Source organism: Ursus americanus, chromosome X (assembly GCF_024610735.1).
Source record: "Ursus americanus isolate L20-20 chromosome X, mUrsAme1.1.p, whole genome shotgun sequence".
In the NCBI taxonomy this organism is placed as follows: Eukaryota; Metazoa; Chordata; class Mammalia; order Carnivora; family Ursidae; genus Ursus; species Ursus americanus.
The window spans coordinates 36975982-37552697 of NC_142164.1; the positions used below are offsets into that span (position 1 = coordinate 36975982).

General features: G+C 43.6%; 3 protein-coding genes across 18 annotated transcripts; 1 reads left to right on the plus strand and 2 right to left on the minus strand.

The window, feature by feature from the left end:
- The first annotated feature begins 83117 nt into the window (after positions 1–83117).
- AMMECR1 (AMMECR nuclear protein 1) lies at positions 83118–192928 on the plus strand. 3 transcript variants are annotated; one of them, XR_015723430.1, is made up of 7 exons: positions 83118–83641; positions 134268–134378; positions 170179–170293; positions 184339–184429; positions 185849–185945; positions 188490–188769; positions 190617–192928. XR_015723430.1 is itself a non-coding variant. In XM_087860104.1 (6 exons), the coding sequence occupies exons 1-6, from the start codon at positions 83169–83171 to the stop codon at positions 188602–188604; spliced, it is 1002 nt and encodes a 333-aa protein (XP_087716230.1). In that variant the 5' UTR covers positions 83118–83168; the 3' UTR covers positions 188605–192928. The 3 variants fall into 3 exon arrangements, 2 of the variants coding, with proteins under 2 accessions (XP_087716230.1, XP_087716231.1); XM_087860104.1 differs by having other exon boundaries at positions 188490–192928; XM_087860105.1 differs by lacking the exon at positions 188490–188769.
- Positions 188824–367494, minus strand: TMEM164 (transmembrane protein 164). 14 transcript variants are annotated; one of them, XM_087860107.1, is made up of 8 exons: positions 366948–367109; positions 365957–366626; positions 302261–302310; positions 274920–274986; positions 242407–242485; positions 213719–213819; positions 211797–212005; positions 188824–190649 (listed from the first exon to the last, which is right to left on the minus strand). In XM_087860107.1, the coding sequence occupies exons 2-7, from the start codon at positions 366344–366346 to the stop codon at positions 211799–211801; spliced, it is 894 nt and encodes a 297-aa protein (XP_087716233.1). In that variant the 5' UTR covers positions 366347–366626; positions 366948–367109; the 3' UTR covers positions 188824–190649; positions 211797–211798. The 14 variants fall into 14 exon arrangements, with proteins under 14 accessions (XP_087716233.1, XP_087716236.1, XP_045660998.1 ...); XM_045805042.2 differs by lacking the exons at positions 188824–190649; positions 366948–367109 and adding an exon at positions 367348–367494 and having other exon boundaries at positions 207606–212005; positions 365957–366238; positions 366543–366626; XM_045805037.2 differs by lacking the exon at positions 188824–190649 and adding an exon at positions 207606–210656.
- Positions 367495–523271: 155777 nt separating this feature from the next.
- Positions 523272–524861, minus strand: LOC148106890 (uncharacterized). Its single transcript, XM_087860066.1, has one exon. It carries the CDS (start codon positions 524859–524861, stop codon positions 523272–523274), a length of 1590 nt encoding a protein of 529 aa, XP_087716192.1.
- Between the last annotated feature and the right edge of the window lie 51855 nt (positions 524862–576716).

Here is a 576716-nt window from a genome sequence, read left to right on the forward strand (position 1 = left end):
AGCATTGTGAAATTTAGTGTGCCGTTATTTAGAGGCTCTGTAACTGATTCCAACTTCTTGCTCTTTACCAATGACTTCTAAAGGAACGTCCTCAGACATAGACCATTTCCAATGGACGAAACCCCTAAAAAAGACCTTGCTGGGCCAGATGATTATTTCGAGTCACTCTCTGGAAGTTGTGCTCAGTTAGATCAATGTGCTCCAAGAGTGAATGTGTGCTCCTCTTTCACCATATCCTCACAAACGCGGGGTTTGTAGCAACCTTTGAAATTCTGGCCACCCCGCAAGGTGAGACGTGACATTTCAATGATCTAAATGCTGTTTTGATTTGCATTATTCTTACTCACTTATTACTGAGGCTGTGAACGTTTTCATTCGGCAGAAGCCCTTTGTGTCTCCCGTGTGAATTGCTTATTCTTTAATTGGACCATTTTACCAGCGGACTGTTCATCAGGTTCTCGCTGATCTCTAGAAGCTCATGCTTACCTACATGCCTTCAACAAGTATCTACCGAACGCCTACTGTGTGCCAGACATTGTCCTAGCTCTAGGAAGACGCTGGCGAACAGGCAAAGCCTCGGCTCTCCTTGAGCCAACATGTGAGTCGGGGAAACGGGTAATCGGCAAATAACTAAATAATGTGATTGCAGATCAGGGTGAGTGCTATAAGGAAAATAATGCACTTCCTATAATGGAGCTCTTAAAACCTTATGAATAATAACCTGCTGTCTGCCTTCTGTGTGTGACTTTATCCTGGTTTGTCCTTTGTCTTTCAGCTTTGCATGAGATCTCTTGCCGAGCTGAAGTTGTTCAATTTTTGCAGAGTGAAATTTGTCGCTGTTTTGTTTTTATAGCTCCTAGGGTTTCTTCTTGCCTTGCAAAGACTTTCCACCTTAGGAGTTAAAAAATATTCTCCTCTGCGTTCTTCCAATGTTTCCATGATCTCTCTGTTTAAAATCTAAACCTTGGACAAAGGTGGAATATATTTTGGAATAAGAAGTGAGAGAGAGATTCAGCTTTATTTATTTTTTTTTCTGATGGCAGGCCAGTTGTCACAATCAATGGTACCATGTATTAAGTGGTGAGTCTGTGTCCCCAGAGATGATAAAGCAAGGCCCACAGACAGGAAGAGCCTTTCTCCGAGTCACGTAACAAATCAGTGGTGACAGAGCTGGGCAGAAATGTAAGGTCCCAGGGGCACTGGCTTTCATGGCAACAATATGCAACCAAGCTTGTTCTGGGTCCATCCGCTGGTGCTCTTGAACTACCGCCCCCCTGACCCATGCCAAGATTTGCTGTCCACACCACGGGTACCTCCCCTTTCCAATAAGCCCCTTGACCTCTTGCTCACGGATAGGAGTGGGGTGACCCGTAGCAGCTCTGGTACTTATAAATAGGCAAACACCTGCTGATCTCTGCTGAGATAACCTCGCATCAGGGCAGCTTTGGCTGCAGAGGGCTGGGGGGCAGAGGGCAGACAGATTCGCCATTTAGGAACTGTTTCTTCTAAGTAAAGAAATCTGGCATTGTGTTTTGTTCTGTTGCTGATGGAGCCTTCCGAGGGGGCTGCCTCAAATTATGCCAAAGGGATACGATGTATTCTGTGGCTCCAGCTAGAACAGACCTAGAATGCACAGGGTTATCATGGAAGGACGAGTGTTTACACCACCTCCAATGCAGCTTGGCCTCATAGTGCATTTCATTTGGTGTTTCCTATCCTGGCTTGCCCTTCTCCCGCTACATTTCCTGCGGCTATGGACATTTTTACCCCGTCTCCCCAAGTGACAGGCAAGCAGTGGGGTGTCTCCAGGGAAAAGAAAGAAAGGGGAAGTGGGAGTCGAAGTCATTTGGGCGACTTGAAGTGACATTTTTATTTTTTAAGATGATATTTTCCGTCAGTTACGGGGAGATTTTCGGTCAAAGCGTTCGAACAAAATAGGTGGATAATTGCCTGCATCATTTCACTTGGCTTTTTATGGACAGACACAGTCAAAGGCGCCGGCGAGTTCTTATTGTCCTGCTACCCTTGGTGTGTTTTTTCTTGCTTCTCTCCTAAATCCCTGCCGTAAATTTACAGCTGGAAATAGGGTGAAACAACTTTTTAGCATCTCCTCTGGCCCCGGCCTACAGGCAGAAGGGGAAGCTGGTCTCTGCTGTGAGATTTAAGGTCTTTCTTTCCATGCCAAGGATCTCACTAACCAGCCACAGTGTCGAATGTTCACACAACCAACACAGTGGAAAGAAACCTGAGTTCCATCCGGCTCTGACTGTCTGGTGACTAGCTGTGCACCCTCGGGCAAGTCGCTGACCCTCTCTGGGACTCAGCTGGCTTCCAGTACAAGAAGAAGGTCAGTCTGAGTGGATTCCCAAACCAGGCTCCTTGTCAAGATCCCCAGTGCTACTTATCCGGATGCAGATTCCAGGCCCCAAGTCAGACTCACTGAATCAGACTATCTGAGTGTTGGGAGCCACTGTATCTGGATTTCAACCAAACGCTTCTGTTATTCCATTGTGCCATGATCCAGGTGACCTCAGGGTCACTTCCGCCTTTGACATTAGGAGGCTCGATCCTCCTTTCCCATTTCTGTATTTCCTCTCTAAGAGAGATGCTTCCCTTCACCCATCCCATCCCCCTCGCAACACACACACACACACACACACACACAAGAAGGGAGCCCATTATCTCATCAGGAGCACTGAAAGCTTTAGCCATTCATTTATCAGCGAGTGAGCAATCACCTTTGAGGCCAGGACCCAGAAAGCAGGGGTTCACACATCGCTGATGGGGATGAGGGTCAGGAAAGTGAAACACAACAGCAGCAACAGCAGGAAAATTGGGGGCTGCATCCGTCTAAGATGCCACTGAGGATGTATAGGACATTGACGAATCATAGGGACCACACTCGAGGCTCATTTTCCATGGGATCACCTCTGCCTCAGCCCAGGGAGCACAATGCAGAGAGGCAGAGCCCTGCTGGGAAACAGACTTCCCTTTAGCTGGTGGGGTCTTAGGGCTCCTGGGGTTGATACCAGCAAGCGAGGGTGTGAATACATCTCTCTCCTCCACAGGGACCATCTGACCTCAGTCCTTGGGCTGAAGCATGACTTGAAATGAGAAGCCTATGAGAAGCACGGGGCCCTCTTCTCATAACTGGGATCCTGCCTTCTTTTGGCAATCAAGAGCCCCGTCTCCTGCCGGCTTCATCCCCCCAACTCTGCTGACCTAGATCCCTGGCTCTCTCACTCTATGCTTCAATCCACGTTCATTATTCATTCTCCACTCGCCCGTAATTTACCAAGCACCTACTCTGACCTGGCACTGGGTTAATTAGGCCAAATGGAAGCAAAACAGACATGGTCCTGGCCCTTAGGAAGCCGACAAGCTAGCACGATCATTTTCAACCTTATCAGAATCAACATCTCCTTCTTACAATACATCTTCTTTGTTGCACCCCTCTACTACCCTGAAATGAAATTCATAGATGCTGTAATCTGTCTACACACATAAATTCAAAAAGATCAATAAACGTTCTGCCACATCAAGAGGAAATGAAAGTAATCCATAATAAACTACCGTGTATTTAAATATGTAAATGCCCACACAGGACCTGCACTGAAAGACGAAGTGAAGGCGGCAGAGGCATGTGCCTTCATCTAGAATCCCCATCAATGCAACAGCTACAAACCAATAAAGGACTATTGCATCGATGACTCTAATTCCAAAAGCAGCATCACAATTATCGACGTGATTTTCTGAAATGGATAACAACTCTGGGTAAACCTCTGGAAAAAAAAAAAAAAGCTGATTTTCTATCTCTTTACACAATAGTTCCATTGCAACTGTGGGGTGCTGGGAGGAACAAAACACTTTGTGCCTATGTGTAAAATATTTATAGTATAAATCATGCGGGGTGCCGGACGATTCTTCATTTTGCAAGACGGTCCTGGGCATCGCGGACATCTAGCTTCCCCGTTTTCAGTCCACTGAAAGACCTCACAAATTTTCCAAAATTCCCCTAGGGGGCAGTATTGCCTCAGTTGCCAGTCACCGATCTAGTCTTTCAGATCCAGCAGAATTGGGGCTTTGTCTAGTTCTCCCTGGTCCCTCATCCCCTTCACTCCTGCCCCGAGAATCAGAATCAAGTCCCATCCTTGCTACCAGTGCCTTGCTGGGACTCATAAGCCTCACCTCTTCTTGATCAGCTCAGCTAGCTAGGCCGGGTAGGACTGCTGCTTCTACCAAAGCCAACTGCTTGCCTATATTGTAACCTGTTGCTGCCACTTTCTTTGGGCACCCCCCCCCCCCACTGAGCTCAGCTCCTGCAGCTGAGTCTCCTACCCCATCCCCAGTGGGCCACTACCCCAGGCTACAGATATCATACCTTCCTCTCTGCACGCCGGCCCCCAGCCCATCCTCCATGACAGCCCTGGACCGCTTAAGAAACAGTAGAAACAGGTCCCAATACAGCCAGGTTGGAACCTGGGTCCCAGATCCCCGCAGCCTTTTGCCTGCAGCTAGCTTCCCCTAGGATGTTGAAAAAGGAAAGAATTCTCTTCTGCAAATGAGAAGATAACGAGCATCAGCCCCAGGGCTTTCTTCCACCAGCCTTTAAAACTCTTTCTCCGTCAGCATCACACAGTTAGCCCCAAACCATTTGAGAAGCCGGCCCAGTTCCCTTGCAGAGCATTATCGGCAAGAGTATGTGCTCTGGAATCAGACAGCTCCGGGTTTCAATCCAGGGTCTATACCTCATCCTACTGAGGGACTTTTGGAGTTGTCCCTATGACTCCCCGAGCTGCAGTTGGCTCACCCAGAAGATAGGATTAATGAAAATAGCGGTACCTACCTACGTAGCGTCCTTCTAAGGATGAAATGGACTGAATGCCAACAAGATGCTTAGCAGCGGGCCTGGTACATACTAATCCACCAGAAAAGGATAGTTACTGTTGCTAGTCTGGGAATCACGTGGTGTACGCTGAAAACTGGCTTCTGCAAACTTTACTTGTCCCATCCTGCATGTTTCCACTTTATCTTCTAGGACCAAATTAGAAGGTTTTGTGGGGCTGACCAGAATGTGTTTTGATTTTTCCTGCCCTTGTCTCATTCCACAGTAGAAATCCAAGATGCAGTCATGGAGCAGACAAGGACGGGGAAGCAGAATTAACTAGGAACTATATTTAAATATGGTGCCCACTTCCTTAGAAAATTCAAGAACTGTCCAGAAAGATGTCCGGTGAAGTGGGCTGCATGTTTAATCACCTCAAGCAGTGTCAGAGCTTTTGGAGGAGAGGGGGAAAACACAATCTATCATCCAGGTGCCAAGGAGAGCATTCAGCTCCCAGGCAGAGACAATATTAAAGAGTCATCTCAGTGCAAGCAGCTAAGTTAAGGTAACAGACATCTTGAATGTTCTCACCTCTTTACTTCACACTAAGAAAGGGTGTTGAACAACGCAGGAACCATTGACAGGGACCTCCATTCACTCATCAGTAAGTCCCTATTTACTGAGCACCTACTATGTGTGTGACACTACGCAGGCAATTGAAAGCAGAGGAGTATAAGAATCGGTCTAGAACCTTCCCTGGAAGAACTTGCTTTTCAGCTGGGGATGAGCGAAGGTGTGGCAAGGGAGGTGATGGGGGGGGGGAGAAGAACAAGTCCCTTGACAAAGCAATAGAAAGCCCTTCAGCTAAAACTCTCAGAAGAGGCCAACCTCCTTTCAGTTGCTGTAATTAAAGTCTACAAAATCAACCAGACCAGATGTTCTGCTATTTGGTAAAAAAAAAAAAAATACAGTCAAGCTTCTCAGGGTGGCTGTTTGACTTGACAAGGACTTACAGAGTGATTCTGTAAGGTTTTGGTGTCGGGCAGATCTGGGTTTCATTGTGCCTCTGCTATCTTCTTAGCTGTGTGACCTTGCTTGGTTTGCCTAACCTCTCTGAGCCAGTCTCGCCCTGTGGAAATTGAAGGTAATAACAGCACCTTGTTTGAAGGATGGTTGTGGGGATTAAAAGAGACATGGGATGTAAAGCACACAGCATAGAACCTATCACATAGCTAATGTTCCCTTAAAAAGGTGGCAGGGTAGCTTACTGTGATCTTTAAAAGAGAGAAAATGTTTTGACTGCTACGGCTTTGTAGTATATCTTGAAATCTGGACTTGGAATGCCTCCGGCTTTGTTCTTCTTCCTCAAGATTGCTTTGGCTATTCAGGGTCTTTTGCGGCTCCATACACATTTTAGTATTATTTATTCTGGTTCTGTGAAAAACGCCATTGGTATTTTGATAGGGATTGCATTGACTCTGTAGCTTGCTTTGGGTAGTAGGGACACCCTCACAACATTAATTCTTCCAATCCATGGAATGTCTTTCCATTTGTCTGTGTCACCTGCAATTTCTTTCATCAATGTTTTGTAGTTTTCAGAATACAGGTCTTTCACCTCCTTGGTTAAGTTTATGCCTACAGATTTTATTCATTTTGTTGCAATAGTAAACGGAATTATTTTCTCAATTTCTCTTTCTGCTACTTTGTTGTTAGAGTATAGAAATGCTATGCATTTCTGGATATTGGTTTTGTATCCTGAGACTTTACTGAATTTATTTATTACTTCTAGCAGTTCTTCGGTAGAGTCTTTAGGGTTTTCTATGTATAGTATCATGTCATCTGCAAATAGTGACAGTTTAACTCCTTCCTTACCCATGTGGATGTCTCTTATTTCTTTTTCTTGTCTGACCGCTGTGGCCAGGACTTCCAATACTACACTGAATAAAAGTGGCAGGAGTGACCATCCCTGTCTTGCTCCTGATCTTAGGGGAGAAGTTCTGTTTTTCACCATTGAGTATGATTTTAGCTGCAGCCTTTTCACAAATGGCCTTTATCATGGAATGAATACAAATCATGGGACTAAAAGGTACAGCGTAGGGAATATAGTTAGTGGTATTGTAATAGTGGTGTGCGGTGACAGATGGGAGCGACACCTGTGGTGAGCACAACATGATGCAGAGAGATGTTGAATCACTATGCTGTATACCTGAAACTAATGTAACATTGCATGTCAACTATACTCAGATTAGAAAAAAAATGATTTTTCGAAATAAAAGAGAGAAAATGACCATGACTAGCATTGGCCAAAGACATCTAGATGCTGAGGTAAAGAAAGTGCTCATGCAGGGGTGCCTAGTGGTTCAGTCCGTTAAGCGTCTGCCTTCAGCTCAGGTCATGATCCCGGGGTCCTGAGATCAAGCCCCGTATAGGGCTCCCTGCTCTGCGGGTTGTCTGCTTCTCCCTTGCCCCCTGCCCTTCCCCTCCCCGACTCATGCTTCCTTGCTCTTGCTCTCTTGGTCTGTTGCTCTTGCTCTCAAACAAATAAATAAAATCTGGGGGAAAAAAGAAAGTAACTCATACAATAGCAACTTTTCCCCTCCAGGTTAATCTGGCTTTTATGCTCCCACCTACTTGCCCAGAGGGGCTCCCTTCCACTACTGAAACCCCTCCCTGGGAGCTGTCGGTCATCTGATTTCCATATTCCTTTCCTTACAACCTGCCCTTGCAATTAGGCTTCCTACATCTCTTTCCTTGAGGTATTTAACAACACAAGAAAGGATAGGAAAATTGTAATGTGACCTTTTAAAAAAGAATGACCAGTACTTTAAAAACCCAAAGGTGCCTCTTAGAAAATGCGCGTACACAAGACCCCACAAAAAGCTCTGATTCCTGATTAAGAGTAGCAACACGCGCACCTGAATAGATTTTTTTTTTTCTAATTTAACGGGCAAAAAGCTGCTCTCTGAATCTCCTTCACAGTATGTCTAGTTTCCACCCCAAAATAAAACACCATAGGTTATTATGAGACATCATTATGGCAATTCCAACAGAATGTGGATGAACGTATTTGCTTTGGAAAATGCAACCACGCATATTTTGTTGTTTCCTGGTTATTCATACAATACATTTTGCCTCTGAATCAAATGCTTTTACGTATGCCAAAAAAAAAAAATTGTGAGTTACAGGAAGTCAACAGGCTTAATTAGTGAGGGGTTTAACTTAATCCAGTGTTTTTGCAATAACCCAGACCAAGTCCATCTCACTCCCTACATTTAATGGAAAGTAAGTGGTCAGAAATGGCCCTTAGCAATCTTGTTAGAGAAAGGGCACATGATGATAAGGCTGCTTACCCGAAGTAGAAATGACAGGCTGAGGTCACCGTAATTATCAATAGTGCTTTTTGCATGGAGGTTCCTAGTACATGTAATACCTGTTGTTTTCAACTTTCTGTAATTACCGTTTCTTATGGTCAGATAGTGCTGTTTTCCCTCCCTTTTACCCACCAGTGCGCTTGGAGAAAGTCATTTGTGGCCCCTCGAGTTTGCCCTGCAAGTGTATTTTAAAAGGCAAAGCCTCTTAACCCAGCCAAATGAAACTGATTGGAAAGTTCACCATAGAAACGGAAGGTCTATTATGTGTAATAGCCAAGCTCTTTGCAGCCCCATCCTAAGTACATGGCCACAATTTTGGCATGAAAGAACCTGTAAAGGCTTCAGAAGACAGCAGTGCAGACGATTAAGGGATTGGAAAAGAGGATCTAGGGGGAAAGGTTAAAGGTATTAGGATTGTAAGGACGATTTAGCCCCAAGAAGACAAAGAAAATGAAGGAAGCTAGCCAGCTGTTCTGGCTCGCTATGGATGGCATAGACTACAGGAATGGCAGCATGAGGCACTTTAGGTTAGACATGAGAAAGAACTTTGTAACAATGAGTCTCCTTAACTGTCGAAGTTCATTCATTCTTCATTCCTAAAACATTGGTAGAACCCCAACCACACGCCAGACTGTATGCTGGGCACTGGAGAAGTTCGCAGGTTCGTGAAGGGGGCTCTGTGTTCCTGTAACAGAAGGAACTGGGAATGCTTTGGATTTTAAAAAGGCAAGCGGGTGCTTACAGCATGACAGTATATCTTACCTCCAGAGGGGTCTGAGAGAGCACCCAGTAATCAGCTACATGGATATTTCTCGAGCACAAACCCATGAATATTCATACAGGGTGTGATAAAGACTGTAAATGGCCTCACACCGATTCAAGAATTGCTGCCAAATGAGTTAGCCATACCCTTGCAAAAAGCTCTCAGTTTTCCGAGCTTTTGGGGTTTGGGAATGATAAATATGGGACTATGGATCTGTTTAAGGGGACTGGTTTAGCAGGAGGACTTGGGAATGACAGGGAACGTCTGGCTGTGGACGGAGCTTGTGTCTCTAATGTACCCCAACTCTGCTGCCTCGTTACCATGGACACATTTTGAGGAAGAGAGCTGTGTGTGTGCGTGTGCATGTGCGTGTGCGTGTGTGTGTGTGTGTGGGTAGCAGGGGGAACCTCCCCATTGCACCTCAGCTTAGGCCCACTTTCAAGACCTGTATGTAAAGTGGGCCCTGGCAATGCATCTCGAAGGAATTAACCAAATGGTCAAGAACTGGTTTTTGTTATTGTTACAATGATGTCAAATATTTGGCCCCATAGCTCCTATGAACATGCCCACGGATTTTCAGAATAAGCATCCTCGTGTGGGGTTTGCAGGGTGTGGTAGAATCACTGTGGGGGGGTCATGTCTCTGCCCCCCCCCTTAAAGGTGTGTTCTGTGAAGAGCAGGGGCAGAGAGAGACCGGCCATCTTTTCTTTCTCACACCTATTCCAGGGGATGGCAGAGCTCAGCAACAGATGAGGAAAGTTGAAAAGCCTACAGGAAGGGGCACCTGAGGGTCTGGTTATGTTGACTGAGAAACACCCAATTACCCTCTACCGGCCGAAAAGCTTCACTTAGGGACTAATCTCCCTCAAGGAGAAACATCCAGTGAACTCTGTCACACCCTCAGAAGTTGTTCACTTCCTGAAGTAAAGGGGCCAGTCCTTGAGCTCATTCTCCTTCTGTTTCCAGTCAGAAAAAGGAGATACCTTTCCAGGGCCATTTTCTGCTACCACCTACCCACACCCACCACCTACACTTTAAGCTCAAAGAAATGAAGGCCCTCTTTCGGTCCTCAGACCCCCACAAAATTGTGTCCTCCACCCGGGTCCTCCTCTATGCCCTGTGGGAATCCCAGCCCACATCATTTCAGGATGAGCTCAGCCTACAACCACTCCCTCTGAGGCCTGGCTTCCCAACCTTGGTGATTCCAAACCACACAACTGTTGCAACACATGGGGCCCACCCTAAGCAAAACCGAGCCGGGGACACAGCCTTCAGTGGGCTGATTTCCCACACCCCCACGCCCCGCCCCTGCTCGCCAGCCTTCGTCTTCCCTGGGGAGTCCGCTCCCTATAACCCTTCCCTCCCCTCTCCCTGACAGGAAAGGCTCTGATAAAGGAATTTGCACTCAGATATAAATAATAACCCTGCCTCACCCAGGCACCCCTGCAATTGGACTCATAGGAATCATGCAATCCTAGGAAAGAGGGAGCAATATGGGGGCTGGGGGACCAGCAGCCATCAGATTCTGATGTGGGGCCACCAAGTCCTCCCCTTCCTTAATGAAGATTGATCTGTGGCAACATTCTTCAGAGGAATGCACCCTGTTTTCTGAATTTCAGTCAGGTCATGCAGTCAGACATCAGGAGGGACTATCTGGGGTGGGGATTGACTTAGAAAATCTTGAGATGGAGTTTTGCCAAAGGTTGAGGGTGCTGAAGGGAGGGGGTCGGGAGAGGAAGGGGAGATTTTGAAAAAGACACATGGGTAAAAAAGAGGGAAAAGAGAAGTAAGGGAAAAAGCAGTACCTCGTGTCATCCTCACAACAACCCTAGGAGGTGAGAACTATGATTAGAGCCATTTTACAGTAGAGGAAACAGATGCTTAAAGAGCTTTTGTGACTTATAGCAAGTCACACACTCAGCAAATGGTCGTGCAGGATTCCAACACTTGTTGGTCTGACACCAGAGCCTTCAGCTGTCTGAGGAAGAGGCCAAGCCCCTTTGGGCTGTAGGAGGAGCCTCCTGATGTATGTTGAAAGAGGACTGCAGACAGCCTGGCCCCCTCACCACAGCACGGAAGGGCCCACACAGCTCCCACGAGGACCACTGGCTTCTGGGGTCAAGATTGCCATGTGCTCTGGCAAAGGTTAGTGCAGCCCAGAAGTCCAGGGAAAAGCCTGCCCTGTCTCCAGGTGTTTGAGGAGCTGAGAAGAATGAAGCTGCCTGCAAGGATGGACCGGCTGTAGGAAGCATAACGGGCACTACACGGGTGGGTGACGCTGTGTCTCTGAGATAAACTGGGATTCTGAAGACACTGAAGGCAAACGCGACTTACTTCTCCGTTGTACCCAACGCTGGCCCTGCCTTCCATACACACAAAGGGGAGAAGGCGCTGGAGACCAAAAACCTTGGTTCAAATCTTGGCTTTGCGACCTCCCAGCTACGTGACCTTGGGCAAGTCACTGCTCTGAATTTCCATTTCCTCATCAGGAAAATTCAGAAGGGTGTCAAAACATCTATTTCAGACATGAGATCACGTGTGTGAGATGTTCAGCAATGTGCCCGGTGCTTAGTAGAAACTCATTAAATATCAGGTACATCTGTCTGGCTTTCACCACCTCTTGGCAGAAAAAGGGAGACCAAATTTTAAAGCCCTGGAAATAGCCTCTGAAGACAAGTAAGGACTAGGACATCCATTGCTTCCTTCAACATATAAGCCCTGAATCCCTCCTTTATGCCCCGGAGAGTCAGCCATGAATAAATCAGTCCTTCTTCTCAAGGAGCTCACACTCTAGTGGGCACAGATCCAACCCACAACTCCCATACAGTGGAATACATTATAATAGAGGCAGATCGGGGAGGGCTAGTGGGGCACCTGAGGGCATTGGGAAAGCTTCACAGAAAAAGATATTTGAGAAAGACCTCGAAGGACAAGCAGCAATCCTCAAGCAGCCAAGGAAAGACAGTGTATTCTAGGCAAAGGGAAGAGCCTATGTTAAGAAACAAAACATGGCAGGTTGAGGAGGAGCCGGAACGGTGAGGACTGGGGAGAGACGATGCTGGAGGAGGGGCCAGAAGGGGTAAGGGGGTTACCCAGTGACACCTCTGAGCAGAGAGAGATGATACTCAAAATTTATAATAACCGGGGTGGCATGGGCATTAAGCCCTTCAAAAGGATCCAGTGGCCATAAACAATAAGGCCACATTGGGACCTTCAAGGAAGGGATTCCTCATATTGAGAATAGTTTCGGCAACTGAAGTGAATATAGATGGAAAATCAGTGCATTTGCTAGTATTGAGGTTTCCATGCTGCTTGGCCATTTAGCCTGATGGCCACCATAATATCTGCATACAAGTTATGTGTATGTAACCCATGACACTAGTTTACAGAAGCAATTTTATAAATTGCACCCATATCTGTAGGTCAGAGATTCTTTACAATCCTGCCCAAACTTGGGGATCTATTCCATAGATGGTCAGGAAGGAGGAGTGTATGACCTTTGGAGCTCCCCTGAGCACGTAGGTCACGGCCACATCTGTAATAGGCCCCTAATCAACGTTGAATTTCTGTAATGAAGTCTGTGGCATAGAATGTCTTCCCATTGAAATTTGATCCCTGTCAATTTCTTTAAAACATTTTATCTAATAATTCTAATTAACTCACCTCTTCCCCTTAGTCCATTCATCGCTTTTGATAATAATGTCAGATATTCTTAGGTTAGAGAAGGAACATTTTTAAATTATCTTTGGACTCCATAGAGCTTCCTCTTAGTTAATTATCTTCCAATTCTCCCTGACTCATCAGTGGTCGTCCCACACGGTAGTCTTCTGCTAGCATGGACTTTATTGTCTGACTTGTTGTTTTACTGAGCCTGCCAAGTGAGAGAATCAGTAATGCACAATGAGGTTATATTAATCATTTATTTGTAAGTGAAACAGGTCACCTTTCACATCAGCTCTTCTAACATGTCAATTTTTAACACATCGAACATGAAACAGCCCAAAGAAATCACTTCCATCTAGGTAACGGCCTGCAACCAAATCTTTTTTAGAAAATGCTGAAGAACAAAAAAGATTTCTTTTTTTTTAAGATTTTATTTATTTATTCGATAGAGATAGAGACAGCCAGTGAGAGAGGGAACACAAGCAGGGGGAGTGGGAGAGGAAGAAGCAGGCTCATAGCGGAGAAGCCTGATGTGGGGCTCGATCCCATAACGCCGGGATCACACCCTGAGCCGAAGGCAGACGCTTAACCGCTGTGCCACCCAGGCGCCCCAAAAGATTTCTTTTTTTCATCACAGTTTAATCCTAACCAAATCGGTGGGACCAGGGTCATCTCTCCACCTACCGTAGGCCAGGAAGGGCAAATTTGACATTATGTTTGTAGGAGGGAAGAGCCCAGGGTTTAGGCTTTGGAGCCGGACCAACCTCTTTTTAAATTCCAGCTTTACCCTTTGCTTGCTGGGGGCCTTAGGCCACTTTTGTTACTTCACCAAGTCTAGGTAAATTGGGGATAAAAATGCCTACCTTGCGGGGTTGTTGTGAGGATGAAAAGTAAGGAACAGACTTAATTCTCTACCAAAGGTGCCTAAGTAGACAGACCCGCCTCAAACTCGTATCTGTGTGCACAGCTACATTAACTACGTATGAATGATGGGAATTTAATATGGACGTTATAGACTTCATAGAAAGAGGTGCACAGTAAAGAACCGTAGTTGAGCGAAATAATCTGCCCCCCCACCAAGGATTTCCACATCCTAATTTCTTGAACCTGTGAGTATTAATTGACAGTACATGGCAAAGGGTACTTACTCTGCAGACAGAAGAAGGCTTACTAGGCCTTAAATATCGGGAGATTATTCTGGATTACCCAGGTGGGCCCACTGTCATCACACTGGCCCTTCAAAGTGCAAGAAGAAGGCAGATGGGTCAGTGAGAGAGAGTTGACTATGAAAGAGAAAACAGCAGAGACTCGAAGCGTGAGGGCAACTCAACCCACCATCACCAGCTTTGAGGAGGAGAAAGGGTGGGTCCCATAACCACCGGGAACCGGATGCTGTCAACCGCCCGAACAGGGAGGAAACTCGGTATTACCTCCAGGTATACCTCGGTATAGTCTCCAGGAGGAAACGCAGCCCTGGTGACACCTTGATTTTCACCCAGTGAGACCTGGGAGGGACTTCTTTCTGATCTATCGAACTGTAAGGTAGTAAGTGTGCACATGGAAAGCAGAACGTGCTTAGCGCAGTGCCTGGCAGCACGCAGACCCCTCATTAAGTGGCAGCGCCTGGTACCCTAACTCCGAGTTTATTGTAAAGCAGAGAGAAGCCCAGGGCTTGACAGGAGCCCATCTCCTGTTCTTAGCCCTACCCACTAATGAAGCAAACACGTTGTTGCTTCTCTGGACTTCAGACATTTGGTGCAATGGGGAGCTTTGCTGAGGGATGGCTAATGGGTCACGTGGGCCACACCACTCTCCTCTTCAACGTGCAAGACAGGCGTCAGTAATCGATTACAGCATTCTTTTCTAATGAGCAAACACACAGACTTAGGATCATTCCTAATGCCAGGTCCCAAATAACCTCTGTTGCTCAATTAAAGTTGGCCAATGAAATGAAGCTTGTTGGCCTTCCCCGAATTAAATGGCCTCAGATGGACTTTTGAGTGCGAACAGTCTATGGTGCTGGGGGAAGACGTGCTCTCTGAGCAGGTCTGTGAGCCCACTCCAAGAAGGAAAGGGTGCCAGGTTTAGAGAGTGACTTCCTACCTAATGAGATGGAAACAGCTCACTTAACTCACCGGTGTAAGGCAATAAGAGCAACCTGGGTTTATGTCTTTCTTCTGCCGTGTGCCAGCTCTGTGACCTTGGGCGAGTCACTTAACCTCTCTGAGCCTTGGTCTCCTCATTTGTAAAAACAGATCTAAGACCGTTAGGTAAGATGTTGATAGAAGGGAAAACTGGGGGAATATAGAGAAACTCTGTACTGTCTTTGCAACTGTTCCATAGATCTAAAATGATTCCAAAGTTAAAAAGGTTATTATTATTATTATATTTATTAATTTTTTTACAAATGGGCAGCAGGGCAACTACCTTGAAGGGCTGTGAAGATCCAATGAGATAAGGTGTGGGGGAAGCACATCATCTGGTGCTTTTCTTTCTCCCCTCCCAGGCATTTCCCTTCACCTACACATATGAACTTGTCAAACACCTGGAAAAATCAGTAGGTATGCTTTCTGGACTGTGACGCCAGCAGGTTCACCTGCCCGACAACACGGCAGTTCAGAGCCTCCCTCCAAGCCGAAGCCCTGCAGGCAAGAAGGCTGGGTTTACACAGTCCTGGGAGCCAATGAATGGGTCACACATTGCCAGAAAGGAAAATGGCCCGCCTATCTTTGCCGGACTCGGCATTTGGGGCAGGGTGGCGGGGGCGGGTGCAGGGGAAGGGAAAATGAGAGACCTGGTGAAGAACTGGGTGGAACCTAAGTAAGACATGCAGGTCCCATAGAGCCAGATAAGTTAGTGGGTGATGGGCGGACGGGAGGAGTGTATCTTCAGCCATTAGGTCAGGTCCATGCTTGATCCCAGGCCTATTTTCTTCCAAGCCCATGCTTTCCTTTTCCCCTCTTTGCTCTTTATTGCAGTAGAAGGGGGATGGACGCAGGTGGGGGACACGAGTGGACCCTTGCAGGTTGCTCCCCAGCTTCTGGTGGGTTTGGCCAGTGGAAGGCACCGACGGACCACTGGGAAGCAGGAGAAAGAGCTCTTTCTTCCCCTCCCTTTCTGCTTTGTGTGATGTCCCCAGCAGGGAGGACATCTCCCTTGTGGCTCCGGCATTGCTGACCAGGTTGACTGTGGCTCCGGCTTCCACGGAGTGACCCAGCCCTCAGCTTCCAGCGTAGGAGCTCCCTGCTGTGTGGCTCATCTCTCAGTTGCCTCATTGTCCTCTGCTTGGCATCAAAGCTCCTTCCTCAGCTGTGCAACCAGTTCCGCACCCTGAATTGCTTCTCCCCTAAATACTCGGTGATTCCTGTTGTCCCGGTTGGACCAGACTGATCAACCCTCCACTGGCTGAGCCAGTTTTTATCGTGGAACGCAAGGCCCCAGAAGAACCTATCTGGAAGATCGGGGTGGGAGATGAGAGCACGAAAGATGTCTAGGGAATTAGAAATGGAGTCACGTTCAGGAGAGCCTGGGCTCCTAAGAAGTCCTGGAGACAAGAAGGAAGCGAGAACAGAAAAAGCAGCAGGGCTAGTTTTGTCACTTCTCATGTTTGCCCTGTCCTGGCCTGTGGGTGCCGAGGAGTCTTCTGCTTTGGCAGAGAGCAAGTCGAAACCTAGAAAGAGAGGAGAGCTGAGGGCCCCCTGAATTGGCTCCAGAGACATGGCAAGAAGAGGAGAAAAGCTCTGGGGTGTGGCTGGCCTGCCTGTAGGCAGGGGCTGCGTTCTGGCCAGAGGGAGGAGCGCAAACCCAGGTGTCCCTCTGGCCCCATCCAGCAGCCGGTCCCAATGGGCCATAATCGAACTGTCCCAGGGACAGGATTTGCTTGAGGCTGAGTGGCGAGGACTTGGACAGCAACAGAAACCAGGCAGGACTGTCCCCAGGATAGGAATCGCTTTCACTTCATTTGCTTGCAAACTGTGTTTGGGGCTGTAGAGACCCAGCCACGGCGCTGGAGTCTCATTCATCAGCCACTAATTGACTGTGTGACCTTGTGAAACAGGGAGAAGGCAGTCTGGCCCCCTACTTACCTAAAAGGACACATTGTGAGTGCCCAATACACATCAAGCTGTAATTTCAGCTCAGTGGAGACACAAGAGCAGATGCCTGAGAAATGCTTCCCACCTGGGGGGGGGGGCTGAAGGAGACAATGGAACGGACGGACCCTTTACCCCACTCAAGAGCGTGGTTTTAAAGAAATGACTGTCAGTTTGATTATCGGGGACAGTGATAGTATTGTCATTGTCTATGAAAATAGCCCTCAGTTTTGCAAATGCATAATGATGTATGTAGAGGTAACAATGTCTGGGATTTTTTTTCCAAAATATTAAGGCAAAGCATGAAAAAAGAGAAGGGGAGATGAAGAGAACAAGCATGAGAAATCTTAACAGCTATTGAATCAGGATAATGGGTTCAGAGGGGTTGTTACACTGTTCTACTTGTGTGTGTGTGCAAAATGTTTCGTAATAAACATTTTAAAGCGTAGGTTTTAGAGCCAAACTTGGGCTCAACCCCATTCACTCAGGCAACAGGTATGTGCAGAGTGATACTGGATGCCAGCGATCAGCACGGGTGGGCAGAAGGAGCACGAAACAGACCAGGTCAGGATTTTCAAATGCCGGAAAGGCATTTAGATTTCAGGTGGTCAGGGAAAAAAATGACAAATATCTGCTTTGTCTGTCTATGCTCTTTCTAATCTATGCCCATTCTAACGCAACTTTCCACTTGAGAGAGCCAAAGTGCTCTTTAATGAATTCTCTGATCTCTGGTGGCAGGAGCCACTCCAGCCTAGAAGGACACTGGAGCTCTCTTCATGCCACCTGCGCTACTGAAGCCAGGGGCTCGGCAAGTAGGAAGCTGTCCACGGGGAGGATCCCTTCAGTCCGCCGTGGGCTACATTTCCAGGGCCCGGAGCCACTCTACAGGCTCACCCCAGTCTGATTCCTGGGAGATTCCAGAGACTCTGTGGGACCCTCGGGAGGCACACGCAAATTGCCCTCTCCCTCCCTCACCTATTTCTCACCCTCAACCCCGCACAGGATTTTATCATTAAAATCAGGTGGGGAAATGAGGCCTCTCAAAGGTGAGACCTGCGTTGGAATCCTGGTTCTCCCAACTTACTATCGGTATGACCCTGCGTGCAACACCTCCATGCTCCGAGCTTCCATTCTCTCTTCTGTAAAATCACGGCAACACGGCACCTCCCTCACGAGGTCATGTGAAGGGTACTGGGGAAATGCATGCAAAGGGCGTAAGCGCCAGATGCAAGGTAAACCCTCCCAAACGTGGGCACTGCTGCTCCGGAGGGAGAGGTGAAGAAAGAGTCCACCTTGTGCTCTGGTGAGCTGGGGAGACAGGAGTTGAGGTCTCTCTGAGTCACGGTCTGATGACCTAGCTGCAAAGCCCCTCTTGAACATGGGATCTGGAGCAGAAGACCCAATGTACATTCCCACTAAGCCAGGGATAGCACAGAGGCCCTGGATGAGGTGGACACCCTCCGGCCTGGGGACACCAGAGGATTTTAGAGGAGACCCAAGAAGGGAACCCAGTTCTGAGCCCACACCAAAGGGTTTCAGGCTGATTCCCACAAGGTACCCCGGAAGCAATCTATATACATTCCCTGCCTTCCGGGTCAAATGCTTTGCCTGGATCCCAAGAGTTATCTGGAAGTCGCCCTTGAATTGAGCAGGATCTTTGGTCCTGTGCTGTTCTAGATGAGAAGACCCAGCCACTAGCTCAGGATCTGGGAGTAGGAGCCTGGGAGTGCAAGTGGCAGGCCAGTACCAGCGGAACGAATCAGACACAGCCCTGCGTGTGCTGATTGGACATACAGAAGGATGGTCTGCTCTCCCTGAAGGCCAAGTAAAATGTCGCAGAAGCAGCCTTGTGGTACAGTTTACAGATTCCATTTTCTAGGTGAAGGAACAGAAGCTTGGAGAGGGTAAGTGGATCATTCACCATGGTCCAACAAGTATCCTCCAGCCAGCACTCTTGCCCTTGGCTTCCTGGCTGGCTCTCAGTATATCTTGGTGGCAAGTGGCTCTCAGGCCAGGGTAGGTGGGGGGCGGGGGGCGACGAGGAGAGAAGAGGCAAGATTCCTGGAAGAAGAATTCCCCTTTTCAAAGGAGGGTGACTTGGCCATGGTTTGCTTTAAATAAACATGTTGAAGGCTTTATTTAATTCATGAGTGAGAAAACCAGTAAGATATCATGACTGGTGCAAGGCAGAACTCAGAACAAGAGACATTTGTACTCAGTTGGGGAGTGCTAAACCGAATTTGCCAACGGATGTCAGACCCCCCCTAAAAAAAAGTTGGTCAATATTCACAGCAATAATCAATTCTATTCCATCAGAGATCGGACCTATACCAACCCCAGAGCCTCCAGAATTACACTGAGAGGCTATCCAGTCATTTCTTTCTCCAAAATCACAGTGAGAGGAGGCAATCCAGTCACTTCTTTTGCTCATTTCAAAATCTTCTACAATTTTCCCCACACCTGGAAACTGCAGAGCCACTGGGGGTTCTCGACCTGTCCATTGCTTGTAATGAGGCAGAAGAATTTTTAGAAGCATAGATGGGAGGTTAACAGTGGAAAGAGCATGGGCCTTGGGAGTGAAAGGGGTGAAGGGCTCAAAGCTTGGTTTCTGCTCTTCTTAAGGGTGTGGCCTTGGGCAAGGTACTTTATCTCACTGAGTTTCCACCTCCTCACTTGTAAAATGGAAATAAGGAAGGATAGCATCTGCCTCATGTGGTTGTTACGGGGCTCAAGGATGAAGATAAAGAACCCGATATGTAGTCATTGGTCAATAATCATAATAGCCAACACTGAATGGGTGCCCGCTCTAAGTCAAACAGTGAGATAAGCAATTTCCATGCCTTCACTTATTTATTCCTTACAACGGCTATGAGGTAGGTACTGTTATTAGCCCCTTTTATCGGAGAGGAAAGTGAGGCTCAGGGCAGTTAACTAGCCCAAGATGATCCAGCTAATTAGCGATGCCACCAGTATTTGAACCCTGGCTAAATTTCCACTTCCTCCCTGTTCTCCTTGGAGATGTGGTCTCTGGTGGGAGGCAGGCCTGGGAGTGGAAGGGCAATGTGCAAATTGTGCAAATGTGCTCTTAATCCAGGAAGCATGTATCCTGCAAACACATGCCCCTGTCAAGTAGTTTCCGAGGGGAGGCCAAGTCCAGGGCCCTTCCAAGTGAAGCTCTCATCTCTAGCCTTATGCTCTCAAATCCACCCGCAGCCCCCCACCCCAGCTTATCCAATCACACTGATGTACACTCATACCATCAAATATTTTGATTGATGCCTCCTCAGTGCTTCTTAGGCATTTTAATTGTGTAGAAGACAGAGAAACATGATTTCAAGGCCCAGAGACCCTTGTTGCCCCAGGCCCCTCCTCCCAGTCCCTCTGAGGACTGAAGCAATCAGTAACTTAGGACATCAACTGAATCACTTTGCTGTAAGCTGCAGCTACCTTCCAAACGCTCTAGGCATAATAAGCTAACTAGATAAATTCCCAATCAAATACAGACTTAAAAATTGGCAGAAAATTGAGCATTTAAGTCTTTCACTCCATTTTGGGCTTTGGACCCCATTTTCCTTCCACTTACATTCAAAGCTGGTAGATGAATAATTGCCTGATATTTAATGTGACACAGTACATTTTGGACACATTATTTTAAATGTCTAATCAATATGAATTCATGTGTCATTCTTTCCTACAAGCATGGATCATAATAAACTCATCTGTGATTCATGAGAATGTAAAAAAAAAATGTCCCATGGGAATTTTACCTTAATTCAGTATTACTGGTCTTTCTAAGTGAAACATTATCCGCTTGCTCTTCTGAACAAAGAGTTCATTGATAATTGTTCATCAGAGGAGAAGCATAATATTTTTCATATTCTTTTCAGTCTTTGACAAAATCACGGGTAAAAGCTGGCCATGTCTGCATGATGCCGCAAGATCCGGATGAATAAGAAGGAGAAGGTGATATTGTTCAATGACTAGGCTGTTTGGTTTGTGCACTGCTTGCCAACATCTGGGGGTTTGGCGGGAGAGGACTGACAGTGTATGCTTTTCATCCACATATGATGGCTTTGTGTATATCAACGGCTTCTCACTGAACAACTCGGATGCCTCCTTAATGAGACAATATATGGAAGCAATGAGAAGTTAAAAATGGAAGGCATAGACAAAAGGGAAATTGTGGCAGAAGACATTCCTCAAATGGTTCTGTCACTGCCACGGAGTTGTAGCCCCAGCAAAGGAATTTGCAAATTTTCTACATTAAAGCAGTATGGGAAGGCTGCAATCATGATGTAGAAAATTGTGGTTACGGAGCGGTGGGGAGGCCTGGGGGGCTCAGTCAGTTAAGCGACCAACTCTTGATTTCGGCTTAGGTCATGATCTCAGGGGCGTGGGATGGAGGCCCAAGTCAGGATCCATGCTCAGCAGGGAGTCTTGCTTGAGATTCTCTCCCTCTCCCTCTGCCCTCGCCTTGCTCTCTCTCTCTCAAATAATAAATAAATCTGGGAAAAAGAAAATTGTGGTTACTATTTTCAAAAAGAGGGAAGAGAAATCATTAATATTATACCACTTTATCAGAAAACTAGTCTAAGCCAGTGCTTATTAATCCACATTCATCATAGAGTGATGCAATGTCCCTGAGCACGATGGTTGGGGAAACAATGGCTTGCCCATGAATTCAGCAGTCCAGGACCCGTGTGGCAGTCACATGCACTCCTCATACACTGTTCAATTGTAACTCTGAATTGAGTTCATGGACATTCACAGCCTCGGTGTGAATGTGCGGAAAACCAAACAAGGGGAATGCATTATATAAAAGTAAACCCAGAAAAACTCAGTAGAAACACTGCAAAGCAACACAAGAAGAGCAGAGCTTTTGGCACACAGTTTAAAACTACAGATCAATAGAAAGTCACTTGAAATTGTAGAAGGAAATAGGCAAAGCGAATGAGCTCCATGGCATTCTCGCCACTTCCCACTCCGGAGTGAGCCAGCCTCCTTTTGAAGTTGAGATTACTCTGAATAACCATGTTCCGGTTGACAAAAAGTAGGTAGGAGAGAGTAGCAACCAACTGAGGCCGGCTCAAGAGTAAATAACTTTTAAAAACCACAGGAAATAGAGGCAAATTGCAGGAAGGGTTTCAGAAGAGAAACTCAGGAAAATTCTTTCTTGGAAGCCCCGATGGTCAAAATCTAGATGAAAAACCAATTTCACCTTCTTGACATCACTGATAAGGTTGGCTGGATGAATCAGCAGATGGACTGTAGTGAGCAGACAATTTAGACAATACAGCTCAACCCCTCCTGAAGCTAGCCACGACCCGAGAACTCACCAGAACCGTCCCTATCAGGCTGTATGACAGCACATGCGATTTCTACTTAGCCCTGGGCTTTGGGGCTCTATGGCAGTGAGGAGTCGCCTGAGACCCTTTGGGCATATTCAATTCACTTAGCTTCAAGATATACAGGAGGTCTGATTTCAAGATATAAGATTATAAAGCTGTTTCTGAGTTGTAACTTCTCAAACACTTTAGTTAAAAGCAGTGCTGATATTCTCATTGTGATTCTTCAAGGCAAATCAGTGATCAGATTTATTAGCATATATATTTTTCCATGTGATTAAATATTATTTTCACTTTGAAATGAAAAAAAAGACAGAGAGCTTGTAAACATTTTACTTTTTGTAAGCTAAAGTTACCCTTGTATTTTTAAAGAGAGCTTTCATGCAGAACTAGTGGGGACCCCATGTTGCATGTATCTGTGTGTGGTGGAGAAATTTAGCAAGTACTAATTTCATCTGAAATCCCATCAGCTTCTTTTCAAACCATTGTTCAATGTGGGCATGTATTTTAACTATATATCAATGTGGATATGTTGTGGCACTCTGCCACATTCAATTCGCAATGTTTCTTTATTGGGGAAATGTTGTATTTTGTTCAAGTAGAAGAAAAAAAAAAACCAACGCTAATGATTAAATGGGGGACAGACGCACTTCCAGTGCTTTGTGGTGAACAAACAGGCTGACTCAGTGTCCTTGGTGAAACAAAACTTTTTCAAATAAACACAGGATGTGTCTATGCCTCTCGGCCTGTTCATTGCAGTTGCAATCATGGTCTGCAACGACTTGACTCTTGACTGTCCCTCCCTTCCTCCCTTCCTCCCTTCCTTCCTTTTCTTCCTCCCTTCCTTCCTATCAAACTCTCAGCATAGAGCTTCTCACCCTTCTGGCTCTGAAGATTGAATACTGCTGAGGGTATAGTGAATTCCAGATTTAAAAAGGGTGTGGTGTGTGTGTGTGTGTGTGTTTGTGTGTATGTGTGTGTATTGGCTGGGGTTACTGGCTACCAACATTTGCAAAAGAATGATAAATTTCAGCCACACCCATATTCATGGGAGCAAGAAGTCAACCTGTGGCAGAACAAAATGGCAGAAACAGGACAAAGTACCAGACGTTTCAACTCCCTGTCCAGCGCTATTTCCATTGTCATAAGCAGCCTCACCCATTGATAAAATGTTTTGGCACTTGGGTACACACCAACAAATATTTCTCAAGCCATATTCTACAGAAAACTAGCCAGGCATTAATAAAGGATCCTTAGTCAACTGAGTCTGAGAAATGCTGTGGATTCTTTCTACACTTGGGAGATTCGCCATGCATGTTAGCATTTTAAAGGCCCCGAGAAGACTTGAAGTAACAACTCTGCTTAATTTTATTTAACTCAAAATTTTCCAACCTTATCAGACCATGGATCCTATTAGCTATGAATCCTATTAATAATGCCTATTAATATCTTGTAGCGTTCCATAGTGTGTGATTTGGAAAATGCTAGTAAACTAAGTTGGGAACATGTGAATTAAACTGTACTTACTATGCTTTGGACACTGCTTAAGAAAATACCACTGGTACTAGGTTCCAGCCCTTCTGGTTTCCTGGCCAGTTCATGCTTTCCTTCTTTCTTTTTTTTTTTTTAAAGATTTTATTTATTTATTTGAGAGAGAGTATGAGCAAGAGAGAGAGAACTGTGGGAGGGCGGGGGAAAGGCAGAGGGAGGGGGAGAAGCAGGCTCCCTGTTGTTCAGGGAGCCCAACGTGGGGCTCAATCCCAGGCCCCCGAGATCATGACCTGAGCCGAAGGCAGACGCTTCACTGCCTGAGCCACCCAGGTGCCCCCAGTTTATGCTTTCCCCTCTGCATACATGGCATGTTTTCCCCATGGTCTTTGTTCTTCCCGGTGCTAACTTTTGCTGAGATCTCTCAAATTAATGACTCTTGAGACAACTACCTTGTTAATCTAAAGCAGTGGTTCTTAAAGTGTGATTCCCTGGATCAGTGGCGTCGGCATCACCTGGAAACTTGTCAGAAATGCAGATTCTTGGGCCCCACTCATTTCAGGCCTACCGAATCAGAAACTCTGGGGCAGGGCACCATAATCTGAGTTTTAACAAGTCCTCCAGGGGATTCTGATGCACCCTCCGATTTGAAAATCCCTGATCTTCTATGGCAAGACTTTAAACCACTTTCCCTACATCTGCTATTATTTCCTTTTGCCTCTTATCACTCAGAAAACAGCCAAGATAAAGTAAGGTGCCTACATAATAGTGTCTACATACTATGACATGTGCCTACATAATAGTCCCTTCCATATCCCTCCCTTAGATCAAAAGACGGTTCCTTTGGTGAACGAATCACTCATTCCCTCTTTTGACATACTCAGTTTAGGATAAAAAGCTTTGCATGAAATATGTAGAGATTATCCCTTAAGCCAGCCTATCCACACCAAGCAGCTTGCCTCACCAAGTCATTGCAGTGCTGAAACTTCTTAAAGGCCCCAGACAGAGTTGTCTCTAAGCAATAAGCCCATTTCCACACACACGAGTTTTGAAGGGAGGTTAGCAATCCTACTGCTCAATAAGCCAAAGAATATCTACTGAGCACCTATGCGGTGCAAAGCACCGTGTTCCATGCTCCAGGCTTTCACAGAACATGATGTGGACCCTCTGTCCTCTGGGATGTTACAATGCAGTTTCAGAGAGATGGCTATCATATCAAAAACTGTCCAAGCACACCGAGCAGGGTCCAGAAAGTGTCCAAAGAATGCAACTAAGCAATATCTAGACTGGAAAGATACACTGTTGAAAGAACATTGAGTTGAGAAACAGAACATGTGGGTTGGAGTTCTCCCTGTTCTGCTTAATAGCTCTGTGACCTTGGGCAAGTGATAAACTCTATGGGTTGTAATTAATATTCTGTCAATGAAGGGTAATAATACTATACATACCCCAAAGCAGGGAATAGAAACAGATGTGTTCCTTTTTAAAAATATATTTTATTTATTTATTTATTTGAGAGAGAGACATGGGAGCAAGTGCACGGGTGCGGGGAGAGGCAAAGGGAGAGGGAGGAGCAGGCTTCCCGCTGAGAAGGGAGCCCGACGCGGGGCTCGATCCCAGGACCCTGGGATCATGACCTGAGCCAAAGGCAGATGCTTAACCAACTGAGCCACTCAGGAGCCCCCAGATGTGTCCGGGGTTGCCAGGTCTTCCGATTTTTCTAGAGAAACAGAAATACATGTTTTGTGTGACATTTGCCCATGACAGTTTTTTTTTTTTTTGCAGCTAATTCTCAAGTTTTGTAATTGGGCCAAACAAAATGTCTCTGTGAGCCAGATGTGGCCGGTGGTAACCTCAGGGCTAGACAGGGGACACAGGGAAGGCGGACCTGTGGGGATGGTTGTGGAGGTTGAAATGAAACAGCGTGAGCCGTGTAATCGTGAAGATGCCTCACTTCAAACTGAATCAATATTTTTTGCTCTCCATGTCTTCATTTGGTATTACAAAGGCACGGCTGCAGTCAATTACAGACCACTTAAATCGCTCCTCCTTAAAGCTCTCCCTGACCAGCCCGCCCGGAGTTCACTCTCTCCATTCTTTGAGTTCCCACAGCAATTATTTTTCATGCAATTCATTTGGCAATTAATCACACAGGGGCTTGCGGCATCTTTTCTACTGTGGTCTTGAACTGCTATTTAAACATGTTATAATTATTTGAGGGTCCATATGTTCGCATCTTTACTCCCTTCTTTTTTTTTTTTTTTAAGATTTTATTTATTTATTCGACAGAGAGAGACAGCCAGCGAGAGAGGGAACACAAGCAGGGGGAGTGGGAGAGGAAGAAGCAGGCTCACAGTGGAAGAGCCTGACGTGGGACTCGATCCCGTAACGCCGGGATCACGCCCCGAGCCGAAGGCAGACGATTAACCGCTGTGCCACCCAGGCGCCCCACATCTTTACTCCCTTCTAAGTTAGTATGCTCTTTGCGGATGGAGGCCAGATCTTATTCCTTACAGTGCCTGGCAGAGAGTAGATTAGTTTGTTTTGGATTTAATTTCAAAAGAGAGTAGTAAAGAAGGGCAGTATACCTAAGGGATCTCTCGGCTGGTTTTTAGATCGTGCTTTCTCCGATACAGTCTGTGCTCTTTATCATAGGCGAACTTGTTCATTTCTATTTAATAAACATAGCTTCAAACCAGTGGCAAAGATAACACAGAGAATGAGAGGCAATATTTGCAAACACGTATCGGACAGGGAACTTGTATCCAGAATACATAAAGAACTATTACAACCCACTCCTGGAAAGACAACATAATTTAAAAACAGGTAAAAGATTCGAGTAGACACTCCTCCAAAGATCAAGGCTAACAAGGATCATGGCTAACAAGGGCATGAAAAGATGCTCCATATTATCAGCCATCAGGGAACGGCCAATCAAAATCACAATGAGATAGTGTCTCACACCCTCTAGGATGGCTGTAATAAAACAGAGAGATAGCAAGTGTTGATGAAGATGTGGAGACATTGGAACTCTCGTTGCCACTACCGGCAGGAGTGTCAAATAGTCCAGCTGCTATGAAAACTAGTTTAGCTGTTCCTCAGACAGTGAAACACAGTGTTACTGTATGATCTGGCAGTTCCAACCCTAGGTATGTACCCGAGAGAACTGAAACCGTATTTTCACACAGAAACTTGTAGATGGAAGCTCATAGCAGCCTTATTCATCAGATCCAAAAGGTGGACACCAGCCCAAGTGCCTATCAGCTGGAGGAATAGATAAACAAAATGTGATGTTATTGATACCATGGGATATTATTATTCATCCTTAAGAAGGAATGAAGTATGGAGACATTCTACAACAGGGACAGACCTTGAAAACATTATGCTAAGTGAGAAGAGTTAGTCACAGAAGACCATGTACTGTATATGGGTCCATTTATATGAAATGATCGGAAGAGGCAAATCTCTGATAAATAGATTGGTGGTTACCTGGGGCTGAGGAAGTGAGTCAGGGATGGGAATGGCTGTATGCCGTAATGGCTACAGGGTTCCTTCTGGGGGTGATGCCAATATGTCAAAATTAGATGGTGGTGATGGCTGCACAACTCTGTGACTATTAAAAACCACCGAACTGTACACATGGGAATTCTGTGGTTTGATCCTATACGAATGATGTCTCAATAAGGTTGTTAAAATAATAATACCTAATGGTTAAATAGCACCTATTGTGTGACAGTCTTCTAAGCCTTCTAGAGGTAGTAAGTCGTTTAATCCTCACAAAACACTTAGGAGGAAGGTACTCTTATTGCTCCTGTTTGACAGGTAGGGAAATGGAGTTACACACACAGTAAGGGATTAACCCAAGTTCTCACAGCAGTGACGGGTGGAGGTGGGATTCTAATCTAAGCCATTCGCATCTAGAGTGTTATGTTCTTCCATGCTTGCCATTTCTCCATTATTTTGCTGGAGCTCGAATGGAGACAGTCTTCACAGACTCGGACTAGGCTGAGAGTGAGTGCAGGGAACGTTAATTAGCATATAAAAGGGAAGAGGCTGCAGAAGAAGCCAGGGGAATGGATTTATAGACATGTTGACACCACAAGTAATTTTGCAACTCTTTCTTCTGCCCATCCTAGGAAGAGCATGCACCTTGCACTTAGTATGTAGGGGACTGTGTCTGATGAGCTATATGGGGGGGCAGGGGGTGTCAGGGTCATCCTTACAGAATAGATATTTTACAGTGATTCAGCAGGTATGTCTGGAGGATGGTGTCGCAGTTCAGAGTGATCCATGAAATGGAGTGGAGATGACTCACATTTTCCTCTTGACTCCTAGGAGTAAATGGAGTTATCCTGCCTGCCTGACTCCCCTAGAGCCCCAAGTTTCAGAAGATAGCTTGGTTCATTCCTTCAAGTGCGGGTATTTATTGAGCTAAATGCAGGGGAGACACAAAGTTGATGATAAGAACCATTTAGCGAATGTCGGCCATGTTCTAGGCATTTAACGTTTTGACTTACTTAATTCTTAAAACATCACTATGGAGTATTATTATCACCCTGTTATACAGATGAAGAAACTGAGGCTCAGGGCGATGGAGAGGATACAACAACTAGGAGCAGAATTGAGATTCGAACCCAACTTTCTCAGTCTCTAGTGCTTTTCCCACTATAATATACTCCCTCCCACCAACATTTAATGAGCCCATACTTACACAAGGCACTAAAGAGGAGAAGGTTATATGAGGGTCCTGTCCTCAAAACACTTTTAAACCAGCTGGGCAGATAAGATATATATTTTAAAAATTAGGTAAAAGCTAAATAGTGTTCTACTAATAATACACTCATAATAATATAAGTCTATTATATATGTATAAGTGTGCTATATATATAGTGACAATACAACATAAGGAGAGACGGGACACCTACTATTTATTTGACAAGCTCTGTTCTAATGGCTTTGCAGCTATGATCTCATTTATTCCACTTTATAGGTGAGGAAGCAGGCAAAAGGAGGTGAAGGAATTGGCCTGGCACCAGATAGCTGATAGGTAACAGTCAGGACTCAAACGTAAGCCTCATCTTCTAGTCATTACACTGTATTTCCATAAGTGTGGCATCATAACGAAGGTTTAAAAGAAAATGCTAGGGGAGCCCAAAGAAGAGGGTCATTAATCTATCTGGGGCAGTCAGGAAAGGTTTCCCACAGGATGCAAAAGTCGTGCCGGCTCTTAAAGGAGGGTAGGAATTTACGGGCGAGATAAGAGGAGTAAGGGTGTTCTGAGCAGAGGGAACACCACGTTCCCGAACTTCTGCAAAGACCTAGTTTATCTGAGGAATGTTGAAAAGTTCAGTATGATGGAGGCTAGAGTGGGTTGGGACTGCCAAGCAGTGGGAAGAAGGAGTGCTGGTGGAGGATGAGACTGGAGAAGTAGGTTGGACAGTCAGAGCAAAGGTATGCACAGCAAAAGAATGAGTAACAGTGAGCTGGACTAGGATGTCAACCGTGAGATTCTCCCTTTTTTTTTTTTCATTCACTCTTGATTTGTCAAAGGGGTCCCCTTCCTTTCTCCAAGCCTGGGAAATGAGTTTTGCTAAGCAAGGATAAGTGTGCTTCAAGGGCTTCAGAAGGGAGGGGGGTGGGGGAATGGGATAGACTGGTGATGGGTAGTAAGGAGGGCACGTATTGCATGGTGCACTGGGTGTTATACGCAACTAATGAATCATCGAACTTTACATCAGAAACCAGGGATGTACTGTATGGTGACTAACATAATATAATAAAAAAAAACATTAAGAAAAAAAGAGTGCTTCAAGGGAGGAGTGTTCAAAGGGTGCTGTCGTCTTTGGAAAGGAGATGGGCCATGGTGGGAAAGAAGATTATCATGGGGGAAGTCTCCTGGGGGAAAGAGTCTCATAGACACAACTGAGAAAGAGCCATTTGCCCTTCTCCAATCTCTCATTAGGTTGAGGGCAAGCGTAGGTTACTCAACACCCACTCAACCACCATACATACACACAACTGGGAAGAGGGGTGGCTCTGAGATGAGGAGGAAGAAGCTACTAGTTGGCTTGTTTCAAGAGTTTCTCATCTGAGTCATAACTCTGTAGTTGCCCCTTCATCCACGGGCCTGGGGTTCCTTTGCCACTTCACTGCACAAAACTAAGGGAGTTCTACTGTGTCCTATAGGCAATGGACTGCCAAAGAAGGTTTATAGGTGGAAAAGTATTAGAAGGCTCAGTCTTGAGGCCGACTGAAGCCTGAACTAGAGGGAGGAAGGGACTGACTAGAAGCAGGAAACCTGGTCTAGCTGAGAGAGGGTATGGAATTTAACACCATGACCCCATCGGTGGCAGTCAGGAGAAGGGCCTTTACTCCGGATAGGCTTCCGAGGTAGCCTCGCAGCCACTTGGTGACCCACTGACTACAGAGAATAAGGGCGAAGGAGAGAAGACTCTAGGAGACAGCCAACCATTTTGACAAGCAAATTTGACAACCTAATTACCAGTAGGAGGTTTGTTCGTCACACTTGTCCACTTCAGGCGTGGCCTTCTAAAGCTAGCCTGCTTGCCTTGGTTGTCTGACTGTGTTGACACAGCAAAACCAGCTGTGGGTTACACCCTTCCTTCTTATTTCCTCTCTCTTTTCCCTCATTGAGTCTAGCACTCAACTCCTCGGTTCCCCCTGGCCTCCTTCGTAGGTCTCCTCTGCTCTTTCAACAAAAGGAATCAGGAAGTCTGAAAGTGCCATTCCCACAGCACTCCTGCATGTCTCCCGGATCCTTGTTGACGGTCGAGCTCTGGTTGCTGTCTTCCTTCCTCTATGATTGAGACGTTGCTTACTCACATTCTGTTCCACCAAGTTCATCATGACCCACTGTGCTCTTTCTTCTGAGACTTGTTACATAATTATCTTGTGTTTGTGTGCACTTTGTTTCCTCTCTTTTTTCCACATGGCCTTCTGAATTTTCGCTATAGTATTTAGAAACAAAGAGAGATTTCTGACTAAAGCATCTGCTTGGAGTGAATAAAGAATCCTTAGCAAAGAATTTTTTAAAAATACTATCAACGCCATAGAGGAGTCAGGGATTCAGAGCCGAATCAGATTTATTTTCCTATAGCACATCTGTGATGAGGTCACTGTCCGACTCCAGATTATTTCGTTGTTCCCTCGGGTTGATGGAAAGAAGTTCAAGCTTCTGAACCTTGTAGGTTCTGCCTCCAACATAATTTTGCAACCTTAATTCCTGCTGCTCTTCCCATGCTTGTCCCTGCGGTCATGTTATTCATTCTAGCTTTCTTGCCCTGCCCCATTCCCATCTGTTGAAATGCCAGCTGTCCCTTTGTGTCTGGAAGGCCTGATGATGATAAGGAATCAGAACTGGCTTTCAAATTCAGATTTCCTGCTTCCTGACTGAGTGATCTTGGGCAAGTCATTTCCCCTCACTGAGACTTGGTTTCCTCATCTGTAAATGCAGATCATAGTAATCTATTCTTAGAGGTGTGGTAAAGAATAAATTATCTGACACATAGAGACACATCTACCAAAGTGCCCATCACATAGTAGATGCTCAATAAAGTATCAAATGAATAAATTTCAGGGGGGGATTTACAGACCACCCAAAGGCCATCCATGTGTTTCAAATAAAGAATCCCTGGAGTTTTATTCATCAGTATTGGGAAGTCTGTCCAAATAAAAAGTAATATATCCCCCATTTCCCACTACTTGCCTCATTGCTCAAAAGTACATTTGTATGTGATACAAATGAATATGTGCACGAGTATGTGTGTGACAGAATGTGTGTGGGGGATGGGTATTTACCTCAGCAACTACACTTCAGAGGGAGCTGAAGAAACAAGACTTGTTTTCAAAATAGGTAAAAATCAGATGCCAGGGAAGTTAAGTCCCCCTAAGGAAGGCCAGGAGTGGATCCAGAGGAGAAAAGTAGGATTTAGCAGAAAACCAGGAGGGGCTGCACTGTTCTCCCACTCTGAAGTTACAACTTGTCACTGAGGGAAAATGAAGTCTCTTGAAATGAAGGGGACAGCCTGACAGAACACTTCTGTGGCTTACAATTTAAAATAACACTAAAAGAACTGCTGAAAGCAGATCCTTTTCTTTTTTGTGTCTCATAGAGAATTAATATCAGATGGAAATCAGAATCTTACCAAACCATTTACGAAGTAGGCCACTAGAAGGCTCTTCTTAAAAGCTATCACAGAAATGGAAAGCAATCAAGAATGGAACACTAAAGAGTAATTCAAAGGTGCAGTGAAAAGGGGAGGGGGATGGGATGGTACCAAATATCATGACAGAGCAAGCCTGTTGTTAAAAAGAAAACTGGGGAGGGGCCTCAAAACATCATGGGAAGGGTGAGCACAGTGATGGGGACAGAGAGTGAGAGCAAGTGAGGAGCATGGAGAAGAAGCTGTGCTTGCTGTTAGAAGTCCATATCCCAGGGGCACCTGGGTGGCTCAGTCGGTTAAGCGTCTGCCTTTGGCTCAGGTCATAATCCCGGAGTTTCAGGATCCAGTCCCGCATAGCGCTCCCTGCTCAGTGGGGAGTCTATTTCTCCCTCTGACCCTCCCGCCCCTCTTGTGTTCTCTCTCTCTCTCTCTCACTCTCTCTCTCTCAACTAAATAAGTAAAATCTTTGGGAAAAAAAAGTCCACATCCCAGGTGCCTGGGTGGCTCAACGGTTAAGTGTCTGCCTCGTGATTTCGGCTCAGGTCACAATCTCCAGGGTTTTGAGGTCGAGCCCTGCAGTCAGGCTTCGCTCTGGGCATGGAACCTGCTTAAGATTCTCTCTGCCCCTCTCCCTCTGCTCCTCCCCACCCCTGCCCCAAAAAAGAAAAAGTCCACATCCCAGCAGATTGGCAGAGCCAGGGGTGGGGGGCAGCAATTGTCATTTCGGTGTCTCTAAGGGCCACTGAAACGTATCTTCCCAGAGGACAAGTCACAGAAGGGAACTGGGTGGCAGCAGATTGGTAGATGTGTACATAATCATACCCACCATGGGGTCTTCATAAATAGTTATTATTCATGGAAATAGAGTTACCTGAGGGCACTATAATTGCTCTAATCGGTACAACTCTTCAATTCAATAAATTCAACACAGTACTGAGCCACCCAATGTGTATTTGTGCTGTGTTAGCTCATCCAGGATCATTCATTTATTGAGCATCGTACTGTGTTCTGGGCACTCTTATGGGCTCTGGGGATAGAGCAGTGACCAAAACAGACCAAAACAGACCAAAACTAAACAAAACCAAACAAACAACCCCTCCCAGAGTTTCCATAATGAGGTCAAAGAAGAATAAAGCAATCTGACCGCTATGAGCATCTCTGATACATCAGGTGCTTTACATACATTTGATCTGGATGAATCTATGAAAAAGTTGATGGCACCATTTTACAAAAGAGGAGACAAAGGCTCAGATTGAAAGCCAGACCAAGCTTCCACAGCCAGGTAGTGGCAGACTGACATTGGAAGTCAGCCACGTCTGTCTCATTTCAATCCAGCTATCCTCTGTTCATCCAGATATTAGAAAGATTTGCAGAAATATAAAACAATGCTATTCTTCTCACTACATTGTTTTGGAGGGGTTGGAAAACATAGTTCTTTCTCATTAAAAATGTTATTTGTATTAACGTATGCAATGGGTTTAATCTTGTCATTTTTAAAATTTTTTATTTTTTAAAGATTTTGTTTACTTCAGAGAGAGAAAGAGAGAGAGAAGGAGAGGGAGCACGAGCAGGTGGAGGGGCAAAGGGAGAAGTAGACTCCGCACTGAGCGGGGAGCCGGACGTGGAGCTCGATTTCAGGACCCCAGGATCATGACCTGAGCCAAAGGCAGACGCTTCACTGACTGAACCACCCAGGCACCCCAATAATGTCATTTTAATAAGCTGATAAGTAAATATTTTTGAAAACTTCTCAGTTTTAATATCTAATAAGCTTAATATTGACAAATATAAGCCAAATAAACACACTCTTTGGGGTCCTCAATAATTTTTAAGCACGTCAAGATCCTGAAGCCAAAAACATTGCAAGTCTGTGATACACATGACACCCAAAAAGCATTTAGCACAGTGTCTGGCACATAGGAAGCAATAAGTGTAAGTCGTTAATGTCATTACACCTCTAGCCACGATAAGCATCATATGATGAGTGCCTTAAAAGAAATGCTAAATGCTGTGGAAGTTCACCAAGAGGAAAACTTGCATCCAGTTAACAGATCCCGGAATGGCTTTGTGAAGTAGATGACATGAGAGAACGAAGGGGATGGCGACCAGAGAACTCTGCGGAGGGGACGTACGCTGAAGCAGGAGAGCTGAAGGGGTGCTCTGGAAACAAGGAGTAGTTGGGCGCCAGCGTGTCTCAGTCAGTGAAGTATGTGCCTTCAGCTCAGGTCATGATCTCAGGGTCTGGGGATCGAGCCCCGAGTAGGGCTCCCTGCAGAGCCTGCTTCTCCCTCTCACTCTGCCCCTCTCCCCGCTCGTGCTCTCTCTCGCTCACTCTCTCTCAAATAAATAAGTAAAATCTTTAAAAAAAAAAAAAAGAAACAAGGAGTGGTCAAGTTTGGCTGAAGCCAAAAGAAAGGGGCAGAAAAGTAATGGGAGAAAAGGCTGGAAAGGAAGATGGGTGAGCATATAACTGAGGAGAGCCTTGAATGCCAGGATGAGGAGTTGATACGCTACTCACAAGATAATGGGGAGCCACTAAGGATCTTTAGACAAGATCTGAGGTTGAGAGACATGACTGGCAGCTATGTTGAAGGTCATTTGAAGAGAGAGAGGTTGGACGTAGAGCGACTAGTTAGGACGCTATTGCGACAGTCCCAGGAAGAGGAGACTAAAGACTGAGCTAGAGCACTGGCCTGAGGGATGGAGGAGAGGGGAAATATATGAAATAATGTGAGCATCTATTAAATAAGTAATTATTCCTTCAACTTCCATGACCTCCTCTGTTTTCTCTCCAACATTAAGGATCTCCCCATCCCCCAAGATAGGTCATGATGGAAATATTTCATATTTACGGCCCCAAAGCTCTGCTCCATGGTAGCAAAAGAAATTGGGCAGAGCAAGTATGTCAGATTTCAAAATGAATGTCCACAGGAAATCAGAGAACTGAAGAAAAGGACGGAAGTGGAGAGGTATCAGAGGTGAGGGTAGATATTAAAATCCACACTCCCTGTACAAATTAAAACGGGAGCAGATATATGGCTTATGCAATCTAGTGGAAAGAGAAGTTATGAGTTGAGCCCAAGGCCAAATGAAAAGTATTTTTGCAAACAAAAGCAAAAGAAATATTCCTCCCATCCCGAGTGAGAAACTGCTGTGATGCACATGGGCATGGGGAGGGGGATTGGGGATTCCTGTATAATGGCTTCAGCCTTTTGCCCAGTTAATTAATGGTTTGGTTTGGGTGTTGTCAAAAAAAAAAAAAAAAAGGAGCCAAGCTGTTCGGTGATTTACTGCAATGTTCCCTCAGTTCCCATACCATTCTCTCTGTACTGTGTAAGAAACAATCAAGTTCCTGGAAAGCTACGGGCATCTGTACTATGCTACGCAGGCTGTTTCATAGAATTGTGAAGGGGTGGGACAGGGCTCTTGCAGACAGAGAGGTGGTTCTTGCAATCCCAAGTGGCTAACATGTATTGTTTTGCTGGGCAGGAGGAAACTTAGGAAAATTTAGTCTTAGCTCTGATAGCGTGAAAAGTCAGCATTGGCAAACCATTTTCCTGGCTGGATTGCCAGACTGGACCTAAACAGTCCTCTTCTGTGAGGAAGTGTCTTCACGGCTAGGGGAAACCCTGGTGAGTCCCATTCTTCTTGAACGTTCCTCATTATTATCACCTACTAGTGGCTCTATGCCACCTTCACCCGCAGCCCACCGCCAGCGTCGTGCTGATTAGGAAGACCACAGTGGCAGTGGGTTTTGGTGTCCATGGGTGGGTCTGACCTACTTGTCTACCAGGCTATTAAGTGATGAGCAAGCAAATGACCAGATATGTACCTCCCACCTTGGTAACAGAAAGAACGCACTGGCTGACATTATTTACGGAGGACTTTCCCAGTGCCAGGGACACTTGCCTTGAATCCTCTCACTGAACCCTCCCCACCACTCTGCAAGGCAGGCACCATGATCATATTGTAGGGGAGACAGCAGTCTCAGAGAGGTGTTCTTTTTTTATTATTATTCTTTTTAAGTAAGCTCTACACCTAATGTGGGGCTTGAACTCACAACTCCAAGATCCAGAGTCACGTGCTCTCCTGATGGAACCAGACAGAGGCCCCAAGTGACTTGCTCAAAGGCACACACTAGCCAGGAGGTGGCAGAGGCAGAATTGGAGCCCACACCTTCTGACTTTTTCTATCATGCCTCACCACGACGAAAAGATTTCCTTTCCTGTTTTCTCCTGAGTGCTTGTGCTGCTTTAGGTTTTCATGATCGGAGCACCGTGGACCCCTGCAAGTCACCTTGTAGAGTTCCCCCTCATCTGATGGCCTCTGAGGTGTCATGTCAGCCACCTCGGGGAGCTACTGTAACCCAATCTGGCCTCATAGAACCTCAGGTTCCGCTCATGTTGACTACTCTTTCTCCCAATCCTGTCTAGAGGCCGACTCATGTCTGCTTGAAAACTTCCATTGAGAGACTATGGACTCTGAGAAACAAACTGAGGGCTTCAGAGGGGAGGGGGGTGGGGGAATGGGATAGGCTGGTGATGGGTGGTAGGGAGGGCACGTATTGCATGGTGCACTGTGTGTTATACACAACTAATGAATCATGGAACTTTACATAAAAAACCAGGGATGTACTGTATGGTGACTAACATAATATTAAAAAAAAATTAAAAAAAAAAAGAAAGCTAAAAAAAAAAAACTTCCATTGGGAACTAGCTTTGTGCGCATTTTGCCCTGGGCCCCCCAAATCATGCAGTGATCCTGCTTCCAGTGAAAAAATCCTCATTAGCTCGGGAGGTAACCCCTTCCAGCTTTGGACTGCACTGTCTCTTAGCAAAGGCGTCCTTACAGTGTGAAGAAATCTGTGTAGCTGCAGTTTCTTCCCCCTGGCTTTGGGGACAGACCTGAGATACACTTTCTAGCTCGGTAACGGCCTCGCCATGGCTGCAAGCAAGTGATGACTGTGACCTCTCCGAACTTCAGTTCTCTTGTCTCTAAAATAGCAATACCGTTACCTTCTTTGCAGGTTTTTTTTTTTAAAGATTTTATTTATTTGTCAGAGAGAGAGAGAGAGCACGAGCAGGGGGGAGCAGCAGGCAGAGGGAAAAGCAGGCTCCCCACTGACCAAGGAGCCCGACGATGCAGGGCTTGATCCCAGAACCCTGGGATCATGACGTGAGTCGAAGGCAGAGGCTTAACTGACTGAGCCAGCCAGGTGCCCCAGTTTTGTTTTGTTTTGTTTTGTTTTGTTTTAAGGACAGATAGGACATAGCACATTGTAGGTAGTCAATGAATGGTAACTGTAATTAGCATCATTCATGACCTCTACCATAAACACATTGAGTGCCAAGGACAGAACAAGGTACAGAACACAGATCTCGATGTGTTCCTTGCCTAAATGGGGCAAATCACTTAAAAAGGCTTGTATTTTCATGATTCTTCTTACTTTTCATACAAGAAAACTTGATGTCATCAGCCCACTTATCATTTCAACTTGAAAGTACTACGATTCAATGCAACCTAATTCAACAAAGAATATTCTTCTCAATACCAGCTGTAGTATTTTAGCAGGGGATTGCTTGGTGTTTTAATTTCACAGAATAATTTTTCATCCCTGATCTTATCTGGATCTCGCAAAAGCTCTATGAGGCAGGCAGGGTAGACTTTGGTTCATTCCATCTGTTGGTTCATTCATCGATTCAGCCATTATTTCCTGAGGCTCTACTACATGCTAGGCCTGGTACTCGGGGCTAGGGTTACCATGGTGAACAAAGCACTTCTGGTGACCACCCTCTAGAGCTCACATTCTACTAGATTCGCAGATGTTTACGTAGAACCTGCGCCAGGTCACGTGCTTCCTAGCGGGTAGATCTGGGACCAAACCTAAGGTTTTCTAGCACTCACTTCACCATGTATTCCTCTCTCCCAGTCTGTCTCTTGCTCCCCTCCTTCCATTGCCTTCTTTTCTTATACCTCCCCCTTAGCTCAAGAGCCTCTGGAGTTTGCTGTTAGACTATTCTTTCTAAACATTGCTTTTTTGCCTTGCTATGGCACTGTTATTACACATGGTTCCCACTAGTCCAGTGGTTCAATGTCAAGTAGCCCTAGTGTCCCTGAGGTGTTTGCTGATCTTGATTACTTGTCTGGATAACCTGTCAGTAACCCCAAAGCAGGAGAACTAGGGGCCTGGATTGCTTCAGTGAGTCTCCCTGTTCATTCCTGGGTTAGTTCCCCTTTGTTTGACTGGCTAGGTAATATAGAATTTCCTATTAAAAAGCCTAAAGTGGCTCCCAATTGCCTACATATGCTATCAAGTTCAAACACTGTGCCCAGCTTCTTAGGACCTCCATTATCTGGTCCCAAACTGCCTTCGAACGTTATCTCTTTATTCGCCCACCTTTCACACATCAACCCCAAGCTCATTTCTGAGCCTATGGCCTATTCACGCAGCTCATCACTCTAGTTACCTTCATCCCATGAAACTAGAAACTCACCTATGTCCCCTCCATCTAGAATAAGTCCTACTTAGCCTAAATCCTACTTCCTTTTTGAAGCCTTCCATAAATGGCTCCAGCTCCCAAGGATCTCACCAATAATTGAGTAGTCCTACATTGAGTTTTAAAAATTAATTGCTTAAGTGCACACCAAAGGGGCCAGCCCTCATTTGAAAAAAGTCCTGGGGATTTTAATTGGCTTCATGCTCAATATGAATCGATCACAGTGATGCAGTTGCAAATACATAAATAAATTGATAGCTGGGGGGTGGGGCAGTTGGTTAAGCATCCAGCTTGTGCTTTTGGCTCATGTCATGATCTCAGGGTCAAGAGATCATTGGTCTCCACGCTCAGCATGGAGTCTGCTTAAGATTTTCTCTCTCCCTCTGCCCCTCCTCCCTAAATCAATAAAATCAATCAATCGATCAATCAATCAATCAATCAATCAATATATATTTTTAAAAAAATAGATAGCTGGAGGATGCAATCTCAGACTATACTAGAAGAAATATCATGCCCAGATTGAAAGAAATAATTACTCTACTGGACTCACTAATTCACTCATTCATTGGAAAAAGTCATTTCTTTTCAATGTGCAGACCCCTTGTTCCAGAAATACTTTGCAGCATTATTTGTCTCTGGTAAGTTTTGGGATTCTCCCTTTATCCTTGATGTCCTGAAGTCCCACCATGACGCATCCAGGAGCTATCAATTTGTCTTCATTTATTCTGATTAGGATTAGGTTTATAGGATTTTAACCTGAGGACTCGTGTCTTATCAATTCTGGAAAATCCTCAGCCATGTCTCTTCAAACATTATCTCTTCCTATTTGCTTTCCTTCTGGAATTTCTATTAGGTGTATGTGGAGGGTCTTAGTCTATCATCTGTATCTTCTAATTTCTCTTTCACACTTAGCATTTTTATAGTGTTGCTCTATATTCTATGAGTATAACAGATGTATTCGTTAGTTCACTAATCTCCCCTTCTCTTATTTGTAGTTTAACCTGTCAATTGACTTTTTTACATTTCAATGGGACTAGAACTAAGGTCTTCCAATGCTTATCCCATATTTTCTATATTCTTCATTTCTAGAACTTTTCTTTGATGTGTGTGTATATACATGTGTGTGTGTGTATTCTTGCTTTATATATTCTGTTTCTTTTTGATCTCCTAAAACCTTTAAACATACAATATGTTAAAGTCAGTTTAGATTGCTGTAGTTCCTTAGAACTGAATTCTCCCATTTGTTGTGCATATTGACTAACTCTCACTGTGAGTTTCTTCATGTTGCTTTATAATTTTCCATTTGAGCTTCTCTTCTGTAGGAGCTATATTCTGTGAGAATATGCCTCTGAGTTGTAGAGGTGGCCCTCTCAGCAGTTTTCCATTTGCTTCTACCAGAGCTCTATGGCGCTCCCAGTTCTGGACCAGCTTTTATGCGAATTTCTCAGCTCAGGGTTTCTGAACTCTGTGGGTACTATGGATTTCGGTCTCATCCCTGTGTGTAGCTCAGGCTTAGATTTTTAAACTTCTTATGGGTGAGTCTATTTCTACCCCATTCTAGAGAAGATGGCCTACATCTTGTTTGTGGAAACGCAGTATAGCATAATAGTTAAGAGCAAGACCCCTGGATCTGAATCTTCTATCAGCCACATCCTGGCTGTGTGACCTTAAGCACATTACTTAAACACTTTATTCCTTAGTTGTAAAATGGGGTTATAATAGTACCCACTTCCTGGGGGTTTTGTGAGGATTTAGTAAATTATTATATGCAAAGCATGTAGTAGAAAAGTACCTGGCACACGGTACGTACTAAATAAGATCTGTTATTATTGAGTCCCTGGCTATTTGGCAAATCTGGTTTCAATTCACAGATGAGGCAGATCTCTTCTGCTCCTTGTTTTGTGCAGGAAGCACAACTCTAATTCAGTGCCAGTCTCTTCAAAGAACTCGAAACCTCAGTTTCTTTTTTTTTAAAGATTTTATTTATTTATTTGACAGAGAGAGAGAGACAGCCAGCAAGAGAGGGAACACAAGCAGGGGAAGTGGGAGAGGAAGAAGCAGGCTCCCAGTGGAGCATGGAGCCCGATGTCGGGCTCGATCCCAGGACCCTGGGATCACGCCCTGAGCCGAAGGCAGACACTTAATGACTGAGCCACCCAGGCGCCCAGAAACCTCAGTTTCTAAAGTACATATCTAGTCCCACTATTTCCATGAGTTGTGAAACTTCAATTCATGCTCATTGCTGTGATTCTGAGTTCTATTTTTGTTTCTGGAATCTAGGGTTTTTCCTTTCTTGCCTCTTGAGTTCAGTGCATACTTTTGTGGTCACATTTTATCAGTGTGTCTCTGTGTTTTGACTTGCATTGTTAATGGTGAACGATAGTGGATAAGTTAACTGTTCAATAATAGGGCATTTGTTAAATAAATTATGGTACATCCTTCAAATAGAATACAATGCAGCCATAAAAAATAATGTAAGTATGTCTGTATAGTTATATGAACTGGCAAAGTAAACAGCTGTGTTACACTGTTAAGTGAAAAAGCAAGGAGCCAAGAAACGTGTGTATATATACATTTATGCATTTTTGTGCATAAAAACGGTACTGAAGGGATGCCCACCACAACCTTTTACCCTGGTTACTGCTAGCATAGATGTGAAGGATAGACTTTTACTGTTACTTCACTATCGTTTTCTTTTTGTTATATATATTTTTTTAAATAATGTGCAGACATCTCTTTTAAAAATCATGTGATTTGAAAGAAATCTAAAAAATTACTCCCTCTCCCATTTCAACCCCTCCCAAAGAAAGATAGCCAACACTTACTGAGCATCTGCTTGTCCAGGAGCTGAGACAATACTGATGAATAAACTTCATTTCCTTCCATAAGAAGCTCACGATCTAATGAGAGAGCTATCCATTAATAAGCACAGAGTGCTGTAAGAAACCTTGGTAAGTAGGTGGGGGAATACCCGACTTTGTCAGAGGGAAGGGCACTCAGAGAAGCTTCACAGAGGAGCTGGGGCCTGAACAATGTAGAGTTCACCAAGCAACAGAATGCAGAAGGTGTGAAAAGAGTACTGACAAACTGTATGAGTTCCAAATTTTCAGACTTGCCAACTACCAGCCCATGGGACAAAATTGGTCTGGAAATGTCTTTTGTCTCACACCTGATCTACCTCACCTTTTTAAAAATTATCTACTTGCACCTGAAGACATTTCAGGGGGGAAAAAATTCACATTAGGTCTTGTTCAGGGGAGGACAAAGCAGATGGGTAGGGAAACCATGTCAAATTAAGGGTTCAGGGAACTAAGCCATTAAGCCTCAAAAAAGAGATAACTTAGGGAAAACATGTTTTTCTTTTTTTTAAGATTTTATTTATTTATTTGACAGAGAGAGAGAGCGTGCACGCACAGCAGGGAGAATGGCAGAGGGAAAAGCAAACTCCCTGCTGAGCATGGAACCCCCATGTGGGACTCCATCCTGGGATTCCAAGATCATGACCTAAGCCGAAGGCAGACGCTTAACTGACTGAGCCACCCAGGCACCCAGAAAATGTCTTTCTTCAAGCCAACTAAAAGCCAAAGTAGAGAAGAGGGAGTAGATTCATTTTGTGTCATCCCTTCATTCATTCGATAAATATTTGTTATATGCCCGCTATGCACCAGGCTCTGACAGAACTGCTCCAAGTAGCAGAATTAGGACCAAGGAGTTATAAATTTCAGGAAGGCAGATTTAAACTCAGGATAATAATTCCTAACCATTTTAGGTCTTGGTGCCCTTTGAATCTGATAAGAGGTATGAGCCATTGCTGCTGAAAGATGTACCTATACCCATGCACGCAAATATCCACATGCAATTTCCGGAAACTCATAGACCCGACAGAGAGCAAAACAAAACAGCCACACGATGGATAACTATGCAGCCATTGCAAAGAAAGATGTAGGCATCGAGTGAGAAAAAAGAAAGGTACAAAACAGTGTGCATAGTTTTCCATAAAAGGATTCTACGCACACAAATATGTGATGTATAATGTACAGGTTACCTCTAGAAAAAGACAGCACACTGGTACAAGTGATTTGCCTCCTGGAGGGAACTAGGTGGCTGAAACAGAGGGAAACTTTAACTTGTACTTTGAGGGAGATGAGCGACATGATCTGACCTATGTTTCTAAAGGATTTGTGCAATAATCCTGGTTTACAGAATGAGGGCGGCTTAGAATAGGGTGGTAGCAGTAGGAGGTGGTGGAATATACTTTTCACTCCTTGCTCACTGAACATTTGGCATTTTGTATCATGTATATTTAATACCTATTCAAAAATATTATGTATCAAAAAAGGGCTCTTGGCAAAGATCTTTCTAGGAATTAAATTCCTCTAGCTACAGAGCATTTTGCTCCAGGCTATATGGAGCTTTCTGGCAGTCCTCATGTAAACATTAAATTCATCACCAGGAATGTGGTATTGAGAAGTCTTGCACTTGGAGGGGGAGGGTTGCTTTAGGTCATGGGAGTGCTCTGTCCTCACTGGAAGATGCCAGGAGTCTAAGAACTAGTATTGCACTAAATAATCATCCTTGGTTTATTTGACAGATATTTGTGGAACACCTGTTATGTGCTAGGCACTGTGCTAGGTTCTGAGGAGATGACAATGACAAAATAAGTTCCTGCATTCCCGAAGCTTCCATTCTAGCAGTGAAGGCAGATAAGGAACGAGCAAGCAAATATTATTATATCAGAAAATGGCAAGTTCGTAAGTACTATGGAGAAAAACAGAGCAGTGTAAAGTGCAATGGAGGCATGCAGAGAGTGGCAATTTTTAAATAAGGTGGCCAAAGAAATATCTCCGTTAAGGTGTCATTTGCAGAGATCTGAAGGAAGCAAGTGAGTAAGCCTGTGGCTCTATGGGGAAAGAACATTCTAGTTAGAAAGAACAGCCAATGCCTGTTGGGAGTTATCTTGGCATGTCTGAGAAACAGCAACGAGGGCATATGACTGGACCTGAGTCATCAAGGGGATGAGTGGTAGGAGTTCAGGTCAGAAAGGTAACAGGGAAGAAGATGCCTCAAATGGAATCTCACAGATCATTCTAAGGACTTTGGCTTTCACTGTGAGCAATGTAAAAAGCCTGGGATGGTTTTAAGCATGCTGACTTGGATGAAAGTGACAGCAGAGGAGATGGTGAAAAGTAGTCAGATTCTGAATTTTGAAAGATGCTGTGCACAGTATTGCTGATAGATTGGATGTGGGGTGCGAAAGAAAAGGGGGAGTTCAGGAAGACTCCGAGCTCGCCCAGAACATCTAGAAGAATGGAGAAAGAAGACTGGGGGAGAAGAGGATATAAGGAAGTTAAGTCACTTTGGTTTTGGAGAGTTTCAGGTTGAGTTGCCAGAGAGCCTAAGGGTCAGACAGATGAGGGAAATCTTGAGCAGAAGACTGAGGAGGAGTTGCCAGTGAAGTCGGAGGAGAACCAAGGAGGTGTGACGTTCTGGAAGCCAAGTGAAAAAAGTGTTTCATAAAAGATGATCAGCTGTGTCAAATGCTACCATTGGGTCAAATACCAAAAGGATAGAAAAGCGATCATTGGATTTAACATTGAGGAGATAGTGTTGACAGGGACATGAATCATTTTGGTGGAGTGAAGGGGGAAACGCCTGATGGGAGAGGGTTCAAGAGAAAATGGGAGGAGAAAATCTGGAGCTCATGAGCAGAGACAACTCTTTCTAGAATATTTGCTGAGAGGGGAAAGAAAGAGGAATGGGGCTGTAGCTGAAGTAAAGTGAAGAGTTTTTCTTTTTAACACTGGAGATGTCAGTTTGGTGAAAGAAAAATTGCTGATGTCACCAAAGGAGGGGAAAATGATTAGAGCAATGACCTTGATTAGGCCAGGAAGGATGGGTTCTAGTACACAAGTGGTCAGCCTTCAGTGGAATCACAGGCAGTTCATTTAGAATGACAAGAGGGAACACAGGGTATGTGGATACAGATACAAGTAGATTTGTAGGAGTCTGTGGTTGTTCTCTTCTGACAGCTTCTATTTTCTCAGTGAAATAGGAAACAAGGTCAGTAGCTTAGAGGAAGGATGGGGGAAGGGGTGCTGGAAGGTTGAGAAGAAAGAGGGTGTCAAGTGGCCATCCAGGAGAGTTCGAGAATGACTAGAGGGAGGAAATGTAGTGAAACTGGACAGTAGCTCGAAGGGCCCACCTGAAGTTAGTGGTCGTGAATCTTTAGATTCAGGAGACTAGTCAGCATGGCTTTAAGTTTTTATCCAATCTTGTTCAACTGCTGGGGCAGGTTTAGAATAGACAGAGTTGGATTTAACCAAGATTAGGTGTCTGTCATGCAAATATGATAAGGGCAGAGAGGCAGGAGAGGCCAGGTTGTGTGTGACAGAGCGAATATAATGGTGGACACAGAATGTAAGCTGTGCAAAGCAGAAACCCAGGACACTAGGGGGTGGAGGAATAGTACTCTATGGTTCATCATGTACTTGTTCTCTTGCAACTTTTGTCACATAAGGGCTAAAAAGTATCCATTCATGTTAGCAAGTAGGAGGGCACCAGGGACCTTGGAGCAGTGTTCTCATGCTTGTGTTTCTCAAAGCCACTAGCCCCTCACAACCATTGCTGTGAGGAAGGTCAGGAAACTTAGAACAGCCCCTGTCCCTCACCCCTCTCTTGGAGATCCACCTTGCCTCTTACCATATTAAGGACTCTGAATATTCTGGCTGTCAGGAAACCACATTGGATTAACACAATGGTTGACAACTTTTCTTGTTCTTTCTTCTGTAATGCTATCAAACGTCCATTCCCAGGGACTAATACTCCACAGAACACACTTTGAGAAATACGAACTTAGGAAGCATGCCAGGGATTGGAACCTTACCGCAGCCTTTCTCCAAGGCAGTGTGAGCACGGCAGGAACCCATGCCCTCCTCAAGCCATCTCACTTTGTTGCAGCTGAGTTGGACCCCCAGAGACTTGGATTTTATCCCGTTCCCCTTCAGCCAAATAAACCTGATATTGTCAACACAGCTGATTCCCTAGTTTTTATTCAGCTGCCGTTCTCAGTGTCGTATCTTCAATAATTCAAGAGATATTATTGTGACAATGCGCTGGAAGCAGCATGAACATTTATTAACTGCTTCCTTTCAACTGGCACTATGCTTGGCATTTTACATATATTTTCTCGTTCACTCTTCGCAACAACACAGTAAGGAAGTGGATGTTATTTCAAAAACATCCAGGAGGGGCACCTGGCTGGTTCAGTTGATTGAATGTCTGACTCTTGATTTTGGCTCAGGTCACGATCTTGAGATGGAGCCCCTTGTGGGGCTCCGCATGGGGCATGGAGCCTGCTTAAGATGCGCTCTCTCTCTCTCCCTCTCTCCTTTGGCCCCTCCCCCTCCCTCTCTAAATAAATAAATAAATAAATAAATAAATAAATAAATAAAAACCATCCAGGAAAATCACTGGCAACCAGTCTTCTCCTTTTTTTAAAGATTTATTTATTTATTAGAGAGAGAGAGAGAGAGAGAGAGAGACAGAGAGCTTGCAGGGGGGAGGGGCAGAGGGTGAGGGAGAGGGAGAAAGAGAATGTTAAGCAGGCTGTGTTTTTTATTTGTGCTTGTTCTTTTCACATACCTGACTCAGGACACAAAAACAGACTTGGCTAATGTTAGGTATGTGTGCTTTCAGATGGCCTGATAGTAGTAATCCTTCAGTAGCAAACACACAAAGCAAGAAAAGGTTATGTGACCTGCTCAACAATAAGTGAGCTGTTCATCTAGACTGAGGCCACCCCAGGAATTGAAGATTGAAGCTGTGATCTATGATCCCTGCCTCAGTCCAGTGATCTCTTTTCCCAGGATCTTTTCTTTTCTTTCTTTTTTTTTTCTTTTTTAAGAGCATGAGATGGGAGGGGGTGGGGAGGAGTAGGTGAAGGACAGAGAGAGAGAGAGAGAGAGAGAGAGTGAATCTTAGGCAGCCTCCATGCCCAGCACAGAGCCCAATGTGGGCTTTATCTCACGACCCATGAGATCATGACCTGAGCCAAAGCCAAGAGATGGAATCTTAACCGATGGAGCCCCCCAGGCGCCCCTTCAGCCAGTCTTCTTTAGAAACTTGTTGCCTGGAAGAAAGGAAATAGGTTTGCTTAAGAGTGTAACAAGCACTGTGTTTGTGACAGAGTGGAAACCCTAGGAACATTCATAGAAAGAGAACGTTGGAACTAAAATGGACCTGAGAGATCAGTTTCAGATATGAAGGAGAGTTTATTGCATCTTCCCCAAAGTTATTACATAAATTGTCTCAGGAGAGGTAGATTAAGAAATTTTGCCATAACTGCTTTGATTTAGATCGAGCTGTAGAAAATGATATTGTCACATGAACTAAAGCTACAGATCATGCAGCAAGAATGTGATACTGTAATTGGTTATTGGCTGGAATTGAGAATGAATGTTGGGGAGTTTAGTCTGTGTTCAACGCTGCAGGGCCTGATTTCACCAGAATGCAGTGGTTCTCGGACTGGAGCATGTATTACAATTACTCCAGGTACCTGTTTTAAAATGCAGATTCCTAAACCCCATCTTCAGAAATACTCATCCCAGGGGCACCTGGGTGGCTTTGATGAAGCATCGGACTCTTGATTTCAGCTCTGGTCATGATCTCAGGGTCCTGAGGTCAAGCCCTGGATCAGGCTCCGTGCTGGGCATTCAGTCTGCTTGAGATTCTCTCTCTTCCTCTGCCCTCCCTCCCTGCTCACTCTCTCTCTCTCCCTCTCTTAAATAAAAAAAAAATACTAATTCAGTAAGCCTGATATTATGGCCATGAAATTGGCATTTTTAACAAGCTCCTTGGGCAGCAATGAGTGGTCCACTGCTGTGGATGGTCCACAGACTGACCATAACCTGTGAAACACATCTCCAGAGATACTGTCTTCCTAATCAAGGTGTGAGCAGGCCAATCTCACCTATCTGGCTGGGGCAGTTGCCCTGCAAAGAGACCAATGTAGAGACACAGGAAGTCCCTAATGTTCCTGGACCCCCATTTTTCTACAAAATCTCATCTTAATGTGGTAATGTACTCTTAGATATATCTCCTTCCCTGTGACTTGATGACAGGAGCTAAGGCTCAGGAGCAAACACGGTGGGTGCTATAAAGAGTCTTTCTGGGACATAACATTCAGGTGGAATCAAAATTCCTTCTGTAAACTCTTAAGCAATCAGAGATTCTTCCATGTGCCCAGAATTTGGTGGCATTTCATTATACTGTGGTTACTTATATAGTAAAGAAACAGACGTGGTTTATAGATGGTGGGATGCCTATATCCCAAAGGGATCTTGGTCCTTATAGCCAAGATCCTATCCTTAGTTTCACAGGCTCCAAAACTCAATTTTGTCAGTTTAAACCAGGAAGTGGTTAGGCTCTGGGGGCTAAATTTCACATGATCTAAACTCATAAGGTGATGTTTTAGAAGCCAAAATGTCATTTTATTAATTCACCTTGATAATTAACTACAAAGCAAACTTATGTCAATCAGTGCATCTTCTTTCCAGTTGGAAATCTAATTAGGAAACCAAATAAAGGCAAAAGGCTGTTTCATGGAGGTAGCCTAGTTTAGTGAAAAGAGCCAGGATTTTGGAGTCAGATAGATCTAGGTTAGAATCCCAGCTAGGCTACTTGCTTGCAGTGCTCTGCACGATGTCCTACCAAAATATGTGTCCAACTGAAACCTCAGAAGATATGACCCTAGTTGGAATAAGGGTCTTTGCAGATGTAATTAAAGTAAGGATCTCTACATGAGATAGTCCTGGATTAGGGTAGGCTCTAAGTCCAATGAGTGTCCTTATGAGAGAAGGTTGAGACACAGAGGAGAAGGCCATGGGAAGACAGAAAGATCGGAGTAATGCCACCAAAAGCCAAGCAAAGTTTGTAGCCATCCGAAGCTAAGAAGGGGCAAAGAACAGAATCTCCCCTCAAGCCTTTGGATGGGAGCATGGCTCTGCTATCACCTTGATTTCAGATTTATGGCTTCCTGAACTGTGAGAGAGTAAATTTCTGCTGTCTTAAGCCACCAAGATTGTGGTAGTTTGTCACAGCAGCCTCGGGAAACCAATAACACTCATTTAGATTTATGGGCTTGGGTCAGTCCCATAGCCTCTCTGAGCCTCAGTTCCCTCATCTGAAAATGGGTCTTAATAACAAAACCCTATGAGATCATAGGGCTACTGTGGGGATTAAATAACAAAAGTTATGTAAACTGCTTGGTTCAGAGCAAGCACTTGTTATATGGTGGCTCTTGTTACGCAGTCCAGTGAGCAAGGAGGTTAGTAGAGAGCGTGAGATGATCTGAAAAGATGGAGCCCGATGTATCCATTCATCACCCTATCAAAAGCCAATAAATACATCAGCAGGTCAGGGCACCAAAGGAGAGAAACAACTTCTCTTTCTAATTATTTTAACTTTTATTTCTATGATGGTTAACATGTGATATCATGAATCCCTTTTTTAGTTTTGGTGGGACTTTCTCGGGCATAGCATTTATAAAGCTGCAGTATTGTTCTCCACTGGTTACTTTTTAAAACATTGTTTGTTAATGACATATAGAGAAGTCTCTTCTCTTATCAATAAATGCTGTTTGGGTGAGCAGCCAATTCCATTTCTACAGTAGGAAAATTTCTTGTCAGCTTAAGTCCCCAAGAGCGGCATTTTTCTGTCCTACTGGTTGACCCAAACTCTACATGTGGAGGCCCTTTTCCCTTTCAGTCTGTAGCCCTCTGACTCTACTTTGGAGAATTCCATGAATTCATGGACGCATGTCCACATTCTCACCAACCTGTTCATAAACAGAAAGTTGTTTAGTTTATGCGTCTGACAGCCTCTACTCCCACCCACACAGGCCCAACTGGTGTTAGCTCTGGGAGGCCAGGGAGACCATGCCCTACTCACTTTTGTACCTACTGTCTAGTATACTGCATGGCATATGGTAAATATTTGTTAAGGCAGGAGAAGACAATGAATAAATCTTGGCCCTGGAGTCAGGCAGACCTGGGTTCAGACCTTAGCTTCCCTTTTTGCTAGCTGTGGAGCCTTGAGCAAATTACTTCAGCTGTTGGGACCTCAGTTCCCTCATTTGTAAAATGATGATAAGAGTACCCACCTCTTAGGTGTTTCCTAGGACTTAAAATGAGTTCATCTATTTTAAGCCCAGAGCCCAGTACCACAGACATAGTGAGAGCTCAGCCAATATTATCAGTGTGTGAAGGACTCTATGAAGTAATGGATGAGCGGAATATGCCTTTTCAACGAGAAGGAAATTTGTAGTGCCTAGAAGAGATCCAGGGAAGAATGAGAGAACAGCCAGTAAGAGCCGGTGAATATTTCATTTACTGTATCTCACACCATGTGATTCCTCCTGGTGGGAGGACTTGAACGCTGAAGGTTATCAGGACAAACCATTCACGTCAAATGCATGGAAGGAAAATAACGTTTCATATCATAACAGTAACAGTTGCCTGACTTCAGAGAATACTTCAAAATATGATGAAGTGTTGAAACCTGTCGAGTCATCCATAGAAGCTCTCGTTGTCAGTGGTTTTAAATTAATTAAAAAAATACTGATAGCAGCGTCCTGGTTTTCATGCAGAGTATTTGAGTTATTATTGTTATTAGAGAGAGTCTGAGTCAGGAGGATCGCATAGACAAATGATAACACTAAAGGAAGTCAGATGAAATTTCACACATCAGGAGAGTTGCACAGGCAACGAAAGCAACTTCTACTTCACAAGGACATGCTTTAAGTTGTAGCACAGAGACAGGTGAGGGAAGGGGGGAAGAAGTGATATGCCGCAAACCTAGCTGGTAGCAGCTCCTGCTCCAGATGCTGCACCAGCGAGGCTGTGTGCTAGTGCTCCTGTTCCCACCCCCAACCCCTCCCACCCCCGCCCCCCCACCCCCAATCCCTCCCATCCCCCTACCGCCCCAATCCCTCCCACCCCCATCCTCCAGTCTCCTGTTGATTCATTCCTTCAACGCAAAGATAACGTCTGCCTCTTACGTTCCAGGTGCTGTTCTAGATGTTAGGGATACAGCAGTGAACAAAAAGCCTTGCCCTCCTGGGACTTGCCTTCCATTAGGGATTAGCACACTATGGCTCACAGGCAAAATCTGGCCTGTTGCCTGTTTTGGTAGATACAGCTTTGATGGAACACAGCCATGTTCGTTCATTCAGGTGTCTTCCATGACTGCTTTTGTTTAACAACAACAGAGTTGGGTAGTTGTGTCAGAAACTCTCTGGCCCACAAAGCCTAAAATATTTATTATCTGGCCCCTTATTAAAAAAGAAAAAGCTTGGGGTGCCTGGGTGGCTCAGTTGGTGAAGCGTCTGCCTTCGGCTTAGGTCATGATCTCAGGGTCCTGGGATGGAGCCCTGGTTTGGGCTCCCTGCTCAGCGGGGAGTCTGCCTCTCCCTCTGCCTCTCCCCCTCCCTCTCCCCACCCCCTGCTCATTCTCTCTCTCAAATAAATAAACAAAATCTTTTTTAAAAAAGAAAAGAAAAGAAAAGGAAAGGAAAGGGAAGGGAAAGGAAAGGAAAGGAAAGGAAAGGAAAGGAAAGGAAAGGAAAGGAAAGGAAAGGAAAGGAAAGGAAAGGCTTGTCAGCCCCCCTATCCTAGCAGGAGATGATTTTTTAAAATAGATAAATACATAATGTCATGTAGTGTTCAAAGTATAAGGAAAAATAAAACAGGGAGGGCACATAGGGAATGGGGAGTGAGAATTTACAACACTAGACATGGCAGTCAGAGAAGATCTTGGTGCATAGGGGACATTTGATCCAACACCTGAAGGAGGTCAGTGAGTGAGTTATATTGATGTTTGAGTGGTATACCACATCGTGGGCCGTTGTAAGGAGTTTTACGATTACTGTGTGTGAGATGGGAAGTCATTGGAGGAATTTCGAGCAGAGGAGAGACATGATCTGACTTCCATGTTAATAAGATTAGTCTGGCTTTCAAATCAATAAGGGGATAATAGACTTGGGTGCGGATGGCACGGACAAAAGCAACGATAAGAGTTGGGGGACTAGTGCAGTTATACCGGGACATGGATCATTGTGACTTTCACCACGTGATGACAAGTAGTTGAATTCTAGGAATATTTTGGAGGTGAAACAGACAAGATTTGCAGATAAAATAAAATGTAGGATGTAAGAGAAAGAAAAGAATCAAGAATGATTTCAGTATCTTCATCCTGAGCAACTGGAAGAATGGAGTTACCATTTAGCAAGATGGGGAAGACTGGAAGGAGCAGGTTTGACAAGTGGAGTAGGCTTTGGTGGGGAGCTGGGAGCAGCGGGGGGGGGGGGAGATTTAAGAATTCAGTTTTAGGTGCATTGCATTTAGGATGCTATGTCAAGCAGGCAGTTGGATATAAAAGTATGGGGGGGGTTTAAGCTGGAGATCTACATCTGGGATTCATCAGCATATAGAAAGTATTTTAAGATATGAACATCACCAAAAAGATGGAGAACAGAAGCAATGTAGGACTTCAGGCCTTTTTTACCTTTCATCTTTAGAGTCAGTCCATGACAAAATCCTATCCATTCTTCCTTTATAACATCTCTCAACCCAACATTTTTTTTTCCATTCCCACTCCTACTGTACTCATCCAGGATCTCATTCTGTCTACTTGGCCGTTTGCTATAGCCCCCTAACTGGTTTTCTTACCTCCACATGCCAACTTGAAACTCGTCTTCTCATTCATCCCTCCTCTCCAAGAAATTCTCTCTACTTCTCCTGGCCTCCCCATCTTCAAGAACGGCCTCACCATTCAGACCTATTTGTTCAAGTTTGAAACCTGTAAATTATCCTTGCCTCCTGTGCCTCTCCTATGTTCCACATGCGATCTATCACCACATACTGTCATTGATACCCCAAAATACAAGGCAGTTCTTCCCACTTTTCTCAGTCTCTGTTACCACCTCTACAGTCCAAGATGCCCTCATCTCCCACACGGACAAGAGCCTCCTAACTGCTTGCCTCCCCTCTCATCTATCCTTCATATTGATGTCACTAAGATCTTTCTCAAACAACACTGTATGGATTTTGCCTACCTGTTTTGTAGGTCCACAGAATAAAATTCAAAGAGCTTTGATAATTTGGCTCTCAACTATTCTCTCTACTGGTATCTGCCATGATTCTTCTGGATATTCCTTCTGTTACAGCCCTGTGGTCTTGTCAATAGTGTTTGGACCCACAGTGTGCCCCAACACCTTAGTGCGGAACTTCCCAAGCATATTACAAGGATCTGAGGCTACGAATCCTCCCCTCTGGCCTCAGCTGAGCCAGTGACAGAGCAGCTGAAGCTCCTAGGTCACTTGTATTTAGGCTGAAGCTGCTTCCTCTGTTTACCCAAATGTGCTTTACAAATACTATGCTTTTCTCTGCGTGCCATGACGTGATATGAGTTGGGAAGTACTGAATTAGTGCACACCATCCCCCTAGGCTGGGAAGTGCTGCTGCATTCTCTTCTCTAAGTTCTAAGTGCCCTTCCATGCCAAGTTCAAAACTCACCTTCTTGATAAAGCAGTCTTTGATGCTGCATGCCCAGCTTCAAAATTCCTGTCTGACCTGATTGAACATCTCATTTGGCACTTGGTATTTGTAACTTTGTAGTATTCACCTTTTTATAGTGAGACCTTATCTCAGTTGTGTTTCGGCTCCTTAAGAGCAAAGATTTTTATACCTGCCTTTTCCCCTACCCACTGCCTTAGCATACACTAAGCACTTAATACATTGCTATAAAATGAATGAATGTACAGACAGATGCATGAATGAATGGACTTATGAAACCAATCAGATGGTACAGTGGGAAAATAACATTGGATTAAAGGCCAGGGAACCTGGATTCTGGTCCACTTTGTCACTAGACGGTTAGATGAAATTTTAGGCCAGTTGCTCACCTTAGTTTTCTCATTTGTAAAATAGGAATAATTTTTCCCATCCTCACTTCCAAGTTGAGAAGGGATACTCTATGGAAAAATTGTTTGACAGGTGAAAAGAGAGGGTTATTCATGAGTGATGCCAAGGGAGGCAGTATGGAGCATGAAGAAAGAGATTGTTAAGGACACTGCAGAAAGTCATGAATGGAGGAAAAGCCAGTGGGGTAGGGGAAACTTGCTGGCAAAGCAGACGTGCCCAGGAGTGGTTGGAAAAGGATGCCAAGCACAAGACACAGAAAAATCAAGTTTCTCTTTTGAGAAACAATATACCATAGTCATTAGATCCAGAATGCCTAGGTTCAAAACCTGGTTCTGGCACTTACCAGCTATGTGATCTTTTGACAAGTTACTTAATGTCTCTGAACTTCAGTTTATTCATCGTATGGGAATAATAATAGTACTTATTTCCATGGAATTGTCAGACTTAAATGAGTTAATGTTTGTAAAGTGCTTAGAGCAGTATGAACCAGTGCCTGGCACATAGAGCACTCTAGAAAGGTGTGTTAGGTCAAACAATGGCCTTCCTCTTCCTTGCCGAGCAGTATATCAACCTCCACAACTAGGACTTCCTCCTTGGGTCGGAAGTAGAACCCACAGAAGCTTGGAGTTGCTCCTCAATGGACATGTCTGATTTCTGTGTTCCAGAGCCCAGTCCTCTGAGCTTGGTCTGTCTCATTATTCAGAGGACACTGGCCACTTTCATTAGATTTCTAGCCTACAAAGGTTCTTCGCCATTCTTCAGCCTTTTTCAAAGCCCAGTAGAGTTCATTGTGAAGACAGATTGGAGTGGATTCCATGAGCTCCCCAAAGCAAATAGAGTCAAAATAGCCTCATTTTTAAGACTAATGGCTTTGCCATCAAGCAAATGTGAGTTTGAATTGGGGCTCTACAAATAACCATCTGGATGAGCTTGGACAAAGCAAACCCTCTAAGCCTCAGTTTGCTCATCTGTCAGATGAAGGGTTACGGGTGGCTGCCAGGGTCAGATGAGAAAATGGACATGAAGCATTCAGCACAGAGCCTGGCACATGGTAAGTGCTCAAAAAGTGTCAACCCTACCCATTCATAATTCCTAGGATTGTGGGTCTTGATTTTCCGTGCTCTAGAATGTAATTTAATTGTACTATAGCTCCCATCTACTATCGCTCTATCATCCCAATTCGCCCCTTCCAAACTAAAATGGTGCAGAAAAAAATGCTTCGAGCCAAAAAAATTGAGAACACTCTTTCTGCATTTTATACTCCACTTGAGGTTTATGCCCACTTCAAAATAATTACGGAGACAAGAACCAGCAACTCTAAGCATGCCACAGATATCAGTGTCTGCGAATGCCTCAAAGATAATGGGGTGCTCTCAGCCTCGGATGGACATCAAAATCACCATTTTAATTTTTAATTTCATTAAATATATTCTTCTTGTAAAATGGCAAGTAATTTCTTTTCGAAACGCTCATACTTGCATTTACCCCAGAAACCGTTCTCTGATTGAAAGAAATCTCCAGGGGGAGACAAGTGGCCAGGCGAGTACGTTTTGCAAAAGGTACCCAAGTGAGTCTGGTAGGCACCTCTGCTTGGAAAGAGGGACTGGAAAATGAGTGTGGAGGAAAAGGTCAGGGCCTCCTTTTGAGAAGAAATCTAAGAAGGGTAGGTATAACCACTCTGCCTCCCAAACAAAGTGTGTGTGGAGAAACACGCCCTGCATCCACGGGGTGGGGACAGTGTAGTGTTTTCTCCTCCACGTGTAAATCACGGAGGACTTCCCTCCTGCGGCTATACAATCGTCATCCTTCACAAACCAGTTGGAGAATTAGGCTCAGTGGGAATACAAGATTCGTCCCATGCTTCAAAAATACAACTATAGGGGCGCCTGGGTGGCTCAGCGGTTAAGCGTCTGCCTTCGGCTCAGGGCGTGATCCCAGTGTAATAGGATCGAGCCCCACATCAGGCTCATCCGCTATGAGCCTGCTTCTTCCTCTCCCACTCCCCCTGCTTGTGTTCCCTCTCTCGCTGGCTATCTCTGTCAAATAAATAAATAAAATCTTTAAAAAAAAATACAACTATATTTAATGACTTGATTAAATAAATATATGTCATGCCTAATGATCAAATCTTATTTAATGTCTAAAGCAAGAAAGAATGATTACCAAATTATTTAATTATTTTGGGTTTACACATCTGTTTTCAAAGCTAATTGTTTGCTGCAAAAACTGTTTGGCCTTGATTATGATCATTAATGAGTGTGCTTGCATTTCAAATCAAGGAATCGGGTTCTCAAATGGCTTTAATCAGATCAAGTAACACCGTAAATATTTTTCAAGTAAAAGTGTAAAATAAAAAGAAAGTGTAAAAAAAATCATAATTTATGAAGTTGTTGGTTTTTTATTCCCTGATGTATATATCGACAACTTCATAAATTATGATTTTTAAGTTGAAATATTGTTGATTTTTTAAAAATAGGCTTTATATATTTTAATAGGGCAGTTTAAGTTCACTATCTGTTTCATAGCAACTGTTCTATATATTATATATACATTATATCATACATTTATAACATAAAATAGATACTGTATATATTAATGTATGCATAAATGTATAAACTACAAATATATAGCATATCTACAAATATATATTTTATATAAATATATATATAACATGTAATATGTATGCTAAATGCACCTGCTTTGGAAGTTCAACAAAAACTTAGATTTTCCCCATATGTCTGAAAATTTTAAAATAAATTTTCATTGAAATCTTTCAAAAATAAACAGAATGTCAAATTTCATTTATACATGTGATCTATATTAGCTGATCTTTACTAATGCAAAACACTCAGTTCCCATTTTTTTAGTGAGAAGATTCTCACTAATGAATTACAGCCAAAGAAATAGAGACCACTGAAAAATAATACCTCAAGAAGAAAGATAGGGGCGCCTGGATGGCTCAGTTGAGCCTCTGACTCTTGGTTTCTGCTCAGCTCGTGATCTCATGAGTCGTGAGATAGAGCCCCACATCGGACTCTGTGCTCTCCCTCTGCCCCTCCGCCTACTCATGCAGGCTCTCACTCTCAAATTAATAAATAAAGCTTTAAAACAAAAAAGAAATATAAATTCATTGAGCTACTGGATTCAATATTTCAATATAAGGATGAGAAATTTATAATGTAGTTAGGTGTATAGACTCAAAAATCAGGTGCAACTGATTTTGATTTGCTGCCGATCTCTTGCTAACTCTGTGGTCTAGGGCAAGCTACTCTACTTCTCTGGGTTTCAGTTTCCTTGTCTGCAAACGAAGGATAATAATAGCCCCTATGTCAGAATGTTGATAGAAAGATTAAATGAGATAATACATACACAAATTTTTAAAACACTGGCACATGGTAGATGTTTAACAAATGTCATGAAATTTTGTTGTTATTTGTACTAGAATGTAAGCTTCATGGTGGCAGGTTTTTTTCCCCATCTTCTCTGTTGGATTCCCATAGTGAGTGCTCAATAAGTATTTGTTGGGTGAATTGATTTATGTGACAGCTATCTGAAGGTCTAGGGGAGCTGTTTACTGATTGTGCCAATGCTTCTAATCACACTTGTGAGCTGCACGAGCAGCTCACGGTGAATTTTTCAATAACAGCTTTATTGAGATTTAATCCCCTCCATTTAAAATGCACAATTAATTTTTAGTACATTTACAGAGTTGTGCAACCATCACCACGATCAATTTTAGGACATCATCATCACTCCAAAAAAGAAACTCCATACCCATTAACAGCCACTCCCCACTAACCCACAACTCCCTCCCCCCAGGCCCTAGGGCACCACCAATCTACTTCCTGCCTTAATGGATTTGCCTTTTCTGGACATTTCTTATAAATAGACTCATACAATAAGTGGTCCTTTGTGACTGGCTTCTCTCATTTAGCATAATGTCTTCAAGGTTCATCTATGCTGTTGGTACGTGTCAGTAGCTCATTCATTCTCAGAGCTGAATAATATTCCATTGTATGGATATACCACATTCGTTTATGCATTCATCAGCGGATGGACATTGGGGTGGTTCCATTCTTCAGCTATTATGAATAATGCTGATGTCAACACGGGTTGAAGAGCCAGATAAATCCAAGCTGAAACCCCTGCTCAACTGCTCTTACTAGCTATGTGGACTTTGTCAGATTACTTCATTTCACCAAGATTTAGTTTTTTCACTTCTGATAGGAACCAGAACCTACCTTACAGGCTTATGGGAGAGAATGAATTAGAGAATTCCTGAGAACTCCCTAGTACAAAGTAATTGTTGAACAAATGGCAACTACTATTATCATTGCTTTACTTATATTTTTTATATTTTCTTATTTCAAGGCTAGTGAGATCCCATCCCTGAACTTCTGCTCAGTTGATAGTTCAGGCTCAGAGATGAGAAAGTTTCACAGGAGGCTTTAGTTTACTTAAAAAGAAGAAGAAGAAAAGAAAGGAAGGAAAAGAAAGCTTCTAAAATTACAAAAGTAACATACACTTGTAAAGAAATTCTAATTTTGGGCACCTGGGTGACTCAGTCGGTTGAGCATTCGACTCTTGATATCAGCTTGTTTCTTGATCTCGGGGTCGTGAGTTCAAGCCCTGCATTGGGCTCCACGCTGGATGTGGAGCTTATTTTTAAAAAATTTTAATTTTACCAAAGTATATAACGAAAGGTAAAAATCTATTTTTATACCCATTCCCCCTCCCATTTCCTTCCCAGAAATAACAGTAACAGTTTGTTGTATGTCCATCCAGACCGTCATCTATGTATATCCATAAATATGAATATATACATAAGAACACATACACACATATATATTTCTACATATTTTATACCTTACTATATATATTATTCTGTGACTTTCTAATTTTACTCAACAGTGTGTTTTTGACATCTTTCCATTTGAGTACATGAAGCTGTACTTCATTCTTCTTAATGGCTGTTCAGTAATCCAAAGGCTGGATATGCCAATGGCTTACTTTTTAAAATCTCCAGTCATTGTTCTCAAGATAGCATCATGAGTCTCCAATTGCCACGTGCGTTGTTTTTTTTTTGCTCAAAACCTATATTTAACAATGTAGCATGTAAATATGCAGTTTAAGGCAAATTCATAGTTTGCATGGATTGTGGTTTATTGAATTCTCAGTTGTAGGGACAGAATGAGAGCCTAAGCATTCATGCAGAAAGGAATTTTCTTTAGATAGTTCAGAAGGAAAAACAAGTCACTCAGATTATTACCAGCTTTCAAATATTTTTTCTTGCTGGGTTCTTTTTTTTTTTAAGATTTTATTTATTCATTTGAGACAGAGAGAGAGAGGGCACAAGCAGGGGGGAGGCAGAGGAAGAGGGAGAAGCAGACTCCCCACTGAGCAGGGAGCCTGAGGTGAAGTGGGGCTCGATCCCAGGACCCCGAGATTATGACCTGAGCCAAAGGCAAACGTTTAACCAACTCAGTCACCCAGAGGCCCTCTTGGTGGGTTCTAATATCAAGAAACGAAATGTAAAAGAAGACCGGAGTGGAACATCAGTAAATTCAACAAAGATCTTGAGAAGTTCACTAAATACAAAAATAACTTGATCTGGTAGATAATACACTGAAGGACCTGTAATAATCTTTTTTACTGAAAACTTACTATAATAGATACTCTTTGGGGTGAGAACCCAGCCCAAATAATTGAGAAATGCCAAAAAAAAATGATAGCCACGTATTCAAAATGATTACATTTACATAAATAAATACATGAAGGAGAAATTAAAATTAATGCTTCCAGAATAAGCAAAATACATCGTGTCAATTTCCAACAGCCCCAAACTGTCTATGTGCTACTCAGGGAGGTGTCAGAATTCTGGGCAAGTATTCACAAAGTGCAAAAGTGTCATAACACTGAAGCAATGTGGTTATAAGAGAAGAGAATGTGTATAGATGGAATCATGAAAATGTCACTCACTGTAATATCAGAGCAGGAGGCTGCAATCAAAGCAGTTAGCAATTAGAAAGTACAGGGCCCTAACTCCCACAGAATTTTTTGGTATAAGCAGATCTGACAGCACACAGAACTGTTGTAAGTTACTTTATGAGAGAGCTTTGTCAGTGGTAATGCCTGCTTTAATGGCATCTGGAAACAGCTGTTTTTCTCCAAAAGACAGCACTATGTCTAAGTCTGCCAAATAGAGATAACAAGGTGCATACCTATCATTAACAAAATTATGCTTTCTTTATTGACAGAAAAGATCTGTTCATATTGTGAGGAGAGTACATTACGGGACTAGTGAAAAGCTATTGAAAAGTATCATATGGATGGCTGCAAAAAGCAGTGATTCCCAGCCCTAAATTCACCACCCTGTAGGGTGTCTACAATTATCCTGAAGATCATCATGAGTTCTTTGAAAACTTCTCAAAACAAAATTAAATAGGAGGCACTTTAATTTTAAAAAGGGATATGCCATACAGCATTTTGAGTAAAAGGGGAAGATGCCTTGAAATCAAGCTAACAATAACATTGTGTTTTAAACTCCCGCAAGGTTGGGGGCCAATGATGGTAACAGTGGTACATTATGTGAATTCAGCGGTAGTTTTTTATGACTGTGGTATATCGTATCATTAAAACAGTGGTAGTCAAGTGCATGAGTTTCCAAAGTGGGCACTCGCATTACTAGCAATCCATTAGTTGTGTCTTCAAGTTTTGGATAATTTTTGTAGTTAAAAGTTTCCTGAACGTCTGAAAATGCATTCCAATGCCAGCAACAAAATCATTCATTCATTGAAGAAATATTTATTGAGGTCAATGCTGTATGCCAGGTACCAGTACACATGTTGCCCATTAGAAAATTTGTATCGGCCATGGATAGGAGTACCTGTTTTTCTGAGGCCTTCTAACAGCATATTTTAAAATATCTTCAGCAATACTATATTAGCAAAAAATAGTATATTACTGTAGTTTACCATTTCCTTGAATATTAGTGAGACCTAACACTTTTTCATATGTCTATTAACCATATGACCATTTATAGTTCTTTTTTGAATAATCCGCTCATATGTCCACTTTTCTACTGGCCTTTTTATTATTGATTTCTAAGCACTCTTTACCTATCACCAAACCATCTATCTGACATTATTATCTTTGGGGGGGAGCTTCTAGAGACAGCCAGATTTGCTTAGTAACTGTCAGAGTTCAAGTTAGCTAATGCCGTCAAATATTTTTAGGAGTTCTGTGAGTATCCTGCGATCATTTTGATGCTGTTAACTTCTGTTTCTGCATTAAATTTAATTCTGTGTGCAAAAAATCAGGCTATGCCTTAGTCAAACAGATTGCAGGAGTGTCTCACAAGCAATATTGTTCAGTAGTCAATAGAGATTGGACTATAATCTTGTTGGTGATTTAAAACAGAACATAACAAAAAACTGAAAAAAAAAGTTTCCATAGAATTCTTTTCTTTCTGTAATTCAGAGTCAATAAGTATTTGCTGAGTGCTTAATAGGCCCAGGTGCTTTTATATACAATCTTTCTCACAATCCCCATCACTGATCTATTACATAGGTATCCCCATTTTCATATAAGGAAATTGTAACTCAGAGAGGATCTGTGATTTATGGTCATATTAGTAGCTAGTAAGTGGCAGAGATGGTCCTTGAACTGCCCTCCTCAGCAAGAATGGACGAGACATGTGAATGCCCCAGGCAGCCCCAATGTTCTAGTGCCTCTTCATTTCAATACTTTAAAAATATTTGCTCAACATTTACTTAATGAGAGTAGGGAGAGACTGAGTTTCTATTAGTAAAAGTATATCCCTTTTTCATTATGTTCAAAATATGTTTACCGCATACACTTATCACAATAATAGCTATTTGTTGAGCACTTACGGTGTTCAGTAAGTGCTAACCACTTTACGTGCATTATCTCATTTAATCCTAGCAGGTTACCATCAGCATCAGCATCAGCAGCATCATCCCTATTTAATATATGCGACCCAAAGAAGTGAAGTGACTTAGCCAAGGTCACACAGTAAATTGTGGTGCCAGGATTTAAGCCCAAGCAGGCATACACCTGAGCCTATGAGCCTGACCACGATGTTTTATTGCCTTCAACTACAGCAAAACTCCCAAGTTCTCATTTTAACCTACAGATTTCTTCCATTTCTTTTGTTTTGTGTTGTCCCTCAAAACTGAATACGATGGAGGTAATTTACAGGGAGACGGCTATAAAATCACGTTTAAAAGAGTTTAGAATTTCCCCTGTGTTTTTTCAATTTTCTTGATAAGAAGCCATTTCCTCCTTTCCTGTAGTTCCCATTCTGTCTTGAGTTTCCTCTTGCAACTTTCCAAACCAGGCAACTTTCAGGGAGGTGTATGAAAGGATTTAAAATTTAGATAAGAGAATCAACCCCTCATTCCTGATAAACAGCCCTGTGGCATGCAGTACTTTGTTTCATAATCCTAGCTGCTCGCGGAGAGTTGTTCACTTGAAGCAACTCCCAGCTTATTAATCTCACAGTTGGTGGCACATCCTTCAGCCTGCACGTGCGCCTCGCAAAAAATGGTGTAGTTGGCACACCAGTGACGACTGGCTTCTTTTTGCTTTTGCTTTTTCACTCAAGGGCCCCAGCCTCCTTCACGAGAGAGGTGGCCAACTTCCATCTCACCAATTACTTTGGGGAGCGCTGGCAGAAGCACAAGGCTAGTTGGCACCATATTATGATTTATCCCAGAGCTTTGTAAATACCCCCTTTTAAATTGGCAGCCCAGGCTGTTGCCTGCCTGGCCCATGGCTTAATCTCCTCCGTCTCCGAAATCCTGTTTTTACAACGGTATGCAGAACTCAAGAGTTGGTGAAGAGGGGGGGTATGGTTTGGATACATGCATATTGGTTCAAATACTAAAAAGAACCACTTTCCGAGTTTTGTCTGACACTACTGGGCACATAGATTCCAGAGAAAAACCCATGTGGTGGGTTTCCTCGCCCTGCTGTTTGTGAACAGGTGAAACCTGATTATAATGAATGTCAGAGGGCAGCTGTAGCCTGCAGGTTGAGCACCGATGTTGACAGCTGTGTAATTACAATGCAGTTTTATTACAGGGCATTTTGTATGTACGGTTATAATGAAGTGCGGATAATTTAGAAAAATGACTGATCGTGAGCAGTGTCAGGCCATCTACAATCTGAACTTCACTTTTGTGTTAATTAAAGCAAAACCTTTGAACAGAACTGGAAATGAAAAGTAACAGCTGGTTAAAAGACTCCCCCCACCCTGGTTTCTAGTCTGTCCATTCATGGTGTGTACTTCTGTGGAAAACTAAAAACTTTATCGACGGAATACTTCTGGGTTCAAGATCATATCTCTTCCTCCACCCTCTGCCCTGCCAATTCTTTGTGGGCACCAGTCTGCTTTGGGTCTTAATAAGATGTCTCTAACGAGGATTGAGCGTTTCAAATCAAGTGCAGAGGCTGGAGGCAGTTTTATGTCTTGATGCCTGAAAAAACAAAGCCTCCTTGAAAGGCTGAGGAGAAATGCACAGTGATCACATTTTGGAATTTCAAATGGGAGCGCAGAGTCTGAAAATGGAACAGAATATTTGAAATCAGGACTGCCCCAGAAAACTTGGATAAGTATAGCCATCATGTATTTTGAGTACTCACTATGTGCCAGGCACTGGGAAAAATACTTCCCACGTATATTATCTCATTTAATCCTTTCAACAACCCTAAGAGGTAGGTCCTAGAATCCCCATCTCTGCAGATGAGGATACTGAGGCATACTGGGGTTAAGACTACTTGCCCAAGATCATATCGCAATTCTATGGCAGGTCTGGGAGTCAAATCCAGTTCTAACTCAAAAGCCTTTCTCCTAATCACCAAGGGGCTCTGCTGTTGTGTTGGATGTTTAGGCTTTTACTAATGTCTTTGCAGAAGTGATTCGAAGGTAGGACCCAAAGAAGTATTTCCATCTATGTATGACCTGCGCAATTTTTGTCATGTCCAAGGACAAGAGAAATTATAGGCAGGGTTTTCAAGCAGGCTCACTCTCACTTTATGGGGGTTGTGGTGGCAGCCTTCTCCACCTTAGCCTTATCCCTATAAGCCTACCCAGGATCCCTTCTTAGCCAGCCAGGTTGGTCTTGGAAAAGGGAACTGCCATGACTCTACTACTTTAATCTCATCTTAAGCGATAGTAATCATGAAATCATGAGTTGGAGGTTCGATGCATTTTTAAAGGCACATCAAAATAAGTCACGGTCACCTGTCACCACCTAAAATCATCTCATGTACCACCAGAGGAACATACACCACATATAGGAAAGCATTGATCTGGATGATCCCTAAATGACCTTCTAACCTTGACATCCAGTGAAGCACTTGACCTCAAAAAATAGTGAAACCTCTCCTTAGCTGTCCTCCATTTTCTAAGAGATTTTTCACAGCTTTGCGAAAGAAACGGGGGCACTTCCAAGAGAACAAGATGTTTCTATTTCCACAACTGATCTTCAACCTCCAGATCAGGTGTCACATCCTTGGCAAAGCTTTCTTGGACCCCCCGGATCTGAAGTAACTTCCTATAACGTGACTCTTCCTTATTTGTCTCTTAGCGTTTACCGCTATTTGAAATCATCATGTCTGTTCATTGGCTTGTATGCTGCCAGTCTCCCTACCACATAGTAAGCTCTGGGAGGCCCCCGGCATCTAGCATAGTGCCTGGCATATGGTAAATGTTCAAGGAGTATTTGTCAAATGAATGCACGTGATGAAGTAGGGATTCTAAAGTTAGAGTAGGGCCTCGGAGCTGATCAAACAGGCAATGGAAGGAAAGCTAAACATCGGCGGGTATAATTTATCCAACAAGGCAATGACCTGAGGAGGCATAAAACTGTTTGAGGTGCTTACACACTCATTCCTTCTTGAGCACTTACTGTGTTCAGGGCACTGTGCTAAGCTGTCCCCGGCGGACTGGGTACTATTGAGCTCTGCGGTCTATGTCACTGGCAATCCCCAGTTCCACTGATGTAACTCGGGTTTACTGAGTGACTACTATATGTCAAGCACCATTCTATGCTGAGATACAGCAGTAAGCAGGACAAAGTTCCAGCTCTTTTGAGAAGGTCAAATCAAGATCAGGCACACACCTTTATACAGTTTTTCCCAGACGGTACTTCCTAGTGATACTTTACCTTTCCAGCAAAACCAGATCTTTGCTTTCAAAGTGGTCCTAGATTCACCCGCCCTGACCCACTTATATTTATAACAGCTACCACCCGTTTACTGAGTATGCGTTTTGTGTCAGGCACTGTGCTGAGGGCTTGCTATACATTCTATGATAGAACCTTTCCCATAACCCCACGAAGAAGGTACTCTTATTACCCCCGGTTTACAGAGGAGGAAACCAAGGCTCACTGAGATTGAAGGACTTGCCCAATGAGCTGTAGTGGTTATGGGGTAGAGTGGATTCAAAGCTGGACGGCATGCAATGCAATGACCCTCCCGAGTCACTCTCCTTAACCAGGAGTGTGCAGTCGTGCCTCTTGTGAGTGATGTATGGCCTCCCTTCACTTAGGACACCTATCTCTGAGATCCCGGCAATCCAGACACTCTTGCACACAGGGTTTGCCTGAGGTGCTGGCAGTGAGCTAGGTAGAAATGTTTCCAGATCTGCCTGTGTGGTTCAGAACATGAACTGGTGGATATATGTAATGAAGCCATTGCTATGATTCATTACACCCCAGGAATAACATTGACTCTCATTAAAGATCAAATTATTGAAGATATAGTTCAAGAGGAAAACAGCATATATCTGGACTTCTTTCATTCGAAAATGATAAAACACAGAGCAATTAAAAAAAAAACTGAGGAAAACAACCGGTGCATTTGTGGAGGAAATATTAAAACTATATCTCAATATAGGCAACTCAGATTAAGATAATAAATAAACTTCTGCCATCAGTTTTATCATCATCTATCCTGTAGGTTCAATATAGAACTAAAAGCTTTAAAATAGGTTTTGGTTTTACACTGATTCTGCATTTTACCGAAATACGTTCATTTGTTTAGCACCTGTTCAAAGCAATTTGTCTTACCTTATTGCGTTTTGGTCTCATAAAGACCTTACAAGGTAGAGGAGGGAAGGCATTATCTTAGTTTTATAAAAGTATAAATTCAAGGCACAAAGCGGACAAGTAAGTTACCAAGAACACCCAATTAGAATTGAAGCAGCGAAATTTGGTCCACATCGCCCCGGTGCAAATGTGTCACATTTTTTAAATATCCTTACAACAAATGGAATCTGCTCTGAGCCTTCCACTTTTCCAGCTGGCTAAAATTTCACTCTCACTCATGGTTTTTAGAGGCCCTCCCTCTGCCAAGGTTGTTGAAAGCCCTAGCAAATCATGCAGAGCAGAACGTTCAGGGCGGGCCCTCTGCCTTTTGTCCATACTGATACGTTTATCATGCAAATGCACAGGCCTCCTGTTGTAAGAGGTGTCAGCTGCTTCTGTGCCCCCTTTGGACACTGGTGAGGGGGTGTCTTTGCTGAGGTTGGCAGTCTCATGGCCTAGTCATCCAGCCTCTCTTAAGTGCACCATGCAGCCATTCTCCTTTGAGATCTTGTATCTTCTTTGGGGCACTCAAAGGGAGCAAGGCTAGTCCTTGCTGCTCAAGGAAACCTGTCATCACTCCCACATCCTCTCCAGTCTTGGACTTTAACATCTAGGGCAGATAGCTTCTGCCACCTCTACTCAGAAGTGCTCACCTCTTAACCTTCTGGGACAAGCCAGCATCATTTCTCTCAGTGAGCCTTTTGAAATCAAAAGCTCCGGATTCAGATGATCTTCTAGGCGACTAGCAACTTCTGCTTTTGACCTTATAAAACAAAAGCTCCCAAGGCAAGGGAAGGAAAGACTTGGCCATGTTTTGATTTGGGGGAGGAAAAAAGACCTACCACAGCTGAAACAAATTATAAAGAAAATTAATGTCTCAATAAATAATCCTACCAAATACTTTGTTATAATTCCTATTGGTAGGTTTTCTTAAAATTTATTTTAGGCATGTTTTTTGTAAGTCGGCAGTCACCGTGGATCTACATTTTAGCAGTTGATTTCAATTCTGTACATATTTATTCAACATGCACAATGCTCCTCCTACTATACTATGCATCGTATGGCATATGTAAGAAGAAAAAATGTATGGCTTTTGTCTTTGAGATGTGAGGTAATGAATCCACAATGGGCTCTTTGACAATCGGTTGCTGGTAACTTTCAGATCCCACTATCCAAGGAGCTAGAATTTTCTTTTCTAAAGGTTATGTGGTTCACAGAGAGTGTCTTTTCTTTTTCTTTTTCGCCTTTTTGCATTCACCTGAGAAACATTATATGCTAGTCATGGGGCCAGGGATATAAAGAGATGGCACTGTCCTTGCCCTCAAGAAGAAGCTAGGTGGAGGAGGAGACTCAACCTACAATACCAGAGCAGTTTGATAGAGGAGGCTATATTTAATTTAAGACATAAAGGATGAATTGGAGTTCGCTAGAAAAGGAGTGGGGAGGAAAATTCCAGAAAGAAGTCACAACATGGGCAAAGAGGGGAAAACATTTCCCTAAAATAAAAAATAGGGAAATGAAAGAACACAGGATGCTCAAGGAATTGTCAACAATCTGATTGGTGTACAAAGTCTGGGGGTGGGGGACAACAATGAAAGAGGAGGCCTGGGAGCTAGTCTGGGGTGTGATTGAAAATATTCCTATATGCAATGCTAAAGAGTTTGGGATTCCTCTTAAAGGCAAAGAGAAACCAATCAAAGGGAGAAGTAGGGAATTGACAAAACCAGAACATCTTTTATTTCTTATTTTTATTTTTTTAGATTTTATTTATTTATTTTAGAGAGAGAATGCATGTGCGCAGGCATGAGGCAGGAGTTGGGGGGCAGAGGGAGATGCAGACTCCCTGCTGAGCAGAAGCCCTGATGCAGGGCTCAATCCCGGGACCCAGAGATCACCACCTGAGCCGAAGGCAGACATTTAACCAACTGAGCTACCCAGGAGCCCCCAAAACAGCATTTTTACATTCTGCCATCTTCGTCGTAGCGCAAGTGCCGAGGACGGACTGGAGAAGGGTGCCACTAGATACGGAGAGAGTAATCAAGTGGCTCTTGGTGAGAGTTGATGAAGTAAGGCAATAGAAGTGTGAATGGATTTGAGGTAATATTGACAAACTACGTGTAAGAGGTGAGAGATAAAGATGACTCCCAGGCCCAGGAAATCAGATAGATGGAGAGGACATTAAGTAAAATGGAAAATACCCAAGAGGGCCAAAGTTGTGTACAATGAGTTCTGTTTTAGAGATGTTGAATTTCAGGTATCTTCGTGATACCCAGGTGAAACTGTCTAGTAAGCCAATTGAAAAATCAGCCTGCAGCTTGTTTAGAGAAGTCAGGGTTGGAGTTTGAGACTTCGGAGTCGTCAGAACACAGGTGTTGAATAGCCCTATGGCAACAAGTGTAGAGCAAAAGAAAAAGCTGAGAACAGGGGCTTGAGGGACAGGTAGCTGGAGTAAAAGAAGACCCCAAAAGAGACTGAGAGAAGCAGCGATCAGATGAGGGCTGGCAGAGAAAGGGGGCGTGGAAGACACAGAAGAGAGGTCCTGGAAGGAGGGGGTGGTCATGTGCCACGAATGAAGACTAGAGGTCAGATGGGGCAAGGATTGGAGGGGCCACTATGAATTGGGCAACTTAGACTTCCTTGGTACCTTTCACTGGAGCAATATTTGGGGGGCATAAGCCAGACTGCTGCGGTTTGATGGCATAAGAGGAGCTAAGGGAGAGGAAAATAGTGTATGAGGCTTATTCTGTCAAGAAGCCTGGCAGTAACTGGAAAGTGAGAAATCAGATGGCAGTACAGTAGGCAAAGTTAAGAGAAAGGTTGTTTAATGTGGGAGAATACCTATGGAGAGTAAGAGGGAAGCTCTGAGAGAGGAGAGGGCTAATGCATGAACTGGAGTCTCAGACAAGTCAGGGAGGATGAGTTCTGGTCCAGTACTTCTCAAACAATCTGTGATGAAGGATCAGCTTTTTAAATTGTCAATCTGTTGGGATGCCTGGTGGCTCAGTCAGTTAAGCTTCTGCCTTCGGCTCAGGTCATGATTTCAGGGTCCTGGGATCGAGCCCCACATTGGGCTCCCTGCTTGGCGGGAGTCAGCTTCTCCCTTTCCTCCCCGCTCATGCTCTCTCTCTCTGTCTCTCTCTCAAATAAATAAATAAATGAAATCTTCAAAAAAATAAATTGCCAATCTGTCACAGACTGGTACTTCTGTAAAATACAATAAAAATTACTAGAAAAATGTAGTTAAAACCATTCAAAATACAAGCCCCCATTTTTTGTTATTAAGTCCAATGAACACAATTATTTTGTCAAATTGCTATAAAGTTCTCTAAATTCCTACTCTTCGTTTCAGTGCTTATGTTGCTGTGGATTGGTATCAAACAGTTTGAGGATTAGAAGGGGTCACCACCAGGGCGCCTGGGTGGCACAGAATGGGGTGCCTGGGTGGCACAGCAGTTAAGCATCTGCCTTCGGCTCAGGGCGTGATCCCGGCATTATGGGATCGAGCCCCACATCAGGCTCCTCCGATGGGAGCCTGCTTCTTCCTCTCCCACTCCGCCTGCTTGTGTTCCCTCTCTCGCTGGCTGTCTCTATCTCTGTCGAATAAATAAATAAAATCTTTAAAAAAAAAAAAAAGAAGGGGTCACCACCATACTTCATGTAGCACTATTCCAGACCACAGGACCTAGAAAGGAGGAAGGAAAGAACACTCCTTCCAAGAGAGAGGAAGGAAGCAAGAAAAGATAGGAGATGAGAGGGGTGCCTGGGTGGCTCAGTCGGTGAAGCATCTGCCTTTGGCTCAGGTCATGATCCCAGGGTGCTGGGATTGAGTCCCACACGTGGGGCTCCCAGCTCAGCAGGAAGCCTGCTTCTCCCTGCTGCTCCCCCCCCCACCAGCTTGTGTTCTCACTCGCTCTGCTCTCTCTCTCTTTCAAATAAATAAATATAAAATCTTCAAAAAAAAAGGTTAGGAGGTTAGCAAGAACACTTAGGAGTGGAATGAAGGCGAGTTGAGGGAATTCCCACCTGCAAGTTATTATTTTTTTTTTTGTAGTGAAGGCGCAAGGCTGACCTTCGAAAATGAGCAGAGAAGGAAGGAGATGGGGTGGGAGGATTGGAGGAGTGTAGTCATGGGTTGAAACAGCTGCTGTGGGAAATGAGAAATGGAACTGAATAAAGATGAATAAAAAAGTTGTAAATACAATAGAGAGAAGGCCCAGCTGAGGCTGGAAATCATAAATTTGTTATGGAGCCAGCCAATCAGTTCAATTTCGCGATTTCTCCCTAGCAGTTTTGCAGCCTCAGAGCAGGCGTGGAGAAACATATGGTAGGATTTCTGGTAACGTGGTGGGCTATGTGTGCAAACTGCCTCTCCCACAGAAAACAACTGAAAATGCTGGATAAAACGCAACAAACATCTTCAAGGTATCAAAGAGCTAGGAAGGTAGTAAGGAATTATAAGCCTAGATGGTAGTGAAGGTAGATTGGTGTAGTCGCTTCTTTGAACAACTTCGCTGAACTTGAGCTTCAAAGAATAAGCCATAACTGAGGTGAGAACACAAAGCCAAGGGCCTACCCAAGGTGGGAAGTTCCTCCCCAGGTAAAACTGGAATAACAAGGAGCTAAACCATCAGTGTATTTACGAACCAGAAATAACTCCCTACGCACCCATAAGGAAACTTTGAGGAAAGCAGCCTTGGAACTGAGTGGAGGGGGAGGCACCTGCGTTGAGAGGTTTAAATACAACCTCATCTAATAAAGATTTGAAGCCTAAATTCACATTACCCAGGTGCTCCAAAATACCTTAAGCTCTGAATTTAGTTTAAAGTAGACCCAGACTGGTCGTGCCAGCAGGCACCTGGCAGAATGCAAATCCTCTCTGCAGGAACCCACCTCCTAAACCTCGAAATATTCTCACAAATAATTTTTCAAAGTAATGAGCAGATCTTAGTTTAAAATCACTAAGCACACAGCAAAAGAAGGCACCATACGTAAGACAAATAGGAAGTTCAAACGAAACAGATTTGAAGCCAAATATATACATAATTACATTTAAATACAAATCGACTAAATGCTTATGTTAAGAGATAGTCCCAGACTAAATTTTAAAAAAATCTCACCATATGCCGTTTACAATAGTTACATTTAAAACATAACGATACAGAAAGATTGACAGTAAAAGGATGGGAAAAGACATTTCATACAAATACTAACCAAAAGAAAGCTGGTACTGCTATATGGGTACCAGACAAAATAGATTTTGAGGCAAAAAAGCACTGCTAAAGATATAGAGGATCATTTCTTTTTTATAAAAATACAACCCATCAGGAAGGTATAAAAATGTTAAACCGGCAAGAACCTAATAGTAGCCTTAAAATAAATAAAGCAAAACTATAAAGAGATCCAGAAAAGTCCATAATCAAAATGAGAGATTCTAACACAGCTCTCTCAATAATTGATAGAATAGATAAAAAAATCAGTAAGTATCCAGAATATTTGAATACCACAGCTAACAAAATTGATCTAATAATAATGTGTAGAACACTGAACTCAACAACACGGAATACATATTCTTTTTAATCCCACATAGCACATTCAACAAAATTGACCATATACTGGACCATAAAACAAAGGAGTAAAATAATGCAAATGACATTTTATGATCACAGCGCAATGAAGCCATAAATCAACAACAAAATGATAACTGGAAAAACCACATATGTTTGAAAATTTTTAAAAATACTTTTAAATAAACCATGGGTCAAAGAAGAAATCACATCGGAAATTGTTAAGAAATTCTGAACTGAACCAAAATGAAAATCCTACCTACCAAAACTTGTGGGATACAACTAAAGCAACACTTAGAGGAAAAGCTATAGCTTGAAATACTTATATTTATGATTTATTTTTATTTTTATTTATTTGACAGAGAGAGACAGTGAGAGAGGGAACACAAGCAAGGGGAGTGTGAGAGGGAGAAGCAGGCTTCCTGCTGAACAGGGAGCCTGATGTGGGGCTCGATCCCAGGACTCTGGGATCATGACCTGAGCCGAAGGCAGATGCTTAATGGCTGAGCCACCCAGGTGCCCCCAGAAATACTTATATTTGAAAAGAAATAAAGGTTGCAAAGGAAAAAGCTAGGCATCCGTCTTAAGGAGGTAGAAAAAGAATAACAAAATAAACCCAAGGGAAAGAGAAGGGGGAAAAACACATACGGTAAGCTGATCCAGGATTAGAGATTGGCAGAGCAGATGTGGTTGAAGGCAATAGGTATGTGGGAATTAAGGAAGCTAGTAAAAGTCTGGTCAAAATTATTGGTAATGGGAATCAAGCTGAGCAGGAAAGGTGGTGAAGTGGAGGTGGGGAAAGGAGGGGATGCAGGGAAGATTGGAGGTTAGAAATGGATCCAGGGACGTGAGGTCACAAAGACATGAGATCACAAAGCACTTAATGGGAGGAAGGGAGTGAGAGATGATTGCATAGGAGTTTCTGATTAACATGGTGATTTAAAGTTCAAGATTTTCTATGTAAAACAGTTTTAAATGAAGAAAATATTCTGCGTGTGGCCATGTAAGTGGGGTTACTGAACTGAGGTGGAGTACTCTTAATTATCCGTTTGTAAGTCTTTCTCTTACTCTGCCTGGTTTGTAAGGCCTTACAGGATAGGAAACCACTTTACTCATCTCTCCATCCCTATTATGGGGTCTGGCACAAAGTGGATTGGAGGCTCAATAAATGCTTGTCTACCCTAACTAATAGAGACACTACTCTAAATATTTTATATGCGTTCTTTTATCCTTAGAACATTTCTATGAGGTGTGTACTAATATGCAATTTAAGAGATAGGGAAAGTGAAGTCAAGTAGCTTGCTCAAAGTTGTACAAGGAATGAATGGGTGCTGTGCTAAAGGCCTGGGAGTAGATTTTTACTATGGCCCTAGACAGGCTATGCCCAAAGCAATCACTAGGCCCTTTTGTGATTCTGGAGAGCAAAATTTTGCCGAAGAAGTGAAAACATCACAGCATCAAAATTTTCACTGGAACTCCATTTCTGGTTTATAAAATACATGCCCTCCTCTTTGCCTCTCAACTGTCTATTTCCCATCACTCTTCAACTGTCACCAAAACTCAGGCATTTTAATGCCTGTCTTCTCACCATTTCCATCCAGCTCAGTCCTCACTCTTCTCTGCCTGATCCTATCTTATCGATCTCCCTATTTATGAGACTAGGAAAGCATAATAATTGATTCTTTGAGATCTTAGTATTTGTGCTTTTCAAGATAGAAGCGTGTCTGGGTTAATTCATCCAGCTAAGAATTGCTTATAGGTGTACCTCACTGAAAATTTTGTGATGATGACCACCAAGGAAATATTGCTATTAATGAAAATAATAACAAGTATTTATAGTAGCTCTAGAAACTATCAATATTTTTTGAAAAAGCCCTCCTTTGACCCAACATTCCTCTCCAGCCATCTCCTCATTTTTCTGTTTCCCTTTGGAGCCAAATGTTTCAACAGAGTTGTCTGTATACACTGTCTGCAGTTCCTCACCTCCTGATTTACCTTTCAACCCACTTTAGTCTGGCTTCTGGCCCTTCCACTCCAAGGAAACTACTCTTGTTATTGCAACAGGCAACCTCCATGTTGCCAAATCCAATAGACACTTCTCTATCCTCATCTTACTTGAGTGTCCTGCAGCATTTGACAGTTAACAATTCCATCCGTCTTAAAACATGTTCTTCTTTGGATATCGGAACGTGACACTGCTGGCTTTCCCACTACCTCACTGACGGCTCTTGTTTAGTCTCCTTTGCATATTTCTCCTAATATTGTGATACTTCAGGACTTGACCCTGGGTCTTCTTTTTTTTCTTTATATTCCTTCGCTAAGTCATCTCATCCAGACACGGCTTCTAATACCATCTACATGTAGATAATTCTCAAATTTATTTCTCTAGTCAACACATTCATCTGAGCTCATGACATGCACATCTGATCATTTATTTGACATCTCCATTTGCATATCTAAGAGATACCTTAAACTTCTTAGGCCACAAACTCTTGATACCTCCTCCAACCTGCTTCTGTCCCTGTCTTCTCCATCTCGATATGTCACCACCACTTATTCAGCTACTTGAACAAGAAATCTAAGCATCATCTATCATTCCTTTCTTTACCTCACCTCAATAACATATCTATATTAGCCTTATTGACTCTACCTCTAAAATGTATGTACAATACCTCCCTTCATTTCATCTTAACTGCTACTACCTAGGGCCAGTGGGGCCCATCCTGGATTATGGATGTTTCTTGACTGGTGTCCTTACCTCCTCTCTGTTTTCCTCTAATACATTCTCCATGTAAGCCGCAAAACAGATCTTACTGAATCCTTCAATGGCTTCTCATTTGGCTCTTTGCATCAAAGTCAAATTCTTTACCATGACTGTGCATGATCCATGTTTGCACCTCAGTAAGTAAAAAGAAGACTTGAACAACACTACACACCAACTAAACCTAACATACATCTGGAGAGCATTCCACTCAATAACAGCAGAAAACATAATCTTCTCAAGTGCATATGCAACATTCTCCAAGATAGACTATATGCTAAGCCATAAAGCAAGCCTCAAACATTTAAAACAATCTAAATCATACAAAGTATATTCTCTAGCACAAAAGAATAAAATTAGAAAGAGATTTGGAAAATTCATAACTATGTGGAAGCAACACACTCCCAAATAACCAATGGGGTGAAGAAAAAAAAAACCCAAGGGAAATTAGAAAATATTTTGAGATAAATGTGGGGTGCCTGGGTGGCTTGGTTGGTTAACCATCTGCCCTTGGCTCAGGTCACGATCCCAGGGTCCTGTTATGGAGCCCTGCATGGGGCTCCCTGCTCCTCAGGGAGTCTGTTTCTCCCTCTGCCTCTCCCTCTGATCATGCTCTTGTGCTCTCTCTCTCAAATAAATAAATAAATATATTTTTTAAAAAGAAGATATTTTGAGATAAATAAAAGCAAAATCACAACATACCAAAACTTATGTAATACAGGTAAAGCAGTGCTTAGAGGGAACTATAGAGCTGTACGACCTTTATTAAAAAAGAAGAAACATCTCAAATCAATAACCTAACCTTCAACCTTAAGAACCTAGAACAGAAAAGACATCCAAACATGAACAAAAGACAGCAGGATAAGAAATGAGGAACAATGGATCTATAATACAACTAGAAGACAACTAACAAAATGGCAGTAGGACGTTCTTACCCATCAATAATTAAATGTAAATGGATTAAATTCTCCAATCAAAAGACATAGAATGGCCAAATGAATTAAAAAAAAAAAACAAGGTCCAACAATATGATGCCTATAAGAAACTCACTTCAGCCTTAAAGACACACATTGACTGGAAATGAAGGGATGGAAAAAGTCATTTCAAGCAAATGGTAACCAAAAGGGGGAAAAAAGTAGAGCTAGCTATATTTGTATCAAACTAAATAGACTTCAAACTGAAAATGGTAATAAGACACAAAGGATATCACATAATGATAAAGGGATCAATCCATCCAGAAGATATTATGATTATAAATATTTATGCACCCAACATTGGAGCACCTAAGTACATAAAGCAAAAACTAACAGAGCTAAAAGGAGAAATAAACAGCACTACAATAATAATTGGGGACTTTATACACTCCTCTTAACCATGGATAGATCATCCAGATACAGAATGAATAAGGAAATAGTGTATTTGAATAGCACTATAGACCTGGACCTAACAGACATATACAGATCATTCCATCCAGCAACAGTAAAATACAAATTCTTCTCAAGTGTACGTGGAATATTTTCTAAGAAACTAGAACAGAAGAGCAAATGAAACCCAAGCAAACATAAGAAAGAAAATAAAGATTAAAACAGAGACAAATGAAATGGAGAATAAAAAAGTAGAGAAAATTAACAAAAGTTGGCTCTTTGAAAAGATCAGCAAAATTGACTCACCTTCTGTTAGAATAACCAAGAAAAAAGAGAGAAGATTCAAATTACTAAATCAGAAATGAAAGAGGGGACATCAATATGACCTTACGGAAATAAAAAGGATTAGAATAGAATATTATGAACAATTTTATCTCAAAAATTAGAAGCCTAGATGAAATGGACAAATTCCTAGAAATGCACAAACTACCAAAACTGACTTAAAAAGAAATTGAAAATCTTAATAGACATATAGCAAGTAATAAGATTGAGTCAATAAAACAAAACAAAACAAATTAACAAATTAATACCAATTCCTCTCAAATCATCCAAAAATTAGAAGAAGAAAGAAACTTCCTGGCTCATTCCATGGGGCCAGTATTATCCTGATGCCAAAGCCAGACAAAGCTGTCACAGTAAAACTCAGACCAAAATTTCTTATGAATATACATGCAAAAATCCTCAACCAAATACCAGCAAATTGACCCAGCAACATAAAAAAGGGTTATACATTGTGATCAAACAGCATTCGTTCCAGTATTGGGGGGTTGGCTTAACATTAAACAATCAATTAATGTAATACACTGTATCAACAGAATAAAGGACGAAAACCACGTGATCTTTTCATTAGACACAGAGAAGCATTAGACCAAATCTAACCTCTCAAGATAAAGATACTCAACAAACTAGAAAGAAACTTCCTCAATCTAACAAAGAGTATCTGTAAAAACCCACAGCTAACATCATACTTGATGGTGAAAGACTGAAAGCTTTCCTCCTAAGATCAGGAATAAGACAGAGATGTTTGCTCTCACCAATTCTTTTTGACATTGTGCTGGAGGTTTTAGCCAAAGCAATTAAGTAAAAAAAAGGGGGGGAAGCATCCAGATTAGACAGGAAGAAGTAAAAATACCTGTTTGCAGATGACATGATCTTGTATATAGAAAATCCTAAGGAATCCAAGAAAAATAAACTAGCTCAGCTAGGCTGTAGTATACAAGCTCAATATATAAAAATCTATACAATGAATAATCCAAAACTGAAATTAACAAAACAATTCCATCTACTGCAAGATCAAAAAGCATAAAATACTTAGGAATAAATTTAACAAAATTTAACAAAAAAGTGCAAAATTACACTCTGAAAACAATAAAGTATTGTTGAAAGAAATTAAAGAAGAACATAATAAATGGGAGGAAATCCTATGTTCGTGGACCGGAAGCCTTAATATCATTACGGTGTTGATATTCCTCAAATTTCTCTATATTCAATGCAACCTCTATCAAAATCCCAGCTGGCAGCTTTTCAAAAATTGACAATATGATCCTAAAATTAATATGGAAATACAAGGAGCCCAGAACATCCAAAACATCTTGAAAGAGAAGGACAAATTTAGATAGATCATACTTCCCAGTTTCAAAATGTATTACCAAGTTACGGTAATCAAGACAGTGTAGTGTTGGCACAAGGATAGACATATAGATCAATAGAGTAGAATTGAGGGTTCAGAAGTAAATCCTTTTATTGATTTTTTATTGATTTTTGACAAGGGTGCCAAGACCTTCAACAGGGAAGGAGGAGTCTTTTCAACAAATGTTGCTGGGATGACTGGATATCCACATGTAAGGGAATAAATTTGGACTGCTTCCTCACGATATACACAAAAGCTAACTCAAGATGGATCAAGGACCAAAATATATGAGCTAAAACTGTGGAACTCCTAAAAGGTAACAGGTGAAAATCTTCATGACCATCTGGCAATGGTTTCTTAGATATAATATGAAAAGTATGAGAAAAAAATGATAAATTGGATTACATTAAAATTAAAAACCTTTTTTTTTGTTTCAAAGGACGACATTAAGAAAGTGAAAAAGACACCCCACAGAATGGAAGAAAATATTTGAAAATGACAGGTACAATAAGGGATTGGTATCTAAAATATAAAAATAATTCTTGTAACTCAATAATAAGACAACTCAATTTAAAATGGGCAAAGGATTTTAAAAAATGTTTTTCCAAAAAAGATACACAAATGGTCAATAAGCACATGAAAAGATGTTCAACGTTGTTAGTCATTAGAGAAATGCAAATCAAGACTACATTGAGGGGCACCTGGCTGGCTCAGTCTGTTGGGGCATATGACTCTTGATCTCGGGGTCATGAGTTTGAGCCCCACGTTGGGTGTAGAGATTACTTAAAAATAAAATCTTTTTTAAAAAAAGACTACATTGAGATACCACTTTATACCCACTAGGACGGCTACAATAATATATTTTTTTAAGAAAGATAACTAGTCTTGGCAAGGATGTGGACAAATTGGAAGCCTCATACACTGCAGGTAGGATTTTAAAATGGTGCAGCCAGTTTGGAAACAGTCTGGCAGTTCCTCAAAAGGCTAAACATGGAGTCACCATAACCCAGCACTCCCACCACTAGGTATACACACACACACACACACACACACACACAAGAGAAATGAAAACACACATCCACACAAAAACTCATAGACGAGTGTTCACTGCAGCAGTATTCATGATAACCAAAAAGTAGAAACAACTAAAATGTCAAGCTATGAATGAATAAACAAAATGTAGTGTATGCATATAGTGGAATATTATTCAGCCATAAAGAAGAATGATGTACTGAGAGATGCCGTGCCAAGGAGGAACATTGAAAACATTATACTAAGTAAAATAAGGCAGCCACAAAAGGACAGATATTGTATGATTCCATTTATGTAAGATGTCCAGAGCAGGCAAATCTATAAGAACAGAAAGTAGACTACTGGTTTCCAGGGGCTAGGGGGAGTGGCAGGAAATGGAAAGTGACTGCTAATGGGTATGGAATTCTCTGGGAGATGGTGAAATTGTTCCAGTAAGTAAATAAGAAGAGATGGCTGAGTACCTTGACACAATTACTGTGCATGGACAATGCTGAGAAAATAAACTGTAAATTATGGACATTTAAGCCATGGATAGAGTGGGGCACAATGTGCTACACTTCAGCCAGGATCCAGCAAGGTTATGTGGCTCCAATCTGCCCCCACCTCACTGCCACGAGTGAGTTTTAACTTTAAATCGAACATTTGCACAGGAGGGACTTCTAATTCAGAGCATATATTTTAATTGACAATGTTACTCCTCACCCGTCCGTAACTGTGCCACCAGGCAACTGGCATAGGTGTTCTGGAACATGAGAGCAGTTATAGAAAAATAACTGTATGTCTATAATTAAATTTAGAGGTGGAGCACAGTTGTGGTATGTACATTTTCATGCCCCATAATATGCCTAGAGAAGAGGAGAGGAAGTCTTTAAGGAAGAGAGAAAAGAGAAAAAGTCAAGCAGAGTAGCCGAACTACAGTAGACACCTTCATGTTTCACTTGCACATGACCCCTCTCACTGCCCAAATAATACTCTTTTTGATCATCTTCTCCCGAAAAAGCGTCCCTTTCCAAGCTACAACTAGCAAGTTCTGTTAATTCTTCCACATTCGGTGTAGATACTAGCATATCTAAAACTCATTAAGGAGTTTGTATAACTTTGTCTCAAGGAAGTAGAGAGCAAAACAACATTCAATTAGTCTGCACTCCAGTTGACCATAGAAGATATAAATGAAACAAGTAGAAAAGAGTCCAAAGTGGAACCTGGTCCTTTGGCTCATTAAGGTGTTGTTCATGAGATAAAGAAAGGACCCAGGAGGGAAGATCTGTTTTGTCATGGAGAAAACAAAATGTGGGTCCTCAATCTGAATTGAAAAGTAGGTAAGGAATCACAGTATTTCTTCACCTATTCATTCCACTGTAAAAGGGAGCTAATCGCCACCTCCACTACTACAACCATGTGTTATATGTGTACAAGGTTAGATCAAAGTGGTAGCTAATAATATTACAGTTTGCAGTTGTTCAAGGATGACAGTTGAGAAAGTTTGATGACAGAGGATAAAAATAACACTTGTTTGGGCATAAATGGAAGTTTTTTTTTTTCATTGAACTATGTGCACATTCTTCGTCCCACCCACACTCCCGGAAACCTAAGAAAATAATTTTGCAACGTTAACAAGTTTTCACTACCTGATCAAATTATAATAATTCTCTTTTTTTTCCTGAAATAAAAAAAACTGTATTTGTAAACCTGTGGATACGCTGAGGTAATGATAAAAATAATCAGTAACTACTGGGTTAAATTCAATTTCGAGTTTTACCACAGAGCTAATAATGTGCATAACCTTTGTTCAAGCAGTTTTTCACAGTTGTATAACAAAACATTTGACAAGAGTTAGTTAATAGCCATTCAGAAGCAGATGCAGAAGCAGAAATGCTTATAGTTTGAATGTGCTTTGTTGACAAAGAGATGATGGCCTATTTTTTTTTTATTTTTTTATTTAAAAGAGACGTGGAATCTTTACCTCCCAGCTTGACAGTTGGTTACAAAAAGCAGAAGACACCTTAGCGTTTCCTCTGGAGGGTATTATCACTTCACTCCAGTGTCAGCGGCTGGGTAGAAATACATGTGCTCTATCACACTTTGACCTTTACACTTAAAGTCATGAGAATCCTGAGCAAGGTCAGTTTTCCCATCTAGTGTGCACTTCGCTTAGATATAAGAACAAACAAGAAAGCAACCGAAAACCCATTTTCACAGAATTTGATCTGTAGATTTCATTTATGTTTGAATGAAATGTTTATTTCTATGCTGGTGACTTTGCAAGAAAACGAGGCCAGGAGAGGCATTTCCTCAAAGGCTAAAAGGAGGCATTACCACCACCCCACTACTTGCCAGGGGATTTGCAAAGCATGTTGAGGCTCAAGGTTAGTATGGGAGATGAGCCAGGCTCAGGAGAAGTTAACACAGAGAAAAAGGTTAGAGTGGCTTTTTCCCCCACTTTTAGCCAGGCAATACAACAAAGTGCTTCAGATCGTAACTCCGAGTGGTCAGGTAATGGTGTATTTTCTGCAACAATCATGTTTGGGTTTGTCTATTTTCTTTATGCTTGTGAGCCTTGAAATCGGCATTTAAAATCCTTGGGGGAAAAGCTATTTTTGTAATTCAGCTGGGATGTCCTTGTCTCAGGGTTTCCCATTGCATCAGTCCCTTAGCCTGGTACGATAGCCATGATAGTGCTGTGTCTTTTAGATGAAGTGCAGAAATAAGGACATGATTATGGTGCTTATTAAAGATTCCTTGCTATTTTCACAAGAGTAGGGGCGTTAGACTCTTGTCTAGTGGCCAAATTCTAAATTGGGAGATTACATTCTGCTTTCCTAAATTCCCTGAGCAGAAGCAGCCATCCATGGTATCCTACTTTGCTTCCTTTGCTAAACTGTTGTGCGATATCATTGAATGGCATTGGTTTTTTACTCCAGAAGTGTTCACTTCTTAGTGGAGTGGTGAGTAAATCAGTACCTATTATCTGATATTGTATTTGACCCAGTTGCAAACAAATTAAAAGGTAGGCTCTGATAGTTAAGGATAAAGTACAAAACAAAACAAAACACCCTAACAGTGTACCAGTTGTTGCGGAGCATTAAAAAAAAAAATCCTCTTTCTCTTCTGCAACATAGACCCAAAAAATTAATGTTTTTTTTTTTAACTCCACTAGTAGTGGACAATGAATTGTTATTTGCCTCAAAGAGGAGGATAGTTCTAACAGTGATGATGAGGCTTGAGAGGATGAGATCACATATCACAAACCAGTTAACCCCTCTCTTTTGTCATTAGGCTGCATCGAATCATTCTCGACAGCTGATCTACTTTGTAAAATCTCTTAAGGAGGTGTTCCATCTTTCCTTTGTAACATTTAGTGTTTCTCGATCTTTCCGTAACACTGAAGTTTTTATTTTTGTTTAACTTCCATCCTACCCACTGTAGTTCTAATGTCCCCATCTTTTTTTTTTTAATATTTTATTTATTTATTTGACAGAGACAGCCAGCGAGAGAGGGAACACAAGCACGGGGAGTGGGAGAGGAAGAAGCAGGCTCCCAGCGGAGGAGCCTGATGTGGGGCTCAATCCCACAACGCCGGGATCACGCCCTGAGCTGAAGGCAGACGCTTAACTGCTGTGCCACCCAGGCACCCCTAATGTCCCCATCTTCTATCCATCGCTAACCTCGCTATCACACAGTGATATTGAGGGGCAGTATAGCACAATGGTGTGGTTTCTGAAATCAGCCATTTAAATCCTTGCTCTATCACTTTCTAGGTGTGTGATGTTGAGCAAGTTACTTCTGAGGTTCAATTTCCTCACCTGTAAATGAGCAACCTCAGAGGGTTACTCTGAAGATCAAATGAGGTAGCGTATTATTTTGAAGGGTGATGGGGTAAGGCAAGGCATAGTACTCGGCACCCAAAAAGTGCTGGATAAATAGTAGTTATTTATGGGATTGTGTACATGGATCCGACTTAATTCATAAACTCTTTGAGAGTGGGAAGCATACTTCCTGGATTTTGACACAAGTACAGTGTCATGTCCATAGGATGGTGCAAAGGCTCAGTATTTATTGCATGATAAACTTTTTTTCCTCTTGAGTGGAATGAACAGCCCTCAGCTATATGCAAGATCCCACACATTTAGCTCAAAGGTGACAAAATCAATCAATCTTCTGATGTCTCCAAATCCACAGACACCTGCCTTTGTCTAGAAGTTTCGGTATGGTGTAGACACAACGCGAGTAACTCACACTTTCTGTTTCTATCAGGCTAATTTCTATGAATGTTAACACTTGATTTGTCTTAGGTGCCCAGAATGGGACTGACTCAATCACACGCCTCCTCATTCGTTTAAGTATTCTTTGACTGAGAATTTTTTAAAATGAATACTATCTAATTATATACCTGAACAAAACCTTTCAACTTGTGACTAAGTGCACTACCTGCCCTATTTACCTGTAAGATCTGTGCTGACTACAGATATATTTCTAATTGCTTTGTTCCCAAGCCAAAAAAAAAAAAGAAAAAAAAGAAAAAGAAAAAGAAAAAACCCAAACAAAACAATAACCTACCTCAGTGAGTTCCAGAGCACAATCAACATCTTTGAACTAGGGAGGTGTTGGTTAGGACTTTATTTTTTTGCTTTTGAAAAGTTTGCGTGGGGCTGGGAGGGAGGGAAAGTTGGGGGAGCAAGGGAGGGGTATATAGATTCAACCAGGCTTGAATATTTGTCAATAAGGAAAGAGTATTGCTCTTTACCATAATCTTGGAAAACCCCGGGTGCGTGCTTAGGTGGGTACTAAAGCGACCGCAGTGTGGCCATTTCCCCGACTGCTTTGTACATACTTTATAGGAGCGGTCTCAGGTGTGGAGCTCCAAGCACCTGCTTGCTCAGCTCCGGCAGTTCAGAAACCAGCGTACTTGAGGCCGGTGGCTCAGGTTTCACGTAACTCGGCTCAAGTGTCACTAACACTATGTGTAGTGCCGGTCATCGAGCTGTGCTTTGGGACTCGGATACTTAACTTCGGAGTTTCTTCTCCCCCCCCCCCACTAGTTTTCCTTTCCCTTCTTCCTCCCCGGGCGTGCCCACCTCCTTCCTTTGCTCCTACTCTCCGCTTTCGCGTTCTCATTTCCTACTCCTTCCTTTCTACTGGGCTTCCTGTCTTTCATCCATCCTCTGAGGGCCACAGGGCTTGAGGCTGCGGCTCGCAGGAGGCGCGAGTCCCGCGGGACAGGCGCTGAGGTGCCGAGCGGCGAAAGCGCGGGGCGCGCGCCGGCTTGAGGGCGCGCGCAGGGCAGCCGCGTGGCCGGGCGGCCGGACGGGGAGCGGCGCGCGCGCGCGCCCTGCGAGCCCCTGGCGCGCCCCCGGCGGCCGGGGCCGCAGCGTGCTCGCCCCCGCCGCCAGCTCGCCTCACTTATGGGTCGGAAGCGCTGCGTGGGGGAGACTGTTCCAAGATGGCGGCGGGTTGCTGCGGGGTGAAGAAGCAGAAACTGTCCAGTTCGCCCCCCTCTGGCTCGGGTGGCGGTGGTGGCGCCTCCTCCTCCTCCCACTGCAGCGGAGAGAGCCAGTGCCGAGCTGGGGAGCTGGGACTAGGAGGCGCCGGCACGCGGCTCAACGGGCTGGGAGGTCTAGCCGGAGGAGGTAGCGGCAGCGGCTGTACCCTCTCTACCCCCCAGGGCTGCGGCGGCGGCGGCGGGGGGATTTCCCTGTCGCCACCTCCGAGCTGCGGAGTGGGGACCCTACTTTCTACCCCGGCCGCCGCCACCTCTTCCTCGCCCTCCTTGTCGTCCGCCGCCTCGTCCTCGTCGCCCGGCTCCCGGAAGATGGTGGTATCAGCGGAGATGTGCTGCTTTTGCTTCGATGTGCTCTACTGTCACCTGTACGGATACCAGCAGCCCCGGACCCCCCGGTTCACCAACGAGCCCTAGTGAGTACCGTGCCCTCCGCCGCTCTCTCTCGCGCGCGCTCGGGATGGGGCTCAGAGTTGAAGCAAAGTATGAGTCCGCCTCCCCGCCGGCGGCTGCCCCTGCCCCTCTCTCTGCCACGGTCCTCGGAGTCACTCGACCTAAGTAAGGGCACCCCGCGCTTTCTGCCCTCCGAGGCAGGCACCCAACACTTGGAGCAGGGTGCTGCTGCAAGAGATGGCTCACTGGTTCCCAAAGGTGTTCGCTTTCTCTTTGCGATAACTTCGAGGACTTTTGACCCTTCCCTTCTCTCCTTCGCTACCCCGCGGCCCCACCGCCCTGGTTTTGGAGATCTGGATTACTCAAGGTGTTGTCCTCTCCTCACTTTGGTTTCCATTTACCCCACGTGAAAGCCCCGCCAGTATTCCCGCCGCGCGTACCTTGCACGGGGAGAGTTACTATCCCACTGCAGGGTGAAAAATAGCAACTATCCAACTTCTGTTCTGCTAGTGATGGAACTTAGCTCCGGAGCTTATGAGGTTACCCGTCTTTTCCTTCGGGTTTCCTTGTGTCCTGGGGAGGGAGGAGGTTTTTTTAAAAACACATTTTCCCTTACTACCTATTTTTATCCGAACATACCCATTAAAATGTGTTTCTAGTGAAGCGCACCGCCAGCTCTCTCACATTTGAAGAGTGAGACCTTTTTTTTTTTTTTAATTCCACCGTCTGGGTAATAGCTCATTCAAAGAGAGCTGTCCCCATAGAGCCACTGTCAGTTTGTACATGAAGCGTGCATTCGCTTTTGTGTCGATTTCACTTTTAAGAAATCTGTTAGGCTCGCCGATTTGAGAAATAGTTAAACAATCCAACAGTAAGTGTGTAGGAATTTTTATGTTTTCTTTTGGCTTGTACTTTTAGTTATTTTACCCTTCAAGTGTGTGGTTGAAATTGTTTAAAATAGCACTGTTACAGCTAAAAGCAGGTTAATTCTAATCCTCGTCCATTTGGATGTGTGGGAGATGGGGCATATGGTTTTTTTTTTAAATGTGTAAACTGAGTGTAAACTGACTTTTTGAGTTAAATGCTAGACAGAATGTAAAGCCCAAGGAAGGGCAGAATGACAAAGAGGGCGATTGTTTTTACTATGAGTACTTTGCATCAATAACAACAAAAATAATAGAGAAAAATTTCAGTGAAACTATAAGGAAACCATCAGCCCTTTTCCTTGCTAAGACAAGTGCCCCTTGTCCCCATATCATAAATACCTGAATTGATGTTCTTTTTAAACTGCTTCTTTTCATTTTGTGAGATTAGGGGATTAGACTACTATTGGATAAGTATAAACACTTCTGCCTAGACTAAAAATATTAAATTAATATGTAAAGTGGAAATTGCAATAAAGTGTACTGGAAATTGTAAATTTGTATTGTTTGTTTTCTTTGGCTTTAATGCTTTAAATGTATTTAATTTTATATTTTTGCCACTCTTTTGTGGTCTGTGCATTTTCGTTCAGACTTGGTTCATCTTTGGGCATTTATTCATACAAAATGCGTGAAAAAGCATCCAGACTGACACTTTGCCCAATAAATATCTTTATACATTTCGTAGTTTTAATTCTAGGAGCTTAAATCCTAAACCCACACCTTTACTTAGCCAATTTGTTTTTTGGTGAAGAAGTCAAATTCATTTAAAAGACTCTGCCATGTAAAAAAAAATCTATGAAATATTTATTAGCTTGAGTCACTTATTTGTGACTTTTGTGCCTTCTCTTGGATGTCTATGATGTATTAAAGCCAGTTGTGGGATGATACATAGGTTGGCTCTGCAAAGTCATGGGACTGCAGAAATTCACTCCTGTTCAGTTACATGAGTTTGGCAAAGGCTGTTTTACTATTCACGCTCCATTGCTCCAAAGCATATGAGAACACACTTTCAGGAGGTGCTACTTTCACACATTTTAAAGTGAGTTTGGGTTAACTGAATGACTGTAACAAGAAGTTTAAAAGGAGAGTGAGCTTGACCAGTTCATACAGAAAATGCTTTTGAAAATGTCATCTTAACAGTGGCTACTTTGCACATGTGTTTAGGTATTGCTTGTCTTCGAATATCCCATCCACTAGATTTCTTTTTCGTGGAACTAAACAGACCAAGTAAGACACACTTTTGACCACTGGGGATATGTTGAAACAATGGTGGAAGAAGAATAACCATTATCATTTAGCAGGCCTTGAATGTGTCATGTGTTCAACAAAACAACTAACTTAGAAGAGACACTGAACATGACCAAGGGGAGAACGAAAGTTTGCTTAAGTGGAAAGAGGACTACATCTTATCTTCATTTATCTTAAAATCATTTTTGAGGTGTACTGTGGAAAATTCAAGAAAATATCTTAAAAGCAGTGTTTGATTATGAGAGTCAAATAACTGTAATCACTTGACCGTGCCTTAGTAAGCACCACACATTTTCTGTTTTACAAATCACATATTTAATAGCATTGTGTACTTATTAGTGGCTTCGTGCGGGGGGGCATAAGCTGTAAATAGACATATTTCTCCTCCCCCCGCTGAGTTATTAGTATCATGTCATGAGCAGCAGTGTGTCAGGTCTTGTCTCTGCTCCCCCCACTACCCCAGAAGACATGCTTTCAACAAATCAGATTCTCCTGTGTAAAAACACACCGCTTTTATCCCTTCCCAGAACCTTTTCTGTCAGCATGTCTGTAACTAGTGAAATCTTGTATAGGTTCAGAAGTTCTTGACTGAGCAGTTACCCTTCCATTCTGAAGGGTTATTAGAAATTTCCTCTAGACGTTGCAGGTTTGGGGAGGGGATGTCAGTATGTGAACAGGCTGTAGGGATACAGATTCTTCACTGTTGGCTGCTGTTTGTTGAGGCACCTACCTCACTCACTGCACAGAGGTAGCAGTAGCTACAGCTTGGGAGGACAGTGAAAACTTGTGTAATGGAGGACACACGACATTCGTGTTAAAAGCGAGGACTGCATTACTAAATCCTCGGTCTCTGTCCTCCAGGCACATTTGCCCACAGAAAGCAGGTTTGAGACATGATTTTAAAAATGATTTGAGGTGCATTTTACTCTTCCGAACCAGAGCTCTTGGATTCGTATGTGGGAACCCAGATAGCCACATCATAGGAAACCCATTTGCTACTATAAAGGGAGCCACTGTGCCCCGTGTCGAGCCAGTTGGACTTCAGAGCAGCCGTTCTCCACTCGGGCCGCACATTTGAACCACTGGGGAATTATTAAAAATGTGGAGACCTGGGTCACAAGCCCAGAGATTCCGATTTAATTGGTCTTGGATGAGGCCTGGACATCAGGATTATTGAAAGCTCCTCAAGTGATTTTTGAACTTGCAGCTGAGGCCAAGAACCACTGGTCGTACCGTATTCCCCTAGCCCTTTCTCCTGAGAGTCAGATTAATTTGGTCTGGGGTGGTGCCTGGGAACCGTATTTTATAAGCACCCTGGGCAATTTTGGTAAACAACCGGTTTTGGAAAAACCCTTGCAGTGTGGTCGGCTCAAGACCTGACCTGGAATGGAGGCTCTCAGGTCGCTCCTAGGACCGGCTGAATTCGAATCTGCATTTTAACAAGCTCCCCAGGTGATTCTTCCGCACATTAAAGTTTGAAGAGGAGTGGTTCTCCAACTTTAGAGTACATCATAATCTCCTGTAGTGCTTGTTAAAACACAAATTGCTGGGCCCCATTCCCAGAGTTTCTGATTCAGTCGGTCTGGGGTGGGGCCGTGAATTTGCATTTCTAACAAGCTCCCTGGTGATGCTGCCACAGTTCCCAGGACCACACGTCCAGACCCCCGGGTTAGAGAAGTGAGGACCTCAGTAACGTCGTGCAGCCACTGTAAGGGAATGGCAATTTTCCCTGCCAGTTTCCAGTAGAGAACTTCCTGTTTCCATGTCACCAGCCTTTGTCATGTTCTTTCTAACTTAGCACCTGGGAGATTGAATGCTGCCAAGATCCTAGTAAGAGTCCCAGGTTCTTGTGATGGTTTCAGTCTGAGGTGGGGGGAGGGGTGACTCTTGGAAACCGGTGGTATGATTTTAGGTCTCCCCCCCCCCCGAAATGTTAAACGCGAGGGGCACCTTTTAGGAGTTAAACACAGCATAAATATGATCTCTTAAAGTGAGTTGTATTGATTTTGATAAATAAAGCCGCCTTCTGTTGCCGTAAAAAATGCTTTGATGATTAGCTCACTAAATAACACGTTGTGATAAGATTTTAAAAGCTTTTCCTTACGCTTTCGCTTGCTGGATTGGATTTTAAGAATTTCCCTCATTAACAAAGAAATATAAAAGGATCCTGCCAAGGCACTGGGATTGTTCAGTCTTATATCTTTAATGCTGTGTTGCATGTCACGTCCCATGAACTATTTGTTTTAATCTTCTTACCATCTTTGAAGTTAATGCACTACTACATTTTGTATATACACTATGGCACATAAAAGATACTTTACTATTAACATCAATAATATGGTTTTCCATCGCAATGAATAAAATGTAATTTTTAAAAAATCCACTCCTGGATATGCAGTTCTTGAGAGACTCCAATCAGGTGTTTGAACGGTTAACTCTTTCTTGTCTTGTCCCAGTAGTCAAATTACTGTTTTCCAGCGTGCTTGGGAGGAATTGGGTTGTTTTAGAAAGATGAAGCAGGCACTTTGTTTCACCAGAATAGTAACACTCCTATGACATGTTCGTTAAAAAGGTGATTTGATAATGCGGCTCAGGTCAAAGTGATATTAATACAACATTTTAAACCCAAGCTATTATATTTCTATTATGTCTTTTTTTTTTAATGAAGACTGAGCAGAATAGCTGGAAGGTTTATCTGTCTATTGCAGATGATGCTACTAGGCCGCTACAGAGTTCCTTATCCATGCCAGCATAAAGTCATAATGTATAGTTTTTCTTCAAAAAAGAAAAAACAACAACAATGACACTTATTGTCTGGAAAATTGTTGAGCATTTTTGAAGGTATTATACGGGTTGTTTTTCAACAATGTTGATTTCCATTGGAAGGCAGCCTGGTGTCCTGTCTTACTGAGAGAAAAGAAAGAAGGCACGCCCCCAGTTGTCATTTATGCTGTAAAAACAGCCAGTAACTAAAATGGAAGGATGTAGAAATATAAATTACAAAATTATTTTTATATCCATGCATAAAGGTGTATGTAGGACAAGGTATATTTAGTTAAAAAGAAAAACTCGATTCTTATTTTACCCTTTCCCCCATATGGTCAAAGGGAGTGATAATCTAGCTCATAATTTTGCTCGCTTATGAATTGTGTTTGTGCTGCATTCAGGTCCCAGCTAGTGGGTGGCAACGAAGAAGGAGTCTTTGCTGGGATCTGTCAGTCCAATGGGAAGAAAGACCACTACTGAGAAAGTGAAAAATGCTCTGTTAGCCCATATGCATGAGTAGTTTTTTCTTCCCCCCGTCGGTCTGTGTTTCTGAGAAATACTAGCATTTACATTGTTGTCTTTAGAAAACCGTACACTTTTTGAAATTGTATTTGTGTTAAAACACTGTAACGTATTACCACAAAGGATTATGATTTTGAGATCAGTTGTGCTTCCCATTTATAGACCATCTTACTTTTTGAGAATGTATATGTGTGAAACACTAAAACTTGTGCAATGAGATTAGTCAAAGTTCCCTATTTCAATAGGCATTATTCTGTTCTCTCAATGTCACACATGCTTGCCTGTTTTAAAGCAGCACAATGACCACGGCTTTTACATTTAAATTTTTTTCAATAGTCTCCCCCCCTCCCCGAACTTGTGTAATAATGTCTCTTTTTGATACTGTTCTGAATCAATTAAGCTAAGTAAGTGAGGACCAGCAGTAAAAGCCAGGGGCTGCCAAGAATGGACCTTCAATGTGTAAGCTGTCTTTCCACAATCAGTAATTGGGCAGTTGCTCACAGGACACTGGAGACAGTGTGGGCAGCCAGTGGTTGTGTAGGTGGGAAGAGTAGATTCCCCAACAGTAAACTTATTTAGAGTTTGAGCTTCTGTAGTCACAGTGCTGCTAAGAGCAGAAACGAGCCACAAGCTTGTGTAGTAGAAATAAAAGAGCCTGAAGGAAGAAGTATGGTGTAATAGTGCAGTTGGTTGGGTGGAGCATATTTTATGTTTGGTCCAACGATAAGTGGCATCTTTTCTATCCAGTGTGGGTGTATTTTCTGCAGTTCTTAATGTATCATACTTTCAAACTTGCTCAACCTTAAAAATGTTAGTTTTGAGGAGCTGGGTGGAAATTATATGTCACTGGAGGAAGAAAACCTGTTATTTCTTTTAGCATATACATTATGCTGAGTTCCACCGTTGGAAACCAGAGAAGTTGCTCTATCCTCACAAAGCTTCCAGTCTTGTTCAAGGTATGACACAAACATCAGAGTCGCTTGAAATGCTGACAGTACCCTATATACGTGATTGTAGATGAAGTTAAAAAATGGAATACATCAAATGTCAGCACGGTAATGCTGTGGAAAAAAGGAGTGGTCAGAAAAAAGGCTTTTAGGAAGAGGATGACTTTTGAGCCAAGTTTTGAAATGGCAAAGGTACAGAAATTATTGAAGAGTCTGGTATGACCAGTAGATCTTGAAGTCTTCCTGGCAGTTCTCGAACTCGTTGCTCACCACCACACCCCTTGCCACAGCACTTGGGGATTCCCAGCAGCTGTCTCCAGCCAGCAGCTTGCACCCCCAGCATTCTCCGTACCACTCCCCTTGCTCTTGTCTCAAAGATCAGAAAACTTCAAGGAAATTACAAGTAGCCTTTTGTCCTGGGAACCCTCTGGGAAGGCTGGATAAGAGATACTGGATCTGATTATGGTCTCTCGTGTGAGGAGAACAGTATTGGCAGAAGAGTCCTCCAGGATCTAAGAGGACTTGGAAGGAGAAGAATTTCATGGTACGGCAGACCAGCTAGGCTTGAGGTTCTAAGGGCGCTAGGAAAACGGGTGTGGGAAAAGTAGGGGAGCCACCCCAGGGGCAGAGTTCATGAATATAGGAATGTTGCAAAATCAAGAAATGGAAGAAGTTATCAGCAGATGCAGGGACTCGCACTCCAGGGCCAGGTTTTGTGTAGGAGTGGAAAGCTTGCAGCTCACCTGTTTCTTGGCTGCCATCCTTGCCTCTTCTTTTCTTGGCTCTGTGCCTAGCTATTCTTGTGCTCAGGAAAGTTTGTTCAAAAGCTCAGTTGGAATGGCTATGAAATTTGATCACAAGTGTAAGAACCTCCCCTTCCCCCTCTTCATCTATGCCCAACTGTATCTAATTTGAGAGAAAGGAGAAGAAGACACGTTGGTTTATAGAATTCAGATCAAGTATAAAGATAGCTGAGATAGCTTTTGGGCGAGGACCTGAAATTAGGGGACTACATGTAAGTGATGAGGCATTGCAGAAAAAAAAAATCGACCAAATTCCCATTGCTGGGGGAAGTGAAGCAGGGAGAGGCTTTGAACCTAATTCAGAGTTTACAAGCCTGAGAAACTAGGAGGATGGTGGTGCCACTAAAAAGCATGGAGGTGAGGGAATGGGAAGAAACAAATAGTTGGTCAGATGAAATCAGATTTCTTATTATGTGTCTTTCAAGTGTCAGCAGTCATCCAGCATCATTTCTTTTTTTTATTAGCAGAACCACAGAGCAGTGGCAGAGCTATTGTGGCGATTTGGTCAGTCTCTTGGATCTCTCCAGCCTCCCCTGCCCCAGTTGTGACTTTGAATGCTCAGATGGGTAGAAATCAGTGATAGTTTTCAGCTTTGTATTGCTAGTAAAACTACCTGACAGTATGTTGGGTTTCCCTAATGTAGCTTTATATGGTATATATATTGTGTATCATCAATTTGTAAAGTAGTCAGCGATTCTTAGATTTCCTTAGTGTATGTCTTAGCACAGTGTTCAGCGAAATAACAGCCTCTTGGAGGACCATCGCAAGAATTTGTAGTTTCAGACCGCAGATTAAAGGAAATTTCTGAAGGACCGGAAGTACTACCTGGTACTCAATTCTAGGTCCTGTGTCCTCAGGCTCAGAAAGGAAGAAATCAAGCTGGATTCATTTTGCAGCTTTGCTCACAAGGAAGGATAGATGCTATCAATGGACAGGATCAACCATATTGCTTTATGATCATTGCGATCTTCAGTGGATGGGCAAACGTAACAAGTTTTACTTGAGTCCAGGCCTACTAATATTAATTTTTGTTTTTTTTTTAAAATAAGGTCTGTGATGGTCTTGATGATTCTTGCCTTTCCCCTATCTGTTTCATTTTACAGATAATCCACACTGTGACCCAAAGCCACATGCAATGCTGGGAGAGCACAGTTGACTGTATTATGCAATATCCTGCCAGAAGATGCTGACCAGCTCTCTAGTAATGGAAAGTAGTGAGACTGACTTAACAGCCTATGTAGCTTGCCTTGCCATTCCGTATATTTTCTGTAAGCATATGACACACAATTCTAGCAGCATCTCTTCTAGTGAGATTTTGGATTGCTGCAAGGTGTTAACACCAAATTCTCTGCTTTGCTTCAGGCATTAGTGGGTCTTTGAGTCATTCTCCTAGAACGGAATCTATGAAAAATTGGTTTTGTGCTGTCAGCCTCCAGGTCCCACGGCACTGTGACGGCCTCAAAGAGATGCTTGTGTGCTAGTCACACTGGTGTGCTGCTTCTCTGTGACATTGTTACTGCTTCTGTAGCCTAGCAACCGTACAAGCATAGGTGGTTTGGGGTACAAATAAGTTATATAGCTGGGGAAACTTGGGACTCAGTACATACCTCATTGTAGTAAGGGAAATACCTTTTGTATCCTGATTTTGAACAACAGTGAGGTAAGTGTGTAGATGATGGGTGCTTTTTTTTTTTACATCCTTCTCAAATGATTATTTGGTAAGTGGAAGACAGTGTTGGTGATTTATTCACTAAAGGAGAACCTCATGAAGTCTTCTGGCCTTTTTCCGTGTTAGTATTGCCCTCAGTGCATTTTACGAAGTTTCCCACGATTAAGACAAACAGATATTCGTGGACTAGCTCTTTGATGTCAGGACGAGGTGCCCGGGAGTCAGTGGTTAAAATTGTTCGTTCAGTTCATGGGTCCATCTACCGCACACTCTTGTCAATTAAAAAAATCCTTACAAGAACAAATGGGAACGATACCTCTTCTATTTCTCTGACACTAATGAGGTGATGTGTGGTTTGTGGTGTGTTTTACTCCACAAACTCCTCTAATCATTGCCCTGTTGGGCAACTTGTTTTGCAGAAAGCCACTCTTTCACACTGTGAAAGCATTAGCTCTGTGGAGAAGGAGAGTCACATAGGGCTGGAGGCAGGAATAGAGGGCACGTGGGAGCCAGGGAGGGAGGAAAACGCGATCGTAGTCAAGTGAGGTGAAGCCTGGATTCAGGGCAGAAAAAGGAGACTGGAGTGCCTGGTCTGGAGTAGGGCTGCTGCAACAGGCATATTTTACATTATACAATCCTGGGTGTCCCTCCTTTACAAGAAGCGGCCATGGCACTCTTGTTAAAAAAAAAAAAATATATATATATATATATATATATATATATATATATTCCTATCAGAAAGAGATGCACAGCATAAAGTTTAGCTCTACAAGAAGACTTGAGTATGCATCCCCTGAGGACTGCCAAGAGACGATGTTGAAATGAGAAGGAGGCCTCTGGGCAAGTTTGGGGGCCATGGGACAAGTAGCTTATGTATACCCCAAACATAAATGGAGCCACTCTCTGATCATGATCCTTTCTTTGTCTCTTGACTTGTCTGTGAACATAGTTCTAAATCCTCAGATACTCATATGTGTCTTACTTTCAGGTCTGTGTGTTGAGGTAGTACTAGATGTATGAAGTTTTGGTTATAGAGCTTGCTCACAGTCATTCTCCATAACGGCAGTTATGGGACGGATAATATTAAAGGATAGACCCCACTGTAATTTCTGACTGCAGAATGCAATCAACAGGAGGGCATTCTATTGACCATACTCATGTCTTCTGTAGCTTTTCTCCAGTGTGTCTTAACAGGACCTACTATGGTCAGTCTAATTTGCAAGTTACATTCTCACTGATAACTGGAGTGTCAGTCATTTTTGGTTAATCAGTTTCTCTTTAATCATACAGATTGATGCTGATCATACAGTATGATGCTTTTAGAAAATCAATTGATATATTTAGTGATAAAAAAACACATAACGTGAGACCTACCCTCTTTCCACATTTTTTTTTTTTTTTGGAGAGAGCGGGGGTGGAGGGGCAGAGGGAGAGGGAGAGAGAAAATCTGAAGCAGGCTCCACGCTCAACACAGAGCCCGATGTGGAGCTCAGTCTCATAACCCCGAGATCCCGACCTGAGCTGAAATCAAGAGTCAGACACTTAACTGACTGAGCCACCCAGGTGCCCCTCTTTCCAAATGCTTAAGTGTACTGTACAATACTGGTAACTATAAGCACCATGTTTAGCTTAGTTTTTGAAGGTGCACGATAGTGGCTCTTCCTAAAGCAACTAATGTTTCATAAGAACTTTGGGAATCTTTTAAAAATTAATCTTACAAACATGTATTAGACATGCACAGAGCTTAGCTTATTTATGGGAGAGCTTAATTTAGGCTTTGAAGTATTTATTTTTACAAACTTATTGAAAACTATGAGTAAACTAGTTTAAAGGCATCCGAGTAAGAAATAACCATTAAAAAATGTTTCAAACTAGTAGCATGTCGGTTAGTATTTGACATGGCATTTATCATTTACTTTATTAGTATACTTAATACCACCTACCTGTATTTGAAAAGAACTGGATTTTCTAGCTTTCCTTTTAAGTTGGTATTCTCGTCCTCTGTCTTTTAGGGCTTTCTAATGAATTTGCTAATAATAATATAAGGAGACATCTTTGACAGGTAGGAACTTTGCCTTTGCTTACCTCCTCTTAACAGTGGAAGGATGAAGGCAGAGGGAGATCATTCGTCTTGACGGTTGAACCTGATGTTTCTGAGCAAATGTGTTTTTTAGAGAGATGGAATATTGGAAAATACCTTGCCTAATGGGCTATTTTAAGTAAGGCCTTTTAAGTCCATATGTGTATATATAAACCACTTAAGTCGAGCACTTCTTGAAATTGCTTCTTATTTGCTTTAATGAAAAGCTCATATCTAAAGGTGGTTAGTGGAATACTCACTTTGGGAGCACATATACTAAGTGCGGTAGTGGAACCTGTGAAATAATAGATATGGTCAAGTCTTGAAAGTTGTTTATTTGCCTCACTGTCTACACTACCTGTGTGAGATTCTTTATCATTAGGAGAGGTACAGACATTTTTTAAATATTATTGCTGAATTGTGATGTATTAATTTGGATTTTGGAGCAGTTTCTAACTTCTGCCATTTAGAGATGGCTTTACAGTTTTAGAGAAGGGAGAAGAATTTCCACTATGATTATCCCTTTGCTTGTAGACATTTTAAAGCGAGTATTTGTTTAAGCTTCAAGATACATTTGCCAGCATTATCTTAAGACAGTCTGTCTTACATCAAAACCTATCATTCTCAGCTAGTACTGCTCTTCATATTGTAAATTCTAACATTTCAGTTCAACAAGGAATATAGTGGTTGTGGGTGAAAGGTCTATAAAATAGGCATAAGCCATGCTTCCTGCCCTTGAAAAGCTTGCAGTCATATCGAGAAGACAAGATTCATGAAACAAATAATGAGGTCACATGATTTAATGGCTGAATAAATGATGGAGACAATGAGGCCTGTTAAGAGTTTGGACAAAGACTAATGTGGGCTGGGATTATACAGGAGGGCTCCATGGACAAAGTAGGATTCGGGCTGGGTAGACCTTTCACAGAGGGATAAAGCAGTCTAGACAGGGAAACAACTTAAAGACACAGCGGTCAGAATGAGCATTATACAGTAGTCAGTGGGTACCAGTGAAAGGTATATTAAAGTCGGGGAGATCGTAGCAAGAAAGGGGACCCCTGTCAGGAGACTGTTGCTATAATTCAAGCATTGGGAAATGAAGGCCTGCAAGTTGACAATTTTAAACTATTAATGGCCTGTGAATTGCCTCTTTCTTGGTAAAATTTCCCTTTTGTCCAGCTAATTATGCCTCAGCAGCTCCTTTAATGTCATGAATGTCATGAAGCCTGGACAAGAGACTGGGAAATAACACAAGCAGGAGTCTGCTGTGTAGACAAAGTGCTTTCATTTATCAATAGACATTCAGCATAAGTCAGTTAGATTAACATTGGTTACGTCACCCTCTGCCTGAGTGCCTTCTATGTTCTGTGTTCCTTTTTTTTTTCTTCTCAACGTCAGTGTCTCAGACATGAAGTTGAGAAAGTTGAGTACCAGCAAAGATAATGTAATTTAAAAAATAAACTACCTTAATTATTATAGAATTAAATGGCTTTAAGCCACCTTTTTTCCTCAAATTAATTAAGAAATTTTACTTGGTTGTTACATATGTAACTCACATAAGGTAGGTACTGGGAATTATAATAATTATAGTAGAATTGTATACTAATGATTGAATGACGTTATTTATTAAGTTAGCTTCAACATCGGTTAGTCTAATGGGTATGTTCCTCAGGGTTGTTAACATGCCCCACTCAAGAATGCTACAACTCTTAAGACACAGATTGTATGAGCAAAATCTTTAAACGTTTCATAGTATTATTTAGAAACAAAATTCTAAAATGGTTTCCTGGATTACAATAAAACAGCATTTTTTAAAATTTTATGTGTTGACCAACAGTTACCCTTTGAAGAAGGAACAAATTCTTAGTCTTTTCGTTGATGATTTGTCTTTAATTATATGAAGACATGTTTAGAACCCAAAACTTCTTTTTCAGGGATCGCTGTAAAATTTCATTTCATTTTAGCAACTCTCTTCTTTTATTCCCCAGAATATGTTACAGAATAGAAGTGTTACAGAATAGAAGAAAATTATTTCCTGTTAGACTGATCTCTGACAGAGTCTAGCCACATAACCATGAACGTTGTGCCAACGTACTCAGGAAGTTAAAAAACAGCGCTGGCACAGTGCTTATTAGCAGTGTTCTCCGTGTAGTCAGTTTAAGGTCTTTTATAAGTAAACAAGCTCACCCTCATGTCATAGACTTGAATCATGAATAATCTGTAATTTGAATTACATATTACTACAGTGAGGTAAAGAAATACCAGATGTTAAAATAGTGGTAATGAAATATGTTTGAGTCCGAGCTTTTGAAGAAGAGATAGAGTTTGGCCTATATCTGTGATCACGGACCCCTGCCACATACTAGGGTGGGAGGCCAAATGGAATCCAGTGGTTCTTAGGACAGACCACACAAAGGTCCGTGATCCCTTTCAATATGCTTAAAATCTTTATTAGCAAAGGTGAATACTCTCATCAAGGGAAGGAGAGGTGAGTTTGTTTATACAGGGTTGAACCACTGAGATGCCAATTTCACTTCTCACAGGCTTCAAACAATAGGCATGTTACATGGGCAGTGGCCTCCATAGTGTAGAGCACAATCAAGGAAAAAAAAAGTCAGTGGTTTTCCGTTTTGGCTATGGCAAGAGAACAAGCAAGTCCTATTTTAAAGTGAAAAAATGGGTGTGGGTCCAAAGGGTCCTGGTTCCTGTCTCCATTGGCTGCTTTCAGAACCTTTGCTGTGTTTATTTCAGTTCAGCCTAGAGAAATTCAGGTCAGTTTTTACAGAAGAGGAGCGTTTTAGTCTTGAAGCTTTCTCTCATTTCCATGAAGAGTATAATTATTCACCATCCCATAATAACCATTTGTTAACCCTTTACTAACTTAATTAACTTGCACCAGCCCAGCACGGCCACTGGTGCTGTCTTGTTCTCAGAATTGTTATCTTGATTTGGATATTTTTGACTCCTTATCTCTCCCACTCCAAAATTGAAGTGTAAGTCTAGGAAGATCCTCCTCTTCCCCTTCCTCAACATAATTTGTCCTTGGAGCTTGGTCATTTTTGAGAGCAGCAGTCTTGAATATCTGAAGACTTTGTAGCAACTGCATTAAATATTTTTTACCACTTAAATTCTAGCAGCGTTTACCACTTTGCATTACTAGAAAGTTTACTGGTTCTGCTAGTCTTCCAATTTGGGGAGGGGGGGTCGAGTGATGAGGACAGAGAGGTTATAAATTTATGACTTTGAAATTTTTTCAGACATTGAATTTGAATATCTAAAAGAGTGTGTTTAACTGGACTGATTTTGAATTCGGGGCAGTGCTAGATCTCAAAGATTTCTGGAAGTTTTTCTAGGGAGGTTTTAAAGCAGAGAATGGGAGATGTTCCACTGTGTTCCTTCCTATGCCTTACCTGGAAGTGGGTATCTTTGTGTCTGTATGTATAACTGACACTGTAACATCTTTGTGGATTTATTTGATATTGTTTGCTATTTGGAGACTGACCTGGCTATATGTAGCTATACGCAGGAGGAACGTGTGTTTATGATTCCAACGAGGTATGGCATTAATCACCTGCTTATCTTTTCCTCTATGATTCCATTCATATAGAATCTTGGAATACTTGGAGAGCTATTTGGTACTATTTATTTTCTGCTGCTTTGTTTTATTTTATTTATTTTTTTAAGATTTTACTTATTCATTTGACAGCACACAAGCAGGGGGAGTGGGAGAGGGAGATGCAGGCTCCCCGCTGAGCAGGGAGCCCAATGCAGGGCTCCATCCCAGGATCCTGGGATCATGACCTGAGCTGAAGGCAGACACTTAACTGCCTGAGCCACTTGGGCACCCCTGCTGTTTTGTTTTAAACTATAGGTTCCCATATGTTTACATAAGTGCTTCTTTCCTAATATTTCAACAGTCAGGAATTCTTAGTCTACTGCCTAAGAAAGGATTTTAGAGGGTCAGCAAACCACAGTGGATATCCTACATTTGGTGAAAAAAAAAGGAATACTTTTATTTGTTTTTTATGGAAATTCTTGATGTGTCTGTTCTCGCATTAATATAATTTAGATGAAGGAAAACAGATTTGAAGAAGCCTGACCCAAGAGATTTTAAGTTATCCTGAAAGCACAAATAATATTTTAGCATGTAATTTCCCTCATAAAATGTTTTATGGCAGACTTGTTTATGTCATAGTTCTGAGTCAAAGCTGAATTCAACACATTAGTCTTTAACTTATCCAAAATTAATATCTTCTGGCTAAGAACCAACACAGCTTTATAACTCTTAAACCATTTCCTTATATTAATCACCAGCTGTAGAAATGTGCTTTATTTGGGGGGCCATTTAAAAAAAACAAATTTTTTGTTCACTTCCTGAGTTATGGCGCAGTTTACAATGCAAAGAAAATCATAGTTGGACAGCCAGATAGACTTACTAATTTAGCAACTTATTCATACATATTAACCTTAAAGTATACAAGATTCAGATTCTTCAAATTACTGTCTCAGCAAAATGAAAAATTATTTAATCAAGGAATTTAATGGTTGCTCATAAATTCCTGAAATTGCAGATTTTAAGTCCATGAATTCTAAAGACACCTAGTAGTGAAAACCTACCGTGTTATATACCTTTATTGTAGGCTCATGCTGGTTTTAAAAAGTATGTATGGAATAAGACAGTGAAACTCTGAATGATGGCTTCATAAGTATCACTGAGACTATTGTTGATTTGAATGAGTGATTTCCTGTATATTAAGGATCTGCTCAATTTAAGTTGGTTTTCTCAGACAAGATTTTAATAGTTTTGTAATCACGTTTTTAAAAAGATTTTATTTATTTGACAAAGAGAACAAGCAGGGGGAGGGAAAGGGACAAGCAGACTGCATGCTGAGTGTGGAGCCCCCACACGGGGCTTGATCCCAAGACCCTGAGATCATGACCTGAGCGGAAATCAAGAGTTGGATGCTTAGTTGACTGAGCCATCCAGGTGCCCCACTCTGTAATTCCTCTTATAGTGTTTTAAACATTTAGTGAGTGATTCTCAACATTTTTCTTCTTGCAACATGACTCTGTGTCCTGCAGCATGATCCCTATACCCAGAGTTCCGTGTACAATTCCAGGTGCTACTTTAAGAGGGGCATGTCAGTTATTTTGAAAGTATTATGTGTTTGTTCTCATGCTTCTCCCCACTTCACCTTCCCCTTCTTAAACACACACACACATCTAAAGGTATGAGAAGGTTGTTTTTACATCATACCTGCAACTAAATTCATTCAGGACCCCCAAAACTATCCAGATGAAGAACCACTTATAATATGTTGACATTTCCCAATTTAGTGTTAGGATAATGGTATCATTTTGGTCAAACTTTTTTATAACTTGTAATTTGTTTTGGCAACATTATAATGAATCATCAATTATATGGGGTAAAATAGTAAATGTCTTATTAAAATGAGTTTTTAAAATGTTTATGATTCTTTATATAATTCAAGACTTAGAGCTTATAATCACTATCTACCGCATTTCATCTAATAAATACACTGAGACCTTTTCTTAGTAACCTTTCATCTGTTAGGACTCTAGGCATTGACCTAGATGCTATGCTTTCAGTCCCACCATGACTTGGATAAGTTACAGTCTCGCATGTTCTATTATTTAAAACTAACATAATGTGAGTTTTTAAAAATAAGTAATATTTAAAAAATACTTGAAATGCAGCCAAATGTTGATAACAATAAATGCCTCTTCATTTCATCTGTTTTCAAAAAACGCATTTATTTCCTTGTAGTCACCAAAGGTAAAATGGAATGTAAATGTAGGCTGATCATATTTTCTATCTTCTAATTTTGTAGATGTTCATGAATACTTTAACCTAGCAATCTGTGTGTAGATATCACCAAGGATCCCACGTATTTTTCTGGGTACTTTTTAGAGCTGAATGTTACAGTCTTTTTAGAAGACACCAGTTTTAGAATGATTTTCAAACTCCAGAAAAGAATGAATTTCCGGAATATTAGAGTAAGGACCTTAGAAAATCTACTCCTGTATAAAAGCAACATGGATACTGGCAAATATGTTCAAAACCAACTTTTTCAGAATTCTGGAAATTAACCAAAGACTTCCAACAACCTGAGCATTTACTCATTAAAAACAGATGATTTTCAAATAACAACAACAACAACAACAAAATAGATGATTTTCCATAAGAACAGTGAGCTTTGTTGTGTTTTAACTTGCCCTAATCCTTTCTCCCTTTCTCCAGTTCCATAAGGAAACAGTAGCCTTGCAACCACAGTAGCTGTGAAAACCAGTAGCCACTGGAGGGGCATCCTTGCCCAGTGGAAAAGCGAGAGGAGGGCAAAAAAGAGGCTGGCCAGAAAACTTAAAAGGAGAATCTGGGGATGGGATAGGGGGCTTTAGCAAGCTCCAAGATATTCTTGGTTATTTAGAAGGCCACACACATGTGTAGGGCTGTGTGTAGGCCCAAGAAAGACTTGAGGAGCCCCTATTTCCTCACCTCTGGCTGACCTTGAGAACCTATGGAAGCAGGAAATGAAGGCCAAGGTAGAGCTGTAAACTGCTGGAGCATTGAAGGCATACCCCAACACACACATGGTCTTTTGACTTAGGTTGAACGATCTACTGGCTCAAGACATTTAAGAAAATCCCTTTCCAATCATTAGTTGACCCCTAAGCTAACTGAGCAGAGACTTCAAGTGGCCACACATGACACTGAATACGGACTTTACAGAATCAGTCCAAGAAAGTCACTAAACAGTCAACAAGAAGAACAAGCCTTGGGGAGGGATCTGATTTCCAAACTTGCTACGTTAAATTATTTAAAATGTTTACTTTTCAACAAAAAATAAAATACAATCAAAGACACGGGAAAGTATGATACATATACAGGGAGATAAGCAGTCAACAGAAACTGTCCGTGAGGAAACCCAGATGTGCTTACTAGTCAAAAGTTTAAATGAGCTATTATAAATATATTAAAAGGAAATCGTGTCTAAAGAATTAAAAGAAAGTATATGACTATCTCATCAAATAAAGAATATCAGTAAAGAGATAGAAATTATTTTAAAAAGAACCAAATGGAAAATATGGAGTTGAAAATTTCTGTAACTGAAATGAAAAAATTTACTAAAGTGGTTCAGCAGCAGATGTGTCAGAATTAAGAATCAGCAAACTTGAAGATAGATTAACATTATACTATCTGAAGAACAAAAAGAATGAAGAAAAATGAGCAGACCCTAAGAGACCTATGGGACACCATCAAGTATACCAACATACATATAATAGGAATCTCAGAAGGAGAAGGTGAGGAAGCAGAAAGAATATTTGAAGGAATAATGGCTGAACACATCCCAAATTTGTTAAAAACAAAACAACATTGACCTGCAACATCCAAGGAGCTCAACTGAAAGTAGGATAAACTCAGAAGGATTCACACCTAGACACATGATAAGTCAAGTTATTGAAAGATGAAAACAAAGAGAATCTTGAATGCAGCAGGAGTGAAGGGACTCATCACAGACAAGGGATTCTCAATAAGATTAACAGCTGATTTCTCATCAGAAACCATGGAGGCCAGAAGAGTAGTGGGATGAAATACTCAAAGGGCTGAAGTAAATGGATTGTCAAGAATCCTATATCTTAGCAAGACCGTCCTTCATAAATGAAGGAAAAATTAGGACATTTCCAGATAAAAACAGAGAATTTGTTGCTGTAGATCTGCTCTGTAAGAAATACTAAAGGGAGTCGTTCAGGATGAAATGAAAGGACACTAGATAGTAACTTGAATGTACACAAAGAAATAAAGAGCACTGGTAAAGGTGACTACATAGATAAGTACAAAAGACAGTGTAAAGGTATCCTTGTTTGTAACATTTATTCTCCTATCTGATTTAAAAGACAGTTGAATGAAGCAATAATTATAAGACTGTTGATGGGCTTATCACGGACAAAGAGGTCATTTGAGTGACAATAGTAGTTTAAAGGAGCAGGGTAGGGAACAGAGCTATAGTGGAAGAAAGATTTTGTAAACTATTGACATTGGTTGCTTTTAATCTGAACTAGATTTTTGAAAGTTAGATGTTAATTATAACTCCCAAGGCAGCCCTTAAGAAAATGACTCAAACTAGAATAAAGAATTGGTAGTTAGCTTTAGAAATCTCATTGTGATGGCATGCAGGTTAGATTCTGGGAGTGAGATTATAGATTAATTATTTTCAATGTTTTATTTGAAAGTTGTTTTCATATACTGTAAACAGGTTGAACTATATTGCCTACATGGAATATTTTGACCTCTTTCCAGATAAACTTTAATAAAATACGAAAAGCACTTCATAATTACCAATTCTTAGAACAATCTCCTGAACTAAGAGTTTGCTCTTTTCCAGTTTTTAAGATGGGAGAACTGTAGCACAGAGAATTTAAGCCTTGCCTGTTTCTTCTTGGTAGGATCTCTAACATTGTGAGAGTTGTAATACTCAATCACTGGTTTTATAACATAGCCCTCCCCTCTCCTAACAGTGGTTAATGGCACATATTTATCTTTGATATTAAAATTAATATATTTAAGAATTTTATGACCCCTCTCAAGGAACTGAAGACAAGTTAAAAATCTGTCCTTGAGCTTGATTGCCTCTCTTCCAGAACTAATTCAAAGTGACCTTCAGTCTGATGTGCAGTATCTGTCACAAAGTCTGTATTTATCTATTGCCTGGAAAGTTGTTTTTAGCTCAGATGGAGGTCTTTTTCTTTTTTAAGATTTTTTATTTATTTTTTAATAGAACACGAACAGGGGGAGGGGCAGAGGAAGAGGGAGAAGCAGACTCCCCACTGAGTAGGGAGCCCAAAACAGGGCCTCCATCCTGGGACTCTGGGATCATGACCTGAGCTGAAGGCAGACGCTTAACCGACTGAGTCACCCAGGCATCCCTCAGATGGAGGTCTTAAGAGACTGTAGGGAAAAAAGATGTTCTTTTCTGAAATAAGTATGGCACATCAATAAAAAAAATGTTGAATTGTTTTTATAGAAATTTCTGAATTTTAGAAATGAGTCATCTGTCAATGTGCAGATTAAGTGCATCCTTGAAAAAGTTAATGTGAATTAATATTTCTGAAGAATTTACTATGACCAAGGCATTGTGGGAGATTCAAAGATAGATAAGATGTGTTTCTTGCCCTCATCAAGGTTTATTATTAAGGACAAGTTGTGAACTGTTGTAATATTTAATTAATTTTATATTACTGCTTACTTTGATAAAGAAGAATTAGAGAGTTTTAGTATGACCTAAACTTTTGGAAGTTACATAACCTAACTCACTAATAATGTACAGAATGGACTAATAGTTCTAGATGATAAATGCCACTGTAACTTACATTCTACTGTTGGTTATTGGTTTCTATGGGGAGACAATCAGCTCTAATTTTGACTTGCTTTCAGTTCTGTTTGAGGAAGAAGTAATGTGGCAGGCAAAATGATTAAAAGCTCTGAACAGTTTTGAATGGACCTTGAACCAGCTGCAAGCAGCGTGAAACAAGGACTGTACTGCTTCTGGGGGCAGGCTGTCAGGATCAGGGATGTCCAGCAGACAAAGCAGGATTCCTTGTAAGCGGGAAGCTCTGGAACTGGTGCTCTCAGAAGGGACTACCATCTTCTCCTCTCTCCCCACCCCAGGGATCTTAGTCTCCTTCTTTAGCATTTGTTTACCAAGTTTAAAGAGAGAGTAGCTTAGCAATTTTGTAATAATGTTTCAGCTTAGCAGAAAGCTGTACCTGGTTGAGGAAGAGAGAGAGGATGAGGTTCCAGTATATAGGTAAAGAAGGTGCTGGTTTGACCTCCACGAGGTCAGAGGACCATCCTCAAGGGATGAGGCTTGTTAGTTATGAAAGCATAATTTCTTTCTGTAATATACTTGTAAAAGTCTTTTTTTTGCCCTCACAACAAACCCACTATACTATTTTTTTTAAAGATTTTATTTATTTGACTGAGCACAAGCAGGGGGAGCAGCAGGCAGAGGGAGAGGGAGAAGCAGACTGCCTGTTGAGCAGGGAGCCGATGTGGGGCTCCATCCCATCCACCCCGGGATCATGACCTGAGCCGAAGGCAGACTTTTAACCAACTGAACCACCTAGGCGCCCTATCCCACTATACTATTTTAATCAAATTAGTTCAGTTATAAGTTAAATGATTTTTTAAGTTATTTAATTTTTAAATTAGAGAGTCTTAATTAAATGAACTGTCCAAAGATGATTGACCTAGATATTAGTTACTTTGGGAATAATGAGATAGATAAGGCTTCCCAGCCCTTAAGAAGTTTATGCTCTAGGGACGCCTGGGTGGCTCAGTCGGTTAGCATCCAACTCTTGGACACTTGATTTTGGATCAGGTCATGATCTCAGGGTTGTGAGATCAAGCCCCGGGTCCAGCTTTGGGCTCATGCACTCAGCCCAGAGTCTGCTCCTCCCCCTGCTTCCTCTCGTGCATGCTCCCTCCCTCTCTCTCTCTCTCTCAGTTAAATAAAATCTCAAAAGAAGTTTATACTCTAGTAAAAGAGCTAAGTTATGCACTGAGATAACTGTAATACAAATGAGTAAACGTCTTATGGAAGGACAAATAAAGCCTATAGAAGTTAGGGAGTGATGAGCATGCATGGAAGATTTTAGCTGACTGAAGAGTCATCTGGTTCACAGACACACAGATGTGAAAACCAAAAGGAAGTTTACAGATCACCCATATTCCCACGAAAAGCCTTGCCTTTACTAGAATAAGCCTGCATCTTTTTGAGCATTGGTGTCTGGAGATAGACAGTCGTTGACCTTGGAATGACTTATGCTAATGAGAAGTTAATTTTTTAAACATCATGCCAGGGGCAGAATCAATGGTAAAGAATCCTTCTAGGTCTGGGGTTTTAGGAGTAGGTCAAAAGGGACAGGTTAACAGGTCAAATTAATTCAAGACCGTCTGTGTCCCTAAATATGTCAGACTTTGTGCTGGGCACAGCTAATGCTATGGCCCCTTGCCCTTGAGGAGCTAACTCACTGTCTGGCAGGAGAACCCAGAATGCTGGATCAATGGAAGAACCTATCCCTAAATCTCACTCCCCAATCCCTGGGCCTTCTAAACTGGGTGATGAGTAATACATTAGATAGAAGGGATACTTTAAAACCTTTCTGTCAGAAAACTGTGCCCCCTAGGGTTGAACTTTTTTGGAAGAAGTAGTATGTGCCCACAGTATGAAATTCACACATCGCAAGGGGACAATGAGATGGAGCTCACCCTCCTCCTGCCCGACTCCCCACTATCCAGTTCCCCTCCCCTGAGGCAGTCACTTCACCAGTTTCTCCTATATCCTTCCAGAGATAGCTGATGCATGTACTAGCATCTGTGCATATGTTTGTACCTTTTTGTTTTGCACGAAGAGTAGCATACTATAAATGCTTTTCTCTACCTTTTTTGCAGTTAGGAGGCCATCTTGGACATACTTCTGTATTGACACACCTAGAAATGCCTCGTTCGTCTCTTTTTCCTTTAACTTTTATTTTGAAATAATTATAGACTCACAAGATGTTACAAAAATTGTACTGAGAGATTCCCATGTACCTATCACCCAGCTTCCCCCACTAATGATAGCGTCTATAAATACAGTGTGCTATCAATACCAAAAAACTGATTGCCACAATAGAATTAAACTACAGTGCCTGTTTTTTTTTAATTGCCTGCAGGATATTTCATTGCATGCATGTACCAAGATATTCCACTCTGTGAACGTACCATTTACTTAGTGCTTTACTGATGGATGCGGAGATGGTAGCATTGCTGGTAGAGAGAAAGACAGGAGACAGTAAATATCCATGTATTCAGGGCCACAGCTAGCACATGTATTGCCTTTGTGTAGATTAGGAAAAAACATGCCCTTTCTGGGAGGATATAGCGCCATAGGTGCGTGGCCTGGAGAGCAGAATACAACCCAGATAACTGTATTTAGCATCTCTGCATGTACCTCTTTGCGCATAAGTGAGAATACATATGTAGGATAATGGAGTGTACTTTGAAATCTTGAGCATGACAGTGGTGTTCCAATTTGAAACTTTGACGCTGTTTCCTTTCAGACCTCGCACCCCCACCTCTAACCCTCATCCCCCCTCCCCAATACCTCAGTCAGTGAATATTTTCTATTATTTGTGTACGTATCTACCGCCCGTGTTGGATGGTAAGCTCCTTTGGTAGCAGAGACCCCATATTTTCATCTTTGTACCTTCCTTCCCTTCCCCCCCCTCACTCTACTGTTACCCAGTCAGGTAGAATATTATTGCATATAAAAGTGTTGAGCGAAGTTTTGTTTAAAAATTTTCTTAAGGCAAGGAAGTTAAGAGGTTATTTTTTCATCTGCCTCTTGATACTTCAAAAGGTGTCAGGAAAGTTTTAAACCAAAATTATTTTGAATTAAAATACCCACACATAACACGTTTGTGGGAGAGAAAAAGAGTGTGTCACGAAGTCAGCCAACTAATAATGGGGTACTGCAATTTCAAAAACATTAAGCATTATAATATTGAAAGGAAGAAAATAGAGTAGCTGAATTTCTTGAGAAATTGTAAGCAGGTTATTAGGTTCTGGTTCCACTGAATATTAAATAGCAATAAGAGTAATCCCTGATAAGGGCTTTTTTGAAGAACTCATAATGTGTACAAAAGAAATATATACTGTTAGAGATAAAAGAATGCATTTTAAAACTCTTCACAAAGAATCTATTTTACACGCTTATGTTTGGTAAGTCCAATTTTGAGAAGTCCATAAACCTTATGCCCTAAAAATACCTAATTTCATCATGTCTTAACTTTATATGCCATTGATTTAGGTTGAAAATTGTCCATTTTTACCACTGGCCCTTTTGTTACTGTTGAGCACTAGAAATGTTCTATGGAATTTTAATTACATGAAATATTTCATTAAAACTTCCATCATTGGAACCCTATGTCGTACCTATCAGTACTTCCACGAACACACAGAGAAGAATGGAAATGTATTTTTTAATGCATCGTCTGTTGTATAGACTTCATATGAGCAGTGTAACGAAATAAAATGATCAGACTAAGCATACAACTTAATTGGCATCAATCTTCTACAAGTGACAAGTTAGAATAGATAATGGTAGTTGTAAAATAGCTTGATTCCGAAGATTATGTCCATGACATAGGCACTGAATGGACTTGACATCTATATTACTTATGTTTGCTTGTGTATAAAATTTAAGGAGGTAAGCGTTGGGGATGTGTCAAATGAAACTGTGGGGGAAAATCTTCAGATCTCAAGTTCACAGTGAATTATCAACTGAGAGTTGCTTTGCCAGTGGTACATACATATTTTTTCATTATAAGAAGTGTCTGTTACTGGAAGAGAATTTAAGAAAACATTTGTTTTCCTTGATTATTTGCTGTAAATAATTTTTTTTGTAACTAAATCAACAAACTACTGTAGGTTCATTAGGAGAGAGAGCATTGTTATTTAGAGGCTCTGTTATCCTGATGTTAAACTATAATGGGTTTTTACCTGTATTCCAGGAAATAAAGCAAGTTGGATTGATTCCAGTAGGTTTTATTTTTCAGCTTTAGTGCTAAAATCAGATTGTGTGCAACTCTGAATCATGGTTCTATAAATTCTTGGCTATACTAAGTAAATTACAGTATATCTTCCAGTACAATTATAAGAATGCTGTAACATGCAGGATCCTTGAGTGTTTTTATGATTAAAGATTAATTGCCTTCTACATGTGGCTTGGGTAGGTTTTCATTCAGCTAGGATTGAAGATTGCTGTCAGCTACTACTTGGGTGCCATCTATGTATTTGACAATTTACTGCAGACTGATAGGAGTTTAAAGAACAGTTTGGTTTGGCAAGATTTCTTACAGGGGTGAATAGGATGGACACATTTACCTTGAGAGTGTGTGTGTTTATGCACACATACATTTTATATTAATCTTGGCCTATAAACTTCCAGTATACTTCGGATAATTTACCAACTTGCTTTTCCATTGGGACATACGTAAGTAAACCAACTTCTCCACTTCACTAAGCAGGTGCCTATTTCTATGGCTACAACTTCTATTTCAAGCAACTTTTAATATAATTTGATGTAATTAAATTTTACTATATATGTAATCACCTCTCATTATCCCTGCTTCTGTAAGGGACCTGAATGCATATAGTTCAAATTAATGATTTCCTTGCCTCTTTCTCTTGTCTTTTCCCCTCATTCTGTGAATTGTCTCCTGTCCTGCTCTATCCAGCACATTTACCAGAGTGGGCATACCCCAAGCCAGTGAGTGAAAAGAGGGGAAATGGCCACATGTGGATAATGGGGAGTTGGGTATTCATGATTATACATGAGCATGGGGGAGGCATATTAATCCTATTAAAGATGATGGACTTCACATATTGGGGAAGGATTTCAAATTCACAGAAGATTTTGAATTATGTTTGAAATGCTAGGGATTTAGAATTTGATTTGGGGGGAGTGGACTAGGTATTACAATCACTGAGGACCATAAACAGAGTTGATAGAGTAGTTTTGTTCAGGGAACTATCAGGAAATGAGGATATTTGAGAAATCTTGAATCAGGAGGGGGGGGGGAAGAAAAGCTTGAAATTAAAGCATCTGTTCATTCATTTTGACTTGATTTTTTAATCTGTTGGGAAATACTGGCATAGGTGTTGTACAGTTGAATCAGAGTGAGAGATTTAAAACAGAGTAGAGTCATTGTTGAAGAGAAGACTGGAATAGGTTAGCTCAGAGAGGTTAGCCCTGGTTTGCATAAGGATTAACTGTGAAGTTAGGTTTGAGATGGAAGGGTAGGTACAAATAGTGGTACAGGAAAAAAAAATGGCGTAGTTTGGCATTTTACCAAATAATGTGGGTGGTGTTGTAACGTTAGGCTCACCCCGTTCATCCAGAGAGAAGGGCTATGCCATTACCTGATGGATTTTGGAGAGCTCTGTCAGCCAGAGCTGTTGAGGTCCTGCAGAGTAAGGTCTGTTGTAATTTTGCCTCCAGCTATACTTCAGAGATTTCTAGTTTTTTCTCAACTCCTGAGAGTGTACCATCTGACTCCTGCAATTCTGGTAGAGCTTGTGTGGAGAAATGAAGAACAGTGATATTTGCTGGAAACTTACGTGGTGTGCACCCTGCTGAGCGTTTTACATCTGCTCTTCTTTCCCATTTCTCCACCCAATCAGATCATTGGTAAGGGTATACGTGCAGGTGGATGGGTGAGTGGACATTGTGCTAAGAGAAGTCTCCACTCTGTCAGAGCCTTAGTCACCTAAAGAAGTCCAAAAGCAATGGTGCACCTCTGGCTCTGACCAGGAGCTTTCTAGCCTTCCCTCTTCCCTTTACTCTACCTCTAATGTACGAGCCACAGATCTTGAGCTAAAGTACTTTCCCCAGTCATGGTCCTCTCCTTTCTTGCTTCCCCGAATTTCCACATTAAGTGGCCTTCTTCTCTGCTCCACCACTTTTCATCCATAGCTACTTGCTTGTTAAATTCTATTTGTGTATTTTTCCCCTTCACCTACCAGACTATAAGCTACTGATGAGTAGGGTTGGTCTTTTTCATTTCTGAGCCCTAGTACCTAGCAGATGGTAATCGGTGCCTCATAGTGGTTTGTTGTACTAAATTGACCCTATCAACTGTAGTTTGGCTTCTTATTTATTCCTGTGGGATGGACCCCACATTCTAGTGACAAAGAGTGGGGCAGGGAAAACCTCTTAGCTTTCTTGGTAGTCTTAGTCCAGACAACTCTATGCCGCCAAAACCTAGTTCTGACTTGCCTCCAGATAACAGACTCAGTCCTCCAAGGGCATAGTACATCCAGCTCTAACCGGTACCACACAGTATCAGGCAGACTAGTAACTTGGGAGATTGAGCTACAAGAAATGGTTGAGGTGAGGAATTCTGAGCAGAATTATGTTTGAAATTAGCAGACATGCTAATTTCTTCCTCAGAATGATGATACTCAGGAAACCAGGGAGCCCTTGGCTACCTAAGGAGGTGTGAACAGCTCCAGATTGCAGTTAGATCAAGTCATGCTAATTGCGGTCACTCTGACTGAGGCCCAATGGTGGGTTGTGTTCTCTCCAATTCCCAACAGCAAGATGACCTCACTTTTCCAGGGTTGGAGAGGAAACCAGAGCGATTTGAAAGTTCTTACTCAACTGGGTCTGGAGGCATAGCCATCTTGCTGAAGTGGGAGCTCCTCTGATTCAACAATGCCTCCTCAGTCTCATTAGGTGCCTGCACAGTTAGTGTATCTCTGCATTTTGATTTCTATTTGGGAAAACCATTCCTGGAAGGAAAATTGATAGAACAGCAAGAGGTGGTTTATCACCCATCCCCCTCTTTTGACAACCTACTCTTAAATTCTAGTAGGTAGAATTCTTTTATCTTTCCTCAACCCGCTACTTTCACAAGAAGGTAAATTGTTCAAACTCGCCTACCTGCGACTGACTTGATGGCAGCAGGTCTCATAATTGACAGAATCACCGGCAGTAAGGCCATTAACTTTTCTAACCAGCCCTATTTTTATAACCAGTGGTTATAAAATTCTGCTTAGCTGTCCATTTGGATCTCAAGAAACTGCTAGCTCATGAACATGACTCAGCGTTGAAAGACCTTGTATCCCTCCTTACCATCATCAAAGGCAATGAAATTGTCCAAAAAGAACCCTTGAACTGGTATTAAAATGCAATAGTAGCTAATCTAGGATACTTGAGATAAACCTGATGATCTTTTACGAGGGTCTCCGGAATTTGGACGATGAAATTATAAAACTAGAAGAATCTGGTGGAATGGGAAGAAAGAGAAGATGACCCTAAGTAACTTCTCACACACGCTCTAAGTTTTTCGGGGTCATGTGCCCATACAGCCTTCATCATTCAGGGTGAGTCATAACCAGAGACTGTATGAGGGTATTGTGAAATTCTGTGCAGTTCTTTAGCCATACTGGTGTTGGGTTCTTATAAAAATAGACCATTTCCAGACAGTAACTATATATTCTGGGTTTCCCAGGGCAGCCCTGATTTCAGTTTGGCCCATTGTGTCCATAAGTGTACTCAGATTCATAAGACTGTACCAGTTTTTGGTTCAGAAAATTCAGATACCACACAGAAGGACTTCCTTCTAGCCAGATGAGAAGAGTCCATCACGGCATAACCTTGCTCTTTCAGCTCAGCCATTTTCGCTGCCAGCAGTCCTCACCCGCTGCTTAGTAGTTGCTCATTCTGTTCCCGTCTTGTTCCCTCCCCTTACTTTAACCCTTCAGGCGTTAAATTCTCTCTTCCCTTTGACATCTCTTGGCTCTGGAGGCCAGAAAATGGTGTATCCTTACAGTCTCATTCAGCTACTTGTATCCCAGCATTTGGGTGCTACCCTTTTGAAAAGTAGCACACTTTTCTTTCTTTCCAGGGCCTTCTTGGAGGTGGAAAACTGCACCTGTGAGATACTCATCTTCACAGGCCTCCAAAACAGATGCAATAAGAAGCACCACCACCACCACTTACTGAGTGTTTACTATGCACTAGAACTTGGGTAAATTTTTAAATCTCATTTAATCCCTATTGACCTGGGAGCATGGTAGTAGTCCCTCCTCACAGATAAAGGAAACAGGCTTGGAGAGGTTAAGTAAGTTGTCCAAGATTTCTACTTAGTAGCCTCTATTTGGAAATCCTTGCTACGTTCTGGATAAAATACTAGTTGCATGCAAACTGGCCTCAGAATTGTGGATGACCTGGCAAAGCATTCCAGCCCCACATTAGAAAAGAACCTTTACCTTTATACTTCCCACTACCAGGAAATGTATATTTCTGTACTCTTGATAGTTGCATTTTTATACATCCTTGTTATATACCAGGGGTCCTCCAACCTGGGCATGCATAAAAGTAACCTGGCTGGCTTGTTAAAATGTAGATTGCTGGCCCCACTCCCAGAGTTTCTGATTCAGTGAGTCTGGGGTGGGGCCTGAGAATTCGAACCTCTAACAAGTTCCCAGGTGACCGCAGTGCTGGCGGTCCGGGGAACACACTTTGAGAATCACTGTCATAGACTGTTTTTTTAATTCAATTATTATTCAGCACTTACTGTGTTCTAGGCACTGTGCTCAGCACTTACTGTGTTCTAGGCACTGTGCTAGCAAGGGGGATGTAATGACAAACATGGCAGACAGCATCTTTAGTCTCATTAGGCTTATAGTCAGCAGGGGAAACTGACTAACTTTATTTGGGCTAAGTAAACAGGGATCAACACAGAGAACAACAGAGTCGCTATCCTCTGCTTTAGATAGGTGGAGAGAAAGTATTTTTGAGAAAGTGATATTTAGTCTAAGACTTAAAGGATGTGAAGAGCTCCTTATGGCTTTCAGCATTGGTTTCGTCAGCACCAGCCTCTGTTGCTGGCACTGGTGACAGCAACCTTGGGAGAACTCCATGAATTTCAGACTGACCTCTGGGCAGTACATTCCTTGGGCACTTTCTGTGGCCTTGGTCAAGTTTGATTCCATACTTGCTCTATGACTGTGTCCCTCCTCTTCATCTCAGCCTCCCCCACCCCCCCCCCATAAAGATACAGGGGTCAGAGGAATTTGAAGAGTAGGCTAATTTTGTCTTCTGACTCCACCTAGGTCACATTCCTTGGTATCTGATGGCTTGGGAAGAATATATACCAAGGATTGTGCCTGTGAACCTACCATTCATGAGCACTGCCTTCACCTTGTAACTATTTAGTGACATTTTAAGATTCTGCCTTATTTGCCACTTGGCAGATTTGCTCGGAAAGGAGTGGCAGTATAGGAATCCACACAACTCCCAAGCTACCCTGATGTTGGGTTTCCTTAAAGAGAACTCAGATTCTTGTGGTCTAAGAGGACGCTTTCAGCTTTCCAAAAGGCTATCTATCAGAGCAACACAAAACCAAACCGTGCTTCTAGTTGTGTTGACCAAACCTGGAAAAATTCTAGGTATTTGAAGGTAGCTATGCTCCCTGTTCTCCTTATCTCTTGCCCTAGATTTTTAGCCCTGAAATTTGATGATTTACTGGTTTTGTTTGTTTGTTTGTTTTTGCTCTGGATATTCCCTGCCATGATTTAACTAGCTTCTGCTTAGAATGTTCCACCTCTGGAACCATTTTCTTGATAGCCAGTTTTGCTCTGTTCTGATTAAACATTTCTTGTGGTATTCTGTTCTATAGAAGTAAAGGGACTCTTACCAGGTATTTCTCTGGGTATTTTTGGACAGAGCATTTCTTTTGGCCTAGGGATACTTGCTGGGGATAACAGACTTCCTTAGTCGCCTCTCTATAAATCCCTGAACCCGAAGTTGTTTATCATACGGGGCATACTGGAAATTGACTTTTGTGGTTGCTGAGGATATCCCAAGATAAATCTTTTAAACGGTCATCCAGTGTATGCTTAATGGGCTCTGGTGACTCTTTCACCCACCTGCACCTGGGGGCCAGATTTAACTGCTTTTCCCCAGATCGAGAATCACCCTTTCTCTGTGTATTCAGAATTTTCTTACTGCTTCTCTGGTTCCTGATGGTATAGAGTGGAGCAGCATATTTTGTTAGGCCATGTGTCAACCACAAGAAATGATTGAAATAACAAAAAAGGAAATGACGCAAAAGCTCACCTTTATCTGAAGATGATAAACCTTTTCTGTGGCTTTGGAGTCAGATAGCCCTGTGTGATAATGTCATGTCTGCCCCACTCTAGCAGTGTCCTAGGCTGAAGTCAACCGACCTCTCAGCCTGTTTTCTCATCTGTAAATGCCTTCTGAAAATTGTGTTGTTGTGAAGAGTAAAATGCATGTGAAAGCACCTGATCACATTTGACTCATAGTATGCTCTCATTGAATGTTGACTCTCACTTTCCCCATTAATGTTCTTCAAGTCCTGAAGCATTCGATTGAGCAAGGCACAGTCTCTCACGGTGCACCTGTCAGTACCACCAGAATCTTACATTTCCCCAGATGTGGAATCCATTCACAGAGCCACCTGTGAAATTATAATACTATTACCAATTATAACACTAAATCATCATACTCAAGTATCCCTACTTCTCCTACGCATCCAAGGAAGGAATTTCACGATTATTGAGGGGCTACTTCATAAAGGTCGCATTGGCCAAAGATGGTAACAATAATTTTACCTTTATTGACACAGCATTATAAATACTTGGTGGTTTCAGGACTTTTCAAGCGGCTAGTGTCCTTGGATTCCTGTAGCAGTCCAGCAAGCAGACTGCACTCATCCCCGTCTTGCACATCCATGTCTGAAGCTGAAGGGACTTAGAGGACTCCTTCACAGTCTTTAGACTAATGGATGACAGAGTAGAGCCACCCGATTCCAGTACTTTTATCCTCTTATACCTCGTTGATTTGAATGAACTCGGAGGTTCTGGTATGTGAAGTATCTGAGCACTAGAATTCTAAGAACAAAACATCTCTGAGGCTTCTCGGTGGCTCAGTCGGTTGAATGTTTGACTCTTGGTTTTGGCTCAGGTCATGATCTCAGGGTCATGAGATGGAGCCCCGCAGGCTCCGTGCCCAGCAGGGAGTCCGCTTGGGATTCTCTCTCTCCCGCTGCCCCCCCCCCCACGCTCTGTCCCCCTAAAATAAATAAATCAATCTTTAGAAACAAAACAAAACATCTCTTAGGTTTCCCCCCTGATTTTATCCCTGAGACATTTATCTCCCTAAGAGATACCACTATAAAGTATGAGTTTTAAACTCTACCTAGAGGCCCGAGAAAGCTGTTTATGCCTTTGATCGAAATTCTTTTTTTTTTTTAAAGATTTCTATTTATTTATTGAGGGAGAAAAAGTGTGCATGCACGTGAGCTGGGGTGGGGTGGGGGGGACAGTGGGAGAGGGACAGAGAATCTCAAGCAGATTCCCTGCTGAGCGTGGAGCCCATTGCAGGACTCAATCTCAGGACCTCGAGATCACACCTGAGCCGAAACCAAGAGTTGGTCGCTCAACCAGCTAAGCAAGCGACCCTGGTGCTCCATGCCTTTGATAAAAATTCTATGTGTCACACTTAGACGCCCACTACACATTTAAAAACAGTATTTGTTGGGCCTGGACCTGCAACAACAGTCCCTTTTAGCGTGATCCTCATTAGATTAAATTATTCATTTTAAATTATTTAAATTATTTCATTAATTCAACAAACATATATTTAGACCTTACTATGTGCCAGGGCCTAGGGATACAGCATGTAAAAGACAAACTGTCCTCTTGGAGCTCGCAATCTAGTAGGGAAACAGTAAACAAATAGGTAGAGATATGCACTGTGAAGAAAAATAAAGCACTTTAAAATTTTTGCTCAAACCATGAGACTGTGATAGTTAGAAGTGACCCCTGGTAGACTCTCTGAAAAAGTCAGTTCTTAGGAAAATGGCCTCAGAAAGGAACATTGCCTCTGACACCCCTTAGCAGTTTCTACTTCTCATTCTTGGGACTAAGACCTTGTTGTTGTTTTTGTATGGTTTTTTTTTTTTTTTTAAAGATTTTATTTATTTATTTGACAGAGATAGAGACAGCCAGCGAGAGAGGGAACACAAGCAGGGGGAGTGGGAGAGGAAGAAGCAGGCTCATAGCGGAAGAGCCTGATGTGGGGCTCGATCCCAGATCGCCGGGATCACGCCCTGAGCCGAAGGCAGACGCTTAACCGCTGTGCCACCCAGGCGCCCCTGTTTTTGTATGGTTTTGAGTAACCCTGATGGAGTATAAGAACATGGCCAAGTGCTTAAAGACAGATTGTAGAGGAAGGCTGTTAGGTATAGAACACCTCTGAAGAAACAATCTCCATATATATATATATATTTTTTTTTTTACGAAGATCCATGTTTTTTTTTTCAATGTAGTACTTTTTCTTTTTTATTTAAATTCAATTAGCCAACATATTATTAGTTTTTGATATAATGTTCAATGATTCATTAGTTGCATATTAATACCCAGTGCTCATCACATCACGTGCCCTCCTTAAATACTTTTAGTTGTGTTTATCTTTTATTTTTTAAATGTAATCTCTTATAATGTGTTACATGAGGAACAATGAAAACAGGTGGATTTTTAAATACCTATCAACTTTGCTCTGTTTAAGAAAACACAGTATAAAAAAGCAGCCTCTTCGGATACTTGTTTTGAGGCGTAAGACCGTAGAATAAGCTTTTTCCTTTTTTTTTTTGGACATAAGTTTTATAAAAGTTTTGAAGAACAGGGAGTCTGCAAGTTGGAAGGAAGCCATTCTTACCATGAGGCAAATATACTTGAGTTTAATTTTTAAACTATAACTGCCGTTTGACCTTAAATTAAGACAGTCTGTTTCCATTGTGGTGTTTTACTGGTTTAACAATGAGAACATTTAAAGCAGCTGCCACCAATTAAAATGATTCATAAATGCTGGTTGTAAATAAATATTCTTGAAGTTTTAACTCAATGAAGTCTTTTTTTTTTAAGTGGCACTGTCTTTTTGGAAAGCAATTAGGTAAAATGCATCAAGAGCTTTAGAAAATGTTCATATACTTTGATCTGGTAATTATGTTTCTAAAAAAACTTTATCCTTAGAAAATAAATCTGAGATCTGGATAAACTTTAATGCACAGAGATCTTCCCCACAATTTTAACAAGAAGGAAATGATTACCTAAATTATGGTATACCCATATGATGAAATATAATGGAGCCATTAAAATATTTTTGAAGCATCTTAACCATGTAAGAAAATGTTCATGTAATTCAGTTGAAAAACAAACTATATGAAAACATACAGTATGACGTTAACTATGAGAACATATTTCCACAGAAAACAACTATCGGGAAATGTAAATTTTCATTTTCTTTGGTTCTGAGATTATGTGTGATTTTTATTTTCTTCTTTCTGCTTTTCTGTGTTTTCCAGAATGTTTTTACAGTGAACATGCATTACATTTATAGTAAATAAAAATGTTATATAAGTGTTTTGATCCTTTCTTTCAATGGGATGCTTTTTATTAATACCCAGTCCATTTATATTATTACGACATAATTTTCTGCAGATTTTCATCTTTACAGCAGTTCTTCTTTCTAGTGTTTTATGTTTTTAACCTTCTGTTTATTTTAATTTTTATGATATGCACAGTGTCAGCAATTTTGTTTATGCCTGTTCTAATTTCCAGGTGTTAGTCTTTAAAGCCAGTAATTCAGTTCCCCATTGGAATACTATTTTTCAGGTGGTTTGTATCAAACAACACACACACATTCGTAGACTGGGATAAACAGAGGTGGCCCTGGGGCCATACCACAATGCCTAGCTCCAAATCCTGACCCCACCACTTTGTAGCTATGTAACCACTGACAAGTTAATTGCCCCCTCGGATCTCCAGTTTATCTGTAAAATGGAGGGTAATAATAGTATCTACCTCATCGAGTTGTGGAAGGGATTTAAAGGAGTTATTACATGTAAACACTTGAGAAGGGCCTGCCACATAGTGTTTGGTAAATGTTAGCTATTTTAGTTGTGTGTGTGTGCATAGATATATGAGTATATACATACTGTCATGATCGTTTGTGAAATGCTCCTTTTTATCCGACTTTTATTCTTTTATACAGTTGTCATTTAAAAATTTAAATCTGTCTTATTCTAGGTAGTCAGAGTTAGTTTTCCTGTTATGCTTTGAAATTATTTTTAAAAGCTCCCATATTTTCAGCCATAGAAACCTTATTGATTTGTTTCCAATCTTATTTTCCTTTTCCATATTTGGAATTGATGATCATTTATGTGGACTGGATGGAATGAAGGTTGGCTTTATTCTAGGTGTAAAAGAACTTCCATTTACATACGGATAGTTGATGTATTCATTAACAGTTATTCTCATCTGTTGAATTATTTACCTTATTTATTAAAGTACCACCTCAGAGAAGAAGGGGGTTGGGCAGGTAAGTATGAGTGTACCCTAAAGAAATAAAACTACATTTGTTTCATCGTAAACTCTATAATCCAAATGTCTCTAATTCAGTTCAGTTAATTGATCTCAGATTTGGCGTGAAAAGAGAGCTGCCTCTTAGGGAATCATGCATTGGGCTAGACACATATGTAATTTTGTAGTCCATATGAGAACTATTTTATTATAAGTAAAACAGTCATTTGGCAATTTTGCTGTCGTACACTACAGAATGAGAAATGTGTTCCTATAGAAAAGAACTTGGCTTGAACTGATCAACTGTTCCGTATGGCTAATTACAATAATGCTGCCATAGCTCAGTTTCATTTGTTTGAAGAAGTGGTGCTTCTGTGGTACATTTACATTTGGCAGAATGAGGAAAGACTCCAGGCAAGTTTGAAAACATTAAGCTGGTCACTGAAGGACTCTTTTCAAATAACAAGATTTTTCATCAATCTAGCAGTATTCAGGGGGGACACGTATAGTCCTGAGATCTGTGTCTTTAACTGGAAATTTGGTTAGCATTTAATGTCAAGAAGGGGTGGGAGAGGTAAGCCCGATGAGAAATTACATTTTCCCTGGTCTTTGGTTCTACAGCTCTATAGAAACACTGGATTGATGGAGTGTGAGGTCCCATTATTAGGTGCATTTCGGATCTAGAAGTAGACAGCTCGAGTTTAAAATAAAATAATTTTTTGTCTGTGGTATTTATCTGCAAAGCCAAGGCTTGAGGTATTTTTGCTGCTTTTAAAGGAGAGGACGAGGTAGGCTTGAGGGGAAAGAAATTAGCTTTCAGAGATGAGCGTGTTCAGTGGCTCAGGTGGCAAATCTTTCTTTCTCGTATTGACGTGATGAGGCTGAATAGGTCACCATCATTTCCAGACCCAGTACGACACCTTTGGCTAATCTGTAGTCTTCCATGTACTTAGCAGTTCAGCTGGAGGCTTTTTAAACCAGAGTATTTAAATATACAGAGGAAGTTGTTGTACTGGGGCTTGTTGGTAGGGCTGCTGTGTTCTTTCTTATCTTCCCAGGGAGTTTGGTCCCTTTGTTTAGCTTCTGTTTCGTTTGTTTACAAAGTTATAGGCTTTGAAGTAGGCAGCTATATAGGGCTACCTAAAGAGAAGTGTAAAGCAAGAAGGTAAGCAATTATCCTTCTCATTTCACTACCTTCTTACCTCAGTTTCTCAGCCAGTGTCATTCATGGATTTTGGTTTTTTCTCAGAGGCTCTGCACTGGCTTGATTACTGCTCTCCTAATTTTCTGGGGAAACTTCTATTGTTCTGTGCTTGCTTTCCAAACATTGAACTATCATGATGTTGCCTGATGTGTTAGTGGGAATTTTTTTTATTTTTTAAAGATTTAATTTTTATATTAGACAGCACCAGAGAGAGAGCATGAGTGGGGGAGGGAGGGGCAGAGGGAGAGGAAGAAGCAGATTCTCCAAAGAACAGGGAGCCCAATGCAGTGGGCTCAATCCCACAATCCCAGGACCCCGGGATCATGACCTGAGCCCAAGGCAGACGCTTAACTGACAGAGCCACCCAGGCACCCCTGTTAGTGGGAAATTTTTAAAAATAATTTTTGATAGGATCATTTAATAGCACATATCATATTGTTTTCCTGTTTGCTCCATCATAAAAGAACTTTGCATATTTGGTTTCCTTAATATGGGGCTTGTTCTTAGGTGACTGCCCTTCCGTAGACATGGCATTGTGATCGCAAGATTTGTACCATTAAGACTGTGATAAACTCAGTGTTATCTAGTAGAGCAGTGAAGTCAATAGCTGTGCCATAAGATTGTTTAAATCATCGTAGCTGAAAAATAGCCCTACAGAAGTCGCAGCCACAAAACACACACACACACACACACACACACACACACACACACGTATCAGACATCATTCATGATAATGAATAACTTCCTCAATATTTTTTAGGTGTTGTAAATAAGGTTGTTCAAATTGCATTTACTTTTTTTTCCGTTTTAACTTGAGGGACAGTAAGAGGAATGGGCTATTTTTGGCATCAACTTAAAGAAGGAAATATTGGTGTGACTGTTAACTGACATTTTTATCAAGTTCACTTTCAATCTGACTGCTTTGATTTTTTATTTTATTTCATTACTTTGGATTTTAGAGCTCTTGAGTTGATATTTTTTAAGATTGGCATCTGTAACCTTTTGGTTCTGAGCAGTACATTGCCCCTGAAATTTGTTGAGTCACTTCATATTCTTCTGAGTTCACCACCTGTCAAAGCTGAAGAGATCTATCCCTTTTACTTTCTGCTTCCTGATCCATTTTCCTGTTTGCCGTGGTCTTCTATTTGTGGTAGGCTTTTCCCACATTTAATATGTGAAACCTACCACAGAGTTTGACCCTTAAAGTGACTCAGTTTTAAAAGGCTTTGGGACCTCCACTTCAGTCCAAGAAGTTGTAACTAGGATAAGACTTGTTCCCTTCTGCCTCACATACCCTGTAAACAACTAGGAACTGGGCAAAAGATTGTAAACAACTGTTTTCAGATGTTGGGCAACAGGTAGCACAGGACCGTGATCCCTGAGAAAAAGGGAACAAATGAAGTGAACCCTACGGTCACTCTGGCTTTTTGCCAGTGGGCAGTTTCTGGACCATAGCATTGTAAGAGGGAACCCAAGCAGAGCCTGCAGTTTTGTTGAATTTGTGAGACAGAGATAGAAGCTCAGGGAGGTCTAGGTGGCAGGAATTTGCAGAGCAGAGTACTGGGGGTGGGGGACCACTCAGAAATATTTCCACAAATCTGCAAAAATGTCCCCTTTGTCTTTGGCTGAATACAAATCTACGCATGGGTTGAAGAAACACCCATGAGCAAGAAACGATTGCTCAGGAGCTATAAGTTGAAAATTTACTGGAGCTCGTACAGGACTGGGAGACATTTGAGTTGCCACAGCAAGAGATGAGAGACCTTGTTGAGCATCCAGAGTATTAAATAGAACCCCAGAAGGGTCATATCTTAGTAACAGGGCTACCATTAGCCCTAAAGTAAGGGGTACTCTGAACCCAAACTAAACAAAACTTCAAGCCAAGCTTTGAAAAATAATTATCCACAAATAATTTAGATGCATGACAAAACAAACTTCACCCTTTGAAGGAAGACAGTAAAATCAAAACATTCGAAAATATAATGGTTATAATGTCTGATATCCAAAAAACCACTAGATAGTCCAAGAAGCACTGAAATGTAATCCATAATCAGGAGGAAGTCAGTCAATAGAAACAGAACCAGAATTGATGATTATAGAATTAGCAGACAAGGAATTTAAAAAAGCTATGAAACAGTTGAACAACTGAAAGAAAAGCATGAATATAATGAGGAAAGAAATTGAAGACCTATCAAGAACTGAATAGAACTTCTCCAGCTGGAAAGTATAGTACATGAAATAAGAAAGTCACTGGATGAAATTAATAGCAGATTAGATTAGACTCCAGAAGAAAAGATCAATGAATTTGAAGATCTAACAATAGGAATTATCCAATCTAAAATGGAGAATGGAAAAAAGTGAGGAAAAGAAAGAGCTTCAGTGAACTGTGGGACAATATCAAGCAGACTTCTTTTTTTTTTTTAAAGATTTTATTTATTTATTCGACAGAGATAGAGACAGCCAGCGAGAGAGGGAACACAAGCAGGGGGAGTGGGAGAGGAAGAAGCAGGCTCATAGCGGAGGAGCCTGATGTGGGGCTCGATCCCATAACGCCAGGATCACGCCCTGAGCCGAAGGCAGACGCTTAACCGCTGTGCCACCCAGGCACCCCTCAAGCAGACTTCTATACATGTAATTGGATTCCCAGAAGGAAAGGAGAGAGGGGTAGTCATAAAAAATAGTTGAAGAAATAATGGCTAACTTTTTCAATTATGATGAAAACTATATGCCCATAGATCCAAGAAGCTCAATGAATTCTAAGTGGGATAACCACAAAGGAAACCACAGTAAGGCTATTATAATCAAATTGCTGAAAACCAGTGGTGGAGGGAGCATTTGAAAAGAAGCTAGAGGGGAAAAAAAAGACATATTACATACAGAAGAGCAAAGATAAGAAATTATATACATCTCATCAGAAACAAAGCAAGCAAGAAGACAATGGAATGACATTTTTAAAGTGCTGAAAGAAAAAAAGTACAGTCAACCTCAAATCCCATCTCCAATGAAAGTATCTTTACAAAATTAAAGCAAAAAGAAATGAAGGTGAAATATATTTTTTTTCCAGACAAACAAAAACTGAAAGTTGTCACCAGCAGGCCTGAACTACAATGAATATTAAGGGAAGTTTTTCAGGCTGCAGGAAAATGATTCCAGATGGAAATTTGGATCTCTACAGAGTAATGAAGAGTGCCAGATAAGTGTGTTAAGTGTAGGGTAAATATACAAGACTTTTTCCTTCATTTTAAAATTTCTTTAAAAGTTAAGTGCTTGTTTAAAGCAAAATTAATAATCTCTTCTGGAATTTGTAAGGTATATAGATCTAAAAGATACCACAGTAGCCCCAAGGGATGGAAGGAATGAAATGGAAGTATGCTGCTAAGGTTCTTATGTTATATGTATAGTGATGTAATATTACTTGAAGGTAGATTGTAATAAGCTAGAGATGCATCATATAAAACCTGGAATAACCACCAAGAAAGGCATAACTAACAAGCTGTTAATAATGGTAATAAAAATGAATACTAAAATATACTCTTTTAATCCAGAACAAGACCAAAAAAGAAGAGCAAGGTAAAGATGGGAAATGTAAAAACAAATATAAAATATAAAGATGGTAGACTTAAACACAACATTATCAAAGTTACATTAAATGTTAGTAGTCTATATACTGCAATTAAGGGGCTACATAAAAATGCAAGACCCAACTATGTACTGTGTATAAGAAACCAACTTTAAAAATAAAGACACAGATAGGTTAAAAACAAATGGGTGGAAAAAGATATGTCACGCAAACACTAATCATAAGAAAGCTTGAGTGACTATGTCAATATGAGGCAAATTAGACTTCAGGACAAACAGTATTTCCAGGGATAAGGATAGAGACATTTCATAATGGTAAAGTGGTCAGTTCATCAGGAGCACAACAATACTAAATGTGTGTGCTCCTAACAACAAAGCCTCAAAAAACATGAAGAAAAAAAACCCCAAATACAACTGAAAGGATAAATAGACAAATCTACAATTAGAGTTGGATATTTCAACACTCTTAACTCAGTAATTGATAGAATAAGTAGACCAAAAAAAAAATCAGTGAGGAGATAGAAAACCTGACCAACACTACTATAACTAACCAACTGTACCTAATTGACATTTATGAAACACTGGACCTAACATTACCAGAATACATTTTCTTTTCAAGTTCACTAAAATAGACCACATTCTGGGCCATAAAACAAGCCTCAGTATATTCAGAAGAATCGAAATAATACAAACTATATTTTCCAACCAAAATGGAATTAAGTGAAAAATCAATAACAAAAGACATCTGGGAAATTCTCAAATATTAGGAAATGACACAGTACACCCTAAATAAACCATGGGTCAAAGAAGAAATTAGAAAATATTTTGAGCTGGGGCACCTGGGTGGCTCAACTGACTCTGGATCTCAGCTCAGGTCCTGATCTTAGGGTTTTGAGTTCAAGCCCTGCATTGGGCTCCATGCTGGGTGTGGAGCCTATTTAAACAAAAATCGCAACTGAATGCTAATGAAAACACAACATGTTAAAATTTGTAGGATGTAGCTTATGGAGTGCTTAGTGAGAAATTTATAGCTTTAAAATAAAGAAGATCTAAAACCAATAATCTAACAGTCCACCTTAAGAAGCAAGAAAATGAAGAGCAAGTTCAACCACAAGTAAGAGAAAGAAAATATTACAAGAGTAGAAATCAATAAAAGAGAAAACTAACAATAGAGAAAAATCAATGAAACCAATAGCCAGCTCTTTGAAAAGATCAATAAAATTGATAAACCTCTAGCTAGACCGATAGAGATAAAAAAAAAAAGACAGAAATTAGCACAAATTACTAATATCAGGAAGGGAAGAATAGACATCACTATAGATCCTGCGGACATGAAAAGGACAAAGGAATATTGTGAATAAGTCTATACTGATCAATTCTACAACTTGGATGAAATGGAAGAATTCCTAGAAGGACACAAATTATCAAAATTGACTCAAAAAGAACTAGAAAATCTGAATAGCCTTATATCTATTAAAGAAATTGAATTTGTAATGAAAACTCATCCCATAATTAAACTCTAAGCTCCAATGACTTCAATGTGAATTCTACCAAATATTTAAGGAACAAATCAAACTTGTAGAAAACAGAGGAGGATAGAATTCTTCCCAACTCATTCTGTGAAGTAGGCATCACCATGATATTGAAAACTGACAAAAGATATTACAAGAAGAGAAAACCACAGATCAATATTCCTTATGTTCATACACACAAAAATCCACCACCAAATATTAACAAGTTTAAAAAATGAACCCCACAGTATACACGAAGAGTAACTCATAATGGAACATAAACCTAAATGTAAAAGCTAAAATTACAAAACTAGGAGAAAATCTCCGTGACCTTTGGATGAAGATTCCTCTATCTGACACGAAACATGAACCAGAAAACAAAAATTCATGAAATTAAACTTCATCAAAGTTAAAAATGTGTGCTCTTCAAAAGATAACATTAAGAAAATTAAAAGCAAGCCACAGACTAGGAAAATTTATTTGCAGTGTACATTTGTGATAAACCTTGGTATCCAGAACATACTTTTTAAAAACCTACAACTCCTGTAAAAAGAAGACAAACAATCCAATTTAAAAATGAGTAAATGAGTTGAACAAGCACTTCCCAAAAGAAAATTTGTGCATAAATATTAAGCACTTGAAGAGTTGCTCAATATCCTTGTTATCAGAGAACTGCAAATTAAAACCATAATGAGATATCCCTACACATTAACTTGAATTAAAAAAAATACCAAGTGTTGGTGAGGATGTGGAGCAACTGGCACACTCATACAATGCTGGTAGGAATGTAGTTGGTATAGCTGCTAGAAATTGGCATGGCCAATTGGAAAATAGTTTGGCAGTTTCTTATAAAGCTAAACATATACCTACATTAAAAAAAACATATACCTACTTATAGCTTAGCAATTCTCTTTGTAGTTAGTTACCTAAGAGGAACAAAAACTTACATTCCCATAAAAACTTGAATGTAAATTATGTATAATAGCTCCAAACTATAAACAACCCAAATATCCATCAGTAGGTGAATAAAGAAACAAATTGTGGTATATCCATTCAGTGGAATACCACTCAACAATAAAAAGGACCAAACACATGAATGAATATCAGAAGTGTTACTCTAAGTAAAAGAAGCTAGTCATAAAAGACTGCATACTGGATGATTCCATTTACATGAAATTCTGGAAAAGGCAAAACCATAGGGACTGAAAACAGGTTCATGTTTGCCAGGGTCTGGGAGTGTGGAGAGAGATTTTATTACCTAGGGGCACAAGGGAACTCTTTGGGGGTGATAGAAATGTTCTATAACTTGATTGCACTTTAGATTATGTGTATATATACATTTGTCAAAATTCATTGAATTTTACACTTAAAATGGGTAGAGGGAAGTAGAAAGAAAGTTGATTTTCAAAAAACACCTTGGAGGTGAGGATGTCAATTCCATGTTAAAACAAACCCTCAACCTCTTGGGCAAAGAGAGGTTCTTAAAAGTTGAACTGTTTTTTGGAAGATAAAAGAGGGGAGGGAGCGGGGGAAGGTAAAGGCAACATAAGCAGCCCTGGTACAAAATATGGTCTCAGTTGAGTGCTTTGTCCCTAGAACCTGCCTTTCCTTCTAACCCCTAAAATGCGAAGGGCTTGGGGGAATTCCTGCTACAAAGCTGAGTCTATCCAGCTCCTTTCTTTCAAAGGAGCAAGTAATCCAATTCAAGGACCTTAAAATCAAAACAGTTACCTTTCTAAACCCAGAAAACTTCATAAAGAACTACATCACAGATTTATTGCAGGTCTTACCAACCTGTCTTGTTACATTGGATCTCCTTGGAATGGGAAGTAAGATGGAAATCTAGAATGAAGAAGCTAGATAACTTTACAGCTCTCTTTATATTAGTGTTTAAGTCATTCAGCCTATTTATTTTCTGTCTATTCTATTTCTGGTCATGGAATGGATTCTGAGGATAAGACAAGATGGTGGAGAAGATAGATCATTAGTAGGGAGGTTAAGATACAAGTGAAAAACAAAACAAAAACCTTTAGTTGTTTTCATTGTTTGAAGTGTTAAGTATTCCCTAGCCATCCAGCATATGAATTGTCCCATGGAACAAAACGTTTGGTACCAAACACAGTTCCATAAAAGTTTTTAAGGGCATAAAAAATAAAAGTTTATCATATCAATCAAAGCATTCTGAAACTTCTGAATCTAGTTCTGCTAGCTCTCTCAGTTGTGCTTATATTGAGTTTAGAATGCTTAAGCCTTCAGTAGGTCTTTCTTTGCCTGATCTGTTTTATATTAAAATAATTAATTCTATCATAGTAAAGGCAGAGTCCCAACCCTTAAAACTATTTGAACAAATTGTTTCAGAGCAGGAATTCCAAATATAAATTATTTCATTGTGGAAATCTATAGCAATTTGTCACTTAAAGCTTATTTTATGAGCTTCATCCTTAAGATGCTACCATATATTAAATTTATTAAAGCAGTCTAAACTAAGACTGGACAATATGTGTAAATATAGTATTTTTTCCAATGCAGGCAGGCTTTCTCATCTAATTTGGGGCTCTAAGAAATAAGACAGGCTATTCCAATGTATCAAGTCTGAGACTGAATTTTTTTTAAGTTTACTGAAAATCATTGACTTGGTCTTGCTAAGAGGAAGAAATGGTTCTTTCATTTCAAAATTTGGCAGAATCAAGCTAATCCCTTAAAGTATGTGTGTGATTTGGCTGGTTATATGTTGGTGGTGATTACACTTGATTTATAAGACACACACACGTATACCCATTCAACCTTCCCAGTCATCTGTAAGACTTTAGGTTCTCTCTCTTCCTCTGACATTTGCCAGTTAAATTAGCATTATAGAAATGGGAGGGGGAAAATATAATGCTGCCATGATAGAATTTCTGGGACTATCAGGCAAAGAAAAGTACTGAAAGATTGGTAATTCCTGATTCCCATTTTCAGATATTTGTGGTCTTCTATACTAACCCATGCTGTCTGTTTGAACAGTGTCTCCTTATTTTCCTGAGCCGCATGGGATACAGGCTATTTACAAAAGTTGGAGGGAGAGGAGTGTTGTATAAGGTTGTAATGGTGATTTAATGTATTTTCCTTATCAGCAGTAAAGGATCCGTGTGGTTGAGAGAAGTGTAAAATGTATGGGAACCTTACCTTCTCCCCCCCCCCATTTACCACCTCCTATTGTTCTCCTTTCAGGGTTTCTTAATTTGAATTTCAGATTACCTGGAAGAGTTAAGCCTCATTCATCCATTAATGATTCATTCACTCATTTAAAAGCCTCATTAAGTAATATGAATTAAGCAGTCAGATCAATACCTAGCTAAACAGTTGTTAACGGATCGTAAATGGAAATTTTTGTTTGGCGGGAATTTTGATTGGACAGGAATTTGTAGCTTTTAGATCACTTGAGTTTGATGAAGGCTAGCTAGACAACAGGGAAAAAAATTAAAGAAGAGGGTTGAGAGGGAGTCAGAAAGGGTGTTGGGAGGCCATCAAAGATAAAATAGTAGGTTTTGCTATGGGCTTCTAATGGGAATAGTATAGAAGCTTGTAAAATTGGTTTAGTGTGTCTAGGTTGATCCAGCATTTCTAGTTTGTTCTGGAATCTTCTCAGCTGATCTTTCTTCTCCCTTCCTGGGAGGAGGAGAATGAGATTTGTGTGTTCATAAGAATTTCCTATTCTCTGATATCTTAGAGGACGACTAGCTTTGCTACTCACAACTTTTTTCCCCTGTACTGGGGGAAAAATGATATTGGTAGTAAGATTTGGAGAACTACCCAGGTTTTATCACTAACCATCGAGGTGACTCTGCACTTAGTCTCCCTGGATCGCTTTTGTTTTTTTACCTGTAAAATGAAGAAATAGATAACCTCTTAAGATGTCCTTCATCTAACAGTCTTAGACTATCATATAAACCATGAACGATGTGCAAAAACTGTCGTTAGGGGTTTGCTATGGACTGAATTGTGGACCTCAAATTGAATATGTTGAAACCCTAACCTCCACCGTGATGGTATTTGGAGATAGGGCCTATAACAAGATAGTTAAGGTTACTTGAGGCCATAAGGGTGGGTCCCTGATCCAACAGGATTAGTGTTTTTGTAAGAAGAGCCGCTAGAGTTTGTGTGCATGCACGTTCATTCTCTCTCTTTCTGAATGCTCAGAGAAAAGGCCAAGTGAGTTCAAAAACAGTCACCTACAAGTCGGAAAGAGAGCCCTCACCAGAAACAGAACCCTGCTGGACCCTTGATGCTTTCCAGTCTGCAGAACCATGAGAAAATAAATTTCTGTTGTTTAAGCCACCTGGTCTGCGGTATTTTGTTAGGGCAGCCCAAGTAGACTAATACAGGATTTAACCACATTGAGTACATTTTTTACAAATCGTATCTGTAGTTTATGTGATCTGTAAATGAGGTAGGTAACTTCTTTGTGTTGAAACAGGAAGCGAAATGTTTTAACCTGGCAGTGGAAGGAAGACTCCACCATTTGTTTTTCTCTGAGCCCCTAGATCCTGGGGAATTATGGTATTGAGTTGGATGTTATGAGTAATTTAGTTGGATCATCACTGAGTAAGTAACAGAAGAACCTGAGCATAGTTGAGAAGCCATCATGATTTGATGGCAAAAGAAAAGAACCATGCTAGGTAGCTTCTCTTTTCCCGTATCTATGGGTACTATTAATAGCCTTGTTGAAAACCCATTTATAGTAATTCTCATTATATTGGTAGGGATGGATATCATCTTGTTAATGTCATCCCCTACAAATCTCATTCTAAAGAAGAGCAAATTGCCAGAGTGAAGGCTTGCAAGTTATCTAAGGCCATTTTTTTTTAACCTGTATCTGCTGCGGTATGGAGGGGAGATAGGATTTATGGTAAAATATTGTTAAGTGAACACACCCTTTTCATAGCTGTACCCCTCTCCCACAAATATATGTCTAATCTGTTCTGGTCTGCATCAGTAGTCCCAAAAGAGGGACGGAAGAAGTGGCACTGCAACTTGGACTGGGGAATATTCTGTTCAGATTTACATTGTTTTTCTGTACTTCTGCTGTTCCCATGCAACTACATTTCCCTGAGAGCTAGTACTGTTGACCTGATGGTATTGGCTGCCAGTTGGCAGAGAGGATTCACCTAGATTAGGTGGTTACTTCCTGTTCCTGTCTACAGACTCGGAAAAATGGAGAGAGTTTACTTGCCTCCAAAGGTTTCTCAGAACGTAGTGGTACAAAATGTTCACAAGTAGGAAAATTCCTTAAAAAGCTATGTCTGGTTACTTTCAGATAAACATTGCCATTAATATTTCATTTCATTTTGAACCCCTTTCTAGCTTGTAGTAATTTTTTTTTCAGTGTATGTAGGTGGCTTCAAACCATATGGTAAAAGTATTTTCCAGAAACCTTCAATCTTTGTCTTACTATGAACTATTTTCCTTAGTTCCTTGTCACTAAGCAGCTCCTCTCAACAGGCTCAAATCCCTTTTTCTACTTTGATCTATCTCTGATTACATTGCTGTCGTACATCCTTTCGGGAACTCATACATGTTTTAGTAATACATTTAAGAATAAAATTGCCTATTTCTTCCCTCTGTGCATTGGGAAAAGAAAAATTTTGGTTGCTATTTTTAGGTAACACGTATTGAATGTTCCCATAGTCATTGCCCTGTACAAAGTAGTTATCACACACAAGATACAATCTCTTGTGCTCAGTGATGTTTATTCTGTTTCAGTCTACTTTAAAATGCTTCGTTTCCCAAGTTCTTTCCCCCATGAAATGTTGCTTGTAGGTATTTTGGTTTTTTCAGTTCCATATATGTGTTCTTTTTTTTTTTAAGATTTTATTTATTTATTCAACAGAGATAGAGACAGCCAGCGAGAGAGGGAACACAAGCAGGGGGAGTGGGAGAAGCAGGCTCATAGCGGAGGAGCCTGATGTGGGACTCGATCCCAGAACACCGGGATCACGCCCTGAGCTGAAGGCAGACGCTTAACCGCTGTGCCACCCAGGCGCCCCATATATGTGTTCTTTTAAAACATTTTTTTAATTCTTTTGCTGAAAAATACTCAGCATACAATATTGTATTGGTTTCAGGCACAGAATATAGTAATTCAGTATGTATATACATTTTGAAATGGTCACCACAGTTAAGTCTAGTTACCATCTGTCACCATACAAAGTTGTTACAATATTATTGACTACATTCTCTAGCTGTACATAACATAGCCTCGTACCTCCTAATCCCCTTCACCGACTTGGTTCATCCCCCCCAGCAACTATCCGTTTGTTCTATCTATGAGTCTGTTTGTGTTTTGTTTGAACACATATGTGTTCTTTATAAAGTACACTGGATGAGCATTTGTAAATGAGAAATTAGAGCCCCAAATTGTGAAGGCATAGTTGTATTCTGTCTCCTAACAGTCTGATTTCTTCCATCTTCGGGCATCTGTCCTAAACACAGTGGGGATGTCAAGTAGCGCTCTCTCCCATCTTTGCCACAGATATTTCCCTGCCACACCAACCCCCAAAGTGGTTGTTGCCTGGGGCAGGTAAGGAACAGGGAGAGTGCAGACAACTCTGCATCTCCTTTACCTGTTATGAGGGCTTTTGGGGACAGATATTCAACAGTGCCTAAAATTCATAGAATGTTAGATCTGCAAGAGACCACAGCAAGTTACCAAGATTATCACACTACTTTCTGTTACCTCTCTGAGCCCTTGCTTATTACGGAGTACTTTTTCTCCCAGGCTGCCTGGCAAAATGCAGCTTATCCTCTAACACCCTACCCCTCAAATTCATCATCCCTTCATCAGTGATAGCATAGCATTATAAGAAACTGTATATGATTTTCCCTACTATGTTTTGAATGCCCTTCAACATATTCCCTAACATAGTGGTTAATGTATTCTTTTTCTGTTTACTCTACACGTTTTGAATGTTTGCTTGAGTAGATAGGATTGTTGTAAGAATGATGTGCATATATATTGTAGTGGGACAAAGAAGATAATTGAATGTAAAGCACTTTTAAATGACTTTCATCTCTAGGGTTTTTGGTGGGAAACGAATTCACTCACACTTGTAGGTTTCTCACTCAGGTCATCGAGGAAAAGAATACACAACTTAGTTCTGTGTCATGGAAAAGCCATTATGGTATTTTAAAGACATGTTAGTATCTATGTTACAGTGTGATTCACTTTGTTCTGAATCTGCCAAGGGACATGTTATGGAGACATGATTTATATAGGTGCCGTTATGGGAGAAAATTGGTATCTTACTGTCCACATAATGGTTGCTGACATTGACTCTACCAGATTACAAAGTGAAAAATAAAGAGGTGAAATTCATCGTTAAAGATGGTGTGTGGAGTGCCTGGGTGGCTCAGGCAGTTAAGCGTCTGCCTTCTACTCAGGTCATGATCTCAGGGTCCTGGGATCAAGTCCCACATCAGGCTCCATGCTCAGCTGGAAACTTGCTTCTCCCCCTGCCTGCCACTCCCCCTGCTTGTGCGTGCTTTCTTTCTGTCAAATGAATAAATAAACTCTTAAAAAAATAAAGACAGTGTGTGGAATTTAGGTAGTAGTATTTGTATGAGTTATGCATCTAATTCTTGTCTTCCTGATAATTCTCAGTCAAGAGCAATTAGAGAAATGCTCTAAGTGGAGCATCAGTATCTTGTTTCAAGTTAGAAGGTGTTTAGGTACATATGATGTAGAAAGCAGAAAACCTGGAATTTTCCTTTGGCTTTTTATCTTCGTACCTTTAATGTAGGTCATCCAACACTTGAATACTAACATCAACCATCATTTGGCCTTAGGGTCATTTTTTTAATGCCTCTGAGAATTTGGTTCTTAGGAGATGGTAGTTCTAGCACTGCTCCTGGTTTGTGTACATTATTTATTTTGGAACCTGTCTGCCCTGTGGCCACCTGTCAGAACTTGACATTATTTAAATGTTCAGGACGGGTAATTGAAGTATTTGAGTAGGATCTTTTCACCCAACTGCTGATGACTGACTAGGGAGTACTTTAAATACAGAGTGTGTTCTCCAACTCAACAGCATATTATTAGAAATACATGACATATGGTATGTCCCCCTAAAATTTAAATTTTTAGAAAGCAGAAATGTACTATATCATATCCATAATACTGTGAATAGTCACATTAACACAAACCACCCCCAACTGTAGGGTATTTATCTTTTTTACACAATGTGCTAAAATGTGTAAATTAATTTATTTCATACAAACTGACATATAAAGTTGCTTCTAACTAGAATTGTTTCTAGACTCAACCATTAATCGAGGCTGTCACTGGTTTGCTGCCAGATCCAAACATCTGCTATATTAAACTTCATTTAAAACTACACAACTTCCGAGGCGCCTGGGTGTCTCAGTTGGTTATGCGTCTGCCCTTGGCTCAGGTCATGATCCTGGAATCCCGGGACCAAGCCCCACATCGGGCTCTCTGGTCAGCGGGGAGTCTGCTTCTCCTGTCCCTCACCCTGCTTGTGCTCGCTCTCTCTCTCACTTGCTCTCTCTCAAATAAATAAAAACCTTTAAAAAAAACTATATAATTTTCTTGATGCCATAGTATTTAATGCTTGAGAGATTTTATTTGTTGGCCATACTTTTATCTAAAAATTAAAATAATTTTTCTGGTTTCAGAGTCTTGTTTTGTTAATATTTGCTCCTGCCCTTTACCTCTCCAAACCCTACTCATTTTTCTAGGCCAAGCTGAAGAGAATCAGACTCAATGAAATTTCCTTCTATCCCCATAGCTTCATTCACGGCATTTCGGACGTAGTTTATAGCACTCATTTTCTTTTGCCTGTGTGAGTTAGTTGTGAACACTCCTGCCTTCTGTACTGGCCCCTAGTGAGCTACGATGATCTTTTAGGTAATCTTGTATTTCCTGTAACCTTTCACAATACTTTGCCCAGAGATACTGAGTATTTATTGAAATTTTGGGTTTTTGTTTGTTTGTTTGTTCTTTGGTTTTTCTAAACTAGACTTAATGAATCAATCAGCAACTTGAGGTTTAAATGAGGACTCAAGCAGTCAGCCATGCTGGTTAAGGCTTTGTCCAGGTTGGTGTTTGGATTTCATTACGTATTAACTGTGGGACTACCTCATCTGTAAAATAGGAATGTTGGCAGTAGCATTACTCAGCCTCTTAGAGTTGTTGATGAGGATTAATATAGATGATTTGTTTAAAACATTTATCGTGCTGCCTCACATATAGGATACACTCAATCATTCCAACTATAATTGTTGTTAAATGCAGTCCCGTTAGGCTAGATCCAGCCCCTTGGGGGCCTGTCATGTGGTCTTTATATCTCAGGCATCTCACCCTGCATATAATAAATATTCAATAAATAACTTGCTTGAGTTGAATTGATTGATTGACCCTATTTTTATCTTCCATTACAGCCCACTGTTTGTAACATGGAAGATTGGTCGAGACAAAAGATTGCGTGGATGCATAGGTACTTTTTCTGCCATGAACTTGCATTCAGGACTCAGGGAGTACACACTTACCAGGTGAAGACCAATTTTTGTTACCTCTGCTTCTACATTAAAAAAAACCACTATGAAACTTGAACCTGATACTTTAACTCCTTTGCCTTTACTAAATTGTTAACATTATTGACTCCTTTCACATCAGATTTTTCCTTCTCTTCAACCATTTGCCTTACCTCTGGTAAAATGTTATTGCTACGTATATTATCATAATATAAAATACTGTGATTACATGTGTTCTGCCATAGATGTTTTAAAGTGTCTTCCTTCAAAGGCCAGCTTATTTGTGTAACTTGAAAATCAGTGCCCAAATGTCAATGGCTTACCAAATGTATTATTTCCGTAATAACACTGTGTCTCCTGTTAGGTTTTTAAGAATTGTAGATGTCTATTTCATCTTACACATGTTGCTACACTTTTATGTACTTTTGCAGTAAAGGGGAGAACCTTGGAAGAAAGGGATGCCACAGCCTGGCAGCGTAATCATTTACATTCACACTTTACCCAGAATTAATTGCAGCTTACTTATTTTGTTTCCTCTAACACAAGGACAAAGTAATGAATGCCTCATTGCAGTTTAGACTTTGTTTTTAATTTCCAAACTCACAAAAAGCTATCGAGCATGCCATCTGATTTTTTTTTTTTGGTTCAAGTTTAGATTTCTAGCAAATTATGTTCCAAAGTTATTTCAAAAGAAGAAAATTCCTTAAATAATAAGCTATTAGTAAAGGAATTTCCTGTTTTTTGTTCATATTTCAGGGTGATTATCTGATACAGTTTCTATAGTTGTAATATGCACAAGTATCTGTCCAACAAGAAATTGGTCCCTGCTGACTATTGGTACTTGGGGCAGGTTGCTTAACCACCAATAGATAAGTAGTAATTACAGGATTTTGTTCTATATACTTAATAGGGATGTTAGGGAGGTGTCAGGGGAACGAAATAATATTCAGTCTCTACTTTGGTTCTGGATTAACATTGCAGAACAGTCATTATTTTATTTTAGGATTGCATAAATGCAGCTCATTGTACCAGTTAATAAAATGCTGGTGACTGAGTCTAGTATTCTTATATTTGAAGGTGCAGCTCACAGCCACAGCGTTTTCTTAGCTTACAGTGAAGGCTGGAAAGAAAAGCAAAGGCTTGGAGGGTCACCTTCATTTTTTATATTTGCGCAGGCATTAGAATTGAGTGTTTGGACTTGATTAAGAACATACAAGCAGTAAAGGGGTCAAAACACATATTCTGGAAATGACTTGAACTTGCTAAAGATAGCATAAAGGCTAGTCTAAGCAAGTTAGGTTTTTTTTTCTGACATCAAATACCATGGACTCATTTTGGGACTTGAGCAAATTCTGCCAGTGACTACCTCTTTGGGACAGGTACATACGAAGTGACTCTTTTAATAGCTAATCAAAGGCAATTTATGACACATTTCCCAAAATAAGTTGTTATGAGGAACACTGGTTCCTTGGTTATTGCTTGGAAAAAAGGATTCTATGGCCAAATAAATTTGGGGAACACTGGTTAAGCAAATTTAAACAGCTGTGCTCACTGCGGGACTTCTCAGAGCCTTTTATGTTAATAGTGTTGTGAATCTCTAAGAGTGAGATCTAGAATGCAGCGTTTCCCAAACTTCAACTTTTTGACCACAGAACCCTTTTATCCTCCCACCCCATTCATTGTTTTAGGCCATTAGTATCCCAAGGAACACATTTTCAGAAATATAAGTCTGTCATAAAATTTCCATTTTTCTTTATAGTTGAGGAGTCCAAGTGGATTGTACAGAAACCCTTTGTACTTTCTAATGAAATTGTGGCAGAAATCCCAGTATCAAATGTTATATACTTTAGAAATCCTTAGTGGTAGCGACTGTAGTAGCAGTTTGGTTTTGTTTAAAGAAAATATGAAATTCTTTTGCCTACACTGATAAGAAGGGATGAAAGTATTCAACTTTTCCACACTTGTAGATCTGTCTCCTAGGAGTATTACCAGAGGCATTATAGTGTGTTTTTCTGACAATAATGTGATTCTGAATGAATCAGATAGCTCAGCTTGGAAATTTGCCTACATTTGTATACGTGGTTACCCTCATTGTAGTCTGTGGCTCTTCCTGTTTATTTTTCAACTTTTTTCTCGTGTTTTTATACAACTTCCTGAAATAATGTATGGCACACTAGATGCGTGTGTTTGTGTGTGTGTATACGCATGAACATACCCGGTCTTTTCATTTCTGTTTGGCTTGATTCCTTTTGCTTACATGACAATAAGAATGAAGTTATTTGGAAGAGATGAGCAAAAGAAAACACGTCTTACAATATACAATTGCTCTTTTTTTCTAAATTCATCTTAGAGTCAAAACTGTGGAGTCAATTTTAGAAAAGTTGCAGCATAATGCCTTTCAGTCCAATAGGGGGCACTTACCATTTCTACAAGCTGCTGTTGATGGTATTATTATTAATAGCTGCCCTTTATTAAAACTTAAAATGAGGAAACTGAGGTTTACAGAATTTTAATAATTTATCCACTCACATATCTAGTAAGCGGTAGAACCAGGATTCAAACCTAGGCCATTTGACTGCAAAGTCCAAGGTCTTAATTGTGACATTTAAGCTAAGACAAAATCAAATTTTCTGAGAAATCATGTTTTGCAGCTTTGTCATGAAAACAATAAACTTGAAAGAGAGTTACTGCAAATTGTATAAATCATGTATCAATAATTTGACACAAAATCTAGTTAGGAGTTAAGATTGAAATTTTGGAACATTATTTTAAATTCCAGAAAATCCACAGATGGGATTATAAAAAGTATATAATACAGGGTTGTATAGACTAGTCAGAAGAAAACTGACTTGGATTAATACTGAAGAAGGGGATAACGCTTATTACAAAAATATACTTATGTATGATGTGAAATTGTATTCTGTGGTACATGTAAATAATGGACTAGACTTTGAGAAGAATACAATTTTTTTAAATGTGACAATTGGAGGTTCTTGGAGTTCATTCTTCAATCTTAAAAACCCATAAATCACAAAATTTACAAATGGAATCAAATAAAAACAAAAAATAAACTATGAAATTAAAGACTCACCGGGTAGAGATGTCGTTTTAAAAAAAATTAGAATATCTGGTTTTTCACTGTCTTCATCTGTGATTAGGTAGACTGTTGTTTTCAGAATATTACTCAGATATGCCCTTGTTTGTTGTGAAATATACATAACGTGAAATTTACCATTTTAACCAATTTTAAGTGTACAGTTCTATACACTGATGTGCAACCATCACTACCATTCATATCCAAAATGTGTTCATCTTTCCCAATTGAAACTCGGTACCTACTCAACACTAATTCCCCATAGCTCCCTCCCCCACCCCCTGGCAGCCATCATTCTACTTGCTGTCTCTGAATATGACTCTTTTGCATACCTCATATAAGTGAAGTCATACAGCATTTGTCCTTTTATGATAGTCTTATTTGGCCTAGCATAGTATCTTGAAGGTTCACCCATGTGGTAGCACGTGTTAGAATATCCTTCCCTTTTAAAAGGCTGAGTAGTATTTCATTGTATGTATTTACCACATTTTGTTTATCCATTCATCTGTCTGTGGACATTTGGGTTACTTCAACCTCTTGGCTATTGTAAATAATGTTGCTATGAACATGGGCATACAAATACCTGGTTGAGTACCCCTTTTTTTCCTTTTAAAAGCTAACCATTTTACAGAAGACAATGATCTAGTTTGTTTATGGTCCCTTAATCTCTAAAATCTAAATCTAAAAAGTGACCAGGTCCTTTTTAAATGAAATGCCTATCGTAGATTACGTTTTTATTTATAAACATACAGTTTTAAAGTTCAGACACTTGTCATAGTCAAGTTTTATGTTCTCCTAATTGAAACTTTGATTTTAGGCTGAACTAAGACCTTATAAATAGGCTGATTTCCTCCCAGTCGTAAAATTGCATAATTTCTGTGTCTGTAGCAGAAAGACTTTGTGAGAATTATAATGTTGAACTATGAAAGAGACTATTCCTTCCTTGTCCTTGGAGACTCTGGGTAAAAGCAGGAAAGATTAGAGCAAATAAGAAGCAGGATGGAGAGCTCAGAATTATTGATAGAAGTTTATCCATGGTGACATGTTCAAGTCCACAAATGACTCTATTTATTAGTGGTCAGAGCTTCCAAGTAGAAATATTCTTTATCCCAGTTGAAGAAGAACAATGTCTAGTGTTTGCCAAGCTACTTGCATTTATGGCTGTTACATGTTAGAAAGCCGAGGCAAACTTATTTCCTTTCTCTTAGTACTTAGAGTATATACTTTTGTAGGAAGAGAATCACAACTCCTATAGATGAACACAAACGTCTCAAAGAAGATTCCTTAAAATTTTGGTCAGTAAGGTGCCCAGCAAAGTGTACATCTGATTCTTTATGTAAATTCAAGTTGGTGGTAATTCTTCTAGAACATATAAGAGTGAATAATAGAGATGTTCTTATTTTGTAAAACAGAAATGTGGTCTATCATCAAGCTTAAAAGACTTTCTTTTCTTCTCATTTACTTTGTTGGACTTAGACCTCTTAGCAGTGAAATAATTATGCAGGTGCGTGGGCAGCGTCTGGAGCTTGATTCTCAACTATGCCACTTTGTTGCATTACTTAATTCTGAGAAATTAGGGATGGAGGTTTGTTCTTTTCTAAGGAACAGGGTGACCATATAAAAGGTGATGTGTTTTGTTTTGGAGTTTGTTTTGTGTGAGTGAGAGTGTGTGTGTGTGTGTGTGTGTGTGTGTGTGTGTGTGTGAGAGAGAGAGAGAGAGAGAGAGAGAGAGCGATTGTTTCCATGTTACAAATGTTCATTTTCTATTAGGATTTTTGAGCTATTAGAAATAGCTGACAGACCTACTTTATTACTTTCAAAGGCCCTGGCTAGATCGGGTTCTTCTGGGTGACTAGCTTTGTTGTAAACCAAATTCGCTTTTATATTTAGTATTATAATCTGTCATTTTTCTAAGGCAGTATGAGGCTAAAACCATTGTAAGCAGCATAATTATATTTTTCCCTCTCAGAGTGGACTATTTTGTGATCATTGTTATTCTTGATTATTTTAGGTAACTGGACTTGGCTCATTGAGAATAATTGGTTTAAACAAGCCCTCCCCCAACTCCTCATTTAGTATTAGTGCTCATGGTAGCATCACCCAGATCGATTTTTCTCATGTAAAAGAAAAGCTGTACGTGAGTCACTTCTAAGTACACTATTGTCATGGAGGCTCATTCTGGAGATGCTCAGGCCAGACTATTTTTGGCAAGTGTCAGTGGCAAGACTCCTGGCTAAAATATACTTTTTGGAGAAATAAATTAGATATATCAAAAACAGGATACAAAATTACTTAGCTTAATTTGCAGTCTATATTTTGTTGCCTTTTTACAAAAGGCAGGTTGGCCCGACTTGTAAAACTTGTACCTAATTTGTTAGTTTCGGTGTCTGAGTTACCAAATGAAAAATTAAGTGTTTCTCAGATTGCATAAGCATTTCACTTAAGGTATAGTTTGGAACCTAGATCGTTATATACCATCTATTCAAATTTATTCATAAGGTAGTATGACTAAATATAATCTGTGGAAATCTGGAATCCTCTTTTTAGCCACTAGTTTAATGCAGTCTTTCATTGTTCCGTGGCTGTGCTAAATGTACAGAGATGTGGCCAAAAAAATAGCCAGCAGAATGTGGAAGGAAAAACTAGAGAGTTAAGAACCATTCCCCATGTGGGTAATGGCTCCTGAATTAGAGAGAACTATCTGGATTCACAGAGCACCTACTACCACAGAAATTAAGTGTAGTGAGTATGTCAGATCCCAGTTCCTTATCATATCCTCCAGACCTTAAGATCTCCAGTTGGAATCCCTGTGTTCAGCTTTAAGGGCCACAGGCAGAATGCCTTTGGGTAGAAAAGCAGAAAAGGCCATCTGTAAAAAGGTGAAGGTGCTAGAGAAGTTGAAAATAGGCTTTTGCGATGTCAGAGCTCTGGGTTCTTGCATTTCATAAGAAGGTAAACTACAAGAAATTGAACCTATTCTTACATCTATCTATAAACTTTATTGCTTTGGCCCTGGGAGGCTGCTATTTCCCCTTTAATCAGGTTTAAACAGTTCATCCTGCAAATCTGGTCCAAATTTTGCCTTAGGAATTTATAATATAGTAGGAGAGATAAGTTATATAAATAATTATGGTCCTAGATAGAAGGTGATTTTTGCCCAAGAGTCAGAAGTTGCACTGGATGAACAGATACTCTACATCCATAATAAAAGTAGCACTGTATTTAAAGCAATTTATGAAATTATTTCATTTGGCCCATCCCTTGTCTACTTTGAGTAAAAGCAAAACACTTTATATGTTGTTTTTTAATCCTATATGGACAAAAACTCCCAAATTCCAGGGATGTGTATCAATTGTTAATATCAAAGTACCACATACAAGGTATTGCGTTTTTTGAGAGATTAATAACACATATTTTGAAGGGAAAAATGAACTTACTATGGAAAAAATTAAAACCTCAGAAATAGAGCACATTTAAAAGTGTGTGTACTCACACACACACACATACACAGTTCACCAAAGAGTAACTAGAACCAGTTGGGTTATAGCCCTGACGCTTGGCAAATGAAGAAAATTAAAAGTTAATAGTTTAGATTCCATTTCTTTCTTGTCCCATGAAAATGGATTCATATTTTGTTTCAGTACAGTAAATTGATATATACCTCCTTTCCTGAGAATCATTGCTTGAGATACTCTTCATTTTTTGAAAGACTGAAGTGGTAAAGATAAGTTAGAACACAAATATTGTATGAAATCATTATTATGTTAGATGCGGTCTAAAATCATAGTGAGGCATTTAACAATATATTTACTTTTGTCTGAACATTTACAAAATAAATATTGAGTCTACTTATAAGTATCTAAAGTATTTGAATCATGAGGACCTGAATGAATGAGAGAAGAGATTTGTATCTTAGTGTCCTGGAAGAATAAGATGCTTACACCAATAAATGCTCAAGGCGATGATTCCCGTCTAGAGTATCATACAAATAATATGTTCTCACCACTTCTAGGGGACGATGTTGCTAGTAACTTGAGTACTTTAAAATAATTGAATGTTGAGGCATTGTGCAGCGAATAATACTCAATTTTTAGTTCCTGTTTTATAAGCATGAGAAAATACTTTTTCAAAGATTTCCTTAAAAGGCAAAGAAGCAAAGCCCTCCTCCATATTCTTTGCCCTTCCCTCAAACTTTAAACTACCTCAGATGTGGATAGCCAAAATAGTAGCCTTTGGAAAACTTTCCTTTTCATCATTGATAACAATTTTGTGTTCTTTAAAGGCTAAATACTCATTGTTAGCCCTCTGTCTCGTGTTGTAGATATATTTGTTGTAGAAACAACAATCCAGATTTTTTTTTACTCTCTCTCACCTTTTAAATAAAGAACAAATATTTGATATAAAAGTCTTGTCCTAAAGAGCTACATTATTTGGGCTGCTTCTTTACAAAAGAAATTTAAGAGCCCATACTATATAATAAAATAGGCATGGACAAATGGTAACTTTTTAAAAAGTTCTACTGGAACAAGAGTTTCATGGGCGCTAAGAATTTTTAAAGATGGGAAGTGGTATTTAATATATTCTATTGAGAATGAGGCTCTAATTATTAGTATCAAATTTGCATTTTCCATACGTTTAAAATTTAAAAGTGAAGAAAATACAGTAGAGTCATGAAGTTTAGATTTACAGTTTGTCTCATGTTCAGAAAGCTCATTTTTATTAATTTTGCACTTCTTACCTCAGCTCACAAAATTATCCTGTAAATAAATATATTGGAACTATAGGCTTCATCATTCAAATTAGATCAGCATGATATTCTCTCCATTTTTAACCCTCATTTTTAAATTTATACATTGATATGCCAACTTTTGTGCCCTTTCTAGTGGTGAAAAAAAAGATGAGAATAAGCCATAAAAATAAATTCGTGAGAAGCTTTAATTGATAAGCCCAGAACTCAACTTCCTGTTGCTATACCCAGCTACTTTCAGAACTGCTTTGTATGGTCCACAAAGCTGACTTAAAAGGTTCCAACTATTGCTACTTCACTGAGGATAGGAGGAAAGAGAGTCTCTTAAATTCTTCAGGCTGCTGGGTGATGTATGGAAGTGTTGAATCACTCTATTGTACACCTGAAACTAGTATAACACTGTATGTTAACTATATGGGAATTAAAAGAAAAACTTAAGAAAAAATAACTTCTTCAGGTTCCTTTAAACCGAAGCCATTCTTCTAAGATGACCTTCCATTGCTCCCTAGCTAATGGGGGGCTGATTTGCTTACCTGGGTCTGGAGAAGTCTGCTAAGCCTTGGGAACGAGTGGAGCATTTGTTGCATATACGAGCAGTAAATAACCACACACGGCGGCTGGTTAGACTGAACACTGCTAATGAGGTCATGGGCTCAATCCCCATTTGGGCAAGTTCGCTTTGTTTAGCTGAACACAGACTGCACCCACTTACCAGGGGGCCCAGACAAGAGCATGTGGATGACCCTGTACCACACCCAAAACTTTAGCCTCATCTCAGCAATAGGAAACATGCTGCATTTGGAATACCCAACACTGAGCTTTCTCCCAAATAGTTAATTCTGCCCCAGTAGCCACACTGGGCATGAACACACCCCTTGGCATGACTGAACTCTTCTCAGTTACTGTTAATCCTTATCCCTGAGACAAGAAATCCCCCTCTGTCTCTCCGTCTTGCCTAGAGTAAAGACCAAAGTCGTTCCAAAAGCTCTATTTCAATTAGAGTGAAGTCAGTGCCTTACAGTGCCATCACCCTCTGTCTGCCCCTGCCTCTCCCCCCGTCCCCTATTCCCATAAAAAAACTTAACAGTTTTTTTAAAAGATTTTATTTATTTGAAAGAGAAAGAGAGAAAGAGCATGAGTGGGGGAGGGGCAGAGGGAAAGGGAGACGCAGGCTTCCCGCTGAGCAGGGAGCCCGATGCAGGGCTCCAGCCCAGGAACCCTGGATCATGACCTGAGCCGAATGCAGCCGCGTAACCGACTGAGCCACCCACGCGCCCCTACTCCCATCCTTCTTAAGAAGCACTGCCTTCAAAGCCCTAACCTCACGCTCCAGCCATGCACAATTATTCACCACTTCCCAAATACACATCTTTCATGTCTCTCTGGCTTTGAACGTTTTTTTTCTCTGCCAACCACACCTCTCTCCATCTCTACCCAGTCAACTCCTATCCATCCTTCAAGACGCAGCTTGCTCATTACTTCTTCTATGAAATTTCCTTGACACTCCCACAGGAAAGTTGGTCAGTCTCTGTGTTCACTCAGCACTTTGTTCGGGCCTCTTGTGATAACACTTGACACACTGGTTTGTAATGATTAACCTTACACGTTTGTCTCATCCTTTTGAAATTGTCCTCAGCAGTAGTTTACCAAGCCACATCAAGGCAAATAAATAGAAAACAGTCTCATCACTTTGTCACAACTTGATCCCGATGACTGTTTCCACTCTCTTCCTTTCTGTCTGCTTCTGTCAGCTTACGTTTGTCATCCTTCCCTGCTGCCACTGTACTTGAGCTATTAGAAGTTTCTAATTCCGACTGGTAGTGAGAGGGATAGTTTAAGGCCAGTTAGAGTTAGACAGATCCAGGGTCCTCATCCAGAACACTTTTGAAAGCAAGTTAACAGAAGGTTGATCTCTTGGGATAGGTTCTAGAAGTGATTGACGAAGCACAAGCTGGAGGGAATCCTTACAAAGTCATCTAGTCCAACCCTTAACAGCTACTTGAATCTCTCTTAAAATCTCCCAAGAAATGGGTAGTTTCTCTCCAAATATCTCCATTGACTTGGAACTCACTACTGGTTAAGTAAAACATTTCCTTTTCAAACACCTCTCAACCCACTGCCCCAGCTCCAGTTACCACATTGCTTTAGTTGAAGCGCCAGAAGTCAAAGATTGCCTATATTTAGCACTTTATTCTTTATAGAAAGCCACACTAACCAGCAGTGGTTAAACTTACCCTCTGAGTAATGTCTGAGCCTTCAGAAGTTGAGGAGTGGTAAGATACATAGCTTTACAACGGACTCCCATCCACCTACCCATAACAATTTTAACTGGCCCCCAATTATTGAAACCTTTGAAGCTGCTGCCACCACAGATTCCCTCACTGCCTACATTAGACTTCTGGAATTGGCTGGGCCAGAGTCCGTAGATTCTAAGATAGAACAGGTACTAGATCTTTTAGTAGCACCCAATAATTCATAGTACAAAGTTGGAACTAGAGTTAGAACACAGGTCTTCTGACATTGCCTGGGACTGTCACCACAATTTTCATAACAGAAGACCTCTATAAAAGTAGGAAAATATATTTCTATTAGTTTCGTGTTAAGAAGCACGCCGTTCCAAGGCACCCTGTAATAGAGCAATCATTTTGTAACATAAAGTCTCAACACCCAAGTTATCTGCCTTGTGTCCAATTTTTGGCATATTTCCATAAAATGAAGAATAAATACCCTTAGAGCTATTCAACCAAAACTACAGGAGTGACGGAATCTGTGAGACAAGCCCAAAGCAAAACCCAAAGCAAATATATACACGCACACATATACACACAGATACGTGTGTATGATGTTTACTCTTATCTTAGATTCCCCTTTTCCTCAAACATGGCCTCCAGCATACTACTAGTTAAATTTCCTAATCACAGTAATCACTAATAACTTCCCTTTGTGTGTTTGTCTTGGACCCATCCAAGGTATTTTATGGAAGTAACCTCGTTACATCTTGCCAATTATATGTGATGTTGAAGGTATTTCACTTCTATTACAGCTAGTGAAAAACAGGACTTAGCTTAAGTCACTTGCTGAATCACAGCTAATACGTGACCACACCTGAATTTGAACCTGATTCTATCTGGCTCTGAAGTCTGTGTTCCCAGCCACTGCATATACTGCTCTCTCCTCCAGTGACATCACTCCCTCTTCTGTGAAAGCTTCTCACAGCTATCTGTTCTCCTAACTCCACCAGCATCCCCTGGCCTCCATTCACAGGAAAAACAAACACACACACACTGAGTAAGTCTTCTCTTCATGCAGAGACTTGGTTACTCAGTTCAGTCGTCCAAAATCCCTCACACCTGCAGTCCCTAAGTTCCAATCTTTACTCAACTTCTGGATCCTCTTGCCTTTTAGAATCTTACGGCACACCATCTCCCTCATTTTCCCGTTTTCTTCACAACTATCCTCTTGGTCCAGGTTGGAGTTCTGAACCCCCTTAGTCCCCTCAGAACGGATCATCTCCTCAGGGACACCCCCCTCCCGCCACAAGCTTTGAATTGCTTTGTGCCACATCTGTATCTCATTCCATCAAGTTTACATGGGATACGAGTTCAGTCTTCAGGTTTCCAGTTGGGCATAAGCTGCTGAAATCCACTCTGACTTGTGCAGGGGCTTAGGGAAGGCTTCCCTGTAAAGGGTCTGTAGATAAAAGCCCCACCTGGTGAAAAGGGGAGGCATTTCAGGGGTAATAAGTTAGTCCATTCCTTAGAAATTATAATTATGGAAGCAGATTCCAAATTTCCAAATAATTTAGATCAAATTTATTGCTTCAGTTTTCATTTTTGCAAGTTGACGTTCTTTGGGGCAACTTAGCATAAAACAAGAAACAGCTATATAAACGGAGGACAAATATATCCACGACTGACATGTTTCTCGTAGAGATGAAAAAGGAATTTTAAGAAGGAACTAGATGTATTTGGACATGGATTATGTCTGTTGTACCATACTTACATTTCTGACAATGAGAAGGTTTTTTTAAAAAAAATAATAAAAAACTATCCAGATTGCGTCTCTTTCTGATTGCATTGGGATTTGGGGATCTGAGTATTTGAAAAGCAAGGGAGATTTTTAAATGTATTTTTTTTTAAATTGTGTACAGGTCTTTTATGGGCACATTATCTTTTTCAACTTTGAGGTAAACAGTAATGGAAACTAGAACCTTAGGCATTGTAAGTATCATGTTTTTGCCCTCGATCCATTTTAAAACTTCTTTATCTGAAACAAATAGCACATCACCAGAAGTCTGTTTTCAGGATAGAGGCATTTCAAAGTCTGACAGGAAAATACATTTCCATTTTTTTTAAATTCATATACTGCCTGTTAATTACTATAAAATGAATGGCAGCATTGCTGGATACATTGTCCATGCCTCATGTCTCCTAATAGGATTTCCAAGAATGTTGCCAGCACATGAAGTTGTCATTTCACATATTCAGACCCCACATACCAGAGACTCATCGTGGCAACAGGGCAAATTAATGATGCCGTGAAAGAGAAACCAGCAAACAGCTGGAGATGCCTGCCCAGGAGTTAGTCACATTTGGAGTCTCCAGGATGTCAGAGAGGCTAACCGAGGCACCCAAGCGTCATTTGTAGGCTTGTGTCAGAGGTCAGAGAGGTGAGAGGAAAGGGTGATGGGACCTGGTGGAGCAGAAGTTCGGCCAACTTGGCGAATGTCAGAGTTGATTGCTGCCCTTCTGTCTCTTGTCTAAGGTGTATCCCATTTGAAGTTCGAGACTGAGAAAACCTTCCAGAAAGAACATTTTAGATTTCCCGGGCAGATAACTTAGTAAATGCTCATGGCTCTCCAGTGTCACACTGCAGAGTTCTTCTGTTTCCCAAAGGATCCGCCGAGGGTTTTCCCCAAACCCCCAGAGTTACTGCTTCTTCCTTTGTGTGCTCATTATGTATGGTTGGTACCTCTGTCGTAGCACTTTATTTACCTTGCCTTGCAGCGGGCTTAATTCTGCACTTGATTCTCTCCCTTACTTAGGCTGGCAGTCCCTTAAGAACCTGAGCTAAATTTTTCAGACATTTGCATCCCTTACGTAGCTGTGGGGGATTAGGCATCGATGAAAATAAATGTTTGGTAACAGGTCTCTGGTCAAGTAAATCATAGGAAAATAAAATTAATTTGCAGAAGTGATTTACTTTCATTTTGAGGAACGTAGACATAACCTATGGTGAGCCATATCTGTATTTTGTTTTCTATTTATAATTTGAGATCCAGGAACTTTTGACTCATGATTTGCTGCATGACTGCATCAGCTATCATTTGACAAAGGATGGGAACACTTCATTCTTATGAGAGGTTTTAGGTAGACAAAATGTTTAAGATATTCTAGTTGTAGCTATTAAGTCTGCTATTAAAAAAATGGGGACTCCTAGGTGGCTCAGTCAGTTAAGTATCTGCCTTTGGCTCAGGTCATAATCTCAGGGCCCTGGGATCCCTGCTCAGCGGGGAGCCTGCTTCACCCTCTGCCTGCCACTCCCCCTGCTTGTGCTCTCTCTCTCACACACAAATAAATAAATAAAATCTTTAAAAAAAGTGAAACCGTGAAAAGTTTAAAACGTGCTCCCACAGAGGCGCCTGGGTGGTTCAGTTGGGTGAGTGTCTGACTCTTGGTTTCGGCTCAGGTACTTTATTTACAATGGCACTGGTATCCACGTATTTATTTATTTTTTACTCCTTACAAGACAGAGATGGCCATTTCTGTGAAGTTTTATAGCTCCTAGTCTTAAAAAGGTCGGGTAAGTGGATGATAGTTTGTCAGAAATGACCTACCTGTGATGGGCGAGGGGGGCCAAAGTTTCAGGTAAGCAGTCCTAGATCATGTCTTCACGTTGTGCCATTTCTTAATATCTAATGAATTATCCTTAATAATTATCTTAAAGAAACCATGTAGAGAGGCTGTATTGAGACAGAAATAAAACTGGAATTCAACAAACAAAACAGGACCTCACCCCCTTTACCAAGGGAAGAAGCTTTGTTCTGAGGACTGTGACAACATTTGGATCACTATATTTAGCAAGTTTGAAAAAGTCCTTTTGAGGGGTGCCTGGGTGGCTCGGTGGGTTAAGTGTCTGCCTTTGGCTCAGGTCATGATCCCGGAGTCCTGCTCAGCGGGGTGTCTGCTTCTCCTTCTCCCTCTGCCTCTCCCCCCTACTCGTGTGTGTGTGTGTGTGTGTGTGTGTGTGTGTGCGCGCGCGCACGCGTGCATGCCCTCTCTTGCTCTGTCTCTCAAATAATACACTCTTTTTTTTAAAAAAAGTCCTTTTGAGAGATGCGGCCTCTATCCTGTCTTCAATTATCAGCTGTGGGAATATTCACTCCTGAATGGATCCCACCCTATTCTGAGCCTGACTTTCCTTGTCATTCCCTCGGCCATACATACTATGCAGTGACTGTGTCATGAATAAACCTTTTGGGGATTAAGCAGAATGTTCATTATAATAAAGCTCGGTTGTGGGGGGGGGGCGGGGAGCAGGAAAGAAGTGCTGTTGATATGCATTTGATAGGAATGTGTTAATTTCCACAAAACATCTGGTTTCAAACAAAAGTTGTGAATGTAGGACATCTGAGGGGGTTAGAGAAGGAGAAGGGATTTACTGTGCTTAGCAATTGCCAGTAGTTAGGCCACTTCCAAGTTGTGATTTTGTCAGACTTGGAAATTAAGTGGGATCGAATCTACTCAGCCCTTCAGCGGGAGAAGCTCCAGATCCAGCTGCAGCAGGGCGCAGTTACTAATTGAGAACTAAGGCTCTACCCAGTGTCTCCTAGCTAGTTTTCATTAATATGCTTAATATTGCCCTTTTTATATTCTGGGTTAAAAAAAAAAAGACTGCCTTTGTGGTTTATTGGCTGAACTTGTTCAGCTGAATCTACTGTAAAAGGGCTTTCTTCATGGCCATTATTTTACTACAGATTTCAGTGTTCTTGCTGTTCTACTTCTTTTCTTAATAAGGTAATTCAAACTTCGAATAGTTACTATAGTTTCAAAGCTTGATTGAAAGATGCATTCAGTATTTTCTCTAAATAAGCAGCAATTATAACAACACAGCTGTAGTTAAAGATAGAATTTATTATAAATCCTGACAGTCGTGCTTCTCCATTACATCAGGCTGAAATAAGGTCTGTTTAGTTGAATTCTACATTTAGCGAGCACGTAACTCTGAGCAAGGTACTGTATTAGGTTGTGGAGGTACAGACACGAATAATACATGGTATCTTTGCCCAGGGAGTGTACAGTCTTGTAAGAGATGATGGGATGCGTGCACAAAAGAAGGACACAGAACATAGTAAGTGCTACACGAGATGTATAAAAACAGTGCTGGAAGCGAGAGAAACCAGCTCTGGTTGCATATGCCGGGGAAGGTTTCACAGAAGGACTGACATTTAAGCTGAATCTCTGTGGACATTTAAGACTCAATTTCAACATTCAAAACTGAGGATGTGAAGAAGGTATGCATGATGTGTCCAAAAAACGTTCTAAGCCAAATACAAGGAGACAGAACAGCGCATGCTGTTCAGGGGAAAACTGTAACCCTGTGTGGCTTGAGCTCTAGTGAAGATAGTGGGAGATAAAATGGTAGACGGGGGCCGGAGTTTCTTTCTCAAGGCATTGAATTGGCATTGAAAGATTTTCAGCAGGGTAATCGTGTCATTCAGGGATGACTCTGGCTGCTTATATATAGGATGGGATGGCAAGGATAGGGATGAGAGAGCAGTTAGGAGGCTAATTTTAACTATTCCAAATGAGAGATGCTACAGATGTGAATTAGATTAGTCGCCAGAAGGATGTAAGGAGACACAGAACAGAGACATGGGAGCACCAGAACAAGAAGAGACTGTGTGTGGGGAGGGAGGTAAAGGGACGAGTTCGAGACAGGTCCAAAGGTTCCTTCTTCCATGATGGGGAGATGACACCACTGATGGGCAGCTCGGGAAGAGGTACACGTTTGGCACATTGCTTGAAAAAGAGTCATTTTTAACGTCAAAGCGATTTGGACCTTAATCTTGAGGTCCCTTTCTTTTTGTTTCTCAATTTGATCACAGAGGATCTTTTTAAATTAAGAATGTATTGAACATTGCTTCCTTTCAGGACACAGTAGCGACAGAGGAGACTGTGATTTAATATATTCTTACATGATATAATATTATTATTTAATATATTATCTTATGTAAACATGTAATAAAGACAGTGGAGGAGCAAGACCCAGATAGCACTGTTTTCTTTTGGCCCGTGCCACCAAGCAAAGCTTAGACAATAAAAGATCTTTTTTTGTAGGGCTACCTCTTGCTTGAAGGAACCACTGATGTTATAACGTTTGTGAAAGTACAGCCGAACCCTCAAAATTCCTCTTTGTAACCAAATATACATTTTGTGGATGAGAAAGCTATAAAGAAATAAATGTTTGTAAACACTGGGTGGTTGTTATGGAATTTAAATATCTGTACTTATTACCTAAGAATGTCTGGGTTTCAAGGCTGAATTAAAATAGATTCCAGGCTTCCTTAAAGGTAAACAGCACATCTGTTGATTTGTCTAGGACAATGGAAACTGACTGATTTTTGTATTATGATACAAGTCAGCATCTTCTCTTCCATCTATTTAGCAATACTTTTGGGTAATCACTTCTCCTTTGGGGAACTTTCCAGATGTTTTGTGAATATGATTCCAATTTAGGAGAGTTGTTTTTATATTGTCGCTGAGTGATGTTCTAACTCTGAAACTCTTACTTAGACTGGTGTAATTCTAGCCAAGGGGTCCTCTGAAATGTGTGTAGGAGTGCCCTGTGATGCTTGGGCTTTCTTGACTTGCCTAGATTCTCAGAGCCGCCTGTGGGGGCAGTTGCCTGGAGTCAAAAAATCCAGCCCCTCTTGCCATGATTTCCATTAACAAAGAAAATAACATTTCCAGGTATCAGCCAGGGTCACTACGTTTGGAGCAATGTTCATATAGGGCAGTGAAAATGAACAGCTAGTACCACGAGATGATTTAAATGTTTCCCTAGGGGGGAAGAAAAAAGCTCTCCTAGGTACAGATGTCCACTTGTCTTTTCCAAAAGGAAGAGAAGCCCTGAAATTCAATGAAAATGACAGGGTGGTTGCTAATGTAGACATAGTCAAAAACAGTTGTGGGGTTTTTTTGTTTCAAATAAAAGATAGCATTTTTTTTTAAATGTTAATGTATTACAATAGTCTGGCATTAAGTAGTGAATTTGTATTATGACTACATTTGTTTCTTAATATTTACTTAGAAAATTCGTAGTCCACACTTGGTTTTCTCCAGGTATGGATTATGCCATTTATGATCTTCCACAGAAAAGCCCTCCCAAACCGGAACCACCCCAGGCTGCCTCACCCTGCCCAGCAATTGGTTTGTGCCCTGTGTTTGCCGACTACCTAAAATATTTGCCCAAGCCAGGCATAATTTTAAAAGTAAAATTTCTCACTTTAAAAGAGTCACAAGCTTATGGCATCCAGCCGTAGATGATTTTTGGACTGTGGGCCCTCTTATTCCTCTCAATTAATACCGATGATAGAGATGTCACAGCTGATCCACCCAGTAGATAAAGAGAGACCTGTGTTGTAAAAGGGAGTGCAGACTTTCTTGCCCAAAACCATTTTGCAGAATTTTTTTTTCCTATAAAATTTCCTGGCTACCATTTCACTTTGGAACATTGACCTGTGATTATTTTATTCAGTATTCCTGTGGGATCCCTATCAATTTTAGTGTCCCAAATTTTCTTAAGCAAACACATTTGGTGGTTCTGGTATTTTCAGGGTTTCTATAGAAACTGGAAATCTTGGAGCCTTTTTTTTTTAATCTTATTTTTCTGATTTACAATTCTGTATATGAAAAGAGGGAGTCTTATCACCTGAAACCAAGTGAAATTTGTAGAATACCCATCCATGATATGCTAGTTCTGTGTGTTGTGCTTAAGGGAGACCTGTACAAATCCAGGAGCTCACAATATAATCTAAGTGGTCAGATGTGTCCTTGTGACAAGGTACCTGGGCCTCTAAGGCAGTGAGCCAGGCTCACAGAGTAAGATGAGAGCCAATATGGAGGTGTGAGGAGTAACCACCACTGGGAATGTTTCCTTTGGACAGCGATGCTACTTTGTTGGGCTTTCATTTGATATCTGTCTCATAATGACTGAATATTTCCTACTTAACTTATGGGTTTCCCAAGAAGGTTGTGGCCCTGCCTTTCATTTTGTTTGTTCTGGTGCTTAGATCTATGACCTCAGGGGATAGAAGCTCCCCCCCCTTTCCCATTTTACAGCTCAATGTTACCCAAGGTATTAGAAATTTGTAACTTCTTCAGATCTGACAGGAAGTAACTGAACTCAGTCAGGAGGCCTGCACCATATTTCTGATTCAGTTATTTATGACCTACCATAAGACTTGTACTTACAGGTCCTTCAGTGTGATTATGACTGTAGGCTAGTTAACGAGCCACACTGCAGTGGATGTAAAAGCCCCCTAATTCAAAATAATTGCAGGAAGTCTAGTATGGTCAATAAAGAATGGATGAAATGTTTATTTTTAAAGTAGTTTTGCTTGTTTTAATGCCACAGATAGCTCAAAATGGGCGAAGAACGTACTATCGAGTAGACGTCTTCCAGAGAGCTGCCTTTTCATCTACACAAAAGATTCATAATTATGATGGCACAGCGCATGGAGATGGCTAATTCTAAAGTCCTGAAACTAGTTTCTCTCTCTGTACTTCCCTCACAACCTTAATTACGAAGTTGATTTGTTGAGCATAGCAGACCCTTCTTTTCCAGTCGGCCTCAGTCTGTTTGAATTAGCACAAATTTTGCATTAGTGGAGCACAAATTAATGACGTTGTATTCTGTTACAAAGAGTTTGCTTTCCATCACTGATAATTATTTCCAGGAAAGTTAAGTCCACAGAAAATATTCTCTCAGTTTCCTTAACGCTGTTTGCCAACGTCTAAGAAGTGGCTTTTAGTTACACGGGGGAGGGAGAAGGCATGGCACTAGCAAAGGAAAATGAGGTGCTGTAACCTGGTCTCTCAGGTTTGTGGAGCAGGCTCTGAACAGCATTCTAAACCAATATTATTCCTTGTAAAAGGCAAACCAGACCTGGGAATTTGAAAGTCTAATGTGATTGAGAGAACGTGTGCTGGTGCATACTAATACTTTAACCCCTCTCAGCCTGGTAGGTTGTAGATCCCTCTCAGTTGACAAATACTCGGACAGCCCCACCAGAGAGAGGTCTACTGGTCTTCCCCAGAGTCGGCTCTTCTCCCACTAGATCATTCTCATAGCTTCCGGGAGTTGATCTCCATCAAGTCTCCTTTTCCCTTTGGACACTCTCTCCCCCGACTTCCCACAGAGAACCAGAAGAGTGGGCATGGGATTTTGTCAGGGATTTTTTTTTTTTTTTTGTGAACCGATGTCTAATTTTCTTTAGGCCCACGTTCCTTTAGAGAGACTGTTATCTTGTGCTTCTTTTTTCTATGCCTGCCCTTGCTGACGGGTGATTCATCCAGTTCGTAAAATGTTCCTTTATAAGAAGGTGTGAAAGGCATAAAAATAGACTCATGATATGGGTCCCTATATGTTTCAAACTACAACAAAATAGTGATAATCAACCGACAAGCATAGAGGCCATTGAGCTCCTTCAGGATGCAGAGCCTCTGTGTTTTCCTTATGGGGGAAAGGCCTGTGAGATCAAAGCAACTCTATAACTATATCATGGAAGTGGATTATTATCTATTTATAGACGTCTATGAGTTTTGGATAGAAAAATGTTGCCAAACTGTGCTGCACTGTGAATGCACGGTAATTTAACTAAAGACTAAGAAGGCCAATTACCACCTAAATGAACAGTATTTCATAGACATCAAAGAGGGGAAAACACACTTCAGTGGAGAGTTTTTTAAGTTGTGAATAAAAACATAATTTGGCGTCTAGGGCGATGTTGGCTCTTTAATGAAGTTACACCAGTAGGGCCATTTTAATGTTTATTACCAATAAGTGTATATGAAACTTGAGACTACCTTCCTCTATGCTTTCTTTCACTCATTAAATATTTGCTCACCAGCAACTGAATGCTAGGCACCGGGTATACAGTGGTGAGCAAAAATGAAGACAGTTGCCATACTCATGGGAGTTCATGGTCTCATGACCTTATCCCTGTAACACATATGTGGGCACGAAGGAGTCAGAATCTTAGTCATAGAGTTTCTATAGGGTTTTGCCTATTAGCCTGGTAGATTTTCTACAAACCGAATAGTCTCTATACAGCAAAAAGTAGTAAGGCCTTGTGAATTTAGGTGCCCCCCTTTTCTGTCGTTGGTTTTTGTTTTAGATCTCTAAAACGTGACTTAGTGTATGAGATTTGTACTTGTCATTAGGTGTTCTGGATTGTGCATATAAGTGCCAATCATGTCAAGGTAGTATAGTGAAACTTCTATGAAGTACAGTGTCCCCCAGAACTGCAAGTGAACATACTATGCCCCTGGATGTATACCTGTGCTTGGCACACAGCAGGCACTGAGTAAATATTTGCTGAATGAATGAACTCACGTTCATAGAGATTCTCTTCCACCAGTAATCATTAGGACTGTAACTTACTCGTGGCAAGTTCTCCTGCTGTGGGGGACAGAGCTTTTGTCACGTGACTGTAATTTAAATTGCATGGCTTTTATCCATTGCATTTTTTCCATCCCCAAATGATGCCATTTCCTTTTTGTATCTACTGTGGTTTTCCTAATACTTACTGTAGTACAGAATCAGCAATTGTCATGATTTCAGCAGCGTAGTGCAAAGCTTTTCCAACATATTTTATTACCCCATGTGCTTGTCTCATGGAAACAAAATCAGCGTAGGACCCTTTCAATGGGAGAATTAAGTAATGTTTAATGATAATAGAATGGCAAACTATACAAGTAGAATTTTTCATTGCCTTTGAAAACTGGGCTTGTCAAGATACGACCAATCAAGAGATGGAGAGCTAAAATACCCTTTTCCGTTTGATCAGGCTCACTTTTAAACATATTTGTTGAAAGGAATAAAGTAAAGTCTGTTCCAAGTTAAGGGACTGGAAAGTAGGTTGGCTTAAAGTCTGAGAGGTTAGCAGTGCATCGAGAACCATGGATTTGTCTCATCCTCAATCTCTGCATGGCATTGTGATATTTACTTGAAAATGGGCGTTGAGGTCGTCTTGCCCTGACCAGCTTGTAATTTGACATTTTTAGGGGTGTACCTGGGTGGCTTAGTTGAGTGGCTGACTTTTGGTTTTGGTTCAGGTCATGATCTCAAGGTGCTGGGATCAAGCTCTGTGTCAGGCTCGGCACTCAGCAGGGAGTCTGCTTGAGGGTTCTCTCTCTTCTTCTGCCCCTCCCCCCGCTCGCATGAGCGCGCGCTCTCTCTCTCTTCCTCTAAAATAAATAAACCTTTAAAAAATTTAATTTGACATATTTATACACACACAACCGGAGCCTACAATGGCATTTACAACAGAAAGAGATTGTCTAGTGGTAAGAGCTTGATAAAAGGGCATTAAATACCCTGTTTTAAAAAAACACATAACTTTTCTGTTGAACGTTCCTTCTCTGCAGCTCAGCAACTAGGGAGAATTGAGAGGACAGAATGGATGGACTGCAAGGGGGATAAAAAGAGCAAAGAAAAGGAATAATGAGGAAAAAAGCGACACCACCTAGTGTGTAGGAAGAAAGTGAGATGAAGAGGAGAGAGCGAATTAGAAACACGGAGGAGGGGACTAGTGAAGAATGAGTTCTCCACCCTCACTGTGGTGGTGCTTTGCTGTCCCCCCCCCCCGATCTGCTCAGTTTTGACATTCTGCTTGGTTTCAGCCTAGCAGTGTTGAGTTATGCTGGGAAGCTCACTGCTTTACTGTTCTAGCTCTTCCCTGGTACCCTTTGGCATCATTTTCTTCTTTGCTCCTTGAACATCTGTTCTGGAGTGTTATTGGATTAAGACAGTAGGTCAACAGATATGTGAAAGGTCAGTGGATGGGGGATGAGGGAAGTCAGGAGATGCAGTGTATAGTCACTTTCTGCTCTAATTCCCCCAAATGTCAAATGAAGAGTCAAAGTGGATGATCTCTGAGTGCTCGTAGCGCTGACATTGGATGACTCGATGACTATAGGGGGCCTTGTTCTTGAAGGACACCTATTATGGTTTCTGATGTAATATAGCATTTGCTTTGTCTACTTCTTGGGGCTGTTTTGAGGGTCAGCTAGGCTAAAAGATGTGAAGACCCTTTGGAAACGAAGAATCATGTAAAACAAAGATGATAGGAACAATTGATACTTTGCCCCCAAAGATATCACACAGTGATAAAAATGAAAATAGTTCCATTTCAATCCATGTAAGGCAAGTTACAGAAGCCTTAGAAACAGACATATAGTTCTGCTTCATTATAGAGAAATATGCCATTGGAAAGTATACAAACCAAGGAACTGATTCTGTAATCATTGTCTGTTTAAGCGGTGAGGGGGCGGTGGCATTCGACTTTTCTTCCCAACCCCCCTTCTGCTTTTCAGGGTTACCTTTAAAACTCTAGAAACAAACAGGGGATCTTGCACCTTTCTCTGTCACTGTCACCCATCTACTCTGCAAAAGCTGAGCTATGACATTAAAACCAGTACCCAAGGGAATGGGTCATCTTGACCCAACGGCAGAGCATAAGAGCCCACAGTTGCCTTGCACCCTGGCCTGTTACGGTGTCCAGTGGAGGCAGCAGCTGTTGGCCTTTGTCTTAGGGTTTTCTCTCCCCCACCCCCATTCATTTCTTTCATCTCCTCCTTATGACATTTTACTATTCTTTCTTCCTTACCTTACTAAAGTAGAAAGAGGAAAGAAAAGAGGAAAACATCCAGAAGGTGGGGGAGGGGGGAAAGAAGAGAAGGAAAATAAAGATGAAAAAACAAAGAAAGATGAAAGATATTTCAGAGCCCATGGGGAGGGCTGGATTCCTTCTCGCTCTCTTCCTCAGCATAACTGAGTTGGTAAGTGTAGTTTGTACCTCATCTTGAAGACTGACTGAACTCTTCTTTGTTACTGTTAGTCCCCCATCAGTGACTTTTGAGAAAATCAGATGCCCCACAGTGAGAACCAGCATGCTAGCTCTCAGTATACCTGTACCACCTAGGGCTGGCAGTCGTTTTAGAAAGGACAGTAAGCCAGAGGGTAAGACCAAACCACCCTACTGTGGCACGTTAGTTAGAGTGACAGCATGTGTTCTGCAATTTGGGGTTTAATTTATAGATTTGCTTACCACGGAAAGAGGAGAGGACAAAAATTGCATGACTCTCGCGTGGGGAGCAGGAGAAAGCTTATTCATTCAGGTTGGAAAAGCAAAGTTAAAAATCAGAAACAGGCCAGCCAGTCTACAGATGTCCAAAACTAGTTCTTTGGTAACGTTATTATGACTTCCAGCAGATGAAATTTCCCGTTGTGGAAAGGCTTCAGAATAAGGGAAGCCTTCGTGTCCCACTTAATAGGGCTTATTAAATTTAGGTAAAACATCTTTTTCAATGGCAGCAGCTCTGAATCACCAAGATCAAAATGGAGAACACAAGAGAACAAAAACAAGCTAATACTTTGACTAGGAAAGGTACCATTTATCTAAGTTTCAGAACCTGCTCACACCTAGAACCTAAAGCATTCAGTGAAACCCAGGGGAAGCAGCATTAACTGGGGACATTTTTCCTTAAAACTGATTAAATGTGTATGCATACATTTATGTTGATTTGCTAACATTCTAGAAGTGGTACCATGAAAGGAGAAGGGGCTCTAGAAGCAGGCAGCCCTGATGAGTTCAGATGTCAACCCTGTTACTTAGTTTTATGATCTTTGGTAAGGTGCTTAATCTCACTGAACTCAGGGAACCTCAGTTTCCTTATCTACACAATGGGGTGGTTTTGAGGACTCCAACAGGGTAATACATGTATAGTACTTGGCTCACATAGCTACTCCAGAGATATTGGCTCTTTTACATTTAAAGCCGTTTTTGCTCACAGTGTCATGTATCTAGGTAGATTAGAACCCGTCTCCTAGAGTTTGATCAGGAGCTATAGCTTTGCAGTCTCCAAAGAGGGGTGCACCTAGATGATCCATTGCAGAGTAAGAAGAAAAAATTAGAAATTCGATTTATGATTTTTCTTATCTAAAATGTAAGAAAGTACTTAAACACCACAAATCTTTAATGGGTGGACTGACCCCGGTGCCCTCATTTGGTCTACATCTGAAGCTCACTGTCACATTCTAAATGCGGGATCTTGAGGAATGTATGAGATCCGTGATTTGATGGAAATTGATCGTGGCGTAGTCCTTTCGTTCGCTTTCAGTATATATTGCAGTGGACTTCAGTTTACGTGCATCTGGTTAAGTGGATTTGTGGTTCTCAGTATTATCTTCAACCAGTAGTTTCTTTGCAGGAGTCTTCTGAAGCCATCTGACCATTGTTCGTAGGTTAGCTAAAGCTACATAAACTAACCCGTGCAGGATGGACAAGTGGCTTAAGATTTCCCGCACAGGAGCAATGGATTGGTGACAATAGTAATAATACAGGCACAAGGCAAAGACAAGAAAATGGTGGAGCTAGCTGACACTTCTACAAGCTACCTTATAATTTGGTTGGACAAGTCATAAAGTAAAAATGAAAATGATCTAATGAGACCTGACAAGATGTCAGCCTCCAAATAAAGAAATGATCAAGAACATTACTGAAAATATGTATTTATACACGCTGTCTTTAACAACAAAGCTTACTCAAATATATATTGTACTTGGGCTATGTTAGCTAGTGATAGTAGTACAATGTATATACTTTATAAATAAATATACATATTGGGGGTGCATGATCAGACTTTTTTTACTGACAAGATCAAAACCTCTATACCAGTGGTTTAGATGAGGAAAGCATGGAGCTTCTCATTTCTCCTTCTATGTCTGCTGCTTAGAAAGTGTTTTGTTTTGTTTTGTTCCTAAGAATTTTGGTGTAGTATAACCAGTATGATAAATAACAATATATTTAGATCCATTCAAGATAAATTGATCACAATTCAGGGAACTGTATTTCTTGGTCAACATTTCTTTTATGGAAGTAAAAGACCAATCCTTGCCCTGGATATTTTTAGACATTTTTTAAAGATTTATTTATTTGTGAGAGAGAGTGAGTGAGAGAGAGAGTGAAGGAGCAGGGGGAGGGGCAGAGGAAGAGGGAGAAGCAGACTTCCTTCTGAGCAGGGAGCCCGACACAAGGCTCCAGTCCAGGACTCCGGGACCATGACCTGAGCTGGAGGCAGATGCTTAACCAACTGAGCCTCCCAGGTGCCCCTCCCTGGAGATTTTAAAAATCTAGTTCTAGAACGCTGAGTCACAAAGCAGCATATATGAATGCATGCCTGTAGGATAGTAGAAATTCTTTTTTTTAAGATTTTATTTATTTGACACAGAGAGAGGCAGCAAGAGAGGGAACACAAGCAGGGGGAGTGGGAGAGAGAGAAGCAGGCTTCCCGCTGAGCAGGGAGACTAATGTGGGGCTCGATCCCAGAACGCTGGGATCATGACCTGAGCCAAAGGCAGATGCTTAACGACTGAGCCACCTAGGCGCCCCAGGATAATAGAAATTCTTGATGAAGAAGCACCTTACTTGATGTGGTAGATTGGTTAACTAAAAAAAAATGTGTATACATTTCATTTCTATAAATTACATGTAATTCTGGGTCACTTGGTAACCAGTAAACTAGTAGCAGAGAGGGTAAAACAGATCCTTCCAGAAAAGAAATGAACCTTGTCTGACCAGTCCTTTCAGCATTCCTATTGTATGTAATTTTAATAAGTCTTTTACATATACCCATATATTATTTTGTAATCTATTCTTATATCCCCATGGCTCTTCACATGATAAAAAGCATATAGCAGGAACTTAATATATTTTGAAAATGAAATTAAGGCTTCTCAAAAAGACCATACCTGGAAAAGTAATCATTATCCCTTGAGATGGCCGCATTTAATTCCTAGAGAAGATAACTTGTTTAGATCCCCCCGTATCAAGGTTGAAGGGTCATTCTTATTCTTGGGGCCCCCTTCCTTTTCCCCAAGCCATGATATGGGGGCAATCCTGTGGGCATAAACTTACAATGAAAGTTCTTTGACAGCCACTACTTACTGAGCACCTAGTGTATGCAAGGCACTTATACAGGTATTATTATTTTATTTACTTGTTACAGTAGCTCTGTACTATTATCATCCCCATCTTATAGAAGAGGAAATTGAGGCTCATATAGGTTAAAAGACTTGCCCAGATGTCACACAGCTAGTAAGCAATGGAGCCAGGATCCACATGCAGGTATATCTGACTCCAGGATACAAGGTCTTGATCATTCTATGAAAATAGAAATTGCAACATAAAAAAATCTATAAGATGCAGCAAAAGCAGTTCTAAGAGGGAAGTTTATGGCCATACAGGCCTACCTCAAAAAGTAAGAGAAATCTCAAATAAATAATTTAACTTTACACCTGGAGGAACTAGAAAAACAAATGAAGCCCAAAGTTAGTAGAAGGAAAGAAATAATAAAGGGACTCTAGAAAAGGTCAGTGAAACTAAGACGTGCTTCTTCGGAAAAAAAAAAAAAAACCAAACAAACAAAATTGACAAACTTAGCTGGACTCACCAAGAAAAAAAAAGGGGGGGCTCAAATAAATAAAATCAGAAGTAAAAGAGAAGTTACAACTGATACAACAGAACCACAAAGGATCATAAGAGACTGCTATGAACAAGTATACACTAATAAGTTGGGCGACCTAGAAGAAATGGATAAATTCCTAGAAACTTACAATCTTCCAGGACAGAATCATGAAAAAAAATAGGAAATCTGAATAGACTGATTCCTAGGTTATTAGTAAGATCAAATCAGTAATCAAAAACCTCCCAACAAATAATGTGTAGGACTAGGCAGCTTCACTGGTGAATTCTAACGAACATTCAAAGAATATTTAATACCTATCCTTCTCAAACTCTTCCAAAAATTGAAGAAGAGGGAAAGCTTCCAAGTTCATCTTAGGAAGGCAGGATTACCCTGATAACAAAACCAGACAAGGACACCAAAAAAGAATTACAGGCTAATATCCCTGATGAACATAGGTGTAAAAATCCTCAACAAAGTATTAGCAGACTGAATTCAGCAGTACATTGAAAGAATCCTATACCATAATCAAGTGGAGTTTATTCCAATTCAACATCTACAAATCAATCAGTGTACTACACCACATTAACAGAGTGAAAGACTAAAATCATGATCATCTCAAAAGATGCAGAAAAAACATTTGACAAAGTTCAACATCCATTTATGATAAAACCTCTCAACCAAATGGGTATAGAGGAAGCATACCTTCAACATAATAAAGTCCATATATGACAAACCCTCAGCTAATCTGATTCTCAATGGTGAAAAGCTAAAAGTTTTTCTTCTAAGACCAGGAACAAGGCAAGGATGCCTACTCTACCCATTTTTATCAAAATAGTATTAGAAGTCCTAGCCACAGCAATTAGGCAAGAGAAAGAAATAAAAAGCACACAAACTGGAAAGGAGTAAGTAAAGCTGTCACTATTTGTAGATCACATGATGCTATATATAGAAAACCCAAAAGATTGCACAACAAAAACTGTTCGAACTAATAAATGAACTCAGCCAGGTGGCAGAATACAAAATTAATATACACCAATCTGTTGCATTTCTGTATACTCATAATGAACTATCAGAAAGAGAAATCAAGAAAACAATTCCATTTATGGTCATATCACAAAGAATAAAATACCTAGGAATAAATGTAACCAAGGAGGTGACAGACCTGTGCACACTGAAAACTGTAAAACGTTAATGAAATAAATTGAAAAAGACACAAAGAAGGGGAAAGACATTCCATGCTCATGGATTGGAAGATTTAATGTTGTTAAAATGCCCACACAACCCAAAGCAATCTATAGATTCAGTGCAATTCTGATCAAATTTCCAATGGCATTTCCACAGAACTAGAATAATTCTAAAGTTTATATGAAACTACAAAAAAACCCAAAACCCTGAGTAGCCAAAACAGTTCTGAGAAAGAAAAAGCCAGAGGTATCACACTCCCATATTTCAAACTGTACCACAGAGCTGTAGTAATTAAAACAGTATGGTATTGGAATAAAAAGACACATAGATCAGTGGAACAGAATAGAGAGCCCAGAAGTAAACTTGTGCATGTATGGTAAACTATGACAAAGGAGACAGAATATACAATGGGGAAAGGACAGCATCTTCAATAAATGGTGCTGGGAAAACTGGACAGCTACATGCAAAAGAATGAAGCTGGGCCAGTATCTTATACCATACACAAAAATTAACTCAAAATGGATTAAAGACATGAATATAAGACCTGAAACCATAAAACTGGTAGAAGAAAACATAGGTGGTAAGCTCCTTAACATCAGTCTTAGTGATTTTGGGGATGGGGGAATCTGTCTCCAAAGGCAAGGGAAACAAAAGCAAAAATAAACAAATGGGACTACATCAAAAGCTCCTGCACAGCAAAGGAAACCATCAACAAAACAACAGGCAACCTACTGAATGGGAAAAAAATTGCAAATCATATATCTGATAAGGGTTTAATACCCAAAATATATAAAGAACTCAGTACAACTCAATAACAGCAACAAAAGTCCTTTTAAGTAATGAGCAGAGGATATGAATAGACATTTTTCTAAAGGCATACATGTGACCAGAAGACACATGAAAAGATGCTCTCCATCACTAATCATCAGGGGGATGCAAATCACAACTATAATGAGATATCACCTTACACCTATCAGAATGGCTGTTATAAAAAAAAAACAAAACAAGAAATAACACGGGTTGGCGAGGATGTGGAGAAAAAGGAAGCTTCATGCACTGTTGGTGGGAATGTACATTGGTACAGCCACTGTGGAAAACAGTATGGAGGTTCCTCAAAAAATTAAAAATAGAATTACCATGTGATCCAGCAATTTTGGGTAGAAATGGAAACACTAATTCAAAAAGATATATGCAACCCTATGTTCATTGCAGCATTATTTATAATAGCCAAGATAGGGAAACAACCTAAGTATCAGCGGATGAATAAATTAAGAAGATGTGTCATACACACACATACACACACACACACAGGACTACAACTCAGCCATAAAAAAGAACAAAATCTTAAAAAGAATGAAATCTTGCCATTTGTGCAACATGAATGAACCTTAAGGGTATTATGTTATGATAGAGAAATACAAATACCATATGATTTCATTTATGTGGAATCTAAGAAACAAAATGAAAATGAACAAAACAAAACCCAGAATCATAGATACAGAGAACAGATTAGTGGTTGCCAGAGGGGATTGGGGAATTGAGCAGGGGTGAAATGGGTGAAGGGGATCAAGAAGTACAAACTTCCAGTTATAAAATGAGTCATTGGATGTAATGTACAGCATGGGGAATATAGTAAATAATATTGTAGTAACTTTGTATGGTGACAGATGGTAACTACATTGACTATGGTGATCATTTTGCAGTATATACAAATGTCAAATCACTATGTCATACACCTGAAACTAACATAATATTGTATGTCAACTGTACCTCAATTAAAAGAAAGATGAACCTGGGTCATAAAGAGAAAATTAAATTGTGTTCATTGTGCTCAATAGATTTTCATCTGAAAAATAATTAAAACAAAAACTGTTCCTAGTAGTTCATTTCTAAAAACAAGATAGAGTAAATCCAGAAACTCTGCAGACAGAGCGTAATTGTGGACATTATATGAAGGGAAATGAGGAACACCTGCCATCTACACTAAACATGTAGCCATCTGTTTCTTTATGTATCTTGTATTTTCCAGTTTTAATTGTGCTCCACTAAATGAGACCACAACCCATTCTCCCAATTTAAAGGCGAGGTGAGAACTTGGGGTGAAGACGCAGATTCTTGACAATATTGCTGCGGTCATCACAGCATGCAGCCCAGAGGGTATTTTTTCTTCCTGGTGGGCAGCTGTAGCTCTCACAGAGAGCAAAGGCTCTTAAGAATGTGAGATTAGAGCAATTCAAGAAGTTTAAGCTAATCAGAGGGCAGCAGAGGATAACACTCTAAAGCCTAAGTGAATCCTATAGGATAGGAGCCAAATAACACATCTGAAAACCTGGGGGTCCTACTACACTTTAGCTCGCCCTCCCACCTACCTTCCACCCTTCCTTGCTTTCTCTTTTTGTCCTTTTGTATGTGTGTCCGTATTCCCCCCCCCTTTTTTTGCCTCCCACTTCCTTTTCTCATTTTTTGTTTCCTCTTCCTCCATCTTTGTATATGTGTCTTTGTATATATGCCCTTTCTCTTTTTCTGTCCCTTCTTTCTTTCCTTTTGTTCCATCCCTTAGTTCTTTCCTCCAATCCCCATCAATTACCCAGCATATTGTATTTTGAAATGTATATTAAATCAATAAGTTTTAATATTTATAGGCATCGAGCACTAAGTAGGTTGTATTCATTAGTCTAAAGGGGAAAAACATCCCCCAATTAGGGAACACTTTACCTATGGCTTACAATTGAAAATTTCCTTTTGGATCACTGCCCTTACTCACCAAAATAGGGTCCCCTTCCTCCTTCCTTAACCTAATGCAGTCGTGTCCTTTGTTGCTTTTCTCTACCATTAGGTTTGATAAATGGTCACTTTTTTTGCATTCTGTTTCCCATCCGTTATTTTTTTTCCATAATGGGAAGCTAACATTGCTACTTAATGTGAAGGAGAGGTTATGGATAATTTTTCAGAATTGGGTTTAGGATTCTAATATTCTAAGTTTCTGGAATTCAGACATGCCACGTGTGCATTCTGTTCCAGAATCTGTGATGAGGAATGGCAGAATTTCCAGATGATTGAAACCCCTCATGAAAAACACTGTTTTTATTTTTTAATTTTAGACCTACATATGCCTGATTTGCTTTTCTTCACCTATCCAAACAGGGATTTTTTAAAAAAGATTTTTATCTACTGATCGATATAGAGAGAGAGTGTGATCAGGGGGAGGGGCAGAGGGAGAGGGAGAGAGAGAATCTTAAGCAGACTCTACACTGAGCGTGGAGCCTGACACGGAGCTTGATCTCGGGTCCCTGAGATCATGACCTGAGCCAAAATCAAGAGTTGGACGCTTAACCGACTGAGCCACCAAGGTGTCCCCAAAAAGGGATTTTTAATTTTGGTCTTAATTGTTTCCTTGTCCTGAAAAATGATGGCCTGTAATATGAATCCCTTCTCGGTTTGGTAACTTTCCACTGGTTAACTGATTAAAGTCATCAAAGTTTTAGAAAGTGAAAGAATGAAGGAGTGAGTGAATAAATGGCTAGCTAGCTCAATTCACTTAAATCATTTGTGTTGCATGCTCTGTTGTTTATGATGAGCCTTGTAATAGCTAAGATTTTGTCTCTTTTTGGCTGTTTTTTTTTTTTTTTACCTACCCCTCATAGTTTCCAGGCGCTGTCACAAACTTTGATTCTTTGATAGCTAAACTCTTAATTCCTTTTTTTAAATGTTCATTTTCATTAAAGTGCTATTTAACATTAGATATTAACTCTGACAGATGTTAATGCTGCTTCTCAATTAGGTAAAATATATTCTTGGTGAGGTGCCAATTTGAATTGAATATATTTGAATTTGGTATGTGAATTAGACTGTTGTTTAAACTTTACCCATCCATCACATGGGTGATGGAGCAGCTGGCTGGTTTTGTATATAAGTGGGTTTTTTCCCCTAACAATATTTACTTATTTATTTATATTATTTGGAGGGGAGGGGCAGAGGGAGAGGAAGGGAGAGAATCTCAAGCAGACTCCCCTTTGAGTGCAAAGCCCAACACAGGGTTCGAACCCACGGCCCCGAGATCATGACCTGAGCTGAAATCGAGACTTGGACACTCAAACAGTTGAGCCACCCAGGCACCCCGCCCCCACTTCAGCAATATTTAAACATTAGAAAATGGCTTCCTATTGTAGTGAAGAGAACTTCATATGAATGCATTACAAGATCTCCTTGTTTGTCAGTTTCTTAGGCTGCATAGAATTTAAATTGCCAGACACTACTTTGGTATAAAATGTCTTCCATGGACAGTATTAATATTTTAAAATCCTTTTTGCTCCTGCAGATTTCCAGTAGACAGGAAGTTGAAGCTAGACTTGTTTACCCCTTGGCTACTAATGAATGCTATTAAATTATTATTTATCTTCTTTAGGCAGAGGCACTACAGGAATGAGATCAGAATTGCCAAGTGTGGCAAGCATTTAATTTTAAAATTAAAAAACATAATACAAATCCATTCAAAAGTGGCAACTAAAGTGTGGATCCTAGAAAGTATTTTGGACTTGAGTCAGAGAATTGGGGTTGTGTCCCCACTTGTGTCACTAACTTTCTGGGTCATCTCAAGCAAGTCACTGCCCAGCTCTGGATGGCATAGCCCCTCTAAATTTCAGCTTCCACACTGCATAGTCTATATGCTAAAGAGAGCAGAGCTGAGGGAGGCTGCATCCTCTTATTTATCAGCTATCCACACCAGCCTAGCAGCTCTGAGGTCGTCTCCAGCTGCAATTTTTTGTCTTTTTTATAATCTCTTAAATCTGTGCTAGGCTTTCATTGCTAGTTCTTTTCCCTAGGAATTTGCATTCAGAAATACTGAGAGCTTTCTACCTTTTGGAATTTTTCTATGCTCATGAATTTAATGAAAAAGTTACTTAGAGTTACCAAAAGAAAAAAATGCCAGAATTAAATGTCTTGTTTGAATGACTGTTTCTGTAAAATCAGACTGTTTCCATCATGACTAATGTACCTTCACTATTTCAGTTTTGAACTTAATACATTTGGGTCCTGGTACGGTGAGGCATGATTGTCAGTTTCTCTTATTAGCCATGCTAGTATTCTCCCACTTACTCATTGTTCTAACTTTTTTTTTTAAACCCAGAATGATTGAGCAACAAGGCTCCATATCATGGGAGTTATATTTTAGGTACTTGAGAATCTCATTGATTTGAAATAGTTTGAATTGCACTAATCTAAAACTTACCTTTCGTTGGTTTGCTAGGAAAAAAAGTAAACAAAATAACTTGCCTTAGAGTGTTGAGAAATTAACCGTATGGCAACTTCAGGATGTGTACTGTTTGTAAAAGCTAGAGAGAGATTTTTACAGATCTCTTCATTAAAAGAGGTCTAGCACTACATAAAAAGGCAGACAATAACAAGGGTTGGTAAGGATATGGGGAAATTGGAACCCTCACACATTGCTGGTGGCAATGAAAGGTACAGCCACTGTGGGAAACAGCTTTTCAGTTCCTGAAACAGGTAAACACAGAATTACCATATGACCCAGCAATTCCACTTACGTATCTATACCCAAAAGAAACGAAAACCTAGCTCCACCCAAAAACTCATACATGCATGTTTATAGCAGCATTATTTATAGTAGCCCCAAAGTGGAAACAACCCGAATGTTTCTCAACAGATCAAGAGATCACAAAATGTGATAAAGCCACACAATTGAAATATGATTAGGCAGTTTAAAAATGAGGTATTGATACATGCTACAGCACGGATGAGACCTCCAAAACATTATGGTAAAAAGCCAGACACAGAAGGCCCCATATTGTAGGCCTCCACTTGTATGAAATATCCAGAATAGGCAAGTCCATAGACAGAAAGTGGATTAACGCTTGCCAAGAGCTGGGGGGAAGGAAGAATGGAGACCTGCTGCTAATGGGTATGGGGCTTCTTTTTGGTGTGACAAAATGTTTTCAAATTGGATAGTGGCGATGGTTTTATAATGTGAATATACTAAAAACTGTTCAATTGGATATATTAGTGGGTGAATTTTATTGGTTTGTGAATTCTATCTCCATAAGCTGTTATGTAGCAAAAACGTTAGCAACTATATTATTCTAATTACTTGAAATTGGAAAAGTGTATGTAAGTTATATTTTTTGCCAGGGGCTGGAAGGAGGGAAGAGTGGGGAGTTAATATTGAATGGATGCTGTGTTTCAGTTGGGCAAGATGGTAAAAGTTCTGGAGATGGATGCTGGTGATGGTTGTGTAACGTGAACATACTTAATCACATAGAACTGTACACTTAAATATAGTTAAAACAGTAAATTTTATGTTACATATATTTTACCATAATGAAAAAACTACAATCCTAAGAAAATCACATTTTACATTATTTCAATATCTAAGGCTTCCCCCCCTCCCTTTTTTCTTTTTAGCAAGAAGATGGAAAGTGTGATCGGCCTTTTGGTTTTTATGCATGAGATTCTTCTATGTTTTAGAACTTCTGTTCAGTATATGTGTTTGTTAGAGAGAGGGTGTTGGTTATACACACACATATATGTTTTTATCTTGGCTTTGAAGGAGAACTTGAAAATGCTTTTTGAAACTTGACTTGCCAATAGGAAAATAAAAGAGGCCAAACTTTAGGAAAAATTATGTTGTTAAATTATAAAGTAGTGTAATGCTGTTCTCAAAGTATAAATTATCACAGATGTCCTGATTTTCTTGGTTAATCTTGGCTCCTTAAATGGGAAAAAAAATTTGTACTTTGTATAGAACATATCTTTCTGTAAGCATTTTCCTTTGTGTAGTAGGGTAGAACGAGCACCCAAATGCATTGAAAACACTCACAAACATAGGGGTTATGTTTGTCCAATACAATAAGTGAGTTTCAGAATGCAAAGGAAGAGATGGAAAAATGAAAAAAAAGAAAAGAAAAGAAACTCCAGCCATGAGGAAGTCACTGAAAAAGGAATTAAATGATTTCTAAAGGCCATGAAACTTTGTTATAACCCAGGCAGTTTGTAGGCTCTAAGTTTGTAACTTCTAAGGATTAATCTATGAAAACATTTTCTAAGCCTGGCTGCTGTATAGGACATTTGAATTTGAAGATCGATGGCACAAATGCCAGCAATGCCATTAGTATAAAGTGTAATGAGAGGTATGTTTGTTTTTCTTGACCAGGAAGTGGTTTCTTTGAAAAGTACAAGAAGCAGTGCCTCTGTGTGTGCGTGTGTGTGTGTCTGCGTGTTTTCTGTCTGTTCTTCTATTGCAGGAAGAATTATGGTCTTCCACCATCTTTGTCCTTTATAGTAAGGGTTTTTCTAGAATTTGGCACTGTAGTATATTACCCTTGATTACAGGATCCAATCAGAGTTGATGTACTCAGAAATCCATTGATGTGATTAATGGTCTCCTAATCATACTTTTATTTCCTAGATTAGCCCAATTTCCTGTACTTTCACAATTTTTGAGTCATATCTTGAATTATCCTTTATAGGGGGCCTAAAATCCTTGTATTTTTAGTCTGTAATTTGCATGATTATTTTAATTTTCTTTGATTTCCTTTGCTTGAAGAAAATGAAATTTTGATCTTTTTTGAACTCTGAGTGCTGTTCTGTGGTAAATGGCCAACCTAATATGAACTTTTTTTTTAACTATATACATTTTTTTCTCATTAGCCCTAGATCTAGAAGTCTTTCCACAAACTTCCAGTAGTCTGGCTTTTATTCTTCTCAAAAGTAAAGTAAAAAATATTCTCAGATTCTCTAAGTAACAGGGAAGAGGACCAGGAAATGACTGTACAGGAAATGTAATTGATCATTTACTCTTTACAGTTGGTCACAGGACTGGCTAATAAACAGTCCATTGAATGAAAAAAAAATGACTTTGAAAATCTTTGGGGCCTTTGAATACATTTGAAGATTATTGGCACCTTTGGCACCTTACTGATTTTTTTTTTAATCTCTTACTTTTTTCAAATGACTTGTCTGCATTTGAAATTAGGACTTTTTCATATCTAGTGGTTGCTTTAATATTTGCTTTGTTTTCAACAGTGCCCTTAAAGATAGCCGTTTTCCCCCAATGACAAGGGACGAGTTGCCACGGCTGTTCTGCTCAGTGTCTCTGCTCACTAACTTTGAAGATGTCTGTGATTATTTGGACTGGGAGGTAAGACTATAGAAATTTTTGAAAGAAAAATGAAGGTAACTCCTGAGTAAATGTTAAAAAGTAGGCCCGTTCTCTATTGTAGTGGAGGTGGAGAGTAAGGTGGATAAATAAATCAATGAGATATCAATGAAGGAGTTGTTTTTTTTTTTTTAAGGCAAAGCGCCATGTGTCGTTTTAATCCCCAAACTGAATTTGCTGTTTATTTTTGTCCGATTACTTTACCACAGCACCTCATAAAAGCTGTTAATAAGTAGCAAGAAGGGCTGATTGGAATTTATTTTTCCTCTAATTTCCATTCTGATGTACTTTGGTGTAACCGCCACCTAGCAGTTAGGTGGTCAGAGGAAACTTCTCAGAAGCAAGGAGCCAAAGAGTGAGGATAATACACCAGTTGGGGAAATCAGCATGTGGAAACAGAACAGGGTGCCAGTTAACCACAGTTAAATCATGTTAATTCATTCTTGGCTACCTTACTTTATGCACTCAAACACGCTAACAAATAATATTAAGGTTATATCTTGGTGATCTCTGAGCATTGCCATGATTGAAGTAGCCTAGATTGATCATTTTTTATTCTTTAGTGTGTGGGGTTGGGTTTTTAAGGAAAGTCAGAGGTTCTCCCCATGATTTGTTTTGCTCGTTGCGAGGAGATGGTTGAATGGATGTCTATGAAATTTCACACACAATCATGCACACATTATTGAATACCTCCTGTATTCAAGGCACTGTGCTCCATGTACAATAGTCCTAAGATTTGGTCCCCACCATAAAGCATCTTTCAGTCTAATGGCAGAGAAAAGAAGTATACACCAAGCATAAAGAAATAAGTACTACAAGAATGAAACAATGGGAATCCAGCGATGCACTTAGCATTCTCTCACATAAACACTCATAAATGACACGACTAGATCTTTATGGTATAGCATGTTTTAATTCTACTGACTTTTTAGAATGACCGCCTCTCATAGTAACTGAGATATTTTGCCTTGTGGACAGATAGATCAGTGTCTTGATAATTAATTGGACTTGAATTGTAGTTTGGGATTTGCTCTGATTCCTTGTGAGACTTTGGACAACTTATTCCACTGCCATTCAGTTTTCCACATACAGAATAAGACATTTCTAAATTTCTTAACCTTCATTGGAAGAAGTCCCTATGATGTAAATTATTGTTGTTAGGCCAGAGGTTTAAAAAAAAAAAAACCATTCTGCAGAGAGTACGATAAAAGAGTTCCTTCTGAGTTTTGTAGTACATCAGGTTTTTTGGAGTATTATCAGAATATGAAAGCATTCGGGGATGTTTTGTAATGGGAAAGATAAAATTAATCGATAGCATTGAACCTATGAAAGTTGGATTGTCTACAACCTTTCACAGAATAAAAATTTCCTGATTGTTTTCTATAAGTTCATTGTTCCTATTTGAATTTTTCTTTTTTTTAATGTTTTTTTTATTATATTATGTTAGTCACCATACAGTACATCCCTGGTTTCTGATGTAAAGTTCAATGATTTTTCTTAAAGAGAAGTCTACCCATAGCATAGAAACATTCCTCAGTACTTTATTTTTAAATGATCCCAAATTATATCCCTTACTTATTAACAAATAACAAAATTTGGGTGGTTTTTTAATGTTTTAAGGCTACTGCTTCCTTTTCTGTATCTAGAATTTTATTTCTGCTTTCTGAATTGCAGAGTGCCCTGCGTGTGTGTGGTGGGGGAGCGATAACAGGGGTAGTGCCTGAAATCTAGGGATGAACGAGCTACAAAAACACGCCTACTCTTGCCTGCCACCACTGAGTTGGAAGTACAGTTGTGGCGGGGGTGGGTTTCCACATGTGCAGGTGTGAGCATGTGTGGCATGTACATGAATGTATATTTCATAAATATGCATGCATGTATTTGGAAGGAAGGAAAAACGGGAGGATCCAATAGTAGCTCAATGAATATGGGCAAGCACAGAGTACACCACCATCATCTTCTTTAGCCCACTTCAAGCACTGTCTACAGCTAAAATGAACCCTCATGCCTTATATATTGGATATTTAATACATTCCTCGAGGCTTAGATATTGGTATCTATTTAGTGATGCTTTCTGGTTAAAGTAACAACAACAAAAATAAACATGTTTTTGTGCTTTTAACATACAAATATTTGAAAGTGAATTTTAGGTCCTGCTAGAGTGGCTATGCTAAGAGGGAAAGACTGTCCTTTTCAGTTAGTTCGTCATAGTTGGAAGTATTTAGCATAAGAGAAATTTGTTCTGAAAGAGTAAGAGTGAAAATCGCATTTTTTTAAGTACAAGAATGTGATTTGGGCTTAAAAAAAATATATCATAGGGGCGCCTGGGTAGCGCAGTCGTTAAAGCGTCTGCCTTCGGCTCAGGGCGTGATCCTGGCGTTCCGGAATCGAGCCCCACATCAGGCTCCTCCACTGGGAGCCTGCTTCTTCCTCTCCCACTCCCCGTGCTTGTGTTCCCTCTCTCGCTGGCTGTCTCTCTGTCACATAAATAAATAAAATCTTTAAAAAAATATATCATAGTCAGTGATTACAAACAGAATGGTATTATCGTGGGGATGATGTCATAAGGGTCATCCTTAAATAATTCTGAAAAAGCACTGGGTACTTGAAACACAGAATGCCAAAGTAGAATTAAAAACATTTTTTTAAAGTATATGTCAAGGCCTTTCCACTCACAGGGATATACCCCAAAGAAATGAAAACAGATGTTGAAACAAAAACCTGTACGCTAATGTTTATAGCAGCACTATTCATAATAGCCCAAAGGTAGAAACAACCCAATACCCATTAACAGATAAATGGATAAACCGAATTTGGAATATCCGTACAATGGAATACTAATCAGCCCTAGAAAGAAATGAAGTAGTGACATGGATGAACCTTGAAAACATTATGCTAAGTGAAAGAAGCCAAGCACAAAAGGCCACACACTGTATGATTCTGTTTATACGAAACATGCAGAATGAGTGCATCCACAGAGATAGTGTGTAGTGGTGGCTGGGGGTTGGGGGAGGGGCTGACTGAGAAGTGACGGCTTTTAACGGGTCCAGGGTTTCCATTCGGGGTGATGAAACAATTATGGAACTGGATGTTTTATGACACTGTGAATGTACTTGATGCCACTGAATTGTACACTTTCAAAGGGTTAAAATGGTAAATTTTACATGATGTGTATTTTACCACAATAAAAAGGCGTCTATGCATCTGCATATATATTGAAACCTACTGTCCATAATAGTATAGTAATTCTCATTTATTGAAGAAGAAAACTTTGAAAGTTCAAAAAAATATAAAGAAAGGCAAGCCATTTGTAATTACACCATTCTGAGATAATTGCTGTTAACATTTTGGAATATTCCTTTAAATTATTTTTCTGTCTTTGTATCAATAAATATACCTATTTGTTCATGTAACGGAGATCATATTGAATATGCAGTCATTATTAAAAAGGATTGTGGGAAAGTCTTTGTTTATGGTTTATTTTAATATTATAAGTTAATGTTTCAAATTGCAAATATCCTTTACGAGGGGGTCCAGTCTATCTTATGAAAGGATACAATTCACTTTGAGAAATTTCAGACTGTCAAATAGGTACAACTTTTCTTCCAAGAAGGAAATATCCTATTTACCATAAGTATCTAAATTTAACCTGAAATGCATAGCGCTGTATATGTTGATGCCACAGGGGGAAACAGGAGATGATGACAGAATTTTAATAGAGAATTTTTAAGGTAGAGATCAGTAACGAGTATGTTTGATATAAACAGAAGCCTCTCACCTAGGGCTTTTCTGGTAGTAGTACAGTTTGAGAGTTGACCCCCACTGGTGAAGCATGTTACTGCAATAGAATTCCTAATTAAAGGGATGAAAATGCCCAGATCAAAGCAGAAGAGGGCAAAGTCTAGAGGTCCCAAAGCATAGAGGTGAGTCACTTTGGTAACAAGAGAGACATCCCTGTGGTCATGAAGATGAGGGACGTGACCAGTGGTCACAGCCACCTAATTTTCAAATGATCAGGAAACAAGTGAACCGCCCCAGGGCTGGCTACTGTCTTTCTCTTTTCCCCAAGGTTTCTAACTGAGCCTGTCTGGAACTTCTCTTTTGGTAACATGTCTCTATTTGTATAGTGGAAGTTAATAGGAAGGTAAGATTTACAGCAATCAGACTTTGTTTTAGAGGCTAGACTGCTTCCCTTTGATAACGCGAGGAATGTCTGATAAATGGTTTCACAAGTGGATATAATTGGTTTCAATTCAAGGTTGAATTGACAGAATGATCAGTATTGCCTCCATGTTATATTTCCACAACTTAAGAATCATAACATGTAAGATGAGTGTCTATGGGTAGCCTGTCAAGGAGTCTGGATAGTGATTAAAAACAGCAAAACCATCCACAAAGACCATGCAGACAAATTGGAACACCACCTCCACCCTTCTAAGAATTGCTCCTTGTTGCCCCCATCATGATCTACTTCTTGCCCTGGTAGGTATGAGAAAGATGAAGAGTTGAATGATTTGGGGGAGAAAAAATTCGTTGACTGATAAATTGAGATATCTACCTGCAAGGCTAAAATGGCTGTTAAATGAGGAAAATTGCTCCCCTGGAGTGACATCTGAAGTGATCTGCCTTGTGTTTGAACACAAAAACTTATGACCGTGGTTGTGTGTTCTTCAATTGACAGCATTCTCTTAATTCCATATGACAGGATGATGGACAGACACGGTGCTTCAGAAAGAAAGAACAGTTCATGCAGTCTGGTGGAGTCCTCTAAAATATCTATAGGCTAGAACTAGTGTAGTCACACGATTTGGGAGCCATGTTTGTTTTTCAAGATCTGAAAGGATATAAAACCAAAGACATTGCAACAGCCAGAGTTTGACTGGAGGGGTGACTCCACGTGTGTTACCTCACAGCTGCTCATTTGCAAGATGATATAAATGAGTAAGCTTTTTGCTTGTCCAAGAACTTGTATATAGCCAGTATACAACCAGTGACCTTACATGGGGATGCTTATGGGGCAGTTTGCTGACGGGAAGACAAAGTCTTTTCTAAACTGTCGTCGGGCATGAGGAAGAGATATTTTCTGTATTCTAAAGTAGACCATTAGATCATGTTTCAGTAGATCAGTAACATTTTCACAAACCATAAGGCACTTTTAGTTCTATCTAGCTCCCTGGATCACTGCTATCTCAACTGCGTATACAGCTGTCACTTGGGGAACGCATCATGGCCCTAAGACGGACTGTTCCTTTTTAGCACCCAACACTTACATGAAATCAACCCATGCTGGATGGGGCTGGCCAGCATGGTTTTTGTATGATGTCAAAAACCTGTCCCTGGACTATAGAGCTAGATCCCAAGGCCCTAGTCTCACTCTGTCCCTGAAGAACCCAAGTGTCTGTCATTGTCTGTGAGCGTGTTAGACTCCCAGGACTCAGGGTGCTGCACTTCACTTTAAAAAGCACACACCTCTTGAGTGAGCATGGCTCCATTTCTGACGTGTTCGGTTGCAGTTAATAATAGTGTGCTTTTGTAACAACCTTCACGAGTGTAAACAGATGAGATGAGTAAATTGGCTACCGTCATTATCTCTCATGTATTTTAGAAGGTCATGATCTCCTTCTCGCCCCTTCAAGGTTTACATTTTTCTAGCTCCTCTCAATGTACCACTGAAAACAGAGTTACCATTCAGACACATATGTTTAACATGACTCACCCAGTGAAATGACTTCTCATCCTATATGTTCTGCCCACCCCCCCTTCATGATTTTTCCCTATGATATACACCATGGTTTGCTTCTCTTCTAACTTAAGATTCCCACCTTTGGGGTGCCTGGGTGGCTTTGTGGCTTAAGCGGCTGTTTTTGGCTCAGGTCATGATCCCAGGGTCCTGGGATCGAGCCCTGCATCAGGCTCCCCTGGGAGTCTGCTTCTCCCTCTCCCTCTCCCACTCCCCACCGCTCATGCTCTCTCGTGCTCTCTTTTGCTTTCACTCTCTCTCTCCAGTAAATAAAATCTTAAAAAAAGGATTCCGACCTTTGAAAAAATACATATACAGGGTGGGGGAGGCTTTGTTTATCTAGGAAAATGCTTTTCACAGTATTTTCTCAAGGACCTTGAGATTTTTGTCTAAGATGTCACTATCGTTAGAATAATTTAGTCTTTGTCCTGATGCTTTACTTAGAAACATTTTTTCAAGTGCTGTGGAACATTGGGGAAAGGAGTACTTCAAGCTTCCTGACCATCTAGTAAGAATTTGCTGTGAATCACCACTTCAGTGTATTAGAAGCCTAGTGAGAAAGCAAGCCGAACAAAGCAAAGTAACTTCTAGAAGGTGATTTGATGGATATTTCCATTAGCCATTGGTACCGTTGGTGAAATGGGCTTGCACAGTCCGTCCTCTGGCCTCCTCCAATTAATTCCTGCTTTTCTCCTAGCGTGTTGTTTGATGGGGGGGGGGGGCATTTCCCTGCTTCTTCCCCCAAATCCACAGACCCTTCCAGCCCTTTCCCTAGTAGTCGTATTATAGTCTGCTCTTTCCTGAATCCCTTTTCCTCCCCAGGATGCTGGAGAAGTTGGACTAAATAATACCCGTGGTCTCTCTGGAGGCTGACACAGTGTGATGCTGTGACTGCCCCTTTTTAAAATGGCTTCTGTTTCATTTTACTTCCAGAGAACGAATCACCACTAGCCACTGAGAAGTCATAAGAGGTCCCTAACTTTTAAAATGGCAAGGTGGCAACTAAGGTGAAAGAGAGTCCAGTTTTTGAAATTGGACATCCCAGATTCCCTTTCCACCAAAGAATTCTCTTCAGCAGGACAAAATATCCTAAACAGCAAATGCCTTGTTTTATTACTGCATCATCCCCTGGTTTAAGTCAGCGTTACATGTGTAAATCTAAATTAAGCAATTAGGGAGTGACTGTTCACTTGACAAAGATAGTTTGCTTTGCAGAAGGACTCACTCTAGGGTTTCTTTACCGCCTTCCCGGTGACTTCGAAATTAATCCATTTACATAAAAGCAACACATATGTAATCTTTTAGGAACAAATCTTTTGTAGGTGGAGTAAAACTACATTGAGCTAGATACTCCATGTACAGTTTAACCTGTATAAGATTCTTCTGTTTCTTATCAAACAACATTATTTCACCTTGAATACATTGGCCAAGAGGTGTTTCTCTCCCCCCAGCCTTTGAAAAGCAAACTGATTCCCGTGTCTAGGTTTTAAGAGTATCTCCTAACTTGAGTTTCTTTGTGTGTAAATTCACTCCCTTCCTCATCCCCTTAAAAAATGGTAGGAATGCGTTTTTCAAACTTTTGATGCAGAGCAGGCTTTTCATTTAAAGGTCACCTGTGTTGCCTGAACTTTTCCTTGGAAAGCTTCAGGATGTTCAGTTTTTAAGGAATGCTCATTATAATTAATCATTACAGAGAATTAAGTTTTTCTTTTCCTTAATTGCACACTGAGCTGTCACTTGTTCTCTGCAAAACCTCAGCTGAGAACAGTCTCTTTCCTTGCACATGATACACAAACATGTTTGGCTTCAGAGCTTCTCAAAGTGCCTTGTCAATAGCCACGCTTTATTTAAAATCTTAACTCATTCTTTAAAAGTTCGCGGGGGTGATTATTAGCTAGTTCAGGTATTGCAGAGCTGTGTGTCTGCTATTAATTAAAGTAAATGTTATCAGATTGTTGTCTGGGGCCTTTGTGAAATAAATTGGCAAGCTTGCGTTCCTGATAGACAAGATGTCTGAGTCTCCTACATGAATCAAAATTGGCACTAATTGGCCCTTTGGTAGGCTCTGCAAACGCCAAGAATTGGCCCGTGAAGATTGAAATAATTTCTAAAGCTAAAGGTGACTCATTTGCAGGAATTTGAGAGAAGAGCAGTATATATGCATTTTGGTCAAGGAGGCCCTTTGCAGTCATTTTCACAAAATAACAATAGAAAAAATAACTTCTGCTGATGTAGACGACGGAGCAGAGGTTTTAGAGTAGACTATATTAAAAGGTGATTTTTGCCCAAGTGGTGGCTTTGCACTCAGTTACCCTTTTTGAGTTATTTTTCTAGTAGTCCTTCCGTTTCTGGAAGCATCTCACTCAAAGGAGATTTGAAAGCAAGGACAGGGGCGCCTGGGTGGCACAGCGGTTAAGCGTCTGCCTTCGGCTCAAGGCGTGATCTCGGCGTTATGGGATCGAGCCCCACGTCAGGCTCCTCTGCTAGGAGCCTGCTTCTTCCTCTCCCGCTCCCCCTGCTTGTGTTCCCTCTCTCGCTGGCTGTCTCTATCTCTGTCGAATAAATAAATAAAATCTTTAAAAAAAAAAAAGAAAGCAAGGACAGCTGTAGTCACTGGTCAAATAATGGATTAAAAACAACCCAACAGCATAGTCCTTCATGTTGTCCTAGTTGGCTCACATTATTTTTTAAGGCAGTAAGGCACGATTTGTTTCTAGGAGGTCCTAGGGTGGCAGGCCATCTTTATTTTCCCCTTTATACTTTTCTAAAGAGAATTTTTTTGCAGTAATATGCATGTATTATTTTTATAAACAGGAAAAAATTATGCATGTTTGTGGTTGGTGAGGTTGACAGAAGTAAATTATTGAGCCCAAAAAGTGATTTGCAACAATGCTGTTTTTTAAATGTATTATTTGGCAAGATTCTGAAGTGTTAAGTGCTAACAATTGTTAAGTGTTCATAGTTAATCAGATGGACACCTTCCAAACTTCAGACTTCTGAAATTGGTGGGTGGGTTGAGGTGATGTAAATTCACAACTCTGAGGATTTGATGGGCAGATCTGGACAATATGTAGTCTACTTTTTTATTTTTGGTAGAATTGTGATTGGGGGGAAGTGATTCATTAGGATGTGTACAAATTGTCATCAGCCTTTATGATTAAAATCTTAATTTTTCTTGCCCCAGTGAGAATTATTCAAGAGGATAAACTTGGAGTAGGCCCAAGTTTGGAATATTTTCCTCTTGTATGGTTAATTTGTTTTCACTGGGAGAAGGAAGAGTCAGCATCTTCAGAAGGCTGAGTTGGGGGTGGGCAGAAGGTTCTGTGGGGCTTTAAGGGAAAGAGTGGAATGTGTTGCATTGTGGCTTTGGAGCTTTCAGGAGAAATACCACATATGGCTCTTTCCTCCCAAGAATATAAGAAACTCCAGACTCTGGGTCAGACCCATGGGCTGTGCAATGCAGTGTTTGTTTCTGTCCGTGGTACCAGGGGCTGTTTTGTGAAAGAGCATGTGTGTCTTCTATGATGCCAGCCTCTAAAGGTTAGAGGGTGTGCCAAATATCCTGAGCTCCTCTCATTAGGAACAGAGTCCTTTTATTCAGTTCAATGGAACTGGCATATTGAGCCTGGCAGGTCAGTCTTATGTGAATGACCAGTGACTGGCTGCTTTGTTAATTGCAAAGCATATTTTGCCAAATGATATCAACAAAGACATGTCAAACCAATTTCGATTCCTTGACTTCCTGATATACATAAATACACACATGTATATAATTCAAGGTGAACCCACTGAAAATCAGTGGAGTGAGCTAGGGCCATACTGTTTACAAAGGAAACCCAACATTTGGTTAATGGGGAAGACTGGGGCTAACTGTGGCATTTGCTAAGACACAATGAACCTGAGGAGGTAATTGGTTTTATTGGCCAGGATGTGATCAGGGGAAGATTTAGTGTTAAGGGTCAGGGCTGTGGAGGTAATTGTGGATCCAAATGGCCCAAGGCTCGCGTGGAGCCCACTTGACTTAGCCAGCGCATGTTTTATGCTCGTTGATGCTTTTAGCCAGATGAGTCCTTTTCATGTTTGAGCATATCCAAGGTTGTTGGCTTGTTGATCAGGCTTGCAAGTAACAGTGAGGCCCTTTTGTAGTGCTGCTGGTGGCTTATAGGACGAACACTTGCCTTATGGACAGACTAGGGGATATCAAATTTTGTGCAGTTATGAGGAGCAGAATATAGATATGTGTTATAATGGGGTGGGAGAGGGCACTTCTTTAATGCTCCTGTGTTGAGAGTCACTGCATTAGAGGATAATAGTTGTGAATGAAGCCACATTTCTAACAAGGGACCAGATAACGAGGATAAATGAAATCTGCAGACAGTCTGAAAGCTTCATTTTAGCCATTATTTATAATCTCTTCTCCTACCAAACCTTTTACTATGTAGCAAAATTGATTAATTTGCGTGTATCTCTCTGTGTGTGCCCCCACATGCTCTCTGATGGAGGAGTGAGCAAACAGAGAAACGGACAGAGGAAAGAGGATGGGGCCAGGTGGGGCTGGGGATGCAGAATCCCCAAACTGAATAATCAAGTCTGGACTAATCAAGATCTATTTTAGGGTCCTAACATTAATCTTGATATTTAATCATTCTGGGTGATGTTAAAAACAAAAGATTGTATAATAGCATTAATAAAAATCACTCGCTATGTAATGGTTCAGAATAAATATGGCCTTCTTTTTAGCACGAAATAGGAATCTGTTGAACGGGTCTTACTGTTCTCCCAGCACACACAGATACAGCTCTCTTTAATTCCATACCCTCTTATCTATAAGTCCTACATTTAATTTACTACCATTCGAGTTGATTTATAGCTTTGCTTAGCAAAAGTACAGTCTTGATTAAAAGGATATTATCACAGCCGATGGGCCTTGAAAGCATTTTTTTTTTCTCAGACCTTCTAAAAATTTTGACAGTGGCCTGCAGACTCCCATAAGGTTAGGTCTGCAAGTCTCCCATTTTTGCCTACCTGGCCATACTCTGGGCAGTGATGGTTAGGGGTCTGTGAGAGGTGGTAGGGTCGCATAGCCTTCCCATATGCTACCTCCTTATCCATCCCTAGAAATGGAAAGTGACTACGACACCGTGGTAGAGTTTTAGCAGAAGTTGGCTTCAGGGAGTCCCACTTCCCTGGTTAGCTGATCTCTTAGCTAGCGGATAATTGCAGCTGGAGCCTTTGTCTCTTGGGATGCCGCTTGGCGGAAGGATTCTCCACTCGGTCTCAGAAAGGATTCGATTATTATACATGAGGGTTACATTTTGGAGTTGAAGCTGTGGCCATTTGCCCCCTCAAACAATACGGAATTCGTCTTGGGGCTCCTGTCCCAGTGGGGACGACTTCATTTGCAAAGCCAGTGATTTCCACAGGTTGGCCAGATTCGGTCATTCTCCACAGCAGGCCATTTTCCACTCTCCTGTTTTGATTGCGCAGCATGACTCCTTGGTGGCGTCTGTGGTTCTGGGAGTAAGGAAAATGCTGTTGCTCAACAGGTGACAAAAAGCTATTATGCTTTGATTCTGGTCAGAACATGATTGCCATTCTCCCGATTCCGCGGGTTGAAGAAATGCGTCACTCTGGTTTTGGCTTTCTATCACTGTGGAGTATATTTTTTAATCTATGAAAGAAGTTATTTTTCCCAAAGGGCTCACTTTAAAACCACCCTATTTACATTTCCATTTACAGGTACTTTCAATTGTTCAGAATCATAGGAACACAGAAAAGAACAAAAAATTGTGAATGTGGTACTAATTCTAAGTGGGAGAATTTTGATAACTTTTTTGTCGTTATTAAATTTGATGGAGGGGCCTCCTGAAAATACAAAAGTCAATCAGTTTTATTCGTGAGTAATTTTTATTTTGGTCAGCATGTCCTTCCAGTTTGGTCTTAACCTCCTTCTTTATATTTACATATATATATACAAGCTTTGCTGAGGTATTATTCACATACCATACAGCTGGTCATAACCACTTTTAATTGCTAAATTACTAGGCTTTAAAATCTCTGATATTTTTGTTAAAGAACACAATGCACTCCTATGAAGAAAGGATTAATGTGTCTAAATTACCTCCAATTTGCCTAAATCACTTTTTTTTTTCAATACACAGCTACAGTTTGTCAGAGCTAGACCAATTATTAGAGGTTTTCTAGTTAACCTAGAATAAAAATCACCTGGGGAGTTGTTCTTTTTCTAAACCATACTCGCTGAAGCATGAAACCTCCTGAAATTCTGATAAATTTCACAGCCCCCACGCCCCCCCCATACCAGTTAAACACCCCTGATTTTGTCTAACACTCTCATCTCACAAATAGGGAAACATTCTTCATCTCAACAATTTTGATTAGATGCCTTCATAAACACCAAAATTCTTTCCAATTTGAATATGACAGATTTTTGATAAATTGAGTAGAAGATGCAAAATTCACTTCAGTGAATGATGGGAGCACAGATTATTTATGCTGTGTATTTTTTAAAAACAAATTATGAAGGAGATGCTATGGTTGAAGGGAGAAAAAAAAAAACCTTCAAAGTCACAGATCAGAAAGTCGGTATACAGAAGCTCTTGCAAATTTGTCATTGTCTCCGTACCGTGTCAGGCACTGGGGAGATTAGTAGATGTCCTTTATCCTGGAAAGGCCTGATAGCTAAGCACTCATATTTCTTCTCAGCTGTCCACAGTCATTTCCCACAGGGTCTGGGAGGCCTTACTGTGTTAGTTTTTAAACAGCTGCCCTGATTGCATCTTCAGCAGAAGGAGATTCATAAGAATACTGATACCATGTAGAAGAAGTGTCCACAGAGATAGGCTTTCAGCAAAAAGCAAGCTTCTCAGAAGATCTGACAGGCTCTAATTGATGGATGTGTGAAGAAGACCTGGGAAAAGGACAAGACGGATTCTCCGGAGGACTTTTTCTTCCCTGAAAAAGTGGAAGATTTCAGGCTGAGGGCAGAAGCAGCAAAAGAAGTTTGCGTGGGCCCCTGTTCCTCTTCTAGACCTCTGCATGCCTACAGATGAAAAGAGGCAAGGCCTGTGACTTCACTCGCCTGCTCTGAAAGGAAGCCTCTTTCCTGGATGAAAGTGCTTCCCTGGTCTCACGTCCTCCCTCCAGGTCCCTTGGGCCACCTTACTAAACTCCACTTGGGGACCTTGACCTAAAATGACTCTAGATTTAGGAGAACAGAATGGAGTTGTTGTGCTTTTCAAATTTCATTTTTCTTATCAGTGTTTACAAAGAAGAACGTTCTGTGATCCCCAGTTCTAGATATGATTCTATGTGAGATACGAGGGGGAAAAAAGACAGATGCCTTCTGACTAGATGCTAATCAGTGAAACAGTATGTTACTTTCTTAAAACATTAGCAAGAAATTGCCCACATTTACTTAGAGAACTCCCTTTCTTAGGGCATCACGAGAAGTTTGTGTGCTTCCCATAAAGTTATAGTGATCTCTGTGTTCATGTATAAGAAACTGTGCAAAAATACCCTCCCCCAAAGGGATTTGACATCTTTATCACGTGTACATCTAGCAGTAGTGCGTGAGGGCAGGGATGTAGACGGACAGTGAGGGTTTGCCACAGACCCACCGTTAAGCCATAACATATATTTTAGAAATACCATGTGGAATGGGTGATGATGTGGGATCTCGTTGTTGGCTTTTTTCCAGCCTTATCTGGGTCTGCTCGTCTACATAGAATTCAAGGTTTTAAAGAGACAAGACAGCTTGGGAAGGGAGTTGGCAGCCCTGGAAGTTTCAGAACTTAATCTGAAGTGGCGCTTGTACCTGAAAACCAGGACATACGTTTGCTGTCTCTTTGAAGTCAGCTCCCTCGCTCTAGTTCCTTATTGTCATGAGCCACAGTTTGGGGTGGGGGCAGGATTCTTGTCCTCGACGGTCTTATTCTACACACAGCAGAATGCTTGGTCTGTAGCCTAATACACATTGGGGACACATCAAGCGATGTTTTCAGTCTCCACAGCCGTCATAATGGCCCTCAAACCCAAAGTCAGTGCTTTGGGAAAAGCAAAATAATACATATATAGATATATATCTATATCTCTCTCTATATATAATGCCATAGATAGATAGATAGATAGATAGATAGATAGATACCTATATGCCCTTCCAAAAACAAGGGGAAAGGAAGAGGTGCACTCTCTTGAAAGTCAAATTATAACTTTTTCTTTCTGTTTCTATGAAGAAGACTGTACTAATAAAACTGCCAATTTCTTTCAGGTGGGTGTACATGGCATTAGAATAGAATTCATCAATGAAAAAGGATCAAAACGCACCGCCACCTACCTACCGGAGGTTGCAAAGGAGCAAGGTCATTGTACTTTATTTCATATGATCTGGTGAAGAAGTTGAACAGATACACACATTGAAATGCGCTTATCTGACCTTGCAGTTCTCAAACGAGAAGAAACGATTCTTCCAACACTGCCACTGCAATGTCTGTATGAGATCGGTGAATTACTCACACAGAAGTTGACTCTCGGCACTAAAGTTTGAGAGCAAAAACACGCAAAATTATATAACTTTCCCCAGAGCAAAGACTTGTGGAAGTGGGGTTTTCTTTTTAGGCGACGGTTTGCTATGAGTTCGAAATGCCCTTTGCCCATCTCTCACTGTGCCGTAGCCTTTTGGCATAAACAAGCCTTCTGTCTAACAGTCAGCCACACGGTACATTGTCAATATCAAATGCTTCCTCGTCAGGTGGTTGCCGGGTACTCATTCGGCTACTGTGAGGATCGTACATTTCCCATTAAGATCCGGAGCACCGAGACTACACGAAGTCCTCGTGTTTGATCGGCTTGGCCTGCACTTCCTAATCAAACACGTTTCTGTGTTGGCAGATAAAGTACAAACGTTTGCGAACCACCACTGTAACACAAAAGAACTCTTCACTCTGTAGCACCTTGTCCTTTCTAGCTACTACGAAATTCTAGTTTTACACATCAGTTGAAATGAATATTTCCTCTTTATCTTATAGAGTTTTTTTTTTCCTCATCAGAAAGCATCTGTAATTGGGTTTCTCTCAGGTTTGGTTCATATAAATGTGAGCTATATAATTGTACAATTTTGTATTAGGCACCCCCCACCCCTACAAGAGAGTTAGTCTTTAAGACAGCTCTTGGAAGATTTATTGGGGTTGCTTTCAAAAATGTCTCAATCCTGTAGTTCCCGTTGGCTTCGTAAAGTATACACGAGCGAGAGGGGACCTCGGGTATTAAGTACACCATCCCATGTCAGAACCAATAAAAATGCCTTCGCATAGCTTACACAGATACACTTGACTGACTCCAGAAGATACCATCAGGGACGGTAATTACCGTGAGTTAGTGTGGGAGTCCTAACTACTACTGAGTTGGCACAGTGACATTTAGGCTTCTCCCTCCCTTAAAGATGTCATGTTAGAGGAGAGAGCAGTGCTCGTGGTTTAATACTGAGGCCTGCCTGAGCCGTCACTGCCAGCCCCTTGGCTTCTTGTCTTCGACCGCGGTTGAGATAAAAAAGCCAGTGTTGTCAGCCATCACAGGTAGCTAGCACTTAAGGTATGCGGGGGGCAGGTCTGCTTCTGTACAGGAGGAAGTCTTAGCTCTTCTTTGTGACTGTTTTTAGGACCAAAGGAGTGGATGGTATCTGGCGTCAGTAATAGCTGACCTCTACAAAGTCATGTTGTATTTGCCCAAAAGTGCTTGTGACATGTGCTTGACTGGTATTTTATCTGGTCTACTCTCCACAGGATGGGACCATATTCAGACCATAGACTCATTACTGAGGAAAGGAGGATATAAAGCTCCGATTACTAATGAATTCAGGAAAACCATAAAACTGACCAGGTACAGAAGGCATTTTCTAGCGCAAGGCTAACCAGTACCTTTTGATGTGTGTGTCTATAACCCTCTGATTTCTTTGGTCTGTCTTACTTGCTTCTGTCTTCTGAAACCGAATGGAAATGAATGGCAGGGCCATCCTGGGGGTGGATACCCTGGAACTTGGCTCGGCAGTAAAGCTTGTGTGATGTTTGAGCCCATTCTTCCCATCTTTAGTTCTGTGTGATTCCTCTGGCTTTACATGAGCAAGTCCTCTGAGCCTGTAGACTACGTTATTGAAGAAAGTTACCAGAATTAGCCACTGGCTAGCTTTGGATGTTGCTTAGCAGAACCCCCCGGATTCTGATAAGCACTCTTCAAATTTGAATTTAACCTTAGGATGTTGGCAGCAACAGAAGTCTACCATGGAAACTTACTGAAAATCACAACTGAGCTAGACTCACAAATGTCAAATACGTTTCTCTGTGGGATAATGGGGGTCCTTATTTTTTTTAAATATCCAACACTTCAGGAAAATGGATTGCTGTTTCCGTTTGTTTCAATTCCATAAAACCACAGTGAATGCCTATAGTCTAAAAATGGATTTTTCCGAGCCCTGAGGAGTTACATATTTGAAAATGCCTCCCTCTCTGCTTTCCCCAGGTTCAGCCTAGGAGACTGGAAGGGCATGTATGAAAATGATGAATATAAGGCAGAATGTGATGGATGTTGTGAGGTCATAACGTAGGGAAAGAGGACTTCAAGAGGGGTGGGTTTAGATAATATAACATTTCAGAGACGAAGTAGGCTTGAGACTGGGCTGGAGGAATGGGTAGAATATGTGAGGGGGGGGGAAGGGATTGATTTAGTGAGTTGAGGCATGTGGGTAGTGAAATACAGAGCCAAGTTCTGAGGAATGTTCAGTAGTCTAATTTGGCCAGTCTTTCGGTGTGACATAGAAGCCTGGAAGACGGGTTGGGTCGTATCATGGAGTTCCCGACTAAGAAATGTAGACCCGATTCTAGATGCAGTAAGTAGCTGTTGAAGGGTTTGAAACAGATGGATTTGGGAAGGTGTAAGATTGGAATGGGACGCAGGAAAAGGAGTTAGGAGACATTGCTATTACCTAAGAATCTGGGGCAGCCGTCCAAAGGAGGTGAATGGGAGCCTTAACAAGAGCTGTGGCAGTGGGGTGGGAAGAAAGGTGCAAACAGACGAGAAAACACTGGAAGAAATGAAAAGACTTAGTCATCCTTCAGAAGTAGGGAGGAGGAACAAGTCGAGGCTTTACTCTAGATGAAAAGCACCAAGGCACCAAAGCACCCTTTAACCAAGGGAGGGACCACAGGAGGAGAGTCACATTTCGGCATTGATTCTGGGTTTGAAGTGCTTCCTGGGGTATCTGTATAGAAATGTCCCGTATGTCACCGAAAATGTACATAGATAGAACTCATGACGAGAGATGGTGATTTGGGATCATCTATGAAGAGGTCATAGCTGAAGCTATAACGGTAGGGTTCCCTGAGGGGGTACAGAGAGTATAGGGTCAAAAGAACTGAAGGTAGAGGGGCGCCTGGGTGGCACAGTCCTTAAGCGTCTGCCTTCGGCTCAGGGCGTGATCCCAGAATTCTGGGATCGAGCCCCACATCAGCCTCCTCCTCTGGGAACCTGCTTCTTCCTCTCCCACTCCCCCTGCTTGTGTTCCCTCTCTTGCTGGCTGTCTCTGTCACATAAATAAATAAAATCTTTAAAAAAAAGAACTGAAGGTAGAAACATAGTAAAATCCTACCAGGTAGAATGTTTTGAGCAGGAGGAATATAGGGAGGTAAGGAGCAGTCTGAGAGATGGTGGGGGGTGGGGACAATCAGGGACGTGTCGAGTTGTAGAACCTACGACACAGGAGAGCTTCAGAAAGGGAGTGGTGCATGGTCTCCTAATGGAGAGGTCAAGCAGGAGCAGGGGTGACCTTCTGAAAGAGCAGTTTCTGTGAAGAGTGGCAGGAGCCAAGGAACGCCGTGCTGAGGAGCAGTGTGAGATGAAGTGCTGAATGTACAAAACACACGTTACAATTTCGAGAAGTGAGGGGGTGAAAGGAAAGCCAGAGATGGGGAAAGAGAGGGTTCAGGATACCAGTACTAGGAAAAGCGTTTCGTTGTTGCTATTCTTATGAATGGCAAGACCTGAGTAGATGCATGGGTGGAGGGAAGGGAATGGTCAAAGAGAGAATGTCCTAGAAGAAAGAGCAGTCAAGTGAATGAGATGGCAATAGGCTGGCTTTCCTCTTTTCCTTCCCATTAGCAAACTGGGGCTTCCGGGGGGGGCACAGAAATTTCTAGAACAATTGAAACCAGGAGTAGTAGAGCAGAAAGAGCACCGGACTCAGACTTTGGATTCCCGGGTTCGGATCTCATCTTCGCCACTTGGTTGCATGGCATTGGGCCAGTCACAACTTTTCTCTGGACCTCTGCTTCTCCTGGTCTGTAAAGTCATCTCTAAGGTCCCTCCCAGCTCTGACATTGGCATGTCATCTATTTGTTGATGTTAACTTTGTCTCTTCCCTGACTTTTTCAGGTACCGTAGTGAAAAGATGACCCTGAGCTATGCTGAATACCTTGCTCATCGCCAGCATCATCATTTCCAAAATGGCATTGGGCATCCCCTTCCGCCATACAACCATTATTCCTGACACTGAGCCGCACAGCCAGTCACTGGGCCTCTCTGCAGACCTCTTCCCAGGAGACCCTGCCCCTTCTTGGTCTAGCTATCTCTTTTACTGTACCATTTTATGATGATAGTTTCCGTTGCCATGATGAAGCTTGGACATCGTCAGTTAAGATCATCATGGTAACGGGTAGGAAAATGGCATTTGTTAAGAAGATTCTGTTTTATTATTTTAGATCCTTGGTTGTTTTTTTTTTTTTGCAGCATATATAACTTTTGGGGTTTTCTTTCCTCGCCATATTATGTAGAATTCTGCTTTGCTCTTTGAATTAGGTTTCTGTCTTTCTGTCTTTCTTGCCTTCCCTTCTGTCTTCTTTCCTTCCCTCTCTCTTCTCTTCCCTCCTGCTTTCGACTGTGGATGGAAGACATTGTGCAGTTTTTAAGGATTTTATTTAGGTTCTTCTCTAGTTTTCTCCTCAGTAAGATAGAGAATTTTTGATAGCTGAGTTTGGGAGCAATTCACATCAAATTCAGGTATTTGTCTATTACTCTTGAATTTGTCTAAAATGCATTTTGCTATGAGAGCTTAGTATGTGGGTCTTCACTCCTTAGGTGTTTTCCCCATGGTTAAAATATATGAACTTTGGTTCTGGTGCAGAACATCTGAAGGTCCATGATAGGGCTTGTCACAGAGAGTGAGAAATCGTTTATGCCTGTTGTGCTGGTTACCATAGAAGAGGCAGCTTCATCACTCTACAGAACCAACTTAACAAACCACAACACTGTTTCAAGAAAGTTACAAGCTACCTTTCAGATATGCTACAGAAATCATTTTGAAAAGCAGCAAATATCAGGAAGAGAGCAGATACAGAATTTAGTGCCTTTGAGAAGAGTATAATTAAATGGAATTGAGAGAGGTTAGGGGGAAAAAGGCAATTTAGAGAAGTATTCTTATAAAATTTTATTGTGTCTATATATGAAACAGCAGATTAGACAAATTCCTTACTCTTAAGTATTTTTTTAAGGTGAAAAATTTTATTTTGAGCAAATAACCAAAAAGAGACATTTGTCTATTATATATTAATTTAAACCTGTTAGCTTTAGGTTTCAATAAGTCCTGATTGGCTGGAGACAATTTTAGCGACTATTTAAAGAAATAGTAAAGATAATCTAGTGAAACAAAAGTTCATATATGCCATGATTTCAGATATGTTTGTCATGGGGACAAGACTGGAGTCTTTCTGCACTACATACTTTTGATAGAAACACATTTACTATGTTGATAAGATGTTACGTTACACCTAGGAAAACAGAGCCGGCATTTAGAAATGATACAGTTGTTAGAGCCCAGCCCATTTGCAGGGCTGGTCTTCCCACGGTGCATATAAAGAGAACTTCCCCAACATCAGGAGGAGTAGGAGGTCTGTGTGTTTATCCCCAGGAAAAATGACGGATGATTCTGGAGAAAGATTACCTTCATTTTCCTATAGTAAATGTGTGTGTGTGTGTGTGTGTGTGTGTGTGTGTGTGTGTGTGTAATTTTTTTCCAACAGGAAACCAGTATATCAAGTGATGAATAGAAGTGTGGTGCAGAATATGTAGTCTAAGCTCTGAGATGTCACTGAAAATCAAAATGGCAGAGCTTATACCTAGGTGACAGACTGCTGGTTCCAAATTCAAAACCCCTTTGCTAGTTGGTGTGCTGATTGCCTGAATTCCTTCCGCTTGCCACTATTGGCAGAGCAAACTGCTTTCGTTTTTGATGGGAGCCCTTAGAGGTTTGGTGGTATTCCTTCATCCACAGCGCCCGTTGTTGAAATAACCATTTTCAGTTGTGATGCCTTAACTAAGAAGCCAACTGTTAGCCTGACACGCAATCCATTGAACCTAGAGATGAGTCAGAGAAAGCTAGCTGGTGGGCTGTAGCAAGGGGTCTTGAATCCTTTCGTTTCTCCTTGGGAGGATTTTTGGAGCAGAATCGTCTTTCAGCATCAAACCAGGTGGCTACCTGATGGAAACTTTTTCTTGCCCTTATAGGGAAACTGAGCACAAGCTGAATGATATTGTCTGCTGCAAAAAAAAAAAAAAAGTAAATAAAACAAGCAAACTGAAGAGAGACAAAATAGACCAATGTTGACCCATCTTATCCATCATCTCATCAGTTCAACAGGCTCCTCGTCCTGGGTGAGCTCATGGTTAGAAGTTGTTGTTGTTGTTGTTGTTGTTGTTGTTTTTTAAAAGAAAAGATCTATGACATACATATGTGTGGATGTATACATTTACTTACACGTACATACATATGTGTGTTTATGTATTTAACGGTGCTAATCAATCTTGAGCAGGTCACGTGACTGGTCATGCGGACTCTAAAAATCATATCAGATTTTTTAAAAATTCTTGATATATGCAGATGTTCTACAGATGTTTTCTTACCAGTGTAATAATGTTATACTGAAGAAATAACCATCCTGCAGGCTTCAGAGGACGAGGTCAGCAATATTTCCCACCATGGCTTGGGGGAAAAGGATAGTTTTGTCTCCTTTTGTTTTCAAATTAATGCACAGTGCATTTTTGTTGTCTCTAAATAGCTGTTGACTAAAAAGACTTTGTAGCGTAAAGGGTGTCGTGCAAACTGTAAGGGTGTGCTTCAGACAGACAAACGCTAGACCCTTTCACCTTCATCGTATAGTACAAAGCTGTTGCGTCTGTGGTTTGAATGCACTTGGAACATGTTGAAATATGTAGCATGTGTCTTTAACTCAGACGAAGATTCTTGATTGCACAGGTTAGTGTTTTAGCCAGTTGTGGTTTATTTGTTCGGAAACACAAATGTGAATTGCACTCTTATCACCAGAATATTGTATAAGTTCAGTGATCTTTAAACAGCTCAGAAGTAATACTTGAACTTCATTTGAGTAGCACAAAGTTTACATTGCCCCCCCCTTTTAAATGTTAATTAGTTCCATTTCTGTGTTTTGTTTCTCAAATGCAACTGGGTATTTTTTTTTTCCTCTGGGAAAACAGTACGCATTTTACTTTGGTATGTAGCAAAAGGCTTCCGTTTCTGGAAGGTTTTCTTGTTCTTTAAACAACATCAGCCAGGTACCAGATTCTAAAAGAACAATTGCCTCCCCTGCCCGCCACTCCCCCCCAGCCCACCCCGACTCCCATTAAGTGGCCTTCGGACTGCACAAGAGTGTGCTCCCACCCGCCCCAGTCTCCCTTAACCACGAGAGGTCGGCGTACTTGATGGAGGAAGGTGCAAGGCTTGCTCGCGTCCCCCGCCCCCTCAAGCAGTTGTAGGAGTTTCTAGTCCAGTACACACAGTCCCAATGCCCAGCACACCGGAAGTTTGTATACTGGCCTCTTTTCATGTCTTCGAATGTGCAGGAAATTTGAAACTGTCATCTGGAGTAGGTTCCATCTCTTACGTGTGTTAGATCAAACCAAAGAAGCCCCAGCCATGCCCAAATGCTGCTTCAAAAGCCTACCTTCCAGTCCTTACAAAAACCTTGCAGGATTAAATGTGTTAACTTTTTTATTTTTGTACAGTTTCTAAGTGATTTTTGCTAGTGGTGTTCAATTAAGTTTATTTGAGGGGTGTGAGCACCTCCTCCATTGAAATAAACTGGTGACTTTCCTTTTATTTTTTAAAAGCAGAAACCCGTTGTGTGCCTCTCGATTTAAGGGTTTCCGATTACATTATTCTGAAGACCAGCATTGATCCTTTATATACAAAGATCTGTTTTCCTTGTTTTTTTATTACTGTTTCAGAAGAAGAGAAACCTTTTATTTTGCTCTGGACCCAGTAACTGCGCTGGTACATAGACGCACTGAGAAAACAAACTTTTGTAACCACCTCTGACTGTTTTTGTATATCAAAGTCGATTACTTTTGAAATATTTGGATCTAGTTTCTAAGTTATTTTAGTGTTTTGTATGTTCCCCGAAATCACTTTGAATCTGTCACCAGCATACTGAGTTCTTGGTGATACAGTGGTGAGACTCGTAATGAGCAAAAGCTACCTGGAGTAGCTTCTTCTTTTCCTTCTTTCTTAGTAACCTGTTTTTGGATTACAGTGAGACATCGCAGATTACCTGAAACCCCCTCCAAGTATAACTAGATCCTCCTTCCTTCCACATGTAATTGCTTAATAGTTTGAAGAAACTATTGGAAATGGGCATTTTATATGATATGTATAGCTTGAAAATATTAAAACGGAGCGAGAGGAAACAATGAGAAGGTTTACGTGGGTCTGTAAGGTGTGACTGTGGAAAGATATTGTAGTAGTTTTGACACTATTGTTACTATCTTTAAAATCATTTACCCAATAAAACGTTAAAACTGAGTTACCGTTTGGTGTCTCTTTCTTTAACCTGCCTGCCTCATCGTAAGGCTCTTGCTCTCGCGGGGGCTTCTTGCTACAGTGCTAGCCGTCGAAGACTTGGAAACAATATACTTCGGAGCTGATGCCGATTCCTTTCCAAACCGGTGCTTGGGACACCTCACCCGCCCGCAGCCGCTCCCCATCGTCCCTATGATTTGCCTGTGTCCTCCTTCTGCCTGGTCCTGAACCCTGGCTTGGTGACTGAGTCCAGGCTTTATTGGACAGTCCGCCCTGGCCGCGGACCTGGGGCGAGCATCAGACGTGAAGTCTGGTGGTAGCATAGCCGTGCTTACACCAGCTCCAAATTTCTTCCAGATGGGTGTGTTATCAACAGGTGTTTCCCTCTTGTGAGCTGGTGGGGGCAGTTAGCAGTGCTATCCGGGTGAGGGCATCTCAGGAGGTGGGAAGCCTTTCTTCTCTTCTGCCCTCAAGGCTTTGCCACGTTCTTGGTACGGGAGGGACGGAATCTGAAAATGCTCCAGATGTGGCTGCTCAGAGCGGGTACCCACTCACATACACACTAGGCCTCCCATCCCCTCAAAACATGAACTTTTCCAGTTCTGGAGTGGCAGGACAGGAACTCTACTCCCAACTGGAGCTTGGGGAAACATAGATGCGTCTGCGTAGAGGGCAAGGCAGCTGGTGCCACTGACCTTCCCGAGCCAGTTAAGAGCCTGCATCGAGAGAAGGCGAGCTCTTGGTGGGCCACCTCTCTCCCAGCTGTTGCCTTATCTCCTCCCCGTGGAAAGGCCACCGAGGACATTGCTCAAATACCTTGGGCTCTTTCTAAATCATTTGCTGTCTCAGTTCTAAATCCTGTGCCGTCCCATGCATATTTCAGGATTAATTGCTCGTGAATGCACGCAGGCTGATTTTCTGTTGCACTGCCCCAAAGCCCCGCTGCCCGTGTGAATTTGGTGACACGTGCTGATGTCAATCACGGTGGCTAAAAACAGCCATCTCAGATCCCAGAGGACTACTGCGGTGTTGAATAGTGCTCCATTAAGGCGGCCATCTGCTCGAGGTTTATCCAGTTCCATCATTCATGGTTAATGGTACATGGGATTTTTTTTTGTAATGATTTAGACAATATTAATAGGCTCAGGTAGAACGAAGTAATTGCACGAGCCCACAGCCTTCATTTTTATCACATTAGTGGTTAACTCGATGGTCTGGACAGATTTCAACTTCAATAATCACACTCCACCTACCTAAATTCTTCGCAGAGCTTCAACATTTCCTCCCTAGATTTCATGCCCCACTAGGCACCTTGGAAATAGCTCCGCCGCTTCGGAGGCCGGGCGCGGATGGGTGGGATGCGGCCATTCTTCTCTGTTGCTAGAAAACACTCTCACGCCTGAGGGGTCCAATCGGTGTGAGCTCGGGGCAGGTGGCCACGGCGAATTCACACGCGGATTCAGAGCTGCCAGTCGGGAGAGCCGGTGAATGGCCGCCCATTCAGAGAATGGCTTCTCCCACTTCCTGCAGCTCCGACCGCAGGAGCCAAGACAAGTGTGGGTGTGGGCTCAGCCTTCATGGCTTCCCCGTTTGCCTGGGCTTTCGCCTGCGGGAGGAATAGCTGAATGGGGGGACGTCCACGAGGCAGGCCCTGGGGAGATGGCTTGGGCTCCTACGTTAAAAGGCCTCCCTTGATCCTGTAGCTCGTGGGACAATCTCCTGTTCCAGACCCCAGGCCTGTGGAAAGAAATCTTTCAAGACGGGGAGGAAATTGCCTTCGATGTTAACTAAGCACTGTTCTGAAGCCAGTCGACCTCGTCCCAGGAACTTGGTTACTACAACCGGATTTAAAAACGACCCTGACTAGATTACGTTCAGATTGCACTGTCTCTCTCAAATGGTTTCAGTGAACCGGCCCAGAGGCCTGGTAGAGGCCGTGTGCCTTACATAACTGAACACTGACCCGTGCTTGTAGCTTTCCATCATGACAGATGATCACATTAGCCCGACAGAGCTTAGATGTAGGGTGCGCTGAGTCTGGAGCGTGCAGCTGGGTGGTGGCTGCGAGACGTGCCTCTGTGCTCACCGACTGCCCTGGCGTCCTTGAGCTCGCGCTCCCATTCTAGAAGGACACGGCTGAGTCACAAGGGGCCGGTCGTTTGTTCAGCCTTCAGTCTCCCTTCATGGTGGAAGGCTATCTTTGCTTTTTAATCAAAAATCTCAGCTGACATCTCGTTATGTTAAAGATACGAGATTAAAGGTGGTATTTTGTTGTTCTAAATTACCAATGCACACCGGTTCCTTAGAAAGCTAATGAGAACAACAAGGCCATGTTGATGACATAAAAATTTGTAATCGGGGCGACAGATGATGGAGGCAGAGCCTCAGCACCCCATTTATTTCTGGACTCTGGGCTGTCCGTCAGCAAGAAGGTCCTGATTTGCACAGAGAAGAGGGGATATCTTACTCCTATAGTTTAAGGACACTGGGTGTGCATAGGCCTAAACCATGAGATTCTGGTGCAGTTACCACCTTCTCATCCAGGCCCGACAAGGCCTACAAGAAGTTCAGGCAGGAGACGCATCGCTCCTGACGTTGGAACAGAAATGAAGCCACCCGACAGCTCCCACTAACACACTCATATGCGTTAGGGTTTTTTTTTCAGGCTGTATTACAGTTTTTAAATACCATACGTTTATACACACGTTTCTTGAAGCAAATGCTTACGGAAACTTGGATCAGTTCCAACAGAACACCAGGTCCCACGGGACAATCTGAGAAACCACGGCCGGAGCCCCAACCTGCCCAGGTATTTTGAGAGCCTTTGGCAAGCTGTCATCTCATCTCCTTTTCTATTCTGGCCTTTTCCTCCCAAATGTCAGGCTCAACGTGATCTATCAATATTTCCTGAGTGCCTGTCCCCACAGAGGCATGGCCCCGTGCTTGGTTTGAGAATGAAGATAGTATTAATGTAAAAACAAATGAACGGTCCACTCGGAGCTAAGAGTCGTGGGGGCATCCAGGTTTGGTCTAGTTGGGGAAAGTCATTCCGACCGGGGCCCAGGCAACATCGGGCCGGCTTTATAGGGTCCCCCTAAATTGCTTCCACCTCAGAGGGGCACTCGAACAGAGCTGTCACTTCCCCTGCGGGGAAATGGGGTTGCTGTGGCCCCCCAGCATGTCGGCAGCAAAGGCCACCCCACACGGAGCACGGTCATCTGTTGAGTGGAGGAGGACACTGTCTCCTCCCACCAGGTAGCCAGCTATCTTGCTCCCTAGCGGCAATGTGCCAGCTGGTTGAGAAAGATATGTGTGATCATAGAAGTAGGTTTATGTGCATGAGGAATGGCATTTGGTGGTGGAAAGTTGTGCTTCTCACTGCAAAGCTGCCCTCTCAAAGGCTTTGGGCCCTTCCCATGACCGGGAGAGAGAGAACAGTCCGGACAGAGACCAGGCTGTTTTTGCTAAGAGTCCTGGAGGCCTGAGAGCCAAAGAAAGCCTATAGTATGCCAACTGGCTGAAAAATTCTCCCGTGGGGGGCAGAAATCTATTCACAGAGCAGGAGGAGAGAGAGGGGATTTTCCCAGAGCGGAAAATCAGAGCCCCTCTCGGTGTAACTCTCACCTGCTACATAGGCCAGGAAGGCAGGAAGGCAGTATTCAATTTGGATTATTGTAAAACAGGAAACAACTGGTACACAAGAGAACAGGTAAATCACATCTGAAGCGACAGGAAGCTGCTGAGAGCTGGAGTTGTGGCCTAAACACCAGACAGATTTGAAACTAGTAGTTGCTCTAGTCATTTTTCATCAAACTAGCATTTCCGTCTCAATGGTCTTCTGGAATGATCCAAGGTTACGGTAGGTATCAACCCCTACAAGTGGATTGGTGTTTATCAGCACAGGAGACAGGGGCTGAGCAAACAGCTGGATGGGGCAATCATATCACCCACTCCCACACATCCTGGCAGAGTAGGAAGGGCGTCTTGGGCTGGAAAGAGCGAGAACCCCCATCTTTTCTGAAGGGCAGTACTATGTGAGTAATGCACACATTTCCCTAAACTTTCTCCACTTCAAACATTCAAACAAATTCCAGGAACTCTGCATGAAGACATTGCCACCCCGCTGGCATAGGCCTCGGCCATGGCCCCTTTCCCAGAACTGTGGTCAGGGACAGCGGTGGGTGGCCATAGTCACCTTTGTACATGAAGGCATGCCCCTCAGTGACTTGGTTCATGTTTACCTTGCCCAGCAGATGCGGTCCGTGGCACACATGAATGATGGGGGTGGAAAGGGCGCACAGGGTTAATACGGCTGCTCGAGTAGGATGGGCCTGCTCTGGTGGGGTAGACGGGCCGCACTGGCTCCTTCTTCCCCCATATGGGTTCGTACCACTACAGAAGAACCTGCAGACTTGGAGAAGGTCAAATCGAAATTGCTAATAGTCAGCCCGAGGCTGGGAAAGTGCAGGCAACACCCTTGGTTCTAAGGAAGGCTACACAGGGAGTCCTGCAAGCAGGTGCACAGGGCACTTGCGAGATAAAAAGAAACTCCCTTCTTTTCACCTCCTTTGACATCGTCTTTTGTTGAAGTGAAATTCACATAACATACAACGAACCACTTTAAAGCACACGAGTCAGTGATATTGTGTTACCTTCTCTCACCAGCTTCTTTTACTTAGCATAACGTTTGAGGTCTGTCTCCATCACGGCTGACTGATATTTTATGGCTGAATGATATCTCATCGTATGGCTACACCACAACTGGCTTATCCATTCATCCACTGGTGAACATTTGGGCTGTTTCAAACATTCGGCTCTTATGAATAACGCTGCCATAAACCTTTGAGTCTAAGTTTCTGTGTGCACGTACGTTTTTATTTCTCTTGGGTATAATCTTAGGGGTGGAATTGCTGGCTCATACGGTCATTCTATGTTTACCTTCTTGAGGAACCATCACACTTTTTCCACCAATCATGTACGCAGATTCCAGTTTTGCCACGTCCTCACCAATACTCATTCGTGTCTGTCTGATCACGGTCATCCTCGTGGGTGTGAACTGATATCTGTGATTTTGATTCACATTTCGTTAATGACCGGTGAGGTTGAAACACCCTTCTATGTGCTAATTGGTCCATTCATACATGTTCTTTGAAGATATGTCTATTCAAGTCCTTTACCCAGTTATTAATTGGGTTGTCTTTTGTTGAGTTGTAATGGTATACATACATATGTATACTGGTGTGTGTGTGTGTGTGTGTGTGTGTGTGTGTGTATCTCGGATATCAAACCCTTATCAGAGAAATAATTTGAAAATATATTCTTCCACTCTGTAGTTGGTCTTTTTCACATTCTTTATAATGTCCTTTGATGAACAAAACTTTCTAGTTTCGATGAAATCCAGTGTATCTGTGTTTTTCTTTTTTTGCGCATGTTTTTGGTGTCAAACCTAAGAATCGATAGCCAAGTGCTAGGTCATAAAGATTTACCCCTATGTTTCCTTCTAATAGTTTTAGCCCTTCTATTTAGGTTGTTGGTCTATTTTGGGTTAATGTTAACATGTGGTTTGAGGTAGAGGCCCCGGTTTCATTCTTTTGAACATGGTTATCCAGTTGTCCCTATACTGTTTGCTAAAAAAGCTGTTCTTTTCCCCCATGGAATGGTCTGGGCACCCCTGTCGAAAATCGGTTGACCACAGAGGTTTGGGTTTACTTCTGGACTCTTGATTCTATGTCCCTGGTCTATATGTCTACCCTTATGCCAGTACCACACCGTTTGATCACTCTACTTTTGTAGTAAGTTTTGAAATTGGGAGGTGTGAGTCCCCCTGCCTTGTTTTTCTTTTTCACTATTGTTCGAGCTATTCAAGGATCCTTGAGATTTCTTATACATTTGAGGGTTGGCCTTTCCATTTCTGCAAAAAAAAAAAAAAAAAAAACAAGGCCATTGCACTTCAGATGGGGACTGCTGTGATCCATAGATTGCTTTAGGGACTGTTGCCATCTCAATATTAAGTCTTTCAATGCACGAGCACGAGATGCCTTCCCATTTATTTAAGTCGTCTTTCATTTCTTTCAAAAATACTTTATAGTTTTCAGTTACAAGCCTTTTACCTCCTTGGTTAAATTTATTCCTAGGAATCTTATTTTTTTGGATGCTATTATAAATAGAATTGTTTCTCTTAACTTCCTTTTTAGATAGTTCGTTACTGGCATATAGAAACACCACTGATTTTTGTGCATTGATCTTTTTCCTGCAACTAAACTAACCTTGTATTTCTTTCTTTCTCTTTCCTTTCTTCCTTTCCTTTCCTTCCCTTTCCTTCCTTTCTTTCCCTTCCTCCCTACCTTCCTTCCTTTCTTAATTATACACTAGTAGTGTGTGTGTGTGTGTGTGTGTGTGTGTGTGTGTGTGTGTGTGTTTTATGGGATTTTAGAGAGAGAGAGAATCATATCACCTGCAAATACAGTTTCACTTCTTCCTTTCCATTTGGGTGTCTTTTGTTTCTCGGCCTACTTACTCCAGCTAGGACTTCCAATGTTGAATAGCACCGGTGAAAGCAGTCATGATTGTCTTGTTTCTCATCTCAGGGGGGAAATTTTCAGTCTTTCTCGACTGGGTATGATGTTAGCGGTGGGTTTCTCATAAATGCCCTTTATCACGTTGCCTTCTATTCCTAGTTTGTTCAATGTTTTTGTCATGAAAGCATGCTGACTTTTGTCAAATGCCTTTCTGCCTTTTGAAATGATCATTTCCCCTTTCTTCTCTTAATGTGGTATACTACACTGGTTGATTTTTTTTAAAAGTAGGCTCCATATCCTGTGTGGAGTCCAACGCAGGGCTTGAACTCACAATCCTGAGATCAAGACCTGAGCTGAGATCAAGAGTCAGACGTCTAACTGACCGAGCCACCCAGGTGCCTCATTGGTTGATTTTCTTACGTTGAACCACCCCTTCATTTCTGGGATAAATTCCACTTGGTCACGTGGTATGAGCCTCTTACTGTGCTGTGGATTTGGTTTACTGATATTTTGTTGAGGACTTTGGTGTCTATACTCCTAATGGATACTGGTCTGTAGTTTTCTTTTCTTACGGTATCTTTGTCTGGCTTTTGTATTGGGGTAATACTTTGTGTGTTTCTGGGAACTTGTCCATTTCCTGAAGACTATCTAATTTATTGGCATACAACTGCTTATACTGTTCTCTGATAATCCTTATAATTTTTGTAAGGTTGGTGGTAACATCCCTGCTTTCATTTCCAATTTTAGTTATTTGTGTCTTTTTCTTCTTAATGAGTGTAGCTCAAGTCTTGTCAATTTTGTCACTCTTTTTAAAGAACCAACTATTGGTTTCATTGACTTTATTTTATTTCTATTCTATTTTTCTTTTTTCAAGATTTTATTTATTTGGCAGAGAGAGACACAACGAGAGAGGGAACACAAGCAGAGGGAGAGGGAGAAGCAGGCCTCCCGCTGAGCAGGGAGCCTGACGCGGGGCTCAATCCCAGGACCCTGGGATCATGACCCGAGCCGAAGGCAGACGCTTAACAACTGAGCCACGCAGGCGCCCCTCTGTTCTCTTTTTCATTTAACTCCGCCCTAATCTTATTTCCTTCCTTCTGTTGGCTTCAGGTTTAGTTTGTTCTTCTTTTTCTAGTTCCTCAAGGTATAAAGTTAGGGTGTTGATTTCAGAGCTTCCTTTTCAATGTAAGTGTTTATAGCTACAAATGCGACTCTGAACACTGTCCTTCACTGTATCCTGTGAGTTTGGGTGTACTGTGTTTTCATTCATCACACAGCATTTTCTAAGTTTCTGGTGACTTCTTTAATCCATTGGTTAAGAGTGTGTTGTTCAATTTCCATGTATTTGCAGTGATTTTTTCAGTTTTCCTTCTGTTATTGATTTCTAGTTTGGTCAGAGAAGATACTTTGCATGATTTCCATCTTTTAAACTTTTTATTTTATTTATTTGTCAGAGATAGAGAGCACAAGTAGAGAAAGTGGCAGGCAGAGCCGGCAGAGGGAGAAGCAGTCTCCCCTCAGAGCAAGGAGCCCGACACGGGACTCGATCCCAGGACCCTGGGATCATGACCTGAGCCAAAGGCAGCTGCTTAACTGACTGAGCCACCCAGGCATCCCTCCATCTTTTAAAATTTATTGAGAATTGCTTTATGGCCTAACATATGGCCCATTCTGCAGGATGTTCCGTGTACACTTGGGAAAAATGTGTGCTCTGCTCTTGTTGGGTAGAGTATGCTGTGCATGTCTTTGACGCCTAGGTGGTTTAGAGTGCTGTTCAAGTCCTCTATTCCTTATTGATCTATTGTCTAAGTGTCCTGCCCATTATATAAAGCAGGATATAGACGTTTCCATCTATTATTGTAGAACTATTTCTCCCTTCAATTCTGTCAATGTTTCCCTCATATCTTTTAAATCCCTGTTGTTTGGTGTGTATGTTTATAATTGTTATATCTTCTTGATGAATTGATCCTTTCATCAATAAAAATGCCCTTATTCACCTCTTGTAAAAATTTTGCACCTAAAATCTATCTGGCCTGCTATGATATAGCCATCTCAGCTCTCTTTTGGTGACCACTATTTCCACTGAATATCTTTTTCATCCTTTCACTTTCAACCTATTTCTGTCTTTGGGTCTACACTGAGTATTTTGTAAGCAGCACATAGTTAGATCTTGTCTTTTTGACATCCAGTTTGCAAATATCTTTCTTTTAATTGGCAAGTTTAACCCATTTACATTTAGTGATTGCTGGTAATGAAGGAGTTTTTCCTGCTCTTGTGCTATGTGTGTTCTGTGTGGCATATCTTTTTTTGTTCCACAGTTCCTCCAGTACTGCCTTCTTTTGCGTCTGATGGATTTTTTTTTCTTGTGAATCATTTTGAGTCCCTTGTCCTTTTCTGTATCTTTCATTTATCCTCTTTGTGGTTACCATGGGGATTATGGTTAACATCCTAAATTTGTAACAACCTAGCTTGATCACCTTTTTCTTTTCCTTTCCTTAGAAACAGACTGCAATCTTAGAGCAGTTTTACGTTCACAGCAAGGTTGAGCAGAAAATACAGAGTGTTCCCATATACTCACTGCCTGCCACCCTGCTCTCTGCACACAGCCTCCCCCCGTCAATTTCCCCCCACCAGAGCGGTACATTTGTTACAACTGATGAGCCTACACTGACAGGTCATTATCACCCCAAGTCCAGCATTTACATTAGGGTTCACTCTTGACACTGTACATACTATGAGTTTGGACCAATATTTAATGACATGTGTCTACCATTATAGTATCGTACAGCGTAGTTTCAATGTCTTAAAAAGCCTCTGTGTTTCACCTATTCATCCCTCCCTACCCCAGCCCCCTGGCAACCACTGGTCTTGGTCACCCCACATAAATAATTAAAATAGCCAACCTTCTTTGAGTGCTTCCTGTGTGATAAGGACCACGACATGCACTTTTCAACAGCCTTATAAAGCTCCCATTTTACAGCCTAAGAATCTAGTTCAAAGAAGTTATCAATTGTCTAAGGCCACCCAGCTACAGAATGGCAGAGCGAGGATTCAGACCAAGTTTGTCAGGCTCCAGAGCCTGAGCTTTTTGGCACTCACGCTGACGTCTTGAGGAGGGTAAGGGTGAGGATGCGGGTGGCAATGGTGGTGGTGGCAGTGGCATTAATGACAGGAGATGGCATCTAACACTGATGGAAAGCAGTGCTTACGATGTGCCGGTCCTGTGCCAAGTGCCTTCTGTGCCTTATCTAGTCAATCTTCCTCCAGCTCTGGGAGTTAGGTCCTATGATTGTTGCCATTTTACAGACGAGTAAACTGAGGCTCAGAGCAGTTAAATCACAGTCTCCCTCAAACGCCCAGAACCTACTGAATGGAGGCTAGTGACTGTCATCGAAGGCTTCAGCCTGTTGCTCTGCCATCTCTCTCTAGGGCTGGGGATGGCAAAGACATGGGACAGGGTCCTTGGCTGAAAACTAGCAAAATCCAGGCACTTAGACTTGACATTATTTGACTCTTTCTTTTACGAGGACACACGAGGTCTGACAGCACTTCTCTCCCACAGGCAGGGCAGACTCTGCCCTTGGCTGTCTAGCCTTAGTTATTGTCCTTCTTGTCACAGGAAGATGGCCCCCAGGCTTCTGGGTACACAACTAGGGCTCACAAATAGCCTCCTAATCGGCCTCATCAGCTATGAAGGAGGCCGCTGCGGTGGGGGGGGGGGGGCTAAGTAGGCCAGCACTTTGACCTGGTTACATGAGGGCAGCTGTAATCCAGGCTGATCATGTCTTGCTAAGCTCTTGGGCGGGGGGGAGGTGGGGGGATGTCCAAAAACTGCTTCCTGTGCCCAAGTATCCCTGGATCTCCCTGCAGACACTCCTTCCCCTTCTGGAAGAGCTTGGCCTAAAGGCCACAGAGGCCAAGCTTAATGAGAGTGGCTGCCAGTGCCGAGGGAAAGTTGGTGGCCATTTCCTACTGCGGTCAACGTCCACGGCTTATGCTGCCCCAGGCCAAGGTGCTGCTTTTCCTTGGAAGGCCCACTGCCTAACTCTTCCGCCTTGCAGGATGAGGTGAGGAAATCATTGTCTTCCTCCATGGGGGCCAGACAGTTGCTCATGTCAACCCTGGGAGTTCAGGGCAAGGCTGGGCTCCTTCCCTCTACACCCGCCTGGCTCACCTCTGGCAATGACTGGCCCTGAGAATTCCCCACGGAAGCAGGCTGAGCTGTCTGGCCAGGCTGTGGTTGGGAAATAAAGAAACCAGAGCTGTTGGGGATGGCTGGCCTGGCTTGTCTGGCTCCCTCCCCAACTCTCTTCTGGCTTCCTCCTTCCCTCCCTCCCTGGTGGTTGGCACGGTGGGTTTCCTCATGCAGGTGCGCCCGCCACCTTCCCTTCATGGCCCACAAACCATTTGCCCCAAGAGGTAGCCCAGCAAAGTGAGCCCCCCTATGGTCAGAAAGCAGACAGCTTGCCAGGCCTGCGTGGACGCTGGCAGGAAAGAAAGAGAAGATGGAGTGTTGGAAGGAGACCATACACTGAAAGTCTAAGTTTTTCCAAAGGGGTTTTCTCTACCAGGAGGGTGACTCTCATGGGGCCAGGAAGGGGAATCAGAGGCAACAATTCCAGCATCTCGGCCACTCTAAGGCACTTTGGATTGTAAGATGTCCCCAGTTTATGTGCCTCTGGAAAAGAAAACTAAGCTAGCTCTGATTGAACTATGGCATCCATTGATTGTAAGATGCAGCCCAGGTTTAGAGATGTTAAAATGCCAAAAAAAAAGGAGGGGAAAGTCTTAGAGTCAATGAAATATAGAAACATTCTTTAAAACCAAGGCGTCACCTCTGCTACACACCCCAGAGACCCCAACCACGCAGGGTACATTAAGGCATGGTGGTAAGTGGAGTTCAAACCCCAAAGAACCTCCACGCTCTGAGAATAGCATAGTAACAACACTGTCTGGAAATAGCGCTCCTGTCCCCCCCACACCGAACAGAACTTTATGAAGCCATTTTTCTCCCCGGGTGTCTCACAGCCGCCTTGGAATTCAGAGAGGTATGGTTTGGCCAAGGACACCTGGGGCCTCCGAGGGGGCAGAGAACCGCTGAAAGCTACTGCAGTGCTTTTTCAACTATTACAGGATGACCGCAATCTAGGGGTAAGTGCAGACAGGGCTAAGTGAGCACAGAAGTAAGTGGCTTTTAAACATCTTTCCCGACGGAATGATTTACAGAACCGCAAGGAACAAAACAGAACAGAACTGGGAGTTGTTCCGGGTGAAGCAAGTGGAAAAGGCCAGAACGTCACCCCCTCTGCCCCCCAACCCATCCCGCACCAGTTCTCCAGACTCCCTGCAGCTCTGAGGAACACTCTCCCAATTTCTGGAGTGAGGGGCTTGCCCTGTCTCCGTAAGGTTCTTTTCCTTAAGCTGGATTTCAGTATTACTCCTCAGACTTTTTTTTTGGTATGTCTTAAAAATCTCATTTAAAAAAGGCCCGGGTGTAGAGGGTCAGGGCAGAGATGACTCACAACCTGGAAGCTTCGAGTGAAAGCAAAACAAAACAAAAGTTTGCTTTGAATCGTGAGCTGGGGTGAGGCTGGGCACGGAGATGGCCGTGAAAGCTCCCCAGGTGACTGTGACCTGCAGGAAAGTCTCTAAGCTCCTGTCTTCGTGGGTATCTATCTCATCAGCTCCAATGTTCTCGAAATCTGACGGTGTGTTCTGGAGTAAAGGGACTTGGGACTCCTGGAAAATAGGGAAGGAACAGCTGAAGGGACAGCCAGAGCCGGCGGCACCCCTGCGGCCCCCTTGAATGCCGGGGGGTGGGGAGAGGCGGGAGCGACCAGGGAGCCAAGGGGCTGCTGGGGAGGGGTCGCTGGAAAGAACACCCAGGCAGCTCAGGCCACTGGCCCCGTCGCCTATCAGAGCTTGGTCCTCGCCAAGACCTGTCTCGTCACAAGGCTGCGGGGCTGCTGGCTGGCCTGGCCCAGAGGCAGGAGGAGCCGCACTAAAGTTAGGACGTGGGCTGCGGCAGGCAAGCCCTCGGGGTCAGCTGTGAGCAACGGGAGCGGCCTTCCCTACCGCCTCCCTGCCAGACGCTGACCCCTCTTTGCCAGGCGGCTCAGACACCCCAGATGTGCAATCTAGATGCTGGGGAAATGCTGACTGGGAGAGGGGTGGGGCCGGGCAGTAACAGAGAGTCCTTGACTTTGGACGAGGCCGGCCTTGCCCGCTGCCAAGGTTAGCAAACCACATAGCCTTTGAATAAGCCACGGCGTTTGTCGGACTGATGTGTGTACCTCTGTCCCTCCACTAGCCTTGGCAAAGCAGGACAAGGGGAAAACTCACTGGGGGGGGGGGGGTTGCGAATCACGCTGTAACCACCCCAAGCTGCTCCCTCCCCCTCGGAGGGGCAGGTGGCATGTCCTGTGCGCTGGTGGGGCTTCTGGCCATGCTGACACCAACTCCATGTGCCCTGGGGAACAGAGGGGTGATCCTGGTGGGGACCGAGCAGCTACCAAGGATACAGAAAAGTAGTTGGATGCCTTGGCCACCCTCTACCCAGGGGTCCGGGGAAGCCTGGGCGTGGAGGCCCCCAGGCTGGGGCGCGAGGCACATGGGCACACAAAGGCACACGGGTCCCCATGGGAGAGCGCATGGGACGGGCGCCAACTGATGTGGCAGGGTTTCTCCCTCAGGTGGCGGTGGTGCCTCCCACCATGTTACAGGGCTCCGGGATGAGCTGGGTGTTCACTGAGCACCTGCTATGGATCAGGTCCTGTGCCAGGGGCAGGAGAATGAATGGGACTCCACCCTGACCTCCAGGAGCTCAGGGTACAGAGGGACAGCCAGCCAGAATGCATTGCCTAGTGGGGGATGAACGGCGCCCTGCAGTGAGCAAGGGGCGGGGAGGGGATGCTGGCAGGAGCCAAGCCGAGACATCCCTAACTTGGACTGGGGCTCAGGGAAGACTGGCCCAGGAGCTGACTCTTGAGCTCAGGCCTTTGGACAAGAAGGGAGACTGGGGAGCTGAGAGAACCACACAGAGGAAAAATGCAAAGATGCACAAGATGGCCCGGTGGGAAAAGTGGACCAGGAGACCTTGGGAGCAAAGGGTCTCTCCCTGTGTGTGGTCCTGGGGTGGGGGGGGGACTAGAGGGGTGAGGAGATGAGGCGGCAGATGTTTATGGGGTGCAGGGAAGCTGTGCAGTCGGATCTGCATTTGTTGCCTGCAGTAGGGGGGCTGTACGGGAGCAGAGATGGGGGGTGGGGGCGGATGCGAGGCCCAGGGCAGAGAAGGCCATGGCCTAGATCACTGCCGGTCGCCTCTTTCTGAAATGGGAGACACAGAGAAAGACCACGTGACCCATCTTTCTGTCCTGCCCCTTGGGCCAGCTCTTGCCTGGCCTTGCATCCCTGCCCCCCTGCTTTTCTGCTCTGGGGCTCCCTGGGGTCACAGGCTGGGTATGGCTCCTCTGCTTCGCACATTCGTGGGGTTCCCCTTCCTCTCTCTTGCCTTCCACATCCCTGCCTGGCTCTGCTCCCACTCCTCTCGGGGCTGGGACCCCTGGGCAGGGGTCTGCCTGGTAACTGCGGCCCTTCAGATGGGCAGCGGAGTCCAGGGAGAGCGCAAAGCGCATGGGCTCAGGAGTCTAGCGTGACTGGCCTCGCATCCCAGCGTCTCCTTTAGCTCAGAGTCTGCTCTCTTGGGGTTTGCCCGTCCACTGGGGACAGCATTACCAGCACGGGGGTCACAGGAGGGAATGTGTGTGGAGGGATTTAGCGCCACGCTGGGCACACAGATGCAGCTATCATTCTACAGGTGGAGAACCGGGGGACATGGCTTGGCCCCAGCTAGGGGTTCTGTGGCCCCGGGATTGCAGGGCCCTGGCTTATTTATAACCTGGCCCAGCGCACCTGGGGTTGGGGGGGTGCTTGGTGAAGCCAGCGGATGTCCCCAGAAGACAGTCTCCGCCAAGAGCAAAAGGCCTCCTATGTCCCCAGTGGAAGCAGGCAGCGTGCATGGGAGTTTCCGGCTGCAGGGCTCCCAGGGCAGAGCTGCTCTTCGGTGTCTGACACAGTGTGGGGTGCGAATGGCCCCTTTGGTCTGCTTTTCAAAGCAGAAGGACTTCTAAGAGGGTTCTGGGAAGGAAGGCCAAGACGCCTAGGTTCTCATAAATCTTTTAATAAGAGTAAATGAAGAAAACATTGTAATAGTAAGTCCCATGGTGAGGGGTCCTTTATCATTCAGGGATCTTCAACCACAGAAACACTGAAGACTAAAGTTCTAGAATGCTAGGTACACAAATTAATGACCATTTATTTCCAAAGGTAACTGCAGAAACCATTTCGGTACAATCAAAAGGTTTTTTTTACAAAACAGAGAAAACGCATTACAAAATGCCCCAGGAGGTGAGCAAACTGGTTGGGGGTGGGATGGGCGGCACAGAGCACCCGAGAACCAGCTTGGCCAAAAATAGTCCCCTTGCCGCTGTCTAGGGGGCTTAAGCAAGACTGGTTCTAAAGGGGGCCACTGGGAGGGGGGAGGAGAAGTGCCAGGGAGGGATCCGCCTAGTACACCTCAAATCCACCTGGGGATGGAGAAGGACGGAGGGGGGGGGCCCAGGGCAGAGGCATCTGCCGATTTCCCGGCAAAAAGGAGACTACCTTATTCTCTCTACCACAATAACACCGATATAAATGAAGAATTCCTTATAGTACAAAACTCACACCGAAAGAAAGCAAGTTTCCAAAACAACAGCTTTGCTTGAGACGACTTTTGCTTTGTTTTGTTTCGTGCCACGAGGAGCAAACCAGTGTACAAAAAAAAAAAAAATGTCACAGATAAGAGCAACAGTAAACGACTAGGCTTTCCTGAGCACGGACTGGCTCACTCTGTATACAGAAGGCTCACTTCCTCTCACGGACTCGACCCCCTCTGAGAGGGCAGAGCAGGGCTGCGGTGGGGGACCCCTCCCCAGGCAGGGGCCTGCTGAGGAGGGTGCCAGGGCCCGAAGGACACCCTCCCTCTGCCTGCTCCTGATCTCCCAAAACCAGCACCGCATCTCGCCCCTCTTGTCTCCCCCCACCCCGCCCAGTCCCCTTCGGTCTCCGAAAGAGGACAGAGGACTCTGGATCAACAGCTACTAATCCAGGGAGGTCTTTTTGGTCCAGGGAGGGGGGAAGGGCTTTCTGGTAACCCCCCCCCCGACCCTGAGCCACCCAGCTCAGCCCTGGGTGGCACCGGGACCCCAACGCCAGTGCACGGAGACAGACTGACAACTTGCTATCGGTGGGGAGCCGTGCCCACGCCACAAAACACTGAATCAGCAAGGAGCAGAGACAGCAGAGCCCTGACAGAGGCTAGGCTGGAGGCAGCAGACGGCAAAGTAAGCCAACTGTCCCCCCAACCGGCCTCCAAGCGGACAGACGATCGTGTCCCCAGGCCTCTGGGAAGAAGATGGGCCGGACCATCTTTGGTGTATGGAAGCAACTACTGGGAAGAGGAATGGGGCATAAGCAGGCATGACCATCTCTGCTCTTCTGAGCTGCTGCCGCAAGCTGGCCAGCAAAGTGCACCGTTCTCATCAGCCCAGATCCTTGCCGGACGCTACCCAAGCGGCTGGAGAGGCACTCCTTTCCCTTCCTGGGGCTGTTTTAAAAGAAACTGTCCACCTCTCCGAACGCTCTCAGACACACACATGGTGAGCTCCCACACGCTGGCAAATGGCATCTGGAAAGGTGGCCAAGGTGGCTGGGGAACCTCCTTGGTCCCACCAGGAGAGCTGTAGGCAGGAGCTGGGAAGTGTGGACCCCCAGGAAGGGGGGGCACCCTCCAAGGCAGGCTGCCTTAGGTGGGCTCAGGTTCCAAGGTAAGAGGTGCAGACCACATCAGGTGCTTACTGCACCCCAACACCTCGAACACAGCCTGCGGACTGGGCTCGCTTTCTCTTCCCTCTGTCTGCATGCTTCCGAGCCCCCCGGCCCTACAGCGCACCTCCACCGCTCCCTTCCCCTGACAGGTGGAGCTGCCTCTGGCATGGCCAGGCATGTGGCTTTCCCTTTCTTCTTTCCTTCCAAGCACAGGGACGATCAGCCAGAATGGGACACTGGGCTGTAACCAGAGCAAAGGCGAGCTTCTAGGAGCATGCCGCTGCCAGAAAGCCTGGGCTGACTGGCCACCTGTACCACAGAAACAGGGAGGGAGGGCAAGCGTGCAGAGTTGCTCTACCCTCGTGGCATTCTGAGCTGAGAATCTGCCCCACCCAGGCTGCTGGCCCCCAGCGGAGGCACAGACCATCTGCCTGAAGAGACTCCGTGTTCCAGAAGGGGACAGGACATGCCTCCAGGGGCTCCTCCCTTCCAACCACTCCTTTTATAAAGAGCCAAGGGGCATGGAGGCCTTACACATTTTCTTATGGGCCATCCCTACGCGCAGCAGCTGGAGGACCCCCTTCCAGAGGATGATCCGAGGGTGAGAGATACTAAGACAAACTTGGCCAAGCCCTCTGCGGGGGGTGCAGAAAATGAAGGGTATGCGTCACAAGGAGCTCAAGGGGAGTAAGAGTACTCGGTGTCCTCCCTCTGGCTCCCCCATGTCCTGGGAACTGATCATCTCCGTGCCAGCAGGCCTCTACGGAGAGGTGGTCCCTCCCACAGCTGCTTCCCAGGCCTCGCCTTGCTCCAAGAGACTCTCCTGCACCCTGCTGAGTTCTGGAGGTCCGTCTGCTCGAATCACGACCACTGAGTCACTGATGCTCAATCTAGGTCTATTACAATACAGTAACACCGGGAATACAGGACCCAGTCCAGGGCGATCGGGTTGCCTAGAGTTTCGGAGGGGGGGCATCAGAGGAAGTCACTGAACCTTCTTTTCTGTTCTTAGGCAAACCTGTTCTTAGGTAGAGCCCACAAGGAGTCAGCAAATGCCCAGTCACTGGTTCCCTCCTTGAAGTCCTTGTGTGACTCAGCTCAAGTCTTTGGACAAAAGGTCTTCCTTCTGAAGCACTTGAACCTGCACCACGGAGAACTGATTTCTTGGTACCTCCTTTGCAACCCAGACATGGGCTTTGGGGCTGGGCCAGGTGGAGGGGGGAGTGCGTAATGCCCCCTATGCGAAACAATTCATCATGGAATCTGGCTGAGGTGATGACACGTGGCCCTAGGGTAACAACACCAGCAGGATCTGTATCTTCCCCCAATCCAGGATGCTAACATCGCCTGTGAAAGCACAGAACGGATGGTAGGAGCCCCTGCAGAGACAGGCCCCTGACGCAAGGATTCTCCGAGTTCAAACATCCAAAAACAAGGGAGCAAACAAATTAAAAAAGAAAACCAAAAAGCAAAAAACCCAACTCCAGCTCACCCTTCCCTGAAGCTGCCTTTTAGAGAGAGAGAGAGAGAGAGAGACAGAGAGAGAGAGATGGAAACGTTTAAGGGGAACTCAAGATTAAAATGGTATCTACTATCAAACATTCAACTAAAATGGAGCATATGATTCAAATCACAGTTTTCTCAAGTTACCACTTCCATTGATTAATTTCTAACACTCACTTCTGATCGGGATATGGGTCACTTCTCAGCTCTGTCGGGCAGAATTTACCCAGGGTCCTGCCTAGTAAGAGTCGTGGGTATTTTAAACTTGTTCACTTTGGGTCTGCCATCACAACAGCAACAGCTCTCCATCCCCCTCAACGGAATCTAGCCCTGGGGCCAAGGAGCACCCCCACCTCCCACCGCAGGCAGCATCTCGGAGGGAGTGGCTGGTTGGCTGCTTGCTTTGAGTCATGGGACACCAGTGGGAAGACTCTGGCAGGTTCTATTTTGGCCATGAGCTGGGAAATCCCTTGGCTCTCAGCCTGCCGCTGGTATAGAAACAAGGCCTCAGTCCCATTATGGTGGGGGCTGTGCTGGAGACAAAAGGGGGACCCCGGCATAAGCCTGGAGGTCCCTGGCAGTGGACAAATGAAACTCAACCCAATGTCATCATTTCAGTGTCCAGAGAACTGCTCGTCGTTCCCCATCCCCTCAACCAGCTGTCGTTAAAGCACCAACAAGCAGAATGAACACCACTGACTACCGTCGCCCACGTAAGGCCACTAGGAGCAGGGAGGAAGAGCCAAAGGGGAAGAGGAAGAACCCAGCCCTTGGCACAACACCACCCCCCAGGCTTCAGGAGATGTCCTGGGGGGAAGAGCTGGGGAAGGAAGCGCGGTGGAAGAAAGGGACAGAGAGGAGGGAAAAAGAAATACACCAAACACCCTACTGCCCTCTCCCCATGATTTCATCAAGAACTGGGTGTTCTCCAAGTCAAGTCAAGACTTGCTTCCTCAGGGAGAAAAAAAAAAAAAAGACAAGCACCTTCAGTCTATTTTCTTGGCTGGAAGCCGGAGCAAATCCAGCAGATATTTACACAAGGGCCCAGCCATGTATGAGAACAGGATGACCAGCTTCCCGTGGGTCATGGTCATGAGAGTCTGGTGTCCCGAGGCCCAGATGCGATACCAGGGGCCGTAGAATGGGTCTGAGATGGCCGGACACAGCATGTTGTTCAAATTCACTTCGGTGACCTGCAGGGACAAGGGAGGTAGAGTGAGCGTTCACCATCCGGAGGCTTTCTCTGGCTTTTGCCAGTTCAGCCACCTCTACCTAATGGGGGACTAGACAAGGAGGGATTGACCAATCCCCGCCTGTTCATGAGGGGCTTTCTCTGCCCTAGGGTTTTGGGGAGTGGGTCAAGGCTAGAGGCCTCGGGAGGTGATGGGGGAGGCCATCCAATGGAAAAGCTGTTTGGTGTTGCTCAGTCTTGCCTTCTGGTTGGGTCCAGAGCCTGCCGTCATTCCTAAGCATCTACCACGTGCCTAGTCCCCAGAGAGGTGTCAGGGGATGACAGAACAGTCAACGGCATGGTTCCTGCCTCCACTTAGAACTGGCAACCAACCCAGTTGGCATGGGCAACCACATCTGACCTCAAACCAGACGGTGCTCACCAGGTTTCCCCCACCATGAGATCGGAGGAGGGTACAGAAAGGGCACTGAGTCCTCAGAGAAGATTTCATGAAGTAGGTGGCACCCTGAATGGACTCATGAAGGATGGATGGGGGTCATGGCGAGGAATGGAGTGAGCGGGGCCTGCCTTGTAGGAGGCGCGGCCTGACCTAGGCCTGCAGGTGGGACTGAGCATGGTATGTATGGTGACATGAGGACACACACCCCTCTGGAATCAAGCAGTCCCAGTGGAGAGCGCTCAGAGTAAGGTGTGAAAGTCATCCTGTTGCCTTCCTCGAGTGCGGGAGCATTCACGCCACTGGCAAAGAGCTCAAACTGTCCCCTAGGCAAACCAGAGCAGCGCAATATGCCAGGCTGGGGAAGAGAAAGTGACTGTTCCTCCCGAGGCACTGGGGACATCGGTCACGTGCCTTAGTCCGGCCAGGCCCCGAGAGGCTCCACACGGCTGATGCTACCTTCATGCCGCTCGCGCACAAAACCAGACATGCCGCTCCTGCCCTGAGGACGGCCACGGCACCTGCCTTCCAAAGCCCTTTCAGCGCGATCACGTTTGAGACAAGTCCTCACCACCTCTCGGGGAGGCTGGGGGTTTGGTACCATGTCACAGAGGGGTGGACAGCTCTCTGCCCTCGACGGTGAGGTGACTCACCCAGAACAGTAGCAGAGCCAGGACTTGAACTGGGGGCTCCTGACCCCCCAGCCTCGAGTTCTTCCTCCTTCGCTTTGCCACCAATATAGACACCCATGCACTCAGCAATGTTGGGCTCTGGAAAACTCAACTACTGAGTCCAGCCATCATTCATGCTCCGGGCGGGTCTGAACACCCCAGAACGCCACGGGAGTCCCTCCGACACGGCACTTCCACTGGCCACACAGCTCAGGGCCTGGGAGCTGGCCCAGAAGGGACCCAAGGTCAGAAGCCTCCTCTCCAGAGCCAGGCCAGGGTCAAGGTCCTGCCTCCCCCGCCACAGGGTCTATAGCAAATCACTTTCCAGTTGCAGCTCGCCATTTCTGACCCGGGTGGTCGTGAGCGAAGGGCATCGTTGCCTCCCCCGGGATGAAAGAAACGGTCAATACTGAAGGCTTCCGAAAACCCTTTGGAGAGGCCCAGGCCGTGGATCATAAATCAGCAACCCAGACACAACAATCTGACATCCTGGCCTTTGGCATCTTGTATTTTCAAAACAAAACGATACGCCAGCGCCAACCAGGTTATCAAGATTTATGGAGAACTCCGCACAGACGGGGATCGAAGGGGACCAAACCAAACTTACCAGGCCCAGGATCTGCAAGACGCTGAAGTGGTAAAAGAACATGAGGCCAGTTGAGAGAAGGGCCCACCGGAAACTGCTGAGGGGCTCTGGGGTGTAAGCACCTGGAGGAAAAGGGGAGATGGTGAGACTCACTTCTCCTTTGCCCCTCGAGGGTACAGGTGCCGAGGCCGCGACCGCTGCCAGCAGATTGCCCCCCCTCGCTACGTAGAAGACGGGCCGGCTGATGCGCCAGCGACTCCAGCCAGCCCTCTTCCCAACCCCTGTTCTGCCACATGCTGCCGGGGCCGTTTCAGAGGGAGGATTTTTTTTTTTTGATGATGATGAAAGGAATGCTTGCTCGTTAGAGAAATTTAGAAAATCTTATAGAAGTCGAAACGAGATGGAGAAAATGAAGAACACCACATCCCCGGCGTTCTACTCCCCACACGCAATGCTGCTAACTTGTGGGGGTATGTTGTTTTCCCTATGCCTCAAGATTTGGTTTGTTTTTTTTTTCTTAATTACTAATTGGAGTCTAACTGTATATATAATGGCGCACCCTTCACTTTCACATTTATTTCCATCTTTCCCTCATGTTTCTAAAGAGAGATGTCTTTGGGGAAGTGTGGCATGGTGGTTGGGAAGGTTCACTTTCATGGCCCACAGATTTGGGTTCGAATCTAGATGCTACCACGTCCAGGCTGCATGGCCCTGGAGAAGTTGTGGAAACTCCCTAAGTCTCAGTTTTCCCATCTGGAAGACGAGGATAGCAGTCCCACCTACTTCTTACAGTTGTGGCAAGGAACGAAGGGAATAATGGGCTGTGTGTGCATAGTCTAGAATTTGGTCCAGTGTGAGCGCTTGACGGGTGTCAGATGCTATCGTGACACATGGTCATCACGCCTCAGGTAACTACAGAATGTGCCGTATCCAGCGGCGCTGCCACTTGCCGACCGTTACACAGCTCCCTCCTGCCTGGGACAGCGAGAACGATGTATTTTCCCTCCGGCGTCACTAGGAACCATGGCTTAGAGGATGCTGTGGGGGCCACTCTGAATGGGGACTCGGGCAGGGGGATTGCTCCAGAATGAAACGAAGCTGGAACTCTCTATCCCAAGCAAGCAGGTGGCAGCGTTCCATCCTGGCGTTGTATGTTCCCAAGTCTGTCCTCTATGGATTCACCCATTCAGTCACCAGTTATCAGGCACCTATTATGTTTCCAAGCTCCGTGCTAACCTTTGGGGATAGGAAGATGAAGAAGACAGGTTCCCGACAACCCCAGACTCCTAGTCCCCCGGGGGAGGCAGACAGGCCAATCAACAATGATAATGCCGTGCGATGGTGGGATGCCTGTGGCCTAGGCCACATTATCATGGGAAGACAGAACTCAGCTGGAGGTGGGGGAGGGGGGAAGATGTAGGAACAAGGACTGCTTCTTAGTAGAGGGGGCACAGAGCAGTCCTGAAGGACAAGCCAGGGGCCCAGGCATTCCAGAGCCAGAAGCTCCCACAAAGGCAGACAGGCAGACATGAGCTCCTGGGCGCAAGGCAATTCAGAGAACCATGGGTAAGAGTTGAGGCCACAGCGGAGGGTGCAGTGGGGTGGCGAGCAGGAGTAGACTAGGATGTTGGTTGAGACCCAGCTTGGACTTCAGCCCATACCTGCAGGGTCATGAGCCCTGATGCCACAAGTCTCAGGCAACTGGGAGAGGAGAGTGACCGGAGACTAAGAGATGCTAAGGATGCTGGGGACTGGCCAACTGGAGAGCCCGTGTCCCTTCTAAAGATGGCAACCGCCACTCAGCTCCATCTAACCACTGCCCTGCTGGGACATGTTCCCAGAATTGCCAGTTTTTTCCATTTTGCAAGAGGAGCCAGAAGTATGAACTTTCATGTGGAATTTCCTGATTTTTTAATGTTGGCCAATAATTCAAAATGTTTTAAGAATGCTCTTCGGACCAAACAAAACACGTCTTCTTGGATGGACTTCAGCCCATGGATGGCCAGCCGCAGAGCCACAGGAAGCAGCAGGAAAGTGATGTGATCAGATATGTGCCTGAGAAAGGTCCTGGGGCCGGTGCGGGGGACAGAGTGGAGGCAGAGAACATCGAGGCAGGGGGTGGATAACGAGGCTGCTGCAGGAACCCAAAGAGGGAAGGGGATGGATGGCCCTCAAAGGTCATAGAGGTAGGGCTGGAGAGAAGTAGAAGAAAATCTCACTAGGATGTGCGGGATGGATGCTGGGGAGGAAGGGTGAGGATGGACAAATCTAGAAAGGCCTCCAGCTTGGGCCCCATTGGGTTGATGGTGCCACCGACTGCGACAGAGAAGAGAGGAGAAGGCAGACTGGGGCAGAAGGTAGGGAGACGATGAGGCCAATTTCAGACATGTTGAAATCGAGGCATCTGCAGAATATCCAAATGGACATGTTTCACTCAGTCTCACTCATCTATAAAATGGGGTGCCATTGCCTACTTCATAAGGTTGCTGGGGAGATGACATGACGTCACACACTCAACGGGGGGGGGGGCTGAACATCCAGATGTAGGTGTCAGCAGCACCCGACAGCCACTAAAGACACGAGGGCACATGTGGACCTGGAGAGGAAGGCCAGAGGCAGAACATCAAGGAAGACCATGGGGGCGGGGGGTGGAGTGTGGCAAGAAGAAGGAGTGAGGTGGGGTGCCTGAAGCCAGGCGGGTCTTCTGGGGGAGAAGCTCGGGCTTGCCATGGGCACAAGAGCCAGGCCCACAGCACCTATGAGTCAGAAGGCCCCTGGAGGGCATCGACCATTCCTCCTGGTCAGAGATGGAGACACTGAAGGCCAGGAAATGGGTAGTGCCACCGCCAAAGTCAGAGCAGGGCGCTGGGCCCTCACACGCTGCCAGGCCACTTGCTGCTTGGTGCCCTGTTGCCACTTGTCCAGACCGCCACCACACCAAGTCGTATGGTCTCTTTCCTTGTCTGTCTACCCGTCTAGACCGGAGCGCCCCGGGAAAGGGGGGGACGCTGTCGGATGCGTTTCTGTGTCCCTAGCATCTGGCACAGCGCTTGGTTTGCAAGAAGACACTGAGCTGTATGCTTACACTGCGCACCTTCCCGTCTGCGGAATGAATGGTAATCGGGCCCCGTGTTGTCCGCCTGGCTGCTGGGGAGACTGAGGGGAAGAGGGGACCTGGAGGACCAGCAGGTGCTCAGGCTCCCGCTCACACCTCTCTAGTCCCGAGCTACTTCCCTCCATCCTCTGCTTGGCTCCCCCTACTGGCAGCTGGGCAGCAGTGACAGGTCCTGTAGGCCAGGTGGCCACCGCAGGAAAGGGTGCGGGGCGACCAGGAGGTCCTCAGCCTCAAGGTAGCTCAGCTACAGACCTGGGGAAAGCCGGGATGAGGCCCAGACCGCTGGGCAGCCCCTCTCCTCATCGCGCTCCTCCCCTGCCCCACAGTCCCTGCCCCACGCTATGGGGGAGAGGCACATTCAGATAGGGCCCGGGGTCCACGTTCTCACTGCCCCTTGCCCCAACCCCCACTTTACTACCATCCACTTTGGGATGCCCCATCCGCCCCACGCCAGGATGTCAGTTCTATGAATAAGGGGCCATTTCGGAATCCCCCCTTTACCTGCAACACCTGGTACACAGTGGGCACTCCAAAACTCACGAGGGTGTGAGCAAATGACTGGCACAGACCTTCCAGAGAATCATCAACCTCTATCAAACCCTTTGGCTCAGCAATCCTACTTTGAGGACTTTCATCGAATACCTAAAGAACCCAACAGACCGCCCTTATTTGCACAAAGATATTTACACCTGCACCACCTGTAACACCGAGGACCTGGAAACAAACTGAATGGGGAGATAAGGTGAACTCTGGCGCCTCGATATTGTGCAACCGCCATTCAAGTGACAACCAAACCACGAGCGTGTGTGAAACAGTCCACGGCTGGTCATGGCAAGTGTCAAAGGTGGGACACCAAACAACATGTCAGGGATGGAAAACAGCCTAACGGTTTAACACACAGGGCTTGGGGGCGGACAGCCACACGTGTGACTCCCGCCTCTGCCACTGCCTGGGGGGGGGGGCCTGGGGCAGATCGTGCTGCCCCCTCAGACCATTTCCTGTGTGAAGACTGGAGGTAACATCGACCTCTCGGGGCTGCCGAGTAGAATAAGAGATACAGAAAAGTAAATAGAGCAGCTTGCCTGGCACACAGCAGGCGGCTGCTATTTTTATCATGGCAAAACCACAGCCATCCAAAATCTCCGAAAGGACTGGGAGAAGCCAGGGAATTTTGCAAAGAAGTGATCTTCTCTGGAAAGGTGGGGGGAGGCTTTCCACTGCCTTTTCACTGTTGTTGGTTCTTTTCATTGTACAGATAATCAAAGATTCAATTTCTCTGAAACTAAAAAACAACAACAAAAAAAAAACCCCAGAAAAGCAAGCAAGCCAGGAAGAAAGCAAGAAAGCATCCTGAGAATAAATGATCCACTCTACATAGATATATGCAAATTGTATGCAAACGCGCATCATTCCTTTTTTTCCCCATATACCTGAATGTGGCCCTTGGGATAATCCGAGTGAAAAACCAGTTTTCTTCTAAAGGAAAAGAGAAACTTAAGCACTTTCGGAAAAATTAAACACATAAAACTTTTTTTTTTCTACTTTAAGAAAGAAATGTGACATTTTCTGCTAGCGTCGTATATCCCAGGAGGATAGAAGCGTTTCATCTCTACAGGTGGGGGGATCCAAGATAATAGCTTTTTCTGAAATCGATTTCTGCCAGAAGGAAGCGTCATGCGTGCCGGGAAAGAAGTCACCTGCACCACCAGCAGCAGCAAAGACAGATCCCCAGAGGCCTCCCAGGGGCCCTTTCTCCTGTCCTATGGTCCCACCCAGGAAGGACTTACACCAACCAGATGAGGCTGGGCAGGGTGGCGCCCACTTCCCTGGTCTTTGTCCTGCTCCCTTCGACTCATTCACTTCATCCGACACTGGGCACAAGACCCCATGCTAGGCAGTGGCAAGAAGGGGGCAAAGATGCTCCCCGCCCCTGACGACTGTCCGGCACTTAGGAGCGAACAATGGTGGGGTGGGGGGCGGCGGCTGGCTGGCTGAGTCGGTTATCCATCCAACTCTTGATTTAGGCTCAGGTCTTGATCTCAGGGGATCGAGCCCCACATTGGGCTCCGCGAGCTTATCCCTCTCCCTCTGCCCCTCCCCCCACTCATGCTCTCTCTCGCTCTCTCTCAAATAGATTTAAAAAATCTTTTAAAAAATAAAAGGCCATGAGGTGGTATCATCAGGTAAGCGCAGTAAGTCGGGGACACGGAGGAAGGGTGGCTGGAGATGACAGCTGAGGTGGGTTCTGAAGAAGCACAAGAGGGGCACGTCCCAAGTCTATGACTTCAGTAACTGAGCTGAGTTAGGGGAGAGAGGAGTTCAGTGGGGAGCGTGCTGACACTGAATGCCTACGGGGTGTCTATGGGGAGAGCTCAGGAGAGAAATGGCCTGGACTGAGCTTGGAGTGTAGAGATCAACAAGGAAGACTCCATGGAATGAGATTAAAGCACGGATCGTTGTCAGGAGAGGACCCCCTGCCCAAGAAGACAGGATCGAAGACAAGATGAGCCCGCTAGCCACATGCAACAATTTACATGTAAAGGAATTAAAATTAGATAAAATTAGAAATTTGATTCCTTGGCTGTGCCAGCCGCATTTCAAAGTGCTCAATAACCACACGTGGCTAGTGGCTACCCTACGGGGCAGGGCAGAGGTAGAACGTTCCCGCCATCAACGAAAATTCCACTGGGAGCACACTTGTCTATAGAGGTAGAGACCAATACTGCCCCTGGCTTTGGCGACATGCTGGCCACATACTCTCTGCTATAGAGATTTCAGGAAGAGTGGTGCAGGAGCTAGGTGGTAAAACCTGAAGAGAAGTTTTTTCAGGAGTACAAGGAAGGGAATTCCAGGGAAAGGGAACAGAATCTGCAAAGTCACAGAGAAATCATTACCCAAATTCCCAATATTTCAGTCACTTCTCTGAACATCCCCTTCATGCTTTTGCTCTCACCCACCCTACCTCTGCCCATGAGGGAGCCTGCTTCCCCTCTGGCCTTTGAAAGTAGTCTCACTGGTTTTTCTCCTTTGGCCCACGTAGGTAGAATAGGTAACTTCTTTCTTTGCATTGCTGTTCCCAGACCACTGGCCCCCCTTCCTCCCTAAAACCCTACAACCACCATCCTGTACCACCCCACTACTCTTCCCTTTTGTGGTTGTCTACAGACATATGAGTCGTGGCCCTCAACATCCCTTGAGAATGTTAGTACCTGGCTTGGTACCACTCTCTCCAAAACCATCCCTGTCCTATTTCTTGAGGATTTCAACATATGCCTGGATAAACCTTCTAGTATCCTGGTCTCTGAGTTCTCTCCTCAGTGACCTTGTCCTCTATGGCGCCTCAGCCACTCACTCCCATGGTCATGCCCGAGACCTCAGAATTGTGAATATCTGCCACCTGCCCCCAGAGGTCAAATATTCCCTCTTCAACTACCACTTCTCTTTCCAGCTTACACTCTCACCCTGACCCTGACACTTTGGCCCAGCCGGAATCTGTGATCGGTAAGTCCCACCATCTTCCTGCTGTGCCTCACGGCTCCTGCTTCCCTCCTTAGAGTCCATGGCTCGTCATTCTAAGGCCCCTGGCATACACCTTTGGCTCCACGGTGCCTCTCATAATTGTACTCATCTTGGGGAAAAAAAACCCAACAAACCAGCCCTGGTTAGATTTCAATCTGCTCCTCTTCCTTGCTTGCACCCACACAGCTGAATGTGTCTGGAGAAAAACAACAGTGCTGACTGTTCTCACTTCAAATTCGTGATCGCAAACCTCAAGTGCATTCTTCACGTTGCCAGGCAATCACACTACATCTCCCCTGTCCATTCACTCTCTCAGGCAACAACTTACTATGGTCTCCTTTCTTCCCAAACCTCCAATAGTTCTATCCCATCCTCACTCTCAGACGATGACCTGGCTTCCTACTTCACTGAGAAAGAGAGGGTCAGGCAAAAAAACTTTCAAAGCTGGGACACCTGGGTGGCTCAGTTGGTTAGGCGTCTGCCTTAGGCTCAGGTCATGATCCTGGAGTCCCAGGACTGAGGCCCGCATCAGGCTCCCTGCTCGACAGTAAGTCTGCTTCTCCCTCTGCCCCTCTCCAGGCTCGTGTTCTCTCTCTCTCACTCTGTCTCTCAAATAAATACAATCTTTAAAAGAAAATTTCAAAGCTCTCATCATTGCCTCGAACCACGTACCTGCATCAGCGGCTGATGCGCTCTGCCTTCACCCCCGTTACCATGATGACCTGCTCAGGACCCCAGCCAAGGCCAGCCTTCCCCTTTGTATCCAGATCCTGTCCCTTTCAGCTACTCGGTATCGCTCCAGCCACTGCAAACACCTGACCTCGCTTCTCCCTCAATCCTTGGTCCCTCTTTAGAACAAAGCTCCTTGAAAGATTTCTTTATGCTTGGCTAATCCAATATGGTAGCTCCTGGCCACGTGTGGATACCAAGCCCTCGAGAGGTGGCTAGTGTGATTGACATGGGCTGTTAGTGTAACATACCCACTGGATTTCAAAGGATGTAAAATATCCCGGTAATAATTTTGTGCTGGTTACACTGGAATGATAATGTTTTAGATAGACTGGGTTAAATACGACAAAAAAGATGTTATTAAAATTAATGGCACCAGTTTCTTTTACCTTTTCTGAGTGTGGCTACTAGAACATCAGAAATTACATTCATGACTCACATCTTTTTTTTTTTTTTGACACTACCTGTCCACAATTCCTCTCCTCCCATTCTCTCTTAACCTGCTCTAATTCGGCTTCTGCTCCTACCTCCCCCCTCCACCCACTCCACCAAACACAGCTCCCCACAGCGTCACAAATAACCTTTCCACTGTGGAATCCAATGGTCAATTCTCAGGCTTCATCTTACACACCCTTTTGTTCTGGAAGCATTCTTCAGCTGGCTTCCGGGATACTGCTCTCTCTTCGTTCTCCTCCTGCTCCACAGCCTGCTTCTTCTCCATCCCCTCTAGCGGCTCCTCCCCCTCTCCCTGACCTCTAAAGGATGGAGGGTCAGGCTGCAGAATTCAGAGGTTTTCTCTTCCCTCTACACTTTCATTCTCTGGGCAGTTTCAACCAGTCTCGTGGCTTGAATATGATCTATGTACTGATGACTCCAACATGCACATCTCAGCCTGGACCTCTGCCTGGAACTCCAGGCTCACACATCTCGTAGCCTGCTCAATATCTGCACTGGGATACCTAAACAGGGATCTCACATTCCTTTTTTTTTAAGATTTTATTTAATTTGACGAGAGAGAGGGAACACAAGCAGGGGGAGTGGGAGAGGAAGAAGCAGGCTCCCAGCAGAGGAGCCTGACGTGGGGCTCGATCCCAGAACGCCGGGATCACGCCCTGAGCCGAAGGCAGACGCTTAACGACTGCGCCACCCAGGCGCCCCGAAGGGATCTCACATTCCTAAACCCAACTTCGGACTGTGGCTTCTACGGTAGATGATCACTGTACTGGCTCCCCGGAAGTCATGCCCTCCCAGTATCCACATCCCTATGTATTCCTCTCCCATGCCGATCGGGCCACATGGCCCACGAGGCTCAGCCACGCAACTTGCTTTGACCCACGGGATATCATCACAAAAGGTGCCATCGGAGGCTTGATAAGCACGTGTGCCCTCTTGGAATGTTGCCCTGAGACCACCACGCCATGAAAGGCCTTGTGGATAGACAGGCCCAGCTATCCCAACTGCTCCAGGTGAGCCCAGGCAGGACCAGTAGAAAACTATCTTAGTCAGCAAGGGCGGCCATAACAAAATACCATAGACAGGGTGGCTTTAAACAACAGACATTTCTTTTTTCACAGTTCTGAAAGCTATAAAGTGTTAAGATCAAGTGTGCAGGCAGACTCGTGTCTGGGGAGAGCCCACTTCCTGACTCACAGGACAGCCATCTTTTTGCTGTGGCCTCACAAGGTGGCAGGGGTAGGGAGGTCTCTGGCTTCTTCTAAGAGCACCAATCCCATTCATGAGGGCCCCACCCTCATAACCTAATGGAACCCAATTACCTCCCAAAGGCTCTATGTCCAAATACAATCACATTGAGAGCTAGGATTTCAACATAAGAATTTGTGGGGGCAGGGGCACAAACATTCGGTCCATAACAATGAATGACCCAGTCAAACCACAGTTGTGAAAAATAGGACGTCGCTGGGGTTTTTGGGGGTACCTCTTAATCCCCTTTACCAATTTTGCCCATCTCCCCGAAGCCCCTTCCCTCTGGCAACCACCAGTCTGTTCTCTGTATCTAGGGGTCTGTTTCTGTTTTTGTTTGTTTGTTCATCTGTTTTGTTTTTCAGATTCTATATATAAATGAAATCATAAGGTATTTGTCTTTTTTTTTTTTTTTGGCTTACTTCACTTAGCAAAATACCCTTAGGTCCATCCATGTTGTCACAAATGGCAAGGTCTCCTTTTGTTATGGCTGAGTAATATCCTACTGTGTGTGTGTGTGTGTGTGTGTGTGTGTGTGTGTGTGTTTGTGTGTGTGTATGTGTGTGCACCACATCTTCTTTATCTATTCATCTACTGATGGACACTCGGGTCACTTCCATACCTCAGCTATTGTCAACAATGCCACAATAAACAGAGGAGTGCATAGATCTTTTCCAATTAGTGTTTTCAGTTTCCTTGGATAGATACCCAGTAGCGGAATTACTGGGTTGTATGGTATTTCTATTTTTAATGTTTTGAGGAACCCCCATACTGTTTTCCACAGTGGCTGCACCAGCTTGCATTCCCACCAACAGTGTAGAAGGGTGACCTTTTCTCCACATCCTCGCCAACACTTGCTGTTTCTTGTCTTTTTGATACTAGCCATTCTGACAGGGGCGAGGTGGTATCTCACTGTGGTTTAGATTTGCATTTCCCTGATGATGCGTGACACTGAGCACCGTTTCATGTGTCTGTTGGCCATCTGTATGTTTTTTTGGAAAAATGTCTATTCAGGTCTTCTGCCCATTTTTAATTGGATTATTCAGTCTTTTGGTGTTCAGCGGTGTAAGTTCTTTACACATCTTGGATACTAACCCCTTAGCAGATATATCATTTGCAAATTCCTGCTCCCATTCAATAGGTTGCCCTCAGTGTGCAGTAGCTTTTTGGGTTGGTGTAGTCCAATGATAAGTCATTGCTTTAAGCCACTACGTTTTGGGATGTTTGTTACTTCCACCCCCTAGCCACCCTCAACCCCAAAAAAGCAGTAAACAAGCACAAATCCCTCCTCCTAGTCTTCCTGATCTCAACGAATGGTCTTCCATCTAAGTTACTCAGGTCATAAACCTTCGAGAGTCATCCTTGACCCCTCCTTCTCTCACACCCTACATCTGACCCGTCAGCAAATCCTGCTGGCTGCACCTTTAGCATGTATCCAGAATCCAACGACCCTTCTCTGGCTCTCCTGTCAGTACCCCAGCCACTCGCATCTCCAGCTTGAGTTATTACACACATCACTTACAGGTCTCCCCTGCTTTTATCCCTGTGCCCCTGCGGTCTAATTTCAGCATAGCAACTGGGTGACCCCTTCAAACTTTCATTTGGATCTTGTGAGTCCACGGCACAAAACCCTCCAACGGCTGCCCACCTCCCTAAGACTAAAATGCCAAGTCCTTCCTACTATGGTCTGTGAGGCCTTCATATATGATCTGCCCCTCATCTACAGCACTTCTCTGACCTCATCTCCTACAACGTATCCCCCTCCTTCACATGGCTCTGGACACACTGACCCACTTGCTGTTGCTGGAATATTCTAGAAATACTCCTATGTCGGGGCCTATACACTTCTTTGCTCTTCTTGGCATATTCCTCCTCCAGGTATCCAATGGCTCAGTCCCTCACCTACAAGCCTTCACTCAAATGTCACATTCTCAGTGAGACCTTCCCTTTAAATGAGGCTACTTCATTTAAAACTGCAGCCTCCCCGACCATTCAGCATCCCTGTACCCTTTACTCTGCTTTACCTCTTCCTCTCTGGCACTTAACGTTATCTGACTTACTATATGCTTCACTTGTTTCTTTACTGTCTCCTTCCACAAGAGTAAATTCCGTGAAAACAAGGATATGTATGTTTTGCTCACTGCTTTATCCCCAGCAAGTGCCTGACACAAAGTAGGGGTTCGATAAAGATCTGCAGAAAGAATGAAGTGAGCAGCCCAGTATGTTTGAGAACTTTCTGCAGTTCAGTATCATTGGACTATCATGTAGGAGAGCGGGATAAACAGAAGATGGGAGCAGGGTTGTGAAGAACTCTGTTTGCCACGGGAGATATTTCGGACTTTACAAATCACCTTGAGATCTTGGTCTAGGGTAGGTTCCATACATCTGGGGTGGGGACTTCGAGTCTGCATTTCTAACTGGCTCCCAGGTGCTGCTGAAGCGAGGGGCAGAGCTTGCAGTCTGGCTGCTGACCGAAGTAGAGCGAGGCCAGAGGCAGGGACATCAGTGTTGAGGCTGCTGCAACCAAACAAGTCAGGGATGATCCCATCTGAACTAAAGGAGGAGTACAGGGAGTGGATCTGAGAAATGACCAGGAGGTCGAATTGACAGCATCTGGTCACTGACTGGATGTGGAGGAAAAGAGGAGTGAAGCTCCAACGATTATCTGCAGATATCTGGCCCGGGTGACGAGTGGATGGTGGTACCACTCAATGGGATGGAGAATGTGAGAGAAGGTGTGGGTTTAGGAACAGGGAAGAGAATGACTAGTTTAGTTCCTAACAACAATGATATCCTGAAGCTTTGTGCCCTCTCCATGAGATGCCTCCATTTTGAGCTCCTGCAAGACTTTGATGGCGTGACCCCAAGATGACCACAGATATGGGATTTCCCATTCTTGCCATTGAGCACAGGCCCAAGTCAAGCTCCCCTTCATCCAGGCATCTGACCAAATGAACTGTGCCTTCTAGTCTGTCCAACGTACAAGAGGCTGCCCTGAGGCAGATGTCCATGTGGAAGGTCCATCTTGTCGACCTCCTATCCTGAGAGGCTGGAGAGCCCACTCAGGCCAGGCTTCACCCTCAAAGTGCCTAAGTGGGGGCTGACTGGGCATCGCAGCCTCTGGCTAAGGCAACTTAAAGACCTCCCCTTCATCTCTGAGGATCCCAGCCAGCCCTCTGCCAACAGCCCATGGAGTGAGGGCCCTGAGCTGGCAAAGAATCCAACAGGTGGACCCGGACTAGCTCAGCACTGGAGTCCAGAGACCCAGGTCCCAGCATCCACTCCCATCCATGTGTGGATCGAAACCCCTCTAAGCAGCACTGTCCCGCTTGCAGGAAGTTTCCAGCCCTCTCTACCTTCCAGGAGCGCTGGAGGAACAGAAAAGCCAAAGGACCACGGAGATACTCTACAGAAAAGTGGGATTTAAACCCCTAACACGCCACGGTGCCTCACACGCGTTATGCGGTTAGTGTCAGCAAGTGGGGGGCGACTCTTGGATCATCAAGGCAATGGGGCCTAACCTTCAGCCTGGGTCAGCATCCCTGACTTCAGCTGGCATCAGAACCCCCTTGGAGGGCTTGGCACAAGGGAACTTTCGGGGCGCCACCCCAGTGTTTCTGATTTAGGGGGCCTGGGGTGGGACCTAGAGTCAGGAACCCAAGAATTTGTATTCCTAACATGTTCCCCAGCTAGGCAGCTGCTACTGCTGGTCCGAGGACTACCCTGTGAGAACCCTTGTTCTCAAGAACGTGTAGAAAATGCAGATGCCTGGGCCCCGCCCCAGAGACCTGAATCTAGGAGAGGGACCCCAATCTGGCCCCATGTGAGAAGCAGTGCCTCCTGGAAGTGGCTACAGTGACAGTGGGAAGGACATGACTTAATCCTCCGCTCGGACAAAGCACGCCTGTGCCCCAATTCCTGCCTCTTCCATGGGGAAAATCCCACGGTCGTTGCAAACTCTCCAATCCAACCACCGGCACAAGCCTCTGCCCCTGGCCAGTGTTTCAAATTCCCCAGCTCTTCCCTCACCCCACGGACCCTGCAGAAGCCTTCAGAATCTGCCCGCGCCCCCCTAGCCTTTCCCCGGCCCGGCCCGTCGCTTGGCCCACACAAAGGGGAAGTGGGAAGCCAGACAAAGAGAATGTTCCCAGAACCCTAAGGCTAGTTAGACAAGAGGGGGGATGAGCTAATGGGCGGGGTGGGGAAGAAACAGGCGGGCTGAGGTCAGTATGACCTTGAGGCCAGTTTTCAATTTTCAAGCCATCACTGGCCACAGTATTCTTGTTTTAACCGTCCTAGAAGCTAGCACACTGGCTGTGTCCCAACCCTCATCCTCCAGGAGTTAAGTTTTTAAAGCTTATCTCCAGAGACACGTGGCTTGCCTGCATCAACTTGGGGTTCTTACACCCCAGTTTCCTGAAATGTTCCCAAAGGACATCTGATTTGCCCATGTTTCAAAACACCTTCCTTACCCTGTGTTAAGCCTCGAGTCCCAGCTCCCAATTCTGAAACAAGAGCTCCCTCTAGTGAAGTAGAAAGGGGTTTCCAGGTAGCCTCAAGGCCAGACTTCTTCACCCTCCGGGAGCCCCTCCAAGAGCCGCCCCCCCCCCCCGCCGCCGCCGCACAGATCCCCCTGACAACATAGGACACTAGTGAACCCCTCTCCAGAACAGGGTTTTAAATGCATAAAAGGCAAAGCGCTACAGGAGAAGCCAGCGACGTTAAAACGGAGTTACCAAGTTAGGAAAAACAGATCTGTAACACAGTCCTTGCGCGTTTCTGTACTAATGCATTTAACAAGCTCTAGCAGCGAGTCGAACCGCTACCGTGATTTCAAGGCAGTGGTGAGCATCAGTGTCTCCCACCCAAGTTAATGGACCTGTTAATTCCTATTCGTGGACCCCACGTTAAGAACCCCTGCCTGACTAAAACCACCATACCCACCCAACCAAAACAACCAGCGGGAATGAAGAAAAAGGGAGGGAGTTTCCAGAGCGGGGAACTGGGTCACCAGCCCCACGGGTCCTGACCCCACCATCAGCAAATCCTTCCATACCTGCCACCCCCTCACAGCATGGCCCTGGGACCTCCTCACCCTACAGAGCCCTGGCTCTCCCCCAGGACCCTGTTTCTCCCTCGGGCTGCTCTGAACGGAGGCTCTTTGTCCTCCTGTGCTCACAGCAAGCTCGTGTGGGCAGAAGGGGGGCTGAAGATCCCCCTCCCGTTACTGCTTCTGGATGCTTACTCTTGTCTCCTTCTTGAAAGCTTCACCTTCTCTTTGTCACCACGGTCGTTCCCCCCTCCACACACCGCCCCCCCGCCTCCCGGTCCTCCAGGTCACTATCAGACTCCTCCCAGAGCAGTCCCACTGAGCTTACAGTCTCCAGCTTTACATCAGGCCTTTTCCTGCCAATACTGTTCTGGGTGACTTCACCACCCGCTCGGGGGCCACTTCTAACACCCTAACCTCCCGGCCCCTTGAACCTCTTCAACTCCACACATCTGCACCTCCACGCCACCTTCCTACCCACAACCAGCTTCAGGGAGCACCCCCAGCCAGCCCGCCTCAGTTCTATTTCTCTGACCATAGCCTCCTGTGGTTTCAGCTTCCATATCCTCATTTCCACTGGGCACGAGCCCGCACACCTCCTGGTGACCTCTGATCCCTAGATTCCTACCCACCCCCACCTCCCACGGACCTCCGCCTCGTTCTTCCTTCCATACCATCTAGCCCCCTCAACTCCCAGGTGGGCAGAGGGCCCTCTTCATCCCTGCCGCTCCACATTTCTCCCTACCCCCTCAGTAGCTCATCCCCAAGGGGTGGCCTGCTAAGGACGAGAACCGAAGAAACGGCTCGGACCACATTTTAGGAGACTGGTAGGCAGAGTCATGGTCCCTTAGCAAACAGAAACCACGCAGACAGCAATATTACATAGTGGGAACTAAGCGATGGGCACGATTCCTATTTTACAGATGAAAACACTGAAGCACAGAGAAGTTAAGGAACTTCGCCAAGGTCACACAGCTAGTAAGCGACAGAACCGGGATTTGAAAGCAGGTTGGTCCTGCTCCGCACGGGCGGCGCGCACTTTTCATCAGGCACATCTCAGAACCGTCTCATCTGTTGGCGGGCAGCCAGGCCTGTTCAAATTTCGGGTCTAGCTCCTCTGTTCCTCCGACTGGGTGGGAAAGAGGTTCAGGGCCGGTGTACAGATCTGGCTGTATCAGATGGTCAGGGTCCGGACCAAAGCTGCTGGCACCAGCCCCGCCCGTGCTGGAGGCACTGGTCGGCCTGCGCGGCTAATAATCAAGTAAGCACCCTGTTTCCCATTCTGTTCTTGCTCCTTGGGTGACCTGCCCTTGGCTGGAAACTCGAAAAGAGGAACGTGGGTGACGGCGTTACCAAAACTCTGCCCCAAGCCCCACACACCCCTCGCTTTCTGGATCTTCAACACCACTGACCCTACTTACAAAGCCCCACCCTTGGATGGATGCCTCAGGCAGGTGTTCCGCCCCTGCACGCAGGCTGCTGAGCTCTCCCGGAGAAAATGGGGCAACTGTACACACCAGAAAACTGCAAGGAAATCTGTTTCAGGAGGGCCCCTTCTGCGCTCCTCACCGACCTTCGAGCTACACTGTCAGATAACAGCTACAGCTACGAAAGACCTGAATGGGAGAATATATTTGCAAATGACACTACAGATAAAAGACTGGTATCCAAGATCTACAAAGAACTTCTCAAACTCAATACGCGAGAAACAAAGAAACAAATCATAAAATGGGCAGAAGATATGAACAGACACTTTTCCAATGATGACATACAAATGGCTAACAGACACATGAAAAAATGTTCAAAATCATTAGCCATCAGGGAAATTCAAATCAAAACCACACTGAGATACCACCTTACGCCAGTTAGAATGGCAAAAATAGACAAGGCAAGAAACAACAATTGCTGGAGAGGATGTGGAGAAAGGGGATCCCTCCTACATTGTTGGTGGGAATGCAAGTTGGTACAGACACCCTGGAAAACAGTGTGGAGGTCCCTTAAAAAGTTAAAAATTGAGCTACCTTATGACCCAGCCATTGCAATACTGGGTATTTACCCCAAAGATACAGACGTAGTGAAGAGAAGGGCCATATGCACCCCAATGTTCATAGCAGCATTGTCCACAATAGCTAAATCGTGGAAGGAGCCGAGATGCCCTTCAACAGATGACTGGATTAAGAAGTTGTGGTCCATCTATACAATGGAATATTACTCAGCTATCAGAAAGAACGAGTTCTCAACATTTGCTGCAACAAGGATGGCACTGGAGGAGATAATGCTAAGTGAAATAAGTCAAGCAGAGAAAGACAACTATCATATGGTTTCTCTCATCTATGGAACATAAGAACTAGGAAGATTGGTAGGGGAAGAAAGGGATAAAGAAAGGGGGGTAATCAGAAGGGGGAATGAAACATGAGAGACTATGCACTCTGAGAAACAAACTGAGGGCTTCAGAGGGGAGGGGGGTGGGGGAATGGGATAGACCGGTGATGGGTAGTAAGGAGGGCACGTATTGCATGGTGCACTGGGTGTTATACGCAACTAATGAATCATCGAACTTTACATCAAGAACCAGGGATGTACTGTATGGTGACTAACATTAAAAAAAAAAAAGACCTGCAGTCATTTCCATTTCAATACAAAGTCATTTAACTGAAATCAAGCAAAAAAAAAACAAAAAAAAAACAACAAAAAAAAAAACTTCCTCCGTCGGAGTTCCTGGGTTTGCACTAGCCCCATGTGCTCTGCTCGGAGCCACACAGAGCGAGCCGCTACCATACTGAGCAGAGTACATGTAGACCATCCCCACCATCCCGGAGAATCCCATGGGACAGCGCCCAGTCTAGACGCAGCTCTTTCTCCCACCTCCCGCACTCACGCCGCTTGTCAGGACCCATCTCCATCCACTGCAAAGCCCCTTCCTTCTCAGCAGGGGCCCGCACCTGCGGTTCCTCCCCTCCCCTGCCTCCCCAGTACCTTCAAAATACTCCCTCTCACTACTGGCCTTCATCCCAGCGCCTGAATGTGCCCAGCCTTGGGCAGAGAGGAAAGGGGAGGAGGGGGAAAGGAAAGGCAGGGAAAAGGTGGTGGGGAGGAGCCCTCCATTAGCTCTGCAACACCCTTAACCCCTCCTTCCTTACCCTTCTCTTTCCCTCCCATCCCCACTTCTCCAACAGCCTCACTTTGCCAGAACTCTCTGAACCGACGTGGTGCTCCTGGTCACTACGATTTTGCTAAACCTCATTCCTGCCTCAGCTTCTAGAACAATCGGCTAGTCCTTCCTGCAATCTCCTTACACTCCTCTTCTTTTGTCTCCTATTCACAGGGTGATGCTCCCAGAGGCCTTTTATCCAAGTGCCATTTCTTCCCCACTGGACCATCTCATTCACTCCCGTGTGTGTGCACCACCTTTGTGCCAATGACACGGAAGTCAGCCTCCAGCCCAGACTCCCCTGAACGGCTCCAGAATATTCCATGTGACTACCTCCTGGACATCTCAGCCTGATAGCCTACAAGTGTCTCAAATTCAAGTGTTAAAAAAAATCTTCCTTCCTAAAACATGTTCCTTTCCTTCTATGGCCCTTGTCCATGAGCGGCACCCTATCTCCCCCAGCTACCCAGGTGGAAATCCTGGGGCCTCATAGAATTTGCCCTCTCCCTCGATCCCATAGCATATTAATTATAATAAACACTATCAGTTTAATTATTTAGGATTAATTTAAATTAACAATGATCTTAATTGTAGATCTGATCCTGAAAAGACAAACAGATGAAACTACTGCCACCTTGTGGCAAAATGCTGATAAACACTAGGATGAAGCCATTGCAATGCTCAAGGCAAATAGAAAGTATAAAGACAACATTCAGGAAAGAGTGCTTTAGGCTGCCTAGGGAAGTCAGACACAGCTCCAGAGTCGGGGGCAGCATCGCTGAGCTAATGTTCAAGGAGGACGTGATGTGTGCCAGGTTCCATGTAGACAAGCTGTTGTGTGTGTGGACACTGTGTTGGGGGCAGGTGGGCCAAATCTGTCAGCAGATTTGTTTGCTTAGAAGATAAAGTAATGGGGGGCGCCTGGGTGGCACAGTGGTTAAGCGTCTGCCTTCGGCTCAGGGCGTGATCCCGGCGTTATGGGATCGAGCCCCACATCAGGCTCCTCTGCTATGAGCCTGCTTCTTCCTCTCCCACTCCCCCTGCTTGTGTTCCCTCTCTCGCTGGCTGTCTCTATCTCTGTCGAATAAATAAATAAATGTTAAAAAAAAAGCTTAAAAAAAATAGAAAAGGATTCCTCTTAAAAAAAAAAAGAAGAAGATAAAGTAATGGGAGTTGAAATCTCAGCAACGGGAAATGAGGTCAAAGAGATGGATAAGGGTAGAACTGTAACCATCTTGAATGCCACGTAAAGGAGTATGGTCTGCCTCCCAGACAGGATTTTTAAGCAGGGGAGCAAAATCTGATCAGATTTGTTCTTTCCTTAGGTCATTCTGGAGAATGGATGGAGGATAGACCGGGGGAGACATAGGGGGCAATCGGGGCAGAGACATGAGAGAAAACAAAGTAGTCCCGGCAACAGAAGCTCAGAGACTGGACTCGGGCTGGGGGGATGGACACAGAGAGGAAAAGCTGAATTTGCTAGCATTTTGAGAATCTGATCATCTGATTGGCACTGGGGATGAGGCAGAGGAAGGGATCCAGAAAGTTTCTGGCCAGGTTTTTGGCTTTGGCCCTGGGTGGATGGTGGAGCCAGTAATACAGGAAAGAGAAGAGGAGGAAAAAGAGCAGGTGGGAAGAAGGGGTATGGAACTGAGTAGTCTGACTGTAGACATGTTTCCTTTGAAGGACCTGTGGTGTTTCTCGAGCATGCACTGAGATCTAGGGGTGGAGAACACCAGAATCTCTGGGGCAGGCAGAGCAAGGAAACCCAAAGACCACCCGCCAGAGGAGGAGAACCAGGCGACAGGGGCGTCATGCAGCCCAAAGGACAAACAGGCATCTAAGAGATGCCAGCAATGTTAAACCTGCTGATAAACATGCACTTCATAGGTGCGAGGCTCTGTCACTTCAGAATTGAGCAAAAACAATCCTGACCTCAACAGCCCACAGTCTAGTTGGAAGACAGATGTGTAATTAACAAGAGGCAGTGTTACGGTGGTTAATAATAAAAGTATGTAACACCAGATGCCAGGCATCGTTCTACATATTTACATATACGAGCTCACTGAACCCTCACGGCACCCTGTGAGATAGGTACTATTCCTGTCCTCCTTCTACAAATGGGAAAACAGATGCAGAGAGGTTTAAGGCACCAGCCTAAGTGCCAGACTCAGGATTCGAACCCACAATCCGTCTGAACTCAGCAACGACATGCAGAAGCAGCGCTGTGTGGTGGTGAAGCTCGCCCGCCTGGTTTCCAGTGCCAGGTGAAAGTCTAGTGCACAGGCTCCCAACCTTTGTGGTGCCGTGGACCCCTTGGGCGGTTTGCCCCCCTCCCCAGGATAAAGTGTTTGTTTGGTTGGTTGTTTAACGATTTTATCTATTTATTTGACAGAGAGAGAGAGCACAAGCAGGGGAGCAGCAGAGGCAGAGGGAGAAGCAGACTCCCCGCTGAGCAAGGAGCCCAGTGAGGGGCTCGATCCCAGGACCCTGGGATCATGACCTGAGCTGAAGGCAGACACTTAACCAACTGAGCCACCCAGGCACCTTGTGGGATAAAGTCTTTAAGTAGACAAAATAAAAGACATAGGATTAGAAGAGAAAACAGTAATACTGAAATAGTTATCAAAATACGTTAAAAAAATTAAGTCTTTGAAATGTTCAGGTAATGATGAAGTGCAAAGGGTTTTGTGAAATCCCTACAGCAGCTCTAATTGGAGAACAATTTACATTGACAACAACATCCCAAGTCCTGCTAAAGCAACTGTGGACGGCTGTCTACGATTGGGCACTGAAGGAAACGCTGGACATCAGTTGGAGTTAATGCAAAGGAAGACGTGATTTTTTTTTTTTCTCATCCAAGGTCATGGGACCCCTAAGTCGCATGGACTTACGAGGATTAAATGGGATCAAGACCAGGCAAGTAAAACACTCAGTGCCCAGTTGGTGGAAAGCACACAATAAACGTCAGGTTGTAAGATATGTAAAATGTGCCACGTGTGGCTTCATTCATTCAGCTCCGAAACACCAAGAACAAAAGAACGCTTCCTGTCCTCAGGCAGACACTTGCAGTACTGTGTGAGAGGGACAGTCGCAGAACAGTTCCAGGCGGCTGCCTGGAGAAGCTAACTGCCACCGAGGTTGAGTTTTGAAGACAGAACGCATTCCAGGCCACCAAGCTGGCGAAGGGCATTCCTGGTAGAAGTCTGGCCATTTTCAGGGTGCGGAGGCATGGAAGTTGCACGGGAAATATAGGAGACCCTAAGGATTTTGGTATCCCCGGAGTGTGGGGTACAAGGATGGAAGGAGCATAAAGAGAAGAGGCTGGGGAAAAGGGGTAGGGCCGGGTCATGCTGGGCCTTTTGTGTCCCCTACAAAATGCACTGTGCTGCAGGGACAAGGAGAAGCCACTGGAAGTTTCCAGATAGGGAACTGCTGTGATCCTATTTGGGCTTTCGGCACAGCTTTGGAAGCTACAGGGACAGGTTGCTGGGGGGAGATGCGGAGGCTGGAGGTAGGGCGACCACACAGAGTCAGCTGTCATGGTTGTGGTGACAGAGGAGCAAGGCCCAGGCCAAGATAGGAAGAGGGATGGACTTGAGAAAAATTGGGGAGGTCAAAGCAGGAGAACATGGCGATCTCTCTGTGCAGCAGCCAGAATGATCCTTCCCACAAGCACACCTGATCGTAGTGGATGGTCTGCTCAACAGTCTTGGGACAAATGAGAAACCATCTGGAAATAAAGTTGGATCCTTATCTCACATTGTTTACTGTTTATTGTTTCATGAATTTGGAAACACCCATCAAAATTATGAACACACATACTCTTTTGATTCAGCAATTCCACTTAGGGGGATTTATCATATTAGATACACTCACCCACATGCAAATCAGCGTGGGTACGAGGTCGTGCAGCACAGCGTTATTGATATTAGCCAAGGATTCGGAACAACCTAAATGTCTACCAACAGGAGACAGAATAAATAAAGTATGGTGGACTGTCATAGCCTTGTGTTATGTTTAACACCAGGAACCCCAGAGCCATACCAGTGGGTTCAAATCCAGGGTCTTCCCCTTACTAGCAGAGCCTCAGTTTCCTCATCTGTAAAAGGGACGTAACAGCAACCCTGCCTAAGAGGACTGTGGTGGGGATGAAATGAGTTCATGTGTGTGAAGAGCTTGAGGCAAAGCCTGGCACCTCCTAGTGCTCTAGGAAGTGTTGCCATTTCTATTAGGTTGCAGCTTAGCATCCACCCAGTGGAATTCATGGGCTGCTATACAAAAGAATGAGGAAGCTTCCTATGGCCTTACAGGGAGAGCTGTCTAAAGAAATACTGCCTAAGCAAAACAGCAGCGACAACAAAACAGTTGTGCAGTATGCTATTTTGGGATGCGTGTCTTACAGAGGAAGGAAATAAAATATTTTCTGAATTCACTTATATATGCAAGAAGAAACTCTGGGACAAGATGCAAGATGCAAAAAAACCAAAATGGCGGTTACCTATGGAGTTGTAGGGGGCACCGCAGGGATGGTGGAAAGGGTGGGAAGTGACCTGTTACAGAATAGTTTTCTGTGTTTCAGAGTTTGAACTCTATAAAGGATTAACATAGGTGAAAAATCAACAGGAAAGGAAGCTGGTGTTGTACCCCTTCTTAAAACTTTTACTCACTCTCTACAGTTCTTAGAATAAAGGCCAAATCCCTGACCATGGCTGACAAAGCCTTCCATATCTGACCCCTGCCTGCCCCTCAGGCAGTGTCATCCATCCTCCCCCTGGCTCTCCCTCCTGCCACAGTGCTGTCGTAAGTGTGATTTTTGAGGTTATAAGGGTGCATCCCCCCAATCCTACTCTTGCCTACTGAACCCCCTATGTATCCTTCAGACCTCAGCTGAAATGTCACTTCTTCAGGGAACTTTCCCATAAACCTCCAAAGTAGGTGTTAGTTTTATTCTTAGCTCTCATTAAAGCATGTTCCTTTCCTTCAGAGTACTTACCTCAGTTACAACTATGTATTTATTTGTGTGATTATTTGATTCATACCTGTCTCCTCCCACTACATTATAAACTCTATGAGGGAAGGGGTGGTATCCGGTTTCACTGATCAGGGCATCCCAGTGGCCAGCGTAGAGCCCGGCAGAAAGAAGGTGTGCTTAAATATATTACTATGGTTTGAATGTCCCTCTAAATTCATCCGGTGACATCCTAACCACCAAAGATGGATGGTATTAGGGGGTGGGGCCTTCAGGAGGTGCTTAGGTCAGAGGGTGGCACCCCCACAAATGGGATTAGTGCCCTTACAAAAGGGGCCCCAGAGAGCTCCCTTGTCCCGACCACCATGTGAGGATGCAGCAAGAATGGGCCAGCTGGGAACCAGGAAAAGGGTCCTCACAAGAAGGCAACCATGCTGGCGACTTGGTTGCGGACTTCCCAGCCTCTGGAGCTGAGACTAGGAAATTTACATTGTTTAACCTACCCAGTTGGTGGTATTTTGTTATAGCAGCTGGAAAAGAGTAAAACGTATGTGTCAGATGAACGGATAAAATAGATACAGGGGTAGGGGGATGAGTCTCAGGTTCTAGCTGGGGTGACGGGGTAATGCCATTGGTCAAGGACCACAGGGAGAGCAGCAGGGCTGATGGAGGAGATAATGAGTGCAGCACAGACAGGCTGAGTGTGAGGTGTGCTCAGGACTTCAGCTGGAGATGCTGAGTAAACTACAGGAAACAAATCTCCCAAGTCTGGGCTGCCGGCAGCAATGCGGCCGCCATGACGGTTGGGACTGGCGGTGAACCTGTGTGAGCACGTGACCACTCGGGGAGCAGCACAGCAAGAGGCAAGCCCAGAACAGAACTCTGGGGAAATGAACACGTCAGGGGGACAGAGGAAAAGAACTCCTGACGAAGGCGTGGGGAGGCATGGTCAGTGAGGCAGGAGAGCCAGGAGTGGGAGAGACTTTCGAAGCCCTCAAGGAGGAGTGATCCACGATGTCCATCATAGCAGAGAGCTCCAGCAGGATAGTCTGCGAGGGAGCCATCAGATTTGGTCAGGGAGACGTTGTTAGTAACCGTCAGCAGTGTTGTTTCTGTGAAGAGGTGGGCAGCGTGGGCAGCTATCCCATGGCAATGTTCTGAGGGATGGGAGGTAACTGAGTAGATGGGGTCATCGAATGCAGGCAAGTGCCACCCACAGTTATGTTCTGTTCCCGGGGTGATTTCAGGTGGTAAACAGGTTAACTATTTCATTTTTAATAGCTATGTATTTAAAGTATATTAAAAATACATCAACGGTGCACTGAATCAAGGATTTCACTGAGTACAAACATATTTTTTAAAAACAATATATATATATACATATACATATATTGTATATATTCATATTTAAGATTTTTTAAAAGATTTTATTTATTTATTTGTCAGAGAGAGAAACAGAGAGAGCACAAGCAGGGGGAGCAGCAGAGGCAGAGGGAGAAGCAGGTTCCCCAGTGAGCAAGGAGCCCGATGCAGAATTCCATCCCCGAACCCTGAGATCATGACCTGAGCCAAGGCAGACACTGAACCCACTGAGGCACCCAGGCGTCCCTTATTTTAAGATTTTTATTTGACAGAGAGCGGGGGGGTGGGGGTCAGAGAGAGAGGGAGAAGCAGACTCCCCACTGAGTTGGGAGCCTGGCACGGAACTCCATCCCAGGACCCTGAGATCTTGACCTGAGCCAAAGGCAGACACTTAACCCACTGAGCCACCCAGGCGCCCCACAAACAAATACATTTGAGGAAAAAGAAAAATCAGTAGATTTAAGGACATATATACATAATAATGCAGATGGCTCTATGGATAAGGCACAAATTGTCAGACCCAAAGAACTGAAGTTTAGGAAATCTTGTTTGGCTAATAATCTTTGAAGATGCTTAGCTGTGAAGGGAAGATGAAAAGAGATAGTGTAGGGCGGAGAGAAACCTATTTTTTTTTTCGAATGGGAAGACTTCAGCATCCTTCTTGGCTGAAAAGCCAGGAGTGACAAAAAGAGTTGAAAATCCAGGTAAATGAGTGAGTACAGAATGGCACAAAGTTCCAGAGGATGGAAAGGGAGGTGAGAAAACCACAAAAGCACTTCCTCCAAGGTGACAGGGTGGAGTGTAAGGATGGGAGTGGGTGAAGCAGCTTTTAGAGCCGAGGAAAAGAATGAAGGGAATTCCTGGCTGGAAATCTCTGTTCTCTCAGTCCTTGGTTGGGGGGACATCTACTAACAGTGGGGAGGATGGGGAGATTTTTTTAAAATATCTTCTTTTTTTTTAAGATTTTATTTATTTGTGAGAGAGAGAGCACAAAGCTGGGGGAGAGGCAGAGGGAGAGGGAGAAGCAGACTCCCCACTGAGCAGGGAGCCCCAGGTAGGGCTGGATCCCAGGACCCTGGGATCATGACCCAAGCTGAAGGCAGATGCTTCACTGAGCCACCCAGGCACCCTAAGGACAGGAAGTTTGAGAAGGCTGGTAAAGGTTCAGCGCATGACTTCTCAGGGCAATGTGCAGAAGAGCTGACCAAAGACAGAACATGAGAGCGACGGTGTTGAGAGCATAATTATAACAGACCATGAAATTTCAGTGGGCCCAAATCTGAATGACTTGGGAGATTTCCCCCAGTAGGCCAAGACTGGGCACTGGGACTGGAAGCTGATCCCGTGGAAGGACAAGGGGGTGAGGCACTTTTAGGAGCTGGTGAAAGGAATAGTGGGACAAGCCGACTGGGAAGGAGAGGAGGCTGGAAAGAGTAGAGATTCGGGTCACAGAAAGGGATATAGGGGCTATGGATCTCAGATAGAGGAGTTCTGGCAGGGGGCAAGGTCAGTTGGCTGAAGATAAGAGGACACAGAAGTCACTGCAGTGGAGAAGCCCAAACTCCGAGAAGCTAGAGTGGGACGAGTGGTCTTCACTGGAAACCTCCATGGATGCTGGACAGGTTGTAATAGAAAAGACTGAGTGCCAAAAAAAAAGAAGAAGAAGAAAAAAAAGAAAGAAAAGACTGAGTGCCGGGGCCCAAAGCATCTAGGAATATGGGGGAGGTGGCCGAGAGTGGTAGTAGTGATGAAAAGAAAAGGTGGAGGAAATGGTAAAGGAGAAAGCATTTTCATCAAAGGGAGAGATGAAATGTTGGTCTGAACAGACAGTGGGGGCCCTGACAGCCTAGGGGGCTGAGCAGGGAGAGCAGTGTCCCTCAGAGGGAGCTTCAGGCAAGAGATAGGACTTGGTGTTCTATGAAAAGCTGGTTATGTCGGTTGGGATGGGGTTCTAAAAAATATATGGTTGACCCTTGAACAATACAGAGTTGAACTGCGTGGGTGGTCCACTTCAATGCGAATTTTTTTCTGACAAATACAGAAGAGTACCATAAATGTGTTTCTCTTCCTTATGATTTTCTTCAGAACATTTTCTTTTGTCCAGCTTCTTTTAGACAGTACATACTACATATAGCATACAAACTAGGGGCTAATCAACTGTTTCTCTTCCCGGTGAGGCTGCTGGTCAAGAGGAGGCTATTAGGATTTAAGTTTGGGGGGAGTCAAAAGTTTTGCACAGGTATTAGGCTGTGCGGGGTGGGGGGGGCACATCCTTAACCTGCACATTGTTCAAGGATCAACTGTAGTTCCAGAGAGCCAAAGGCAAGGAGCTAGGAGGAGAGGAAACAGAAATTAAAAGGCAGGAGGAAGAAAAGAACAGTGGGGGGAAATGGGATGGCCTGTTTCCTACAGCGGTGCCAAAGGACCGCAAAAACGGAGGGATGGGATCCCGCCGAGCACCACCCAGCCACCTCCAAGCCACAGAAAGCAGCGGGACCTTGCCTTGCAGGAAAACAGGGCTCCTGGCCGTGGGAGGTATCTACAGGAGAGCTGTCTTGCCTTGGGAAGAAGATACTCCGAAGTCAGTTATTTCTGGAAAATTACAAGACTTCTAGGAAAGAGAATCCCCCAACCCCTCAGCTGTTTTGGTTTACAGGGAATCATCACACACACACACACCCCCACTCACTGCAGATCGATTCACCCTCTGCAAGGCCCAGGTCCAAGGCTGGAGACCAAACGTGAAACCAGCCTCAGGAAATCTAGCCTTTCCTCTAAGTGTGCGTAATTTCCCCCAAGCGAACAGCAGATGACAGCAAAGAGCCAGAGACGAAGCGGAGGCTTTGCAAGAGCCCAGAAATGGTGACAAATAAATGAGATTATGTTCAGCCAGTGCCCTCTGTCCACTTACCCCACTGTATTACAAGTACAACGCTCTCTTTCCCCCTAGACAGGGACTTCCTGTGGCGGGGAATCTCTGATTCCCGAGTGCAAATGCTGGGCATGTAGCAGGTGTTCGACAAACACGCGGGGAGGGCGGCTGGCTGGAGGGGAGACTCCCAACCGTATGTGGTTAGGAGACCTGCCTCTTAGGACAAGGTGTGTGCGGGAAAAGCACTGGTCTGAGACGGAATCTAGGCCAGGCTTTGAATCCTGGCTCCGCTACTTAAGTCTGGGAGCGAGGTACCTAGCGTTTCTGAGCCCTGGCTTTCTCCTCTGTACAAGGGGCATTTTCCACCAGGGTTGGTCGTGATGAGAAAATGCACAAAACGGGCCTCGCAAAGTATCTCGCACATGGGAAACACTCAAGAAAAAGTTGGTATTTACTGTGGTTATAATTACTGTTAGAGCTTTTACAGAGGCAGCAGAGGAGAGAGGAAAGAATCACTAACAGTGAGAAATAAATTTGAAAGAAGCCTTGGAATCCCTCCTTCCTCTGCTCGGTCCCCCTCTCCCCCGGTGCAGCAATGGATCCAACAGAACGCCCCAGTGGCATCTATCACTTCTAGAAGCTGCAGCTTCCCAGATTGTGGGGTTTTGTGTATGTTGGGGGGGGGGGGCAGTGGGGATGGCTACCTGGTATTTCCCATGTCAGAACAGTCCAGCTCAGCTACCTAACAGATTTTTATGGGCACCTCAGAGCACAGATAGGTTTAACTAAGAGCCACACACCTTTGGCCAGAACTTGCCTCACATGCCTCAGAAAGTGAGGAGGGGGCGGTTCTGGAGCTCTGAGACAGCTGCCCGCCTGGTTCTGTTCAGAATGAGTGTATCCCTCAGACTTGAATACTACTAGGAAGCTGTTTCCTGTGCCACAGGAGACAGACCTGAAAAATGGCCCACAGCTCCTGGATATTGAGACTTTCCTTAAAGCTTACAGGGGGGAATAGTAAATTGAGAGCAAATTAAGAGGAAGTGCTCTCTGACTTGGGGAGACCCCAAGTGGCTGCACAGGGTAAAAACAGCCTCAAAGAATCCTGAGAGGACTCCTAAGAACGCTGACAGAAACCAGGGCACAGGGGGCCAATCTCTCCACTGGCAGGAGACTCCATGGAGAGCCCACTGTGCCCATCCTCCAGTGTGTCTCGAGGTTGACTGGTCCTTGAGGCTGGCTTAGGCCAGAAGGTCTTGAGATTTGCCAGGATTCCTGAGTTAGAGGAAGCACAACTTCCAAACCACCTTCCGGTGGCTTCAAGGGCCCATGTGGCCTCATGTCATTTTTAATGTGTAGAAATGAAGCCCTCCCTGCTTGAATTGAGGTGGAGGGGGGATGGTGTCCCTGAAAAGAGCCAGCACCCAATATAGAGAGGCTAGTAGCTGAGACTAGAAGGGGATGCCTTCCAGGAACAGGCCCTTCGGGAAGGTTAGAGCCCTGAGAGGGAGGCCTCCCAGAACTCTTCTAGAAGAGATGGGAACTCCCCTTTCATCTACCACATAATAGAGGAGGGAGGGGATACTTTAAGGGTCACTGTGAGGTCACAAAGAGTTCAGTCAGCTTCCTTCCTGGGCTGTCTCTACCAAGTTGGTGGTCTCTCCCTCATGACGAAACCAAGGTCGTCGATGGTTTATTTTACAAGGTGACCGCTGTTGTCTTACCTGTTTCTTCCTTCTATCCTATGACCCCACAGTCCCTGAACTTCTTGCCCCTCTCAATGTCTTCTTTGCTTCTGGATGGATATAATGAGGAAGAGCACAAGGTCCCTCTCTTGAGAGGGCTGGGGGCTCCCATCTCTCCTTCTACCCTATGCTGCACACTGAGGCAGGGGGAAGGCATAGCGTGAGCAAGTGACAGAATGTGTCTGTTGGGGGTGCTCCATGCAAACCCAATGCCACCACAGATAACAAACCCAAAGCCTAGGCCCTAAGACACACAGTTAGCAGCACCGTGCTCACCCACAAAGGATCGTTCTGAAAAGCCCCCCAGAGTCTTCGTAGGCCTTATCCGTGCCCATCTCCCCACCCCGTGGTATGTGGCATAAGGCATCCTGCAGACACCCAGCCAGGCAGCTGCCCAGGATCCTGGTCAGCACCCAACACACTGCAATTCCACCAAACAGAAGGGAGCGGCGAGGTGTGGCAGGGGCACAAAGGTGTGGTTCACTGGCCTTACCTCCTTTCCAAAGCAGGTAGATGGGGACCACGTAGAGCATAACATGCTGAATGTAGTAAATCTCCAGTTCGAACGGGAGCTGTAGGGACAGGAGGGGGAGAGGTGTTTCAGAGCAGGAAGCATTCATGTCAATAACTTCTGAAGTGGAACATCCTTACTCTCTGGGACCCACATCATAAGCCTCCCCCATGTGTTTCAGGGGCTCACCTCCCTTTACAATGAGGGAAAAAAGGAATGGAAGGGATAGACACTTAGAACCTAGGCTGGCATCTTCCAAAGCATATTTGGCAGGGATGGTGCTGGAAGAATGTTCCACGAAGACAGCTGGTTACAATGGAAGAAATGTCGCGTTGACTACATGCCCTGGAGAATCACCATGTATCCTGATGGTACAGTGAGGATCTGGGTGGTCTCTGCATCTACAAGACCTGCTCACAGTGGCGTATCTAGTGTCTCTCAAACTTAGTGAGCCAGTGCCTTTTTGATTACATAATCCTAGTATTCTGCGGGATCTACTTGAACCACAACCTGATGTCCCTTCTGGCTCCTGGTGAGGAGGCGGCGGATGGTTTAAAAAGCTTATTTCTCAGCTGACATGAAGAACATGTGGAGTAGGATTGCTTATTCCCATTTTCTGGATTTAAAAAAAAAAAGTAGTTGCTCGGTCTGGCCTGGTCTAGATCCAAGAATAAAGAGTTTCCCCACTGGATATCTGGGGTCAGTCCAGAGTTAGCCCTACTTTTGGGCGAAGACCAAGCAGCTGGGCCAATTCTGACAATGGCTTGCCAAAGAGAGCAGCCCCACCCTCTCCCTCCCTCCAAAACTCACTCACTCACTGCTGCTCTCCACCTCTCTCAAAATGGAAGCCCCAGATTCCGGAAGCAGAGTGCGCTTTCCACCTGGCACGGGGACCGCACCACAGAGTTTGGCAGAGGGCAAGGAATGGAAACAGCTGGATGGCTAACTCAATTCTAGAGGAAAAAAAACTTCAGCAGCTGGCAGGAGGCCTGGCCTCTGAGGCTTCCATGGCTCACACCACACAAACACACACACACACACACACACACACACACACACACACACACACACACACACTCACCCCTAAAGGAAAGCCCAGAGAGACAAGGACACCCAGGGGAAGGGTCAGCTGCCTCCCTGTTCCCTACAAGCCAAGCACAGAACCAAGACTGTGTGCGAATGACAGCCCAAGCCTGCCTTGTGCCAAGGGCTGGAACCAAACAATGGCAGAGCGCCCAGAAAGGGGGCTGGGACGACTGTCGACCCTGAACAGAGAAACACAGGCTCTGGTCCTTGAAAATAAAAGTCCACGCAGAAGGAAAATTTCCCACGGACCCAGATGAGGCTCAACTACTATGTTATGCTCACAGAGGGACATAAAATCCCTGAAAAACAGATGAGGTTCTCCATGGACCACGCTGGTATCGCCGGAAAAGGCCTGATAGCGGCCGTCACCAGCATGAGCTTCGGAGGCCTCAGAGGCCCGCACCGGAGCCTCACAGTAAGAGGATATGGGCTCACCCTCCCATCTGGAATTGGGGGCTGCTTCATGCTTTTTCAACTGTTTCCATATCCGTCAGCCACTGATGCCTCTCGAAAATCCCATGAGGTAGGCAGGCCAAGTATCCCTATCCTTCTTTGATGGATGCAGAAACCGAGGCACAAAAGGGTTAACTGGCTTGACTGTGGTCACCCAGAAAACAGGCAAGGAGGAAATGGTCCCAGGAAGAAGGTTCAGCCCTCTGGCTGTAATCTGAATCTTTGGCTACCTAAAGGACTTGACCTCTCCCTGGAACACGCCTGGGGAGCCAGGCGACTGTCCCCCAGCACAGAGCCAGCCATGTCCTCAAGCAGGACCTCTGCTCGCCTCCCAGACTCTAGCTGCTGTTCACCGCCCCTCCCCCAGACTCCCAGTGTCTGCTTGCTTCTCCCTCCATTCCAGCCTTCCTGGCCTCCTGGAAATCGCACTTTTCCCCTGCGTGTCTAGGGACGCAGTTTAGCACTATGGCTACGAGCCACAATTTGGGAGTCTGTCAAATCTGTGTTTCTAGATTCCGTTATGCCCTTAATAGCCCTGTGGATTCCGGTAAGTCACCTAACCTCTCCGCCCATTTTGGCACCAGTAAAATGAAAATAATTACACTGTTCCAAGATTTCATAATTTTTATAAAATTTTTAGAGCTTTTTTAAGATTTTTAAAATTTATTCATCAGAGAGAGAGCACAAGCAGGGGGAGCTGCAGGCAGAGAGAGAAGCAGGCTCCCCGCTAAGCAGGGAGCCCAATGTGACACTCGATCCCAGGACCCCGGGATCATCACCTGAGCTGAAGGCAGATGCTTCACCGGCTGAGCCACCCAGGTGTCTCAATTTTTAAAAATTTTTAATATAACAAACATGCATACAGTACTTGTGTGCCTAGAACTAGTAAGCACTTTCTTCACAATCAATTCACCCAGTCCTTGTAACAACTGTGCTGTTTCAACTCTCTCCAGATATGAGAAACTGAGGCACAGGGAGGTTTGTTAACTAAGTATACCCAGCTCCTGCGGTCACAGAGCCAGGATCCAACCCCAGGCAGTCTGACTCTAGAGCTGCTAGTATCAGCCGGCACCCTGCACTACCCCCCTGCTCCCTCCTCTCCTGACAAAGCCTGACACCGCTGTGATCAGAGGGTGTGTGGTAACCCTCCACATGGGAACTGGGCCCAGCCCTTCCCTGTTCACATGCTCCTCACCTTCGCGGCCTGCTCTGGCCCCTGTGAGCCCAGGCCCCACATCATGCTGTGGCCAGGCCTGGCCGACAACACAGGCCTCTCGGCTCCCAAGGCTCTTGTCACTAGCCCTCCAAGGCTCTCTAGGCACCCTGGTCGCAAATCTGAGGGTGGCCGGGAGGTTGCCCCCCAGAAACATTTTCCTTCCTCAGAGCGCTGCCTCACCCCCTATTCTAAGGGTTCCTCACCTCAGAAGGCCACGGAGAGTGTAAAACGAGGTGTGGGCACTCGTCAGCCCCAGCAGACAGAGAGGAGAAAGGGGATAGAGGCAAAGGGGGATGTGTGTATGGGGGGGCAACCAGGACAGGAAGGGAGGAAGAAGATGAAAGAGAAGGGGACAGCGTAAGAAAAAAACACCCAAGCGGCAGGAAGAAGGGAGCGGAATGGGAGCAAGAACTGGCCCCTTATCATTTCGTAACAACACTAAGTACTCACATGCCATGCACTGGGTTACACACTCTTAACGTGAGCTATCTCACTTAATCATTACAAGTCTCTGTGAAGCAAGAACAATGGTCATCCCCATGTGACGGATAAGGAAACTGAGGCACAGAGCTGTGAAATGACATCCAAAGAAGAGACAGGGTGGGGCGCCTGGGCGGCTCAGTCACTTGAGTGTCGGACTCTTGGTTTCAGCTCAGGTCATGATCTCAGGGTGGTGGGATCGAGCCCCATGGCAGGCTCTGCACTCAGCATGGAGTCAGCTTGAAAATCTCTCTCCCTCTCCCTTTGCCCCTCCCCCCACTCAAACACACTCTCTCTCTCTCAAATAAATAAAATCTTTTTAAAAAAAGAGAGAGAGATGGGGCGCCTGGGTGGCACAGCGGTTAAGCGCCTGCCTTCGGCTCAGGGCGTGATCCCGGCGTTATGGGATCGAGCCCCATATCAGGCTCTTCCGCTATGAGCCTGCTTCTTCCTCTCCCGCTCCCCCTGCTTGTGTTCCCTGTCTCACTGGCTGTCTCTATCTCTGTCAAATAAATAAATAAAATCTTTAAAAAAATAAATAAATAAACAAAAAGAGAGAGAGAAAGAGAGAGAGACAGGGCGAGGATGGGGGTAAAGGGCATTTAGCCAAATTGAAGAAGAAAACAGGTGGTTTTCTTTACTGAGCTGGATCCGTCCTAAGTCCCCAAAACTTTCTCACAGAGCCTCCCCCAGCCTCTTTTCCCCATTTCACAAACAAGATCTGTAAAGAGCCATACTTTCCCCAGAAGAAGTTCCACTTTGCTGATTCATTCCTGCCCTACAGAGCTTACATCTGGAACGCTACTCTAACGTACCTATCCTGGTGCCTTTTTAGCTGGAAGCTTCTGGAGGCTTTAGACCAAAAGTCCTACATCACCGCAATTGAAAGCCAAAAATCACTTAAAATGTTTTAAACTACACAGGTCATTAGCTTTCTTCTCACACCCAAGTCAACATCTTTTTTTTTTTTTAATCCAAAGAGCAGACTGATGAACGCCAGCAGGTCTCTGGGCTCAGACTGCCTAAAACATGATGGGCACAGACTCAGTCCATGGCAAGAGCATGACCTCCTTTCTCCCAGTGCGCAGCCCTGCCAGCTGCACCACCGTGCTCTGCCATGGAGACAAGCAATCCCATCGTGCCCTCCATCCCTGGTCACCTCAGTCCCCTTAAGAAGCCCCAAACTCTGGGGCACCTGAGTGGCTCAGTCAGTTAAGCACCTGATTCTTGGTTTCGGCTCAGGCTGTGATTCGGAATTGTGGGATCGGGCCCCGAGTCGGACTCCATGCTCAGTACGGAGCCTGCTTGGGATTCTCTCCCTTCCCTTCCCCTCTGCCCGCCCCACCTTACGTGTGCACTTGCAATGCTCTACATAAATAAATAAAATCTTAAAAAAATATAAGAAGCCCTAAACTCCCAGGTCACCACCCAACACCTGAATTCTAATCCCCCCTAATCTGACCTCATCTGCCATCTTCCCTCTATTCTAGAAACTCGTGCAGCCTACCCTCTGGAACCCACTGACTACTCATTAGTGAAATCCCCTGCATCCTCAAACTGTCCCCTGAGCAGTCCCTTCACCTTCTTGCTTTAACAAAAACCTGGTTCCCTTCCCCTCTGAGGACACTGCCATCCCTACAGCCCTCTCAAGTGCTAGGTGGTTTGCCTCCCATGTTGCCTTGTGCCACGGGGCCAGGAGGGGTCCTGTCTGCTCCCCTCTGCTGCTTCTACATTGCTTGTGCTTCCCCGACCATTCTCTCTGCTTCCTTCCTCACCACTCCTCCCCTGATTTCAATCTCACGCCCTTGGCCTCCACCGCCCACCATTCTTCCTGCCGCGGTCACCTACAGACCCTCTCCCCAGGCATTCCCCTTCGTCCTTGAAGACAGTGCCTCCTGCCTCCCTTGCCATTTCTTCCCAACACTCCCGTGTCAAAATTCGTGTGTTCTCAATAGTTAGCGCTAGCCTGTCATGCACCCCACTCTCCAACCGCCACCTCCTACCTAGCCAACTCACCCGCCTCGTATCCGTCTTCCAACTTCACTAGCACCTGGGTCCACTGATCCCACCACCTTTTTATTGCCCCTCACTGACCTGCCGTCCTCACTTCCACACTTGCCCATCAGTCCCTTCGCCATAATCTCAACCCTCCGGACACTCTCCCCCCCTTCATTCTACTTGCCTTGCAAGGCCACATCGCTGGTTAAATCCCACTCTCTGCCTTCATGCCCCTACCCCCGGGTCAGGTGAGCGTGGCTGGAGAACAATATGAAGCTGTATGGTTGACCCTTTAAATTCATGCCTGCAACTTGGGGGCTGGCCCTTAATGCTAACCTATCATCAATCTACATTCCCAAATCCATTCGCTCTCCTCTCCCCCGGACCACTGTTTCACAACTTAACCCACTTTCCTCAAACCTTCCCCCATCCTCCCCCAGCTGATGATATGGCATCCTATTCCATCTGGGGGGAAGGAGTGGCAGGAAAAGAACATTCATAGGCTCCCACCTCCATGTTTCCCTCCTCTCTGCACCCGTCCCCACAGCTGCTTTTTCCTTCTGCTGCTCTTCGGGAACCCCCACCACCACCCGCTGCTGGCCAAGGCTAGTCCCCTCATTTGTGCGCTAGATTCCATCATTTCTTGCTGACTCAAGAACGCTGCATCAGCAACTGTCCCTTTTTTTCCCACTGGCTCATTCCCATTAGAAAACAAGTAAGTTAGAATATCTCTCATCAGAAGAGACAAAAACTCTTGCCCCGCTTCCCCTAGCCCATGTGACTTCTTTCTAGAAACCTTAAATAGCCACCCCTTCTTCACCCCCGTGCCAGGGTGTCAGGAAGATCCTTCGGGCCTCATCTTCCTTGACCCCTCAGCAGCTTTTCATGCAGGTAATCATTCTCTTATCCTTAAAACACTATCTGTACTAGGCTTCTGGAATACCACACTCTGTTCTTCCCCTACCTCAGTGACTCCCCTTCCCAACTCCCTTTAGATCTTCCCTCTGTCCCTCATATTGGAAGGCCCAGAACCAAGTCCTCAGCTCTCTTTTCCAGCAACTCTCACTCACTAGATTATCTTATGCAGGCCCCTGGCTCTAAATGCCATCTGGATACTGATGACTTCCTAACGAGTATGTCCAGCCTAAAAGTCAGGCTGCTACGATTGAAATTCTAGCTCCGTCATTTGGTTACGCTGTACTTTTGGGCCAATCCGTTAAGTCTTGCTGAGCTTGACCTGGCTCATGTGTAAAACAGGAATGATAATAATGCCCATCGCATCAAGTTGCAGTGAAATTGGGTGAGGTAATGCATGTAGGGTTCTTGGCCCAGAGCTGGCATACGATACGTATGAAACATTAACAACTGGCACCATCCTCCTCTTCAGCATTAATCTAGCCCGTTAAGTGGTAAAGGCAAGATTTCAATTCCAGCCAATCAGACTTTTTAAAAAGATTTTATTTATTTGACAGAGGGAGAGAGTGAGCAAGAGAGAGAGAAGGAGCGGGGAGGGGGGGGCAAAGGGAAAGGGAGAAGCAGACTCCCCGCAGAGCAGGGAGCCCGAAGTGGGGCTCGATCCCAGGACTCGGGGATCATGACCTGAGCTGAAGGCAGACCCTTAACCGACTGAGCCAACCAGGCACCCCTCCAGCCAATAAGACTTAATGCCAGGCCTCTCTGGGGGAAAAGCTGGAGCTCTTTTTACCTTGTCATCCTGCATTAGCAAGAGCCTCCAGCAAGAGATGGTGGAGTTTGGGGTAGCCTTCCCCATAGCCCGAAGTCACACATCAGTGTATTTATCAGATGACGACCGGGATGACTTTAAGCTTCCCAGTGTGATTCACTCTTTGGGCCCATCTCTAGGTGAAAGTTTCTCCCTGGAGACTTACTTATTTCTCAAAGAAATGTCAATACCATTCTCCTCTTCTTACCCATGACAGTCCTATTCTTACTCTCATCCAATCAACAGAAAAAAAAAAAAACACTTATTGAGACACTACTACTAGGTGGCAGGGAATGTGCCTGGCTCTGGATATAGAGCAATGATGAAGACACAGTCCCCACTCTACAAGAGTTCATAGTGTAGGCGAGGAGGCGAATGTATAAAAGGGGGAGGGCAGTGTAGCAAATGATCATGGAAAAACCTATAGATAAGCGTGGGCTCTGGTTTGATGCTTCTTTGAAAGTGAGGGAGAGGGACGCCTGGGGGGCTCAGTTGGTTGAGTGCCCAACTCTTGATTTCGGCTCAGGTCATGATCTCGGGGTCCTGAGATCGAGCCCTGCATCAGGCTCCATGCTCGGGGGAGGGGGTGTTTGCTTGGGATTCTCTCTCTCCCTCTGACCCTACCCCCGCCACCATGCTTACTCGCTCTCTCTCTCAAATAAATAAATCTTTACAATAATTTTTTAAAAAACAAAGTGAAGGAGAGTCCTGTATGATGTGTAGTTGGGGTGGGGAGCTCCTGCTGGTGGCTGTGTGCAGGGGACGTGAATGGAGGCAGGGAGACCAGTTAGGGACCAGTAATAGGAATGCTAAATCAAAGTTAAGGCAGAGGCAGCAAGAGAAGCAAGGATGGGCAGCTGTGAGAGGTAAGGGAGCTGAAGCACTAGGACTTGGACTGAATGGACAGGAAGAGGAAAGAAGCGAAAGATGACCCTGGGACTGAGGGCCTAGGTGGCTGGCGGGAAGTTGGGGCTTCTCCTGACGTTGGGGCCTATGGTCAAGGAAGCAGACTGAAGGAGACAGGGTACAAGAAAAGCAGCTAGGCCCGTGCTGAGTTTGTGAGGCCAGTGTGCTAGCCTGGCAGGGGAACTCCTACATCAGTGGGATTGTGGGGCTATATCTGAAGGAGGCTGGAAAGTTGAAAGGCAAAGGACATACATGTGTAACTGCATGTTACGATCTATACATGGATATTATAAAACGCTAGCATGGAAAAGTAAGATGAAACTCGAAGGTGCAGAGAAATGCTAGTATTTTCTTTAAGCACCCCCCAGAGCACCTACGCACTCCACTCTGCAGACACCTAGTCCGTGGTCCTCTCAACGAGAGTGTGTGGGTGGAGAGAGATGGAAGTCGTAACCCCCGGCTAGTATCAACAGAGAAATAACTGTGAAGAATAGGACAGACTGGAGTGAGGGAAGGAGCCAGTGGAGAGGGAGAAGCTGGAGAAGCAGGACAGGCCGGAGGCACTGGCTGGTGACAGGTCCTATAGCAGGCATGGGCTGGGACCCGGAGCACAAGAGAAGGATTAGCTTGGGCTCCAGGAGATGAGGAGGGAAGGACGAGCCGAAGTGAGAATAACTGTATGAGGGAGGGATGTGCAGGAAGTCCAGAGAGCTCACAACCACGAAGCTCGTGCTCCACGGGAAGAGATTTGGTGTTTCCAGAAGAGTCCATGGCTGATGATGAGGTACAGAGTAAGAACAGGCGGCTACAAAGGGCGGACACTGGTCTAAGCTCAGCCCCAGACTGCAGAAACCCAAGAGCACTCAGAGACTCAAAAACGATCACTGCTTACGGTCTGAATGTTTGTGTGCCCCTCCCCCAAGTTCATGCCCTGATGTGATGGTGTTAGGATGTGGGGCTTTAGGAGGTGATTAGGTCATGAAGGTGGAGCCCCTGTGAATGGGATCAAGGCCCCTGTAAGAGGTCCTGGAGAGCTCCCGAGCCCCTTCCACCCTGTGAGGACACGGCAAGAAGCCGGCGGTCCGGAAGAGGGCCCTCAGCCAACCAGTCTGGCACCCCGGTCGCAGATTTCCAGCCTCCAGAACCATGAGAAATACATCTCTGTTCTAGCGGCTAGTCAGCCTGTGGTATTTTGTTACGGCAGCCTCAACAGACCAAAACAATAATCCATCTCCTTTAGCGGGGCAAAGGAAGGCTAAAGGATGCAACCCACTCTTAACTGAGGCTGTTGGTAATGTTCCTGCCAACCGAGTTTGGCTTTGGAACACTTTGTCTTCATTAACTGACCACAGACTTTTCCTGTGGCCTACCGGTGCCACAAACTCCTTGGGACTATACACTACTTGTTAGAGGAGCCACAAAAGGAATATCCACAACCTAAAATAAACCACAATCTACTCATGGAACAGAATACCCTGCCGCCATTAAAAACAACAAGGTGCCATGAGAAAAGTCTGGCAAAAACAGAACGCGGAAGAATCTGTAAAAAGACTGGCCCGGATTCGTCAAAATTTCAATGCTATGCAGAGAGAAGGCAGGGGATGTTTGTAGATTTTAAAGAATAAACAAAAACTGAAGAGATAGAACAGTCAAAAGCAATCTTGAAACCTGACTGAATCCTGATTACCATAAATAAATAAATAAATAAATAAGGGCATTCTCGGAAAGACTGGGGAAATTTCAATATAAACTGATTAGCAGACAGAGTAGACAGTATTATAGCATTGTGGGTAATTTTCTTGAGTGTGATCACAGTATTGTGGTGGTACAAGAGCCCTTCTTTAGCTTTGTTCTTGGGAGCTGCAGGCTGAAGTATTCAGAACTCAAGTGTCAGGATGTCTGCAACTCTGTTTTGAAAAAGAAGAGACTGTGCTGGAAACAGGATATGGAAAAATGTCAGTTGTTAAATCTAGCTGGAGGGCATGTGTTGTTGTTCACCATACTATCATTTCAACTCTTCGCTATGAAAATTCCAACAATAAGAAGTTGGGAAATTTTAAAAATTTAAATAAATTTAAATGAGGTAAATTTGTACAACTTAGTATGGCAGAAATCCTAAGATATAGTAATGGGAAGGAAACACAAAGTGCATTCATTTTGGGAAGCAACTGGTCAATATTTACCAAAATTTTTAAATACCCATTCACTTTGATTCACTTTAAGGAATTTATACTAACAGAGACACTTGTATTCACACACAGAGCCGTATCCGTAAAGACGCGCAACGCAACGTCATTTGTAATAACAAAAAGTACATAATAACAAAACAGTCAACTGTCCGTTAGTGAGAGAGTCATCAAAAAACACTCTGGAGGACAAACTATGCAACCATTTACAAAAAAGGGAGGTACAACCATTTGTCGTTAAAACTGAGCAAATCTAGGGGCGCCCGAGTGGTGCAGTCATTGAGCACACGACTCTTGGTTTCGACTCAGGTCATGCTTTCAGGGTCATGAGATCAAGCCCCATGGCATGCCCCACACTCAGCACAGGGTGGGCTTAAGACTCTCTCCCTCTTCCACCGCCCCTCCCCTTGCTCGCGCTCTCTCAAATCAATAAATAAATCTTTTTTTAAAATGAGCAAATCTACATTGTACAAAGCATAACCCTTTTTGTAGAAGAAAAAGGACAAACTGGTATTTGTGCCTTCAGGTGAATGTAAAACACACAGTGAAAGGACTGGAAAGATACTGAGTAAACTGGGCAGGGGACAGGGCTGAGGAGGAGAGGTTGGGATAGGGGAGACTGTGACTTTGGATTTGATAGACGTGTATAGCTGAAGCTTTGTAACAAATGAACCCATTCATTTATTAAGCATGAAGCTAAAAGTTTTTAAAAGTCAAAGAAAAGGTCAAAAGCGGAATGTACCGAACTGTTAGCAGCAATGGCCTCTGTGGAGGGGGAGGGGAGAACTTTCACGTTATAGTCTCCTTATCTCTACACTGCAGGAATCCTTAACCAGGAGGGTGCTATTAGGGAAGATTAGCGTGAATTTTTCTAGTTTCTATGAAACCCCTCTCTCAGAGTATCTGAGCATGTAAAGAAAATAACACGTAACATAAGGGGAGTGGGGGGAGGGTCTATAGACCGCCCCCCCCAAATCTTTGTTCTCACTGTATCTTCCCTTATGAGCCCCCCTCCAGCCCTAGTAAAGACAGCTGCCCACGGCCCTTCCGAGCACGATCTGATGTGGAGAGAGGGAGTGGTGAGCGACAGGTAGGGGGGAGACCAGTCCCTCGTTCGGGAGTCCAAACACTATCAGGGCTGTTCCTGACTCCCTCCTTGGTGCTAAAAGCCCTCAGGAGAGCAGAACAGAGTTGTGGTTGTCAGGCAGCTGCCCCCAGCCAGCTCCCTAATGTCAGAACGAAAGATTTTTGACGATTTTTGACCCATGGAGAGATGCTGTCTGCTCTGGTGGCCCAGCTACTTGTGGAAGTGCCTTTTGGGGTATGAGATACAATAGCCGAGAGCTGCCTGCCTCGGCCAGGCAAGCCCAGAACAGAACTTATACTAAGTGGCAATCTGGGGTCAGCCAGCCATTGGGTATGCTGCAAGGCCTCCCTTAGCTATTCCCTTTATCCGAGATGAAAATGATACCCACTAGCTCTTGGTCCTTCTCCTACCTCTAACAGACTCAAGAATTAGTTAGGAGGGGAGTAGGACTTAGGAATTAGGAGGACAAGGCGGAAGAGGAAGATAATGATGCTCATAGTGGCGTGTACGTACTAACTCTCATGGGCTGAATTGTGCCCCCCACCAATTCATATGTTCAAGTCCTAACCCCTCCCCAGTACCTCAGAATGAGACCGTCTTTGGAGACAGGGCCTTTCAAGAGGAAATAAAGATAAAATGAGGTCCAATCGGTGGCGTCTAGCCTAACGCCTGCTGTCCTCACGAGAAAGAGGAAATTAAGACACAGAGATGGAGAGCGAAGCCCATGGGAAGACAGCCGAAGAAGACCGCCATTGCCATCTACAAGCCAAAGAGAGAGGCCCTCAGAAGAAACGAACATTACTGACACCTTGATCTTCGACTTCTAGCCCGCCAAACTGTGAGGAAGTAAGCTTCTATTGTTTAAGCCTCCCCGTCTATGGTATTCGTCATAAGGACACTGACCAACCATATACTACTGAGCCAGGCCCTGTACTAAAGCACTTCACGACTATGAACTCTTTCTTCCTGACACACTTATGATGGAGCTCCTACTGCCATTCTCCAGTTTTAAGAGGAGGAAATTGAGGCGCAGAGAGGTTTTCTTCTAACAGCAAGGTACTAAGAATGACCAAATGCCCATCTCAAGAAGAACGGAGAAGGACATTGTGGTCTATTCATAAGACGGAGTGCTATGCCACAGTGAAAATGTGACTAGAGTTATATGCAGTAACAGGGATGAATCTTAGTAATATAATGCTGAAGAAAACAAAGCCGAGAAGACTATATACAACATAATAACATTTTCATGAGGGTCAAAAAAAAAAAGCAACTAGAATACACAACATAGTATCATTTTTATAAGGGTAAAGAACAACTAAAATTAAATAATATCTTATGTAGGAACATATGTGTGTGTGTGTGTGTGTACGTTCATATGTACATCTGAGAGAGAAAGACAAAACTTTTCAAAAGCAGCAAAGGAATAATAACCAAAACTCAGGTTAGTGGTTCCGTCAAGGTGGGTAAGGAGGTAGGGAGCAGGATGGGGGGAGTACAGACAGCTTCCGTCTGTATTATCAATGTGGCTGGTTCTTGGGTTGGGTGCATAGCAACTGCTTCTCACGTTATGCATAAATAAATAAAGGCATCCGTGAAGAAAATTAAAGCAGGCCATGCATGGACCAATGGTGGAGTCTGCTAGGAGTTAAGGATTAGAAATATGACTACCACAATTGTGGGCACCCCAGGTGGGTTTAGAAAGAAAAGGGGGTGGGGGTTCAATCAAATAATTTGCCCCAGGTCTCAAGGCTTATTAAATGGCCGCGCCAGGATGGGAACCCAGGAAACCTGGCTCCAGAATGCATGATTTTGACCGCGGTTGTCTGTCTATACTCCGAGCTGTTCCCCTGACAGAAAAGAAATGGTGTCTACTATGAAACCTGAAGGCCTTACCCTACCGAGCTACCGTGAAACAGGCACCAGGCACTGAAGAGGACCCAGGGGGCCCTGAAGTCACTAAATCCACACTTACTACTTCTTCAGACTGAGCTAAAGCTGGAATTTTATGTGGAAAAAGGAGAGAAGCTTTGAGTACACAAGAAGGTATTCTGGGACCTGCAAGTCCAGCCCTGAACACATTACTTGACTTTCTACTCAGGGAGGGAAAGTAAATATCTGTGCAGCTCTCTCCGGAGAACTCGGAGGACAGGCTAAGGAGAGAGATTGTTCCAAAGGCCTGCAGAGGAGCCAGGACGGCTGCAAGTCAACAGACAACCAGCTTGTGTGCGGAGGCCAAAACGCGCTGGCAGAATGGCTTTCCCGGGGCTGGGCCTTCTTGGCTTAGGTGGTGTGACAAGGGGCGCCATGAGGGCCTTCTGTACCACTGACAGGACCAAGGCGTCATTCTCCCCTGACTTGGGTTACAGATTCCACCCAGAATAAGTAAGCCACGTAGAGCGGGAGGTACGAGAGGTCAGGCGCTAACTTCCGGTCCCTCATGAGCCCAGGTAGCCTGGGGTACCATCTGTCAATACTTTAGCGCCTTCAAAGGACTTGAGCATAAAATGGCTTGAAATAAGACCAACCCCACACTAGCATGAGAGCAGAGAAGGGGACAAAGGCATCTGACACTTGGTTCTCAGCCCACTCAAAACTGCTCAAGGGCACTCAGCACCCAGTCCACCGCCCCCACCCCCACCACCAACTGAGCAGAGAGTATGTTTAGTATTCTACTCTTTGGGGGCCTGTGCTTGAAGGCAGCCAGTGGGCCAGGCAGCCATTTGTAAGACAGGCGTCCCTGCCCTGCTGCTCCTCACATCTCCCCCCGACCAGGCTTGTCACCTTTGCCACAAGCATAAGTGACGTTCGTGAATCTCTAAATCAAAGGCAGGTGAATGTCACGTGTCCCCTGGAGGCCACCAGAGATGGTACTTGACCACCTCCTGACATAAGCAGACTCTGCTCACTTCTCTCCCTAGTTCTGGTCTCTCTTCTGTTTCTCTGGCTCCTCCCAGGCTCCAAGCCTGCTCCTGGGTTTTCTATCAGCACTGAAGGATAATAAATTTTGACTCGCGGCAACTCCTGGCGAATCTAACACACAGAGAACACGCAGATCCTTTCTTTTAATCACAGATTTTTAGAGGAAGGATCTTCTTTGGACCTACTGGGATGAGGCCCAGCATTCTCTACTTTAATAAAGCTCCACATGGTAATCTGGATGGAGGAGCCTTTAACCTATCCTTGGAGAAATACTAGTAGGCCAGGCTCCGAAAGTCTAAGTGGTAGGTGTGAAACTCAGAATAGTTTCTCATAGAAATGACTGGTAGTTCCCTGGAAAATGCACTGAGAGGGACAGAGATATGACTAATATTCTAAACAACAATAAAGATAATGAGAACAGGAAGTAATTAATAATTAATGGTATGTAGTACTTCTCTGCCAGGCACTGTCCTAAGTACTTGATATGTATTAACAAATACTTGTTTGTTTGTTTTTTTTAAAGATTTTTATTTATTTATTTGACAGAGATAGAGACAGCCAGCGAGAGAGGGAACACAGCAGGGGGAGTGGGAGAGGAAGAAGCAGGCTCCCAGCGGAGGAGCCTGATGTGGGGCTCGATCCCAGAACGCTGGGATCATGCCCTGAGCCGAAGGCAGACGCTTAACCGCTGTGCCACCCAGGCGCCCCTTAACAAATACTTGTAACAACTATTATTAGATTGTTGTTATAATCCCCCCTTCTCAGAAGAGGTCACTGAAAGCACAGAGATGAAGCGACTGCCCCAAGGTTAGTTACAGAGCCCGGATGTAAGGCAGGCAGTCTAACTCCAGAGTTCACGTTTTCAGCCTCTGACCTACCTTACCTTGTGTGCTGAGGTCCCTTACAGGACAGAGGCAGCCCTTAACTTTGAAACTTGACTTACAAATGACTCAAATCCATGAGGTTTTGATCCCCTGCTATTGAAATGTCCTGCCTTCCCTTCCCACCATGTGAGCCCAGACCTGGACTGTTCTAATTACACTGCATGGGAACTCATCAACACTGGAATCTACCTTCATGATTCCCCCAGACACCGACCCATTCATTCATTCATTCATTCAATCAATCAACAAATATTTCTTGAGCACCTGCTATGTATCAACTATTATGAACAAAATCTGAACGCTCTCAGCCCTCGTGCACTTTACGGTCTACAGCCAACTCACTCTAAATGCTGATTTCTGGCATTTGGAAGGACTCAGAAATCCAAAGATGGTTAAAATCTGTATTCCAAGGGCTTATGTGAGCTACATGAAGTGTTAAAGGGACTTCCTGATACCTCACAGAACTTGGCACAATACTAGACTGACAGAGCAGTAGGTGTTTATCAACTTATTTAGAGATATGGTCTGAGAACAGACACATGGCCAAACCCACGAAGAGAATCAGAACATCCTCCTGACTTCCCCCAACAATAAGGACACTACCAAGAAAGCTGGAAAACAAGACCCAGACTTCCAAGACCCAGACCTCTTGGGCACTCCATCATAGACAGGGTCCCTGGAGATCTCCCTCTAGGGGAGCCTGCGGTCACCGGGTACGGCTTTGTGTTGTCGTTATTCCACCTACTGAAACTGATTGATGGGAACGCAGTCCATCAGGGGAACAGACCAGACAAGGTGGAGCTCCCCCAATCCTGGCTAGAGAGTGGGGATCGCAGATCTCCCACCATCCTTCTCTCCTAGTTCCTTGTCCCTTCCCGCATTGGCACTGAGCACAGAAGGACTGAAATTCAAATGCAGCTGGAATGACAATTCTTGCTTAAAGGCCTACTCGGTTCAAGGAAAAAAAAAAAAAGAATCTTCTCTTGGTTGCCACCTTTGGCACTAGGAGTTGGGTCTTCAAGCACACTTAAACACCTTGCCAGGATCAAGTTCGAGGTGGTATTTTCTCTGGACAGCTCTGGCCACTCATGTGCCATCAGCGCCCCCTGGCCCTTGCTCCATGGGAAAGCGGCCATCCCTCCTCTCAAGACAGGGCCCTTCCCCTCTGGGCCAAGTTGCAACTGACCTCTGGCCTAGTTTGGAAACTGAGAAACAACAGTTGCATGCAGTGAATGTGGCATGAGGCCCAAATGGGAGTGGCTCAATTCTTTCGACACCATCTAGACCAATGACAAACTGGCCTCTTCATAATCAGTCACATCTCGAACACCCAGACCATACAGAACCTCGTGTCCTCCCACCCCTTCAACACATACACAGATCCCCAAAGCCCTCTCCATGAATTCCTGTTCCCACTGTTTGTGTCTCAGTTTGGGCCTCAGGAAAATGGAGGGGGAGAATGGTAGTTAATGTCTACTTGGAAGAGAAGTCTGGAAAGCAGAGAGCCATAGATAGGCCTCTTTCCAAGCCAAAGCAAAGCCCAAGCTCAGCAGAAGTTGTCCAGATGGCTCCCAGAGCCAACAGTCTGTCACCGTCACAGGGCAGGAGCTGCTGGGAGCCCACAGTTGAGAGTTCCTTGTGCTTGGAGACACACTGTCCTTGGTAGAGGGGAGAGGTGTGCTCCGGGTCAGCAAGAGGAAGCGAAGCAGGACTCCCCTGACCCTTCTGTCAGCCCACCCTCTGCCCCTACGGAACGGACCCCAGAGGACAGCCTGTGCGTCAGGTGAGAAGCAGGGAGTAACCAGGCAGCTTCTGAAAGATTCCTTCTCTTCTCTTCCTCTCCATTTGCCCACCGAAAAGCCATTTTAAGTTGCTGTCATCTCAGAATAACACGATCCTGGTCTATACAGACATGTTTCGCTTCTCTAGAGCCCACTCACCCCCTCTGCCACCCACAACCTATTTTGGGCCAACATAATTTACGATTCCCAGAAATGTCTGAGAAGCGGCGTACACACTTCTGGTGCCAAAGCCTGGCCGGTTTTACAGATTTGCATTTAGCAGGTGTCTGTTGCTAAATCAGTAGCAGCTGCTAATTGCTTTTCCTCCCTCGAACCTTCAGACAGAATGAAACATCTGGTGTTCTCTCACTTTGGGTTAAAATCAGATGCCTTATCATTCCTCCTTTAGGGTCCGTTTTTATTAAAAAGCTTTTCAGCTGACGCCTGGAACAGGCCGCACACCAAGGCCACCTCAGAAGACGGGGGAATAGTCCAAAGGACACCACCACCACAGGACACACCTGCCTCATGCCTCCAGACCTCATGCCCAGCTGCAGGGTTGGGGGGCCAGTCCCCACAAGGTGGAGCTTTAAGCCCATAACCGCCCAGGGAACCAGGGCCTCGGGATGGGGCTGGTCACCAGAAAGCGATGAGAGGGTGGGAATGCTTAGCCATGCGCACTGACCTCTGGGAAAGGGTGGCTATGGGTCAGGCTCTGTAATAAAAACTCCTGAACAGCAAGAGTGGATGAGCTTCCTGGCTGGTGAATACACCCACATGCCAGGTGAACGGCACACCCTCCTTCCATGGGGACAGAGGCTCCCTTGCTTAGAACCCTCCTCTTCATCTGTCTGCCCACCTGTGTCCTTCAAAGAGCCCTTCTAATCAACAGGTAAACATCAGTCAATGTTTCTGACTTCCATGAGCTGCTCTAGCAAGTACATCGAACCTGAGGAGGGGGTCATGGAAACCTCCAATTTATAGCCAGTCAGTCAGAAGCACAGGTGACAAGCTGGACTTGTCACTGGCACCAGAAATGGGGGCAGTATCACAGGACTGAGCCCTTAACTTGTGGGATCTGATGTTCCCTCTGGGCTGTGTCAGAATGAGTTAAATAGCAGGATACCCAGCTGGTGTCACACAACATCTGTTTGGTGTGGGGGATTCCCCCCCCCCAACATACACACACACTGAGCATCCCATTCAGTGCTTATGTAACAGGGGAAGCAGAAAGAGCACTGGTCTGGGAGTCAGGAGACCTGAGCTCCAGGCCTTAACGCTGTTGCTCACTGACCATACGACATAGTCGTTCCCCTTCTCTGGGCTCTATCACGTGCAATATGACGTAGGTAGATTACCTGAATTTCTCAGGACCTCCCAAGCTCGAAAGTGCTAGGATCCAGTTGATTTTTTAAAGCAAGTATTTGAGCTTTACCTTGACTCCTATAAAATTTCCTTTCTGTTCTTCAGGTGCTACCTGTCAGGATGTTCTGGAATATTGAAACTGTCACCTGACCTAGCCATCTTTCCCAGCTTTGGGACACAAGCAAATCTGACCCTTCGGGGAGTCCTCTGTGCCTTGATCTGAGTTGCCACCAACTCCGTAAATTAGTTCAACAAACGGTGAAGCCCTGTAACTGCACTGTCCATTACTGAGACCTTCGTTTTCTCTAGCTTGTCTAGCTTAGTTCTTGGGAAAATGACTTACCAACACCCAGATTATACTCTGGTTTCCCCTAATTAACATTGGAGTAATCCTATCAAAACAAAACGTGGTAAATTTCACAATAATGTATTTTGGGGAACCTATGCTGGCTCCTGGTCCTGTTCCATGTGGCCAGAGACCAAGTGCCTCATACGATGTTCCTCAGTTTGGCTGGAGGCTCTGATGAATCTCCCAGATCTAGAACACCCAGTATTTAACCTTTGCTCCTTTCAAAACTCAAAATAACTATTCAACCTTACTTTAGGTCACCTCACCTATTTATACTCTACGAATTGTAAAATTTACCTGCAGTGGATTTTAGGATTTCGGGTCCTAATTTTTTACTTTCTTTTTTGTTGAGGTATAACATACCGTAAAGTACAAAATACCTCAATTTTTGTCAAGCCCTATAGTTTAGGCCTCAGTTACAACAGCTGGATCCCCGATCAGGAAGGCCTCCATTTTTTACCATGTATGTTCCACGCACACCTGCTAGAAGATAGGTCTCCTTAAAGGACAGAACGATAGCAGAACGAGAGCCGAGTAGGACTGAGCTGCCTTTGCTCCTTTTTACACTGTATTGGTCATTTGCTTCCTCTCAATCTTGCTTCCCAGGTCTTCTGAAAATTTCCCGTGCACACCAATCTCCAGGGGAGCTTGTTAAAATGCAGGCTATAGGTCTACGATGGGGCCCAAGACCGAATTTCTAGTAAGTTCCCAGGGGAGGCCGATTCTGCTGGCCGGTGGACTACACTTTGAGTGTCAAGGACTTGGGATACAGTACGGAAGGTGGGGTGGTGGAGGGAAAAGAGAATGGGCTTTGGAAACAGAAACATGGGTTCTAATTTGCAAGTTGGCCACTCACTAGCTCAATGCCTTTAGGTGGATTACTTAATCTCGTTGTTTCTGCAGGGGAGCAAACTTTGCCACCCCAAGATATGCCTCTTTGACAAATAGGTTATTCTAAGCCAGTTATTTTGAAGACAACTGGAGACAAAAAAGCAACTCTGAAAATGGAGTACGTTACCCTTTGTAAGAGACATTTACATCTATTACGGTGGTCTGACCTGACTCATAGACCTACACTAAGCATTCGAGCTATTCTGTAACCAGCTGCTGTTCCATAAGCTACTAATATGCCAGCACTGAAGTATCATTTCACTTGCCTTTAATTCTCTCAGGGCAATGCAGTATCACTGTAATTTAAGAGAAACTCTATTAGCTTTATCTGTTCTTCCAAATATGCTTAAGCTTTCATATTTTAATTTGAATGTAGATGACTCTGAGCCCCTGAAGTATTACAATGCCTCCTTTGGGACGAAGTGACATTTTCTCACCTAAAGTAATTCCAAACTTTGAATGACTAAGTAATTCCACATCAAGCAATAGCCTACCAACCACAGTTCTCCAATAGTAAACATTTAATAAAGGTCGCTGAAGACACCTCTTCAACCTGATAAGGGCATCGGTGAAAAACCCACAGTTAAAATCCTACTCGATGATGAAAGACTGATGCTTTCCCTCTAAGACGAGGAAAGACAAGGATGTCCTCTCTTGACATTTCTATTCGACACTGTACTAAAAGTTCCAGCCAGGGCAACTGGGCAAGAAGAACAAATACAAGGCATCCAGATGGGAAAGGAGAAGTAAAACCACCTCTATCTGCAGATGACATGATCTTATCTATAAAAAAAAAACTTGAAAAATACACACACACACACACACACACACACACACACACACACAAATATTAGCAGTAATAAATGAGTTTTGAAAGGCTGCAGGATACAAGATCAATTCAGAAAAAATGAACTGTATTTCTGGAGTAGCAAAAAGCAATCTGAAAGTGAAATTAACAATTCCATTTGCAATACCATTAAAAAGAATAAAATACAGGGGCGCCTGGGTGGCTCAGGTGGTTAAGCATCTGCCTTCGGCTCAGGTCATGATCCCAGGGTCCTGGGATGGAGCCCCATGTCAGGCTCCCTGCTCAGCGGGGAGCCTGCTTCTCCCTCACCGTCTGCCCTGCTCATGCTCTCTCTTGCTCTCTCTCTCTTAAATAAAAGAAAATACATAAGAATAGGTATAACAAAAGAAGGGTAAAACCCATGCTCTAAAGACTAGAAAACATCATTGAAAAAATTAAAGAAGACCTAAATACACAGATAGAACACATCTTATGTTCACGGATTGGAGGGCTTAATATTGCTAGGAGAGCGATATTCTTCAAACTGATCTACATTCAATGCTACCCCTATGACTGCTTTGCAGAAATTGACAAGATTGACCCTGAAATTCATATGGAAATGCAGGGCAACAAAATGGCCAAAACAATCTTGAAAAAAATGAACAAATCTGGAGGACTCACACTTGCCGGTTTCAAAGCTTTCCACAAAACTACAATAATCAAGACAGAGTGGTGCTGGCATAAGGAGAGACATATACATCAATGGGATAGAACTGATGGCCCAGAAATAAACCCTTACTTTTATTTTTGAATGAGTTTTGACAAGGGTTCCAAGACATTTCAACAGGAAAGAATTCCACCACAAATGGTGCCAGGACAACTAGATATCCATATGCAAAAGAATGAATTTGGACCCCTTCCTCACACTACATATAAAAATTAACTTGAAATGGATCATAGACCTAAATGTAAGAGCTACCGCCATGAAACTCGTATGAGAAAACAGTCATAAGACTTCGTGGCAGTGGATTAGGCAACAGTTTCTTAGACAGGATGCCAAAATCACAAGCAGCCAAAGAAAAATTAGAGATTTGACTTCATCAGAGTTTAAAGACTTTGTGTTTCAAAGGAGACCGTAAATAAAATGCAAAGACAACCCACAGAATGGGAGAAAATATTTCAAATCGCATATCTGATAAGAGTCTAGTATCCATAAGAACTGTCACAACAATAAAAAACAAATAACCCAACAAAAAATGGGAAAGAATTTGAAAAGACATTTCGCCAGAGAAAATATACAAATGGCCAATAAATACATGAAAAGGTGTTCAACATCATTCATCATCAAGGAAATGCAAATCAAATCTACAGTGACACATCACTTCACACCCACTAGGATGGTTCTAATTAAAAAGGTCCAACAATACAGAGTGTTGGCGAGAATGCAGAGAAACTGGAACCCCATACACTGCTGGTAGGAATATAAAACTGCACAGCCACTTTGGAGAGCAACCTGGCAGCTCTTCAAAAGGTTAAAAAACAGAGTTACCATATGATCCAACAATTCCACTTCTAGGTATCTACCCAAAAGCTGACATTACAAGAATGATCACAGTGGCATTAGTCACAATGGCCAAAAGGTGGAAACAACCCAAATGACCATCAGGGGATAAATGGATAAACAAAATGTGGTGTATCATGCAAAGGAATATTATTCGCCCATAAATAAGAATGGAGTACTGATACGTGCACCAACAACAATGGATGAACTTGAAATTTTATGTTGAACGAAAGAAGTCATTTAGAAAAGGCCACAAATTATATGATTCCAATTAAATGAAATGTCCAGAATAGGCAAATCCATGAAGACAGAGAGTCGATTAGCAGTGGCAAGATCCTGGAGAGGGGAGAGTAGAGAGACACCACTAATGGGTACTGGGGGTCCAGGGCAGCGGCCCCAAGATATGCCACAGTAGCATAATGATTATTTTAAATTAAAGTTACTTAAGAAACAGCACAAGAAAACTCTGACTCCCCGCCTTTTGTCTCCAGAAAGCGGGAAATACATTTTCCATGTGACAGGTACCTTCCCTGCCCCAGAAAAGTAGAGAGACATCCTTATCAGCAAAGACAATGAATCCAGAGCCAAAGAAGCCTATATAAACCAATTTTATTACTTTTAGTAATTTACTACCCCAGCCCAAATTCTGTTTAGAATTCCTTACAAATTAAAGCTCTCAAACATAAGTTTTCTTTGTCTTGTCAATTCCTTACAAATTTATGGTTTCTTTGTCTAAAAAGTATAAAAGCTGCCTCTTGGTCACTTCCTAAGGTCCCATATTTATGAGACCTCTGTATGTACTAAGGAATTTTTTATTCCTGTCAATCGTCTTGCGTCAATTTAATTCTTAGACCAGCCAGAAGAATACTGAAGGTGGAGTAAAATGTTTCCTTACCAACAGGTATACAAAGAAGCTTTGGGGGATGACAACAATGTTCTAAAATTAAATATAGTGATGATGACTGCACAACTCTGGGAATACACTAAAATATTGAATTGTACATTTTAAAAGGATAGATTTATGCTGTGTGAATTACATCCTAAGTAAACCCCCCTTAAAAAGTGACTGACGGGAGAGATAACAAGGCAAGTACTCATTTGTGCAGTGCTTTTAACCTTCCAAAGCTCTTTGCTATCTCTTTGTTATCTTGTGTTATCGGTTATCTCTTCTTCATAAGCTATCTGTGAGGTAGAGAGCAGATATTACTAATCCCATTTGACAAACAAGGAAATGGGAGGCTCGATGAAGTGACATTACCGCATTCAAAGCTCCAAGTGGCACTCAGCGGCAGGTTGGGCCCGGAGTGGGGTGCAGGGCAGAGCTGCTCTGGCTGCACACCAGCTTACCTGGGGTGCTTTTTGAAAATGGGTATGTTTTTAAATTGGCTCTGGTGTTTCTAACTATGCAGCCCGGGTTAAGAAACTACTGGTCCACAGGGGCACCTGGGTGGCTCAGTCGGTAAAGCGTCTGCCTTTGGATCAGGTCATGATCTCAGGGTCCTGGGATGGAGCCCCACATCAGGCTCTGTGCTCAGCAGGCTCCCTGCTCAGGGGGGTCTGCTTCTCCCTCTCCCTCTGCCCCTCCTCTTCCTCGTGTGCTCGTTGTTCTCTCTCTCATAAATAAAATTAAAAAAAAAAAGAACAACTGGTCCACAGACTGGAGAGAGTGGTATCACCCACCAGATAAGGCTCTTACTGCCTAAAGATACGCTGCCTGGGGTTAGTGGCTCCAGGTTGGATGAGAAGCATTGGTTACAACCGCTGGAGGCTGGCACTTCTAATCCCATTTTAAGAAAATGAAACAAAAGGCAGAGAACTAGCAAGCTCTGGAGGCAAAAAGCCTCCGGCCTGGTACTCTCGCTCCCTGCAGCCCCTCCCTCCACGGGCTTCAGGGCTGGGGCCTCACGGGCAACCCCAAAGGTCTGGACATTTTCTTCAAATAGGAAGAAAAGCCAGGAGGGGGCCCGATTCACCTGTCAGAATGGAGAAGAGAGAGCTGGCCGGTTCTCAAATCAAACAGGCTGTCTTTGAAACAATGCAAAAAACAAAGGTGCTGTTAGTGTGGAAAAGGAAGCCTGCCAGGGAATTTTAATCTTGCTCAGCATGGCTAATTCAGAAACAAAGCCCCCTTTACTTCACCATCACCCAACAGTTTAAGGAGCCGGCGCCGAAGTTCTGAAGACACACATCACAAAAAGCACGTGCCAGTAGGAATGCCCCTCGATTTCTAAGATAATATTGGGGATAGCAGGAACAACAGCAGCATTTGACACTATGTGCCAGGCACTCGCGAGGTGCTCACCACACATGGAGATATCCATTCACCGGGGCACCATTTTATAGATGAGAAAATGAGTTCACAGAAGTGAGTTAACTTTTGCAAGGTCACATGGCTAAAGGCAGAGGAGCCAGCCACAAAACCACAGATGGGGTGGCTCCAGGGTCGGCACTTGTGACCCCTACACGGGACCAACTCTTAACATCTGCGCAGAGACAGAATACCGAGAATACGCAGCAATGTTTACCAGTGGTTGCTCAGTGATGTGCTTTATTCTGGTGTTTCTCTGTATTCTCTATTTTTTTCCCCATTACGAACGGATATTATTTTTGTAAATACAGCAGTTATACATTTGTAAAGACAAAGGCACGAACGTCTCATGCTTTTTGCTGTTGTTTTTTAAATGTATTGAAAAGGGGCGCCTGAGTGGCTCAGTTGGTTCGGCGTCTGTCTTTGGCTCAGGTCATGAACTCAGGGTCCTGGGACGGAGCCCCGTGTGGAGCCTGCTTCTCCCTCTCCCTCTGCCTGCCGCTCTCCCTGCTTGTGCTCGCTCTCTCTCTCAAATAAGTAAAAGAGTCTTAAAATAAAATGTATTGAAAAATAATCACCTTTGCATTGATGGTTATTTTTCACTTATACTTTTCTGTATTTCACAAATTTTCACCAGTAAACATGTCTTTTGCTGTACTCAGGAAAACATCGTTATTTTAAGTGGTTTAAAAAATAATTCACCTGGGAAAAAATATCATCTATCATCCCTCTGTCCTCACTCTCAATATCTCAGGACACGTGTGAGAGGGATCCCCGGGATTTCCCTAAGCAAGACAGAGGTTTAGATTGGCTGACTAATTCACTTACTCTCTCTGTGGATACTTAACCATATATTAGGTGCAAGGTCCTACAGGGAACAAATACCACGAAAGACTCTATCCTTGTCCAGCGAGACTAGTTATGGTGTAGTGCTGGGAACCCGAGGACTGGCTGAATATACAGTCCAACTAAACTACGGAGTGCTAAGCAGCCATTAGAGAAGAATGAGTTACATCCATTATCTGCAAAGATTGCTGATTACCTACTGATTTAGGTTAAAGGAAAATACACCGGAGCAATGTTTACTGTGTAATGCCAATTGTGTAGGAAACCTAAACCCTAATAACTAACAACCCTAGAAATATGAAAATCTTTCTTTGCATTTATGAGCAAAAGAAAAATGTAGAAAGATACACAAGCCTTTATCGCAACTTACCCCTGGGGCAGGGGGAGGGGCAGGATTGAACATTGGTGGGTAAAATGATTAGCTTTCTCTATATTCCTATTGGTTTTTCAATGACCATATCCTCTTTTTATTTTAAAAAGTCCTAAAAGTATAATCAATCCCCCAAATCTCTAATGGGTATTGTATAAAATTTACCACAAAGAGTTGATTTGGCTCAATACTTGAAAATCAATCTAAGTAATTAGGAAAGAGGAGGAAGTCCATGAGCTTTGTATCAGAAAGACCAAAGCTCTCAGGCCAGTTCCATCTCTGTGTCTCTATACAAGCTACTCAAAACTTTGGAGGGCTCAGGGACGCCTGGGTGGTTCAGATGGTTGGACACCTGCCTTCAGCTTGGGTCGTGATCTCCGGGTCCTGAGATCGAGCCCCACATTGAGCCCCACACTGAGCCCCACATTGGGGTCCGGGCTGGCTCAGCGGGGAGTCTGCTTCTCCCTCTTCCTCTCACCCTGCTTGCGCGCTCTCTCCGTCTCTCTCAAGTGAATGAAGAAAATCTTAAAAAACAACTTTGGAGGACCCAATCTGTAAAACGGTTATGCTAATTCCACCTCACAGGACTTTTGTGAGGATCCCAGCCAATACTAACAGCTAACACTGATTGAGCGCTTCCTGTTTGCCAGGTGCTGGGCTACAAGCTTTATCCACATTAACGACTTAATCCGCAGGATAGCTTTAGGAGGTAAAGCACGGCTATCATCTTCATTTCATAGATGGGAGAACTGTGGTCCACGATAGTCAAGTAACTTGGCCAAGTTCCCTCCCTCTCCCTCTTTCCCTCTCTTTTTCACACACGCACGCACACACACACAGACACAGGCAGGGGCATGCGCACACGTGCACACGCACGTGGGAGGAGCGCAGCCAGGACAGGAACCTGCATCCCTACCCTCGCTCCCGACATCCATATTCTTAATACACTAGGGTGAGATACTCGTGCAAGAGCTTCTCTGGTCGCTTAGTCCCACCCTGTAAGGAATTCTTATCAGTAGAGGTGGAAAAGAGAAGAAATGCACAAGAATCTAAACACGATGATAAAGGGTGAAAAGACGTAACAGAAGCAGTGTTATGGAGATCTTCTGGTGGCCTGCAAATAAGTGACCATGTCTATACATACCACCAGAGTTCTGATTCTCCTTCCTGCTCCTCAGAATCTCAGTGGTGAGCGTGAGGTGATAAATGTGCAGTATCCCACCCCTGGGCCCCGGCCATCGCATGCCCTTCGTTGAACTGCTTTGCGCCTCTGCAACTGCACGCATAGTCCACTCGCCCTATCGCCCTTTGGGGCTCAGCTGGGGCTTGCTTTCTCCCTGAAGCTTTTTTGGACCACTTAATCCACTGGGCTCTCCAGGAGGCAACCTTCTCCCTCTGACCCTCCCCCCTCTCATGTTCTCTCTCTCTCATTCTCTCTCTCTCAAATACAGAAAATCTTAAAAAAAAAAAAAAAGAAAGAAAAGAAAAAGAAACCATGTAACTCTGAGCAAGTCATTTAACCTCTCTGAATCCCAATTTCATCATAGGTAAAATGGGGCTCTTGTGCAAGTTAAATGATAACATATGTAAATTACCTGACACACAGTAGGTGCCTGATAAATGCTAACATTAATCTTCTTCCCATCTCAGAACTTGGAACGATTGCAATTTAGCAATTAAGCCTGAATTGCCTTGCGATATACATTTTTCATGATTTCAATTCTAATGCTGCCATAATTTATGCCTTATCTTCCTAACTGAGCTGCAAGTTCCTAGAGGGCCAGGAACGCACCCTGGCCGTTTCTGCAACCCCTGCAGCTTACAGCACAGTATATCATGCCAACATGTGCTCCATCAAAGTCTGGATGGCCTATATGATTGGGCTGGATTCATGGAGGACAGAGGACTCTCCAAGATTAATCTTAAAATAAAGGCGGTGATTAGACATATTCTAGAACAGTCCCTAGCATCTATTTGGTTTACTTTGGCCCAGGAACACCAGACTCTTCTCCGCATCCGAGGCACAATTTTGCCCACACCGATTCTTCAGAAAGTGAAGGCCTCTTGTGAAACCAAGCTTTTCATAATTTAAGTACTCTCAGGAAAGCAAAGGGACATTCTGTCCCTAGTTGAGGTCCAAAATCCAAACTATAAGTTTTTTAAATAGCTCAATTCGCCAGGCACAGAAATAACTTTTCTAGGTCAATTAGCACATTTCAATGTGCCAATTAGCAATGAGTAAGATTCTCAAGCCTATTTGCCTTGGTGAAAGCAAAGTTTTCCAAGAGGCACACATGGGGACAAGGTGTGCCAGTGGCGAAGTTGCATCTTGAGAACATGAAGATAATGACTGTGGAAGCTGGGGAGCCGCCCCAATAATGAAAAAAATCATTACCAAGCCCTTCCACTTGGTCTCAGAGTTAGGGACATTCAAGAGAATGATCTAACAGCAAAGGAGCCAGGCAAAAGGGGAAGAATGCGAAAGGAGGGGAAAAAAGAATTCACACGGGAGATCAACAGCGATGCATAATAATGGGCAATTTTGATAATGAGATAATAATATACACAAGGCTTCGGGCCTTGAAGAAGAAAGGAGCTTGATGAAAAGAATCATTACCATTCTTCTTATTATTATTCTCATAGAAGACAGATGGCTACAATCACAAATATAGGCCGGGCCAGAGTCTTCAGTCTGGGAAGGGGGCTGATACGGTGTTTTAAGTTTGTTTTCTGTTTCCACTCTCCCTTGCTCAGAACACTCTGCATTTAGAAGGAACTCTCATGGGCATTTGAGGACAAAAGGTACAGGGCTGAGGATACAGCTTATGCCCAGTGCCTCCCTCTGAGGACCAGATCAACCTCGCAAGGTAAGAGATGGAACTGAAAATCTAATATGTAACCAGGTTCCATGGGCACCCTACTTAGCTCCCAGCTCCTGGCTTTCACTTTCCAGAAGGCGTTTGGGCCTAGAATATGTTATGTTTTGCTAAGTCACAGGCAATAGATAAGGAACCCGGCCTCACCACCACCTCCAGTGGGGTGGAGACAGCAGGTGACAGTCTCCTGAAATTATGTGCAAAATTGTGTTTGTGCATTTACCTGGAAAGAGGTGCTACAGTCTTCTTCAGCTTCTCAAAGAAACCTATGACCCAACTCTTCTAGATGGACAGAAGCTAAGAAGCATTTCCCGCATCTGGACCCACCAGCTTTCAAACTTGCACTGAACTCCACTCATAGGACAGGAAAAGAGCTCTGAAGTCTGAGTCAGGAGACCTGGATTTTAGGGGTACTCACCTTGGCTTCTAAGGCAAGGTGTTTATCCTCCTAAGGACCCCCTCTAGAAGCTAAGATGAGACCAGACAAGCTTTTAGCTCCCTGCTAATCTAATAATCAATAGTTCCATGATGCATTTCCTCTCCTTCCCTCCAAGGGGCAAAAGAAAGATTGCCCTTAAGACACACCTTCTGAAGGCAGAAAAAGACCTTCTCTAGAATCCTGGCAGCAAAGAGCATTTCCTTATAATATGAGCCGTTGGAATACATGTTCCTTCCCCCAAGGTGTCAGCTGATAGGATGGAGAGCCAGGAGAAACTGGGACCCGGGCATTCTCTAGCTGGTCTGCAAATCCCAGTGCCAGTAAGTCACAGGACAGAGCACAGCAAATGGAAATGCACTGAAGACCCCGAATCCTTTAGCAGACCGTGGCAACTTCCTGGAACTCCCCCCTTCTCTGTCCTTATATATGTGAGTGTGTGTGTGATGTGTTACACACACGCTAGCTCATTTTCTTTTCCTTGTTTCCAGATTATTACTCAGAAAAACAAAAGAAGATGAAAAAGATAAAGGGTCAAGAAGAAAGAGCAAAGAGAAGTCAAAAGCTAAGTTCCTACCTAACTGGATCATCAGGCTTAAGAAAGAGTTGCCTGTCTTCCTGTGTCTTATTTTAAGTCAATCTGAGCTCAACTAAGGGGTTGCAAAGTAAAAAGTCTGAACGGCCAGAAGTAGCCCAGGAGGGGTCCCAACCATTTAAAATAACCAAGCCAAAGCCAGTTGACAAGACACATGCAAATGGAGCCATCACCCTGAGCTTTTCTCAGCTTCATTTTAGAAAAAAGGGCACCAAGATTATTTACCCGGGTGATTGGAATCACTCATTAAGCTCATCAAGGAAGTTTCAGTGTTAAGGAAAGTTACTTGAACATTCCTGATGAGCTAGTTGACTATCGCTTGATATGTATTCAGAAAATAATAGGTGTTACAGAAACTATAATAGCAAATCTGCCATGAGAAAGGGGAAGAAGGGGAGAGGGAGAAAGAGAAGGAAGGGAGGGAAGGAGAGGAGACGAGAGTAACACTGTTTTTTGAACAGAGCAGAAAGCTGTTACAGGCTGAATTATGTCCCCACCAAAATTCATGTGTTGAAGGGCTGATCTCAGACTGTGACTATATTTGGAAACACCTCCTTTAAAGAAGTGAGTAGGTTAAAAGGAGGCCATTAGGTGGGCCCTAATCCAACCTGACTGGTGTCCTTAGAAGAGGAGGAAATTTGGACGCACAGAGAGGCACTAGGGATGTGCATGCACAGAGAAAAGACCATGTGGAAAAGGCATCAAGATGGCAGCCATCTGCATGCCAAAGAGAGAGGCTTCAGAGATAACCAATCCTGCCGGCACCTTGATCTTGGGGATAATTATCAGTGCCTTGCCTCAGAAGTTTATTGTGAGGATCAAATACATTAGCCCACAGAGGGCACTAAGAACAGTACCGGGTGCACAGTAAACACTCCGGAAGTGTCAGCTGGCCTAGTACAGAAATGCCACTGTGCTGTAACAATACCGGCTGAAGGAAAACTTCAGATGTATGAATGGGCTTGGGCGGGGGCTTTATTTTCAAGCTCACACGATGGGAATCATCGCATCTGCAGATGCTCAGTGGTTCTGCAAGGAGAAGACTATCTGGCTTTCCTTGGGGAGAAGGTCGCACTAGGAAGAGGGATGCGGGTGACCTGTTTTGAGGAACCACATCCGCCTCACCCGATGGCAGAGATGGGCCAGAGCTGTGGGCTGGAAGCTCTCAGACTCAGGGTCCCTGACTGTACGAGCCCCGGGGGATGCAGAAGGGGAGTTTTCTGGTGCACCACCCCTTCCTGGAATCCGACAGAGCTGCTGAAAGTGAAGGAGAGCAGCTTTTTATCTGCCTGACCTCTTCATCTGAGAAAACGGTGACAGGGTGAGCAGACAGATGGGATAAGACAGCCCTGGACCCACATCTCTGCCTGAGCTTGGGACCTCCACAGGCAGGGAGCAGACGGCACCTCCAGCCCTGCTCCACAGCCCTGAGCCCGTGAAGAATCCATTTCCAATGTGTTTGCTTGGCACCATTCTTCGGTCCTCTCCCCTGCAGCTCTGAGACCAAAGCAGGAGTCCTGCTGAAGGACTCGGCTGACGTCAAGTCAGGCAAGTCATGTACTGCGGGGAATACGGAAGGGGGAGCAAAGGTAGCTAAGCTAGCAGCCTGTGCCTGCTGATCCCAGCTCACAGGGGAACACGGAACCAAGTGTGCCCAGCCTATCGTGACAGAGACGATACTGCCTGCCCCTCTCGCACCCCGGCATTCCCCCCCTCGGGAAGTCCTGCGGTCTCTCTACAAGATGCTTTGGGCTCTTGGAAGAAAGGGGGGAGGCCCTCTAAGCCACCTGTTAAAATGCAGCAAGTCTGAGGCAGGGCCTAAAATTCTGCATTTCTAACAGGCAGCAGCCACCTGAGGCTGTTCCTCAGACCACATCTGGAGTTGCGCGGGTGGAGTAACTTGGAATCACGATCACCTAAAATGCTGATTCCCCAGCAGTCGACATTACCTGGAGACTTATTACCAATGCTCATTTCCTGGTATCACTCCAGATCCTCTTAATCATAAGGCTTTCTGGGGATGAGGTCTGGCAAGCTGCGTTTCTTAGCCATTTCCTCGGGTGAATGGCTACGGACAGACATTAAGTTTCCGAGCCACTGCACGAAATTGCTGGTCCTCGACTGCAGCTCCACATTAGAAACGTGTTTTAAAAACACTGTGCCCAGACTGTGTCACAGATCAAGAACTCAGACACTCCAAGGGAGGGGCCAGGGCATCAATCATTTTGGTTTATTTGTTTTTCATTGTTGTTGTTCACTGTTTCGTTTTGTTTTTTAAGTACCCCTAGGTGAGCCTGGAGCAAAATTTTGAGCCTGGGTTCAAAATCACTGCTTTAGATGAATGTTTTTTCTTTCAATTTCTATTGATGTGCAATAGGCACCTAAAAACATAACAATCAGGGGGTACACATGAGTATTTGTGGGAGAGGTGTGACTACATTTTTGGAGAGAGTGAAGTATAGCTGTGCTTATAGGATCTAGAGGCTTCTCCACTCCTAACTCTGCCACTTAGAACTTGTGTGACTCCCTGAACGTCAGTGTCTTCCTCTGTAACAAGAGGCCATAATACTTGCCCTTATCTACCTCACACAGCTGTCATGTGAAAAGACCTTGTAAACTATAAAATGCTCTCCAAAGAGGAAGGATTATCATTTTGAGATTTAAACTATGATCTTTAATGCATGAGGCAAATTTAAGTCATGAACATAGAAACAAGTAGGAGGGATTTTACAGGTGGTTTCTTTTCCTGTGCTTTCTAACATGGCTGGCTAATCTCTCCACAGACCCACGTGAAGGAGTCTGAGGACAGGGCCCTGCCACCCCAGCCCTATAGCCCCTTCTTCTCTCTATGCTCGTTTAACACTCAGCCCCCCGCTACAGTGGGATTCTACTGGCTAGCCACTGGGTGTGGGGTGGCCCAGACTGCCCTGCGGGTTTGGGTAAATGGAGGAAAGGAACTAATTCTTGCCCAGTGGGGCCCTTGGCAAAGCAGACAGGCTTTGAGGCTCCCCATCAGATTAGTCTGGGCCAATGTGGCTGAGTTCAAACTAGAGCCCCTTAGAACACCTGGAATCCTCTAATAAGTGGAGCTCCCACCCCCCCCTTCTCTCCACCAAACCTCTCAAGAGCTCCTGTAGGCTTTTTTGGTCTCTCCTGGTTCTGGCCTGAACGCTTCATGCAGCCCCAGAGTCCCATCAGGTACTCCACACCTTACCTATCAAGCTCCCCGGCATCCGAGAAGGGCCATGTCAAACCGCAATATTAAATATACACGTATTTTAAAGCTCACATGGGTACATGAGCTCAAGCCGAGGGCAAGCACGGGGCAGTGAAGGAGTGAGCAAATAACCGGTCTGTATGTTGGCAGTACGTTCTTCCAAGAGGCAACTTACCAGCCGGGTATTTACAACCGGGAACAGCAGAGCCAGAAGTGCTCCATTCAGCATGTGCATCTGCAGCCTGGAGCGGGAGAAAAACAAACAAAAAAGCAGGATAAAGTCCAGGTCACACTCAGCCTGTCGCACGGGCAGGCAAAAACATGTCAAACTCTGCTCTGCCATAAGGGAGGCCGTGTAAACCAGCGGCTGTGTAAAAGGGCCCCGGAGTTGGCACGCGGGCGTCTTACGCACTAATGCAATGTCCTGACCGCTGCCGCCAAAGTCCCCCAGTTGCCCCCTGAGCACACTCTGGCCACAACACTTGATTACATAATGAGCTCCGTGCTCCCGCAACGTCCAGTCGGCCCCCATCAGCAGCTTTGGCCGCCGCAGCTCAGGCAACAGCTGGAAAGGGGGGCTCCCCCGAGCAAGTGCCCTGTGATTAGAGTACCGGGGTACCTGTGTCGTGAGACAGGGCTACTTAACTACACAGCCATGCCCAATCCTTTCGCCCGAACAGTGTCCTAGGCATGAAAAGGTGAGTCAAACCAGTCAGCCGATTGCAGGGTTTTGTCAACTGTATTCCCGACTTTCTTAGAAAGGCCTTCAGGCATGTGCTGCAAGGAGCACTGGGTGTTTCACGCAAACAATGAATCATGGAACCCTACATCAAAAACTAACAACGTACTGTATGGTGACTAACATAACATGATAATAATAAAAAAGAAACAGAAAAAAAAAGAATAAATATACTCTTAATACCCCAACTGAAAAAAAAAAAAAAACACGAAATGTCTTCAGGGCTGCTGCAGGAGGTGGAGACCGCAGAAGTGGCAGCCCCCCAGGCTTGCTTTGATTGGTTTTACAGATTGGGTTTTAGGACTTAAAAGCAAAACAAAAAAGATAAAGGGTGGGGGGGAGAAGAAGAAGAAAAGCACTGGTCTCCAGCACTGGGTAAGAATAGTTTCCTAATACTAGACTTGTTGAAGCATATGCTAGAAACCCTTTATAAGTCAAGAACAACCAGGTCAGGAACCAACTCTGCCTGAGAGAGCTCTGAGGATGGACTTAGGCAGCTTCATTCATCATTCAAGGCAAATGGTCCTTTACAACTGAGGGAGAAGAAAAGAATGACACACAGTCTTCCTGCTGAAGAAAAGTGGATTTGATGGGTCAGGTACAACCACTGCTGAGTGGTCTCTCTCTCTCTCTCTCTCTCTCACACACACACACACACACACACACACGCACATTCACAGCAGCACTGCAATACCAGGATTTCTCCCATGCCCTAAATGGGAAAGCAATTCATACTTTTTGGTTTTGTTTTTTAAAATTTTATTTATTCATTTGAGGGGGGGAGAGTGTACGCAAGAGCGGGGGGAGGGGCAGAGGCAGAGAGAGGGAGAAGCAGACTCCCCACTGGGAGCCCGATGTGGGACTCGATCCCAGTACCCTGGGATAATGACCTTGAGCCGAAGGCAGATCCTTAACCGACTGAGTCACCCAGGCGCCTGCAGTCCATACTTCGAAGACCCTCAAGAACTCTAGGTATTCTCTCAAAGCTCACAGATGTGTGCCTAAGACTGAGAGACATTACAAGGAGACCCATGAGAAGAGCACATTTCATTTCCCGCACTCTGTTTATTACTGTTGCTCATTTTTTCCAATGCCACGAGGATGGTGATAATATGCACTTAACATAATCTAGGCAAGTTATCTAATTAACTGCTTTACATAAATTCTCTCGCTTAATTTTTACAGCAATCTTCTGAGACAGGTACAATTACTTTTCCCATTTGTTGATGAGGAAACCAAGTTCAGAGAATCAAAGTGGCCTGGTTCATGTCACACATAAGATAGAAGAGCCAAGATTCAAGCTCAAGATGCAGGTTTATCTAACTTCAGACCCCAAATTCTTATATCCCCCTCACTGCCTGATATCAGACTCCCCCCTGGGCCCGCCACCCTCCCTCACAAACATGGCCTCAGGCGGAAAGTCACAGAAGCTCCTGTTTCCTCCCTTCGGGTTTCAGGGGTCTCTCTGCTACCTTACCCATCCTCTGGCCTAGGTGTAAATACACTTTCAGGGGGGTGGCCAAGGGGAGAATGCTCCGAGGCCACGCCAAGCCATCACGGTCCTCCAGCACCAAAGCGATGTCACTCCAGCTCCCAGGGCTGGCCAGGTTACCATGCTTTTACAACAGGGTCATTCCAGGGGGCGCTCTGTGCTCTGAGAACTGAGTGCTGAAGACTCTTGCTCAAGCCTCATGTGCCTAGAGCAGGGGTCATCAGTGGCCATTCCAGGCCCGGCCTAACTCTGTCCCTGGGCCTGCCTATGGGAGGTCCTGGGCATAAACATTCTTGTTTAGCCACAGCCTAAACATTCACCCCGGGAGAGGGAAACATCGCATTAATAGCCCAGGTAAAGCTGGACTCAGGTGCCAGGCTTTGCCACTGGCCTTAAAAGAATGCTGGCATTTACACAAAGCCAATTAGCTATCCGGGCACCGAAAGTTAAATCGTGAAGATGATGGAATTGATCCCAAGGGCCCATGAAAGGCCAGAAACAGAGAAGAGAAAACCAGTGTCAAGATTAAACAACTAAGAAATTCCTAGATAAAGACAAGCCTGTTCTGGGTCCTCAAAATTCAGTTCTACGAGCTACATATATGCCGAAGCGTGGATTATCCCTAATATATAAAAAGGTCTTACACATCAATAATTGCAAAAGGACTGAACATGTATAGAGCATTACCACATGCCAATCACTGTTAAGTACTCAAATGCATCGTCTGATTTATCCCTCAGTTTCTATTATAATCATTATCATCTTCTTTAATTTCACAGCTGAGAACATCAAAACACTGAGTGATTACATGACTTGCCACAAATCACATAGATAGCAAGAGTCGGAGGGAGAAGTCACACTCAGATCTCACCAAGTTTTGAGACTATGTCACTGTACCCTGCTTTAAATCCAAGACATGAACCACGAATATTATACATGTCCCACGAGTGTATGTGTATAAGAGAGAGAGAGAGAGAGAGAGAGTGTGTGTGTGTGTGTGTGTGTGTGTGTGTTAGACTGTAGGACAGGTAGGAAAAGATTCTGGGCTGCCTATTGGGAGAGAGGGTCATAGCTAAGGGCAACAGAACCCCCTGGGTGTTTCGTGGCAAAGCCGTCCCCCAATTATATACCTGCACTGCCCTCTATAGACCCTGAGCACAGCCCAACAGGTAAGTGACTGGCCATATGAAAGCCAAAGGCTTTTGTTTTCACTTTATATCCATCTGCAGCCTGCCACTCAGATTTCTATTGTGTATGGGAAATGGACAATGGGCCACTAGAAAGTCCTGTGAGAGTTCCCTCACCTGTACAATGAGAACAACAGTACCCAACTCGTGGGATTGTTATAAGGAGTTAATATGTATAAAGTGCTTAGAAGAGCACGTGGTATATAGTAAGACTCACATGTGTGTTTCATAAACAAATGGTGAAGAGTTTACCTAAAGCTTCAAGATGTAAAGGGCGGGGAGGGATAAAAAGGAAATCATGTGAGAGAGTCGAACCGTGAAACAAATTCGAAGTATGAAAAGGAGGACCATAGAGAGCAAAAGGACAGACTGAAGGCCTGAACTAAACAGCACAACTTGGAGACGGACTTCTTTTCAGTTAGTCATACTTATAAATCTCCTTGACAGCTCAAAGCCTTGGCCATTCCTATTGTCACAAATATTTTGTCAGCTTTTTTGTTTTTGTGTTGGAGACTGAGCTAAATTAGCTTAGTTGGTAAGAAACTGGGGCAATATGGCAAATGTCACAGGTTTAATTCTCTTCCAGGTCAGTTCATGCCATTAAATTGAGTTCCACAAACATAAATCAATCCATTACTATGTGTCTAACGTGGTTCCAGGTGTTGTAGGGAAAAGGAGATCAGTATAAGACATAGTATCTGCCTTCAAGAAAATAACATCTTACTGACAAGGCAAGAAATGAAATAATGAAAGGAAATGTAGCATAATGGTGAAGAATTCACCATTTGGCAACAAACCTATTCTCAAATTCCAGATCTACCACATTCTGGCTGAGGGGCTCTGGACAAGTGACTTAAAATATGTGTGTCAGTTTCCTCAATCATAAAACAGGGCTAATAACAGTACCTCACTGAAAAGCTTGTTGAGAGAATTTAATGAGACCATGTAAACTGATCAATATAGTGCTCAGGAGATAGTAAGCCCTAAATACGTGGCAGCTACTATTATCCTTAATAAAGCAATGTAAACGAATATCACATTACTATTCGTAACAACAAATGAAGCTACGAAAAACCCTCGTGAGATGACCTGTATTTCAATTTACTGCACTTAGTTACAACCAGGAACCAAAAAGTATGGAATAGATGGCAAGTTCTATAAGTGACTGGAAAGGCAAATTCATAGAGAGGAATTCTCAAAGGGAATTATAAAATACTTTGAACTGGACAAAAATTAAAAAAAAACATATCAAAATGTGTCAGATGCTTATAAAATTTAGAGATCAGGAAAAAAAAAGAATCATCTCAACTCAGTAATCCAAGCTTCGGATGTAAAAATCCAGAAAACAAGAGCAAGATAAACCAAAAGCAAGCAGAAGGAATGAAACAATTATAGGAGCAATCATCAGTGGAAGTAAAAACAAAAATAGAGAAAAATCAATAAAACTGAAAGCTTGCCTTTGAAAAAGTCAATACCATTGATAAGCTTCTAAGAAGAATGACATGGACAAAAAGAGAGAAGACAGGACTCACCAATATCAGGAAGGAAAGCAGGGACATCACTACAGACCCCTCAGGAATTAAAAGAATAATGAGAAACTGGAACAAGTCTATGCACAGAAATTTGACAACTTAGATAAAATGGAGAATTTCCATTAAAACCACAAATTATCAAAACTCACCCAAGATAAAATTAATAACCTGAAGAGATCTAGTCTAGAAATTGAATATCTATACAATGGACTATTATTCAGCCATAAAAAAGCAAATCTTGCCATTTGCAACAACATCGATGGCCCTTGAGGAAATTATGCTAAGGGAAATTAGTCAGATGGAGAAAGACAAATAGCATACAATTTTGCTTACATGTGGAATATAAAAAACAAAAACAAAAACTGAGCTCACAGACGCAGAGAACAGACTGGTGATTGCCAGAGGCAGAGAGTCAGTGTGGGCGAAATGGGTAAAGGTGGTCAAAAAGCACAAACTTCCAGTTATACAATAAATTAAGTGATGGGGGTATAACATACAGCACAGTGACTATAGTTAATAATACTGTATTATATATTTGAAAGTTGCTAAGAGAGATCTTAGAAGTTATCATCACAAAAAAAATTATAACCATGGTGATGAATGTTAACCAGATTTATTATGATGAATGTTTCAGAATATATAAAAATATCAAATCATAATGTTGTACACCTGAAACTAATAAGTTACTAGTCAAACACATTTTTAAAAAACTGAATTTGTAGTTAAAATCTTCTGAATAAGAAATCTCCAGACTCAAATGGTTTCTGTGACTAAGTCTAACAAATATTTACACAATCTTGTCCAGAAAATAAAACAGAAGGAAACATTTCTCAACTCATTTTATGAGGCTATTATGATGCAGATAACAAACCAGACAAATACAGTACAAAAAAAAAACAAAAAGAAAGAAAACCAAAACTAAATGAATATTCCCTCATGAATACAGACACAAAACTCCTCAGTAAAATTTTAGCAAATCTAATGCAGCAATATAAAAAGAATAATATTCTGGGGGTGCCTGGGTGCCTCAGTTGATTAAGTGCCCAAGTCTTGATCTCAGCTCAGGTCTTGATCTTAGGGTCATGAGTTCAAGCCCTGCATTGGGATCCATACATGTGGAGCCTAATAAATTTTTTTAAAAAAGAATAATATTCTGTGACCAAGTGTTTTTTTGTCTGGGTAATGAAAAGTTGATTCAATGTTTGAAATTCAATTAATAAATTCTTCCAGATTAACAATGTAAAGAATACAAAGTACATGATCATATCAATTGATATAGAAAAGACATTTGCCACAATTCAACATCTATTTATGATTTAAAAAAAAAAAACACCAAATTAGGGAACTTCCTCAACCATCTAAAAAAAATACTACACCCAAAATCATAATTACTGGTGAAAAACTGGTGAAATGCTCCCCCCACTAACATTAGGAACAAGAGTGCCCACTCTCAAAAATCAATAAGGCAACAAAAATAATAGAGAGTGGAAAGGGAGAAATAAAACTGTCCCTATTTGCAAAGAACATGATTATATATGTAGAAAATCTCAAAGAGTCTACAAAAAAACTCCTAGAACTGATGCATGAATTAGCAAGGTTGTAGGATTGTAACGTCAACACATAAACATCAATAATACTTCTACATAATAACAGTGCAAAATTAGAAACCAATTTTTTTAAAGATTTTATTTATTTATTTGAGACAGACACAGAGAGAGAGCACGCAGGGGGAGGGAGAGAGACAATCTCCAGCAGACTCCACACTAAGCGCAGAGCCTGATGAGGGGCTCAATCCCAGGACCCCGAGATCATGACCTGAGCCAAAACCAAGAGTCAGACGCTTAACTGACTGAGCCATGCAGGCGCCCCTGGAAACCAATTTTAAAAAATACTATTTATAATATCTCCCCCAAAACCGAAATATTTAAATATAAGTCTAAGAAAATATGTACAGAATCTGTATACCGAGAACTGTAAAAAGTTCATAAAAGAAATCAAAGAGGACCTTAATAAATAGACATACCATGTTCAAAGACTGAAAGGCTTAACATAGCAAAGATGTCAACTCTCACCAAAACTATCTATAGATTCAATGTACTTTTTTTTTTAAGATTTTATTCATTTATTTGACAGAGAGACAGTGAGCACAAGCAGGGGGAGCAGCAGGCAGAGCTAGAAGGAGAAGCAGGCTCCCCACTGAGCAGGGAGCCCAACTAGGGGCTCGATTCCAGTCCCCTGAGATCATGACCTGAGCTGAAGGCAGACGTTTAACCAACTGAGCCACCCAGGCGCCCCAATAGATTCAATGTACTTCTGACCAAAATCCCAACAGGGTATTTTGCAGATACAGATAAACTGACTCTAAAATGTATATGGAAGGGTAAAGAAAGCAGAATAACTAAAATAATTTTGCAAAAGGAGAAGATGAAGGAATCACATTACCAGACTTTAAGGCTTACTATAAAGCTATAGCAACCAAAATAGTACAATACTGGCCGAGAAAAAGACATCAATCAGTGAAACATAATAGTCCAGAAACGGACCCAGAGTGACATAGTAATTTGATTTTTTGCAATAGTGCAAAAGCAATTCAGTGGAGAAAAGCCATAGCCTTTTCAATAAATAGTATTACAATAATTCGACATAATATATAAAATAATGCACTTAACCTAAACCTTGCAACTTACATAAAAGCTAAGTCATAAATCTAAATAGAAAACATAGGGGCTCCTGGGTGGCTCAGTCAGTTAAGCGTCTGCCTTTAGCTCAGGTCATGATCCCAGAGTCCCAGGATCAAGCCCTGCATTGAGCTCCCGGAGTGTGCTTCTCCCTCTCCCTCGGCTCCTCCTCCTGCTCACACTCTCTCTCTCTCACTCCCTCTTTCTCTCAAATAAATAAATAAAATCTTTTTAAAAAAATCTTCAAAGAAAATGTAAAATTATAAAAGTTTTATAAGAAGACATAGCAGAAAATCTCCATGACCCTTAGTTAGGCAAGTAGTTCTTAAACATGACACCAAAAACACAAAATGTTCAAAAAATGATAAACCGAACTTAGTCAAAATCTAAAATTTCACTCTGTGTCAGACACTTCTGACAAAAATGACCACACAAGCTATAGAATGGGAGAATACATATGCAAATAAAATACCCAACAAAAGGGCTTTTGTCCCGAGTATATAAATACTGACACTCAGTAATAAGAAAACAAATAACCCAGGGGCGCCTGGGTGGCACAGCGGTTAAAGCGTCTGCCTTTGGCTCAGGGCGTGATCCCGGCGTTACGGGATCGAGCCCCACGTCAGGCTCCTCCACTATGAGCCTGCTTCTTCCTCTCCCACTCCCCCTGCTTGTGTTCCCTCTCTCGCTGGCTGTCTCTATCTCTGTCAAATAAATAAATAAAATCTTTAAAAAAAAAAAGAAAACAAACAACCCAATTAAAAAATGGGCTAGAAAACTTGAACAGGCACCTCACCAAAAAGGATACATGGATGGCAAATAAACACAGCAAAAGATGTTCCCTATCATTAGGGAAATGCAAACTAAAACCACAATAAGATACAACTCCTCACCTATAAGAATTACTAAAATAGAAATACTAACAATAGCAAATGTTGAAGAGACGGTAGAGAAATGGGAACTCTCCTAATACATTGCTGGTGGAAATATAAAACAATTTGAAAAACAGTTTGGGAGTTTCTTCTAAAGTTTATAAAAAGCTTTAAAAGTTAAAAATACTCTTATCATTTGACCCAATAATCCTGCTGCTACCTATTTACCCTAGTTTAACGAAAACATGTTTACACGAAACCCTTTACACAGATGTTCATAGCACCTCTCTTCATAGTAGCCAAAGTCTGGAATCAGCCCAAATGTCCTTCAAAGGGTGACTGGATGAACAAATTATGGTACAGACACACCAATAAAATGTGGTGGATACATACTCAGCAACAAAAATGAATGAACAACTCATACATACGAGAACTTGGATGAATCTTAAAGCTGTGCGAATAAAGCCAGTCTGAGGGGCGCCTGGGTGGCACAGCGGTTAAGCGTCTGCCTTCGGCTCAGGGTGTGATCCCGACGTTATGGGATCGAGCCCCACATCAGGCTCCTCTGCTATGAGCCTGCTTCTTCCTCTCCCACTCCCCCTGCTTGTGTTCCCTCTCTCGCTGGCTGTCTCTATCTCTGTTGAATAAATAAATAAAATCTTAAAAAAAAAATAAAGCCAGTCTGAAAAGGTTACATACTACAGGATTCTATTCTGATGACATTCCCTGAACAACATAACTATAGTGAAGGAGAACTAATCAGTGGTTGCTGGGGTTTAGGGATAGGCTAAGAGAGTCCTGTAGGTTGAAATAAAAGGATACCAGACCATCACTCGAAGCCATATAAAGAAAGAAAGATCATGGTAAAGGTAAATACATGGACAATGATAAAAGCTAGTATTAACACAGTTAAGATAACTTTTTGTTTTCTACATAATTTAAGAGATTAATATGTTTAAAAAACCACAGTATATAAAAACTGGTATTATAATTTCAGTTTGTAACTCCACATTTTGTTTTCTGCATAATTTAAGAGACTAATGCATTTGAAAATAATTACGTTTTGGGGCACACATTGCATAAAGATGTAATTTTGTGCCATCAATACCTGAAAGGGGTGGGGATGAAGCTATAAAGGAGCAGCATTTTGTATGTCATTTAAATTAAGCTCATATAAACTCAAAGTAAAATGCTATAACTTTAGGATGTTAAATGTAAACTCCATGATAAGCACAAAGAAAATAGTTAAAGAATATATACAAACAGAAATGATAAGGGAATTAAATTGTTAGACTACTAAAAAAATCAACCAAACACAAAAGAAGGCAGTAATGCAGGAAACGAGGAACAAAAAAATTATACAGCATATGGAAAACAACTAGCAAAATTACAGAAGTCCCTCCTTATCACTAATTACTTTAGATGTAAACGGATTAAAACTGTCCAACTAAAGGACAGAGACTGGCTGAATGAATAAACATGATCCAATTCTAGGCTGTCTACAAGGGACTCACTTTAGATTTAAGACACAAACAGGCTGAAAGTGAAAGGATGGAAAAAAATATTCCATGCAAATGGTAACCAAAAAAAGAGCAGGGGTGGCTATACTAATATTAGGCAAAATAGACTATAAATCAGAACAGTTTACAAGAGACAAAGGATATCATTTATTAATCAAAGGTTCAATACCACAAAAAGATGTAACAATTATAAACATTCACACACTTAATAACAGACCATTAGCGTATATAAAGCAAAAATGGACAGAATCAAAGGGAGAAATAGACAGCTCTATAATAATAGTTGGAGACTTCAATACTCCACTCTCAATAATAGAACAGCAGAGAGAAGAAAAGCAAGGAAATAAAGGACTTGAACAACACAATGAACCAACTAGATCTAACAGACGTACACAGAACACTTTAACCAGCAACAATAGAATTCATTACTCTCAAGTGCCCGTGGGACATATTCCAGGATAGACCATATGCTGGCCATAAATTAAGTCTCAGTAGATTTAAAAAGGTAGATATCTGGGCGCCTGTGTTGCTCAGTTGGTTAACTGTCTGCCTTCAGCTCAGGTCATGATCTTAGAGTCCCGGGATCGAGCCCCCCCACCCCTCCCCGTGCTCAGCGGGGATCCTGCTTCTCCTTCTCCCTCTATCCCTCCCCCTGCTCCTGCTCTCTCGCTCTCAAATAAATAAATAAAATCTTTTTAAAAAATTTAGAAAACATAGATATCATACAAAGTATCTGCTCTAACCACAACACGATGAGGTTAAAAATCAGTAACGGAAGTAAAATGGGAAAATTCACAAATGTGTGAAAATTAAATAACACACTCTTAAACAACCAATGGATCAAAGAAGGAATCACATGGACATTAGAAAATGAAATGCAAATCAAAATCCCAATTAGATACTATCTGACACTATTAGAATGGCTACTACCAAAAAAAAAAAAAACCCACAGAAAATAACAAATATTGGCAAAGACGTGGAGGAATTGGAACTCTTGTATACTCTTGGTGGGAATGTAAAATGGTACAGCAGCTGTGTAAAACAGTTTGGCAGTTCTTCAAAAAATTAAAAACGAAATTACCATATGATCCAGCAATTCCACTTCTGGGTATTTACCCAAAAGAATTGAAAGCAGGGTCTCTGAGGAATATTTGTACACCCATTTCATAGCAGCATTATTCACAACAGCGAAGAAGAGGAAGCAACTCATAGAACTGTATACCAAAAAGTCAATTTTATAGTGCAATAATTAAATTTAAAAAATATATATGAAAAACAAAACACTGGACTCCCCCAGTCTCGACTTTAACAACCACAAAATAAATGACCCTAGATTCTAAGAAACATTTTAAGCAATGTTTCTTCATTTTAGTTCCCTATGTTAAAATTTCCTTAAGTATAAAAAAATAAGAACCTCTGTGCCTACCATCCTGCTTTTGTCAATTTGAACGTTACGGATTCAGCTGAAGCCCTGTGGACCCCTTCTGCATACTACCCACCCCCTCCACTCCCTAACCAGAGGAAACCTTGATTCAGAAATCGTGGGATTCCTTCCTATGATTTTATAGATTTATTACATTTGTATGTATCCACAAACCGTATACACTGTTTCCTAATTATCCCATGAAATAAATGATATACTCTCCCTCTATCCCTCTGCAAATTACATTTTTCACCCGACACAGCTCATCATGGTGAGGGACACCTGGATCTACTCTTTCCCTTCAGCCAGAAGCCATGTTGAGATTTATTTTCTATAATTTGTATTATACAAACAGATCTATTGCCACTATCCCAGGGCCCAGGGTCCTTCCACTCTGACCGTCTCTTCTCCATCGGCTCTTGTCCTGACAGCATGCACTTTAGTTTTTTTTTAAAGAGTTTATTTATCCATTTGACAGAGAAAGATCAGAAGCAGGGGGAGTGGGAGAGGGAGAAGCAGGCTCCCTGCTGAGCAGGGAGCCCGGACACAGCGCCCGATCCCAGGACCCCGAGATCATGACCGGAGCCAAAGGCAGACGCTCCACTGACCGAGCCACCCAAGCGCCCGCAACGTGCACTTTCTGCCCCCCTGTGAGGCTCTCCAGTATAATCCTGTCACACAGCAGGAAGTGCAGTCAGGATCTCAGTTTTTAACTCACGTGTCAGAAACCAGGACAAAAACTGCTGAACCTAGGCAGAGATCATATGAGTGTTTGGTGTGCTGCCCTGCTCCCTTTTCTGTACATTTGAAATCTGTTCAGGGTAAGAACTGGAAGAGAAAAAAACAACACACGAAAAGAAACACAAACAAGTGTAACAAGAAGGTTTGACTGGCTTTGCCTGTGGGCACAGAGATAGAAGACTTTAGAGACTATTAAAGATAGAATACAGGATGATCGTAACTGGTTTCCTACCTGCTTTCTCTAGAGCAAACGGGGCACCCCTCTGCAGACGCCACAGAACTTTCTTCTCCTGTGAAGTCCAGACAGTTGGCGAAAGCCCCGATGTGTAAGGCACTCAATAAAAGGGGCTACTTATCTGAAAGCAGTCTGCATTCTGAAATTCTGCTTGTTTGAATGAAAAGAATTTTCATTCCCTGGGATCCTAATTCTAACAGTGAGGTAAGTACACAGGATGATGAAGCATCAAGACAAAACTCAGGCTATGTATTTTTAACATTTGCTGATTAGTCTGTTGGGATCCATGCTAAGAAATGAACACGGAGCAGCTCATCTAATTGTTACCACCACTCAAGGAAGCAGTTACTATTCATAGCATCCTTTTACCAATGAGGAAACGGAGGCTGAGACTGTCAGCCTTGTTCAGAAGTCTTACGAAGTGGCCAAACCACAACTATATAACCTCAGCCATCTACTTTCACAGCACCCTGTAAGGTTCCTTTAAAACAGTATTTGTCCATCAAACCACTTGTCGAATAACAGGGTGCTGTTTAAATATATCATATTCTGGTCAGATGAATGATCAAATATCAAATACTATGCCGTCATTAGAAATCATGTGCCTTAAAGAGGGCACTTGATGGAATGAGCACTGGGTGTGATACACAACTGATGAATCACTACACTCTAGCTCTGAAACTAACAATACGCTCTGTTAATTAACTGATTTTAAATTAACAAAACAAAAAGAAATCATGTGCAGAATACTTAATGACCTGGGGAAATATCACAGTATATTAACTTTGGAGAGATTACAAATCATATCTTTGGAGATGCCTAGAATAATCCCAAATTTAGTTTTTCAAAAGTGGGTATGGGGGCGTCTGGGTGGCTCAGCTGGTGAAGCGCTGCCTTCAGCTCAGGTCATGATCCCAGGGTTCTGGGATCGAGCCCCACATCGGGCTCCCTGCTCGGCAGAGAACCTGCTTCTTCCTCTCCCCTGCTTGTGCTCTCTCTCTCTCTCACTCTCTTTCTGTCTCAAATAAATAAATAAAATCTTTAAAAAAAATAAAAATAAATAAAAAATGGGTATGTACATGCAGAAGCCTGGGAGGACATTATACCCACATATTACCACAGAAATTATCGGGTACTCGCATTTTCCACATGATTGCTTTCTGTAACGTTTGATGTTTTTCTTCCAGTGATCATGGATGAGTTTTATAAAAACAAAATATTTCTATCTCTTCATTACCCACCGTACAGCACCTACAGATCTTGCCCAAACCTCATCTATTATGCTGTACTGCCTTTTTTTTTTTCTGGAATTGCTCTTGCCTGATACATAGCATCGTAGATATGCCACTTGGCTTCTGTAAGGACTGGGTGGGCTGATGAAGTGAAGAGAGGCCCAAAATGATCAGTGCCCATTCTACTGCTTTCCACACTTTCCCGGGTGGGAAAAGTTACCTGCCTCCCCAGCATTCCTTTTACCAGGAGATGATAGACATCCAAACACACATTTAAAGCGCAACAGCCGAAGAAGAAGAAGGAGAAAGAAGAAAGAAGAAAGAAGAAAGAAGAAAGAAGAAAGAAGAAGAAGAAGAAGAAGAAGAAGAAGAAGAAAAAGAAGAAGAAAAAGAAAAAGAAAAAAAAAGAAATTAAAGCAGTCCCCGCTCCAGAAACCTTCAGAGAGATTTCCTGGAGAGGCTTTGGTTGGGGCGCTGAGAATACTCAGTCAGAAAATATGGGCCAGGACTGGAGCAGCCAAAGCTCCCAAGAGAGAACAAAACAGACTACGTACACGTGGGAAGGAACGCAGCTTCTGGTGTGGACGGAAGGAGAAGAGGTCTGCGAACAACCTGAAAGCATCTTCCCCCTTCTGAGCATTAAGGAAGAATATGAACGGATACGAGGCAGCAACCTGACGGGTAATGGCTCCTAGGAAAGCAGGCACCAAAGCAGCATTGTGTGTAAGACAAGAAACCGGTCCCCTTGCACGGCTACGTACTGACGATGGATTTTCTAGGTTCCTGGTGTCTCCCTTGCAAATCTGCAGCATTCATACATAGGGCTTTCTCTCCCTTGCCAGGAGCAGTCTTAATAAAGCTGCTTGGGCCAGAGACAGTCTCCCAAACCCCGGTGCAGTGAGTCCAAAGCTAAGCCCGAAGCAGCGACCTCCAAGGTGAAGGTGCCGAAAGGCTGCTCTTTTTGGGGTCCCAGGGCAGCTGACGTGTGGAGCACTAGAAAACGGGGTGCTGCGATGGTCAAGCCATTCCGAGACATTAAGACACAGGAGGTCCAACCTGAGCCCCCCTCCTGAACTCAGGACAGTGCCGGCAAGAGGAAAGGCTCCCTGCTCCAAGTCCCACTGTTTAAAAATTTGAAAGTACACTAAGTGGGATCTAGAAGAAGAGAAAGTCGTGGGGCTGCTGAACTCTCATCATATCATGCGGCCCAAAGGCCAATGGGGCATCAATCTTGTAACGCCAAGATCACATGTCAGGCTGCCCTCCTGCCCCTCCCCCAGCCCCATGCCTCCCTCACCTACCTTGGCTCAGACCCGGCCTAGAGTCCTCTCTCCAGCCAGCAACGTGCCCCCTGCTTTCTGCAGCACAGATGAAATTTCATCTCATCGCCTTCAAAATCCTCTCCAGACTGAGTCAGCAGATACTCATGACCAAATAATCCCACTTGCATCACAGATCCACTCCTCTCCATGTGGACATGAAAATGAGCAGATTTAAGGGTTTCCGCTTGCTCACGGGGGAAGGGCCTTGGTACACTTCCCGCACCGGAAGATGTGCGCTAGCTTTCTGCCATGCACTTTTCTTACGGGGCAGGGTGGGGGAAGCGTGGCCTGCCATTCAGTCGGCACTGCTCAGTGACTCACTCTCCAAGTCCCCCCCCCAACCCTTGAGGCACACACTTGGATAACCAGGCACATTAAGCCGTGGGTGCTCACAAGGCAGCTGAACTGTTCTGATCACAACCCAAAGCCAGGGACATCATCACAGCCACTCCCTTTTCCTTCATTTGGTCCTTTGAAATACCCCAGCTCAGACACAGCAGAGTTCCAAAAGGCTGGCTTCCCTAAGAGGCTCCCAGTCCCTTGTGAAACCAAGAATTTCACCCTCTTCAAAACAAAACAACAACAACAAAAAAAAAAAAAAACCCAGCAGCCAGGATGCCAACGAGTAAGCTGAAAACTAAGAGGCTGACTGCACTCAGAGCGCTCTGTGGTGCTGGGATCCATGGAGACTGGGAAGGGGGAGTGAGTGCATGCCACCACGTGGTGACAACACCCTCCTTCAGCCAAGATAACAGACCCAACAGAGACCAGCAAAGTCCAAACCACCCTGTGCTGGAGTGGGGGGGGGCGGGGGATAATATACATGGACCTCGATTTGCTAACTCTGCTCCAAGAACAGCATTAAACACAGCAGAGACCTGCTGCTCTGAGCAGAAAGACCTCGGTTGGACTGGGGGCTCCTTCAAGGTCTTGGTCGAGCTGAGGGAGGCCAAGGCTGGAGCCGGAAAGCAGGAGCATCCTCCCCACACCGCTGAGAGAAAAGTGGCCTGGGGTCCCGAGAACGGCATTGTTCCCGCTGCCAAGGGCCTGGGTCTCCAGCTGACAGATGAATCCTGATGGCTCAGGAATCTTGGCAAGGAGGTGCAGAACCAGCTGACTCTGACCAGTGGCTCCTGTTTTTTATCCAGTCAGTCTGCTATGGTTAACAACTAAAAAGCTGGGACGTTCTAGCCCGGGGAAGAGACCCCATCATCTACGGGAAGCATCGCCAGTCACCACGAAGGAAGGACTGGCTGGCTGTTAAGCTGCCTCGGAAGTAGAAAAATCCCTGATCTGATCTTTATGCCAAAACGTGGGACTATGAACTCTGTGTCTCTCTATCCCTAAAGACCATGGGATGATGTCACCATGGAGAATTGCACTTTTCCAGAACCCCGCCCTGCTCTCACTAAGGTATTCCTCAGAAGTGTCACTGTCCTGCTGGATACATTTAATTTCTTCCTCCCTCCCTCTCTCTCCGTGTACTAGATTTAATTGCTCAAAACTCAGGGTCAGCAAAATATGGTCGCCTTGTTATGTTTGGGGTGGGGGGCGGTTTCTGGTGTGGTAAGATACACATATCACAAAATTTACCATCATGACCATTTTTAAGTAGACAGTTCAGTGGCATTAAGTTCATTCACATTGCCATACAACCATCACCATCACCGAGCTCCAGAACTTTTTCATCTGGTTGTCCTGTGTTTGTAAATAAAGTTTTATTGGAACACAGCCAAGCCCATTCACTTAGGTATGGTCTATGGTGCTTTTATGCTACAAAAAAGTTACATCATTAAAACACAGATCATATGCCCACAACATTCAGAAAGTTTACTATCTGGCCCTTTACAGAAAAAGATTTCCGACCTCTGCTCTCAACCAAAATACACACTGAATTTCTAGTTTAAAGTAGCACTTGGCTGGGACGCCTGGGTGGCTCAGTCGGTTAAGCATCTGCCTTCAGCTCAGGTCATGATCCCGGGGTCCTGGGTTCGAGCCCCACATCAGGCTCCTTGCTCAGTGGGGAGCCTGCTTCTCTCTCTGCCTGCCACTCCCCCTGCTTGTGCTCTCTCTCTGACACATAAATAAATAAAACCTTTAAAAAATAGCACTTGGCTAACATCCAATAGCCCCTCCCAGCTTCCTACTAAAATTCCTATGAAAGGACAGAAAAAGGTTTAAAAAAAAAAAGATAAAAGACCCAAAATCACTGAAAACTTTAGGCTGATAGTCACCCTATTATGAAACTCTGGAAGAAATCTCCACTACCAATAAGGCTAATGCTGAAATGAGGGGGAAAAAATCTGTGGCCAACGCACACAGCAGAAACCTGAAACAAGACAGGAAGACACTGAGTCCTTCCTGCCACTGTGGGCCTCGTGGCTTAGAAATCCGGGAAGCAGCACGCTGGACAGTCATGCCTCCACTCTGAGAGTAGTGCTTGCAAAGGAAATCAGCAACTCCCCAAACTGCTCTACATGCATCTGGAGACTGACTCCTACTCCCCCAAATCAAAAGGCCAGAAGTGATGGCTTTGGGGCTGGCACACTGTGTCCTGGGAGTGGGAGTCCACCCAAGTAGAACGCAGGTAGCAATGCGTGTGGGAGGTTGTAGTTTTTCACATAGCGTACACGCTCACAGTATCAAAGAACCTAGTGGTAGGGGTAAGTGACTCCGCTCAGGCCTGGCAAGAACCCACCAGGTGAAGCTGCTAAGCACTGGCCAACAGGCTAGAAGCTACGGACGTCTACCTGCCACCAAGACAGAAGCTGAGAAGGGCTTCTAGCCAATACCAAAGAGAACATGAGAATACACAAAGGCAATCCAGACACCCTACCTTGGACAAATAATAAATTAATCCCCTTTCGAATATGTATAAACACACCCAAAAAACAGCACGGTTCCTATGAGAGCCTCTGACAGAAGTGCCTATCATTTTGAAGACTCGGAGGAAGCACCAACGTCTGAATTTAGTGTCTGAACCATAAGAAGTATTTTACAAAACTGCATCCTCAATCGAAGATGAGAAAACACGGACTTGCTGAAACAGGTATAGAATGCCATCAGAATAAAGCACATTGAGAAGGAGGGGCACCTGGCTGGCTCAGTCAGTGATGCATGTGACTCTTGATCTCGGGGTCCTGAGTTCGAGCCCCACGTTGGGCACAGAGATTACTTAAAAAAAATACTGAGAAGGAAAGACACCAAACTGGGGAGAAAAGAGAGCTTAGGAAAGCAAGGAAGAATCAGAAAGAAATTAAGATTGTAGCAGCAGAAATAATTATCACACTGGAGACGGCAAAGAGCAAAATCAATCAAATTCATAATATGGGAGCCAATCCTGAATCTCTCCCAAGCATGCAGATGAAAAGGAAAGCTGACCGTAGAAATCCAACCAAGGATGTTATTAGGGAATCTATTCATTTAACATGCCAAACGGGGAGGTCAGAGGAGAAAACCCAAATGAACCTCTCAACAGATTTTTAAAAACCATTAGCTAAATTAGCTACATTTGACAACCATTCCTGATTTTTAAAAAAAATATAAAGGACACCTAATCTAAACCAACAACCTTCATCAGAATCAACAGTTGAAAACACTAGAAACATTTTCATTAAAATCAGAAGCAGGGCAACAATTCCTGCCAGTATCATTATTATTTAACATTGTCCTGGAAGTTCTAGCCAATACAATCAGGCTTGAAACAGGGTGGAGGCAGGGAGTTTCACTCTTTATAAGGAGATAAGATTACCATATGGGTGTTGATACCACTAATTTCCAAAATAATCCACGTGAAGCATCTGAAAAACTATTAAAATAGTTAAGCATGGTGGCCAAATATAAAATGAACATGTATAATCAAAACCTTTCCTATGTACCAGTAATAACTACTTGGAAAAATATAATAAATAATAAATTATACCATAAACTACAAGTGCTCCAGGGATGACTCTGATGAGAAACACGTGGGATACACACGCACACTCACCCTTCAAGAGCATAAAAGAAAACTTGGATGCATTAAGAAATTTACCACATCTTTTCCTATATGTACAGGCTCTGTATTATAATGATTTTAATAACATTTTAGATTTAAAGTCATCCCCATCAAAACTAATAGAATTCGAAGGAGAATCTGACAAAAAGATTCTAAGTGCACTTGAAAGGAAAAAGTGGTTCAGACTAGCTAAGAAAAAAGTGTGGGTAAAGTAGCAGGCTATGAACAATGGCGAAGAGAAAGCTGGCCTGCCAGCTGTTGCAAAGATGAGAGTATGAAACTGGTGAGGGACCCAAGAGAGACATCAAGGGAATAGTACAGCAAGCCCCCAAAATAAATGCATACATAAGAACTTAAGTACACAACAGCAGTAATCACAGGGAATGGTTATTCAGTAAAGAGTGCTCCAAAAGTTAAGTTATATCCCTACCTCATACTATTCACAAAATGAATTTTAGATGAACTGACAGCTAAATATTTTTTTAAAAACAATTAAAAAACCAGATTGTCAGGGCGCCTGGGTGGCTCAGTCGGTTAAGTGTCTGACTCTTGATTTTGGTTCAGGTCATAACTCAGGGTTGTGAGATAGAGCCCCGAGTCGGCTCCACACTCAGCTCAGAGCGTCCTTGAAATTCTTTCTCTCCCTCGGCCCCTACCTCTGCTCTTTTTCTCTCTCTCAGTCTAAAAATAAATGAAAAAACAAAAACAAAAACAAAAAACAGATTGTCTACCTGATCTTTGAAGGGGAAAAATTTTCAGGTGTAAAAACACCGGAAGAAATTACCATGGTCTGAAGGCAGCTTGAAAACCAATCAATTTGTCCAATAAAAATGTCAACTGTACATCAAAAGCATCATCAACCAGTTAGAATACAATCTGGGGAAAACACTTCCTGCAAAGTTGATAAAGGATTAATACTCTAGGTATGGATGATTCATGCAGATCAATGAGAAGAGAAATACCCCTATGTAATAACTGGGCAGAGAACATGAAGTGACAATTCAGAGCGGAAAATATATAATGAGTAACAGGCATAATATATATAGGTTTGGAATTTCTATAATGAAATTTGAAGGGAAGGAAACTGAGGAAAACAGCAAGGAGAAGGAAAATGAGAATCCATGAGTAAGATCGGTGTGGGGGAGCTGTGGAGCACCTGGCTACACTGTAACAAGGCCCCCCTTCCACTCCCTTCCCTGTGCAAAAGGGTGTCTTATGTATCAAGAACCTGTGATCCATCAACAGATGAATGGACAGAGAAGATACGGTCTATTTAGACAATGGAATATTACTCGGTCATCAAAAAGAATGAAACTGGGTCACTTGCAACAACTCGGATGGACCTAGAGGGTATTATGCTAAGTGAAATAAGTCAGAAAAGGACAAATATCATATGACGCACTTACATGTAGACTCTAAAAAACCAAACAAAGAAACAAACCAAAAAAATAAATCAGAAACAGACTCATAAATGTGGAGAAAAAACAGGCGGTTGCCAGAGTGGAGGAGGGTAGGGGGATAGGCTCTATAGGTGAAGGAGATTAAGAGGTACAGACTTGCAGTTATAAAATTTAAAAGTCACAGGGATGAAAAATACAGCATAGAGAATAAAGTCCATACTACTGTGATAACTTTGTATGGTGACAGATGGTAACTACACTTACCACGGTGAGCATTTTATAATATATATATATATATATATATATATAAAATTGTTGCCTCACTATGTTATATACCTGAAACCAATATAATATTATATGTCAACAATACTTCAATTAATTAATTAATTACGAACCTGCGAGGCAGTCTGGTTCATATTACGGGACTGGGCATGTGCGATCAAGGTAACTGAGACAGGTAACTTTTTTGGAAGTTAGTAGCAGGATAGTACGCACAGAACGGTCTCTAAGAATATATGGGTTTTGCTCAAACCTGAGTGAGAGGAAGAATTCTGTGGCATGGATATCGAAGGTGCCAGGATATGGCTCCTCAGGGAAGAACCACTCAGAACAGCCAAAATGATGAAAAAGAAAACGGCTCAGATTCAAAGAGACAGAGAACAGTGCTGCAAGTACACACACAACACAACAAGCAATTTGGGTGCTGCTATACGAGCATCCACAGAGACGAGGAGCCAAGAAGAGAAGGGAGTAGAAACCTTCAGAAGCCAAAAGCTGCCAGGCTGGAATTCTAGGAGTCAGAGATACTGGCGATCAAAAGAGTACCATGGCCAAGGTGGCTGTGATGGCGGGCCAGGTAGGAATCCCCGCTGACCTCAGCTCCATCCTCGGCACACACGCTTGCTGCTGAGGAAGCATTTCTTAGGTGCACACTTAGCCAGTCACATGTCAACTGAAGGGCCACATAAATGAAGCACTCTGGGACCCAGCCAGAACACCGGGGAACCGCCATTCCCTCTTGTCAAGTGCACCATGGGAACCCTGTGGAGAATCCCGCCCCCTGCCCACCCCAACGAGAATTGCCAGCCCCTGCCCAGTATGGGGCGTGCGGCCTCCTGGGCACACCATACCTCTTTCCTGCAGCGTCTGGGCATGCCTCCAAGAAGAACACGCCAGCTACTGCTTAGCTGGGAAGCAGACAAACTCATGCTTGGCTGGCACGGCAAAGGGCCAAGAGAAAAAACAAGAGATGGGGATATGGTGCCAGTCGACGCAACGTTCAGAACACACTGGCATATAGACCACAACGGTGCCCATCTGTGTACGCTGACATTTGTGGAATGTTTAATAGGATGCTTTCATGGTCCTAACTCCTTAAATAGTAACAGAATAGCAGAATAGCCGAAAACACTGAAGTCACTTCAACTTTCTGAGCCTCCGTTTTCTTGATGTAACCGGGGATACAATTTCTACCACCCACATAGGTTTGTTGGAAGAATTAAATGAGATAATCCATGTTAAGTGATTCTCCCCATGCCTAGGCACACAGTAAACCTGACGGTGAGCATTAGCAGGAAAGGGAGAAGGGAATCCTGGTTCTGCCACTCTGTAAAGTCAGGCAAGCCATCTAATACCTCTTGGCCCCAACTGCTTGGTATGTAGTATGAATAACATAGCCCCTATCTCACAGCACTATTTGAGGGATTAGATGAGATCATTTAAGACAAAGTACTTGGAAAACAGTAAGGACCTACACTCATGTAAGGTGGAGTTATTATTTTATTTTTTTTTTTAAAGATTTTATTTATTTATTCGACAGAGATAGAGACAGCCAGCGAGAGAGGGAACACAAGCAGGGGGAGTGGGAGAGGAAGAAGCAGGCTCATAGCAGAGGAGCCTGATGTGGGGCTCGATCCCACAACGCTGGGATCACGCCCTGAGCCGAAGGCAAACACCTAACCGCTGTGCCACCCAGGCGCCCCAGGAGTTATTATTTTAAGAAGTATTTTCTAAAATACTGATTTTTAACTTCACACTGCGTGCTGTATTTCCACGCAGTGGAACAGTATGCACCCATGAAAAATCATGTGTATGATAAAATCTTGGATGCAGCCACAAGGAATTATAAGTTTAAAAAAAAAAAGGCCAATCCCAAAGGTAACATACTGTATGACTCCATTTATATAGCATTCTTGGAATAACAAAGGTTCAGACATGGGAAACAGATGAGTTGCCAGGGCTCAGGGAGAGGATGCAGATGGGAGAGTAGTGAGCATGGCTATAAAAGGGCAACAGCAAGGGTGCCTGGGTGGCACAGTTAAGAGTCCAACTCTTGGTTTCAGCTCAGGGTCATGAGTTCGAGCCCCATGTTGGGCCCCACACTCAGCACGGAGCCTACTTGACAGTCTCTCTCCCTCTCCTTCCGCCCTTCCCACTCCTGCACATGCTCTCCCTCTCCCTCTCTCTCTCTCTCTCTCAAATAAATAAATAAATAAATAAATAAATAAATAAATAAATCTTTTTAAAAATTAAAAAAAAAATAAAAAGGCAACAGGGAAGACCCTCACGGTGATGGAACTGTTCTATACCTTGACAGTACCAATGTCAATATCCTGGTTGTCATCTTGTATTACAGTTTTACAAGCGGCTGCTACTGGAGGAAACTAAGCAAAGGGTACATAGGATCTTTCTGTATTATTCTTACAACTGTATCACTATTATGATATGATATTCATTCTATTATATAGTTCTCTCAAAATATTGAAAGTTTAATTTTAAAATGATGTGGATGAGGTTGTAATAAAATGGGGGGAAACATGATATTAAGTAAATAAAGCAGAATAGAAAATGATGATTAAAGAAGGCAAAAAGGAAAGGAATAAATACACACCTTTTGGCCGTGTAGACATATAACTATATCCAAAATCAGGTTCTATAACGCAACCAAAAATAGATAAAGTACTTACTAACCCGACTGAACTATAAATAATGAAAACACAAAAACAGACAAGATCAAACCCAAGAAAGAAGACATGACCACAGATGAGGAGAGACTTTTTAAAATTACAAAATAAGAGGCCACTACACGCTCCACCAAATTCATGGCAACAAACCTGAAAACTCAGAAGAAATGGGTAATTTCCCAGTAAAAGATAAATGACGAAAATTGACCCAAAGATCTGAATAGATGAATTACCACAGAAGACGCTGGAAAGGTGGCTAAGGGTGTACCAACTGAAAAAGGCACTAGGACCAGATGAGCTTCACAGCTGAGTTTTACCTGACCTTTAAAAAAAAAAACAACATAATTTCTAAAACAACAAGAAAAGAAAGACAAATAATTTTTAAAAAATTAACACATAATTTCTAAGGGTAATTAAAGTATTCCAGACCAGAGAAAAAGAAATGCTCTCCAATTCCATTTTAATCCTTACACCTGATGAAAAGAATCCAAAAAAATGACTCCCATCTCGCTTATGAATTCTGAGGCAAGGGATCTAAACAAAGGATTGACAAACAGAATCCAGCAATGCATCGGAGTAATAGACTATGACCAGAAGGACTTATGTCGGTATATAACTTATCAACATAACTCACTGTATCAAGCACTTAAGCAGAAAAAAAAAAACCATCGTCAAAAGACATGGAAAAGCATTTGATAAAATGCAGGAACCGTTTTCTTTGAAAATATCTCTAAGTAAATGTGAAGACTCTTTACATGTAATAGGCTGTTAACAAACACCAAGACCAAATACGGAGGAACACAGGGACAATCTCCATTTAAAATAGGTTTAGACACAGTGGCCCACCAGCTCCATTTTTATTTCACTCTGAGTTTCAAGCAAAAGCAAAAACCGAAGAAAATAATTGATGTAACCATCGGAAAGATGGGATAATATGAAAATAAATTTTACCAAAACTAACAAGAGAGTCTGGTGAGATGGCTAAATATGAGGACTACTGTTAAATCAATAACGTTTTTCTATTCTAGCAAGAAGCACTTAGGAATGGAAAGGTGAGCAATATTCAACTCCTAATGGACAGAAAAGCTATTAATTCTTTAGGAATAAATGTATCAAGAAAGGCATAAAATGAGATCCGAACAGATGGAAAAAAATACCATTTCTTAGATTAAAAGAGCTACATAATTTTAAAACATCAGTTCTCACAAAACCGAAACATGCATTTAATGCAATTCTAATTAGAATCCAAATAGGGCTGGTGGAGAGGGTTGAATAAAAGTGATCTTCAAATTTACATGTAAGCAAAAAAATGCCGATGAATAGACAAGAAAAATATTTTTTAAGCTAATGTAACCAAATCAACATGATTTGACTGCACAAATAGACAAATAGATGGAACAGAATAGAGACTCCATGAATGGATCCTCATATACAAAAAGTTTAATAGGTGACAAAAATGGTAGTTCAGGGACGCCTGGGTGGCACAGTCGTTAAACGTCTGCCTTCAGCTCAGGGCGTGATCCTGGAGTACTGGGATCGAGCCCCACATTGGTCTCCTCCACTGGGAGCCTGCTTCTTCCTCTCCCACTCCCCCTGCTGGTGTTCCCTCTCTCACTGGCTGTCTCTCTGTGTCAAATAAATAAAATCTTAAAAAAAATGGTAGTTCAGCTCACAGGGGAAAGTAGGGATTGTGTAATATATCACGCTAGCACAACTAGCTAGCCATCTTTAAGAAAATCATCTTAACTAAAACGGAACCCAGAAGCTGTAAGAAAGCAATCATATTTGAATATGAAAAAATGTAAAAAAAAAACACATAGAAAAATATACTATCAGCCAAGTCAGCACATACAGATTTGGGAAAGATATCTATAATAATGCTGATAGACAAAGGGCCAATATCCAAAATATAGAAAGCCGTCTTACAAATTAAGAAAACCTAAGCAACCCATAAGGAAAGGGGCAGATGGTATGAACAGACAACTCAAAGAATAAATTTAATTGGATAAAAAATTATGAGCTAATACTGAAATTCATTAGTAGCCAAGGAAATGCATCCATTAAGTTGTCGAAATTGTAAAAGAATCATAACTAACCTTATGCTGGTACGGATATGAAGAAAAGAATAACCTCATGTATTACATACAGAAAGGAAAAGTGAATTATAACAGCCTTTGTATATCAGTATGGAAATATCTATTAACATAAATATGTGTATTTATACGTAAACATTCGCGTGTGTGTGTGTGTGTGTGTGTGTGTGTGTGTGTGTGTGTGTATAAATTGAAAGCACCAGTATTTAAGGGCATATGCACAATGATGTTGATTTCAGCACCGATTATATTGGCAGCCATCTGGGAAGAATGAATACAAACATTCACAAATAGAAGAATAGCTAGGGAACCCTGGCTGGCTCAGTCAGTGGAGCACGCAACTCTTGATCTCGGGGTCGGAGGTTTGGGCCCCATGCTGAGTGGAGAGATTACTTAAAAATAAAATCTTAAAAAGGACTGAGCAGGATGGCTAAATAAGTTGTGTATCCATTAAATATTTTGCAGCTTTGTAAAGGAATAAGGTATACCAATAAACTTTGATAGATCCCTGTGAGATACTGATGCGTGAAAAAGCAAAATGTATTACAGTATATGTAAGACTCTATTTTTGTGAAACAATCAATGAACAACAATGGTGAAACATTCCAAAATTCCCGTGTGTATGTGTGTGTGTGTGTTTGTGTGTGTGTGTACACCCAATGAGCGCGGAGAAAAATCTGGAAGGTTACATACTGGTTTGGTAATCTGCAGGTGTGGAAAGGCAGAGGTAGGAATCAAACAAAACAAGGACAAGAGAAAAAAAAAAAGAACCACTTTAAAAAATAAAGAAATCTAGCAGTCATGTTTATGTATTTCCATATGCATACACTTATATACAAATTGAATTAAATTTAGAAAAGATACACTAAGAATCCTAAATATGATCTCTGTGTCTTAAACAAAAAAAAAAGCAGTAACCAAAATTATTTCTTAGTGGCAGATTAAGGGTGATGTTTATTTTCTTTTTTATGTTTCTCTGTATTTCCTATAATGAGAATTGTTACTCTAATAATAATGAAATAAAACCAATAAATGTTACTTTAAAACATTACTCTGAAAAATAGAGCTCATTTTGGGAAATGAAGGGAGGGAAACAGGGTTAAATAGCCTTCCACTTAGGAGCTTTTCCAGTACCAGATATGTGCAATCAGGATCCATTTGCCCTCATCCGGCAGAAAGTTACTCACCTAAGGCAAGAGACTAAGTGGCTATTCCAAGTAGCTGTTCGAAGCAGCAAATGGGGTATATTTCCCCCTAACACTTTAATGACTTAAGTAAATCAGAAAGCCATTTACACCATTCTTCAATTACCCAAGGATCTGCTGGGCCCCTTACTTCCTGTCTCCTCCTTCTGGCCTGCGGCCATTTCACTGCTCAGGAACAGCTCCAAAATGGGGGCCAGGGAAGAGGGAAAGAGATGAAATTAATTTGGTCAATTTAGCTTCTCATTAGCAACGCCAATAAAAGGCTTGATAAGTGAGATGGTCACAACTCACAGTTAAAAGGAGGGTTCTGAGACTCTTGAGAATTTCCTTTAAGCAAATTTGCCTTCAGATAAACATGATTTGCCTGCAGTACACTTTAATGGATCTGATGCTTGCTATTTTTAAGAAAGTCAGGACTTGTAAAGGTGGTATTTTCTTCCCCTCACTTTAATTTGCATTTTAAGAAAAAAAAACATGGAAACGTAAGAACAAAGGTCTTCAAAGTAAAGAACCAGGTCCTCAGGGGAGCGGCTGGACCACAATGCAATGATTCTTGAGAGAAGGGAAGCTGTGTGGCCCCCAGCATTCTCTCGAGAGAAACTGCCAGAAGCCAACAACCTTCCAAGGGAGCAGGACTTGGCCATAAACCACCACCACAAACACTCGCTCAAAAGGACTTGTCAGGGCTTGACCAAAGCCAAATCTCTGCATATAATATCCCCGTGTTTCACTGCGCCACATAGACTTTTGTTCCTTGAGAAGCCCAGAGACAAAGCAGGGCAGGCCCAAGATGTTCACATCAATGTGCTCATCACCCTTTATTATCAAAAAGACAGAACATTCGCAATAGCAATGGTAACAGAGCAAAAACCAATTTTCCCTTACTTGAAGACGACGATAGCTCCAGGACATGGAGGGCAGGCCAGGAGAAAGATCTGCAATTAAAAAAGAGTAAAGGATGGTTATCAAAAGTAGTACTGGACACAGTTAGACAATGTTACTTCAATAACAATAGTAAAATGATAATAGTAACAATAAATAATCAAACTCTAACATAAAAAAATGCAATACAAAAACTTAAAAAGGCAAGCAGGTGGTTTTCCAAACGTGTTTCTGTTTGCACAGGCATCTAGGTGCGTGGACGTGTGTGTGTGTGTGTGTGTGTGTGTGTGTGTGTGTGTGTGTGAGAGAGAGAGAGAGAGAAATCACAGTGGGGGAGAGGGAGACAGAGAGTGAGGGAGTGTTTGGGGGCAAGATGGGAAAAGCCTTTCTTGGGCCTTTTCTTTTTGCCTTTAGAACACTTCCTCTTAACCTCTAGAACAAGATTCAAGTTTTCAACTCTTCAACGTCAATATGATATAGTAGCCAGTCTGAGAAGCTTTTCACCCAAGACAAACAAAAAATATATTCCATGAATGGGACAAAGTACATAAATGCCATCTGGTTTGCCTCCCATGGGGGAAGGTGGGTTAATCAATACCCAGCACTGCCAGATTTAGCAAATAAAAACACATGAGGCCCAGTTAAATCTGAATTTCAGATAAACAATGAATAATGTTTTTATATAAGTATATCCTAAATATTGCATGGAACATACTTACACAAAAACATTATTCATTGTTTATCTGAAATTCAAATTTAACTGGGCCTACTGTGTTCTAACTGGCAACCCTACCAATACTGCCACCCCCAGGCTCCAACCCTCCCTTTGATTTTGAAGGGGAGAATTTGTCACCCTGAAATATCTCTTTGGCATAAGGATTATTTTAGGCTGATTATTTTTTAAGAAACAGTAGACATAGGAAAAGCACTGAAAAGTGAGTAGAAGTTACCCTTTTGTAGGAGACATTTACAATCATAAGGGAAATCTCCATTTGTAAGAATGGCTCCCCCTCTGCACCAGGAAAAGAAGGATGACTCAAACTCTAGAAACTCTTATCAATGGGGAAGACACTGACCTCAACCTGCATAATGACCTTAGTCTTGATTACCATGCTTTTCCTGGTCCCCTCCCATAACTGGCCTTCTGCCCTACCCAACCCCCCCACCTAATGTCTTCCTTTTTTGTCTCTAAGCTGGAGATGGTATTTAAGGTGGTAGCCTGGGCCATTCAGGGAGTTACTCAATTTTCCTGGGTCTCTCCCATGTCTGCAGGAGGTATACATGCTACTAAACCTCCATTTGTTTTTCTCCTGTTAATTGGTCTTTTATTACATTGGTGGCAGGGCGGGGGGTGGGGGTGTCTCAGTCAAGAACTTAGAAGAGTAGAGGGAAAATTATTTTTCCTCTCCCACGTTTGATTGGCTTATTTCTAACCATAACCAGGTAGTTCTATTCTTCTATTCTCCCTGGAGCAAACCAAACAACAAGGACCTCGTCCTTCTAAGAGACAAATCAGTTCCATGATACTTGGTTTGACCTAGGCCTAGATTAGAAAAACTCCATCTGTATGACCTTCATCAAAGCACGGGTTCTCAAGTGAGACAAAGAAAGCCCTGCAGAGCAATTGGCTGAACATGCAGATTCCTGGGCTCCCCCATTAGGAATGCTGACTCCAAAAGTCTGGGACTCCAGGAATCTGCATGTTTAACAAATGCCCCAGGAGATTCAACCACTCCCAGCAGCCAGATAGGATGACTGTTTGACCTTGGCCTGGACTACTACAGGAGTCAGAGACATTCAACAGGACTAAGGATTAATGAAAGAATGAAACTCATGTTTGTGGAGTTTCTTCCTGTACAGTGATTTAATGGTGTGGTTTACAAAGTATTAATATGCATCCCTATCTTGTTGTGAGCATTTATTAAAATAGGTAATCTGCGTTATGCACTTGTTTGGCTCTGTCATGTGTATATCTTTAGCATTTGGCTCTTCGGTTCTCTAGAAATCTACATTTAGAAATAAAGGAAAATCACTACAAAGAAAGACACCTGCTTGAATCCCTACCAAGAGGAAGAGAAAGAAGAATGGAAAAGAGAAAGGGTCTTCAAAGGAATGTGACCAAGGAGTCCATCACTCGCAAAATACCTGATCAGAGAACCCAACCAAGGAAATAGTCACTGAGAACGAGCTTTCCCCCTGCGGATCAATCTGATTAATAGTGCAAAACCAATGACAATTACAGGCCCGTAATCCTTTACTGGTAATCATCAAATCCAAAAAGCTCTAAAAACTGAAAGTTGGGTTTTTTTTCAAAGCTAAATTGGTGCAAGTATGACTTGAACTGAACTGAGACTATATATGGACTTATTTATTCCACTTATGCTGAGTATTCATATGGCTTCCATAAAATTAATATCTTTTGGGGGTACCTGGGTGGTTTAGTTGATTGAGCATCTGACTCTTGATTTCAGCTCAGGTCATGACCTCAGGGGTCGTGAGATCGAGCCCCAAGTCAGGATCCTCGCTCAACAGGGAGTCTGCTGGAGAGTCTCTCTCTCCCTCTCCCCTCCCCCTCCCCCCAGGCTCATGCTCTCTTTCTCAATCTCTCTCTTAAAACAAAGAAAGAAATCTTTAAAAGAATAATAACGATAATGATAACCTTTTGATTATGGGGTGTTACCCCAGATCCCACTGGGAGTATAAATAAAATACTTTCCATTCACTGTATTGCCCTTCTGATTTTTTTAAGTAAGCTCTACACCGAACGTGGGGCTTGAATTCATAACCACGAGATCAAGAGTCCAGTGCTCTACCGACTGAGCCACCCAGGTGCCCCTGTATTACCTCTGAAATCCAAAAATTTTTGACATCTGAAATACATCTGACCTGAATGGTTTGGGATAAGGACTGTCAATTTGGAATTCCAATCATCCAAACCTTAATTTATCCCCTCTCCCCACTCCACCCCTCAGGAGCAGTCCAAGAAGGAAAGATACAAAGCTGGTATTCTCTACCACTGACCTAGTAGTAAAGTCACTCACCTTAAGCAAGGGACCAAGTTGGAGGTTGCACTCAGCTACCCAGCATCAGGCCCACCAAAGGATACACTCACAAGCTACAGTATACAGAGAGCAGACAGGGGCCCCCAACCACCTTGAAAAGGTCCTCAATACTTTTGGAGTCACCGAAGAGCCATAACAGCAGCCTTCCTGAGATTCTGGAATAGCCTAGATACTTCATGCTAACATGCTAAACAGAGAAGCAAAACTACAACACTGGGCCCCACAGTTAACTCTGACTTCTCCCACAGCCAAGGAGACATGAGCAGATTCTTTTTTTTTTTTTAAGATTTTATTCTATTTATTTGACAGAGAGAGAGACAGCCAGCAAGAAAGGGAACACAGGCAGGAGGAGTGGGAGAGGAAGAAGCAGACTCCCAGTGGAGAAGCCTGATGTGGGGCTCGATCCCAGGACTCTGGGATCACGCCCTGAGCCAAAGGCAGACGCTTAACGACTGAGCCACCCAGGCACCCCCATGAGCAGATTCTTAGGGCAGATGGAGGGATATCAAATCCGCAGATCTGAAAAAAGACCCCAGGTTCGTCCTATTCCATTTCCCGTAAACTTGTGGCCTCCCTCAACAACTGCAAAGATTTATGACACTGAACCTCTCTGCCCTAGCATGCTGGAGCCACATCCATAATCACCGTTAACCAAAGGAGCCATGTGAAAATAACGCTTTAATTCAGAGGCCCGATGGCCCCCAGCCTTGGCCTGAACATCCCTGCTTTCTTCTTTGCTGGGCTGCCATCCACCTCCAAACTTTGGTAGCATGTTTTAGACCAGCAGATGGAAAGCTAAATGATCCCTCAGTTGCAAACAGGGTGGGAAGAAAGGACACTTAGAAGTGCAAACAAGGACAGTAGGAAGAGGGGAAGAGGGAATTCATCTGAGCATATCCCACCACCACGTCGGTGCTTCTGTATTCATGCTGAAATCTGACCAGTTCTGCACCTGAAGAAAAGGACAAGGACAGGTGGTAACAAACAGAGCGATGTGCTACAAAGCACTTCTACTCTCCCGTCGTTTGGGAGACGAGCAGGGCCTTGTTATTAAATTCCACTTTGCAGATGAAGGAACCTAAGGGAAAAGTTTCCAACAAGAACCCAGATCCCCTAAACTCCCAGTTCAACACGCTTTCCACCTCACACTGGACACGGTCCACACCTTCATAATGGCTTCTCTTCTTTCGACTCTAGGCCTGCCCCTTGACCCAATGGCACACAGAGAGTCACCCCAATGGGCCCACACCTGTACCACCACACAGCTCAAAAGATCTAGTCACTACGAGGCAAGACCTCTCCAAACGCAACCAAACTGGGCAGCAAATTAAGTTTACATAGATGGGCTGCGGAGTCCAGCACTCTCTGAAGACGTGCTCATCTTAGCTCCAACCCACCTCATTCAGAACCAGGTCTGCTGGGTTCTGATACTCCCCGGATCCTTATAAATGGAGGTCTTTTTTTCTGGGAAAAAAAATGCACAGGTTCCATTCAAAACCATACTTCCTCAGATTCCCCAGGAAAGCTCCCTGTGCTACTTCAAGGTTCTCCGTGCTAAAAGAAAGCCAGAGGCCCAAGGTGGAGTCACTCACCCCCAAGATAACAAACCAATACTTAATTGCAGTTTCAACTCCCCCAGAATTTTAAGCCAATCGATCTGGAATTTTCTGGTTAGCACCAACTAAGTACTCCATTCCCCAAAGAAAGATGATGTAATCCACCTAAAAAGACCCTCTACCCTTACCCCTAAGGGAAGGTGACCTTGCCTGAAACAATCCTCCTCCTTTTTTTCTCCTTTGCTAATAACTTCCTTGCCCCACCCTACTTCCTATAAAAACCAACCACTGTGTACAACTCCCCCTCCCCTTGCTAGATGGAATGCTGCCTGACTCAGGAATCTCTTAATAAAGCCAATTAGATCTTCAAATTTACCCTGTTGAATTTTGTTCTTTAACACCGGCAATTTGTAAATTCAGCTCTTTCCAAAGCACCCAACCTAGGCAGCTGTCCCCAGTTCCTCCTCTGCCTCTGAACTGCTCTGGTTCCCCACCCAACCTACCTCTCCGACATCACTTGTCCTCCTTACTGTTCCCACAGTTACATCGGCTCAAGTTCACTGGCATCACTGTCCAGCCTCCCATCAATGGCTTCACCCCAACATTAGATGTGATAAACCCCCATCTTCATGACATCTAAGTAAGATTAATTTTTGTTCAAAGGTGGAAGTGTTGGTACTATGGCAATGTAATCGGCAAGAAGGGCCACTCGACCATCCTAAATGAGGGACTCGCCAGGTAAATCAGAGAAGAGGGTGGGAAAAATAAATGAAACCGAAACCGTGAGAGAGTACCAGGGGAGTGGTGTTTGGCCTGGTACACAATCTTCTCAGGCCCAGTCCTCCAGCTCTAGTTCTCCTGGTCCTCCCTCCTGAGGTGGTACACACCAATCTGGGGATTCCCATGGTCTTATAACCGTTACCAACCATAGAGAAGATCCATTCCTTGGCCTGCCCAAAGTCTGTCCTAGGCTCTATTCACTAATGATCAAACCCTTGGACCCACATCCTCTCTGCCTGGGCCACTGACATCATCTCTTCACTGGTCTCCCACCTCCAGGCACACTGCTGGAAGAAAGATCTACCTAAAACACCATTCTTATCTGCCATTTAAAACCCTACAATGACTGGCCAGTATCTACAGAAAAAGCCCAAGCTCCTTAGCGTGGCAGGCAAAGCTTTCTCTGCTCCAGACCCCGTCTACCTCTTCAGCCTGGAAGCCTCATGCTTTGTGCCAAATTGTACCCGGAACATACTCCATGTCGATAAACACACTTCTACAACCTCATTTTCTAATTGCTCCATTTCGTTCAATTATACAGATATGCAACAATTTATTCAACCAATCTCCTCCTACAGCACATGTTGTTATGTCTAAATTTTCAGATCCTTTACTATTTCCTTAGTCTACATTTGTACAAGGAGGATTTCTAGGTCTTCAAAGGGAATATACATTTTAAGGCTTTTAACCTATAATTCTAAACTGCCTTCGAGAAAATTTCTTTGAATTTATACTCCCACCAGCAGCATATGAGAATGTGTTTCTGCTACAACCTGTTTAAAAGGCAAAACATGGAATGGGAGCAGAATTTGCCACCCTGAAATAGGTCTCTTTGGCATAAGGATTATTTTAGGCTGGTTATTTAAAACACACACACACACACACACACACCAGCAGACATAGGAGAAGCTCTGAAAAGTGAGTAGAAGTCACCCTTTTGTAGGAGACATTTACATTTATAAGGAAAATCTCCATTTGTAAGAATGGCTCCCCCTCTGCACCAGGAAAAGAAGGATGACTCAAACTCTAGAAACTCTTATCAATGGAAAAGATACTGACCTCAACCTGCATAATGACCTTACCCTTGATTACCATGCTTTTCCTGGTCCCCTCCCATAACTGGCCTTCTGCCCTACCCAACCCCCCACCACCTAATTTCTTCCTTTTGTCTCTAAGCTAGAGATGTTATTTAAGTGGTGGCTTGGGCCATTCAGGGAGTTACTCAATTTTCCTGGGTCTCTGCCATGTCTGCAGGAGGTATACATGCTATTAAACTTCCATTTGTTTTTCTCTCCTGTTAACAGGTCTTTAATTATGGGGGGAAGAGGGGGGTCTCTGCCAAGAATCTAGAAGAGTGGAGGAAAAATTATTTTACTCCCCAATAACACACACGTACAACTTATTCCTTTAATTGGCATGTTTCAAATGACCAAAAATGTTTGACTATTTTCTAACATGTTTTTTGGACAGCCGTATTTCTTCTTTGGGGATGTAACCATCTGTGGCCCTTGGCTACTTTACACCTGGTATGTTCTTTCTCATACTGGGTTGTAAGAGCCATTTATGTTTTAATGATATTTTATGCAGATTATTTGATATTTATTGCAAATATTTTCCCCAGGATGTCACCTTTGTAGCTTTGCTTATGTTAGTTTTTTAATATACAGAAGCGTTTTTATCTTTATGTAATCAGACATATTTGTCATTTCCTTTATGGCTTCTGTCTTTGATGTCATGTTTAAAAGTCTTACAACCCTGGGATTATAGAAGAGTCACTTACTATTTTCCTAACATTTTCATAATTTTATTTTTAAAATTTCAATCTCTACTGCTAATATGATTCACTCTTCCAGAATGGCTTTCTCACCTTAAATTTTCTGGCCAATCCCTATTTACCCTTCAAATACAAAAAAAGCATCATTTTTCTCCAGGAAGCCTTTGGTTAAATGCCCACCCTCTGTCCTTCCATTAACTCTTTTGGCTTACCTCTTTCTGAGAAATTACCACTTTTGTCAGTGTAAGGAACTTACAAAAAGAGAGCCTTCTCTCAAGAATTTTGAAAAAAAGGGAAATAAGAGTACTTATAAAGAGTTGAGTTTTAGAATCAACATAAAATGGATTTAAGGTTATAAGGTCATCTTAAAACCAGAATGGTTCCCAGACTTCAAAGACCAGATTGTAACCTGCTTGAATTATACCTTAAAAAAGAATGGGGTTGGTCAACCACTGAGGTCGAATAAGGAGGGTCGGAGAGAGGTGTATTTCACAGTGTCCACACCCAAGCACTAGCCAGGGGCCAGAGAAGCTTAGCTCATAAACACCAAGCTTTCTGGTCCCATTGGCAAATTCACCCCTATTAAGAGCATGGAAGCAGGACAGGTTCAGATTATGGGCTTTAGAGTCAACACAAACGTGGGTCCACAGGCCGGCTCTGCCACTCACCAGCACAGTGAGCTTGGGTAAGAAACTGGAGGAATTCCCGTTTCTAAAATAGGGACAAAAATAGTATCTATGTCTTACGAGGTTTTGGAGAGGATCAAATGCGATCGACTGAGCAAAGCTCTTGGCACGATGCCTAGCACATAGCTAGCACTCAATACCTAAGAGCTATAATTATTCTCATTGCGGTAGGAAATCCATCCCTACTGTGAGCCACATCAGCAAGAGCTCACGTCACATTTCCAATTCATGCAACTTCGCTTGCTGTAGCTCCATGCTCGCATACCAACGTGCTGCTATGTTACCTGGCTTCCCTTCTCCAGCTGCCTACAAGGGGAGGACACTGAACCCCTCCAGACTCAGCTTCCTCATCTGTCAAATGGGGATTACAATGGGACGAGCTCGTAAGGTAGAGGTGAGGACTGAAGGCTTGACGCACTTAGTTCAGTGGCTGGCACACCGGAAGGAATAAAATAAGCATGAGCTATTGATAGCAGCATCTTTCTTGGATGCCCTTTCTCTTCTCACGGAGAATTCCATCCAAGCCCATAGCGAGTTCTATTTCCTCCACAAAGCCCTCACCAATCACTCCAGATAATGCCTCTCTCTTTTTTTTTTTTCAGTAGCCTGTAGAACTCTCTCGGTACTTGGATTTTATTTAATTTGGGGTATTAAATAGCTCTCAATTGCTGCACACAGTGCTACAGTAGATTTTGAATGAGGACCTGATTATCAATCTTTCCCTCCTGGTAAATCTTAAATTGGCATTTGAATGAGCTGCTGAACAAAGTCCAAAGGCTGTTTGTAGGGTAATGAAGGCCCTCAGCAATGGGCCCCCCACATACATACACACACACACACACACACACACACACACAGCCTTGCCTGTTTTATTTCCCACTCTGCCTCTCATTTCCACCCTGAACCCCAGGTTCTACAGTCTAAAATGGAAAAGCATGATAGTGCTTGCCTCCAACACTTAACCTCAAACTGTTGTTTCCATGCAGATACCAAATGCTTTCTGGTATTTCTGTCTAGATGTCACACAGGTACCTCCGACCTAACCAGGCCTAAATGCGGACGTGCCATCTTCTTTCCCTAACTTCTCCCCTCTCTAACTGTCTGCCCAAAAAATGGGAGAGAAGAGACAGCTCTTCTAGCAGAATTCTGACTGACAAAGGCAGAAGGAAGGAGGGAAACAGGAAGTCGACCCAAGACATACACTGTAGTAATCATTGTTACAGGCAGAAACCATGGATAGCTGCTCTGATTAGTAATGCAAGTATGACTTTTACATGCAAACTACGTGTTCATTACAAAGGAAAAACAGGAACTTCATAGTGGAGAAATGTGGCAGACACCGTCTTGACCAAGTGACCGTGGGTAACATCACCAGTGATAAAACATGTCATTGGGTACCCCCTGTTATGACACACAAGACGGGTACAGCATCACTTCTGTGCTGTTTTTGTCCAAACTGCCCAAACCTAAGCAAGAAAAAAAAATCGGATAAATCTAAATTAGGGACATTTTACAAAGTAACTTATCAGTGCTCTTCAAACTGTTGAGGTAAAGAAAGACAGCATGAGAAACTGTCGTGGATGGAAAAGACTAAGAAGACATGACGACTAGCTATAATGTGGGATCCTGGATTGGATCCTGGAACAGTCAAGGGACGTCTGTGAAAAAACTGGTGAAATTGGAATAAAATCTATAGTTCAGTTCAGAGGACTGATGACAGTGTCTCAGTATTAATAATTTACCATGATTATGCAAGATATTAACATTAGGGAAGCTGAATGAAGGGTATACAGAATTTTTCTGTAATATCTTTACAAGTCTTCTGTAAATCAAAAATAATTTTAGGGGCACCTGGGTGGCTCAGTCAGTTAAACGTCTGACTCTTGATTCCAGCTCAGGTCATGATCTCAGGGTCATGAGATCGAGCCCTGCACTGGGCTGTGCACCAAGCATGGAGACTGCTTAAGATTTTCTCTCTCCCTCTCCCTCTGCCATTCCCGCCCCCCACCATGCGTGCACGTGTGTACGCATGCTCTCTCTCTCTCTCAAAAAAAAAGAAAAAAAGTGATAATTAAAACAGAGTTTTAAAAAAAGTACTATCATCTAATCAGCTATACTAGTTTCAAACTCTGGAGCTATCTTTGATGGCACCCCTCTTCCTCAGCCCCACATGTAGTCAGTCCCCAAGTCCTGTCATGTTGACACTTCAACCTTTTCAATACATCTCACATTTATCCTATCTATTCCTAGTTTAGTCCCTCTCGTTTTCTTGAACTACTATAACAATTTCCTATCTGATCTCCAGGTCTCCAGTGTCTCCCCTCCTTTACTCTAGTTCATACATTACTGTCACGTTCTTATTCTTAATATATATAATAAGCCCTCATTATGTTACGTTCCTCATTAAAATTTTCAGATGACCAATTCGACAGAATCATTATCAGAATCTCAGCTAACTTCTTTGTAGAAACTGACAAGCTAATTCTAAAATTCTTACGGAACTGTAAGGGACTCCAAATAGCCAAAACAAGTTGAAAAGAACAAGTAGAAGGATACACATGACTTGATTTCAAAACTCATTACAAAGCAATAATAAAGACAGTGTGGTACTGGCATAAGAATAGACACACAGGCTAAAAGAATGGAGTTGAAAGTCCAAAACTAAACACAACTGATTTTTAACAAGAGTGCCAAAACCATTCAATGGGGAAATAGTCTCTTTAACAAATGGTACTAAGACAAGTGGATTTCCACATGCATAAGAATGTGTGAACCCCTACCTCAAACCATATGCAAATATTAACTCAAAGTCAATCAAAGACCTAAATATAAAAGCAAAAACTATAAAACACTTAAAAGTAAACATAATAGGGGTGACTGGGTGGCTCATTTGGTTGGGCAACTGCCTTCAGCTCAGGTCATGATCCCAGGGTCCTGAGATCAAGCCCCACATCAGGCTCCCTGCTCAGTGGGGGCCTGCTTCTCCCTCTGCCTCTGCTGCTCCCACTGCATGTGCTCTCCTGCTCTCTCGTTCTGTCAAATAACTAACTAAAATCTTTTTTAAAAAAGTAAACATAATAGTCAATCTTCACGACCCCAGATTTGGCAGTGGATTCTTAGATATGACACAGAAAGCATAAGCAACAAAACATAAAAACAGCTAAATGGGACTTCATGAAAATTAAAATCTCCTGTAATTCAAGGGACACTATTAGAAAAGAGACAACACAAAGAATGAGAGAAAATTTTTGCAAATCCAATCTCGGACAAGGTTCTAGTATCCAGAATACATAAAACTCTCGAAACGCAAAAATAAAATGACAAACAACCCAATTAAAAGTGGGCTCAAGATTTGAATAGACATTTATCCAAAGAAGATATCCAAACAACCAATATGCTCATGAAAACATACTCAATATCATTAGCCATTAGAGAAACGAAAATCGAATCCACAAGGACATACCACTTCGCACCCATCAGCAAGGCTAAGATAAAAAAAACAATCACAAGTGTTTGTGACGATGAGGAAAAACTCAAACCACATGCAGGCACACCTCATTTTGTGTGCTTGGCTTTACTGCACTTTGCAAATACTGCATTTTTTTTTTTAACAAATGGAAGGTTAGTGGCAAATTTGCATTTAACAAGTCTATCAGTGCCAGTCTTCCAAAAGCATTTGCTCACTTTGTATCTGTGTGTCACATTTTGGTAATTCTTGCAATATTTCAAACTTCTTCATTATTGGTTAAGGTGATCTGTGATCAGTGATCTTTGCTGTTATACCGTAATTGTCTTTGGATGCCACAAACCGCCCACGTAAGACAGTGAACTTAAATCAATAAATGTTGTATGTGTTCTGACTACTCCACTGACTGGCTGTTGCCCCATCTCTCACCCTCTCCTTGGGCCTCCCTATTCCCTGAGACACAACAATACTGAAATTAGGCCATTTAATAACCCTACAATGGCATCTAAGCGTTCAAGTGAAAGGAAGAGTCGCACGTCTCTCACTTTATTTTTTTTTAAGATTTTATTTCTTTATTTGACAGAGAGAGAGACAGCCAGCGAGAGAGGGAACACAAGCAGGGGGAGTGGGAGAGGAAGGAGCAGGCTCCCAGCGGAGGAGCCTGATGTGGGGCTCGATCCCATAATGCCGGGATCACGCCCTGACAGATGCTTAACCGCTGTGCCACCCAGGCGCCCCTCTCACTTTAAATCAGAAGCTAGAAATGATTAAACTTAGTGAGAAAGGCATGTTGAAAGCCGATAGGCCGAAAGCGGGGCCTCTTGAGCCAAACAGTTAGCCAAGCTGTGACTGCAAAGGAAAAGTTCTTAAAGGAAAATAAAAGTGCTACTCCAGTGAACACATGAATGGTAAGAAAGTGAAACAGCTTTTGGCGTATATGGAGAAAGCTTGAGTGGTCTGGATAGAAGATCCAACCAGCCACCACATTCCCCTAAGCCAAAGACTAATCCAGAGCAAAGCCCTGACTCTCTTCAATTCCATGAAGGCCGAGGGAGGCGAGGAAGCTGCAGAGGTTGGTTCATGAGGTTTAGGGAAAGAAGTCATCTCCTTAACATTAAAGCACCAGGTGAAGCAGCAAGCGCTGATGGAGAAGCTGCAGTAGGTTCTCCAAAAGGTCTAGCTAAGGCAGTTAATGAAGGTGGCCCCGCTAAGCAACAGATCGTCAATGCAGAGCAAACAGACTTTTATTGGAAGAAGATGCCATCTAGGACTATCATAGCTAGAGAGGAAAAGTCAATGCCTGACTTCAAAGCTTCAAAGAACAGTCTGACTCTCTTATTAAGTGCTAAAGCAGCTGGTTACACATGTTTGAAACCAATGCTTTAAGTTGAAGCTAATACTCGTTTACCATTCCAGAAATCCTAGGGCACTTAAGAATGATGCTAAATTTCCTCTGCCTGTGCTCTGTAAATGGAACAACGCCAGCCTGGATGATAGCACACCTGTTCACAACATGGTTTGCTGAATATTGTAAGCCTACTATTGAGACCTACTGCTCAGAGTGGGGGGGAAAAGATTCCCTTCAAAATCTTCCTGCTCACTGACAATGCACCTAGTCACCCAAGAGCTCTGATGGAAATGCATGCAATTCATGTTGTTTCCGTGCCTGCTAACACAACATCCATTCTGCAGCCCGTGGATCAAGGAGTCATTTTGAATTGCCAGTCTTATTATTGAAGACATGCATTTCACTAGGCTATACAGCTGCCATGGAAAGTGATTCCTCTGCGGGATCTGAGCAAAGTGAACTGAAAACCTTCTGGAAAGGATTCACCATCCCAGATGCCATTAAGAACATTCACGATTCATGGGAAGAGGTCAAAATACCAACATGAACAGGACTTTGGAGAAAGTTGATCCCAACCCTCATGGATGACTTTGAGAGGGTCAAGACTTCCGAGGAGGAGGGAACTGCAGGTACAAAGGAAAGAGCAAGAGAAGCAGAATCAGAAGTGGAGCCTGAAGATGGGACTGAACTGCTGCCACCTCATGATGGAACCTGAATGACTGAAGAGCTGCTTCTTAGGGATGGGCACAAAGAGTGGTTTCTTGAGATGGAATGTACTCCTGGTGAAGATGCCGTGAAGAGTGTTGAGATAACAACACAGGACTTAAATAATATTACATCAACTTAGTTGATAATGCAGCAGCAGGGCTGGAGAGGATGGAGTCCAATTTTTGTAGAAGTTCCACTGTGGGTAAAATGCTATCACACAGCATCACATGCTACAGAGAAATTACTTGTGGAAGGAAGAGTTCATCGGTGTGGCAAACCTCAGCGTTGTCTCATTTTAAGAAACTGCCCCGGCCACCCCAGTCTTCAGGAACCATCACCCTGATCAGTCAGCGGCCGTCAACATCGAGGCAAGACCCTCCACCAGCGGAAAGATTATGACTCGTTGAAAGCTCAGATGGTTAGCATTTTTCACAATAAAGTATTTTTTAATTAAGGTACCTACCTTGTACTTTTAGACACAATGGGACTGCACACTTAACAGACAACGGCACAGTATAAACATAACTTTTATATGTATGGGGACACCAACAAATTCATTTAACTCCATTTATTGTGATATTTGCTTCATTGCGGTGGTCTGGAATGGAACCCACGGTGCCTCTGAGGTACGCCTGTACACTGCTGGCAGGGATGTGAAATGGCACCACGGCGCTGGAAAATAGTCTGGCAGTTCCTCAAAAGGCGAAACATAGTTATCATGTGACCCAGCAACTCCACTTCCATGTATACGTCCAAGAGAAATATCCACATAAAAACTCACACATGGATGTTCATTCCATTTCCATGTGTACGTCCAAGAGAAATGTCCACATAAAAACTCATACATGGATGTTCATGGCAGCCTTATTCGTGACAGCCAGAAGGTGGAAACAACCCAAACACGCCTCAGTGAATGAATGGATAAACAAAATTTGGTATATCCTCACAGTGGAATATTAGTGGGTCATTGAAAGGAGTGAAGTCTCGATCCACGCCACAACATGGATGAAACTTAAACACATACTAAGTGAAAGAAACCAGTCAGAGAAGACCATATATTATATGACTCCATTGCTATGAAATGTCCAGACCAGGAAAATCTATAGAGACAGAAAGCAGATTAGTCATTGCTTAGAACAGGGGGATGGCGGAAGGACGGGTAGGCGAGTGATGGCTAAATGGTACAGAGCTTCTTCTTGAGGTGATGAAAACGTTCGAAGTTGTCATGATGGCTGCACATACTTGTGGATATACTAAAAACCACTGACTGAACACTTTAAGTGAGTGAACAGTACAGTAAGTGAATTATATCTCAATAAGCTATTTTAAAAAACAACAATGAATTTAGGATGGCTCCTTAATGCTTGTTAAATGAAGCCCAAACTCCTTAATGTGGCATCCACGTTCCTCCCCTCCCCCATCATCATCTGACAACCCCCCCAACCAGCATTACTGCTCACTACTCTTCTTCATGTGCCTTTCCATTGCACCAAAAGAATTGTTCGCCATTACCCATACACCCCACCATGCAGTTTCCCATCTGTCTTCCCTCTTGCTCTTCCGTTTCCCATGGAACTCTGTTCTCACAACCCATTTTCACGTGTTTATTTCTTGCTTCTTTCATAAAGCCCAGTTCAAATGGTCCCTCCTGTGCAAATCCTTCCTTATTCTTCAACTCTCATACAGTAGGCCCTCAAAAAATGATTTACTGAAAGAAAGAAGGTCAGCAGTCCTCCCATAGGAGGAAGGACTTCCACCTCTAAACCACAAGCAGTAATGCAGAACTTTCCAAAGGCTGGAGCTACTGCCAGAGGATAACCCCCTCGAAGCCACAACTGCACTTCTCTCTTCCTTTCCAAATCACAGCGGCAGCTCACTGCTTCAGCCCCCTTACTAAGTTCCCGAGAACGTTCCAAACTGCTACTCTCTACATTTCCCAAAAACCCTGCCCTTGATGAAAAAAGCACTGACATTATGCCAGGGCCGCCGAGTACAGTTGTGTAGGTTGTGCACTGCACAACCCTAGTGGCGCCATTCAATTATAGTCTATGTGAATGGCACCCTCTCCTAGGGTTGTGCAGTGCAAAGCCATTCGTGGCAGCCCTGCTTAGAAACATCAGTACAATTTAGTAAAAACGCCAAAAAGAACACTCAATGAGAGAATCACTGCATCTATATTGCTACTGAGAAGGGGATATTCTCCAAATCTTATCAAAAAGATTAAAAAACGCAGAAAAAGAACATGGTCATTGCACGCACATGGTATATGCATGGAGTTAGAAAACAGAAACACCCACAAGAAAAATCGTCATTAATGATGTTTTCCCAGCAGTGGAGAGAAAAAAGGATACATATTCTGGTCACTACAACGGCGTGATGTACCTACACTGTCTCTCTCGAAACCCTTCAGCCCCTGTGAGGTTCTGATTTTAGGTTACCAAACAAATCCCCGATTAATCTGGCTTCAGGAACCTATCAGAAAGGACATGACCCGACTGAGACACACAAGTGTTGTGTCTCTACACGGGTCCCGCCCCCATCATCAATCCATTCAGCCACCTTGTGGTTTATTGCGAAGTCTCCTGTACGGTCGCGAAGTGTGAAACCAACCTCCTGGGTGAGCTATAAAAATGAGGCCTTGAACCCACAAACCAAGGTGCAGAGTCAGGACCCACATCAACTCCACCAAGGCAGAGATATCCTCTAAAGCTCAGCCAGAGCAGCCAGCCAACAGGGTCCCCCTCTAAACTGCAAGTAGTAACACAGGCCCCTCCCAAAGGGGATTTGTAAAGGGCTGGAGACATGAGCTATAAAGACAGGTAAGCTGTGGTCAAGACCGGATATGCCCGCCACTGCCTTGGTTCCTTCTTTGGACCCCTGCTCCAACTCAGTTCAGCCTCCCACATTTCATTCCAGTTCTCCTGCCTCCTCCAGAGACTTCCTAGATCACCCACCAAAACTGATCATTCCTTTTCTGAACAATGTTGGTGCTTCCTGGTGCTGTACACTCATGACTCCATTAGTCGCCTACTATTGTTAATAATAACGACAGCAGCAGCAGAAATAATAATTATTATTATAGTAATGGCAGTACCTGTGCCTGGCCCTACATTCAGCACCTTCCATGTATTGTTTCATGTATTCCTCATGGCCATCCTAGGAGATAAGAACTATTTCCCACCCCAACCCTGTTCACATAGGAGGAAAGTGAGCTAGTAACTAATAACGAGAGTAACTTGCCTAAGGCCACACAACTACTAAGTAAGTAGAGGAGCCGGGCTTTGAATCCAGGACTGATTCCAAAGATCATGTTTGTAGCCAATACTACCTGGAAGAGAAGGAAAGTGGGTAGTGTATACAGAGAGGCTCAACCTTTCAAGGAGCCATGGGAGTCCGCCTCCTCTGACCCATTTAAGAGGGGATCACGCTGCTGACTTGACCTCAATCCCAGAAAAATATTTAGAATCGAATGACCTGGCTGTCTTAAAACCCTTCCAGACAGCTCTGAGGAAACAGAGCCTAGGCCAACCCGTGGGAGGGATGGAAGGTATCCAGTTCCCCGCAGGAAGGGGACCAACTATGTCAGGGTCACAGCCACACGGGCCAGCAAATGTTTGCAGAGCTCTGCCACCAAGAAGCTATCCGACTGTGGTCAAGGATCTTTGGGGCGGGAGGAGAAACAGGAGCATTCATTTTAAAGAAGGAAGGTTTTTCCAACTTCCTTGGGCCCCGGTTCTTGTCACCTTTAAAAATAGGAATAGAAATACCTACCATGTGCAGTGCGGCTAAGGTATAAAATAGGAACGTAAGCCAAACTACCTGGGGCCTGATGCTTGCATCAGTTTGCCCTTGCCGGGGATTCTGGCCGGATGCGGTTCCTGGCTATGAGAAGTTCACGGTCTGTCTGCAAACCATTCTTTTTCCTTCACGACACTTGCTACTGTTTCTCACTTTATAGCAGCTGCGTTATTGTTGTTGTTCTTGTTGTTTAAGGTCCACCTTCCCTGCCAGACTGTCAGCTCTTGGAGGGCGGGGGCTGTGTGCTGGTCTTTACTGTAGACCCAGAAGCGAACAGAGCGCCTGGAACATACGAGATGCTCAACAAATACTTGCTGAATGAATAAATGAAACGAGCACATCGATGTCCCTGTGGTAGGGATAGACTTGGTCACTCTAAAATACTCAAGCCTTGTTTATGCCTCTCAAGATTTCTAAGCAACTGGTAACGGTGGTTTGTTTCCAGGGAGAAGAAAGAGTGGGGGAGTCGGAGGTTGGAAGGAATCCTACATTCTATTCTGTTCCTTTCAAATTGCCTGAGTTTTTTAAAATAACAACTAATTGAACATGAAACCTGTGGGGAACACATGCTTACAGTGGTTAATCTCTGGGAGATAGACTTCTCAGGGGTTTTTATTTGTCATGTGTCCTATTCTTGTAATGTCGCAGGCTTGGAGTGGGAGCGTGTGTTGCTTTTATGATAGAATCGTACGATAAAGAGGCAATTTTGCAAAAAACAAAGATATGGTGCCTAGCTCTGCTAACCACTTGGGGTATGAAAAGGGAGGCAGCTAGAAGTTGGGGTGGGTTCAAAAACCCAGAAAGCTCTGTCCAAACTGCACTGGGGGAGTGAGACTGCTGTTTCTCCCCACAGATAAGCTCCTTCTTCAAGCAACTGGAAAGATTTATTTTAATCCCTGAGACAGCCTCAAGCCACTGTTAACAGCCCAGACACCAAGCCAGCTAGATAATTGGATTTTTTTTTTGAAGGGAAGGTGTCACTCTTTTGTCTGTGACAGTAATGACAGGGCCCTCACAGTGGGCTTGTAACTCCTCAAGCTTTCCTGGTCCCATCTTCTTCTTCTTCTTCTTTTTTAATGTTTTTTTATTATATTATGTTAGTCACCATACAGTACATCCCTGGTTTCTGATGTAAAGTTCGATGATTCATTAGTTGCGTATAACACCCAGTGCACCATGCAATATGTGCCCTCCTTACTACCCATCACCAGTCTATCCCATTCCCCCACCGCCCTCCCCTCTGAAGCCCTCAGTTTGTTTCTCAGAGTCCATAGTCTCTCATGCTTCATTCCCCCTTCTGATTACCCCCCCTTTCTTTATCCCTTTCTTCCCCTACCAATCATCCTAGTTCTTATGTTCCATAGATGAGAGAAATCATATGATAGTTGTCTTTCTCTGCTTGACTTATTTCACTTAGCATTATCTCCTCCAGGCCTGGTCCCATCTTCTAAGCAAGAAAACACTAAAGTACAGAAAAGTTGATCCTATTTCAACAGCCCAGAATCCAGGTATTTGGCTTTGCTGTAAAAACTCAATGGTTCTATGTGCTGAAGGCGCCTTGGGCTCACCTGGGCAGTTCACTGAAAATAAAAATACCAATTCCTGGGGCTCTCTCCTCAAGACCCTGACTCACCTGGTCAGGCCAGGGGCCGGGGACCGTCGCAGGTGATTTTCAATGTACAACCCCATTTGCAAACCACAGTTCTCCCTACTGCTGAACAGTCCCGCATCCCTGAAGACAGAGGAGTCCTTACTCACTATTTTTAAAAATCTCCTTTGAGCAGTATATTCCCCCCCCCCCAAAGAAAACAAAACAAAAAAGGCAGGCCGAAGAAGTCTGTAACCAAGACGACAAGCCGGAGCACAAAGACATAGGTCTTCTGTGATTTGAAACCAAAGGACGCGGAAGGAGAAGGAGACAGGCTGAAGGCAGACACTGAGTAACAGGGGAAGCTAAAGGTTAACAAAAGCATGGTGTCTGAGCGAGCACCCAAGTGCCGGAGACCTCAGACTCCTGTTCCGCCCATCCGAACTGGGTAACTTGAACAGAGGCCCTCAAGCTGGAAAGCAACCCTGAATTAGCAAACTACACCCTTAAAAAAAAAACACATGCTTTCTTCTGAATCGGACTTCTGGGAGAAGGCAGGGGGAGCCGGACGGGAACCTCTGCTTTGGCAGAGGTTACAAACCATTTTTTCCCCTCCAATCCCTCCCTCCCTTCCCTACCGGCCCTAACCCGATCGCAGAGCAGGACGACAATGAAACATGAAATTCACATGTGCTCAAGTTGGTTAAAAAAAAAAAAAAAAAAAAAAAAGCGCTCTTCCTCAGGCTGCACTCTGACCCTGGAGCTCAGGTTTTGTTCCCAAGCAGGGAAGCACGGAGATGGATAAAAGGGTTGCGGCCACTGCAAATTGAAAGGCACAGAGTTGGCCTTTTGTTCTCCTTTTCAGGCAGGGGCTATTCTGGAAAGCAGACATCAAAAAGAAAATTCAGCTTGCGATGAGCTGGAATTGGACAAAATGTGATGAGGCCTAAGGGGGGGGGGGGAGAAAAGAAAGCAAAGAGAAAGAGGAAAAAGGGCTTTTCTTTACCAGAAGGGGCTCTTTTCTGAAAACTGCCTCAAATGACAGCGCTTTCCACATTCAGTGCACTCCAGGAAGCTGTGCATTGGACCTAGAACCAAACTGCTTTGGGACACGTGTTATGAGGAGGAACTGAGGCAGAGGCAAATGGCCCAGAATCTCATGGTTTTGGAGACACAAGGGGGAAGGAAACGCAGGACTTCAGGAGTAGTCCTCCTAGGCACATTGTTTCCCTTGGTCCAGAAGGACAGATGAGAGTTTATTCAGAGTGATGTGAAGGAAGGGTCCTCAGGCAAAATATTGGTGGCTGGAAAGAATACAAAGCCAGATGTTACCTTTTCTTAAAGGGACTCTACAAATGGTGCTTTCCTTTATTATTCCTTCGGATATGGACCCACCCGTCTCTGGAGGATCTGGGGTGGCCCCATGGAAGGACGCTTGGCTCTCAGGAGCCTTTGAGCTTTCTGGCTTCTGGGCTGATTTTTTTTTTTTAATTAACCATGTGCCAGCAGTTTCCTTCACCACGGGGAGGAAGCACGAGCCTGATGGGGGGACTCTCAAAGTGTGTCCTACTGGTAGGCAGGTAGAGAAACGAGCTACGCCATCTAGCCACATACCTTCTGCGAGAATCCAACTCAGAGTCACAGGCCTACACCTGGAAAAGCACTGCTTTCCTTTCCTCTCCAGGGACCTACAGATGGGCCTTTCTCCTAAATGCTTTTGAACTTTACCTCTGTGACCCATTAGGCTGTGTCCTTTCATTAAGTCCTACAGTAGCTTCTATTCTGAGCAGAAGAAATCCACAGGAGTCCTAACAAGAAGTGCAAATAACATTTAGCAACAGGTATTTAAGGCACTATATAATTTTTAAAAGCTGAAGCAGGGCCCCAAACCAAATGACCTGAAGGCTCCTCCTAGCTCTACGGGACTACATAAAACAACATTTAGCAACCCTCGCGCTTACCAATTAAATGCTCAGTGGTATGTATGTGTATATATATATATATACATATATATATATAACTGTAAATGGTATTACCATCACATCAGCAGAGTGATTTCAGCCGATCGCATAATCAAGAAATACCCACTGAGCATTCAGTCACGTTCTTCACTCTCTACAGATGTGGAATTCTAGAACAATGAAAAGCCATCTGTAACATCTCAACTCCATAAGCAATGCCTTGGGTAAGCTGTATTCCCTTAGCTCTCCTCCAGGCCCAGCATTAATGAGCCCAACCTAAAGTACAGAATGTACTTTCCGAATTACTTCACTATCCTACTTCTCCCCAACCCAGCCCCAGCAGTGACCCGGGTCAGGTGATTCGAGACTGCCTCCAATATCCACAGACAAGTTGTTTCAGAGCCAGCAGACTTTACTTCGAGAATGTCCACTTCTAGAAGAAAGTGCAATATGGCCTGCGAGTTAGAACCCCAGGCCATAAGCCCAGAACGGCTGCTAACTAGAGCGGGCCAAAGACTTGCCCTTTCTAAATCTCAGAGCCCACATCTGTGAGAGGGTTGGACTAGACTGGGGCTTTCCTCAGCGTCACTCGGCAGCCACTGGGATGTCTCGTCAGGTGAGAGAGGTGGGGCAAGTGATCTGTTATGAATAATAGTTAAAACACTGAAGTTTGCAAATGACTTGCACATATATTTCCCTGCATGGTCTCCCTCTGATGGTTCACTTTCTCGCTTGCATTCCTCTAATGCTCTCTTCCGTCGCAGAGCAAAGGGCAGTTATGGAGACAGCAGGTGGGAATTCTGCATAACCTAAATACTGCCTTCTGGCTGACGTGGCCCTTAGCCCAGTCTGTTGAGTACATGAAGACCATCCATTATATGCGCAGCAGCCACAAAAAGATTGAGAACCCCCAGACTAAATGATACATTCACTTGCCATATAGTTATTAAGAACCTGCGAGATACTAGGCTAAGTGCTGGGGTTACCACAGCAATTCACAGACACGGCTGTTGCTTTCATGGAGTATTCAGGCTGGCAGGAAGAGAAATGACATAAAACACACAAATCATACTCTAAAATAAAAACTGTGATCAGAGTTCTGAGAGCCTGTAACAGAGCCATCAATCGGGCAGCAAGCAAGGGGAGGAGGTTCCAGGCAGTGGGAAAAGCCAGGGTAAAAGCTTCAATGGCCCAGAGGTTACAAAGACAAGTTTAGGCAATTCGAAGGAGCTCCTTTTGCCTGGATCATATACAGTGCCAGGGGAACATGGTAAGAAATGATGCTGTAGGGATGCCTGCCTGGCTCAGTCTGCAGAGTATGCAACTCTTGATGTTGGGGTCATGAGTTCAAGCCCCACAATGGGCACAGAGCTTACTTAAAAAAGGAAAGAAAGAGAGAGAGAGAAAGAGAAAGAAAGAAAGAAAGAAAGAAAGAAAGAAAGAAAGAAAGAAAGAAAGAAAAAAGATTAGAGAAGAAAAGGAAGAAAGAAAGAAAAAAGGAAGAGAAAGGGAGGAAGGAAGAAAGGGAAAAGAAGAAAGAGGGCAAGAGAAAGGAAGGGAGAGAGAAGGAGGGATGGAGGGAGGAAGGATGGATACTGTAAAAAAGAAAAGAAGAAAAGAAAAGAAAGAAAAGAGGGCGGTGGAGGGAGGGTGAGAGTATGGGAGGAAGGAAGGATGGATACTATAGGAAGGAAGGAAAGGAGGGAGGGAGGGAGGGAGGGAGGGAGGGAGGGAGGGAGGAAGGAAGGAAGGAAAGGAGGAAGGAAGGAAGGAAGGAAGGAAGGAAGGAAGGAAGGAAGGAAGGATGGAAGGAAGGATGGATATTGTAGAGGTGAACAGAAGCCAGATCATACAAGGCCTAGGAAGCCAGGTAGCAGAGTCTGAACTGTTTCCTGCCACCCTAAATCCCTACGATTCTGCTCATAGGCTGAAACTAGGATGTGTGTCTAGCATCACAGGCCTGAAACCCTGGTGCTTTTTCCCATTAAAAAAAAAAAAACAACAACACTGTCAGGAGCCCTCGTTAGGGGCTGGGGGACTGTTCTTCCATTCTACTTCACGTTAAATAGACTTTTTGCCAGCTGGTCTGGGAACCTGACCCCCAAGTATACTGTGTCCATGGGAAAATGCAATCTGAATTCAAAACAGATTTCCAAAGAAACTTTTGGAACAAAACCCATTCAACAGTTGTTTGGGAATGCCTGGAAAGCAATGAAATCTAGGACCTTGCTTTATTCCACAGAGCCAGTGTTTGGAAGAAAAAAAAAAAAGAGTGAACACTCTAACCACGGTCTTAAAATAAACACAATATCCTCATTTTGATTAGGAGGGTTATATTTAGGTACAATCACTGAATGCCATCATGCAGTTCCTACTTATATATTTAAATTACCACAAAACCCCAAATATGTTGGTGATGACTAGCTGTCCTTACTCTAAATAGAGACAATGCAGAAACAGAGAAGAGGGTGGTCTCTTTAGAAGGAAACGTGCAAACCAAGCCTGTAGCATACACACAAATTGTCCTGCGTCCGTGCTTACCCAGCTCTCAATCCTCGAGACAGTAATTCGACAAATATCTGAGGGTTAAGTACCACAGAATTTTGCATGATGGTAGCACCCCCGTTCTTCTTGATGTTCCTTTCAATGGAGAATCCCTATCTATGCGTATTCAGCAAAACACCCTGTGACACCTGCCATGTCCCACTTCCCCCATCCCCTCATTTGGTCTACTAGCAGTGAGGGAAACAGAAGTTTTGGCAATTTCCCAGAAGTGTTGGCAATTTCCCAAATCCCTGCAGGTCATTTTACAGCGTGGTCATTCGCAAAGTTGGGTGTGCCTAAAAAATCACCTGGAGAGGGGTGGGTTACAACTCAAATTCCCAGGCCAAATCCTCTCCCCCAGATCTGGCCTCAATAGGTCTGAGGGGAGGTCCAGGAATCATCATTTTTTAATAAGCACCCCCCACGCCACACACACACACACACACACACACACACACACACACACTTGGATGTAAGTGGCTCAAGGACCAAACTTCGAGAAACCCCACTGCAGATATCTTAGCTAGCTGAGTCCCAAATCCTGAACTGAGAACAATGGGAGCCAGTCAGAAAGCTGGCTGGCTCTGACGCGGAACGCCAACAGAGGCTGAAATAGATGGGAGAGGAAAAGCCAGCATCCCTGTCGACTTGCCCCCAACTACATTTCAGTCTTTAAAAATCCCATATTTTTACTTCAATCAAACAGATGGCATCGCCTTTCCGGCAATCTCCTACAGGCACCAGAAAAGGAACTCAAGAGGGACCATTTAGAAGGAAGGTATAGAAGTGGGAGAAGAAACAATGTTAATTCGCTTGGCCCTGCCCCAGCTTTGCTGAGCCTCCTTACCTCTCCTGCTAGCTGGTTTCCATTTCTGGAACTCAGCGCCGCTGTGGCAGGGAACAGAGGCCAAGGTGGGGCAGTCTTCTATTATTCACATTAATGATTTCCTCTGTTACATGAATAATCAAGAGTTGACTGGAAAGAGGAATAAATCAAAGGCAAATATTCCACTGAGAGGTTAAATAGGATAAAGAAGGCCCCCTGTTGGTTGAGAGCTGTGAGGTGATAAATGGACAGTCAGGATCCCTGCCTCTTTCCATTCTCACCATTTGCCAGGAACACAGATTTAAAGCTCATACGTCAGCGCTGAGCTTGAGAGAAATAATGAGGTATCTGTGTTTTTCCACTGCTCCCCATAATACCTAGAATATGCTTTGGCACTTAACGTTAACCCTAAATGTTAACCAACTGTTGTCAATTCACCCATGAATTCGACAGTTGTAAGGGTCGAGGCCTAGACCTGGCTTGACGGTTTATTTTATTTTATCGCGGTAAGAACATTTAATGTAAGATCTACCCTCTTAACAAAGTGCGCAACACACTATCGTTAACTATAGGCACTATGTTGTACAGCAGATCTCTAGAATTTGTTCATCTTGCATAACCGAAACTTTATGCCCATTGATTAGCAATTTCCCAGCCCTCCATAACACCTAGTAGCCACCATACTACACTTCAATTCAATGAGTTCAACTCTTCAAACACCTCCTGTAAGTGGACTCACCCAGTATTTGTCCTTCTGTGACTGGCTTGTTTCAATTAGCATATGATTCTCAAGGCTCATCCATGTCCTAGCACATGACAAGATTTCCTCCTTTTTGAAGGCTGAATAATATTCCATTGTACTTGGGGACTTTTTCTTTATCCATTCATCCATCAACGGACATTTAGGTTGTTTCCTACATCTTGCCTATTGTGAACAGTGCTGCAATGAACACTAGTGGGCTAATATCTGAGATCTCGATTTCAATTCTTTTAGAAAAATCGCCAGCAGTGGGATTGCTGGATCATATGACAGGTCTATTTCTAATTTTTGGAGACACCTCCATGCTGTTTTCCACAGCGACTGCACCATTTTGCCTTGCCGCCAAGCATGTACGAGGATCCTGGTTTCTCTGCATCCTTACCAACCCTAGTTATCTTTTTTTCTCCACTATTATCAAAGCCACAAAAGACAACAAGGGTTGGTCTGGCCATTTTTATTGCAAGAAAACAGAGTCCTACTCAAGCTTGCTCAAGAAAAGGGAGGTTTATGATGAAAAAACAGAAACATTGGGGTGCATATGGCCCTTCTCTTCACTACGTCTGTATCTTTGGGGTAAAGAGAAGGGCCATGTGCACCCCAATGTTCATAGCAGCATTGTCCACAATAGCCAAATTGTGGAAGGAGCCGAGATGCCCTTCAACAGATGACTGGATTAAGAAGATGTGGTCCATATATACAATGGAATATTACTCAGCCATCAAAAAGAACGATTTCACAACATTTGCAGCAACACGGACGGGACTGGGGGAGATTATGCTAAGCGAAATAAGTCAAGCAGAGAAAGACAATTATCATATGGTTTCACTCATTTATGGAACATAAGAACTAGGAAGATCGGTAGGAGAAGGAAGGGCGGTAAACAAAAGGGGGAATGAAGCATGAGAGACTATGGACTCTGGGAAACAAACTGAGAGCTTTGGGGGGTGGGGAATTGGGATAGGCCAGTGATGGGTATTAAGGAGGGCACGTATTGCATGGTGCACTGGGTGTTATACGCAAGTAATGAATCATGGAACACTACATCAAAAACTTGGGATGTACTGTATGGTGACTAACATAACATAATAAAAAATTATTATTAAAAAAAAAAAACAAAACAGAAACAGGTATCCCCTGAGAATCCTACTGCAGGATAAAGCTTGGCCTCAGGAGAGCTGGAAGCTGGTTCTGGGTTCAAGGTGGTTGTGGGGAACAGCTGCTCTGTCTCTCAGGGCATCTCTTACTAACTTCTTCTGTTTACTCACGGTTTCTGTCTCCTCCTAACTCCAGCGTGGACATGGCCCGCCCCAATGCTCCCCTCCCCGTCATCTTTTGGCTCTTGTCCCTGCTGTGAACGGTCTTGTTTAGTCACTCAGCTTCCCGATTCTAACTTCCCAGGAGAGGAACAGGACAGGCCCAGTGCATCTTGCCAAACCCATGTTGCTTGCCAGGTGATGGATGGGCTGTTTTGGGGACAGGTGGCCAACTCTTAGTCCAATCAACCCAGGCCAGGGAGGCAGGTTCCCTGGCACAGATCTATGGCTGCTGCCTCCCAGCACAGCTGGCACAGAGCAGTGTGCCTTCGAAGGGAATATGGGCCAGAAGGCACAGTAAAATATATACGTACAAGCCTGACGCTTAGCATGTAATTTCATGGCACGTCCATTCATGAGCTTCAGACACCCACATTCTTACCTTCTTAGTTAGGAAAAATGATAGCATCTGACCCCAACCCAAACCTCTTCTGAACTCCCTCCCTACCCCTACTAAACTAACTTCTCCAAGCTGGTCAAAGAAGGTGAATGTGCTGCATTCCAGGAGGAAACACCACGCTGCCAACTCTCTGAGGTAAACAAGAAAGGGGATGAGAGCACGAGATAGACAAATGTTGATCAACCGATACCACTGGCCTCTGGCCCATCTCTGGGCAGGCCTTCAGTCAGTTTGCTTTATGCCCCAAGACCATCTTATCTTCCTCTCAGTTTCTCCGAGTGCCATGTGAGGTCAGCGTTCAGTGTTAACCAGAATGAGGCAGGCAGCATGACAAACTGACAGATGGCAATTGGGAGCTTATCATTCTTGGATTATTTCATTCCCCAGAGTGGGGACATGCCGGAGAGTAAAGCATGTTATTTTGACAACCACCTAATAATGGCTCTCAGACACTTCTACTACTTCTACCCTTCCCCTAGATAACCTTCTTTTTTCCTATCAATCCCCAGCTGCAACAATAACAAATGCCTCGCCGGATAAAGTCAGTAGGAGCTTTGCTAGTGACAGGTGCCTGGACACAGGAGAAAACAAAGAAACACTGACAACCACTGAGAACACTGGGAACCAACAGGTTCTTCAGACGAAGAGGAATTAAAAGGCTGTGCTGCCTTGAAGACACTGTTTCTCGAACTCAGACCAGAGCCTACTGGAGTTGAAGAGATTTTTTTTAAAGATTTTATTCATTTATTTGAGGGAGAAAGAGAACACACGCGGGGGGGAGGGGGGAGAGGGAGAGGGAGAAGCAGACTCCCCGCCGAACAGGGAGCCCGATGCGGAGGCTCCATCCCAGGACCCTGGGATCATGACCTGAGCTGAAGGCAGATGCTTCACTGACTAAGCCACCCAGACGTCCCTGGAGTTCAACAGATTCGAAACAGGGTTTTGAAAGACCAGAGCTGTGGTAGAATCACTATATTGCACACCTGAAACTAATCTAACACCGTATGTTAGCGACACTGGAATTAAAATTTAAAAAAAGAAAAGACAAGACCAGAGCTGCAAAGCCCTGAAGACGTGTGAAAGAATTTGATGTGTACTCTTACCTCACAACTAACCCTATGGGGCTTAAGAGATTTCCTGTAACTCTTAACACTGATTTTCATCTTATGATTCCAGGTAAGTTATGGTAGCTCTGGAGGAGGGGGGGACAAATAGAATGATGCTGTTTGGGGTACCCAACAGTGGTTATCAACCTTTTTGTGCCATGTGCTACCTATCACCCCTTCTTCAAAACAGCCCTTCCCAATCCTTTACGCTTATGTCACATGACGGAGATTACATAGCTGGTAAAAGGAACGAGGTAGGGCCATATGCACCGGTGTCTGACTATGCCATCAGGTGAAGGAAGTTTCCACTGGTAAAGCATCATCCCGTTTTTGTAAAACAATAAAGATGTAAAGAAAAAGATCTGACATCATAAATACTAGCTGTTAACGATTATTTCTGGTGGGTGGGGTTATGGAGGATTTTCACTTTCTATTTTTGGCCATTTCTGACTTGCTTACATTTTCCTTATAAAACATGTGCCGTCTGGGGGAATTTTTTGTTTGTTTGTTTGTCTTTTGCGATCCAGAATATTTTTGAACTCCCACAGTTCATCGACAGGTGGTACCACCACAGCTTTAGGTTTAACTTCCAATTTGAATAGATTGTTTTAGGAAGGGTGGAGGGTACAAAGTAACAAAGGAGTGTCTCTGGGGTTAGAGGAAAGTCATTCATTCTGTTTATGGTAGTCGGCACTCAGTGAGTAAAGCCCATGCGTGGGACAGAAGGCAGTGACACATGTATTAAACACTTGGAACACAACTAGCATATGACATGCTCAACAAATGGGAGCTATTCTTACTTTCAATGAGGGCGCTCAAGTATTGTAATTGAAAATAATTCTCATTTATTTTTAGTTGTAATGTCTGCAAATTCATTTAAGATATGTTCAACACAGACACTGTGGTGTGTGTGTGTGTGTGTGTGTGTGTGTGTGTGTGTGTAAGTTTCATTCTACACTGTAGGGTAGTTGGTTAACATTCAGGGGCATACTGGACGCCCAATAGCACTTGCTAGCAAGAGCTGATAATGTGCATCTCTTCCCATTCCTTTGTTACTTAATTTTTTTTAAAGATTTATTTATTTGACAGAGAGAGCGCGCACGTGTGGGCCCATAAGCAGGGGGAGTGGCAGATGGTGAGGGAGAAGCAGGCTCCCTGCTGAGCAGAGAGCCCAACATGGGGCTCGATCTGAGGACCCTGAAATCCATGACCTGAGCAGAAGGCAAACACTTCACCCACTGAGCCACCCAGGCGCCCCTCCTTCGTTACTTTAATAACGACAGATTGGTAACTTGAAACAGACCATGGAAAATGGCAAATGCTCTCAATCAGTGCTTTGTAACATTTACCAGAACACTGTAGTTAACATCTAATACACACTCCAGGGGTGATTAGTTAACAACTGAAATCTCTAATCAAAGCCCACAATCGTGAACTCAACAATAAAAAGACAATGCCATTTCTAAAAAATGGGCGAGAGACACACAGACATTTCTCCAAAGAAGACACAAATGGCCAATGAGCACAGAAAAGGGTGCTCAACATCATTAGTCATTACAGAAATGCAAAACTAAACCACAATGAGATACCACTTCACATCTATCAGGGTGGCAAGAATTTCAAAAATGGAAAATAAGTGCTGGAGAGGATGTGAAGAACTTGGAATCCTTGTACATCACTGGTAGAAGTATCGAATGGCTCAGGTGTTGTGAAACTATCTTGCAGCTCGTCAAGAAGCTAAACACAGAACTGCCATATGACCCGACAATTCCACTCCTAGGTAGACACCCCCCCAAAATTGAAAACCGGGACTCCAACAAGACACTTGTAAGCCAGTGTTCATTCCAGAGCAGTATTCACAATAGCCAAAGCAAAACAAGCCAAGCGCCCATGGATGGATGAGTGGAAAAACCAAACATGGTATATTCATAGAGTATCATTTAGCCTTAAAAGGGAAAGAAGTACTGATATACGCCACATGCATAAGCCTTGAAATCATTACGTGAAGTGAAATAAACCAGACACAGAAGTACAAATGCTGTATGGTTCCACTTCTATGGGCACCTAGTTAAATATAGTCTTAGAGACAAAAAGTAGAACAGGGCCAGTGGGAGGAAGCAATGGGGAGTCATTGCTTAATGGGTACAGAGTTTCTGTTTGGGGTGATGAAAAAGTTTTGGAAATAGACAGTGGTGATGGTTGCAGAATACTGTGAATATAATTGGTGCCACCGAAGGAAGCACTTGTGAACGGTTCAAATGGCACATTTTATGCCATAGATACATTTCACCACCATTTTTAAAAATGAATACTACTCCAAAAAACATTGAATTGTATATTGTAAATGGGTGAATTGTATGGTAGATAAATTATATCTCAAGAAAGCTGTTTATTTTTAAAAGCCCATAAGCAAGGAATGGGGAATTTGGGGGGTGGGGGGGTGATGGAAACAATTCTCAATCTTGATTATGGTGTATGCCTTTGCCAAAACTCACAGAACTGCATCCTAAAAAGAATGTAAAATATGCCTTAATTTTTTTAATGGAAGAAATGCCACACTCAAATGCTTCAGCTCCGAAATCCTTCAGATGGCTTGCTGATTCCAACAACAGATATTAGAAATTATATTTCATTGAGGAATGTCTTGGTGTTCGAGATAGGTAGACCAGTTAGAAATATCATTCAGGTAACTCCCACCCTTGCATGAATTGCAGAGAAGACTCTGCTTGGCCCAATGCCCTTCACCCCTTCGGAATGACACCTCAGGCTCAGGAGATGCAACAAATCTCATGCTCTGACAATCTGAATGCGCCCTTTAATGGGAAGGTAAGCTGAATCCTACTACTAGAATACTGTCACGCCTACCTCCAGGGAACCTTTCATCCAAGACAGTGGTTGGAAGTAAGAAGAGACAGAATGTCTCTGGGCATACAGATCAGGCTGTATGGCTGTTTTCTGCCTGACTGTTAATGCTTGGGTGGCAGAATTAGATCTGAATTGCTTTCACTCGTTGTGGAGAAGAAACCTATAGCTCTCACCTACCTCTTAACTACTGGAGATCAAATATACCCACCAAAATAGAATCGAGAAACTGTGGACAACCAAACTGGCTTATCAGATCAGTTTGCAACAAAAATTGTTGAAACTTCTGTACAAACAGGGATGTGTCTGATCTGAGAATTCGCTTCAGGCAAAATCAAACCTAAGAAATGCAAAGAAATAGTCTACTTCCAAGTTCTGGCTGTACGGCTAGAAGGGATGAGGGAATGTGCTTTGTTCGAGTTTGTTACTTATTTACAAGGTCATACTGTTAAATGGATTTGTTTTATGGAGAGATTTCCCATTTGATCTGTTGTTCCCAGAGGTGTTTTATCCAAAGAGTCAGAGGCAAAATTCACAATATGGATCCAAGAACAAAAGAGGATATCCAGCAGTGGCATCTCCCTAAATCCAAATAAAAGTCAGGACCCAAGTGTCAATTTTCAGGTTTGTCCTCTGAGCCTCAGAAGCCACAGGGCCTTAGCACCTGAGCCCAAGCAGCAGGTAACCTCAGATGGTGGGTGAACAGAGGGGGAAGGAAATTCAGCTAAACAAGGGAAGGCAAAGACCAGTAGAAGGAAGTAAGCAAAGAGGTCATTCAGTTCTTCTTTTTTTTTTAATCATATCACTCTGTATTCTGTCATCATGAAAAGTGACTACATACAACTCCTTAAAATAAAGGCAGGGAAAAGCTGCCGGGAACCCTCCTTCTAACTGAACTGACTTGCTGCCAAGGCTCTAAGGTCTTAGTCTCCAGGGACCTAGATCAAGTGAAACCATGACATTGGCTCCAGCCCCGTGAGTATTTTATAAAAGGAACATACCCACTTGTTTCACGAAAAGGAAGTTGTAGCCTAAAAATCAGACAGACTTGCTTGAAGCAAACCTGACACATTAAAATCAAGATTTAACAACCAAGAAATCCAAAGGCTACAATTCACGTTACCAAAGGATTTTTTTTTCCCTAAGAGGCTCTCCATGGAATTCCTTACGTTTGCAAAGCTGCCCCTCTGCACTTAAAAGTAGGATTTTAACATACAGATGGGTACCGCAAGCAATCTTTCAAGAGTACATTTCTTCTCATTATTACAAAAGAAATTCTGGCCCCGGTAATACAGAAAATCAAAATCTAGACCCACAGACTCCCAAGAACATGACTCTGCTAAGTTAAGGCTAGTTAGTGTCCTAAGGGAGACGATGGTGTAACCGATTTCCAGTGTCATTTCTGAAGATTAAGAGATCAACTGGAAAGCCTTCTCTAAAGCCAGGCCAACAGAGCATCCCAAGGTGGGGCAACCAGGACTCCCCAACTCAAAAGCAATATCCCCCACCCACCACCCCATCAACTGCACAAAGTAGAGACCATTTTCCCTGGAGGTGACTCTTAAAAAAGCCTGAAGGAGGCACTGCCCTCAACCACACCCCACCCAGGCCCTCAGGGCGGAAACCTCTCAGACAGGTGGGAACTACCTTAGGTCTCCTGAGCAAAGGCGGCTCTAGAGTTTTCTTCAGTCATCCAGTACCTAAGGACCCTCCTTCTATCAAGAAAATCTTTCTTATTAAATCCATCACACCCAATGCTTCCCACTCTGAGGACATGTAGCTCTAGAAAGGTAAAAGCAAGCATCCTGAGGAATGAGAGAAAAACGACACTGAGTCAATGGGCTTGACCTTGAAGTCATCACAAACATAAATGGGCTGCCTTTATCATAACAACCTCTTCCCGAGTCCTTACTAGGTCCCAGGAACTGTACTCTATAGACCCTCTCTAATTCTTACAACAACCATTCAAGAGAAGTGTCCTTACTCCCATTTTACAGATAGATAAACTGAAGTTCAAAAAAGTCAAGAAACTCACCCAAGCTCCAAGAGATAACAACTGGCAGAGTCCAAACTTTAATCCACTACAGTGTCTAACAGAAGGACTAGCAAACAGTACACACTCAGTAAGTACATGCTGCAAGAATCCACACTCTTTTGACACTTCAACTATACCACCTCCGAGATTGGGAAAGAAACCATAAGGGGTCGTTTATTTTTGCAGAAATCTGAAGTGTGCAGCTCAAGATCGCTTTTTTCTTTGAAATCTCCCCCTTTCCCCCAATGGCAACTCAAGTCCGGAAGTGTTGGCTTTCCTCGCATGGGGTAACACAGCCCCGAGGAAGCTGCTTCACCGCCAAGACAGTGAAGTGCTACTCACTCCCTCTGGCTGTGTCTCAAGAGCGGGAGGTGAGGGGGAGGCCCACACGGGGCCACCTGCTCTCTCAGCAACTGGGCCCGTCCATATGAGTGAAGTGGAGGGGGCACTTCGTTCTCAAGTGCAGAGCCCCGCTGACACACGGAGATGGGACAGTCAAGGCCTTGCCCCAGTCAGTGCTTTCTGAAGACTTCTCTCTAGGTAGGACTTAAGCAGAACATGTTTTCCCATAAAGGGGGCTGCTTCTGAGCTGGGCTGTCTCCCTGAGCCAAGCTGGACCTGGAGGTTGGGCATCCGGGCAGGGCAGACAATGGGCACAGCTGCACTCGCTTGGCATGGTGGAGAAGGTGAGGGGAGGGATGGTCCCTTCAATAACGTCTTTCTTTTTCTTAAAAAATGAGTCCAGGGGCAGATCTGTAGAACAGTGACAGCTAATTTTTAAGCCCCCTGTCCTAAAAAGTCATACCAGGGTTACAGAAATATAAACAACGTACAAGTAAGGAACAGACACAACGAAGAAATGTAACTACCTGGTCAATGTTAAGTGAAAACGAAAAACAGAAATTTACCACGGGCCCTTCAAGAAAGCAGACAAGTGAGGACTGAAAGGCTGGGCTCCCAGATTGTTTCTGAGAGATCGGAGAGCCTTTCAAGGCACCAGGGCCACAGAGGGCAATTCTGCCCCTGGTGAAGCAGCAGTGACCCCCCCTGCCTCCCCTCAGACAGCCGGCCATTCTCTCCCACCTCCCAACGACAAGCCCGCGGCGCTCAATGCTGGTATGTCTGAGCCACAGGAAGGCACACAGTAACTGGACGCTAATGCGAAAATAAATCACTTGTGTTTTCTGATGTGGCTGAGTTTGATGGAGTTGGTGAATCACTACTGCCCAGCCCTATCCAATAAAGGAGGGGCCGATAACTCACATCCTCTCTCCCAGCAGCCTGCACGCCCCTGGCGGAGGTGACCTTGCAACATCACCCTCATCTGTCACTCCCCTTCTCATGAATTTTTAATGACTCCCTATTACCGACGGTATCAAGTCCAAATGTCTGCTCCTGGCATTCCAGCTTGTCACGCTCTGCCTCCAAACCTCCCAATCTGGCACTATCTCCCTCCCACTGGAGGCAGTGGCCACTGTGAACCAAACTCACAGCTTCCCCTCTCTCCAAGGTTCCACCAGGATCTGGGATGCCTCTTCAGACTTCCAGGCAGCCAAGAAGTCAACCTTACTGCAGATGACTACAAAGACCCAGCTCCTAGTCATAAAAGAGATGGTACCTTTAAATATTCTATACGATCCTGCACTGTCCAATACGGTAGCCATTACTACATGTGGCTATTTCAAGTATTTAAAATCAAATAAAATGAAAAAAAGCAGTCCTTCGGTTACAGTAAGCACATATCAAGTGCACAGTCATTACATGTGGCTAGTGGCTACCATGTTGGAAAACGTAGACATGAAACATTTCCATCATCACAGACACTTTTAACAGCACGATACAGTACTATATACTATATATGCAAGAGAGGAATAGCCTGATGTGTGCTAAAATTGTTGTGTATCAGGGGCACCTGGGTGGCTCAGGCAGTTCAGTGTCTGCCTTCGGTTCAGGTCATGAGCCCAGGGTCCTGCGATCGAGCCGGGCATAGGGCTCCCTGCTCCACAGGGAGCCTGCTTTTCCCTCTCCCTCTGCCTGCCACTGCCCCTGCTTGTGCAGGCTCATGCTTTCTGTCAAATAAATAAACAAAACCTTTAAAAAAAATAAAATTGTTGTGTATCATCACTTGGGAAAACTTGAGGACCCACATATCACAAAAAGGAGGGCACAGGACTTAGGGATACAGCCCATCTGAAGTAACAAGAAAAGCATACTTATCAGTGATCCCAACTAGTTCTGTAAACATTGCAGGTGATTGCAACATCACTCTTTTAATTTTGTTCCAAAAAGTCACATGCAGCAGACCTCAGGAACCTCTCAGCAAAGTGCTAGCAGATTAGTCAGGCCCCTGGATACTAAGCTCTCTGCTAGGTTCTGGGAACCAATACAAATAACACGGCCCAGTCTCTGCTCTGGCGAGAAAGCCTATATACAGAAAACCGCAGGAGGCAGGTAGTTGTATAAAGGTCCTAAGAGGTACTATGGGGAGCAAAGAGATCAAATGAGTAAGAAGAATGGGAGAGGACTGCATGGACAGGAGGATGGATTCAGATCTGGATCGGGCCCTAAATGATGAGTACAATTTCGATACAGGAGCTCAGGGAATGAAAGGGGGAAAACTGCATTAGCAAAATGGGGAGCAAGTTAGGGCCCAAGGTGCGTTTACAGACAAGCAAACCAAAGAAATACAGCAGCTTAATCAACCATGGCGTGCAATTTTTTCCAACCACCCTAATAATCAAAGAATTACATATTAACTTAGATGCCATTTTGAAAACAAGATTTTGCTTTATTGAGAGTATCTGTTGGCAAGGATGAGGTGGAACAGACTGTCTTCTGCACTTCTGCTGGGAGTATAAATGGGCACTACCTTTTTGAAAAGCCAGTATTAAGCTCCTTAAAAGCATTCAGACCCCTGACCTGATCGTTCCACTTCAAGGAAAATGGTGGACAAAATCATGTGAAATACAAGGATTTATCCACAAAGCAGTTTTTTGCAATGTCATTTATAATTGAGAAAATAATAGGTAATGATTAGGTAAATTATGACCTAGTTGTGGGATGGACTGTTATATAGCCACTAATTATGCTTCTGACAAGTTTGGGACTCCTGGGTGGCTCAGTCAGTTGGGCATCTGATTTTGGCTCAGGTCATAATCTCAGGGTGCTGGGACAGAGCCCGGAGTTGGGCTCCTCGCTCAGCAGGGAGTCTGCTTGGCCCTCTGCCCCTCCCTCCACTTCCTCTCCCTCTCCCTCTCTCTCTCAAATAAATAAATAAAATCTTTTTAAAAAAGAATTATGCTTCTCACAAGTTTTAAATGACATGGAAAATGTTATAGAAATGTTAAGTGAAAAAAAAATCTGGGCACAAAATTGGTAATATAGAACACATAGTCACAACCATGTACAACAATATGAATAAAAGGAGAAAAATAAGCAAAAATGTTTACATTTTGGTAGCAAGATTACGAGTCACTTTTGTTCCCTGTACCAGGGTTCGGCAAACTATGCCCCACAAACCAAATTTGACTGATTTGTCTATAAAGCTTTATTGGAACACAAATACACACATTCATTTCCATATCGCCATGGTCCGTGGCTGATTTTGTGCTACAAAGGCAGAGTTGAGTAGTTGTGACAGACACAAAAATATTTACTATCTGGCCCTTTACAGAAAAAAGTTGCCAACTGTTCTACTTTCCAAATTTTCCACAATGAATATGTGTTACTTTTGCAATCTTTTTTCTAAAAGGCCTATTTCCTCACCGTGAAGGGCCACAAGGAGCAGACGAACAACGTCACATTTTATCTTGTAACTGGGAGCACTAGAAGTTTCTGAGGAGGGTAGAACATGATCTGACATGATGCCCACCAGTAAAAAAAAAAAAAACACACAACATCAAATCTTTTAAAAGGATGGAATTTAAACAGCATGCCAGGCAGAGTCTGTGATTCATCAACAGCTGCGATTCTGGGCCACTCCTCATTTAAACGGGAAGGTTAACTTAAGATTTGGCTTGTTATTGTTTTCAAACTTCCTCCTCTTACTAAGCCCTATAAAAAGGCCCCCTCCCTTTGATTGGTTAATGACCAATCCTATTGTTCCCTCCAAAGAAATGGGGAGGCCATATGCAAATTTGTGACTTTTGCCTGGAGAGACCGTTTGAAAATTTAGGGTGGTAGTCCTGTCTTCTTGAAGCCAGTCCTCCATTTTCCAAGCTTTCTCCCTTCTCTTACTTTTCTTTCCTGTTCTAGGAGGACACGGGAAGACAGACATGACATTGGGTAAAGAGGAAGGAGGAATGGAGAAAGGCACAAAAAGAAAAGAATAGGAAGTGTCCGAAGCTTCCCTCTCAAGAGCCCTCAAGGAGTCCCTAGGATTTACCCTTCCTTAGAACTTGGTCAAGACCCTAAAACCTGCCTCCAAGGAATAGGAGCTAACAGGAAGTCTCTACACTCAGACTTTCTGCGGGTTCTCTCTGCCTTGACCACTGCCCCTGTCCCACTTCCCTGGATGCACTGCAAATAACCCTTTCGTACGATTGTTTACTCATTCTCTCAGGCATGAATACAGTGAAAGCATGGAAATGGTCTTAAGAGTAGTTTCCTTTCAAATAAACACACTCAATGATTAATCATCTGCAGAATGAAAAACTCCAAACTACTGCAATTTCAGGTCTGGATGGAATCAAACCAAAGGAAATAGGTCTCGGGATGTGGTGTTTGTTGTCGTTTTATTTTTAATTTTATATACATGACATTTTGGGGATTGCAGCAGATTAAGGCTGTGAATTTCATTTGTGGCACCTTTGAAAACAGAACAATTCACATGTAAATCCGCTAGCAGTTTTTAAAAAAATCTATTTATATTGTGTGTTATTGGCTCAGGAGAGAGGAGATAGGAAACGCATCGAGGTGCTCAATTATTTAACGGATCATACTTAACATTTTATATTTTAACATATACCCACTGCCAACAATTGTTCTCACGAGCTTTCTGAAACATTAAACTGCGCTGCTCTCCTTCTTCTAAATCAAATATAAGTAATTTGTTGTCATAGCAATGCATCTTCCCACTCCAAAATAGTTCAATACAGGCTTTGTTTCAGCAGGCAACTATCTACCAAAAATTGGTCATTATCTTCTCTCTTCTTGACAAATGTCTTATTAAATTTAGCTGCCTGGTTTTACAGTCATCAGGAGACTGCATTTCTGTGGCATTTTCTCACACCTGGATGGGAAAGGAGCTCATAGAACTGCCTGGAAGCATATTACAGTTAAGTCGCTGGGTGACAGCCAATCTCACTAGTCATGATGACAACGATCCTTTGCATTATTACCCAGCTTTACAGTTTAGAGTGTTGTCACCCACTTTTTTGTACTGTGAGGCAGTACTAGGAGATGCTTACATGTTTCTTCAATTCCTGACATGAGGTGGGTAATTTCACAGTAAGCTACACTTGTTCTTGGTTTTTCTTCTCAAAGCTTGAGTTCTGCTTTTCTTTCTTTTTTTTTTTTAAAGATTTTATTTATTTATTTGACAGAGAGAGAGACAGACACCGAGAGTGGCAACATAAGCAGGGGGAGTGAGAGAGAAAGAAGCAGGCTCCCAGCAGAGGAGGGAGCCCAATGTGGGGCTCGATCCCAGGACCCTGGGATCATGACCTAAGCCAAAGGAGGACGCTTAATGACTGAGCCACCCAGGCACTCCAAGTTCTGCTTTTCTATCCTATTGACATGGTACATATTGAGATAATGAGGGCAATTAAAGAAGCTTTTGGAATCGCCAGAGGATACCATTTTGTCAGTTTCTGTGCAAAGGCCCACTGAGAGATATGTATTAGCTGTTCTGACAAACACCCAAGCCCACACCCCAGAGCCAGTACCAATATTAATGCTAATCTCAGATTCATAGAGCACATTTGAGTTTACAGAGCAATGTCACAAAAATGATCTAACTTGGACTGTACCTCTTCTCTACCCATCCCCCCCAACACACATAAGCACAGCTGGATCTGGATTCCAGGCCTTACAAAAATGTATTCATTTTTAAAATAAAGGTGAATCACTGGTGTTTCCAAATCCAGTTCCTTCCAGCCTCGAACTTTATTTCATGCACCCATATTCTGTGGAATCTAGAGTTCCGCCCTCCACCCCCGGCCCCACCATCCCCAGGACCATGAGGTTGGAATTTCTTTTGCACTACACTCTTCTAAGAAAAGCAAATGAAGCATCAGAAGGTAGGGAGGGGAGATTCTTTGACATTAGCCAAGGCCTTTAAAAAGAAAGAGAACGAGGGTGGGAAGATGGATTTCCAGAAACTTTTACTTTTTTGAAATACACTCCTGTATTTTTTTTAAGTTTTTACATTTACGATCATGTGTTACTTCCACATTTCAAAAAACTACAAGCTTGTTTTCAAAAATGACGAGGGGGGAAAAGAGCAATATAGTTGCATTTAAGTGAAAGGACAGCCAGAAACAGGCGGTCCTAACTGGCTCACCTGCTCCCCCTTCTTTGAAATGCTCTGGGAGGGAAGGAGGCACTAGCAGAGAAGGACCAGCTCAGAGCGCTCAGTTAGGAAATAGAATCAGAATCAGGGGTTGCCCTAACAGAGCCTGAAAATGAGATTTCACAGAACCATGTAGGCTCCGGAGCTAGAGCTGAAACGTTCCATTCCCACCCAAATGTGACCAAATGTAATTTGTCTCTCTGTATGACTTCCAGCTTCACGTAGTCTGATTCCCTTCAAAAATCTAATAAAAAGTGTAGTCGTTGCCATCATTCCTGTTGCCTGGTCCTTGTGAGTTCCTGTCTCCCACAGACTTTTTTTTTTTTCTGCAGAATGCGCAGAGGAGCTGATGAATTATTTAGAACCCCTATGCAACTATTATTTCAATTTCTGCACACCCCACCTCTGTCAGGTGGAAGGGGAATGGGGACTACCCACATAATTACAGGCACTGAGCCTAAGAAAGGCAGAGAGGTAACGGGATTTGGGCCAGGTCCCACAGAAAATGCTAGGCAGTAGGAAGAAGAATGCCTAAGGGTCTGAAACTGTCTGACCAGCCAATAGTCTTGTCTATAAGGCCCAGGAGAAATAAAGCTCTCCTTCCCAACCTCTTGCCCAACCCAAAAGGAATAAGGCTTTCAAAACTGTTTTAATGATGACAAAAGCCTCTGGCACTAGAGGATATGAGAGTGTTAATTTTGTTTGGCAAAGGCAAATTGCTTTAAGAATTTAATTCTATAACCGGGAAGGTGCAATTCTGATTTTAAATGTGTTTCTTCCCTGGAGCTCAAAATCCAATTTACCAGCCCACCTAGAGGGATGCTCTTGCTTTCACCAAGTCATCCTTATTAATCTATCTACAGGCTAAGTTGCAATGGGAACCCCTATATTGAACATTTGATCAATGGATGTAACAAAGAAATGTAAAAAGTAACCTACTACACCTAATAACCTAGCTTCAAAAAATACAAAGTAACGTCAATAGGACTAAAGGAAGAAATAGATAAATCCACCTTTGTGGTGGGAAATTTTAACAACTCTCCCAACCACTGACAGAGGAAGCAGACAAAAAAAAAATGGTAAGGCTGTCCAAGAGCCGCAAAATTAACAAGGTTGATCTAGTGTTCGCTGGCCTCATGCCAGGGCACAAAGCAAGTCTCAACAAATTTCAAAGAAATAGGCCTCGCAGACTACATTCTCTGATCACAATATTATTAAGTTAGGAATCAACAAATCAAACACTTCTAAACAAATGCTTAGAAAAAAATTGTTTTAATCCTTCTGAACACCAGGGGTTAAGAAATTCCATCGAAAATTGTGAAATACTTAGAAACCGATCAACGTAACAAAATACTACATATTGAAATTTGTGGGATCTAGCTGAAGCAGCAGGTAGCGCAAAATTATTAGCCTTTCATACTAACAGTCAAATAAGAAAGTCTGAAAATAAATGAGCTAAGCATCCAACCTAAGTAAGAAAAAGAACAGGAGATAAAAACTCAAAGACAGCATGAAGGATAAGACGACTTTAAAACTGAGCAGAAATGAACAAAATAGAAGACTAACATACTACAGAGAGGATTAACAAAGCCCAAACTGCTTCCTATAAAAGATAACTAAAACTTACAAGCTTCTGGTGAGATTGATTTTTTGAAAAATAATAAGTCAGCCAGAGAAAGACAAATATCATGTGATTTCACTCATATGTAGAATTTAAGAAACAAAACAAATGAACAAAGAAAAAAAGAGACAGAAAACCAGACTCTTAACTATAGAGAACATACTGATGGTTGGGGGCAGGGATGATAAATGAAGGGATTAAGAGTACATGGAGGTGGGAGGGGCCTCCGTGGTGCTATCAGTTTAGTGTGCGACTCTTGGCTTCAGCTCAGATCATGATCTCAGAGCGTAGTGGGATCGAGCCCCACGTGCGGCTCTGTGCTCACAGTACAGCCTGCTTGAGATTCCGTCCCCCGTCCCTCCTCCCACCCCCACTCTCTGTCTCAATAAATTAAATCTTCAAAAAAAAAAGAGTAGACGTATGTGATGAGCACTGAGTAATGTATAGAAAGTGTTGAATCACTACATTGTACACCTGGAACTATTACAACACTATACGCTAACTATACTGAAATTAAAAAATAAATATAATTTTTTATAAAGTTAGTAATACTATGAATGTAACGGGAGATATCTTTTTAATATATGCAGTTTCTACAGTTAAGAGACTTTTATTAACAATTTTTAACCAATTGATTTAAAAATGTAGACACGATGGTTACTATATTTGTAGAAAAACAAACCGCCAACACTAAAGAAGAAATAGAATACTTGAAAATTCCTATTGTCATGAGAGGAATTGAATCAGTAGTCCAAAATCTTCCCACAAAGAAGACACCAAAGCCCAGTTAGTTTTACTGGCGAGTTCTAGCAAGCATTCAAGAAACAAATAACTCCAATTTCAAATGAACTATTCCGAAAGTTAAGAAAAAGAGAAAGCACTACCCAACCCTTTTTATGAAGCTAGCATAAACTTAATACCAAAACCGGACAAGGACAATATATAAAAGGAAAACGAGATCCAGACTGATTCACAAACATAGTTGTAAAAACATCAAATCAAATACTGGCAACCCGTATTCAGGAGCAAAAAACTTAACATATCATGGCCACTGTGATTTGATTCCAGAAATGCAAAGTTGGTTTAACATTAGAAAATCAATCAATGTAATTCGCCACATTGAAAGATAAAAGAACAAAAGTCAGCTTGACAGATGAACAAAAAAAGCCTTTGGTAAAACGCAACATCCACTCATGACTAAAAAAAATGTAACAACTTAGCAAACTGAGAATAGAAAGGAACGTCTATAGTCTGATAAAGGACACCAACAAAAAAATCTATAGCAACCATCTATACGTAATGGGGAAACATTGAAAGCCTATCCTACACAGGGATCAAGATAAGGACACCCACCATTGCCGGGGCGCCTGGGTGGCACAGCGGTTAAGCGCCTGCCTTCGGCTCAGGGCGTCATCCCGGCGTTATGGGATCGAGCCCCACATCAGGCTCCTCTGCTATGAGCCTGCTTCTTCCTCTCCCACTCCCCCTGCTTGTGTTCCCTCTCTCGCTGGCTGTCTCTATCTCTGTCGAATAAATAAATTTAAAAAAAAAAAAAAAAGGACACCCACCATTGCCACTTCTATTAAACATTATACTACAGGTCTTAACGAGAACAGTAAGGCAAGAAAAAGATATTTTGAAAAAGACAATGGCTGCAAAGAAAGAGACAAAGGTCTCATTATTGGTAGATGATGATTACCAACATAAAGAACCCAAAAGAATCCTCAGATAAATGAATGACCATTTATTTAAAAGCATTTAGCAAGGTCGCTATATACAAAAATAATGAACAAAAAAATCCACTGCATTTCTAGACACCAGCAACTAACGATTACAAGACGTGAGTTAAAAAAGAAAGAAAAACCACTAGAGCCTGTACGGGGTAGTTGGTGAAGTGCCTGGATGTGGTGTCTAAAACTAGCCCCACCACGAGCTGTGTGACTCTGGGCAAGCTATTTAGTTGTTCTGTGCCCTACCTGTTAGAATTCTTGCGAGGATTAAATGAGTTAATACTTGCCAGGCACTCGGACCAGCCTGGTACAAAGTCAGCGGTAAAGAAATGCAAGCTGATATTATTAATGTGAAGAAGTAGTTAATAGGCCTATTACCAAGAGCTCCGAGGTTCTAACTATTGGACTCCAAGCCATCTCAGGGGTAAAACGTCAGGGAGCCACCTGTCGCACGAGCGAATGAAACTCACCCACATTTTCCCTAAGGCTGGGCACCGAACTCCCACACCCAACACACAGCTCATTACCCACACACCCTTTCTCTGGAGGCTTCTGCCCCAATCTTACCAACTCTGTCACTGGCAGCACAAGTCAACAACTTCAGGCTTCCTGCGAGGATGCAATCCAGAGTTCATGATGGCTGTGTTTCATCATCACGAGAACACGGCAAACCTCAGCCTCTGAGTTCAGACTAATGCCGGAAAGCCTTTGTGAGGTGTTAGAAGAAAAGTTTTGGCTACTGGCTGGAAGGAGGAAGACAATACCAAATATTTTGAACACCTACTACGTACCACGCGCTCTTCTCCGGGCTTCCCAAGTACGAATTCATTTAATTTTCCCCTGATGAGGTAGATGGAATTCTTAGCCCCATTTTATAAGTGAGAAATAGGGGGACAGGGATTATGCGACTTGCTGAAAGGCACAGAGCTCATGAGTGACAGAAATCAGCTTCAAACCCAGATGTGTCTGACTCCGAAGCCCTCTGGCCAGCTCGAAGAAAAGAAAGAACAGAAACTAATTCCTGAAATGCATGAGGGAAGCGGTACTGCATATACGAAGCTATGGATTTCAATTCTCCTTCTGAAAACAGGCCGGAATTAGAATGGGAGTGCAAACAATCATCCTGAGGAGAGAAGACTGAAAATCAACAAGCCAGCAGGGTATCCAAGCGAGCGAGTGTGACGTGATGTCATGGTATGACCGAGCAGTATTTTTAAAACCCACAGAAAGACTGCCATTTCGCCAAATCTGTTTCTGAAAGCCAGGACATTATGGCTGGAACATAGACTCCATACGCGCCTACGCAGGCCCGGCTGCGAAAAAGGTAAAATCAGCTTGGGGTCTGGGACTGGGAGCTGAAGAACGGGATGCGTACGCAACTTTGGTTTTTTGACACCATGGGGTTGGTAGCTCCTTCCTTAACGGCAACCCTGCTGGGCTGACCTACTTGACCGCCCACAAGTGATGAGCATCCCAAGAGCTTTCGCCTGGGGCCAAGGGAGCGCAAGGCTCACAGGCGTGCAGCACTGACCACGCGTCAAGCACCACTGTCATCATAGCCCACCTGTCGGGACTTCCCCTTCCTGTCCCCAGGTCAATGAGTTCGTTCCTCCTAATGGTGGTGCCTAATCCAAGCAGACAGAAGAGGCTGGCTCTGGGAACAGCCTTTCAGAGCCCTGCCTGACCCAAGCGGATACACACACCACCCAAAATCGGGGCCTTCAGGTTCGAGAACACACACGCCCACACTCCACAACAAGAACATAAAAACATTTTTAAGATCAAAGCTACCATTCTAACTATGGCATCACCTAGGCTTTATAGATTATGAGCCTTAGGGATGCCTGGGGTGGCTCAGTGAAGCGTCTGCCTTCAGCTCAGGTCATGATCCCAGGGTCCTGGGACAGAGCTCCGCACTGGGCTGCCTGCTCAGCAGGGGAGTCTGCTTCTCCCTCTGCCCTCTACCGCTCCCCCTGCTTGTGCTCACTCTCTGTCTAATAAATAAAATGTTTTTAAAAAAAGATTATTAACCTTAAGTGTTCTTGAATACAAGGTGGTTTTTTCTGACGACAAAACAGATAGGTAAAAGGTAAATTGCACTAGACCTAGTTATTGTCTACCTGCTTTTAAACTCTGAAGGGAGATTAAGTTGCATACAATCTGCTATTTAGATTGCCTCTCTCCTAGAAACCACTATCTCCAAAAACCCTCTTGCGAAATAGAACACAAATTCTAGTAATTCTAACAGAGCAATAAAATGTGAGCACCCATACTTAAGTGCCCTATTACTGTTCAGTCTTCATTTGATCTGTAGAACTACTCGGAGAGACTACAAGGTCTGGAATTAAATAATAACCACTATAAGAAAGCTAGTACTTTCTGATGTGGGTAACTGAAAAGAAACTCTCTCTTCATAAATTCCCAAGGGAACACAGAACCAATGTGCTACTACTGCCTAAGCACAGTAAAGCCACCGGAGGTTAACACTTGCCCAGGAAGCTCCTGGGAACACCATTCGATTCTCCCCACTTTTGCATTTCTCCCCATGATGCATTTTGTCCCTCATCCAGTTCTCTGATTTTTCCAGTCTGCCAGGAAGCAAGAAATGAACCAAAGTGTCACGAAATGTCAGTGTTCAAAGGGAGCTCAGGCTTCTGGTCCAACCCTCTATTTTACAGATGTGGAGAATGAATTTGATGGAAGGGAAGTGACTTACCTGATGCGGCAGGTGTCCTGACACAGTGTGCCCAACCGGGGAACAGAACTGCATGCAGGACTCCTCTCACAAGTTTGCTCTTAAATGGGTTTGCAGAAAATTGGCAGATTGTTCTTCATTAATACAAAAAGAGGTTACGTGTTAAGCTCTTTAAATGATAGGCTCTCTTACCTTACTAGTTAACAACACCAGCTTTGGAGTCAGCCAGACCTAGGTGTCCATACCAGCTTAGGCACTTCCTAGCTGTGTGTGTGACCTTGGGTATGTCACTTAACTTCTCTGAATCTTATTATCCTCACCCATAAAATAGGTGTGCCAATAAGAGCATCGATCGCACAGGGTGCCTGGCACATCGTAAATGTTTGATAAATATAAGTTGTGATGATTATTATAACCTGGCCCACCAGACGGCCCTAATCCTGTGAGCACTGGGAGAGGGTTCTGGGTACCTACCCCTGCCTCTTCAGAGAAGGCCCCCAGACTTGGAACTGAATTTCTGAGTTGGAAACGCACAGGGAACAGGGCTGAAAGAACCAGCCTGATGTTGGCACCACTGGGAGCCCACCCCACTACACTGATTCTTAGGTGCACACATCAAACCATGCACCCCCTACCCCTCAGGTACATTTCACAACAGGTCTACCTTAAAAAGAACAACTGAGGCAGAAAAGTCACAAACACACTAAGTTTGGGAAAACCCCCTAGAAAGAGTAGAAAAGTACCATAATTAGACATGGGGGCCAGGGTAGGGGGGGAACTTAGATAGAGTCATAGAGTCACTGGTTGTTTCAGTAAAGGGAAAATTAGCCATCTTTAGGCCTCTTGGGCCTGAGCTGGAATTCCAGTGGTAACCAGTGCTGGCCCTCCCCAGGCAAGGTTTTAAGAAAGACTCAACGTCAGAGCTCCCCTCCCTCAACTGTAAGGAAGCCTGGAAGCATAAAGCATCATATGGAAATCCTGTTCAAGTTTTCACATGGGCCATTAGGTTCCCTTGTCCTTCAAACAATACGCAAAACACGTAACAAGACCGTGAAGGGAGATGGCCTGGCACGCCAGCCCTGGCTGTGCCATTCCCGAGCAGTATGACCTTGGGCAAGTAGCTTCCTGCTCTGGGTTTCTCTGTCTAGCTGTGAAATGGAGGGCTTGAACTACAGGCATTCAGAAGAGCCTCCAGCATTTTCCTGCTCAAAGTTCTGCACCGATCCTGCCACCTAAAAATGCAGTAATTAAAACCATAAATGAGCCTTGATAATAAGCTCCCTGGGGAGCAGCAACCGTATCTGCTATTCCTTGTGTATCTCACGGCCCCTGATAGGGTGCGAGGCCCCGAGTAATTGCATCATAAATGGTGAGTGATACAGGTTTGCTGCGCGGCCTGGCATAGCATAAGCTGCTCCCATGCCGGGCAGAGCTCCTCCAGCCTCTCTGCCACCAGACTTTTCGAAGAGATCAGCTTGTCCCATTCGTGGGCTTTTAATAAAAAGAAGCATTGCATAAGAAAACAAAGCTCCTTGTGACTTCACATGCCAATGATTAAACACCTAGGTGCCAGGCGCCCTGCTCTCTCCCGGAAAAGGGCAAGGCCACGGCCCGGGGCTGGCACTCGGCCTGCAGGCTGTAGGAGTCAGGGCGAGTCAATTAACCCAGCCCACCGCGAGGCCGGGTAAGTGCAGCAGCTATTACTGAGCAACTCCTGACTCTTTCGGCGGTGCCCGCAGGCTAGCAACTATGTAATGGGATGAGCACTTTACTTGTAAGATCACCGGCTTTAGGCTCGGAACGCACTGCATCCGGTCGTCCACACAAGCGGTGCCTCATCCGAGTTGCCCATCGGAATCACTTGAGGAGCTCTGTAAAAAATGCTGATGCCCAGACCTCCGCCCAGCCAATTATATAAGAATGGGGTGGAGGGAGCAGGCATTGGCATTTTTCACATGCTTCCTTAGTGCCTGTATGGACTCCTGGCCTCCCTCCACCTTCCCTGCGTCCACTTCTGGTCCCCAACTCAGTGACAGGTTCAGCAGGTTCAGCAGATAACTAACACTGAGGCCTGCAAGAGCCCCCAGAATTCTACCTCCATCACCTGCCAGGCTGTTCTCAGAGCCGTAAGAGAACTCTGTCAACGTGGCAACATTTCTGGCAACCAAAACTTAACCAAAGAGAGGCTTTCTCAATCAACCCTCAGTCACAGAAGGCAATTAGCTAGTCCAGTCTATGCCCCAATCATTCCGTCTATTGGAAGCTTGATCGGCCTGAGATCTCATCCTTCTTTTTGGAAGCTTCTCTACTCCTAGGATTGATACTTAATTTGCCCCTTCTCAACTGCCCTACTCCTTGCCCCATCCTGATGCTTCTCACTCCCTCTGCAGCTCAGCACCCAGTCTCTCCCTGACCCCACTCCAATCTCCACCCCAGGCCCTACCCCATTCTCTCCCTTTCCCTCTTTCCCCATCTCTCTCTCTCCTTCCCTACCCCTCCTCACACAGTGGGGTTTGCTTTTTTAATTCCTTCTTAATCAGCCTCTGCCTACTCTCTGCCACTTCACTATTCTTCCCCCCTCCTTCCTCCACCTCCAGCTGAACCTCCTGGCAATGGGGTAGCTGCCACCTTCTAGGGGTCGGTCCTCTCTTCGTGGCCCCTGCCTCGCTCACACCAGCCACACAGGCAGCAAGGCCTCTATGGGCACAGCCTCCCAAACACACGATGTCTTCCACATTGCCAAATCTTCTCTTGCGAGCAGGCTTCCTTCATTCACTGGAACTCTTCTAGTGAAATGGTTCTCCCAGGCTCCCGGTCATCTCCTTTCTTTCTTTAAAAAGTCTTATTTTTTTCTTAACTGCTCAAGAAATTTGCACTTGCATCGAGTCTACATGACACAGAAACGTATTAAGTAAAAAGTGAGAGTGCCCCCCTTTCCCTAATCACTCAGGAGGAAGCACCACTTGGGATATGTTCTAGACTTCTACAATGCACTCACAGCCATGCACACATAAAAGGGTTTATTTGTTTTCTTAGGGAGTGGGCTTCTATCACACATATTGCTCAGCAACTGGTTGTTTTTTTAATTTTTAAGTAATCTCTACACCCAACATGAGGCTCGAACTCATGACCCCAAGATCAAGAGTCACAGGCTCTACCGACTGAGCCAGCCAGGCACCCCTGCGACTTATTTTGTTTTGTTTTGTTTTTAATTTTAACAATATACCATGTACATCTTTCAAAGTGAACACAGAGGTCAGTCTCCCTTTTAAAAGCTGCACAATTCTCCACTGGCTGGATTTGCCATTCTGCTACCGGTAGGCTGATTCCCAATGTCCTCTATTTACCAACACTGATGCCATAAATGTCCTTGTATGCAACGCCTCCCACTCAAACATTTCTAGGTGACTATTTAGAAGTGGGTGGGTGGCTGGCCACAGAACCAGACTGTACTCACCAATTCCAATTGCCCTTTCTCAAGGCCTCCCGGGTCTCCCCCTCTTTGTGTCACATGGCACAGGGGTTCTGCTCCTGTTTCCTGAAACTCCTTCCACTTCCTCGATGACTCCTTCACCGAGTCTTCACTCTGCCCCCCAAAGGCAGGCATTCCACGGAATACTTTCCTTCCTTCTCTTCCATAACTGGCATGATGTTCTCGTCTTCTCTCTTATCTCCTCTAGACAGCTTCCTAAATCGACATTTCTAGCCCTAACCACAACTCAATTGTCTGCTGGCCATTCCAGTTTCGATGTCTCAAACCTCTGAAACTGAACAAGTCCCAGAATGAACTCATGACCCTTTTCCTTTAAGTCCCAGCTCCCTCACCTGAAAAACAGGGATTTTTCCAAATTAGGAGTCTAGTAGGCACTAGATGCTGTGGGGGATAGAGCAATTCATAAAAACACAGGCTTTGCATTCAGGGAACATACACTCTACGGAGCAGGGAAGATACATAAACAATTATGTAATACAAGGCAGAATTAAATGCTAAAATAGACAAGAGTGGCTAAATCTGGGGTAGAGGCTTTGAAGGAATCTTCACAAGAGGCAGTGTTTGGGCTGAGCCTTGAATGATGACTAGCATTTCAACAGGAAGAGAAAAGAGAATATTTCTGGCTGAGGGTATGGCATGAACAAAGTATAAACTTGGAGAGGCACACATGGAAAAAGAATGTACTAGAGGATAAGGCTGGAAAGAAAGACCATAGGAGACCCTGAATCCCATCATCATAAGGAGTTCAGGCTTTATTTGCCAGCCCTAGTGCATGTGCCAACTCCTACTGACTGACAGTCGCTCCCTCAAATGCTATGCTAAAAAGAATTTGGTACCACATGGCGACTCATTGGGAAAGCATGCCTATGAATGATTAGCAAAAACAGCTCAGGGCACCATTAGGTATATGCATAAGACGTTAGGTAATAGGGAGCCATCGAAAGCTTTTGAGCAATGCAGTGCCATGACCCAGCATGTGCGTTACTTGTATCATTCTGACAGCAGTGTAAAGGATAAACAGAGCAGGAATCAGTCAGGAGGCTGCCATAATAAGCCAGATGGTGATGGCGATGGTGACGGTGATGGTGATGGTGATGAACCACCGGATGAATTAGGGCAGAGGAATCAAAGAAGGAAGGGACAGATGGAAGAGATGATGAAAGACAAAATCAAGATCACTGCGACATGGTGATGATGGAAGGGAGGAAGAGGGAGGAATGGAAACGTGTCCCAGTTTCAAGGGAGTTCACCGGGGTCACCAGAGAGCCTGCAGGTCCATCAACTAAGATGGGAGCATTGAGGGGAGAGTATCATTGCTTTTCATTTCAAGTCCTCAAACCACTTTACTTGAGGTACACGACTCTCAAGCGCCCTTGAGTACACTGGGAGGGGAAAAGCACAGTGCACATGGCTTGATGGCCTCAGCATTTTCATAAAATATAAGCCTACTGCATCACCAAAGAAATACCCATCAGTATCTGATCCTAGACATAATGTGCGAATAAACCTTTGAATGTGCATGCTCTCGAAAGATCATTCCTCCCGCTGAGCAAGCGTTTTCGATTCACAGACCTTATTTCACATGCTTCCCATGCTTCTCCTACAAATTTGGAAGGGCAGAAATCATCCCTATCCCAAGGTGATAACAACCATTACTCATACTTACGAAGCACTTGGGGCACAGCAGACGTCATTCTAAATACTTTAGGTGTAGGGGCGCCTGGGTGGCTCAGTCGGTGAAACATCTGCCCTCGGCTCAGGTCATGATCCCAGTCGCCTGGGATCGAGCCCCGAGTAGGGCTCCCTGATCATTGGGGAGCCTGCTTCTCCCTTTCCCTCTGCCGCCCGCCCCCCCCAACCACTAGTGCTCTCTCCCTCTCTCTTTCTCTCAAATGAATATAAGATGTTTAGATAAATAAATACTTGACAGGTAGCCATGCATTTCATTCTCACAAGAACCCCACAAAGTAGAACCTATTCTCCCCATTTTACAGAGAAAAAAAAAACCAACAGTTTTCCCAGAAATGTCACTGAACCTGCCCAAGGCCTTGACATAGCTGGAAAGCAACAGAGCTGGGATTTGAACCTGGCCAGTCTGGCTCCAGAGCTGCACTCTCAACTACCATGCTCTATGTCTTATTGTAAGAAGACTGAAGTACAGAGGGGTTCCCGCTGACTAGCTGCCACTACCAGGTTCCGTCAGCCAGTTAGCGACCAATTCTGTAACCAAGGCCCAGGGCTGGCTTCTAGGACTCCTCATTGTTTACCGACCTCTCCCACTGAGCTGACAGATTACTTTGAACTTTTTCCTCTTTGCCCTGTGTCACCCTGGCCAGTCGAGTTTCTGAGTCCTGCTCCAACAACACAAGATTTCTCTTCCTCTACTGGTGGGCAACTACAAAAGTATAGCTCCTTTCATGCTGGAATGGTTAGAGGTGGAAGGAGGCCATGTGTGGCACTAGAGACAGTGAACGGAGGAGTCCAGGAGACCCAGCTCTGCTTCTGTTCCATTGGGTGACTTTGTACAAATCGCTTCACCTCTCTGGATCTCAGTTTGCTCATGAGGAACAATGAGGGAGGAGGTGAACCAGATGGGTGGGTCCCTGGGGTTTCCCTCCGCCCTGACCTGGCAGCACTCTGCCATTCTGGCAAACCCGAGGAAGGACTGCTGGAATACGTTACAGGGTTATCTTGCGTCAGCCAAAGTGGAAATCGGTTAGAACCAAGGCAAAGGAAGAATTAGATAAAACAAAACTGACCTTCGTAGAAGGCTGCAAATGAGGTACTCTAAGGGCGGTATACTTAGCACCTTGCCTGGGGAGGAACCCATGCTCAAAAATGTTACAAGAGTTATTACTGCTACTAACTTGCAGAGAGTATACACAGACGATGGAAAATTCTAGTGAGATCTTTCTCCTAAATTGGACTCTTTTTTGCCCACTTGACTCTGTTCTGGGATTTATATAGTGTTTAAAAGGTCTGGCTGGGTGGGGGGGGGGAAGCTAAGGAGCTGTGGTACCAACTGTCCTCATGGTGATGGACAGTTGTGACTAGAGAGTGAGACCCCAAGCCCAAGGGGAAGGTAAAGAGAAAATGTTTAAGTGCGAGGAGCCAGGGTTAATCCTCAGTTCACATAGAACTGTCCATGGAAAGGGGGGGGGGGGATAAAAAAAAAAAAAAAACAACAACCAACAACAGGTGCACACCGCAGTGTACTCTGCAAATTGTTTTTTCAGGACAGACCCAAAGCGGGGAGTGAAGAGGCTTGGAAGATGATCCCAGCCTGGTTTCCACGTGTGTCCATCTGAGCAAACACAGCACCTCCGGCTGTGAGGTAGGGCCATACACCCCACCGCAGTCAGGAGCCCCTACGTGGCAGGCGTCCCATTCTTCTCCGCGACTCCACTGCAGCCTTGGCCCAAAGGACACCCATGACCTCCTGTGTCCAAGCCAGCAACCCCACCCCCTGGAGAGCTCTGCCCGGGGGACGACAGCCCGGGGGCTGGGGGTGGGGGCGATCTGTTCTCCTCTCTCACTGGCCAGAACCGTCTCAAGCAAACACAAACATGACCTTGGCTTGGTGCTAAGCTTGCAGGGCTATTCTAAGGAGAGCTCAACTGGAAAGACCTGCGAGGGGCTGCGAAGGTGAAAGCAGCCCCTCTCCTCGGGGTGCCCCGCTCTTCTTTGTGGGCCCGGGAGCCCAGGAAGGAGGGAGAAATGCCCGCTGGAAGCCACAGGCAGCGGCGGGGGCAGCCCAGGGGAGTAAGTGGAAAAACGCTGAAGATAATAAGGCACTTAGGCACATGACCCTCAGCAACATTCCTGCAGGGCTCCAAGTGCCTAGAACTTAAAAAAGGAAACTCTTAACAAATGCAAGCGGACGAGGAGCAAGGGTTGATATGAAGAGGACCCTTTGTTGCAATCTCCCCTAGGTCTTGGAACGAGTGACCTTCCACAGCTCATTTCTGAGAGCTGCTGTTTCTTCGGGTTGCTGTTTGTTTTAGACGGCCCTCCAAGCCAGCTCCAGCCAGGGAACCAGGATTATTACAGAAAACATGACCTTAGCCCTCCCAGTTCTCTCAACTCCATAGCTAAGAAACTGCCGATTTACCCACAAGGTTTGGGAATATGCCCGGAGGCCTTCCAATGGCTTTGAGGTGGGGGGTGGGGAGGGGACCCCCCCCTAAGGCTGTGAAGTCACATGACCATGGACTTGGCCCTGGAAGGCTGCACTTAAAGGCGGCTTAGCCCCCAGGGCAAAGGCGGTTCTTAGAGTTCACCAGTCTTGAAAATGCGAGAGGTTTACCATATCCCAGAGCTATCGTTGATTGTCTACTTTTTTTTTCTGTCCATTTGCTGACAGATAAGGCAAGGCACTGGTCTATTTTAAAACCCGCCTTCTTCCCAGGAGCTCTGGGAGCAGCCCTGTCTCCTCTGGTAATTACCTAACCCCAGTAACAAGTGGCACTTGAGAAAGTGACACTCTCCTCAATCAAAAGGAATTCATATAAAAGAAAAAACATAAACCCACACACCTGTCTCTGTCCACCCCCCAAACCACTCCTTCCATAGTCTGTCCTGTACTCACTGGTTTCCTAGGCTCCCAATCTCAAGATAGTTTGCCCCATGAAGTCAGCCCAGTGATGAAGAGCAGCCCAGAGTTCCCTGGAAAGCCAAGCTTCCTACCAGGGACAGCCAGCCTCCAAACTCTTCAGCCAGGACTGGGTGATTGCAGGTAACTTCAAATTACCCAGGAAGCTGTCGTTAGGCCTCAGGCAGCCAAGCAACCCTGCCCCAAGGAGATTACATGGGCACTAACATCATGGAACCAGTATTTTCACCCAAGACGTGAAACGAAGATGCCAGGAAAGCTTTTCTTAGATGAGCTTCTTAAAGCTGACTTCCTATACCCAATCCTTATCGTCTTATCCCAACATCGGGCACCCAAGCTCACAGCAGCAGCTGCCATGATGATAATGGTGATGGCCATTGCTGGCATCATCATCATCACAGCTGAAACTTATTAAATGTTTACTATGTGCCAGATACTATCTTAAGCGCTTTAGGAGTGTTTTCTCCTTTTCTCCCACTTAATGCTCACAACAGCCTGGCAGGGTAGTATGGTTATTAGTCCATGTTACACATGTGGCAACATAGGCTCAGAGAGGTTAAGTAACTTGCCCAGGGCTAGACAGCTGGCGGTAAGACTTGATCCGGGCCTTTACCACCCTAGAGTCTGGGCTCTCACACAGTACGCCCCCGCTGCCTTGAAACACGTTGTCGTAATACTGCTACTGTGAGAAACTGCTGGCATTTCTGGCGTGCTCACAATGGGCCAGAACTTCCCCTAAATGCTTGATGTATTTCGGTAAATCCTCCCAACAACCCTAGGAGGTAGGTACTATATTCCCATTTTACAGATGAGCGAAACTGAGGTTCTCTGCGGTTAAGTAACATGTCTAACATCATGTGGTGAGACGGCTCAAATGCAAACCCGGGAAATGTGGTCCAAACGCTCGAGCCACTCGGCTGAACTTACATTACGAAAAGGAGGCATTTCTACTGCCCTACTTACACAGGCTCCCTGCTGTGTCCCAACTCCAAACCTACAGGGTCCCAGCAAGAATCTGGCAAGTAAATGCCAATGGGGAAGCCTGTCTAGCCCTCCCATGTCAATTCGGATCCGATTCAGCTAGGACAAGAGGATCAAGACCCTTTCCAGAAGTCTCTCCTCACCCCTATCTTCATCTCCACCCGACTTCTGAAGAAAGCACCTCACATCCAGCAGCCTCGGCTACTGCTCTGCCCAGAACATCTAATAAGTGTTTACCCAGGGCTCCCAGAGCCATAGTTAAGGGCCTTACTGTGCAATCTGGCTCTGCGCCTTATTTAATCAGCACCTGAATGAAATGTCTCTTTGCTAGCAACAGCCAGAGCACAGTCAGTCAGAGTCTTTCTGCAAACACAGCTGGTCGATTGGCAAAGGCGATTCAACACACAGGCAAAATACACCCTGAGTTTATACCACCACCGATATGTGATAGAGACGGGGAGACTGAAGGCATCGGGATGGAATTAGAACACGCTCGTGCTTCCTGCTTTCTCCTCCAGACAATTTTGCTTCTCCCTCTTCTACCCACCTAAACACCAGCCCATAGGGCAGAGCTGGGACTGTTTTTTTGCCCAGCAGGCCAATCCTCTCCAACCTCCTGGCTCCTGCCATCCATGCCCTGCCCTGAGAAGCTCCAGGCCCGGGACAAGACTCATCCTACCTTCCTCCCTCTGGCATTTTCTCCAGCAGCTACTGGAAAGGAAGCACAGCCAAGTGAGAGATGCCGCAAACCCTCCCCCTCAAGATCTCAAGCTGGCAACGGGTCCAGGTCCCCTGACACACCATGCACTGACGGATATGCAAGCCAGGCCCTGCTCAGCTGGCAGCCCTCTCCCTGGGAAGGAGCTAAGTAAACAGAGGGGACTGAGGCCCAGAAGAGGAGGAGTCCACCCTAAGCCTTCAGACCGAACTGCTACATCCAAGCACCTTGCAGGGAGACTTCCGGGGGCGGGGGGCTCAATCAGTAGGGTGGAAGGACAACCCCCACTCTCAGGGAGAGGTGGTCAAAAACTGGGCAAGGAACAGGGGAAAGGTCACCTGCTCAAAAACAATGGGACGTACCCCACCAATTTGAGATCAGGTTGGAGTAACAAGGCCCTTTTGAAAAATCCTCTCCTGGGGCACCTGGATGGCTCAGCTGGTTAAGCATCGGCCTTTGGCTCAGGTCACATCTCTGGGTCCTGGGATCAAGCCCTGAGTTGGGCTCCCTGCTCAGCGGGGAGCCTGCTTCTCCCTCTCCTTCTCCCTCTGCCCCTCCCCCTGCTCATGTGGTCCCTATCTCTCTTTCTCTCTAATAAATGAGATCTTTAAAAAAACAAAGAAAAATCCTCTCCCCTACTCCCACTTGAGTCTATGAGCCATTCACGCTTTGGTATGAACCTCTTTAATGGAATTGCTTTCTTCTTCATTCCCCCATGGACATCACCTCCTCTGACAGAATGGGCATTTTTGGACTGGAGAAGGGATTGTTGTACAGCCGGGATTGTTCTAGAAGGGGGCAAGCTTGGATGGGATGGGCTCGGGGAGAGACTTGGAAGTGGGGCAGAAGGAATAGGAAAGATATTAGTTCTGCTGCGGACCTTAGTGGGGGGAGCAACTGTCCCATCAGCCACTAAACTTATCTCCTGGTCACAGGTGGGATGCCTGCTAGCTCATTTCCTGTATTTAATGCCTGCTTACTCTCATCAATGTTCTTTGTGTCTGTCCTTGACAGTGCAGGCCCTCCTTGGGACAGCACAAAGAACACAGTGCTCTAGCTCACGAGCCCCCACCTGAGCACCGATGAGCAACTGCAGTTGTCCTATTAACCACACAGAAATGACAGAGCAGTTCTTGGGTTTTATTTGGTTTGCCAAGGGAGAAATAAGATGAGATCTGCCCCTGATAATCACATGCGAATGACTCCCAGTGACAGTCGAGATGCTTTCCTGTGCTTTGCATATATTGTTTCCTATGCTTAGAACTCCCTTACTTCCTGCGACACCCACCAAACACCTACCCGTTCATCCCCACGTGTTTACTGACCACCTACTACTATGAGCCAGGCCCTATTAGAGGCACTCGAACAGAAAACAAGACAAACGTGCACCTGTGTTTCCTTCATGAGCCCGCTCAAAGGTCACCTCTTCTAGAAGGCCTTCCTTAATTGCGGTACATAAAAAACAAACACAGAAACAACAACAAAAACCCCCACACCCTCTGTGCTCTGTGTTTTGTTCAAAACTGTTATTGTACCTGTAATATTGTTACTTAGTTGCTCTCCTTTCTGTCTCATCTAAACTGAGCAACATGAGGGGAAAGAATGTTTCTTATTTATCTTTGAGTCCCCAGCAGCTGGCAGGATGTATCACACAGAATAGGCATGTGATAAATAGTTGCTGAATGGATGCAAGAATGAATAAATTCCCATGAGCATTTAAAACAAGTGTCCTGGTGCTCCTGGGGACTCAGTCGGTTGGTTAAGCAACCTACTCTTGATTTCGGCTCAGGTCGAGACCTCAGGGTGGTGAGAGCGATCCCTGCGTTGAGCTCCACACTGGGTATGAAGCCTGCTTGGGATTTGGGATTTTCTCTGCCCTTCCCTCCCCCACCTTAAATATAAATAAATAAATAAATAAATAAATAAACAAATAAATAAAAGAGGCGTCCCGCAAACACAGAGTTAGCATGCAATAACTATTTGTCAATATCTCCTCCCCTTGGTTCCCAAAGACCTTAGAGACTGCGAGGGAGGGAGGGAATGCAGAAAGACTGGAAGGTGATGGCGGCCTGGCTGAAATACTTCAGTGACAGAACTCCCAGTCACCAGACAAGCCACTGGAATGCTAAAGCTACCTTAAAATTGACCTCACAATAACTCGGGGCCCTCCACTTGTAATTGCAGCCACATTATTTAACACCTACATAAACACCAAGGCGCTGCCAGAAGGCTAAATGGCCTGCCCACAGGCCACCCAGATTCACATCAGTCAGGATGAGCTTTTGAACCAACCTGCCGCCTAATACTTTAGCTACTAGATAATGTCTCTCAACGTGAGGTCCAAGGCTCACCGGCATCAGAATGACTAGGGAGCTTGTAATAAATGCAGATTCCCATCCTCGCCCTCCACCTACTCAGACTCAGAGGCGTAGAGAGCCAGGCATCTGCATTATAACAAGTTTCCAAGGGCATCTTTCATAAAGAAAGTTCCAGAATCACTTCTCTTCCCACGCACAGCCTCTTCATGGCCACTCTGCCAGTTACTGGCAGAAGAGGGGGCACCTAGGACAAGATGTTCTCAATTTAACAAAAGATACGCAAGACCATGAATGCGTTAACTCAATGAGGGGGAGCCCTTTTACAATGTGTGCGCACATCAAATCATCACATTGTACGCTTTAAGTACATTACAACTTTCTTTGTCAATAATACATCAGTAAAGCTGGAAAAAAAATGAAAGTACCAAAAAAAAAAAAAAAAAGATCTGAAAGACCAGGAGAGGTTGACAAACCCGGCTCTTCCTCCAGAGAGTATTTCAAAGAGGCATGATGACAATGAGCTACCCACAGAAAAATCCAGAAAGAGACGGAAAGTGAGTCACTAGCCTAATAACATTTCTTTAATTTATAGGATATTAAGGAAGGAAAAGAAGAAAGTAGGCCCGTCCAGATGTCTCCCAAGGGATTAAGACCAAGCTCCAACAGCCTAATTTCCTCACTAGGATGAAAGCAAGCAGATACTTTGGGCAGAGAGCAGGCTGTAGCTCTCATAACTGGCTCTTTGTGATGGAAATTCAACAAACAAAGTTGTGTGAGCTGGAGCCCAAACCACCTCTCTCTTCTGGCTATTTCAAAAAACAGACAGGAGGTTCTCCTAATGGGCCCAAGACACACAGGAGCCCTGCCCGTCGGGCCTCAAGGGAACACACACAGGACCCCCGGAGAGAAACAAACAAACAAACAAACAAAACAAAACAAAAAGGAAGGAAAAAAGATAGCTTTGTCAGTCGGTCAGTGGGCATTTTCCAGGTACGCATTAAACAACTAATGTACACGTACAGGACTGTATTAAACTCTGCAGGGAGTTACAAAGGAGGGGAAAAAACACTACTCCTTTCCATTAAAGAAAACTTTGTTTGCGCTAACACTGGAGACCGAACAAACATGCAAAAACAAGCCAAACACAGAATTACTGAAAAGTAGACAAAGGTACATGTCAACCAGCCAAAGAGTCTGAGGAATGCTCGGAGGGTTGAGAAAGGAAGACAAAAGGTGTTACCAGAGTGACTGGAATAACTGGACTCGGGTTCCGGTCATCCGGAAAGAAAATCTTCAGGCGGTTGTACAGTGGGGAGGAACACACGCACAAGTCCGACGGCACCAATGACGAAGGGGGCACGTCGACGGCAAAGGGGCAAAAACCCAGGGAGCCTATGGATCACCCCATGAGTAGGAGCCAGCGACTTACTGGCACTTAAAAGCAAGCACCGTGCTGGGTTGTATGAGCAGGTGCTCAGTATGGACTGCAGGGTCCAGTTTCAGAGGCCGTACATTAGAAGGGTGTGCGGGGCAGGAGCCAGAGAAAAGCACCAGACATGCTTAGAGGAATGAATGCCAAAAGCTATCAAGAAAGGTTCAAAAGGAGTTGAGGTTTGTCAGTTTCTGAGTTTGAGGTTAAAAATATATATATCATCTGCCGGCTCTGCCCGGCTTCTCTGTTTAAGTGACCACATAGTTACTCAGAGGATTAAAACGCTCTCCCTTCACATGGCCGGTTTCACTGAGAAGACAGAGACAGGAAAAGATGAGATAATTTGCTCAGGTTTCCATAGCAAGCCAGGAGCAAAACTCGCATTGTAAGGTTCAATCCCAGGGCCGTCTGCGGGTGTTTAATCCCCCAGTCCACGCCACTTCTCTTGATAACGGACGCCCCCAAAAGACTGTAACAATGGGAGATGGAAAAATTCTCTGCAGATTTCCTTGGGGGAGAAAGAAAACAAACTAACAAGGAATGCCATGCCTCACTGCTGAGGCCCATATAAACATCATCCTCTTGTGTCCCCCTGGACTGATGACACAGGACACAGTCTATCTGATAAGCTGTCACCAGATGGCTGGATCCCTCATTGTACCCATTTACCCACCGACGTCAGTTCCAAGCAGGAGCAGTCATCAGTGCTCCAGACAACAGATGGGGATGAGGAGGTGTGGCTGGTGTCAAGTCAAGGAGTCGGGGGTGGGGTGGGGGGGTCACAAAAAGCCTAGTTCTCAAATCCATCAGGTCCTTCTCTCGAACAAATCCATCACGGGGCAAACGGAACACACCACTGTTTATTCAGGCCATTCCAAAAGGTGTCGCGAAAAGCTCAGGACCGTTTTGAATATGTGCCATTCTTCCACTTGCAGCAAGGAAGGAGGAAGTGGGAAAATCAAAGGGCGAAGCAAAAGCACGCCAGCCACATTTGGTGGGAATCAGACTTTGAATAGAGTGTAAAGAAGATAGGGCACCAACAGCAAGGCAATTCTAACAAACAAACAAACAAAAAAAAGGATGGGGCTCACTCAGAATTACCGGCTGAAAACCAGTGGCTTGGGGCTCCGGGGTCTATGGCATCGACTATGAATCTGGCAAATATCTAGCCTGTTTCCAGCCTGCCTTACGTTGTGCCCCACTAAGTTCAGTGCCCATCAGGAGACACTGACACGGACACATTCAGAACCAACGGGAACTGGCCAATTTGAAAAGACAACCAGATGGTTGTTCTGTTACGTTCCTAAGACAGAGACGAGATGACAGGACGCAGGGGCGAGAAAGGGCCACTAACCGAAGAACACCAGTCTTTACAGATACAACCAGTCAAATTCCTAGCGTCTTAACCCTCCAGCTGAGAGGTTGCAGACTTTGGGTCTTAAGTAGCTACGAGAATCTCATTCCGCGAAAGCCTCGACTGCCACAGTGGCAGGTCCGTTTTAAAGCCACCTCTGCCACTAACTTGCTGGGTGATTTCTGGCAAATAGCATCATTGCCGAGTAAATTCATTCCCTGCACTCCTACCTGCAAGAATAACATGCATGAAGGAAGTTGCCGTGCTTGAAGAAATACTTATTGGTGTGATTGGTAACCACCACTGATATTCACCAAGGGGCTTGACAACGGTGTGTGCTCTTGCTTGGTGCTTGCTGGCCCTGAGACCCCTCACACGTCTCTGGCTTAAGCTGAGATGGGAGATGCTGGCGCTTCGATCACACAAACTGCTATCAACCACAGTCCTGGGGCCTTCGAGAAAGCAGATGAGACCAACAAGAAACTGGACAGCAGGAATATTAATCAAGACCAGAACACCGCCACATGAACGGCCCTTCCTTATGCTTCTAAAGCTGGCTGTCACCCAAGAGCAGCATGGCGATGATGAGGGGCTGTTTAAAAAGGCCTCGGGAATAAATATTTTACAGACTGAAAAATGGGAGATGGGCAGACTAACCAATTTCCCTCCAACTCTTCCCCCTCCTGGCCTAAAGCAACACTGTCCTTGTTATAAACTTCATGGGCTCTGAAGAACAAGGCCTTTCTATGAAGCCCAAATTGAGTCATCCTGTGGAGAGCAACACAGCAGAAATGTTTCTGCTACGCTGTCCCTTTCATTTCAGCCAATGTGTCCCTTGCCTTTTCAGGACCTCTGAACTCCACAGAATGTCCTGCCATCGTGTAGCCTAATTCAGCAAGTTCCCTTGCCAAAGCATTTGTCTGTACTCAACATCTCCCCTTTGGAACATACACAGCCACGGGAAACATTTTAACATCTCTTTTTCCAGGCTCCAGCTAACCTATCATGACCCTAAATAAGATCATGTCCGTGAAAGTGCCTTATAAACAGCAAAGTGCCAGATAAGTGTAAGGTATTACTAACCAGACTTGCTATCCTTCGTCCTTGTGGCAGTCAAGTCAGAAAACGGTTTCCAACCATCTGTTGTTAATTTTTCTTTAAGGACTCATATCAACTTTTAAAAATCCATACCTCCCTGCTTCCCAGGAAGAGCCATAGGTAGGGTATGGGATGTAGGACTGACCAAAGGCTGGGGCCCGCAGCAGGCCTGAGGTGACTATTTAAATGACACAAAGCAGTGACAGGAGTAAAGAGCAAAGGAGAATAATCCTGGTCAGGCTCAAGAGTTCCTCAGCATGACTCTGTTCTCTGCCCGGGCCCTAAGGCTTCAGAGTTTAAGCAAAGCACAGGACAAAAGCAAAAGCACAGGGGACAGGAATTAGTCCCTAGACAGCCCCCCCTCAAGCAGCCATCCCTCTGCCGCCGCTAGCCCCGAGTGCCATCATCACCTACACATGTGTCCAAGGGTGGCCTGGTCAGGTTGACTGTACTGGGGAGATACAGGAAGCAGAAGATGAACAAGGCCACCTGACCTCAGCAAAAAAGAAGCGAGTTTCCTTTTTCCACGCGAGGAGGCCAAAAGCATTTCCAGAATAGCTCTCTGTTATATCCCTGGCCACGACTTGAGGAGAAAAGAATCAGAGAATGCTGACTGTCCAGAGCGGGGAATGCAGCTCTGTCTCGTTTTGCAGATGGGCAAACTGAGGCGAAGCAAGTGTACTTTTCCTCAAAGTCACACAACTAATTAATGCCAGAACTGAGTCTCCAGAGGCTTCTGAAAGCTTCTAAAAACCTTTCCACTGAAAGCCCTGGTGCTGCCAGGTTTGATGTCATCACACCACCAGCAGCCCCAGTCAGGCTGAATTTAGTCCTTTGTTGACCTTCTAGATATGTGGCTGCCAGAGGCCTCAAGACCCTTTTGTAGAAGAGGCACCCTCTGACCCTCACCACCTGCCATCCAAAAAAAGCACTCCTGTCCCAAGAGCCTCACATAGCAGGGGCTGAGATGCGTTGTTTCCTCTCATTAACAAAAAGCCCATTCATAAAAAAGAAAGAAAGAGGACTGGCTCAAATTTACCCAGAAGGTCTAGCTGGGAGAGCCCTGGGCTTCCTGTGAATGGCATCACATCCCAAGAAGCCCTCTCTTAAAAAAAAAAATGCTGCCCTCCAGCCCTGCGCGGTGCTGCCAGCCACCCCACCAATAACAGCCTCTTTATTCCACACCTCCCTGCCACATCTGCACAGACGGGAAGGGGCTTGAGGCCACTGACCACATTCTACAGGTTGGGAAACTGAGGCCAGGAACCTGTAATCAAAAGAGTGCCTAGAACACAGACCAAGCAAGCGTCGGAGTGGAGCCCCAAATAGGCAGCGCCGTGCTGCTCAGCCTCGGCCTCCCCCCTGAGACAGCCCTGTCATTCCACTGACAGCCTGCAACCCCAAACAGGGTGGGTTAGCCTTCCAACCCAGACGCTAATTCATCTTTTGGCTGCAGGCAAGCGACCTCCCGTCCCTGGGCCCCACCAGGCCTGTAAAACCAAGATAATCATCTCAACCTCCTGCCCCACACAGGGTTGTCACAAGTCTCCTGAGAATAACCTCCTACAAATATAAAAGCAATAAAGATGCTAATGACAGGTTTCAAAACTGTCCCTGAATAAAACACACCAGGTTTCTCACAGCCTGCAATCTAAAAAAGACTTTTTTTTTCCTTTTCTCCTCTTCCTCCTCCTCCATGATTTTATAGTTTTAGAACATCTCTCCACACAGGCTGAGTACAGAAAGACAGTCTCACTCTTGGTCCTCGCCCAGATTATTTTTATGTATCTGGCAACTTTCCTTTTCAATCCCATTTGTTTTTCTTAGCACCGCTAATGGGAGGTAAAGAAACCAGCTCTCTGAGCACCCCGGACCATGACCACAGGAAACAGAGTAAGAGCAAGAAGATGGAGACGTCTACAAAACATAAATACCTTCTCACCCTGGATAGAGATCACCAGCCCAAAGTTCACGAGTCAGCCTGTTTCAGAGCGCACTTAGTAGGAGCTTGGTGCTGCTCCAATGCCCCAGAGTTCAAAGGCAGACCTTGCCCTAAGAGCATAAAACTCCCAAAGGAAAGAGTCATTAAGGGAAACCCATAAAAGTATTTCCCCAAAGTACCACAGTGGAGACAAGGAACCTTATGTGACCACCTCCAGGAAAGAGTGTCATCATCAGGCCTCTGGGAAATTAACTGCAGCAGAGGGGAGGTGGGCAGGCCATGGACCCCAGATGTGATTCAGAAAGGGCACTTGGCTGGGGCTGTACTTCTGGCTGGTGAAAGGCCAGGGCAGGGCTGGGAGGGGAGGGACAGCCCACCAGAGGGCCAGTGGGTTCCTCAGGCTTTGTCACTGCGTTCCTCACCTCCACTGTGGGGCTGACACATTGAGCAAAGGTGAAAGGAAGCCAAATCTGGGATCTGCACAAGACCAGCCACTCTTGGAAAAGCATTTTTAAGGGTCCCACTTCCCGCAGGATGAAGTGCCCTACACTTCCGAGTGTCCAGAGCACACAAAATGACTCTTATCACTAAGGCTGCCAGGGAAAAAGTCAACAGACTCACATGCATCATGGTGACCAGGTGACAGGGGTTGAGCAGGTAGATGACGGTCTTGGTGGCGAACTTAAAGCCCACCTCCACCCCGAAGGTCAGGCACAGGGCTACTAAGAGGAGATTCTTGCTCAGGCTCTCCTTGCCTTCCTCTGGCCGCTGGGTCACCTGCTCTGGCTGGCAGCCACGGCCACCCCTACCGTCCTCCTTCGTCTGCCTCAGGATGTGCCGCAGGGCCACCAGGATCTCCAACAGGGCCAGGGTCAGGACCACCACACTTTCCAGCAGCCGCTGCTGCCAAGAGAGGAAGGCAGCACAGTCGGGGCCCCCATTGCCTGCAAAGCTGGGGTCCACGCCCCCATAGAGCCAGTCCAGGAGACTTTGGTAGCTATACCGGGACATGATGCCGAGTGGTTCCCCTAGACCACCGTGCAGGAAGCGAGAGCGAGATGGAACACAAGCCCCGAGGGTTGCCCCGGTGCTGGGACATGGACAGAGGGCACACCCCCGCACCCTCACCCCCCTCCGAACACCGAGGGACCGAAAGCAGGGGAAGGGAAGCTACACGCGAGGCCCGGGGTCAAGTGCCGGCTCTAACTTGTCCCCACGGCTGTCTGGGGAGCCCCCCGCGCTTCTCCAGTGGCCACCAACGAGGCAGGGTTGAAAGGAGCCGTTGGCCAATCTAAAAGGAAGGAGAGGAAAAAAAAAAAAAGGTCTCAAAGAGGCAATTGCATCGGGAATTACGAAGCGGGGCGGGGTAACTAGCAAGGGCAGAAAACGGGAACAGGGGCAGTGGCGAAGCAGGCAGGGGTCAGGGGAAGCCGGAGGCAGGGAGGGTCAGGGCGAGGGCCGAGGGGACCGGGCAGTGCCGCCGGAGCCAACCGGGGAGCAGCGGGGGTGAGAGCGAGGGGACACGCGGAGGCCAGGAGAGCAGCTAGCGGGGCCGGGCAGGCGGGGAGGGCGACGGGGATGGCAGGGACGCCGGACTCCTCGTCTCACGCACTCGCCACAGGGGGATCTCTTACTCCTGCAACCGCGTGGCCGTCTCTGCCCCCAGCTAGCAACTTCGCCGCCGACGGGCCCCTCTGGCCAATTTAGCGCCGTCCCGGGCCGGCCTCCCGCCCCCGGGTCCACCCCCGAGCCCCCAGCTCCACCCCCGGCCCCAGACGCCCGCCCTCGGGCAGCACCGCCCCCCCACCCCCGCCCGCGGCCCGCCCGGGACCTGCCCCCTGGCGCAGGCAGCGGCGGGAGGAAGCCGCGGGGAGTGGAAGGGGGGACGGGAGGCCGGGCCAGCCGGGGGCTGGGCTTCGGCCGGCCCCCTCCCTCCGCCCCGGCGCCGCAGCTGCCCGTGCCTCCCGCCCGGCCCGGGAACCGGCCGCCGCGCCCCTCGGGGCTCCACTCACCGGCAGCTCGGCCCGCGGCCCCGTCTCGGCGGCCGCTCGGCTCCCGCGCTCCCCGCGCCCCGGCGCTCGGCTACCCCGGCGGCCGCAGCTGCCGCCGCCGCCGCCACCGCGCGCGGCTCCTCCTCCCCGTCTTCCTCCCCCTGCAGCGGCCGCGCTCGCTTCCTCCTTCTTCCCCTCCCTCTCTCCTCCCCCTCGCCGCCGCCGCCACCTCCCACCCCCCCCCGCCGCCGGCGTCCCGCGCTGCCTCGCGCCCCCCCACACGCCCTCGGGCCGCGACTGCCCCGCCTCGCCGCCTCCGCGCCGCGACCTCCCGCGCTCCCCCACACCGCTCCCACCGTTCACACCTCCCACCCTCGCTCCACGCCGCCCCTCCGCCCGGCCTCCCTCCTCCTCCTCCCTCCTCCGGCCTTAGTCCCCGCCTCCTTCCCCTCCTCCCCGGCCTGCCTCGCGTTCGGCTCTCCTCGAGCCTGCACGCGTGCAACTCCACCTTCCTTCACCACCGTCTACACAGTTCGCCCCCTCCGTGAAGCCTTTCTGGCCGACTCCAACTCCCGCGACCCGGTTGCGCCGGGCGCGCCTTGGTCCACCGAGCACACAGTAGGCGCTCAGCGGGCCCTCACCAAGCTCTTGGGGAATGAATAAGCTTGTCTAGCGCTGAGAGCGGCTGTGCCCGGCTTTGCTTCACCGGGTGTTTGCTGGGTATGACCTTCTCCTCGGCGCGTCTCCTCCTTTCCGCCCTGAAACTCGACTCCTGCGGGACCGGGAGGTCCCCTTCCCTTTTGTAGCCACGGTACCACTCCCCACTTTGGCGCCTGAGGAGGAGGCCCCTTTGCCTTCTCTTCCCTGCTCTTCCACCTTCTGCTCTGCCCCAAAGCCACAGCCACTCCCTCTCCCGGCCCTCCTTCTCCCTTTTTCTCCTGCCTTTTTCTCCTCGCCCTCCGTGGTAGACTTGCTGCGGGGAAAAGAAGCTTCCCCTGACCTTTTCTCTCTCCCCTCTCCCTGCAAGGGAGCTGCTGCTTCCCAACCAGCATAGGGCTGAGTGTCCTGCCCCTGAAGGCCAGCCAGGACAAGGGGGGTGTTGGAGGGGCCCAGGAACCAGATAAGAGCCTCTGATTGGAACAGGGTCCCCTCTTCCTTGCTGCTTTCTATCCTCAGACTGTAGTTTGCTCTTCTTGGGACAAGGAAGCAGGAAAAGGACCTCAGCATCTACCTCATTTTGGTTTAATATGTATTGAAGACTCACAGTGAGTTAGGAGAATATCCAGAAAAACACAGTTAGGCACTTTGCCTAGGAAACGCTTTCGGGTGTTGGCTGCAAGCCAGACTCAAAACATAAAATATGATCTACTGTATTACCAGGCCATTGTCCTCCCATCCTCTCCAAGTCTGGTTTTCCTGACAAAAAGAGCTTCAGAGCCAGGTAGCTTTATCTAATTCCAAGCTTTGTATGGTCTCCACCATAGCCCTGATGCTCTTCAAGTGCTAATTAATAAAGAACAGCAACAAACAGGAATTGATTCTAGGGCTCACTCATTCATTCTCCTTAGGTGTTTTGTTAAATCCTCTGCAACATAACCAAAGAACATTAAGGATCGGGTTGTGGCACTCCTGGCAGAGACCTGCAGGAGACCTCAAGTTCCTATCTCCAAGGAAGTGAGAATGAGGTTATAGAATTCAGGAAATGGCTTCATTAATCCCTCCGGTTTTCTTGCTGAACCACCGTTGGCAATTTGGCCTAGAGGGCCCTGTGTTTGCAAAATGACCCTCTTTAATGACTGCAGCCAGGCCAACTTCCACACCTGAGTCCCAAATTCCTCTTTTTCACAGGAAGAAGAGTCCAGTGGTTTTAGGACCCGGGCTGTAATTCCCTTTACTGGCCGTGTCACCTTGGGCAACTTATGCAACCTCTCTGTGCCTCGATTTCCATTAACTGAAGGGCTATCGGTTATTCTCCAGTTCCTAGGATGAGGCACTTGTAAATGAGTTGAATTATGGGGAACGCTCTGTAGTATTGGGTGCAGAGAAAGTGCTCAATGAACGCTACCCATTATCATTACCGGGTTCTGCATCCGTGTGCTGCTGGCACACATGCGGGCCTACACCCTCAAATTTAGTGCCCTCCCCCACATCTGCATAAACAATCCTACCCATCCTTCAGATCCCACGTGACGTTGCTGTCTCCCCAACCCCCAGCCCCAGCTCCCAGAGCTTTCTCCCTCCTCTGAACTTCTATAGCAGTTACTGCCTGCACTACTCATTTTATCCTGAATCGCATACTGCCTCCCATTGTTCTCTCATTGTTAGTCCTGTCTCCCACACTCAGATCTTTGACAGCAGGGGATGGGTCTTAATCTATTCTAATCCCCTTCCCCCATGGCACCTAGCAGAGTGGCAAATACAGGAGGCAAGAGACACACACTAGGAGATTGTCCCCTGGGTAAAAGGCAAGCAATAATTGAACCGAAGTGGTGGGTCAAATTTTAGAAACTCGAAAAGACTCAGACAAATGTCCCGATCATTTCCTTGCTGGGACACAGGCCAGAGGCTTCTTGTCTCCAGTCACAAGAGCAAATGAACTTTGTTTTTTAAGTGGAGGCTTGCAGGGCATGGTGAAAAGGCAACCTGGTATCCAGGCTCCCTTCAGGGAGACTGGGGGGGCGGGGAATCAGCTCTCCCGGCTTCAGTGTACTCAGGTAAAATGAGGGGGTCGAACTAGAGTGGTTTCGAAGATACCTGCCGGCTCTGATAGTCTATGATTCTCGGAACTCAGCCTTCCCGCCTTTTTATCCAAGTCCGGTTTGAATCTTAAAGCAGAAAGCTGATCCACCTGGCCCTGGCCTTGGCCTGTTGACACAGTACCCTAAATTCTTTTGTCCAAAGGATTTTTCCCAGGTGTGAGCTCAGCTGACCTCCCATGGAGGGCAAAGTGACAGAAATTATCACCTCTTGTGTACCGTGGATACCACAGACAAATGGAGGCTCAGAAAGGTGAAGTGACTTGCCTAAGAGCACACAAATTAGTGGCAGAGTGAGGACTAGACAAGATCAAGCTCTTTCTCTTTGACTTGGCCATTGGAACTTTTCTCCCCCTGCACTTTTCTATTCTTCCAATCCACTCCTGTCCCTCTACCCACAGTCTAACCTGAAAGTCAAACGCATGCATGACCGCCCACCAGCAAAAAACAATGCACAATCCTGATATTATATGAAGTATTATCAGTAAAAATAAAATGCATGTGTATGGGGGAGAATGAAGAGAGAAGCCTTTGTCTTGAGTCAACTATCTGCTTACAGCTTCTCCCCCCACCCACTCATTCAACACCAGCATTCGTTCCATCCACGTTTACTGAGCCTCTGTTCTGTGCATAGGAATATGCTAGAGGTGTAGGCAATTTCTGCCTTCAAGGAGCTTAAAATCCAGCTCAGGGGACATGACTCCGAAACAGGGAAGGTTAGATAACTGTTTGTGAGGGAGGTATAAATAAATACAAGCAAAGCAAATAGCAGCCACCACCACAAGAGCAAATCTCGCAAGGTATTGAGTGAGCTGCCCAAAAAAGGAAGGGCCAGAAGAATTCAGGGGTAGTTCGACACCAGGCAAAACTCATCTATGGGGAGAAAGGTCCACATGGAGGTAAAGGGAAGCAGAACTTATCACTCCACCTCTTTGGCATAAAGAGTAGGTTAGGCTGATTATATTTTAAAAACAGCAGACACCGGAAAAGCTCTGAAAACTAAGAAGTGACGCTTTTGTAAGAGACATTTACAAGGGAAATCTCTATTTGCCTTGGGTCCTTGACCTGCTGCCTTGACCTGCTGTCCTCATATTTGGCAGAAAGGTGCAAATCCCAACCTCTCTCTATTTCACAAGAATATGACTGGGACAAAGAAGGTTACACACGCGAGGCTCTTGGTAATCTTGCCGATATACGAATCCAAATGCTGATTATCATCGTTAAATCTTAAGTGATGGAAAAGTCATGCTTTCACAAGGGAAGCCACTTAGAAGCACACATGTCGCATCCCTACTAAGAAAAGAAATAAAAACTTCAGTGACAGCACCGCCCCCCCCCCCAAAATGGTCTTTGGTTTGGGGTAAACTAACTTTGGACAGAAACTGACATTATTAAACCTTTTATTTATAATCTAGAAAACCTGAGAGAAGTCAAAGAAAAAGTTCAAGATGAAAATTTGGTCCTCAAGCTTCCAAATGTAAACCTGCCCTTAACTTCCATTCATTGACCATCAGTGGAAAAATGTTTTCTTGGCTTGTGGTCCCTAAGCTACCACTTACTCTGTCATCAGAAATTCAATTTGGCATTATTTGGCTATTTAAATCATGAAGCAGTCAGGCGGTTGTCTTTTGTTCAGGGGTTCCAAGAAAGGTCTGTGGTTAAATGTCACAGGCTCAGGCAGAGCCAAAAGCTTGCTGTGGCATACTGGGCAAAGGAGGGCACTGTTCAGGACTTGGGCTGCTTCCTCTGCCCTTGACACAGCCTCCACAAGCCTGGCTGGGCAGCCCGGTATTACAGTTGAAAGCACAGGGGACTGGCAGCCAGGACACCTGGGTTGGATTTCTAGCTTGGGCCAGTCACTCCCTTTCTTTGGGTCTCGGCTCTCTCTTTTGGAACCCAAAAGGATTTCAGTCACTCCCTCTAAATTCCCTTCTGGTTTTAATATTCCCCGAAAATAAAGGGGGAATGTTAGTGTGGGAGAACTGGCCTTACAGATTCGGGCAGTAGTTTAGAATCCCAGATACCCCTTTCCTCATCTATACCATGATGAGGCAATGAAGGAATTGCTTCATGGAATAGAGACATACATCCATTCATCGCAGGCTAAGTTAGTCACAGGTGCATGGAAATGTCAGACCCGGCATCTTCCTGAGGGACGCTCATTTCTCCTGGCTGTATTTCCTCATATCCTTTGTTACTGTTTTTTAATAAATATGTATTAAGGGACACTATGTGCCAGGAAAGATGTGCAAACAGGTATTTTATAGCTAAGATTTCACAGAAAACATCTTTCGAGCATTAGAATGCATAAAGGCACATCCTTTTTTTGGCAGAAGTTGAATATTGCAAGAAATATTTTAAGACCCGATGCTGAAATTAACATGAAAGTATCAACTTTGTTTTATGTGTCAATATTTGAGTAACAAAGTAAATGAACAAACTGGCCCTGAAGTCAGACATGGATTAAATTCCTTGCCAACAATGAGCTTTTGCAACCCCAAGCAAGTGACTTAATCTCTCAGAGCCTTTTTTCCTCTCCTATGTAATATGTTATTTGCAGTATGCACCTTGCAGGGTGGTGGTGAGGATCAATGTGGTAATATACATGGAAAGTAGCTAGCACCCTGTCTGGCAAGTAAGGGACTCCATTACTGTTTGCTTTAGGGATTTTCCCCCTTTTCAGTTCCAAAAATGCATGCTTTAATCCTAAGGCAGAAATCAAATCTACTGGGGTGGGTCAAGTGGACCGATTTTCTGAATGCCCTTTCACTGCTATAGCCTCAGGTGGACCAGACATCACGTCCCGCCACAACATAGCAGTGGTGTTATTAGAAACTGCACACTTTCCTGCAGGGGAAGAAGAGGAAAGCAAAGAAAGAAAGAAAACCAAGCATCTGGTACATGTGCGATTGATTTTGAGATGTGGGCAAGCTGGCAACGTGTAGTTGCTCTTTTCCTGAAGTGCAACGCTGTCAGAAATCAATATGCTGAAAGCAGTTTGGGAAAGCTTGCTTGGGAACCCCTGGAGGATTCTGAGAGCTGTAATCGCATGCATTCTAGCTCTAGGGAAGTCCCCTACCCTAACCTGCTTCTCCGTGTGTAAGATAAGCAGTCAGGGCTCTATCTCCTCCCTGTTACACTAAAGATGAAGTGATTGGGCCGCTTGTGGGGAGCCCAAGAGATTTTTCATTCATTGTTCTAGCGGTGGAGTCAGATAAAGGAAAGAGATAGACTTCATTTGCCTTGAGATTACTAAGGAGTATTGATAATAACGCCCCATCTTGGAGTGGGTTAAAGAGTATCCAGGGCCAGGTGAATTTGCATCTCTTCTGAGAATTCGTGAGGAGAAGCACGGCAGTAGCAATCAGCTTCCAAATTTACACTTGGTGTCTCAATCCGCACCTGACATAACAACATTATTAACGATAATGAAAAAATAGTAACAACTGTCATTTATTGAGTAGTTATGTGCTAAATTATCTCAGCCCTGGGGGGGGGGAACCGAGGCTTAAAGGGGGGGTTAAAAATAGGTAATTAGCTTAAGGTCCCAGTGGTAATAAATGGAAGGGTGAGTTTCCAAGCCAGATCTATCCAAACACAGAGTCTGACCCCCACGCCACCCTGCCTCTTGCCCAGAGTCTCATACGACCTATGGCTTGTTCTTGCAAAAGGACTGACTAGGTGTAGAGGACTAATTTTTGAACGCGAGCACAGTCTCTCCTGTTTGGACTTGGGGCATTGGGAGGCAGATGAGCCACACAGGGTTTGCGCGCAGGACCTCAGCCTCATGATCACAATATTTTAATTATCGGAGCACTTGGTGATACCTCCCACCTTTCAAAATGGGTATGCTTTTTTCTTTGCTACTTCGAATCAGGAAATGATTTGCTCTTTCAAGGACTCATTTGGCATAGCTGGCATCTGCTTTCAAAACCCTTGGGGACTGAATATCTTCAGAGCAGTTCCCTCTTGGATGGGGTTCTCCAGATATTGATGGATTTGTTTCTAAGGAAACAGAGACAGAAAGAACAGAGGAATAAGACACAGGAGTCCCCATTTGGCCCGTGGATTGGCCTCTGGCATGCTAATCACATATATACACCAAGAGTTCAAAAAATGAGCATTTTATCCTCCGATTCTTGGTTTATCTCCATGCACCCCGGCCTCTTGCCAGAGCCTCCCCCACTTGGCGTGACCCGTTGTGGCAAAGCCTTAACTTCGGGGATACTTCCTGCTGTTTTCTTCCATCTAGTCTCATCAGCCCTCCATCCGTTCTTTTCTGACCCGTAGAGATCATGATACGCTATTAGTCCCCCACACAATTACAGATTCCGGTCCTTTCCATATCTGATGGTTCCTTTACTCTGGCTTAAGATGGTTTGCAGGAACTCCGTGTAGAGAAAGGTACAATTTATCATCACAGCAGGTGACTAATAAGATGCGGTGATGGCATAAGACTCAGAATCTTTCTATTTTTCTGCTTCAGAATGGGCCATCTCCGACGTGACCTTTCCTGTGTTTTCAGAGGTTGCATGGCAGAACTTTTATGAACTTCATCATGCAGATGAAAAGTGACAGAATCCGCTAAAGTAAAATGCGACTGGACTTTAAAAAATCAAAAACCAGAGGCACCTGGGTGGTTCAGTCGCTTAAGCGTCTGCCTTCAGCTCAGGTCATGATCCCAGAGTCCTGGGATCAAGCCCGCATCGGGCTCCCTTCTCAGCGGGGAGCCTGCTTCTCCCTCTGCCTGCTGCTCCCCCTGCTTGTGCACTCACTCGCTCTTGCTCTCACAAATAAACAAATAAATAAATAAAAATCTTTAAAAAAATCAAAAACCAATGATGTACTGTATGGTCACTAACATAACGTAATAAAAAATAAAAAGTAAATATAGTACAGCATTGTGTGTGTAATTAACAATGCTGTACTATATACAGCAAACATTTGATAAAAGGGTAGATCTTTTTTTAAAAAAAAGATTTTATTTATTTGACAGAGAGAGACACCGCGAGAGGGAACACAAGTAGGGGGAGTGGGAGAGGGAGAAGCAGGCCTCCTGCTGAGCAGGAAGCCCCATGTGGGGCTCAATCCCAGGACCCTGGGATCATGACCTGAGCCAAAGCCAGACGCTTAACGACTGAGCCACCCAGGCGCCCTAAAAGGGTAGATCTTATGTGAAGTGTTTTTGTCACACCCCAAAAATAAATCCTAAAGAGGGTAAAGGGAAACTGCACGTGAACCCACAATTATCTTCTAAACAAGAGTTTAATTTTTAAAAAACAAATAGAGAATTCTTACATGCAGGATTTGGTCCAGAGTTTTGAAAAGAAAGAGATGAGTGGATAATTGGGTCCAAAAAGTCCTGTTTCCCTCACAAGTCAAAGGAACTCCAATTCTGAGTGCAGAAGCCATGACTCTATTAATATTCAATTATTTTAATTTTTAATTTTTATTTATCTTTTAGAGAGGGAGAGAGACAGCATGAGCAGGGTGGGGGAATCTTAAGCAGGCCCTACGCCCAGCAGGGAGCCTAGTCTAATGCAGGGCTCCATCTCAAGGCCCTCAGATCAGGACCTGAGCGAAAATCAAAAGTTGGCTGCTTAACCTACTGAGCCACCCAGGTGCCCCTCAATTCTTTTAAGGTAAAAGAAGAAGAAGAAAAAATAGACGCAAGAAATATAAAGCATGAGATCTATATCGTAGTGTTGTTTATTCTCTTTTTTTGCCCTTAACAGGATTTTCTCCCCCTCAGTTGGGTCTACTGCAATAACCGAAGCTTATTTTAACCTACCCACATCATCAGTTTGAGATGGTCATGTCAACCATAAACGGAAATGATCTTTCCAAAATGCTGCTTCTGGGGGGAAAAAAGAAGGATTTATCTGCCCTCTAGGGCCATTTGCATTTTCTGGGCCCCTCCTAGCCCTGTCTGCTTTTTTCCTCCTTTCTCATCACATCACCCGAAGATTGGATTTCATTCTGTTTTCTATAGGAGACAGACCAGGCTTGCCTGGAAAGAAAACATCTCTGGAGAGATTAGACTCTGACTAATTCTCATTTCCAGCATCTAAAGGCAGAGGATTAGATTAAGAAATAAATAACATAATACTGTGCTCCAATTACACTGTGCGAGCTCTCTAATATATGGCATTTTTAATGGATGCCAGCCAAGGTGGTTCTCAGGAGCAGATGGTGAGTACTATATTGGTCAAAAGGCCCCACACACCTAGGAAGAGGACAAGAGGAAACAAACTTAGATTTAGAGCAGAAAAATGACTTCGGGTTTTCCTTCTTGCTTTGATGTAAATGTTCGAAGTCGTAAGTTTCACACGAAGTGTGTGTGTTTATGCAAGCTGGAAGGGGTAGGACAAAAATGGCTATCTTGTGGTAGCCAGCACCTAGGGCTAAAGGGGACAAATAACTAGCATTAGGCAGGATCAGCCTGGGTTTTCACTTCCTCTTCTTCTGCCATCCCTCCAAATGTCTGTCACTGCTCCTTCCTTCCGGCTTTTATCTTTTCCTTACCCTGTCTCCTTCCACTTCTCCTTTTCCCGTGGCCAGAAAATTATGCTCTCTTTTTTCTTTTTTTTTTAATTTAAATTTAATTAGCCAACGTATAGTCCATCAGTAGTTTCAGAGGTAGAGTTCAGTTACTCATCAGTTGTATGTACCACCGAGTGCTCATCACGACCCATGCCCTCCTTAATGCCCGTCACCCAGTTACCCCATCCCCCCACCCACCTCCCTTTCCACAACCCTCAGTTTGTTTCCCAGAGTCAAGAGTCTCTCGTGGTTTGTCTCCCTTTCTGATATCTTCCCATTCAGTTTTCCCTCCCTTCCCCTGTGATCCTCTGCGCTATTTCTTATCTTCCACGTGTGAGTGAAACCATATGATAATTGTCTTTCTTTGATCGGCTTATTTCACTTAGCATAATACCCTCCAGTCGCATCCATGTTGATGTAAATGGTGGGTATTCATCCTTCCTGATGGCGAGTACTATTCCATTGTACATACGAACCGTATCTTCTTTATCCATTCGTCTGTTGCAGGGCACCTCGGCCCCTTCCACAGTTTGGCTATTGTGGACATTGCTGCTATGAACATTGGGGTGCAGGTGCCCCTTCAAATCACTGCAGCTGTATATATTTACTTTCAAACACAGCCTAAAATGTTCAAAGAGTGCCACCTGACTGGGAAACCTGGCCAGTATTTTTTCGTCAATCTCTTGTCATTGGCCCCTCCTACTCTGGGTGGGCTCACATCTCTGGGATGGGCCATCCCAGCCACCCCAAATGGCCCACAGAGTAAGCACATCTGTATCTGGCTGCCTTGTGGTTAGCGGAGGGAAGGTAGGAAAAATGGCTTGCCCTTTGCTAAGGGGACTTCCTTGGTGATTCTCAAACCCTACAGAGAAGCACAATTGCAACAGGGTGGTTCTGACATTTCTCTGCTTTCCACCCTCCTTCCTATTCCCATCTGCCAAGATTTTTGCCTATTCCTCTGGGCAGGTGAAAAAAGCACCTGCAGAAACGACTGTAGCCTCTTGGATTGCTATAATAACCAGCGAGAGTAACATTAGAGCTCTATAGAGGATAAGAGAGGAGAAACAGAAGGGAGACAACTGGTACTCTGCCCATTAGGCCAGTATTACAAATAAGACTGAGCAGTCACTGGCCTTTCTTATAGAGTCCATTCCCCCCCCCCCCATGGTGACAAACGAAATCGGAAGGGGGAAGTAAGGGCTTTTAGGGAATCAGAAGATAAGCTGAAATCATGTTTCCTCGATTTAATTCTTCCCCTAATGAAAGGCAAGTGCAGATGAAAAGAGTAGAACCAACTTCCGGGTGATGCCTGATGGGTATTCTCCGGGTGGCCCTGTAGCATGGTGGTGGAGAGCAAGGGGCTTTGAAGGAAGGGAGAGCTGCTTTGAATCCTGGCTCCTTCACTAACTAACTCCATTTGTGCCCTTAATCTCACCTCCTCCTGCCTGCTAAAGAACATGGCTCCAGGAATTCTCACCTCTCTCTTGCCTCAATATACATGCTGCGGTATCTACCGTTTCAAAAATAAAGTCCTCCGTTGACCCCACATCCCTGCCACCTGCCTCCCCCCAGCTTCTGTCCCATTTCTCTTCTCCCTGTTACAGCCAAATTCCTCAAAAGAGCTGTCTATATTCACTGTTTCTCATTTTTCTCCATTTCTCCTTTGAATCATCTCCAATCAGGCTTCTGTCTCTTTCACTTCATCAAAGTAGTTCTTCCCAAGGTCACAAATGAACCTCCATGTTGTCAAATCAAATGGTCCATTTCCAATCCTTACCCTGCTTGACATTTCATCAGTATCCCAAACACTCCTCGAAACACTCCTTGAAACACTTCCTCCCCATGGCTTCCAGAACAACATTCTGTCACCAGCTGCCCCCTGGCTGATCCTACTCTGCCCTTTCTTGGTTTCTCCTCTCATTTCCAACCTCTAACATTGCAATGCCCCAGAATTCAGACCTTGGACTATTTATTTTCTCAATACTGTCCGCTAGGTGGTCACATCCGTTTCTGTGCCTTTAACTACCCTAGATACACTGAAGATTTGTATCTGAGGTTCCAACTTCTCTCAACTCCACATGCATCTCTCCAACTTTATACTCAGCATTCCCTCTTGGAGATCTAATAGCCAAATTTAATGTGACACGTTGAGATTCCCCTTCCACAAACTTGGTTCTCCTTCAATCCTTCCCATCTTTGTTGATGGCAGCTCCATCTTTCCAATTGTTGAAGTCAAAAAACCTTGGAGTCATCCTTGACTCCTTTTCCTCCTACACCCCATTCCCAAGAAGCCTACAAAATATATCAGACTTTCCTTTAAAATAATGTCAGAATCGAACCGGGTCTCCCTACCTCAATCACTACTACCCTGATCCTAGCCACCGTCATGTCCTTGCTTATACCCTTAATCTCTCTCATTTTTTAAGATTTTATTCACTCATTTTCATGGGGGAAGGGCAGGGGAGAGAGAGAGAAAGAATCTGAAGCAGACTGCGCACTAAACGCAGAGCCCAGCTCGGGCCTCTATCCCATAACCACAAGATCATGACCTAAGCTGAACCCAAGAGTCAGACACTTAACCGACTGAGCCACCGAGGTGGCCCTCTGCCCTTAATCTCCTAAAGTCTATTCTCACTCAACCCAATAGCTGGAGCAACGTACTAAAAAATTAATTTAGATCATGTCATTCCTCACTGAATATTCTCCCATGGCTCCCAATTTCACTCAGAGCAACAGCCAAAGTCCATACAGGATTTAGGTCCCCCTCTCATTCTTGCTATTTTCCTATTCTGCTCCGATCACACTAGTCTCCTTGATGTTCCCTAAACACAGCACACATGTTCCCACTTTGGGGCCATTGCACAGGCCATACCTCTGCCTGGAAACCTCTCTCCCTGGATATCCACATAGATCAGCCCTGTGTTTTCTACAAGTCTCTGCTCAAATGCTATCTGCACAGAGAGTCCTTACTCAGGTTATTATTTCCCTTGAGAAATATCCCCATCTGCTATATGATAATTTTAGTTGATCAATGTCTGTCTCTTCCCAATGTGAACTTCTTGGGAGCAGGGACTTCGTTTTATTCACTGCTACTCACCAGCACTTAGAATAGTGCCTGGCACATAATATTCAATTAATTCTTGCTAAATGAATGAATGGATAGATAGATCACCTAAGACTCTTCCAACGGGTAGTATCACATGGAACAAGCTCTCAGCCACTCTGCATCTGCTTTTTAGCCTAATCCTCATACCTGGAAGTGGAGAGATGAAGCTTCATTTTACAGGGGAAGAAATTGATGAGGCTCAGAGAATCTAAGCAAGTTTTCCAAGGCCACCTAGTTGGTAAAATTCCTCCCGTCATCATTTCATTTGCTCATTTCTTCAACAAATATTTATTGAGCCCTTACCATCTGCCAAGCCCCATTCTAGGCACTGGAAATACAGCAGTGAACACGGCATGTGAATTTCCTGCCCATCGTGGAGCTTAAACTTCAGTGGAGTAAGTCATCTTATGAGCAGAAGATGCTTAAATGCTGTTTCATTGATTTGATCCATTAATAGTGGGTCAGCCGATACCCCTCGATCGGATAGATCTCTTACAATGCAGATTCCCATCCACTAGGTTAGGAGCAGGGCCCAATTTTCTGCATTTCTAAAAAGCTCCCAGGTGCTACTCACATGGCTGGTCCACAGAACACATGTTGAACAATATCCTAGTATAAAGCGCACTGCAAAGGAAATCAGCACTTCTATTTGGCTCCTGTCCTTTCATATAATGCATCCTAGACAGAAGGACCTAATTCAGCAGGTGGAGTAAGTTTCAGGGGACCAGGACTCGGAATTTCCTGACAGGTGTGTTAAACATAGCACTGGGAACTCAAGAAGCAGCTGGTGTTCAGAGATACAGGCAGCATCAGGGAAATCACAAATTCACAAGGCCATGGCCATTGGAGAATTCCAATTCCTGGAGCAGGGAAGGGAAACAACTGGCAAGAACAGAACAGAATTAGGGAGAAATATCAAGGCCCAAACAAGCTCAGGAACAAAAGGCCAGAATCTGAACACAGACAGAAGATAAGGGGCTTGGACTAGGGATGAAATTTGTGTCATAGCAGGACTTGCCTTGAACCTGGGCATTGAATTAGAGGCCCTTAAATTGCCAGAGGGCAGGGTTGATCCCAGAGATGGGGCAGAACTCACCGAGCCTATAGATTGGGGGTTATGTGGCTCCAAGGCAGACACTGTAGAGACAGGAGGGCTTTGGGAACAGGGAAACCAGCAGATTCCACACTGCTCCTATCAGAAATTCTTGGAACTCATGAGGCAGCAAGAAGTGTGTTGGGCTTTGTTTGGAATGGCATGGTCCAAAAAGAGGAAATTTAATATTGACTATTGGCCAGAGATAATAAACACACACACACACACACACACACACGGACACACACACACACACACACACACACACACACACACACTGATTTCTCTCTTATCTGTCAGGCTAGAAAGCACACTTGGGTATGAAGAATATTAAACTAATATTGGAAAGGAAGAGATAGCAGAGAGCTGTGTTGAGAGTGAACTGATGGAAGAGATTGACAAAGGGAATCTGGTATTTATAAAACCATGCCCTTGATGAGATAAGAGGAAATGCGGGAGGAACCCGAGGGAGCCAGAACCTAAGGCCATGAATGTCACACCAGTCTGTGTGCTCCAAGTGACCTACCCAAAGAAAGGTGACTAAAACCTCAGGGTCCTGGAAAGTCGCTGAATAGTCACTGAGCCAAGAGAGTCTGACATGTCTCCTTCAGAATGAACCAGAAAGCAGCATAGACCCCCTGAGTCAGAGCTAAACAGCAGCCTCAGTACTGGTTATGAGCATGGCTTCTTGAGCCAGACAGGCACGGCTCCATATTCCAGCTCTATCTCTTAACTTCTCTGGGCCTCGGTTTTCTCATCTGTAGATGGGGTGACAATACAAATCACCTACATCACGGAACTACGGTGAGATAAATCACTCCATGCACCTAAGTGCCTAGAGCAGTGCCTAGCCCATTGTTAGCGCCCCGTCGGTGTGGGTATTAGTCGTTATTGTTGTTTCAATGAGGAAGAGCCAGAAGAGACATGCAAGTTCAACCCCCTCTCATTTGCTAGAAAAGGAGCATGAGGTCCAGAGAGAAGTAGGGAGTTGTTCCAGGTCACCAGCAAGCTCAAACACGGCAGGGCTAAGAACAGAAACCAGGCTTCCTGAGCTCAACATTAACTTTTCAGAGGAGTGGCTTCCCAGCTTCTTAGGTCATAAATGCCTCGTACACTGCAACCTGTGCAGGTACAACATGTATATAATTGACACAAAATGTGCACGAAATAATACTTCAACATACTAGTTCACTGTAATATTTTCTATTCGATTCTTTGAGACCCAAACCAAAAATAATAATAATAATTGGGGGAAAAAAACTATCAGGGTCAGGAGCCAGAGTAGGAACGGAACGAAGCCAGTTGGGAAATATCACATCTATGAGGGGTGGCGCACCTAAGAGCCCATGAGAGGCACATGGATGCCTATTAGAGGACAGAATTGACCAAATCTGCCCCAGTTATACTAAATAACCATACTCCTTTCTTCCAATCACAACATTGTGCTGCCCCCATTCTGGAATAATCAGAAGCATTGGTGGGGGGGTGCCTGGGTGGCTCAGTCAGTTGAGCGTCTGCTTTCTGCTCAGATCATGATCTCAGGGTCCTGAGATCAAGCCCCACATCAGGCTCCCTGCTCCACGGGGAGTCTTTTTCTCCCTCTCCCTCTGTCCCTCCCTACCCCTGCTCGTGCTCTCTCTCCCAAATAAACAAATAAAATCTTTTAAAAAAGCATTAGGGGAGGAGGATGGAAGAACAGACAGACCTCAAATCCCTCTGGCCACAGGGCATGCCTGAGCTGAGGGACATAGGAAAACAGCCCAGTTCAGAAATGAGAGTGAAGATTTCAAGTCGGACACAAATGGATTGAACATATCATATAAAATTGGCTAGAAAACCAGGAATGCTGCCCACGAGACCTTATTTATGGGAAGGGAAGGAGCTTTGAGCTAATTTAAAACATTAATTGGAGAAGAAAACCTTTCATGTTTGTCCCCCTGTGTTCAGACAGCTCACTAACCTCTTGGCATTTGTAGTAGTACACAAAAGTATACACTCATGCACAAAAAGAAACCATGTGTTCTTTAATAGAGAATTGATTATATAAATTACCATGCAGCTGTATGACGGATTGACATGTCACATTTGGGAAGTATGATGTATGTCTGTATTTGCTGATTGAAAATCTCGAACATGTATATTCTTCTTGACAAAAAGAAAATATGGAGGAGTGTCTATGGATTCGGCTATTCTGGACATTTCTTATGAAGTTAGCCATGCAACATGTGGTATTTTATGTCTGGCTTCTTCCACTTATCGTAACGTTTTTCAAGGTTCACCCATGTTGTAGCATGTGTCACTACTTCATTCCTTTTGATGACCAAATAACATCCTATTGTATGGTTATACCACATTTTGTCCATCCATTCATAACTGGATGGACATCTGGCTTATTTCCAATTCTTGGCTCTTTTCAATAATGCTGCCATGAACATCGATGTACAAGTTTTTGGGTGAATGTGTATTTTTGATTCTCTTGGGTATATACCCAGGACTGGATTTGTTGGATCGTATGGTAACTCTGTATTTAACTTTTTGAGGAACTGCCAAATTGTTTTCCAAAGTGACTGCACATTCTCACCAGCAATGTACAAAGGTCCCAGTTTCTCCAGGTCCTCATTGACACTTGTTACTATCTGTCTTTTTGATTATAACCATCCCCGTGGATGTGAAGTGCTATCTCATTATGGTTTTGATTTGCATTTCTCTAATGATTTAAAAATGCTGAGCATCTTTTCGTGGGCTTATTAACCATTTGCATATCTTCTTTGGAGAAATGTTTATTCAAATCCTTTGCTCATTTAAAAAACTGAATTATACAAATTTGAGATGGCAAAATATAAAAGTATTTTTTAAGATTTTATTTATTTATTTATTTATTTTTTATTTTTTAAAAATATTTTATTTATTTATTTGACAGAGAAAGACAGCCAGTGAGAGAGGGAACACAAGCAGGGAGAGTGGGAGAGGAAGAAGCAGGCTCCTAGCAGAGGAGCCTGATGTGGGGCTCGATCCCATAACGCCAGGATCACGCCCTGAGCCGAAGGCAGACGCTTAACCGCTGTGCCACCCAGGCGCCCCAAGGAAGAGATAATTTAAAAGAGGATGGACAGAGGGAATTTAAACTGTACTTAACCATTGCCACATGACGGTGACCCTAACTGGTGAACAGAGATCACTGCTAGACTTTCACAGAATTATTCTTAAATTATTAGAGATTTAAATGTTGCAAAACCCCCATAAAGACTCTGGAATAAAATGCAATCACCTTCTGCAATCTGAAAATCATTCTTTTCTTTTTAAAAAATTTTTTAAAAGATTTTTTTTTATTTATTCATCAGAGAGAGAGAGAGCACAAGCAGGGGCAGCAGCAGGCAGAGGAAGAAGCATTCTCCCCACTGAGCAAGGAGCCTGATGTGGGACTCAATCCCAGAACCCTGGGATCATGACCTGAGCAGAAGGCAGACACTTCACTGACTGAGCCAGCCAGGTGTCCCTGAAAGTCTTTCCAAAAGGAAAAAGGTGGTTGCCTTTTTATTTTTATTTATTTATTTATTTATTTTTAAAGATTTTATTTATTTATTCGACAGAGATAGAGACAGCCAGCGAGAGAGGGAACACAAGCAGGGGGAGTAGGAGAGGAAGAAGCAGGCTCATAGCGGAGGAGCCTGATGTGGGGCTCGATCCCATAACGCCAGAATCACGCCCTGAGCCGAAGGCAGACGCTTAACTGCTGTGCCACCCAGGGGCCCCTATTTATTTTTTTTTAAGATTATTTATTTATTCGACAGAGATAGAGACAGCCAGCGAGAGAACCGCTGTGCCACCCACGTGCCCCGGTGGTTGCCTTTTTAAAAAATATTTTAAGGTGCACTTGGCTGGCTCAGTCAGTTAAGGGTGTTACTCTTAGCTTCAGCTCAGGCCATGATCTCAGGGTCCTGGGATCAAACCCCACGTCGGGCTCTGCACTCAGCAGAAGGTCTGCTTAAAGATTCTGCCTCCCTCGCCCTCTGCCCCTCCCCCACCACACTTTCTCTCTCAAAAAATTGAAAAAATTAAAAATTAAAAATATTTAAAGATGTCTGACATATACATTAAAGCAAATCCAAAGTCCTAATCATGAGTGAACAGCTTGATGAAATTTTATGTACATATATACTTGTATAATCCCTACCTGGATTAAGACATGGAACACTTTTGTAATTCCTCATGCCCCTTTCTAGTCTATAACCCCACCTCAGAAGTAACTGGTGTTACTGACTGGTGTTGCCATTAATTATTACTGCCTATTCTCCACCTCCATTTAAATGGAATCAAACAGTTATATTCTTTTGTATCTGATTTCTTTTGCTCAATGTAATATTTGTGAGATTCATACACATCATTATGTGTGGAGTGAGAAGGGAATCTGTAGACAGAAATGGTAGTAGCAGAGATGAGAGTTTGGTTACATACAGGAAGATTAAGGATAAAGGGGGTCAGGTGTCTCACTGTTCAAGAAGGGAGTTACAAATAAGGAAAAGGATAAAACTAAAACGAATCTTGATGTACTGGGTTGGACTTAGAGGTATTGTTATGAACTCATGGTGTGTGAGTTTCTTGCTGTAGCAAATTACCACAAATTTAGTGCCTTAAATGATTTATTCTCTTACAGTTCCAGAGGTCAAAATTCTAAAATCAAGGTGTCAGCAGGACTGCGTTCCTTCTGGAAGCTTCTAGAAACTTCTTTCCTAGCTTTCTTCAGCTTCTAGAAGCCACCTACATTCCTTCATTTGTGGTGACTTTCCTCCATCTTCAAAGTGTATCATTCCAACCTCTGCTTCCATCATCACATCTCCTTTTCCTGTAGTCAAGTCTCCTTCTGCTTCCCTCATGTAAGGACACTTATACTTATATCAGGCCTACCCAGGTAATCCTGGAGATAACCTCATTTCAAGAGCCTTAATCGAATCTGCAAATTTCCTTTTACAGTGTAAAGGAAGGTATTCACAGGATCTGGGGTCATTATTCGGCCTACCACAGGTGGTATACATACATACTTGACTAAGTATAGAAATAAATATAGAGGGGGCACCTCGGTGGCTCAGTTGGTTAAGTGTCTGGCTCTCAGTTTGGGTTCAGGTCGTGATCCTAGGGTCATGAGATCGAGCCCCACATCGGGATCCACACTCAGTATGGAGTCTGCTTAAGACACTCTCTCCCTCTGCCCCTTCCTCTCTCTCTCTCTCTCTCAAATAAATAAATGAATATCTACCAAAAGAGAGAGAGAGAGAGAGAAATAGCTGATTCCAAAGCTGTGGCAAGAAAAGTACAAGATGAGCCTGGAAAATCTTATTGTACTTTTAAAAAGCAAGGAAGTACTCAAAAAATAACAGAGACATGTCTAAAGTAATATAAGCCAGGAAGCTCCTATTGGCCAAAGCGGGTCATTCAGTGCATTCAAATAAACAATGAAAGTATCTGTTGTAACACGTTGAATTAAATAGGAAACTATGAGTCCGTACTGATATAAGGAAATAAATGAGGAACTGGAAAAAAACAGAGTGGGATTAATAACAGATTAGACATTGCAGAAGGAAAAAAAATAGTGAACTATTTATTGTATAATAAATCACCTCAAAATGTAGCTGCTTGAAACAGTACATATATGTATTATCTCAGTTTCTATGGATCTGAAATCTGGCTACAATTTACCTGAGTCATTCAGCTCAGGGTTTCCCACAAGACTTCAAACAAGTTGTGGGCTTGGGCCTTGCTCATTTTAAGGTTCAACTGGGGCAGGATCCACTTCCAAGTTCATTCACTGGCTGTTGTTAGAACTGAGTTCCTCACAGGCCATTGGGCTGAGGGCCTCAGTTCCTCACTGGCTGTTGGCCAGAAGCCACCCCCAGTTTCTTGCCACATAAGCTTCTCCATATGGAAGGTCACAGCCTGTCAGCCGATTTCATCAGAACAAGCCAGTGAGAGAGACAAAGACTAGGCACAAGGTGGATGTTATAATCATTTATAAACTAATATTAGAAATGGCATCCCTTTACTTTTTCTAAATTCCATTTGTTAGAGGCAAGTCACTAGGTCCATCCCCAACTCAAAGGGAAGCAATTACACACGGATATGAATGCCAGGAGGTGGGGATCATTGTCAGAAGCTATCTAGCACAGCCTGCCCTCTACCCACTAATGACTCATGCTCTTTCCACAGGCCAAGTATATTCACCCCCTGCTCAGATTCCTTCAAGTCTCATCTCATTACACCATCAGCTCAAAGCCCGGAATCTTTTCATGTAAATGAGATCCAGGGTGCTTGACGCTCCTCAAATGTACTTACTTATATACGACTACCAATGCTTCTTGGTTTGAAGATCTGTAAAACAAAAGAGACAAGCTATCTGTCCCCTAACAACCACACACCCAAAAGACAATGGTGGATTGGGCATAGAATAACTGCTATAGACACCCCTCTTCAAAACGGAAGGAAATGAAATGCACAAAGGGGCCCCTGACCCATAGAAATTCTGAAATCTACCAGGAAAATGTTAGCACATAATTAAGTTTGGAGGCCTAGGAATAATTCTGTAGGGCACTTGGCTGCACCCTCTGGCTCTTGGATCCACCTTCTGGTCTTCCTTCTTTTTTCATGAAAGGTGGCACGTGTTTGCAGATGAGTAGTCTTGTCCGTATCCTTATTGCCAGTAGAATTCTGGGCTGTCTCCTTATTTAGTACCATCTCTCTCCCTTTCAGTCGAAGCCAACGGTGTTTCTGCTGACAGAGTTTTCTCAAAAAGTTTGTGGGGCTTCTGTGAATCTCTTCAGGGTTTACTTCATTAGATAAAAACGTAATTAAAAATCTCTAAAATTATCCCTTCTCTACCTTGGGACTCTGCCGAGCCAGCTGAGGGACAATGTTCTCAAGTTTCCTAGAGCCCTACTGTTCAATTAGAGACTCTGTAAAACTCATACTTAATTGCTTTAGTGGGCCCTTGGTGTTAGTGAAGAATACTCCGACTCCTTTGATCCTTCCAAGGTCCTAGCAAAAGGTTGTATAGTCACACATTTAGACCATGTTTCCTGAGAGTGCCAGGAAGTCATTTCTTTCCTTTGCTTCCTTTTCTCCCTCTCCCTCTCCCTCTCCCTCTCCCTCTCCCTCTCCCTCTCCCTCTCCCTCTCCCTCTCCCTCTCCCTCTCCCTCTCCCTCTCCCTCTCCTTCTCCTTCTCCTTCTCCTTCTCCTTCTCCTTCTCCTTCTCCTTCTCCTTCTTCTTCTTCTTCTTCTTCTTCTTCTTCTTCTTCTTCTTCTTCTTCTTCTTCACTAAACTTCTCAGCACATAGTATGTATTTTAATCAGAGTACTCATGCTATTATATTTCTGGAAAATCTTAATGTTTCCTCCTAAAAGGGGGCTTCTCCATCACTTCCTTTATTTCTTCCTCTGGAAACTCATTAAGACATATGTTAGAGTTGGTCAAGTCAACTCTCGTGTCTTTTGATAACTCATGATTTTATTCCTCCTTTAATTTATTTTTTATTTTATTTATTTATTTTAAAGATTTTATTTATTTATTTGACAGAGAGAGACAGCCAGCGAGAGAGGGAACACAAGCAGGGGGAGTGGGAGAGGAAGAAGCAGGCTCCTAGTGGAGGAGCCCGATGTGGGGCTCGATCCCAGAACGTGGGGATCACGCCCTGAGCCGGAGGCAGACGCCTAACGACTGCACCACCCAGGCACCCCCTCCTTTTTTTTAAATACCACATTCCAGGTGATATTCTCTATTTTAGTTCTCAATTCCCTATCTGACAGTGAGTATCTTAGATATGATAGCGTCTATTGAGTTATTTAAATGACTACACAAATTTTTTTGCTATGATTTAGCATTTCCATTTATTAATCCAGATATGTTGAATAGAATTAAGTATTTTCTTATTTGTATGGATGTTGTACTTTATCTCTTTGAGGACTCTAAATTTACTTATTTTATAGCATCTGTATTGCACTTGAATTTCTCCTAGAGAAAATACACTTTTATTGCGTATTTGTTGGTTGTCTTTAATTCTTGGATTTTAGACTATTGGTTGTAGGTTCCCCTGGGATGCTTGTACGTGCGCACATATGTGTGTGTGTGCGTGCATGTGTGTGTTTCCCCCCCTCTCCTTCTCAGCTCCCTTCCTCCTTGCCTGGTAGATTTGTAGTTGACTTCTGACCCCTTGCAGTTCTCATTCAAACCAGTTTATACTATTTACCTGGGAATCCTTTCCTGTGGTAATATTAGATATAGTATAGATTTGATATCTAATCAATGATCAGTTTGTTCAGGTCTTAATTATGGACTGGTTCACCTGCCTCCCTAAAGTGATTTGCTTCACATAATAAGTCAGGAACCCAGACAGTGATCAGCTCAGGCTTTTAAGCCATTTTCTTGGATGGGGTGGTGTGTCGACTCAGATTTTTTGTTTTAAGACAATGAGACCAGACGTTTTTATTCCCCATCTATGTACATATTACGTTGGCCCCTCTTTATCCACTATTGTGGTGTCCATTCTGATCCTTTTTTGGGGGTAATTCAGTATAAAATTAAACAAAACTTGTATTTATGCTGGGTTGGATTTGGTGTCTCGGTATCTCTACTTCTGCCTTATTCCAGTGGCCAAAATTCCAACTACTGTGTTGTGGGAAGGGCAAGAAAAGGCAAGTGCCCTTCATGGTTAGATATGCTTGGATATGAACCTCAGTTATGCCATACAGTAGCAGCGCTATATTCGTATGTAAAATAGGGGTAGTCTTGTGAAAACTAAAAAAGATAATACATGTAAATCCCCTGGCACCTAATGCAGGCTCTGTAAACAACGGATTGCCTCCACGTGAAGGATGCTTGAGTTTTTCCACAGCCCACACAACAAGGCATTTTCCCCCTCAACTTGGGCCAATTTCTAGTATCTTAATTTTAGCATCTTTTGCTCTCTGGAGAGGCTGAAAATTTTCAAAACCACCAGTTTCTGGCTCCCTTTTGTTTAATAGTTCTGTCTTCAATTTATCTCTCTCCTCTCACATTTTACTTCAAGTGGCAAGAAGAAAACAAGTAGTACCTTTAAAACTTTGCTTGGAAATGTCTTTAGCTAAATCACCAGGTTCATGGCACACATGTTCTCCTTTCCATGTAACCGCAAACAGCAATGTCACCAAGCTTTCTGCCACTATATAACAAGGATCTTCCTTCCTCCAGGTTCTTCACTGGGCTGCTCAAGGAAACATAGGTCCCTACCTCTCTCCAGGCTCCAAAACCACTCTTACATTTTCATGTATTTGGTGAGCAGTGGTCACTCCTTGATCCTCAAATCTGTATTCATTATCTAATGTTGCAGAACAAATCATCCCCACATTTAGAAGCTTGAAAAATGTTCACGATTTCATAGTTTTTGTATATCAGACAGCCAGATACACCTTAGCTGGGTCTTCTGTTTCTAGATCTGTCACAGGCTGCAGTCATCTCAAGGCTTGACTGGGAAAGGATCTGCTTCCAAGCTTTCCGACGTGAGTGCTGGCAGGACATGATTCCTCGCTGGTTGTTGGACCAATGGCTTCAGATCATCCATGGCTATTGGTCAGGTGTCACCCTTATTTCCTTGCCTCATGGGCCAGTCCAGAGGGTAGCTCACAATATGGCAGCATGCTTCGTCAGAGTAAACCAGCAAGAAGAACCAGAAAAAGAGAGTGAGGATAAGACAGAAGTCACAGTCTTTTATAACCTAATCTTAGAGAAGACATCCCACCACCTTTGCTTTAATCTAGTCACTAAAAGCAAGTCATTAGTTCCAGCCCACACTCACATCATCACAAGAAGAATGAGGAGTACAGCACAGTAAAATATTTTGAGAGAGAAAGCATATTCACATAACTTTTATTACAGAATATGGTTATAATTGTTTTATTTTGTTATTGTTGTTACTTTCTTACTGTGCCTAGTTTATAAGCTAAACTTTGTCATAGGTATGCATGTATGGGGGAAAACATGGTATATGGGTTCAGTTCTAGGCATGGCTTCAGTTATTTACAGGGAGTCTTGGAACATACTCCCTATGGATAAGGTAGGGGGGCCTACTGTATTGAAAAGTAGTCAACTTAGAGTTCCATACCAAGTGAAAATATCTCTCAAAAAAAACCCATTCCTTTTCATCATAAGAAAAAAGATTTTGTAACTAGGTATGATAACAGATGATCATTAGACTTACTGTGGTGAACATTTCACAGTGTATACAAATATTGGATTATTATGTTGTACACCTGAAACTAATATGTTCTATGCCAGTTATACCCAATTTTTAAAAACCCAAAACAGTGCTTCAAGAAATTTAAAAAGATATAAATAAATGGAAACACATCCCACGTTCATGGATTGGAAGACATAATATTTTGTTTTTATTTCCTTATATTTTTTGAAATAAATGGGCCTTTTAAAATTGATAATAGTGAACTACCATATTAACTGTTCACTGAACATTTTTGAGTATCTCATTTTTTTCTGTATCTGAAGTTACTTTTTCTCATTTTCTTCTCTCATTTGCACATTTCCCCAAAGAAACACTGAAAACCTTCTCCCTGTTCCTCACTAGGCAGCAATTCTCTTGAGTTTCTCTCAAGAAATCATGGAAGTCAAAACACGTTATGTAAGAAGAGTCTCAGCATTATGTAAACAAAAGAATTCCAAGTCCCAGCACTTGAAGCAACAATATACAATCATAGAACTCTCAAGGTGACAGATACCTTACAGATCATAGTAATGCAGTAAGATTTGAATACATTTAAACCCAGAACATCTTGTTAGAATTTGTTAAGACCATTGACAACGAATCTCTTCCATCCTAAGTCCTTATATCCAATAGCTGACAACTTTTCAGAAATTCCTGCTGATCCCAACTGAGAGAAACACCATCCAGTCCCCAGATGCACATTGCAGTCCTTCAGCTACCACTGGGGATCCCTTCCTTCATTCCAGGAATATTTACGAAAGATCTATCAAGTGTTGGCCCCGAGATTTAATGGATCCAATCTCTAGGGGACAACTCTCTTCCCTCAACACCCAGATTTATTGAGGTATAATTGACAAATAAAATTATATATGCTTAAAGTATATAATATGATTATTTGATACATATACAGATAGTGAAATGATTACCAAAATCAAGTTGACACATCCATCACATCACATAGTTACCTTTTTTTTCTTTGTTGAGAATGCTTCAGAATGCAAATTTCAAGTATACAATACAGTATTATTATTATTGTCATCATGCTGTACATTACAATTATTTATCTTATAGCTGGAAGTTTGTATCCTCGGACCAACATCTCTCCATTTCCCCGATCCCCTGGCAGCCACCACTCTGCTCTCTGTTCCTATGAGTTTGGCAGTTATTTATTTATTTGTCTGTTTGCTTCTTTAGATTCCACATATAGGTGATACCATGCAGTATTTGTGTTTTTCCGCCTGGTTCATTTCACTTAGCACGGTGCCCTAGGTTCATCCATGTTGTCACAAATGGCAGGATTTCCTTTTGTTTCAATGTCTGAGTAACATTCCAGTGTGTGTGTATGCGTGGGTGTGTATGTACCACATCTTTACCTGTTCAGCTGTTGATGAACACTTAGGTTGTTTCCATATCTCAGCTACCAGGAATAATGCTTCAATGAACGTGGGGGTGCAGATATCTTTTTGAGATAGTGATTTCATTTCCTTCGGATATATACCCAGAAGTAAAACTGCTATTTTTTTAATGTTTTCATGAACTTACTTCCAAACTGTTTTCCATAATGGCTGTAGTAATTTATATTCCTACCAGCAGTATACAGAGTTCCCTTTGAGCCACATCCTTGCCAACATTTGTTATCTCTTATCTTTTTTATGATAGCCATCCTCATAAGTGTGAGGTGATATCCCACTGTGGTTTGGATTTGCATTTCCCTGATGATTAATGATGTTGAGCACCTTTTCATGTACCTGTTTGTATATCTTGTTTGGAAAAATACCTATTCAGATCATTTGCCCACTTTAAATCAGATTATTTACTCTTTTGCTACTGAGTTATGTGAGTTCTTTACATATTTTAGGTATTAACCCCTTATCAGATATATGGTTTGCAAATATCTTCTTCCATTCCGCAGGTTGCTTTCTTATTTGGTTGATGGTTTCCTTTGCGGAGCAGCAGCATTTAGTTTGATGTGGCCCCACTTGTTTATTTTTGCTTTTTGTTTGTTTGTTTGTTTATGCTTTTAGTGCCCTATTTAAAAAAAAAATCATTGCCGGGGCGCCTGGGTAGCGCAGTCGTTGGGGGGTCTGCCTTCGGCTCAGGGCGTGATCCTGGCTGTCCGGGATCGAGTCCCACATCAGGCTCTTCCGCTATGAGCCTGCTTCTTCCTCTCCCACTCCCCCTGCTGTGTTCCCTCTCTCGCTGGCTGTCTCTCTGTGACATAAATAAATAAAATCTTTAAAAAAAAAAAAAATCATTGCCAAGACCAATGTCAAGAGGTTTTTCCTCTATGTTTTCTTCTAGCAGTTTTACAGTTTCAGGTCTTACATTTAAGTCTTTAATTCATTTCAAGTACTTTTTGTGAATGGGCTAAAATAGGGGTCCAGTTTTATTCTTTAGCATGTGGTTCTCCAGTTTTCTCAACATGACTGGAAGGTTTAATATTAAGATGTCAATACTGTCAGAGCTCCTGGGTGACTCAGTCAGTTAAGTGCCTGACTTTGGCTCAGGTCCTGATCATGGGATCCTAGGATGGAAACCCACGGCTGGCTCCCTGCTCAGCGGGGAGTCTGCTTCTCCCTCTGACTCTCCCATGCTTGTGCTCTCTCGCTCTCTCTCAAATAGATAAAATCTTTTTTAAAAAAGATGTCAATACTATCCAGGGTAATCTAGAGATTCCATGAAATCCCCATCAAAATCCCAATGATGTTTTTTTGTGGAAATAAAAAAAAAAGCCCATCCTAAAATCCTAAAATGTATATAGAATCTCCAGGGACCTGAATAGCCAAAACAATCTTAAAAAAGAACAAAGCTGGCAGATTCATGCTTCCTGATTTCAAAACAAATACTAAAAGCAATAGTAATCAAAACAGTATGGTAGTGAAAATATAAAATGTTTGGATCCTGAAAGACTTTTCTGCAATTATTCCAAAATATTTACCCAAGTTTATAGCAATTTCTAGTCCATAATTGTAAAACAAATAAAAAATAACATGGTACTGGCATAAAGACAGACACATAGACCAGTTAAAAAGAATAGGGAGCTCAGAAATTAACTGTCACATATATGGTCAAATGATTAGTATCAAGACCACTCAATGGGGAAAGACAGTCTTTTCAACAAATGGTACTAGGAAAACTAGATATCCACATGCAAAAGAATGAAGTTGGATCTTTATCTAACACCAATTTTACCAGTTAATTACCAATTAATGAAACAAATTACTAGTTAATGAGAGAGTTGACACCCATAATTAAAAGGAAACCAGGGGTTGTTATGAACAACTTTATTCCTGAAAACTCAAAACCTTAGATGAAATGCACAAATTGTGTAAGACACAATCCAAGAAATCTCACTCAAGATGAAATCGATAACCTAAATTGCACTGTATCTATAAAAGAAATGAATTTGTAGTTAAAACCCTACCCACAAGGAAACTCCTGGTCCAGATGGCTTTGCTGGTGAACCTAACCAAGTATTTACAGAAAAAATGATTTAAATTCTACCCAAACCCTTCCAGAAAATTGAAGAGGAGGGAAACTTTCCAAACTTACTCTATGAGAACAGTATTACCAAAGTTGGTACAAGAAAAGGAAGCTACAGACAAATACCCATCATGAATCCAGATGCGAAGATTCTAAACCAAATTTTAGTAAACTGAATCCAATAATATGAAAAACAGACATTTTTTTCACAACCACCTAGGGTGTATCTCAGAAATGTAAGATTTGGTTGATATTTGAAAATCAATTAATAACCATATCAACAAAAAATGGAAAATCATATCATCTCAATAGATATGGGGAAAAAATAGACCAAATTCAAAATTCATTTCTGAAAAAGACTGAAAACAAACAGTTCATGTGCAAAACTGAAGTCGTATTCTACAGGCAGAATTTCTTCTTCCTGATGGAATTAGGCCTATCCAGATTATCTAGGATAACCTCCTTTAGCTCCAGTCAACTGATTGTGAACATTAATCACACCTTCAAAGTATCTTCCCAGCAATACCCAAATTAGCGTTGGAGTAAATAGTTGAGGACTATAGCCTGGCCAAGTTTGAAGCAGAAAACTAACCATCACCAACCCAAATGTCCATCAACAGGCGAATGGGCAAATTGTGCTATATCCATTCAATGAAATTGAAATTCATCAACAAAAGGAATAAACTATTGATACATGCAACAAGGATGAACCTCAAAGTAATTATGTTGAGTGAAAGAATCTATACAAGAAAAGAGTGTATACTATATGACTGCATTTTCGTAAAATTCTAGCAAATGCAAATTAGTCTATAGTGACAGAAAGTGGATTAATGGTTGCCTGGGGACAGAAACAGGGTGGAAAGCGGGGTGAGCTAGGAGCAAGGGATTACCAAAAGGCTTGAAGAAACTTTGAGGGGGTGATTGGCATGTTAATTATTTTGATTGTATTGATGCTTTCACAGGTACATACACACGTCAAAGTTTATCAAACTTTCTACTTTAAATATGTGCAATTATGTCAATTACAACTCAATAAAGCTATTAAAAATTAAAACAAAAAATCAACTGGACACCCATGAAATTAGTCTCACAACTCAATAATATGCGATTTGAAAACCACTGTGTGAGAGGCTCGAAGAACATTGCTTTGCTTGTTAATTTAGTTTTTTGCTGTCTATCATTCATCCTCTTCCTATTTGAAGGGAGAGCTTCCAAGATGTGAGATATTGGTGGGATACGGTACCCTGCCTCAACTACAGAAGTTGAAGGATAAAGATCTTCTCCCCTTCTCCCTCTCCTGGGATGAAGAATCTGGAGAAACTGAGAGACAGGGATAGTTAGTATCTGGTCACTGTAGTTTCAACAATGCCCAGCCTCACCAATAGTGTCCTGGCCATACTGTTTCTGCTGAAAGAAGGTTGTGTGCTTCCTGGTGGCTCCTGGGACCCCTTTGGTTCATGTCATCTTCTAAGTCTGGTTCTCTAATCTCCCCCTTGGTTTTGGGAGTCCTCAAAATTGATGATTAGTATCATCAATACCCTTTCAATAAATTCCTTTTATGCATTGTTTTGTTTGATTCGGTTAGCTCTAGTTGGTTTCTGCTGTTTACAATCAAGAACCCTGATAATATAGGGACACCTGGGTGGCTCAGTTGGTTAAGCGTCTGCCTTTGGCTCAGGTCCTGGTCCCAGGGTCCCGGGATCAAGCCCTGCATTGGGCTCCCTGCTCAGCAGGAAGCCTGCTTCTTCCTCTCCTACTCCCCCTGCCTGTGTTCCCTCTCTCGCTGTCTCTATCTCTGTCAAATAAATAAATAAAATCTTCTTTTAAAAAAAATCCTGATAATATATAGAAGAAAGTTGAGAGGTATGGAGAGAAAATTCTGGAAAGCCCACCAAACCTCAATCAAGCAGAAACGAAATACCCACTTTGTTTAATAAGATACAAAACCACTGTCATGAAACTCTAGGGTATCTTTACTTGGGGTTAAGGAAAAGGAAAGTGTGTTCAGCAATTTTTATACAATAAATAGAGCTGCCACTTTGTTCCAGATGCCTGGACTGTCATCCCATCTTCAGAGACTTTTCCCACGGGGATGGCTTGGGGGTGGGCATTGAGGGTTTTTTTTTTTCTTTCTCTTTTTAATAGGGATCGGGTTGGGTTTATAGAGAGCAGAGAGTATTAGCGGCTGTTTACCATCGTTAGGTAGTGGGGAAAATGGCAGAGGGACCCTGGATTTGGATCTCCCCAGTGTGACTCAAGGATTAGGCAACTCTCCGTGTCCTAATCCAGGTTTCATTATCCTTCCCTCTGACAATGGGACATGCTTCCAAATCCTTACCCAACAATATGGCTTCTGGGAGATCTGGAGCAATGTTTCCTTTTGCAAGGCAGGGCAGGCACAGCCAATGGTACTGATTGTATAACACGCTGTGAGAAACAAACAAGCAGGCTGCTTGCTGGCCCTGGTGACTGGCCCTTGTACTCCTGGCACACTGGTTAGGAAGCTCTGAGCTAAAGCCATCAAGATCAAATTCTCTGCCCCACCACTTGAAGGCCTTCACAACCTGTCGCAGCCTGCTCTTCTTCCATTACTACCTGTCCCTTCCACTCTACCTGAGTCTTACTCACTCTTGTCCACTGATTTGCAGACTGTGATCCAAAAAATGGCTCTAAGTTTTGATGGAAAGGAGACTCAAGACGGAAAAGTTTCAAAAACACAGCTTTGGGCCAGTGATCTCTTCCTCCCCTGACCTTGTCTTATTTTGTTTGTCATGGATCACATTCAGCTTTATATTTAACATTTTATAGGGTAGAGACACATGGGGGGCTCAGTCGGTTAAGCATCTGCCTTTGGCTCAGGTCAGGATCCCAGGGGCCTGGGATGGAGCCCCGCTTCGGGCTCTCTGCTCAGCGGAGTGCCTGCTTCTCCCTCTGCCTGCCGCTCCCCCTGCTTGTGCGATCTCTCTCTCACTCTCTTTGTCTGACAAATAAATAAATAAAATCTTTTAAAAACACATTGCATAGGATGTATCTTGGCTTGGCTTCCCAGTGAGATTGGAAGATTTTGGAAGGCTCAGCGTCTAGCTTGTTTCCAGCATTTAACAACCAATCAGTGAGTAAATAAACTAACACATAAATGAAGATGGTTAACATTTGTTGATTACTTTTTACCAGGCACCGTGTTAAAGTTGTTTGTGCGTATTATCTCTTTCAATCTTCATGACAAACCTACAAGGTAGGTGTTGTTAATACACTCATTTCACAAATGCAGGAAGTGAGGCTCTGGGGATAAAAGTGACCTATCCAAGGTTACACGGCCAGTAAATGGCTGGCTGGTATTTTAACTATAGTTGACCTTTGAACAACGTGGGGGTTAGAGGTGCTGACCCCTGTGCAGTCGGAAATCTGTGTATAACATTTGACTCCCCCAAAACTTAACTATTAATAGCCTGCTGTTGACCTGATCCTTATTGTAACATACAGTCAGTTAACATATATTTTGTATATGTTTTATATACTATATTCTTACAATAAAATAAGTTAGAGAAAGGAAATATTATTAAGAAAATCATAAAGGGGGCACCTGGGTGGCTCAGTCACTTAAGAGTCTGCCTTTGGCTCAGGTCATGATCTCAGGGTCCTGGGATCAAGCCCCTTGTCTGGCTCCCTGCTCAGCGGGGAGTCAGCTTCTCCCTCTCCTTCTCCTTCTGCCCCTCCCCCTGTTCACTCTCTCTCAATCTCTCTCTCAAATAAATAAATCAAATCTTTAAAAAAAGAAAATAAAAAGAGGAGAAAACACATTTACAGTACTGTATCAAAAAGGTGAACCCATGCAGTTCAAAGCTATGTTGTTCAAGGGTCAACTGTACTACACTAGTCTCAAGGTAGCATGATTCAGAGAGGGAGAGTGTTAAGGACTTTTAAGACTTAGCGTTCTGAGATACCAGATGTTCTCTAACAGACCTGACAGGTGAAGTAGCAAAAGAGCAGGGAAAACTCAGTAAACTGAGTTTTATTGAAGGAAGAAAGAAATGGAAGCGATCACCAAATTAGGACCATTGGTTCACTCTCTCCTTGCACCCTCCCCCCATCCAAGCCCTTTGCAAGATACACAGCAAGTTTCTGCTCTCTATTAAGTGAGAGCAGTACCCCACATTCATTCACAAAGCCCTAATTAAGCAACTATTTGTAAAGGAGCTTTCTATAACTCCCAGATACTGAAAACTACACACATGAACCAGCTATTTATGTAGAAGCTAGCATACTGCCAGGCACATACATAATGAGCAGTTAATAAATGAATCATTCATGGTATCGTTAGTGTTAATACAAGGGATATTTATCGAGTGCCTAATATGCACAATATTCTGGGTGATTTCATAGTCCCTGGCTCACATAATTCTCACAACCATCCCTTGAATTAGATGGTTACTGCATGTTAACAAATGAAGAAACTAAAGGTCAGAGTGAAGATTTCCTCAGTCACACTAATCTGATATCAAAAACTAAGCTCTTTGTGATGGTAAATAACATCTCTGCTAATACAAATAAGCTGACCGAAAAGAAAAATGGCAACCAGTTCTTACCAACACCTTACTAAAAATGCCTGTGGGTTGAACCCAGCTGAAGGATGAAATTCATTCAAAGATGGGGATGACTTTCTCCAGCAGCTTCATCAGATTTTATAGATTATAGCCACTTGGAGAACAGATATTCCACCACTCTAGGAGCCAAACTCCACTTGAGACTGGCCCCGGGCCCAGTTCACAACAGGCCATGGGACTCTTTCCTACCCCTTTCATCAAGAACCTTGCTTGGGGGGCGCCTGGGTGGGTCAGTCGGTTAGGCATCTGACTCTTGATTTCAGCTCAGGTCATGATCTCAGCTTCGTGAGATCAAGCCCCACATCCAGCTCTGTGCTCAGGAGAGAATCTGCTTCTCTCTCTCTCTCTCTCTCTCTCTCTCTCTCCCTCTTCCTTTGCTCTGCCCCCCAAGTAAATAAATAATTTTTTAAAAAAAGAACTTCTTGCTTGGTTACAGCCAGTGAGGAACAAGCCAGTGAACCAAGAAGGAATCTTTGGGGGGAAAAGAGATAAACAAGGTAATTCTTTCACAATATAGTGCCCTGGCAGAGACTGTTTGTTGAGTCCCCACAGTATCTATCCTCACATTTTCCTATATAATGGGAGCTTTCACTGCATATGATAACCCAGGTAAAAACTGCTTTTCCCAACATCCCTTGCAGCTATATGCAGCCAAATGACTGGGTTCTTGTCATCTGGAGCCTGATGTGGGGCTCGATCCCATGATCCTGAGATCAGACCTGAGCCAAAACCAAGAGTGGGACGCTTAACTAACGGAGCCACCCAGGCAGCCCGAAGTGACTAGGTTCTTAGCCAACAGGACTCAAGTAGAAGTGATTCATGTGACTTCTGAATTGGGCCCTTAAAAGAAAGAAGTATGCAAAAAAGGAAAGAAGCATGCCTTCCACTGCCCATGCTCTCCCTTCCTGTGAGTTGGAATGTGAACAGGGTGAGGAGCAAGAAGATAGGAGCTGTACCCTTAACATCTTCAAACCTCCATACCAGCCCTGGACCACCTACATGGACTAAGTAAATGAAAAATAAGCAGTTTTGTTTCAAACACAGTATTTGACCATCTCTTATTAGAGCAGTTGAGCATGTAACTAATAGTACTGTGGGAAGAGTGTTCTGGAAGGTGGACTACTTTGGGTGTTTTGCACTAAAGATTTAGAAATAGAGGGGCCTTTATCTGCCATCTAATTCAAGGTCCTGCTATTTCAGATGAGACCCAGAGAGGAAGAAAGGACTCGTAAAGACTACCCGAGTGCCTGGGGTTGCCATCTGTTACCATCCAGGGAGGCTAGCCTCTTTATTTATATACTTGGCATTATTAGAGGCCAATAATAAATGCCCTTTCTAAAAATAAGGAAGCCACCTTGTGCTTGTTTCCAGATAGGTCAGTTTCTAAAAGCAGGTCTGTGGTGGCCCTTGAAGGCCAGCGTCCTGGTAGACTGTGGTGGTCGGTGTTTTTAAAAACCAACCATACTATGAAGTGGGAAGTCGAACTGTAAAAGAGGGACACCCAGTTTGTTCAATGATAATCAGAGGTTTTTCATGCATTTTTTCCTCTGGGAATCAATATAAGTGCACCACCACACCTCCCGCACGGATTTGGTAAAAGCGGACACTCACAGAACTTGGCTGAAGGAAACGTGGAGCCGGCGAGTTTGGCGGCGGACAACAAGCATGCTGAGGGCATGTCGAACACCTATTACATGGGAGCACTTTTGTAATGGACTGCCCACCCAGACAAATAGCAGTGCCCAGAATGCTGAAAGGTCAAGTCCGCAGAGGGCTCAGATTTCCCGTCAGCAAGCAGGAGAGAGTGTGCCAGAGATGGCATAAAAGGACAAAGAAGATTTGGGGGGGAAAAAAGGTCTGGGGACAGTGACGTCAGAGATATACGGCGCTCCTCCACAGCAGAGACAACCCCACATCTTACCCTTTGCTGGTGTCTCTTAAGAACCACCGAGTGCCGTGAGAATCAGCTGTAGAATGACGGTTGGGGGCAGGGTACGATCATGGCTCGGATCACTGCCGTTTGGAGATGGCTCGACCTAGATTCGAATCCCAGGTCTGCCACTCACTGTGTTTCCTTGGCTTCTCCAAACCTTGATTTTTTAAGAAATCTGAGCTACAGATAACATCGCCTGCCTCACTTGGTAATTGAGAGGATTATACATGCAATAGTAATGGGCCGATCGCTTAGCGCAGTGGCTGGCATGTAGGAAGCACTCAGTTACTATGCTCCGCCATTATCATGGTGTTTATATGTGGTGACCCCACCGAAACCTATTTGAATGGAAGGAGTAGGACCCCCTATCCCAAGGCTCCTTGGGTGCCAGTGCTAGGAGGCCACCATCAGAGATTCTGAGTCAGTAGTCTGAGGTGAAGCATGTCCTAACAAGCTTTCCAGATGATTCTGGTAGATGTGCTCCAAGGACTGTACCTCAAGAGTGACCTATGAACTTAGAAACGGGGGGGTGAAGGGCTCCCAGGTCTGGGCTCTCTGGCTTGCCTTAGGCCATACATGTTTCAGAGTTAAAGACAAACACAACTTAATTTCCTTCGGCTGCTTTTACCTGCTACTTTCTGAAGGCCCTCGCTCCCACTCCCCTCCCTCAGGAAAGACAAGTGATTGCAGACCAGACAAAGGGGAGGCTGTTAGAGCTCTGGCTGATTAAGCTGTTAAGTGAGGAGCACTTCACTTAACAATTGTCTTGCTCTCATCAAAATGAGAACCGTGGAGTGGCTGATAATGGGATAAAGAACGCATGTTCTCGGGCTGGTGCTTACGGCCCCCGTGGCTCAAAATTCCAGGCTCCCCTGATGCCTGCCCGGAACTCTTCAACTAGGATAATGGCTCCTTTTTGTACCCCCCCCCTTTTATAAAAGATGTTATTTATTTATTTGAGAGAGTGAGGGAGAGAAAGAGCATGAGCAGGGGCAGAGGGAGAGGGAGAAGCGGACTCCCCACGGAGCAGGGAGCCCGTCATGATGCTCGACCCCAGGACCCTGGGATCATGACCTGAGCTGAAGGCAGACGCCTAACTGACTGAGCCACCCAGGTGCCAAGGGGCTCCTTTTACACTGAGATCGGACATAGGGATAACAAACTGCCCCACCTTTCTGCATAGGACCTCACAAAATGATTAACTTGGTAAGCCCACACATACACATACATACGGACTTCCACTTAATTTGGCTAAGATAGTGAGAACAAGGTTGAAGATAATATAAAAGGATGTGTAAAGCTTTAAGACTGATGAGGTTTGCTTTGACACCATCCCACCTTAGCTCCATGGTGAATAAGAGGTGAGCATCTCCTTAGAGGCCATCACTGAAAAGTAAATCTCTGATGTTGGGGAAGAGATTCTGGGATAGGGGGACTCTGAGAGGTCACTTGTTCCCTCTAGAAGACCTTGGTTTGCTCAAAGAGGCCTTCTGTGCTTCGTGAAATGGGTCTCCCGAATATAAAGCTGCAGCTCCGTTGAAACTTAACCAACCCCAAATCATCTCCCTCAGGAGTTTGGTTTTCAGCAAAAGACACCAGCTACTTTCCCTTCGCCGGCAAGCCCACTAAAGAAGCTGCACGGAAACCCAAAGGTTTTACTTTCTCCAGAATTTGGAGTAAATGAGATCCACAGGGAACTATTGGCCTTTCTCCGTTCTGTGGAAAGAAGTCGAGGGCTCACAATAGTTTGTAGAACAGTTTGCCTGTCGAATTCTGCTATTTTCTGCAAGTCTGCCATTTCATGACCGCAGAGGTCTGGTATATTCCACACAGGCTGCATTGCATACTCTCTCCAGTGCCTGCCCTACCTGCTCCAGCTAGAGACCCTCGTACACTGCACGTGGCACCCCACATTTTCCGTGGGTGATAATCACAGGCAGAAGAGCACTGGCCTAGGAGGAAGGAGACCGGGGTTCCAGTCTCAGCTCCACCACCGACATGCTGTGTGACCTTGAGTAAGTTCCCCTCCCCACCTGAGAATTTCCTCATCTGTAAAATTAGGAAGAAGCTCTCTCAGGGTCCCCCCATCTCTGCCATTCTATGAGTCCTAACATCAAGGCTTAAATGTAACTGGGTTCTATCACATCAGCAGCCCTAAGCCAGTGGTTCCTAAGTTCCAGTGTGCACCAGAATCAGCCAGAGAAGAAACTCTAGCTGTGGAAATGTATCCTACATCTGAAAAATTATGCATTTTCAAGGTAAGTAATTATATCCATTGACAGTCTGAGTTACCAGAGGATTGGAAAAACAACCCATGTGTCCATCCAAAAGTGACTGGTGAAATAAAGTCTGGGACATCCACAGAATGGAATACTATAGAGCTGTGAGAAGTACTAGAAAGCTCTCTGTGAGAGATAGGAAAAGACCTTTTTTTCTTAATTTATATAAACATCTTTAATTTTTAAATTTTTATTTATTTATTTTATTATTTTTTTAGAGAGAGAGAGAATGAGTGTGAGTTGGGGGGGAGAGGCAGAGAAAGAGAGAGAGAATCTTAAGCAGGCTCCACGCCTGGAGCAGAGCCCGACTCTGGGCTCAATTTCACGACCCTGAGATCATAACCTGAGCTGAAATCAAGAGTCAGACGCTTAACCGACTGAGCCACCCAGATGCCCCTAATTTTTTTTCGTTTTTAAATTGAGGTACACTTGACACAAGATGTTACATTAGTTTCAGGTATACGACATAGTGATTTGAAAGCCTTGCACATTATGCTCTGCCCACCACAAGCGTAGCTACCATCTGTCACCATACGGCTCGATTACAACACCAACTATATTCCCCATGCTGTACCATTCATCCCTGTGACCTATTCATTCTATATCTGGAAGCCTGTACCTCCCACTCCCCTTCACCCATTTCGCCCATCCCCCACCCATCGCTTTCCCCTCTGGCAGCCATCAGTTTGTTCTCTGTTCATATGGGTCTGTTTCCGCTTTTTTGTTTGTTTGCCTATTTGTTCATGTGTTTTGTTTTTTAAATTCCACACATAAGTGAAATCACAAGGTGTTTGTCTTTCTCTTTTTGACTACTTCACTTAGTATCATACCCTCTAGGTCTGTCCCTGTTGTTGCAAGTGGCAAGATCTCATTCTTTTTTAATGGCTGTTGTATATATGCCTTGTATCTCTGCATATCTTCTGTATCCATTCATCTATCTATGACCATTTGTGTTGCTTCCATATCTTGGTTATTGTAAATAATGCTATAATAAACATAGGGATGGGTACATCTTTTCAAATGAGTGTTTCTGGTTTTTTTTGGGGGGGGGGTGTAAATAATTAGCAGTGGAATTACTGGGTCATGTAGTGGCTTGATTTTTAATTCTCTGAGGAACCTTCATAGTGTTTTCCATAATGTCTACACCAATTTACACTCCCACAAATAGGGCACAAGGGTTCCTTTTTCTCAGATATGGACAGATCTCTAAGCTATATTATTTTTTCTTAAAGACACAGAGCAGGGTGTAAAGAGAGCTAATTTTTGTTGGGGGGAAGTGAAAAACATCTATCTGCCTTTGCTTGATATCTAAGAAAGTATCTGTTAAAGAAACTCTGAAGGGATTCAAAAGAAATGAATAGCACCCATCACCTAGGTTCGTCGGATCAGTGGGGGCAGGGTAGGGTGGGAATTGGGCAGCTGAGGACAGGGACAGTTTTGCTAAAAGGCACTTTAACTCTATACATTTCGATGCATGTGAACTTTTTTCCATGTGAATGTACCTGCTCAAAAATTACACGATAAAATAGAATAACACAATCTACTTGGAAGCTGGTTAAAAATACTGAGCTTGGGGCACCTGGGTGGCTCAGTTGTTAAGCGTCTGCCTTTGGCTCAGGGCGTGGTCCCGGCGTTCTGGGATCGAGCCCCACGTCAGGCTCTTCCGCTGGGAGCCTGCTTCTTCCTCTCCCACTCCTCCTGCCTGTGTTCCCTCTCTCGCTGGCTGTCTCTCTCTTTGTCAAATAAATAAATAAACAAAATCTTAAAAAAAAAAATACTGAGCTTAAGGAGTCAGAACTCCAGGGGTTTAGAATCTGCATTTTTTGCTGGTTCCCCCAATAGGTTCGGATGTAAGTGCTGAGTAAACTATACTTAGAGAAACACTGGCCTAAACACTGCAAAACAGGAAGGTTGACAAAGATTCCTGTAGTGTAATGCAAGGCCTTCCCTTTAACGATTTCTCTGCCAAGCAGCCCCACATCACTTCAAAATGATAAGGTCCCCAAATCCATCCCTTCCCTTTCTACCTTCCTACATATTCCCGGGATGTGACCAAACCCTTCTCTGGGAAATCCTAATATTTCTTGATGGTGAGAAACAGTACGTCTCCAGCACCTGTTTGTATGGTTTTTTTTTTTCTTTCAAAGAATTAGGCCTGCAGGACTTTTTCATTTGGAGGAATAAGGGTTGTTGGGAAAGAGAAAACTCCCTCCAGAAGAGGAGATCGAAGAGGGATTTCACTGGCCTTGTCCTTGGGCTGCTCTCCAGACTGCACAACGGTGTCCTTGGCAGAGCCAGCCATAGGAGTGGAGCAGGGAGCGTAACTGCCGCCTCCGATTAAGAGGATCCACTTACCTGTTTCAAGGCAGGGCGTGGGTAATATGCAGGTTTTGCCTGGAACTGTCTTACACTTCTCCTTTGAGCCAATTGGACACCCCTTAAAAATGATATTCAGCAACATTTATTATTGTTTATGTGTGCTAAGCACTTACCATGTTATCTTACTTTTTCAATGCTGTGAGGTAAGTACTACCGTGTTTTCTGTGTCCATTTCACAGATATGGAAACTGAAGCGTAGGTAGACGAAGTGACCAGCCACAGGCCACAGAGCTAATAAGCGGTATAGTCGGGATTTAAATTCCAACAGTGTGATGTTAGAGTCTGCGCTCCTAACTGCTTCACTATGCTGCTTCTCTTTGGTGGGGGTAGGAGGGTAATCCCTACTCAAAGTCAAGGCTGAGTCCTACCCAATAAAAAGTTTCTGCAACTCTGTCCCAAGAGCTCAGGGAGTCTCCACTGGCTCTGCCTTTGACCCACTGTCCCTATCCCTCATGCTCTGGTCTTCTGTGCCTGGTTTTCTCTGGAAAAGCCCAGATTTTCTTGTCTGCCCATTGGGATTGGCACTTCATTTGAACTGTCTGCCTGGATTTTTCCCCCAAAGATCTTATTTATTTGAGGGGGACAGGGTGGAGGGGCAGAAGGAGAGGGAAATGCAGACTCCCCACTGAGCAGGTAACCCGACTTGGGGCTCAATCCCAGGACCCCAGGATCATGACCTGAGCCAAAGGCAGACACCCAACCCACTGAGCCACCCAGGTGCTCCTCTGCTTGGATTTAAGATTCAGCTTCTCGCTTGATCACTGGCTTTCAGATCACCTTTGCTATCAAGCTCTGAAGGCCTCAGACAGGCCTAACCCCAATCTCCACCCAGGTTCCCAGCCCAGGCCTCCAGCACAGACATAGTATCCCTGCATCCTGCTTGTCCTAGCAGGAAGAGAAGAACAGATTCTCTTGGTCTCTCACAGACTTTTCTTTCTCAGTTAGCTGCTTCCTCTGACTCCTCGTCCTCAGTCATGTGCAGCAAAGTCTTCCAAGGCTTGCCAACAAGTTGATTTCCCCCAGCACACCACAAAGGAACCAAAGCAGCAGCAATGACTCATTGGTGGCCCCGGATTGTACCTTGAAGCTATAATTGTATTTGATGTCATTTGCTGCCCCTCCCTACTAGCGGCTGGGATACAGCCCAGGCAGCGTGGAGACAGAAAGAGGAAGCGTCTAATACAGCAAACAGAGTTCACACATTTTTTGTTGTTGTTGTTTTTTCAGGAGAGGAGGTGAATTGCATCAAACCAATCACTTGTTATTGCCTTGTTCCCGGCTGGGATTTGAAAGACAATTGGCTCCGGTGGGAGAGAGGTGGAGTATTTGGCCGCATTAACAGAGTAAAAACGAATTGTCCCTGCCTCGGAGTAAGCTGGAAGCTTTAATCAGTGGTGTTACCAGTCCCAAGCAGAGAGACAGTAACAAAGCCAGCTCATGTTTGGAGAAAACTTGCTTGATTCTGTGAGCTGCGGTGAGAGCCTAACAATGCTTTGTTAATTAGTATTTTTTAGCGTTTCTTTGTCATCAACCAAGTCCTAGGGGCTATGTGGAGTTAGACCACTTCATCTCCTGTCCCTGCTTTGACTACTTCCTTCGCCTTCTCAAAACCATTCAGCAAGTATCTCCTAAGAACACCAGAAAAACTAGGTCCCACCTATGATCTGTTTACACAGCATAGACAGCATGGACTGCAGAGCCTGGACACCTGGGTTGAATCCCAGCCCTGCTACCTACAACCTGTGTAATTTTGGGCAAGATGCTGAACCCGTTTCCCAGTTTCTTTTTCTGTAAAATGGGAATAATAATACTGCCTATCTTGCTGGGTTGTTATGAGGCATAAATAAATTAATATTTGTAAAGCATTTGGGGGAGCCTGGGTGCCTCATTTGGTTAAGGGTCCAACACTTGGTTTTGGCTCAGGGGCATGATCTTGGGGTTGTGAGATTGAGCCCCACCTCGGGCTCTGCACTCAGGGTGGTTTCTGCTTGAGATTCTCTGTCCCTCCCCTCACTCGCACTCTTCTCTCTCTCCCTCTCTCTAATATCAATAAATAAGAAAGTAATAAATAAATAAATAAACTCTTCAAAAATATATATTTGTAAAGCATTTGGAACAGTGTCTGACTATAGTAAGTGCTATGTAAATGTTTGTTAAATACATAAATAAGTATATTCATTTGTTAAACAAATCTCTGTTCAGCATCCAATGAGCTAGCCAGGAGTTGGCAAGCTTCTGCCATAGGGGGTCACTCAGTAAATAATTTTTAGGCTTTGCAGGCCACATGCTCTCTTTTGAAACTACTTAACTCTGCCTTTGTAATGTGAAAGCTGTCACAGACAACATGTAAATGAATTGGCGTGACTGTGTGCCAATTCAAATTTTACTTATAAAGACAGATTTTGGATTGGATTTGGCCCACAGGCCAAAACAGGCTGCGAAGCCCTGTGCTAGGGAGAGGGATACGGTGGTATGCAGACCCACTGAATCCTTCCGTCTAGCATGGGAGACAGACTTTAGATAATTACACACCTTATCAATTATGATAGGTGCAGGGGCGGGGCGGGGGTGTGGTTTGGGGGAACAGTAGTCTGGAAGATCCGCACGGGCTTCTCTGAGGAGGTGGCTTCCAACTGTGATCCAAGTCAGACTTAAACAGGTGAATGGCAGTGCGGGGAGAGGCATGTGTCAAATGACTTGGATCGTCACCGTGCTCAAAGACTAAGGACGTTCTAAACATCCCCAATAGTCCCATCTTCCCCTTCGTTTAGTTTATGGAGAAATAACTGAGGTTTTCTTATCCAATCCTTTCCTGAAGCTGTTTTTCATGTCAGCGTGCATAATCTCTTGTGAGAATGGCAGGATCGTTAAGAACGTAGACTATCACCCGGCTGCCCGGCCCACATACGAGTTGTGCATACTTGGGCAAGTGACTTAACCTCTCTGTGTCAAAGTTACCTCTGTCTGATGACGATAACAATGTCAGCAGGATCCGCCTCATAAGGTGGTTGTGACAATTAAACAAGCCAATACATGTAACCTATTCGGATTCGTATCTGGCTCCTAGTTAGTGTAAGCATGCATTAGCTCTTGCTGGCATGGTTTATGTGGTCGAGATCTTTTGTAAGGCACACTAAGTGTTCCCTTTTTTCCTGCTAATATTACTTCCTTTATACTCTGAGGAGTACCACTTCACTAAGTTCTCTTATTTCAGGATTTAGTTATCAAGCCAGTAAGACAATGGGTAATAACACATATTGAGCACTTCTGTTCCAGATTCTGTGCTAAACAGTTTATGTACAAATCTAAGATCCTCAAAATCAAAGGTTTTGTTTTTTAAAAAGGTTTTATTTATTTATTTGAGAGAGGAGAGAGAGAGAGAGCCAGGGGAGGGGCAGAGGGAGAGAGAGAAGCAGACTCCCCACTGATCAGGGAACTCGACTCGAGGCTCGATCCCAGGACCCTGAGATCATGAACTGAGCCGAACGCAGATGCTTAACCAACCGAGCCACCACACAGGTGCCCCAAAATCAAAGTTTTAATAGCCCACTTAAATTGAGGAGACCGAGGTGCAGAGAAGTTAGGCAATGCAAGACTGAATTTACAAATGTATAATGGCCAGACCCTGAAGGCAGCCTGCTATAAATTAGACATGTAGGAAGTCAGACTGCCATCTCTAACAACAATCCAGGAAGCCAAATAATAATCTCTGTAACAATTGGCCCCAAATGACCAGGATGTGATTAATAACTGACAGCTTCCGTAATTGTTGTCCCTGCTTCCAGCTTAGGACCAACCAAAGAAAGTCAATTATGCACCTCTAACCAATCACATAGGATACCCTGCTTCTAAACTGGCACAGCCACTCTGCAAAACAGTATGGAGGTTCCTCAGAAAATAAAATCTACAACTACCTGGTGATCTAGCAATTGCGCTACTAGGTATTTACCCAAAGGATACAAAAATACTGATTCAAAGGGACACATGCACCCCGATGTTTATGGCAGCATTATCTACTATAGCCAAATTATGAAAAGAGCCTCAATGTCCATTGACTGATGAACAGATAAAGAAGAGACATATATATATGTGTATATATAAATATATATGTATGTATATATATATATATACAGTCTCTCATATATATATATGTGTGTGTATATATACGGAATGTATACATATATGGAAGGGGTTGTATATATATATGTGGAATATATATGTACATATGTATGTATGTATATATACAATGGACTATTACTCAGCCATAAGAAAGAATGAAATCTTGCCATTTGCAAGACATGGATTGACCTAGAGAGTCTTATGCTAAGTGAAATTCAGTCAGTCAGAGAAAGACAAATACCATATGATTTCACTATATGTGGAATTTAAGAAACAAAACAAATGGGCATGGGGGAAAAAGAGAGAGGCAAGCCAGGAAATGGACTCTCAACTGTAGAGAACAAACTGAGAGTTGCCGGAGGGGAGGTGGGCAGGAGGATGCATTAAATGGGTGATGGGGACCGGTTGTGATGAGCACTGGGTGTTGTAGGTAAGTCATGAGTCACTAAATTCTATATCTGAAACTAATATTGCACTGTATGTTAACTATGATCGAATTTAAATAAAGACTTTTAAAACAATAAATGAAAAAAAAAAAGAATACCCTGCTTCTAGTTAGCCTGCCTACAGCTTCCCCAGGCCAACAGCATCTAATCAGGCCACACCTGGCCCCTTTCCTTTTTTTAAAATTTTTTTTATTTTTATTTTTTTGGCCCCTTTCCTTTCTCCACCGTAGAACGTTCCCACTCCCTCCGCCTGCCTTTGAGTCTCTGTCTTAGCATGAGTAAAAGTGACCGACTATTGCTACAGCACGCTTGAAATAAATAGTCTTTGCTTGTTCTTGCTTGGTTGGTCTTTGTTTATACTCACAATGACATCCTAAGGGTCACAAAGATAATAAGTGGCAGAGCTAGAATTTAAACCCTCGTCTATCAGACTCCGGAGTCCCGAGCGTTTAACCAATACACTGTCTTGCCTCTCCACCCATACTTTCTGGATGCTCTCAAATTATATATTTTGATGGCATCCTCTTCACCTTTTCCCACAGAAAAGAGATCACCGGTCTAGGATTCCCCTAGACAGCAGCGCCCATTTCCACAATTATTGGAGGCTCCCTCTCCGTGCCCTCTCCAGCTCATTCCACAATTGGATGTAAGTGCAACCTACATACAGTAATTACAGGGCTGGCAGCACCCAGCCTAAGAATGCGTGTTGCTTTTTCAGGGCTGCCATTATGAGTAGGCAGTGTAATAAAGATAAAGATCTAACATTTGCTTAGTTCTTCTGATGTGCCAAGCACTGTGCTAAATACTTTGTATGCAGGAATTATCTTAGTTTTCAGAACAACACTAGAAAGCGAGGAGCAGTGTGATTCCCATGGTACAGCTGACGAGTCAGAGGCAGAGAGCTCCAGCAATACTGGTGTGATCCAGGGGATGGAGAAAACGTCTCTGCTCCCCAGAACACCGCCGGGCAGCTCCCCTCCTACCTGAACTCCCGTTATTAAAGAAGTTCCGGTTTTCTCAAAATGCAGACCTCCCTGGAAGAGCTAACACATTTAGCCTTCCCAGCCCTCCACAGGTCGGGTGGAATTAACATACTTCAGTTCCATTCCTGACAGCTGGTTTCGACAGGCGGAAAAGTGGCCAGAGCAGGGACATACCTGCTCAGGGGGCAGATGTCGGGGCATTTACTGACTAATGCAATGCAGGCAAGAGCCAGAGAGCCGGCACCGGGTTCTGCTTCATTTCTGGCATCCTTCCTAAGAAATGTGTCTGAGGCTCTCCCAGTTTTTCCTGTAAGCTCTGAACCAGGCGAGTCCTTCCTCCTGATAGCTCTTACAACTTCATGAAAATCAGATTGTCAGACTTTTCCCTTTAAGTTCCTTCATACTGTCACTTCCTCCAAGCAGCCTTCTTTGATCGCAGTTAGATCTATTTTCCTGAGCAACTAGAGCAGACCGTTGCCAAAGTTTCTAGTTCAGCCTGCTCTTTTAGTTGAGGACCAACTGCATGCTCCCTTCTGTGATTTACTAGAATGTTCCGAAGCCCACAGATGGACTGGAGGGAACTGGTGTTGATATAACCTGGTTCTCTCATGTAGTCAGACTGTAAACTGCCACCCTGTCTTCAGCCCTCAGTCCATTCTGTCTCCATTCCTCTTTTTAGGAACTTTCCAAATTCGCGACCTGGGCAAATTAGCTGCCACTCATTCAAAGCAGTTGAAGAAAAAAAAAGAAAAAGAGAAAAACAACCCCGAGCCACCTTCGATTGTCCGCCCCCATTTTCAGCTAGGGGTTGGGGTTTGCGATACAGATGGTGCGGGATGGTACACGTAGGGAGAAGAGACCACACATCTGCTATGTGTGCCTCAAAACACCATTGCCCACACGGGATTTTCATCTTGACCTTGCCCCTCATCTCCGCAAGTGAACACCAAGAAATACACGGTTCTCTAGCTCTGTGTTCCATGCAAAGGTGGCTCAGTCTACGAAAGGCATTTATGTCTGCTTTCCCAACTGCATGCTCCTGCTCCTGTTTCCTAGCCAGTGCTGGTTTCCCTTCAGCAGTGCATGTGTGCACGCACGTGTGTGTCTGTGCACGTGTGTCTGGGGAGCGTCAGTGGAAGGGAGGGAGGAAAAAAGAAGAGCACGAAGAAGGAGGAAGCATCGTCACTGGTATAAGACCAGTTCTAAAAGGGGCCTAAGCCAGGGTCCCCTGGCTGGTTCGGTCGGTAGAGCACGTGACTCCTGATCGTAGGGTCATGAGTTCAAGCCCCACGTTGGGCAAAGAGCTTATGTTAAAAAAAAAAAAAAAGAGTGATCTTGAAATACCTGGCTGGCTGGGTTGGCAGAGCATGAAACACTTGATCTTGGGGTTGTGAGTTCAAGCCGCATGTCGGGTGTAGAGATTACTTAAATAACAACAACAACAACAATAATAATAAAATTTAAAAATCCAAAAAAACAAAAAGGGTAGTCTAAGCCAGGGGTGTGCAAACTTTTCTATAAATGGCCAGATAGTAAATATTTTATATACACTTTCTGTCACAGCTGTACAACTCTGCCATTGTTGCATGAAAGCAGCCGTAGACAATATGAAAATGAGCAAAAATAATGTTCCAATAAAACTTATTTGTAAAAATAAGTGGTGAGCTGAACTTGGCCCTTGGGCTCTAGTTTGCAGACTCCTAACTTCAACTAATGGGAAGGCTGGAGATCATGGATGTGTGACCATTGTTTGAGTCTCTGTTGAGCTGGGTGTCCTGTGAGTTCATGGGTCATAATTGCGAACACCACTGGTTGCTACCCAGATATGGGAGAGGAAATCACACTTTAAGAAGAATGCAGGGGACTTGGCCCCTTGTCGCCAGACCTCAAGACATATTCTGGTAGTGTTGTTTTAAAATGGAAATCCTGGGGCCCCTGGGTGGCTCAGTGGGTTAAGAAACTGACTCCTAATTTCGGCTCAGGTCATGATCTCAGGGTCTTGAGTTCAAGCCCGGCATCGGGCTCTGTGCTGGGCGCTGGGAGTGAAGTCTCTTTAGGATTCTCTCTCTCTTCCACTGCCCTTCCCCTTCACTCATGTGTGCTCTTTCTTAAAAAAAAAAAAAAAAGAAGAAGAAGAAACAAAAAAACGGAAATCCTGATAGGAGCTTGTTTCCTTTCTATTTCTTCTACTTCCTTTAGTATAATGTGGGGTTTTTTGTTTGTTTGGGGAGGGAGGTAGGAGAAAGATCTGGAGGTTTCCGGTGACCTGAAATTCTGACGAATGGGATTCCAGTTAAAAGCGGTCGCCTGCCTCCAAGCTACCAGCAGAGCGAGCTTGTTTACCAGTCAGGGCGTAGCGCTACCGGGGCTGGTATACTTGCCCGTTCGTGTCCAGAGTTCCCGAGTCGCCTGATCAAAACTCTTACAGGCCTAGAATATGCTTGGGTCTCAATGCCCCTGGGAGGGTTTCTATAATATGCTGGCAGGGCACTCTGTCCCGGGAGGTATGAATCTGCTCAAGGCCTGGGATGGCAAATAGATCTTGCTGTGTCTGCCAATCCCAGCTGATTGGTAGGTAGCTGCCCTCTTTTGAGAGGGATGTTGACGCCACATCTGGGGCGAATGGAAAAGTGAGTCTGCTTGATTAACGAGGCCTGCTATGGGTATGGGAAGGGAGAGCGGAAGCATAAGGGCACCCGCTCTGCTCCAGGCCTGGCGAACTGGAAAGGATATTTAAGAAATGCAGACTATTTGCTGAGTCCTAGCTGCTCATGCCTGGCTAGCCGGTAAGAGACATTCCTTCAAACATCTGAGTGAATCAAGTGACTCATGGAAAGGTGGCCCAGTTAAGGCCTATTTTTGTGACTATTATCACCCATCATGCCGTTGTCTCCTGTGGTACAATCTAGAGCACACCCCTGCCGGGGATGTCCTGTAAGGAGGGCTGTGTTCGTGAACCATCTGTGTTCATTACACTGGCACTGAGGGGTACAGACAGAGATGGGGAAGAGAGAGCTTTGCCACTAAGATTTTTTTTTAAGATTTACTTGTTTATTTTAGGGAGGGAGGGGCAGAGGGAGAGAGAAGAGAATCTCAAGCAGACTCTCCAATAAGTGCAAAGCCCAATGCGGGGCTCGATCTCACGACCCTGAGACCATGGCCTGAGCGAAACCAAGAGTCAGATGCTCAACCAGCTGAGCCCCCAGGTGCCCCCACTGAGATTTTTTTTTTTAATCTGGGAGAAACCAGGATACACTATTGAAACCATAAAGCAGACCAAGAAGAGATTAAGGAAAATGTTATGGAAGCAGAGGGGAGGGAAATGAGCTTTAACCCATAGGGGATGGGGTTGGGGCCTCAGGGAGGGAGGCCATATAAGTCCGTGCGGAGGAGTCAGCCTATGAACCAGGCCTTGTAGGTGAAGTTGATTTTAAGGTAGAGAGGACAGTGAGGACTTTCTTTCTTTCTTTCTTTCTTTCTTTCTTTCTTTCTTTCTTTCTTTCTTTCAAGATTTTATTTATTTATTTGTCAGAGAGAGAGAGCGATTGAGCACAAGCAGGGAGAAACAGGTTCCCCGCTGAGCAGGGAGCCCGATGAGGGACTCGATCCCAGGACTCCGGGACCATAACTTGAGCCGAAGCCAGATGCTTAACCAACGGAATCACCAGGCATTCTGAGGAACTGCTTTCTTAAAGGTCTTCTTACCTGGGGCCCAGTGCTTCTCAATCTTACGTACACCCAACAGACCTGAGGAATAGAATATATCCCATCCATTCATCTTTCAAATTTCTGGAGCCCCAACGGTGTGCCTGGTTGTGAGCCAGAGGTTAGCATGGTGTGACCTAGCCTCTCCCCAGGGGACCATGCTTCTCAGAGGAGAATCTCTGCTCCAGCCTCCCATTCTGCCAACTCACCCTTCACACTGCAGCCACAGCCTGCTTGCTTGCGTTCGCTTGCATTGTCTAGCATTTTCTTTCTTTTTAATCACAGCTATATGTCAAGGATGCAAAAGAGTATCAATAAAAAGTGTTCTTCCCGTCCCCTGTCTTCTCGAACTCCTGGTAACAGTCCTCATGTATTCTGCAGGAGTCTATGCAAACACGAGCAGCTAGGCCCGTGCTCTCACCACCAAGGGCAGCATGTCACCCTCACTGTTCAGCAACTTGCTTTTTTCACAGAACCATGCATCTTAGCGATGCTTTCCAGAAGCACATAAAAGACTTGCCATTTTAGAGCTGCATCTTATTCCTTTGTATGGATTGTCACAAATTATTTAACCTGTCTCCGACGGACAGATATTAAGGTTTTCTGCCACTTCCGGCAAATGAATAATCTTTACACGTCCGGGGGTATGTTTGCATGATAAATTCCTGAAAGTGGAACGGTTGCATCACATGGTGCAGACATTTGTAACTTTGAGACACGTGGCTCTGTTGTGTCGTTCAACTTGTTCCTGTTCCTTGAACTGATAGATGAAAAATCAGATCTCATTGCAATATTTAACTGCATTTCTCTTATGGTAAGTGACGGTGAGCATCTTTTCCTGTGTTTGAGTCATTTATGTTTCCTTTTCTGTGAACTGTTTCCATCTGTTGACCATTTTTTCTATCGATGTAGCGGTCTTTATTAATTCGTAGCGGCTCTTTATATAGTAAAGAAATCAGCTCTTTGTGGTGTAGATTGAAAATATTTTTTCCCAGGTTAAAGATCCTTCACTTTAGTCCCGATACTTCTTATAGTTTCCTCCATTTCTCAATCGGAGCAGGTACCGACATGACTATACTGAGAATCTTTTCCTGCATCTACCTAAAGTCTAAGGGAAGTTTCTTTCTTCTGGATCCTATTTTTGCAATTCCTTGCTAAAATATTAGCTGGTTAGTGATGCGCTTCTTTCAAGTCAGGGTATCTTTCAGAATCTGATTAAAGCTGTGGCCCAGAAAGAGACGCACATACAACACACCTACAACTTTGCATTTACTTTTAGGGCGTTTCCAACACTCGGAGTCGTGTTACCACAGTCTAAGGACGACCCGTAGCAGAATCTCTTGGGAACTTGGAGCCCCTGGGGGCTCAGTCAGTTAAGTGTCTGCCTTCTGCTCAGGTCATGATCCCAGGGCTCTGGGATGGAGCCCCATGTTGGGCTCCCTGCTCAGCGGGGAGCCTGCTTCTCCCTCTGCCTGCCGCTCCCCCTGTGTGCTCTCTCTCTCTGGCAAATAAATAAATAAAATCTTTAAAAAAATCTTTTGGGAACCTTGTTTAAAATTCAGACTCCTAAGCCCCTCTCTAGAGCAAAGGAACCAGACTCTTTGGAAATGGATGAGGCCACGGACTCCGCATTTAAACACATCGTGCTCATTGTGATACACACTAAAGAAGCAACCCACAGCCTAGGGGCATCCGTGGATCTAGGTTAAGAACCGCTGGTTGAAATCTCCGTCTCCAACCAGAGTATTTAAATTCTGATAGGAAAATTTGAAAGAGGGGAAAAAAAAAACCCCTCGGGATTCAAGACAAGCAGAGCTAGAAAGGTGGAGTGACGGTTGGGGATAATGACACTTTTGTGCAGTGGCCTCTCAAATTATGCCATGTGGTCAGTCAGTTATCACACCATCCCTGTGAGTGTGTGTGTGTGTGTGTGCGTGTGTGTGTGAAGGACAGGGAGAATCACATGTGAAGTTCTCTTTATCTTTTTTGATATGTAGACCAGAAATGACCTTTTCAATATTTCTCCCTCTTTTTTCCTCCTGCTCTCCCCACCCCACTTCTCTTTCTACTTTCATTAAAGTACAAGCAAAGCACATCCTCATTCCAAGAGGGAAAGGTGCTATTGAAGGGGGACGTGCTCCGTGGGCAAAGCAGGCTTTCGTAGAGGCCTGAGTCTTGCTCAAATAAGCCATCGATATGGATGATTCGATGGGCATTTGATTTTTCTCACCGGGTTCCCCAGACCTCAGCTTTTGCTCCCTTGGTGCCACAGGGTCGTTCTTCCGTGCTGGTGGCACTTTCTCCTTTGATAGGCAGCTTCCTCCAGGAGACCCCCTGGCCTCCTCTGTGGGCTGGTGTTTGCTTTTTCTTCCTACGAAATACACAGTATGTTCTGACTACTCTCTTACAGTAGTGTCTCTTAATTGTGTGGGCCTCTCCTTGGACAAAAGCACCAAACACACAGTCTGCACAGGGTGCTGGGGGTCTATGAGGTTCCTGAAAACCATCCGTGAGCGCCCTAGGGCGCTACTTCCCCAACTCTCGTCTTGGACTGTTGAGCTCCTGGATCACTCAGGGAGCTTGTTAGAAATCCCAGGGCAGGGGCTGGCTGGCTCAGTCGGCTAAGAGTCCCAACTCTTGATTTTGGCTCAGGGTGATCTCAGGGTCTTGAGATTGAGCCCCACGTCAGACTCCCTGCTCAGCACAGAGTCTGCTTGGGATTCTCTCTCTCCCTCTCCCTCTGTTCCTCTCCTCTCTCTCTCTCTCTTTCTCAAATAAGTAAATAAATAAAATCTTAAAAAAAAAAGAAAGAAAGAAATCCCAGGGCCTATGCTTCACCCCAGACCTACTGAACCAGGATCTCTGGGCCCCATGCCTGGAAAAGCGCCCCCAGATGGTTCTGATACGTACTGCAGTGGGGGACCTACAGGACAGACTTATGAACCCTGCTGGAGGGTTCCTTCCTGTGTTAACTAGGGGGCATCCTTCAGTACCCAAGGGAGTCTTCTCCAAGGGAAGACAGTGAGCTCAGGGGAGTGCAAGGCGCTAGGGACCATCACAGAGACCTAACATTCTAGTAAGGAGGCTAACATGCCAATTTTGTTTTATTCCGTGATTAGACTGCATTGGGGGGCATGCTGGCAGGCGGGGTGTGCTTGGGAGGTGAGAGAATAGGATCGGGCAGCCTGAGAGCTATTCAGCGATTCTCTTTATAGACACAGTCTATCTAAGCACTCCCTACGTAAACATGGGCTGGAACATTGAGGCAGACAGCCCGCTGTTGCTCAGCGGGGAGAGGAGGCTCAGGTGAACCAAAGCCCAGTTAATAACAGAGCATCTGCTCATGGCAGCCTGTCTCACTTCTGACAGCCTGAGAATGTTTGCTGGGCGGGAGGCACCCTCTGCCCAGCTCCACTCCCCAGGTGGGGTCCCCTAGCAGCCCTGATGGAGCTCAGCTAGAAGCTGCTCTCCGGGGAGCTGTCTGACTCCCCGCCTCTGCCCTGCTACCTTCCGGCTGATGAGCAATGTTCGAGGAGACAGGGACGGCAGCCCTCCTGGAGGGCCACACGTGCTCCTCTCGCCAGATGGCTGGAAGCGCCACAGCAAGGGGGGGCCGAGGCAGGATGCACGGGCTGCTTAGCGTGAGCACAGAAGATGGAAGATTCCATCGAACAGCCACTGCCGGGTCTTGTGGTGAGAGAGGCCCATCATGGCTTGTGGCGCAGAACGACAGCACACCTCGAGGTGGTCACCTTTGGTGCAGGATTTTCTCCGTCTCCCTGGAGCTCAATTCAACTCTCGGTCCCAAGAAGAACCATTGTGTCCGATGGAACCCATCAAGAATAAAATCAGCAAAGCACAGAAGACAGATTTCCAAACTGACCTCCAATTTATTGACTTATTTTTCATTAAATTTTTTATTTGAATTCCAGTGTAGTTCCTCTATCTCCCCCCCAGCCCCCTCCCCTCCGGTAACCGTCAGTTTGTTCTCTAGACTTAAGAGTCTGTTTCTTAGTTTGCCCCCCCCTTTTTCAAATCCTTTGCTCAGTCAGAGAAAGACAAATACCATATGATTTCACTTGTATGTGGAATTTAAGAAACAAAAGAAATGAGCAAATGACCTCCCATTTATTAAGTCTCTGTGACAGTTCTGTCTGCAGCAGCAATATGTTCCACATTTGATGTGGTTTGGGTAGGGGGCTAACTTCTTCCAGGCCCCAGTTCTAAAACATCTCACAATGGGCTCTGTGCCTATGCCTACAATCTTCGCCATTGGGAGTGCTTCTTTCCATTAGAGGATGCATTCGCAGTGGGAGTGATGTCACCCCCCAGGGGGCAAAAGTTGGTTCTTGGGGGTAGAGGGATCTTAGGTGCTCCAGTGGGGTGTGGCCCTCCAAAGGGCAACGGTCCATAAACAGATCTCCACTACATCTGTGGCATTCACATTTTATGGGAAGACATTAGGGAATAAATGTCTAAAAAGGCTCCTTGGCGGAACAAAAAAAAAAATTTGAGAAACACTGGTTTAGGGGAAAGGTAAAGAACTTCCAACTCCAAGGCCAAATCTGGTCCTTGGCCTGCTTATTTCCAGCTTGGCCTGTTATTTCTCTGGGCCTTGCTGTAGTAAGCCAGGAAATAACGTGTTCCTGGGCAAACTGCCCTAGCTGAGTCATTTACAGGGAAGCAGGAGGTAGAAGGATGAAGGGCAGTTGAAGATTTGTGAAGGGTGACTGGTTAATAACCTAATTGGAATTTCAAAGGCTGAAGCCGAAAGCCTAAATTAATTTAAAAAAGCAGCTTATCTTGCTAACACCACGGAATTCTCGGACTTTATAGTGTCTCTTTCTGCCTCAAATTTGATGAGGGTCAGGGCCCTGGGTAATCTTTGCAATGAGTCAGTGATGCCAGATGACAAAAGGGCTCTCTGCCACTTGGTTCAGGCATTGACTTCCACATCCAATGTTCTTGAGTCCTGTTGCTTTAACCAAAACCTGGTTTCCTGAGTGGGCCTATCTCACGGAGGCAGCTCAGTCCCTCATTACCTACCAACTTCCACGCCAGGAGACTGGGTAGGTACCCTCCTCACTCCCCAGTGCTGCTTCCAGACCAGTATCCCTCCACATCCATGTCAAAACCTCCTTTGAAGCTCCTTCTAGCTAGCAATACCCTGTTTTCTCCCTTGTGCACTGTGGTCATCTGCTAAAGTCCCCATTATTCAAGGGAGGTGTAGGCACCTACCTTTCTGTCTGCCTCTTCATCCCAAATCCCGCCATCTTTCTGTATCTCCACTCAGCACTTCAAAAATTCAGTCTACATTCTCCCTATAGCGAGGTGATATTTTTAGAACAGAAATTAGATCATGGCTCCCATCTGCTTAAAACCTCCCAATGCCTTCCCATTGCTTTTAGGATAAAGTCCGTGTTTCTCTCCGTGCATGGGTTACAAGGCCGTGCGTGATTGGGCTCCCAACTACTTGTGGTCTCTCTTCTAGGTTCTTAGGGTTTCTCACTCTGCTCTAGAACATGAACTCACCAAGTTCATCCCTTAAAGTCCCTTATGTTTGCTCTTCCCTCTACCTGGCAAGTTTTGCTCCCAAATTTCTGCATGGATAGATACTTCCCATCCTTCCAGTTCACAACTAAAATGTCACTTCAGAGAGGCATTCCTTGGCCTCCATATACAAAATAACTCCCACCCAGTTACTCTCTTTCACAGTATCTTACTTTATTATTTGCATAGCCCAAATGTCCCTAAATGATCTTATCTGTATACTTTTGTCTGTCCCCCCCCCCCCCGCCCAACTTGAACGTGTTAAGAAAAAAAGCTTGGTCACTGCTGTGTCTCTAGCACCTAGAATAGTGCCCTGCTCAAGGTAGGTGTGGTAGGCAGCCTCTAAGATGGCTCCCATGGTCCCCACCTCCTCTTATTCGTGCCCTTGTATAATCCCCTCTCGAGTATGGGCTGAACTCTGACTCCCTTGTAGGCAAATCTTGGGCAGCGGAGGTGACAAACGTCACTTCAGAGATTAGGTTACAAGACTGTGGCTTCTGTCTTGAATACCCTCTCTCACTCTTTCACTTGCTTACTTTGAGGTCTGTCAGCCACCATCTTGTGAGCTGCCCTATGGAAAGACCCAGGTAGCAAGGAACTGATATCTCTGGTCAACACGCAGAGAACCCCTGAGGCCTGCCAGCAGCCACGTGAGTGAGCTTGAAAAGGATTGCAAATCGATCAGCCAAGCCTTGAGATAACAGCCCTGGTCAACTCCTTGATTGAAACCTTGTAAGAGATGTTCAGATAGCGACACATAAGCCGTGCTCAGACTCCTGACCCCCCAGACACTGTGAGATAATAAATATTTGTTATTTCAAGCCTGAAGATTTTGGGGGCAATTTGGTCACAAAAATAAATAGCTAATATAGTAGATTCTCAATAAATGCCTGTTGATTCCGTGAATTCTTGGTGACCTCCCCATTCTCAATGACCCGCCTTTCCTCCCACTTTAGCCGCCCACTCTCTTGGTTACACCTTTGTCCCCCATCATCATCCAGAATTGCTCCACTTCTGAAATCATCAGTTAAGACCTCTTACCCAGTGCCCACACCCTTTCATCCTTCCAACTCGATCAGTTACTCCCAGTATACCAGTCTTCAACCTTAGTGAGACTCAGTGAGAGACACCACGTCACGGGTTGGTTTCCCCAGAAAGCAAATTCTCAGAGAGGGTTTAGTGTGCAAGACGTTTATGAAGAAATGCCCTTGGGATGGATACATACCTGTGGGAAGGAGGTGAAGGAAGCAAAACTGGGCAGAAGTGGGGATACCCTGAAAGCTCGGTGACAGCTTTGGTCGATCCCCCAGGGAAGCTCTGAGGCTGCAATGGCCCATAAGTGTTGCTCTGAGCTGGGCCAGGGTAGCCAGGCCTTTATACACCCCGTCTCAGTCAGTCGTTGGAAGTGGGCCACTGGAGAAGGGGTGTGACTTTGGGTAAGACAGCTAGCTCTCTGCCGCTGTGAAGCAATCCCTGAAAGGCCTGGCAGGACAGCTGAAGGCAGCCTGTGACAGCATTCCCAGCAACTGAGGCAATAAGTCTTTCACTGAAAGGTGATCAGGGTTGCACGTCACAACCCAGATATGTGTATGTGAGGTACGCGTATCATACCTCAGTCTATTAACCCCCTTCCTGTTCCCCTTGTTTCCCCCACTCAGCTGTTATACCATTGTTTATCACTCCAACTGTACTCAAATCCTTGTTACATTGCCTTTCTGTGTTGCCTGTCCAGGCAAAACCTCCAACCTTAAGTGAATTCAGGCAACCTTCTTCTGCATTCCTGTACCTGAGCTACTAAACATAGATAGAGAAAATCGAATCATTGCGTGCAGTGGTGTTTCCCTAAATCTGTAGTCTCCAACCTCCATATGGGTCCTCGATGCTGTAATCCTAATATTGTTTTCCTTGTGAGCATTCCCCCGCTCAGGGCTCCAGCTATTTCAAACCTTCACCATATCCTTCAAAGCACTGCACACCCTACTTCTCCCAATCCCATCTGAGCAAATGACCTCGCCTCCTGTTCAAGGAGAAAATCTCTATCAGAAGAGTTTCTACAACTTCTTTCCAGCAAATCTCCAAGTAGACAGGATCTATTGATTCTATCTCCCAAATAACTTCCAATCCACTCACCCCTTACCACCTCTACGGCCCCTTCCCTAGTTCAAGTCCCTGCCCTCTTACATTTGAACGGCTGTGGCTATCTTTCTAACTCATCTTGATTCTAGAGTTTTCTTCACACCCATTGGAGTGCAACATCATGCTTACTTTCTTCTCTTTGCCTCCACACATAAGTTTCTCTGTGCCCAGAATACTTCCCCTTTTACATCACTCCATATGTGCCGCCTAACTCCTTCTTTCTGTTGAGGTCAGCTTAACTGACCCCTCACTAAGAACTAGATTAAGATCCTTTCTTATATGTTTTCATAGCACACTGTAGTTCCCTTTTCATAGCACATTTACACCTTATATTGAATATTTATTGCTGTGTAACAAATTATCCCAAAACTTAGTGGCCTGAAACAACAAGCATTTATTACTTCACAGTCACCGTGGGTCAGGAATGGCTTAGCTGGGTGATTCTGACTTAGGATCTCATGTGAGGTTGTAGACAAGATGTTCACTGGGACCATAATCGTCTGAAAGCTTGATCGGGGATGGAGGATCTGTTCACTCACATGGTGTTTGGCAGGAGGCCTCAGTTCCTTGCTATATAGACCTTCCCATAGGGCTTTTTGAGTGTCATCACAATAAGGCAGTGACTTCCTCCAGAGCAGGTGATCCAAAAAAGGGAGAAAGAAGGAAACTGCAATGCCTCTATGACCAAGTCTCAGACGTCATACATCATTACTTCTGCCACATTCTATTTGTTAGAAGTGAGTTGCTAAGTTCAATCCACAGCCAAAAGGAAAGGAATTGGAGCCCCTGGCTGACTCAGTCAGAAGAGTGTGCAACTCTTGATCTCAGAGTTGTGAGTTTGAGACCCACGTTGAATATAGAGATTACTTAAACATAAGATCTTTAGGGGTGCCTGGGTGGCTCAGTCAGTTAAGCGTCCAACTCTTGATTTCAGTTCAGCTCTTGATCACAGGGTCATGAGTTCAAGCCCTGCATTGGACTCTATGCTGGGCATAGAGCCTACTTAAATAAAATAAAATACAATAAATCTTTTTTTAAAAAAGGGAAGGGGATTGAGTTTCACCTCTTGAAAGGAAGAGTATAAGAGAATTTGTGGACATATTTTAAAGCCACCATACATCTCTTTATAATTGTGTGTCTGTCTGCCTTTACCAGACTGTAAGCTCCATTAGAGCAGGTACCACGTCTGTCTAGCTCACCCTGTGTCTGCAACATCTATCACAGTACCTAGAGCATAATGGAAATTCAATAAATGTTTGCTGAAGGAAGGAAAGCATTAATTAATGAATTGATAGCTTTTATTAGAATGAAGGAGAAGATATTATGCCATAATTCTATATGAATCATTAACCTCTTAGGTAAAATTAATGTATCTGATTAGCATTGGAGAGAATGGGGTCCAAACGAAGAAGAGCTATATGACAGGAGTAAAAACTTTGATGGAGGCAGTGATAGCTCTGTATCCAAAACTCAGAAGTTGTTTTCTGAGCCTTGGAATCTTGGAAATATTTCCTGAAGAGCCACAGGGGGAGCAGGGATGGGAGGACAGGGCTCTTTTTTGCCTTCTTTCTGGTAGAGCAATAAATGGTAGAACCAAGGCTTTGGCTTTCTTTCTAGGACCTGTCAAATTCCTCTTCTGGAATTGACTGTTCTCTGATTCATTAGATGACAATGAGATGGAATTGTCAGGACACCATAAAGCATATGCAGTCTCTAAACACTTCCAGATATTACCAGCACCGCTTCTAACCCTCTGCCTGAATGTGGGAATCAGCAGGGACTCAAACACTACAAACTGCGGCACCTAGTGCTTGGAGTTTTTGTTAGTGGTGGTGGCAGTGAGTTCCTTGCCGGAATAGGTTCACAGTGTGCTTCTGGATATTGTTTTTGGCTTCTTGTTCTTAACCTTGTTCTTCCTTCCTCCCAACTTTCTGCAAACTGCCTTTAAAACACCTATTCTTTGCTTGGATCAACTAGGTTCAGTGTCTGTTACTTGCAACTAAGAACCATGACCAATATGGAGGAGACTAATGATTTGCCCAGAGTCATCCAGGCAGCAAGCAGTGAAATTTTGCCTCAAACAAAATTTGGGTATGTCTGACTCGAATGCCTAGATTCCTCAATCTTTTCACCCTTCCTTTCTGGGCAAGGCTTTCCCTCCAAACAGCAAGACTCCCCACTCTCTCAGCTAAACCCGTAGCTCAACAGCCACTCTGACACCAGCACGTCAATCCAACAAGCTGACAAAAATTATGGAGTTCCTAGTCTGCAAAAAAAAGTTCTAGGTTCTTAGGGCGTGGATGATAGGTCACATGAAGATGAAAGGGGTATTATTCCTTTATTTAGGAGAGCAAGTACACACTCCTTTAAAAACCCAGTAGGCTAAAATCAATGCCATTAAAGAGCTAGAAATTGCTCTGGGGAGCAGGGTTCCTATAAGAGAAAGACAATCCAATTGGGGAAACCAGGAAAAGCAAAGAGGTGGCATTGATTCAAATAACGGGAAATTCTAAGGCACAAACTATTCAGTTTCTTTAAAAATTTTTTTACAAAGAATAAAAGGAGAGAAAGTGAGGAGTGCCTAGAGATTAGTAGGTATTTAAGAGACTTATCAAAGATGCTCATCATCACTCATTGTCAGGGAAATACAAATTGAAACCACAGTGAGATATTAGTTCACAGCTGTTAGAATGGTTGTCATCAAGAAGACCAGAGATAACAAGTGTTGGCGAGGATGTGGAGAAAAGGGAACCCTCATGCAGTGTTGCTGGGAATGTAAATCGGGCAGCCATTGTGGAAAACAGTATAGAAGTTCCTCAAGGAATTTAAAAAAGAGCTACCATATGATCCAGCAAACCCACTTCTAGGTATATATGTGAAGACAATGAAATTACTATCTCAAAGAGGTATCTGTACCTCCATGTTCATTGCAGCATTATTCACAATAGCCAAGATAAGGAAATGACCTAAGCATTCATCAATGAATGAATGGATAAAGAAAATGTGGTGTATATACAAAAAGTAGTAATCAACCATAAAAAGAAGGAAATTCAGGGGGTGCCTGGGTGGCTCAGTCGGTTGAGTGACCGACTCTTGGTCTCAGCTTGGGTCATGATCTCAGAGCCCAGCATTGGGCTCTGTGCTCAGCGCAGAGTCTCCTTGAGATTCTCTCTCGCGTGCTCTCCCTCTGCCCTTCCCTTCCCTCACACATGCACTCTCTCTACAATAAAATAAATAAAATCTTTTTATTTGCTTATATGCTTGACACAGAGAGAGAGAGAGAGAGAGAGCATGAGCGCACAAGTGGCAGGCAGAGGGCAAAGGGAGAAACAGGGTCCCTGCTAAGCCAAATGCAGATGCTTAACCAACTGAGCCACCTAGGCACCCCTAAAATAAATAAAATCTTTAAAACTAAAAGAAGAAAATCCAGCCTTTTGTGACAGCATGGATGAATTTGAGGGCATTATGCTAAGTGAAATAAATCTAAACAGAAATAGACAAATACTATGTGATCTCATTTATAGATGGAATCTAAAAAAGAAAAAAAGCCAAACTCATAGCAACAGAGAATACATTGGTGGTTGCCAGGGACTAGGTGGAAGGGGGAAATGGAGGAGATATTGGTCAATGGGTACAAATTTCCACTTAGAAGATGAATAAGTTCAGGGACGTAATGTACCACATTGTGATTGTAGTTAACAATACTGTATTATACACTTGAAAGTTGCCGAGAGTATATCTTACTTAAATGTTCTCACCACACACACACACACAGACACACACACACACACACAAAATGGTAACTATGTGAAGTAATGGATGTATTAGCTAACTTTATTGTGTTAATCATTTCCCAACATATACATGTATCAAATCATCATGTTGTACACCTTATACCCACACAAGGTTTGTTTTTAGATTGCACATATGGAGGGGTCATTCAATATTTGTCTCTCTCTGACAGATACTGTTTCCATGTTTTGGCTATTGTAATGCTGCAAAGAAAGTGGGGGTGTCTATATCTTTTTGAGTCAGTGTATTCATTTTCTTCAGATAACTTCCCAGAAGTGCAATTGCTGGGTCATATGGTAGTTCTATTTTTAATTCCTCAAGCAACCTCGATACTGTTTTCCATTGTGGTTGCTCCGATTTACATTCCCACCAATAGGGCACGAGGGCTCTCTTGTCCACATCCTCGCCAACACCTGTTATCTCCTGTCTTCTTGATGTTAGTCATTCTAACAGTCGAGAGGTGATATCTCATTGTGGTTTTGATTTGCATTTCCTTGATGATTAATGATGTTGAGCACCTTTTCATGTACCTGTTGGCTATTTGGATCTCTTCTTTGGAAAAATGTCTATTCAGGTCCTCTGACCATTTTTTAATTAGATAGTTCTTTTTTTTTTTGTCCAGTGAGTTGGATGAGCTCTTTATATATTTTGGGTATTAACCCCTTATCAGATACGTCATTCGCAAATATTTTTTCCCATTTGGTAGGTTGCCAAATGTGGGGGATGTGTGCCCAGGAAGAGGCAGGTGGAAGACAATCGAGTAGCATGTTCTGTGTCACAGCAAGTTAATTAACTTCCTGTGCTTTAGTCTGCTCCTCTGTAGAATGGGGATAATAATAGCATGTATCTCATAGACTTATTATAAGTATAAAGTGAGTCAATACATGTAAAGTTCTCAGAGCAAGGCCTAACACATAATAAGTGCTTATTAATGTTTATGTATGTATGTATTTCTCTAAAATTGAGGCTTGACCCATGGGGAAGATTACTGACAAAGAAGAGGGTTGGTGAGACAGTCTATTTTACAAAGAGAGAGGATAGAATGAGCAAAGGGACAAAAGGGAAGTGTGGGCTGTGTTCAAGGAATAATGAGTGTGTGGTGTGAAGATGGGGATGGTAGGTTGGGGTCCCTCATGGAAGGCCTCAAACACCCAACCAGCGGGCAATAGACCACCATTGAAAAACTGGAGGCATAGGAAAATCATAAAAATCATAGGATCATATGGAATTGCAATAATGGAAGAATGACTAGGTGACACCTAGTCCGATCTCTTCATTTTACAGGGAATATAACTAAGACAAGAGAGAGTGAGGTGACTTGTCCAATGTGACACAACTTACTGATGACATGGTTGAGATGAGTTCAACCTTCTTAACTCCCCAGCCTCTGGTTTTCAACCACATTTCTTTCCTCTTAACAATTGTAGGAGACTTTAGGAAGATGAATTTGTCAGGTTCTAATCTCAAGTTTGTCACTTACTTGTTATGGGCAAGTAAGTTACTTTGTCTCTGGATTTGAGTTTTCTCTTCTGTAAAATCAAGATTGTGCCATATGACCTCTAAAGGCCCCTCTTCTAGCTCTAAAATTAGAATTAAATTTGAGTTGAGTAAGTTTGGAACCAATTCAGTCTGATAGTCTAAGACAGAGACTGATAGTTTTCTCCCATTATCAGTTCTCCTTCTTTAGTATTGAACCTCCAATTTTTACCTGGGAATATGGCTGCCAGAATCAATTTTATATTTCCAGTCTCCCTTGGAGCTGTGGGTGGCTAAGTGACTAAGCTCTAGCCAGTGAGCTATAAGCTATGTTTTGGTGGTGGATACAACTTTCAGGAAGTATCCTTCAAAGGAGGATACTTCTCTTTCTTTCTTCCTCCTGGGAGGAATGCAGACATGATGGCTGGAGGTGGAGCAACCATCTTGAATCATGATGTGACGTTGGCCCAGGCTTGGAGGTTGTGTATCAAGAAGTGCAGAGCAACAGGATAGAAGAGCTCTGGATCCCAATGGTTATGGAACTATCACTAACCCTGGACTTCCTAGGTTAACCTAAGCAAGAAATAAACATCAACCTTGCTTAAACCACTGTCATTTTGGATGCTCTGTCACGTGCAGTTTAACCTATATTAGACCTGATACAGGAGATAAGTGATGCACCAGATGAGACTGAGAGTCCTAACTATCAATAGTTTGGCAGCAGTGACTCTAGGAAAGTACCAGTGAATTGACAATTACTCTAAGGTATTAAGCCTGAATGATTACTATCAGAAGTTGGAGGAGGAGCTAGTTTGAGAGAAAAGAGAAGGAATTTGTCTTTAGATATGAATAGAGGCTTGATGAAGAGATCACATGAACATTTAATGCCCAAATGACACCAATGCAGGCTCTCAGAGACACCTCCATAAGGAGGAACACAGACTTCCCTCAAAGACTCCTCCAGTTATATTTGTGAGTCTCGATGGGCATTTCACTTTATGCTTAGAAACATGTCCTCTCATGTTCTTCAAGCTAACTTCCTTAAAAAAAAAAAGATTTTATTTATTTATTTATTTATTTATTTATTTATTTGAGTGAGTGAGAGAGAGAGAGAGAAAGCACATGTGAGAGAGAGCACAAGTGGGGGGAGGAGCAGAAGGAGAGGGAAAATCAGGTTCCCCACCAGGACCCCAGGATTATGACCTGAGCTGAAGGTAGACGTTTAACCAACAGAGCCACCCAGGCGCCCCTTAGCTTCTTTATTAGAGTCCCTTGTCATAACTTCTTCCCCCATAAGAACACTCTGGAACATGCACAGCTGTCCTCAGCTAGTGGCTATCCTGAACAGCACTGTTGTCTATCGCAGAGTGGTAGGCAGGGGTAGGGTTGGTCTCTCCCCAACCTTGTGACTCACTTTGTCACCTGAGCCATGAAGGAACACACTTTATGCATTGAATCACCCAAAGTACATAGGTTTTCTCACACCTCGTTTTAACTGGACCCCAAATCAATTTCATTAGAACCACTAGAGCACAGACCCAGCGACTGTAAGCACAGACTCTAAGATAGTTCCCATCCCTTGGTATATCATTGTGTAGTACCCTCCTCTTGAGTGTGGGCTGGCTGAGCAACTTGCTTTTCACCAAAAGAATATGGCAAAGGTGATGAGAAGTTACTTCAGTCCTTATGCCTTGCTAGCTGATTTTCTCTATTGCCTTCAGGGTTTGCATGCTTTGATGAAGCAAGCAGCGTGTTTGGAGAGGCCCACGTGACAAAGACTTGAGGGAGGACTCTAGCCAACAACCAGGAGGGAATTAAGACTCTCAGTCCAACAACCCATGAAGAACTGAATCACACCCATGACCATGTGAACTTGAAAGTGGACCCCTCCCCAGTTGAGCCTTCCAGTGAGACCCCAGCCCTGGCTGACACTTTGATTGCAGCCTTGAAAGAAACCCTGTGAGATAAGAGATGTATGTTGCTTTCAGCTGCTAAATTAATGGTATTTTTTTTAAATGCAGCAATAGATAACTCCCAGAAAAATATTTCCTCCATTCTCCTCATTGTTGTTCAGGCCCCTGCCTCCTCCACCCCAAAGTCTACACCATGCTTCTCAACTTATGCAAATACATGTCTTCGGGGATCACCAGCCCACTACTTCTGCAATCACAGAATTTGGGCATCCAATTTCAGCTACAATGTGGACAAATAAATAAGCAAGTATAAGATTTTATCATTCCCTCACCTATCATACAGCACGGCTTCAGTGAACTCTAGTTTCACCTTCTGACATCTTGCATTTAGTTATCGTGGTGTGTTTCATTTCTCCTAAAGTTATCCTGGGCTCTGAGGCTCCAAAGAAGGTCAGCTGTGAAGTCTCTAGCTGTTCACAGATGCCTCTCTCAGAGCCCCAACAGGTTTATTTAGTTAGCTTCACTTCATAGAGCTGTTCAGGTCTCGGCTTTGATTTTCCAGCTTCTGGGCATGAGTATTCCACTCTGGGTCTTTCACACTATCCATGTCTTCATTCTACCTATGAGCTAAGTTTTCTGAAGTAGTTATGGAAACTTCTATGTGTTGCCCGAAGCCTTCCTCTATTTCTAATCTGTAACATTATTTTCATATGCTTTAGTAACCATAACTTTGTCAAGCAGCCACTCTTAATTGAAAGCACATGTACTTTTCCATAAATAATCATTTAAACAATTCCAACATTTTTTGTAGAAGTCTATACTATGGAAATATATTAATTTTTGAGATCTTAACATTCTATCTCTTCCTAATAGCTTTATGTCATTTTCCTTAATCTATCCTCACAGTTCAAAAAAAAACCCCACCCCAGTTATCTGTGACGTATGCCATTTGTTTTTCATTTGTAGGTGACGCCAAAGATTCCTCTATCCCTTGCCATTCTGTATTTGCAATCCATGTTTCTTACCTCCATGTAAACCCTACAGAGATATCTTTCCCAGAAATGTTTTCTAGTCTAACTTTGATTCATTCAACAACAACCATCCATAGAGCAAGCACTGGCGATGCCTCTACTATGCATTAGGTACTCGGGCTATAAAGATGACTAAGACAAGAATTTTACCCTCAAGATACTCACAAGCAAGAGGTCTCACTTGTCTGTGTGAAAGATAAGTAAACCAATATTTGTAATACCACATGCTAGGTGCTACAATCAAAGTGTATACAAAGGGCTATGGGAACATACTGGTAGAAGGGAATAGTCCCCAAGTGAGTGGGAAGGATTTTATCTGTAAGACGGTTTTTTTAAAAAAAATATTTTATTTAGGAGCGCCTGGGTGGCTCAGTTAAGCAACTGCCTTCGGCTCAGGTCATGATCCTGGAGTCCCATGATCGAGTTCCGCATCAGGCTCCCTGATCAGCAGGGCATCTGCTTCTCCTTCTGACCCTCCCCCCTCTCATGCTCTCTCTCTCTCACTCTCAGATTTTATTATTTATTTGGGAGAAAGAGAGAGAATGAGAATTTGAGCAGGGGAAGAGGAAGAGGGAGAAAATCTCAAGCAGAATCCACACTGAGCACGGAGCCTGACATGGGGCTCAATCTCACGAACTGAGCTGAAACCAAGAGTCGGATGCTTAACTGAATGAGCCACCCAGGTGCCCCTGAAAGATAGCTTTTAAGACGAACCTTGAAGCTTGAGTAGGGCTCTTACATGTGGAGAAGGAAAGTAGTGATTTCTAGGCAGAGAGTGCATAATATTGTGCCTGTCCAAGAAAATATCCATTGAAAACCACTCTGAAAGAGAGCTTATCAAGATCTTAGAATTGATTTCAAGTGATATCATTATGCCCTCTCCTAATGTTTTTCAGAGGTACTTCAAATGATAAAAAAAAAATAAGAATTGAAGTAGATGGTGAGTGTATTTTCTAACCCCCAGATTAGGACATGTGATCTGAAAAATACAATGGTAATATTAGGAATAACAGAATCAAGTGTTTGAATTTGGATCTTTCCAGGAAAATCAGGTCAGAATATACATTCTTTTAGATATTAGTATACAGAAACTTCAGATAGAGAAATTTATTATTACAACCCTTGACAATCAGATAAGTAAATCAGCATGTCTGCAGACTGCTTCACAGAATTTGCTAGCTCTTTGGAACCAGTCATACTGAGAGCTAATTTGGAGGCTCTACCATGGGAGTCTAGCAATTTTGGCGTCTTTTGCATCTTTTGTCCGTAAGTCACAGACACTCTAGGTATTTCAAGGGAGTATAAAGTGTTGAGGGGAATGTTTTGTGGGATTCTGGAGTATCTCATAGACCCAAAGGTGGAGTGAAATAGTCATGGCCCAGGAATAGCAGAAATTGGGACACCTCAGTAGCATGCCCTCGAGGTGCAAAGATCACAAACTCAGGGGGTCAAACAGAGTTGAAGGATCCTGTAGTGAGCAGGGCAGTTGCTACTTCCTTTGCCATATGTTACCATATAGGAATTTGGCCCAGTGCTGTGGATTGTTATATGACATTCCCTGGTTGTTCAATCATATTGAACTACTCAGTCATATTGGCTACTCAGTCATATTAAAAATTAAAAAACACTGTAAGGGCCAAACAAAACATGCTCCCAAGTGCTGCCATAAAGGGACATCTCCAATAGCTTGTCCTCTCTGCCTTACTCCATTCAAAATTCATGTTTCCTGGAGTGAGAATTCCATTGGCCCAATCTAAGCCAAGGATCTATCCCAGAATAACTCAGCTATGACTGGAGGGCAATGTCACTTAGCATAGGCATAGCTACTTTGTGTGTGTGTGGAGGGGGGTGGTCCACCTTTATGTATAAAATGGGTCTTTCCTAAGGGAAAGATAATCTTGACTAACACATGTGTGCTTACCACATGCCAGGAGCTGATCTAAGTATTTAACGTACATTATTTCATGTAAGCCTTATGACACCCTAAAGAGGGGATACTCTCATTCCCGCATTACAGATGAGGAAATGGAGGCTCAGAGAGGTTCAAAGGGATTTGTCTGAAGTCACACAAGTGGGAAAGCCATTCTTCTTCCTGATCCTGTGCTCTCAACCACTTCACCATGAGGCACCCCACCCCAAGAGAACAGGAATTGTGAACCAGGGAGCCACCCCACTTACTTGATTGGGCGAGAAGTTTCAGGAAGCACATAGATGGCATAGTTAGAGATGAAGGGGCCATGGGTCTACCAGATTCTGACACTGGGAAATTGCCTCTCAGGCTGGGAAAGTGACTTGCCCAAGGTTACAGAGCTACTAGCAGGCTAGGAGTCCCCCAAATCCTCTGACCTTTCCACCAGAGCCTCCCGCTCTCAGTCAACCAGCCTCAATATTCATGCTCCCCAACACCTTGTTCGCATTTGTGGGATCCCATAAAACAACTCCTCCCTTCTTGTTTTCATTCAATTCAGCCCCTCAGCTGCAATTCCGTATATCCACTCTTTTATCCACCCCCCATCTGCCTGTTTATTTATGAAAATCAAGGGAAGCCCTAGAATGCTTTCCAAGGCAGGAAGCACACCATTTCCCAACTGCATTACTTTTTTCCGTTTGTCAGAACTCACCGGTCATGAAGAAAAATCAACAGCTTTCCAAAACTGGCCAGGATGGGTCTGCAACTGTGTAAATAAGTACTCAGAGGTTAAACTCAGAACCAGTGTCCACTGCCATTCTTGTCACACCATTGGCCTGGCCTTCAGTTGAAAGCACATGCTTCCTACAGATCTCAGAAATGAAAAGATGGGTGCAGGGAACGTGCTGGTGCTTGAGTCAGCCTTGACAAGTGGCCTGAAACTTCAAAACATGTGGGGGAAATGTCAGGCATGTTGGGCTATCCTGTGTGCTTTGGGGAGATGCCCCTGGGCATCGGGCTCTCTGAAAGAAGACTGGAGTGAGATCCCAGCTCAGACTGTAGAAAGGAGAAAGTGGGAAGAAGGACCTGAAGATAAGTAGCCCTTTTAAAGCCACCTAAATCTCCCAGCATCCTCATGTTATCTTCTTTGTTAAAACCTCTATATTGAATCTGTTATACTCATTCCCACTGATAGATGCTGACCTTTCCCAGGATGATGGGTGTTCTCATCAGCTAACCTCACCTGGAACTTTTGTACCCCTAAAGAGGTGGTGCATGAATGGGCTTTGGGAAACCCAAGAATCCTCTGAAATGGTACATAAAATGGTGTGGAGACGTGCAATTTTCCAAGGAAAGCAGTCATAGATCTGATCAGATAATTAATGGGTCCATGATCTTTATTGTTTATTTTTTTTGAGAGAGAGAAAATGAGAGAGAGAGAGTGGGGAGGGGTGGAGGGAGAGGAAGAGAGAAAATCCCAAGCAGGCTCCACGTTCAGTGTGGAGCCCTACACAGGGCTTGATCTCACCACCCTGAGATCATGACCCAAGCCAAAATCAAGAATCAAATGTTCAACTGACTGAGCCACCCAGGTGGCCCTGTGTCCATGGTATCTCTTTTTTTTTTTAAATGCACAAACCAGTTACTCTGGAAGCCTCCAGTTACTCTGGAATGCATTTGTAATCATGTCATTTCAGGAGCAATGAGCTAGGGTGGAGGGCAGGGATTTGCCAAGAGTCCTTAAAAACCACATGGAATTCATGACCAAAGCCACAGAGAGTTGGCCTGGACAAGATAGGTCATCTTGAGATGGACTGAAGGAAACTGGCGAGGAAGTCAGTAGCAAAAGCAGCAGAGATGTTGGGGGATCAGGGGGAGGCTGAAATCAAACCAAAGCCAGACATTTTGAAATAACTCGAGCAGAGGAGCCAATCTGAAAGTGCTCTGCAAAGCTCAGCTGAATGAGAGAGACGGGATCTGAATGGATGGGAACAGAAGCTGCCCTGAAGAAGATTTGTGTTTAACTGTGATATTTAATATTCCTTTGCAAGGCAAAACAGTAGCAATCAATGTGAAAGTAAGGGAGCAGCTGCTGCTTCCCAAATACTGTCAACAAGACAGAAAATGTGCGAGGTGTTGTGAATAATGGCTATAATTAAAGCAGTGCGGGGCTCCCGGGGTTATGATTATCAAGTTCAGTCTCAAAGGCACTTCTTCTGTGCATGTGTGTATACATGTGTGCAAGTGCATGTAAGTGTGCACATATGTGCACATATTCCTCTGCACACAAATGTGGAGGGTTGAAAGAAAAGAAGGATAGGATTTGGAGAAAGCATGATGGAGAGGAAAGGAGAACGTGAGGGATAAGAAGAGGAAAAGGAAAAAGATGGAGAGGAGAGGAAGGAGGGTTGGCTTTTGCTCTATAGGTCAAGGCTTAGCAACCTACCATACCTGACCACCTCTGTAAAGGAGGTCTACGTGCGTGCACACGTGCATGCACACTGATAATCCCTTTCCGTACATATTATTACTTGCAGTAATTTTTTTCTCTTTCTCTGATTCTTCTTATTTACTGTGTTTTTTTTCCTCATGGAATTTACATCCATGAGGACAGTGACTACATCTGTCATTTCCAATTTGTGGTAATCAGTGCAGTCTAAGTTATGCTGCAACAACAAATGACTCCCCAAAACAAATATTTATTTCTTGATCATATTGCATGTTGGCCGTGGGTTGGTTATGTCTGTGCTCTGTGTGTCTGCACTCAGGGACCCAGATTCATGGAGTAGCCCCTATTTGAGATATTGGTGTTCTCACAGCAGAGAGAGAAGGCAGACCTTCGTGTTAATGCTCTATGGCTCTGGAAGGATCTGCTTGGACGTGACACACTCACTTCCATTCACATTTCATTAACCAAAGCAAGTCGCATGGCCACTCCTGAGTTTAACAGGATTGGAATGCAGTGGAACGCAACACACTCTCAGGGCTGGATGACAAAAAATTTAAACAGTAATCTGTCCCACCACTGTATTCTCAGCACCCAGCACAGTTCCTAGAACAAAGTAGATCATCCTCTCAGTGGTGCCCTGTGGCCACTGGCTATTGGGAATCATTGCTCTCACGTGAGACTGACCATAAGAACTTCTTCTTGGTTTGTATTACGTGATATAGAAAATTGATATTTTCTCAATCTTACATAATGTGTCAACAAAACCATCTTTAGAAAAAAAATTACTTTGTATTGCTTTGAATAGCACACAACCCAAGTGAAAATCATGTACTTTTAACATAAAGGCAGCTTCAAGAAAATTCCCCTGCCTGCCTTCCAAAAGAGATTGCTTCAATGCAGAAATTTCAAAACCACCACTAGGTGGGGAAATGGAGTGATGGGTCAGGGTGGGGTGGAGGCTTCTGAGCATTCCAAACAATTCAGGACGGTGGAGATATTGCTGCTCTTTTTTTTTTTTTTAAGATTTGTTTGTTTATATGAAAGAGGATGTGCACAAGTAGGGGGAGCGGCAGAGAGAGAGAATCTCAAGCAGACTCCCTGCTGAGGGTGGAGCCTGACATGGGGCTCGATCCCACCACCCTGAGATCATGACCTGAGCCAAAACCAAGAGTCAGCCGTTCAACTGACTGAACCACCCAGGCGCCCCTATTGTTGGTTTTTCAAAGTCTAGAACCCAGGACAGCTATGAAAGAAATGTTGAACTCCGAGCCAGGGTGGCTCAGTCAGTTAAGCGTCTGACTCTTGATTTCAGCTCAGGTCATGACCTCAGGGTGGTGGGATTAAGCCCTACGTAAGGCTCCTCATTCAGCACGGAGTCTGCTGGAGATTCTTTCTCTCCCTTTCCCTCTGCCCATCCCCCCCAATGTGGGTGTTTTCTCTCTCTCTCTCAAACAAATAAATAAATTTAAAAAAGAAAAGAATCAAGTTTGTATCCTCTCCTTGTATCTCTTCATTCTGGGATCAGCAGCCAGCTAGGGCATATTCTTTTCATGGCGGAAGGCAGGTGCGCAAGAGGCCAAGCTAAATCGGGCAAGCACGTTTAAAGTCTCTGCTAGCATCATGTCCACTGACGTTCTGGTGGACATAGCAAGTCATGTGGCCATGTCCACCAGCCATGGGGTGGTGAAATATATTCTGCTTGCTCTAGAAGGAAGTGCTGAAAAGTCACATGGCCAGGAAATGGATGTAAAATTCTTTAACAGGAAGGGAGTGAAAATTAAGAACAATAATGCAATATATCACCCCCCCAACAGTTCTTGTTTCTGTCTTTTTCCTCCCAGACCCTATTCTCAACATAAGTCCCTGCTTCACCTTTTGCTCTTTGCTCAGATGTCATTTTCTCTGAGAGGCTTTCCCTGCGTACACTATTTAAAATTGTACCCCTCCCTCAATTATCCCAGCATCTCTGCCTCCCTTTCCTGTTCTATTTTCCTCCAATAGCACTTGTCACCTAGCATACTGTGTTTTTTTCACCTATTTAGTTTATTGTCTGTTACCTTTCAATAGAATGTGAGCTCCCTGCAGGCAGGTCTGACTTGTTCATTGATGTATCTTGAGTGCCTACAACAGTGCCTCACACACAGTAGCCCTCAATAAATTTTGAATGAATGAATGAACAAGCTCTCAGCCATAGGAACAAGGCGACAGCCAGGCTGAGAATGGGAAGAGGCTGAGCATGGTAGTGGAGTATGGCACTTTATGCCAAAGGCTCTGCCATTTTTGAGGAGGGAAAAGAAGAAAACAAAAGCACATCTTGGGGGGAGGGGAGATAACAAAGCCATTTTATTCATGGTCATTTGGGATCTGTAGACAGTGAGGTGATGTGATAACTCACGAAGAAATGTCTACTGTATCTTTAGGCTACCTCCTTCTTGTCTTCCCCTCATTCCCATGCAGAAAAACAGAACCCGGATCACAAACTCCAATTTCCTGAGGGGTTTTGTTTGGGTCCACTCTTCCCCCTTGGCACCACACAGCCAGGAATCTTCAATGGCGGAAGATTCACTTGAGGCCATGCGATCTGCCAGGTTGGCTGATTTTCCCGGTGTGAGTCCCAGTGGGTTACTGCCCTGTGATAGAACCCTATTTGAAGAGCTCCCCTGGTGTCTGTCTCAGAAGAAAGAAACAATACCATGCAGGTAGGACCCAGGGTCAGCCCTAGAATCATGGTCTTCTAAGTTATTGTGATCTGGGAGACCTGGCTAAGCTACTGGAAGGGACACTGAAACACTTAGTGGGATCTAGGCCTGGGAATGGATACCAACACTCAGTAAGCCTTTTGAGGTAGGGTCAATGGTGGCAGAGTATGGGTCAAAAAATCTGCAATTTTTGGCTTTTTTCAACAATTTTGATGTGTGTGTGTATGCATGGAAACATATAAGGTTATATATTACCTTACATAAAATATAATATAAACGATGTATATATTCTATATATAAGCGATGTGGTAGTCTCCAAAGATGGCTGCCAGGAATTACTTCTTTCAGTGTACATGCATGCCACCCCATTCACCAAGGGGTGGAGTCTGTTATTTCTCCTCTTGAAACTGGCCTGGTCTCTTGCCTTCCTTCAACTACTAGAATATGGCAGGAATAACACTGTGCTTGGTTCCAGAAGCGTGAAAGTGTCCGCACTCTCTCAGGGGCAGCCAGCCACTGTGGAAGAGGTCTGACCGCTCTGAGACCACCATGCTCTGAGGAAGCCCAAGTTACCCAGGTGGAAAGGCCATGTGGAAGAGAAGCTGGGAGGCCAGCAGACAATAAGGAATTGAGGCCCCAGACACAGAAACCCGGTCAAGCCATCCTGACCAGGCCCTGCTGCTTTGAGTTATCCGCACAGAGACTTCAGATATCCAAGTGCAGAGGCAAGCCATCCATACTGTATTGGGACTCCTGACCCACAGAATCACCTACAAGGAGAAAACGGTGGTTGTTTTAAGCTATGAAGTTTGGAGGTAGTTCTGTAACAATGAAAAGCCAAAACGATAGAACGTGCGTAGCGAGAGGCAGGTTAGTGTAGTATAGGGTAGTGTAGTATAGCAGCAAGCCAACGACCCCCAGATAAAGGCTGTCTGGGTGCGGCTGCATGACCTAGACCAGTCACCGAATCTTCTCTGCACTTCTGTTTCCTTGCTTTGAAACCAGAGTTAAAAATATCTCAAATCAGAGCTGTGACAATTAAGTGAGTTCATGCACGTAAAGCCCTCTGAACCGTACCTGGCACCTAGTAGGTCCTAGGAAAGTGTTGGCTGTCTTGATGATGATGATGATGTTGGTGATGGTATATAATTTGTATTATGTGTCCATTTTTTCTTTCACATCTACCCTCTTCCCAGCTTGGGACACCTGATGGAAGAAAAAGAAACCAGGATGAACAAAAGGACTGTATCCCTAGCTACCAACCTGGGGCCTTGGCACACAGTCTTGCATTTAGAATTTGGGGATTTCGTTGAAGGCCCCAAATCATTTCTGGCTAGCATAGGAAAGAACTAGAACTTTGCAACCCCACCCCCAGCCAATTTTCCTCTGTAGTTCCATTTTGCGTAGGCAAATGTTCGAGTTTGCATTCCTTAAGCGCACATCCACAGGCTGTCAAGCTAGCAGGGGGGAAAGACAGTTCAGGAATCAGCTGGGGAGGCAGGGGACACCAGCTTAGAGAAAGGCATTATCAGCAGATAATCCACGAAGTGGGTAATTCATGGGAGGAATCAAGGGTTGACTGCAGTAAATTACCACTTCCCGAGTGCTCCCAGTGGCCTGAAAAGTTCATGCGGCCTCTCGAAGTACCTACCACTGCTGGAGGGGACTAGTGTGGGCCCTGGGAGGATTGACTTCAATATAAAATAAAGTAGATAATAAGTATTTCCTCCCTACTTGTCACTCTCATGGCAATGCAAGCTGCCAAGGCTGAGGGGAGGTGGGTGTTAAGCGTTCATCTGACTCATGTGTAAATCAGCATGATGCCAGCAGTCCGTGCCCAGGTAGTGGGAGGCAACGTGGGGGACAGAGCTGGGCCCCTGAGCAACGGTGTGCATGTGGAGGCTGCAGGGCTCTCAGAGAGGTACAGGGGATATGGCCTAGGCTGGAAGTCAGTAAGAGGGGGAGACGGGTAGAAAAACACTATACACTAGGCAAAGTCCCCCTGCTTTTTCCACCCCTTCCTGCCCCCTGCATCCACTCCCCTCCTTTTCTCCACTGCCTGGATTGCATAGACCCCGTCTGGTTGGCAGTCCCCAAACCCCAGAATAATCACCCCAGCTTTGGCTACCCCCCACCTCCCGGCCGTGTATTCAAAACTGCTCCATGCATTTAAACTGCCGTTTCCCTGGAGAGCTGCACCCATTCTAACTGAAGCCCAGAAAGCAAGCCTGGCCCGGAGAAGCAAGAAAGAGCTGCCCACCAGGTGAAGGAACCAGAAGGGTTCTGGAATCCAGCTGGCGTCTGGGGAAGCAGGGCAGGGAGTGGTGGACGGGTTCGTCTGGACAGCTGCCTGCCAGCTGGAGGAGCAGCACCTTTCCTGGGGGGGGGGGTGTCACACAGTTGGCTCAGGCTTCCAGGATGCGGGAGAGGGGCTGTGCTAAGAAAGGCCGGGCCTGCAGAGCGGGAATGGCGAAGGGGCAGCGCAGAGTGTGCTGGGAATGGGAAAACCACCGAAGAGCCCTCTCCCCAGGGAGCTGCCAATTGCTACACCTCTTCACTCACTCCGACTGCCAACAGGGCCACTGTCTGCCCAGCGTAAGATGTTGTGAGGATCAAAAATAGCCTCTGGTAGCTGCAAGAGGGTCTGTTTATAGAGTTCCGGCCTTCACACCACCTGTGAGTTACACGCCACCAAGCCATCTTTTCGAAAGAATGAATCGGTTCTCTCTCTGAAGGGCCCACTGGCCACAGAAGGCGGATGGTTTTTGGCACGTGCCTCTCCTTCTTTGGAGCCATGACTTCCACCCCCCACCCCCACGGGACCCCATGCCGCCCACCAGGGCCTCTCGCTGCTGAGTCCGTCTCCACCGCTCACCACAGCAAAGCTTATTTGTCCTGGGTCCCCTTCCCTCCCTCTCCCTGTCTCTCTGTTGCTGGAGACTAGCTGAGTAACTGGAGCCAACGTTAGCAATCCTAAATCCCTCCCCAGGTGCTTCAGAGGCAGACCCTCTCCCCTTTGTGTGACTTGCAACTGGCCTAGAAGCATAACCTCCCATGGGACATGCTTTCCTCTTGAAAGGGCAAGACGAAGCCCTTGAACTGAAGACGGGGCTGACAGTGTGAATTTCAGACAGGCAGACCACCAGGAAGCGATGTTTGCAGGCTGGGGGCTGGCTGCTGGCAACTTGGCCCGCCCATCCATCAATCCATCGATCAGTGCTGCAGCAACAGACGCTGCCTGTGGCTCAGACCAGCCTTGTGCCCCTAGAGTAGGTAGGAGTCAGAAACCCAGACACCGACTTAGTGACAACGGAACCCAGAGAGGCAAGCGGAATAAAGAAATCTAGTGGGCGTGGTGGGCTAGCATCCGTGGCAAACTGGAGAGCGCATGCCCACCCAGATTATGGAACACCAGTGCAAAGGAAGATAGTAAGGGGTACTTGACCACCGGCCTCAGTGCTGGACAGAGAAGAAGGAGAGCTGGATGAGGGAGCGCATGCTTTGTTTAAGCCAGGCAGCCGCTAGGCAGCGCCAGCCCAGTGTGACCTCACATCAGACTGTGGACCAAAAGCTGGCAGAGGGTCCTGATTTTCAAGAGACACCAACAGAGCTGACGTGGTTGGTTTTTTTTTTTTTTAATCGAAGTATAATGAACACACATGATATTGATTTCAGGTGTACAATATCACGATTCAACATTTGTATACATTGCAGAAGGATCACCACGCTATGTCTAGTGACCATCTGGAGAGCTGATGTTCTTAAATGCCAACTCTCCTTGCTTTTTGCTATTTTCAAATGGTCAAAAAAGAATTCTCAAATGTCGTGCAGCCTGGGCAAAAGACGTCTTTGGAATGCGTGCAGCCCGCAGGCCGCCTCTGCTGGAGGCCGTCAGAATAGCGAACCCCAGCCGCTGAATCAGCCCAGCATATTTAAGTCTGGGCGACTTTGGGCCTGGCATTGATTCCATGTTCATGAAGAGGAGACAGGCAGAAAGGGACAGAGAGGGAGGAAAAGCCCCAACCTAGACGTAACCCCTCTATCTCTCTTTTTAAAAGTCTCATGAGAGGTGTTTGGGAAAGGCTCCCAGGTGAAGAATCCTGAAATGTAGCCAGCAACTGAATTCAATCACTTCCATTATTCATGGAAGGATTGCTTCCTCTAGGGATTTGTCGTGGGAATCGTGGAGCCCGTGGCCATGTCCTCTGATACTCAAGCTATCCCTGGATGCTGCCTGCCAGTCACCCACACTGGAGCGGGCACCCACGCTGCATGGACCGGTGCGCACAACAGGAAAGCCAATCTGTGGTGAAGATAAGCCCGGAATCCATCTCCAAATCCCACGCTCTTGTGAATCTCTGGCAGAACAGATAAGAAGGAATCTCCTGCTGGCTTTAACTTCCTCTAATTAGTAAAAGTTGGAAAGAGGAATTTGCTCGGGGCTTATCTAGGCAGATTTCTTGTCTCAGGTCTTCTCCAGTGCCCCATAAATACCAACAGTATCCATGGGCCAAAAATGCATTCCTTTTCCCTCTTTAGTTTTCTCGTTTTCGACTTAGATGATTATCTATTCAAAGCCTTGTATGTGCCAGGCACTGTGCTAGTCACGGACTATAGAAAACAAGACCCCTGTGACACCTGTCCTCTCAAGCTAGTGAAAGCTTGGGCAGATAGGGAAAAAGGGAGTTCACGGGAATACAGCCCATGAGACATGTGTGGGCCTGCAAAACCTCCTCAATACATACCTTTGGTGATGTCACCATATTCTGAGGCCATAGAACCATATTATGCTGTGTAAGAGAAATCACATGGCTCTTGGAATGGACCAGGCTTCCCTTTGAATCCTGGCTCTATCACGTGCCCCATGTATCACCTTGGGCAAGTCACTTATCCTTTAGTTATCTCGTCTGTAAACTCTCAAGGGGACAGAGACCCTAAAAGTCTTTGAATACAATGCTAAGGAGTTTGGAGTCAGATTTTTTTAAGTGTGTGTGTGTGTGGTGGGGGTGAGAGGAGGGGTGAGGTGATTTTTGAATTTTGAAAACAAATTTGGAGTCACTAAGTTCTTGTGTTGGAGCCAAATTTCTCTTCCTGTAGCTTTTATGTACATTTCGGTCCTCCTCCTTCTCTTCCTCCTCCCCCCTCCCCCGCTTCCTCCTTCTCCTCTGTCTCCCCCTCCTCCTCCTCCTCCCTCCCCATTCCTCCCCCCTCCTCTTCTTCCCCCTCCACCTCCCTCCCTCTTCCCCTCTCACTGATTACTACTCCTACTAGCTGTCATTTCTTGAATGACTACTATGTCAGGCACTGTGGTAAGTTCTTAACTTGTGCTTAATGGTGCTTGCCTCATAGGGTTGTGAAGATTATTACCTCCATTTTATAGCTGTGAAAACTGAAGTTCAGAGAAATCACGTAAGTTGCCCAAAGGTCACCTGGTTGGTAAGTGGAGGAGTTAATTTCTGAACCCCGGGTATCTGCAGTAGCGATGGCTGCTTGCCGAGTGCCAGCCACGCACCATGCGTGTCTGTCTCATCCCCGCCACACTGCAACCCTGTTAGATAATACTATTCTCCTTATCGTAGAGATAAATGGAATCCCCGACAGGTTCAGTGACTTTTCCAAAGTCACGCAGCTTCCGTGTAGTCTAGCTCTACACTCAAACTTTGGAAAGTTCCGCTATTTAAATGGGCGGATCTGCAAAGTTTGTACCTGGGCTCTCGGTGCTAGAGCCTAAATGCTTGATGGAGGTCAACAGACAGGCCAACTGAACAGCCACTCTTGTTTTACTTTGTTTTTTTTTTTTAAGTGGAAGCTGTTTCATTTATTTATTTATTTCAGAGAGAGAGAGAGGATGAGAGAGAGAGAGAGATCAATCGCATGAGTAGGGGCAGGGAGCAGAGGGAAAGGGAGAAGCAGACTCCCTGCTGAGCAGGGAGCCCGATGTGGGGCTGATCCCAGGACCCTAGGATCATGACCTGAGCCGAAGGCAGACGCTTCATTGGCTGAGGCCCCCAGGTGCCAGTCACTCTTCTCTTAAACCCCCCCCCCACTTTCCTTGGGTGCCCTGGGAAAGAACTATGAGCAATTACTGAAGTGGACTTCCCATTGAAACAGCTTTCCAACAGTTCCTCAGGCATCTGCCTTTTGGCAGAGATTAGAAACCGGAGCCCGTACCCAAATCAGCCTTGTTCCCTGCCCCTCAAGTACACACACCACTCTCTCCTAGATACACTGATGCCACAAAACAAGCTGGAGAAGGGGGTTGTGCACAGGGACATTTGGCCTGACTGTCTACGGAGGAAGCCAATGGCCTCAGAAACTAGTCTGGGCTTGACAGGCCTCGTTACACACACACACACACACACACACACACACACACATCATTATAAAATGTCGCTGTCTCTTGAAGCCTCTCAGCCCGGCTCCTGATTCATGCAAGATAAGCTCAGACTTGCAGGCCTGCCACCTTATTGCCACACAAAACATTAATCTTCTGGGTTTTTCCACCCTCCTGACAACACAGGGTAATCAGACAGAATTACAGCTCTGAGACATTCATGATCATAGGATTTGCACCAAATAAACTGCTCAGGCTTTGATATCGATGGCTGGCTATGGTTTTTCTTTTCCTATCTTTTTTTTTCTGTTTCTAGAAGACCAAGGGCACCTTTCTACATTTTTGTTGCACATATATTTCTTCAAAAAGCCTCGATTCTCCATCAGCAAAAGAAATTCATTTGTACCACCGAGGGCTAGCATTTGCAGATATTGGGACAACTTGGAGCCTGGTATTAGCCCCAAGTTATAAAAGCTTCCTTCTAGGCTCTGTTTGCTGAATGTGTGGGCGTGATGGCGGGCAGGGGATGAGGATCTGATGGCAGGGGGCCTTGCCAGGCTCCGTCCCCTCTCCTTCACTGTACTGCTGTTGCTTGCCTGAAATTTCACCATGCCTGGCTGATTTCTTTGGCTCCTGGTGTGAGTCCCTGTTTGAACACACATGTCCTTGGGAGAAGCATATTCATAGGTTTCAGGGAATGAGTGTGTCTTGGCAAATGCATAGCTAGCTACGAGCAGGCTGTTTTTCTTATAATTTAATGTTTTGAAGTAAGTAGTACATTCACGTGATTCAGGATTCAAACCTATTAAGAAGGAATACATGAAGAAGGCCTGCCTCTCACCCTGTCTTCATTTTATCAAGTTCTTTGTCCACTCCTCTTGCCTCGAATAGGTAACTGCTTTTATTGACCTCGGTATTAACTCTTTAATATTTGGGCAAGTAGATGTGTGTCTTTTTTTTATATGCTCCTGCTTTCTTCCATGAAAATAGCATATGCTCTATCCTTTTCTGTCCTTTGCTTTCTTCATCGTAGTATGTATCATGAAGATATTTCAGGATCAGTACAGAGACAGCTCCTTCAGTCATCTTTTTTAACAACTGCATGATACTACATTGTACACAGATATACCATAGCTTATTTACCAAGTTGCCTGTAGACAGACATTTGGGTATTTCCAACCATTCACTATTAGAAACAACACAGCAACAAATATCCCTGTCCATGAGTTGTTTCCTAAGTGTGAAAGGCTGTCTGTAAGATAGATGCCCAGAAGAGTAAATATTTTTTAAATGTTGATAGGTCTCACCCAGTTGTCCTCTACGGGGGTTGTGCCATTTTGCATTCCCAACAGCAATGCATGAGAGTGCTTATTTCCCCAAGGCTTTACAGCAACTGAGGACTGTCAGATGTTCAGATTTGGGCCAATTATATAAGAAAGGAAATAGTCTGCAAGTTTAGTTTTAATTAATGCATTAATTTAATTTAAGTTCGTTTTAATTTAGTAGAAATGTGATTGAACGCCTTTTCGTATGTTCAAGGGCTATTTGCTTTGTGTTCATTTGTTTCTTCATTAAACCTTCCACCACATTCAACAGATACTTCTTGAACACTTATTCTGTAGCAGGCGTTATGCTAGACATTTGGGATACATCGGTGAACAAAGAAGACAAAGATGTCTGCCCTGCCCCCCAGAACTTACATTCATTCATCCATTGGTTCATTCCTCCTACAAGCCTTCAAGCAGGGAGATGTGTAGATGAATAACACACCGTTCCTTCCTCAAGGTTCAATTTGGTTGGACAAGGAAAGAGTCTGTTATACTATGGTGAGGTAAATGCTAAGAGAGGTGGGTACTGAGTGTTAATGGAGCTCAAGAAAGCAGTATGTAGCTTGGACTGAAGGGGATACAAGGACCCAACTTCGAGGAAGACTGGGAGGTAACCAGGCTAAGAAAGAGGTAAAGGATAGTTCAGGCAACACAAAAGCACAGACACATGAAGACTCATGTCACATTTTAGGATTGAGGGAAAGTTCCTTATTGCTGTTAGGGGGGTAGACAAAGGTAAGGGAGGGTGGGCAGAGAAGTAGTTTTCATATTTGGTACTCGTATTTTTCATATTTGGTACTCATGAAATGGCTATTGGTTGAATGAATGAATGAATGAATGAATGAATGAATGAGTGAATGAATGAAGTTTGATGTAATATACTAGACTAGGGTGCTAGTTATCTACTGCTATGTAACAAATTTCCCCCAAACTTGGCAGCTTAAAATCACAAACATTCATTATCTCACACAGTTGGTAAAGGTCAGGAATCTAGGAGTAGTAGCTAGTAGCTAGTAGCTAGTAGCTAGTAGCTAATTTGGGCTCAGGCTGTAGTCAAGCTGTTGGCTGAAGCAGTCATCTCGCGAGGCTCGACTAGAGCTGGATAATCCAGTTTCAAACTCACTCGCATAGTCGTTGCTAGGCCTCAGTTCTTCATCAGATGTTGTCAATATATATCTCAGAGGAATGCCTGGCATATATTAAATACTATATAAATGCAAGCTGTAATTATTATTACCTAAAAACGATGAGGAGTTGTCAAAAGATTTTAGGCAGATGCATGACCCGATCCTTTTCTTATTTCAGAAATCTCCTCGAAGCTTTCATGTGGGGAGTGGATTGGGGAGGAGAAAACAGGAAGGAAGGGGACCCATCAGACAACTGTTTCAGGTGAGAGATGATAGTGGCCTGGATTAGCATGATGACAATGAAATTAGGAAGAAGTGGATGCATTCAGAGTATATTCTAAAAGATCTATCTACACATTGATTAGGTGTAGGTGATGAGGGAGAGGGAGATAGGGGACAGAGGAGGGAAAGCAAGGACTTTTGTGTATAGACAAACTTAACTTGAATGAGGACCATGTAGATTTGAGGTGCTCATAAGACATCCACGAGGAAATATCCACTTGGCAGTTGGATCTATGGGTGCAGAGCTCCTAAGAGAGATCTGAGCTAGAGATTTAAGAATCATCAGCATATGGGTCACTGAACCCATGGGCGTGGAAAAGATTACTCAGGGGAGAATATGTCCAATGGGAAAAGAAGGCTGCCTAAGAAAGAATCCTGATGGGTAGCAGGAGTTAAGAGACGGGTGGAGGAAGAAGTGCTTTTGGAAGGAATAGCCAGAAAGAGGAAAACCTCAGGGTGTGGTGTCATGTAAGTCAACACAATGTGTCACGAAGGAGAAGAGGAAGACTTGGAGGAAGACTTGACCATGCCAATGTTGCCTGCTGGCAGAAAAAGGTCGCAAAAGATAAGGGCTGAAAATGGTTGATCGAATTTACCAAGAAAGAGGTCATTAGTGATCTCTATGACAGTCATGTCATTGGAGTGGTTAGGCGGGGGTCCCAGCCTCTTCCTCTAGGCTCTGAGTGCACCATCATGGGATTTACAGACCTTGTTGAGTACAGGCTCCTCTTCCCAAACTGAAGCTTTGACCCCACAAGGATCAGCTTCTTAGACATGCAGATAGTGGGGTGGAATTCACTGGACTGGGGCGTTCCTTGACCAGGATGATTATCATATTGGCACCATTATCATAGATGCTAATATTTATTGTGTGTTGAGCCCTTTACATGGGTAATCTGATTGAATTCTGACACTAATCCTAGGAGGTCGGTACAATGCTACAGTGCTTATTATGTTAAGTACTTTACCTACATCAACTTCTTTATTATCCCCAGATAAGAATCTCTCTGGCCCACATCACAGTAAAGACCCAGACTGAGGTGAGTCAGGCCAGGATCAAGGAAGAAGTAAACCAAGATCCTGTTATTGGAAAACTTCTGTTGCCTCTGGGCTCCAGGAAAACTCTTCTCTGAAGCATGTAGACTAATGAAGGCATTTTCTTGGGTGGGTCTGTGGGGCAGGCCTGTCTGGAGCAGGGCCACAAGGTCCAGGAATGTTGTAGATTATCGTGTGGCAGACCATGACAGCTTACCTCGGGGGGCATCCAGGATGATGCTCATTAAACACCAGAAGGCCCCTAACCGTGGGCTTCCATTGCTCTCCTTCCTGGGTCTAGAGGGAGCCTTGGGTACCCCAGAAACCCAACTCTGTGAAGACCTAAGCCCCCATAGGTTAGGAAGCCTCGAGAGCACATTGCCATTTTACATTGTAGCAGCATGGAGACTGTGATAATCACAGCTCTTCTATTAAGATCTCCAGGCATGCACAGGTGTGCACACGCCAGGCAGAGGGCACATCTGCTTAGAGCTTTCATTGCCCTCGGTATCTCTCCTGTGGCACTCAGCCCATTAAATCACAGGCAGATAGGAGCAGCTCATCCCCTCCACCAGACCGTGAATTTCTCAGTGGTAGGGATGAGATTTTGTTCACGTGGTGCCTCCCATGGCTTCTCTGCTTCTGGCACGGTGCTAGGCTCCTAGATGTCCCTGACGCGTATTTGTCAAATTCAGGAATAAGAGAACAAATGAATTTTTCCCGGGGCCGGTCCTTGTTGCAGCTTAACTCTTAATTATATTCACAACCAGACTAACCTCCCTAACCAGCAGAGCGGCTGTTGCTTTTTGTAAGGCAAGAATAACAAACAATGAGGATGGGAGGGCTAGATGAAGTTGATTCCATTCAACGCGTATTTAGTAAGCCTGTTGTGAACCGAGTACCATGTCATGTGCCCTCTCAGAACAGACATGAACCTATGTCATTCAAAGGTTTTAAAAGTTAATATTTTACACAGGGGCGCCGGCGTGGGTTTAGTCGGTGAAGTGTCTGACTCTTGTTCTCAGCTCAGGTCTTGATCTCAGGGTTGTGGGTTCAAGCCCCATGCTGGGCTCCGTGCTGGGCCGTGGAGTCTACTTAAAAAAATTAATATTTTACACACACAAAAAGGTATAAGCAGTAACATGACAAGATCCCACCTACTCATGACCCAGCTTCAAAATCAAGACATAAGCAGTGTGTACAATCTGAAAGATTCAGAGTCAAGAGGCTTTTTTCTTTTTTTTAAGTTTGGCGTCAGAATTCCTTCGGTGCCAAAACCTAATCTGAACTGACTTGAGGCTATTTTCTAGTCTTTGTCTATCCCACTAAGTGTGACAGATCATACATTTTGCTGCAGAAATGTTAACATGTTGGATTATGGAGTGTTGCCCCAGACCACACTCAGTATGTTACCTACGGTCTAGCATGATTCGTATTACCATTCTAAAATCCCAACAATTCTGAATTCTCAAACACGCGTGGTCACAAGGTATATAGGTAAGGCATGTTAAGTCTGTGGTCTATTGGGCCACAATTTGGGGTTTGGTTACTGAACAGTGTTTCCCAATGTTCCCCAAAGGAAAGAAGGAAGGGAGGGGTCATGGAAACTGGGTCGGAGGCCAAGAGTGTCTGATGCGCTTCCTAATCCTCCTCAGCTCCTCAGATCGCAGCCCCGCACTTTTCCCTTGAGCTCTGCCTTTCTTTCAGCCTCTGGCTTGCCTAACTCAGTGACAGCCTCATCTTACACAAACTTCTTACGCCAACATTTCTATACTTGTCTCACACCCTCCTCATCCCCGGGCTCTATGCCTTCCTCTCCCGGTCTCTAGCCCAGCTTTTCCCTCTCAGTTTTGAGATGCCCTGTTACTCACCTGCCCCCTCCATCTTTCTGCTGTTGACTGGCCTTGGTCCCTTGTCTGCTGGATCACCAACTCCAGACCCATGATTTCTTCCCATCAATCTTTGCTGCAGCTCTTTCTCTGTGGCACCAATGTGTTTCTCATCTATGTATTTCTCTCCCCCGCCAACTTCCAGTTTACTTCTAAAATAGGCATACGTAAGTTAAAAATTAAGCCAGTTTAAAGAAAAATATCCCAAAAAGTATATAGTAGGGGCACCTGGGTGGCTCAGTGGGTTAAACGTCTGTCTTCAGCTCAGGTCATGATCCCAGGGTCCTGGGATCGAGCCCTAAATCGGGCTCCTTGCTCAGTGGGAAGCCTGCTTCTCCCTCTCCCTTTGCCTGCTGCTCCCCCTGCTTGTGCTCTCTTTCTCTCTCGATCAAGTAAATAATTAATAAATAAAAATCTTAAAAACAAAACAAAAGATTATATAGTAATATGCTATGATATGGCTGAAATTCGTGAGGGCAGTACTCAAATGATTGTGGAAAACTTGATCAATAAACCTTTTTTGAATGAAGGATTTTTTTGAATGATGAGCCATCTAGTGGCGAATGGAGGATGGCAACTCCTTCTGGTCTGAGAAAATACGGTGGATCTTTAAAAAGAAAAGGGGGTTCAACCCTCAATCACCCTAACAGGTCCAAAGCACTATCCTACAAAAATGTGTGTACAGCCAAGGTCAAGTCCCAGCTGGAACATAGTCAGAGGTGATGTGTGACTTTAGCTTGGCAATTTTGAGGGATATAGTATCTGTGTACACGCATATGTTCACGTTTATGTATACGCATCCCAGACGTCTTGATGGCCGAATTCAGAAATTCCACAAATGCTCTTTACAGACATCCCAAGGGCCTCTTCACCAGGGCAATGTAAGTCACTGCCTGGTATCATACTTTTACTCTGGGGGCCACATTAACAGAGAATTAATGATGTGCAAGGGAGGAAACTGCTGTCTGAGAAGGAGATGACTTTCGAATTGGATCTCTCAATTTCAGAAATAAAGTCTCCAAAATACCCAAGTCAAGCCATTTTCACTGGGAGTCACTTATTCATCCAACTAACATTTATTGAGCCGCCAAATAGCATCTTACGACTATTCCAGACTGTTAATACACACCTGCATTTTTACTAGAAGAAACATATCACCTAATCAAGAAATATAGACATTATAGCTGGGCACATTCCAGATATAGGGAGCTCCAGGAAACCTCAAAGCACACTCCCTCCCGTGCGCTTCTCTCCAGGTCCACTAAGGTAGAAATTTTAGCTAGAGCAACTACTAGATATGTAAATTCTCAGATAACCTTCAGCAAGTATTGCTTATTGAATTAATAAAGCCTCTGAGGCTTACAGCTAGCTACTGTTTACCAGGAAAAATAATATATGTAAATAAGTACTTGAAGAACTTCAAAAAGGTTCTGCCTTTAGAGTGACCAACCATCCCAATTTTCCCAGGACTGTCTTGGTTTCAGCACTAAAACTCACACATTCCAGGGAAATGTGTCAGTCCTGGGCAAACAAGTCCAGTTGGCCACTCTAGTTCCCTTAGAATCTTCAGAGGATTGATTCTGAGCAAAGGATCTGCTCTCCGAGCAACCCTGAAAAGAGTAGTAATTTAAACTGCGTTCAAGTGCTTGCTAAAAGCTCTTTACTTAGGTATCACATTCAAAACATCCTTATGAGGCAAATACTGTTATTATCCCCACTTTACAGATGAGGCACAAAGGCAAAAAACTTAAAACTCGCCTGAGATGACTTAGCTAGCAAGCCTGCCTTCAGCTCAGGTCATGAGCCCAGGGGCCTGGGATCGAGTCCCACATCGGGCTCCCTGCTCAGTGGGGAGCCTGCTTCTCCCTCCCCCGCTGCCTGCCGCTCCCCCTACTTCTGCTCCCTTTCTGGGTCAAATAAATAATTAATAAATAAAAATCTTACAAACAAAACAAAAGAGTATATAGTAACATGCTGTCGACAGGTCTTGGTCCCTTGTCTCCTGGACCACCACCTCCAGACCCATGAATTTTTCCCATCAGTCTTTGCTGCAGCTCTCTCTGGCACCAATGTGTTTCTCATCTATGTATATCTCTCTCCTCCCCCCACCAACTTCCAGTTTACTTCTAAAATAGGCATACATAAGTTAAAAATTAAGCCAGTTTAAAGAAAATATCCAAAAGAGTATATAGTAGGGGTGGCTGGGGGGCTCAGTGGGTTAAGCATCTGCTTTCAGCTCAGTTTGTGATCCCATGGGCCTGGGATCGAGCCCCACATCGGGCTCCTTGCTCAGCGGGGAGCCTGCTTTTCCCTCTTCCTCTGCCCCACATCGGGCAGGATTTGAACCCAGACCAGCACAGCACTGAATCCCGTATCCTTAAACAAAATGCCACACTCAAACAGATCACTCAGTCACAGCCCCTTGTAGGCTGTCAGACTCCACCCCACCTCCCAAGTCATTCAATAAGGGAAATCGGGAATTATCAAAGATCTTGAAATTTCCTTAAAACATTTTGGCAAAAAACTTTCAAGATCTTAGAAGGTTAGACAGGTATTTTTGCAAAGCATGATTTTCCATCAGTTGGATTCTAAGCCACTTGAGGTTCCTACTTAAAAGACCTACTAAATCAAAGTGTCTAGAGATCTATGCTTTTTTTTTAATTGAAGGATAGTTGACATGAAATTTTATATTAGTTTTATGTATACAACAGAATGATTTGATAATTCTATACATTATAAAATGCTTTCCAGGATAAGTACAGTTACCATCTGCCACCATACAAAGTTGTTACAGTATTATTGGCTTGTACTTTCTTTTCTGTACTTTTCATGAGGGTCTATGCTTTTTTAAAAGATTTTGTCTATTTGTCAGACAGAAAGAGCACGCACATGCACAAACAGGGAGAGCCGCAGGCAGAGGGAGAAGCGGGCTCCCTGTGAGTAAGGAGCCCAGTGCTGGACTCAATCCCAGGACCCTGGGATCATGACCTGAGCCGAATGCCAATGTTTAACTGACTGAGCCACCCAGGCATCCCCATGAGGGTCTACGCTTTAAACAAGTTCCCAAATTGACCCAGGTGCATGGTAGTTTGAGAACTGCTGGGCTAGAAGGTTCTGAAGAGATCAGCCAAGATCTAAGAAATTCACTCTAACCAGTTCCTCGATTCTTATGTTCTGTCACCCCACCTAATGTGAATACACCCCGAGTTCCATTATTATGTCCTCTGTCTGACCTTCTCTCTCTCTCCTCTCTTCCTCAGAGACCTCCCTGATCACCTCTGCCTACTACATTATATGAGGAGCCAGACCTAAGTACCACTTCCGGTCTATACATAGAATGGAATATTATTCTGCCTTAAAAAGGAAGGAAATCTTGGGGCACCCGGGGGGCACCGTCAGTTAAGCATCCAACTCTTGGTTTCAACTCAGGTTGTGATCTCAGGGCCATGAAATTAAGTACCACATGGATCTCTGCACTCAGCATGGAGTCTGCTTAAGACTCTCTCTCCCTTGGCCTCTGCCTCTCCCCCGCTAAAATAAATAAATAAATCTTTTTTTAAAAAAAGGAAAGAAATCTTGTCACAACTACAACATGGGTGAAACTCAAGGACATTATGCAAAGTCATATAAGCCAGTTACCAAAGAACAAATGTATGATTCCACTCATAGGCAGTATCTAAAGCAGTCAAAATCATAGAACTAGAAAACAGAAAGGTGGTTGCCAAGGGCTGGGGAAAGGTAAGAGAGGATGGAACTAATGTTTCATGGGTAAGGAGTTCTCAGTGTTGCAAGGTGAAAAAGTCCTCGAGATCTATTACACAAAAGTGTGAATGTACTTAACACTACTGAACTATACACATAAAAATGGTTAAGATGGTAAATTTAATACTATGTAGTTTTTCCGCAATAAGTAAAAAAGAAAAGCACAGTTCTAAACACCAGCCCAGAACTATTGAATCAAAATTTCAAGGGCTGGAGCTGTGAATATGCATTTTTAACAAATTCCCCCATGTGATTTTTATCTCCTTTAAATTTTGAGAACCACCAACAAAAACGTATAGTAAATCCTTCCTCTCTTCACTACAACGAATTTGATATCATGATTTTAGCTTCCCCTTTTCTTTTTTTTTTTTAAGATTTTATTTATTTATTTGACAGCAAGAGATTACAAGCAGGGGGAGTGGCAGGCAGAAGGAGAGGGAAAAGCATGCTCTCTGCTGAGCAGGGAGCCCAACATGGGCCTTGAGCCCAGGACCCTGGGATCATGACCTGAGCTGAAAGCAGATGCTTAACCGACCGAGCCACCCAGGCGCCCCTCAGCTTCCCCTTTTCCCCAAGAATATTTATGTGCACTTTCACTTGCTGCCAGCCAGTGTGCTTAGAGAATGTAAATCCATTTTATTATTAGCCAAAGCAGAAAAGAATCCAAAAGGTAAATGTGCTGCAAAAGAAGGTCATCCAGTCCGTTTCCAAGCCAAACAGAGTTGACTTTGGATCCAGCACAGTTGTGGATTACCCATGACTTTGCTCTTCTCCATTAGAGTAATTGAAAGCTGGCTATGTGTATGCTTACAGAAATTATTATTTTAAATTGTTCACATTCGATAAATCTCAGCCTCTGGTGCTGCGTGTAAGAAATGGTGGTAAGCATATTAATAAGCACTTTCATGAGAATGAGATTTTATTACTGCTAAACAACCGTGAAGGCTCCTGTTTTCATTGTCACTAATTAGGAGCTGCTGAGAGGGGGCTTGCATGATTCAAGGTCAGTGTTAGGTGAGGGATAAGAACATTAGCTCACATTTACTGGACGCTTACCATGTGTTGGGCACTAGGCTCAATTCTGTCCTCGGAGGATCTCATTTAACCCTTAACCTTGGCCCACAAATTGATGTGATTATTAACCTCTTTGCAGAAATGGAGGCTCAGAGAGCATCAGCAATTTGCTGAAGACCACTTTCTGGCTTTCCAGCCCATCCTCTTAACCATGACACTATGGCCTTCTTGCACATAGTCTGCCTCTTTCCACAATTCCTACTCACTGGTAGTTTTTGTCCCAGACCAATAGTGTTATCAGATGAAGGGCATTAGATAAGGAGCTTTTGTTAGCTGCTTGGAAGTTGACTTTTCACCTTTTCTCCAGTACCTGGGCTTTGTTCTTAACACAAGTACACCCTAATACCTAAGCCTCTGTTTTCTTACCTGCCCTGCCCTGTGCCTCAATTCCTAAGGCTAGAAACCTGTCTTTCTCTTACCAATCCTTCCATGACTCTCCAATTTCCCTCCTTTCTTGGATGTGCTTGCTCACCTGCTTGGACATTTCTAGATTCCTTGCTGTTGCTCTACTCAGGATATGCATGCTTTATTACCTTAACTGCACCTCTCTGGTACTGACTTCATAGATTCATAGAAAATTAAACTAAGTTTTAAAATTAAACTACCGTTGGAATCACAGCCCACAAAAGTAAGCTAAGACCTCTGTGCTAAACCAAACAGGGTAACTGCTTGACAAAGTAAAAGATTTACAGAAGACTCAGAGTCTCCCAACATAGGAGACAAAATGTTCAGGATGTAATTGAAAAATCACCTATCATACCAAGAACCAAGAAAACCATAACTTGAATTAGAAAAGACAATTAACTGACAACAACACTGAGATTAATCAGATGTTGAAATTATGTGACATGGAGTTTAGCACAGCCAGCATACAAATGCTTCAGCAATGCAAATTCTCCTGAAACAAACAAAAAAGGAGAAAATCATGGCAAAGAAACAGAAGTCACAAAAAGAGTCCAATGGAAATCATAGGAGTTAAAAATATATAGCCAAAATGAAAAACTCATTGGATAGATTCAACAGTAGAGTAGAGATGACAGAGGATGTAATCAATGAACCTGAGGACAAATCAATAGATTTTCCCATTCTGAATAACAGAGAGGACACAGACTGAAAAAAAAAAAAAAAAGCAGTTCCTCAGGGACCTGTGGATTCGGATCATCAGAGTCCCAGAAAGAGAAGAGAAGAGATTGGGGCTGAAAGAAAATATGATGACTGAAAACTCCCCAAATTTGGCAAAAGATGCAAACCTACAGATTCAAGGCACTGAGAAAACCCTAAATGGGATACATCCAAAGAACTCGATGCCAAGAAACAGCATCATTAAACTTTTGAAACTGAAGGCAAAGAAGAAATCTTGAAAGCAGCCAGGAAAAACAATGCATCGCCTACAGGAGAACACCGGTTCAAATTACAGCAGATCCCAACTGAAACCATGAGGATGGGAATGAAGGGACACATTTTTCAAGTGCTGAGAGAAAAATGTCAACTGCGAATTCTATATGGGCAAAAATATTCTTCAAGAATGAAGGAGACATGAAAGCAATTTCAGATGAAAGATAGGCAAAATAACTTTTCACTAGCAGACCTACTCTTAAATAATAGCTAAAAAAAGTTCTTTAAACAGAAAAAGATTATAAAAAAAGGAATCTTGGAGCATCAGGAAGAAGAAACAGCGGCTAGAGCAGACATAAGGGCACATATAACTGATTATCACTTTCCTCGTGAGTTTTAGAAATCATATTTGGTGGTTGAAACAAAAATTATAATACCATCTGATACTGAAGAGAATGCCAATTAAAAGAAAGGAAGGTGGAGAGGGGCTCCTGGGAGGCTCAGTCTGTTAAGTGTCTGACTCTTGATTTCGGCTCAGGTCACGATCTCAGTGTTGTGAGATTGAGACCCCCCCCCCCCCGAAATCTGCACTGGGCATGGAGCCTGCTTAAGATTCTCTCTCTCCCTCTCCCGTTGTCCCTCCCCCATTCTCTAAAACAAACAGACCAAAAAAGAAAGAAAGAAGGAAAGAAAGAAAGAAAGAAAGAAAGAAAGAAAGAAAGAAAGAAAGAAAGAAAGAAAAGAACGTGAAGGAACCTAGTCATGTGTGGCAGAGAACGCTCATCAAAATCTATTTGCCCCTTCCTCTATAATAATAGCATTGTGCCTGCAATATGGCTGTCCAGCTAAGAACTCCCTTTCCTAGCCCTAAATCCTTTTGCAGTTAGAGCAGTGGTGTGACTAAGTTTTCACCAGTGGCATGTGAGTGGAAGTGATGTGTGCTGCTTTCAGGCCTGAGCTAAGCAGAGGCAAGATTATCCAAGGTCTAGTAATTCATGGGAAGAGTGTGGATTTTATAATATTGCTGGTGGGAGTATGCTGGAAAACAATTTGGCAATTTCTTTAAAAACTAAACGTGTTCTTATAATAAGACCTAGCAATCGCACCTCTTAAGCATTTATCCCATAGAAATGAAAACTTATATTTACACAGGACCTACACGTGACTGTTTAGAAATAACACAAATGCTTTTTGATGGTTGAATGGATCCACTGAGGCAAATCCATACCACGGAATACAACTCAGCAATAAAAAGGAACAAATTATGGATACATGTGACAGCCTGGATGAGTCTCCAGAAAATCATGCTGAATGGAAAGAGCCCACTCCCAAAAATGACATGCTGTCTGATGCCATGTAAACGTTTTTGAAATGACAAAATTACAGAAACAGAGATTAGTGGTTGCCCAGAGTTAAGGAAGTGAAGAAAGGGAAGTGATTATGGTCATAAAATGTCAACACAAGGGATCCTTGTAATAATGGCACTGTTCAGCATCTTGATTGACTGTGGTGGAGGATACATGTGTGAACTTACACAGGTAACTAAACACACACACACACACACACACACAAATACAAGTAAAACTGGAGAAATCTGAATACTATTAGTGGATTGTTTCAATGTCAATAAGCTCATCATGATATTATAGTTTGCAAAATTTTACCGTTGGGGAAACTGGGCAAAGTATAGAGGGATCTCTATTATTTTTAAAACTGCATGTGATTCTGTAATTATCTCAATAAAAAGCACATTTAAAAAAAAAAGGCTTGCATTTCCAGGGGCCCCTGGGTGGCTCGGTCAGTTGAGCATCCAACTGGGTTTTGGCTCAGGTCATGATCTCATGGGTCGTGAGATGGAGCCCCGCATTGGGCTCCATGCTCAGTGGGGAGTCTGCTTCTCTCCTTTTCCCTCTCCCTCCACCCCTCTACATGCTCTCTCTCTCTCAAATAACTAAATCTTTTTTAAAATCTTTTTAAAAATTTAGAAGGCCAGTATTTCTGAAGCTTAGTGGATAAAAACTTAGTGGAAGCCATTGGAGGGGAGTCATATGAACTGATTTATATTTGAACAAATCATTGTGGTTGCTGTGTGGAGAGTAAAGAGTAGACACAGGGAGACCAGGTAGGAGATCACTGTGGTAGACCAGTATTTCTTCCTTTCTATCTACCGTTGTAACAAGAGACTCTGGTAGCTTGGATTGGAAATGAGTGAAGATGGAGAGAAGTGGATGGATTCAGGATATTGTTTTGGAGGTAGAGGTGACAGAGAAGTTCATAGCTGAATGGATGGTTATGAAGTTCTCAGTCCAGAGGATTTTCCAGAATGGGTTCAATTCTACTGTCTGTTATTTTAGCTTTTCGATTACAATGTCTTCTCAGTAGCTTGGTCTTCCTGCTATGTATGGGACAGAACAATAAAACTGCTTGAAGAACGTGATCCAACTCTCCTAAGCATGGGCTGAGTTTTAGGGTCTGCCTTGGCTTCCCTAGGATAGATGATCTAAAGACAAGAGGTGTTGGGCTCCTGATAGCTGTGTTCCAAGGCCTGCAAGGGGTAGTTGGTCATTAATGGCTCTCATTTCCACACTGGGAAGTTGGCTTTGACTAGCACCAACTTTCTGGAGATAGGTATAAAGGTGGCAGTCATGACGCCTGTATCCTCCCTGGGCAGGATGGCATATATCAGGTTTTGGTTCTGAGAGTGTAGGTTCTAGCTGGGTTGAGATTCACCAAGACTGGAGTATAGGTGAGGAGTCTTTTTGGAGGCTGGAATGTGATAACTGGTCACTAGGCAAATAGCTTCCCTCTTTTTAGATGAGTTATTAGTGTTATCTGGGTGAGAAAGACAGCATGAATCAGCGGGACAGTTTCTGGAAAACCTGAGAATCGCCGGACAACTTTAATCATCCTGAAAGCCTCCAAGTCTAGGATCTTGTTTGGCACCATGCTTGTTTTTTTAAGAAATTTCACTTGCACACTTAGGCATTTTTTCCCAAATGGCCCAGAAGTGGTTCTATCAGACTTAGTCCAGCTTGATTTGAGGCCAGATTAGGAGATAGATACCAAAAAGTCTGCATGGATGACTACTACTTTGTTCAGTAATTCATACAAAGGGCAAAGGTCCTTTCACTGATGACTATGTTAATTAGGTTAAGTCTTGGCTCCGTTAGCAAAAGGATCCAACAATGGTTCAGTGGCCTCAAGAAATTGATCTCTCTCTCGAATAACAATGAGGGTGAGTTCAAGTTTGCAGGGACACTGTTCCATGTGGTCACTCAGGGACCTAGGTTCAATCTATTTAATTTCTCCATCACCCCCTTGAACCTTGGCCCTAGTAGGAGAGTTGCAGCCAGGTCAGGTGTCCCTGTGTGGATTAGCTCATGGGAGGGGAACGATCACAGAGAAGCACTTGGCAAGATTTTATAGGCCAGGCCCGGAAGCGGTATGCATCACTTCCGCTCATATGCCATTGGCGACAACGCAGTCCCACCATTGCTGTAATTGCAAAGGGGTTTCGGGCTAGGAAGGGAATTCCTAGCCGTGGAGCCATGTCCCAGCTACAATTCTATCATCACAGAGGAAGAGAATAGATTTTGATGGGCAGCCTCTGCCACATACGGTTATGTGTATATACCCTTGCCAAGGTGCCATTTCTACATTCTCAGCTTTTCCCAACCTAGGGTGCAGGAATCAGTAATTCATGTGTCTTTAGGAGCCAGGCAGGCAAAATAGTGAAATAGCCTTAATTGACTGGAGAGCTTGTGACCTATATCAAAGAAGTTGTCCCACTTAGCTCTAGCCAATTGTTGCCAGTTGGGCTTGCAGGCTCAGGGATGCTGGCACCCTAATAAGGCATCCACTGGGGTCCCCTCATGCACAAGTGGGCTTCGGTCAGATGTATAGGAGAGGTGCTGAACTAAAGCTTGGAGCAGGAGATTTCCCTAGGCTCCTGAGTGTACCCAGAATGTAGGACAAGACTTAGATATTTTCTTTCCTCTTAGCACATTCCACACACACCCTGAGCTATTCTTTTTTGTTTTAAGATTTTATTTATTTATTTGTCAGAGAGAGAGAGCGTGCGTGCACAAGCAAGGGGAGTGGCAGGCAGAGGGAGAAACAGGCTCCCCACTGAGCAGGGAGCCCAATGTGGGACTTGATCCCAGGACTTGGGATCATGACCTGAGCCAAAGGCAGATGCTTCACCGACTGAGCCACCCAGGTGTCCCATCCCTGAGCTATTATCATAAGGCACCCGAATTTGCAGAATTAAAGATGGTGCTCCCACAGGCTGAGTGCATTCTGACTGCGTGGCCTACTGTATTGGGCTAGTAGTAGCCTATACGGTATCTTTAGAAATTAGAAATCTCTTTTGTTGTTGTTCGTAAACAATTTATTACAAGAACTTCCATCCAGTTATCAACAAGATACTTTGCAGCACTATGTCTAAGAAATAATGTTTATATACAGTCACTTACGCCTTTATTTTATAATGAAAATAACCTAGTCTGAACATCTTCAGAAAAGGAAATTCCATATTATTTTAGTAAAGTTATTCAGTATTGAATTATCACTGCAATCTGCACATTTCTCCCTATCTGACCATTATTCGGCTATTTAAGGTGTTTTAACTTGTACTACCCTCAAGCGACATGGAGATTTCTAAATGAGGATTTTGGGCAGACAGATTCAAAAAAGAGGTCAGCCTCCTGGTAGTTGCAGCCCTGTGTGGGGCACAAGCCTTGATGAGGAGAGGACAGGCAAAATTTCAGTCTCAAACCCCCTAAGCCTGGCCCCTTAAGGCTGGCACAAACCCTTGCCACCCTGCTGCCTGACCTAGTGGAAGCCTAGCTGTCCTGCCTCCTGTCGTTGCCGCTCTGCAGACACCAGGGGGCGGCCAACTACTTAAATTCTGTCTTCCCCTGGGCCTCCAAGGGAGCGTCTGCCGAGGTGGCCAGGAGAGGGGGCGGGGGCGGGGGGGGGGTGTAGGAAAAATCTGTTAGCTCCCAGAGGCTCCCGGGCTCAGCGGATCTGGGAAATTTCATTGCACGTCGATCCCTTTGGGAGTTTGAATGATTGGGCGGCCAGTGCGTGCCACACCACCTGTGGCACCTTCTGCTTCAGGGAGCAAAACGGACCCAGTTTCCTGCAGACTTGATTATACCTTAGCAGATGGAGCCGTGGAATCTTTCTGCAAGCAGTTTAGAAACCTGAAAAACTCTAACGTATTCCACCTCATGCCAGCGTCACTCCAGCCTATTCTAGCTTGCAGAACAGATCCCACCGTATTGCCTTACTGCCAGGCCAGGAGTTAAGGAGTAGGATTTATGCACTCTTCCCTTGGGACCCTTCAAACCCCGGTGTTTCCGCTCACGATTGTATCTGAGCGATCCAGTAAGTTCCCTTGTTAATCTCTTAGGTGACAGCACCAGTGGCGATGAAGGGCCAAGTCAAGATGATTGCGAGGATAATGCCATGGCCTCCTGGCCTGGCGCGGAAGCACAAGGTGGAGCACAAGCATTGCTTCTGAGCGGGCAGGAGCCGATCTCGGGCTTCCCCAGCCGGAGGGAACAGGCCAGCTCAATCCAAGGGGATGAGTGTGGGGGGCTGGGGGTGGGGAGCTAACAGAATTCTCGAGGGCTTGCTGAGTTCCAGATGGAGGGACACGGCTAAGAGACAGAGCGGGAGTGTCAAGGATTTACGTGCTGAAATTATTTGGGGCTCAGAGAAGCAAGGCGCGAGGAAAGGAGCCGGCGGGAGTGGTACTTAAGAAGACGAATCAAGAACACGGGCATCCGATTCCCCCAGCTAGATTGTTACACACCTGTGCTTCTCTGGGACAGACCGACCTTAGTTAAGAGGTCCAGGTCGGGGACCATAAGAGCGAGGTGTTCTTTTTTTTTTTTTTTAAAGATTTTATTTATTTATTCGACAGAGATAGAGACAGCCAGCGAGGGAGGGAACACAAGCAGGGGTAGTGGGAGAGGAAGAAGCAGGCTCATAGCAGAGAAGCCTGATGTGGGGCTCGATCCCACAACGCTGGGATCACGCCCTGAGCCGAAGGCAGACGCTTAACCGCTGTGCCACCCAGGCGCCCCAGAGCGAGGTGTTCTGTACTTCTCCCCTAGGCTGCACCCCGCACTGTCTGTCCTGTACAGAGTGGGTAGTGGACTTACCCCATCTCGTGCCCTAGCAAGCTGTTCTGCACGTCCTTGTCTCATGCTTAAAGCACTTTAGGGGATAGCCTGGCCCCCTGAGACGGTTTTATGAGTAACGGGTGTTATGATCTGCAACCATGAACACACGAAAGGACTTCTCAGCGGCCGGTGATGAGGCTCGGCTTTCCGACAGAGGGCGGCATCTGCCGGGTTCTAGTGCTGCGGCCCAAACGAGTCTGGTGACAGCTTTAGGGACAGTGAGGGGGTTGGGGTCGTGGCCTGGCAAATGGGAAGGAGGGTGGATTTGCTCAGGTGTCATCTTATCTTACGGTGTCAGGGCACGCCCAGAACTCAGTTATTAATGAGGATTTCTTTTCTCCACTGAGTATGGTGAGAAACCATAGGGAGACCAATAGAGCTCCTGAGGACTTTGGCTTTCTTTCCAAAAAACTTGGTGTAAAAGAGTGATCATTTGTGTGGGAAGAGTAGCTACTGTTGTGTCCGTTCTTTTCTGCGGTATGTGAAAACACTGGCTTTATCTAGTTGTGAACCCCTGAAAGATGGTTTATCTCAGCATGAGTTCATCTTCCTTCTCCTTTCCAAGTAAGCCCTCCCCAGATGTCCCTATCAGTAGCTGTCTCACTTCCTTTTAGAGGTTCCCTTTCAGTGGTTGCCACATTTCATTCTGGTGAAAGAGGTAACTAAGAATGGGTAAATTGGGGCGCCTGGGCGGCTCAGTCGCTTGAGCATCCGACTTTTGGTTTCAGCTCAGGTGATGATCTCAGGGTTGTGGGATTGATCCGTGCATTGGGCTCCAAGCTCAGCAGAGAATCTGCTTGGGGATTCTCTCTCTCCTTCTCCTTCTGCCCCTCGCCACGCCTTTCTCGCAATTAAAAAAAAAAAGAATGGGTAAACTGTTTCAAACCTTAATTGCCCTCCTTTTTGGGGGCTCAAAGATCCTGTCCCCCTCCTCCCCAAGGTTGGTCAGCAACAGAACCAGGACCTGTGTGTCTGTAACTTATGGGACCCCTTGGAGAGGAGCTCACATGGAACTTGGTTCCCCTTTCCATCAAAGAAAATCCTAACGAGTCTTAGTCACTCAGTGATAACATGATGAGTAAGAAGCAGATGTGGTATGTGAACAGAGGTCTTTTGACTGCAAATCTAGTCCTTGTTCTAGGACACTGAGGACCTTATGAACAGAAGACAATCAATGTTCACCAAGAGACAGTATATATAGCACGGTGGTTGAGAGCTCAGCTTCTGACAGCTGGGGGTTTTTTGGTATGTGTGGTGAAATACACATAACATAAAATTTACCCTTTTAGCCATTTGTAAGTGTGCAATTTGATGACATTAAGCATATTCACAATGTTGCCCAAGCATCACTACTATCCATTTCCAGAACTTTTTCACCATGCCAAACGGAATCTCTGTCCTGACAACTGGTTTTGAATTCAGGTTCTGCCGCTTAGTAGCTGTGTAAACTTGAGAGGTGCCTTAAAGGGGTCTCAATTTTCTCATTTATAAGACGAGAGTAAAAATAGCACCTGCTTTTCAGGACTGTGTGTGTGTGTGTATACACACATACATTGTGATATTAATTTATCTTAATTATTAATACCAATTGCTTGGTTAATTGATTAATGTTTATTTCATATTTATTGAGTTCTCATCCTTTGTCAAGCCCTGTGCTTTCGTTACTAAGTGACAGGGCTAAGATTTCAAACTCAGGTTGGTTTGACCTCCGGGCTTTCATCTGCACTGTTTGTACTGTGAGGATTAAATGAGATAAGGAATGTTCTGTGCCTGCAGTGTAGCATCCCCTTAACCAAAGCTAGCTATTTTATTGTTATCATTACTTTTATCAGATTGAGTTTGAAACTCATGCTTCCTTAGCTTCGCTGGTGACGGTCGACTGCTCTCTCCTATACACGGAATGTTCCAAACTTAGCAATGAATTTTCCTCTACGCTAAAGTAGAAGAAAGAGGCAAGGCGCCTCTGTTAATCTATGTGCGACTAACCACGCATGCCTGCCATCTAGGAATTACAGCCTCCATGCATGGCTGGAAAACATGCACCTCCTTCTCCATTTCTCCCCCATCTCAGGCCCAGGGCTTGGAGCCTGGCAGGGCTAGCAGTGACAAAAACCAAATTCCAAAAGGTGAAGAAGAATGAAGGGAAAATCCCTTTCAACCAGTGCCTTCCACAACTACTGTCAACTGCTCACCTCTCCCCGCTGCCACCAGCACCACCCCAACCCCTCCCAGCAGGAGGCAGTGGTGTCATGGGGAGAGTTCGGCTGGCTGTTTCCCCGTGTCAGCCTCTTAGGCTGGCCAGAGGTGAGGGAAAGGGGAAAGAGGAAGGGAAGGCAGAATGGGAGAAAGCGGGGGTAGCTGCAAGCTCTGCTCATTTCTCAGACCTCACCTAGAGCTTCTCCTCCAAATCCCCAAGCCTCTTCTCCATCCCAGAGTCCTTTCCCCAGCAACTCCCAGTCTTCGACCTTCTGGGCACCCCACCTTCACCCGCTCATGCTGCCTTGCCTAAACTAGAGGAGTCATCGTCCGGCTCCAAAAAGGGGGTGGGAGAAGGAGGTTTTCCCTGTTCTTGCTGTCAATGATAGCCTGGGATCTTCAAGTCACACATCCGGATTCTCCCCTAATACTCTGGCTTCACAGGAGGGATTATTTCCTTTTTCTATGCCACATCCCATGTTTTCCTATTTCCGTGTCTTTGCTTCTGTTCTTCCAGTTCCTTGAAACATCCTACTGCCTTTACTGCCATAATTTATCACCAGTTCCACTGCTTTATTAAAGGCTTCCTTGATTTCTCCTCCCCAGATGGGGTATCTTCTTCGTTTTGATCTTCACCACTCTCCACATGAGCCCCATGTGTCTCTTCAAACAGTCTGCCTTGTCTAGGTGCTTAGGTTAGTGTCTTATCTCCCCTTACAAGACACATGACTTTTTTAGAGACAGACACTCTGCCTGAATCACATTGGTAGCCCTGCCGTGCCTTGCACGTAGGGGACGCTTGGCCAACACTTGATCCTAACCGAAAGCCTTCTCCATAGAAACCTGGGTAGGTTTGGATTACTTTACGGATTTGGTGGGGTGGGGGGGATGATCCTGGGGGCCCAACCACCATATGAAACGGCGCTTCTGTTTATGGGAAAATGCCGGCAGGCTATAAACAATGGATTTCACCATGCACGCTGTGTTTACAAATGGGGGATGGCCTAGATTGGTAGGAAAATAATGCAACTGGTTGGCTGTAATTTGAGGCTTCTGCCTGCAGAGGGCAGCGTCAGTAGCATCCAAGCTTAAAGGACCATGAACCCAAGTTCCTTTTCCTGTCTGTGGAGGAGGCAGAGGATTCTCTGTCAAAAGGCACCAGAAGCCCCCCCCCCCCAATCAGTGGTGTGGAAATTCAGGGCCGAGCTGGGAGGTTGCTGCGGGAGGGAAAGAGCAAGACTGCCCCCGTATACATTGAACTTCCTTCCCACGGATCCAAATCACTACAATTCTCTCCATTTGGATATTAGAGTATACATTAAAATGCCATTAAATGAAAAATGCCATAACTTGTAGCAATTATAGTTTTTTGTTCATTTTGCCCTACGATCCTATTTTTGATTGGGTTTTTATTGGCTTTTACAACTGGAAGGGAATTGAAAGGATTAGTGGTCTAACCACCTGAGGTGCTCGGGGAGTTGTGTTAATTTTTTTTTAAGAAGCATTGTTGGGGGGCCTGGGTGGCTCAGTCGGTGAAGCGTCTGCCTTGGGCTCAGGTCATGATCCTTGGGTTCTGGGATCGAGCCTGGCGTAGGGCTCCTTGTTCAGTGGGGAGCCTGTTTCTCCCTCTCCCTCTGCCTCTGCTGCTCCTCTGCTTGTGCTCTATCTCTCTCTCTATCTCAAGTAAAATCTTTTTAAAAAGTGAAGCATCATTGACCTATAACCTGATGGAGTTTTAAAAGAAAAGGTTTAAATTAAATATTTCAGCATATTTAAATATATAAAAATATATAAATAAAAAATATAAGTATATATAATATATATAAATATATAAAAAGTACAGATAATAGAACCAACACTCACATACCCACCACCCTACTTACAAATCAGAACTACAGACACAGTGTTTGTGACACAGGTGTGCCCACTTTGTGAATATTTATCGAGCTGTACTCCTTCGTGTTGTGCTCTTTTTTGGGGAACACATGTTATATTTCAATAATGTTTACCAAAATACAGACAGGCACAAGTGTAGCTTCTGAGATTTTCCTAATCTCGTCCTCGCATGATCTGCAGAGGTCCTGACGGTAGAGATTCTCATTCCCATGCAAGTTTTTGTGTTTTTATGCTGCATGTGTGCATTCACAAACAATACGTGATGTTCTTCTGTACCTTTTTAAACTTCTTGTAAACAATGATCTGGGTATATCCTTCTTTAATTGGTTTGTTTTGCTCCATGCTGCTTTGTGTATTGTTAGAATCACTAGGACTACATCAGAAAAGAAATGCTTGTAAACTGTGTATCTCCATTTATACCTGTGGTGACTTTTCTTTTGCCATGTGGGACTACTTACTTGAAACTTTTTTTAAAGATTTTATTCATTTACTTGAGAGAGAAAGAGAGCATGAGCAGGGGGAGAGGCAAGTAGACTCCCTGTTGAGCACGCAGCCCCAATCACAGGACCCTGAGATCGTGATCTCAGCCACAATCAGATGCTCAACCAATTGAACCACCCAGGCACCCCCCCCCGCACTTAAAACTTTTGAAGAGGTGACTTGATTTGGGGGAAATCACCCAACTTGAAGGTATCTCTAAAAAAACTCCCAAAAAACCCAGCCCTTCTGGGGCACCTGGGTGGCTCAGTCGGTTGGGCGTTTGCCATTGGCTGAGGTCATGGTCCCAGGGTCTTGCGATCAATCGAGCCAATTTGGGCTCCTTGCTCAGTGGGGAGCCTGCTTCTCCCTCTGCCTGCCACTCCCCCTGCTTGGCTCTCTCTGAAAGAAAGAAAGAAAGAAAGAAAGAAAGAAAGAAAGAAAGAAAGAAAGAAAGAAAGAAAGAAAATCTTTTTTAAAAAATAAATAAATAAATAAATAAATAAAAACCCAGCCCTTCTTCCCCCTGCCTGGCCCCCTACTCTCCACCCAAGGCTGTACTTCAAATTTGCTTGTTCTAGGCCTAAAAACATTCAACCAGCAGTTTCAAACAAGAAACGCTTCCTAAAAGGCACCCTTAACATCTCTGAAATGCAAAGTTGTGCAGATGTGAAAATGTTACACAGACAGCTCGGATTCCTTCTGAAATGTTAATGAGCGATCATTTCAAAATTCACACCTATTCAGTTCAGCTTCTCTAATTTTTTTTTTTAGCCTCCACCTTCCAACATGGGCATATGAAGGCAAATTGAAGCAAGGTAGGAAAACATTTTGCATACAAATCTTGATCTCATTTTCCTATTAAGACCCAAGAGAAAAAAAACCCACAGATGATATCCCTTCTCTCCTTCTCTTCAACCCATGTGCCATTCATTTTATGCAAATGACTGATAATCAAGGTCAAACCAAGTTATCACACAACTTCTGTCTTTCCCCAGATAAAGATATAAGGATATAATGGATACTGTTCTTCTTAGAAAGATGTCCAATTTTAGAAACATGTGAATATTATAAAATGTGTTTTAATTTTTATCTAAAGGTTAGAAATCCAGGCATTTCATACAGTACCTCATTTTTCAAAGGAGAAACCCCCCAGTTTACAGCTCTGCAACGCTGGGCATCTCACTTCTCATTCTTACTCACTGGAGTTTTCTTTCCTTCAGCCCTCCCTTCTACTGCTGTCTTAGGGGTTTGCCACTAAAGGCCTAGGGCTTCCTGGGGCAGGAGTGGGAGGTGCAAATCTGAGTTAAATTATCCACGTGTTCTTTGCTACAGACACTTCTTCCTATAATTTAAGTGGGTGAATTTTTACTTTTCCCAAAGAACAATGAAGAGAATGGAATAGCACTAAAACAGTTATCAGTACATTTGTGGATGGGCCCTGTGGGTGGGAAAAAAGAGCAAATATTTCTGCCACAGATTCATTCATGTAGTCAGTAAACACTGAGAGCTGATCACTGTCCTAGGTGCCGAGGGAACAGCAATGAGCAAAATTGACAAGGTCCCCGTCCTTGCAGAGTTGATGTTCTACTAGGGAGACACAGATGGCCAATAAGGAAACTAATAAAACGAACAACATTACTCTAGACAGTGGTAAAGGCCATGTAGAAAACAAAATGGGATAAGGTGATAGATAGCTGCAAGGGTGGCGATGATTGTTTTAGATGGAATGGTCAGGGAAGGCTTCTCAAAGGAGGTCACATTTGAGCAGACTCCCAAATAAGAGTGAGCCAGTCAACAAAAACACAGAATCACCATATGATTAAGCAATGTAACTTCCCCGTATACATCCAAGAGAAATGAAAACTCAGGTCCACACAAAAACAAGGAGAAACATCCGAATGTCCACCAACTGATGAGTGGATGAATAAAGGGTGGTGTATCCCTACAATGGAATGATATTCAAACATATGAAAGACTGAAACACTCCAGTAATATGAATGAATTTCAAAGCCATTATGACAACTGAAAGAAGCCACATAGTGTATGATTTTGTTCATAGGAAATGTCCAGAATAGGCAAATTGGTGGAGATGGTAGATTAGTGGTTGCTTAGGCCTGGGGTGGAGAAGGCTGGTGGGGGGTAATAGCTAAAGAGTACAGGGTTTCCTTTGGGGCTGATGAAAATGGTCTGGGTGACGGTTGCATAACTCTGTGACTATACTGAAAACCATGGAACTGTACACTTTAAAATGGGTGAATTTTATTGTGTGTGAATTATAGGTCAATTAAAAAATAAGATAAGAATTGTATCATGAATGCCTGAGAAACAGTAGTTCACTCATCGTTTCAAAGCAACAGAAAAACAGGTAAAAAGAAAAGAAGAGCAGGGGAGCCAATCAGTTGTGTGACTGGTGAGGAAAGAGGGTTTCAGGCAGAGAGAATGGGGAATGCAGAGGCCCTGTGGGTGGTGAGAGCGTGGTTTATTTGAGGAACTGAAAGACGACCAATATGGCTGCTCTTTAGCAAATGCGGCCATTGTAATGAATTTGGAGTTCTTTTTCTGAACACAGTGAGAAGGCAGTGGAGAGTTTGAAGCAGGGGAATGACACCATGTGGTTGGAATTTTACAGGTAGAGAAGAGTTTGTGGAGCAGGAGAACAGAGGCAGGGAGACTCATAGAAAGGCTACTGCATTAGTCCAAGCCAGAAATGATGGTGGCCTGGACTAAGGTGGCAACAGAGAGGATGAGGAGAAGTGGGTGGATTCAGGACACGTTTTGTTGGTACAAGTATAAGGACATACTGATGTTGCAAGTATAGGGTGCGTGGGAAAAAGAGAAATCCAATATAGCTTCTAGATTCGGGGTCTGAGTTCCAAAGAAATAATTGTCCTCTCCACAGATCTTTTGGGCTATGTGAAATCATATGACTGTATCTAGCTGTAGCTCAAAAAAAGCACTATGTAGATCTGTCCTTGTTTCCTTGGTCACTCGCTAATACAGTTCAGTTTTCACTGTTTGTTCTCCCAAATAATCCGACTCCCATCCATAGCTGTGTGATAATAACAACGAACAGTCTTTTCATCTGAATTTTATGCTTCATTGTTATTATGTTATTACTTCCTCCCCCTATTTTCTCTCACCTCCTACTTACAGCCTTAGACTTTGCTAGAACATAAACTTTCCCTGAAGGTCACCACCTGACCATTTCTATCTGCCAGTGAGGTCAACTCAGGGTGCCAAAGAACTGCAGGTGGCCACATTTTTCCTAGGAGTTGCCCATGGAGTTTTGGATTGTCTGTGGTTTTCAATTACTTGCACTATTCTTCTTTCTATCAGCATAGCTAATTGAGTTGGCTCTAAGTCTCCGACAAAAAAAAAAAAAGCCTTTATAATGAAAAGCAAAGGGCTGGCCTGACTTATTTCATGCAACTCAGCTGAAAAGCTCTACAGGAGAAACTTAATAAGGTCATGATAATGTATTTTTTTTTCTCTTGAATGCATTCCACTTTTAGAAGAGCTTTGGTTTCTAAAATTGCTTTTTAAATTAATGAAGATTTCTAAATACAATAGACTTCTCACTAGGAAATCAAGTAAACGGTATTAACTTAATCTTCAATTTTATTAGCCGTACAGAATCTTGCAATTTCTCATTAAGCTGCTTGAAAGGTGTTCACCTCTCTTTCAGGGGCTGTGTTTCCAACAGAACTTGAAAGAGTCCCTTTTGTACCCAACACATCCAAAATGTGTCTCATTACTTTTCCCTCAAGCTTTATTGTTCCTGTAACCCCTGTTCCAATAGACCGCACTGCGGTCCAACCAATCGACGGTGTCAGAAACCTCTCATCTCTTTTAATCAGTTACTAAGTTTGTCACTCACCTCCTAAGGACGGCACTCCCGGGCCCAGTTCTCCATCCCCATTCACCCCTCTCGCTGCTGCATTGGCTCAGGCTTCTCTTTCATCTACAATATTGCAATGGTTTTCTGACAAGTCCTCCTCCTAGTTGTCTTCCTCTCGAAGGAATTAACTGAATTAATTCTACTGCCACAGTGGTTTGTCTAAATGCAAATCCGATTTTTCATCTCCTACCTAAAAGCTTTCCATGGCCCCCTGTAGCCTGTTGGATAAAATCCAAACCCTTAGCAGGGCATGCGAGACCCTTCGTTATTGGTCCTCTTTTCGCTTTGCCTACATTACTTCCAACCTTTTCCCTACGTCCTCAGTATCCTGAGGGCCCCTACCTATGTGATGACTTTTATGCCCCATTGACTATACATGTTCCTCTGCCCATCATCACGCTTCCCTATTCATCCCCCACCCCATCCCTAGCAGACTCCGATTTTCCTTCAAGACCCAGCTCAAGCATCTTCCCTATAAAACTTTCTGAGATCCGGGGCGCCTGGGTGGCTCAGTCGTTAAGCGTCTGCCTTCGGCTGAGGGCATGATCCCGGTGTCCTGGGATCGAACCCCGCATCAGGCTCCTCCGCTGGGAGCCTGCTTCTTCCTCCCCCACTCCCTCTGCTTGTGTTCCCTCTCTCGCTGGTTGTCTCTGTCAAATAAATAAATAAAATCTTAAAAAAAAAAAACTTTCTGAGATCCATGCCTTGGCCTTGATGGAAAGGAAGTACTTCATGAGTGCTGCTGAGTGGGTAAATGCATTGAATGGGTGAAAGGTGGTTCACGGGGCCAAGGGTGAAAGGGTCAGGGGCATGGAGGCGTGTGAGGAGCCGAGCCAGAGAGGTTGGATTAGGGATGGGAAAGGAAGGAAACTAATTTGCAGAGAACCGAAGGAGGAGCAAAGGCAGATGTGTGGTTTTTCCTGAGGCAGGATGACTTTCTTACACTCAGTTAAAATTCCTTCACAAAAAGTGAAACGTGGTAACAACGGAGTGAAAGCCGCCTATGGAAAAAAGGCTTCTGCCGAAAGGGGAAGGAAGACAAGGTCATACTGATAGACACGTTGTTTTTGCTATTGTTGTTGCAAATAGAGTCCTGTTTTCACCTAGGCCCAAAGAAATACACACTGTGAGCCACCCTGCATGTGTTTATTGTTCTAGTATCTCCTCTTCCTGGAGAGGAAAGATGACTGAGAGAAAAGACTACATAATCTGCAAAGATTACTTTTCACCCCAGGAACATTGGAGAGAAAGCTAAAGGTGCCTGAGAGCCCATGGAGTTTCTACTACAACTTTCAACCCACAATCAATGTAGGGAAGAGATGCCCAGGAATGGCTCAGCTCCCATGGCACTAACAGAAGAAATAGCTATAGAATGACAGGGCTAGAAGTGCTTTCGAAGGTCATTTGGTTCAACCCTCATGTATCGCGGTAAGGAAACTAAAACCCAGAGAGCTCAGGTTAGTAGCAAGGCGGGGACCAGAACTCCAATTTTATGGCCCCTTTTCCAGTGAACTTTTCATTATGGCAAATTCTTATCCGTTCAATAGAGCCAACAACGTGCTGTGTGTCACACATTGTGCAATGTCTTAGGGATGCCCCAGGGACAAACCATGGTTTGGGCTCTTAAAACACTTAGTCTAGTGGACGAGGCAGGGAAATAGACTTATCTACAGGAGTCTGGAGCATGAACGAAAGCATTGTGCCTAGAATTTTATGGGAGAAGAGGAGAGAGATGGAGCAGAGCTTAGTGGTGGGATGGAGAGACGTGTCAGGGAAGGAGGTCTTCCTAGAGGAGGTGAAATCTAAGGTTTCTTAAAGAAGAGGAAACCTCAGCTAGAAGTTATGCCTTCTTCTGACCTCTTCTAGCCTATATAGTAGACTCCCCTTATCCACGCTTTCACTTGCTGACATTTGTTACCCGCAGTCAACCACGCTCCAGAAGCAGATGATCCTCCTTCTGATATACAGTCAGAAGGTCACTCGTAGCCTAACGCTACGTCACAATGCCTACGTCATCCCCCTCACTTCACCTCATCATGTGGGCATGTTATCATCGCACATCGATCATCACAAAGAAGCCTGAGTACAGTACAATATTCTAAGAGACCACATTCACATAGCTTTCATCATAGGATATTGCTGGGATTGTTCCATCTTGTCATTAACGTTGTTACTCATGTAACGAGACATACTTTATAACCCTGTTGTGGCTGTGGTTCACGCAGACTGGATCTTTAAAAATGCCTCGTGAATGTACTCCCGGCTCCTTAGCACTGAAGACTCAGTTGTTTTGCACTGAACGCTCCAGAGGTCATCGTATAGCTGTGCAATTTGTCCGTTCTGTCCCAAATGCCCCATGAGATTATAGATTTTTTACACAATACAAGTTAAAAAGTGCATAGTGTTGCTCCCTATATGCAGGACCAGATCCCGCCTCTTGCCCACTGACCTGGGGGCAGGGGGCTGGCATTTACGGACTCTTTCCAAGGAAGAGAAGCAGACGTCCGCGGATCCCTTGTCCAACCACGACACCAACTTTTTTGAAAGGAGCCTGTCTTTACTCTGCTGTATTACGCTATAGGGCCTAGCTCCCTCCTGTGTACATATGTGGCAGGTAGTAAACAAATACTTGTTAAGTGGATGCATGGGGGCGCCTGGGTGGCTCAGTCGGTTAAGTGTCTGCCTTGGGCTCAGGGCATGATCCCAGGGTCCTGGGGTTGAACCCCGCATTGGGCTCCTTGCTCAGTGGAGAGCCTGCTTCCGCCTTTTCTCCCGGCTCGTGCTCGCTCTATCTCTGTCTCTCCCTCAAATAAATAAATAAAACCTTTTAAAAAATGTTGATGCATAAATAAGTGAATAAGTAATTTTATTTACTGAGTGCTTACATGTTTTAACTCACTGAAGCCTCACAAGAATTGTATGAAGAGGGAACAAACATGACCTTATTTAACACATGAGGAAACTAAGGGAGATGAAGCTTCCTCGTTATATAATAGAAAGAACTAGGAATCACAAAATTCGAGTTCTGGGATGCCTGGGTGGCTCAGTCAGTTAAGCATCCAACTCTTGGTTTCGGCTCATGTCCTGATCTCAGGGTGGTAAGATCGAGTCCTGCTTGGGCTCCGCGAACAGCAGGGTGTCTGCTTGAGACTCCCTTTCAGTCTGTCCTCCCCACCCCTGCAGGTGCGCTCACGCTCTCTCTCTCTCTCCCTTTCTCAAAATAAATAAATCTTAAAAAAGAAATTTAAGTTCTAGAATCCAGCAGAAACTAGACTAACAACTATTTAGGGTAAATGGCTTCAAGTGTTCAGGCCTCTATTTCTCCCTGATTATGCATCATAACCACACTGGGCTACACTAAACAGTACCTTGAGAGCAATGGTGGGAAACAACAGGTCTGAGAAACAGCTTGCCTTTGGAATCATAGGACAGCAAGGTTATTTGAACATTAACTTTGAGTTGTTACTGTCTAATTTTCATGCTCTAATCGGTTAGGGAGCCAGCCAGCCTTCTTCCTCACCTACATTTAATGATTTTCAGCTGCTACGAAAAATCTAAGCACCTAAGTGTTACCCAAATCCCACCTGTCATCACACAGGCTGGCTGGAACCCACCCCACAGCCTGGCTCCGGGGGTCATGTCCCGGTGGATTTGGCTTCTAAACAACTGGCCCAAATTTGGTTTCAGACCAACACCACAGATGCATTTCTTTTAGGTTAAATACCACAAGGCAAAAAGTACACATCTCACGACCATTTCATGGAGATATTTGTCCAAAGAAAAGATACAGAAACTCAAGGTTTAATAGGACTTTATTTTACATTTCTGCCCATTTGATCATGTATTGGCTTAGTGGTTTGTCAATTTACTTATTTGCTTGTTTAGGGTTTGTATAAAAATTCAAATTCCTTTGCCAGACACATCTGACACTCCATTCTCTGCCTACTTATAATCTCACCCACTCTCCAACATGGATCTTGGGCTCTAGCTATACTCATTTTTACATAGGACTCCTGCCGGGTATGTTCAACCCTGCTTTCCCTGGACCATTCCCTTGAGCTTTGAGGCCCACCTGCCCACCGTCCAGCAACCCCTAATAGACAGCTGCTATTAGAGCATTCACTGGGCATCCTGCTTGCACTTCTGGAGTGCATTTGGTCTGCAGTGTTCCTCTTGTTTGCACCTGCCAGGGTGCACTACTGATTCAAGAAGTGCTGGAATCCTGGGCAAGTATTAGCAAAGTTCCCAAGTATCCATATGCTGGAGCAGTGTAGGCTCTGAAGAGGAGCAAACACGTACAGACAGACATTGGAATGTCATTGGCTTTAATATGTGAATGTGAGGTTGCCAAAGTCTTCTGAGCCAGTGAGTAATCAGCTCCGGCATTGTGTTGCTGCCAAATCTTTAGTTGAGAACATATAGAATAATTGTGATTTCTAACATCACAATCTTATTTCCTCTTGTTGCTTTTTTCAACCTAAAATAGAAACTGGTGACTATTCCATCAGATGGGAAGAGGAGAAAGTTAGGAAAGACTATCAGAGGTGGTAAGTGGAGAGTAGAAAGCAAAGAAGCCCATGGAAAAGGTTGAAGAGCACTGGGCAGTGGGTCAAGAGACCTGGGTTCTGGTCACAGCTCTTTCATTGACTGGTTCTATGACCTCAGGCAAGACATACCACATCTTGGAGCCTCTGAGTCCTCATTCCAAAAGTGTCTTCTGGAACAGAACTTGTCAATCAGGAAAAAATGAAATTGGACTAAGTATTTTACTTTTTGAGAGAGAGAGCACACACGAGCAGGGTAGGGGGAAGGGGCAGAGGCAAAGAGTGAAAGAATCTTAAGCAGGCTCTACACTCAGCATGGAGCCTGACGAGGGGCTCGATCTCACGACCCTGGGATCAAGACCTGAGCTTAAATGAAGAGTTGGATGCTTAACTGACAGAGCCACCGAGGAGTCCCTAGACTAGGTATTAATTGACATTAGAAAATTACTGTTGGAGCACCTGGGTAGTTCAGTTGGTCGAGTATCTGATTCCTAATTTCAGCTCAGGTCATGATCTCAGGGTCCTGAGATGGAGTCCCACATCAGGCTCTGTGCTGAGCAGGGAGTCTGCTTCTTTCCTTCTCCCTCTCCCTCTGCTCCTCCCCCACACTCTCATGCAGGCACTGGTGCATGCACACGGACACAACCTCTCACTCAAATAAATACATAAATAAATAAATCTTTTTTAAAAACTGGGCAGTGAGTATAGAGGAGTTTGTAATACTCGTTTCTCTAACTTTTGTGTATGTTTGAAATTTTCAATAATAAACTGTTAAAAAAGATAAGAGCTTGCTTATGTCAAAGGAAGAGGGAGTAGAACATTAGAAATGCATGAGGGACCAGGGGAATAAAGTTAGTTAGTCTGAGAGTTACATGTATTCTACTTGTGTTCATGTTCAGCCATCAAATTAGTTTTAGGACCAATATATGAAGACAACTATTATGTGAGTAAAATCTGGTCTTTGCATGATATTTTATTGGGAGACCATGAGTCCAAAGTACCGACGCTTTCGGGGTTCCTCATTGGCTCAATCTCAGGGTCGTGAGTTCAAGCCCCACATTGGGTGTGGAGCTTACTTAAAAGAGAAAAGAGAGAGTACTGACACTTTTAGTACCCTTATCATGAAGAACACCGAGTAATGTATAGAATTGTTGCATCCCTATATGGTACACCTGAAACTAATATAACACTGTATGTTAACCATATTGGAATTAGAATTAAACACTTACTTAAGAAAATAAATTAAACGGAAAAAAGACGTATTCACACTTTTTGCATGCCATCCAGGCATAACTTCCTTTTCCCAGACAACGGCACTACTTTATGTCCTAGCGAGGCCCACACCTGGAAGCAGTTGCTTTCCCTTTACTGACGGCAGCCATTTTGGCAGTGTGCTCTGGTTGGAATGAACCCTAATGCTGACTAAAAGTCACCACAAGGACTTAAAGGTGGGGTTGTTACTGACTCAGGGATAGAACTTGAGCAGTGAAAGGCCAAAATCTGTCCCTGAGATTATTTATTACAATGTAAACTCATGACTCAATCTCCCACTCGGTTTTATTCAAATGTCACCAGTTTGAAAGATCAGTCCTTATAATGTAAACATGCAGACTCTGTGGCAAGCAAATCTTACAGCTTTCCAGGGCCTCATCCAGGCATCAGCTTTGCTGGAGAGAGCTGCACCAGTTCCTTGGCCCTGTGCTTACTCTGGTTAAAGGTTACTGTTACCACCTGCTGCCTCTGGGCCAGGCTTGCTTGAGATGGGGCCTTGCCAAGGCGGGGGGTGAGGGATGGTGAGGAGGAGGAGGAGGGGGCAGGTGAAACTGGGCCAGCAAACTGACTCATTCACATGATTTTTTTTTTATTATTGCCACCATGTCCTGCAGCTATTCTAGTCGGCCTCTTAATATTTCGTAGTCATAAAGGTGTGGGATCCTTTAGTTTAATCTGGCATCCTGGTCCTCTTGATCATAATTGCCTCTCTTGTCTCTAGGCATATGACAACTCAGTGTCCCAAGTTTTATTCTGTGAGCCCCCAGCTTCCCTAGGCCTGGCTTCCTGCAGAATTCCCTATGTCTTAACACAGTAGGGGCAAGATATGGCTCTTGTAAGTGGGAGAGAACAATGCGGGGAGGGGTGAATAGTAATCACTAACATTTATAAAGCCCTGACTCTACCAAGAATTGACCCAGGTAACCTTCACAACAACCCTATAAAATAGGAGCCATTAATACCCCATTCGACAGTTGAACAATGTGAGGCCTGGGGAGGATAAATCATGTGGCTACTATGACATGATCCCTAGGCTGGACAGCCAGGATTTGAGTCTAGGTCTCTTTTGTGTCTGAACCCATGCTTTAACCCAGCTCTATGTGCAGTTGACTCATTAGGAGTGAGAAGAATGGATTTTCCTCTAAGACACAGTAGGATAACTCTTGTTTTCATAAACAAAACATTCCCGTGGTTTAGGAGCAGTGGAGAGGCTAACAATGTCCTTCCCTGCGTGGGATCTCATGTCATGGGTCAATGAGCTTGAGGCTGCTCCTAATTTGGGGGAAATGTTTACAAACCAGAACGAGCAATGTTGGTGAAACCTGAACTAGAACGAGGGATGGAATTCCTCCCCTAAGGACTCATTGTGTGCATGGGAGAAGGATTTTGGAAGAGAACATTTTCCCCAGGTCTTTGGTAGACAGAATTGCTGGAGCAGGTACTTTTGTAGAAGTTACAACTATATGGCTGCTCAGGGGAAGGAAAGCAGAAGAAAGGAGCAGAGCTGGGTGGATCTCATCAGAAAAGTCTTTCTGAAAGTGGTGACTTGAGATGGATATTGAAGAAAACAAGGAACAAAAAGTAAATGAAAGAAATGGGAAATCCAGATGAGCAGAATGACCCATGTAAATGCTGAGAGTCATGTGTTTGAGGTTAGTCTGGCATATTTGAGTAGATCGTAGAAGAAGACATTACACAACAGACATTTACTGAACACCTACTGTATATCAGACACCATCCTAGGCACTGAGACTACAAAGGAGACCTAATATGGTCCCAGGCAGCCTCTGGGGACCTCTCCATCTAGTGGGAGGGACAGAGGCACACATATATACTCATGGCCCAGTGACTGCTGTAGTTGAGAAGTGTAGCATCATCATGGGGGCACTGATGGTGAATGATCTAGTATCTGGGGAATAAGGAGGTGTCACAGATGAAGGACATTGGAGCTGGATCCAGGCAGAGGGAACAGTATTTGTGCTTAAGTTCATATTCTGGAGGGTGGGGCATGGATGTGGGGTGCGCAGTTGGCAGCCGTGGCTGGGGAGTGGGAAAGGGGGCTGGGATCAGCCTATCCAGGTCTTTGTTGGCCAAGCTGAAAGTTTTGCACTTTGTTCTGTGAGCACTAGGGAGCCAGCAAAGGTTTTTATGAAGGCAGAGGAATGAGAGCCGGAAGAGAGCCCTTTTGGGCGCCAGAGTGTGGAAGGACTGGAAGGGAGAGAAGCCAAATTCAGGTAGACCCATTGGGAGGCCACCTCAAGGGTCCCGGCAAGAGGTGCCAAGTGCTCTGGACCAGGAGAGCAGTGAGAGCAGAGAAGAGGGGCCATTCCAGGGACGTGTTCACATGGAGAAACCACAGGGCTGGGTGTCATGGAAGGCCAAGGAGACAGAGAAGGTGACAACGACCCTGAGGTGGCGACTTGGGTCCGTGGTGATATTGTTAACCAAGATGGGGAACACAGACTATTAGTTGGCAGAATGACGCATGGACACAGGTGACGAGTTCAGCCGGGATACGGATGCCAGCGGGACTTGCACATGGACATGTCAGCAGGAAGAGGGGTGGGAGATGGAGGCAGAGATGCCACCAGGATCCAAGTGGCATTGGTTGATGCCATAGGACCAGATGGAGTGTCTCTTCTCCCATTTATTGCTCCAGGGCAAGGGCTGGGGACAGAGCAAGGGAAAGGTGAACCTTTGGTGGGGGACACCAGCCCAGGGTGAGAAGATGCTTTTCTTTCCAGCTCCTCCCAGAAACCTCGTCCCTTCCCCTCAGGAGCAGCAGCCACTTTCCAGGGCAAGGGGAGGTGCTCTGCGTGCAGAACTCATGTTCGCACAGAGGCCACGAGCCAAGGAAAGGACAGTCATTTCAGCTTCTGAATTCTTGATGGGGGTAGGTGGGGGGTTGGGGACATTTGGGACCACTGGGCATTTGGGACAGAACAGGCAAATTCCACAGCTATACAATGATCTCTGGAGCGTTCAGTGCAAAACAACTGAGTCTTCAGTGCTAAGGAGCCGGGAGTACATTCACGAGGCATTTTTAAAGATCCAGTCTGCGTGAACCACAGCTGGTCTCCTAGGAGTCCTAAAGTTTTAATTAGACCAGGCAGGCCCCATAACCAAATCCCATAATCCCATAATCCCATAAATCTATAACAAGTTAGGCATGAGAGTTTTAGTCACACTCCGAATGCAGGTAACATTTATCCAAAATGGTAGGAAATGGCTCTTACCCCCAGTCCAAGGTTCTGCTTTAACTGAGATTTGTCATAGTCCCCATCACCTTAGGTGGGGACATAGAAACTAAGAACGTGGCTATACACACAGACACATGCACGCACACATGTACACATGCACACATCCTTGGTCACTTTAATGTCTGTTGTGTTTTCCTCTCAAGCAAGTCCTGGCTTCAGCAAACACTGGGACAGAATTACACAGGGTTTGCCACAGTGCGCAGCTACCCCCCAAGGCCTCTTCCCTACCACCTCCTTTATTCTCTGTAGGAGCAGTACATCTATTTGGGGCTTCCTGCCCAGATGCAATCTGAGGAGAGCCCCAAAATTCTGGAAACACTACCACAGGGAACAGCAGGTGCTTACCCCTCAATGCCCCAGATACTTGCCAAGTTCCCACAGCCACTTCTTCCTGGGCCATTTCCTCAGAAATGCTGTCCCTGAGGTTCCTCTCACTTTAGTTAGTGAATAACTGGGTATCCAGTGTGTAGCATGTGAGGGAACCTAGAAGCTGCTACTAAGATTTAGCTCCAAGACCCCAAAGTGCTAAAAGTTAGACTTCCTTGTTGCTGAATGAAAAGTGAGCTATAGCCTCTCCGGGTTTTCCAAAAGCTTGCAAGGAACCCCCAGGAAATGCCAACTTAGTTTTGGCTTCTATGTTTGACCCTGACCTAGGACCCCTGACCAAATCCGATTTTCAGAATGCTTTCTCCAGGATGGCCGTGGTCTCCCAATGATTTCGTTGTTAAGTCCCTGAGGTCCCAAAGCCAGTCCCTGAGAACTTCCTCAGGGAGGTAGGACAGACCCCAGTTAACTCCGAGTCTCAAGAACCCCTTGCCTTGCATGGGTTTTTATGTTCAGTCAACTGGTCTCCCAGAGCCACATGTCCACTGAGATATGTAAAAACAGGAAAGGCCAGAGCCAACTACCAACCACGCCGATGTGCCTGGCACTTAGGCCTGATCAGGCCACCCTTGAGAACATTGATTTCCAGATACCGTTTAGGACAGGGTCCTTGTTTCCTCCCATGCTGCATGAGACCTGAGTGGTGGGTGCCTCCGGAGCTGTGGTGAGATATGTCGAATACTCGTTTCTGTGCTTTCCTCCCACCCTGCTACTCTGGAATTTGCTCACTTTCGCCCAAAGCCAGGCTCTGGTTCTCTCTCCCAGTACATGTGACCCTGAGGAGTGGGTGGGTTCCTCTTAAACTGATAAGATCCGAGATATTTTGTCTAAGCACTGTTTTCCAGGAGACTCTATTCAGACAGGGCAGGTGGGTGGCACAAGTCAAGGGCAATTCAGTGACATTTACTGGCCAAGCCAGGCCAGTCCTTAGGAAGTTACTTCAGAGCACACTAGGCAGCCTTAACAATACAGATTCCTTGGCCTGTCCTCAGACACTCTGATGCAAAGTGTCTGGAGTAAAACAGAAGGTGGAATCAACTCCTAGGATGAGTCCGTTGCACAGCCAAGCTCGAAAAATCAGACACGTCTGAACAGTAATCCTCGCATTTCAGTGAGCATTGGATTTGCTTGGTGGGGTGGGACTTGTCAAAATGAGGATTTCTAGGCCCAGTCCACTAGCTCTTCTGATCCAGTGATCCCGATTTTCTGGTCCAGTAATTCCTGATAAGCCTAGAAATCTGCATTTTTTAAGCAGCACCCCCGGCCACTCTAACCTAGGGGGAATGATCGTTCCGTTTGTAATCACTCTCGGTTAGTACAATCCCAAGATTGTCCAGAGAAAGAAGGCATTGCCTCATCCAGTATAAGTTTTCTGTACCCCTTTCACATTAATAAATAATCTCTGAAATTTTTTTCCAAAATTGTTGAAATATTTTCTCATTCTTGAAATGATATATAAGAAAAAGTGATTCTAAGCAAAAATCATTTCATTAGAGATTATTATATCATGGAAGACGGTACTAGTTATCTATTGCTTCAGGGCAAAATGACCCCCGAATTAGCAGCTAAAATACCATTTATTATGTCACGGTGTCTGTAGGTTAGGAGTCTGAATGGTTTGGATGGTTGTCTCTGGATCGAGGTGTGTCACAAGGCTGGCTCAAAGCGTTGGCCATGGCCTCTGGCCTTATTTGAAGGCTCAACAGGGGGAAGATCACTCATGTGATTCTCAGAAGGATTCGGTTTCTTTCTGGCTGTCAGAGACATCAGTTCCTTGCCACGTGGACCTCTCCATAACGCAATTTGCAGCTCACAGCATGGCAGCTGGCTTCCTTCAGAGTGAGCAAGGGAGAGAGAGAGAGAGAGAGAATGCAGCGAGAGTAAGCAAGGCAGAAGTCATACTCTGTCACCTAATCTTGGAAGGGAAATCCCATCGCTTTTCCCATATCCTACTACTTAGAAGCAGGTCACATTCAAGGGGGAGGGGATTACGCAAGAGCCTGAACACCGGGAGGCGAGGGTGGCCGGGGGCCTTCTCAGAGGCTTCCTACCACAAAGATCATACTTTAAAGCACACCTTCATGCAATCTTCCATATTATTCAAAATATGGGAGGAAACTGGTTTATCTTATTTGAGTGATACATGCCGTTTAAAGTATGCAAAACAAAATGCAATTTATTGACAAAAGCATTTAAACATGACATTACAGCATGTGTTGTTGGGAGACCGAATATATATTGAAATGTCAAAAGCAATTTGACTAAGCGTGATGGCATCAAAAAATAGACAAAAACAGCTTTCATGCCGTGATGTTGGGAATTCTGGCATTTTGTACTATAAAAATAAATTCCCTTATTTACATAATTTTAATATTTTGTTTCTAAGTGATGACATTAGAAAATCATGCTGCTATTTCTCCACACCTTGTACACAAATAACAGAGAAAATGTGTTTATCTTTGCCCCCCCCCACAAAAACGTGGAGCCAAATTGTATGCAATTGTCACTATACTTTCAGTTGTGCCATTGAATTTTGAAGTATGAGAGATAGCTTAATGTACCGTGTGCATTTTTTTGCTCAGATATTGTGACTTTAGAATCAAGTAAAGAGTAGCTTCAGACGATGTACTAGCCAGCTAGGGCTGCCGTAACAAGTGGCAGAGACTGGTTGGGGCGGGGGATTGAAACAACAGAAATATATTCTTTCGTAGATCTGGAAGCTACAAGTCTAAGATTGAAGTGCCCACAGGGCTGATTTCTTCTGAACCCTGTCTCCTTGGCATGTAGACAGCCATCTTCTACCTGTGTCTTCACCTGGACTTCCCTCTGTGTCCTAATCTCCTCTTTGTAAAAAAACTATTTATTTATTTATTTATTTATTTATTCATTCATTCATTCATTCATTCATTCATTCATTCATTTTGGAGAGAAAGAGCACACTTGTGCATGCACGTGAGTGGGGGGGAGGGGCAAAGGGAGACAGAGAGAGAGAATCTCAAACAGGCTCCATGCTCAGCATGGACCCTGAGATCATGACCTGAGACAGTATCAAGTGTCAGACACTTAACCGACGGAGCCACCCAGTCATCCCCTAGTCTCCTCTTTTTAGAAGGACATTAGTCAGTCCAGCTGGATTAGGGCCCACCCTAATGGCCCCGCTTTTACTTAATCACCTCTGGAGAAGACCCTGCCTTCAAGTAAAGTCACGTTCTGCAGTACTGGGGGTTAGGACTTCAATAAATGAATTTGGGGGAACACAATTCAGGCCATAAAAGACAAATTTTCAAGGTTTCTATCATCCTTTCTCACTTCTATTTCAAACAGCATCCTGCCTAATGCTTCTTGTCTGTTAGCCAACAGTCCGCAGTGGGCATTAATGGAACAATACAGGACGATAAATAGAAACAGCTTAAAACCATATAATGATCAAAGCGCTAGGCTAGCCTTCGGTGAGTGGCTAAGTGATCAACCACTAACTGCCCCAACGGATCACTGGCCACGCCCTCAAGGCAATCAAACAGGTCTTTTCTAGAATGAGTGCTTTTAAATACTGACTTTGTAAACAGAAATTGAGAAAACGCACTGTTACTGCCGTTAATGATGTAAACCCTGGGTTGGTGAACCCTCTGCTGGGAAATAACCACCCAAATCCAGACTTCATATCTGTTGCCATAGACCAGACTCACCCAATGTTCATTAATTGCTTTTTTTTTTTTCCTGCTTTTTTTCGGGGCTCAGGGCTGTGCAAGAGGCTTGCCCTTTGTCATCTCATTTCGCTGCTCCAACAAGAAATAGGGTCAACTCTTAAGTACTGTGACCCTGCCTCTGAAATACTAAAGGAACGCTAACAGTACAACAGAAGAAGTCACTGGGATCGGCATGTGGCACAGCCCCTCAAGAAACCCAGAAAACTCCCCACTGGAATCGCCACAAAGTCTCTACCCATTTCCTCGTCCTCCTGTGATTAGACTTGCTGTTCTTTAAGTATTACTCTTTGATGGGGGCGGGGGGAGAAAAAGAATCGTTCATTTTCTTTCTGCTTCACTTAATTATCGGTTTGGCTACCAAACCCACCTTTTTGGCTATTTCTTTAGCCAAGATTCTGCATTTCATCAACATGAAAGGTCCAATAAGTTCTTGATTGCTGGACTTGGACCTAGTCATCACTATATCATTGATTCTTGGGAAAAGGGGATTTCCGTTCAAAATAACAACTTACGAAGACATTTTTGGAACCGGCTCTGTTTGTAAACTTGGAACCTACTTGTGTCCAGTATGACGATTACCAAATGTAAACTTCTACTCAGCATAGCTGATTCTTTCTTTGAGCGTTCGAAAGTCCTTTAGGATCTTGCTCCTGCTAGAAACAGCAGTTCAAGTGCTGTAGAAGTCATAGAAAAGTAAGCTGACCTCAGCATTTTTTTAGAAGTGGGCGACCCCTCTGCCCGAATGGGCTGAACCTGGTCCCAGAATTCCATAACCAGTTCAGTAACTGCTACTTTTCCTTAAACGAAGGGAGGGCCGATCCAGTTCATTTGTCCATGCTCACTTCTGGGAGAAGATACCAAAGACTCAGAAGGCAGAGTAAATACCTAGTTTTTGCCGCAGTGGTTATATTTTATAAGGAAGCTTCGATTTTAAAACAGGCAAGTTTTGGGATGCCTGGGTGACTCAGTGGGTGAAGTGTCTGCCTTCGGCTCAGGTCATGATCCCAGGGGCCTGGGTTCGAGTCCCCCATCAGGCTCCCTGTTCAGCCTGCTTCTCCCTCTGTCTGCTGCTCCCCCTACTTGTGCTTTCTCTCTCTGACAAACAAATAAATAATTAAAAATTAAAAAAATAAAACAAGCAAGTTTTATACCTTGTATCCTCTAGTTTTTTTCAGTTGTATTTTGGGAGACCCGGTATCTGCCTATTTCTCTATTGGTTTTTTCCCTTTTGATTGTTTGTCACCTTTAGGATCCATGGTGGGCAGAGGCTTTTGGTAAGGCTTTGGGAAGCTCACAATTTTTTTAAAAGGCCAAAGCAGTTCCCCAAACTGCTGTAACAGAAGTTACTCGGCTCATTAGCTGAAAGTTCTTTCGGACGATCCCCACTGCTAAAACGGTTCCTCTGTGCTCCATTAAAACCCAGCAGTGTGTTCTGGGCTCAACCCATGATGGGTACAGGATACTATCTACTGGGTACCAGAGGTCATTTTATTCGTTCGCCAACTATGCAGAACGTAGACAAGATAATGCTGATTGAGGTCTTAGGCAAAGTGGCAGCCGTAGCAAGTATGGTGTAGGCTGTAGTGTCCAACAGACAAGGAGAAAGCAAAACTGGACATGTTTGGGACCGTACTTCAGAGCCGAGCCATGAAAGGCAACTTCCTAGAAGCTCTGAAACCATGGCAACCTTGGCTATTCAGCCACATCCTCTGGAATATACTATTTAATGATGATGTTAATTAAATGATTGTGTGCGGGTGGTGTCCCAGGAAGCTTGGAATCTTGACTCTTGAACCCAACACATGTGAACTAAAGCTGAACTGGTTTGAGGGAGGTGTAGGGAAAGGAGTGGCAACAGATAGAGTAAGAGACACAAAGAAGGAAAGTGCTAGAAGGAAGAAATAGAAAACACACATGAAGCAACTCGGTGGTCGTTCTTTTTGATTAAGCATTTAACCAGAACTTTCACACAGGAAATTACTGGAATCAGAAATGCCCTTTCCTTTTTCCTCAGACGAGACGTGGGCATGATGATCCATATTCGAAGGTTCTGCTATGGTCTTTTTATTGAAAATTTGGCTGTCATGACCTCTTGGAAATCTTTCTCAAGCATTCAGTTAGAAAGAGCCAATCTACGTGACTTTGTTTTGAAATAACTTGTAAAAATAATTGGCTGAATAATTAATATCACTCGGAATGACTTTCCTCAGAAGTCCCTAAGTGCAGGCTATAACATGCCATTTTTTGCATCAAAGTCATCCGTGAGCTGCCAGGGTCAATCTGCAGTCTGAGTTTCAGAGCCCTTGTGTGGTTCCTATTGATGTGGTCTGGCATTCTCTGAGGGTGTAACTACCGGGACCTTGTCAGTCCTTTATCAGATCGTCCTGTATTTTTATCTGTCTATGGAGAGAATTCCAATCTAAAGCCCGCTCCCAGACAAGGGTTTTATGAACAAACATGCCTCCAATATGTGGCACCTTTATCTGAATCATGGTTTAAAAGAGAAACACCACGACTGCAGTCTTAAGAATTCTCTCCCACCTATGAGAAACAAACTGAGGGCCTCAGAGGGGAGGGGGGTGGGGGAATGGGATAGACCGGTGATGGGTAGTAAGGAGGGCACGTATTGCATGGTGCACTGGGTGTTATACACAACTAATGAATCATCGAGCTTTACATCGGAAACCGGGGATGTACTGTATGGTGACTAACATAATATAATAAAAAATCATTAAAAAAAAAAAAAAGAATTCTCTCCCACTTCCAATTAGAACTGTGCTGTTATTTTCAAAATGTTACCAAGAGGAGCTTGGACATTGTACTAGGCGTGCCACTAGTGGGCGCCAGAGGTACAGTGAGAAACCACAGGTGAATTAAAGAAAGCAAGGTTTCCTTTTACCAGGCTGAAGACATGAAAAATCTTTTCTTTTTTTTTCCTGCCTTTTTTTAAAAAATAATTTTGGGCTTCCTTCAGCTTTTGTGTTTTTCCGGTTTGGATGATAGGCAAAGAGACTTTCAGCCTGATTAGGTACCTAATTCGATTCCTCTATTTCAAAAGGAAAAGAATTGCTTCACTTCCCAGGAAGGCATGGTGAATAAAGCCAACAATTTAGCATTTTTCCAGTGCCTATTATGCACCAGACAGTGTGTGAAGCCATTTACATGCTGCATCTCATTTAGTCCTCACGAGAATCCTAGAGAGTGGATGCTATTATTCCCATTGATCAGTTGAGAAAACTGAGGCATAGAGAGGTAAGGAACTTGCTTAAGGTGGCAGACTGTGGTGGAATTGAGACTCAAATCCACATCCATCTGACTCCAGAATCGGGGATTTTATTGGATACCACACCACCTCTATGCTTTCTTTATTCTACAAACTTTCTAGTAGGTTGTGGCATTAGAAAGATTATCTTCACTATGGTCTGACCAGACCTTTAATGAAAATCAGATGATCTCAAACCATGGTTCTGATATGCAGTTCAATGAGAGGGGGAAATAAACCAAAACCAAACAAAACAGGATTTAAAACCTCCTAAATGGTGGGGGGAGTCTCAAGGAAAAAAACTTCTCAGCTCACTTCCAGACGTGAAGCTCCTCAGGGGTCGCCTGGGGGCCATGAGTGTCTGCCTTCAGCTCAGGTCATGATCCCAGGGTCCTGGGATCGAGCCCCGAGTCGGGCTCCCTGCTCGGCAGGGAATCTGCTTCTCCCTCTGCCTCTCCTCCTCACTTGTTCTCCTGTCTCTCTCAAATAAATAAATAAAATGTTAAAAAAAAAACAATAAAAAAAAGCCATCTAGTCAGAGACATCCACTTCAAGGAAGCAAGGTCTCATGTGCTCTGCAAAACAAAGCCAAATGTACTGCAGTTTACTTCTGGAGCCAAATGTCAGAGGGACAGACACATAGATATCTTTCTTGGCTCCCAGCACTGGAGAAAATGCCCTTTATGAGGAAGGACAATAATGGAAGCGATAGCAAAAAATCTCAATTTTGTGTGTGAATAGAAGATAGGAAGTAGCCTTAATAATCCAAAATGGCTGAAAGGCCAAGAAGCCCATGACTTTGAACACAATGTGTAGCCAATTGACCTTCCTGATTATAGCTTTCGGTATCTAGTATTATAACTTGGCACTTAAAAATATTTTAGTGACTTTTGTAACTGGGCGTCTCGACAGTAACACATATATACTCCAAGATGTTTGCTAAGATTTTACGTGAGTCATATTATTTAACCCCACAAAAACCCTTCTCAGTGGTCACTGCTATTATCAAAGCAATACATGTACACAGTTGAACAGGTAATACTGTTGCAGGATGGCAGGGTTCTTGTCTCACGGAGTCAAAGAATGAAGCTTGCGGGCACAAAAGGGTGAAGTGAAGTGAAAGTTTATTAAGTGAAGGTGAGAACCAAAAGGAAAGAGAAAAGCTCTCGAGAGTGAGAGGGGTCCCGAATGGGTTGCCACTTAGGGCTTTTAGGGGCAGTCTTACTGAGAACTGAGTGGGAAGCTTGTGGCCTTAAGATTCTTGTGTCTTCTTGGTTTCTTCCCTGATCTCTGGTTCTGCTCTGTCTCAGTGTCTCTACCTGCCAGGAATAGTTTCAGAGCCGAGTCAGGGGAGTCAGGGGCCTCCTATCTCTCCTCCCTATACCTTAACCCCTTCCCTACTCATGGGACAGGACCTGATCGTATACTTTTTAATTAGTGGGGGTTAGGGGTAACACAAGTCTCCAAGGAATCTGGAAGCAAGGCTTTCAGGACCATGAGGGGCCAGTTGCTGCCAAGATAAGGTTCCTTTTAACCATAAAGCTACTAAGGCAGGGACGCCTGGGTGGCTCAGTCGGTTAGGTGTCTGCTTTTGGCTCAGGTCATGATTCCGGGGTCCTGGGAGTGAGTCCAGCATCAGGCTCCTTGCTCAGCAGGGAGCCTGCTCCTCCTTCTGTCTTCTGTCTTCTGTCCACTCCCCCGCACTTGTACTCGCTCTCTCTGACAAATAAAATCTTAAAAAAAAAATAAAGGTACTAAGACAGGCACGAGTTCCTTGAGGAAGGTCATGCTCTGCAAGTTTCAAGTACCTATCAGTGGGCTGCAAGCTGTAAGGAGATTTAAGCTGCATTTCTTCTGCTTCTGTTTCCCACATCAATGCCAGGAGTCCTTATTGAAAAACTAGCAACATCCACTCTTCCCAGTCCCTGTGTCTCTCTTCTAGGAGGCAACCACTCTCATTTCTTTTGCTTGGTTTTGGGGTTTGTTTTGCTATTTGACTCTAAATTCCTGATTTACAGTCTACTCTATTTCTGCGGTAATACTGCTATTTCTTGACTTTTTAATTTTAAGCATCAGCTATCCACTTCCTTTATGGACTATAATGACTTAATTCCCTTGCAACCCTCTTCCTTCCTTAAATACACACAATTCTCCTGTTTCTCTTGGAGTTAGTAATAGTTTACTTTTTGTGCACTTATCACTACTAATGCAACCCTAGACTTACCAAAAAAACTCTAAAACTCTTCTCAATATGGTCCACACATCAGGTAATCTGATGGTTCCATCTTTTTCTTGGAGGCATCCTTCCAGGACCCTCCATCTACCTGTCTCAAGTCTGTAACATGGCTGTTTTCCTGGGCTTTCCCTCCATCTTCATCCTGGAAATTTTCTTCATCAGTTTCTTGTGCTCGACCCTCTGTTTCCTGGATCCCCTGTGTTCTGCCCATCCCCTTGTCTCGCTGGATCATATAGTCTAATGGCTTCCTGAGAAAGAGTATTTATCCCTGGTATTCTGAAATTTCATGACAATGTGCTCTGGCATGTGTCTTACAGTCATTGTACTGGATACTTAGCCCTTAAATCTGGTAACTCATTTTTTTTTCCAGTTGGGGTAAAAGACTTCTTTTATTCTCTCTTTGATTATTTCTTCTCCTTCATTTTTTTTCTGTCCATTCTCTGGGGGGTCCTAATGGATAATGGTTCTCTAATTCTCCTATCCTGTCTCTATTTTCCACTTCTTTGCCATTTTGTTCTGCATCCAGGGAGAGGTATTTAAATGTATCTTCTGTCTACTGAATCAAAAACAATTCTACTCTAATAGTCTGACTTTTTCAAGAGCCATTCTTGTTCTCAGAATGTTCCCTTTATGTTTCCAGCATCAGTGAATGTCTCATGTTTACAATGTGTTCACGCACTTCTCTGAGAATATTAATTGTAGTGTTAGTTTTGTGGTCTCTTCTTCTTCCTGCATTGTTTCTATTTCTTCCAAGTTTCTTTTGTCATTTGTTTTAATCCCTTTTTCCCTGTTAAAGATTTTTCTCCAGCATTTGATTATTCTTTTTTTAATGGTTTTGAGTTGATCTATTTATAATCTCTACACTCAACATGGGGCCTGAATTCACAACCCCAAGATGAAGAGTACAGTGCTCCCCTAACTGAGCCAGCCAGGCACCCCTCCAGTGTTTCATCATTCTCAACTATTCATATTAGGAGGGAGGCAATGGAAAATCTGTGTGTGTGTGTGTGTGTGTGTGTGTGTGTGTGTGTGAGTGTGTGCACACACATGTGAGCGTGTGGTGTGTTGGGACAATTGTTGACTGGTAGGTCTTTCATCCTTAGGTGGACCTACGCATTTCATTGGGAGACCCTACAAATGTCAGTATCTGAAGGCCTTTTCTCTTAAGCGAATCAAGTTCCCCAGACAGGAATCTTTCAATTTCCTGTCTGGGAGATAGAGTACTGATTGCTAGCATTAAGGGCATTGATGGGAAAGAGAAAGGGTGAGGGGTTGTGTTGTATCACCCTTCTCTGAGCTGAGACCCACTTAAAAATCATCATCATCATCACCTCATTGTAATAATAGCCAGCATTTACTGAGGGCTTACTTTATCAAGCACAAAAATTTAGTACAAGTATGTTCTTTATACCATTGTTGAACTCAGCAAAAAATTGGAAATAATAAAAATGTCTAAAAGGAGATTGATCACAAAAATCATGGTGTATTGATACAAGGAAATGGTAGGCAACCATTCAAAATAATCTAATCAGGGGTGCCTGGCTGGCTCAGTCGGTAGAGTGTGTGACTCTTGATTTCGGGGTTATGAGTTAGAGTCCCATGTCAGGTGTAGAGATTACTTAAAAATAAAATCTTAAAAAAAACAATCTAATAATCCCCAGTTGCTGAGGCCAGCTACCTCCCACAGGGCTACTTAATAGAGGTCCCATTTCAACTGAACTGGCCCTATCATCACCTCCACTCCAGCCACCAACCTAGACTTGGATTGAAAGAAATATAGAGGTTGTCTTTTGGGAACTGAATTGATGGCAAGAGACTGTCCCCATCCCCATGTCCCTTCCCCTTGGTGGAAAGAGGCAATGGTATGCTGGTAAATGTTTGACAACCCACTGGAGGTATCCCCATAATGTAAATACTCCTCCCTATGGCCAATTTCAAGCCACCAAAGTGATGTCAACTGGTTAACACATCTTCTGAAAATTTAACGGTACATTTTTGTGAGCTGGGATGAGCTGGTTCCAATGCCACTGGAGGGAGGCCTTGGAGAACCACAGGAGTAAGACATTTGCTTCACCACCAGTCCTGCTTTGCAGACCAGGCCTAGTGCCACTGCAAAGGGGTCAAGAACTTTAGAATCTACAGAGTGATGGGATTGCCAGGTGAAGAGGGAGCCAACACCTTCCTCTTGAATTTCTGGTTCCCAAGAAGTATGGGTTCAGGGACCTTGGAGGAGATTGAAAGCTACAGGTTTTCCAATCCCCTCAATACACACACACACACACACACACACACACACACACACACACAGCTGCCATGGAGTCAAGAGACATCTGCATCAGAGGAATGCAGAGAGAAGGCACTAGCTGGAAGAGTCAAGGAATATCAGTGTCTCAGGGAGCTGCTGAGCACTGAGCCCCTCAGCAGTGGCCAACTGCAAGCTTGCTGAGGAGAAAGAGCAAGTGGTGACCTCCATGGCAGTGAACTGTTTTCTCTCTTTCCTTCTTCTGACTCTGACGCCAGGAGGATAAGCACCACGAAGCGGGCAGGGCACGGAGCACAGAGAGGGAGGTGGAGGATGAGAACTTTGAACCAAATAGAAGGTTAAAGTTGCCAAACAAATGGAACTAAGCCTTAAGAGTAAAATTAAAATTAATGGGGAGTTGGGGTAACCGGGGGATGGGCACATGATGTGATGAGCATGGGGTGTGATACGCAACTGATGAATAATTGAACTCTATATCTGAAACTAATGGTGGACTATATGTTGGCTAATTGAATTTAAATTAAAACAAAATTTAATTTAATTTAAATTAAAACCACTGTGTGGTCCATGGTGGCAATCTTAGAGTAGTGAGTGTACAGCTACTTAGAATTTTCTTTTTTTTTAAGATTTTATTTATTCATTTGAGAGAGAGAGCACAAGCAGGGGGAGGGGCAGAGGGTGAGGGAGAAGCAGACTCCCCTCCGAGCAGGGACCCTGAGATCATGGCCTGAGCTGAAGGCAGACACCCAATGAATGAGCCACCCAGGCGCCCCTAGAATTTTCTTCTCTACACTTTGTGTGTGTGTGCCTATTGTGTGTGTGTACCTTTATATTTTGGTGTGTGATCACAGCTAACACACGTAACACAATTTTTTTTTAATTTAAGGATCCGTGTTACCAATGAGGATAAAGATGATGTCAGAAACAGACATGAAGACACAAAGTTAATAGAAATGTGTTTTCTGTCCCACATAGAGCTCCTGGTAATGCATGGTGCCGGGAAGAAAGCTGGTTTCAAGAACTCCCAGGGGGTGTTCAGGAAGAGAAGGACCCCCTCCTGGAGGGAGAAAGTACCCAGCTCACAAAGAAGTTGCTCCTTAATAGCTTTGATCGAAGGATGGAGGTTCCCTTCCCCTACTCATTCCTTGAGGGCTGCAGAGAAGGTGTTTCTGATACAGTATTAGGTCTTTAAATGGACAATTTAAAGCAGATTGAAGAGAACAAAGGCGTCCTGGTCTACTGACCCTATTACATCACCATTTGCTCTGAGAAAAGACTAGATTTGTTTTTTCTGTGATTTATACCTTACCCAGAAACATCTTGGCTTCCTGGAATTCTTGGTAAAAATTCTGTTTTCTCAGCAACAATATTCAGGCACTGCTTCTAACAGCTTGCTTGGCCTCAGTCACGGAAACTAACTGGTTTGCCCCCAGCAAAGGTAATGGCCTTGCCTTTGGCAATAAATCTGAAGAGTAAAGTAAAACTGCACTTTTGACGGGCCCCCTGCTGGTTCCTAAAGTCACCCAAAACTATCCATCCATTTTTAACATCTCCTTTGGCAGCTACTTCGAGTGATTAAAAAATGTGCTAGCCACTCTAAAAGCAGCCTCAAGGAAAATCTTCAAATTCTTCCGTTACATCTAAAAGCTGTTATAGTGCAGTCAACCCTGAAAGGACCTCATAACCCTTGTGCATTTGCATGGGGCCATTCTGAAGTCTGAATGCCCTCTGGTTGCCTGGCAGACATATTTCTGGGATTACCTTTGACAGGGTAGAATTCAGCTGCCTGTGAGTAGTTTCACCGAACATCCGCTCTCATCATTCCCACATGCTAGGCATTGTGTGTGTGTGTGTGTGTGTGTGTGTGTGTGTGTGTGTGTGTGTGTGAGAGAGAGAGAGAGAGAGAGAGAGAGAGAGAGAGAGAGGCAGAGACAGAGTGACAGAGAAAGAGAGAGAGAGAGACTGACAAGGTGAGAACACGTTCCTGTTCTTGTCTTTCCATTTGCTCCTCATCTCCCTCTGACCTGTAGAAGTGACAATTTCCTGAGGAGAGCTTTGCACCTTCTGGAATCAGCCTTGCTCAAATTTGCCTGTGGAGTTTTTCAAAGAGCCAGGTAATTGCCCCAAAACTTCCCTTCACTTTACCAAAAGTGACGTGTGTTGTAGGTTTCCACTTTTATTCGTATTCTTACGTCTTTGAGCCTGATTTCATTTGGGCTCAGAAATAATCACTTTTATGGCCTAGGACAGGATGTTTGTATAACTGATGTTTATGGCTCCAAGTTCAAAGTTATTTATAACATGGTAGATTGTAGAACTTTGATTTGGAAAATCTTTTTTTTTTTAAGAGGAAGGGGGGACAGGGAGAGGGAGAGAGAGGATCTCAAGCAGGCTCTACACCCAGCATGGAGTCTGACTCGGGGCTTGATCCCACAACCCTGAGATCATGACCTGAGCCGAAATCAAGAATCTGGTCACTTGGGTTACTTGGATTAAGCATCTGCCTTTGGCCTCAGGTCATGACCCCAGGGTCCTGGGATCGAGTCCCGCATTGGGCTCTCTGCTCAGCAGCGAGTCTGCTTCTCCCTCTGTGATCTCTCTCACTCTCACTCTCTCACAAATAAAAAAAAATTTAAAAGAAAGAGTCTGGTCACTTAACTGACTGAGCCACCCAGGTGCCCCTGATTTGGAAAATCTTTAAAAGCCATCTAGAAGATGTAATTTTCTTGATACTCCTCCAAAATCTGGAAACCAAAGGTGTTGGGAGCGCAAACAGACCTTCACTATATTGTATGAGAATCTAAGACTGGAAAAGGCTGGGCCAGACCCCCTTCTTCAGCTCAGGGGTCTTATCTTTCACAAGAGCTCCAACAGATGGGTTGAGGGAGGCCTGAGGTCATCCTCTTGGATGTCCCCCCACCCTTTCCTTTAATAATCCATTGTGGTCTTGTTAATGGTGAGTCTTTCTCTGTGTTTGTGTGTGTGTGTGTGGGGGGGGGGGGAAACATGATCTATATTGCCAGCTTGTGCCATTTCTCATGGTAATGGATTCCCTAAATTTCCTCCCCACTGTGTCAAATCAGACTTTCCCTGATGTGGCTTCAACTCACCTCATAAACTAAAGGGGATTCTTCCTTTTTTCTCTTTGGAATCCATTGTTCACTCCACGGGTCTCTTTGTGACTTTATAGCTTTCTAATGCATTTCCCAACCCCCAGCCTTTCTCACTGAAAGGCAGCTAATCTTTTTAATCTTGCCTCCTTTCTGCCATATGGCAGCCCCTCCCCCTCCTGTGCCCCTAATCTCTTTCCACAGTCTTCTCTAGCTCTTCCTCCAACCCCTCCGCTGCTCTTGAGGTATGCCTTTCTGAAAGGGCGCGGTGACCCAAACCATCCCGAGGGTATGGCTAATGGGATTATTGCCCTGACCCTGAGCTCTGGGAGTTTCCACCCAGCCAGAGACCAGGTGGTTGGTGGGATGTGGTTGGGAGGAGTGCAAAGAAGCTGGAGGCTTCACCAGCCGGAGGTAAGAAAAAGATCAGTGTGTCCACGAATATGTTAAAATCAGTAGCTAAGTTGAGGTTGGCTATTTAAATATGGCATCCTCCCCTTCCGTCGAGTCCTCTCTACCCTTGCTCCATAGACCTCTTCAGGAGAGCCTCTCCCTTTCTTTGGCCTCCAAGCAAATTCTCCATGTTTATTTGACACATTCAATTTGATAAACATACTTCCTTCTGGGGAAGGGTATATGCATCCACGGTTCAGGGGAAGAGGGGTGGTAGCATACCAATGAAGAAATATCCTTTCACAGATGCTAGTAGGTTTGGACAAAAAGAGGAAACAAAGTTCCTGGACCCTGATGTGTGGTGAACCGGAATGATCCCTCGATTTCCTTTGTGCCCTGAGCTGATGCGCCTCAGGCCCTGAGTGGTATTGGCTCCAGGGCTACTGAGAAAGATGAGTCAGAAGACCTAGCAGAGTATTCTAAGTCCGCCACTGTTCTGAGAATAATGATCTAACTGATCTGAGCCTCAGACTGCATTAAGGATTCCCTAAAGCGTTGCTTTTAAAGTGACTCATGGTTTTACCCACGACATGATTTTCCTGGGTTAGGCTGAGAGGTGAGAATGGGGTTCGGTGAGAATGGAGGACGTAAGGGGGGGACATGAGGTGCTTCAGACATACACACGGAGCACACCTTTCAAAGACGTCTCTTTCTGTCGGCTTCTCGGTCCTTATGCCAAGGAATCACCAAGAAAAAGCTAGAAGAAAAGTGGCAATAGAGGGAGGACTGCAGTGGCATCTCGTCCACACTGCCTGATGACTCATTTTTTCCTCTGAACCTGAAGGCTCGGCTTACATGTTAATAGAATTCCATTAAGTAAAGGCATCTTTCCTTCCTGGAATTTGGTCTGAACACACCAAGTGGAACTCCCACACATACACACTCAAGTAAGGTCCCATGATATTTCTCCACCAGCCTCCTCTCCTGAATTATGGAATTGCACAATGAGCTTGCGAAAGCAAAGAGTGTAGCCAAAGAATGAACTTCTAAAGGAACCTTACCCAGAAGTCATTTGAACTTTCCCCTTGATTTTCAAAGAGGTGCTTATCTTGGCAAAATAGTAGGATGAGGTAAGGTGGGTACCTTCCTGTCCCACCGGGTTCTTCTACTTGAAAGACACTTGCAGTCTCTGCTATACTCAGAGTTCCTGAACTCCTGGATTTCAAGTCTAATTTCTGCCTGCCAACTGCATAAATGATGTGAATTGCAACTTCAAGGTTCATATTTTCTAGTAAAATGTCCCCACAGTCTTTGGCAAATACACGTCAATGTTGGATTCATAATTGAGAATTACTACATACACCTAGCATTTAGATAAGCAATTATCTGAGGGGAAAATTCACTATTCTTGTGTTTGATGAGTGTTATCAGAGCTGTAGATAAAAATACTCTTATATATCTGGGTTTGGAAAATCTAGGCTTTTCAGATTAAAAATAGTTGTTTCACTTACTGTACAATTCAACTAAAAAGCCTCCTGTGAATCAGACCCAGTACCACTTCTTCCAGGAGTCCTGGGTAAGTTCCATGAGTCATTTGGTGAGTAGAAAGCTAAAATGGATATTCCCTGCACATAGTGGCATTCCTGCTGTTTATCTCTTCTTACCTGTTTGTGAGAAAGAGCAAGTACGATAAGGGAGACTACAAAAAAAAAAAAAAAAAAGAAAGAGAGAGAGAGAGAGAACAGATATATCTACAGACCTATGTTCAGGAGACTACGTGCCTTGTATCCAGAAGACACACAATGAGTATGTGTTGCCTTGAAGAATGGAGTCTAGACAATGGAACTTGATTCTCTTTACCAACCACTGGAATCTTCAGATGGCCATCAGGATAAAATGCAACACCAGTTGCCACCAAGACTAGATTCAGAGATGCTGAAAAAATTTCCAAAGCATCCAAGATATCATATCTAAATCTCCCTCCCCCCACCCAACTCTGCAGCAAACACAGGTCTGGAAAAATAGAGGTTAGAAGACAGGTTGGCTTTCACCTCTCAAATATGTGAGACTTGAGTTCCATTTTTCCAATACCTATTTTTAAAAGCTAAGTCCTGGTCAAACGATGTGCATATTGGTTCTTCAACCAGCTACTCTGGGCAATGATCACAACCATGGGGACTGGCGTAGGGAGATTAGAGTTTGTTACCATTGGAAAACCAAGAGCACTGAATGTATCCAGAGTGCAACTTTCTGGTAGATTAGGTCTCTAGAAATAGATGACCCTGGATTTTTCAAGGTTTTCATTTAGCAGGGGATGTACTTAGATTGTTCAGTCTTCCAAGGATGTATACCCAGTGGTTCCCTAAATATCACGGTGATTCTGAGAAATTTTAGAGTCAAAAAGGATATAGTATAGTAAACAGGATATTCTTACCTTGATGGTAACGATACTGTAACTGGTCAGCATTTCAAAGTGTGCCAGTGATGTCCTCAGTCCAGGAAATGTCTAACTCCTACCTTCCTGCCTATTTGCCTTGTAATTTAGAACCCTCTTTTGGAGGTACAGTGCCCTGGGCAAACTCTCTGCAGGTCTTAGTAACCCCCACTACTTTCATTTCATATTAAGGAGTGAAAAAACAAGAGTTCGCTTCTACATTTCCCTAGAATCTTGCTTGAAGAACTGAGGCAGAAGACTCCAGGGGACTGCACAAGCAGAGAAACAGCACTTGGCAAATCGGCACTGCTACCATATGTAGGAGACAGAAGATTTCAGTGTCCCCACCGTTGCCATGGGTGCAGTAGAAGCGTGGGTGTGAGTGTGGGTGTGTGACTCTGATCCTAAGAATATGTGATTGCCATGCCAAGTCTTTCACCATGAGCCTCTGGAAGTTGGAGCTAATAACTCTGTCTGATCTCTGAAGCAGTATAAATCTCCCATATTCTCTGGAAAGGGCCAGAAGCATTCTTCCCTATTTCCTCTGCATGAGCACTCCTGGGTCCTAATGGTACCCATGGAGATTTGATGGTCAGGGTCTATACCCTTTAACAGCTCTGGTGTGAGGAAGAGGGACTTGGGCTACAAGCACTCCTAATTTAAAAAAAAAAACAGATATGGGGCACAGGGTGGGTCAGTTGGTTGAGTATCCGACTCTTGGCTTCGGCTCAGGTCATGATCTTAGGGTCATGAGATCAAGCCCAGCGTGGGCTGCACGCTCAGCCATCAGTGGGGAGTCTGCTTGGGATTCTTTCAATCCCTCCCCATCTCTGCTGGTCCGTCCCCCTGCTTGCACTCTCTCTCTCTCTCTCTCTCTCTCTCTCTCTCTCACTCTCACTCTCAAATAGATAAATCTTTTTTAAAAATTAAATTAAAAAATAAAAACAACAGATATCAATGTCTAAGTTTTCCTCAGGGCAGCTGAAGGGGAGAGGCTGATAGAGTACACACGGGGAATGGCTAGGAAAAGCCAAACTCCTCCATCACAACCTGGTGGTAGGTCAAACCACAGTGTTGCCAACAGCTGACTCTTGTGAGCTTGCCCTGTTAGGAAAGTCTGCTTTGCGTGATTCAGTAAGGCAGCTGGCAAGCTGGGGAAAACATTTATCACTTCACCCAGGGGAGCCTGCAATCTAATAGCATCAGTTCTGCTGGAAACAAGAGTATAGGGGCATGGTCTCTTCGGGGAAGGCAACCTGAACAGTGCCAGAGTGCTTGGCAGAGCTCCAGGTATGGGTTGTGGCTGTTGGCTTCTCAGATGGTGTTACCCAGGGAACACAAGTCTGAGGCAGCCCTGAGTACTTCCCCCCACCTTGTTACTTATGACATCCAGTCAACGATTTTGCCTCTCTAGGCCTCAATTTTTTTCATTTGTAAAATGGGATTAAGGGTAGCAACTCTTGCTTCAAGTCCCACAAGGCCAGAGTCCAAATTGCCACTCTAACATTTTTTGTTTGATCCTGAGCAATTAATTAACCAACCTGAACTTTCCATTCCTTGCCCATAAAAGAGGGGAAATAATATTTATCACGTAGGGCTTAGGAAAGAAAATAATGTATGTAAACATTGCAGATGCTCAATTAATGTTTGTTGAATCAATAAACTGAACTGTACTGCCTGGCACATACTGGGTGATTTTTAGGTGTACTTTCATCTTCTTCCCCAACCAGATATGATATGGAAACATGTAGTGGGACAAATTAGTCTTACTGAGCCACAGGACCCAGACATCAGCCTCATACTCTAGAAATTGTTAAGTCTACATCTTCTATGTTTGTTTTTTCCATGGGTATTATTCCTGCTGGAATTGTATATCCTAATGACACTGATGATAAATATGTCATGGTCAAAGGCAAGAATATCAACCAAGGTCAAGATCATCCAGCTAATATTAAAAAGGGGAACAACTCCTCTTTGAGGACAAATGTGTACACGTCTGTAAACACACAAATAAACATGCAGACTTCTGCAGAGAATCTCATGGGGTTCACAGGCCCTCTAAAAACCTAGGTTAAGAACCTCTGGAACCTCTGGTATGCTAGACTGGAGAGGTAGGGCAATTTGTCAGATATCTCAATAACCCTGTAACATTCTTTGCAGAAAATTTTAGGTGGATGTAAATAAAAAATATTATCTTTTTTCCCCAAATCTTCATTCTACAAGAACCTTGTGTCATAGTCTTAGTTCCCATCTTTTCTTTTTGTTTCCTTCTTCTCTTAATTTTTTAAAAGTTTTATTTATTTGAGTGATCTCTACACCCAATGTGGAGCTTGAACTCACAACCCCGAGATCAAGAGTCGTACACTCTTTTGACTGAGCCAGCCAGGTGCCCCTCTTTTTCTCTTTATAGGTGATCACGTCTTTCTTGAAAAGAAGAAAACCATAGCTGGTTTGTAGCATTTCTGTCTGTTATGACAAAGTTGAAGTTAGCAAGGTCTATAGTTGGTGCTCAGTAAGCATTTTAATTTAATCATGAGTAATTTAATTTTATTACACCATATGTTAACCGTTAATACTCTTTATGGTAATCACTGCTTTGTCTCTCAAGCTGCTACCCTATCCGTTATGTAGTTATGTATGCAGATCCACACCCATGACCATGAGTATCATCCACACTATATAAAGGTCCTTTGGTCTAGAGTTTCACTCGAAGCTCTTTGTCTCCTGGTCCACTCCATGCTCTTAGAAACAGCCGCAGCCCCAGGCCCATTGGCGGTATACCTAGTCTTCCATCTGCTGCACTTTTCCCCAGCAACTCCAATCCGTGTTTCAAAGTCATGACTTGGCTTGTCTTTATGGCATTCTTCTGTCCACCTAGCTTGGGGGTGTCCCACTTCAATCTATCATATCGCAGCTGTGTGAATATGGGACAGTCAACCATTTTCCATCCTAGAAAGGCTGTGTTGAATGATTATTGTTTCCTTGCAAGTAGACTGGCCGCTTCCCAGGACCTGACTTGTCATTGAATATTTAACATAGCTCCTGGGTCGCGCTGGTGAAGCAAAGTTCCTTCATGCCAGCTTCGATCTGCAACGTGATTCTGGGCTCCCTATGGCTGCAATGTTGTCCAGGAGTCAATCCTGGAAGGTTTCTGACTGTGAACTTTGTTTTGGTGGAAATCATGATAGTTGCCCCAGGCAGCTTTTGTTTTTGAATAAGGGAGTGGTAGACTCCTTCCTCACTCTATCAGTGGTCAAATGCATCAGACAGAATGTTCTGACCAGCAGAAAACTTCATTTGTGAGTCACTTCCTCTTTCACTGTCTCTTACCAAAAAGCCTCCCTTCTGAGCTCAAACTTTGTATACTGTCCTCCAAACGTATGAGTGACCCACACAACCCTGTTATATGAGAGAGAATGGTGGATGGCAGGAAGCAACAAATCCATGATACAGACACAAAGAAAAATGGGCAGCTTGAAGCTTTCACCCCAAGAGTTTTGAAAACTGCAGTACCAACCTCCGAGACTTTTGCCAGATTTGACTGTGCCAATCCCAGCCAAGGGAAGCACATGCCTAGGCATATGAGGTAGGGCAGGAGTGGTAATGCACAGCATCTCAGACTCTACTTCCTTCTCTCCTTCCCTCCCTCTCCCCAGAGCTACATGTCAGAATGTCTGCCCTGAAAAGAAAGGATTGACCAAGGGGTTCTCTCAGATCTAGGGTCAGCACATTCATTCATATTGAAGCACCTAATACTTTCTCTGAGTTGCAGGTGAGTGGCTAAGGGAATGGGCTCCAGGGCCAGGCCCCTAAGCTCAAATTCTGGCTCTGTGTCTTAGTAGCCTATAGACGCTGGGGCAACTGCTTTATCTGAGGGTTCTGGGTTTTCTCACCTGGGGTATGGCATGAATTACAGTACCCACCTTATTATGTTGTTGTGAGAATTACATTAAACACACTATATGTGTACATGTGTGTGTATCTTAAGTGTTTTAATAGTAATTATTAATATTATTATGACCAGGGTTATGGACTCTTACAGCCCACTGTGTCCCATCACAGTTGTGAGTTCTCCAGCTTGTGCCTAGACTTTACTACCATGTTTATTGTTCCAACGGTACTTTTAACTTTATAGGATTGGATGCCACCTATTTAGGTCCATGAGAATGTTCATAGTGCTCTCTGCAATGGCTCTGGGGGGTCCCTTTGGAGCCCCAACACCACATCAGAAAATAAACTCCTCAATCACAAGAGAACAGGCAGAATATAAAGAGCAAGGGAAATGAAACTGAGTAGCAAAGGGAAGGCTGCCTAACACATCAAAGGCCCCTCTGAGCCAGTAGGAAGTAGAAGACCAGAGTCACCCCTTTGGTTTGTGGCCTATGCACTTTGTTCCATTCCCCACTTATACCTTCTCTCTTTCCCTCCCTCCTGGTTCCCCACCCTTTGTAAGAAAAACAGCATGTTGGGGCTGCTGACACAGAAAATCTGGCTTGTGGTAGCTCTTAACTGTGTGGTGACTCATGCTGAGAAGCAGGAATAATTTGCCTGGAATGGGGGGAAGGGAGACGTGTCAGTGTGTGGGCATGCAGGGCAATTGCCTGGGTTGGTACTTACACTCAGCTAATGCAGTAGACAGTTTTCCCGAGAAAACCCCCGGAGGCCCAGGGGCATGATATTCCCCCGGTGTAAGAAAGGGGAACCTAGGGCCCAACCCTAACCATCAAGTTTGGAGTTTGGGGGCATCACGGAGGACTACACAGCAATGAGATTTTTCACATCTTGGTGATTAGAAACCTAAATCTGGAGGATTTCAATGAAGGAGAGCAAAGAGCAAAATAGTGAATGAAGTGTTGAAATATTCAGTCTTTGTCCTGTACGTCTTCCAGGGATTCAAGGCTTTCCTGATTCTCTGTGATCCTCTGAGCAACCCCTCCACCCAGCTGTCCCTCCCAGGTGGACTGTGCCCCAGCCCGAGTGTTGCCAAGCTCCCTCCAAGTTGATCACAGTGCAAACCATGAGCAGAAAGCCTGACCCAATCCATGGCTGGGCCTTACCCTCTGCTAGGCTGCCTTCTCTGTGGCTTACAGACACATTCAGTGTCAAGCAATGGGAAGAAGAGGTGGGCAAGAAGATACTCTTTTCCCTCTCTCCATCATGCATGGACAGACCTCCCCTTTCTCACTATCTATTCATCAGCCTCCTCCCTAAGTACCACTGCTCCCTCTCCTTGGCCCTCACTCATGATTTCATATTTTAGGGCAGCTTCAGTGTAGCTCTTGTCCCCAGAGAAGGTAAGGGTTTCTTGCTTTGGACCTCTCTTACTCTCTTCCCCTAATAAAACTTCTTTTTATATTGATAATCCATTTTCTTAGGCCCCTTTCTGGGTGACTGAAACAGATTAAACAATCAAATCCAAGTTTGAGTGTTGATGGCAGATAGACAATGGCTCGCTCTGCTACTTTTCCCAGGCAACTTGTACATTTTAACAGGACCCTTCAATACATTACCTCAGGGGTGGCGTACTTTCACTGTAAAGGACCATATAGTAAATGTTTTAGGCCATACAGTCTTTGTGGTAACTCTCCAACTCAACTCTTGTGGCATGACTTTAGCAATAGACGATTCATAAACAAATGGACTGGCTGTATGCCAATAAATCCGTGTTCCAATAAATAAATAAGTTGAATTTCATGTAATTTTTACTGGTCACAAAATATTCTTCTTCTTTTGTTGTTTTTCAATCATGCAAAAAATATAAAGCCATTCTCAGTTCAGACATACAAACATAGGTGGCAGGCCAGATTTAGCCAGCAGGCTGTAGTTGGCCAGCTAGTGCCTTACCCCAAAGGATAGATTCAAATGGGGGTTTCACATGTTGCTCCAAGTTGAATGAGATGGATAGAGAGAGAAAAACACTTTTTAGGAGATTTAAGGCAACCTTATCACCGTCTTTTTCAAATCACACAAGCTAGGTGGAAATGCTCCCAATTTCATTCAACCCAGATTATTGAGTAACTACTATGTGCCAAGGACTGTGTTAGGTACTATGTAATACAGTGAGAGAATAAAATGGATGCTGTCTCTGCCTTTCTAGAGTTTAAAGTACCATGGTGGGGGGAGATAGGCAATCAGCAAGTAAATAGGCAATAAATAAATAATTTCAAGCTGTCATAAGTGTGTGAAGGAAACACAGGAGAGCAGTTGCAGAGGATGAGGAAAATTGTGGTCAGGGAAGGCGGACTTGCTTGTGGGGATGTTTTTATGAAGGAGCTGGGCTGGTGAAATGCAGCCAGGAGTAGGGGAAAGGAAGCACATTCCAGGCAGAAGGCCCGGCAAGTGTTAGGGGCTTGAAACAGGAAAGAGCTTGCCTTGTTCATGGATCTGAAAGGAGACAGCATCACTAGTAGGATTGAAGGAATGTGGCCAGAGAGGAGATGGGAAAAGTAGGCAAGAGCCACACTACATAGATTCTTAAAGCCCATTGAAAGAGTATGGACTTCATCTAAAGTGTGAGGAAAGTTCTTTTACATTTTTGGGTTTTTTTTCTTTTTTAAACGTAAGCTCTACGCCCCATGTGGGGCTTGAACTTAGAACCCCCATATCAAGAGTCGCAGGCTCTACTGACTGAGCCAGCCAGGTGCCCCTGATAGAATAATATTTTAGACAGCTTAAGTTTAATGCTTCTGTGATCTCCAAGTAGATCTCGAAGTAGTTGGTCACATGAGTCTGGAATTTAGAGGAGAGTTTTGGGTTGGGGACATGAACATGAAAGAAATCAACATATCAATGATATTTAATGCCATGGTAACAGAGGAAATCCCTTAGGGAAAGAGTGCGGATAGAGAAGAGGTCTGAGGAACTGGTGACAGGGTACTCCAAAATTTAGATAGTGGATAGAAGAGGAGCATTTGAAACAGAAGGAAACAGGCAAAGATATAGGTGAATTTTTTAAATGCATGGTGTCACAGATAACTGAGAGAAGAGTGTTGGGGGAGAGGGCAGTAAACCGTGTTGAACACTGCTGGAAGATCAAGTTGAATGCTGGCAAAAAGGACACTATTGATTTTGGTAACATGGAGGTCTTCAGTGACCTTGGCAAGAGGTTTTGGTGGGTTGGAAAGGCTAGACTGCCAATGGCTGAAGTTAACAGAGAGTTAAGGTATGATGCGATGACCCCCATAAGGCCAATTCCAGAGTTGTGTTCCAGAATGCATCATTTGTGGTTTGGCAATTTCCAAGGCAGCTACTCCCTCAGTCAGTGCTGAGTGGCATGGCCCTGATGGCATGGTATGGATCCTTCCACTCTTTCAACATAGCTCTTAAAAGGAATAAAATGTTCATTCATGTATTTATCTACCAGATATTTGTTGAGTCATTAATAAGTGCCGAGCCCTCTAGATAGTAGAGAACACACCAGACAAAACTTCCTGCCCTGATGGAGCTTACACTTTAGCAACTAGGAAAGCCCAGAAACAGGCAATTATACAATCACAATCAGGGTTGTTAGATACTATGACATAAGAGAGATACATTAGTCAAGGTAATTAATTCTAGCTGTTGTAACAAACGATCCTCATATCTAAGAGTTTCAACACAATAAAAGTTTGTCTTTCACGTCACAGGCCAATGCAGGCCAAGCAGCTCTCCTGGGTAGCTGTCTTCCAAGTAGTGACTCAGGATTCAGGCTTTTTCTGTTGTATGGCTTCACCATCCCATAGACCTCCTCAGAGTCTACCAGTGGATCCTCTGTCATCTGTAGGCCAATAAGAAAAGATAGCCCATGGACTATCACACAGCATAATTTATAGCCACACCAGAAAGTGACTAGAAGCCAATGTGATGACAAGAGAAGCTGAGAAATGTGACCTCCCTCTACCCAGCAAAGAAATGGGGTTCATGACAAACTAACCAGTCTCTGATGCTCAAAGGTAGGATGATATGAGGGTTCAGAGGAGGAGCTCTTCATATTTATTTAAGGTATCAAGAACAGGATCCTGGATAAAGGGACATCTAGGCTAAAGACCTGAAGGATGAGGAAGAATTCACCTGGTGAAATGGGGTCAAGAATGTTCCAAGCACAGAGATCCACAGGTGCTAATGAGAGGAGGTGAGAGAGTATGATTTGTTTGAGGAACTGAATGGAGTCCAGAATAGTCTGAACACAGAGCATGAGTTCAGGAATAGCAGGAGAGGAGAATAAAATAGGTACTAGGGCAGCAACTTCAAAGTCAAAGACCTTTAGAGGCTAAGCAGAGAGGTTGAAAGTTCAAGGCAGTAGAGTACAATGGTGCCTACAGTGAGATGGAGTGTGCATGCTTTGCCTAAATACATTAAATATATTAAATTCAAAACCAGAAATAAACAAGCAACTGACCACTGTGCAGGACAAATAAACCACATCTGCTGTGGACCCCTGCCAGAAGGCTTCTAGAGAGTACTTACAGTCACCAAGTTCAGGTCCAAACAGGAGATGGCAAGCTTTCAGAAACAAGACTTTGCATCCAAGTCTACTGTTGTTAACATGCTGGTTAGCAAAGGGTTTCACCCTTATTTTGTGCTGTATTTGGTTAACCAGCTGGTAAGACTGCAAGTTTCTTGAAGACAGAATGGGATTATCCTATTTCATTTCAATAATGATGATGATGCCAGGCACTGCTGGAAGTACTTTATTAACCCATTAAGTACTCACAATAATCAATGTGGGAAGTACCATTATTATAGTCATTAAATTGTTCTCTTTTCTTTTTACATTTTTTAAAGTAAGCTCTATGCCCAACCTGGGGCTCGAACTCATGACCAGGAGATCAAGAGTTGCATGTTTTACCTGCATGCTCTACAGACTGAGTCAGCCTACTCATTAAATTTTTTAAAAATTGAACTATAGTTGACACACGGTGTTACATTAGTTTCAAGTGTACAACATCGTGATCCAACTTCTCTACATGTTATGCTCTGCTCACCACAATTGGAGCTACTATCTGTCACCATACAACGTTATTACAGTACCATTGACTATGTTCTCTATGATCCACCATTTATTCCATAACTGGAAACCTGTATCTATTATATCCATTTTGTTTGTTTAGTAGGCTCCACGCCTAATGTGGGTCTTGAACTCATGACCCCGAGACCAAGAGTTGCACATTCTACTGACTGAGCCAGCCAGGCACCCCTGTATCCATTTTTGGATGAGGAAACTGAGAGTAACCTAACAGTGACTTGCCTAATGTCACCCAGCTAGAAAGTGACAAAGTTGGAAATTAAATCAAAGTGAAGTGTATGTTCTGGAGTCTAGGCTCTGCCTTAAGTCTGCCTCTCAGCAAATATTTACTGGGCCCTGACTATGGGCACTGGGAGAAATCCTGAAGAAATCAATGAAGAGGACTAACCCCTACCCTCAAGGAGTTACCAGTCTATTGTAGGGGCCCAGGAGCCAAATCCAGACTGCTGCCTGATTCTTTATGGCCTGTGAGCAAAGAGTGGTCTTTACATTTGTAAATGGTTGAAAAGAAAATTAAACAAAATATATAGGGGCACCTGGGTAGCTCAGTCAGTTAAGCATCTGACTCTTAGTTTCAGCTCAGGTTACTATCTCAGGGTTGTGAGATCAAGCCCTGCATTGGGCCCTGCGCTCAGTGAGGAGTCTGCTTAAGATTCTCTCCCTCTCTCTCTCTCTCTCTGCCTTTCCCCTGCTTGTGCTCTCTCTCTCTCAAATAAAATAAATAAAATATTTTTTAAAAAAAGAATATATGTATCGTGACACATGAGAATTATATGAAATTCAAATTTCAGTACGCATAAAAAAAGATTTATTGGGATACAGCCACACTTGTTTGCTTATGTATTTGCCTATGTATTGTCTATGCCTGCTTTAACAATATGACCAGCAGAGACCATATGTCCTGCAAAGCCTCAAATATTTACTATCTGGTCCTTTCCCTAAAAAGCATGCTGATACTTGGCAAATTAGATCATATAGATAAGTAAACATAATTTCAATACAAAATGAAGGAAGGTAGTATTATCTGGTGGGAAAAGTATGGGCTTTGACTCAGTGGAGACCAACAGACTTGGATTTGAATCCCAGCTCCATTTCCACTAGCTCTGTGATCTTGACCAAGTTATTTAACTACTCTGAGCCTGTTTCCCAGCTAATAAGGCTAATAATGCCTTTTTCACACGCCATTTCAAGGACTAGGAATACTGTATGCATAGCATTTGCACAAAACACTAAAAAAATAATAATACTAGTAATAATAACAACGTTAATGATATGTTCTGATAAAGCAAGTAAGGTGTAATGTGAACATGGTACGTGGACACCTAAAACACTTTAGAGAGTTTATGGAAAGCTTCCTGGAGGAGGTGACCTTTGAGCTGGCCTCTGGTGTCAGATGGATCTACTTTATTTATTTTTTTATTAAGTTTTTAATTTTAATTCCAGTATAATTAACGTACAGTGTTATATTAGTTTCAAGTGTACGATATAGTAATTCAACACTTTTATACATTACTCAGTGCTCATCACAATAGGTGCACTCTTTAAGCCCCATCATCTATTTCCCTCATCTCCCATCGACCTCCCCTCTGGTAATCATCAGTTTGTTCTCTATAGTTAAGAGCCTGTTTCATGGTTTGTCTCTCTCTCTCTCTCTCTTTTTCCACTTTGCTTGTTTTGTTTCTTAAATTCAACATATGAGTGAATTCATATGGTATTTGTCTTTGTCTGACTGACTTATTCCATTTAGCATTATACTCTTTGGCTCTATCCATGTTGTTGCAAATGACAATATTTCATTCCTTTTTATGGATGAATAATATTCCATTGTGTGTGTATATACATATGTATATGTATATGGTGTGTGTATATATGTATATATATACATATATGTATATATACACACACACCATTGTGTGCATACACACACACACACACACACACACACATACCACCTCTTCTTTATGCATTCATCAATCAATGGACACTTGGGCTGTTTCCATAATTTGGCCATTGTAAATAATCTTGCAATAAACATAGGGGTGCATGTATCCTTTTGAATTAGTGTTTTTGTATTCTTTGGGTAAATACCCAGTAGTGCAATTACTGGGTCATAGGGTAGCTCTATTTTTAACTTTTTGAGGAACTTCCATACTGTTTCCAGAAAGGCTGCACCAGTTTGCATTCCTACCAACAGTGCACAAGCGTTCCTGTTTCTCCACATCCTCGCCAACACTTATGATTTCTTGTGTTTTTGATGTTAGCCATTCTGACAGGTGTGAGGTGATATCTCATTGTAGTTTTGATTTGCATTTTCCTGATGATGAGTGATGTTGAACATCTTTTCATGTGTCCGTTGTCCATCTGTATGTCTTCTTTGGAGAAATGTCTGTTCATGTCTTCTGCCCATTTTTCAGTTGCATTATTTGATTTTGGGTGTTGAGTTGTATCAGTTCTTTATGTATTTGGGATACTAACCCTTTATCAGATATGTCATTTGCAAATATCTTCTCCCATCGCATGGATTGCCTTTTAGCTTTGTTGATTGTTTAGAGGGACCTACTATATAAACCACAGTTCTTTCCCTTACCAGCCGTGTGACTCTGGGCAGATTACCATTTGGAGCCTCATTTCCCTCCTATGTAAAATGGGGCTAATCATAATGATAGCACTGAGCTCACAGAGTCATTCTTCTGAGAATTAAATGAGATGACACATATGTCACAGGCACGTGGCAAGTAGTCAGCAAAAGTCAATCATCGGCATTGACGGTGTGGTGGTTGTTATCATAGTTTAGGAGCACTGGCCCTGGGCAAGTTATATAACTAAGTCTTGGTTTCCCCACCTTTAAAAAAATGGAGGTGGTGACACTAACTGAACAGGATGGTTATCAGGCTTAAATGAGATAATCTACATAGTCCAATGTCTAGCAGATATTAAGTGCTCAATAAGTGGTAGCTATTTTTTATTTTATTTTTTTAAGATTTTATTTATTTGTTTGAGAGAGAAAGCGAGCGCACGCAAACACACAGGGAGGAGGGGCAGAAGCAGAGGGAGAAAGAGTCTTAAGCAGACTTCATGCTGAGCGCAGAGCCTGACATGAGGCTTGGTCTCACAACCCTGAGATCATGACCTGAGCCGAAATCAAGAGTCAGAAGCTTAACCGATTGTGCCACCCAGGTGCCCCAATAAGTGGTAGCTATTGTTATTAGGCACAATGATGGCAACAGTGAGCACCCAATAAATGTTATTGAATGACCAACTAACTAGTGGCTCCAAAATATTTGTATTCAGGAGTTCAGAGTGGAAATTCCACCAACTTTAACTTGACGTTATAAAGTGAACATGGAATTGTCCCTAGCAAAAAAGTTTCAGTATCTTATATATACTGAAACCTTTTCAGAATTTCCTGTTATTTAGTAACTACTAGCCCTAAGCCGTTATATAAATACAATTTAGAGTGCGTGTAAAAGTTACTAAGCAAGATGGGGAAATGGTCCTGCTGGCTACTTTTCTCCATCAATAAATAACCCATTATTTGATGAAGCAACAATTTCATTTCCTAAGAAAATACCAGACAGGACATCACCCAGAATTTTAAAAAGCCCTGTTTGGTAAGCCTTTGGTAAATATATATTTAGGTAATGATAAACCATGAACTTAGGCCAGATTCACAATCCCCTGTCTGCTTCTGTGGCTGTAGTTACGCAAAGAAATGGAAAAAAAGGTTCAAAGGGACCAGGGGCCTTAGTCCAGCATTTGGACCGTTTCCTTTTGTGGCTCTTTCCCAGCCAGGCTAATGGCATCCATATAAAATTGGCTTTCAGAAAAGTCATGTAGCAGGCCAGCTTTATCTTTGCCTCCTTCTAGCTTTTCTTTCCCCTCTACTCTGCTTTGGGTCCCTAGCATCTTTGTGCTGTCCTCCAGTCCCCCCAGACACCTCCCTGCAATGTCCTGTATGAGGTCACTTTCCAGGGCAGAGAGAGTCTATGCCTTCCCTCGCATCAAAGCTGACCTGTCTGGTAGGTCAGTCACTCCTCCAGGGCTCAGCTGTTGATTTCTTTTCTTTTCTTTTCTTTTTTAAGATTTTATTTATTTATTTATTTATTTATTTATTTATTTGAGAGAGAGAGAGAGAGAGAGAATGAGCAGGGGGAGGAGAAGGGGGAGAGGGAGAAGCAGAATCCCTGCTGAGCAGGGAGCCCGACACGGGACTCGATCCCAGGACCCTGGTATCATGACCTGAGCCAAAGGCAGACACTTAATCAACTGAGTCCCCCAGGCGCCGTGCTGTTGGTTTCTAAGACAACAGGAGATACAAGTATAATAGTGTAACTACTTCCCACTTTCTCAACTTTGACATTCTCACATATTCAATTCATTGCCTCAGAGAACATGTTCAGGAGCTCCTCTGTGACACCCAGCTAGGAGTCCTAGGTTTCTTAGAATCGGGATGTTGTTGCTGCATAAAATCCATGGTAGCTACCAACTGGGCAATCTGCCCACAAAGGTGCGTTGGTTTGTGGGGTGCTTGTCCAGACAGAGCAAAGCTCCTGCTCCCTGAAGTCAACTGGGGCAAGAATAGGGTAATGGGTGAAATGAAGGAATGTGGGGAGAACAACAAGACCAACCTCCCGGGAATCACATGATGATGAAATGAAGCCATACATGGAAAGCGTTCACGGCCATGCCTGGCACAGTGTAAGTGTCCAGAAAATGTTAGCAGTTCTTATTCCCAACCACTGAAGATAGGATGGTCAGCTGGCAAGGATGCAGATGAAACATGTCTCTTGCATACAAATGGTGCATCCCACAGAGCTCCTCCTTCAGAGCCCACTCACCTTGACCCTCTCGAGCAGCACTTACTCCATGCAAGGACCGTACTTAGGCTCCTGATCCCTTCTTTTCCCCAACCACACAGCCTCTCCTACCTGCCTGCTGCTAACCCCATTTACCATCCATGCTAAAAGCCCGGCTGTCTTTTTTCTCATTATCACCCAAATGTCATATACTGTCAGCAAATATGTGCTGTGGACATTTTTGTTTGGCTCACACGGTAATTTTTTAAAAGATTTTATTTATTTATTTATTTATTTATTTATTTATTTATTTATTTATTTATTAGAGAGAGAGAGCACAAGCAAGCGAGCAGCAGGCAGAGAGAGAAGCAGGCTCCCCTCTGAGCAAGGAGCCCGATGCAGGGCTCAATCCCAGAAGGCTGGGATCATGACCCGAGCCAAAGGCAGCTGCCTAACCGACTGAGCCACCAGGTGCCCCCCACATTGTAATTTTTTAAAGATTACAGTTCGTTGACAACATTTAAGAGTCAGGAGATATTCTGTTAAAAGTTGGAATTTGAGCTTCTTTTTTTTTTTCTCTAACTCCTCAAGCCCAGCTACACAGGTCCAAATTCTAGTTGGCAAACATCTGTTGCATCTAAATGGGGCCTGCTCCCTTCAACCCAGCCATGCACTCTCTGGCTTGCCACTGTTCCCAGCAGACCGTTTCTCTTACTGACACTAGCAAGAGCCCATCAGGACCTACCGGGGAGAGCCTCAATGGCTTGTTCAAACTGGAGCCTGAATCCATGGCAATAGAAAGCAGGCTTATCTTCCTTGGAAATCAGGGAAGGGGCTCAGTGTTCACAAAACTCAATCACCTAACTCTACTTCTTGGATGTAAGAGAGGTTCCTTCAAACCCGGGGAAGAGAAAAAAGGTTCCTTTCATCCTGGGGAAGTTGCCCTTCTCAGACAATGGGCCAAATGACCCCTCCTAATGGAGAATGGGAATACACACACACACACACACACACACACACACACACACACACAGACACTGAATGTTTGCATCCTGCTATAAACTCATCTCTCCTCCAACAAGGAAGTTCACATGTGTCTATTTCAACTAAGTTGTCTTTCTTGCCCAACAAATAAGGCTTTGTCTGTGGAGTTTATAGGGCCATGTGTTATTCAAATACTTTGGGCTGCTTTGTGGATACACTGCTGGGCATTCTCCCGGAAAACATTCTGGAAGCTCTCTAAGAGCCTGCAGGGTAGGATGGAGAGAACATTGAATGTTAACTCAGCCAATCTTCTCCAGAGGGGCAGTCAGCATCTGGGGGAAGCAGAGCAACTGCAAACCCAGCCCAGTGGCCAGGCATGGCAGGAATGCCTATAGGAGTACAGTGTCTGCAGCTTGCTTTAAGCCTAAAGAAGAAAAATAGCTGATCAGTTCTTATGAATCTGGGGGTAATGATCAAAAACACTCACACAGCTCACTACAGGCCAGGCACTGTTCCATGATCTCACAAAAATGCAATGAGAGAGGTCCCATTATTATCTGCATTTTTATTAGTGACGAGCCAGAGGCACAGGAGGTTAACTAGCTAAGGCTGTGAAACCAAATCGCCTGAAAGCAAGGATCCTAACCCAGGCAGGGGACCTGCAGTGTGTACTGCTCAATAAGGGCAAGGGACCACCAGCACCAGCATCACCTGGGAACTCCTTAGAAATGCACATTTCAGGCCCCACCCAGACCTTCTGAATCAGAAACTCTGGGGACAGCACCCAGAAATCTGTTTTTATCCAGCCCTCCAGGTGACTCTGATGTAAGCCTCTGCTTGAGAACACCCTAGGGGTAAGGGCTCCCAACAACTGCAATAGAGCACTGCAGGTTGTCTGCCAGGCAGAGGGGGGAAAGCTGGCAGAATATGCAGTCAATTGAATAAGAATTGAAGGGCATGGGGGAGGACAGGATTTCCCACCAGCTTGTCCCAGTGCCTGTGATTCCATTATTAGCCATCCTTCCTTTGGATTGTGAAGGCTTTAGGATACAGAAGACGCATTGATTACAATGCAAATGACCCTGGTAAAATGATGCCATGAGCCAATTCTTTACGGAATCTTCTGCAGAGTCACCAACAATATCTGTTTGCCTGGGACTGAAGGGTTTCTGGAGATGCAGGACTTTTCTGTGTTGAAACAGAGACAGTCTCATCAACGTTCAGATATGCCCAGGACTGAGGCGGTTCCTGGGAGACAAGACTTTTGGTGCTAAAAACAGAAAGTCCTGGGGAAACCTGGATAAGCTGAACATCATGGACTGGACTACAGTAGGCATTGCCACATTGGTGACTTGGAAGCCACATAGCTAAAGATGCCCCAACTGTAAACACGAGCTCTACAGAATATTTTTCAGGATCGACATTTGCCCAACATCAGCATGTGGGTGGAGGTAAGGTTTTGCATCCAAAAAAGACCCGAGGGGTTATTAGGACACATAACTCCACAGCACCAGACACTTCCATGAACTTTAGTGCTGAAAGATAAAGGGTTTAGGAATTATGCTCCCCCAAAGTTATACAAATGGCAGCGCCTGCAGCAGGCAGAAGACGATGCTTCTGTTTGCAATTATGGTAGCAGAGCCTTAAAGCCATGGAGCAAAATGCTACTTAAGGGCGGGGGAAAGCAGGCAATAAAATGGTAGCTATCATTCTGAGGTGTAGGACCTCAACCACGGCAGGACAATGTGCAGCAATCAAGGCCGGGAGAGAATATGCTCCTGCGTTAATAGTCCTTACTGCGGGATGGTGGGATCGTGCATGGGCAATGCTTTTCCACTTCCTAAGTCTTTTCTGTAACTCCCAACTGCCGACATCACCATGTCATCAGCAAATAATCAAAATTCATGAAGGAGGGCCACAAGAACAAAGAGATGTCTCCTCGGTGGACTTGTTGGAGGAGTCACCCAACGCGGGAGGTGCTCAGGGGACTCCCCAGCCCGCAGCTGCTGGAAGAGAGGTCCAGGCACCTTGGACTGGGGCTGAGCAGAACACAGACAGCTCCGCCCACTGCCCACATGGAACGAGGGAGGGATTCCATTCTTCTTCAACCACCTGTGGGAGCAAAGGAGGGAGCTTATGCTTCTGCTCTAACCACCCCTTGCCTGACTTGGCAGCGACCGTGCTGCTCTGGCTCTCTTGTTGCTACCACCTGCCACGTTTGTGGCAAACTTACCTGGAAGTTTGGCTGGACAAGGCAGCTGGGCACAGGCTGAGAGTAAACAGGAGACTTTTGTACTGGCCTTTCAGATAGCCTGGCTTGGGGGTTGATATAGTTAAAATGATGTCCTGATGCATCTCCCTGGCAACACTGAAAGGGCATATATTCATGGAGGGCTCAGAGGGGGCCTGAGTGCCCCTTTTATGTGTCCTGGATGCTCCAGCAGGCTCTCTGGGAACTTTTGGAGCAGCGTCTCTGTGAAGGTTCACGAGTGACTTTTCTTTTCTTTTCTTTTTTTTAAGATTTTATTTATTTATTTGACAGATAGACAGCCAGCGAGAGAGGGAACACAAGCAGGGGGAGTGAGAGATGAAGAAGCAGGCGCCCAGCGGAGGACCCCGATGGGGCTCAATCCCAAGACTCTGGGAGCACGCCCTGAGCCGAAGCAGACGCTTAATGACTGAGCCACTCAGGCGCCCCACAAGGGACTTCTCTGATGCCCACTCATCTTCCCCAATGGGGCACACACACCCCTGATTCACTGCAGGGCTGGTTTAGTGGCCCAGGGTGTTCACAGGAAAAGAGCACAGGCTGAAAGCAGGGCAAATCATACAGTCAACTGCTAGGAGGTGCTCAAGGAGTTCCCTGGCTTCAAAAACCCCTCTTTGTCACCCCAACGCCAATACACAGTTTCAGAATGAAGAGTGATTTATTGTGGCCTGGTGTATACTCTGGCTTTGGGGTAAATGTTCTGCTCTGCAGGAGCACCGATACAGGTCAGGGTCAAGGCCCCTCATCTGTCACCATCTGAACGGGAATGGCGTTTGGGATGTGAGGAAGGAAGGCATTCAGGTTTTGAGTCCCTTTGGCAAACTCATTCTGTCCTCTTCCTGGAGCCACATGGCAGCCACGGGAAGGATTAGAACTGAGCTACCTGCCCAGGTGAATGCAAATACTGGCCCAGGCGATCATGCAAATACCTTCAGAGCTGGCCCTGCAGGAGATGAGTCTGAACGGGATATGCAAACCCAGAAGTACACAGCTTGCTCTCAGAGGTCCCAAACTGTCCTGTCTGCTTTCCCTTCACCCTGCCCAGCGGAAGCCCCAAACCCTGCTTCCGACCCCCAAGGCCAAAAAGGCCAAACACAAGCCATCCTTTCACAGAGGGGATCCTTAAAGGATACAACGGGAAACAAATGGCCATCTCCATGTTACATTTTCTGCAAGATTAACAATCCCTTCGCTGTTTCTCTCCTCCTCCTTAATGACCCAAGCAGTTCAGCTATTAAGTGATAAATCCTCTGGGTATTCATGACCGGCTGGTTTCATTTCTCAGACCAAACTGAAACAATCAAGATAATTGAGCTACCTCGGAGGCATTAAGGAGGCCAGCTGCTGTGCAAGACGGGGAGCAAACTCAGCTGGCAGCAGGAGCCCCATCCCCCAAGAAGAAATGCTGAAGGAAGAAACCTAATGGGATGCAGGGCACAAATTGCATGAAAGGACAAGTGCAAGATGAAATGGGAAAAAGAGCTTCCAGTTCTTTCTCTTTACTCTCCCCCACGCCTCTTCTGGCTTGCATCTGGGCAACCACTAAAGCCAGCTGGTGGGATTTAGTCCCAGTGGCTCCTTTGAGGTGGTCCCGAGGTGGTCCCCGGTCAGCTGGGAGGGGGAGCAGAAGGAGGATGGGCTAGCCACCCATTGAGAGAGATGATCTGGAAGGATGTTCCCCAACTCCTGCCTCTTCACCCCCTGCCCACCCCAACCAACATCTGCTTTCTGAAAAGAAATGTGGAGGGGCTTAAAAATTGTCCCTTCTCTTCTAGGTTCTCTGGCTGGTCTAATAATAATTAAAATGACTTAAGACGGATCAACAGGAGAAAAACAAATTTAATTGTGTGCGTCCTGAGCTAAAGAAAGGAGTAGGAGTCTGGGGATCCCAAGGGGGAGGACGGCCACACACAGGAAGGCAATAGGAGATATTTGTAAAACAAAGTTTGCCCTGGTATACAGGTAAGTTTCTTAGGTAAAAAGGTAGTAACTCTCTCCCTGCTCCAGGCCCCATTTCCAATGGAAATGTTGGCCCTGGAGGCGGAAATAAAGAGCTCTTCCTGAGTCTGCTGGGTGTTGATGGCCTTTAGCTCGCAACAGTCCTCATGCCCAAGTGACATATTTGGAGGTGGTACATTCTGCTCCTCTTCAAATGCAAGGAAGGAAAGCAGGGGAAAAGTTGCTTGCCAGCATTCAATTTTTTCTTTTGTGGATTTTGGATACTGAGTGGGCTTGGTTGGGCAAGCAGATGATGTTTGGTTGATGGTCTTCTGAGTCACTGTCGCTCTGTGGGCATGTTGTACAGCCACAGGGGCAGAGAAAGGAGAAAGAGAATCCTAAGCAGGGTCCATGCCCAGTGCAGAGCCAGACATCGGGCACAATCTCACAACACTGAAACCACGACCTAAGACAAAATCAAGAGTCAGAGGCTTAACCGACTGAGCTACACAGGTGCCCCTAGAAAATCACTCTTAACTCCCAACTTCCAAGACCAAACATCCTCATCCAATAACACACAGCCTTAGGCTCTCAGATCCAATACATTCCAATTTTTCTCCTTGACTGAACAGCAGGAGCGAGGGTTTTGTTTACTCGGGCCAACCTCTTTTCTGAATGAACCAACCACATTTAGGTGGAGCAAGATCTGCTTGGTACAACTTCTCATTCTGTCTCCATGTTGTCTCCTTTCAAACCATCATGCACACACATGACCGACTGATCTTTCATACATTCATTGTCTAACCTTTGGTTTTGAAATAATTATAGACACACAGGAAGTTGCAGAAATAGTGCGAAGAGGTCCCTTGTATCCATCCCCCAGATTCCTCCCCTCCTCCCACAATGGTGCCATCTTACATGATTAATATATTACCAAAACCAGGCTCATTATAATTAACTAGACTGCAGATGTTGCTCGGATTTCAGAAGTAAAAAATGAAGTTGTGGGGCACCTGGGTGGCTCAGTCAGTTAAGCATCTGCCTTTGGCTCACGTCATGATCCCAAGGTCCTGGGATGGAGTCCTGCATAGGGCTCCTTGCTCAGCGGGAGCCTGCTACTCCCTCTCCCTCTGTCCCTCCCCTCTGCTCATTCTCTCTCTTTCTCTCTCTCTGACAAATAAATAAATAAAACCTTTTTTAAAAAATGAAGTTGTATAACACTATCATGGATCTCTAGTGCCCAAGGCTTCCAATTTAAATGTTTGCCTGTTGTTCAAGCCCCTCGGGGGCCCACCCCATGCAAATAGCCTGGGTTCCCACTGCTCTTCTAAGCAGACACGCCTCTTTCTGTGGGGCTCCTGTGCTCACTGTTCCCACTCATCGCTGTTTCTGTGCCTCTGCTCCAGCAATTGTCCCCTTGTTGCTTTTCCACACGGTAACCTTTCATCTAAACCTGGCTCTTATCTTGACTCTTTGGTAACGCTTTCCTGAGCTGCTCTATCCTTCCTTGAGTTTTCCTTCTGAATTCCTTATGGCCAGAAATGACTTTCAGTATAGTTGTGTGAGGTTTTTTTTTAATACCATCTTGAATTGTCTTTTAAATTGTGGTAAAAGACACATACCATAAACTTTATCATATGAATCACTTTTAGGTGGAGAATTCTGTAGCATTATGTACAGTCATGTTGTGCAACCATCCCCACGGTGTAGTTCCAGAACTTTTATATTTTTCCCAATTGAAATTCTGTATCTGTTAAACACGAACTCTCCATACCCCCTTTCCCAGAGCCTAGCTGCCAATATTTTACTTTCTGTCTCTATACGTTTGACTACTCTGGGTGCCCCCTTGCATGGGTCATGCAATATTTTGTCCTGTTGTTGCATTTTTTAAAAATTGTTTGAAGACTTTTGCTAAATTGGAAACTCTTCAAGGGCCCAGCACCCTGACGAAATGAGGAATAGGTAGGTAGGTAGATAAATAAATGTAGAGATAGTCTCACAGTATCCAGCATAATTTGGGGTAATCGATAGATGTGGATTTTTCTCACTTTGTTTAGAAACCAGACCCCTCATTTTTTTTAAAACCAGGAATGTCTTCTAAGATATCTCCCAGACCTTTTATTGTGACCCTCTTATCTTTGGGTTAAAAACAGGCTCTGGGGCTGGGCCTGCATCTGCCCAGGCCCCATGGGTTTTGGCTACGTTCACTGTGATAGAGCATGTATGGTGCCAAAATTGCCTTCGTTTTGGCCCGTTTCCCAAGGTAAGTGTTGAACTCATTGAGGGAAGAGATAATATTTCTTTGATGTTTCTTTGCAACACCCATGGCAGTGTCCGATCCCCCCAAAAGCACTTAAGTAATGTTGTCAGGATGGGCAGGGGGTGAGGGCTGGGGCTGGGCATCATACGATTGTCAAGGAATCTAGTTTCACAACCAAATGAAGATGGAGAAGAGCTTGGCACCAGGGTATAGGGCAAACCAGAGCCCGCAGGGCAAATATATACCCTCTTGCTTTCATCATTGGAGAAGAATGAATGATAGTAGTAGTCAACATGAATACTTAAATACATGCCAGGCATTACTCCAGACACTTGACACATATTTTCTCTTTTAATCCTCACAACAAGCTTGGGGCACCTGGGTGGCTCAGTCAGTGAAGCATCTGCCTTTGGCTCAGGTCATGGTCTTGGGGGCCTGGGATTGAGCCCCTAAGTCAGGCTCCCTGCTCAGCGGGGAGTCCGCTTCCCCTTCTCCTGCTGCCCCTCCCCTCGCTTATGCTCGCTCTGTCGCTTTCTCTCTCTCTCAAATAAATACACGAAATCTTAAAAAAAAAAATCCTCACAACAATCTTAAGAGATAAGCATTATTGTTGGTTTCATTTTACAGATGAAGAAATCGAGGCATGGAAGGGTTAAGTAATTTACGCAAGTTAGTAAGAAGAGTCAGGATTTGAATTCAGATAGACTCTAGAGCCCATGTTCCTGGAGTCATGTGGGGAATCAAAAGCTTAACAGCCCTGAGACTCGGAAGCACTTCTGGCTGGTGAGCTGAGGTGGTTAGAGCTTGGGGACAGGGGAGGGGACTTTGTGGCTCGATTAGCTTTGCTTCCTTCCAAGGCCTAATTCTGGCTGGAAAATGGCTGCCCAGTCACAAAGAATGAGACTTAAAGATTGGGTGTAGCCTTATCCCTAGTGGCAAAACCACTCCAAAGGCCATCCTATTGCTAATTGGTCATTGATGTCATGTTCATATACTAAGGACAGCATGGGTTTTTTTTTTTAAGATTTTATTTTATTTTATTTAAGTTATTTCTACACCCAACATGGGGCTTGAACTCATGACCCCGAGCTCAAGAGTCCAAGAGTCGCAGGCTCTACTGACTGAGCCAACCAGATGCCCCAGGACAGCATGTTTTAATATCAAGGAGCACTGTGAACTTCTTGGGAGCTAAGGGCTATATAAACTCTCGGTACTTCAGGATTGTCAGTTAAGGCAAATGTCATGAAAGAGCCATTGTGTTTCACAGGGGTCCCCCCCCCAGCCCAGGGAGCCTGTTTATTTTATGGGAAATGAATTATGTCCAGCAATGTCTTTACCTAGCTGTGCAATGAAAGGATAGTCCCTTGGGCACCCAGCCCACCTCACGTCTATAGGAAGTGACCCCCAAGTGGCTGCCTGAGTTTTAGAACAATATGTATCCCACAGGAATACTTCCTACCACAAAACTTCACTGAGCCCCTGAAGCAACAGCGTAAGCATTTTTGATTCAGGTGCAAAAGAAAGCCCCATATGGACCAACAAAAATGCATCGCTGGGTGGAGGAGAAGGCCTGGCAGGGCTTTGCATTCAGGAATGGGACAAGAACGGTGTTCCAGGAGTGAAAGGCAGGCCAGGGATAGGGGAGAGTTTGAGGAAAACCTGCAGGTGGGGTTGTTCACAGACTATTTGGGGGACACTAGGATGAGCAGCTTGGTTGCAGTGGATGGTTCCTGTTGGGGCACGTGGGAGACAGGGCTGGAAATGTGAAGTCTTCTTAGGGAAGAAAGGCAAGCAGAAGGATTTTATTTTGAAACAGGCAGAAAGAAGGTATTGCACTTGGAGAGCCCAGCTTAAAACGCTTATCCCATGGTGAGCGACGCCATCATATTGCCTTTGTAAAGGGAGACCAGTTCCCTGCGGACTCCTCAAGCCACCCTTGTTCCTCCTGGCTCCTCCCTTTTTTAAGTGCCAGCTGTAGTAGTGGCATGATAAAGGACAGCCACAAGACCAGTTGTGCTTCTCAGATGCTGGGGATTCCTCCCCAACACAACAGCAAGACTCTTGTCAGTTGCCTCCTGTTGCACTTGAAGTATCCCCAAAATTAACGTGACACAGGAAATACGTCAGGCAAATGCAGTCTTTATTTACATTTATAGGCCCTTTTGCCTCAAATCCATTTTGACTCTTACCCTGGTAAGCTGAGCTGGACAATGAAGGGAATTCAGACCCCCTTGACCCTCTCTTTTGGCTTTAAACTTGGACCAGCCCAAGAACTCGGCAACCAGCTTCTCCTTATTCTCTTTCCCCTCCTCGTCCCCTTGCCCTGCATAGCTCTCCTGCCCCGAATTTACAACTAATGTGGGAGATATACAGGCGAGGACTCCCCTGGAAAAAAGAAAACAGGGATTCCTTTGTTCTTGTTCTCCCACAGCCCCACTTCACTGGAGTTCTTTCATTTCCCATATTCTAACCTTGATTCCTAGGAGGGAGCCCTTTCCAGACCTTGCAGTGAGGGGTAGTGAGACCATGTGGCCCCAACTCCTGCATATACACAGTCACTCTTCTGGTTAAGGCCCTGGATTTAATAGCGAGGCATGTAGCCAACTAGGGGGCAAAACTGTCCACTTCAAGCAAGATCAGGGTGTAGCTGGATCCCTCGGGGTAGGAAGATGAGTGGGCATCAGAAAAGTCCTTCCTGCTCCTTCTCAATGATGCATCTTGAAAGTTCCCAGAGAGCCTGCTGGAGCATCCAGGACACATAAAAGGGGCACTCAGGCCCCCTCTGAGCCCTCCATGAATATCTGTCCTTTCTGTGTTGCCAGGGGGATGCATCAGGACATCATTTTAACTATATCAACCCCCAAGCCAGGCTATCTGAAAGGCCAGTACAAAAGTCTCCTGTTTACTCTCAGCCTGTGCCCAGCTGCCTTGTCCAGCCAAACTTCCAGGTAAGTTTGCCACAAACGTGGCAGGTGGTAGCAACAAGAGAGCCAGAGCAGCACGGTCGCTGCCAAGTCAGGCAAGGGGTGGTTAGAGCAGAAGCATAAGCTCCCTCCTTTGCTCCCACAGGTGGTTGAAGAAGAATGGAATCCCTCCCTCGTTCCATGTGGGCAGTGGGCGGAGCTGTCTGTGTTCTGCTCAGCCCCAGTCCAAGGTGCCTGGACCTCTCTTCCAGCAGCTGCGGGCTGGGGAGTCCCCTGAGCACCTCCCGCGTTGGGTGACTCCTCCAACAAGTCCACCGAGGAGACATCTCTTTGTCCTTGTGGCCCTCCTTCATGAATTTTGATTATTTGCTGATGACATGGTGATGTCGGCAGTTGGGAGTTACAGAAAAGACTTAGGAAGTGGAAAAGCATTGCCCATGCACGATCCCACCATCCCGCAGTAAGGACTATTAACGCAGGAGCATATTCTCTCCCGGCCTTGATTGCTGCACATTGTCCTGCCGTGGTTGAGGTCCTACACCTCAGAATGATAGCTACCATTTTATTGCCTGCTTTCCCCCACCCTTAAGTAGCATTTTGCTCCATGGCTTTAAGGCTCTGCTACCATAATTGCAAATGCGGGCATCATCTTCTACCTCCCACATGCTCTGCCATTTGTATAACTTTCAAGATGCATAATACCGCAGTGCCAGACCCTTGCATGACATTTAGTACTGAAAGTTAAAGCAATCATAGGTGATTAGTGTCTGAGGGCTTATTATATGCCATGTACTAGTCTAAGTACTTCACATGTTTTAACTCATTTAATCATACAATCTATAAAGCAGGTGCTATTATTACCCTCACCGGATAGACTGGGGCCTAGAAGGAAAGAGTGACTTGCTCAGAGGAACATGGGTAGCAAGTGGCAAAGCCGGGCTTTGATCCCAGGCATTAGGATCTGCACTCTTAGCCCGCGCTCTTAGCAACTGGAAAGCGGCCGGTCTTAGAACTAAATGCAATCATCAAATCACTTTACAATCTAATATGCAATATACAATACTACTTTCTAGTCAAGAGTGTTCTCGGGATCCAATACACATTCTGTCATTGGTTTACCCTCTAGACTCTAATACCGTTTATCAGCCATAGGTAACACACCTTTGCCAACAATGTCGAGAATGTTACAGGAAAGAAGATAGAGAAAAAAGCATTTTTGCTTCTCTAAAGTTATGCCAGTTCTCCAGCAATCTAAAACTTATTTCAGAGAGAAATCGCCCATGCAGAGAGTAATTGTGGTGTTACCATGCCATGGGGAAATTTACCAGTTGGGTAGTGAGCCTTGATGGAGCATTTTAAACAGCTCTCTCCCAACAGACGTAGATGGTGGTCCTTCCGGGACCCAAAGTGCTCTTGAGGTCCCTTAGGTCCCTTTCTTTTCTCCTCTGCCTTTCAAAAACCTCCCCATTCACCCATCCAGACTGCCTGAGATTCAGCCCTCTCCCTCTCTGGTCCCTGCATTCCCATCACTGAAGTATTGATGTGGGTGTGGGCTTTGGTCAAGGTCAAAGCCTCCATCTGCTCTTGTGAGCAGCGCTCCCCACAATAGCAACAGTCTACTTGCCTAGCAAAATTCATCACTGTGCATTCCCAAAAGTCCTTATCCCCCGGGTATTTCTTGGTGCTTTTCCTACCCTGACCGACTTCCAGAGTTTGCTCAGCCTTGCTCTGAACTTTTTCTCCCTCTCTCCCCTGGGACCTCCTCCCGGTTTGGCTCACCTGGGACTGGGGGTCTTGCGAAGTAGCCCCCTCAAATGAAGCCTGTCCTGGAGCTGTTGCTGAGAAGGAGGCACCAGCCTGGACCCTCACGGGCCAAGGAGGAGTAGACTTTGTTTCCTCCTCACTATTCTCCAGTTGAGGCTGGTTTTTCTGCCCCACATCCACCCTCACACTTGCAGCAGAAGCCTCTCCCTGGAGGTGAGTCTGAACCTCATCGGCTGCTCTGAATGATGCCCAGGCTTGTACTGTCAGAGGCCAAGGGCAAGCCAAGACACTCTCCTTTCTATTGCTCTTTGTATTTCTGCTCTTCCTTCCATCTCCCATGCTGTCAACAGAGAGGGACTCCCCCTCCTCCCATGAGGCCTGCTCCAGATCATCAGCCAAGTCGGGGGCCTCCTCCTGGGCACTCTCGTAAGGAGTCTCAGCTGACGCATTATCTGCCTCACTCTTTGGACCTTGGCTTTGATTCCCCCCATCGACTCTGTCTTCGGCGAGTGACTCATCCCCTGCCGAAGCCGTCTGTGCCTGAGCTGGGTCTGTGTACGATGCCCAAGCTTGTACTGTCAGAGGCCAAGGACTAGCCATGATCTTCTTGTTCTTTTTATTTCTCCCTTTCCGGCTCTTTTTCTGCCCTGGATTTATCGCCTCATCGGCTGCCGGGGACGCCTCCTCAAGAGAGGCCTGGACTGCACTTATTGCTGGCCACAGGGCCTCAGCAGGCTCCTCCTGAGGCTCCTCAGTGAGAATGGATGCGTTCTCACTCTCCTCATCCTCCCCTTGCTCCCCGCTTTCCCCCACCTCGGTGTCTCCGCTATCAGCAAACGCCAAAGCCCCCAAGACACGAGACCGGCCCAGAACTGGGGCTGCAGAAGATGCCCGAGTCTGTAGGGTCAGTGGCCAGGGAAGATACACAATCTTAGTTTGCTTTCTGTTCCTCCTTTTCCGGCTGCCTTTCCTCCCTGCATTTCCCAAGGTGTCAGGCCCCCGCAGCACGGCACCGACCTGACCCACATCTGGGCATTGGCCATTGACCTCTGCACTCGGACTCGAACTAAGAACAGACACGTTTTCCATCTCCTTGTTCTCTCCTGGCCCCATGCTTTCCTGCCCCACATTTACCCCACTACTTGCAGCCAGTGGAGGGCCTTCAAGTGGGGCCTGAGCCTCGGGCAGGGCTCTTGCCTGTGCTGCTTCTGTGTCTGGGTCTGTGTCGCTTGCCTGAGTCACTGGAGCATCCACGTGAGTTAAAATGTCCTTTTCCATGTTTCTTCCCCCTCCGAATTTTCTGTGCTTTCTTTTCAGGATCAGGTAGTGTGTTTACCTGAAGCAGAGAGAGCAGAAGTAATCCAAGAGGCAAATGTGAGTTTAGTCAAGGCTAGGAAAAAGTCCCTTCTTAAAGGAGGGTGTCAAGCATTGGGGTGGGGGGCTGAAACCGACATGAGACCTCAAGGATACCTGGAACAATTTAGGGACGGTGCAGGTCGAGGAGGCCGTGTACAAGGCAGGGGGTGTCATACGCCTGTTCTCATTGGCAGCTGGCTCATTGATCTATGGCTCCTCGTATGGCACAGCTACCGGCGACTCTGGGTGTCCTCAAGATACTGATGGATGACCCAGTTCTCGGTCTTCAGCAGCCTTCTAGATCTTCACTGTCTTCTTTGGCAGCAGAGGACAACCCTGGAGGGACAACACCAATACCAACACCAACAACGACACAAAGATATTTGGATAAATATTCCCATTTGCACCTAAGGGGTATAGAGACATCGGTTAATGGTCAGGTATGGCATTCAGTATTGTTGTTACCTTTTGATGCTTCGGGCAGCCTCGGGAGACCAAACCAGAGGTGAGAAAGCTGTGGCTGAGCCTAAAAAAAATCAGAGAAAGAACGCATCATCGAAGTCAGCCTGGCCAGGCTCCCCTGGGGTCTGAGCAGACTCTTACCTGACTATCTGAGAAATGCTTTATTGAAGCTTCTTCTCAAGGTCTGTCTCTTCAGTCCCACGCGGAGGAACTGGTTCACATGCCAGCGACCCAGAGAGTCCACCTAATTTGGGAACACCACCTCTTTATCAATTGATGGAGAGGTTCTGTTCAGTTCAATATGGCATTAGCATTTAGACCTCCCTTCACCGATTTCTGATTCTCCCCAAGTTGAAAGTCTAGATCTGGGCTGCGGGCGTCATTCCATTAGCCAGTGCAACCCATTCTGCATGCATTCTGGATAAGCAGAACTACAGAGAGAATTCCTACGTCGTGAAGTTGGAAGCTCTCCAGTCCTGCTGCAAATCCTAATCCCCTTTTCAGCTCTGTACTGTACTATATATACGTGCAACATAATCTTGGAATGGGCTAATTATTTACATAATATCCTTTCTCTCTGAGCAAACATTTTTTGTTGACCTTTTGATCAAAAAAGGGAAAAAAGGATAAATGAGGGAGGGCTCATACTCCCTTTTTCTAGTTATGACTGACACAGAGAGCTCAATGAGGCCCCTGTGTTTTCCTTTGATAAGAAAGTGTAACCACACAAAAGAGCAAAGCAGGGGCTGGCATTGACCTAGTAGGGTTAGAAATGGAAAGCTTGTTTTTGTTTTTTTTATCTGCAACATGTTTTTTTCTAGAACAGGGGATGCAGCAGTGCCTGTGTGGTTGCGGTGTGCCCAGGGGGGATGATGGAGGGCCCTCTGGACCTTCTCTTGAGGGCCACAAAGGGCCTAGAACTATTTTTGCGTGGATGATGTTCTCACCCAACCCTCTTTCAAGTGCCCCCAATGTTAAGATTGTAGAAAGAGGAATCACAGAGCCAAAAATTACATATGCTAATTAGCCAGCATGGTTTCTGCTTTTTAAACATTTTCCCTGATGGCAGTGGTCCGTTTTTTCACTGCTTGGTACATAGGTTAAAGTAGTTGCAATGCTAAGGCTAGCTTAGCACATGACAAATGCAGAGGTTATCACTAGATGAAAGCCAGCTGGCCTGGCTGCCAGGAGGCCACCGTAGGTGAAATTTACCTTGTTCAATGCAGTAGAGTCCAAGGTCGGGCCCCCACACTGCGAGTAGGTCTGTAGTCCAGGGGTGGATGTACGTTAATCAAGCACAGAGAGCCAGGTCTCCATCTAACTGTATCCATATTCATGTTCCTAACTATGTTTCTATCTATGTAAGATACCCTGTCCCCTGGACTACAACCAGGATGACGACTGCCTCTTTGAGGCTCCTTAGATTTCCCTCTGGTGTGCTGACCCTTTTGTTCATACAGATCCATTCATTTATTCAGCATACATTTAATGACACTGTGATGTGCTGAGCATGAGGCTAGGTGCAGGAGAGTATATATTTAGGCTTCGGGTTACTTAATTACCGTCACATTTCATTTTGGTTTCTCTGAGGTAACTACCTTAATTGGAGTTCTGCGTGTTTCCAAACCTCAAGCCACCTATTTACAGACACTCTCTTGGTTGACTCTCACAGAGAGCTAATGACGTTCCTCATGTGGGGATTCTGCTAGTTTATCCAAAGCCAACCTAATTATTTATCTTTTCTCCAGGTTGTTGAGCCCTTTATGTTCTTTGTCCCCTCTCCCCCCCCCCCCGCCTTGGCAGTAAACCTGTCTGGCTTTTGGATAGGAAGAGAGTAACTCCTGATTCTGGTCTCATCCTACTGCATTGTTCTATTGCCACTTTCTTTCCAGCTTCCCAGATAAAGAGGAACAACTGTTTGAGACCCATTTAGTTGTGTGCTACACGAAAGCCTTAATTTACATGTATTGTGGGGTTGGAAATGTCTGATGTCCCTCCTTTGGCAGGCAGGAACCTATCCCTCCTTTGATAAGAAAGGCCTACCAAGCAGGGTCCTGTGAGGGAGAAGATTTGAAATTGTGTCCTGATATGGTTGGGAGTCCGGGAAAACAGCCCATTTCATTTAGGATTCTTTCACTGCAAGTGACTAAAAATAAGGACATAAAAAGACCCAAACTAGCTTAAGCAAATCAGACAATGTGTAATTCACTATAAGCTTCAATGTTAGAGGTAGAGCCAATTCATGCATGGCTTAATGCAGAGTGTAAATTGTTTTACCGGGACCCATCAGAGATACTTCCTTGGGGTTGGTTTCCATTTTCCGACTCTTAGTGGAAACGCCTGGTACTTCTGTCTTGCAGTGCTTATTCCAACAGTGGTATTCCCTTGAGTCTTGTTGGTACTAACTGGCCTGATAGGGATTATGTGTCCATCGCTGAAAAAATTGCGGATGGAATATCCAAATCCTGGGTCTCTTCGAATTCAACAGGGAAGCTAGAAAGTAAGAATGAAAAAGTACACAATCAGAGATGGCCGACAGGACAGGGAAGATCACGAGTGAGACATGAGAAGTGAGAAAAGTCTAAAGCAATTCCTGAGTAGGAGTTTAGATGTCGTCTTTAAAAAAAAATCAGCTTTATGGAGATATAATTCACATACCGTAAAATCCACCCTTTATTTTATTTTTTTAAAGATTTATTTATTTATTTTAGAGAAAGAGTGTGTGAGCTGGGGGAGGGACAAAGGGAGAGGGAGAGGGAGAGAAATCCTCAGGCAGAAATCCTCAAATCCTCCACACGGAGTGCAGAGCCCGAGGCAGGGCCCAATCCCAGGACCCCCGAGATCATGACCTGAGCTGAAAACAAGAGTCAGATGCTTCACTGACTGAGCCATCAAGGCGCCCCTTAAAGTCCACCCTTTAAAGTGGTTTTTACTAGATTAATAGAGTTGTACATTCGATCACTGTTACCTAATACCACAAAATTTTCATCACCCCAAAAGAAATCCCATGTCTCTTAGCACTCATTCCCTATCGTGTCCTCTCCCCTCCAACTCTGGCAACCACTAATCTCTTTTCTGGTTTTATAGACTTTCCTATTCTGAACATTTCATAAAAATGGAATTATATAGTCACATGTATAGTACATGACACTTAATATCTGGCTCCTTCCACATAGCATACTGTTTTTAAGGTTCATCCATGTTGAAGCATTTTTTAGTACTTCATTCCTTCTTCCTTTTTTAGGATTTATTTATTTATTTGTGAGAGAGTGCAAGGGAGCATGAGCGGGGGGAGGGGCAGAAGGAGAGGCAGAGAGAGAATCTCGAGCAGACACCCCACTGAGCATGGAGCCCAACTCGGGCTGGGGCTGGAGCTCACAACCCTGAGATCACAGCCTGAGCCGACATCAAGAGTCAGACGCTTAACCGACTGAGCCACCCAGGTGCCCCAGTATTTCATTCCTTCTTGTGGCCTATTAATATTCCATGATATGGATATATCACATTTTGCTTATCCATCCATCACTTGACAAATATTTGGGTTATTTCAGTTTGGGGATACTATGAATAATGCTTCTGTAAACATTCATGTGCAGGTTTATGGGTGGGCTTATGTTTCCAATGTTCTTGGGTATATACTCCGGAGTGGAATTGCTGGGTTATGTAGTAACTTTACATTTACCCATTCAATTAACTGCCAGACTGTTTTCTACAGGGGTTACATCATTTTACATACCCACCAGCAATGCACAAGTGTTCTAATTTCTCCATATCTGTTCCCATTCTTGTTACTGTCTTTCTGATTAATGCCAGCTTTGTGGGTGGGAAGTGGTAGCTCACTGAGGTTTTGATTTGCATTTCCCTAATGACTACTGATGTTAAGCATCTTTTTAGTGTTTATTGGCCATTTCCATATCTTCTCAGGAGAAATGTCTACTCAAATCCTTTGCCAATTTTGAAACTGGGTTATTTATCTTTTCATTATTGAATTGTAAGAGTTCATTATGTATTCTGGATCTCAGTCATTTATGAGATATGTGACTTGCAAATATTTTTCTCCCCTTCTGTGGATTATCTTTTCATTTTCTTAACATTGTCCTTTTTTAAAGACTTTATTTATTTATTTGAGAGAGAGAGAGTGCACATGAGTGGGGGAAGGGCAGAGGGAGAGGGACAAGAAGACTCCCTGCTGACCATGGAGCCCCACATGGGGCAGGATCTCAGGACCCTGAGATTGTGACCCGAGCAGAATCAAGAGCCAGATGCTCAACTGACTGAGCCACTCAGGCACCCCAAAACTGTCCTTTGAAGCATAAATATTTTTAGTGTTGATGAAGTCCCCTTTGTCTATTTTTCTTTTATTTGTGCTTTGGCTGTCATGTCTAAGGAGATTGCCTAATCCACGGTCAAGAAGATTTTCCCTGTTTTCTTCTCAGAGTTTCATAGTCTTAGCTCTTACGTTTAGGTCTTTGATCCATTTTGAGTAAAGATTGTATAAGGTATGAGGTAGGGGGCTCAACTTCATTTTTTTTTTTTGCATGTGGATATTCCATTGTCCCAGCACCATCCATTGAAAAGACTGTTCCTTCTGCATCAATGTATCTTGTCACCCCCCACATCAGCTTTTAAAGCAATTATTGTTCTTGATGCATTTAAAGGGCTGGAAAAGATTAAATAGAGATATCTATAAAGTCATGTGGACAGTTTGAAAACAGATACAACATACTTCAAGTATTCCCTTCAAAGTAGTCATTTTGGGAGTGTCACTGAGATATGGGGAATAGAGGTGAAAAACCAAGGTGAAGTCTTATGTATGTGACTAGCAAGCTGACCTGGGCTGGTATTTCCAAAGAAAGAACTCCAGGCAGCAAGAGCATCAACTGAATGAGCATATAGCCCTCTAAGATGACTGCTTTAAAGAAAGCATTGATTTGGGGTGCCTGGGTGGCTAAGCAGCTGACTTCAGCTCAGGTCATGATCTCAGGGCCCTGGGATGGAGCCCCACATCTAGCCCTGCATTGGGGCTCTGTGCTCAGTGGGGAATCTGCTTGTCCCTCTCCCTCTGCCCCTCCCCCCACTCATGCTCACTCTCTCTCCTCTTTCTCAATTGCTCTTTCAAATAAATAAGCAAACAAAATCTTAAAAAAAAGAAAGCACTAATTCAAAAGTACACATTCTGTCCTCAAAACAGAACAAAATTACTAACTCGAGACAATATACCCCAATAGTTAAGAGTATGGACTTTGTAATCAGCAACTGTGGGTTTGAATTCAGATTGCACCTCTTACTAATTGTATAAATTACTTAGCTTTCTGATCCTCACTTTCTTCATCTGTAGTATAGGATAGTAGTAGTAATGATCTCGTTTTTTGTAAATTTTGTTTTGATATTAATTCAAACTTACAAGTATTTATATTTTACCCAATCTACTTCATTTATTTTATCATTCTGTGTGTGTGTGTGTGTGTGTGTGTGTGTGTGTGTGTGTGTGTGTGTGTGTTTCGCCTCAACCATTTGGGAGCAAGTTGGAGATACCATGCCCCTTTATCCTAAATACTTCAGTGCGTATTTTCTAAAAACAAGGACATTCTCTGACATAACCACAGTACATTTATCTAAATCAAGAAATTTAAAGTTGATACAATACTGTCATCTAATCTATAGTATATATTTTAATTTGTTATTTTTGCGACTATTGTCCTTTGTAGTGATTTTTCCCAGTTCAGAACCCAAAATGAGATTATACGTTGAAATCAGTTGTTATGCTTTGTTAATCTCCTCCAATCTGTAGTAGTTCCTCAGTCTTTATTTGTGGTTTAAGACATCAACATATCGGAAAAGTGCTTTTCAGTTATTTCGCAAAACGTTTGTCTGTTGTTCTTTCGTGATTAAATTGAGATTGCATATTGTGGGCAAAGATACTACTGAAATGGTGCACTGAGAAGGACACATCTTCCTTTTGTAAGTAACTAGTCACTTATAGGGAGCTATCAATTGGATCAAATGAGATGATAAACATCAAGCATGGGGCACAATGCCTGGCATGGTGTAAGTGTACAAGAAATGTTAGACACCATATTTATTATTATTTATATTATGATTCTATTATTGTTATTATTTCTACTATTATAATATTGATAATGTTAATCAAAAATATTTTAAGACCTGGACCTGGTATTCTACACCTTCCATTATCTGAAAGGAGTCAGGTATATAGAACAATATAAGTTAAGGAAATATTGAGTTCAAGCGCCAGTAGCATGTTGAACAAGACAACCTCTGTGACCACCCAGCCTTGGGATCTTAGATTCTTTATGTTTCCTGAAATACTGGCTGATTACAAGACCCTTGAGAAGGCTGTTGATGCAATTTAATTAATTTTACACCCTCACTTCAGGTCATCTTTACTTGTCACTATGTTGTATTCCTAGAAATCACATCATAGAAGGATCATTATTAAGTAGGTTAATGGGTTCCTGTAAGAGCAACATCATAATTAAATGATATGCTCCTGATTAAGCTTGAACTTAGTTGTAGTTGAAATGGGCAAAGCAAATATGGAACAACTATAAATTTCATCCTAACTGTTTTTAAGTCAAAACATTTTTTTAAAGTCAAAGCTATGCCCATGTAGTAACAGACCAAACAGAACAGAAGCTGTCACGATGAGAAGCAAGTCTTCTGCTTCTCCCCTCCCCATCCCAGTCCAAATACCAGAGGCAACCTCTTAACAGTTCGATTTTAGGTTTTCTGCTGGTTACCACGTTGAGTCTAGATCAGAGAATGCACACTGAAGGCCAGGGGGTCATATTTTGCCCAAGAACACATTGTGTCTGGCTCACATGGTGTTTTCCATTTTCCTCTAAAGAGTGGTTAACATTTTAAAATGGGAAGATTTCACATGAAACCAAATTTCCAGACTTCCCTGAGAAATCGCCACGCCTGAACCTGCAGCCGGCAGCCTGAGCTGGAGAGCAGATGCCATCTTTACTCAGGGTGGGCACTCGGTGGTTCACTGTGGTCCCCACCTAATCAGCTTCATGCCTCTGCTACCTGCCGGGCCTTTTCAGGCAACCTAGGCTTTATCTCTTTGTTACTCAAAATAAAGTTTCGTATCTGCAGCGTGGGCATCACCTGGAGCTTCATAGAAATGCAGAGTCTTGGGCCCCGTCTCAGACCTGCTGAATCAGAACTTGCATTTGAACAAGACCCACAGGTGATTTTTATGCACCTGGAAGCTTGAGAGCCCCAGGTTAGAGAATATACTTACATCTGACCCGTTTTCTCGACATATCAGTTTTAGACCATCTCTCCACACAGTGTGAGAAATAGAACTGCAAGCTCTTTGTTGATGCCCATCTTCAGCTTTCCTAGATATCACTAAATTATGCTTCAAAGTAGTTTTGCAGATTTTCACTGCCATCAGCAGAATATGAAGTTCTGTTTCCCCATATCGCCCCTAACACTGGGTACTGTGGGTTTTAAAATTTTTTAGCCAATCTGATCTGTGTTAGATGGTATTGTGTTGCTTTAATTTTCATTTCCATGGTGACTAATGCAGATGAGCATCTTTTCACATGCTTATTGTCTATTTAGGTTTCCAGTTCTGTGAAACACCTCTTTATGTGTCTTTCCTCCTCCCCACTTGGGGTTTTCTTTTTTGCTTATTTACTTCTTTCTTTTATACTTATTATATATTCTGCATACTAATCCTTTCTTAGTTCTATGCATTGCTGTGCAGCGAGTTGTCTATCAGTTTGTGAATTGTCTGTCTGTATTCTGATGTATTTTGTTTTATAAGTTTTAAAATATAATTAATTAAAATGTATCAAAAATTTTGTTTGGTTTGGGCGTTTTGTGTTTGGTTTAAGACATCCTTCCTTCCTTGAGATGATAAAGATATCTTCTTTTAGAGTCTACTAAAGGTTTCAAAGTTTTGCTTTTTTTTAAAGATTTTTAAAGGCTTTTATTATTTTTAAAAGATTTTATTTATTCATTTGAGAGAGGGAGAACACAAGCAGGGGAGTGGCAGGCAGAGGGAGAAGCAGGGTCCCTGCTGAGAAGGGAGCCCGATGAGGGACTCAAACCCAGGTTCCTGGGATCTCTCTCTGAGAGAAAATGATTTTCATCTTATAATTCTACACCCAGTGAGGTTAGACTCAAGTCTCTTTCAGTAATGTAAGGATATGAAAGGACTTAAAACTTGTACCTCCCATTCGCCCTCTGATTTGCGGCTACTAGAGAATTTTTTCCAGCAAAATGAGGTAGTAAAACAAGAAGATAGGGGGTCCAGTAAACAATGGAGCCAACACTGTAAGGGAGTGAAGGGAAATCATGAAATGACACCTGTCAGCAGGCCTAGGGATCAATCAGTTCAGTTTAGAGCAGGCAAATGAGGAGAGAGGCAGCTCTGAGAAAGAAGTTTGCAACAAATGAACTGGAATTGTTCAATTAAGGGTCAAGAAGGGAAACATAATCATAGCATCTATGTGCTTCAACAATGAAAGATATTTACATCATCATCATCATATAAATACTGATCACTGATTTAATAAAAATGAGCAGGGTGGGTTGGAGATATGCTCATGTATCAAAATAGGAAACAACAGATAACGCAAAAAAATGGATAAGAATTAGCATTGAGACACAGGTTATGCTTCCCTCACAGCAAGTTTATTGCAATGGTGACCATGAGACCTGGAACATTTTTCTGCTAGGCTCATGGAGTAGAGTGGAAGTGACAGGACGTTTCAATATTAGAAACAATTGAGGAATAATAATTTTAGAACATTTGCCAAAATAGCGATCAATGTCCTTCCCTCAGTTTGACTTCTAGGGCCCTAAAGTAAAGGAATTGGATGCCAGAGATTACAGGTAGGGAATTTTTGAAGTACGTCTGTATTCAAACGGAGATCAAAGACACCCATCCAAAAGAACTCTGGACTGACTGACAGTGACAACTGTGCATTGAACAAAAGTTCTTTTTCAAAGGGCTATTTTGAAGATTAGGATTCTGACTTTAGAGGAACTATGGTGATTGGCAGTGGGAGGAATCGCCTGTAAAATTACTTAAATAAAAATTTATTGACGTTAAAAAAAAAAGAAATAGCAGTATAAGCTTACATATTACATATAGAAATGTGTAGGTAAATTTTAGAAAAGCCCAGTTAAACATATTGAGAGGGGTTGTCCCTGAGAACAGTGACTGGAGGATGAGGAAGGGGAAGAGATTACTTCTCATTTTAAGTCTTTGAGTAGTATTTTATTTTTTAGATTTGTTTTTTTATATCAGTACAGACTCAGGGATTCCTATTTTATCCTTGGTTTGGAGTCTCTTACTTTCATTTATTGTTTTAAATAAAACTTTTATTAGTGAGATAATTTTAGACTTACATGCAATTCTAAGAAATAATACAGAAAGATTTCTTGCATCCTTTACCCAATTCTCCCCTCCCCTCTGTAGTAACATCTTGCAAAATCAGAGCGCACTATCACAACAAGGATATCAGCATTGACACATTTCCTTTACCCTCATGTTGCCATTTTATTGCTATATTCACTTTCTTCCTGTTTCTAACCCACTCCTTAACCTCTGGCCACCACCAAACTGTTCTCCATTTCTATAGTTTTTTTTAGAGGTGGGGGGAGGAGTAGAGGGAGAGGAAGAGAGGGAATCTTAAGTAAGCACCACGCTCTGCGTAGAGCCGGATGCAGCACAGAGTGCAATGCAGAGCTTGATCTCATGACCCTGAGATCATGACCTGAGCCAAAATCAAGAGTCCGTCGCTTAACCGACTGAGACACCCAGGCACACCATCCATTTCTACAATTTTTTATCATTTCAATAATGATATATACATGAAATCATACAGTATGTGACCTATGGGATTAGCTTTTGTCATTCAGCATAATTCTCTTTAGATTCGTCTGGGTTTTTGTGTGTGTTGATTGTTTGTTCCCTGTTATTCCACAGTAGTGTTCCATGATGGGCATGTACCACAAACTGTTTAACAATTCCCCTGTTGAAGGGCACCTGCATCATTTCCACTTCTGACTTATTTATTATAAGTAAGGCTGCCATAAGCATTCATCTGCACATTTTTGTATGAATGTAAGTCTTTGTTTATCTGGAATAATTGCCTAGCAGTGCAATTGCTGGGTCATGTGGTAGTTACATAGTTAGTTTTATAAGAAACTGCCAAACTGTTTTCCAGAGTGGTTTTACCACTTGATGTTCCCACCAACAAAGAATGAGTGATCCAGTTTTTCTACTTCCTTACCAGCATTTGATGCTGTCATTATTTTTTTATTTTAACTGTTCTGATAGGTGCGTAGTGCCATCTCATTTTGATTTTTATTTGCATCTCTTTAATGGCTACATTAAATGACATAGACATAATGAAACATCTTTTCATGTACTAATTTAACATCTGTATATCCTCTTTGGTGAAATGTCTGTTCATGACTTTCACCCATTTTTTATTTGGATTGTTTGCTCACAGTTTAGTTTTGAGAGTTCTTCATATATCTGAGATAGTAGGGCCTTGTCAGATATGTGGTTTGTAAATATTTTCTCCTACTCTGTAAGTGGTTTTTCATCCTCTTCACAGGGCCTTTGGCAGAGCAAACCTTTTGTTTTGATGAGGCCCAACTTAACAATTTTTCTCTCTATGGATCATGCTTTTGGTGTCAATCTAAGAACTCTTTGCCTAGTCCTAGATCACAAAGATTTTTTTCTTATGTTTTTTTTTCTATGTTTACACTTTAAATTCAAGTCTGTGATACTTTTTGAGTTAACTTTTGTATAAGGTGTGAGACTTAGGTTGAAGTTCATTTTTTTGGGGGGGGGGGATGTCCAGTTGCTCTAGCACCACTTATTGAAAAGGCCATCTTTCCTCCATTGAACTGTTTTTGCACTTTTGTTGAAAATCAATTGGGCATATTTTTGGTTCCTTTTTTCTGTTCCAATGATCTATGTGCCTATCTCTCTACAAATACCATACAGTCTTTATTACCATCGTCTGGTAGACTGAATAATGGCCCCTCACAGATGTCCACATCCTAACCTGTACTATGTTATCTTGCATGGAAAAAGGACTTTGCAGATGTGATTAAATTAAAGATCTTAAGATGGGTAGATTTTCCTGGATTATCCAGGTGGGTGCAATATAATTACAAAGAAGGCAGGAGAGTCACAGTCAGAGTGAGGAGATCTGATGATGGAAGCAGAGATGAAAATAAATGTCATTGTGAAAAAGAAGCCACAAGCCAGTGAATGTAGTTGGCCTTTAGAAACCGGAAAAGGCAGGGCAACTGATTCTTTCCTAGAGCTCCCTGCGGGAACATAGCCCTGCTGACACATTGACTTTAGCCCTGTGAGATTGATTTATGACTTCTGACCTTGAGAATTATAAAATAATTAATTTGTGGGTTGTCTGGCTGGCTCAGTTGGTGAAGCATGTGAGTCTTGATCTCAGGGTTGTGAGTTTGAGCCCCATGCTGGGTGTAGAAATTACTTAAAAATAAAATCATTTAAAATAATGATAAATTTGTGTTGTTTAAAACCACTAAAGTATGGTAATTTGTTCTAGCAGCAATAGGAAACTAATACAATAGGTCTTGAAATTTTAATAGACTGATTCCTCCCACTTTGTTCTTGGTTTTTGAAATTGTTTTACCTATTCTAGTTCCTTTGCCTTTTCATATAAATTTTAGATTAATTTTTAGATTAATCTTGTCTGTATCTAAAAACCACTCTTCCTGGGATTTTGATAAGCATTTCATTAAGCCCGTATATCAATTTGGGGAAAACTGGTATCTTTACAGTTTTGAGTCTTCCAGTCTAGGAATACAGTATCTCTCTCCATTTATTTAGATTAAAAAAAATTCTTTTGGGGTGCCTGGGTGGCTCAGTCGGTTGAGCGGCCGACTCTTGATTTTGGCTCAGGTCATGATCTCAGGGTCCTGGGATCGGGCCCTGAGTTGGTCCCGTGCTCACAAGGGAGTCTGCTTGACGATTCTCTTCCTCTCACTCTGCCCCTCCCCCCACTCATACTCTCTCTCAAATAAATACATCTTTTTAAAAATTTTCTTTTATCAGCATTGTGTAGTTCTTAGCATATATGTCCTGTACATATTTTATGAGATTCACACTTAAGCTTTCTTTTCTTTGTGAGCAATTATAAAAGGTATTGTATTTTTAATTTTGGTGTCCATGTGTTCATTGCTAGTATGTCGAAATACAATTGAATTTTGGATGTTCATTTTGTATGCTGTGACCTTGCTGAACTCATTTATTACTTCTAGAAGATTTTGTAGATTCTTTGGGATTTTCTACATAGATAATCATGCCATCTACATATGTTAGCAATTATATTTCTTCATTTCTTTTTTTAAAAGATTTTATTTATGTATTTATTTATTTTAGAGGGAGAGAATGTGAGCAGGAGGAGGAGCACAAGGGGAGGGAAGAGGAGGGGTAAAGAATCCCAAGAAGACTTCTTGCCAAGCATGGAGCCCGATCCGGGGCTTGATCTCATGACCTTGATATCATGACCTGAGCTGAAACCAAGAGTTGGATGCTTAACTGATTGAGCCACCTAGGTGCCCCTATTTCTTCATTTTTAATACGTGTGAGTATATTGTGTTTTTTGAAGGACTGCTCATTTCATCTAAGTTGCCAAATTTATGTGTGTATAATTGTTTGTAGCACTTCCTTATTATCCCTTGATGTCTGCAAAGTCTGTGGTAATATCCTCTGTTTCATTCCTGATACTGGTGATTTTTGTATTCTCTCTTTTTGCTTTGTCAGCCTTCCTAAAATTTTGTCAGTTTTATCAGTCTTTTCAAAGAACCAGGTCTCTGTTTCACTGATTTTTCTTGATTGTTTTTCTGTTTATAATCTCACCGTTTCCCACTAACTTTATTTCCTTCTTTCTGAACGGTTAGTGCTTATTTCGCTTTTATTTTTCTAGATTCTTTAGGTGGCAGCTCAGATTATTGGTTTGAGACTTTGCCTCTTTTCAAAGGTAAGCATTTAGTGCTATAAATAACTGTCTCAGGACTGCTTAGCCTATGTTCTACACATTTTGATATACTGTATTTTCATTTTCAATCAATTTCATGTACTTTTACATTTCCTTTGAGACTTACTTTTTGACTAACAGATTGTTTAGAGGTGTGTTTTGTTTCCAATTTTGAAAATTTTCCTATTATTGATTTTTATTTTGTTTCACTGTGATTAGAGAACGCTTTCTATATGATTTCAATTTTTTAAAATTAAATTATAGTCAACATACAACATAATATTAGTTTCAGGTGTACAGCATAGTGATTTGACAATTCTATATATTACAAAATGTTCACCACGGCAAGTGTAGTTACCATCTGTTGCCATACAAAACTATTATAGTATTATTAACTACATTTCGTATGCTGTATTTTTAGATTTGTTGATGTTTGTTTTATGGCTTAAGATATACTCTATCTTGAATATCTTGTTATGGGTTCTGTGCGTGTTTGAAAAGAACGTGTATTCTGCTGTTCTTGTGTGGAATGTTCTATAACTGTCAACTAGATCCTGATGGTTGGTGGTGTTGAAATCTTCTATTTGCTTGCTGATTTTCTGTCTAGTGGTTCTATACAGTGTTGAGGTAGAGGTGTTGAAGTCTCCAACTATAATTGTGTCTCTGTTTATTTCTTCTTTAAGTTCTTTCAGTGTTTGCTTCACATAGTCTGAAGCAACCTTTAGCATGTACACATTTAGAATTGTTATTCTTCTGGTGGCTGACCCTATTATCATTATATAATATTCCTCCATATCTCTGATCATTTTCTTTGCTCTGAAGTCTGCTTTATCTCGGGTGCCTGGCTGGCTCAGTCAGTAGAACATGTGAATCTTTTTTTTTTAAGATTTTATTTATTTATTTATTTATTCAACAGAGATAGAGACAGCCAGAGAGAGAGGGAACACAAGCAGGGGGAGTGGGAGAGGAAGAAGCAAGCTCCTAGTGGAGGAGCCTGATGTGGGGCTCGATCCCGTAACGCCAGGATCACGCCCTGAGCCGAAGGCAGACGCTTAACCGCTGTGCCACCCAGGCGCCCCAAACATGTGAATCTTAATCTCTGGATTGTAAGTTCAGCCCAACATTGGGTGTAGAGATTACATAAAAATAAAATCTTAAGGGGCACCTGGGTGGCTCAGTTGGTTGAGCATCTGCCTTTGGCTCAGGTCATGATCCTGGGGTCCTAGGATCAAGCCCCACATCAGGGTCCCTGCTTAGTGAAGAGCCTGCTACTCCCTCTTCTCCTACCTCTCACCCCCACCCATCTCATGCTCTCTCTCTCTCTATCTCAAATAAATAAGTAAAATCTTAAAAAAAATCTACTTATTCTGATATTAATATAGTAATCTTTACTTTCTGTTGAATGATGTTTGCATAATATAATTTTTTCCATCCTTTTACTTTCAACCTGCCCATATCATAATATTGAGGTAAGTTTCTTTAGATAGCATATTGTCATATTTTTCATCCACTCTGCCTATCTATGCCTTAATTGGTGTATACAGACACTCTACATTTAACTATTGATACAGTAAGGCTTAAGTATGCCATTTTATTTTGTTTGTTTTATTTGTCTTTTTTTGTTTTTCATCTTTCTGTTTTCTTTTCCTGTCTTCTTATAAGTTACTTGAAAATTTACTAGAATTCCACTTTGATTATCTATAGTGTTTTGTGATTTATATCTTTGTATATACATTTTGGCAGTTGGTCTAGGTCTTACATTACATATATATAACTTGTCATGGTCTTCTAGGGTTGCTATTTTACCAGTCTGAGTGTAGTGTAGAAACTTTACCTCCTTTTGTGTTTCTTTATCTTCCATCATTTATGATATAATTGTCTTAAAGACTTCCTCTATATACATTTAGAATTATATCAGACAATGTAATAATTTGTTTTAACTATTAAGTATAATTCAGAAAACTCAAGAGGAAAAATAAAGCCTATTGTATTTACCCATAATATTTGTGCTTACTATGTTCTTCCTTTCTGATACTCTAAAATTTCTTCTTTTATCATTACCTTTCTGTTCAGAGAACATTCATTAGCCATTCTTATTTTTTAAGATTTTGTTTTTTTAAGTGATCTCTGCACCCAACTTGGGGCTTGAACTCATGATCCTGAGATTAAAAGCCATATGCTCCACTAACTGAGCCAGCCAGCCGCCCCTACACCTTCTTTAGACCATCTATTTCTGTTGGCTTTTTCTGACACCTAATCTAGTGGAGCAAGGGGTAGGACTCCTTTATTACTTCCAGGTGGAAGAAGTCCGGTTTCTCCATTTGGCTTCTGTTGACACTTGAGGTAAGAGCTCCTTTTTCCTGCCACATAAGGGTGGAAGTTCTGACTCCCCACAATAGTTTCCACTGATACAACGGGATTTAGAGGAGGGACCATTACTGGCCAGCTATGATGAAAGTCTGGGCTTCCTACTTGGCTTTCTTTGACACCACCTAAGGCTGGGATGTTGAGGTACCTCATTACAACCTGGTGAGGAGGTGAGTCTATGTCTACTAGTCAACCTCTGCTGGCATGACTGGGGATGAGGGTCACAGGGTTTTTTCTGTGGTGTAAGGCTGAAATAGAGTGGTATTGTCTGGAAGTTTTTTGTCTTTCTAGGCTTCCCCTTTCTTGGTCCTTTGACTAAAGAGAGCAGACTTAACTGCTTGGACATTTTTTTCTATACCAGTTGGTGTTTCTGGGTTGCCAACTTCTTCAGCCCAAGGCTAGAATATATGAAGCAAAAGGAATATCCAAGAAAATCACCACTGCATCATCCCTTGGGGACTGAAGTCCCCTTTCTGGTCTCTTTTCTTCTCTGGGCCTTTCAGAGTCTTCTGATGTTTGATTTATACATAATATCCAGGGTGTTTAGTTGTATTTAGCAGGAGAAATTGGAAAAAAGTACATCTATTCTATCTTCCAGGAAGCAGAAGTCTCCTTTTTATTTTGGTAACCATGTCTGTGCTTTTTTTTTTTTTTTTTGAAGATTTTATTTTTAAGTAGGCTCCACACTCAACATGAAGCTTGAATTCACAACCCTGAGATCAAGAATTGCGTGCTCTACCAACTAAGCCAGCCAGGTGCCCCAGTCTGTGCTTGTTTTGATATCTATCTATCTATCTATCTATCTATCATCTATCTATCTATCTATCATCATCTATCTATATCTCTAAAGAAAGCCATCTAATGAAGCTACAGATAGTCTTTTTTCCTCCCTTTATTTATTTTTTAAAAAGATTTTATTTATTTATTTGACAGAGATAGAGACAGCCAGCGAGACAGGGAACACAAGCAGGGGGAGTAGGAGAGGAAGAAGCAGGCTCATAGCAGAGGAGCCTGATGTGGGGCTTGATCCCATAACGCCGGGATCATGCCCTGAGCCGAAGGCAGATGCTTAACGACTGCACCACCCAGGCGCCCCTCCTCCCTTTAGAAAGTAGAGCTATCAGCAATCATTGTAGTTACTTTAAAGGTGTGCTTGAATCATTAAAGCAGGTATTTGATACATCTTTGTTGATGTTGATGGTGTTCCTATCATTAAACACATTTTCTAAGTACAAGCTGAGTAATATTTCTCCTTTACACTATCTCATGCTGTAAGGTGTGGTAGGAGGAAGAATAACCTAGATAGGTCGCCAAATCATATGTGCAAAAATACTGGATATAGTGAATAAATCTCTGAGGCCCTAAGTTTGAGAGAATTGTATTAGATTTCACTGCTTATGTGTATACAAGTTCTGCTGGAACATAATGATACAATTTATTTAACTGGAAAAAGGGGATAGTCCTATGTCTGATATTTTTTTACCAGACCACAAGCTCAAAAGCAGGACTGTCTTTGTCAAAACCAAACACCTGGCAACCTCAGAACCTCACCAGGGAGGGCCAGACCCACGGGAGCAGGGCAGGTCATCTGGGAAGTTTCCAGGAAGTTAAAGTCAATAAGCATTTATTGTGCAACAAGAGGACATCTGGACCAGTGTAAAAGCCCACTGGCCAAGTTTAACAGCAGGCCCTAGGTAAATAAGCTATTGGCATCAGAGTGATCTCACTAGGAGGGACTATAGTTGTGTGCCCAGGTAGGCTGGAAGAGCTCACTGATAGAAGCATTTGGCTAAAACCAAAACACCAGGATGAATATGAGCATCAGGAAACAGAGGTTATTGAAGTCCAACCAGAGATGACACAGAGACAGAGATGACAGGACCACACGTCTAGAGGAGTTAGGATTCTGAGATGACTAAATGAGGTATGTAGAAATAAGGGAACAAGATAAAGACCAAGTTAAAAGAAACAAGGTGAGAGACTACTGATCAAAATCCGAGAACAAGGAAGTCACACTCTTCCTTCTACTCACGCCACATTACTTAAACCTTTTATACCAACCCACTTAAGCCTGTGCTGTGATTGGGTCTAAAAAAGTGGGAAGCCTCTGAACTCCCTTTGTCTCTAGGATTTCTTTTCGTGTTCGATTCCATTGACTCAACTATCCTTTCCTTCTTAGCTTGTCGTCATTTTTGTTTGCATTTGTTTTGTTTGGCTTTTACTCTGATTGCAGATGAGCGCTTGTACTCTCTTGAACTTACTGGAACGTTGCCTCTGTAGCTATACATACTGCCCGCCTTTGGTTCATGGCACTCTCCAGGACATCTGGAAAGCCTGGTTGTGTTCTCAGGCTTTTCAAACCATACTATAGCTACAGGGAAACTGAGCTGTGTTTTGGTTCCACCAAAGTAAACCAGTCGGTCCTACACCTTGTCCAGCCCCCATCTCACAGGAGAAGGGGATCCAATACAGACTAACACCACAGCTGGCTTACTGCTGAGACACCAGAGCTACTGGCCTAGGACTCCTTAAATCTCTTTGACCAACCTCATTGATCCCTGAGACGGGATGAAGCTGTGTCTACAGCTGGGATCTAAATGAACCAGTCAGGCAGGTCATCTCATTGCCTCCTACTATCTTTAAAGCTCAATATAAAATTGAAATACACATTACTTGTAAGTAATAATTGTTGTTAAATCACTCTTGTGCATTTTTTAGAAAGATTTATTTATTTGAGAGGGAGACAGCATGAGTGGGAAGGACAGAGGGCGAGGGAGAGACTCTCCAGCAGTCTCTCCACTCAGAGCCCAACCTGTGGCTGGATCTCAAGACCCTGAGATCATGACCTGAGCTGAAACCAAGAGTCAGACGCTTAACCAGCTGTGCTACCCAGGCACCCCCCTCTCACACATTTTTGACAGCACTGAGTAGAAAAGCTGTATACAACAATTATCAGGTTATTAATGCAGTTATAAAAACATTTCTCATAGAATGCCCGAGACTGACATAAGACTGCATATGGCCTCTTGTTGTGGAATATCCAGGCAGTGGTGGGAATGCTGAATAAATGGGGAAGGACAGCAAAAAAAGGAGGGGCACATGTTTACTAAGAACACCAAGTGAATATCTTGGTCTAAGAATCAGTGAAAGTAAATAATGAAAAGTTTATGCTTTTAGAATCACCTTCCTTTCCAAGTTCCTTCTGCATCAAAGTGCCAGAAGCTTCCTGCCAAAAACTATGCTTTATCTTGCCTGTACACCGGTATCTCATCCAGGGAGACCCAAACAACAACTTTCATCTATAGGCCCCTGATGAAGTTTTCCAGCATTGGTTCTTGCCTTAACAGGAATGATATTAAGTTCCTAATCTCAGACAAAGTGGATAAGCATCAAGCCCTCATTCATCCCTTTTATCTGTTGCCAGAACTTCTTGCCTTGGTTCTAATATTTGACACTCAAACTTCTAAACAGGTCTCTATCCCTCGTAGCATACCTCTGCCTGAGTTCCAAGTCCATTCTGGCCAGTGATGTTCTGGGACTGCTCTCTATTCTAATGTTATACTTTCCTAAATCTGCACTCTTCTCTGAGTATCTCATTTTGGCCACTGTCTGGCTCTGCAGACCTTTGGTATCTTGACCTGGTTGTAGACTTCCAAGTTTGTCATAACCATCTACTGCTGGGATCTTCACCAGACATGACTCGTTTGTGTATCTAGATTTCTGGAACATCTAGACTTGGCTTCTGTTTTCCAGTCCACGACCTTTGTCCTGGTCCTTGATATTGTCAGCACTCATGTTCTTAGTCCCTATACAGGACTGACTATCATCTATCTATCTATCTATCTATCTATCTATCATCTATCTAATCTATCTATCTATCTATCATCTATCATCTATCCATCTACCCAGATTGGTTGTGCAGTAGGTAAATTGCATGGTGAGTGTGCTCCTACACTCTTTCAGCATTCACACTGATGACCTTGCTTCCTATTTCAGGGACTCCCGCCTCACTTACCCTTCCTGTGTCTGTACTCTTAGGTTATCTCATGTTTCTAACTTTTCTAGATTTCTCCTTGCCCACAAATAAAAGTGGTATTTCCTAATTTCTCACCTTTATGTTTTTAATAAGCTAATTCATGTAACTAGTTATCTGACCATCCCTTCCCCCCTCTGTAAATCTGTATGCACTTTACATGGTGACCTTATCTAGAAAATGTTTTTACTTGAAAGAGGAACTCTAATTGGACAGTAGGTGGGTTGTTAGGTAAGAAAGTAGGCAATTAAGAAGAGGTTTTTGGTGCCTGAGACTTTGGGACTCCTATTCAATCACATTAGCCTATGCATTTTTAAAAAAAAGACCTATTTATTTATTTGAGAGAGAGAAATCACGCACATGCATAAGTCAAGGGAGGGGCAGAAAGAGATGGAGAGAGAGAATCTCAAGCAGACTCCCTGCTGAGTGCGGAGCCCCATGTGAGGCTCTATCCTAGGACCTTGAGATCATGACTTGAGCTGAAATCAAGAGTTGGATGCTCAACTGACTGAGCCACCTGGGTGCCCCAAGCCTATTTTTTTTAATTAATAATTTTTAACTGTGGTAAAAGAACCCATGACAAAATTTACCATCTTAACTGTTTTTAAGTGTACGGTTTAATAGTGTTAAGTATATTCACATTGGTATGCAATGGATCTCCAGAACGTTTTCATTTTGCAAAACTGCAACTATATACTCATTAAATAGCAACTGCCCTTTTCCTGCCTTCCTCCAGACCCTGGCAACCAGAATTAGTAACTCATCCTTTTGAATGGGGTTGGCCTCTACTTATAACAGGCGCAATCTGGATAGTAAAGTAAAACCACACTCTGTTTCTCTTTTTAACCCAAAATTATGGATGGAAGTTATGGTAGAGCCAGGGAACCAACTCTACCAATTCTATTCCAACAGACAGGAATGACCCAGTTGTCCGTTTTGGAAATAGCCAGTTTTGAAATTTGATGAACTCTAGAAGCAAAACTGAATGCTGTGTACACTTTTTTTTTTTTAAAGGTTCCCTTGGACAGCGGAGGTTGGGGGAGTGGCTGGGTCATTCAGTCAGTTAAGCAACTGAATCTTGATCTCAGCTCAGGTCTTGATCTCAGGGTCATGAGTTCAAACCCGGGGTTGGGCTCCATGCTGGCTGGGAATGGAACCTATTTAAAATAAATAAATAAATAAATAAATAAATAAATAAATGTTCCTTTGGATCTTAAAAGCCCTGTGATTTTTTACCCTCTAAATTGTTACAAATCAGCTAATTATCAGCCCTAGGTTTTTCCTCCTCACTTTATGTAGTAGTATTTTCAGAATATAAATGCAACAAGAGAGGTTTTAAGGTGCTGAACACATTTCAACAATATAAAATGATACCATTAAGTCCATTCAGGGATAGGTGTGAACTAATATAGACTTTTATAGGTATTTTGCTGTTAAATCGAGATGAGAAGATAAATATCCTTTAATTAGTACATGAAAAGCCTTCAATATTCAGCAAAGAAAAAAATCTCAAGAAAATTGACAGAGAGTTGGCTTGTCTATAGCATTTGGCTTCTGCACCATTAATCAAGTGACAGAAGCTCTGAATCACTTGTGGGTTTTACAATCCCTGAGGAACATGAGCAAATCCCTACAGTCTGGAAGAGGCTGTAAGATGAGAATGTTACAAAGGTTTCACTTGCTCATACTTGCCCTGTGACAGTCTGAAAAACAGACCTTTGTCAGATATGTTAGTTCTGTCTTATATCATTTTAAATTATATGGTTATGATTTGCCTACCATTCCAAGAAGATCTCTAATAGTAAACTCTCCCGTATATGAATACTGTCCACATTCACTTTCTCCTGGCCTCCATGCTCACCAAGAGGCCCATTCTGATTTATTTTTCCAATGCAAAGTCACAAATGCCCTCCAACGCTTATTGTGGCTTCACCTTGGAGTACTCAGAAACACGAGGACTGCTTCCCATGCCCTAAACTTTGGGACATGGGTGGCATCGGAGCAAGGGTCATTCAACAGAATGGGACTCAAGAAGGTGCGGAATCAAATATTAAAGGTCAATGCAGAGAATGGGTTAGATAGAAGTCCAAGGAGTTAAGTTGTGAGGGACCCTGCGGTTTTTTGTTTTCGTTTTAAGTAAGCTCTATGTCTAACATGGGGCTTGAACTCACAGCCCCAAGATCAAGAGTCACATGCTCTACTGACTGAGCCAGCCAGGCACCCCATGACCCCACAGTTCTTTAAGGAGAAGATGGGGAAGGGTCCCCAATCCAGAAAGACATAGAATCTGAGGAGCAATGACCCTGGGCACCTGACAGCTTTCTTGTGCCTCAGTTATATTATCTATAAAATAAAGGAATTAGATTAGTCGATGTTATGGTTTGAATTGTTTGTCCCAAAAGGACAGATTGAAATCCTAACTACCAGTAGCACAGAATGTGGCCTAATACAGAAATAAGATCACTGAAGGTATAATTAGTTAATATGAGGTCATACTGGAGTAGGGTGGACCCTTAAATTCAATATGACTGATGTCTTTACCAAAAGAGAAGAAAGACACACTGGGAGAACTTGTCTGTGTAGGTAGAGATTATAGTCATGAAGCTGGAAGAGACCAAGAAGGATCCTCCCTTAGAGGTTTTGGAGTGTGAATGAATGAATTCTCATTGTTTCCAGCCATCTAGTTCATGTTACCTGTAAGGCAAAACATGTAAGTGCTCATTCCCCACTAACACTTTTTTAAAAGATTTTATCTTTAAGTAACCTCTACATCCAATGTGGGGCTCAAACTCACAACCCAGAGATCAAAAATCACATGTTCCACCAACTGAGCCACACTAATACTTTTAAAATTCTGATTTAGAAAAGCATTTCTGGTGGATACTATAAGCATGTTTAATATCTACTGAAATGCAGATGGCTGTTCCAGGTAGCTCAGTGAAATATACATTGATCATAACTTTCCAAAGCCACATCTTGTCTAGAGAGTGACACTTTATTCAGATCCACATGGAGAAAGCAACGTTTCCAGACTGAGCTGTTATGCCAAAAGATACATGCCTATTCCAGATGCACAAAATTAATGCTTTTTCAAAATGCCTTAAGCGGGTGTTGGTGGTGTAGTGGTAAGCATGGCTTCCTTCCAAAATGCCTTAATGCAGGGGACGAAAGGAAAGTAAAAAAGTGCATGATGTCTCAGGTTAGAGTATAATAGGAAGCAAGAGTGGGAGGAGTCTAAGTCTGCAGTCATGGAAAGGAAATTGGAAGTGCTAAGATAAGAACAGACTCCTTTTCATTTGAGTCATTGCATGATCCCTCAAAAAACCAAATTCAGGGTCCAGAGTGAGAAGGTATGATATGGAACACATGCTTATATAAACAGGGGAAGAAATAAGAAATTATCTTCCTTCACCCTGATTTGTAATAGCAATTAATGATTATAATGAAACTGATGATGGTGATGATGATGATTATTGCAAGAAGCAACCTGCCACAGTCCTTGAATGTTCCTGCATGCTCTCGCTGGATAGGCCAATACTGCAAAGCCCTACCGCTCTTTACCTGGGCCGTTTCTCAGAGCTGTGTTTTCAGCACCCAATTCTGAGAGATGATGCAGCATCTCTTCTTGGACAAAGAGAAGGATGCTTACTGCTTACTATAAAAGCTATGAATCGGGGCCCCTGGGTGGCTCGGTTGGTTAAGCATCCGACTCTTGATTTTGGCTCAGGATCATGAGATTGAGCTCCTGCATCAGGCTTCGTGCTCAGTGGGGAGTCTGCTGGAGTGTCTCTCTCTCTCTCTCTCCCTCTGCCCCTCCCCCTGTTCTCTCTAGCTCTCTTTCTCTCTAAAATAAATAAATAGATCTTAATTTTTTTTTTTTAAAAAAAAGGGGCAACTGTGTGGTTCAGTTGTTTGAGCGTCTGCCTTCGGCTCAGGTCATGATCCCAGGGTACTGGGATGGAGTTTCGATTCAGGCTCCCTGCTCAGTGGGGAGTCTGCTTCTCCCTCTCCCTCTGCCGCTCCCCTGCTTGTGCTCTCTCTCACTCGCTCTCTCAAATAAATAAATAAAACTTTAAAAAATTCTTTAAAAAAAAGCTACGAATTCCTAAAGCTCAGTGTTCCTCAACAAGGACGCAATCCAACTGAGTGCTCAGCATCTAGCTGGGCTCCCGTATGTCAGCCCTGTGGGGATCAAGAGCAGAGGGGACCAGTGCAAATATGCAGACGCTCATGTTGCTTGCTGTGTTTATCCCTGAATCTGTAGTCTCTTGTCTTCTGCCAGCATCCATGAACCTATACAAAGCTGATTTGTTAGCTTTCAAGTAGTGTACGATCCCAGACCTGACAATAATAAGATAAGCTATCTCTATCTACTGTGGTTAATAATAGTAATAGATAATATTAATTAAAAACTAATGGGGGCACCTGGGTGGCTCAGTTGGTGAAGCGTCTGCCTTCAGCTCTGGTCATGATCTCAAGGTCCTGGGATCAAGCCCCATGTTGGGGTCCCTGCTCAGCGGACAGTCTGCTTCTCCTTCTGCCCACCCCCGCTCATGCTCTTGCTTTCTCTCTCTCAAACAAATAGTAATAATAAAACACTAATAGCAATACCATTTATTGAGGGCTTACAATGTGCCAGGAACTGTTTTGTGCACTTGATATAGATTATTTCATGTTATACCCAAAATAATCTTACTAAGAAGTCAAATGACTTGCCCACCCAAGTTCACATACACTCAAGGTGTACTGACAATTATCTTTACTGTTTTTTCTTCCTTGCTAACATTCTCCTTTACTCCTTATTCTACCTTCTTGTTGTAATTCCTTGTTCTGACAGTCAAAAAGGCTATCATATAAAAATAGTGAGAAACTCACTCCCCCAGAAAATTCTTTTGTATTTCACTTTTCTTCTTAGGATAGTAGTGAATAGTCCAGACTCTGGAGCCAGTGTTTACTCACTAGCTGGGTGAACTTGTGGCAAGTTATTTAATCTCTCTTTGTCTTAATTTCCTAATTTGTATAATAAGGGATAATAACAGTACCCCTCTAGTAGGGTTGTTGTGAGTTTCAAGTGGGTTAATATATGTAAAGTGTTTAGAATAGTGCCAAACACACAGTGGTTCAACTGAAATGCACTATTCTTCTCATTTTGCCTTCTTTTCTGAAAACAGAATATTCCTGAATCATCTTTTCTACCATATTAATTTTAGATTGATGGTGATTATATTAATCATCTTTAACCTCATCATGACTTCCACTTGAGTGCATACCATTTGCAAGTAGGGACTATGTCTACATTAGAATAATATTCCATTTCAGTCAAAGAATCTATCCTATCAGGAACCTAACACTGTTAGATGCAATAGGGAATGCAAAGCAAGTTGAAGACAATGGACACTCCCTGGCCCCAAAGAAACTGGCAATCTATCTAAGGAGATGAAATTAACACACATGAAATCATAGAGGGGAATAAATAATGATTAGTATGATATTGCTCATATAAGTACAGTATGAATTTAGAGAAGGGTAAAGAGTGGTTAAAACAGGCAAACAAGCTTTCATATGGAAGAAATAGGAATCATGCTAAGTCTTTTTTAAAAGATTGTATTTATTTATTTTAGAGAGAGAGAGAGAGCATGAGCAGGGCAGTGGTGGGGGGAAGAAAGGGAGAAGCAGACTCCCCGCTGAGCAGGGAGCCTGATGTGGGACTCGATCCCAGGACCCCAGGATCATGACCTGAGCTGAAGGCAGATGCTTAACCTACTGAGCCACCCAGGTGCCCCAGAATCATGCTGAGTCTTAAAGTGTGGGCAACATTTACTTTGGCAGAAAGGGAAAAAGGTGAAGACTCTACATCCAACATTTTCTAGTTTCTACAATTCTTTTCCATGTATAGATTCATTTTGCTCTTGTGGCAAGCCCCTAGGGTAGACAGAGAAGGCATTCTTATTCCAACACATAGGCATATATTGATGCACAGAGTGGTAAATAACTTAACCCAAGGTCAAGAGCCCGAAAGTGGAACACACTTAACCACTTACTACTCCAACCCCAGCAGAGCCTCTGCCTGCAAAGAGCTTACACCTGTTAATCGTGACTCTCGTACAGATATAAAATGAGCATGTGTTAAAGATTTTATTTAACTCCTTATTAACAAGAAAACGGGTCATATGCTAACTGCCAGTTCAAAGGAGTGTTCAAAAATGCACACATTTATATGGATTAAGGAAATGTTGAATTAAAAATAGATGAGAAGTTGGCTTTTTCTATGGAGGGAGGCAAAAAGAAAGTCAGTTGAACTGTCACCTGACAGAATTTATTTGCATGTCTATGGACAAGAATTATTTTTCACTGGGACCAGTTATCTACAACTTGCAGAGTTTTTAAATAGCTCAAAGAAAATGAAAGACCGAATGCAGATAACTCGAGGAATCTGCTCCAAACAATGTCTAGTTTCCATTGGAGACACCCAGGAGTCTCTTTTTTGCTTATTAGGAGTTTCCCTCTTCCCTGTGAGTTATAAACATAAACGGAATACAAATGAAGTAATAGCAAATGCTACAAAGCCACAAGGTTGGGGATACCTGACCCCATAGCTTGGGATCGCAAACTGGTTTTAGGACCAGGCACCTCATCAAGGATGAAGGAAGCCATTTTGTGTTGAGGAGTCATTAACAGAGGTCCGCTCTAAAACTAACCAGTTTTGAGCTGAAGGGAGGCTTGAAGGTGGGACTTCCAAACCACTAAGTGGTAGGTGCTGGTGAGTTTCATTTCAGTCAAAGAATCTATCCTATCAGGAACCTAACACTGTTAGATGCAATAGGGAATGCAAAGCAAGTTGACTGTTGACAAGTTGGCAAGTTGACAAGGCTGGTCAATTTCATAGCACCCAGATTCAGAAAATCAGTTCATCATTTAATTAAGTTTATATCTAGCTTAGTTTTTTTAAAGAAAGTAGTAATTAATTTTATGAGATCAAATAGATACAGTTTCCATACTGCCAGAAACTAGAGGTACCAGGAAAGCAAGAAGATGTTTTATTGATGTCCTAATGAGGGGTTTGCACAAACATGCACTTATGAAACTTGCATTCATATTCATATATGTGAGTATATAGCTCATCTCTTAAAATGTAATTATGCACTTATATGAGGTGATACAAATATTAATATATAGGCCTGACCTCACATGTAGGTAGCCATCTACAGGCTGTGATCAGAAGGGTAATTAAAAGCCTCTCTGCTCCCAGATGTACCCCTAGTGATCTGCCTTCGTTTGCAACGTTCCCACCATTTATGTTATTTCTTTGGAGAAAGAGCTCCCGAAGGCACATGTTCAAAAGCAACAGGCTCTTGTAAAGAGAACTAACAAAAAAAATGGGATGGAAAGTTCCAGAATGCAGGCAGAGAGGGCAGGCCTGAGAAGGATGTCAGAAGGGCAGCTCTGGGAAGTGCCACAGGAGGTGCTCTCAGCACCTAGAAGTTAGGATCAGTGACAAGGAGGGCAGGAAAGGAAGACGGGAAGAAAGACAAAACTGACCACACCACAGAGTTGTGATGGCCACATAACAGTATCCCATGATACAAATGCATTAAGAATTACTCTGTAAAAAAAAGCAAACCAAAACACAACAACAACTGCTCCATAGAAGAATGTAATTTCAAAACTTCAAGTCACATATTCTATGAGAGAGATCTAATTTTTCCTAATGTGACTATGTTGTTGAAAAGTATTTGGCTGAGAACTGATATTCTGGGAGAAAAAGTTGCAGATCAGGTATAACCAGAAAACAAGAGTAGAAGTAGGGAAACTGGTTTCTCATCCCAGATTAAGGACTTAAATGCAAACAGCCCAGAGAGACATCTTTACCATCGGCTGCATCCTCATCATCCTTGAGATCAAAGCAGTCCTTAAATACCTATTGTTACACTGAGCTGTAGCAAATGAGTAAGCACATGCGTGATCCCCTGCCCTTGTAGGCAACAACTTCAGAACTTGAAAAATTAATAACTTACAATAATTTGATCAATTACACATTGTCACTGAGGGCAAATAAGAAGGGAACTGCATTTACCAGGGAGGTGAGCAAAGGAGCTTGAATAAGGAATTACTACCACTTTCTCCAGACTTGTCTGGTGGGGATAGACTTTCAAAAGCTGAGTCAGTGATGGGGACAATAAAGCTCATAGAATTGGATTGGGTGCATTTTAGTAGGATATTTGGAGGTAGGAATTAAATGAATGGAGTAATCACACATGTTAGGGGAACCTCCCTTCCCTTAACCTCACATTTCCTTGAGGGAACATACACTCCAGGGACACCCATGATCTCTCTCCTGGACCCTCCCTTGTGCTCTACCAAATGAAGAAAAACTTACCTGAGTAATGAGTTTTTGAAAAGAAATTGAGAATGCTCTGCTCTACCATTTCTAGGTCTTCTGTCTAAGGGTTTTATTGTGATCTGCTCTGAGCTTTTGAGAGAAGGCCTGTGCTTGCCTCCTGAGCCAAGTGGGTGAGGCTCCCTAATTTAGGGGTGGGAACTGATGAGAAAGACAGTTGAGGTCTCACATCTCACCTATGTCCCCCAGCCTATTTTTGTAACTGATGTTTCGATCTTCTATCTGACCCTGGTGTTCGTGGCTCAGTTGCTCTCAAACCAGAAAGAGGAAAAGTGGTATTACAGATTGTTCTCCTAAAACCCAACAGAGTAATGGGTAAATTTATCAGGGAGAAGTGGGGTGGGCTGATAAGAAAGACAGAAAACTCCCACAAACCTCGTGAAGAAGCTCAAATTTCACTATCTTCTTTCTACAACGGTCATCATGAACAAAAGCTGTTTACTCCAGTGAAAGACTAGCTTTTCTCTCTTTCTATTTTTTAGATTCTAATCCATCATGAGCTGATGCTTTTATTTTTTAATTTATTATTATTATTATTTTAGACAGGGAGAGAGGTGTGGGCAGAGGGGGAGAAAGAGAGAGAATGTTAAGCAGGCTCCATACCAAGTGTGGAGCTCAACGTGGCACTCAATCTCACAGCCCTGAGATCATGACCTGAGAGGAAATCAAGAGCTGGATGCTTTTAAAAAATACATAATAAAAAATAAAAAATACATAATAAAAGTGAATTACTATAAAATGATACTAAGTAAAAACCAAAGACACACAAAAGACAAGGCCCAATTTTTTAATAATTAGATGCAAACGCATACTCTGTTACATTGCTATAAATGTTTGTAAAAGCTAACTCTCAATTTTCAGCTTCTCTCGTTGGAGACCAGTAACAAACGTTCACAGACGAGCACTGGTCTGCAGCCCACACTCTTTAGGAGCGTTGATCTGGTCCACTTTGGTTCACAGAAACTTCATCATCCTCCTCTAAAAATGGGACACAGAATAGTACAGTAGTGAGGAGTTCAGGGTCCAGTAACAAAGTTCCAATTCCCAATGAATGAGTGGTGGAGTCAACATCAACACCTCCTTTCGATGGTTGTTATGAAGATTAAATGGGAATGTGCTTAAAGCACTTCACTGTGTTGAGCCTCTTATAAGTATTCCATAAATGTTATTATTTTGGGCCAATGTCCATGTTGGGTGGTAGGCATCTGCTTAATGTTTTGGAAGACGCCTAAATGGGTATAAATAAATATCCCCACAATTCTTTGAAGGAATGAGTCAGATTCTAGTATCTTCTAATAATTGGGGTAGTTGGGTCTTCTAGTTTTCTTTTGCCCCCAGAGGCTGACAGAATCTATGCGAGTGAGTCAAGGCGCATGAAAACTGGTTCTCAAGGCTGCATTGGTTCATTCTTGAGATATAAACATGACTCTCATGGCTGAGTTCTAGATAAAGAATCTAGTCGAAATCATAGTCATGAAGAGCCATAAATAAGTCATAATCAAAGGTCGAGCCTCAGCGGATCACTGCGTATGTTTATGGGAATATTTGCAATGCTTGCTAGTGTTGCCTAATATTGTCTTCTAAAATACTGGGTCATTTCTTATATGCATAGCAGACCTGGAAGGCATTCAAAGGACTAGAACAACTTGGAGTTGGGAGGGGTGAGTTGGGGGTGCCCTGGAGCTTCTAATACACCTAACTGAGCTGGATCAGGAAGTGAAGTGTGCCAAATGGCCTTGTAACGGGGTCACACAGAGATTTCTGTTTGTCAGAGAAGCAGCCGACTGTTCCAACCTCCCCTTCCCCTTGGCATTTGCTATTCTGCAGTTTTCCAGTACCGGCTAAAGCCACTCCATTATGAAACAACAACAATAGAGCTACACCTGAATGGCATAGAACATGAACAGATTGTTTCCCCCACATCGAACAAACAAACATGCTTTTCAGAAAGGCAGAGCTAATGTAAGTCTGATTTGCTCTCACCACGCCCATCTGTGCGATCTGTAGGGCCACAACTGAGGTGGTTCGGGTCACAGGGACTGTTTCCAGCACGCTTCCTGGCTACACTGGGCCCCCGAGCTTCCTGCCCTGTGGTGAACTGAACCACTTTTATTTTTTTTCCAGTTTGGTCTGGTGAAGCTACAAGTGTCATGTGCCAAATTTACTTCAAAGCACAGCAGAGTGGATTCCTGGGTGGCCATAAAGGGAATACTATCGTGCCGAGACAGGTGTACCAAAATTCTCAAAGATGACATTTGTTTTTTTAACAGAGTAAAAAGGCCCATGGCATTGCGGGGCAGGGTGGGGGTGGGGGTGATGTAAATTCAGGCTTCAACAGGTGGTATGTTATGTTCATCTCTGAATTTAACCAATTATGATGCCCCGTGGTTTCTCACTGATGACAGGGAAGAGGGCCCAAGGACTACCAGAACGGAAGGAGATTTGTTACACTGTTATATTAAAAAGAAAGCTCAGTGATGAGTAAGACATTCCCCGCTCAGAAACAAGGCCATCTGGCAGGTCCTTGGCAGAATCAAAAATGAAAGAATGTTCATGAGCAAATCCTCATTCAAAATTAAAAGCCCTTCCTGCTTCTCATCTAGTGAGAAAAAATGATGCACATTTACCTGCAGTAGAAACTGCAAACGCCTGTCTCACTGTCATTGATTTAAAAAAAAAAAAAGATGAATGGGGAGGATGGCTATTTTCACAATTTAAATAAAATCACTCTCTTGCTGCTATCACCCTCTTGCTGGGTGGTTTGTCATGCATCAGCATTGAAATGATCCGCTTCCTGGTGGGAAGCCTCACCTTGGAAATCAAATTCAGTTAAGGAGACAATGAGGAATATTAGAAGAGTCATTTATGAGGAAGTCAGTCTTTTAATAAGGCGGAACCAAAGACTGTCCCCTACAAGGCCTCACAGTTCTGTTCCTCACGTCATTTTCTAAGAGGGCACAGTATAGAGCAGCCACTACGGAATGAGAACACCTTGGTTCTGATCCAACAGAGTCCTTGGATAGCTTGGGCCACAGCAAGAGAATACGTGGCTGAAATATGCCAAGCACGCTGTAGAAGCTGTGAATGTTCCCATGGCATATAGCCCCCACCTACATCCCAATTTCCATATGCCATGGATGATTCACTTGACTGGGTTCTTCCCACCATTCAAGTTATTACTATTATTTTTTGGTTCATTCCTTTATGCTTCCTATTAAGTGGCATTTAGTTGTGTGGGAGTCCTTGTCGGTTAACATGTGACAATCCTCTGAGGACTTTGTCTTTGTTTATTTTTGGCCGAGTGAACCTTCTCAGCAAGGAAGAGTGAGTGGTTTCAATATTTCTCCTCTGCCTTTTTTTGGTCTGGACCTACTGAAGTGCTCTGAGAGCTGATCCAGACCTCCGTTAGGGAGGAAGAATTTCCTCCACCCTTCAAGGTCCTTCTTGTTGGACTAAGAATCAAATTCATGTGAGACGGATTAACAAGAAGAAGTGAAATTTAATAAATTTAATAGCGTACATACTGGGAAATTTCAAAGACAGTGAGGCAACACAATGCTTATGTGAGCTAAGCAGAGGGACAGGGGTCTGAGGACATGAGGCAGAGAAAGGCCTTTAGCAGGAGGGTGAAAGGAGATGTGAGGAAAACAAAGGTTGCCCTATTATGTAGCTACATTTCTTAGGTAAAAAGGCATCTCTGTGAATAGCTCTCTTCCTGGTACAAGCAGGCAGATGAGGGGGAGGTAAAGAGCTTCTCCTGAAACTGTTGGGTTTTGATGGCTTTCACTTATTTTTATTTTTTAATTTTTTCTCCCATATTTAACTTTTTATTTTCTCTAAGTTTTTATATCAACATACAGTGCTGTATTAGTTTCGGGCATAGAATTTAGTGATTCATCACTTACATACAACACCCGGTGCTCATCGCAAGTGCGCTCCTTAATCCCCATCACCTGTTTAACCCATTCCCCCCCTCCTACTGCCACCCTCCTCCAGTAACCCTCAGTTTGTTCTGTGAAGTTCAGAGTCTCCTTCTTGGTTTGCCTCCCTTTTTATTCCCTACTATGTTCATTTGTTTTGTTTCTTAAATTCCACATATGAGTGGAAGCATATGGTATTTGTCTTTCTGTGACTGACTGATTTCACTTAGCATAATACTCTCCAGCTCCATCCACATCATTGCAAATGGAAAGATATCATTCTTTTTTTAGCTGAGTAATATTCTATTATATATAAAAATCCATTCATCAGTCAATGGACACTTGGGCTCTTTCCATAATTTGGCTATTTTAGATAATGGTACTATAAACATCAAGGTGCATGTATTCCTTTGAATCAGTATTTCTGTATCCTTTGGGTAAATACCTAGTAGTGCAATTGCTGGATGGTAGGGTAGTTCTACTTTTACTTTTTGAGGAACCTCCACACTGTTTTCCCGAGTAGCTGCACCAGTTTGCATTCCCACAAACAGTGTAAGATGGTTCCCCATTCTCCCTTTCCTTGCCAACATCTGTTGTTTCCTGACTTGTTAATTTTAGCCATTCTGACAGGTGTGAGGTGGTATCTCATTATATTCTTGATTTGTATTTCTCTGATGATCAGTGATGTTGAGAACCTTTTCGTGTGTCTGTTAGCCATCTGGGTCTTCTTTGGAGAAATGTCTAGCCATGTCTTCTGCCCATTTCTTAACTGGATTATTTGTTTTTCAGGTGTTGAGTTTTATAAGTTCTTTATATATTTTAGATATTAACCTTTTGTCAGATATGTCATTTGCAAATATCTTCTCCCATTATGTAGATTGTGTTTTAGTTTCATGGATGGTTTCCTTCACTGTGCAGAAGCTTTTTATTTTGATTGCTTTTAATTCAAAACAATGTTCGTGCCAAAGTAACCCATCTTGGAGCTGCCCTTGGCCCCTACACTTTCAATCAGATCCTTGAACAGTCACTTCTTTCCTGGTGTCCTTATGATTCTTGAAGTGGCTTAAGTGCAGGGTAAACCCTCTTGATAGAGTAACTGTAGTAGAAAGGTTTCTAAGCCTTATTTGACTTCCAGAGGGAATTCAAAGCCCTCTTAAGCCATTCTTGGGCCTAAGGATTTGATATGACTATACTTAGTGGTCTAAAAGTAGTTTGGGGGCAACAAGGTTAGTCACCTTGCTACTGGGGTGTAGAGAGAAAATACTTATTATACTGAACACTTGTATAATGCTTTATGGTTTTCAATGTGTTTTAAACATCTCATTAAATCCTTCAATCTGTGAAGTGAAGGAGTAGATATTCCAACAAGGAAGCTAAAGTCAGAAGGTTAGGTAACTTCCTCAAATGCACTAATCCAAATTCTTTCAACTAGAAGAGTTACTTTAGTACAAAAAGGGATTTATTTGTTCACATAACCTAAAAGATAAAGGGAGAAAAAGCTGCCAGGAACCAGAGCCTCAGAGATTGCAGTAAGTACTCAACACTGATGGAATTTTCTCTCTACTCATCTTTATTTCTTCTTGTCTCTGCTTGGATTTACTCTGTAGGCAGGCTCTTTTCATATAGTGGGAAAGATGGTGGATAGTAGCCTAGATCATATACCCTTATAACTCATGATCAAAGTGAGGATTATGGGGTGCCTGAGTAATTCAAAGGGTAAGCATCTGATTTTGGCTCAGGTCATGATCTCAGGATCCTGGAATCAAGCCCCACATTGGGTACCATACTCAGCAGGGAGTCTGCTTGTCCCTCTGCCCCTTCCCCTGCTCTCTCTCTTTCTTAAATAAATAAATAAATAAATAAATAAAATCTTTAAAAAAACTGAAGATTACCTTTACTTCAGACAGTTTTGGGTAAGGCTTCCAATTCACTCAACTTAGGTCATGTACTCTCTCCCTCAGACCAATTGCTATCTCCCAGAAGTTGCAGTGCTATGGTTGGGCCAAACCTGGATCATGTACTCATTCTTGTAGTCTGAGGTTTGGGGTGAGGGTGGAGTGCTGTGATTGATTGACAGCTTCATCAGGAAGACAAGGAGTGGGGAAACAGCTCTCTAATGGGAGGGGATGATGTGAATAGGCAAAGAAGAATGGGAAAGTGTGTGGGGTGAACTAAAACCACAAATGCTCCTGCCCAGTACACCAAAATTCTGGAAAATTCAGATCACTCTTCCAAAAACAACACATTAGAAGAGAGTGAGAAGAAGCAGACCGGTGGAATGCACAGGAGACTGTTTAAGCAATTCTAGAAGGTTATTTTAGAGCCCTTAGTCATTATTTTTGAGAAGTCATGAAGAAGAGATAGATCTGGAGATATGAAAAGTCTGTGTGTGACCTATAATTAAAGAGAGGAAATTGTCTTGATCAGAGTGATGTTTGGAAGGTTAAGAGAGCAGCAGTTCTTAAATATTTGGGCCTAAAGAGCCTCTTACACTCTTAAAAATCATGGAGGGCCCCAAATATCTTTTGTTGATGTGAGGCACAGCTACCTATATTTATTAAATTAGATATTAAAACCAAGAAACTTAAAACAGATTATCAGTTTTGTTTTTTATTACTTCATGTAAAAATAAAAATAATAATGCATTGCACGTTAACAAAAATGGCATTTTAATGAAAAATAATTAGATCTTCTCCTGCTTTATCAAGGACATTCTCAAGCAAATGACATTTCTTTCTTTGTGAGTGCACAGAGGTAAAGAATACAATGATGAGTACTAGAGTTTCACACCTCTGCCTTGGCCCACTGCTTTTTTTTACCATCAGCACAAATGGCAACACTTTGGCCAAAGCAAATATTTTAGTATTATTATGAAAGTAATATTGACCTCTCCGATCCCCGCCAAAGGGTCACGGGAACCCTAAGCATCTGCAGTCTATACTTTGAGAACCAAACTGTTGCAGTAGAGGAGATAATGAAATAATCCTTTTACCCATCTGGACTAGCATCAAGTACTGGATAACGATCAGCCCAGCTTTATACAAAACATGTCATTCTGTGACATTTTAATTTCCTTCTTTGACAGAAAAATAGGCCAAGGAGTTAAGAGAGAAACAGTATCATTGTAATGAAATCTCTTTGAAACTGTTTAAAAGTCTTGTAAGTTTTTTGGAGTCATCAACATCAAAAAGCATTTGTTAAGCTTGCAGTTCCCTAGAACAGATCCCTGTTTCTTCTAAGGGTTTAAAATATAAGCTAGAATGCATTGACAAGGTTTATCACAGGAATAAATATGTAAGAGAAGCAGCAACAAATTAAAAACAAAAGAGCTCAGATTCAAACAATTGAATTCATAGGTCAAATACCCAGATAGGGTCTATTGTCACAGTCTTGCCCATGATACCATCCTCAATGGCAAGTCATAAGGACTTGTCCATACGAACATCACAAGGGGGCCACATCTGTCTGGAAGCTCACCACTCAAAAAAAGAGGTCATTAGCGGCTCCTTATTAACCTGAAAGTCAGGTGAAGCATGAGGTTTCATGGACTGAGCTCTAGAGATACTATATCAAACTCACCTGTGATTCTAAAAAGAAATATGTAGAGTAATATAGTTGCATGTAACTCTAAGCAGAGCACTTGGTTAAATTGGGACTGCATCCTGGGAACCAGGCCAGGTAATTTTAAAAAATATATCAGGCCACTAAACAGGGTTTCAGAGCATAGAGCTTCCAGCAGCAGAGCTTTGTAATTATAGATTTATCTGCACATTTGTTTAACATCTGCCTTTCTCATTTGCCACAGTATCCACAGAGTCTGACATAGAGTAGCATTAAGTAAATATTTGCTGAATAAATGAATAATTGATTGTGAGTACATGATCCTGCATAATCTGACCTCTACTTGCCTTCCCAGCCCCATGTCCCACCATGCTCCATCTGGCTCTCTGGACTCAAATCATACTGACCATATTTTCATCCTTTGAAGGCACCATATTTTCTACCATCATAGAGCCTATGTTGGTCCCTTTGCTTGGAATGGTCTTTTACCCCATTCCCTAATTACTACTCATTTGTCAGATATTAGCCTGAGTTTTCAGTTTAGGCTCCTCAGGAAAGCCTACCTTGAGCTCCACAACTAGAGTAGCCCTTCTCTTATAAGCTTTGGCACAACCTAGCAGAGATGTGGGTTTCCATTTTTCTGTGTGTTCTTTTGATGTTGCTCCCTATCCCTACCTGGCTAGATTTTAAGTTATATGAAGGCAGAGACTAGGTCTGTTTTCATTCTGCATTATACATCACAGCACAGTGTCTGGGGCATGGTAAGTGCTTCACCATTAGGTATTAAATGAAGGAAAGAATAAATGGGGCATACGGTTCCCTGGTCATGTAAGGTATCTACTACCATTTAGGATGTGGAAAGGAGTTTGGAGAAGCCATTGTTTATCCTCCTATTTCTTCAATTCTTCTCATTCCCTTTATTCTCCTCCCAGTTTATTTGATTTCTGTGGCTACTCAGCTGAAGTTGGGTTAGTAGAACCGTGATAAGCTAGGATAATTTTTTAGAGCAGGGGTGGTCAATCTATGACCCATAAGCCAAATCTGACCCACATGTTTTTTTTTTAAGATCTATTTATTTACGAGAGGGGGGGAGGGGCAGAAGGCGAGGGAGAGAGAGTCCCAAGCAGACTCAGTGCTGAGCTGGAGGGGGAGGGGAAATAGATGGAGAGAGAACATCTTAAGCAGGCTCCACGCCCAGCATGGAACCCAATGTGGGGCTTGATCCCACGACCCTGAGATCACAACCTGAACTGAAACCAAGAGTTGGATGCCCAACTGACTGCCACGCCACCTAGGCGCCCCTCACAGATTGTTTTTGTAAATAAAGTTTTATTGGAACCCAGCTATGCCCATTCATTTGCATATTGCCTGTAAATATGTAAATGTCTCATCCCAGCAGAGTTGAGTAGTTGCAACAGAAACTGTCTGTCCTGTGAAGCCTAAAATATCTCCCATCTGCCCCTTTACAGAGAAATTTTGCCAGCCTCTTTTTTACAGCAATGTATGGGCTTTTTAAAAAAGCTCTGTATCTGAATTTAACTTCTCATACATTGCTGGATTTCTAGTTACACATTTATAATGATCACTGTGTATGAGGGCTTGACACAAAAGGATATCAGGCAACTGATAGTTTTACTAATCTTCACAAAAAAAGATATTCTTTGATTTGTAGCCAGAGTTGCCCCTTAAAGAGTCTCCAAATTTTGAGTTTTTTTCATAATAACAACTAACATTGATTGAGTGCTTTCAATGTACCGGACTCAGATCTAAGCATCTTACATGGGATTATCTCGTTTATTCCTCTCAACAACTCTATGATGCACAGATTATGATTATTATTCCTGCTTTACAGATGAGGACAGTAAGGCCCAGAGAGGTTACACACCATGTCTATGTCACACAGCTTATGGAAGTACCTGAGCTAGAATTGAATTTGGAGGACTCTGACTTCAAACAGGACCTGTGCTTTTAATTACTCTGCCATCCTGCCTGTCTGGGTCCTTCACTCCCCAAAAGCCACACTGTTTCTGATTTCTAAATATGAAGACAGCTTATGTGCTGTTGTTTTCAAGTGGAACCACTTAAAATTTTGAGTTTTGAAGGCAAGACAGATCCCAGTGCTTGGCAGAGTACCAGACACATAAAATTCAATCAATAAATGTCTCTGTTGTTGTTGGGCATGAGATGACATTGATGAGGAAGAGGATGAAGACAAAGAATTTTCTACCAGGAGTTTCACCCCATCCTAGCTCATTTCTAATGAATGAGGATATAGTTTCAGGTACTGGAGTCACTGCTAAGGGATCTGGCTACCTCTGAGCATATTGAGAGGAAGTAGAAATATTAGCTCTTTATTGTAAACAAAATGGAAAATAGAAGCAAGTGGTAATCACAATACTGAATCAATAAGTCAACTCTATAAAATTTAAAAATAAAGAGAACATAGATACAGAGAATAAATTGGTGGTTCCCAGAGGGATTGGGGGGGAGAGTAAGAGAAATGGGTGAAGGGGGTCAAAAGTTACAAATGTTCAGTTATAAATAAGTCACGGGGATGTAATATATAGCATGGTGACTATAGTAAATAATACTGTATTGCATGTTTGAAAGCTGCTGAAAAGAGTGAACCTTACAAGTTCCCATCAGAAGGAAAAATTTTTGCAGCTATGTATGGTGATCATTTTGCAATATATACAAACATTGAATCATTCTGTTGTGGACCTGAAATTAATATAATGTAATATGTTAATTACACCTCAATTAAAAAACACAGAACACATTTGACTAAATGAAGTGTGACTTCAAATTCCAACTTATTTCATTCAGTTTTCTGATACGATTTAATCAGCTTCCTCAAAACAGTTCTGCCATGACTACCTCCACAATACATAGCTCTCATTTTTTTCTTTCTATGTCTTGTTCATTGTTTCTTAGGAGTGCTGGTTAGTTCTGTAATGTAGTCTGACAGACTATCCCCTCCTCTTTTAACGTGGTCATATGATCCCAGACACGGGATCCTTTAAAGAACAGATGCCCAAGTTCCAACAACATTGAGATTCATCCCACCAACAGATAGGCCATATCATGCTTTAGTTTGTGCACGAAGTTTGCTTCTGCCTTCTGTGATAACTGTACCATTTGGGGTCAGCATTGGCAGCGGTACATTTCTTCTCTGGTTTGTGTTATCATGGACTAAGACTGTTTCAATGCCAGTAGTCTGATTGTTCTGTTGGTGACCTTAAGGGCTTCTGTTAGGTCAAAATAATGTAACATGTGATATTGATGTTCCTCCTGATATTTTTTGCAAAATCAGCTAAATGATTGTGCTCACAGAAATATCTTGCTGCTTAACATCTCATTCTAATTCCTTGAGTTCATGATTGTGAGGTGCTGCATTACAAAGGATTTTGCCAGCCAGAGGAGCAGTAGGAATATGGTTTTCTCATTGTTTAATTCAACAGCTATCTATTGTGCGCCTACTATGTTTCAGGCTATGTTCTAAGCACTAAGGATACAGCAGTGGAACAAACCAGACAAGAATCCCCTACTCTCATTGAGCTTACATTACAAAAAAGCAAATATAGGACATCTGGTGGTTATAAGTGCCATGAAGCATAATAAAGCAAGTTGAGAAGAAGGAGAAAGAAAGACGTAGGTGATATGTGATAGGGCTATGTGCTACTGTAGGTAGGGTGCTTTGGCCAGTTAAATAGGGTAGCTGGAAAGGCCTCCCCATCCACTGAGACCTGAATGAAATGAGGGAAATCAAAGGGAATGGCATTCTGAGCAACAGCTATGCAAAGGCCTTGGGGCAAGACAGTGCTTGGGTTATTGAAGGAATGGCCAGGAGGCCTTTGCTAAAGGGCAAAAACAGAGTGAGGGAAGGGAGAAGTGGTACAAGATGAAGTCACAGAGATAGGTAGGAAGGAGATAAGGTAAGGTCTAGTAGGCTAAGTCAAGGCCTTTGAACTCATATGATGATAAAAACTAACCTTCATTTTACATTTTTTTGTTTTAGAGTTTCCGTGTGTACACTGGAATTTTAAGTAATATAACAATGTTTCATTTAGATATTTTGATATTTAGTTTTGGTGGTAGAAGCAGCTGGCATATATCTCAATAGCTCATAGCTCAGAGCCCTTCTTTTCAAAGGAAACAGGATTTGGACATAAGACAGAACACATATTGATACAATGGATGGTGTAACAAAGTTGTGTCTTACTCAAAGACTAGCTCTGGGGTTGATGGCTTACTTATTGGCATGATGATGTCTGACATATTCAAAATGTTTTCAGATGTGTGATTTCATCAGACTCTAATAACAACCCCAAGAGACAGGAGAAACAGGTGTCAGTATCAGAGCCACAGACTCCTCACCCTGAATACACCACCCCTTCATCCCCCACTGTAAGGATTTTTTATTTATTTTTTTTGGGGGGGGTAAGGATTATTGAGTAACTTCTTGACTCAGAGGTCAGAATGTTAAATCAACCAATTTATTAGCTTGTTCCTCCCTTTCAGCTCCCAAGGGCATAAAAATATGTACTACAGAACTGAGTAAATCTGGGGGTAGGCCTCGCTTTCTCTATTTTTCAATCTCTCTCTCTCTCTCTCTCACTCTCTTTCTGTCGGAGCAGAGTCATTGACAAGAAGCCTATGTACTTTGAAAGCCTAGCTCTAGTCTCAGAAAATGGCTGGGCATGTAGGTTCTGACCATCTCGAAGATCACAATAGAACAGTGGCTGTCCCTTTCCTGCCCTCCAGAAACCATTCTGGAAGAGTACAACAGTTCTCTTTGAGGCCCAAGTGTCTACGAATAAGGCTCAATACTCTACCAAGTTAAACTTCTGCCATCATATTCTCAATTGAACAATATATTTACTAGCATCTTCCTAATGTTATTTGTTAAAAAGTAAAAGTGTTCCCTCACAAAAAATGGCCTAATCCCCTTCAACAAATGCAATGTTGATTTAAAGAGGGGGAAGTTGTTTTTTTGGACGTTATCAAGTAGCGGAGTGGCAAAGCAGAAAAAAGAAATTGGGATTTCTGAATTCCGGAAGTAGAAAGAGAATTCATGTATTGTCCCAGCTGCTTTTTCATTATAAATATTGACTTGTCCTGAGGCTCAGTCCTCAGCCACCTCCCATTTCACTCTATTCTCTCCCTGGGCAAGCTCATCCACATCCACAGCTTTCATGAGCTCCCCAATGTCAATGTCCAGCTCAGACCTCTCGTCTGACCTTCAGGCAATGTATCCAAATTTTTACCAGACTTCTCCTTTAGGGTGTCCCAAAGGCCCCTCAAATGCAACTTGTTTCCCAAACCTGGTCTTCTAGCCTTCCCTATCTCTGTGGATTGCCCTATCATTTTGTCTAATTGTATTTAGGGATCTTTTGATAGCTCCCTGTTCCTTCTCAACTCTGAAACCTGGTTTGTTTAGGTCAAATTTTGTTCATTTTACCCCCTAAAAATCTCCAGAATCCATCCACTTCTTTCCGTCTCCATTAGCACCATCCTTCTGTCTATCTCCTCTTTCCTAGACTACAGCAATAGCTCCTAATCTACCCACATTTACTCTGGGTCCCTTCTAATTTGTTCTTTTTGAAAAAAGATTTATTGGTTTATTTTAGAGAGGGGGGAGGGGCAGAGGAAGAAGGAGAAAAATTCACAAGCGGGCTCCATGCTGACTGCGGAGCCCGATGTGGGACTCAATCTCACAACCCCGAGATCACGACCTGAGCCAAAACCAAGAGTTGGATGCTTAACTGACTATGCCACCGGGGTGCCCCTTAATATGTCCCTTTGATTGCAGAGAATGGTCTTGGCATAAAGAATGCCATCTCATCCTCATGCTTAAAAGCTTTTATGGCTTCCTATCACTCTTAACAATAAACACAAAACTTCTTAATGTAGCCTACAAGGCCCTGCATGATCTGGCACATAACTTATTTCTCCAGGCTCATCTCGAACCCCCTACACTATGGCCACATTTGTCTACATTCTCCATGTCACCCTGCTCCTTCCTGTGGTGGTGCCTCTGCATATTTTGATTTGTTTATTTGATTTCTTTGTTGTCCCTTCCTTTCTCACCTCTTATTCATCCTTCAGATTTCATTTGGAGTAAGTCTTTTGGGGTAGCCTTCCTCGATTGCCCTGACTAGGTCAACTCCAGCTGTTGACAAGGTGTCACAGCATTGTGTACTAGCCTTTGTCACACTTCTCATGGTTCCTTTTGACATTTGTTAGCGTGGTTACTTGATTATTGTCTGTCTCCCCACTAAACTGTAAGTACCTTGAGAGCAAGAGCTTACCATAGTATTCTTAGTACCTAGCACACACTGTGGGCCTGGCACATAGCAGACACTTAACAAATACATATTGAATGAATGACTGAGTATATTTAAGTGCATTGGGTCAGTACTTCTTTTCCCTGGAGAAAACATACTGAACCTTTTCAGGTTTTTACATTCTTTGAGCTCCTGACTAGATTCCATAGCCATGCCCAGGTTCAAATAGTCACTTATGTTTTGTTAACGGTACATTCAAGGGTGGTGAAGAATAGACCTCGTTATGGCCTCCACAAATATACATGCCAGTGAGATGAATGGGATGGAGTTTTGCAACTAGATTTTCTGATGTTAACCTTTGAAAAGAATGCCACCTTATTCTGCTACTAGAATAGAATAGAATTTTAACATTTTGTCCATTGTGGTTTTCTCCTTTAAGACAATTTTTTAGAGCAATTTTAGGTTCATAGCAAAATTGAGTTCCCATATACTCCCTGCCCCCATGCATGCACTACCTCCCCCACTATCATCATCCTGAACCAGAGTGGTACATCAGTTACAACTGATGAACCTACAGTGTCACACTATCATCATCCAAAGCCCGTAGTTTACGTTAGGGTTCATTCTTCGCCTTGTACATTCTTTGGGTTTTAACAAATGTATAGGGACAAACATCTGCCATTGCTGTACCATGCAGAGTATTTTCACTGCCCTGAAAAGCCTCTGTGTTCTGCCTATTCACCCCTGCCTCCTCTGCTACCCCTGGCAATCACTGGCATTTTTACTGTCTACAGTTTTGCCTATTCCAGAATATCATAGAGTTGAAATCATACAGTATGTAGTCTTTTCAGATTGGCTTCTTGCACTTAGTAATATGCATTTAAGTTTCCTCCATATCTTTTCATGGCTTGACAGCTCCTTTCTTTTTAGCATTTATTAATATACCATGACCTGGATGTACCACAGTTCATGTAACCATTCACCTACTGAATGACATCTTGATTGTTTCTAGGTTTTGGCAGTCACAAATACAGCTGCTATAAACATCCATGTGGAATTTTTGTGTGGATGCAAGTTTTCAACTCATCTGGATATATACCAAGGAGTGCAAATGCTCCATCATATGTTAAGAATAAGTTTAGTTTTGTAAGAAGCTGCCAAACTATCTTGCAAAGTGGCAGTATCATTTTGCATTCCCACCAGCAATAAATGAGAATTCCTACCGCTCCACATACTCACCAGCATTTGGTGTTATCGGGGTTCTGAATTTTAGTCATTCTAATAGATGTGTGTGCTATCTCATTGTTATTTTAACTCTCATTTCCTTAATAATACATGATGTGGAGCATCTTTTCTTTTTTTTTTTTTGAAAGTTTCTTTCTTTCTTTCTTTCTTTCTTTTAGTAATCTATACACCCAATGTGGGGGTCAAACTCATGACCTGATATCAAGGGTTGCATTCTCTTCCAGCTGAGCCAGCTAGGTGCCCCTGGAGTATCTTTCCGTATGTTTATTTGCCATCTGTATATCTTCTTTGGTGAGGTGTCTGTCCAGATCTTTTCTCCATTTTTTAAATTGAGTTGTTCATTTTCATATTGTTGAATTGTAAGAGTTCTTTATACGTTTTGAACAGTTCTTTATCAGATAGGGTCATTTTTTTTTCAAATATTTTCTCCTGATTTGTATCTTGTCTTCTCGTTCTCTTGACATTGTCTTTCACAGACTGAAGCTTTTCATTTTAATGAAGTCCAACTTACCAATGATTTCTTTTCTGGATCTTGACTTTGGTGTTGTAGCTAAAAAAATCATCACTATACCCAATGTCCTCTAGGTTTTCTCCTATGTTATCTTCTAGGAGTTTTACAGTTTTGTATTTTACATTTAGGTCTGTGATCCATTTTCAGTTAATTTTTTTGGAGAGTGTAAGTAGATTCATATATATATGTCCAATAGACCTAGCCCCATTTATTGAAAAGATCATCCTTGCTCCATTTTATTGCCTGGCCTTCTTTTTCAAAGATCAGTTGACCATATTTTTGGGGCTATTCCTGGATTCTCTGTTCTGTTTTACTGATCGATTTGTCTCTTCTTTTGCCAATACTACACTGTCTAGATGCCTGTAGCTTTAAAGTAAGTCTTGAAGTTTGGTAGTGTCAGTTCTCCAACTTTGTTCTTCCTTAATATTGTGTTGGCTATCCTGGGTCTTTTGCCTTTCCTTATAAACTTTAGGATTAGTTTGTTGATAGCCACAAAATAGCTCTCTGGGATTTTGATTGGTATTGTGTTGAATCTACAGATCAATTTGGGAAGAACTGATATTTTGACAATATTGAGTCTTACTATCTATGAATATGGAACAGGTCCATTTATTTAGTTCTTCCTTGATTTCTTTTATCAGTTTTATAGTTTTCCTCAAAGAGATTTTGTACATATTTGATTAGATTTAAACTTAAGTATTTCATTTTCTTAGGTGCTAATGTAAAAGGTATTATGTTTTTACTTTTACTTTCCACTTGTTCATTGTTGGTATATAGGAAAGTGATTGAATTTTGTATATTAACCTAGTATCCTGAAATCTTATTAGTTACAAGATAATTGCTTATAAGTTCCAGGAGGGTTTTCTTTTTGTCAACTCAGATTTTCTACATAAACAATCATGTCATCTTCAAACAGAGACAGTTTTATTTCTTTTTTCCCAATCTGTATACATTTTACTTACTTTTCTTGTCTTATTGCATTAGTTAGGACTTCCAATATGATGCTGAAAGGAGTGGTGAGAGTGGACATCCTTGCCTTACTCCTGATCTTAGTGGGAAAGCTTCTAGTTTCTCACCATTTAATATGATGTTCGATGTAGGGTTTTTGCAGATGTTCTTTTTTTTTTAAGATTTTATTTATTTATTTGACAGAGATAGAGACAGCCAGAGAGAGAGGGAACACAAGCAGGGGGAGTGGGAGAGGGAGAAGCAGGCTCATAGCAGAGGAGCCTGATGTGGGGCTCGATCCCACAACGCCGGAGTCACGCCCTGAGCCGAAGGCAGGCGCTTAACTACTGTGCCACCCAGGCGCCCCTGCAGATGTTCTTTATCAAGTTGAGGAAGTTCCTCTATTCCTAGTTTGCTGAGAGTTTGTTTTTTTTTAACCATGAATCAATATTGGATTTTATCATATGCTTTTTTGGGTATCTGTTGATACCCAATGTTATTGGCTATCTATTGATACCCAGCATGTTATTTTTCTTCTTTAGTCTATCGATGTGATAGATTACATTAATTTATTTTCAAGTGTTGAACCAGCATTGCATACCTGGAATATACACCACTTGGCCATGGTGTAGAATTCTTTTTATATATTGTTGGATTCAATATGCTAATGTTTTGTTATGGATTTTTGCTTATATGTTCCTGAGAGATATTGATCTGTAGTTCTCTTTTCTAATAATATCTCTGCCTGGCTTTGGTATTACAGTAAAGCTGGTCTCATAGAACGAGTTAGGGAATATTCTCTCTATTTCTATCTTCTGAGATTGTAGAGAATTAATGTAATTTTTTCCTTAAATGCTTGGTAGGATTTGTCAGTGACTCTATCTGGCCCTGATGCTTTCTGTTTTTGAAGGTTATTAATTATTGGTTTAATTTTTTAAATAGATATGGGCCTATTCAGATTGCCAATTTTTCTTGTGTCAGCTCTAGCAGATTGTATCTTTCAAGGAATTGGTCCATTTTGTCTAGGTTATGAAATTTATGGGCATACTGTTGTTCATACTATTCCTTTATTATCTTTTTAATGTCCATAGGATCTGTAACGATTCCCTTATTTCATTTTTAATATTAGTGATATGTGTCATGTCCCTTTTTTTAGTTAGCCTAGCAAGAGGCTTACTGATTTTATGGCTCTTTTCAAAGAACTAACTTTTGGTTTTGTTGATTTTCTTTATTGATTTCCTGTCTTCAATTTCATTGATATCTGCTCTGATTTTTATTTATTGTTTTCTTCCTTATGCTTGCTTTGGGTGTATTTTGCTTTTTAGTTTTGTGGGTTTCTACTGTCATATCGTCAAGCTCAGAGATTCTTTCCTCAGCCATGTCCAGTCTACTAATGAGCCCATCAAAGGCCTTCTTCATTTCTATTACAGTGTTTTTGATATCTAGAATTTCTTTCTTATTCTTTTTTAGAATTTCTGTCTCTCTACTCATCATTATCTGTCCTTGCATGTTGTTGACTTTTTCATTAGAGCCTCTCTCATATTAATTATAGTTGTTTTAAATTAATAATCTGATAATTCCAATATCCCTGCCATATCTGAGTCTGATTCTGATGCTTACTTTGTTTCTTCAAACTGTATTTTTGCCATTTAGCATGCCTCATAATTTTTTTGTTGAAAGCCAAATATGATGTACCGAATGAAAAGATTTCCAGTAAATAGGACTTTAGTGATGTGCTGGTAAAGTGTGGGGGCAGGTGAAGTATTTTATAGTCTGATGATTAAGTTTCAGTCTTTTAATGAGCCTGTTCCTGTGGACCATAGACTTTATCAGTGTTTCCCAGTCCTTCTCCCTTGTCTTAGTTATGACAGGATGGCTGGGGTGGGATGGGGTGCTAGAGTTGGGTACTTCCGTTCTCCTACATGGAAGGCTAGAGCAAACTGAAATGGAGTATTTCCTTTCTCCCAAGTCAGTCAGGCTCTGATAAAACTCCAATAGGTTAGGCTCCGGTAAAACAGATTCTCTAGAGGGCAGGCCTTGTTAAGAAGAACAGAATGCTCTGGTCTATTTAGAAATAGTTACTTTTCCCTTCCCCCTACTGGAAGCCTGAGGGGCTTTTCCTTTTTTCTTCACTTTAAGAACCTGGCAGGGCTCCAAGAGGTAAAACTCACAAAAGTATAGGGTTTCCTCTGGTTGTTTTTTTTTTTTCTCTCTCTCTCTCAGACTTGTCCACACACTAAGCCTCCAGTGATTCATTAAATTGCAATTCAGGTCTTTCTACCCCAGTACTGGTTCCTGTGGAGGTTTCTGCTTTGCATATCTGCTTAGGTAAGTTGTGATTCTCTGTATCTGCCTATCTGTCTCCAATTTTGAGGACAGCGTTTTGCCTTGAGATCTCGCTTCTTTTGTGCATCTAAGGAGAGTTGTAGGCTTTTCAGTTTGTTCAGCTTTTTACTTTTTGTTAGGATGGAGTGGTGACTTCTAAGATCTTGACATGTGGGACCGGAAACCAGAAGTGCCTATTGTGTTTTTAATGTCACCTTTCAATGTAGGTATGATCTCTGCAATGTTTAGATAAAAATTTTAAAAACAAATGAAAGTAATCTGATTTGCATTAGAGTGACTTTCTTACTGAAATATTGGCAGGCTAGAGAGATAGGCACATCATTGGTATTAACTGTACAATTGATCAAATAGCTATTATTCTCCCCAGGCAAAGGTTAAGTTTTCTGTATGAAAATGACTTCAACTGTAATGGGTGGAGCAATAGTGGTTCACTTTCAGATGACAGGGATGACGCCCCAAGCCATTCCTTTTTATGTTTACTTCACTCCATATCTGCATCATCATCACCTCCTTGTGTACTGTTAAAAGATGACAGAGTTGGCAGAGTCCTCCATGTGTGGAAGGGTGACCCAACAGTCTTGTAAGTGAGGCAGTCCTCTCTAAACTCCTGTGTGTCAGGAAATCTAGCGGCCATTGCTGTGGCCATTCAGTTTATAGCTCTAAAGTTCTATCCCACTTCTCCGTCTGTTTCTCCCAAACTTCCTTCCAACTCTTCCCCAACATGAATCTTCTGCTCTCATTAGGCCAGTCTCCAGACTCTCTTTGATGAGCCATGTTCCTTTTCAGTTTCTGCCCTCACTCATATTGACTCTTCAATCAAGGAGGCACTCTGCTATCCTCTCTGCCCCCCTTCAGTGTCTGCCCAGCTCAAATCCAGACTTGTCCTCGAAACTCTCCACTACTCTGGCCTTTTTGGACTTGTTCTGACACTTCTAGTCAGCACCACTGCATTTAGCCCATCTGTTTTGTTTTACAGCGTCCTCTGATTTGTGTATTCAAACCTTATCTCCACAATAAGAGATCAGATGTCTCTTTCACACCCTCCACAGCACCTAGTACTGTGGAAAGCACATAGCAGCTTCTGCTCGTTGATGACTTGCCTGATTGTTATTTTCCACATTGGTGTGCCTGCTGCTATGGATCCCTGAAATTCTGTAGTAATGGGAAGATCCTAAAAACTTTGCTTTACTTTGACTTTAAGGCATTTTCTTGGGGAGAGGGGCTGCCTGTCTATAGTTACCCAACTTGTGCTTGCTATATGAAAACTGTTGGAATGTGCATTGGGTTTAGTATAATTCCACTTAGCTTCATTCTAAGACCTCTTTTTTTGGTGATCCTGGTGTTTCATCTGACTTAAGGGTGATGATGCTATAGTTAAAGAAACCCTAGACCCAACTCTGAAGACCTCTGGATTGATCTAAAGACTGATGTTGCTTTACCACTATTTCTGGTTACTTAATCTTCTGAGACATCAATTTTATAATTTTGGTTTTCTGCTTTCTCTAGATAGCAGGATTTGTCATTAGTTTTTGCTGGTCTATCATCACAAATATCTCAGGATGTTTTGTATCATGTCTGTGATAAAGTCCAGTATATGACCTCAGTACTGTTCCTATCTATTTTCTTGATCCTTTGCTTGTCATTTTGTGAATATTTTCCATTTTACACCCACAGACTACAGGAACACTTGGATCTTGGATGAATTACATGCTAATTGAGAAGCAGATTAGAAACTTACTTCAAAGACTAGTTTCCAAATTTCTCATTGCGTTGTTAGTCCTGGTTGCGAAAAATAAAAATGAACCTACTACACAACCTTCTTTCACGTCCTTAGTGATAGAGGGGAATGGTCAGGGGATTCCAACATCTACAGTATAACCAACCATATTATTACGAAACCTTAAATGGATCTTACATGAATCAGCAACAAGATACATGGCTAGGGTCCAGGAAATTTGGGCTAAGTCTTTTGTCGGTTGATAACATAGTCTAGAAATCTTGATGTTCCCTTAAATTTTTTCTGTATCTGCCACAAGGCAAAGTGAAGGAATGCTTCTTTTCCATGTTGACTAAACAGCTAAAAAAAAAATGACACAAAGAGCAAAATAATGTTATACTTATCCAAGAGTTACAGGAGTCTAGATTTTCAGTAAAGTAATGGTTTGACAAGACACACTTTCATAGAATCACTGGTTGTTGAAAGAAGCAAGTGGCTCCCTGTGGGAAGTGTTTATAAAAGGATATTTAGAGCTTACCAAGATGGATAAAGCTAAAGGACTCTTCTGAAAGAGGAGTGTCCATGCTGACTTAAGGGACTATCTCAGGAAGACTAACTCCAGGGAATTTACAGAGGATGAGAGCTATAGCCAGTTACCATGATGTTAGATAAGACAGCTCAAAGGGCTCAGTAGAAACTGCAGTAGGATTCCATTAGAGCTGGGAGAGGGCTGATGGCTTAGGCTTGAAGCAGTATTCTTCTATAATGGAGGTAGGCTTAAGAAGTCCCAGTTCTTATTAGAAGAGAGCCTTAGAAAACAAGAATTATGTAACACTAATAGCCCAGACTTTTCCAGCTGGTGATGAAATGAGATCACATGAACTCTACTATCCAAATTTCATCAGCTGTAAGGCCCCACCTGCTCGCAGAGGAATTTCACCCCATTCCGAAGACGCTCCAGTTATTTCTGATCATTCTCGGGGGGGGGGGACTGGGGGGGTTACCACATGTGCCTGTAAAAATCTCACTCACATTCTTATAGTTGGGACCACTAATCAAGGCACCTCATCATTGCTTCCATTGCTGATGCCCTTTGTGCAAATAGCACAGAGCTTCTAGTCGTCGAGGTATTGAGATCTGGAGCCCTCACCCAACTTTATATAAATTTTGTCACTTTGGCTCAAAACAGCATAATTTGAGCCCAGAATCACAGAAGGGCCTTCATGAAAACAGTATCTTCAGCTTTTGGATCTCCCTTCCCCACTGGGCCTCAAACCCAAAGGGCTAGCTAAAGCATCAACACTCTACTTTCCCTCTATTTTTTCCATATCTTTCTCTTTTCTGTGTGCCCCCCCCGGGGGGGGGACACCAACTTATTACTCTTCCTTCAGCTCAAATTCCCAAGTCTCCATGAATATAGACTTATGCCAATAGGTAAAGGAAGGGAGAGGGGAAACAATCACCTGGTCTCTTTCAGATGAAGTTCTATCACCAGCTTCAGCCCAGCCAAGATTCTGTTATGCATATAATAAAAACATAGACTGTGTTTCTATCAGGGCCTGAATGGAAAGGGGAAGAGCATATCAGAGGAAGGAAACCATGATATAAAAGGAACCACCATCTCAGAAAGAGAATTAAACCTTTTTTTAAAAAAGATTTTATTGATTTATTTGACAGAGACAGCCAGCGAGAGAGGGAACACAAGCAGGGGAAGTGGGAGAGGAAGAAGCAGGCTCATAGAGGAGGAGCCTGATGTGGGGCTCGATCCCATAACGCCGGGATCACGCCCTGAGCCGAAGGCAGACGTTTAAGGACTGCGCCACCCAGGCGCCCCAGAAAGATAATTAAACCTTGAAAGAGTCACTGACTCCCTTTGCCATTCTTTCTTACTGCTCCTTTTCATTTTCTCAGGCTTAATTTCAATATTGAGTCCAAGTCTTTTGTTCCTTCGTCTTTAGATCCAGAAGAGGACAGCAATGAATTACTATTCATGGCTGAAAAACCACTAACTAAGGTGGATTTTCATCACAAAATGCTATGGAAAGTGATTAATGACGTTGAGTTTGGCAAGCCCCTTTGTCTTAAATTAATTCTATTTCATATCCAGAGCTGAAGCCGTCTGTTCCATAAATCAGTGGAATATCTCTCCAGGCGAAGCAGCCTTAACAGGAACATAATACCTCTTTCAAACTACAGTTAGGGCAATGGTGAAGAAGTGCAAGTAGCCCTTTTAAATTCGTCATTTCGCTATGAAGACTTTCAAACTGTGAAAACCATAAAAAAGAAACAAATAGGCCAACTATTGAAGTAGAAGACTTTACAGACCTGATAGTAGATTCTGTTACCTGTGAGGGAAATGACAATGACCCCACTTCGATTGGCGTGTCATGAATTGCTGGCCACAAAGAGGAGGACATTTTTGGCAACTGTGGGTGACGACTCAGGAGATCTGGAAGTCATAAGAAAAATCCTTGACCCTCGAGAGTTGCTGACGGCATGGAGAAGAAACTGGAGTTGGTAAAATACAAGGGCTGAAAGTGCTATAATGAAAAAGCGAATGGTTTCATTGACCTAGAGCAGTGGCTCTCAACTGAGGGAGATTTTGCCACCTAGGGGACATATGGCAATGTCTGCAAGCATTCTTAAACAATAAACTTTTTAATTTTCGTAGTTTTAGAACTATAAAAAGTTGCAAACTCAGTACAGAGACTTCCGAATACCTGAACTTAGTTCCCCCCATCTTTAACATCCCACATCAATATGATATATTGTTACAATGAAAGAAACAACATTGACACATTATTACTAACTGAAGTTGATGCCTTATTCAAATTTCCTTATTTGTTACCTAATATCCTTTTCTGTTTCAGGGTCGCATCAAAGAAACCACATTGTATTTAGCTGTCATGACTCCTTAGGCTCCTCTTGGCCTTGACAGTTTGCTCAGACTTTCCTTG

Excerpts from the sequence above, each read along its gene's own strand:
- AMMECR1 (XM_087860104.1), top strand. The coding sequence starts at position 83,169 with ATGGCGGCGGGTTGCTGCGGGGTGAAGAAGCAGAAACTGTCCAGTTCG. Across the intron at positions 134,379-170,178 it reads AGGGAGTACACACTTACCAG|TGCCCTTAAAGATAGCCGTT; the intron begins GTGAAGACCAAT and ends TGTTTTCAACAG. Across the intron at positions 170,294-184,338 it reads GTGATTATTTGGACTGGGAG|GTGGGTGTACATGGCATTAG; the intron begins GTAAGACTATAG and ends AATTTCTTTCAG.
- TMEM164 (XM_087860107.1), bottom strand. The coding sequence starts at position 366,346 with ATGTCCCGGTATAGCTACCAAAGTCTCCTGGACTGGCTCTATGGGGGC. Across the intron at positions 274,987-302,260 it reads GGAGCTATCGTCGTCTTCAA|GCTGCAGATGCACATGCTGA; the intron begins GTAAGGGAAAAT and ends CTCCCGCTCCAG. Across the intron at positions 212,006-213,718 it reads TCTTGCAGATCCTGGGCCTG|GTCACCGAAGTGAATTTGAA; the intron begins GTAAGTTTGGTT and ends TTGTCCCTGCAG.
- LOC148106890 (XM_087860066.1), bottom strand. The coding sequence starts at position 524,861 with ATGGAAAAGGACATTTTAACTCACGTGGATGCTCCAGTGACTCAGGCA.